Raw genomic sequence first — 576,716 nt, 5'->3', positions numbered from 1 at the left:
GTTCTTGGGCTCCATCCTGTGGTTGCGAATGGTATTTTTGGGAGTTCTGCTCTTGGGCTCCCTCTGGTGGTTTCAAGTGGAACTTAGCAGCTGCTCTCACTAATCGGTTCCCTGGCCTTGTTATTTAACTGGGCTTTTGGCTGTAGTTGATGCCAGCTGTCAATGTTTCTTCCTGTGGATTCAGTCCTTTCCTGGAAGTTCTCTGTTGGCCAGTCCATTTCAGCTTAAGACAAGTTCTGCTAGTTTTTGGGTGTTTCCCTGCTTATGACCTTCTGTTCAGTTTAAGTTATGTCTCTTTTGTCCAGCTTGTCATTATGAAATATTCCGGCTAGTTGGAAGCTCTGGGGTGCAGATTTGCCCCTCCACACCGTGAGTCGGTGTGGAGGTTATTTTTGTAAACTCTGCGTGGACATTTAGTTTTTTATACTGACCGCACAGTAGCCTTTTCTATCTCTGTCTATTTAGATAGTATTGGCCTCCTTTGCTAAAATCTAGTTTCATTTCTGAGTTTGTCATTTCCCTCTTCACTCACCGTCAATATCTGTGGGGGGTTATCCTTCCTTTGGGAGTTTCTCTGAGGCGAGATAGTTTTCCGTTTCCATCTTCAGGGGTAGCTAGTTCTTAGGCTGTGAAGAGGCGTCTAGGCAGAGATAGGAACGCTCCACGGCTATTTCTAGTGTTGGTGTTAGGAGTAGGGATTGCGGTCAGTAAAGCTACCACCTCCTCAGAGCTAGTACATTATTTGTTTTACCCACTAGGTCATTTCAGTGCTGCTCTGTAATCACTAGGTCATATTGGTGATTACTGTCTGTGGAGCTGCCACCTCCTCTGAGCTTGTCCATGATTGGTTTTACCCACCAGGTCATCTCAGTACCACTCCGTAACCACCAGGTCATAACAGCCCCCCCAAATAATGAGTAGGTCGTCGATGTATCTGCTATACCACACGAGATCTGCCAAATGGGGATTGTCCACCAAATAGATGTATTCTTTCTCCCAGAAAGACATAGTTAAATTAGCAAGGGACGGGGAGTACCTTGCTCCCACGGGCACTCCAGTCTTCTGTGCAAAAATAGCATTATCAAATGAAAAAATATTGTGTTTTAAAAGAAAAAAGGTAACTTGTAACGCAAATTCAATTAAATCATGTGAATATAAATTTGAATTAGTAAGATGGAACTGTAACGCCCTCATGGCTAAGTCATGAGGGATGGAAGTATAAAGGGAGATGACATCACAATATAACCATGAAAAACTGTCATGCCAAATTTTTTTCGAAAAAATTCTAAGAACCTCATGGGAATCTTTAATATAACCTGGAGATCTGATTACAATAGGTTGCAAAAGCGAGTCTACCCATTCGCACAGATGTTCCGTCATAGAGCCCATACCAGAAACTATAGGTCCCATGGTCAATGGTCCCTCTTTGTGCACCTTGGGTAAACCATACAGTATGGGTAATACAGGAGAAGAGACAAAAAGATAGTCGGCTTGTTTCTTCAATAATACTCCCAGATTGAGACCTTCTTCAATTATTTTTCTTATTTCGTCATTATATTCCTTAGTAGGATTTTTTATTAACTTTTCATAAGTCTCTGTATCCGCTAGCATTTCTTGTATTTTATCTCTGTAATCATCTGCATTCATGACAACTATCATGCCTCCTTTATCACTTTTTTTAAAAACAATATTTTTCATCTCTTTTAATTCATGTAAAGCCTTTCTTTGTTTCATTGTAAGATTGTGATTTTTACTTTTTTCAGGTTTGGAACTTAGTTCATCCTTTAATTTCAACAAATCTTTTTCTATAAGCTCCTGAAACCTGTCCATACTGTCAACCCTAGTTTGTATAGGGTAAAAATAAGGATTTTTTGATCTGAAGGTTTTAGATTGATTTATTTTATCTCCACTCTCTTCCCGTTCCATGGATAAGTCATGTACACATACAAGTGCTACTTGGTCCCTAAAGTCCAGCTCTTCATATTCATTGATGATTACATTGGTTTCATCCGTACACATTTCATTTCCTTCTTTCAAAAAATGTTTTTTTACAGTCAAATTCCGAATAAATTTGTTAATGTGCAAGATTGTCATGAATAAATTAAAGTTTGTATCAGGCACAAAATTCAATCCTAACGCAAGTACATTTAATTGATCTTGTGTCAGTGACTGCGAGGAAAGGTTTACCACACTAAATTCTTTGGTTACTAATGTCTCTTCTTCCTTTGGTGTGTAGCCATGTATGGTTGATTTTTTATGTTTCCTCCCACCTCTTCTCTTGTGTTTTTTGAGAAATGACTCTTTCTATTCTCATTAGTATTACTTTCTACGGAGACATCCAATGAGCTGGCATAAGTGTCCGAAGAATCTGGGTCTGAGGACAAAAAACTGACCTGTGCTCTGTTTGTTGATTTATTACGAGCTGATTTATTTTTATGAATTGGTCTTGGTGATCTATAGGGTTTATTCCAGAGACCCCAGTCATATACTTTATCAGTGGCATAGTCTTTTGTGTCTCTTTCAAATTTTCTTTTTTTGCGATCCATGATATCTATTTCAAGTGCAGCGACATTTTCTTTCAATTTTGAAAGCGAGGTTTCAAAACTTGGTGTAAGTTTAAATTCATCAAGACTGATGTTATTTTCCTCTATATTTTTTTGCACTTCAGCAATTTTAGACTCATCATATTTAATCAACAATCTCATTAAGTTCAGAGAACAATTTGTTAAGATCAGATTCCACTCTTTTTGAAATTCATCATTATATATGACTGTGGGTATTTTTTTAATTCTGAGACCCCTAGGAATCATCTCCTTCTCCAAGTAATTCTGTAATGAAGTGTAATTCCACCATAATCTCAATTCTGTTTTAGCCAGTCTTTCGGCTTCAACCAGTTAGGTTACCAAATTAGTGTCAACATTAACACTGGTGCTGGCACAGCCAAACACCTGGGCTGCTTTGAGCGATCTGTCCATAGATTGTAGCATACTGAGCAAACAATGGAACGAAATTGCAGTGCGTTGTTCACATTCATAAAACAATTAGCGTGCAGGAAAGAAGTGTTGGGAGACAACGACTTGGTCAGAATTGAACAAAATATCAATAGAAAAATGCGGGGGCCAAATGCGAGGTCACACGAGATCTGTGACTTAGCCATGACGGCGTTACAGTTCCATCTTACTAATTCAAATTTATATTCACATGATTTAATTGAATTTGCGTTACAAGTTACCTTTTTTCTTTTAAAACACAATATTTTTTCATTTGATAATGCTATTTTTGCACAGAAGACTGGAGTGCCCATGGGAGCGAGATACTCCCCGTCCCTTGCTAATTTAACTATGTCTTTCTGGGAGAAAGAATACATCTATTCGGTGGACAATCCCCATTTGGCAGATCTCGTGTGGTATGGCAGATACATCGACGACCTACCCATTATTTGGGGCGACAATGTATCTGCCATACCAAGGTTTATTGAATATATCAACACTAATGAGCTTGGTATTAGATTTACTCATAGATGCGACAAAAATCAGATATCATTTTTGGATTTGGAATTGAGTGGGATTGGTGGGGAAATAATTAATAGTAGAACATTTATTAAACCAATCAGCGGCAACACAGTGCTGCATGCCAAAAGTAGACATCCATACAATCAAATCTATACCAATCGGGGAACTTACAAGACTTAAAAGAAACTGTTTCAAGGAAGAGGATAGGATTAAAGAATTTGATGCCCTTGAAAATAAATTAATAAAACGTAAACACCCTAAGTGGTGCCTTGATAGGGCTCGCAAAATAGTGGACTAAAAGGAGAGGGCTGATTTGTTAATACAGAAAAATAAGAACAAAACTAATATAGACAAAAGAAAAGAAAAACCATTTGTGTGCCTTCAATTTAGCCCCCAATTTTCAGACATTATGTCTATTATTTATGAGCGCTTGCCTGTGTTATTGGAAGATGAAGAAACTGCTAAAATTTTAAGTAAGGGAATTAATATTGTTTCACATAGAGCCCCCACAATTGGTAATAAAATTTCACCAGGATTGTTTCTATCCAGACCTAGATCCCAGACTTGGCTGGATTGCAAGGGATTTTATAAGTGCGGCACTACGTCTTGCATCACTTGCGCTCACAGTTTGACTGGCAAAATTTTTACCAATCACAATAATACAAAGGAATTCAACATAAAAGAATTTATCAACTGTCATTCTGAGAATGTAGTGTATAAAATTGGGTGTAGGAAATGTAAGGTTGCATATGTTGGGTGCACAACCAGGAAATTAAGAACAAGGATATCGGAACACCTGAGAGATATTACAAATTTTAATGCCATTAATAGAAATATATCTATGGTTTCAAAACATTTTGCAACGCACCATGAAGGTAATATTTCCGCTATGTTCATTCAGAGGATTGAGCTATTAAAGAAGTCTGTCCGTGGAGGAGATATTAAAGGGAACCTCTCACCTGAATTTGGCGGGACCAGTTTTGGGTCATATGGGCGGGGTTTTCGGGTGTTTGATTCACCCTTTCCTTACCCTCTGGCTGCATGCTGGCCGCAATATTGGATTGAAGTTCATTCTCTGTCCTCCGGAGTACATGCCTGCGCAAGGCAATATTACCTTGCGCTAGCGTGTACTCCGGAGGGCAGAGAATGAACTTCAATCCAATATTGCAGCCAGCATGCAGCCAGCGGGTAAGGAAAGGGTGAATCAAACACCCGAAAACCCCGCCCATATGACCCAAAACTGGTCCCGCCAAATTCAGGTGACAGGTTCCCTTTAAGAGACGCCTCCTCACAAGGGAGGCGTACTGGATATATAATTTACAAACTAGATTGCCTTTGGGACTTAACAAAAGGAACAAAATTATGTATCATTATTGTTAAAATTTTAATTTATTTTTTTCTTTTTATTGTTATTATATGGCTTTTGTATGATTGCAGGACCTTTGACAAGATCATGTGATCTGAAGTTTTCACTGTGATTTGCTAAAAGCATTGTATACATACTTTCTCTGCATTTGTGCTTGCAGGACCTGTGATTAGATCATGTGATCTGAAGTCTTCACTGTGATTTGTTAAAGTATTGTATATATACTTCCTTGAATGTGTGTGTAGATAGCCATGATGAAGATCTTTTAGATCGAAACGCGTCGCTATAAGCAGGTTTTTTTGTCGCTGTTCACATTCCCTTCTGTGCAGGGATGATTTTTAAGGATATGGATCAATAAAGGACTTTTAATCGGAAAGGAGCTGGAACAATCTTCACATTTCTTACGTCTCCTCCTACAACTCTACACTGTGTTCCAAATTATTATGCAAATAATATTTGCTCATATTTTCTCTAAATTACCTATCTGAATTGCAGTCATTGTAATTTTCCAGTCATCTACTATTCTAGTATAATTGCAATGTTTTGGAACAAACTGCCTATGAAAACAGTATCTTTTAAAAAAAAAAATAAACACTCAAAATGCATGTTCCAAATTATTATGCACAGCAGAGTTTTCAACCTTTTATTATATTTTGAACAAAAAAAATGGTCAATTGTGAAGTTATAAGCATTATCAGCTTATTACAAAATGAAATCAAACAGTTTTCAAGTGAAAACTTTATTCTAGGTGATGTTACATTTGCACATGGGACCCCTTGTTCGAAGGAAGCTTCTGAACTCTCTCGTCCATTGAATTTGTCAGTTTTTGGATGGTTTCTGCTTCAATTGTTTTGCATGTGGATAGAATACCCTCCCAGAGCTGTTGCTTAGATGTGAACTGCCTCCCGCCATCATAGACACTCCTTTTGATGATGCTCCAGAGGTTCTCAATGGGGTTGAGGTCAGGGGAAGATGGTGGCCACACCATAAGTTTGTCCTCTTTTATGCCCATAGCAGCCAGAGATGCAGATGTGTTTTTTGCAGCATGAGACGGTGCATTATCATGCATGAAAATGATCTTGCCGTATTTAGAATTTTTCGTTAGTCAGAAAACGTGATTTCTTTATTGTGAACAAACACCAAAATGAGGGTATCACCGCAGTGTTTCAAGGTAGGTAACGTTTCGACCCACAGGGTCTTTCTCAAACCTTACTGAAACAAAAAAAAAAATATATACATGGTATCACAAAACCTGAACATAAAATATATTACAAAAACAGTATTTACAAATACAAAGTCCCTATATAGTAGAAATTCATGTTACGTCGCCATGGTAGTAGACAGGGCGACAGGATTACAGGACACAACAAGACACTAGGGAGATACATTGATTGGAGGCATCAGGGTTGTCATTGGACGTGGTCATGGCAGTGAAGCACCCTTGGGACATCAGTGTGGCAGACAAGCCACAGAAGCGGGGTGCGCCGTGGAAGCAATATCATGGAGAAACACGGAGTACCATAACATTAGCCAGTATTTCAGATAAATAGTATCCTGTATGAGAACAGTGGTCTAAGGAGAACGATAGTAGGTAAAGACAATATCAAATAAACATAATGCCCTGATGCAGTAATATAGATGAAAATATGGGCTACCCAGGTGGTGGATGCTAATAGAGGTAAGAGACTGACCTTTCAGTGGTAGATACCAAGCAGAGGGTACAAATCCCTGTAGAGATGCAGGAGTCCCGTTAGGGGCTATGGAAAAGAAAGCCACAGCGGTGAATGCACTGATGGAGGCTATAAGTTTAAAGCAGGGAAAGGGGGGGGGGGGGGGGAAGAGAGCGGGCATATTTACCTATAATATGAGAACATCTGGTGTCTGCGGTGGTGGTGTGTGTGGGACCAGGGAGATGAGCGCTTTTTATGCTAGGCGGCAGGAAGTGGAGAGCGAGGGGTGCGCAGGCGCACTATACAGAGGGCCAAACGAGGTCTGAAGCGCTTGGAATAGGAGAACCAAGCTGCGCATGCGCAGTGTAGGCAAAGCTGCGCTGAGGGCGAGGGGCGGGGATCAGAGTGGAAGTGATCTGCGCAGAAGTGCAGAGTAGTAGTGAGTGCATAGGACTATGGTACTAGCATGTACACAATACCAGGACACAGGAACCACAATGATAGCATGATGCGGTGAAAGGAAGCACTGGTGGTGCATAATGGAGATCCTGCTGGGGGTTAACTGTATATGTCCTAGTGTGCAGGCAGAGTTGTATGACACCTAAAAAAGCTATGGACTGGAACTGTAAATTAAAGAAAAATTGTAGTAAACGATAGTGTTGTGCATATGATGAAAAAATGGTAAAAAGATATATATAGTAAAAAAATGAAAAAATAAAAGAATAAAAAATATATAGAAAAAATATGTGGAAATATGGAGAAAAAGATATTGCTGAAGCTGGAGTATAAATGAAGAGATGGTAGACAGTGGATGGTGTGGTACGCCCTGAGAGGCCGTCAGGAAGAACATAGATTAAAGATGGGGAAACAGAAGAATAGGGTAAATCGATGCAATGGAAGTTATGGAAAAATAGAAAAATAAAAATGAATAAGAAATAATGAAAATAAATAATAAATGAAAATAAAAATACAAATAAAGATAAAATAAAAAATAAAAAATAAAAATTAAAAAATATAATGAAAATAATAATAAAAATAATAATAATAATAATAATAATAAAAATAAAAATGATTATTTGAAGAAATACAGCTGCATAATGTACCATACTCACCCTACGGGACTGTACAGGACTATAGTCTGGAGTATCCCTCCATGTTTAGTCTGCACCAGCACTAGCGAGAGTGCACGTCTTGTCCTTCACTATGAAAATGATCTTGCTGCGGAAAGCACGGTTCTTCCTCTTGAACCATGGCAGGAAGTGTTTTTAGAAACTCCACATAGATTATGGAGTTCATCTTTACCCCTTCAGGGATCATAAAGAGGCCGACAATCTCTCTCCCCATGATTCCAGCCCAAAACATTACTCCACCTCCTCCTTGTTGGCGCCTTAGCTGTGTTTTCATGGGGTGTCCATCAATCAGCCATCCTCCACTCCATCCATCTGGACCATCGAGCGTTGCACGGCACTCATCGGTGAACAAAACAGTTTGGAAGTCAGTCTTCATGTATCGTTTGGCCCACTGGAGCCGTTTCTGCTTGTGTGCAGTGGATAGAGGTGGTCGACAGGATGGCTTACGCACAGCTGCAAACCTCTGAAGGACCCTGCATCTTGTTGTTCTGGGGACGTTGGAGGCACCAGCAGCTTCAAAAACTTGTCTGCTACTATGACAAGGCATTTTTGCAGCTGCTCTTTTAACCTTACGCAATTGCCTGTTGGAAAGAGTCCTCAATTTTTCCTTATCAGCACGCACACGTGTGTGCTGGGAATCAGCTACATACTTCTTGATTGTGCGATGACCACGATGAAGTGTCTTGGCAATGTTGATTGCAGTCATGCCTTGACCTAAATACTCCACAATTTGTTGCTTCTCAGCAGCCGACACATCCTTTTTCTTTCCCATTTTGGCAAAAAATGTAGGCTGCTTAATAATGTGGAACAGCCTTCTTAAGTAGTCTTGCCTTTATTTGGACACACCTGCCAAACTAATTTGCACAGGTATCTGCAATTGCTTTCAGTGATATAAAGAGCCCTGACACACATCACCATCAAGGAGTTTAAATGACAAACAAAAAAATTCTAACCTTATCACTCCTAAACTCTTTGTGCATAATAATTTGGAACACAGTGTAGTTTATAAACTAGAATTCTCGCACTTTGCTAATTCCCGAATGATTGCTCCACCCTCAAGGTCTACAGTTTCCAAAGGCTTTCATTACGGATCAGATCTGGTCATCTCCAAGACTTTACAGAACTAATACAAATGTCATTATTTTATGTTTTTTATGTTGGATGATAATTAAGTAGGGATCAAATTGAGCACAAACCTAGACTTTCCTTACAGCGCTGGCATACATATTGAACCATAGCTTCCAACCTACCTCTTCCGACAAGCCTACAACCTGCAGTAACCACCAATCGACCAAACTGCTGCACGACCAGCTCTATCCTCACCTACTGTATCCTCACCCATCCCTTGTAGATTGTGAGCCCTCGCGGGCAGGGTCCTCTCTCCTCCTGTACCAGTCGTGACTTGCATTGATTAAGATTATTGTACCTGTTTTTATTATGTATACCCCTCCTCACATGTAAAGCGCGATGGAATAAATGGCGCTATAATAATAAATGATAGTAATAGGTTGAACTCCAGGTTGCCTACTGACAACTTAATAATTTGATCCTAAGTATAGTCATGGCTACAGATGTTTTCTTCCAAACCTGTGGAAAAACGTATCTGCTGCACCACAATCAATTATTCTGCACATTTCCGGCAACCGCAACGGAACGCAACTAACCTTGCTGTTAGTCAAGTTGCTGGTACACAGGTGCCCTCTGTTCTTGAAAATATCAAAGACTGACCATCACTTCCAAATAGAGAGCAGGTGTGTACAGGTGCTTACAAAGTGTAGCCACATTCATATATAAGTTGCACTCTGTAACACTATAGTATGCAAACATGAAATATATGAAATTGTAATTGCATTACTGTTCTAGAAAATAAGAAAAAAATGAAGATACTTAGTGCATAAATTGGCAAGAGCAGTAATGCAATTACAATTTTATGTTTGCATGCTATAGTGTTACAGTGTGCAACTTTATTTGTTGGGTATATATGGAGGTGGCCACTCTTAGTATGCACCTGTTCACACTTGTTCTCTGTTTTGAAGTGACGGTCAGTCTTTGATATTAGTATACATTGGCTTTCTGACCTAGCACTCCACCTATTAGCATATGGCGGTTTTAATCACAGCAGGGTCCTACAGTGTCTTGCGAAAGTATTTGGCCCCCTGGAACTTTTCAGCCTTTTCCCACATATCATGCTTCAAACATAAAGATACCAAATGTAAATTTTTGGTGAAGAATTAACAACAAGTGGAACACAATTGTGAAGTTGAACGAAATTTATTGGTTATTTTAAATTTTTTGTAGAAAATCAAAACCTGAAAAGTGGGGCGTGCAATATTATTCGGCCCCTTTAACTTAATACTTTGTTGCGCCACCTTTTGCGGCGATTACAGCTGCAAGTCGCTTGGGGTATGTCTCAACAGGTTTTCTTCAAGAATGGTCCTGTATTTGGCTCCATCCATCTTCCCATCAATATTAACCATCTTCCCTGTCCCTGCAGAACAAAAGCAGGCCCAAACCATGATGCTGCCACCACCATGTTTGACAGTGGGGATGGTGTGTTCAGGGTGATGAGCTGTGTTGCCTTTACGCCAAACATATAGTTTGGCATTGTTGCCAAAAAGTTCAGTTTTGGTTTCATCTGACCAGAGCACCTTCTTCCACTTGTTGTCTCTCCCAGGTGGCTTATTGCAAACTTTAAACGACACTTTTTATGAATATCTTTGAGAAATGGCTTTCTTCTTGCCACTCTTCCATAAAGGCCAGATTTGTGCAATGTACGACTGATTGTTGTCCTATGGACAGACTGTCCCACCTCAGCTGTAGATCTCTGCAGGTAATCCAGAGTGATCATGGGCCTCTTGGCTGCATTTCTGATCAGTCTTCTCCTTGTTTGAGATGAAAGTTTAGAGACGGCCTGGTCTTGGTAGATTTGCAGTGGTATGATACTCCTTCCTTTTCAATATGATCGCTTGCACAGTTCTCCTTGGGATGTTTAAAGTTTGGGAAATCATTTTGTATCCAAATCCGGCTTTAAACTTCTCCACAGCAGTATCACGGACCTGCCTGTTGTGTTCCTTGGTCTTCATGATGATCTCTGTGCTTCATACAGAACCCTGAGACTATCACAGAGCAGGTACATTTATACGGAGACTCAATTACACACAGGTAGATTATATTTATCATCATTATGCATTTAGGACAACATTGGATCATTCAGAGATCCACAATGAACTTCTGGAGTGAGTTTTCTGCACTGAAAGTAAAGGGGCCGAATAATATTGCACGCCCCACTTTTCAGTTTTTGAATTTCCACAAAAATTTAAAATAAACAATAAATTTCATTCATCTTCACAATTGTGTTCCACTTGTTGTTGATTCTTCACCAAAAATTTACATTTGGCATCTTTATGTTTGAAGCATTATATGTGGGAAAAGGCTGAAAAGTTCCAGAGGGCCGAATACTTTCACAAGGCACTATACCTACCCATAATTACATGCTAGTATCCCAGGAGAGGTATTTGTTAGGTTATGTTCCCAGCAAAGAGAATCGCCTTGTCGCTGCTGTGCACAAATGAATCGGCCAATTTATATGTCTTTGTTTTTTCTTATTTTCTAGATTCATATATTTCATGTTTGCATGCTATAATGATAGAGTGCAACTCCCTCTGTTCTTGAGGCTTTCAGATTTCTCTTCCCCTCTTTGGCATTGCTCATTTGTTTTTGCTCTTTTGGTGCAACCCTGTCTGAAGTTTTGGAGAACTGTACACAGGGCCGTATTTGGTACTAGACACCCGAGGACATGTGCCTAGGGTGGAAGGTTGCAGGGGATGGCGCCACCATGAAGGAAGATGTTAAAATATATATATGGAGCGCCCCCACTGCCGCAGGGCCGAGGGGTACCCGGTACCGGGCCTCTGTGTCTCGGTTCTGGGGTTGTCCCGGTGGCTAGGCCCGGTCCGTGACCCTGCTGAGGGGCGTCCAGTGAAAGTTGAGAATGTGATGATGTTGTAGTGTGGTGTAGGTCGCGGTGAATAACGAGGACACCAGGTTGCAGTCTCTTTACCTCTTTACTGAAGGCTTCAGGATCCTCAGTCCGGAATACGGTTAACCGGGCTACCAGAGTCCGGCCGGTCCGATGGCACCTCCAGAGTTCCCTTTGCAGGTGGAAATCTGTGCCTACCTTCTAGCGCTTGTGTGTTGTGGTCCTCCCCTGCTGTGCTTACGGGATAGTCCCCACAACTGTTGTGTCTGTTTCTGAAGTTCCCTCACAACTCGATTATGATGTTCTTCTTCGTTCCCCCAGATGATATGGCTAGGACGCACCCGTATGACGGGTAGGCTCGGAGCTCTTCCGGGACCCTAGAGTCGCCCCTCTCCAAATGTTGCCCCCTGTGTCTGCTTAGGTGATTTTGGGTGAGACAGCCCGCCTATAACTGACTGTCCTGCCGTAGGTTTGAAGTAAGGCCTGGAGCTCAATACTTCCTCGGTGTTTCCGGCCACCGGCTGCGCGCCTCAGTAGGATGTTGCCTCATCTTACAGCACGACTCCTACTGGTGTTTCTCCTTGTTGCGTTGATCTCGTTTCTCACTCAGCACAATAAACCTCGCTTCTTGTCCTTACTTGGGGTACCGCCGCGATGAAGTGCAGGCGCGGTCCCGTAACGTTCTTTCCGTTCGCTAGGCCTCTGTCAGGATCCCACCCCTGACAGGGACCCCCCTGAATCTTCCCCTGCAACACCCTCTGCCACAGGATGTTGCCCGGTTCCAACCCAGTCAGCTTCTGACTAACTTCCTATCTAACCCCCAGTTTTACCAGATTGTGAGGAGTGGCCTAATACATAGCACCCTTAGCTACCCCTGGAGGCCAGACTGTGAAGTGTATTGGTGTCTGTGATACCTGGTCAGGTGAACTCCTTCAGTGCCATCAGACGTACCATAGCCCCCCTTTAGCGGCGGAGCATCAGTACTGCAACGACCAGGACTCTGGGGCGCTGTATATATATATATATATATATATATATATATATATATATATATATATATATATATATATATATAATCTTCTTTTTAAATCTCCCTCTTTTTCTTACCCCTGCTGGACTGGGGAAAGTAACTGCCATTTATTTTTTTTTGGAGGGGCTGCATGGGCAGAGGAGCAGCACTGATCCTGCCCTGATGGAAGAAGAAAAATCATAGAGGTGAAGGACCCGTGATGGTGTCATACTCATGTGACTTACAGGCTCAGCCATGATTCAGATTACAAGTGATTAAGTATTTTCCTGGGCAGGAAGCAACACAGGTGACTGGTAATTAGAGAACAGGCCAGGATACATTATGGGATCGCAGGCGGTGTGTGTTGGTTCTTGAGGTGCAGGGTACATATAGTGCTGCAGGCGATATGTGGGGGGACATATGGAGGTGCAGGCTTTATGTGGGTTTACATATAGTGGTGCAGGGTACATATGGGGGTGCATGGTATATATGGGGGTGCGGGATACATATGGGTTGCATGGTATATATGGGGGTGCAGGATACATATGGGGGTGCATGGTATATATGGGGGTGCAGGATACATATGGGGTGCATGGTATATATGGGGGTGCGGGATACATATGGGGGTGCAGGGTACATATGGGGGTGCATGGTATATATGGGGGAGCGGGATACATATAGGGGTGCAGGATACATATGGGGGTGCATGGTATATATGGCGGTGCACTGTACATATGCTGGTGCAGGGTATATGTGGGGGTACATATGCTTGAACAGGTTACATATGAGGGGTGCAGGCTATATGTGAGGCTTACATATGAGGGTGCAGGCTATATGTGAGGGTACATATGAGGGTGCAGGCTATATGTGAGGTTACATATGAGGGTGCAGGCTATATGTGAGGGTACATATGAGGGTGCAGGCTATATGTGAGGGTACAAATAGAGGTTCGGGCTATATTTAGGGATACATATAGGGGTGCAGGCTATATGTGGTGGTACAGTGTTAATATAGTGGTTCAGAGTATATATGGGGTGCAGGATATATGTTGGGGGGACATATGGGGGTGCAGGGTACATGTGGGAATGCAAGATATATACCAATCACCGTAAATAATCTGATCACTGTATTGTCCTGGTCGTTATGATTACAGGGACACAAATATGTCCGTACTATTTGCTGATTTGTGATATTTAATCCGTTTTCTTTTTAAATAATGAAAAATAAATGTCATGTTTATCAAGTGTTTTTCATTATCTTTTAGGCTAGGTTCACATTGCGTTAGGGCAATCCGTTTAGCGCTAGCGCTAGCGGATTGCGCTAACGCAATGTTTATTTAGGGGCCGCGTTTAGGGGTCGCGGTAACGTCCCCGCTCTCGCAAATCCCCGATCTGCGAGAGCGGGGAACGGACCTCGGGCAAGCAGCGTCCGAGGCGCGCCACAGAAGAACGGCACATCGCTAGCGCGAGCTGAAAAAGGCATGCGCTTGCGATGCGCTACAGGGAAACTTCACATTGCTGTCAATGGGTGCGCTAACGGACCCGTTGCACGGCGTTAATTGCGACATTTTCGCCATGCAACGCTGTCCATTAGCGTGCACACATTAACGCAATGTGACCCTAGCCTTAGTAATTTTAAAGGGTGAAAAAAAAATCTTATTCTCCCTCTAGAATACAAATACATAGAAATACTTTGCTGTGTACAATGTACAGTATCTCTATATAATCTGTCTCCTAGTGACATCACCAGAGCTTGTAGCTCAGTAGCTTGGGCTCTTGCCTATACTGTTGAGATTTTGGGATAAAATACCAGGGAGACTTAGATCAAAATTATGTTTTAATATTGGTCATTATTATTTTTACCACTTTTATAGAAACAAAAAAATATTTTTCTTCACCTCAGCATACATGGACCAGAGAAATACATTGTTAGATATCCATGGTATCTATATGGATATGTATCTTCTGTTTTTGGGTTCATTGCCTGAAATAGAGATCAAGATTACCAAATTATCTGATGTGTATCATTATAAGCTTTGGCTCATTGGTTGAGCAACAGCCTGTGAACTTGATGTTTTTATAATTCACCATTATTATTATTCTTAATTTTATAGGAACAAATAAAATATTTTTCTTTACCTCAGTACCTCAGTATACAGGAACCATAGAAATACATTGTTATATAATCAATGTTTCTCTATGGATAGGTATATTTGGTTTCTGGATTCATTGCCTGCGATAGAGGTCAAGATTTCCAAATTCTCCTATGTGTATCATTTTAAGCTGTGGCTCATTGAGCAACAGCCTGTGAACATGGAGATACGAGTTCAAGTCCTGGGGAGTGCTGATCACGGAAGCAAATGTAGTATAGTAGGTAAAGCTGACAGCTGCAGGCTGCAGCCCTCAGCGTTATCTTGACTGGTTATCAAAAATCTAGGGGTCCTCCCATTTTTAACATCCAGTCAAGCTAAAACTGACAGTAGGGGGCTGGTATTCTCAGGCTGGTAAGGGGCCATTAATATTGCCTCCCCACAGCCTAAAAATAGCAGCCTGTAGCCACCCAGAAAAGGAGCATCTATTAAATGCATCAATTCTGGCATTTCGCCCGGCTCTTCCCTCTTGCCATGTAGTGATGGCAAATGGGGTAATATTTGTGGGGTTGATGTCACCTTTGTAATATTAGTTGACATCAAGACAACAGGTTAGTAATGGAGAGGCGTCTATAAGACAACCCCATAGTCAAATGTACTAAAGAGTAATTAATGGCCATATCCCACAACAATCTGTGTGATTTGGAGAGCAGTCACATCAGTGATGCGACTGCTCTCCATTTCATGCCAGGCGACACTGAGCATAGCGTAAGAAGTTCTGCCTGTGATCGGCGGTAACCTTAATAATGTCACCGCTGGCTACACGCAGCCCTGTTCTCACGCTCAGTGAGTCCTGAAAGCAGGGCTGAGTGGTCGCATCATGCAAGATCAGCAATACATCCAGATGTAGCTGAGGTGGAGCATGTTGTTGGACGTATGGACTATCGGTGGACAGGTGAGGAATACTGTTTTTTTTATTTTTATATTAATAAATGGGTAAAAGAGAGTGGGGAGTGTTTATTTCAAATAAATGAGTTTTTTCTGTGTGTTTGTTCAATTAAAGGACTTTTCTCTGTGTGTGTGTTTTTTTTTTACTTAAACTTACGAGGTTAGTAATGGGGGCGTCTGATAGACACCTCCTCTACATTAGTAACCCCTGGGCTTGATGTCCCATGACACTACAAAGCTGATATCAACATCAATGCTATTATTTCAATAAAGGAGTCTGTGTTTTTTTGTCAATTAAAGGACTTTTTCTCTGTGTGTGTCTTTATTCAATTTGACTATGGGGTTAGTTATGGAGGTGTCTGATAGATGCCTCTCCATTACTAACCTGTGGGTTTGATACCAGCGGCCATAAATCAGCTGATGTTCACCCCACAACCATTACCCCACTTGCCACCGCACCAGGGCAAGTGGGAAGAGCTGGGCAAAGCGCCAGAATTGGTGCATCGAAAAGATATGCCTTTTCTGGGGCAGCTGCTGGATGCTATTTTTAGGCTGAGGGGGCAATATGCATGGCCCTTTCCCTGTCAGAGAATGCTGTCCACTTTAGCTTAGCTGATTGTCAAAACATTTTTTTAAATAAATAAAAAAAAAAAACTGTGTGAGGACCCCTCTTTTTTTGATAACCAGCCAAGTTAAAGCTCACAGCTGGGAGCTGCAACCATAGCTTCCAGTTTTGCTTAAGCTGTTTATCATAAATATAAGGGACCACACATTTTGATTTTATTTACACAGTGTGCACAGGCCAATCACAGCCAGGACTATGCTTGACATGGTTGTGATTGAGCCAGAAGTGGCCACACAATATAGCTTATTGATTGGCTACACTTCAGCATTTCAACAAGCTTTGTCAGGCTGCCGATCCCGAATAGTACTCACAGACGTCTTGGAGAAGTCAGTGTTCGGGGTTTGTGCATGGACACTAGATAATCGGTACGGACCCTAAACTTTACTGTTATAACCAAAAGTTTATTAACTCTTTGATTTGGCAAACAATTTTTAGCAGAATTCTGGTGTAAAACTGTTTGAAATGCCGCAAAAACATATTACAACTCATAGTTGGACTAAAAAATGTTGTTACTTTTGTCATTTTTACACCAGTTTAGCCAGTGGCAGCTTGGCCAAATGCAACAAACAAATTCATCATAATTTACAGGTGGAAATTACAGCACACGTGAATGGAGCAAATTTTTTTGCAGTGCCGCATGACAACTGAAAGCGGTGCCAAATTCGTTAATAGGTGTGCAACTCTTGGTGAATTTGCAGTTTCTTACACCAGTGCACTGTTTATTAAGACTAGAGATGAGCGGTGTTCGAGTCGAACTGTTCGCCCATTTAAAAATTCAAGCTGTTTTGGGCGGTGTTCGAGTCGTTCGACGAACCCGAACAATTTGCTTAAACTTCGACTGTTAGAGTCTCTGTTCGATAACTGTTCGGTCACCAAAAGCCTTACTTGATTTGCACATTAAAACTGTTTATCATTGTTAATGGACTGTTTCAGTGTATAGTGGGCGGGGGATAGATCTGTGCTGAAATAACGCCGATCTCCATCTTTTTTTTCTTTCCCGCATTTACAGAGGGGCGGTGCAGTCTCTCAGCCTATCAGCAGTGCACACACACATAGCAATGTGTATGTGATGCACACAAGCAAGGGCATGTGTCATTGGCTGTGTACCGTCATGGCCAAAAGTAATGACACCCCTGCAATTCTGTCAGATAATACTCAGTTTCTTCCTGAAAATGATTGCAAACACAAATTCTTTGGTATTATTATCTTCATTTAATTTGTCTTAAATGAAAAAACACAAAAGAGACTGAAGCAAAAAGCAAAACATTGATCATTTCACACAAAACTCCAAAAACGGGCCAGACAAAAGTATTGGCACCCTCAGCCTAATACTAGGTTGCACAACCTTTAACCAAAATAACTTCGACCAACCGCTTCCGGTAACCATCAGTGAGTTTCTTACAATGCTCTGCTGGAATTTTAGACCATTCTTCTTTGGCAAACTGCTCCAGGTCCCTGATATTTGAAGGGTGCCTTCTCCAAAGTGCCATTTTTAGATCTCTCCACAGGTGTTCTGTGGGATTCAGATCTGGACACCTTAGAAGTCTCCAGTGCTTTCTCTCAAACCATTTTCTAGTGCTTTTTGAAGTGTGTTTTGGGTCATTGTCCAGCTGGAAGACCCATGACCTCTGAGGGAGACCCAGCTTTCTCACACTGGGCCCTACATTATGCTGCAAAATTTGTTGGTAGTCTTCAGACTTCATAATGCCATGCACACGGTCAAGCAGTCCAGTGCCAGAGGCAGCAAAGCAACCCCAAAACATCAGGGAACTTCCGCCATGTTTGACTGTAGGGACCGTGTTCTTTTCTTTGAATGCCTCTTTTTTTCTCCTGTAAACTCTATGTTGATGCCTTTGCCCAAAAAGCTCTACTTTTGTCTCATCTGACCAAAGAACATTCTTCCAAAACGTTTTATGCTTTTTCAGGTAAGTTTTGGTAAACTCCAGCCTGGCTTTTTTATGTCTCGGTGTAAGAAGTGGGGTCTTCCTGGGTCTCCTACCATACAGTCCCTTTTCATTCAGACGCCGACGGATAGTCTGGGTTGACAGTGTTGTACCCTCGGACTGCAGGGCAGCTTGAATTTGTTTGGATGTTAGTCGAGGTTCTTTATCCAACATCCACACAATCTTGCGTTGAAATCTCTTGTCAATTTTTCTTTTCTGTCCACATCTAGGGAGCTTAGCCACAGTGCCATGGGCTTTAAACTTCTTGATGACACTGCGCACAGTAGACACAGGAACATTCAGGTCTTTGGAGATGGACTTGTAGCCTTGAGATTGCTCATGCTTCCTCACAATTTGGTTTCTCAAGTCCTCAGACAGTTCTTTGGTCTTCTTTCTTTTCTCCATGCTCAATGTGGTACACACAAGGACACAGGACAGAGGTTGAGTCAACTTTAATCCATGTCAACTGGCTGCAATTGTGATTTAGTTATTGCCAACACCTGTTAGGTGCCACAGGTAAGTTACAGGTGCTGTTAATTACACAAATTAGAGAAGCATCACATGATTTTTCGAACAGTGCCAATACTTTTGTCCACCCCCCTTTTTATGTGTGGTGTGGAATTATATCCAATTTGGCTTTAGGACAATTCTTTTTGTGTTTTTTCATTCAAGACAAATTAAATGAAGATAATAATACCAAAGAATTTGTGTTTGCAATCATTTTCAGGAAGAAACTGAGTATTATCTGACAGAATTGCAGGGGTGTCAATACTTTTGGCCATGACTATATGTCACATGTCCTTGCCCTAAAAGAACCAGCCATTTGCCCCGTTACCACCATTTCCTCACTGCTGCAGCTTAGTGTTAGTAGAAACCAAAACCTCAATAACATATTGTAATCATTACAATAGGGCCTAAAAATAGCCCATTCCAAAACAAAAGAAACAGCAAAGCAAACCAACTCCAAAATATATATATCACACGGAGAAAATAGGAGTCATTAGGTATAAAAATAGTAAATTTATTTGTACCGTATTTTCCGGCGTATAAGACGACCCCCCAACTTTACCAGTTAAAATATAAAATCTTCTTAAAAGTCGGGGGTCTTCTTATACACCCTATGTCGTCTTATAGGGCCGGTGAATATGTGCCTTTTGGGGGGGGGGGGGGGGGAGTGGTCCTGATGACGACGAGGGGTCGTCTCACAGGAAAGTGAGTATCCCCCATTACCTCATCGTAGCGCTGCAGCGTGGGGTCTCTGTGCTGGGAGCGGCGGCTGCTGTGCTGTGGGGCGGCGGCTCCTCTTCTGCAGTGTGGGGCCTCTGGTGCTGTGGGGCGGCGGCGTATCTTCATGCAGTCGGGGCTCCTCCGGCATCTCCTTAAAGCCCGGAAGCCCCGCTGGCAGCTCCATCGGTACAATGCGGTCGCCTCCGGGAAAATGGCCGCTGCTCAGATTCAGATCTCGTCCCGAGATCTCGGGAGACGAGATCTGAATCTGAGCAGCGGCCATTTTCCCGGAGGCAGCTCAATAGGTGCGATGCGGTGGCCTCTGGGAAAAAGGCCGCTGGGGGCGGCGCATGCTCAGATTCAGATCTCGTCCCGAGATCTCGGGACACGAGATCTGAATCTGAGCAGCGGCCATTTTCCCGGAGGCCACCGCATTGTACCGATGGAGCTGCCAGCGGGGCTTCCGGGCTTTAAGGAGATGCCGGAGGAGCCCCGACTGCATGAAGATACGCCGCCGCCGCCCCACAGCACCAGAGGCCCCACACTGCAGAAGAGGAGCCGCCGCCCCACAGCACAGCAGCCGCCGCTCCCAGCACAGAGACCCCACGCTGCAGCGCTATGATGAGGTAATGAGGGATACTCACTTTCCTGTGAGACGCCCCCTCGTCGTCATCAGGACCACTCCCCCCCCACCGACCATATACACCCGGCGTACAAGGCGATACCCGGCGTATAAGACGACCCCCGACTTTTAAGAAGATTTTCAGGGGTTAAAAAGTCGTCTTATACGCCGGAAAATACGGTACTTCAAAAAAATCAACATACTAAATCCATTACATCAAAAAACAAATATCTGCAGGAGAATTGAAACAGAAAATAAGGAACCCTGCTGATTACCCCTGCCCACTCTGCAAAAATCGCATTAGATAAGGTGCAAGTGCAGTAATATATTGCACATAGAAGGTAAGCAGAAAAAAAAAAAAAGCCAGCCAGGATTCTAAGATCACTCTATCAGTATATCGGCCAGAGAGTAACAAAGTACTTACCAAAGCCAGGGAGGTTCCAAACCCGGGCGTGGATGCCCCCAAAAAACCCCGACGCACGTTTCGCGTGTCTATAACACCGCTTTCTCCCCTTGGTTTGGAACCTCCCTGCCTTTGGTAAGCACTTTGTTACTCTCTGGCCGATATACTGATAGAGTGATCTTAGAATCCTGGCTGGCTTCTTTTTTTTTTTCTGCTTACCTTCTATGTGCAATATATTACTGCACTTGCACCTTATCTAATGCGATTTTTGCAGAGTGGGCAGGGGTAATCAGCAGGGTTCCTTATTTTCTATTTCAATTTTCCTGCAGATACTTGTTTTTTGATGTAATGGATTTAGTATGTTGATTTTTTTGAAGTACAAATAAATTTACTATTTTTATACCTAATGACTCCTATTTTCTCCGTGTGATATATAGCTTAGTGTTAGACGGCACCGCTGTTGCTGTGGGCGCTATACAGACTAAGAGTGTTTTTTTTGGAGCAAATTGTCAGAGAGATAGGGAGTCGGGACTAGTTGTAATATCAGCCCTTTTCAGGGTAGGTTACAGCAGTTCATAGCACTGTTTGCCAGGCAGGTCTGAGCCAGTGCTGTGCAAGTGTTAGTCACAGCATTTGGTGTAATCTAGCTCAGCCAATCCTTTTGGGCTTGGGCTAGTAGCATTGTCTGATAGCCATCTGAGTAGCCCGCCTGTGAAGCTAGCTACACCGCCTGTCTATCTCAATTTTTACTGCATCTAACCCAGTAAATCGTTTTGGGGTTTTGGGCTTAGTAGCAGTGTCTGCACGTCAGCAGAGTAGCCCGCCTGTGAAACAAACTATACCGCCTGTGTATCTCAATTTTTACTGCATTTAATCGAGTTAATAGTTTTGGGCCTAGGAGCAGTGTCTGCACGTCAGCAGAGTACAAAACAACAGAACGGAGTATACAAGTCCCAATACGCATTTTATTTAAAAATTGTATAATTTTATTTATATTATCAAAATATATAATTCAAACTGAGTAATCAAATATAAATACAATACATATAAATAACAGGATTAGTGGAGGAGGAAACACTATAATAGTGGCGGAGCGGATGACAACACCTATCACATCATATCACAAGGACTGCTATTGTGGGAGCCATAGTATGAAAACAGTCTGTGGCAATAGCCCTAATCATCATAGCTATATTGCTCAAAAAAAAAAAAAAAAAAAAAAGTTGCAACAGTGCAGGTTATATCACTAGCTAAAGTGCCATAGTGCCTACAGGACTCATCACCTCATATCATATAAAGCAGCTTACCCATTAGGTCTGAGATGTCTCACCACGCTCCACACACCACCCCCTTGACGCACGTTTCGCGGTCGCTTTCTCAAAAAGGGGTTTGTTGCTAGCTCACTCTCTCACCGGTTAAAATAGGGCGCATACAGGAAGTCTCATCAAGCGCATCGGCGCACATGTGTCCAAGGTCCAGATCCATCATACCCGGCGGTCGTCAGAGCCGCACACACAGGGGGCGGAAAACCGCTCAGTGACGTCACATGGTGTGTGTGCGGCATCTAATGATAACCGCCCAGGAAGTCAGGTGCATAGACTCTAGAGCACGTGTGCGCACAGCCTGAGACCCCCCCCACCGAAGTCCATGGCGGCCGCCATTTTCTAAATGATATCCAGTATGTTACAAAGTAACATGTGAGTAAATAAAAGAAAGTCTTTGACCAGAGACCATCAGAAGCACGAATCACCGCAAAGTAAGTAATACTACTAAGCCTGCTGTGAATTACATAGTTTAACTCCCCAGATCACCATATCGGGGACCACAAGAAAAGTGCTTAAAGTGCTGTAAACAAAGTGACTGCCTACATAAATAAATCCAAAACCCACCCATGGATAACCATGGGAATCGCTATATTATAATGGTGAGATATAACGTGCATAAGCACGATTAAAATAGTGAAATGTCATTAATGGAGATCATACAACCCCTCCTGCTATACTAAATAGAAACTCATACTTGGTGAAAACATAACAGTGTGCACCATGACAGGGGCCCATCAGAAAACATGATAAGTGATATACAAAAACTAAACATAAATTCATATGTGAATACATAAGTAATTACAGACGTGTACATATACATATAAATGCAACACAGCAAGAATAAAAAAAAAAAAAAAAAAAAAAAAAATTAAAAAAAATTATTAAAAAAAAAAAAAAAAAAAAATAGTAAATATATAATACTAATAAATAGTATGCATAAATAATAATAGAAAAAAATATAAAGATATAATAAGACAAATAATCAATAATGAATATATATATGAATATGAATATATAAATATATATGAGTAATTGAATAATACGAAAAAAATAATACAAGAACGATATCTAATATAATAATAATAACGAAGAAAAATAAACACATCAAATAATAAAGAAAATAAATAAAATGAAAATAAAAAATAACAAAATAATAAAGTTGAAATCCGGTTTCATTCATAGAAGGTCTCAGGCAAATCCGGTGAGAGATCGCATAACAGGTCACATTGCGGCAGCGTCCCATACTAATAAAAACTAAAGACAAGAGAACAAACTTATTAGAATAAAACTTAAAAACACAGAAAGGAATCATCTGGAAAGAGGATAAACAACAATAGTCAGAATTGTACTGAGTGCTGGGACAGCACAAAAGTATTACCAATGAGGACGAAGTCGTGGTGGAACAGCAATCGCACATAAGAGGTGGGAAAGGCGTGTCATAAAAATGGAACAAAACTCAATTGTTCATTAAGTCCCTTGGGGGACATGGTGTCAAGGGTGGCAATCCACCTGCATTCACATTGTGCAAGCAGTTGCTTCAGATTGCCACCCCTGATGCCGCCATGAATCCTATCAATTCCCCTCACTTTTAGACCGGTGGGATCAGACCCGTGGTACATGCGGAAATGCCTAGGTAGGGTTTTCAAAGTTGATATATCCTTTGTTTCTTTTGCAGCCAGAATGTCACGAACATGCTCGCGCGTCCTAACCTTCAGTTCCCTAGATGTGAGACCGATATAAATCAGGGAGCAGGGACATGTAGCGTAATATACCACATGGGTGGAATTGCATGAAATATAATCACGAATTGTATATTCCCTGCTCCCATCAGATGATAAAAAGGTCCCACATCTAAGGATATTAGGACACGCGACACATGACCCGCAGGGGAAGCAACCCAGTCTGGGATTTATTTTCGCCAAGAAGGTATCACATTTTGCCACATAATGGCTTTTCACCAGACTGTCTTTAAGATTTCTTCCCCTGCGCTGTACCATACATGGGGCTGGAGACAAATGTTTCGCCAGAACATTATCCGTCATTAAGACCGACCAATGTTTGGTCAAAATATCACGGATCCGATCCCACCGGCAATTTGCTGTGGAAATAAACCGTATCTCAGGATCCCGTGCTTTGTTGGTCTTTTTAGATGGTACCAACAGATCCTCTCTCCGGGTCTGTTTCGCCCGTCTATAACCTGCCTTGATGCACCGACGACTGTACCCCCTGGCCTTGAATCTGTCCGAAAGAGTCGCGGACTGTCCCTCAAAGCGGGCCTCGGTGGAGCAGACACGCCTATTCCTCAAGAACTGACCAACTGGGATGGCCTTAATAGTTGAGTAGTTATGTGCTGAAGAGGCATGAAGTAAAGAATTGACGGCCGTCTCTTTGCGATAGAGGTCCGTCTCAATAGAGCCATCTGCGGCAACACAAAGAGTGATATCCAAAAAATTAATCCGAGTTTTGTGCCAGCAATAGGTAAACTTCAAATTAAAACAATTTTGATTAAGGTACTGCATGAACTGGGTCAGGCTGGTCTCGTCACCGTTCCAGATCATAAGTACATCATCGATGTAACGAAACCAGCCCACCACCTGGTCCGCGGCATGTGCCCCGTCGCCCTGGAAGATGGTTCTTTCCCAGTACCCCAAAAATAGATTAGCATAAGACGGGGCACACGCCGCGCCCATTGCAGTACCTTGTAACTGTAAAAAAAATTTATCCTTAAATACAAAAAAATTGTGCTTCAAAATAAATTCCAATAATTCTAAAATAAATTCCGAAAAATGTCCATCCCAGTTGGTTGTCTCAAGAAAGAAGCGTGCCGCCCTTAACCCATCGCTGTGTCGAATTGACGTATATAATGATTCGATATCGATGGTAACCAGAAGCATACCCGCCTCGAGGGACAGGCCATCGACCCTTGTTAGAACATCCGTAGTGTCTCTGACATAGGAGGGGAGCGTTTCCACGAGTGGTTTTAGATAGTAGTCAATAAATTTACACACATTATCGCACAACCCTCCCATGCCAGAGACAATCGGTCTGCCAGGGGGATTAACAGCGTCTTTGTGCACCTTCGGCAGTAAGTAGAAGGTGGCTATCTTTGGAAATTTTGGAAGCAGGCCATCAAGGACCTTCTTTGGAATAATCCCTGACTCCCCAGCATAGGATAGAATCACCTCTAATTCATTAGTGAAGGATTGTAAAGGGCTGTGGGGCAACACACAGTAAGTGGTTTTGTTCCTCAACTGTCGAAATGCCTCCTTCTCGTATTTGTCGGTTGGCCAGATAACCACATTCCCTCCCTTGTCTGCTGGTTTAAAAACCACTGAATCCAATGATTGTAATTCCTTCAGAGCTCTCCTCTGTGTCTGTGTAAGATTGTCATTACATCTAAATTTTGATATCTTCTTGAGATCCTCCGTTACAAGTCTACAGAAGATCTCAACTTGTGGACAGAGAGACAAGGGAGGGAATGAAGAGGATCTGGACACAACCGACAGGGGAAATTTACCTGGAAGTTCAGACTCCTGCTCCCTCAAAAGATCTTCCAATGCCTCCAAGGCTTCACGTTCCGCATCCACAGGTAGATCTTGATTGGAATCCCTTTGACTATATAGCTTCTTAAGTATCAACTTACGACAAAAGAGATGGGTATCTTTTAGGACTGTAAAAAAGTCAAAGTTATTACAGGGTACAAAATTTAAACCCAATTTCAACAGTTCCACCTGTGTTTGGGAGAGATGATGGGATGATAAATTAATTACCTCCAAGTCAGAGGATTTGGATTTGCAGTCATATATCCCTGTTGGTGAAAATTTATTCTTATTAAAATTTTGTTTCTTGGCAACTCTGCCCGGTTGTATCTTTCTGGCTGGCTGCTTATTCCTTGAGTGATCAGATATAATACTTGATTCATCAATAGAAGTTACGGATGAGATAGAGCTGGATCGGGACTGAGAGTACGGGCGACCCCTTTTATTGTTATTTCTCCACCGGTACACTTTATTGTCTTGGTAATCAGAGTTATCCCTCTGTAGTTTTTTGGTTTTAACTGCACCAATCTCCTGTTCCCACCTTAAAAAATCTTTGTCTAAGTCTCCATTCAATTTCTCCAAGGCCTCTGATGTCAGGTCATCCTTGATTTGGGATTGGAGGGTATCAATATCCCTCTCAATTTCTCCCGATTTAGTCTCGTCCAATCCCATCAACAATTCAATAAACCCCCTAGAGCATTTGGTGGCCAGATCCTCCCATTTTCCTTTAAATACTTCATCATCCACTGTAAACGAAGGGAAGATCTGGACCCGTAGGCCCCTAGGTATTAGATTGCGAGCCAGGTACTGGCCCAGGGAAGCCCTATTCCACCACAGCTTCGTCCTCCTATACAAGAGTGACTTCAATTTAACAATCCTCTCCCCAGAGTCCCCTCTGTCAGAAGTTAAAACAACATTAGCGTCCTCCTTGAACACCTCCTGTAACCGGGATAACCAAGTTTGGTCCCGGGTACGAAAATCCATTTTGTAGTTAGATGCTGTGAAAAACACAGAACAATTAGACTCAATACAAAACTCACAAAAATTAATACATATGCGTGGCCGAGAGACAAGGATTGTTATATCCCTCCCAATATTTCTGTCCGAAACAATAGGACAGTCTAGGAAACTCCCCAATAAATACAAAACAACAGAACGGAGTATACAAGTCCCAATACGCATTTTATTTAAAAATTGTATAATTTTATTTATATTATCAAAATATATAATTCAAACTGAGTAATCAAATATAAATACAATACATATAAATAACAGGATTAGTGGAGGAGGAAACACTATAATAGTGGCGGAGCGGATGACAACACCTATCACATCATATCACAAGGACTGCTATTGTGGGAGCCATAGTATGAAAACAGTCTGTGGCAATAGCCCTAATCATCATAGCTATATTGCTCAAAAAAAAAAAAAAAAAAGTTGCAACAGTGCAGGTTATATCACTAGCTAAAGTGCCATAGTGCCTACAGGACTCATCACCTCATATCATATAAAGCAGCTTACCCATTAGGTCTGAGATGTCTCACCACGCTCCACACACCACCCCCTTGACGCACGTTTCGCGGTCGCTTTCTCAAAAAGGGGTTTGTTGCTAGCTCACTCTCTCACCGGTTAAAATAGGGCGCATACAGGAAGTCTCATCAAGCGCATCGGCGCACATGTGTCCAAGGTCCAGATCCATCATACCCGGCGGTCGTCAGAGCCGCACACACAGGGGGCGGAAAACCGCTCAGTGACGTCACATGGTGTGTGTGCGGCATCTAATGATAACCGCCCAGGAAGTCAGGTGCATAGACTCTAGAGCACGTGTGCGCACAGCCTGAGACCCCCCCCACCGAAGTCCATGGCGGCCGCCATTTTCTAAATGATATCCAGTATGTTACAAAGTAACATGTGAGTAAATAAAAGAAAGTCTTTGACCAGAGACCATCAGAAGCACGAATCACCGCAAAGTAAGTAATACTACTAAGCCTGCTGTGAATTACATAGTTTAACTCCCCAGATCACCATATCGGGGACCACAAGAAAAGTGCTTAAAGTGCTGTAAACAAAGTGACTGCCTACATAAATAAATCCAAAACCCACCCATGGATAACCATGGGAATCGCTATATTATAATGGTGAGATATAACGTGCATAAGCACGATTAAAATAGTGAAATGTCATTAATGGAGATCATACAACCCCTCCTGCTATACTAAATAGAAACTCATACTTGGTGAAAACATAACAGTGTGCACCATGACAGGGGCCCATCAGAAAACATGATAAGTGATATACAAAAACTAAACATAAATTCATATGTGAATACATAAGTAATTACAGACGTGTACATATACATATAAATGCAACACAGCAAGAATAAAAAAAAAAAAAAAAAAAAAAAAATTAAAAAAAATTATTAAAAAAAAAAAAAAAAAAAAATAGTAAATATATAATACTAATAAATAGTATGCATAAATAATAATAGAAAAAAATATAAAGATATAATAAGACAAATAATCAATAATGAATATATATATGAATATGAATATATAAATATATATGAGTAATTGAATAATACGAAAAAAATAATACAAGAACGATATCTAATATAATAATAATAACGAAGAAAAATAAACACATCAAATAATAAAGAAAATAAATAAAATGAAAATAAAAAATAACAAAATAATAAAGTTGAAATCCGGTTTCATTCATAGAAGGTCTCAGGCAAATCCGGTGAGAGATCGCATAACAGGTCACATTGCGGCAGCGTCCCATACTAATAAAAACTAAAGACAAGAGAACAAACTTATTAGAATAAAACTTAAAAACACAGAAAGGAATCATCTGGAAAGAGGATAAACAACAATAGTCAGAATTGTACTGAGTGCTGGGACAGCACAAAAGTATTACCAATGAGGACGAAGTCGTGGTGGAACAGCAATCGCACATAAGAGGTGGGAAAGGCGTGTCATAAAAATGGAACAAAACTCAATTGTTCATTAAGTCCCTTGGGGGACATGGTGTCAAGGGTGGCAATCCACCTGCATTCACATTGTGCAAGCAGTTGCTTCAGATTGCCACCCCTGATGCCGCCATGAATCCTATCAATTCCCCTCACTTTTAGACCGGTGGGATCAGACCCGTGGTACATGCGGAAATGCCTAGGTAGGGTTTTCAAAGTTGATATATCCTTTGTTTCTTTTGCAGCCAGAATGTCACGAACATGCTCGCGCGTCCTAACCTTCAGTTCCCTAGATGTGAGACCGATATAAATCAGGGAGCAGGGACATGTAGCGTAATATACCACATGGGTGGAATTGCATGAAATATAATCACGAATTGTATATTCCCTGCTCCCATCAGATGATAAAAAGGTCCCACATCTAAGGATATTAGGACACGCGACACATGACCCGCAGGGGAAGCAACCCAGTCTGGGATTTATTTTCGCCAAGAAGGTATCACATTTTGCCACATAATGGCTTTTCACCAGACTGTCTTTAAGATTTCTTCCCCTGCGCTGTACCATACATGGGGCTGGAGACAAATGTTTCGCCAGAACATTATCCGTCATTAAGACCGACCAATGTTTGGTCAAAATATCACGGATCCGATCCCACCGGCAATTTGCTGTGGAAATAAACCGTATCTCAGGATCCCGTGCTTTGTTGGTCTTTTTAGATGGTACCAACAGATCCTCTCTCCGGGTCTGTTTCGCCCGTCTATAACCTGCCTTGATGCACCGACGACTGTACCCCCTGGCCTTTAATCTGTCCGAAAGAGTCGCGGACTGTCCCTCAAAGCGGGCCTCGGTGGAGCAGACACGCCTATTCCTCAAGAACTGACCAACTGGGATGGCCTTAATAGTTGAGTAGTTATGTGCTGAAGAGGCATGAAGTAAAGAATTGACGGCCGTCTCTTTGCGATAGAGGTCCGTCTCAATAGAGCCATCTGCGGCAACACAAAGAGTGATATCCAAAAAATTAATCCGAGTTTTGTGCCAGCAATAGGTAAACTTCAAATTAAAACAATTTTGATTAAGGTACTGCATGAACTGGGTCAGGCTGGTCTCGTCACCGTTCCAGATCATAAGTACATCATCGATGTAACGAAACCAGCCCACCACCTGGTCCGCGGCATGTGCCCCGTCGCCCTGGAAGATGGTTCTTTCCCAGTACCCCAAAAATAGATTAGCATAAGACGGGGCACACGCCGCGCCCATTGCAGTACCTTGTAACTGTAAAAAAAATTTATCCTTAAATACAAAAAAATTGTGCTTCAAAATAAATTCCAATAATTCTAAAATAAATTCCGAAAAATGTCCATCCCAGTTGGTTGTCTCAAGAAAGAAGCGTGCCGCCCTTAACCCATCGCTGTGTCGAATTGACGTATATAATGATTCGATATCGATGGTAACCAGAAGCATACCCGCCTCGAGGGACAGGCCATCGACCCTTGTTAGAACATCCGTAGTGTCTCTGACATAGGAGGGGAGCGTTTCCACGAGTGGTTTTAGATAGTAGTCAATAAATTTACACACATTATCGCACAACCCTCCCATGCCAGAGACAATCGGTCTGCCAGGGGGATTAACAGCGTCTTTGTGCACCTTCGGCAGTAAGTAGAAGGTGGCTATCTTTGGAAATTTTGGAAGCAGGCCATCAAGGACCTTCTTTGGAATAATCCCTGACTCCCCAGCATAGGATAGAATCACCTCTAATTCATTAGTGAAGGATTGTAAAGGGCTGTGGGGCAACACACAGTAAGTGGTTTTGTTCCTCAACTGTCGAAATGCCTCCTTCTCGTATTTGTCGGTTGGCCAGATAACCACATTCCCTCCCTTGTCTGCTGGTTTAAAAACCACTGAATCCAATGATTGTAATTCCTTCAGAGCTCTCCTCTGTGTCTGTGTAAGATTGTCATTACATCTAAATTTTGATATCTTCTTGAGATCCTCCGTTACAAGTCTACAGAAGATCTCAACTTGTGGACAGAGAGACAAGGGAGGGAATGAAGAGGATCTGGACACAACCGACAGGGGAAATTTACCTGGAAGTTCAGACTCCTGCTCCCTCAAAAGATCTTCCAATGCCTCCAAGGCTTCACGTTCCGCATCCACAGGTAGATCTTGATTGGAATCCCTTTGACTATATAGCTTCTTAAGTATCAACTTACGACAAAAGAGATGGGTATCTTTTAGGACTGTAAAAAAGTCAAAGTTATTACAGGGTACAAAATTTAAACCCAATTTCAACAGTTCCACCTGTGTTTGGGAGAGATGATGGGATGATAAATTAATTACCTCCAAGTCAGAGGATTTGGATTTGCAGTCATATATCCCTGTTGGTGAAAATTTATTCTTATTAAAATTTTGTTTCTTGGCAACTCTGCCCGGTTGTATCTTTCTGGCTGGCTGCTTATTCCTTGAGTGATCAGATATAATACTTGATTCATCAATAGAAGTTACGGATGAGATAGAGCTGGATCGGGACTGAGAGTACGGGCGACCCCTTTTATTGTTATTTCTCCACCGGTACACTTTATTGTCTTGGTAATCAGAGTTATCCCTCTGTAGTTTTTTGGTTTTAACTGCACCAATCTCCTGTTCCCACCTTAAAAAATCTTTGTCTAAGTCTCCATTCAATTTCTCCAAGGCCTCTGATGTCAGGTCATCCTTGATTTGGGATTGGAGGGTATCAATATCCCTCTCAATTTCTCCCGATTTAGTCTCGTCCAATCCCATCAACAATTCAATAAACCCCCTAGAGCATTTGGTGGCCAGATCCTCCCATTTTCCTTTAAATACTTCATCATCCACTGTAAACGAAGGGAAGATCTGGACCCGTAGGCCCCTAGGTATTAGATTGCGAGCCAGGTACTGGCCCAGGGAAGCCCTATTCCACCACAGCTTCGTCCTCCTATACAAGAGTGACTTCAATTTAACAATCCTCTCCCCAGAGTCCCCTCTGTCAGAAGTTAAAACAACATTAGCGTCCTCCTTGAACACCTCCTGTAACCGGGATAACCAAGTTTGGTCCCGGGTACGAAAATCCATTTTGTAGTTAGATGCTGTGAAAAACACAGAACAATTAGACTCAATACAAAACTCACAAAAATTAATACATATGCGTGGCCGAGAGACAAGGATTGTTATATCCCTCCCAATATTTCTGTCCGAAACAATAGGACAGTCTAGGAAACTCCCCAATAAATACAAAACAACAGAACGGAGTATACAAGTCCCAATACGCATTTTATTTAAAAATTGTATAATTTTATTTATATTATCAAAATATATAATTCAAACTGAGTAATCAAATATAAATACAATACATATAAATAACAGGATTAGTGGAGGAGGAAACACTATAATAGTGGCGGAGCGGATGACAACACCTATCACATCATATCACAAGGACTGCTATTGTGGGAGCCATAGTATGAAAACAGTCTGTGGCAATAGCCCTAATCATCATAGCTATATTGCTCAAAAAAAAAAAAAAAAAAGTTGCAACAGTGCAGGTTATATCACTAGCTAAAGTGCCATAGTGCCTACAGGACTCATCACCTCATATCATATAAAGCAGCTTACCCATTAGGTCTGAGATGTCTCACCACGCTCCACACACCACCCCCTTGACGCACGTTTCGCGGTCGCTTTCTCAAAAAGGGGTTTGTTGCTAGCTCACTCTCTCACCGGTTAAAATAGGGCGCATACAGGAAGTCTCATCAAGCGCATCGGCGCACATGTGTCCAAGGTCCAGATCCATCATACCCGGCGGTCGTCAGAGCCGCACACACAGGGGGCGGAAAACCGCTCAGTGACGTCACATGGTGTGTGTGCGGCATCTAATGATAACCGCCCAGGAAGTCAGGTGCATAGACTCTAGAGCACGTGTCAGCAGAGTAGCCCACCTGTGAAACAAACTATACCGCCTGTTTATCTCAATTTTTACTGCATCTAATCCAGTTAATAGTTTTGGGCCTAGGAGCAGTGTCTGCACGTCAGCAGAGTAGCCCGCCTGTGAAACAAACTATACCGCCTGTGTATCTCAATTTTTACTGCATCTAATCCAGTTAATAGTTTTGGGCTTAGGAGCAGTGTCTGCACTGTCCGACGAGCCCTGGTGCAATACGTTATGACGTACAGCCTGGGCCAATGAGCTCAAGAGGTGGGGCAAATCACGCTGGAGGAGTGGTCTCAGATCAGGGACCTATGCACCCTTCTACACAGTTTTGAAATAGCAACGAAGATGTTTAGTGCTGACGATGCCATTATCAGCATGACCATTCTGGTGATTTACATGCTGGAGCACACCTTACACAGTGTTCGGAGTCAGGTGGTGGAACAAGAGGAGGAGGAGGAGGAACAGGAGGAGTCGTATGCGGAAGGGATCATATCTCCAAGGTCAAGAAGGTTGGCAGCACCAAGGCGGCTGGCATTGGAGGCTGGGGCAGAGGGATTACCGAGGGTGCATGGTAGCAGCCAAACTGTTGAGGAAGGTGCAGGAGGCGAGGAAGAAGTGGAGGACGAACTGGTGCTGGGCATGGAAGACTCATCAGATGAGGGAGACCTTGATCAAATTTCTGTTGTGCGAGGTTGGGGGGAGAGGGCAGACGAAGGAAGCATGATTCTCACCACGCCACCACCAAGACCTTGGTCCTCCTGCATGCGCAAGACATATGAGATTGTCAGAATCCGAAGTAATGCCGACTACTGGGTTGCCACACTCTTAGATCCCTGGTACAAAAGCAAATTTGGCGAAATAATTCCTGCCATAGAAAGGGATTCACGCATGCAGGAGTATCAGCAGAGACTGTTACAGAATCTAACATCTGCTTTTCCACAAAACACCAGTGGTGCACGTAGTCAATCTCTGAGTTCTAACTTGCCAACTGTAGGACTATCGAGTCATCACTCTAACCGTAACAGTAACATCGTATCTGGTGGTAACAGCAATTTTTTCCAATCGTTTCAAGATTTTTTTAGACCATCATTTGCAAGGCTACAGGAGACAAGAAGTCTGACGCACAGCCAACGCCTAGAGAGGATGGTACAAGAGTATCTCCAAGTTAACATCGATGCCATGACTGTGAAACTGGACCCTTGCTCATTTTAGGCTTCCAATCTTAAAAAATGGCCTGAGCTTGCAACTCACGCCTTGGAGATCTTGTCATGCCCCGCAGCCTGCGTTCTCTCTGAACGTGTGTTCAGCGCTGCTGGTGGTGTGCTGACAGATAAGCGCACGTGGCTGCCCAGTGACAATGTAGACAGACTAACGTTCATCAAGATGAACAAATCCTGGATCCACAAGGACTTTTCTACCCCTGTGTCATCTTGGGGAGACTAAAAGCTTGATGATTTTTGAAAATCACCTCACCAACCGTTTTAAAAAACTCTGGCGAAATTGATGCCACTTAAGTGGTGTCTGGACGAATTTTTTGAAAAAATGGAGACTTTTATTTAGCCCCCTTGCTGAGTTTTACATGACGTTGCCATCATCAATTCCAGGTGGGTGGGGTCGTCTGCAGAGTTGTTTACTCATACTATGGCCTGGGATTCGGAGGTCTGCTCCAAAGCTTCAGTGTCCGCTAGTCAGCAGAGTAGCCCAGCCACCCACCGCCTGTTTACCTAAGAACTATTTTTAACGGCATCTGGCCCAGGAAATCCTTTTGGGCCTAGTAGAATTTAGTGCTACTGCAGCGCCCCAGAGTCCTGGTCGTTGCAGTACTGACGCTCCGCCGCTAAGGGGAGTGATGGTACGTCTGATGGCACTCAAGGAGTTCACCTGACCAGGTATCACAGTCACACTTTACACTTCACATTCTGGCCACCAGGGGGAGCAAAGGGTTCTATGTATTAGGCCACTCCTCACAATCTGGTAAAACTGGGGGCTGGATAGGAAGTTAGTCAGAAGCTGACTGGGTTGGATCCAGGCAACATCCTGTGGCAGAGGGTGTTGCGGGGGAAGATTCAGGGGGGTCTCTGTTATGATCTGGTGGCCTAGGAGCAGCATGGATGAGCTCTGGAGCAGGTGGCCTCTATACTGACCGCAGACCCTGAACTTAACACCGCAACTAGAAGTAGCCGTGGGATGTTCCTGTCACTTCCTAGACACCTCGTCACAGCCGGAGGACTAATTACCCCTAAAGAAAGAAACAGGAAAACTATCTTGCCTCAGAGAAAATCCCCAAAGGAAAGACAGCCCCCCACAAATATGTGGAAAAAAGAAAAAACAGGTACCTGCACTACCGATGCGGTGTGGTGTAAGCCTCCTGATTGTAGTCACTCCAGCTGGTCTGCTGACGTCGGGTGCTGAGGCCGTGAATGAAGATCCACTGTCGGTAATGTTGAAAGAAGATGCGGCCGCACTCTCCGGTCTTGGAAACAGGTAACTTTATTATATATACATTCCTTAACGGCTCAGGGGTGCGAAATCAACAAAGAAGAGGTGCAGGCAGAACGACGGCCGTTTCGCGCCCGTGTGGCGCTTCAACGGGTTCTACAGATGAACGGACGTGACGGCTTAAGAAGTGTGTGTGGCTACACACTCCTCCCCTTAACACACCTTCGTCCATTCACGGTACTAAAAAATACTTTAAAAACAACCTTAGTTAAAAACAAGTAAATACGCTATAAGCACAGTAGCGCATATGGACATCAATACGAGCAAATATCACCATTTGTTAATTGAGCGGCCCGGCGTATAGTAACGCCCTACAGTGAGTTCGGACCTACGCTTTAGTTGCCCGAATGCTGCTCCACGAAAAACCAGACCAAATCAGTTAACCCTTATCAGTTGACCCATCCCACCTGTCTTTGTCATGGAGACAACGGCGTTAGGACACCCTAATGAACAGTGTGTGGTTAATCTGACTGACCACACGTTGAACTTAGCGCATTTATCACTATTTGAAAAGGGATTGAATTATTGTATCCCAGTTGATTTTGACCTCACTCAGTTTAAAATAGATTTGTTTAAATCAGTCCGTAAGATTCATTTGCACAAGCAGTTCCAAAATATTCCAGATGGGCAGAACAGCTTAGAAGGAGAGAAACCGTGTACTATAGGACCCTTGGGGTTCATGGCAGGAGCAGGGTTAGACGTCTTGGCTGACACCCAGGCCGAGGCTCAGTTGCTAACCGGTCTCACTGAAAGTCCAGTAAATATCTCGCGCAATTGGGATAACATTGGTGCACCATTTACAGGCGGGGTTCCATCAAAATATATGCCCCCAGTATCACCGGGGAATGTTATAGATTTGTTTGCCACACAGGTCACAAGGGATGTAGAGGCCTTGATTTATCCCAGAGCACCCCCAAATCTTACATCTGATGAACAGAAGGCTATGAAAGAAATTACCGGGTGGGAGGACACGATTGTCCGTCCTGCGGATAAAGGGGGTAAAACCGTACTGATCCCTAGAGAGATGTATATTAACGAAGCCCTAAAACAATTGGGGGACACAAGAACCTACAGGAAATTGGGTGGAGATCCCACCACCAAGTACAAGGGTGAGTTGAGAACTCTCTTACGATTGGCAGTGGAGGGAGGAGTCCTCTCGGGTAGAAGAGCCGAAAAGCTGCTGCCGGAGTTCCCCATAAAGCCGCATTGGTACCATGTCCCCAAAATTCACAAATCAATAGTAGAGCCACCCGGCCGACCTATCGTGTCGGGGGTAGGTTCTCTAACGGAACCCCTTTCTAAATACATCGATTGGCTGCTGCGTCCCCTTTTACCACACATTCCTTCGTACATCAAGGACACGGGTGCTTTTTTAGCCCAAATTCAAGATTTTACGTGGCAACCCACCTTCAGATTAACGTCTATTGACGTAGTAAATTTATATACACGCATACCACAAGAACAGGGGGTAGAATCCATACGGAAAATTCTAACAACTACTGATAAGGACAATAAAGTAGTAGAGTTTATATGCAGCAGCCTGAAATTTATTTTGACGCACAATGCGTTCACATTTATGGACCTCTGGTACCTTCAGATGGTTGGTACAGCTATGGGGACTCCGGCAGCATGCACGTTTGCTAACCTATACTTGGGGCATTTTGAGGAACAATACCTGTATTCAGCTAATAATATCTTTCTTAAACATATTAAGATGTATTTACGGTACGTCGATGATATGTTTATAATTTGGGACGGCACGGAGGAGAGCTTTGGAGATTTTGTTACCCACCTTAATAACAACAGTATGGGAATGGCCTTCACGTCAGTGTTTGGGGGAGCACAATTGGACTTTTTAGATGTGTCTGTACGGATAGTAGAAGGAGCAGTACAAACATCACTTTATAGGAAACCAATATCCACTAATGCACTTATGCATTATGATAGCTACCATCCCGATCATACTAAACGTGCCCTACCATATGGCCAGATAGTGAGAACTAGGAGGGCCAATAATACACAGGAAGGCCTGGCAAGCCAGTTAGGAGACTTAGAAAATAGGTTCCAACAGAGGGGCTATCCAGATTACCTGTGGCAGGGGGCACGAAGGAAAATGCATAAAAACCTACAAGGCGAAAGCAGAGATAGATCTAGCCCTATAGGTAAAAGATTCACCTTCTGTTTCCAGTATGGCCCGATGGACCAACATATTAGGGCAGCAATTCGTAATAATTGGCACCTTCTGGATGGGGACAGAGAATTAAGTGATATAGTAGCAAAAGGTCCCCTAATCTCCAATAGAAGGAGCACTAGAATTAGAGATATACTAGTTAAAAATCGGGTTACTGAAGACAAGACCAACAATTGGTTAGAACGGGGTACCCCCTCCGGGAATTACCGGTGTGGGCATTGTTCTTACTGTAAATACCATGCCACAGGTAAGATATCACAAATTGGTTCTATCACACACACGGTAAAACAGTTTATTACTTGTCACACTAAACATGTGGTCTATATGGTGTTATGCCCTTGTGGTAGATACTATATAGGCAAAACAATCAGATGTTTGTACGTACGATTCAGTGAGCATCAGAGATCAGTTAGAACTGGTAAGGGGGTACCGAGATTAATTAATCATATCTTGGATGCACACAGTGGGAACCCTGAAGTTCTAACATTTGCTGGGATAGAACAGGTAAGAATCCCGAAAAGAGGGGGAGACCATCACAATCTACTATTAAGAAAAGAAGCGTCATGGATCATGCGAACCGGTGCTACCGGCCCCGCAGGATTAAATGACAAACTCAATATGTCCATCTTCTTATAAAGGAATTGGTCTCTGTTCCCACCACGTTAGGTGCGAGTAATATCGTCTCAGAGATAGGTGGTATATGTTGCACATCATAAACATCCTATTCCACAAGCGTAATATAGTTAAATAACCGGTTATTTCTGCGAGCCAGTAGTACTGCCCTAAAACAAAGACAGGTGGGATGGGTCAACTGATAAGGGTTAACTGATTTGGTCTGGTTTTTCGTGGAGCAGCATTCGGGCAACTAAAGCGTAGGTCCGAACTCACTGTAGGGCGTTACTATACGCCGGGCCGCTCAATTAACAAATGGTGATATTTGCTCGTATTGATGTCCATATGCGCTACTGTGCTTATAGCGTATTTACTTGTTTTTAACTAAGGTTGTTTTTAAAGTATTTTTTAGTACCGTGAATGGACGAAGGTGTGTTAAGGGGAGGAGTGTGTAGCCACACACACTTCTTAAGCCGTCACGTCCGTTCATCTGTAGAACCCGTTGAAGCGCCACATGGGCGCGAAACGGCCGTCGTTCTGCCTGCACCTCTTCTTTGTTGATTTCGCACCCCTGAGCCGTTAAGGAATGTATATATAATAAAGTTACCTGTTTCCAAGACCGGAGAGTGCGGCCGCATCTTCTTTCAACAGCCCCCCACAAATATTGACTGTGAGAGGAGAGGGAAATTACAAACGCAGACTGAAAACAGAATTTAGCAAAGGAGGCCACGCTACCTAGAAAGAAAAGACAGGACAGAGTACTGTGCGGTCAGTATTAAAATACTACAAAAATCCACCACAGAGAATACAAAAATCTCCACACCTAACTAAAGGCATGGAGGGTAACTCTGCGACTCCAGAGCTTCCAGCTTGGCTGAATAAATCCTTACACAGACAAAGCTGGACAAGAAAAAACATAGCAATTCACTGAACTATAAAGTCCACCGCATGTGGACTGCAAAAACAAAGCCAGGACTTATCTTTGATGATTTGGACAATCCAGCAGGAGAAACCAAGCAGAGATGTGAATCTTCCAGAAAAACAATGGACAACTGGCACTCACTAAAGGGTGAAGCCAGACTAAATAGCCCCGTCCAAAGTGGAAGCACCTGATGACTGCTGTGAAGGACAAACAGCAGCACTACCACTTATAACCACCGGAGGGAGCCCAAGAGCAGGACCCACAACAGAATTCACAACAGTACCCCCACAGCCCCCAGGCCGATCCGGACGAGCCAAATGGAAGGCACGAACCAAATCGTCAGCATGAACATCGGAGGCAACAACCCAAGAATTATCCTCCTTGCCATAACCCTTCCACTTGACAAGATACTGAAGCCTCCGTCTTGAAAAACGAGAATCCAAGATCTTCTCCACAACATACTCCAACTCCCCATCAATCAACACCGGGGCAGGAGGATCAACAGAGGGAACCACGGGCACCACATATTTCCGCAACAAAGATCTATGAAAAACATTATGGATGGAAAAAGAGGCTGGAAGGGCCAAACGAAAAGACACTGGATTGATAATCTCAGAAATCCTATAAGGACCAATAAACCGAGGCTTGAACTTCGGGGAAGAAACCTTCATAGGAACATGACGAGAAGACAACCAGACCAAATCCCCAGCCCGAAGCCGGGAACCCACTTGCCGACGACGGTTGGCAAAACGCTGAGCCTCCTCCTGAGACAACACCAAATAGTCCACAACATGAGCCCAAATCTGCTGCAACCTGTCAACCACAGAGTCCACCCCAGGACAATCAGAAGACTCAACCTGCCCTGAAGAAAAACGAGGATGAAACCCAGAATTACAAAAGAATGGTGAAACCAAGGTAGCAGAACTAGCCCGATTATTAAGGGCAAACTCGGCCAATGGCAAGAAAGCCACCCAATCATCCTGATCGGCAGACACAAAGCATCTCAAATAAGTTTCCAAAGTCTGGTTAGTTCGCTCGGTTTGGCCGTTTGTCTGAGGATGAAATGCGGAAGAAAAAGACAAATCAATGCCCAGCTTAGCACAAAATGACCGCCAAAACCTAGAAACAAACTGGGAACCTCTATCGGACACAATATTCTCCAGAATGCCATGCAAACGAACCACATGCTGAAAAAACAACGGAACCAACTCAGAAGAGGAAGGCAATTTAGGCAAAGGTACCAAATGAACCATCTTAGAAAACCGGTCACAGACCACCCAGATAACAGACATCCTCTGGGAAACAGGAAGATCCGAAATAAAATCCATAGAAATATGCGTCCAAGGCCTCTCAGGGACCGGCAAAGGCAAAAGCAACCCACTGGTGTGGGAGCAGCAAGGTTTGGCCCGCGCACAAGTCCCACAGGACTGCACAAAAGAACGCACATCTAGTGACAAAGAAGGCCACCAAAAGGACCTACTAACCAAATCTCTGGTACCAAAAATCCCAGGATGGCCAGCCAACACAGAACAGTGAACCTCAGAAATCACTTTACTAGTCCATCTGTCAGGAACAAACAGTTTCCCCGCTGGACAGCGATCAGGTTTATCAGCCTGAAACTCCTGAAGAACCCATCGCAAATCAGGGGAGATGGCAGAAAGAATCACCCCCTCCTTCAGAATACCAACCGGCTCAAGAATCCCAGGGGAATCAGGCAAAAAACTCCTAGAGAGGGCATCAGCCTTAACATTCTTAGAACCCGGAAGATACGAGACAACAAAATCAAAACGGGAGAAAAACAGGGACCATCGGGCCTGTCTAGGATTCAGCCGTTTGGCAGACTCGAGGTAAATCAGATTCTTATGATCGGTCAAGACCACAATACGGTGCTTGGCCCCCTCAAGCCAATGTCGCCACTCCTCAAATGCCCACTTCATAGCCAACAACTAACGATTGCCGACATCATAATTGCGTTCCGCAGGCGAAAACTTTCGAGAAAAGAAGGCACACGGTTTCATCAAGGAACCATCAGAATTCCTCTGAGACAAAACGGCCCCTGCCCCAATCTCAGAAGCGTCAACCTCAACCTGAAAAGGAAGAGAAACATCCGGCTGACGCAACACAGGGGCAGAAGTAAATCGGCACTTAAGATACTGAAAGGCAGAAACAGCCTCAGAGGACCAATTCGCTACATCAGCGCCCTTCCTCGTCAAATCGGTCAGGGGTTTAACCACACTGGAGAAGTTGGCAATGAAACGGCGATAAAAATTAGCAAAGCCCAAAAATTTCTGAAGGCTCTTCACGGATGTGGGCTGGATCCAATCATGAATGGCCTGAACCTTAACCGGATCCATTTCTATAGATGATGGAGAAAAAATGAAGCCCCAAAAAGAAACCTTCTGTACTCCAAAGAGGCACTTAGACCCCTTCACAAACAAGGCATTATCATGAAGGACCTGAAATACCATCCTGACTTGTTTCACATGAGACTCCCAATCATCTGAAAAAATCAAAATATCATCCAAATATACAATCATGAATTTATCAAGATAATTCCGAAAAATATCATGCATGAAGGACTGAAACACAGATGGGGCATTAGAGAGTCCAAATGGCATCACAAGATATTCAAAATGGCCCTCGGGCGTATTAAACGCAGTTTTCCATTCGTCACCCTGCTTAATACGAACAAGATTATATGCCCCTCGAAGGTCAATCTTAGTAAACCAACTAGCTCCCTTAATCCTGGCAAACAAATCAGAAAGCAAAGGCAAAGGGTATTGGAATTTGACCGTGATCTTATTCAAGAGGCGATAATCAATACAGGGTCTCAAGAAGCCATCCTTCTTGGCAACAAAAAAAAAACCTGCTCCCAATGGAGAAGAAGATGGCCGAATATGCCCCTTCTCCTTTACATAGCTCCGCATGGCGGCATGTTCAGGCACAGACAGGTTGAAAAGTCGGCCCTTAGGAATCTTACAGCCTGGAATCAAGTCAATAGCACAATCACAGTCCCTTTGCGGTGGAAGGGAACTGGACTTGGGCTCATCGAAAACATCCTGGAAATCTGACAGAAACTCAGGAATTTCAGAAGAGGGGGAGGAGGAAATTGACATCAGAGGAACATCATCATGAACCCCCTGACAACCCCAACTAGTCACAGACATAGATTTCCAATCCAACACCGGATTATGTACCTGTAACCATGGAAACCCCAGCACAATAGCATCATGCAAATTATGCAACACCAGGAAACGACAATTTTCCTGATGGGCTGGCGCCATGCACATGGTTAACTGTGTCCAAAACTGAGGTTTATTTTTAGCCAATGGTGTAGCATCAATACCCCTCAAAGGGATAGGACTCCGCAAAGGCTGTAAGGGAAAACCACAATGTCTGGCAAATTCTAAGTCCATCAAATTTAAAGCGGCGCCTGAATCCACAAATGCCATGACGATAATGAGCAGATCAGGGTCACAGATAACAGAAATTTAGGTTGTACAGTACTGATGGTAACGGAATTAACGATTCTCTTGGCACGCTTAGGGCAATCAGAAATAACATGAGCAGAATCGCCGCATTAAAAGCACAACCTATTCTGACGTCTGAATCCTTGGCGTTCAGCTCTAGACACAATCCTATCACACTGCATAGGCTCAGGACTCCGCTCGGAAGACAGTGCCATAGTGTGCACAACTCTGCGCTCACACAAGCGCCTATCAATTTGAATGGCCAGAGACATAGAATCACTCAGACCTGCAGGCATGGGGAACCCCACCATAACATCTTTAACAGATTCAGAAAGACCCTTTCTGAAAATTGCCGCCAAAGCATCCTCATTCCACTTAGTAAGCACAGACCATTTTCTAAGTTTCTGGCAATATGATTCTGCCGCTTCTTGACCCTGACACAGGGCCAACAAGGTTTTCTCAGCATGATCCACAGAATTAGGTTCATCATACAATAACCCAAGCGCCTGAAAAAAGGTGTCTACATTAAGCAAGGCCGGATTCCCAGATTCCAGGGAAAATGCCCAATCCTGCGGGTCGCCACGCAACAGAGAAATTACAAATTTTACCTGCTGGATGGGATCACCAGAGGAACGGGGCTTCAGAGCAAAAAACAGTTTACAGTTATTTTTAAAGCTCAAAAATTTGGACCTGTCCCCAAAAAACAGATCGGGGGTAGGAATTCTAGGCTCTAAAACAGGAGTCTGCACGATATAATCAGAAATACCCTGTACTCTAGCAGCAAGTTGATCCACCCGAGAAGCAAGTCCCTGAACATCCATGTCAGCGCGTAACTCCTGAGCCACCCAGAGGTGAAGAGGGAAAAAAAAACACAACAGAGTACAGAAAAAAAATGGCTCAGCACTTTCTTTCCCTTCTTTTGAGATGCGGTTAACTCATTGTTGGCCAGTTTTACTGTTATGACCTGGTGGCCTAGGAGCAGCATGGACGAGCTCTGGAGTAGGTGGCCTCTATACTGACCGCAGACCCTGAACTTAACACCGCAACTAGAAGTAGCCGTGGGATGTTACTGTCACTCCCTAGACACCTCGTCACAGCCGGAGGACTAATTACCCCTAAAGAAAGAAACAGGAAAACTATCTTGCCTCAGAGAAAATCCCCAAAGGAAAGACAGCCCCCCACAAATATTGACTGTGAGAGGAGAGGGAAATTACAAACGCAGACTGAAAACAGAATTTAGCAAAGGAGGCCACGCTACCTAGAAAGAAAAGACAGGACAGAGTACTGTGCGGTCAGTATTAAAATACTACAAAAATCCACCACAGAGAATACAAAAATCTCCACACCTAACTAAAGGCATGGAGGGTAAACTCTGCGACTCCAGAGCTTCCAGCTTGGCTGAATAAATCCTTACACAGACAAAGCTGGACAAGAAAAAACATAGCAATTCACTGAACTATAAAGTCCATCGCATGTGGACTGCAAAAACAAAGCCAGGACTTATCTTTGATGATTTGGACAATCCAGCAGGAGAAACCAAGCAGAGATGTGAATCTTCCAGAAAAACAATGGACAACTGGCACTCACTAAAGGGTGAAGCCAGACTAAATAGCCCCGTCCAAAATGGAAGCACCTGATGACTGCTGTGAAGGACAAACAGCAGCACTACCACTTATAACCACCGGAGGGAGCCCAAGAGCAGAACCTACAACAGAATTCACAACAGGTCTCTGTCAGGGGTGGGATCCTGACAGTGGCCTAGCGAACAGAACGTTACGGAGCCGCGCCTGCACTCGAATGCGGTGGCATCCTAAGAAAGGAAAAGAAGCGAGGTTTACTGTGGAGAAGTGAGAAACAAGATCGCAGCAAAAAGGAGATAAAGCCAGTAGGAGTCGTGCCGTAAGATCGAGGCAACATCCTACTGAGGCGCGTAGCCAGTGGCCGGAACGCCGAGGAAGTATTAGGCTCCAAGCAATACTTCAAACAGCGGCAGGACAGTTAATTTTAGGTTGGCTGTCTCACCTAAATCACCTAAGCAGACATAGGGGCAATTGTGGGAGAGGGGCGACGCTAGGGTCCTGGAAGAACTCCAGGCCTACCCGTCATACGGGTGCGTCCTATCCATATCATCTGGGGGACGGAGAAGAACATCAGAACAGATACGAGTTGTGAGAGAAGAACATCAGAAACAGACACAACAGTTGTGAGGACTATCTCGTGGTGCTCAGCAGGGAGGTACTACAACACACAGGGGCTAGAAGGTAGGCACTGATTTCCACCTGCAAAGGGAACTCTGGATGTGCCTTCGGACCGGCCGGTCTCAGCCAGCCCTGTTAGCAGTACTCTGGATTGAGGATCCTGAAGCCTTTAGTAAAGAGGTAAAGAGACTGCAACCCCGTGTCCTCGTTATTCATCGCAACCTGCACCACGCACCATCATCACATCTTTCATTGGACGCCCCTTAGCAGGGTCACGGACCGGGTCTAGCCACCGTGACAACCCCAGAACTGAGACAGAGAGGCCCGGTACCGAGTACCCCGCGGCCCTGCGTCTGGGGGCGCTCCACTACTCAGCAGCGTACCCCACCCATGAAGCAAGCTACACCGCCTGTTTACCTAACTACTATTTTGTACGGCATCTAGCCCAGGAAATCCTTTTGGGCCTAGTAGAATTTGGTGCTACTCAGCGGCGTACTTTACCTATGAAGCAAGCTACACCGCCTGTTTACCTAACTACTGTTTTGTAACGGCATCTAGCCCGGGAAATCCTTTTGGGCCTAGTAGAATTTAGTGCTACTCAGCAGCGTCCCCACCCATGAAGCAAGCTACACCGCCTGTTGATCTAATCACTAATTTTTAACTGCATCTAGCCCAGGAAATCGTTTTGTACCTAATAGCATTTTGTGCTACTCAGCACAGTACCCCACCCAAGAACCAATCTACACCGCCTGTTTACCTAACTACTATTTTGTAACGGCATCTGGCCCAGGAAATCCTTTTGGGCCTAGTAGAATTTAGTGCTACTCAGCAGCGTACCCCACCCATGAAGCAAGCTACACCGCCTGTTTACCTAACTACTATTTTGTAACGGCATCTGGCCCAGTAAATCCTTTTGGGCCTACTAGCAATTTCTGCTACTCAGCAGAGTAACCCACCCATAAAGCAAGCTACACCGCCTTCTTTCTTTCTCAATCTAACCCCTCGGCTCTGGGGTGTCCACTCTCCCTCCAGCTCTCTCCTTCTCACAGGTGGACTACCGCGTGTTTTCACACTGTGGCGAATCTTTTGGGCCCAGGCATAAGAAGTCGTCGAGGTAATGGATAATATGTGCCGCCTTACAAATGTCCATGACGACACATTCGAGGAAGCAACTAAATGCCTCAAATAGTGAGCAGGATATGGAGCACCCCATGTGCAAACAGCGATCTATGTAGTATGCTCCTTCACAGAAGCAGCCCAATGGGAGGACACTATTCGGAGGCACAGGTTGTAACCGGAACGCCCCCTCAATGTCTGTTTTGGCCATTAGGGTGCCCCTTACCAACTTCTTGACCTGCCTGATTGCCTCGTCAAAGGAGGTACAGTACATAGTACTGTACTTGGTTCCACGTCGATGTTGTCGTTTACTGACCTGCCCCTTGGATATGACAAAATGGTGGATTAGTCTGAATGTATTGGGTTCATTTTTTGGCACAACTCCCAACAGGGGTACCACTACGTCTTCTAAGGAAAGTGTTCTGAATGGACCCGCCGCCATTCTACCTAAAGATATTTCTTTTTTTATTTTTTTGTCAAGACGTCTGGGTGTTGGTGTTGAGGAGAGCCATAAGATCAAATACTTAATTAACCTCAAGACATAAGACATAAGGTAATTGAGAGAAGCAACCCATAACATGTACTGTTTAACCTTACATAAGTTTTCCCAGATCAGTGAGACCCTAAAGATGGCTGCCATTTCCTGTATCAGCACACCATGTGCTGATATCCAAGATGATCAATGAGACCCTAAAGATGGCTGCCATTTCCTGTATCAGCAGACCGTGTGCTAGTATCTAAGATGACGCCCACCCTGATGACCTCATGGATCCACCCACAGTGACGCCCACCCTGATGACCTCATGGACCAATCCACCCTGATGACCTCATGGATCCGCCCATGGACTTGCTCATTGCCCAACCCACTAACCAATGGAATACATCCGATCACTCCCATTTTAGAGCTAACTGAGCCCCCTTACAGGAGATATATAAACTTGTGTTTTAAACCAAATAAAGTCCTTCTTGGAGCTGAGCCACAGATTGATCAAGGAGAGTTACATCTGACTGTGTCCGGTGTATTTCTTTAGTGCGCACATGATCAATATCCATTAGGCCAGGAGTAGGCAACTAGAGAATTGAACATTTTATTAATTGTTCAACCCAACATATTTGGCCGCCCAACCTGGGGCCAGCAGAGGAAGAGCCCTGAGACCCTGAGGACCGGCGAGTGGAACGGCAGGACGCACTGAATACCCCGAACCTGGAGACTGATCACCTCCTTAACAGAACATGGTAAGTCTGCTGATTATTTATAATCTGTAGTCTTTACCTGTGTCCTTCGGGGTATCCTGTGCAGATTGCCTGACTGTGTCCGGTTTTCTTGGTATCCGTAAGACGGCAGAAAGGGTCTCTCCGCTGCTGGTCATTTAATTGCAAGAACCGTCACATGTTTTAGTTGCCTACTGCCTGTTACATGTTGTGAAGAGGGGAGATGACTGGTAGTTAAGAGAAGCAAGTGTTAAAACAGGAAAAGCAAGTTTTTTTAGAGACGGAGAAGCAAGTGTTAAAACAGGAAAAGCAAGGGTTTTTTTAGAGAAGGAGAAGCAAGTGTTAGAACAGGAAAAGCAAGGTTTTTTAGGAAAGAAAAGCAAGCAAGTGTAAAAAAAAAAAAAAAAATTTGTCTGTGGTACAGTACATGGTTGTCGCCTGTGATACGATTTTCAGTTCTGTATAAGAGAGACTAGGACCTTGAGTGAATTGACTCGGCCTAGGGGGGGGCCGGTAAAACTTGGACTGAGATTACACAGTTCGGCGCCTAATAAATTGTGTAGCGGCTCATTAAAACTTGGAGTGAGATGACTCAGTTCGAGCCAAATAAATAAATTTATAGTTTTGCCTTGTGACATTGAGTGAATTGACTGCACGGGGACTGGTAAGTTAGGGAGCAATTTGACAAAGTAGGGAATAATTGGTTTGTAAAGTACGGAACACGGAAGTCAGACAGGGACCACGTGACAAGAAGGAATAGGAACTGAGTACTGCAGACTCAGTTCCCTTTAGAATCTCAGGTTTGAGTCATCTCCCCCGTCTTATTGTTTGTTTGGTGTTTGTTATCTTGATAGAGAGATATATATACTGTATATCTATAGAAAGATGGAGAAATTAATGCAGTTCTGCCGTATTGGCACTAAGCCAAATTCAGATGGCAAGTTAGACCCGTGCACATTAGTAGCGACTCGTGAAGGGAAGAGTCATGTTAAACAATGTCAAAAGCTTATGAAGTTGTGTGGAATGCCAGAAGGGGGAAGGCTGCAGCCCCTGGAGTGGAAGCTTGTCTTGAAAGAAAGAAAAGGTATCCTAGAAGATAATGGATTGTTGTCTACTGCTAGGGCGTGGGAAAGAGTCTCTGAAAGTTTGTATAAAGAAAATTGGGTAGAGGAGGAAAGGAATAAAAAGGGTAGAGTTTTGACTTATGTGTATTACAAAAATATATCCTGTCCAGCCATTTTGTGGATGGAAAATGTGTTAATTCTAACAGCAGCCATTTTGTGGATGGCAAATGTAATTCTGGCAGCAGCCATTTTGTGGATGGCAAAATGTGTTAATGCTGGCGGTGGCCATTTTGTGGATGGCAAATGTGCTAATTCTAATAGCAGCCATTTTGTGGATGGCAAATGTGTTAATGCTGGCAGCAGCCATTTTGTGGATGGCAAATGTGTTAATTCTAACGGCAGCCATTTTGTTGATGGCAAATGTGCTAAATGTAATAGCAGCCATTTTGTGGATGGCAAATGTGCTGCTCCTGGTGGTGAACATCTCAGACTAAGGCTACACACCACATCACCAAATCCTTGTTACCCAGTAATGACCACTAATGGCCAATACTATATTCCTTTGGGAAGTGAACAGGCTTTACCCATGTTTCCTATCTCAGTGGTTTCCAATGGGGCACCGACCCTTTCCCCTATCACTCCTGTCGTGAATCCAGCAATACTCCCACCTGGATTGTCCCCGGCACCGACCCTTTCTACTGTCACTTCCACTGCCAATTTAGCTGCACACCCACATGAGATGCTCCAAGCAACGGCCTCTCCTCCCAATGCTTCCACTACAAGAGCACTCTCACACAGTCTACCTAACCGTGTACCCGGTACCTCACAGGCTGTCTCGCAGCCAAGCGCACACCTGTATGGGATGGTGGTGACTGTATCAAGGGGGGGCTCAATCTGGGAGGGGGATACCAATAGCACAGGAAGCACAAAGGGGAGGGAATGTTGGCAACCTATTTTTGAAAAGGAACTTCCTGAGGGACCCTTGTGGGAAAGGGTGACATAACAACAATGGAGACAGACGCTATTGTTAATGCTGCCAATTCTCGGTTAGAGTACAATGGAGGTGTAGCTAGAGCTATAGTGGAAGCAGGAGGGGCGACTATTCAAGCTGACAGTCGAATCATTGTTGAGTCACGTGGTCAGATAGCTGTTGGGGACATAGCGGTGACTAAAGCTGGCAATCTTCTGTGTAGAATGATCATACACGCTGTGACCCCTACTTTTGACCCTATTCATCCAGACATTAGTGCTCAACAACTTCGTGCAGCAATAACTCGCATTAATGAGGACAGGACTGTTAAGGCTTTTAAGACTGCCTGTGTCACCTGGATCCCACACCATGATACTGGAGCTGCCTAAATAGAGCCCCTCATTCCAAGACTGTTACCTCCTCCTGCTCCTCATACACAAGTGATTACATCTGTACTCCCGGTGCCATCTCTACTCCCGCCTCAGGTGCCACCACCAACTGTGCCAATGCTTATGTCTGAGGAGCCCACCCTCTATGTCAAGTTTACACCCCAGCAAGCTGCTACTCTGTTGAACCAACTTCCAGATCCATAAAAACAGCCGATGCCTTTCTACAGAAGCATGCTTCAAATCCAAAGTACTTAGCCAGCTGTTGTGAACAATACTTTTTGGCTCCCTCTTGTGGTCTCTTGTGGTTTGGCACTTGGATTGTCTTTTTCCCAGGTTGGTACTCACCTGCTTCGTTAGGCCTGGGGTGTTGCTATTTAAACTTCCTGGATTCTCAGTCCAGTGCCTGGCATCGTTGTAATCAGTTCATTTCTGTTTGCTCCTGTCTTCAGGTCCTGGTTCTTTGCAAGATAAGCTAAGTCCTGCTTTCTTACTTTTGTTTATTTGCATTGTTCTTATTTTTGTCCAGCTTGTACAAAATGTGATTCCTGATATCGCTGGAAGCTCTAGGGGGCTGATATTCTCCCCCCTCACCGTTAGTCGGTTTGGGGGTTCTTGGATATTCAGCGTGGATATTTTGCAGGGTTTTTTGCTGACCATATAAGTCATCTTACTATCTTCTGCTATTTAGTCAGTGGGCCTCTCTTTGCTAAAATCTAGTTCATTCTTACGTTTGTCTTTTCTTCTTGCCTCACCGTTATTATTTGTTGGGGGCTTGTATTTCTTTGGGGTCTTTTCTCTGGAGGCAAGAGAGGTCTTATTTTCCCTGATAGGGTTAGTTAGTTCTCCGGCTGGCGCGAGACGTCTAGGATCAACGTAGGCACGTTCCCCGGCTACTGTTAGTGTTTGTGCTAGGATCAGCTATATGGTCAGCCTAGTTACCACTTCCCTATGAGCTGGTATTTATGTTTGCAGACTTTGCTTTAATCTCTGAGATCCCTTGCCATTGGGATCATAACAGCCAGCCAAGTGGTAAGATCTCATTTCCCTGGCAAATCTTAAAGCAGGCCATGCATATTGGCCTGTTATGGATATCGTGTTCAATGATGACTCGCTTGCCAGTGACAAGACATGGGACTCTGGTATTGAGTTCTGCCAAGAACCTAAGACATGGGCCTCGGATGAGCTGGCTGACCTATCACTTATTGTTGCCAATGGATTCCAGATGCCTCCAAGCTGATGCAGCCATTGTACGATGACCTCAAGACGTCAGCGTTTCCACTATGTACCAAATCCGTGGAAGCTTTCTACGCTCAGGCCATACAGTCTGCACCAGCTCTTGGAATCCCAAATTCTGATATCATCTGAGGACATCCAGTTCTCTTAATGGCTCCACACGACATAATTGCTATTCTTGCAACCTAAACATCTGTTGGTGCAGCGTCATATGAGACTCCAATGTTCGCTCTTGGTTCCGGATAATGTCACTCTTGTCCGCTGCAGCATCCTCAACCCGTCCACGCTGCTTCCTCTTTCCAGGGGGGATGTGGATGATGATACTGATGCTCTCGGAGAAGATGCCTCTACACACTCAGAGGATCATGACTGTCTCGAACAAATGCAGGAAGAAGCAGCCTCCAAGAAAAACGTGTCTGAAGACCCACTCCCACATGCTGACGTGACGTTCTTCACTGATGGTTCCAGATTTGCAGATGAAACAGGAAGGTTCCATACGGGATATGCCATGGTTACACATGACCAGATCATCTCAGCTGGATCGCTACCACCGCACATGTCTGCACAAGAAGCGGAACTTAAAGCTTTGACGTTGGCTTGTCAGGAAGCGACGGAGAAGGTGGTCAACATCTACACGGATTCAAGATACACTTTCGGAGTGGCTCATGACTTCGGCAGTATCTGGGCAGCCAGAGGATACCTAACGTCCAGTGGAACTCCTGAAAAACATGCTGCTACCATGCAAGAACTTGTGGTCACTCTGAATCTACCTTCAGAGGTTGCAGTGATCGAGATCAAAGCTCACGGGAGATTGGATTCTCCAGAAGCAAAGGGGAACTTCTTTGCTGACAAAACAGCAAAAACCTATGCTGTGGATCCATTTGGGAAAGAGAAAGCAGCGGTGTACATGTCACAAGACACTGAAGAAGGGACTAAAGGCTCTCTTATGAGGATTTTCCATCTACATCAAGACAAGACATCAGATGATGAAAAGAAGTCATGGCAAGAAGGAGGAGCTAAAAAGGATGAAGATGGAGTCTGGAGGATGAACAAAAAGGTCTGTCTACCCCGTAATCTGTACCCCTCAGTGACAGAATGGGCACACGGTATCACCCACAGAGACAAGAATTGGATGAATGACCTGATTTGGAAGACTTATATGGCACCTGGGATCTCTACTGTCAACCAAAAATATTTCAAGTCCTGCCTTGTGTGTGCAGCATGCAATCCAGCACCGCATCAGAAAGTTACTCAGAAACATTTGGCTAAACCACTCTATCCCTTTCAGAGGATTCAGATTGATCACATTCAAATGCCAAAAGTAGGGAAGTACGAGTATGTACTGGTAGTGACTGACATGTTCTCAGGATGGCCCGAAGCCTATCCTGTAACCAACATGACTGCCAGAGTGACTGTTAAGAGACTGATGACTGAAGTAGTATGCAGATATGGGGTCCCAGAGGTAATTGAGAGTGACCAAGGACCTGCGTTCACTGCAGCACTGACTAAGGAACTATGGACATTGGTGGGAGCTGATTTGGGTTTACATACTCCATATCACCCACAGAGCAGTGGGAAAGTGAGTGACCAAGTAACCATATTCATTGCAGCACTAAGGAACTATGGACATTAGTGGGAGCTGATTTGGGTTTACATACTCCATATCACCCACAGAGCAGTGGGAAAGTAGAAACACTGAATGGCACCTTCAAAAATAAATTACTGAAAGCCAGTTAGGAGGACAGACTTGGACAGACATTTTGCCCGTTGCCTTATTAGAGAATTGAACATTTTATTAATTGTTCAACCCAACATTGGTAGAGTGAGTTTAGATTTTTACTCCAGCCTTTCTTGATTTTAGAAGGGCATGACATGCCTATATCTGTGTCTCCTCCTCCTTTTACTCCTCCACCTCTTTTCTTTTCACATGACTATATGTAGTTGTGACTTTTCCATGTGTTTGTTGTGTCTTCTGAGCAGATTGTCAGCTTTTGGACACCTTTTAAGGTGTTTTCTATGTGTTTTCCATGTGTTTGTATGTGTTTGTGTTTGCCTGCCATTGGTTTCAATGGGGTTCGACGGTGTTCGTCCAACGTTCGACAAACAGTTCGTCGAACATGTCCCTGTTCGACGAACTGAACCGAACCCGAACACTGGGGAGGTGGCTCATCTCTAATTAAGACTGGCATACACAGAGCCCTGGATTCATCAAGACTTGCAATGTTCACTCTGGTCTAATGAGGGGGCATGCTGGATCAGACGCTCCAGAATATTAGGGTAGGGGTCTCTCAAGATGATGAGGACTCGGTTACGAGCTTGTGTGGTTTGGCTGAAATATTGACCAATACCGCCTGCATTTTACACATATTTATTATTGCACATCTTTATCTTTTTGTAGAGTGCAGCCAGGCTTTTAGTGTTGGCTTGGGGAATTGGGGTGTCTGTTCTTGTAGGGTGCACATAGTGCTGGGCAGCCCACCTGAACTAGTAGTAAGGTCGTCACTAATGGGCCGTAAGACACTGTGCACTACATGGACGTATCTGTGTGACTGGCGCTCTATACAAGCCTTTTCGTGTGCATTTGTAATAGTAGGAACACCCCCACTATGAATGATCGGCGTGTATAGTGATTTCATCAGTATTTTGCACCTGCACCTTTCCAATGGGTCTGCTGCATCCTGCAGTGCATTAATATTGTGTCTTGGTAATTCTGACTCCTTTTTCTTAGTGACACCAATGCATGTGAGTATTCTTCCTTTTGAGGTCACCGGCTTCCTTCTTTCGGGAGGTCTGGAGGCAGATATCTCTGCAGAAGACATGCAGCCGTAGGCACTTGTTACACTTTGGTGCGTCAGTTCTGCACTGTATCAGGGGTGAAAAAGGTGCTGCCCTCTGAATCCTTGTGATCCTTCCATACAACTCAATATCTAGCAGGATAGAAGTACAGATAAATCATCCACAGTAACGTGGTTCAGACTTGATATTTGCAAAAGGGATTAATTTAATGTTATCTGCTCGGTCCTTTGTTGGAACCTATGATAGCTATATCTGTCATGTGTATCCCCTTTTTTAGAAGCAGATTTACTTACTTAAGGTCACTTTGTGCAAATCACCCACAAAACCTAGTCTCCTGTCTGTATAAACCCACCCCAACCACAAATACAAGAGATTGTCCTGCTCAGGTTTGCTGAGCAGAACATCGGTTTTGGACATAACATTGTATGCTTTGGAATCATGACAATATATCAGTGCGCGGATAGCACCAGTTAAAGGAACACGAAACCTACAGAAGAATGATACAATCAACAGGATATTTTCTTCCCACTGTCAGTGTGTTGCATTTTCTGCATGCTCATAAAACAGTCTTGTAGAAATCCTGCCGAAAATACAGGACTAATCTGCTGATCTGTTCTACTTTTGGGTATGACTTTATTATCTTGTTGCCTTGCTGCAGACAGGAATTGGGGGAGGCTCCTGCTGGTGGCAGTGAGTGATGTAGAGCGGTAGCGGCCCTGTATCTCCCTGACTATAACAAGAAATCCAACATTGTGCTTGATTTGTGATAGTTATTTATGCTACTTTTTTCTCATAGAGATCAATTATAACAGTGGCGATCCCACCTGTCCTCTCTGGCAATCCCTGTGAAGCCCTAAATGACAGACTGTTGAGTAAAGGTTCCAGTTCTGGACTCTCCACAGGTTTGGGACCTGTGTCATGGTAGATAAGATAATGGTCTTGCCATTCACTATTTCCAACACTACCTATTTGCTTTTTAGGTGACCTTCAAAACTGTATTGTGAATTGGGACCTAGTTTGGGCCAACATAATCAATACAAAGAAACCTATTTGATTCACTGGGAATAGATTTGCTGCAAAACACTCTACTCTTCAGTCCCCAAATGACCTGAAATGTGGTGTGTAACACTCTGAGGTCTCCTAGGACTGTATCCAAACCTTTTCAATCTCTTAAAGTAATAGCATTGTGACCTCAACATATCTGGTTATAGATAAATGGATGGCGAGTTGGTGACTGTTCTTTTCTGCTGTGCTGTCACACACTATCTGTAATGTTTATTCAGTGTTTTTTGGCTTTCTTTCCCTTTTGCTACACTATGAGTTTGGACGTCCTCTCATTATCCAGACTTGCCTCCAAATTGCTGCTTCATTTCCTGCCCCTGTTTTTCATACAGGCTATGATAATTCCCCCTGATTGGCTGTGCTATACCATGTGATCTGATAGCTGCCAAGCTTTATGGGGAAACAATCACGGAGTTATGCAAGTCTTGTCTGGCTGATGCAATCTTCTGCTTTGTGTAATCTCATGGCAGGAATTTTGGGGGGCATTTATACAAATCGAATTGAAAATTGTTCAAATTTTCTGGTTCTAGCCAATTTCCTAAGATTTAACACAAATTCAATTTGCATTAAATTGATTTTTCCATCTCTACAGGCTATCCGATGTGTTACTACTTCCCAAGAATGAAACTTCTGTTCAGCGATAGATGATCTCTCTTATAAACATAAATTACCTTCTGTCTCTAAATTGAGGCAAATAAAATACAAATTACCAAATGGAAAAATTAATTCAAACTTTTGAAAAAAAACCCTCAAAGTTTGTCCAAATTACACTGTATGCTTTTCATACAATTTCTCACTGAGGGATCTTTATCAGAGCAAATTCACAGGAAAATTGGATCAATTGCCCCTACGTTTCCTTTTGCACATTTCCCCGCAATGCCTTTGTAATAAAACTATTTTTGTAGTGTTTAGCTATTATGAATCACTGTCATCAGGGAGACGTGAAAAATTCAGGAGGCATCCAGTTTTTGCTCTCATCCTACGATGCAATAAAAACGTTGTGTTTGGGAATTAATTCTGTTTGGAAATTCAGTATAATCGGACTGAACTCCTCCGGAGCAGATCGGAAAGATGGGAGACAGATGTTCTTGTTTGTATTTTTATTCATATATATTATTAGTGCTGGGAACCGAGCAAATTTAGCACAATAAGATCTGTTTAAGGGTCAGCCTTACAGCTCTGGCTCCTGCTTGTGATGGATTGCCTGCACGCAAAGCTCGGCCCACTTACAATATGGAGCTGGGCGCCTGATAAGGTGACTCCTCGGAGGGTATCTGTTACACAGGACACAGATGTTTGTTTGTTTTTATGATTGCCTTTATTTTGCTGAGTCCTGGGAACATTTCAGCAAGCTTATCGAGCATGGGGTTAACTGTGCACAGCTATGAGAATATGTGACCGCGAGAGAGCAGGCGAAAGGGAAACACTGCAAAAATAGTCTTGTAGATGGATTTTACTACATGTCATCATTCTCAATGATACTTCAAGCCCCTAGTGTCTTCAAATAAAACACATCATGGAAGAATGTATTGCTCAAAATGAGTGTCCACTTTTTTATTTTAATTATTTTTTTACCTTCTTCCAAAAGCCAAAATGTTTTTTTAACTTTTCCATCGATCTAGCCATAAGAGGGCTCATTTTACTACTTTCTGCTTAGTAGTCATTTATTACACAAGAAGCAGCTGTGTTCTCTCACCTCCCAAATCGATTCTTCACCAATGAAACATTTCATGGATTGGGGACATTGGACCTGTCACGCTGTGCTTGTACATAAATAGGGGGGCCCTGCACAGTCCCTAGGGCTGGGACCCTAACTATCCCTGCTCCCAAAGGTACCTCTAAACGTGAGGAGATTTGGGCCACCAGCCTTACTGTTCTCCTCTTGTTCCCTAACCTGTCCCCTAATCCCTCCTCCAGGATGCCAGGGACAGAAATTCTAGTGTATAAACACATAACACAAACAGGGATAGCAGAAAGCAACTCACAGACAAAATACTCACCAGAGGTATATAGGGAAGGGTAGGAATATGTTAAACAAATGGGAATAGAACAATGAGGAAAGTATACACCCAAAATCCGCATGCAACAATCTCCAACAGCAACAACGACCTCCAACTCAGCACATCAACTCCAAGGAGTTAGGAAGTAAAGCTTTCACTGGCAAGGAAGAGAAGGTCTGGCCAGATTTTATAGGGAGAGGAAATGACCAGGTCAGGAACAGTTGTAAGATGGCACTGCAAGTTTCTAACCAGAATAGAAGGCTTGCTAACCTCTTCAGCACCAAAGGAAACAAAATCCATTTAATGTGAAACACAAACACACAGGCTAAATGAAAGATCTGTGATTCACAATATATAGTGTTTTTCTAACCTCAGATCCACACAGGAGGATGTGACCCACTCGTGACAGGACTGGGCTAAGTGGATGCTTTTATATATGTATGTAATCCTTCTATTCTTTTTGTAATTAGTTTCTGCCAGGTTTCAAACTCAGGACCTGTAGCATGGAAAGCAGACACATTGAGTGAGCCAGAATTTTCTCTACATAAAAACATCTACATTCTTCTTCACAGGCACGTTGTAATGGTAGATATCAATATACACATGTTCTTTGTTTTTGTTTGTTTTTTCCTGTTGAACCTCAATAAGCAGGGGGGGAGGAAGAGAACAAAAAGCAATAAAAAAGTCCCATGAAGAGTAAACATTTTTAAGATCTTTATTAAATATTCAAACAGCAAGAGAGAACATGAATAGATAGCACATACCAAAACACACATACATATGTGCACAGAACAGACCCAGAGCTAACATCTCCTACATTATTACAACATAAATGGTAAATTCATATTAGGGAACCCTGGATTATGGTGTCAGGTATTGTATGTGAACCTAGGTGTCAGTATATGTATAATGATCACTAAGGAGAGGTGATATTATTACTATTTATTATTATTATAGCGCCATTTATTCCATGGCGCGTTACATGTGAGGAGGGGTGTACATAATAAAAACAAGTACAATAATCTTAAACAATACAAGTCATGACTGGTACAGCAGGAGAGAGGATCCTGCCCGCGAGGGCTCACAATCTACAAGGGATGGGTGAGGATACAGTAGGCGAGGATAGAGCTGGTCGTGCAGTGGTTTGGTCGATCGGTGGTTACTGCAGGTTGTACACTTGTCAGAAGAGGTAGATCTTCCGGTTCTTTTTGAATGTTTCGACGGTAGGCGAGAGTCTGATATGTTGGGGTAGAGAGTTCCAGAGTAGGGGTGATGCGCGAGAGAAATCTTGCATGCAATTGTGGGAAGAGGAGATGAGGGGAGTAGAGAAGGAGATCTTGTGAGGATCGGTGGTTACGGCAGGTAGGTACCGGGAGACGAGGTCACAGATGTATGGAGGAGACAGGTTGTGGATGGCTTTGTATGTCATGGTTAGGGTTTTGTACTGAAGTCTCTGGGCAATGGGGAGCCAGTGCAGGGATTGACAGAGGGGAGAGGCCGGGGAATAGTGGGGGGACAGGTGGATTAATCAGGCAGCAGAGTTTAGAATAGATTGGACGGGTGCGAGAGTGTTCGAGGGAAGGCAACAGAGCAGGAGGTTGCAGTAGTCAAGGCGGGAGATGATGAGGGCATGGACTAGGGTTTTTGCAGATTCTTGGTTTAGGAACGTACAGATCCGTGAAATTTTTTTGAGTTGAAGGCAGCAGGAAGTGGAAAGGGCTTTGATATGTGGTTTGAAGGAGAGATCAGTGTCCAGGATCATATAGGATCATTTGGCCATAAAGTAGTGGCCCATAAACAATGTAAAAAAATGGTACCATGTGGTTAAATATACCTGAACAGTAACACCAACAGGGGCTCACAGTGTCTTTGCGTCCGCCCCAGGGCCCCACACGGTACCATATGACGATCGGTCTGTATTTAGTCCTGTATACATATACAGTTAAGTCCATATATATTTGGACAGACATTTTTCTAATTTTGGTTATAGACATTACCACAATGAATTTTAAACAAAACAATTCAGATGCAGTTGAAGTTCAGACTTTCAGCTTTCTTTTGAGGGTATCCACATTAAAATTGGATGAAGGGTTTAGGAGTTTCAGCTCCTTAACATGTGCCACCCTGTTTTTAAAGGGACCAAAAGTAATTGGACAATTGACTCCAAGGCTATTTCATGGACAGGTGTGGGCAATCCCTTCGTTATATCATTCTCAATTAAGCAGATAAAAGGCCTGGAGTTGATTTGAGGTGTGGTGCTTGCATTTGGAAAGTTTTGCTGTGAAGTAAACCTGCGGTCAAAGGAGCTCTCCATGCAGGTGAAACAAGCCATGCTTAAGCTGCGAAAACAGAAAAAACCCATCCGAGAAATTGCTACAATATTAGGAGTGGCAAAATCTACAGTTTGGTACATCCTGAGAAAGAAAGAAAGCACTGGTGAATTCATCAATGCAAAAAGACCTGGGCGCCCACGGAAGACAACAGTGGTGGATAATCGCAGAATAATCTCCATGGTGAAGAGAAACCCACTCACAACAGCCAGCCAAGTGACCAACACTCTCCAGGAGGTCGGCGTATCAATATCCAAACCTACCATAAAAAGAAGACTGCCTGAAAGTAAATACAGAGGGTTCACTGCACGGTGCAAGCCACTCATAAGCATCAAGAATAAAAAGGCTAGACTGGACTTTGCTAAAAAACATCTAAAAAAGCCAGCACAGTTCTGGAATAACATTCTTTGGACAGATGAAACCAAGATCAACCTCTACCAGAGTGATGGAAAGAGAAAAGTATGGTGAAGGCTTGGTACAGCTCATGATCCAAAGCATACCACATCATCTGTAAAACACAGCGGAGGCAGTGTGATGGCTTGGGTATGCATGGCTGCCAGTGGCACTGGGTCACTAGTGTTTATTGATGATGTGACACAGGACAGAAGCAGCCGAATGAATTCTGAGGTATTCAGAGCCATACTGTGTGCTCAGATCCAGCCAAATGCAGCCAAACTGGTTGGTCGTCGTTTCATCCTACAGATAGACAATGACCCAAAACATGAAGCCAAAGCAACCCAGGAGTTTATTAAAGCAAAGAAGTGGAATATTCTTGAATGGCCAAGTCAGTCACCTGATCTCAACCCAATTGAGCAGCATTTCACTTGTTAAAGACTAAACTTCAGAAAGAAAGGCCCACAAACAAACAGCAACTGAAAACCACCGCAGTGAAGGCCTGGCAGAGCATCAAAAAGGAGGTAACACAGCGTCTGGTGATGTCCATGAGTTCAAGACTTCAGGCAGTCATTGACAACAAAGGGTTTTCAACCAAGTACTAGAAATGAACATTTTATTTAAAGTTATTTAATCTGTCCAATTACTGTTGGTCCCTTTAAAAACAGGGTGGCACATGTTAAGGAGTTGAAACTCCTAAACCCTTCATCCAATTTTAATGTGGATACCCTCAAATGAAAGCTGAAAGTCTGAACTTCAACTGTATCTGAATTGTTTTGCTTAAAATTCATTGTGGTGATGTCTATAACCAAAATTAGAAAAACATTGTCTCTGTCCAAATATATATGGACCTAACTGTATCTTCTGTTAAAGTAAGAAAAACCTACACTGGTCATTAAAATAACTTGAAATTGACAAAAATAATATATATATTTTTTTTTTTTAAAAAAAGGTAAAGAGATAAAAAGTAACAAAAAATATAGCGATAAATAAAAAATACTTTCTTTATTGAATCACTTAAAAATGCACAGATAACAGGGTGGAGACAAGTTTGTTGATATGTTTCGCCTGCTTGATGCTTTTAATCGGATCAATGTTACCGTTGAGTGAAATGTGTCAGCGAACTTGTCGCCACCCTGTTTCCTGTAGATTTTTAAATGAACATTCAATAGTTTTCCTATCCATTATATTTTTTGCCACTTTTTCTATTCATTTATTTTTTTTTAAACATCACTTTTATCAGTTTCAAGTTATTTTAGTGACCACTGTGAGTTTTTCTTAGTGACAGAAAGTACCAACAATATTGGCTATATGTGTATCTCTATGCCAGTATGTTTTAATGAAAAAAAAAACAAACAAAACATAATCCCCATTATCGTAGCAACCTGTAAAATACAGTTATTTATGGTAATCAATAAATGGCGCAAATAAAAATGTTCTTTATTCTGAATTTGAAACATAATAAAAGCTGATATAAATGTAACGCTTACATATCTGATGGTGCCGAAAAAAAAGCACCATATCATTTTTGCAAACCTAATACGTAAAAAATAAAAAAAAGTGGGAATTCTTCTATCCGTCTATCACCTAAAGGTAAAGACCTGTTCTATCTCCCATACAAACCCGAAGCCGGGACCTGTAGATTGCTTATGTTACGGCAGGATGTATTGTCCCCCCGATATGTAACCTAGTGCATCCTGAGAAGAAAGTCTGATCCCACAGGACACGATGAGAACGTATGAATTAAGGGCTGGGAAGAGGAGCGCGGCAGCAACGGCATTTACAGGATGTGTCATTCGCTGCTGATTTAGACGAGTTATGAAGAACAACTTCCTTTTTGTTGACACATAGGAAGTCATTATTCATGACACAGGAGAGTCTGGAACCGCGGCTGTTTATGTGAGCGTGGAAATGAGCCCTCGTCCACTCCACGTAGGAACGTTTCATCAGCTTTATTTAGGAAATGATAAATAAGGGAATGATGGGGGTCTGGATAATACCTGCATCCTCTCTTCCGATCCAGTTCCATCATATTGTTTGCCTGCACAATCTCTGCTACATCCTCACTGAGCCGCTTTCTCATGTCGTGCTGCCAAACACCGAGAGTTTCACTTTTCCAGCCAGTGATGGACACGTTAAACCTCTGCTCTCGAGCCCTAATCCCTCCCAGGCCCCCCAGATTCCCCACTGACATTTACAACACTGGTGTCTTGCTTCAGGTGTCGTCAGGTACCAAGACTTAGGTGTATTCTCTGCATCTGGGTCCTGCTCTGAGCACCCCAAGTTTTTGCAGGCAACCAAGAAAGGTGGCCATTAGGGTGGACAATCTTAGTCGGCCAGCAATGAACCAGGTCATATCAACCAGCTCTCAATTCTGTTTCATACATGGGGTCCTATGTCTGTGTGACCTAAGAGGGCACTTTCAGGTCCACAGTGCAGGGAGTTTGTGATACAATCTTTTTAGCAAAATGGGTGATTGAAAGAAAAAGGGAAGACATTGTGGAAGAGCTGTCAATCTCCTGGGTGCAGAGGTCCCTCCTCTCCTCATCCCTGACCTCCTTGTTCCTGGCCACTGCCACAGACAATGTCTTGACACCATGGCCGGGATCTTCATATTGATTGTGGCAGAACTCGGAAAAGAAGAGAACTGCAAGCTGCAGGAATAAGGAAATACAGCTCTGGCAAAAATTAAGAGACCACTGCAAAATTCTCAGTTTGTCCGATTTTTCTCTTTATAGAATAAAAGAACATTTTACTCAAAAACATACCTATAAACTACTGACAACATGTCTACGAAGTTCGAAGAAATAAATTTTGTATTTATTTTCTGAAAATGAGAAATGGTCAAAATAACAAAAAAATGCATTGCTTGCAGACCTCAAATAATGCAAAACAAACAAAAAACAAGTTCATAATCATTTAGAAACAACAATACTAATGTTTTAACTCTGGAAGAGTTCAGAAATCAATATTTTGTGGAATAACCATGATTTTTAATCTCATCTTTCGTGCTTTCCACCAGTCTCTCACGCTGCTTTTGGGTGACCTTATGCCACTCCTGGTACAAAAATGCAAGCAGTTCTTCTTTGTTTGATGGCTTGTGATTATCCATCATCCTCCTGATTACATTCCAGAGGTTTTTAATGGGGTTCAGGTCTGGAGATTGGGCAGCCATGACAGGGATTTGATGTGGTGGTCCTTCATCCAGACCTTGATTGACCTAGCTGTGTGGCATGGCGCATTGTCCTGCTGGAGACACCAGTCCTCAGAGTTGGGGAACATTGCCTGAGCAGAAGGAATCAACTGTTTTTCCAGGATAACCTTGTATGCGGCTTGATTCATACGTCCTTCACAAAGATTAACCTGCCCAATTCCAGCCTTGCTGAAGCATCTCCAGATCATCACCTGATCGTAATGGTTAGATAGAGACCTGGAGAGGCGTACAAGCCACAGTGTCTGGCACCCACTGTGAAATTTGATGGAGAATCGGTGATGATCTAGGGAGTGGAATACCAGGAGTGGAATAAGGTCACCCAAAAGCCGTGTGAAAGACTGGTGGAAAGCATGCCAAGATGCATGAAAGCTGTGATTAAAAATCATGGTTATTCCACCAAATATTGATTTCTGAACTCTTCCTGAGTTAAAACATTAGTATTGTTGATTCTAAATGATTATGAACTTGGTTTTTTTTGCATTATTTGAGCAATGCATTTTTTTGTTATTTTGACCATTTCTCATTTTCAGAAAATAAATAAAAAATGTATTGCTTGGAACTTCGGAGACATGTTGTCAGGAGTTTATAGAACAAAAGAACAATTTATATTTTCCTAAAAAATATACCTATAAAGAGAAAAATCAGACAAACTGAACATTTTGCAGTTCTCTTAATTTTTGCAAGAGCTGTATGTAGGGTCCAGCCTGAGTAGTTATTTAAGGGGGTCTGCATCTTTTTCTGGGGTCTGCATGTATCTTAACAGGCTGGGCTGAGGTCTAATCATTTTATGGGGTCTTGTTTGGTGTTTGCTTGTATGTAAAATGCGTGATTTAAGGTTTATATAACTTTATAGTGTCTGCATTTATATAGCGGGGGGATCTGTAGCCACGGTATTGGCTCTGTGTATATTTAGGGGGTCTGGTCTTGGGTATATATCACTCCAAGGAGTCTGGATTGTGGTTTACATCTATTTAGGGGATCTAGTTCCTGCATAACTTTCTGTGATTGGTTTGGGATCTGTATTTATGTAAGGGGTCTGGTCTGTGTTGTCTATCATTTTATGGGTTCTGCATTTATATAGGGGGGTCTAGTCTGGGGCTTGTATCACTTTGTTGTATATTTTGGGGTCTGCATTTATATATACTAGGTTAGTCTTAGGTTTGCATCACTTTATGGGGTCTGGTCTGGCATCTTTATCAGTATGTGGGTTCTGGTATGGGATTTGCGTTTATCTTAAGGGTCTGTATCACTTTATGTGGTCTTTTTTTTGCTGTCTGAATGTATGTGAAAGGTCTGGCCTAAAGGCTATATCACTCTATGTAATCTGCATTTATACAGGGGGTCTGTATAATGTTATTGGCTCTGGTTTGGGATCTATATGTATTTGGAGTCTGGTCTTGGGTCTTTTGCAATTTATGGGTTCTAGTTTGGAGTTTAGATTTATATAGGGGGTTTGGTGTCTGCATCACTATTTGGGGTCTGGTTTGGGATCTGCATTTATATAAGGAGACTGTATCGCTATTTTGTCTATTTGGGGGTCTGCATTTATATAAAAGGTTTGATCAAGAGTCTATTACTAGGAGGTTTGTTTTGGGTTAAGGGTGTCTGGAGGATCTGTAGTATTTTATGGGCGTTAATTTGCTTCTGGATTTACTCTAGAATCTGTATGACTTTAGGCGCTTAAATTGGTCAGGATTTATTTAGAGTGGTCTGGTGTAAGGTCCGCATCACTTTATCTAATATTTTTTGCAAGCTGCATTTATTTAGGTGGTCTTTCCAAAGACTCTGCATTACACTATAAGTGGCTGGAGAATGGCTGCATTTACTTAGGGGAGGGGGTCTGCCATAGGGTCTGTATTATTTTATGGGGTCTAATTTGGGTCTGTATATAGTGGGTCTTGTTAAGGTTTGCTGAATAGGGGGTCCCACATGGAAGTCCCCATTGACTTATTCCGATATGGACTGGGGCTGAAATTCAGTCCTGGCATTTGAAATCACACAGGCCCATGTTGTTCCCGTCTAATGATACCCATGGCCTGCTGGGGTGACGGAGTCAGCAACTTTGTGCTCCATCACAACTTTTAACAGTATGGGTATCTTGAGAACACCGATTCTGTTAACAATGTAGCAGATAAGGCAGCCCATCACCAGACAGGCCCTTCTGGCACTTGCCAGATAGCCAGTCCGGCCCTGGACTTATTATAAAGTCTCCCAAGTATTCGCTGATGTGGCCATTGCTTTGAAGGAAAACTAATGGTTCACACTAAGGAACTGTATCTCCAGGCATCTGCATGTGAGGTTAGGGCGCCACCTGCTGGCTGTTCAGAGAAATCGTTCTATGATATGATAATTATGGCACCAGCAGTGCACCACACACTGCAAATTTGCACAAGTTTTAACACAAGTTTCCTTAGTTTTGCAATTTGTTTTTCTGGGATGCACAGTCTGTACAGAAGCAACCACAGATTCTTAGGCTATGTTCACACATTGCATTTTTTTCTGCAAAAAAACCTGTTCTCTTTGCAGTAAAGTAGATGCTTACAAAATCGGGTTTTCCTGCGTTTTTGTTGTCTCTTGTGCATGCTGATAAAGTTTAGTGCCCCCCCCCAAAAAAAAATCATCATGCAGCTTCCTTAAAGGGAACCTGTCACCAGATTTGGCAGGTAACAGATACGGCCATCACCTTTCAGGGCTGATATACAGCATTCTATAATGGTGTATATCTGCCCCCAACCCGACCTGTAAGAGAAGAAAAATAACTTTTATTATACTCACCTGCGGGGCGGTCCGGTCCGATGGGCGTTGATGGTCTTGGTCCGGCGCCTCCCTTCTTCTTGCGATGCCGCCCTCCTGCTTGCTTCTTGTGGATGACGCTTCTCCCCGACATAACGCTCCGGCGCAGGCGAACTTCTCTGCTCTGATGAGGGCAGAGCAAAGTCCTGCAGTGCGCAGGCAGCGGGAAAGGTCAAAGAGCCTCGGCGCATGAGCACGGCAGTATTTTGCTCTGCCCTCAACAGGACAGAGAAGTTCACGTGCGCAGGAGACTGTGTGGATGCATAAACGCTGAAAGAAGTTACATGTTGCAGTTTGCAAAAAGGTAACAGTTTTTCAAATCAGTCAGGAAAAAAATCGTGTGCATGAGATTTCTGAAATCTCATAGACTTTTCTGGTACTGTAAAACGCAGCTTAAAATTTGTATTAAAAAGAAAAAAAAGATGCAACATGTGAACATAGCCTTAAACTCTTTACAACTTCCGAAACCCCCATTGTGCAGGGGTCAGACCTTTTGCACTCTGGTGCCGCATTATTTCGATTGTGTGGCATTGTTATGTGTTCCATTTATGGCGCTATATGGGTGTGGATCGCTCCATGGGGCTGTGGGGTACTCGGTACCGGGTCCTGCGGTTCACAGGGGGATGTCACGGTGGCTGACCCGGTCCGTGGCCCTGGACGTCCGTATAAAAGGGAAAGGTCTTTAAGGGGACTGTTCGTGATGCCACCTGTGGTATTCGGTCAGGGTGACCGACGCTGCTTTACGGGGTCTGCTGGGGTGATGTTAAAGCAGCTAGATCAGGGGTGGGCAATTAATTTTCCTGAGGGGCCACATGAGAGATCGTGATTGTTGTCGAGGGCCGTACCAATAGGCCAAAATTAATTCTACTCAATATTAATATCAATATATTATAATTATATTATTATATTGTATCACGTAATATTTAGCAGAATTAAGCATTCTGACATCCTCCTAAATATCGTTTGAACCCAAGTACAGCCCATTCTGTATATGGTATGAGCCCTCCTTATATACTGTAAGAGCCCCCACACAGACTCCCTATATACAGCATGAGCCCCACATAGCCTCCCAATATACAGCATGAGCCCCACACAGCCTCTCTATAACCTCATGAGCCCCACACAGCCTCCCTATATACTGCATGAGCCTCACACAGCCTTCCTAAATAGAGCATGAGCCCCACACCACCTACCCATATACTGCAAGAGCACCACACAGCCTCCCATATATACAGCATGAGCCCCACACAGCCTCCCTATAAACAGTATGAGCCCCACACAGCCTCCCTATATACAGTATGAGCCCCACACAGCCTCCCTATATACAGCATGAGCCCCACACAGCCTCCCCATATACAGCATGAGCCCCACACAGCCTCCCTATATACAGCATGAGCCCCACAAAGCCTCCCTATTTATACGGCATGAGCCCCACACAGCCTCTCCACATACTGTATGCTGCATGAGCCCCACACAGCCTCGCTATATACTTCATGAGCCCCACACAGCCTTCCTAAGTAGAGCATGAGCCCCACACAGCCTCCCCATATACTGCATGAGCCCCACACAGCCTCCCCATATATACAGCATGAGCCCCACAAAGCCTCCCTATTTACACTGCATGAGCCCCACACAGCCTTTCCATATACTGTATGCTGCATGAGCCCCACACAGCCTCCCTATATATCCCTCATGAGCCCCACACAGCCTCCCTATATATACTGCATGAGCCCTACACAGCCTTCCTATACACTGCATGATCCCCACACAGCCTCCCCATATACAGCGTGAGCCCCACACAGCCTCCCCATATATACAGCATTAGCCCCACACAGCCTCCCCATATACTGCACACAGCCTCTCAATGTGCCGCACGAGGCCCCCATAGCCTCCCCTTGTGAAGCACGATGCCCCCACAGCCTCCCCTTGTGCAGCATTACACACTCATAGCCTCCCATGTGCACCATGTCACCCTCATAGCCTCCCCATGTGCAGCACAACACCCCCCCATAGCCTCCCCTTGTGCAGCACGACACACCCTTAGCCTCCCCATGTGCACCATGTCACCCCCATGGCCTCCCCTTGTGCAGCACAACACCTCCATAGCCTCCCCTTGTGAAGCTCTGCTTCTCTTCCTGCCTCTGGTGCACTGACTCTCCGCAGTACAAAGCTGACGCAATGAAATGATGACATCGCGGCAGCTGTTTCACATGCTGATTGGTGGAGGAAGTGGCCGAAGGCCCCTCCTCCACCAATGAAGTCAGCGCACATGGAGACAGCAAGCTGACCTGCACGGTGTGGCTCGTGGACCTCTGTTTTCCAGCCCCTCGGCTGTCTCGGTCCGCGGGCCAGACTGAGACAGCCGCACTTTGCCCAGGTCTGAGCTAGATGGTATACCTTCCCACAGGTGAGGTGTATCCCCAAGGGCTTCCCGGTGTAGATGGTGGATGGTGAGAGGCGCAGAGAAGAACAAGGGCACAAGGTTGCAGTCTCTTTACCTTTACTGAAGACTTCAACATCCACAGTCCAGGGCACCAGATCACAGGGCAGGCAGAGTCCGGCTGGTTTGGAGGCAAGTCCAGAGTCCCCTTGTCCAGGTGGAAATCAGTAGCCTTCCTTTGTGCTGTGGTGGTGTAGTCCCTTACTGCCTATGGCTTCACATAAGGGTCTCACAGATGCGATGTTTCATTCTCTCTGTCCCCCATGTAGGATAGGACAATACCCGTATGACTGGTGACTCGAGCCTGTTTATAGGGTCTCTTAGATAACCCGGCTCTGTAGTTGTCACCGTGCATCCTGGGTGTAGGGCGGACAGGTAACTTGCAATTAGCTGTCTTGCCGGTCTCTGGAGCAAAGCATAAAGGTCCTTACTCCCTCGGTGTCCCGGCTACTGGGATTCTGCGCCTCAGAAGGAGGCAGCCTGTGCAGGGCTGGTCCCCTTCTGGTATCCTCTCCTTTGCTACCACTTCTTTCACGCTCACTGCAATACAGTTCTGCCTTTCAATGTCTCTTTCTGGGAGCTGCAGCTCTGAGGGCATGCACAGCTCCTTTAACCTTCCATCCTCCTCAGACTCTGGTCTGGAACTAACTAACTTTCCCTGCAGACTACCAGTTCTATATATATATGGGGAGTGACCTAATAAATAGGGTCAGGAGCTCCCTCTGGTGGTCTGGAGTGTGAAATGTGTTGCATGTTTGTGATACCTGGATGCAGTTATCCTTCTTTGCCTCCAAGCAAAGTATCACTCTCCCCGAAAGGAAAGCAATACCACTGCGATGACCAGGACCCTGGGGCGCCACACTCCCTTAAATCCAGTACTCCCGGACTGGGAAAAGAAAACAACAGTTGCAGATTAGCAAACAGACATACAAATTTTGAAATGCTATAAAACAAATTAATATGAACTGATGCTTCCCTTTATGGGAGGTGAGGACTCTTGAATGTTGCATAACAAAACATATTTACATTGTACGCATACTTTTATGAACAGGGAAATGTAACAAAACAATATAATTATTAACTAGCTATTAAGTGCCACGACCCTGACGGGTGTACTATCTCTTAAGTGCGAAGTCTTTATTCAAGTGCAAAGTTTTCGTCCAACCCCCGCGAGTTACTTTATTTTCTCTATTTTGTTCAAAAGTGTATCAGGATATCAATACTCACTATCGGCTATATTGAAACACCATTCTAACTAAGTTCAAACTTCGGCTTTGATTATGATTTACCATATTAACTCTTTATTATACTCTGTCAAAGTGCAACGATTAAACATTCCCTTTAAGGGTTTGAACAATATTCAAGTCTTTTGAACGAGGTAGTGCAACGTAGCAGTCACATTATTATCCAAGTCAATTAAAACTTTAGAAACAGCAGCAATGATGCAAGGGACCCGTCATTAACCCTCAATGTTGGCTTGGGCGGGCTACAAGGCGTGTATCCAGACCCAGAATCCTGCCGCGCCAAACAGGCTTTTCTTCTGGTCTCTGGAAAACAAAACACTTTCTAGCAACATTAGAAACAGTCTCTTTAGAAGAAGTCTCTTTAAAAGCTTCTTTTTGTAAAACCAGTAGGAAGCTGTCACGGGGAGACTAGGTGAGCAAGAGCTATACCCGGGCCCCTGCAATTTCCCTCAGACTAGGGAAATCCTGACTGACCCTCTACCTGGAGTTTACACTGATGGTGTGCATGTCCAGGCCTCGAACCTCACCCTGTCTCCTGTTTCAACCCTAGGCTGAAACCTCCGCCCACCACCCAGTGAAGAGGTAATATACCAATACCCACAGTTAGCACAGACAAGGATAAAGGAAAATATACACCACGCCGCAGTCACTCAGGAATACACTATAAATGTGCAGGGCAAAATAAATACAAATATAGGAAGGAGTAAATAAGACAAAGGAAAATACACCACCAGCAACGAATCTCCAACAACCAGCTCTCCACTCCAGACCGAGATAACAACGCACAAGACAGAAGCTATAATCGGCGACGCCCAATGATCAGGAGAACTATTTAAAGGCAATGGGCATGGCACAGTTTCCAATCCGAGGATCAGGTAAATTAACCCCGGAACAGCTAGATAAAATCTAGCCGACGCCAATGAGCACATAGTGGTCAAAAGCGGAATTACCGCTGTCTGTCGAACAACCTGGTCTGAACAGCATCCGACATGACAGTACCCCGCCTTCTACGAGGGACCCCAGGGCCCTCACGGCTTATAGGACCCGGCTTGTCTGGATGGCGACGATGAAAAAACCTGACCAGCCGATCCGCATGAATGTCCGAGGCTGGTACCCAGGACCTCTCCTCAGGCCCATAACCACGCCAGTGTACCAAGTACTGTAAAGTGCGGCGCACTACACGAGAGTCAACCACCTTAGAGACTTCAAATTCCAAATTACCATCCACCAAGACTGGAGGTGGCATAGGCGCCGCGTCCACAGAACCCACCACCTTCTTTAGAAGAGACCTGTGGAACACGTTGTGTATCTTATACACCGTAGGGAGCTCCAATCGGTACGCTACTGGGTTAATGACGGCGGTGACCCTAAATGGACCAATAAACCGTGGACCCAATTTAAGGGATGGTATTTTGAGTCTTATGTTTTTTGTGGATAACCACACCCAGTCATCCACACTCAGGTCCGGACCTGGCACACGCCTACTGTCAGCCACACGTTTGTACCTAGCACCCACACTCAACAGGCGCTGTTTAACTCTCCTCCAGACTGACGACAATTGTGCTCCTAACTGGTCCTCCTCCGGAACGCCGGAAGAACCCCTCTGACTCAAAGTACAAAATTGAGGATGTAGCCCGTAAACACAAAAAAAGGAGACTCCCCAGACGACTCCTGGCGGTGATTATTGATGGCAAACTCAGCCAAAGGAAGAAAGGTAGACCACTCCTCCTGGTTATCAGAGACAAAGCAGCGTAGGTACTGTTCCAAATTTTGGTTCATACGCTCAGTCTGACCATTTGACTGAGGATGAAACGCCGAAGAATGAGACAACTTGATCCCCAGCCGTGAGCAAAATGCTTTCCAACATTTTGCCACAAACTGAGACCCCCTATCAGACACGATGTCAGACGGAACCCCATGAAGTCTGACCACCTCCTGCACAAATACCTGAGTCTTAGCGTTAGGCAACGAAGGCAAAGACACAAAGTGCAACATTTTTGAAAACCGATCAACAATCACCAAGATGACCGTGTTCCCAGCTGATGAGGGCAAATCAGTGATGAAATCCATGGAGATTTCCGTCCATGGCTTACTAGGTACCTCAAGAGGAAGTAGTGTGCCAACAGGACGGGAGTTAGGTCTTAGCCCTAATGCACGTGGTACAAGCTGACACGTATGAGACCACATCCTGTCGGATCTTGGGCCACCAAAACCGACATGACACCAACTCCAAGGTACCTCTAACCCCTGGGTGGCCAGCCAGGACAGCATCATGATGCTCCGCCAAAACCTTTAAGCGGAGATGAAGCGGTACAAAAGATTTGTTGATGGGAAGCTCAGATGGTACCTCCTCCTGAGCCTCGGCAATCTCAGCCTCAACCTCGGTAGTGAGAGCCGAAACCACAACACCCTTTTGGAGGATGGGTACTGGATCCTCCCGAGGTTCTCCCCCCGGAAAACACCTGGACAGAGCATCAGCCTTAGTGTTTTTAGACCCCGGTCTATAAGTGACAACAAAATTGAACCGCGTGAAAAACAATGCCCAGCGAGCCTGCCTGGGGGACAGACGCTTGGCTGACTCCAAATACAGCAGATTCTTATGATCGGTAATAACAGTAACCTGATGTACCGACCCCTCCAAGAAGTGCTTAATAGCTAACAACTCCCTGTTGCCGATATCGTAGTTACGTTCGGCGGACGACAGTTTCTTGGAGAAATAGGCGCATGGACGCAAGCCACTCAAAGATGAGCCTTGAGATAGTACCGCCCCCACACCAACCTCAGACGCATCGACTTCCACAACAAAGGGTTTTGATACGTCTGGCTGCACAAGAATGGGGGCTGAAACAAAACTGTTCTTAAGAAATTCAAATGCGCGCACCGCAGCCTCAGGCCAAATGGAGAAATTGGTACCCTTTTTAGTCATGTCAGTTAGCGGTTTAGCAATGATGGAAAAATCCTTGATAAATTTCCTATAGTAGTTAGAAAACCCAAGGAACCGCTGAAGTGCTTTCAGGTTATCAGGACGTTCCCAATGCAGCACCGCTTGCACCTTAGCGGCGTCCATTTTAAAACCAGAAGCAGACACAATATAACCCAAGAAAGGCAACTCTTGAACAAAAAATACACATTTCTCAAGTTTAGCATACAGCTTATTCTCTCTGAGAAGCTGTAACACCTGCCTGACATGATCTAAATGAGCATCACGGTCGCAAGAATATATGAGAATGTCATCTAGGTACACGATAACGAATTTCCCCAAAACATGCGAGAACACATCATTGATGAAATGTTGGAACACTGCAGGTGCGTTAGTCAACCCAAATGGCATCACCAAATTTTCAAAATGACCCTCAGGGGTATTAAAAGCCGTCTTCCACTCATCACCTTGACGGACTCTTATGAGGTTGTACGCCCCCTGAGGTTAAGCTTGGTAAACCACTTAGCACCTGCCACCTGGTTGAACAAATCTGGTATCAGTGGCAAAGGGTATGGATCACGAACCGTAATCTGGTTCAACTCCCTGAAATCCAAACACGGGCGTAATCCGCCATCTTTCTTCTTCACGAAGAAGAACCCAGCTGCCACTGGCGAGGATGACAGCCTGATGTGCCCATTGCTCAAGCTTTCAGCAATATAATCTTTTAACGCTTGTCTCTCCGGACCGGAGATGTTAAACATCCTTGCTTTAGGCAATTTGGCCCCTGGTTTAAACCTGATAGAACAGTCATAGGGACGATGTGGCGGCAACTCTGAACAACCCTTCTCAGAGAACACATCCACAAAATCCAGAAGTGACTCCGGAACGCTTGAAGTCACCGCAGCCACACATGTGGCCAGGCAATTCTCCTGGCAGAACTCGCTCCACTGAATTATGTCCTGAGTTTTCCAGTCAATTACCGGGTTGTGCATAGACAACCAAGGAAAACCCAAAACCACCTGAGCAGGAAGATTCCTGAGCACCTTACATGTAACCCGCTCGGAATGTAGAACCCCAATGTGGAGTTTCACCTCATCCACAAATTCAGTAATCTCCCCCTGAGAGAGAGGAGCAGCATTGATGGTGACCACGCGGATAGGATGAGACAGTTTTTCAATCCTAAAACCTGCTGTGAGCGCAAACTCCTCATCAATGAGATTTGTGGCCGAACCACTATCCACAAAAACAGTAATTGGCAGCTCACTGCCAGGGATAAAAACCTTAGCAGGGAGCATGCATTGAGAAACCACCATGGAGGATATACATAAGCTCAGATTGTTCTCCTCCACACCCTCTGAGCTTAGAAGTTTTCCGCCTTTGCGTCTTTCTTAGACAGCAGAGGACAGATGTTAATAAAATGACCAGTTTTACCACAGTAAAAACAGGCTCCCTGCTTCCTGAGCTCAGGGGCTTGACGCTTCACATGTGACACCCCTGCAATTTGCATAGGCTCCGTGGGCTCTCCTGCAGCAACCTCACGTGAACCTAAACCCTCTCCGATAGGCGGTGTCTCATGCTCCCCCTGATGCAAATGGCGATCAATGTGGACAACCAGACTCATAGCAGAATCTAGAGAAGCAGGAGTCTCGTACATCAGAAGGGCTTCTTTAACCCTTCCAGAAACCCCATGAATAAACTGACTCCGCAATGCTGGATCATTCCATTGTGTATCGATCGCCCAGCGACGAAATTCAGAACAGTAATCCTCTGCAACTCGCTCCCCCTCACGAATAGTGCGTATCTTAGATTCTGCTAGAGCCATTCTGTCAGGTTCATCGTAGATTTTTCCAAGAGAGGAAAAAAAACACTCCACAGAGTCAAATGCAGCAGAATCAGATGGCAAAGAAAACGCCCATGCTTGGGGATCCCCGCTTAACAATGACAACACCAGGCCCACACGTTGAGCCTCATTACCCGAGGAGATCGGGCGCATGCGGAAATATAGTTTGCAAGCTTCACAAAAAGAAACAAATTTACTGCGTTCCCCAGCAAATTTTTCAGGCAAAGGAAATTTAGGCTCAGCAACTCTTCCTGTCGCTACAGCTTGCACATTAGATACTGCTAGTCCCTGTTGCTGTACTGCCCCCCCTCAACTCAGTGACCTGTAGGGACAGCGCCTCCAACTGGCGGGTTATGGAAGTCATGGGATCCATGACAAAACACAAAAACCCCCCCCCTTTTTTTTTTTTGTGTTGTTGGGCCGATTATAATGTCACGGGTAGTGTTGAGCATTCCGATACCGCAAGTATCGGGTATCGGCCGATATTTGCTGTATCGGAATTCCGATACCGAGATCCGATACTTTTGTGGTATCGGGAATCGGAATCGGAAGTTCCCAGTGTATGGTTCCCAGGGTCTGAAGGAGAGGAAACTCTCCTTCAGGCCCTGGGATCCATATTAATGTGTAAAATAAAGAATTAAAATAAAAAATATTGATATACTCACCTCTCCGGAGGCCCCTGGACATCACCGCTGGTAACCGGCAGCCTTCTTTGCTTAGAAGGGAATTTAGGACCTGAGGGATGACGTCGCGGCTTGTGATTGGTCGCGTGGCGGTCACATATGAGCGGCACGCGACCAATCAGAAGCCGTGACGTCATGAAAGGTGCTGAACGCGCTCATTTTAAGCAAAGAAGGCTGCCTTCTCCTCCTTCAGGCTCCTTCAGACCCTGGGAACCATCCCATTGACTTGTATTGGTATCGGGTATCGGTATCGGATCAGATCCGATACTTTGCCGGTATCGGCCGATACTTTCAAGTATCGGACGGTATCGCTCAACACTAGTCAAGGGGAGACTAGGTGAGCGAGAGCTATACCCGGGCCCCTGCAATTTCCCTCAGACTAGGGAAATCCTGACTGACCCTCTACCTGGAGTTTACACTGATGGTGTGCATGTCCAGGCCTCGAACCTCACCCTGTCTCCTGTTTCAACCCTAGGCTGAAACCTCCGCCCACCACCCAGTGAAGAGGTAATATACCAATACCCACAGTTAGCACAGACAAGGATAAAGGAAAATATACACCACGCCGCAGTCACTCAGGAATACACTATAAATGTGCAGGGCAAAATAAATACAAATATAGGAAGGAGTAAATAAGACAAAGGAAAATACACCACCAGCAACGAATCTCCAACAACCAGCTCTCCACTCCAGACCGAGATAACAACGCACAAGACAGAAGCTATAATCGGCGACGCCCAATGATCAGGAGAACTATTTAAAGGCAATGGGCATGGCCCAGCTTCCAATCCGAGGATCAGGTAAATTAACCCCGGAACAGCTAGATAAAATCTAGCCGACACCAATGAGCACATAGTGGTCAAAAGCAGAATTACTGCTGTCTGTCGAACGACCTGGTCTGAACTGCGTCCGACATGACAGAAGCACCTTTAACCCCTTTACCCCCAAGGGTGGTTTGCACGTTAAAGACCAGGCCTATTTTCACAATTCTGACCACTATACCTTTATGAGGTTATAACTCTGGAACGCTTCAACGGATCCTGATGATTCTGACCTTGTTTTCTCGTGACATATTGTACTTCATGATAGTGGTAAAATTTCTTTGATATTACCTGTGTTTATTTGTGAAAAAAAACTGAAATTTGGCGACAATTTTGAAAATTTTCGCAATTTTCCAACTTTGAATTTTTATGCAATTAAATCACAGAGATATGTCACACAAAATACTTAATAAATAACATTTCCCACATGTCTACTTTACATCAGCACAATTTTGGAACCCAAATTTTTTTTTGTCAGGGAGTTAAAGTTGACCAGCAATTTCTCATTTTTACAACACCATTTTTTTTAGGGACCACATCTCATTTGAAGTCATTTTTAGGGGTCTATATGATAGAAAATAACCAAGTGTGACACCATTCTAAAAACTGCACCCCTCAAGGTTCTCAAAACCACATTCAAGAAGTTTATTAACCCTTCAGGTGTATCACAGGAATTTTTGGAATGTTTAAATAAAAATGAACATTTAACTTTTTTTCACAAAAAATTTACTTCAGCTCCAATTTGTTTTATTTTACCCAGGGTAACAGGAGAAAATGGACCACAAAACTTGTTGTACAATTTGTCCTGAGTACGCCGATACTTCATATGTGGGGGTAAACCACTGTTGGTCGCATGGCAGAGCTCGGAAGCGAAGGAGCGCCATTTGACTTTTCAATGCAAAATTGACTGGAATTGAGATGGGACGCCATGTTGCATTTGGAGAGCCCCTGATGTGCCTAAACATTGAAACCCCCCCCACAAGTGACACCATTTTGGAAAGTAGACCCCCTAAGGAACTTATCTAGATGTGTGGTGAGCACTTTGACCCATTAAGTGATTCACAGAAGTTTATAATGCAGAGCCGTAAAAATAAAAAAATCATATTTTTTCACAAAAATGATCTTTTCGCCCCCAATTTTTTATTTTCCCAAGGGTAAGAGAAGAAATTGGACCCCAAAAGCTCAGAAGAGGAGTGCCGTTTGGAGAGCCACTGATGTGCCTAAACATTGAAACCCCCCACAAGTGACACCATTTTGGAAAGTAGACCCCCTAAGGAACTCATCTAGATGTGTTGTGAGAGCTGTGAACCCCCAAGTGTTTCACTACAGTTTATAACGCAGAGCCGTGAAAATAAAAATTCTTTTTTTTTTCCACAAAAATTATTTTTTAGCCCCCAGTTTTGTATTTTTCCAAGGGTAACAGTTGAACTTGGACCCCAAAAGTTGTTGTCCAATTTGTGGGGGGGAACCACTGTTTGGGCGCATGGCAGAGCTCGGAAGGGAAGGAGCGTCATTTGGAATGCAGACTTAGATGGATTGGTCTGCAGGCGTCACATTGCGTTTGCAGAGCCCCTAATGTACCTAAACAGTAGAAACCCCCCACAAGTGACCCCATATTGGAAACTAGACCCCCCAAGGAACTTTTCTAGATGTGTTGTGAGAACTTTGAACACCCAAGTGTTTCACTACAGTTTATAACGCAGAGCCGTTTAAATAATAAATCTTTTTTTTTTCCACAAAAATTATATTTTAGCCCCCAGTTTTGTATTTTCCCAAAGGTAACAGAAGAAATTGGACCCCAAAAGTTGTTGTCCAATGTGTCCTGAGTACGTTGATACCCCATATGTTGGGGTAAACCCCTGTTTGGGCGCACGGGAGAGCTCGTAATGGAAGGAACACTGTTTTCCTTTTTCAACGCAGAATTGGCTGGAATTGAGATCGGACGCCATGTCGCGTTTGGAGAGCCCCTGATGTGCCTAAACAGTGGAAACCCCCCAAATATAACTGAAACCCTAATCCAAACACATCCCTAACCCTAATCCCAACGGTAACCCTAACCCTGACACACCCCTAACCCTAATCCCAACCCTATTCACAACCGTAAATGTAATCCAAACACTAACCCTAACTTTAGCCCCAACCCTAACTGTAGCCTTAACCCTATCCCCAACCCTAGCCCTAAGCCTAACCCTAGCCCTAACCCTAACCCTAACGGGAAAATAGAAATAAATACATTTTTTAAAATTTTTAATTTTTCGCTAACTAAGGGGGTGATGAAGGGGGGTTTGATTTACTTTTATAGCGGGCTTTTTAGCGGATTTTTATGAGTGGCAGCCGTCACACACTGAAAGACGCTTTTTATTGCAAAAAATATATTTTTTGCATTACCACATTTTGAGAGCTATAATTTTTCCATATTTTGGTCCACAGAGTCATGTGAGGTCTTTTTTTTTGCGGAACGAGTTGATGTTTTTATTGGTAACATTTTCAGGCACGTAACATTTTTTGATCGCTTTTTATTCCGATTTTTGTGAGGCAGAGTGACCAAAAACCAGCTATTCATGAATTTCTTTTGGGGGAGGCGTTTATACCGTTCCGCGTTTGGTAAAATGGATAAAGCAGTTTTATTCTTCGGGTCAGTACGATTACAGTGATACCTCATTTATATCTTTTTTTTTATGTTCTGGCGCTTTTATATGATAAAAACTATTTTATAGAAAAAATAATTATTTTTGCATCGCTTTATTCTGAGGACTATAACTTTTTTATTTTTTCTTTGATGATGCTGTATGGCAGCTCGTTTTTTGCGGGACAAGATGACATTTTCAGCGGTACCATGGTTATTTATATCCGTTTTTTTGATTGCGTGTTATTCCACTTTTTGTTTGGCGGTATGATAATAAAGCGTTGTTTTTTGCCTCGTTTTTTTTTCGCGGTGTTCACTGAAGGGGTTAACTAGTGTGACAGTTTTATAGGTCGGGTCGTTACGGACGCAGCGATACTAAATATGTGTACTTTTATTGTTTTTTTATTATTTAGATAAAGAAATGTATTTATAGGAACAATATTTATTTATTTTTTTAAATTTTTTTTAATTTTTTTTACACGTGAAATTTTTTTTCTTTTACACTATAACATTGCCCCGGGGGGGGGGCATCATGTTATAGTATAAGATCGCCGATCTGACACTTTGCTGTGCACTGTGTCAGATCGGCGATCTGACATGCACAGCTCCTGGAGGCTTCCCGGCGCCTGCTCTGAGCAGGCGCAGTGAAGCCACCTCACTGCAGGACCCGGATGCTGCGGCCATCTTGGATCCGGGCCTGCTGCAGGGAGGAAGAGGTAAGATACCCTCGGAGCAACGCGATCACATCGCGTTGCTCCGGGGGTCTCAGCGAAGCACGCAGGGAGCCCCCTCCCTGCGCGATGCTTCCCTGTACCGCCGGTACACTGCGATCATGTTTGATCGCAGTGTGCTGGGGGTTAATGTGCCGGGGGCGGTCCGTGACCGCTCCTGGCACATAGTGCCGGATGTCAGCTGCGATAGTCAGCTGACACCCTGCCGTGATCAGCCGCGCTCCCCCCGTGAGTGCGGCCGATCGCGCTAGATGTACTATCCCGTCGGTGGTCATACGCGCCCACCCCACCTCCACGGGATAGTACGTCCGATGTCAGAAAGGGGTTAAGAAGGTGCAAACTATTTACAGCAAAGTTCTGATCATGCACGATTCATGATTCACAGTTCTTTCACCCCGAAGCCTGTTTTCAACTTCCTGAGCAGCGCATTTTTTTCAATTCTGACCACTGTCACTTTATGAGGTCATAACTCTGAAACGCTTCAACGGATCCTGGTGATTCTGAGATTGTTTTCTCGTGACATATTGTACTTTATGATAGTGGTAAAATTTCTTCGATTTGACTTGCGTTTATTTGTGAAATAAATGGAAATTTGGTGAAAATTTAGAAAATTTTGCAATTTTTAAACTTTTAGTTTTTATGCCCTTAAATTAGAGAGTCATATACAAAATAGTTAATAAATACCATTACCCACATGTCTGCTTTACATTACCACAATTTTGGAAACATAATTTTTTTGTTAGGAAGTTATAAGGGTTAAAAATTGACCAGCAATTTCTCATTTTTACAACAAAATTTGCAAAACCATTTTTTTAGGGACCACCTCACACTTGAAGTGACTTTGAGGGGTCTATATGACAGAAAATGCCCAAAAGTGACACCATTCTAAAAATTGCACCCATCAAGGTACTCAAAACCACATTCAAAAAGTTTATTAACCCTTCAGGTGCTTCACAGGAATTTTTAGAATGTTTAAAAAAAATTTAAAATGTAACTTTTTTTCACAAAATTTTTACTTTAGATCCAATTTGTTTTATTTTACCAAGGGTAACACGAGAAATTTGACCCCGGAAGAGAAGGAGCGCCATTTTACTTTTCAATGCAAAATTTGCTGGAATTGAGATCGGACACCATGTCATGTTTGGAGAGCCCCTGATGTGCCTAAACAGTGGAAACCCTCTGACACCATTTTGGAAAGTAGACCCCCTAGGTAACTAATCTAGATGTGTGGTGAGCACTTTGAGCTCCCAATTGTTTCACTAAAATTTAGAATGTAGAGCCGTGAAAATTAAAAAATCATTTTTTTCTTTCCACAAAATGATCTTTTAACCCGCAATTTTTTTTCCCCAAGGGTAACAGGAGAAATTGGACCTCTAAAGTTGTTGTCCAATTTGTTCTGAGTACGCCGAGACCCCATATGTGGGGGGGGACCACTTTGGGCGCATGGCAGAGCTCGGAAGGGAAGGAGCGCCGTTTGGAATGCAGACTTAGATGGATTGGTCTGCAGACGTCACGTTGCATTTGCAGAGCCCCTGATATACCTAAACAGTAGAAACCCCCCCACAAGTGACTCCATATTGGTAACTAGACCCACCAAGGAACTTATCTAGATGTGGTGTGAGAACTTTGAACCCCCAAGTGTTTCACTACAGTTTATAACGCAGAGCCGTGAAAATAAAAAATACATTTTTTTTCCACAAAAATTATTTTTTAGCCCCCAGTTTTGTATTTTCCCAAGGGTAACAGGAGAAATTGGACCCCAAAATTTGTTGTCCAATTTGTCCTGATGTGGGGGTAAACCCCTGTTTGGGCGCACGGGAGAGCTCAGAAGGGAAGGAGCACTGTTTTAGTTTTTCAACGCAGAATTGGCTGGAATTGAGATCAGACGCCATGTCGCGTTTGGAGAGCCCCTGATGTGCCTAAACAGTGGAAACCCCCCAATTCTACCTGAAACCCTAACCCAAACACACCCCTAACCCTAATCCCAACCATAACCCTAACCCTAATCCCAACCATAACCCTAACCCTAATCCCAACCGTAAATGTAATCAAAACCCTAACTTTAGCCCCAACCCTAGCCCCAACCCTAACCCCAACCCTAACAGGAAAATGGAAATAAATACATTTTTAAAAATTTTATTATTTTTCCCTAACTAAGGGGGTGATGAAGGGGGGTTTGATTTACTTTTATAGTGTTTTTTTGGCAGATTTTTATGATTGGCAGCCGTCACACACTAAAAGAAGCTTTTTATTGCACAAAATTGTTTTTGCATCACCACATTTTGAGAGCTATAATTTATCCATATAAGCAAAAAAATACTTGGCACTCAGGAGATCTTATTTGCAAGGCAAGAAATTCATTTTATTCGGTGCATCCAGTTCAAAATTTTTAAACGTTTTCGGTCTAATCCAAGACCTTCATCAGAAACAGTTTTGAATACTGAAATACATGTACAAAGGAACAAAAAAGGGTTCTTTAGACAAAATCCATGATGCACAGTACAAATATAGACATGATACATTCTGCTCAATAAAATACATCATTTGTTTGGGTGACAAACAACAACCGTGGCGGTCTGAGCGAATCCGGCCTGGTGTTCCGTGAGCCTTGTTCAGGAGATGCTAAGAACTGTGGACGTGTTTAAGAAAAATTGTTGTGAACCAGGGTAATATGTCCCCCAAGGATCTAAACTAATACCTGGAGACCACAATATGTGTGTATGGACCCACACAGGTGTCAGCGTCAGATGGAGACCGGGAGAGGATAGCGCCTAAGAAACATAATAGAGATGCATTTCATGATGCAAAATATAGACTCATAAGCCCAGAACAGCAATACTTCCCTGGTGCCATGTCCGGTACCTTGATCAGTATGAAGGTAAGGGGAAAAAGCTGCAGAGAGGTGAGTTGCTCGCAGAGGTAGTAGCGCTGTGGAGGGAAATACAAGCGATAGGCAAACAGACCAAGGAAGGTGCCAGGAGAGGGGGCGGGGGCGAACGCTGCTGAGAAAGAGCGCTGATGTACCTGGGACCTTAGAAGACACCGGCGCCGTGATGCAGGGGCCGCGCTGCTCCCGAGACTGCTGGCAGATGGCGGCACTTCCGGGTTTAAGTGCGCGCCATCAATAGGTCACCTGGCCCGTCGCGTCATAGGGACACATGACCGGAGGAGCCGCGCGTGCGCAGAGGGGGTGCCGAGATCCGGGAAGGATTGGGCAGAATTGTGGAGATGGCGGCGCCTGCGCACAGAGATTAGGGAGCAGGCCAACTGTGTCTATGGAGACAGAGGCTGCGTGTAGAGAAAAACACATCGCGCAGGACAGGCTGGACAAAGAGCCCAGTGGCCGTGGTAACCATGAAAATTAAACCAGGTCCCTGAATGGCGGTCACACTAACAATATAGAGAACAAGTTAACACTCTATATTATAATGGCATTAAATACGGATACTGTACCATGTGAAGTGCTCAGTGCAAGGGGTGCAATTAACGGTTCTGTGAAGGAACAAAGGAGAACAAAACAGTTAAAACCAAGACACTATTAGTCCAATAAGGTCAAAATACAACATCAATAGACTATTACACGTATACAGTGTGTTACAAAAAAGCTGAGACGTCATAGTCCCTGTTTAATCCCTTAGGTTCTAGAGTCTGTAGTGTATAAATCCAGTATGCTTCCCGCCTTTGGAGCATCCTGGTGCGGTTTTGGCCCCTTCTAGGGATGTCCACCTGTTCTAAAACCTGGAAACGGAGTCGGGCAATGCTATGATTTTTTTCAGAAAAATGGTATGGAAGGGGGAGGTGCGTTTTATTGCATCGAATAGTAGATTTATGTTGGGCCACTCTCTCCCTCACTGTCTGTGTGGTCTCCCCTACGTATGCCAGACCGCATGGGCATTTGATAACATAGACCACGTACAGTTAGGTCCATATATATTTGGACAGAGACAACGTTTTTCTAATTTTGGTTATAGTCATCACCACAATGAATTTTAAACAAAACAATTCAGATACAGTTGAAGTTCAGACTTTCAGCTTTCATTTGAGGGCATCCACATTAAAATTGGATGAAGGGTTTAGGAGTTTCAGCTCCTTAACATGTGCCACCCTGTTTTTAAAAGGACCAACAGTAATTGGACAGATTAAATAATTTTAAATAAAATGTTCATTTCTAGTACTTGGTTGAAAACCCTTTGTTGGCAATGACTGCCTGAAGTCTTGCACTCATGGACATCACCAGATGCTGTGATTCCTCCTTTTTGATGCTCTGCCAGGCCTTCACTGCAGTGGTTTTCAGTTGCTGTTTGTTTGTGGGCCTTTCTGTCTGAAGTTCAGTCTTTAACAAGTGAAATGCTGCTCAATTGGGTTGAGATCAGGTGACTGACTTGGCCATTCAAGAATATTCCACTTCTTTGCTTTAATAAACTCCTGGGTTGCTTTGGCTTCATGTTTTGGGTCATTGTCTATCTGTAGGATGAAACGACGACCAACCAGTTTGGCTGCATTTGGCTGGATCTGAGCACACAGTATGGCTCTGAATACCTCAGAATTCATTCGGCTGCTTCTGTCCTGTGTCACATCATCAATGAACACTAGTGACCCAGTGCCACTGGCAACCATGCATACCCAAGCCATCACACTGCCTCCGCCGTGTTCTACAGATGATGTGGTATGTTTTGGATCATGAGCTGTACCACGCCTTCACCATACTTTTCTCTTTCCATCACTCTGGTAGAGGTTGATCTTGGTTTCATCTGTCCAAAGAATGTTGTTCCAGAACTGTGCTGGCTTTTTTAGATGTTTTTTTTAGCAAAGTCCAGTCTAGCCTTTTTATTCTTGATGCTTATGAGTGGCTTGCACCTTGCAGTGAACCCTCTGTATTTACTTTCAGGCAGTCTTCTCTTTATGGTAGATTTGGATATTGATACGCCGACCTCCTGGAGAGTGTTGGTCACTTGGTTGGCTGTTGTGAAGGGGTTTCTCTTCACCATGGAGATTATTCTGCGATCATCCACCACTGTTGTCTTCCGTGGGCGCCCAGGTCTTTTTGCATTGATGAGTTCACCAGTGCTTTCTTTCTTTCTCAGGATGTACCAAACTGTAGATTTTGCCACTCCTAATATTGTAGCAATTTCTCGGATGGGTTTTTTCTGTTTTTTGCAGCTTAAGGATGGCTTGTTTCACCTGAATGGAGAGCTCCTTTGACCGCAGGTTTACTTCACAGCAAAACCTTCCAAATGCAAGCACCACACCTCAAATCAACTCCAGGCCTTTTATCTGCTTAATTGAGAATGACATAACGAAGGGATTGCCCACACCTGTCCATGAAATAGCCTTGGAGTCAATTGTCCAATTACTTTTGGTCCCTTTAAAAACAGGGTGGCACATGTTAAGGAGCTGAAACTCCTAAACCCTTCATCCAATTTTAATGTGGATACCCTCAAATGAAAGCTGAAAGTATGAACTTCAACTGCATCTGAATTGTTTTGTTTAAAATTCATTGTGGTAACGTCTAAAACCAAAATTAGAAAAATGTTGTCTCTGTCCAAATATATATGGACTTAACTGTACGTGGACTCACAGGTAAAAAAACCTTTAATGGGGATGGCTTTACCGGTTTGGGGGTGGAAGACCGAGGGGCCCTTCTGTACGTTGCTACACTGCAGACAGTTTAGGCAGGGGAATGTACCTCGTCTCTGAGTTTGTAAAAAAGTTTGCTTAGGGACCGTAGTGCTTGAACCAACATCTGCATTGACCAATCTATCCTTGAGGTTTCTAGCTCGCTTAAAGCATGACAGGAAGGGCACTTTGAATTCTGGAACGTTAGGGTAACTTTTTGTTAAGATATTCCAGTGTCTCCTGATGGTAGACTGTACAAGGCCAGAGAAAGGGTGAAAAGTGGAAACAAAGGGGATTCTCTTTTGGCTATCCTTGGGTTTACTCCTTGATAAGTTCCGTTTGGCCTCCGTCAGGATCCCCTGTGGGTAGCCCCTATCGGTGAATTTTTGCTCCATCTCAATGAGTCTTGTTTCTCTGACATTTTTATCGGAGACAATCATGTCAACCCTATGAAATTGCGATTTGGGAATGGAGTTCTTAATGGAGGGTGGGTGGCAGCTAGTAAAGTGTAAGAGGCCATTACGATCTGTTGGTTTAGTAAATAAGTCGATTGACAAATGACCCTCCCTCTCCTTGTAAATTAAGGTGTCTAGAAAGCTAATCCTGGACATGTCATGTTGCATGGAAAATCCAAGTTCGGGCCAGATGCTATTGATGTGTTGGTCAAACAACAGGAGTGAATTGATTGGACCATCCCAGACGCAGAATATATTGTCGATATACCTCCGCCAAACCCTACAGTGGGTTATGAACAAGGGATGATTGTACACGTAGTCATTTTCAAAGGCCGCCATATATGCTACGGCATACGGAGGCGCTACGTTCGCACCCATTGCTGTGCCTTGTAGTTGGGCATAGAAAGTGTCCTGAAACATAAAGTAGTTTTCTCTAAGTACCAGGCCCAACAGGTCGGCACAGAAATGGTGGATTTTGATGTAAATTTTGTTATCACTCAGGAGTCTGTCCGTAGCTGCTAAGCCTTTCTCATGAACTATCGACGTGTACAAGCTGTTGACATCCCACGTAATCAGGAAGGAGGAGGGGGATATAGGGCCCAGAGATCTAATGACTTGAATGAAGTCATTGGTATCTAGCAAAAAAGAGCGAGTGGTTTTAACTAGTGGCGTTAAGATTTTTTCCAGCACCATTGATAGTGGTGACAGGACCGAGTCGGTCAGGGAAACGATGGGCCGGCCAGGAGGTTTGACTAATCTTTTATGTATTTTAGGCAAAACATAAAATATAGGGGTGATGGGGTCCCTTTTGATGAGGAAATCTCATATTTTATTATCAATAGTGCCTGCTTGAAAGTGAAAATCAATAACCGGTGCAATTTTCTGTACCAATTGATTCAAAGGGTTATGTGGTATTATTTTGTACACCATAGTGTCCCCTAGTTGTCTATACACCTCCTCAAGATAATCAGTCCTATCCATGACTACCGTCGCCCCACCCTTATCCGCTGGTTTAATTATCAACGACTTGTCTGACGATAGTTGCTCCAGTGAGAGTTTCTCTGAAGGTGAGAGGTTGGTCTGGAACTGGAACTTCCCCTGCTCCATTTCCCGAGTCAATGTGTGAATATCTCTCTCTACAAGGGAAACAAAAGTTTCCACTGGAGGGTTGGAATGTGGTGGCATGTAGAGACTGTGGGTCCGAAGCGCCAGGTTGTGGAGTTCAAGTAAGGTCTTGTCCTGCCTTGAGGGATTCAAAGCAGGAGGTTGTGCCGAGAAATGGACACGTAGTCTGAGGTTACGGAAAAACCTCTGTAGGTCCATGCTGAGTTCAAATGAGTTGAACTTGTACATAGGGCAAAACGATAAGCCCTTTTGAAGTACGGCCAGTTGATGCGTGTCCAAATTTTTTGAGGAAATATTGACTACCAGTGGGAGGTCCTTACCTGAGAGCGTGTTGCCATCTGGTTTCTGGGTTCCCCGGTGGCATTGGCCCCCCCCGCCTCGTTTTCCCTTTTGGCAGCCGCGGTTGTTCCCTAAAAAAGAAGAGCTTGAGGTACCGGGCCTGCTGTCGATGGAACCAGAAGAGCTTAGCGAACTGTGTCGCCTGGTGGAATGCCGAGAATCCCGCCACTGGTAGACTCGGTTCTGTAAATAATCCTCGGTGTCCCGTAGAAACTTTGATCTTTTCCTCTTTTCTACTTCTAATCTGTGCGAACGTAATTGTTCTTGATTTTTTGTCTTGAGCTCCTGGAACTCCTCCTGGGGCATAGTGCTGGTCAGTTGGCTTTTGATAGCATTTATTTGGGTGTTCACCGTATCCAGGTTTTTTTGAAGATAAGAAAGGGTTAAGGTCATAAGGTCCGCCGAGCATTTGTTCAAACTTTGTGCAGTACTCTTTGTCTTCCCTGAAGAAGGTCGGTTGTAGAGGGACCCGTAGGCCCCGTGGGATCCTCTGGACTCGGAGGTACTCAGCTATCGTAACGATGTGCAATTCTAAGTTAACAGCTCTTCTGGACTCACGTTCCAAGTCGCGGTTCTTGAGTTCTTTAGTAGGAATTTGAAGAAAATCGCTAGGTGCGGTTACTTTTGAAAGGATTTCCGCCGCTTCTGTTGCATTGAAGGAGAAGGTCTCATTCGACATCGTCCGAGGTGCTCGTGTAAGGATTCAATATGTAGCAATAGTAAACATGGCACTCAAGGCTTCTTGGTGGTGCACAAGTTAGGTATCCAACCCGTCAAATATAAGCAAAAAAATACTTGGCACTCAGGAGATCTTATTTGCAAGGCAAGAAATTCATTTTATTCGGTGCATCCAGTTCAAAATTTTTAAACGTTTTCGGTCTAATCCAAGACCTTCATCAGAAACAGTTTTGAATACTGAAATACATGTACAAAGGAACAAAAAAGGGTTCTTTAGACAAAATCCATGATGCACAGTACAAATATAGACATGATACATTCTGCTCAATAAAATACATCATTTGTTTGGGTGACAAACAACAACCGTGGCGATTTTCTTCAAATTCCTACTAAAGAACTCAAGAACCGCGACTTGGAACGTGAGTCCAGAAGAGCTGTTAACTTAGAATTGCACATCGTTACGATAGCTGAGTACCTCCGAGTCCAGAGGATCCCACGGGGCCTACGGGTCCCTCTACAACCGACCTTCTTCAGGGAAGACAAAGAGTACTGCACAAAGTTTGAACACATTCTGAACAAATGCTCGGCGGACCTTATGACCTTAACCCTTTCTTATCTTCAAAAAAACCTGGATACGGTGAACACCCAAATAAATGCTATCGAAAGCCAACTGACCAGCACTATGCCCCAGGAGGAGTTCCAGGAGCTCAAGACAAAATATCAAGAACAATTACGTTCGCACAGATTAGAAGTAGAAAAGAGGAAAAGATCAAAGTTTCTACGGGACACCGAGGATTATTTACAGAACCGAGTCTACCAGTGGCGGGATTCTCGGCATTTCACCAGGCGACACAGTTCGCTAAGCTCTTCTGGTTCCATCGACAGCAGGCCCGGTACCTCAAGCTCTTCTTCTTTTTTAGGGAACAACCGCGGCTGCCAAAAGGGAAAACGAGGCGGGGGGGCCAATGCCACCGGGGAACCCAGAAACCAGATGGCAACACGCTCTCAGGTAAGGACCTCCCACTGGTAGTCAATATTTCCTCAAAAAATTTGGACACGCATCAACTGGCCGTACTTCAAAAGGGCTTATCGTTTTGCCCTATGTACAAGTTCAACTCATTTGAACTCAGCATGGACCTACAGAGGTTTTACCGTAACCTCAGACTACGTGTCCATTTCTCGGCACAACCTCCTGCTTTGAATCCCTCAAGGCAGGACAAGACCTTACTTGAACTCCACAACCTGGGGCTTCAGACCCACAGTCTCTACATGCCACCACGTTCCAACCCTCCAGTGGAAACTTTTGTTTCCCTTGTAGAGAAAGATATTCACACATTGACTCGGGAAATGGAGCAGGGGAAGTTCCAGTTCCAGACCAACCTCTCACCTTCAGAGAAACTCTCACTGGAGCAACTATCGTCAGACAAGTCGTTGATAATTAAACCAGCGGATAAGGGTGGGGCGACGGTAGTCATGGATAGGACTGATTATCTTGAGGAGGTGTATAGACAACTAGGGGACACTATGGTGTACAAAATAATACCACATAACCCTTTGAATCAATTGGTACAGAAAATTGCACCGGTTATTGATTTTCACTTTCAAGCAGGCACTATTGATAATAAAATGAGAGATTTCCTCATCAAAAGGGACCCCATCACCCCTATATTTTATGTTTTGCCTAAAATACATAAAAGATTAGTCAAACCTCCTGGCCGGCCCATCGTTTCCCTGACCGACTCGGTCCTGTCACCACTATCAATGGTGCTGGAAAAAATCTTAACGCCACTAGTTAAAACCACTCGCTCTTTTTTGCTAGATACCAATGACTTTATTCAAGTCATAGATCTCTGGGCCCCATATCCCCCTCCTCCTTCCTGATTACGTGGGATGTCAACAGCTTGTACACGTCGATAGTTCATGAGAAAGGCTTAGCAGCTACGGACAGACTCCTGAGTGATAACAAAATTGACATCAAAATCCGCCATTTCTGTGCCAACCTGTTGGGCCTGGTACTTAGAGAAAACTACTTTATGTTTCAGGACACTTTCTATGCCCAACTACAAGGCACAGCAATGGGTGCGAACGTAGCGCCTCCGTATGCCGTAGCATATATGGCGGCCTTTGAAAATGACTACGTGTACAATCATCCCTTGTTCATAACCCACTGTAGGGTTTGGCGGAGGTATATCAACGATATATTCTGCGTCTGGGATGGTCCAATCAATTCACTCCTGTTGTTTGACCAACACATCAATAGCATCTGGCCCGAACTTGGATTTTCCATGCAACATGACATGTCCAGGATTAGCTTTCTAGACACCTTAATTTACAAGGAGAGGGAGGGTCATTTGTCAATCGACTTATTTACTAAACCAACAGATCGTAATGGCCTCTTACACTTTACTAGCTGCCACCCACCCTCCATTAAGAACTCCATTCCCAAATCGCAATTTCATAGGGTTGACAGGATTGTCTCCGATAAAAATGTCAGAGAAACAAGACTCATTGAGATGGAGCAAAAATTCACCGATAGGGGCTACCCACAGGGGATCCTGACGGAGGCCAAACGGAACTTATCAAGGAGTAAACCCAAGGATAGCCAAAAGAGAATCCCCTTTGTTTCCACTTTTCACCCTTTCTCTGGCCTTGTACAGTCTACCATCAGGAGACACTGGAATATCTTAACAAAAAGTTACCCTAACGTTCCAGAATTCAAAGTGCCCTTCCTGTCATGCTTTAAGCGAGCTAGAAACCTCAAGGATAGATTGGTCAATGCAGATGTTGGTTCAAGCACTACGGTCCCTAAGCAAACTTTTTTACAAACTCAGAGACGAGGTACATTCCCCTGCCTAAACTGTCTGCAGTGTAGCAACGTACAGAAGGGCCCCTCGGTCTTCCACCCCCAAACCGGTAAAGCCATCCCCATTAAAGGTTTTTTTACCTGTGAGTCCACGTACGTGGTCTATGTTATCAAATGCCCATGCGGTCTGGCATACGTAGGGGAGACCACACAGACAGTGAGGGAGAGAGTGGCCCAACATAAATCTACTATTCGATGCAATAAAACGCACCTCCCCCTTCCATACCATTTTTCTGAAAAAAATCATAGCATTGCCCAACTCCGTTTCCAGGTTTTAGAACAAGTGGACATCCCTAGAAGGGGCCAAAACCGCACCAGGATGCTCCAAAGGCGGGAAGCATACTGGATTTATACACTACAGACTCTAGAACCTAAGGGATTAAACAGGGACTATGACGTCTCAGCTTTTTTGTAACACACTGTATACGTGTAATAGTCTATTGATGTTGTATTTTGACCTTATTGGACTAATAGTGTCTTGGTTTTAACTGTTTTGTTCTCCTTTGTTCCTTCACAGAACCGTTAATTGCACCCCTTGCACTGAGCACTTCACATGGTACAGTATCCGTATTTAATGCCATTATAATATAGAGTGTTAACTTGTTCTCTATATTGTTAGTGTGACCACCATTCAGGGACCTGGTTTAATTTTCATGGTTACCACGGCCACTGGGCTCTTTGTCCAGCCTGTCCTGCGCGATGTGTTTTTCTCTACACGCAGCCTCTGTCTCCATAGACACAGTTGGCCTGCTCCCTAATCTCTGTGCGCAGGCGCCGCCATCTCCACAATTCTGCCCAATCCTTCCCGCATCTCGGCACCCCCTCTGCGCACGCGCGGCTCCTCCGGTCATGTGTCCCTATGACGCAACGGGCCAGGTGACCTATTGATGGCGCGCACTTAAACCCGGAAGTGCCGCCATCTGCCAGCAGTCTCGGGAGCAGCGCGGCCCCTGCATCACGGCGCCGGTGTCTTCTAAGGTCCCAGGTACATCAGCGCTCTTTCTCAGCAGCGTTCGCCCCCGCCCCCTCTCCTGGCACCTTCCTTGGTCTGTTTGCCTATCGCTTGTATTTCCCTCCACAGCGCTACTACTGCAGCGCCCCAGAGTCCTGGTCGTTGCAGTACCGTGGCTCCGCCACTATGGGGAGCTATGGTGCGTCTGATGGCACTGAAGGAGTTCATCGGATCAGGTATCACAGACACCAATACATTTCACAGTCGGGCCCCCGGGGGGAGCTAAGGGTTCTATTCACTAGGCCACTCCCCACCATAGTGGGTAAACTGGGGGTCAGGCAGGAAGTTAGATCAGAAAGCTGACTGGGTTGGAACCAGGCAACACCTTGTGGCAGAGGGTGCTGTGGGGGAAGATACAGTAGGGTCTCTGTCAGGGGTGGGATCCTGACAGAGGCTTGGCAACTTGAACGAACGTAACGGGACCGCGCCTGCTCCGGTGTAACGGCGGTGCCCAAGGAAGGATTAGAGGCGAGATAGATTGTGCTGAGTGAGAAACGAGATCACGCAAAAGGAGAAATACCAGTAGGAGTCGTGCTGTAAGACCGAAGCAACATCCTATTGAGGCGCACTACCGGTGGCCGGAACGCCGAGGGAGTATCATAACATTCAGCTTCAAGCAATACTCCAAACAGCGGCAGGACAGTCAGTCTAAGGCGGGCTGTCTAACTTTAATCACCTATGCAGTCTTGGGGGGCAACTTGTGGAGAGGGGCGACTCTAGGGTCCCGGAAGAGCTCCGAGCCTACCCGTCAAACGGGTGCCGTCCCAACCAGAACACCAGGGAGGGACGGAGGATTAGCAGAACATCATCTAATCGAGTTGTGAGGGAACTTAAGAAACAGACACAACAGTTGTGGGGACTTTCTGTAAGCACAGCAGGGAAGGACCACAACACTTAGCGCTAGAAGGAAGGCACAGATTTCCACCTGCTAAGAGAACTCTGGAGGTGCCATTGGACCGGCCGGACTTGCGCAGCCTGGTAATCCGGATTCCGGACTGAGGACCCAGAGACCTTCAGTAAAGAGGTAAAGAGACTGCAACCTGGTGTCCTCGTTATTTACTGCACCGCATCACCACAGCCTCATCACTACCACCTTCTACATCTTACCTATCGCTGTACGCCCCTCGGCAGGGTCACGGACCGGGGCCTAGCCACCGTGACAACCCCAGAGCAGAGACTCAGAGGCCCGGTACCGGGTACCCCTCGGCCCTGCGGCAGTGGGGGCGCTACAACTTGGCGTCACGAACAGGATCTACTTAAGCCTGAAGAATCAGGTCATGTGTGCCTTGGAACTGTGATTTGTTGGGCTTGGACTGAACTTTATTGCAAGGACTGTGCTGCGCCATTTACCGCCAAAATCCGCCGCCATTATAGCGCTGAGGAGAGTGCAGGAGAGAAGAGGGGCGTGGAGTAGGCGTAGACCAGCCGAAGAGCGCGAATAACAATGGCCGCCCAGTCTAAATATTTCTGTGTCCTGAGGACGTGTCCGTCAACAGCCGAGGTCCGCCTCCTGATCCTGTTTGGAGGGTGGAGACCATGGAGACGGGGCCGCCCACGAAAGAGACCGCGGGAAGAGGACACTGGAGAAGGAGAAAAGATGGCGACACCAGGAACACCGCGTGGGACTGACCCGATCCAGCCTGAGGCTGCACCGCCCGACACAGCCCCAGATGCGCCAATGTTGCGAGGACTGACCCTCACGGAGCTGCCGATGGGCCGATCCCCCTTACCAATGTCTGAGGAGTGTGTCGCTGCAGCCGAGGCCCGCCAGATAGCACGCCGCTTGGAGGCTGATGCCCGCGTGCTCGCTCGGCTGGGCCAGCCCACGGAGGTCCATTTGACTCCGGTGTCCCCTGCTCCTTCCAACCCGGCTGCGGCTGAAAGTGCGCTGCAGACACCAGGCCTGAAGATTGTGCCAGAAGCCGAACACCTGCGGCGCTTGGTGGCTGCATGGCGAAACCGACCACAACCGGCAACCCAGGTTGATCTGACCACCGTCGGGGAGGTCCCATCATCCCACTGGGGTGTAGTGGTCTCCTTCAACCCCCGACATGGAAGAGGGGTTATACAGGAGATCGGGGAGCCGCTACAAGTCCACGTGGATCGAGAGGAGGTCGAGCCCTGCGGAGGAAGGTTTGCTCGCGACCTGGAGCCCGGTGATGCCGTAACTTACACCCAGCGTCGGACTGGAGTAGTTTGGGCCCACCAGAGAAAATCATTCTAAGGGCCCACCATGCTTAAGGGGTACTAGCTGCAGAGTCTTCCCTCTTTCACTGGATCCTGCATAAAAAACGGTCCGTCGGGCAGAGAAAACGTTCAGAGGACGCATCCCGCGCTGCCCCTCACTGGCTACAATGGAAGCCTATGGGCGCAGGATGCGTCGCTGCCTGTGAAAAGCAGGAATCCAGCAACTGGTCCCGTCTTTTCAAAGAGAGCATGCGTGGAAGAATTTCCCGTCAGGGAAACTCTCTCGCTCGCTCTCTCTTTTTTTACTATTGATGCTGCCTATGCAGCATCAATAGTAACAAGATATAATGTTAAAAATAATTAAAAAAATAAAAAAATCGCAGTATTCTCACCTACCGATGTCCCGCACAGCGTCACCGATGCTCCCGGCAGCTAGCGTTCCTAGTAATACATTGCGACTTCTCGCGAGATTTTGCAGTGTATTACTAGGAACGCTAGCTGCCGGGAGCATCGCTGCGCGGGAACGCCGGTAGGTGAGAACACTGCGATTTTTTAATTTTTTTTTAACCTGGTTTGTGTTGTGTATGCGTTTTCGCAGTGGAAAACCGCTGCGAAGACGCATACACAACAGGTGCACATAGCCTCGACGGGTCCGTCAGAAAGACTGGCTCAGTGCACACGTTTTCCACAATCTGCACAGGATCCGTCATTTCAACGTCTTGACGGATCCTGTGCAGATTTTGAAGATGGAAGTGTGAAAGTAGCCTTAGGGTATGTGCACACGTTGCGGGTTCTGCTGCGGATTTTTCCGCAGCGGATTTGGAAAAACCGCAGTGCAAAACCACTGCGGTTTTCACTGCGGATTTTCCTGCGGTTTCTTCTGCGGATTCCTCTGCGGGATTTCAACTGCACTTTCCTATTGGTGCATGTTGAAAACCGCTGCGGAATCCGCAGAAAGAAGTGACATGCTCCTTCTTTTTTTCCGCAGAGAATCCGCTCGGAATTTTCCACAGCATGTGCACTGCGGGTTTTGTTTTCCAATAGGGTAACATTGTACTGTACACCGCATGGAAAACTGCTGCAGATCCGCAGCGTCAAATCCGCTGCGGATCCGCAGCAAAAGCCGCATCGTGTGCACGTAGCCTAAGTTTCCATCTAGTTAAGCACCCTTATAAGCAGCAGATAATTTTGTGTAAACAAGACAAGTGCTGCCTAGAACAATGATATTCTATAAGCACAGAAAGATTTTATTATTTAGACATGTGCCACATACACACAATAGACACGACACATACACACCAGTCACACGCTAGACACAGGATACATACATGTGACATACACACCAGTCACACGCTAGCCACATGACACACTCACGCGCCATACATACACCAGTCACACACTAGACACAGGATTAGAGATGAGCGGACCCCTAGATGTTGGGGTCCGGCCGAACAGTTAAAAATGAGTCCAGGTTCGGGTACCAGAACAGTACCTGGACCCTATTCATTTGAATGGGGGGCCCATACATCCAGTGTTTACTCTGTCAGATGCAAGACTGAGCGGCAAACACTGCTTCTGATCGGCGGTAAAATCATTACCGCCAGACAGCTGATGTTCACACGCTATCAAATGATGCGAGCCCGCAGCTGTGATCAGAGGTATAAAGTTTACCTCTGGTCACTGGGGTCAGCTAACCTCATCGAGGTTATGGCAAGTCATTGAGGCTGTGTTCCCAGCCAGGCCCCTGAACTGTGGTGACCTTGGTGAGATCCCCACTAGCGCAGTGAGAAAGTCCCACGGTGCAGAGGCGGTGAACTCACCAATGGGCTTTTTCTCACTCCCCCCTCTTCTGCACACAGCCCCGGATCACCTCTTTTTCCACAAAGCTCATCATCCCCCCCCCTTTTCCACACAGCTCATCATCCCTCCTTCTCCACACAGCCCCTTATCATCCCTCCTTCTCCACACAGCCCCCTCATCATCCCTCCTTCTCCACACAGCCCCCTCATCTTGCCTCCTTCTCCACACAGCCTCATCATCTCTCCTTCTTCACACAGCCCCCTCATCATCCCTCCTCCACACAGGCCCCTCATCATCCCTCCTTCTCCACACAGCCCCCTCATACCTCCTCCACACAACCCCCTCATCATCCCTCCTTCTCCACAGCCCCCTCATCATCCCTCCTCCACACAGCCCCCTCATCATCCCTCCTCCACACACAGCCCCATCATCCCTCCTTCTCCACACAGCCTCCTCATCATCTCTCCTTCTCCGCACAGCCCCTCATCATCCCTCCTCCACACAGCCCCCTCATCATCCCTCCTTCTCCACACCGCCCCCCTCATTATCCCTCCTCCACACAGCCCCCTCAACATCCCTCCTTCTCCACACAGCCCCTCATCATCCCTCCTTCTCCACACAGCCCCCTCATCATCCCTCCTTCTCCACACAGCCCCCTCATCATCCCTCCTCCACACAGCCCCCTCATCATCCCTCCTCCACACAGCCCCCTCATCATCCCTCCTTCTCCACAAAGCCTCATCATCCCTCCTTCTCCACACAGCCCTCATCATCCCTCCTTCTCTATACAGCCTCCTCATCATCCCTCCTTTTCCACAGAGCCTCCTCATCATCTCTCCTTCTCCACACAGCCCCCTCATCATCCCTCCTCCACACAGCCCCCTCATCATACCTGCTTCTCCACACAGCCCCCTCATCATCCCTCCTTCTCTACACAGCCCCCTCATCATCTCTCCTTCTCCACACAGCCCCTCATCATCCCTCCTTCTCCACACATCCCCCTCATCATTCCTCCTTCTCCACACATCCCCCTCATCATCCCTCCTGCTCCACACAGCCCCCTCATCATCCCTCCTTCTCCACACAGCCCCCTCATCATCCCTCCTTCTCCACACAGCCTCTTCATCTCTCCTTCTCCACACAGCCCCTCATCATCCCTCCTTCTCCACACAGCCCCCTCATCATCCCGCCTTCTCCACAAAGCCTCCTCATCATCCCTCCTTCTCCACACAGCCCCCTCATCATCCCTCCTTCTCCACACAGCCCCCTCATCATCCCTCCTCCACACACAGCCCCGTCATCCCTCCTTCTCCACACAGCCTCCTCATCATCTCTCCTTCTCCGCACAGCCCCTCATCATCCCTCCTCCACACAGCCCCCTCATCATCCCTCCTTCTCCACACCGCCCCCCTCATCATCCCTCCTTCTCCACACCGCCCCCCTCATTATCCCTCCTTCTCCACACAGCCCCCTCAACATCCCTCCTTCTCCACACAGCCCCTCATCATCCCTCCTTCTCCACACAGCCCCCTCATCATCCCTCCTCCACACAGCCCCCTCATCATCCCTCCTTCTCCACACAGCCCCCTCATCATCCCTCCTTCTCCACACACAGCCCCATCATCCCTCCTTCTCCACACAGCCTCCTCATCATCTCTCCTCCGCACAGCCCCTCATCATCCCTCCTCCACACAGCCCCCTCATCATCCCTCCTTCTCCACACAGCCTCCTCTTCATCTCTCCTTCTCCACACAGCCCCTCATCATCCCTCCTTCTCCACACAGCCCCCTCATCATCCCTCCTTCTCCACAAAGCCTCCTCATCATCCCTCCTTCTCCACACAGCCCCCTCATCATCCCTCCTTCTCCACACAGCCTCCTCATCATCCCTCCTTCTCCACAAAGCCTCATCATCCCTCCTTCTCCACACAGCCCTCATCATCCCTCCTTCTCCACACAGCCTCCTCATCATCCCTCCTTCTCCACAAAGCCTCATCATCCCTCCTTCTCCACACAGCCCTCATCATCCCTCCTTCTCCACACATCCCCCTCATCATTCCTCCTTCTCCACACATCCCCCTCATCATTCCTCCTTCTCCACACATCCCCCTCATCATTCCTCCTTCTCCACACATCCCCCTCATCATTCCTCCTTCTCCACACAGCCCCTCATCATCCCTCATTCTCCACACAGCCCCCTCATCATCCCTCCTTCTCCACACAGCCCCTTTCAAATTACATGAAATAAATACATCCTCTGACCACTCACACTGAATGCTGAGTCTTCATTCCTATCTGTGCAAGGGTCCATTGTGCAGACCCTCATTCCTCTCCTTACACAGTTCCATAGTGCAGCCCCCTCGGTCCTCTAGTAGTCACAGGGCTCCAGCAGCCTCAGTGAGCACAGTGCTGCTTCCGGCTATCAGGTCACTGGTCTGATGGAGGCCCCGCCTCTTCCAGTGACATCATACCCTCAAACAATCAACTCCGTTCTAGACGTGCAGTGTCAGTCTCACAGCCTGTGGCTCTGTGCGGTGCGTGGTGCTGTGCGGGTTATTCTATACCCGGTGCCGGCCGCCTGCACTGCTCAGCACCAAGTGATGTGAGAGCTTTCTATCACCTGCTGCTGCCGCTTCTATTGATCTCACGAGCACTGCGCAGCTGAGAGAGCGGCGCCGAGACATCAGTAGAAGCCGCAGCAGGTGATGAGAAAGCTCTCACCTCACATGTTACTGAGCAGTGCAGGCGGCCGGCACCGGGTATGGAATAACACTCACTGCTGGGTGCATGCAATCATAATGCGCTAAAATACAGGACAGAGCAGGAGTCTGGTGAGGGGGAGGGCCCCCTGGGGGGCGGGCCCACCGGAGGATTCTCCGATCTCCCGGTGGGCCAGTCCGACCCTGCTTACACCAGATGGAGGAGGGCAACAGGCGACGCTGGCTGGATGGCGCGGGGTGTCCAGCGGTGCGTCGCACTTCAGGCCGCCGCTACAACGTCTGAAGATGAGCCTCCCGCCGAAAAAACAACGGAGCCTGACCTTGCGGAGCAGCGGGAAACCCGGACCCACCATGTACCTTGGGGGCGTGCCGGATCCTCAGGGAAAAGAGCATCGCGGCGAGGGATCCTGTCGTTGCTGGGACCAGAACCGCTCCCTGGATCGGCAGCACGACCCGTTGGTCTGGTGAGGCCCGGAAGGAAATCACCTCCTCAACCGAAGAACGAGTAAGCATAACTGCTTTATTAATATGTACATAGTTTCTTAACTGTCGTTCGTTTCCTGATTTTGCTGCTGAACCCATCCAGGGTTAACTCTTAAGGGGATCCTTCTGTTGACCCGGGATCCCTATTGTTTTGTTTTTGGTTGTTTTTCCAAAGTTTTTGCACAAGTTTTTAGTTGAAAAGAACTGCTGAAATCATGAACAGTGCATGATACGAACTTTTTGTACATAGTTTGCACCTTATTAAAGGTGCTCCCTACTGGTTTTACTTAAAGAAGGACTCTTTGTGAAGATACCACACTGGAACCTTTGCTGAGTATGGACTGGTAGCTTGAGAAGATATGCTACCTCATAGAGACTTGTTCCCCTCTTAAAGGGGATGTTCATTTGTTGCACGTAAATGGTGATATTGCTTTAAGACAGGTAGCAATAATGTTTTGACGAAAGAAAGTGATGATAATGTTTACATGAGTAAGTTATATGTATTTAACTAGTTAATTGTGAAGAAATGCTGATGATGCTCTCTGAAAAGAAAAAGTGAAAGATAGCAGAAGGATGCAGTGGGCCCGTGGGGGTAGACGTGGTGTCCAGCATGCATGTAAAGGCCCCGTCTCACATAGCGAGATCGCTAGCGAGATCGCTGCTGAGTCGCAAGTTTTGTGACGCAACAGCGACCTCAGTAGCGATCTCGCTATGTGTGACACGTACCAGCGATCAGGCCCCTGCTGCGAGATCGCTGGTCGTGTCAGAATGGCCTGGACCTTTTTTTGGTCGTTGAGGTCCCGCTGACATCGCTGAATCGGTGTGTGTGACACCGATCCAGCGATGTCTTCACTGGTAACCAGGGTAAACATCGGGTTACTAAGCGCAGGGCCGCGCTTAGTAACCCGATGTTTACCCTGGTTACCAGCGTAAATGTAAAAAAACCCAAACAGTACATACTCACCGTCTGTTGCCCGTCAGGTCCCTTGGCGTCTGCTTCCTGCTCTGACTGAGTGCCGCCGTACAGTGAGAGCACAGCAGTGACGTCACCGCTGCGCTCTGCTCTCAGCTCTCACTGTACGGCGGCTCAGTCAGAGCAGGAAGCAGACGCCAAGGGACCTGACGGGCAACAGATGGTGAGTATGTACTGTTTGGGTTTTTTTACATTTACGCTGGTAACCAGGGTAAACATCGGGTTACTAAGCGCGGCCCTGCGCTTAGTAACCCGATGTTTACCCTGGTTACCCGGGTGCTGCAGGGGGACTTCGGCATCGTTGAAGACAGTTTCAACTATGCCGAAGTCGTTCCCCTGATCGTTGGTCGCTGGAGAGAGCTGTCTGTGTGACAGCTCCCCAGCGACCACACAGCGACCACACAGCGACGCTGCAGCGTCGAGAGAAGGGGCCTTAAGTGAGAAAGATAATGAAAAGGCTTAATGTTCAATAAAAGAAACTGTTTTAGATAATGTTGATAGATAGTGGGATAGAAGGTGAACCCTGAGTCCTCCTAGGAGCCATATAGAAATGGCTCAGTGCTCTTAAACTTAAACTGAAAGTAATGTTATGTTCTATACTGTGTATAGTTGTTGAAAAGGCAGTAGGCCCGGGCTGAACGGGGCGGTCCTGCATAGAAGGGAGAGGCAGTAGGTCTGGTGCCGTTAGGACAGGCGGTCCTGCAGATTTTAAGAAGGAGAATGGAAAAGTTAAATTACCTTATAATGTGATTATAAGAAGGTCTTTAGTGGATACAGAGTGTATGTCCTTAAAGGCAATGTTAAATTATTGTTCAACAATTTTGCACTTAGTAGAATACCCGGTTGGGTAAGAAAAGTTATTTATAGCATGTTGCTATGATATTTAACCATGTTTGTAACGTTCAAGTGTCCTCACCTCCCATAAAGGGAAGCCTTGTTCAAATATGCTTATTGTTATTGCACTCAACAAAACTGTATGTCTTTTTGTTAACTTGTATTGTTGTTTTCTTCTCAGTCCCGGAGTACTGTGTTTAACCAGGGGGGAGTGCAGCGCCCCAGAGTCCTGGTCGTTGCAGTACTGTGGCTCCGCCACTATGGGGAGCTATGGTGCGTCTGATGGCACTGAAGGAGTTCATCTGATCAGGTATCACAGACACCAATACATTTCACAGCCGGGCCTCCGGGGGAGCTAAGGGTTCTATTCACTAGGCCACTCCCCACCATAGTGGGTAAACTGGGGGTCAGGCAGGAAGTTAGATCAGAAAGCTGACTGGGTTGGAACCAGGCAACACCTTGTGGCAGAGGGTGTTGTGGGGGAAGATACAGTAGGGTCTCTGTCAGGGGTGGGATCCTGACAGAGGCTTGGCAACTTGAACGAATGTAACGGGACCGCGCCTGCTCCGGGTAGCGGCGGTGCCCAAGGAAGGATTAGAGGCGAGATAGATTGTGCTGAGTGAGAAACGAGATCACGCAAAAGGAGAAATACCAGTAGGAGTCGTGCTGTAAGACCGAAGCAACATCCTATTGAGGCGCACTACCGGTGGCCGGAACGCCGAGGGAGTATCATAACATTCAGCTTCAAGCAATACTCCAAACAGCGGCAGGACAGTCAGTCTAAGGCGGGCTGTCTAACTTTAATCACCTATGCAGTCTTGGGGGGCAACTTGTGGAGAGGGGCGACTCTAGGGTCCCGGAAGAGCTCCGAGCCTACCCGTCAAACGGGTGCCGTCCCAACCAGAACACCAGGGAGGGACGGAGGATTAGCAGAACATCATCTAATCGAGTTGTGAGGGAACTTAAGAAACAGACACAACAGTTGTGGGGACTTTCTGTAAGCACAGCAGGGAAGGACCACAACACTTAGCGCTAGAAGGAAGGCACAGATTTCCACCTGCTAAGAGAACTCTGGAGGTGCCATTGGACCGGCCGGACTTGCGCAGCCTGGTAATCCGGATTCCGGACTGAGGACCCAGAGACCTTCAGTAAAGAGGTAAAGAGACTGCAACCTGGTGTCCTCGTTATTTACTGCACCGCATCACCACAGCCTCATCACTACCACCTTCTACATCTTACCTATCGCTGTACGCCCCTCGGCAGGGTCACGGACCGGGGCCTAGCCACCGTGACAACCCCAGAGCAGAGACTCAGAGGCCCGGTACCGGGTACCCCTCGGCCCTGCGGCAGTGGGGGCGCTACACTACCTCTGCGAGCAACTCGCCTCTCTGCAGCTTTTTCCCCTTACCTTCATACTGATCAAGGTACCGGACATGGCACCAGGGAAGTATTGCTGTTCTGGGCTTATGAGTCTATATTTTGCATCATGATATGCATCTCTATTATGTTTCTTAGGCGCTATCCTCTCCCGGTCTCCATCTGACGCTGACACCTGTGTGGGTCCATACACACATATTGTGGTCTCCAGGTATTAGTTTAGATCCTTGGGGGACATATTACCCTGGTTATATGCTATACATTATGTGGCTATACCGACATGCATACTATCTGTACATGCAGGCTCCTGGTGGTCACACATTAGACTGATGGTCATCACGGTATATTCAACAGGGCCTTATGGCCAGCCGCTTTGCATGACACCTGCACCATGGCATTATCTCATGTATTCATGTGTTTATCTTCTTTTTAGGCAGCTCACTGTGCACTGTAGCCACATGACCCCGCTCCTGGGGAGGTCACCTCGTAACCTGTATCCTTTTGGGGGGTTTATTAATCAATTTTCAATCCCTTTTTTGATAACCCTTAGGCAAAACTTGGATACGTTCACTTCACAACAATTTTTCTTAAACACGTCCACAGTTCTTAGCATCTCCTGAACAAGGCTCACGACTCACGGAACACCAGGCCGGATTCGCTCAGACCGCCACGGTTGTTGTTTGTCACCCAAACAAATGATGTATTTTATTGAGCAGAATGTATCATGTCTATATTTGTACTGTGCATCATGGATTTTGTCTAAAGAACCCTTTTTTGTTCCTTTGTACATGTATTTCAGTATTCAAAACTGTTTCTGATGAAGGTCTTGGATTAGACCGAAAACGTTTAAAAATTTTGAACTGGATGCACCGAATAAAATGAATTTCTTGCCTTGCAAATAAGATCTCCTGAGTGCCAAGTATTTTTTTGCTTATATTTGACGGGTTGGATACCTAACTTGTGCACCACCAAGAAGCCTTGAGTGCCGTGTTTACTATTGCTATATAATTTATCCATAGTTTGGCCCACAGAGTCATGTGAGGTCTTATTTTTTGCGGAATGAGTTGATGTTTTTATTGATACAATTTTTGGGCACATGACATTTTTTGATCGCTTTTTATTCCGATTTTTGGGAGGCAGAATGAACAAAAACCAGCAATTCCTGAATTTCTTTTAGGGGGGGGCGTTTATACCATTCCACATATGGTAAAATTGATAAAGCAGCTTTATTCTTCGGGTCAGTACAATTACAGCGATACCTCATTTATATCATTTTTTTTTATGTTTTGGCGCTTTTACACAATAAAAACTATTTTATATAAAAAATAATTGTTTTAGCATCGCTTTATTCTGAGAGCTATAACTTTTTTATTTTTCTGCTGATGATGCTGTATGGCGGCTTTTATTTGCGGGACAAGATGACGTTTTCAGCGGTACCATGTTTATTTATATCCGTCGCTTTGATCGTGTGTTATTCCACTTTTTGTTCGCCGGTATGATAATAAGGCATTGTTTTTTGCCTCGTTTTTTTTTTTTTTTTTTTTTTTTTTTTGCGGTGTTCACTGAAGGGGTTATCTAGTGGATCGTTTTATAGAGCGGGTCGTTACTGACGCGGCGAAAGCAAATATGTGTACTTTTATTGTTTTTTTTTTATTATTTACATAAATAAATGGATTTATTGGGAAATTTTTTTTTTTCTTTATTTGGGGATTTTTATTTTTATTTTTTTACTTTCTAACAGTGTCAGGGTGGGACATCACTATATTAGATCAGATCGCTGATCTGACAGGCAGTGCAGGAGGCTTTCCGGCTAGCCACCTCACTTCAGGACCTGGAAGGATCCCTGCGGCCATCCAGGGACTCCTTCCGGAACAACGCGATCGCATTGCGTTGTTCCGGTAGGAGAGCGCAGGGAGCCCCCGTCCCTTCGTGATGCCCCTCTATGTCGCTGTCACTACTGACAGCGGCATCAGAGAGGTTAAATGCCCACGATCGGCGATAGCGCCGATCGTGGGCATTGCTGCAGGGTGTCAGCTGTCATATACAGCTGACACCTGCACGCGATCGCCGCTGCGCTCACTGTGAGGCAATACCAAAAACAACAAGGAAGACATGCACATACGCAGGGATCAACAGAGAAATTTAACAAATGTTATTTATCCAATGTCATTTCACCACACACAATAAATTTTAAAAACATTTAAAACCACCAATCAAAAATTATACCCAAGAAAAAATAAGGGAAAAGGGGGTAGGGAGCATGGGTCCAGTCCAACATATTATGACATAAGCAATATGGTACAAAATATCATAATAAATAGATTCAATTTATACCGTACAAAAATTATATGACAATCCTAATATCACAGATTGGTACCCAATATATGTACAGAAGGTGCTGTAAGACAACGTAAGACTTTTCTTACTGAGTGTATTGGGGGACACTCGCTTGGCTGCGATATTCAAGCACACGGGCACGGGTTTTTAAAACAAAGCAGTCCATACGGTTTATTAAGCCTCATAAACCGGGTTATGCTCAGTTCATCATGTATGTCTCACGAAACACAATAGGCACCAACTGGTGACATTAACTTGCATCTTCAAACACTAACTACGGGTTGGACTCACGGACACTAAACATGCTGGTCCTCACTGACCAGTTGCCGTGGGTTACCACACAGTCCAGGTTACAAGCACCAACAGCTTATGGAGGTACCTTATGGGAGCTCCTGCTCCGTCTGCTGACTCCTTGTCAGTCCTCTCTCCTGGGGAAACTGCCTTACGGGGTTCACCAACTTGCCTGGCCGGCACACATCAGTCAGTCCAGAGCCACCGAAGGACTGTAGCTTCCCCAAGTTCCACTGTGTGTTGCTCAGGGGTCCTGGTACACCTCCCAGGACCTCTCACGCCAGCATGTGCTCTCCAGGAAGCCTCCTACCAGGTCTTCCAGCACAGGGGCATACACAGCCCACACACAGTGCTCAGGAACCCCCTGTAACCTCACCACTCAGGTCCACTCACTGGAACCACACAGGAACCCAGGGACCTTGTGACCCACACCCTGGTCACGTTATGTACCTGTAACCACACCCACAGTAATGGATCACATGGCTGGTCACGTGATCCTGACATCACTGCAGGTCTATTCTCACGGCCTCAATACAACTCCGTGCACATACCGGGGAGACCATGCAGCGCCCCCTACCTGTTACAGGGGTCACTGCATTACAGTGCAAAGTGCAGTCTCTGTAAGGCCGGCGTCACACTAGGTGTATGAAAATACGGTCCGTTTTTTACGGCCGTATTACGCAGAAATGTTCCCAAAATAGTGATCCGTATGTCATCCGTAGGCAGGGTGTGGCAGCGTATTTTGCGCATGGCATCCTCCGTATGTAATCCGTATGGCATCCGTACTGCGATATTTTTTCGCAGGCTTGCAAAACCAACATACGATGGATCCATGGGCTCAAATATTCGTTAAAACATATATACAGTCTATATATATATATATATATATATATATATATATATATATATATATATATATATATATGTCAGTGAGACACACATATATATATATATATACAGTATACTGTATTTATATTTAATTCAGCGCAAATAGCAGAAAAGCCGGTAATTCAATTGACGGCTTTTTCTTTCTCCTTCACAAACCCGACAGGATATGAGACATGGTTTACATACAGTAAACCATCTCATATCCCTTCTTTTATTACATATTCCTCTTTACTAATGTAAGAAGTGTCTCTGTGTAAAATTTGGGGTCTCTAACTATTAAATTAAAGGGTTAAATCGCGGAAAAAACTGGCGTGGGCTCCCGCGCAATTTTCTCCGCCAGAGTGGTAAAGCCAGTGACTGAGGGCAGATATTAATAGCCTAGAGTGGCACCATGGTTATAGGGACCCCCTGGCTAAAAACATCTGCCCCCAGCCACCCCAGAAAAGGCACATCTGTAAGATGCACCTATTCTGGCTCTTGGCCACTCTCTTCCCACTCCCGTGTAGAGCTGGGATATGGGGTAATGAAGGGTTAATGTCACCTTGCTATTGTAAGGTGACATTAAGCCAGATTAATAATGGAGAGGCGTCCATTATGACACCTATCCATTATTAATCCAATAGTACGAAATGGTTAATAAAACACACACACATTATTAAAAAGTATTTTAATGATTGTGGTCGGTACTTTGTTGACCCTAACCTGATTGGTTCCCAATATAGAGGGGCCTATACTATAAACCTCTATTAGGGTGGTTTGGCCCCTAAAATAGTTATATCTGTATATATAATGATATTTAGGGTTTCTTAACCAAAAAATTAATACCATCTTTGGTAGGGTCATTTATTGTTCTGGTTGAAGTCACTTTTGACGGTCTTTTTGGGTCAATCTGTGCCTTTTAACATATATGTCTATATGACAATTCAGACTGGTTTTATTGATGGGCTATCTGGGATATTGTTCCGAGGGGTTCCGACCCCCGGGGGGGACGCAGACGAAGTCATGTGTCTTCAGCTATTGGAACAGCTTATATGTATCAGTATTCACCTGTGTTTGGATGAGAAATCTATGGCGCGTATGTAAAAGTTATGTGGTTATGTCATCTTTTTTGCAATCCCATTCCATCTACGCCTAATAGTCCCCTATATTTGAAGAGTTATGCAGGGTTATTTGTCCTCCCCGGTATGTTGTAATAAATCCAGCGCTTTCAGAAGCGCTGGGAACTTTTGTATACATAACTATTCTGTATATTGCGTTCACTTAGCAGCTTTTTGATTCCTTCTGCTGCACTTAAGATTGCATCCAGAGGCGTAGCTAGGGTTTTGGTCCAGGGGGGGCGAAGCTTCTGAGTGGGCCCCTAACCAGGTAACCTTTATTACAATTCGGTGATGCGCCCTAATAGTGGAGGAGAACCTCAGCAGATGACCTCGCCATTACTGAAGATAATCTCTACATAAAGACCAATATGGATATTACCGCCATATGGTCAGTGGTAGATACCAGCCCTACAGAACATATAAGAGATCACTGCATAGTTACAGATAATTACTTACCTCTGACGTTCTTTCTGATAGAATTGTTAATTTTTCCCGTCTTTTCCATCTGGCCCAGACCGACATGACAACTTCTTCCAGCTACAACTCATCTGCAGAGATTACAACAAAGACACATTTCACTTCTCATATTCCAGCCCCATCACCATCTATTCCCAACCTGCACAAACTCCTCATCCTACTGATATCCCAATACTGAGCCGCTGCTGCCGTATGTGTCCCTATTACTGCAACTGATACCCCAATACTGAGCCGCTGCTGCCGTATGTGTCCCTATTACTGCCCCTGATACCCAATACTGAGCCACTGCTGCCGTATGTGTCCCTATTACTGCACCTGATACCCCAATACTGAGCCGCTGCTGCCGTATGTGTCCCTATTACTGCCCCTGATACCCCAATACTGAGCCACTGCTGCCGTATGTGTCCCTATTACTGACCCTGATACCCCAATACTGAGCTGCTGCTGCCGTATGTGTCCTTATTACTGCCCCTGATACCCCAATACTGAGCCACTGCTGCCGTATGTGTCCTTATTACTGCCCCTGATACCCCAATACTGAGCCTCTGCCGTATGTGTCCCTATTACTGCACCTGATACCCCAATACTGAGCCGCTGCTGCCATATGTGTCCCTATTATTGCACCTGATACCCCAATACTGAGCCGCTGCTGCCATATGTGTCCCTATTACTGCACCTGATACCCCAATACTGAGCCGCTGCTGCCATATGTGTCCCTATTACTGCACCTGCTGTGTGATTATCTGTGCCCTCTAAATTCTAAAGCACCCCTCTATAATATAGTAATGCCGGGTGCAAGTGCCCTGGAAAACAGTGCCCACATTTTGTCCCCTAGAAAGTAATAATGCCCTTTGTGTGTGACCCTTTGATAGTCACAGTAACCTGAGTTCCCCTATAAGAATAAGTGCCCACTTTACATTTAATAAAGTCCCGAGTCTCCCCCCCGTACAGCTCCCCTATACACAGTATGATGCCCCCTCACTGTATATACTGACCCCTTAATATCCCCCAAACTGGCTCCAACACTGTATGATGGCCCCGTCGCTGTAATCTCCACACTGAATGATGGCCCTCTAGATAGCCTCCATATAGCATAATACACCAGATAGTAATCAATATGGTATAATACATTCCATATAGGCCTCCATATAGTATCATGCACTCCCCATAGGCACACCCTATAGTATAATGCGCTTCACATAGGAAGACTATATAGTATAATGCAGCTCCCATAGGCAGCCTCTATAAGGAAGGCTATAAATGTGTCCCCAATCCCCTCCGCAAGGCATAAAAATTACCTCTCATTATACTCACCAACGGCGCTCACCAAGGCATCGCTGGTCTTGACTTAAGATCGCCATCCTCCATTACTGCTTTATCTGGATGACACATCCTACGTCATCCACACAGTGTCACCCATCGCGCTCCTGTGCAGGCACACTTCTGTCTGCGCTGCTGAAAGCAGAGCTAAGTACAGTAGTGCGTATGTGCTGGGAAAGGCCAAAGGGCACTGATGACCTGGAAATAAACCAGAGAATGCGCACTACAATACTGTGCCCTGACTTCAGCAGGGCAAAGAGAAGTGCACCTGCACGGGAGTGCGATAGAGGACACTGAATGCATGATGTAGGACGCATCTTCCACACGAAGAGGGACAGCGATCACAGGAAGAGGGACGGCGCCGGATCAAGACTAGTGATGCCCGGACCATGCCATCCGTGAGTATAATAAAAGCTCTTTTTTGTGCCTTGCATAGAGGATTGGGGACATAGAGAGCACTCTAGGACACTATGTGAGGGCGTACAGATGCTGGCCGGACCTTATATGGTGACAGGCTCCCACATGTAAAAGCCGTCCTGCAAGATTCCAGCCACTCGCAAACTTAAGAAAATAATCATTCTCCTTCTCATAAGCTAATCAGCAGTAAATACATTATGTGCCAAGACCCTTATCGATCACATGTCAGTGTTCTGTGTCTGTCCAGATTGCAGGATAAACAAGACATTCCCTTCATTGCTTTATATACTGTGCCTGTATGTATGTATTCAAGGCAACAGATCAGACATATCAAAAAGCAAATGACATGTGCCAAGATCCTCATCATGCTGTGTGGAGAGTGTCCTCTGGTCCTGGGGGCTGCTCCTCAGGCTCCTCCCAGTCAGATGCTGCAGACATCATGTGCAGGCAGTGAGCTCAGGTCAGTCAGAGGCAGAGAGACCCCCTGCGCCCCCGGCGGCTGCTGCTGCTGCTCGAGCTGATCACTTCTCTGCAGCACAGGAGCTTTCAAGCAGAGCGCGCTCAGCCGGGATTGGGTGAGTGGTGAGTGGCCTCCCTTCCCCCTCTCCTCCACAGACTGCAGAAGAGCGATCACATGACTCACTCCCTGCACTCTGATTGGAGGCCTTCTCTTCCATCTCTCTGCTGACTCCCTGTGAGCGTTTGTACAGTGCATGTTACTTTAGCTACATACACAGTACAAACGCAGGGGAAATGAAAGATAAACATTGACCGGAGGCAGGGGCCCCTAACGCCGGCCCTGATAGTAGCGTAGCTCCGGGTGGGCCCCCTCAGAGCACAGGGCCCGGGGCGACCGCCCCCTCTGCCCCCCTGGTAGCTACGCTACTGATTGCATCCATTTATTCTCGGTGTTTTTCTGCTCATGCACAACAGGCAAATGTCCATCTGAGTATTTCATTACTCGTTGTTTATTTCTCTTTTGATGGCGTTCGTTTTGCGGCGTCTGTGTAAGGGGGGTTATTTGTACATTTAAGCGTGCTACATTTCTAAAAGAAAATTCTAACACTTTTAGTGGTGCTGGGTAGGGTTGAGCGAAACGGGTCGTTCATTTTCATAAGTCGCCGACTTTTGGCAAAGTCGGCGTCTCATGAAACCCGATCCGATCCCAGTGTGGGTCGGCCACGTGGAACGCGAACTTGGCGCCAAAGTCGCGTTTCGAATGACGCCTTCCCCGCCATTTTTTTGAGCCAATTAATTGTGGGCAGCGTGATGACATAGGTTCCGGCTCCTGCGGCATCATAGTGCTATGTTACGTTTTCGGACGTAGTAATTTCCGGAGTCAAAAAATAACGAGAGAGAGAGAGGAGAGAGAGAGAGAGAGAGAGAGAGAGAATTTAGGCATGTAGACATGGTCAAGACAATCTCCTGCAGTTCAAACCGAGCATCAGTATGGGGAAGAAAGGTGATTTGAGTGCCTTTGAACGTGGCATGGTTGTTGGTGCCAGAAGGGCTGGTCTGAGTATTTCAGAAACTGCTGATCTACTGGGATTTTCACGCACAACCATCTCTAGGGTTTACAGAGAATGGTCCGAAAAAGAAAAAAAATCCAGTGAGCGGCAGTTCTGTGGGCGGAAATGCCTTGTTGATGCCAGAGGTCAGAGGAGAATGGGCAGACTGGTTCGAGCTGATAGAAAGGCAACAGTGACTCAAATCGCCACCCGTTACAACCAAGGTAGGCCTAAGAGCATCTCTGAACGCACAGTGCGTCGAACTTTGAGGCAGATGGGCTACAGCAGCAGAAGACCACACCGGGTACCACTCCTTTCAGCTAAGAACAGGAAACTGAGGCTACAATTTGTACAAGCTCATCGAAATTGGACAGTAGAAGATTGGAAAAACGTTGCTTGGTCTGATGAGTCTCGATTTCTGCTGCGACATTCGGATGGTAGGGTCAGAATTTGGCGTAAACAACATGAAAGCATGGATCCATCCTGCCTTGTATGGAGCATCTTTGGGATGTGCAGCCGACAAATCTGCGGCAACTGTGTGATGCCATCATGTCAATATGGACCAAAATCTCTGAGGAATGCTTCCAGCACCTTGTTGAATCTATGCCACGAAGAATTGAGGCAGTTCTGAAGGCAAAAGGGGGTCCAACCTGTTACTAGCATGGTGTACCTAATAAAGTGGCCGGTGAGTGTATATTGGGTACCAATATGTGATATTAGGATTGTCATATAATTTTTGTACTGTATAAATTGAATCTATTTATTATGATATTGTGTACCATATTGCTTATGTTATAATATGTTGGACAGGACCCATGCTCCTTACCCCCTTTTTCCCCACATTTCTCTTCTTGGGTATAATCTTTGTTTGGTGTGTTTGGTGGTTTTAAATGTTTTTAAAATTTATGGTGTGTGGTGAAATGACATTGGATAAATAAAATTTGTTAAATTTCTCTGTTGATCTCTGCGTATGTGCATGTCTTCCTTGTTCTTTTTGGTATTGCTTAAAACTTGACATGCTGCAGGTTGAGCACATAGACTATTGTTGCTGATGGTGCCCTCTATCTTTACTGTTCTGGCTCACTGTGAGGCCGCTCGATCGTGCCGCCGTACTAGTGTAGTGAGCTGGCCGGCTGTGGCTGTTCCGTTATCATTGACATAGAATCTGTGACAGACACTGCCCCCGTGTGGCCAGAAGTTATACCTATGCCGAATGTGAAACAAACTGTATTGGCTAAACTCCCCCCTGTTATGTCATGTGAACAGGAAGGGGAGGGAGAAGAGAAAGAGCCCGGGAAACCAGTCGGTGCAGAGAGAGGTCTGTGTGTGCTGGCGTCCTCCTGTAGATGCGATATAGAAGGTTGCCTGGATTACCCCTCTCTCTTGGAAGCTGACATCCAGATTGTTCCCAGCTCCCACACTGCGGAGCACTCAGCGGTGACATCTTCACAGATCCTGGAGCTCATGAACTGTAAGCGGGTCCTCTATTGAGAGGCCGAACATTCCACCCCTACCTGCTGAACCCCAAGGACTACAGTCTGGACCTGAGAGACAAAGTTTTGTTTAATTCCTTTCTTCTCTTCGGCTGGAGCGTCTCCCTGCTGTGACCGACAGGCCTGCGACGTGGGAAGATAACCTCTTGGAGCAAAGGAACTGGTAACGTGTGGATAGGGACAGTGAGGGATAGTTTGTTATTACACGTTATTTCTGTGAATAAGCATACTTTGTACTGCCTATTATTGTGTTCTGCTGTGTTAAGAAAAATGTATAACAGTAAAGATACGTTTGTTAAGATGGAATATGAGTGTGGAGGTTTTGCTGGGCCAGATCATGGATATGCATGGGCGGCCTTGCCCTCGGACACTTCATCTGGCGTAGTCGGCAGGATCTGTGCCCAGCAAGATTCCCACCCAGGCCCAGTGTACAGTCAGAAACCGCCGCCGGTGTCCATTGTAAACCAGGTCAGGAAGTTTGGCGGGCGAAACTACCCCGTACCAGAGTGGGCGGAACAAGTGCGGATACTGGGAGAAATGTATAATATTGACCCGAAGACCTTGGCAGAAATGGCGGTACTGACGCTAGAGGGGGAGGCATGGACGACAGTCAGACTGGAGACGGTCAGGGGGCAGCGTGCGTTGGAGGATTTGGTGCAGGTGCTGGAAAAGACCTATGGACCTACTACGTACCAGGGAACACTGCGATACCTGTTCTTCAGACGGACACAGCTTGAATGGGAGGACATTCCCCAATATGCAAATGCCCTTCAGGTACTCCTTGCACAAGTCTGTGCAAAAGGGGAACAACTGGCTACTATAGCTCCTCGTGACCTGGTACTGAGAGACCAATTCGTTATAGGGCTGAGAGACCAGTATCTTAACCGTACGCTACAGGACTTGATTCGGATGACGCCGACTCTCACCTTCGCTGAAGTCAAGCAGGAAGCCATAGAACGTTCTAGGGGACCCGTCATGGATGTGGGGACTCAAAGCGCTGCGTGCAGATCCATATTAGACAGTAAACAGCCCAACAGTGACACCGAGGAGCTGAAACAGATGGTAGCAGATTTACAGCAACAGGTGTCACAGTTAACACTAGAACGACAGAGAGACCAGCGGATACGACCTAGCCGTCCCGCGGGACCGTGTTGGTCATGTGGTGACCCTCGCCACAGGGCGAATCGTTGTCCTCAACGAACAAACCATCAGTTACCACGACGAACAGAATATCAGCTACATCCACAAGCAGAGCCACCACGCCAGGTCTCACCACAATGGCCGCCGTTAAACTAGACACCCCTGCAGCTGAGGTTCGAGCAGCAGGGGGGGACAGAGAATGGGGTGTAGAAAAACAGAGCTAGCAACGGAGTACTCTCGCCTCGAGTAGTCCTACACTTGAAGTTATTCTGGAGGGAGTTGCAGTGCAAGGATTGATGGACACTGGGTTGCAAGTGACCACGATCTCTGAACAGTTTTATGAAAAGTACCTCAAACCAAGAACTGCTTGTGATCCAGATACCACCATTAAGATTATTGCGGCTAATAACCTACCTATTCCAGTAACCGGAGTCGCCTGGATGGATACGAAGGCCTGCGGACAAGACCTAGGGAAACGAGGAATCGTCATTGTCAAGGAAGGCTTCGGCTCCGAGACCCCAGTGATAATCGGAATGAATATCTTGAAAGACCTGGACCTTATGCTGTTGACAAGAAAAGGGCCCAAGTACTAGCAGAAAGTTACCAAACATAAACCGACTCGTCTGGCGTTCCAACGCGTAATCCGGACCGTTGGACTTCAACAGATGGCAAAGGAACAACTACCCCTAGCAGCCATTAAAGTGCCCCGCTGTACCCGGATTACTTTGCCCACTGAAAAAGAGACAGTCATTTCCCTGCCTCTTAACACCAACCGACAACTTGAAGGAGTTGAAGTGTTAATCGAGCCGAGGGCTCCAAGTGGGAGTAAGCTAAACCCACTAGTCGCCCGCACCCTAGCCGTCGTGAGGAATGGAAGAGTCCCTGTCAGGCTAAACAACACCGCAGACGTAGGTGTAGCTCTTGAGGCTGGCATGCAACTTGCCAGAGTATATGCTCTACCCACAGAAGTGAACCCCATGGGACCCTTACAATTCACCCCGTCTACAGAAGATGACTGGACGGTAACTGTCTCAGCCATAAATGCTCAAGCAGATGATGAAGACATTGGGCGAAAACTACTGGAAAAAGTGCAACTGGACCCGTCCCAGTACACCAAACAGGAAGTGTCTCAAATGGAGAAACTACTGCGAGAACACCAAGACTCCTTTGCAAAGCATGACACCGACTTCGGGTACACCACCAGTATCCAACACGAGATTCCCACGGGCAATGCTGCCCCTATTCGCGAGAGGTACCGACAAATACCACCTCAACAATACCAGGAGGTGAAAAGCCTCTTAGAATCTATGCTACACGCCAGAGTGGTGCGGGAAAGCCAGAGCCCATGGGCTGCACCCGTGGTGATAGTCAAAAAGAAAGATGGATCCCTGAGATTTTGCGTAGACTACCGTCGGTTGAACGCTTGCACGATCCGGGACTCCTATCCACTCCCCCGGATCGAAGAGTCACTGACCGCCCTGAAAAAGGCCAAATATTTTTCGTCTCTAGACTTGGCCAGTGGATATTGGCAGGTCCCCATGAGTGAGAAGGACAGAGAAAAGACCGCCTTCATCCTTCCCATGGGCCTGTACGAATAACGCACCAGGGACCTTTCAGAGACTGATGGAACGCTGTCTGGGAGATTTCAACTTCGAATTCACGCTGATATACCTTGATGACATCGTGGTATACTCCGCCACCTTCGAGGATCATCTTCACAAGCTTGGCAAAGTGTTCCAGCGCTTGAAGAAACACGGCTTGAAGTTGAAGCCCAGAAAGTGCCGTCTATTCCAGCAGGAGATCGATTACCTGGGACACCGGATCTCGGCCGAAGGTGTCCAACCCTCTCCAGAGAAGATAGCAGCTGTCCAAGAGTGGCCACAGCCAACTACCATCAAAGAAGTCCAGGCTTTCCTGGGGCTAGCGGGCTATTACCGCCGATTTGTCAAGGACTTTGCCCGGCTTGCGGAACCACTGCATGAGACCCTCCGAGGGACCGCGAACAGTCCCAGAGGACGATGCATCAGCTGGGGGCCCGACCAAGAAAAATCCTTCCGGGCGCTTCAAGCTGCTCTGACATCACCCCCTATTCTGGCATATGCAGACTACACCTTGCCGTTCCAGTTATACACCGACGCCAGCCTTCAAGGTCTCGGGGCGGTCCTCTCCCAAGTCCAAGATAACAAGGAACGCGTAATAGCCTATGCCAGTAGATCCCTCCGTGACACCGAAAAGAACCCCGTCAACTACAGCTCTTTCCGCCTGGAACTCCTGGCCCTGACCTGGGCTATGACAGAGAAATTTGCTGGCTACCTGACAGGGGCGGAGGTGCTGGTCGTGACAGACAACAATCCTCTTGCCCACCTAGAAAATGCCAAACTAGGGGCAATGGAACAGCGCTGGATGGCAAGGCTCTCTAGATTCCAATACAAAATTAAATACAGAGCGGGGACGGAGAATCAGAATGCTGACAGCCTTTCCAGAGTGACATCATCCCCGCCGGTAGGGGACCGGGATGAAGAGTTGGAGGAAGATGAACTGCCCGACTTTGCCCGGCTAGCTAAACAAATAGAAGATAGCCGCCAGTATGCTGTAGGTGGGATCGAAGCCGTAGTGGGGTCCCCCCTGTCCCAACAAGAATGGGCCAAGCTTCAAGATCGAGACCCTGAACACGTCTTACTGAAACAGTACGTGAAGACACAAGAGAAACCACCCTCCGAAGTAAGAGCCCGACTATCAACCAGGGCCTCTGCCCTACTTGCCCAATGGGATCGGCTGATCGTGAAGGATGGAGTCTTGTATCGCAGGGCCCTTTTATCCCATATGCTGGAAGAATGTTTGCAGATTGTCGTCCCGGTGCAGCTAGCCCATGAGATGGTGGCTGAAGCCCACAGAAGGAACGGCCACTTCGGCATAGACAAGACCCTCCGGTGGACCCAGCAATTCATTTTTTGCCCAGGACTCCGTAAGCTGGTTGAAAACGTCTGCCTAAGATGTCGTACATGTGAACTCCACAAGTCTACTGAGCAGCGTGCACCCGTCCAGACTATTAGCACATCCAGGCCCCTCGAGTTGTTGATGGTGGACTATCTGTTGATCGGAACGGCGAATAGTGGCTACCAGTACTGTCTGGTGATGGTGGACCACTTCACGAAATTCGCCGTCGCTGTTGCTACCAAAGATCAGACTGCCGAATCAGCTGCACAGGCCATCTGTCAACACTTCGTTCGGGTCTACGGGTGTCCGGAGCGGCTGCACTCTGATCAGGGGGCGTGTTTCGAAGGGCGAGTCATTGAAGAACTCCAGCAGATGTATGGAATCAAGAAGTCCAGGACCACCCCGTATCATCCACAAGGGGATGGCGCGTGTGAACGTTTCAACCGGACCCTCTTACAACTGATCCGAACCTTAGCAGAAGACAAAAAGCCCGACTGGCCTCGATTCCTCCCAGAACTGCTGTGGGCCTATAACAATCAAGTCCATTCTGTCACCGGATACACGCCTTACACCCTCCTTTTTGGCCGCCCAGGCAAAGGAATCCATGAGCTACACCTGTCTAACTCTGATGAAGACACCTGTGGTACCTATCCTTCCTGGCTACAAGCACACCGTCAAAGGATGGAAACTGTCTACCGGCTGGTGGAACAGCAGATCCAGGACCAGGTCCACGCTGATCCACTTCCAGTACAAGAAGACCTACTGAGTGTGGGTCAACTAGTCCTAGTTCGTATAAAGAAACCGCAAGGAAAACTCCGGCCCAAGTGGGAGACCGAAGTCTATCGAATAATTGGATACCCGTACCCTGGTGGCCCCGTCTACCAAGTACAAGGCGAAGACAGCGGCAGCCTCCGCACCCTGCACCGTAACATGTTGCGCCCCTGTCGTTCTCAGCCTGACTCCCCTCCTATAATGCCTAGAGAGACGGATATCACTAATACTGTGGGAGACACCGATACCGGGGATGTAGAGGTGGAAGACATCCCTACCCCTGCTCGCCTGACTGACGCGTCTGAACCCCTTACCTCCTCGACTGACTTACTGACTGGGGCGGAGAGTGGGGTGACTGATCGGGGAGAGAGACTAGCACCCGTTAGGCGGACAGCGAGGACCACCGCAGGAGTGCCCCCGGGACAGTCCTACAGAGACCAATATGTGTGGCCCTTTTCACAGCCGGGTCCTACAACCTCCACAGCCATCGCCGCCCTGGAGACAGTCGTTGACAGGGACTGCCAACCTTTAAGCGGGGGGGCGTGTAGTGAGCTGGCCGGCTGTGGCTGTTCCGTTATCATTGACATAGAATCTGTGACAGACACTGCCCCCGTGTGGCCAGAAGTTATACCTATGCCAAATGTGATTACAGAGAAACAAACTGTATTGGCTAAACTCCCCCGTTATGTCATGTGAACAGGAAGGGGAGGGAGAAGAGAAAGAGCCCGGGAAACCAGTCGGTGCAGAGAGAGGTCTGTGTGTGCTGGCGTCCTCCTGTAGATGCGATATAGAAGGTTGCCTGGATTACCCCTCTCTCTTGGAAGCTGACATCCAGATTGTTCCCAGCTCCCACACTGCGGAGCACTCAGCGGTGACATCTTCACAGATCCTGGAGCTCATGAACTGTAAGCGGGTCCTCTATTGAGAGGCCGAACATTCCACCCCTACCTGCTGAACCCCAAGGACTACAGTCTGGACCTGAGAGACAAAGTTTTGTTTAATTCCTTTCTTCTCTTCGGCTGGAGCGTCTCCCTGCTGTGACCGACAGGCCTGCGACGTGGGAAGATAACCTCTTGGAGCAAAGGAACTGGTAACGTGTGGATAGGGACGGTGAGGGATAGTTTGTTATTACACGTTATTTCTGTGAATAAGCATACTTTGTACTGTCTATTATTGTGTTCTGCTGTGTTAAGAAAAATATATAATAGTAAAGATACGTTTGTTAAGATGGAATCTGAGTGTGGAGGTTTTGCTGGGCCAGATCATGGATATGCATGGGCGGCCTTGCCCTCGGACACTTCACTAGTACTGCGGTTTGCGGGAACTCAGTTCCCGCAGAGCAGTACTAGTAAGGCGCATGTCAGGAAGGGGTTAAGGCAACTTGTGCAAAACTTAGGATCCTCTTAAAACTGAGGACCCCTTTAAATGGAAACCCTAATAGGGTTTAGCAGCAAAAAGGCAACAGTGAACTATTAACAGTCAGCTTTCAAACTTTCTATTATAGTAGTTCCGGAGGTAGCACTGGCGGAGGCAGTCCCTCAGGATATGGGCGGCTACCAGGTACTACATAAGGTGCGCCTGCACTTCTGGTGGGGGTTTAGGTGCCTATTGACCTCTATTCCACAACAGCTTGGGTGCAGGTGATGGCTGGTCCTGTAGCGACTGCAGTCTCTGTAGTGGTAATAGTACACACCATAGTCTTTGTAGTGGTGCAGGCAGGGGTGACAGTAGGAGAGGTGGTAGTTGCAGCTGCTTTAGCACTAGGGGGCGCTGTTACTGCATGAGGAAGCACGGCTGGTGTCATGGAGCTAGACAGTCTTGAGATGGGGTCTCTGTATTTGTGGACGTTGAGAGCGAACCACCGTTTGGCACCAAAGTGTCTGGTGTAGGTGATGCGATCCCCTGGGTACAGATCCCTATCTGGGTGTCCATCCCAAAGGTGGGACTCCACGTCCCTCCTGTTGACAAAGATCTCCGCATAGAGTCCATGCTCTTTGATGAAGCCCCAGCCTCCTTTCAGTTTAAAGGTCACTACTATGCCCTGCTTAAGCGGGACCTGGTTGACAGAGTGGTCCTTGCGGGCCTGGGCCTTGGCCTGCAGATCCCTTTTGTCAAAGGCTCTACGCTGGGCCTGGTGCTCTTCTTTTTCCTCCCATTTACGGGCGAGTTGGCACTGGTACTCGTCCCAGCTCAGGACTTCCTGGGTTTCTCCCTCGCTCTCCTTCCTCCCAGGGAATCCCATGAGATCAGGTCCAGGATTGACCCAGCAGTACACTGTCTTTGCAGCGTATACCTCCCCAGGTAGGTTGGCAGGTTGAATTGGGGCCTTTAAGAACTGCTCCATCCCCGTGGCCTGGTCCCATGATTCAAGATTTTGGAGCCGGCTGGACCTGCAGGGAGGTGGCGCTGCTACGGGGCCTACTAACAGTTCCTTGGTCACCGGGGCAGGGTCGGCGTCCTTACCTGCCGCAGTGGTGTCTCAGGTGCCGGTCGGTCCTGCCGGTGGCGGAGACTGTTTAGCGGGAAGCAGTGCTGGAAGCGATGCTGGTGAGTCTTCCGTGAGTGCCGCCCGAAACGTGGCCTTGGCGCTCAGCTGCATCTGCAGGAGCTGGTCGATGAGCTCCTCCACTCCGGCCTGCAGGAATTCAGGGCCGACTGGTGATGCCTGGCCGCGGTGTCTTTCCAGGCGGCTGGGGGAGTACTCTGCTTCCACTCCACGCTTTGGTTCCGGGCTGCTGGCCATGGCGTCCTCCACGTTGCTTGCTCTGTCCTGGTCTCTTTCCCACTCTCTCCTCCGGGGGCGGTTCCTTCTTCTTGGTCTCCTCCCGCCATTTAGGATTAGGAGGCGGATCTCTGTTGCTGACGGACACGTCCTCAGAGTACAGAGATATTTTGACTGGGCGGCCATTATTTTTCGCGCTCTGTTAGTTCCCGCCCACGATGGCACGCCCTTCTTCGGCGCTGTAATGGCGGTGGTTTTGGCGGCAAATCACAGTTCATTAGTCATACAGTCTTTTAGCACAAATCACGGTTAGGCACAGTTCTGGAACAGTCTTTAGGCACACATGACCCGATGTTTCAGGCCTTAGTAGATCCTGTTTGTGACGCCAAAGTTGGATCGCCCCCATGGGGCCGTGGGGTACTCGGTACTGGGTCCTGCGGTTCACAGGGGGATGTCACGGTGGCTGACCCGGTCCGTGGCCCTGGGACGTCCGTATAAAAGGGAAAGGTCTTTAATCGGAATGTTCGTGACGCCACCTGTGGTATTCGGTCAGGGTGACCGACGCTGCTTTACGGGGTCCGCTGGGGTGATGTTATAGCAGCTAGATGGTATACCTTTACACAGGTGAAGGTTATCCCCAGGGCTTCCCAGTGTGTAGATGGTGGATGGTGAGAGGAGCAGAGAAGAACGAGGACAAGGTTGCAGTCTCTTTACCTTTACTGAAGACTTCAGCATCCACAGTCCAGGGCACCAGATCACAGGGCAGGCAGAGTCCGGCTGGTTTGGAGGCAAATCCAGAGTCCCCCTTATCCAGGTGGAAATCAGTAGCCTTCCTTTGTGCTGCGGTGGTGTAGTCCCTTACTGTCTATGGCTTCACATAAGGGTCTCACAGATGAGATGTTTCGTTCTCTCTGTCCCCCATGTAGGATAGGACAATGACTGTATGACTGGTGACTTGAGCCTGTTTATAGGGTCTCTTAGATAACCCGGCTCTGTAGTTGTCACCGTGCCTCCTCGGTGTAAGGCGGACAGGTAACTTGCAATTAGCTGTCCTGCCGGTCTCTGGAGCAAAGCATAAAGGTCCTTACTCCCTCGGTGTTCTGGCTATATATGGGGAGTGACCTAATAAATGGGGTCAGGAGCTCCCCCTGGTGGTCTGGAGTGTGAAATGTGTTGCATGTTTGTGATACCTGGATGCAGTTATCCTTCTTTGCCTCCAAACGAAGTATCACTCTCCCAGAAAGGAAAGCAATACCACTGCGACGACCAGGACCCTGGGGCACCGCAGGTGCTTTATGGCATTTGCATGGTGCCATTATTTAGGTGCAGCTTGGTATTTGGGCAGTTTAATGACATTATTTCTACCCTTTCTATAAAACAAGGGAATAATTTATGCATTGTACATGGATTCTGCAAAACTAGAATATACTTTTTATCTTTCCTTCTTAACAGAATGGATTCTGGTTCAGATACGCAGCAAAATGTTCACTTTTCAGATGAATAATCCACTGCACAGGGCCACCATCAGGGCATTACTGCCCTTACTGCTGTATGGGGCCCGGTGAACAGCAGTACACAGAGGGGCCCACAGGTCTGGGGCCCCACTTGTGTGCTACTGCTCATCGGGACCCATCATGGAGCAAAGTGCTGTGCGCTGTGGCGCACACGTCGGTGCTGGAGCCCGGGAGCTTTCCCGGAGCTGTGCGGGGCTGTTACCTTGACGGCGGGGCGCAGCTCCTGCTCCCTCCGTCTTCTGCGTCAGGTGACTGAGCGTACGCATTAACGTACGTGCCGCCCGACATGTTCCGGACGCTGGAGGCAGAGCCGCGCTGCTGGGGAGCGACTGTGAGGCAAGTATACAAAACTCAGTATCATATACACTCACCGGCCACTTTATTAGGTACACCATGCTAGTAACGGGTTGGACCCCCTTTTGCCTTCAGAACTGCCTCAATTCTTCGTGGCATAGATTCAACAAGGTGCTGGAAGCATTCCTCAGAGATTTTGGTCCATATTGACATGATGGCATCACACAGTTGCCGCAGATTTGTCGGCTGCACATCCCAAAGATGCTCCATACAAGGCAGGATGGATCCATGCTTTCATGTTGTTTACGCCAAATTCTGACCCTACCATCCGAATGTCGCAGCAGAAATCGAGACTCATCAGACCAAGCAACGTTTTTCCAATCTTCTACTGTCCAATTTCGATGAGCTTGTACAAATTGTAGCCTCAGTTTCCTGTTCTTAGCTGAAAGGAGTGGTACCCGGTGTGGTCTTCTGCTGCTGTAGCCCATCTGCCTCAAAGTTCGACGCACTGTGCGTTCAGAGATGCTCTTAGGCCTACCTTGGTTGTAACGGGTGGCGATTTGAGTCACTGTTGCCTTTCTATCAGCTCGAACCAGTCTGCCCATTCTCCTCTGACATCTGGCATCAACAAGGCATTTCCGCCCACAGAACTGCCGCTCACTGGATTTTTTTTCTTTTTCGGACCATTCTCTGTAAACCCTAGAGATGGTTGTGCGTGAAAATCCCAGTAGATCAGCAGTTTCTGAAATACTCAGACCAGCCCTTCTGGCACCAACAACCATGCCACGTTCAAAGGCACTCAAATCACCTTTCTTCCCCATACTGATGCTCGGTTTGAACTGCAGGAGATTGTCTTGACCATGTCTACATGCCTAAATGCACTGAGTTGCCGCCATGTGATTGGCTGATTAGAAATTAAGTGTTAACAAGAAGTTGGACAGGTGTACCTAATAAAGTGGCCGGTGAGTGTATATACACACTAACGTGTATATAGGTTCGCGCTGGAAAAAAGCCGGCACATCAGCCAAATAAATATCCACAAAGATGGAAATTCCAGCAAACACCAGTCCAGATAGGCATTAAAATAAAATAGCTCAGATATAAGGCAAGAATAGTCAATTATTCCATAAACAATGCTTTCGAACAACAGTGGGAAAGTGTTTTTAGCTCACCCGCCGTGTAGGAATAATGCAGGAAGCAAGTCCAGTAGCCCTGTCAGGCAGCGGCGAGTTTTCGTCCAGGAATTTCTTTGGTCAAAACTTAGTCCAATAATTAGCAAAGCTAGTGGCTGCCCCGGCCGGTAGCAGCAACTACTCACCAGATTGCAAGTGGAAGCGGGGTCCAGCTGCGCCGACGCCGCATGTGATACGAGCGGTACGTCCGGCTGATCTGCAGGACCTGTGTGACGTAATCGCCCACGTGACCGCCGCTGCAGCCCGGTGATGTGTATGGAGTGCGGCAAGGACCTCTATCCTACGCGTTTTCGGAGACAACTGTCTCCTTCCTCAGGGAAGTATACAAAACTTTTTTGTTTTCTGTACAAAATGAATTAAATGTGTGAGGGGAGGAGGAGTAAAGGGGGACTGCACATGATGATGTGGGTGGGTTAAAGGGGGACTGCACATGATGATGTGGGGGATGTTAAGGGGGGACTGCACATGATGATGGGGGTTAAAGGGGGACTGCAAAAGATGTGAGGGTTAAAGGGGGACTGCACATGATGTGGGGGTTAAAGGGGGACTGCACATGATGATGTGGGGGGATTAATGGGGGACTGCACATGATGTGGGGGGGTTAAAGGGGGACTGCACATGATGTGGGGGGTTAAAGGGGGACTGCACATGATGTGGGGGATGTTAAAGGGGGACTGCACATGATGATGTGGGGGGCTGCACATGATGATGTGGGAAGGTTAAATTATATTTGGAATGGTGGGTTGCATGATAACCAATTATGTATTAATGGTGGGTGCATATCTATATTCAGATGTGTAGTGTAGAAGAAAGGGAAAAAGAGGGGAATGTGCTCTGGAAGCCGTGCTCTAGGTAACTGTGGTATTTTATGCAGAGATGACTCCTGGCTGGAAGCAGTAATGGCGGTCTGCGCCGCATGAAAAAGAAAAGCAAAGATGAAGGACTTCAGCTAGAGATGTCACTGGTTATTCAGTTTGTTACCTGTACACTGTATACTCTCTACAGAGCTCCTGTGTATGTCACCAGTGATCACTGTATTATCTGTACACCTGACACTGTATACAGCGCTCCTGTGTATAATGTTACTGCTGATCACTGTATTACCTGTACACTATATACAGAGCTCCTGTGTATGATGTCATCAGTGATCACGGTATTACCTGTACACTGACACTGTATACTATGTACAGAGCTTCTATGTATAATGTCGCTTAGTATTGTGTTTTGTTTTTATTAATGATCAGTATTGTAGTATTCAGTCACTGTGTGGTGGTAATTTGTGGTTTGGTCATGGTGTGGTGGTATTTGTTCCTTGTATGTGGTATTATTTGGTCACTATGTGGTGGTAATATGTGGTTTGGACATGGTGTGATGGCATTTGTCCCTTGAATATGGTATTATAGGTCACTATGTGGTTGTAATTTGTGGTTTGGTCATAGTGTGGTGGTATTTGTTCCTTGTATGTGGTATTATTTGGTCACTGTGGTGGTAATATGTGGTCTGGACATGGTGTGACGGCATTTGTCCCTTGAATATGGTGGTATAGGTCACTATGTGGTGGTAATATGTGGTCTGGACATGGTGTGATGGCATTTATCCCTTGTATGTGGTATTATTGGTCACTATGTGGTGGTAATATGTGGTCTGGTCATGGTGTGACGGTATTTGTTCCTTGTATGTTGTATTAATGGTTATTTAAAAATTGTATGTGACTAATTCCCTTAAAGAAAAATACATAAAAATATATTTATATTTAATAAATTATAGTAGAGTAGAGTAGGGTCCAGCCAAAAAATCTACCGTGTCGTTTTAGCGGCTTAAAAATTCTCGGAACAAAATCTGCTGGTTATGTATGTGATCTGGTGTTTGATGGGAGCAGTTAATATCTGATTGATGAGGACGTGGAGGAGAAGTTGAGTTTTTCCAAGAGTGAGCTGTGGGACTGTGGAAGGTTCGAAGGGTGGAGGTGGAGCTGGGGTGGAGCCTGGGCGGAGTCTCAAGGGGGCCTGAAAATTTTGCCAGTATGGGGACCCAAAATTCCTAGTGGCAGCCCTGCTGCTGCATATTACAGCACCAACATTGCGGATGACGCTGAACAAACTGCGATCCACATGCTGCAAAGAACGTCTGCGGTGAAAAGTGACCGGCTCTGTGGATCTGGGATCTGGTGTCTGTCAGTTTATGCTGCAGATATTCTTGGCGGATTTCACCCTTTTCAGTGAGCGGAGTGAAATCCGTGCTGAATCCACAGCACAATCTGGGCCACAATTCACATGTAATACAAGCAGATTTTGCCTCGTGTTTTATCGAATATGTAAGATTGTTATTTCTGTTGCAACGTACGGTACTTCCAGTGTGGTTGAACTTTTAAGCATAACATGAACACAACTAATCTGCTGAGATTTTGGGAGGACCGGCACTTATACACATTTTCCTAACTTTCAGTCCCCAAAATGCCCTGAAAATTGTCCACCATTGCTGCATCATAAGGGTATGTTCACACGTTCCTGATTTCAATCCTTTTTTTTGAGGACTAAAACCGCAGCTCTTGGCAGAAAACGCAGGTGCGTTTTTGGTGCGTTTTTGGTGCGTTTTTTGATGCGGTTTTTGATGCGTTTTTTTATGCAGTTTTCTCTGCAGATTGTCTGTGTTTGACACAAATAAAGCTTTTAACTGCAGTGGGGGAAAAAAAAAAAGAAATGATGTCATTTCCTTGTCCAACCCTTTTCTTCTTCCATCCTCCATTTTGGGACTAAACACCAAAATGAGTGGACGTGTTTTGAATGACAGCACTCTGTAGAGTGCTGAGCGTAGGCCAGATCACAGCCCGCGGATCCAGCTCGATCCAGCTATTTAAGTCTACGTTCACATTTGTGGTCTGCGCCGCAGCGTCGGGCGCCGCAGCGTCGCCGCATGCGTCATGCGCCCCTATATTTAACATGGGGGCGCATGGACATGCGTCGCACTTGCGTTTTGCGCCGCATGCGTCACTGCAGTGCACGCATCCGGGCGCAGAGGACGCAGCAAGTTGCATTTTTGCTGCGTCCAAAATCAATCAAAAAAAGGACGCATGCGGCGCAAAACGCAGCATTGTGCATGCGTTTTGCTGCGTTTTTGTTTGCGTTGTGTGTTGCGGCGCCGACGCTGCGGCGCACAACGCAAATGTGAACATAGCCTAAGTGCCACGTATTTAAGTGCCACGTATTTAAGTGCCACGTATTTAAGTGCCACGTATTTAAGTGCTACGTATTTCAGTGCCACGTATTTAACTGCCACGTATTTAACTGCCACGTATTTAACTGCCACGTATTTAACTGCCACGTATTTAACTGCCACGTATCACGTATTTAAGTGCCACGTATTTCAGTGCCACGTATTTCAGTGCCACGTATCACGTATTTAAGTGCCACGTATTTCAGTGCCACGTATTTAACTGCCACGTATCACGTATTTCAGTGCCACGTATTTCAGTGCCACGTATTTAACTGCCACGTATCACGTATTTAAGTGCCACGTATTTAAGTGCCACGTATCACGTATTTAAGTGCCACGTATCACGTATTTAAGTGCCACATATCACGTATTTAAGTGCCACGTATCACGTATTTAAGTGCCACGTATCACGTATTTAAGTGCCACGTATCACGTATTTAAGTGCCACGTATTTAAGTGCCACGTATCACGTATTTAAGTGCCACGTATCACGTATTTAAGTGCCACGTATCACGTATTTAACTGCCACGTATTTAACTGCCACGTATTTAACTGCCACGTATTTAACTGCCACGTATCACGTATTTAAGTGCCACGTATTTCAGTGCCACGTATTTCAGTGCCACGTATCACGTATTTAAGTGCCACGTATTTCAGTGCCACGTATTTAACTGCCACGTATCACGTATTTAAGTGCCACGTATTTAACTGCCACGTATTTAACTGCCACGTATCACGTATTTAAGTGCCACGTATTTAAGTGCCACGTATCACGTATTTAAGTGCCACGTATCACGTATTTAAGTGCCACGTATCACGTATTTAAGTGCCACGTATCACGTATTTAAGTGCCACGTATTTAAGTGCCACGTATCACGTATTTAAGTGCCACGTATCACGTATTTAAGTGCCACGTATCACGTATTTAAGTGCCACGTATTTAAGTGCCACGTATCACGTATTTAAGTGCCACGTATCACGTATTTCAGTGCCACGTATTTAAGTGCCACGTATCACGTATTTAAGTGCCACGTATCACGTATTTAAGTGCCACGTATCACGTATTTAAGTGCCACGTATCACGTAGTTAAGTGCCACGTATTTAAGTGCCACGTATCACGTATTTCAGTGCCACGTATCACGTATCTCAGTGCCACGTATCACGTATTTAAGTGCCACGTATTTAAGTGCCACGTATCACGTATTTAAGTGCCACGTATTTAAGTGCCACGTATCACGTATTTAAGTGCCACGTATCACGTATTTAAGTGCCACGTATCACGTATTTCAGTGCCACGGATCACACATATATATAACGTATAACACACTGACAGGAGCCATAGTTCCTGTCGGTGTGTCACTGCGCATGCGCGAGCGAGTTTACCGGCGGTCATTGACCCGGCACTCTCGCCTAACGGCAGTGCTGCGTGGGAAAGTTCAACGCAGCTGTACTGCCGTTAACCGAGACGCCGGAGCCATTGAACTCCGGAACAGTACGCGATACACTGCTAGGAGCTTCGCTCCTGGCAGTGTATCGCCGGAGAGCAGCCGATCGGCGTGGGACACTCGTTTTATGGATTCTGCGGACAGGGAGTATGGATTTGATTTTTTATTTTGGGATTTTTCCCTGGAGGATCGAGGGCTTCGCCTACAAGTGTGCTGTTGGTGAGTATATACTCTGTTATGTGTTGTATGTACTGTACTGTGTGTCATGTATGTGTATTGTGTGTAGGTGTTTTGTGTAACTTTACAATTGTGCTAAGTCGCCGGACACAGGGACAACTCTCCCATCCTAATACCGGATGGGAGTAGTAGTCCCATACGGCGACTTAGCACAATGGTGGCACTAGCGTCGCATGGGGACACACACACATACACACACACACACATACCAAATCAATCAAACGGCCGACACGATCCCCATGCGACGGTACGCCTCCATGTCTCTCCGCCCACGCACTTCCGCCGACGCACTTCCGGCCGCTTCCCCGCACTTCCTGCTGCAGCGGTTCTGCACCACAAACCGCAATAAAACCCGCAGATATATTTTTGATCTGCGGGTTTTACTGCGGGTTTGACCTCACAATGGAGGTCTATGGGTGCAGAACCGCTGCAGTTTCGGACAAAGAAGTGACATGCTCCTTCTTTTTTCCCGCAGCTATTCAGCGCGGCTTTTTTTTTGGAAATTCAGGATCGTGTGCACAGTGGTTCCTGTTTTCCATAGGGTACATTGTACTGTACCCTGCATGGAAAAAAGCTGCGGAACCGCAGCGGCAAAACCGCTGCGGTTCCGCGGTAAAAAACGCACTGTGTGAACATGGCCTAAGAGTTATATTTTTACAAAAGCTAGAAAGCCATCGGTTAGAGATCACTGCAAAGTATATTAAATATCGCCCAAACGTCCCAGATCCAGCGAGACTGTCCTGAAATGTGGAAGCTGTCCTGCAAAGACGAGGGTATGTATGTCCTCAGGATACAGCATAATGGTGGAGCCACGAACCGTCCGATCCCTGCTCCACCAGTCTGTCTATTGAAGGACCATTAAGTCGTGTGACCGAGCATAGGAGCAGGGATGTAAGAATGTGGCCACTGTGGGGGGGGGGGGGGGTGTCTGTGGCAGGCATCATATTGTGTGTGTGGGTACTATACTCTTTGAGGGCCATGGAATGGGTACTGTATTGTGTGGGAATACTAAGGGGCTTTACTAGGATAATATTTCTGTGGGGATGCATATAAAGGACTGTACGAGGTTGGGGACGTGACTTAGCATAAAATAAAAAAGTGGCACTGCTCGCTATGGCCTCTTTCACACTTCAGTTTTTTGGCGTCAGTCAAAAATCGCCATTTTCCATAAATAGCGGATCCGTCATTTTTTTTTGGCGGATCCGCTATTTTCCCATAGACTTGCATTAGCGACGGATTGTGGCGGATGGTCGTCCGTTCCATCCGCCATGCGACGGATCCGTCGAAATTTGGTGGACATTGTCTAGACATTGACGGACATTGTAACGTTTTTTGTCTACGCCTATTTGGCGGTCCGCGACGGATCCGTCGCGTCCGCCATTTCCTAGAATGGGCGCCTATGGGCAACGGATCTGTCGCGAACCGCCATTTGGCGGATCTGTCGCCCCAACCCATCTTTTTCAACTGAGCATGCTCCAAAAAGTAGATACTTTGCCCATAAACAGGACAGGTGGGCCTCATTCCTCAATGTGCCATCAAGAGAGACAGACCCTGCCAGCAAGAGAGACAGACCCTGCCAGCAAGAGAGATCCTGCCAGCAAGAGAGAGACCCTGCCAGCAAGAGAGAGACCCTGCCAGCCAGAGAGACAGACCCTGCCAGCAAGAGAGATCCTGCCAGAGACTGCTATGTGAGTACTGCCATCCAGCATGTGTGTGTGTGTGCCCGCCTTGCATGTTTTTATTTTTCATACTGTGCTGGTATTTTGAATGGCTGTGCTGTGACATGTGTGTGTATAAATGCCGTGTGAGGTGTGTGCCCGACCGCCCGCCTTGCATGTTTTTATTTTTTATACTGTGCTGGTATTTTGAATGGCTGTTGGTGTGTGGTGTGTATAAATGACATGTGATGTGTGTCCTGCATTTTTGTTATTTTTCATACATTAACATACTGTACTGGTATTTAAAATAAAGAGCAGTGTAGCTCCTACTTTCCAACAAAAAAAAAAGAAAAAAAAAAATTGTAATCAAAATTACACAAAACTGTCCGTAGTATGATTTCAAGATAAATTTAAAAATGGTAAATAAATAAAGGTGTTTGAGGTTCTATATACAAATGCGGAATTCAAACCTTTGGTCTAGAAAATGTTATCTGGTTTTAGAAAATAGTAACTGTAGGGTTACCATAATTATCATTTTTGGGTATTGGTATTTTAACTTTGAATGAGGGAAATTTTTTATAAGGTTGAAACTGTGTCTGGAGGAGGGGGTGGGGTAGGTTTACCAACATGCGCATGGCGCATATCAAGATTGAAGTAGTTTTGGTGTTGCTTTCAAGGAATTTTTTGGGGAAACAGGAGGTGGAGGGTTTTGCAGCTTGTGCATCAAGCAAATCAAGTTAACATTTGTTTTTATTTTTTTTATATTTTTGGTGTGGTCAACATTTTTTTTAGGGGGGGGAATGTAATTTGGCATACCAATACATAATCATTCTAATTAAAACTGTCTTTAATTTGGAAGATTTTAGTGGTACCAAGCAAGGAACCCAAGATACACGCAGGCAGGCCCCCCAAGTTTTGAAAACAGATGTAAGTATAAAGTCCCGAAAGCTGCGTCTATCCTTTTGTATAGTAGCTTAGAACTCTCTTTATACTTGCAGATTCTAGGGACCAAGAGGCACCCAAGACAGACGCAGGCAGGCCCCCAAGTTAGAAACAGGGACAATAATGTCGTCTTCTGAGAGCCCCCCCTCACATCGTCAGCCACCTGAGGTGATTTTTTTCTTTCTTCAAAACTTTTTTTTGGGTACATCTCTGGTAACATGTTTTTGAACCCTATATGTTTTTATTCTGTTTTTACAGGAAGATTAAGCAGAGGGGCTTCCAGAAGGAGACGGGCAGGGTGGAGAAATGAGAGGAGCGGGAGCGCATAGTGTAAGTTTTGCAGAGACAGATCCTCACATAAAACACACTACACCCAACACAAACATTCAGCGCAGCCCACACACAGTACATATGCCTCCATCCAAGCACATTATTTATTTATTTATTTTTTTTTATTAGTCTTCACAATCCGGGGCTCGACCTAGAGTTCCTCAAAGCACCTCCCATAGTCGTCGGAATGCTAATCGCGGCGGTCACCGAAGAGTAAGTTCCTTTTTTGGTTTGGTGTTTAGTAAACTGTAAAATTCATGTGGTATAATCTTTCCCATGTTCTTATTTTTTCGTTGCTTCACAGCGTGCTCCCGAACAGGATGAGGAAGAGGAGGGCATTGATGTGGACACCCTCATCCAAGCGGTCCAAAGTCGGGAGCCGCTATGGAACATGTTGGACCGCCGCCATACTCACCAGTTAGTCACCCGACAGCTATGGGAGGAAGTGTGCAGTGCTGTTAGGTTAACTGGGAGGAACTCGATGCTGGGGCCCAGGATCTAGCGCGTAAGTATTAACACTTCATTACCTTATGTTAGCATGATTTAATGTGTTGTATAGTAACCAATTTTTGCTTTATCTTTCCAGGTAACAGGGTTATCATGCGGTGGCGGTCACTCAGGGATCGCTTCAAGAGGGAGTTTAACAAGGAGATGCAGGCCCCGAGTGGATCTAGAGGACGGAGGAGCAGGTACAAACATGCCAGAGCCCTATCGTTCCTCAGGTCGACGCTGCTGAACAGAAGGTAAATATTCAACACCACATGTTTTCAGTCAAACTGTTAAAATGTGTAACCTTCAATTTTTCTTGGCAGCAAGGGCAATTGTAATCTCAATATACTAATTTTTTTTTTTCTTCTTTAACAGCACTGTTTGCAGCACTCGGGAGCCTGCATCAGAGTTGCACCCCTCTGGAGCGATCTCCCAGGGGTCCGCCACCGGGGACCACGTCGACCCCTCTGTATCTGCACCTTCCCTTTTGTTTGATCCCTCGGCCCCATCCTCCAGCGCTGGAGCAGCAGGGCGGACTTTGTCACTTGAAGCTGCAGGTGATGAGTTAGGCTATGTGCACACTTTGCGGTGTACTCTGCGGGTTCTCCCACAGCGGATTTGATAAATCTGCAGGGCAAAACCGCTGCGGTTATCCCTGCAGATTTATCGCGGTTTGTTCCGCGGTTTCCGCTGCGGGTTTACTCCTATACTATCGATGCTGCATATGCAGCAATATGCAGCATCAATAGTAATGTTAAAAATAATAAAAACTGGTTATACTCACCCTCTGACATCTCGATCTCCTCGGCGCTGCACGCGGCGGTCCGGTTCCAAAGATGCTGTGCGAGAAGGACCTTCGTGACGTCACGGTCATGTGACCACGGCGTCATCACGGTCATGTGACCGCGACGTCATCTCAGGCCCTGCTCGCACAGCAACTGAGACGGGACGGCCGCGTGCAGCGCTGAGAGGTGAGTATATCATTATTTTTTATTTTAATTCTTTTTTTTTTTTTTACCCCAAATATGGTTCCCAGGGCCTGGAGCTGGAGGAGAGTCTCCTCTCCTCCATCCCGGGTAGCAACCGCACATTATTCGCTTACTTCCCGCATCGTGGGCACAGCCCCATGCGGGAAGTTAGCGGATCAATGCATTTCTATGGGTGCAGAATCGCTGCGATTCTGCACAAAGAAGTGACATGCTGCGGGTTGTAAACCGCTGCGTTTCTGCGCGGTTTTTCCCGCAGCATGTGCACAGCGGTTTGCGGTTTCCATAGGGTTTACATGTAAATGTAAACACTATGGAAACTGCTGCGGACCCGTAGCATCAAAATCGCCGCGGATCCGCAGGAAAACCCGCAAAGTGTGCACATAGCCTAAGAGTTCCCTTTACCCCACCCTCTGACACTGCCGCAACATCTAGACCACCTTTGGGGTCAGGACGGCAGCGCCAGAGAGGTCAGGAAAGGAGCTATGCGCCTGAGTTTTTGCATCTAAATGCAGCCTTCCAGAGTGCCATCAAGCTTTTGGGTGAGCAAACATCTGCTGGGTACAATATGGTTATCCAAAGCATACTGGAACTCAGCAGTCGTCTGGATAGGATGCATTTAGATGCAAACCAGTCACCAAAACACTGTTTTTTTCAGTCGGTCCTCAGGCACATGGAAAATCTAAGTCCTGACCTGCAGATGCATGTGATGCAAGGCTGCCACACTGCTCTAGCGCAGGCAATGTCCCAAGCCCCTCAACCTACCCTTCATGTTTCAACACCTTTCCCCTCTCAAGCCGCCGTCTATCCTCCCGTCCATCCTCCTCCCGTCCACCCTCCTCCCGTCCATCCTCCTCCCGTCCACCCTCCTCCCGTCCATCCTCCTCCCGTCCATCCTCCTCCCGTCCATCCTCCTCCCGTCCATCCTCCTTCTACTCCTTCGCCATTCCTTCCTTCCCCCCTCAGTATTTCCCAGTACCTACCTTCCCCTTTCCATTCTTCCCCTTTAACTTCACCGTTCCCAATCCCACCAACACCTTCACCATACCTCCCACAGACCACATCTGTACCTGAACTCCCTACCCAACCTCATGTTTTCACCACCCATTCCACTTCTGTTCCTCCCCGTGATGTCGTGTCCCCCCTATCAACGTGGCCCGCCCTGTCAGCCCCTCCGCTACTATCTCCACCCCAAATTATGAGAACCTGTAAAAACTTGTAAATAAATAAAACTTTTTTTGGTTGAAAAACAATTTTATTGTCTTTCTCTTTTTTTTTTTTTTAAGAACTGTATTAAAGCCACCAAGGTTATGGTAATAGTAACAGTAGAAATTGTGGGTACCGGTTCAAAACATACAATACTGCGAGGTTAAAGTACAAAGGTTTTGTAACCAAACAAAAACATGGTATATTTACAAGTGTGAAAAAAAAAATTTTTTACACCATTTCATACTGCCAGTCAACTGATCCTGGAGGAGACATGAAGTAGTCTGCAAAATTGTCCCGCATTCTGGAGACTGCTACTGGACTGCGGAAAGTAGTGTTGTGGTAATCCCGCAAGGTGCTTTCTGACACATTATCCTCCAGGGAAACATGTTCTTTGGATAAAACAAGATTGTGAAGTACCACGCAAGCCTTCACCACATCATCGACCGTTTCAGTCTGCAGTTTAATTGCAGTTAGTAGTATTCTCCATTTAGCAGTTAAGATGCCAAAAGCACATTCCACAACTCTTCGTGCTCTGGTTAAGCGGTAATTAAAAATTTTCTTCCTCTGGGTCAGTCCACTACTTCCAAAGGGTTTAAGCAAGTGTGGGGAAAGCTGGAAGGCATCATCTCCAACGCAAACAAATGGTAACGGTGGTTACAGGGAGAGGTCTAGGGGGCGAAAAGTCAAATGTCTCTCCATACAACCGACGCCCCATTGGTGAAGTTTTAAAAATCTGGGAGTCATTTGCGCGTCCATACGCACCGATATCCACAGCAATGAACTTGCAGTGTGCGTCGGCTATGGCCATCAATACAATAGAGAAGTACTTCTTATAGTTGTAAAATTCTGATCCAGAGCCAGAAGGTTTGACGATCCTTATGTGCTTCCCATCAACTGCTCTGACACAATTTGGGAACTGGCATATTTGTTGAAAATTTTGTGCAATCTCCAGCCACCTCTCCTGTGATGGCTCTGGAATGTATTCCGCTTGTAAGCACTCCCACAATGCCCAGCAGGTCTCTCTGATGATCCCTGAGATTGTGGATATCCCAAGCCTAAACTGGAAATGTAGCGATGAGAACGACTCTCCAGTTGCAAGGAATCTGTTAACAAAAGGAAAAGACAATAATTAATAAAAACTTCAAAAAACAACATTACAGTTATAAGTCTGATGGATGAGAATCATTTAAAAAAAAAAATAACTTACCGAATAGTCACCATGAGACGCTCCGCTGGTGATATGGAGAAGCGCATCTGGGTGTCTCGTCTCCGTATAGAGTCTTCCACATGGCCCAATAAAATTTCAAAATTTTCGGCTTTCATTCTGACATAGTTGAAGAATTTCTGAGGGTTTTCCCTCAGTTCAATGTAAAGTGTGGAATAAACACCACGGGTCATGCGTTGGGCTGTGATAGGATGGATCCACAGCCTTCTCTTCTGCCGCTGCCGCAGGATGCGCATTCTTTCTTCCTCCTTGCCTCGAACGATGACTGCCAACCGATTTGCCTCAAAAGTAAAATCCTCACAGATCTTTACAATGTTCGCCAGTACTCCTTCCATCTTTGCCACTTTCTCTACAACCTTTCAAAGATGTGGTGTAAATACACAGTATATATAGTTTTCCAGTAGTTTCCAGTAGCCAATCACATTGAGATCCTCCCTTTTAAAAAAAACGGATCCGTCAAAAAACGGTTCCAACGGATGTAATAACGATCGCAACGGTTCCAACGTATCCGTTTTTGTGACGGATCAGTATAACTGATCCGTCAGAAAAACGGATCCGTTGGAACCGTTTTTCCAACAATTGTGACGGATCCGTCACGATGTCGGAGCTGACTGACGCCAAACAACTGAAGTGTGAAAGAAGCCTAAGCAATATGTGTCACTCTTTCAAAGTTAGGAGATATGATATTAAAATCTAGACATGGTGGCATGTAAAATTGCTCTCAAAGATTTTGCTTTCCTTTTCCATGAAATAATGCATCACAGTTACCAGCAGATGGCAGTAACGATCTATTCCTCAGATTTCCATAATTTCTAACAGGCGGCATGTGGCATAGGGGAGCTTTTGCAGGGTGGCAGCGATTTGGGGAACTGTTGCAGGATGGCAGCGGTTTGGGGCGCTGTTGCAGGGTGGCAGTGGTTTGGGGAGCTGTTGCCGGGTGGCAGCGGTTTGGGGAGCTGTTGCAGGATGGCAGCGGTTTGGGGTGCTGTTGCAGGATGGCAGCGGTTTGGGGCGCTGTTGCAGGATGGCAGCGGTTTGGGGCGCTGTTGCAGGATGGCAGCGGTTTGGGGCGCTGTTGCAGGATGGCAGCGGTTTGGGGAACTGCAGCTGAATTGCACGAAATGAGGGTACAGTTGCAAAATGGATTTATTATATGGAGGCACCAACATCCCAGATTTTAAACATTAGTTAATTAAAACTTAACTACTGATGGATATGAACAGGGGCGTAAGTATAACAGGTGCAGGGGTTGCAGTCGCACCAGGGCCCTGGAGACTAGGGGGCCCCAAAGGTGCCTTTTCCCCATATGAAAAGACTATTACTATTAAAGTCCTGCGTTAGTTGGGGGCCCCAATGGAGATTTTGCATTGGGGCCCACACTCTTCATGTTACACGGAGTTCAATGTTTGTGTTGTGTTATCAGAACGCTCCAGACTAAGGTCTTTTACACTGGGCACTTTGAGTATAATTGGCAACTCTCCCAAAACATCTAAAAGGCACTGGAAAATTGGGAAGACCTCCCAGAGGAGCTGGCAAGTGCCGCACAAACATCGCACAAGGCAGCAGTCCGCCAGCATTTGTGATAATGAGCCCGGCGTCCAGGTGTATCTTCAGAGGGCAAGATCCGGGCATAAATGGGGCATCGCCGGTGCCGCGCTTTGTGCAACTCCAGCATGACTCTCTTTGACGTCTATTAAGAAAAGTTGTCAGCTGTATACGGTACATGGTTCTTCCGTCCATTATGGGGTGTTCCTGGGCTATTAAAAAGAACAAAAAAAACCGCTGCAAAACATTGTGCCTGGATCCAGTCGATGGGATCTGCCATCTTCTATGCAGACTGGGAGCATATCATGTAAGACGTGTGGATCCATCAATCGTGGCTATAGATTACAAGGCAGAATTCGAGCGTTTTGGATTTACTACAATGAGTAGAAATTTTACTTTATCTAAATATTGTAAACAAGTAATAAAAAAGTATTCACACCCCGTGATGTAATTGTCCCAGTGTGAGGTTATCACCGCAGATCAGCAGGAACTGAGTCATATAGGACATATTACCGTCATGTTGCTCACAGTCTGTATCCTGGTGCTGATAGCCTCCGAATATTGATAATAGGAGCAGGCGATCCGTCACCTCTCAGGACACAGCGATGTGTAATAGATCCCGTTATTACCTCCTACCCACACATACAGCTGCTTCTTCCAGTCAATCAATACCAGGACACCTCTCATTATTTGCCTAGTTAGGATTAACTCCATTATATACTGTATTAAAGATAAGACTCGGTGCATCTGAGGAATAACACTTTCTGGCCATTATATCACTTGTATCCTGCATTTTTCATCAGTTCTCTCCTCTGCAGGTTCCCTGTTTAATTATCAGTTGTTTCTGAGCTGGTGGATGGAGACCGGCTGCTGGGGTGTCACTGACATGAGGGATTCCTGCTCCCCTGTCTTTGTAGAGAACATGCAACAAGTGCATATCTCCAAAAAAAACGATATACTCCAAATATACAGGAATAGGATTCACTTATGGTGCACAAGCCTGCCGCCAGCCATTTTTAGCCATGACCATATCCCTTTTCTAAAACAAGACCCCTTCTGTGCTGATTCCCCACCTCCCTAAATACAAAACGGTGGCTCAGTGGTTAGCACTGCAGCCTTGCAGTGCTGGAGTCCTGGATTCAAGCCCCACCCTGGACAACATCTGCAAAGAGTTTGTATGTTCTCCCCGTGTTTCCTCCGGGTTTCTCCGGTTTCCTCCCACATTCCAAAGACAAACTGATAGGGAATTTAGATTGTGAGCCCCAATGGGGACAGCGATGATAATGTGTGCAAACTGTAAAGCGCTGCGGAATATGTTAGCGCTATATAAAAATAAAGATTATTATTAATTCATTTTTGGAATCGCTGGTTTCTGGGAGGATTTAGGCACTTTAAGATTGGCTGACTTTTCTTGGAGTATCCCCTTATCCCGGGAGCATTAGCAAGTATGATATACTGTATGGATACACCATGCCAAATGTTACCTTCATAACATGCCACTCACATTGTGCAATTACAGACACAGTCACAGTGTTCCTATAACATAAAGAGACTGCAAAAATGGCACAATAAGAGACCCTGCCTCCATTGTTACCTCTGTAAGAGACCCAACCTTCATCATTACCTCTGTAAGAGACCCAGCCTTCATCATTACCTCTGTAAGAGACCCTGCCTCCATCATTACCTCTGTAAGAGACCCAACCTTCATCATTACCTCTGTAAGAGACCCAACCTTCATCATTACCTCTGTAAGAGACCCAGCCTTCATCATTACCTCTGTAAGAGACCCAGCCTCCATCATTACCTCTGTAAGAGACCCAGCCTCCATCATTACCTCTGTAAGAGACCCAACCTTCATCATTACCTCTGTAAGAGATCCAACCTTCATTACCTCTGTAAGAGACCCAACCTTCATCATTACCTCTGTTAGAGACCCAGCCTTCATCATTACCTCTGTAAGAGATCCAACCTTCATTACCTCTGTAAGAGACCCAGCCTTCATCATTACCTCTGTAAGAGACCCAACCTTCATCATTACCTCTGTAAGAGACCCAACCTTCATCATTACCTCTGTTAGAGACCCTGCCTCCATCGTTAGCTCTGTAAGAGACCCAGCCTTCATCGTTACCTCTGTAAGAGACCCAACCTTTATCATTACCTCTGTAAGAGACCCAGCCTTCATCATTACCTCTGTAAGAGACCCAGCCTCCATCATTACCTCTGTAAGAGACCCAGCCTCCATCATTACCTCTGTAAGAGACCCAGCCTTCATCATTACCTCTGTAAGAGACCCAACCTTCATCATTACCTGTTAGAGACCCAGCCTTCATCATTACCTCTGTAAGAGACCCTGCGTCCATCATTACCTCTGTAAGAGACCCAACCTTCATCATTACCTCTGTAAGAGATCCAACCTTCATTACCTCTGAAAGAGACCCAGCCTTCATCATTACCTCTGTAAGAGACCCAACCTTCATCATTACCTCTGTTAGAGACCCAGCCTTCATCGTTACCTCTGTAAGAGACCCAGCCTCCATCGTTACCTCTGTAAGAGACCCCTTCTGCAACTGGTCCCTCATTATAGTGCCCCCAAAATGGAGCCGCCCTGCATTAGTGCTTTCACATACTTGAGATAGTCTGCAACAGTGCCCCCATAGCAGAACATTGCCAGCAATAGTAAAGCATCTGTAAAATGCTGTCAGAAAGTGCCATCAACTAGTTTCTAGTGATGAGTGAACGTGGTGGACTAAGGAGTTATCAGAACACGCTTGTGTGCTAAGCGAGTGCCTTAATCTTGCTAAAAAAATATGAGTCCCCGCGGCTTCATGTCTCACGGCTGTTCGAGAGCCGCAACACATGCAGGGATTTCCTGTTTGTTAGACAATCCCTGCATGGGTTGCAGCTGTCGAACAGCTGAGAGGCATGGAGGCACAGAGATTCGAACATATTCGAGCATGTCGAAGAAGCTCGGCTAGGACTTGAGCATGCTTAGATAACACCTTATCCCAGCACGCTCACTCAACACTACTAGTTTCCAATAACTTCTTCAGGGGCTGTGTGACCTGTTATGGGACTGTAGAAAACGGACTGAGTAGTTTTGCGAATTCTGATATCTGAAGATCACGGATTACATAAGGTCACATCTTTTACTGCAGGCGAGAAGATCGCAGACAGGATGGAACAATGATAATTTATCTGATATTATCATCTCAGTTCATATTCCATGTAGGTATCAAAGGGTAGATTTCATCTGGATAGGACTAGCCTGGTACATCTGCCATTATTACTTATGTAATACTGCAATCAGCATCTCCAAAGGACACTTGGTAGAGTTTTATTGATATATACACTCACCGGCCACTTTATTAGGTACACCTGTCCAACTTCTTGTTAACACTTCATTTCTAATCAGCCAATCACATGGCGGCAACTCAGTGCATTTAGGCATGTAGACATGGTCAAGACAATCTCCTGCAGTTCAAACCGAGCATCAGTATGGGGAAGAAAGGTGATTTGAGTACCTTTGAACGTGGCATGGTTGTTGGTGCCAGAAGGGCTGGTCTGAGTATTTCAGAAACTGCTGATCTACTGGGATTTTCACGCACAACCATCTCTAGGGTTTACAGAGAATGGTCCGAAAAAGAAAAAAAATCCAGTGAGCGGCAGTTCTGTGGGCGGAAATGCCTTGTTGATGCCAGAGGTCAGAGGAGAATGGGCAGACTGGTTCGAGCTGATAGAAAGGCAACAGTGACTCAAATCGTCACCCGTTACAACCAAGGTAGGCCTAAGAGCATCTCTGAACGCACAGTGCGTCGAACTTTGAGGCAGATGGGCTACAGCAGCAGAAGACCACACCGGGTACCACTCCTTTCAGCTAAGAACAGGAAACTGAGGCTACAATTTGTACAAGCTCATCGAAATTGGACAGTAGAAGATTGGAAAAACGTTGCTTGGTCTGATGAGTCTCGATTTCTGCTGCGACATTCGGATGGTAGGGTCAGAATTTGGCGTAAACAACATGAAAGCATGGATCCATCCTGCCTTGTATGGAGCATCTTTGGGATGTGCAGCCGACAAATCTGCGGCAACTGTGTGATGCCATCATGTCAATATGGACCAAAATCTCTGAGGAATGCTTCCAGCACCTTGTTGAATCTATGCCATGAAGAATTGAGGCAGTTCGGAAGGCAAAAGGGGGTCCAACCCGTTACTAGCATGGTGTACCTAATAAAGTGGCCGGTGAGTGTATATATATATATATATATATATATATATATATTTACATGGGATTTTTTTAAACATACATTTAAAATCAAAGGGGTTTCTAAAGATTAGAAAAACATGGTTGGTTTCTTAAGGCAACAGTGCCACCCCTGTCAACAGGTTGTATGTGGTACTGCAGCCCCACCACATTAACTTCAAGAGCTGAAGCGCAGGCCACTAGGTGTCGCTCTTCTGTATTACTTGCTCTTTGCTGCCTGTTGTCAAGTGTAATCTGTCTCTAGCAGCAGAGACATCGAGACGGATTACAGGACGTCTGGGCAGGTCTATGCCACTCAAAAGGAAGTCATGAAAAAGATAGTCTTTCTACAGAAACTTTAGTGGGTTTATGTCACTCTACAGGACGTGGGGCAGGTCTTTGTCTCTCTGAAGGAAGTGAGAGATGGGTCTTTGTCTCTCTTCTCCTGCTCTCCTGTCTGTCAGACAATATTCAGGCAGAAAACAAAGACACTTTCAGTTCAGGGCTGGTATATTACATGCTGGATAGTTAGAAAGGAAGCTCTAGCACCTATAGTGCTGACAGAATGCTGATGCAAAGAATCGTCCAATGAAAGAGTAGATTATGGGTTGTAGAGAGTGAGATTCCAGACAATCCCTGGTCATATTAAACTGCACCAAAAGTAGTTTTGCCTTGTTATGAGGTTAGCATGATCATGCTTTCCTACAGGTTCTGCATGAAAGCACAGATATGTTTACGCTGCCTGATTAGTTCCATTTAAAAGTTGAAGATAAGTTTAATAACTTGTACTCATAAAGTAGCCCCTTTACTTACCTGTCCGTCCCTGTGCTTGCCTCCTCTCTTATCTCACAGTTCTAATTAAGGTCATTAAATAACTGTTTGATTTTTGTCCCGATTGATCTGCTGACTGGATCATTAATAGTTTATACAGTCCCTGCGGTCATTCACCTCCGAGTTCATCTAACTGTATCAAGATTAAGTGCAGGTCAGGTAGTTTATATAGTGAGTGCATTGTTTAATTGAATTGCTCACAAGGATTATAATATATGTATGCATTGAAATCAGAAAAATATTATACCGTATCTGTCATCAGACATGGACTGGCCTACCGGATAGCTGATGAATCCCCCGGTGGGCCCCTGAACAGACATGCTTCTACCATGCTCTGACAGTAAACTCTCCCCCCCCCCCCCTGCATCACAGGAGTGGTGGAGCCACATCACATCTTGGCTCCTGCCTTTAGAATCAGCTCACGGGGCCCCATACCTCCTATTAGGGACAATGTTTGCAAGATGCAGCAGCCGGCCCAGAGGCTCAAGGCCCTGACACTCTTACTTGTACACGGACACTCTAACGGGCCCTACAAATTAGGAGAACTACTCTGATGCCTTCCACACACAGCGCACACAGACATGAGGGATTCCAGCTCTCCTGTTTCTATGTAGCTCTTGTTCAGGAGCAGCAGCAGCATGAGAAGTATTATACAGTAGTACTGAGCAGTGTAGCTGTGAATACACTTTCTAGAAAACGGCAGCAGAGTCTGTGTTTCTCTCCTTATCTCTCTCACTCTGCTCCCCTCCTCCCTCTCCATAGGAGTCAATGTGCAGCTATTATCTGATCCCTTAGTGGAGCTGGCAATCAATCTTGTCTTGGCTGGTGCAGATTTTAGCAGTTTTCAGTGTGAAAGGAGGAAGGAGAAGAGAAATGGCTCATCAGTGGAGAAAGAAGCAGATTTATCTGATAAGATATATTACAAACTTTACTTATATTTGCATGTATTCTTGATTAATGCAAATTTTGATGAAGCGACGTGACCATTTAAACTTTAAAGAAGCACTCCTCCTCCTCTTCCCATCAAAGTCCTTATCCTCTTGCTATATTGCAGTCATCATAATACATAGCACTTTGTACTTACAATTGCTAATTTTGCCTTTCTACCCAGTTAAATCTTCCCTTTCTCTGCTCTATGTAGAAACAGGAAGTCTCTTGTCCCTGCAGAAATCATTCCTCTCTTCAACTCCTGCCCAGCTGCTTCGCTACCCCTGACTGATGACTCATACAGAGGAAATTGACCTCCTGTTCCTACATAGACCTTAGAAGGATTCAGCTGGTCCGTTTTTAATCATGTGATGTCATAGACTAATGCAAAAGAGAAGAATTAATTGGGTAGAAAGGTAAAATTAGCAATTGTAAGTACACAGTGCTGTATGATATGATGATTGCAATGTATTAAGAGGATAAAGACTTTGATCGGAGTGCTTCCTTGGGGTAAGTGCACACGTTGAGTAAAATTTCTGCACCAATTTCTTGGCAGGAAAAACACAGCTGCAAAAACGTGCATTTTGGTGCGTTTTTCCCTGCAAATTTTTGACTGATTTGAGTGAAGTCAATAGTGAAAAACGCAGGACAAAAACACAGAGATTTGACATGCTGTAGATTATCTGCACCAAATCTGCAAGTCATAACTAAGCAAAGTGTGCATTACACTTCAGGTTTCTCGTTCACTTTGCTGGCATCACGATTGCTTCAGGTTTATGTAGAAAATCTGCAAGGAACATACACACCAAACCTGCACCATGCACACAGCCTTAAATATCTCTTTCCAATTCCATTTTAGCCCCACCAGCCAACCTTTTTTTTTTTTTTTTTTTTTAAATAGCTGCTGAATTGTATTTTTTGTCTAATATATATAAAACAGGAAAAAAAAAGTGCACAATATTTGTCATGATGCAAATTAACCCCTTAGTGACGGAGCCACATTTTTGAAATCTGACCAGTGTTACTTTACACTGTGTGCAGAATTATTAGGCAAGTTGTATTTTGATCACATGATACTTTTTATACATGTTGTCCTACTCCAAGTTGTTCAGGCTTGAGAGCCAACTGCCGATTAAAGGTACCGTCACATTAAGCGACGCTGCAGCGATATCGACAACGATGCCGATCGCTGCAGCATCGCTGTGTTGTCGCTGGAGAGCTGTCACACAGACAGCTCTCCAGCGACCAACGATGCCGAAGTCCCCGGGTAACCAGGGTAAACATCGGGTTACTAAGCGCGGCCCTGCGCTTAGTAACCCGCTATTTACCCTGGTTACCATTGTAAAACATTGCTGGCATCGTTGCTTTTGCTGTCAAACACGACGATACACGCCGATCTGACGACCAAATAAAGTTCTGGACTTTCAGCAACGACCAGCGATATCACAGCGGGATCCAGATCGCTGCTGCGTGTCAAACACAACGATATCGCTATCCAGGACGCTGCAACGTCACGGATCGCTATCGTTATCGTTGCAAAGTCATTTAGTGTGAAGGTACCTTAAGTAAATCAGGTGATGTGCATCTCTGTAATGAGGAGGGGTGTTGTCTAATGACATCAAAACCCTATATAAGGTGTGCTTAATTATTAGGCAACTTCCTTTCCTTTGGCAAAATGGGTCAGAAGAGAGATTTGATGGGCTCTGAAAAGTCCACAATTGTGAGATGTCTTGCAGAGGGATGCAGCAGTCTTGAAATTGCCAAACTTTTGAAGCGTGATCACCGAACAATCAAGCGTTTCATGGCAAATAGCCAACAGGGTCGCAAGAAACGTGTTGGGCAAAAAAAAGCGCAAAATAACTGCCCATGAATTGAGGAAAATCAAGTATGAAGCTGCCAAGATGCCTTTTGCCACCAGTTTTGCCATATTTCAGAGCTGCAACGTTACTGGAGAAACAAAAAGCACAAGGTGTGCGATATTCAGGGACATGGCCAAGGTAAGGAAGGCTGAAAAACAACCACATCTGAACAAGAAACATAAGATAAAACGTCAAGACTGGGCCAAAGAATATCTTAAGACTGACTTTTCAAAGGTTTTATGGACTGATGAAATGAGAGTGACTCTTGATGGGCCAGATGGATGGGCCAGAGGCTGGATCAGTAAAGGGCAGAGAGCTCCACTCCGACTCAGACGCCAGCAAGGTGGAGGTGGGGGACTGGTATGGGCTGGTATCATCAAAGATGAACTTGAGGGACCTTTTCGGGTTGAGGATGGAGTGAAGCTCAACTCCCAGACCTACTGCCAGTTTCTGGAAGACAACTTCTTCAAGCCGTGGTACAGGAAGAAGCCGGTATCGTTCAAGAAAAACATGATTTCCATGCAGGACAATGCTCCATCACATACCTCCAACTACTCCACAGCGTGGCTGGCCAGTAAAGGTCTCAAAGAAGAAAAAATAATGACATGGCCCCCTTGTTCACCTGATCTGAACCCCATAGAGAACCTGTGGTCCCTCATAAAATGTGAGATCTACAGGGAGGGAAAACAGTCCACCTCTCGGAACAGTGTCTGGGAGGCTGTGGTGGCTGCTGCACGCAATGTTGGTCGTAAACAGATCAAGCAACTGACATAATCTATGGATGGAGGCTGTTCAGTGTCATCATAAAGAAAGGTGGCTGTTTCACCCTAACTGGCTGCATAGTATAGATTTAGATAAGATAAAACAGGAGTTGGTGGAATTTTTTGTGTTGAATGATGGGAGTGCAGATGTTCTTACCATATGGGAAACTATGAAGGCGTACTTAAGAGGACTACTATTTAGAGATATTAGTAGATGTAAGCGGCGGTCGGGAGAAGCAGAGAAGGCGGCGGTTGATGGGCTAAGGGTAGCGGAGGATGAGATGGCTATGATGGGTACCCCTGAAGCTGAGAACAGACTTAAGGCAGCTCAGAGTCACCTGGAAAAAACTTTGCTGGGAAAGGCAGAAAGGAAGCGGGAGTTTCAGAAACTGACGTATTATCAGGAGGGTGAGACTGTCGGACACATGCTGTCGCTGGTGGCTTCTGCTCAGAGGAATACTTTGTTTGTTCACTCTCTGACTTCCGAGAATGGTGGGATTGTCTCCGAAAATTCAGAGATTTTGGGGGTCTTTGCGGACTTTTATGCTGACCTATATTCCTCTAGGGTAAATGAGTCAGCAGGAGACACAGTGGCGTTTCTTGAAGGACTGGCTTTCGAGGTTGAGTGATGTGGATAGAGAGAGTTTGGAGGCTCCCATCACGGAGGAGGAACTGGGTCGGGCATTACAGTCTATGGCTAATGGGAAGGCACCTGGAGTGGATGGGTTTCCCGCTGAAATCTACAAAAATATTGGGGAGATCCTAATTCCCAGACTAAAGATGGTCCTAGATGAGGCTAAAAGTAGAGGGTGTTTGCCAGCATCCATGAGAGAAGCCATAATAACGGTAATTCCTAAGGATTTCCTTACTCACTGTTGATGTCAAGCTTCTGGCCAAGGTGTTGGCGACTAGGTTGACGAGTGTCATCTCCGGTCTGGTACATCCGGACCAATCTGGCTTTATGCCTGATAGATCCACGGCGGTCAATTTACGGAGATTATTTATGAATCTGCAGCTTAGGTCCGACAATTGTGGCCAAAGAGTCATTGCATCCTTAGATCTTTGGCAGGTATTGCAGTGCATGGGGTTTGGCTCGCAGTTTGTGTCCTGGATTCGGCTGCTGTACTCGCGGCCGGTGGCTAGAGTCAGGGTGAATGGGGAGTTATCAAGTACTACACATGTAGCGAGAATAACGAGGCAGGGGTGTCCGCTCTCTCCTCTTTTGTTTGCCCTGGCTGTGGAAGCATTGGCCGCTAAGCTTCGACAGTCGGATGAGGTGTCAGAGTTTAAATATGAGATGATTGAAGAAAAGGTGGCGCTGTATGCGGACGACATCCTACTGTTTCTGGCAGACCCGGCCGATTCTTTGAGGGGAGCAATTGGGCTTATTGAAAGATTTGGGGCATTGTCGGAGTTGATGATAAATTGGACTAAGTCTATTTTGTTCAAGGTAGATGATGTGGAAGATGAGGGGAGTGAGCCGCTAGAGGAGGGGCGATTGAGGGTGGTAAGTCACTTTAAGTACCTTGGGATATGGATCTCGACGCCCGTGGCGGAATACATGCATAAGAATCTGACTCCGATCTTAAGTATTCTTAAGGCAAAAGTGGATGCTTGGATTAAGTTGCATTTATCTGTGGTAGGCAGGGTGAATCTTATCAAAATGATTCTGATGCCGAAAATCCAATATGTTCTTCATAATGCGCCAGTGTGGATACCATGGGAAAAATTAAGGCAGATTAACTCCCTGTTTAGAAAATTGATAGATATGGGAAAGGCATCACCCACGGATTAAGCTGGAGACGCTTCAGCGGCCCAAGGATGAGGGGGGCTTGGCGTTGCCTAACCCTGAAGTATATTTCCTGGCGGCCCAGAGTCAGCACTTGAAGGGCTGGGCGTATGAGGGATCGTCCAGCGCGGTACAGCAATTGATGGAAAAAGTGACAAACAGAAGACCGGTAGTGCAGTGTCTAGAGGATGGGTCTCTGGGGGCACTGGGGAAGTCGTATCCCACTATATTTTTGATATGTAAATTGTGGGGTAGACTGAAACACATACGTGGGGTTGGGGGTCTGACCAGGTTCTCCCTGATATGGCATAATAATAACTTACCGGAATTTGTGGCACTGGGGGTGTTACCTGAGTGGCAGGCAGTGGGAATTCAATATGTGTAACAGATAATTGAGCAGGGGGAGTTGAAATCTTTTTCTTGATTGCAGGCAGAGTTTGGTCTTGGGCCTAAGGGGGAATATCAGTATTTGCGGATGAGGCATGCATTTGGAGCTGAGAACAGAGACGGAAATATCAGTATTCAAAGGGATATAGTGTTAGAATATATCTGTGGTGAGGGGACTACTAGGGGAGTTATTTCTACTCTTTATAAAGACTTGTTGCATACATACCTTCTGGGATATCCGATCACGGCAAGAGCTAGGTGGGAAAGAGATGTGGGCCCAATGGAGAATGAAACTTGGGAATCGGTGCTGGAGTGGGTACCAAGGCTGTCACTGAGTGAGCCGTATAGGCTTTCACAGCTCTATGTGATACACAGAGTCTATAAATCTCCGGAGGTGTTGTTCAAGGCAGGTTTGCGTGATGACTCTGAGTGCCCGAGGTGTAAGTCCGCAGGTGCTGACATATTTCATATGATGTGGACCTGTCCGAGACTGGCTGCTTTTTGGTTGGTGGTTTTGAGTCGAGTGGAAGGTGCGTACAAATGCACGGTGCCAAGAGACCCGATAGTGCTTGTTGGGATGCGTGGATGAGATTGGAGTGGATAACAATCTGAAGACAGCCATTGCCAGATTACTGTATATGTCTTGAAAGCGCGAAATTGGATTAGGGATGAGCCGCCTACAAGAAGGGAATTCCTTCAGTATGTAAAACAGGGCCTGATATTACAAAAAGGAGTCTATAAGAAAAGAGGGAAAATAGCAACCTTCGATAAATTGTGGTCTTCGTGGCTCACCATGGGATAGGTTCATTATAAAAGAAGGGTGTATAGTATGAGGCATACAGATCTACATGAGATGACAGAAACTCTATAATCCTGATGGTTAAGTTATTAAAAGAGGTGGGCTGTCTGTTTGGGAGGGAGTGGATTAAGTTGGGAATGGGGCGGTCTGTTTTGGGTTGAAAACTCTGTATTGAAATATAAGAATGTAACAAGTTAATTGTCATGTGATCCTAAATAAAAATTTATTTGAGTTAAAAAAAAAAAAAAAAGAAAGGTGGCTATATTGGTCACTCATTTTTGGGGGTTTTGTTTTTGCATGTCAGAAATGTTTATTTCCAAATTAATTTTGTGCAGTTATATTAGTTTACCTGGTGAAAATAAACAAGTGAGATGGGAATATATTTGGTTTTTATTAAGTTGCCTAATAATTCTGCACAGTAATAGTTACCTGCACACACAGATATCCTCCTAAGATAGCCAAATCTAAAAAAACAAACCCACTCCGACATCCAAAAATATTAAGCTTTGATATTTACGAGTCTTTTGGGTGGATTGAGTACATAGTTGTTGATCAACAAAAAAAAAATCCTCTAAAATACAACTTGCATAATAATTCTGCACACAGTGTATGTGGTAATAATTCAGGAACACTTCAACAAATCCCTGTGATTTTTAGATTGTTTTTTCGTGACACATTATACTTTATGATAATGGTAAATTTAGGTCGATATGTTTTGTGTTTATTTATAAAAAATATCAAAAATTTGACAAAAATGCTAAAAAATTAGCAATTTTTAAACTTTGAATGATTATCCCTTTAATCCAGATAGTCATGCCACAGCAAAACATTAATAAATAAAATTTCCCACATGTCAGCTTTACATCAGCACCATTTGTAAAATGTTCTTTTATTTTGTTAGCATTTTAGGAGGTTTATAAATGTATCAGCAATTTTTAATTTTTTCAAGGAAATTTACAAAATGTATTTTATTAGGGACTTATCTAGGTTTGAAGTGCCTTTAGGGGTCCTACATATTAGGAAACCCCCCAAAAGTGATACCATTTTAAAAACAGAACCGCCTGACATATTGAAAACTGCTGTCAGGCAGTTTATCCCTTCAGGTGCTTTTCAGGAATTAATGCAGAGTGGCATGACAGAAATGAAAATGTGTATTTTTACCACCTAAATGTCGCTAACTTCTGAACAGATTACTACAGCCGTCAGACTCTAAAGCCGCTATTTGGTATTGAATTGCCAATCGCAAACATCAGGACCACACAATCATGATCTGAGGGCACCAATTAGGATAAAGAGGAAGCCCCCACACTGTGTTAACCATTTATAATGGTGTAGTCACTATTTACAGCAGCATCTAAGGGTTAAACAAATATGGTTGGTGCCAACACTGATGTGGCTGATGCAGCAAGTTGTCAGCTATAGTGGACAGCCGACAGCTGCTGGATTGTCACCTGTATGGGGACACTATTCTCTTATATCTCAGGTCAGTTAAAAGGCGTATTGGCGGTCATTAAGGGGTTTTAAATATAATTGTGCTACAAGGACAGCGCCAAACCGTGCATTACGTTTATAGGGGGTTAGCTTCCTCCAATTTTTAGAGATTGGAAACCCCTTTTAAATTTAGCAAAATTTCAATATTTCCAGCATCTTGTAGGTTACTAGAAAGCCTGATGAGGTGTAAGCGTTACTCGGGTACATTGTGTATTGGGGACTTATAGCGTCAGGCTTGTGGCACTGCTCCTGAGGTCATCAAATCTCGGGAAGATATCGCCGCCGGGTGCATTGAATGTTCGGCTACTGTCTTAATATCAGGGCTGATTTCGCTATCACACTGATAAGCCGCTATTGGCAGGTAACATGTTGATGTGGTTTTGCAGTGCTGTAAAGTCATCCATGTGTCCTCTGGCATCTGAGCTGCGCCGTCTCCTGGCATTTAATGGGCATCATAAAAAACTACAATAGGAGAGGGATGGAGCTGTTGGCCAACAATCAGGAGCTGCTGATTATGCGAGGAGGCCCGCGGCTCCTGACACTGCCTCGCGTTACTCACTGACTTTATCATCCGCAAACATGATAAGCGCCATAAAGCCATAAAACTGTAACTGGTAGTGAAAGGGCACAGGCGGGTGAGTCTGTTGATTACACCTCACACTTTACAAATGTTCTCCTTATCTTTAATAATAATGAAATCTGGGTCCTGTAACATATCGGCCATTGGCTGTGAAACTGCGAGGGATCGATGCGGTGCCGGAGCCGCAAGAGGGGAAGAAATCAATCTCTAATCACTGGGGGCGTCAAGACTTATCCCCTTGTATAAAACTTTATACAATTGTTCAATATAGTTTCTGCAGGAATTCTTCATGATTTTGAGGCTCTCTGCTTGCTTATATCCAAAAGGGACCTTTATTATTTTCACCCTTGGGATATGGCTCATAAGTCTCCTCACTGACTTGTCTCTCTTTAAAAAAAGAAACCTTACCCCTTAGGCTATGTGCACACATTTCAGTGTAGAAACGCTGCAGATCCGCAAGTGATTTACAGTACAATGTAAATCAATGGGAAAAAAAAAATTGCTGTGCTAATGGTGCAGAAAATTCTGCACGGAAAACGCTGTGGATCAAAAGGAGTATGTCATTTATTTGTGCGGATCTGCAGCGTTTTTGTACCCATTCCATTATAGAGATCCGCAGGGGTAAAAATGCATGAAATCCGCACAAAATCCGCATAAAAAATGCATCAAATCCGCACCTGCGTTTTCTGCCACGAGATGCAGAATCTGCACAAAAAATTCCTGAGGCTAATCCGCAACGTGGTCACATAGCCTTAGATCTCTTCTTTGGCCATGCGAGGATCGGTTCCCACTGCGCCTGTTCACACCTGAAGATTCAGGAAGCTTTTGGCTGCGCCTTGGGAACCTACCCGGATGCTGGAAGAAACAAGCTGTGCAGCCATGTGTCCATCACATGCCCAAGGCAGGTTTTTAGCCACAAAAAAAAAATCATGTTTTTTTCATGGATTTTGACAAGGTTTTAAAGCAGATTCTGCAGATTTTTTTCCCAACATGGAAAAAAAAAGCAAAATGTCCATTCTTGAATCTTGACCAATTGAAAAAAAAAAAAAAGCTCCAAATTTGCTACAAAAACTTTAACAAATTTGTTTGATGTGGATTTTTCAGGTGGTGAAGTCCACACTAAAAAAAAATAAAAAATGATATTATGCCATTAGGTCTCCTAAGGCTGTGTTCACACGTTCAACATTTGCAGCAGAAAACTCGGCTACAACTTCTTGTGTTTTGGCAGGAAAAACCACGAGTGTTTTTGTTGCATATTTTTTCCAATTCATTAGTACATAAAAATGCCGCAAGAAGTGACGCGGCAATAATAAGCAGTGAGTGCCTGAGATTGCAGGAATCCCAGTCACTTTGCTCATACTGTATTTTCTGCATCAAATCTGTGCAGAAAAAATGCAACAAATATCCAAAGTGTATGCAGCCTTCAGGTCTGGATCTAGCTCACTGACGTTTTTTATGTGGATTTATCCATCTGAAAAATCCATGACAAAAAGAGCACAAAGTATTTAGCACATTTTTAGCCCTGTTTGTGTGTGATTTGGTTGTTTTTTTTCCTGCTTCAATTGATTCTGTAATCAGATTTGGGGAAGTACCCCAAGAATTAATGTTTCTTCTTTTCTCATGTGCAAAATAAAAATACTAGGGAAAAAACAGCACTATATGCACTGGGGTGTATTTCAGGATTTAAATGATTAGGAAACCCATTAAAAGAGGGTTTGAAGTTCGTCATGGCAAAACTAGAGTGTCGGGATTTCTGCTCGTAGCTCGTACTGCAGACTGAATAAATCCAGAGATTTAGAACATTTTGTTTCTATTTTTCATCATTTACAGATCATTATCGCATCTCCATGCTGTGAGTTCCCTTATTTCACGAATTTTCCTTCTTGGTGCTTCAATTTCAGTGTTGAGAAGTGCAGATTTTTTGTAGGAGATGGGACATTTTTATCTCTGGCACGTTTCCAAATCTATTTTCCCCATCAATGAATAAATCGTGTAGCCTGCAGCCTCCACTAGAGGGAGCTAAGTGTAAGTAGATATACATAGCTCACCACTGAACTAGCTGTCTGCATTATATGGGCAGAAGGTGAAAGCGGCACTCAAAGGGGCTCAGCATGGGTGTTTTTATTACATTCTTACATTGGAATTTTGTTGGAGTGCTTCTTTTGTTTTGTTGTAGCTCTTCTGTAGTTAACCCTTTGCAAGCTTTCCCCAGTCCATATTGGATCTTACTGTGCTGTTTCCCTACTTCAAATGATCCTGGATTTGTGGAGTTAGGTGTATAGAATGACAGTGTTATTTATGTGCACTATATGGTTGCATTAAGTATATACACAGCGTGGTAGTGTTATTTATGTGCACAATATGTAGGCATTAGTTACCTGTACAATATGGCAGTGAAATATATGTGGACTGTAGAGTGGCATTAGTTATGTGTATAAAATGGCAGTGTTATTTAGGTGCACTATGTGGTGGCATTAGTTATTTTTAAAGCATAACAGTATTATTTGTTTTCCTATATGGAGGTATTAATAATGTGTACAGAATGGCAGCATTAAAGGGGTTGTCCCTATCATTTAATCTTTGTCCTCAGGCGCACTTTGTTATACGAAAACAAACAAACCTTGCTGTGCTCCCCATCCCCAGGATCACTGGTGAGCCGCCACCGCTACGCTCCCCATCCCCAGGTTCACTGGTGAGCTGCCACTGCTGCTCCCAGTATCTGTCATTGGCGGCTGTGCCTACGTCATGTCGACAGCCAATCAATGATCTCAGCGGCTTTGAGTGGGGCTCACTGATTGATTTGCTCTCGGCGTGATGTCAGCACCGCAGGGAATGACAGACAATGGAAGTAGTGACGGCGACTCGTCAGTGGACATGTGGAAGGTGACTACAGCGAGGTACGATAAACTATGCAGAAGGATGTAGATTTACTGTAAAGGGACAACCTCTTTAAGTACATTTATTATGGCAGTGATATTTATATGCACTAATAGAAGCGTTGTGTAACGTAAGTAATGCACATAAATATTACTGTCATATGTATGACCACAATATCTACATACACTGTATGGTGAAATTAGTGATACGCTTTATGAAGGCACTGGGTCTGTCCAGTGCATGTACATGTAATAATTATAGGTGATAACTCAGGAGACTCTTTGCGTGGAACAAGACAACTACAGGACACAGTTTTATAAGTGGTAAAATCTATATTATCATACGGTGATTCAAACAGGTGCAGAGAGAAACACGTCCACAACACTTGGTGTAAATATTAAACGCAGCTCAGCAGTCTATAGGAAACTTCAGAGGAAAATGCAATCACGCAGAAAGTCTATGAAGCACAATTATTCTTGAGGATACTTGACACGAATAAATCCTTGTCTTAGTCCAAACACAGATAGATAAGCTTATAAGGCAGTTCAAATCATATCTTAGCTCAACCAGGGAGGCCTGGTTAATAGTCTCAGGTTTTTGCAGAGCAGAAACAACTTACATGTCCAGCAAATGCAGATGGAAGTAAACACGAGCAGCAGATGAGGGAGGATTACTGGAAAACTGGTGTATGCAGCAGGAACTCAGAGCAGAGTAGCAGGATCACCACACAGGTTCACAGGAGCAGGTATATAGCCAGGGAGTCACCAGAGGTCAGGGGCTGGATGCAAGGCAGAATACTCTAGCACAGACTGAAGGCTGGGGTGGAGTTTTATAGCAGGAAGACACAGTGCACATGAGACCAAAGACGCCATCTTGGAAAAGGGCAGTAATGCACAAAAGGTTAAAAAATGTTCAGAGTCCTGACATTCCTCCCTCCTTAGAAGTGGCCTCAGGACGATCCTGGACCTGGTTTCTCAGGGAATCTCTGATGAAAACGAGAAATCTTTTGTTGGGCATTGATGTTTTCCACAGGTTCCCAAGAGTCTTCCTTAGGGGGATATCCCTGCCATCTTATCAGATATTGGAGCCGATTCCTGCGACTCCTGGAATCAATAATTTCCTCCACCACAAATTGTTCTTGCCCATCAATCACCACAGGCTGCGGAGGTGGCACAACACATCCCTGGAAGGTATTAGGAGATACAGGCTTTAGTAAAGATACATGAAAAACTGGGTGTACCTTCATAGTCCTAGGCAGCTTCAGCCGGCAGACCACAGAGCTCACAATACCGTTGATCTTGAAAGGGCCAATGAATTTCTGTCCAAGGTTTTGTGAAGGAACGTTTAACTTCAGATTCTTAGTTGCTAACCACACGGAATCTCCTACCTTGAACATGGGTGCAGGTTTACGGAATCTATCAGCCGATCTCATATGACGTTCTTGAGCTGTGGTCAGGGATTCCTTCAGAACCTCCAGATTTTGTCTCATCGCAGTCAGCCTTTCCTCCACTGCCGGAACCGGAGAATTAATTGGAGACCTAGGTAAAATACACGGATGATAACCCAGATTGGCAAAGAAAGGTGTAAATTTAGTGGAGGCGCTCTGAGAATTATTATATGAAAATTCGGCTAATGGCAGCAACTCCAACCAATCATCCTGGAGATGGCTGACATAGCATCTTAGATATTGTTCCAGCGTCTGGTTGGTACGCTCAGTCTGACCATTTGTCTGGGGATGGTAAACAGAAGATAGACAGACATTAATAATGAGTGCAGAGCAAAACCCCTTCCAGAATCTTGAAGTGAACTGCACTACACGGTCAGAGATGATCTCATCCGGAACCCCATGCAACCGAAAGACATTCTGTATAACCAAGTTCACTGTATCTTTAGCTGAGGGGAGGCTGGTGCATGGAACAAAATGAGCAGCTTTAGTCAGGTGATCAACTACCACCATGATTGTATTCATGCCCCCCGATGTAGGCAGCTCCACAATAAAGTCCATTGATATAGACCCCCCAAGGGCGGGACGGAAAAGGTAATGGTTGTAGAAGACCCGTAGGTGCCACATGAGGAGTCTTGTAACGGGTACATACCTCGCAAGAGAGAACATAGTCCTTGGTATCCTTCAGGCAAGTTGGCCACCAGAAGAATCGGCTCAGGAACTCTTGTGTCTTCTGTACCCCCCTGTGACCAGCCAACTTGGAGTCATGTACCAACTTGAGGATCTGCAGACGGACGACCTCAGGGACGTAGATACGTCGATCTCTGAACCACATGCCACCCTTAAAGACAAGATTAATATCCACAGGTGGGTTGGCCAGAAATACATCACCGTCATAGGCCTCCCTGCACTCCTTCCACAAGTCCTGATCATGGATAACGTGAAATTGGCATCAGATAGAATGGTCTTGGACGGGGCTCCAGGTACGGAATCCGCAGCATGGATTCGGGATAAAGCATCAGCCTTCCCATTACGAGAATCTGGACGGTACGACATAACAAAGTTAAATTGATTTAAAAATAAGTTCCAACGAGCCTGACGAGGAGAAAGACATCTAGCGGATCTAAGGAACTCTAAATTGCGATGGTCAGTTAGCACTATGATCTGTTGTGCAGCTCCTTGCAGATGATGCCTCCATTCTTTGAAAGCCGCAATAATAGCCAGCAATTCCTTGTCTCTCACGTCGTAATTCTTCTCTGCTGAGGTTAGTCTACGGGAAAAGAAAGCACAAGGATGTAGCAGACCCTTCTCTCCAGTTCTTTGGGAGAGAATAGCCCCCAAAGCATTATCAGAAGCGTCCACCTCCACAATGAATGAAAGTGTTGGATCTGGGTGTATCAACAGCGGTGCTGATGTGAAACAGATCTTAAGCCGATCAAAAGCTTCTTGAGCCTTTCCTTCTTTGTCAAGGAAGTAATGGGACGGACAATATCAGAAAAATTTCAAATGAAGCGTCTGTAGAAATTTGCAAAACCAATAAAACGTTGGACCTCCTTAACGTTCTTGGGTACCGGCCAGTCAAGGATAGCCTGAATCTTACCAGATTCCATGTTCAGCCCCTGGGGAGAGATGATATTACCTAAGAACTGTATCTCAGAACGATGGAACTCGCATTTCTCCGGCTTGATATACAGATGGTTCTCTTTCGGACGTCTTAAAACAGCTTTGACACGTTCGTCATGTTCCTGTAGAGAGTCACAAAAGATTAGAATATCGTCCAAATAGATCACCACAAACTGGTACAACAAATCTCTGAAAATGTCATTAGCAAGGTGTTTAAACGTTGCAGGGACATTACAAAGCCCAAAGGGCATAACGAGATATTCAAAGTGTCCATACCGGCATCGGAATGCTGTCTTCCACTCATCCCCTGGATGAATATGCACCAAATTATAAGCCCCACGAAGATCCAGTTTAGAGAACACCTTAGCATGGCGGACTCTTTCCAGTAATTCGTGAATCAGAGGCAAAGAGTAACGGTTTCGTACGGTTACCTTATTGAGTTCCCGATAGTCAACACAGGGTCTCAGGGTCCCATCCTTCTTTTTTACAAAAAATATAGGTGCCCCTGCTGGTGAGGAAGAAGGACGTATGAAGCCTTTGGCCAGATTTTCATCAATATACTCCTTTAAGGCTTGAAGCTCAGATGCCGCCAAAGGGTATACGTTACCAAAAGGAATAGCTGCCCCAGGAAGCAGCTAAATGGGACAGTCATAATGCCTGTGTGGAGGAAGCTGATCTCCATTCTTCTTGTCACAGATGTCAGAGAACTCTTTATATGCTGGAGGTAAAGAAAATACCTGTACATGTGGTTCCGTAGCCGTGGACTCAGGGACAGCTTCTGTTAACGCTGAGTTGCTCCTTGTTGGAAAGATAATCTCCTTGGTCTCCCAGTTGATAATTGGGTTCTGAGAACGCAACCAAGGAATGCCTAAAATCACAGGAAAATGAGAAGAAATTAGCAAGAGTTGCTCCTGATGATTAGGCTCCAACAAAATTTTCAGGGGTACGGTCTCCTGATCCACAGGCCCACAGATTAAAGGTGACCCATCCACTGTTTCCATGGTAATTGGAGAGGCTCTTTGCTGAATTTCAATACCATGTTCCTTGGCAAATGCGATATCCATGAAATTGCCACCTGCACCTGAGTCAATCATAGCTGCACTGGAAATCCACTGTCCTGAACACAGGATCTTAATAGGGAGAGAACAGTGAGAGTTCTTCTTCTTCAGCTCCTTGGGGGGTGAAGTCATAGAAAGTGAATGGAATACAGCGTTTAAAGGCAGGCTACATTCAGAGATGTCAGATTCATCATCACAGTTGTCATACTCCCTTACTGCTGCTAGCACCTTGTTAGGCCATCTAGGACACTTAGGACAATTGATCAAGAAGTGGTCAGACTGGCCGCAGTAGAAACATAGACTTTCACAAAGGCGATGCTCCCGGCGCTCATTGATCTCGCGCCTCTGAACGGAATCAATTTGCATGGGCACCTCCTCCACCTCCTGAGAGGTTTTACCTGCAGGCTCTTTGGAAGGAAGGGAAAAGTTAGAAATACGGTTATATGCAGCAAATTTCTCCTGCCTACGCTCAGTAAGGCGAATGTCTATGCGCACACAATGCTGTATAAATGTCTCTAGCTCTTGTGGTGACTCAGAGCGAGCTAGTTCATCTTTTATAATACTAGACAGACCCCTTTTAAAAATAGGCAATTGTGCATATCTGTCCCAATTGGTATCTACCGCTAATCTCCTGAATTCAGTGGCATACTCAATAACAGAACGTTTAGCCTGGCGTAAAGACAACAAAGCAGATTCAGCGGTTGCACGGCGATTAGGGTCATCAAACATTAATGCCATAGCGGCCAAGAAATCATCCAAGTTATTTAACCGTGGGTCACGAGACTCAATCATCGGATTCGCCCAGGCGAGCGCTCGTGAGGTCAGTAGCATTATTACACACAATACTTTGGTTCTATCAGTAGGAACAACTTGCAAGTGGCCACTTTAAGTAGCTTTTCTCATGATTGCATACACCTAGCTATGAAGTTCAAAGCTCAATGAGGTTACAAAACCAAAAAAGTGCTTTAGTAAGTCAGTAAAAAGTAGGTAGGAGTATTTAAAACAAGAAAATGATAAGGGTGCCCATACTTATGCACCTGTCAACTTTTGTTTGAATGCAGATTGCACATTTTCTGTTAGTACAATAAACCTCATTTCAAGGCAGAAACATTACTGTGTCCAACAGTTATTAGATATATGAAACTGAAATAGCTGTTGCAAAAAAACAATTTTTATAAAACATTAAGCTTAAGATTAATAGGGGTGCCCAAACTTTTTCATATGACTGTATATAGCCAGGGAGTAATCAGAGGTCAGGAGCTGGATGCAAGGCAGAATACTCTAGCACAGACTGAAGGCTGGGGTGGAGTTTTATAGCAGGAAGACACACTGCACATGAGACCAAAGACGCCATCTTGGAAAAGGGCAGTAATGCACAAAAGGTAAAAAATTTTCAGAGTCCTGCCAGTACATCTACATCTGTGGGTGCACAGCATTTACATAACTGCACCAATGGAGACCTCCTTGGAAGAAAGTTCTACATATGTCCCCGTCTTCATCTATGGCTGATTATTGTATCAGCAGGATGTAAGTGCCGTATTGAGACAGCGATGAGCAACATTGGATTTAAAGACACATCATACGCTCACCGTGTGATTTCATAAGGAGGAGGGTGGCTTTCCTACTACTTTGGATGTCCGGTGTCTGAATCATCATGCACTAGACCTTACCTTGTGCAACTTTAGGTCAGTGACCCACTACATTCTTGACACTTTACTCAAACACTAATTACTTATTTTATTCCCCTGGATTGTCGGGATCTCTGTTTCCCGAAATCTGTGCACCAGCTGTTAAAGAGGAGCACCTTTGTCTTAAAGGAGGCATAAGAACAATTTTGCATTGGGGCCCTGGAGCTTCAAGCTCCACGTCTGTGAGCAGGGTAACCTAGTAGCATGGGCATTACCAGGGAGGGAAAGTGTCAATGCTCAACAATAACTTTTAATTCGAGGACAACAATGTAACGTGATAGTGAGAGCGGTAATCTGTGTTACCAGCGAGCCTAGAGATATGCAAACCATGACAGCAAGAATCTCCTCTAAATGTCCCTTTAATAGGCAGTGTAACCGCACACCAAGAGCATGAGGTCAGAAATGCTCTGCCTCGTGCCAGATGTCCCAGTGCGCCCTCATGCAATGTCCCAACTACGTGGGTAACTATAAACTTTAGGTGCCCCATTAATATTTATCTGCAGTGAGGATCACAATTGTCCTCGATCCGATGCTCCAGAATAAAAAGGAAACCCGACTCTGGAAAGGTGAAGGATTCTATTTGGGATCAACACGTATTAAGGTGTATCAATGAGCAGAAGTAATTATTGTAATGGCCTGTGCAGGGTCGAAGCTGCGGGATGGGGACTGGGCATGTGCCCTGGAGGCAGCGCTAATCAGACCCTCTTTGCATAAAACTTGGTCTTGCATGAAGACTTGTAACATGGTTGGTAACATCGAGGTGATTAAGTCCCAGGAGCACCCAAGTTACACTCATACCCACTTTTAGTTTTGGACCAGGGCCTTCCAAAATTGGTTAAAAAAAAAAAATCAGGACAATCCTGGCAAATTCTGCATTGTTGCAAAAAGAACATCATGGAGGGTGTATGGATTCACGCATCCTCAGGTAGGCATTAGGCAGTATTCACTCAGGCAATGTGGTTTGGTCCAAACAGGTGCAGTTTTATTGCTTTCATAAAACTCTTATGGATTCAAAACCAAAAACAGCCTCTTCTGGGCACAAAGGTATCACAACAAATAACCAGTTCATTCAGCAGCACACATGTCAGTGCGGGCTCACCTGAACAGAGTACAGTCTTTTCTCCCCGAGCAAACTTTAAACACATAAGACGTCCGATCCCACCAGTCTCGGGATCCCCTTCAGCCCAAAGTCAAGCGCCAAACAGAAGTGTTCAACTCCGGGCACAGTTCACACTGAACATTCTGCAGTTTCCGCACGTTTGCTGCAGCTCCAACACACAGGCTGCTCAGCTTTCCTAGCAGACCCATGCGGTCTCCAACCAGAGAGAGACCCCGGCATGTCTCTCTCTGAGCTACAGCTCACGATTTAGCTGGTCTCTCACCAGCTCCATCACAGTCGACTCTGTTTCACCTGGCAGACTGACACCTAGTGAACACAGGCCCTTGTTTTAGCAAAAAAGCTAGGCAGGTGCATCTAATCAAATCCTGCAGACCTAGGACTTAACCATGGCTCTGATACAAGGGGTATATTGAAATCCAACCCGACGAGCAAGCTGGGGTCCACCACTGCCAAGAAATGTGGTTTTAAGACAGTAGAAGAGGTAAGAGGCAAAACCAAGAGCCCTAGACCCTATCACTAATCAGTTCAGGTCTAACAGGACCGGTCTTCTCAATTTTTTTGGATTTGCCAAAAATCTGTATTCAATATTTCACACCCCCATTAATCATATAGAGCATCTATAGGTGGAGATGGGTCCCATAGTTAGTGCAATTACAGCTAGTTCTGCTCACACCAACTTTCCTTCTAGGACAACTGAGGATGAGTAAATAAGAAGTTCTCTACAACATGCAACCCCTACAAATAAATATCAAAGGGGCTTTTTAAAGGATAGGCTAGATATGTGTTTTGAACCCCTCCAAGCACGAGAGCATGGCTACCTCTGCACGCCTGTAGTTACGCCTTTGAGTTTCCCGATTGGCGTGTGTCGCAGGAGGATGATAACATGCGATGACTACGAATGACATTCCTGGTAAGCAGTAAATATGGCATTTATGCTCCTTGGCACATTTCAGTGCACGAGTGAGATGAATTCCTCATTGGGTCATTCGAGTTCTGCCCGACAGTAACCTACAGTAATAGTGGGACTGATGGAAATATCCATGGCAGTAACTGAGAAAAATCCTTGTAAATAAATAAACCAAACATTAGTGCCCATGTGACTAAGACGTCCTGGTGGCACCTGTAGGTACCTGACATTTATGACCAGAGCCCGGTTTACAGCCCATCAGCGGAGGGTGAATGACATGCTCAGATAACAGGCTGCTTCCCGCTACTTTAGCAAGAAAACAATCTGATCCCATTTAGGGAAATAAAAGTCTTATCTGCATTATTATGGCAACCAAACTGGATCCTGAGTATTCTCCTCTTCACCCACGCACACAGTCCGATAGGCAGAGTCTCAGAGTGTCATTAATTGCTGACTAATACAGTAATTAATAAATGGTGCAGCCATCGGGCCCCGGTCTCCAATCTGCACTTCTCCAGCTATTGCAAAATAACAACTACAGCACCTATCTCATGGCGCTGGCGGGACATGGTGAGAACCATAGCCACAATACTCGCAGTGCTCATGATTTGGTAGAACTTACTTTGGGTGGTGAGCTCAGTGGGTAAGCGCTGGTTCCTCTTTTGGATGGATGCAGAACTTCTGGCAGTAACACAGATAACATGTATTTCTCTCTAACAGCAGTAGCACAATGCACTTTATGGTTACAGTGGGGCAAAAAAGTATTTAGTCATTCAGCAATAGTGCAAGTGCCACCACTTAAAAAGATGAGAGGCGTCTGTAATTTACATCATAGGTAGACCTCAACTATGGGAGACAAACTGAGAAAAAAAAATCCAGAAAATCACATTGTCTGTTTTTTTATCATTTTATTTGCATATTATGGTGGAAAATAAGTATTTGGTCAGAAACAAAATTTCATCTCAATACTTTGTAATATATCCTTTGTTGGCAATGACAGAGGTCAAACGTTTTCTGTAAGTCTTCACAAGGTTGCCACACACTGTTGTTGGTATGTTGGCCCATTCCTCCATGCAGATCTCCTCTAGAGCAGTGATGTTTTTCGCTTGGCAACACGGACTTTCAACTCCCTCCAAAGGTTTTCTATAGGGTTGAGATCTGGAGACTGGCTAGGCCACTCCAGGACCTTGAAATGCTTCTTACGAAGCCACTCCTTCGTTGCCCTGGCGGTGTGCTTTGGATCATTGTCATGTTGAAAGACCCAGCCACGTTTCATCTTCAATGCCCTTGCTGATGGAAGGAGGTTTGCACTCAAAATCTCACGATACATGGCCCCATTCATTCTTTCATGTACCCGGATCAGTCGTCCTGGCCCCTTTGCAGAGAAACAGCCCCAAAGCGTGATGTTTCCACCACCATGCTTTACAGTAGGTATGGTGTTTGATGGATGCAACTCAGTATTCTTTTTCCTCCAAACATGACAAGTTGTGTTTCTACCAAACAGTTCCAGTTTGGTTTCATCAGACCATAGGACATTCTCCCAAAACTCCTCTGGATCATCCAAATGCTCTCTAGCAAACTTCAGACGGGCCCAGACATGTACTGGCTTAAGCAGTGGGACACGTCTGGCACTGCAGGATCTGAGTCCATGGTGGCGTAGTGTGTTACTTATGGTAGGCCTTGTTACATTGGTCTCAGCTCTCTGCAGTTCATTCACTAGGTCCCCCCGCGTGGTTCTGGGATTTTTGCTCACCGTTCTTGTGATCATTCTGACCCCACGGGGTGGGATTTTGCGTGGAGCCCCAGATCGAGGGAGATTATCAGTGGTCTTGAATGTCTTCCATTTTCTAATTATTGCTCCCACTGTTGATTTCTTCACTCCAAGCTGGTTGGCTATTGCAGATTCAGTCTTCCCAGCCTGGTGCAGGGCTACAATTTTGTTTCTGGTGTCCTTTGACAGCTCTTTGGTCTTCACCATAGTGGAGTTTGGAGTCAGACTGTTTGAGGGTGTGCACAGGTGTCTTTTTATACTGATAACAAGTTTAAACAGGTGCCATTACTACAGCTAATGAGTGGAGGAAAGAGGAGACTCTTAAAGAAGAAGTTACAGGTCTGTGAGAGCCAGAAATCTTGATTGTTTGTTTCTGACCAAATACTTATTTTCCACCATAATATGCAAATAAAATGATAAAAAAACAGACAATGTGATTTTCTGGATTTTTTTGTCTCAGTTTGTCTCCCATAGTTGAGGTCTACCTATGATGTAAGTTACAGACGCCTCTCAACTTTTTAAGTGGTGGAACTTGCACTATTGCTGAATGACTAAATACTTTTTTGCCCCACTGTACATATCACACTGTAAATTTAGAAAAAAATTGACGTTTCGGCCAACAACTAGGCCTTAATCAGAACTACAAAGAATAATATAACAAAGAAATTGTCAATATAATGTCTGTATCCAATACATGGATAAGAACTGTATTAAACCGCATACATATGGAAAATTGCAAAAAGAAAATATATATGTATATACAGACATTTTATTGACAATTTTTGTTATCTTAATCTTTATAGTTCTGATGAAGGCCTAGTTGTTGGCCGAAACGTCAATTTTTTTTCATATAGTGGATGCACCTGCATCAATAAAATATTTTCAATTTTCTGCATCTAAACTTGGAGTGCCGAATCTATGTTTTACATTATTGTGGAGAAATAATAATAATCTTTATTTTTATATAGCGCTAACATATTTCGCAGCGCTATACAGTTTGCACAGATTATCATCGCTGTCCCTGATGGGGCTCACAATCTAAATTCCTTATCAGTATGTCTTTAGAATGTGGGAGGAAACCGGAGAACCCGGCTCTCCAACAGGCTCTCCATGCATGTGTCATGACTGTGACACAGCTGCAACACATGCAGCTGTGGCGCCAATCAGCTGATTGGCCGGCGTGATCCAGGAAGCCGGGTTCCCTCTGCATCTTATTCGGTAAGCGCTATAGCTTGCCGAATAAGAGGGAACCCGAGCAAATTTGCTCATCACCTTCTCCCAATCACTCACAGAATCATCCAGGTGCTCATTGGCAAGATCGATGTCGATTGACAGTCATTTTGTATTTCTTCCATTTTCTTACTATTGCACCAACAGTTGTCTCCTTCTCACCCAGCATCTTACTTATGGTTTTGTAGCCCATTCCAGCTTTGTGCAGGTCTATGATCTTGTCCCTGACATCCTTATAAAGCTCTTTGGTCTTGCCCATGTTGTAGAGGTTAGAGTCTGACTGATTAATTGAGTCTGTGGACAGGAGTCTTTTATAATGGTCACTATGTAAGACAGCTGTCTGTAATGCAGGTAACAAGTTGATTAGGAGCGTCTAACTGGTCTGCAGAAGCCAGAACTCTTAACCCCTTTCTGCCATTAGACGTACTATTCCGTCCATGTGGGGTGGGCCCTACTTCCCAATGACGGAATAGTACGTCCAGAGCGATCGGCTGCGCTCACGGGGGAGCGCGGCCGGGTGTCAGCTGACTATCGCAGCTGACATCCGGCACTATGTGCCAGGAGCGGTCACGGACCGCCCCCGGCACATTAACCCCCGGAACACTGCGATCAAACGTGATCGCAGTGTTTCGGCGGTATAGGGAAGCATCGCGCAGGGAGGGGGCTCCCTGCGTGCTTTCCTGAGACCCTCGGAGCAACACGATGTGATCGCGTTGCTGCGAGGGTCTCTTACCTCCTCCTCCCTGTAGGCCCGGATCCAAAATGGCCGCGGGGTTGCATCCGGGTCCTGCAGGGAGGTGGCTTACCAGCGCCTGCTCAGAGCAGGCACCGGGAAGCCTTCCTGCTGTGCATGTCAGTTCGCTGATCTGACATAGTGCACAGCAAAGTGTCAGATCAGCGATCTGTCATTTTACTGTGATGTCCCCCCTGGGGCAAAGTAAAAAAGTAAATTACATGTGTGGAAAAAAATAATAAATCCTAAATAAATAATAATAATAAAAAAATATTGTTCCAATAAATACATTCCTTTATCTAATAAAAAAACAATAAAAGTACACATATTTAGTATCGCCGCGTCAGTAACGACCCGACCTATAACTATAAAAAACTATAAAACTAGTTAACCCCTTCAGTGAACACCGTTTAAAAAAAAAAAAAAAACAAGGCAAAAAACAAAGCTTTATTATCATACCGCCGAACAAAAAGTGGAATAACACACAATCAAAAAGACGGATATAAATAAGCATGGTACCGCTGAAAACATCATCTTGTCCCGCAAAAAACGAGCCACCATACAGCATCATCAACGAAAAAATTAAAAAGTTATAGTCCTCAGAATAAAGCGATGCAAAAATAATTATTTTTTCTATAAAATAGTTTTTATCGTATAAAAGCGGCAAAACATAAAAACATGATATAAATGAGGTATCGCTGTAATCGAACTGACCCGAAGAATAAAACTGCTTTATCCATTTTACCAAACGCGGAACGGTATAAACGCCCCCCCCCCAAAAGAAATTCATGAATAGCTGGTTTTTGGTCATTCTGCCTCACAAAAATCAGAATGAAAAGCGATCAAAAAATGTAACGTGCCCGAAAATGATACTAATAAAAACGTCAACTCGTCCCGCAAAAAACAAGACCTCACATGACTCTGTGGACCAAAATATGGAAAAATTATAGCTCTCAAAATGTGGTAACTCAAAAAATGTGTTTTTTTGCAATAAAAAGCGTCTTTTAGTGTGTGACGGCTGCCAATCATAAAAATCTGCTAAAAAACCCGCTATAAAAGTAAATCAAACCCCCCTTCATCACCCCCTTAGTTAGGGAAAAATAAAAAAATTTAAAAAATGTATTTATTTCCATTTTCCCATTAGGGTTAGGGCTAGGGTTAGGGCTACAGTTAGGGTTGGGGCTAAAGTTAGGGTTAGGGCTAAAGTTAGGGTTGGGGCTAAAGTAGGTTTAGGGTTTGGATTACATTTATGGTTGGAATAGGGTTGGGATTAGGGTTAGGGGTGTGTCAGGGTTAGGGGTGTGGTTAGGGTTACCGATGAGATTAGGGTTAGGGGTGTGTTTGGATTAGGGTTTCAGCTATAATTGGGGGTTTCCACTGTTTAGGCACATCAGGGGCTCTCTAAACGCGAATCTCAATTCCAGCCAATTGCATTCAATGCGTTGAAAAAGTAAAACTGTGCTCCTTCCCTTCCGAGCTCTCCCGTGCGCCCAAACAGCGGTTTACCCCAACATATGGGGTATCAGCGTACTCAGGACACATTGGACAACAACTTTTGGGGTCCAATTTCTCCTGTTATCCTTGGGAAAATACAAAACTGGGGCCTAAAAAATAATTTTTGTGGAAAAAAAAAAGATTTTTTATAAACTGTAGTGAAACACTTGGGGGTTCAAAGTTCTCACAACACATCTAGATAAGTTCCCTGGGGGGGTCTAGTTTCCAATATGGGGTCACTTGTGGGGGGTTTCTACTGTTTAGGTACATTAGGGGCTCTGCAAACGCAATGTCACGCCTGCAGACCAATCCATCTAAGTCTGCATTCCAAATGGCGACCCTTCCCTTCCGAGCCCTCCCATGCTCCAAAACGGTGGTTCCCCCCACATATGGGGCATCAGCGTACTCAGGACAAATTGGACAACAACTTTTGGGGTCCAGTTTCTCCTGTTACCCTTGGGAAAATACAAAACTGGGGGCTAAGAAATAATTTTTGTGGGAAAAAAAATTATTTATTTTTACGGCTCTACATTATGAACTTCTGTGAAGCACTTGGTGGGTCAAAGTGCTCACCACACATCTAGATAAGTTCCTTAGGGGGTCTACTTTCCAAAATGGTGTCACTTCTGGGGGGTTTTAATGTTTAGGCACATCAGTGGCTCTCCAAACGCAACATGGCGTCCCATCTCAATTCCTGTCAATTTTGCATTGAAAAGTCAAACGGCGCTCCTTCCCTTCCGGGCTCTCCCTTGCGCCCAAACAGTGGTTTACCCCCACATAAGGGGTATCAGCGTACTCAGGACAAATTGTACAACTTTTGGGGTCCAATTTCTTCTCTTTCCCTTGGGAAAATAAAAAAATGGGGGCAAAAATATCATTTTTGTGAAAAAATATGATTTTTTATTTTTACGGCTCTGCATTGTAAACTTCTGTGAATCACTTAATGGGTCAAAGTGCACACCACACATCTAGATAAGTTCCTTAGGGGGTCTACTTTCCAAAATGGTGTCACTAGTGGGGGGTTTCAATGTTTAGGCACATCAGGCTCTCCAAACGCAACATGGCGTCCCATCTCAATTCCAGTCAATTTTGCATTGAAAAGTCAAATGGTGCTCCTTCGCTTCCGAGCTCTGCCATGCGCCCAAACAGTGGTTTAACCCCACATATGGGGTATATCGGCGTACTCAGGACAAATTGTACAACAACTTTTGGGGTCCATTTTCTCCTGTTACCCTTGGTAAAATAAAACAAATTGGAGCTGAAGTAAATTTTTTCTGAAAAAAAGTTAAATGTTCATTTTTATTTAAACATTCCAAAAATTCCTGTGAAACACCTGAAGGGTTAATAAAATTCTTGAATGTGGTTTTGAGCACTTTGAGAGGTGCAGTCTTTAGAATGGTGTCACACTTGGTTATTTTCTATCATATAGACCCCTAAAAACGACTTCAAATGAGATGTGGTCTCTAAAAAAAAATGGTGTTGTAAAAATTAGAAATTGCTGGTCAACTTTTAACCCTTATAACTCCCTAACAAAAAAAAAATTTGTTTCCAAAATTGTGCTGATGTAAAGTAGACATGTGGGAAATGTTATTTATTAAGTATTTTGTGTGACATATCTCTGTGATTTAATTGCATAAAAATTCAAAGTTGGAAAATTGCGAAATTTTCAAAATTTTCGCCAAATTTCCATTTTTTTCACAAATAAACGCAGGTAATAGAAATTTTACTACTATCATGAAGTACAATATGTCACGAGAAAACATTGTCAGAATCACCGGGATCCGATGAAGCGTTCCAGAGTTATAACTTCATAAAGGGACAGTGGTCAGAATTGTAAAAATTGGCCCGTTCATTAACGTGCAAACCACCCTTGGGGGTAAAGAGGTTAATGGTTGGTAGGGGATCAAATACTTATTTCTCACTGCAAAATGCAAATACATTTATACAATGTGATTTTTTTGGATTTTATTTTTGATATTCTATCTCTCAATGTTAAAATTAACGAACCCTTAAAATTATAGACTGTTCATGTCTTTGTCAGTGGGCAAACTTACAAAATCAGCAAGGGAGCAAACACTAATTTCCCCCACTGTATAAGAGCTGTTATACAGGTCCTTCTCAAAAAATTAGCATATAGTGTTAAATTTCATTATTTACCATAATGTAATGATTACAATTAAACTTTCATATATTATAGATTCATTATCCACCAACTGAAATTTGTCAGGTCTTTTATTGTTTTAATAATACTGATGATTTTGGCCTACAACTCCTGATAACCCAAAAAACCTGTCTCAATAAATTAGCATATTTCACCCGTCCAATCAAATCAAAGTGTGTTTTACTAACAAACAAAAAAACCATCAAATAATAATGTTCAGTTATGCACTCAATACTTGGTCGGGAATCCTTTGGCAGAAATGACTGCTTCAATGCGGCGTGGCATGGAGGCAATCAGCCTGTGACACTGCTGAGATGTTATGGAGGCCCAGGATGCTTCAATAGCGGCCTTAAGCTCATCCAGAGTGTTGGGTCTTGCGTCTCTCAACTTTCTCTTCACAATATCCCACAGATTCTCTATGGGGTTCAGGTCAGGAGAGTTGGCTGGCCAATTGAGCACAGTAATACCATGGTCAGTAAACCATTTACCAGTGGTTTTGGCACTGTGAGCAGGTGCCAGGTCGTGCTGAAAAATGAAATCTTCATCTCCATAAAGCATTTCAGCCGATGGAAGCATGAAGTGCTCCAAAATCTCCTGATAGCTAGCTGCATTGACCCTGCCCTTGATGAAACACAGTGGACCAACACCAGCAGCTGACATGGCACCCCACACCATCACTGACTGTGGGTACTTGACACTGGACTTCAGGCATTTTGGCATTTCCTTCTCCCCAGTCTTCCTCCAGACTCTGGCACCTTGATTTCCGAATGACATGCAAAATTTGCTTTCATCAGAAAAAAGTACTTGGGACCACTTAGCAACAGTCCAGTGCTGCTTCTCTGTAGCCCAGGTCAGGCGCTTCTGCCGCTGTTTATGGTTCAAAAGTGGCTTTACCTGGGGAATGCGGCACCTGTAGCCCATTTCCTGCACACGCCTGTGCACGGTGGCTCTGGATGTTTCCACACCAGTCTGGAATCGGTCCTTCTCCACAATCTTCCTCAGGGTCCGGTCACCTCTTCTCGTTGTACAGCGTTTTCTGCCACATTGTTTCCTTCCAACAGACTTACCATTGAGGTGCCTTGATACAGCACTCTGGGAACAGCCTATTTGTTGAGAAATTTCTTTCTGGGTCTTAAGGCCCCGTCTCACATAGCGAGATCGCTAGCGAGATCGCTGCTGAGTCACAAGTTTTGTGACGCAACAGCGACCTCCATAGCGATCTCGCTATGTGTGACACGTACCAGCGATCAGGCCCCTGCTGCGAGATCGCTGGTCGTGTCAGAATGGCCTGGACCTTTTTTTGGTCGTTGAGGCCCCGCTGACATTGCTGAATCGGTGTGTGTGACACCGATCCAGCGATGTCTTCACTGGTAACCAGGGTAAACATCGGGTTACTAAGCGCAGGGCCGCGCTTAGTAACCCGATGTTTACCCTGGTTACCAGCGTAAATGTAAAAAAAAACAAACAGTACATACTCGCCTTCTGATGTCCGTCAGGTCCCTTGGCGTCTGCTTCCTGCTCTCACTGACTGCCGCCGTACAGTGAGACGTGAGAGCGCAGCAGTGACGTCACCGCTGCGCTCTGCTCTCGCTGTACGGCGGCTCAGTCAGAGCAAGAAGCAGACGGCAAGGGACCTGGACACCGAAAGGCGAGTATGTAGTGTTTGTTTTTTTTGGTAACCAGGGTAAACATCGGGTTACTAAGCGCGGCCCTGCGCTTAGTAACCCGATGTTTACCCTGGTTACCCGGGTGCTGCAGGGGGACTTCGGCATCGTTGAAGACAGTTTCAACGATGCCGAAGTCGTTCCCCTGATCGTTGGTCGCTGGGGAGAGCGGTCTGTGTGACAGCTCCCCAGCGACCACACAGCGACTTACCAACGATCACGGCCAGGTCGTATCGCTGGTCGTGATCGTTGGTAAATCGCTTAGTGAGACGGGGCCTTTACCCTCTTGCTTGAGGGTGTCAATGATGGCCTTCTTGACATCTGTCAGGTCGCTAGTCTTACCCATGATGGGGGTTTTGAGTAATGAACCAGGCAGGGAGTTTTTAAAAGCCTCAGGTATCTTTTGCATGCGTTTAGAGTTAATTAGTTGATTCAGAAGATTAGGGTAATAGGTCATTTAGAGAACCTTTTCTTGATATGCTAATTTATTGAGACAGGTTTTTTGGGTTATCAGGAGTTGTAGGCCAAAATCATCAGTATTAAAATAATAAAAGACCTGACAAATTTCAGTTGGTGGATAATGAATCTATAATATATGAAAGTTTAATTGTAATCATTACATTATGGTAAATAATGAAATTTAACACTATATGCTAATTTTTTGAGAAGGACCTGTAGTGTCGGCCATTACTACCTCTTGCGGTCAGCATTCCACATTCTCACTGCTCTAACTGTAAAGAACCTTTTCCTATTTAGCTGCCGGAATCACCTATCTTCCGCCCGTAATGAGAGCCCATGCTTTGCCCCGCTGTCCAGCACGGGACACTGCTTCCCGCAGACAGCAGACGCAGCCGACACGCCCCCTTGTGTTAAGCCATGCCCCTTACCCTTCCGTATTCAGTGCAGTACGTATCAGCCGGTCATCCCTGCACCACAGAGCCTTACACCACACATTGGCTGCTTTGTGCGCACAGGACCTGTGGTGAGGTCACAGGAGGGGAGGAGTCAGGGGTCACATGATCATGTCCTCCGTGGATTGCAGGACTCGGCTGTGCTGGTTGCCAACTTGCCATGGTGCTGCTGGATGAGGTAAGTAAGCTGCCTTGTGTGTGGGGTCAGGAGGTGTTTACAGTGTGGATGTAGCAGAGCCATGTGTGTACGAGGTGTTTGGAGCGGAGCCGTGTCTGAACAAGGTGTATGGAGCGGAGCCATGTGTGTATGAGGTGTATGGAGCAGAGCCGTGTGTGTATGAGGTGTATGGAGCGGAGCTGAATCTGTACAAGGTGTATGGAGCGGAGCCGTGTGTGCATGAGGTGTACGGAGCAGAGCCGTGTGCATGAGGTGTATGGAGCGGAGCCATGTGTGTATGAGGTGTATGGAGCGGAGCCGTGTGTATGAGGTGTATGAGGTGTATGGAGCGGAGCTAAATGTGTAAGAGGTGTATGGAGCGGAGCTGAATGTGTACAAGGTGTATGGAGCTGAATGTGTACAAGGTGTATGGAGCAGAGCCGTGTATGTATGAGGTGTATGGAGCAGAGCCGTGTGTGTAAGAGGTGTATGGAGCAGAGCCGTGTGTTTAAGAGGTGTACGGAGCAGAGCCGTGTGTGTACGAGGTGTATGGAGCGGAGCCGTGTGTGCATGAGGTGTACGGAGCGGAGCCGTGTGTGCATGAGGTGTATGGAGCGGAGCCATGTGTGTATGAGGTGTATGGAGCAGAGCCGTGTGTATGAGGTGTACGGAGCGGAGCTAAATGTGTTATGACCCCAATGGCAGAGGGTCTCAGAAGTAAATACCAAGTCTGCAAACACAAAAAACCAGCTCATAGGGCAGTGGTAACTGGGCTGACCATATATCTAATCCTAGCACCACAAATAGCAGCAGCTGGGGAACGTGCCTACGTTGGTTCTAGACGTCTCGCGCCAGCCGGAGAACTAACTAACGCTAGAAGGGAAAAGATAGACCTTTCTTGCCTCCAGAGAAAAGACCCCAAAAGTTGGATACAAGCCCCCAACAAATAATAACGGTGAGGTAAGAAGAAAAGACAAACGTAAGAATGAACTAGGTATTTAGCAAAGAGAGGCCCACTGACTAATAGCAGAATATAGTAAGATGACTTATACGGTCAGCAAAAACCCTATCAAAATTTCCACGCTGGATATTCAAGAACCCCCGAACCGTCTAACGGCCCGGGGGGAGAATACCAGCCCCCTAGAGCTTCCAGCAAAATCAGGAATCACATTTAGTACAAGCTGGACAAAAAATAAGAGCAAAGCAATTAACCAAAAAACAAGGAAGCAGGACTTAGCTTAATTTTGCAGGAACCAGGATCAGCAGACAGGAGCAAACAGAAAGGACTGATTACAACTATGCCAGGCACCAGACTGAGGATTCAGGAAGTTCATATAGCAACACCCCTGGACTAACGACCCAGGTGGGTGCCAAACAGAGGAAAGACAATCCCAGAGTCATATCACTAGTGACCACAAGAGGGAGCCAAAAAAGTCTAATTCACAACATAAATGTGTACGAGGTGTATGGAGCGGAGCCGCGTGTGTACAAGTTGTACGGAGCAGAGCCGCGTGTGTACGAGGTGTATGGAGCGGAGCACGTGTGTACAGAGCAGAGCAGTGTGTGCAAAGTGTATGGAGTGCAGCTGCGTGTGTAGGAGTAGCTATGTGTGGCCATTATACGGTACGAAGTATCATGTGCGGCCAATATACAGTATGGAGCATCATGTGCGGCCAATATACAGTATGGAGCATCATGTGCAGTCATTATACAGTATGGAGCATCATGTGCGGTCATTATACAGTATGGAGCATCATGTGCGGCCAATATACAGTATGGAGCATCATGTGCGGCCAATATACAGTATGGAGCATCATGTGCGGCCATTATACAGTATGGAGCATCATGTGTGGTCATTATACAGTATGGAGCATCATGTGCGGTCATTATACAGTATGGAGCATGATGTGCGGTCATTATACAGTATGGAGCATCATGTGTGGTCATTATACAGTATGGAGCATCATGTGCGGTCATTATACAGTATGGAGCACTGTGTGGCCATATTTTTTTGTTTATAATTATTGTATATGAAACAGTGTGATCAGCAGTGCTAAATGGGTGTGGTTGGGACGTGGATATGGGTGTGACTAGTTATGAATGGGAGTGGTCAGAGGTGTGGCCTAAAATTTGCCGCGGCGCGCAAACTTTGTCCCTCTTTCCCAACTTCAAAAGTTGGGAGGTATGCCTAAAATCTTGTTTGCTTTTGCGGCTGCTGCTTGTCATTGAGTGCTGCTGCTCAGCTTATTTGTAACCAGAATCCCCCCTCCTTCTCCTGTTCTGTAGTCCCGAGTATTCTCCCATCTAATGTATATGCAGCAATAGGATTACTCCGTCCCAGGCGAATTACTCTACATTTATCTACATTAAACATCATCTGCCAAGTGTTTGCCCATTCAGACTCTTGGCGGATCATTTTGCCTTATTATAATTTCAAGGCCAGATGTTAATATCCTACCCAGTCAATAATACACATCACTCTGGATGGTGCAATACACTGGATGGTTAGATATCACAGGGGGTGACACAGACACTTGATGATTACACATTACACTGGGTGGCTCAGACACTTCATTGTTACTAATCCCTGGTTGGTACAGAGGCTTGCTGGTTGCACATCACACTGGATGGTACAATACAGTGTATGGTTCCTTGTCACACCTATTGAAAGAAGACATTCAAAGTATGCAGATATTAACTTTCGCAGTAAACTTCTGAACAGTCCTCCATGGGGGCCATCCAGTCAAGTTGCAATCAAAATGTCCGCCTGATTTTTTACCGATCCTAAATTGCCGCTTCTGGTCTCTAGGAATCTAATGTCTGCTACAGCCAGGACGCACCAGTCACATGGACGCTGGTGAGCACTGAGCCTTTAATTTTCACACAATTCATAACCAATATTGTTAAGGTGCAAATAGGCACAACAGCCAACGCTCTGAACAGGAGCATAGTCCCGGACCACTGGGCGGTCAGAACAGTCTCCATCCAATTCCTTCTTAGCGAGGGAGCTGTCGCCGTTTGCCATTAGCCTACAACAGCAGCACAACCAGTAGTACTCTGGTATCCGCTCTGGCCTGGTATGGCAGGGATGTTGTAGGCAGCGGCCGTCACCTCAACACACCACAGGCCCATTGGTGCACAGCCAACATGGGGCAGACTGCAGGACACATCGTGTACATAACATCCATCACACGGCACCAACAAGGAGCCTTTCCGGAAGTGCTCAGCGCGCAGGTTCTCCCACCGATACAGCATTTCTACAGTCGGCGCTGCAGCCTCCACTGGCAACATGGGCTGTGAGCTGTGCTGGGAGCAGGTCCTCTTGGGCCACATTCTGAAAGGGGTTGTGTCTGATGGCTTGAACCCTTTAAGACCGATTATCCCGAACAACTAGAGATCCTATTATCCAGCAGACGGGCTGTAATCTGTAACAGCCATCATCAGTGTAATTATATTACTATTATTGCTACACTAAAAGCTGATAACTGATTGCCCGGAGCAGCCGCACATCCATCCATCCTCCTTACATACTGGTGAGTCAGTGCTCTTAAAGGGGTTCTCCGCTCTGGACGATCCTTATTTCTAGAAACAAAAACCTGTTATAATAAAAAGCTGATCATCGAGTGTAAAGCGCTCGTGCACTGCAATGGAGTTTATCTAAAGGTCTCCTTTTTCTAGAGTCCCACGTGTGGCCGGCCTTGATCACTGATATGTCTGAGACATGATCCTAGGATGCACTATTGCTCCATATGCCGGAGGCCACATAATACACTGCGAGTGCCAGCTGTGTTGTACCTCTAACATCAGCGATGGCCACTAGCTGCGATGGTACATAGATGCCACAGTCCGTCTCTGGCAGTGACCCTAAAGCAAAAGCCCTAAGATGCAATCACAGGGTGGCCGGTAGGTTGCCACTCCAGATGGGGACCTGCTAGTGGCTCCCATCGCCGCCATCTTGGTACTCCTGTGAAACCCAGCAGTGATTTTCACTATATAAGATAAGTGAAATGTGGCAGTATACAGGGCTACATCTAGAAAAAACAGCCATGATCGCAGGATCAAAAGTTTTAAGTCCCCCAGGGGTGATAAAAAAAAAAAATGCAAAAAAATATTAGAAAAGAAAATTCTGGAAGTATAGAAAATATAAAAGAAAAATCCTTTTTGTGCCAAAATAAAAATACAGATATTTAAACATAATAATAGAAAAATAGAATCAAATCGACCAAAATGTGAAATAAAAGGTGATCATAAGATCAAAAAGAGGAAAAAAAAAACTGTTTGCATCCCTTTTTTCCCCAAAACAGAAAGAAATAAAAAAATTCATAAAAAACAGAATCAAAACGTCAAAAAGTGAAATAAAATAAGTGAAATAAAAAATGATCATAAGATTAAAAAAAAATTATAATAATGATGATGATGAACAGGTTCAAAATGCCAAAAAGGAAAATAAAGAATGAAATAAAAATGTTAATAAGATCAAAAAAAGAAAAAAACAACAAAAGTTTATATCTCCTCGCCCCAAAAAAATAATTAAATACTGAATCAAAACACCAAACAGTGAACCAAAGATTGATCACAAGATAAAAAAAGTTTGAATCCCTTTTTCCCCAAAACAAACAAAAAAATCTAATAATAATAATGATAATAATCAGAATCAAAACACCAAAACAGTATATTAAAATGTGATCATTAGATTACTGTACAGCGATCCAGATATTCGCATTTGGCACCATATTCCTTAAGGGGGTATTCTCATCTCCAAGATCCTATCCTAACCCCTTCACCCCCAAGGGTGGTTTGCACGTTATGGACGGGGCCAATTTTTACAATTCTGACCACTGTCCCTTTATGAGGTTATAACTCTGGAACGCTTCAACGGATCCCGGTGATTCTGACATTGTTTTCTCATGACATATTGTACTTCATGATAGTGGTAAAATTTCTTTGATATTACCTGCGTTTATTTGTGAAAAAAACGGAAATTTGGCGAAAATTTTGAAAATTTTGCAATTTTTCAACTTTGAATTTTTATGCAATTAAATCACAGTGATATGTCACACAAAATACTTAATAAGTAACATTTCCCACATGTCTACTTTACATCAGCCCAATTTTGGAACCAAAATTTTTTTTTGTTAGGGAGTTATAAGGGTTAAAATTTGACCAGCAATTTCTCATTTTCACAACACCATTTTTTTTTTAGGGACCACATCTCATTTGAAGTCATTTTGAGGGGTCTATATGATAGAAAATACCCAAGTGTGACACCATTCTAAAAACTGCACCCCTCAAGGTGCTCAAAACCACATTCAAGAAGTTTATTAACCCTTCAGGTGTTTCACAGGTATTTTTGGAATGTTTAAATAAAAATGAGCATTTAACTTTTTTTTCACACAAAATTTACTTCAGCTCCAATTTGTTTTATTTTACCAAGGGTAACAGGAGAAAATGGATGCCAAAAGATGTTGTACAATTTGTCCTGAGTACGCCAATACCCCATATGTGGGGGTAAACCACTGTTTGGGCGCATGACAGAGCTCGGAAGCGAAGGAGCGCCATTTGACTTTTCAATGCAAAATTGACTGGAATTGAGATGGGACACCATGTTGCGTTTGGAGAGCCCCTGATATGCCTAAACATTGAAACCCCCCACAAGTGACACCATTTTGGAAAGTAGACCCCCTAAGGAGCTTATCTAGAGGTGTGGTGAGCACTTTGACTCACCAAGTGCTTCACAGAAGTTTATAATGCAGAACCGTAAAAATAAAAAATCATATTTTTTCTCAAAAATTATCTTTTCACCCCCAATTTTTTATTTTCCCAAGGGTAAGAGAAGAAATTGGACCCCAAAAGTTGTTGTACAATTTGTCCTGAGTACGCTGATACCCCATATGTGGGGGTAAACCACTGTTTGGGCGCATGGGAGAGCTCGGAAGGGAAGGAGCGCCGTTTGACTTTTCAATGCAAAATTGACAGGAATTGAGGTGGGACGCCATGTTGCATTTGGAGAGCCACTAATGTGCCTAAACATTGAAACCCCCCACAAGTGACACCATTTTGGAAAGTAGACCCCCTAAGGAACTTATCTAGAGGTGTGGTGAGCACTTTGACCCACCAAGTGCTTCACAGAAGTTTATAATGCAGAGCCGTAAAAATAAAACAAACATTTTTTTCCCACAAAAATTATTTTTTAGCCCCCAGTTTTGTATTTTCCTGAGGGTAACAGGAGAAATTGGACCCCAAAAGTTGTTGTCCAATTTGTCCTGAGTACGCTGATACCCCATATGTGGGGGGGAACCACTGTTTGGGTGCATGGGAGGGCTCGGAAGGGATGGAGCGCCATTTTGAATGCAGACTTAGATGGAATGGTCTGCAGGCGTCACATTGCGTTTGCAGAGCCCTAATGTACCTAAACAGTAAAAAAAAAACACAAGTGACACCATTTTGGAAAGTAGACCCCCTAAGCAACTCATCTAGATGTGTTGTGAGAGTTTTGAACCCTCAAGTGTTTCACTACAGTTTATAACGCATAGCCGTGAAAAAAAACAAAAACATTTTCACCCCAAAATTATTTTTTAGCCCCCAGTTTTGTATTTTCCCAAGGGTAACAGGAGAAATTGGACCCCAAAAGTTGTTGTCCAATTTGTCCTGAGTACGCTGATACCCCATATGTGGGAGGGAACCACTGTTTGGGCGCATGGGAGGGCTCGGAAGGGAAGGAGCGCCATTTGGAATGCAGACTTAGATGGAATGGTTTGCAGGCGTCAGATTGCATTTGCAGAGGCCCTAATGTACCTAAACAGTAGAAACCCACCACAAGTGACACCATTTTGGAAAGTAGACCCCCTAAGGAACTCATCTAGATGTGTTGTGAGAGCTTTGAACCCCCAATTGTTTCACTACAGTTTATAACGCAGAGCCATGCAAATAAAAAATATTTTTTTTCCACAAAAATTATTTTTTAGCCTCCAGTTTTGTATTTTCCCAAGGGTAACAGGAGAAATTGGACCCCAAAAGTTGTTCTCCAATGTGTTCCGAGTACGCTGATACCCCATATGTTGGGGTAAACCCCTGTTTGGGCGCACGGGAGAGCTCGGAAGGGAAGGAGCACTGTTTTACTTTTTCAACGCAGAATTGGCTGAAATTGAGATCGGACGCCATGTCGCGTTTGGAGAGCCCCTGATGTGCCTAAACAGTGGAAACCCCCCAATTATAACTGAAACCCTAATCCAAACACACCCCTAACCCTAATTCCAACGGTAACCCTAACCACACCTCTAACCCAGACACACCCCTAACCCTAATCCCAACCCTATTCCCAACCGTAGATGTAGTCCAAACCCTAACCCTAACTTTAGCCCCAACCCTTAACCCTAACTTTAGCCCCAACCCTAACTGTAGCCTTAACCCTAACCCTAGCCCCAACCCTAACCCTAGCCCCAACCCTAACCCTAGCCCCAACCCTAGCCCCAACCCTAACCCTAGCCCCAACCCTAGCCCCAACCCTAACCCTAGCCCCAACCCTAGTCCCAGCCCTAACCCTAGCCCCAGCCCTAACCCTAGCCCCTGCCCTAACCCTAGCCCCAACCCTAACCCTAGCCCCAACCCTAACCCTAGCCCCAACCCTAACCCTAGCCCCAACCCTAGCCCCAACCCTAACCCTAGCCCCAACCCTAACCCTAACCCTAGCCCTAATGGTAAAATGGAAATAAATACATTTTTTTATTTTTTTTTATTTTTCCCTAACTAAGGGGGTGATGAAAGGGGTTTTGATTTACTTTTATAGCGGGTTTTTTAGCGGATTTTTATGATTGGCGGCTGTCACACACTGAAAGAAGCTTTTTATTGCAAAAAATATTTTTTGCGTTACCACATTTTGAGAGCTATAATTTTTCCATATTTGAGTCCACAGAGTCATGTGAGGTCTTGTTTTTTGCGGAACGAGTTGACGTTTTTATTGATAACATGTTCAGGCACGGGAGATTTTTTGATCGCTTTTTATTCCGATTTTTGTGAGGCAGAATGATCAAAAACCAGCTATTCATGAATTTCTTTTGGGGGAGGCGTTTATACCGTTCCGCGTTTGGTAAAATTGATAAAGCAGTTTTATTCTTCGGGTCAGTACGATTACAGCAATATCTCATTTACATCATTTTTTTATGTTTTGGCGCTTCTATACGATAAAAACTATTTTATAGAAAAAATAATTATTTTGGCATCGCTTTATTCTGAGGACTATAACTTTTTTATTTTTTCGCTGATGATGCTATATGGCGGCTCATTTTTTGCGGGACAAGATGACGTTTGCAGCGGTACCATGGTTATTTATATCCGTCTTTTTGATCGCGTGTTATTGCACTTTTTGTTTGGCGGTATGAGAATAAAGCGTTGTTTTTTGCCTCGTTTTTTTTTTTTTTTTTTTACGGTGTTCACTGCAGGGGTTAACTAGTGATATAGTTTTATAGGTGGGGTCGTTACGGACGCGGTGATACTAAATATGTGTACTTTTATTGTTTGGTTTTTTTTTATTTAGATAAAGGAATGTATTTATGGGAATAATATTTTTTTTTTTTCTTTATTTAGGAATTTTTTTTTTTATTTTTTTTTTTTACACATGTGGGAATTTTTTTTACTTTGTCCCAGGGGGGGACATTACAGATCGCTGATCTCACAGTGTGCACAGCACTCTGTGAGATCTCCGATCTCACTTACAGCCGTGCAGGCTGCAGCTTTCATCTGCAGCCTGCTCGGCACCCGGAAGTGATCCCTGCAGGACCCGGATGCAGCCCCGCGGCCATTTTGGATCCGGGGCCTGCAGGGATAGGAGGTAGGAGACCCCCGGAGCAACGCGATCACATCGCGTTGCTCCGGGGGTCTCAGGGAAGCACGCAGGGAGCCCCCTCCCTGCACGATGCTTCCCTGTACCGCCGGCACACCGCGATCATGTTTCATCGCGGTGTGCCGGGGGTTAATGTGCCGGGGGCGGTCCGTGACCGCTCCTGGCACATAGTGCCGGATGTCAGCTGCGATAGGCAGCTGACACCCGGCCGCGATCGGCCGCGCTCCCCCCGTGAGCGCGGCCGATCGTGCTGGACGTACTATTCCGTCCTTGGGAATTAGGGCCCACCCCACATGGACGGAATAGTACGTCCGATGACAGAAAGGGGTTAATATACAGGTCCTTCTCAAAAAATTAGCATATAGTGTTAAATTTCATTATTTACCATAATGTAATGATTACAATTAAACTTTCATATATTATAGATTCATTATCCACCAACTGAAATTTGTCAGGTCTTTTATTGTTTTAATACTGATGATTTTGGCATACAACTCCTGATAACCCAAAAAACCTGTCTCAATAAATTAGCATATTTCACCCGTCCAATCAAATCAAAGTGTTTTTTAATAACAAACAAAAAAACCATCAAATAATAATGTTCAGTTATGCACTCAATACTTGGTCGGGAATCCTTTGGCAGAAATGACTGCTTCAATGCGGCGTGGCATGGAGGCAATCAGCCTGTGACACTGCTGAGATGTTATGGAGGCCCAGGATGCTTCAATAGCGGCCTTAAGCTCATCCAGAGTGTTGGGTCTTGCGTCTCTCAACTTTCTCTTCACAATATCCCACAGATTCTCTATGGGGTTCAGGTCAGGAGAGTTGGCAGGCCAATTGAGCACAGTAATACCATGGTCAGTAAACCATTTACCAGTGGTTTTGGCACTGTGAGCAGGTGCCAGGTCGTGCTGAAAAATGAAATCTTCATCTCCATAAAGCATTTCAGCCGATGGAAGCATGAAGTGCTCCAAAATCTCCTGATAGCTAGCTGCATTGACCCTGCCCTTGATGAAACACAGTGGACCAACACCAGCAGCTGACATGGCACCCCACACCATCACTGACTGTGGTTACTTGACACTGGACTTCAGGCATTTTGGCATTTCCTTCTCCCCAGTCTTCCTCCAGACTCTGGCACCTTGATTTCCGAATGACATGCAAAATTTTCTTTCATCAGAAAAAAGTACTTGGGACCACTTAGCAACAGTCCAGTGCTGCTTCTCTGTAGCCCAGGTCAGGCGCTTCTGCCACTGTTTATGGTTCAAAAGTGGCTTTACCTGGGGAATGCGGCACCTGTAGCCCATTTCCTGCACACGCCTGTGCACGGTGGCTCTGGATGTTTCCACACCAGACTCAGTCCACTGCTTCCTCAGGTTCCCCAAGGTCTGGAATCGGTCCTTCTCCACAATCTTCCTCAGGGTCCGGTCACCTCTTCTCGTTGTACAGCGTTTTCTGCCACATTGTTTCCTTCCAACAGACTTACCATTGAGGTGCCTTGATACAGCACTCTGGGAACAGCCTATTTGTTGAGAAATTTCTTTCTGGGTCTTACCCTCTTGCTTGAGGGTGTCAATGATGGCCTTCTTGACATCTGTCAGGTCGCTAGTCTTACCCATGATGGGGGTTTTGAGTAATGAACCAGGCAGGGAGTTTTTAAAAGCCTCAGGTATCTTTTGCATGTGTTTAGAGTTAATTAGTTGATTCAGAAGATTAGGGTAATAGGTCGTTTAGAGAACCTTTTCTTGATATGCTAATTTATTGAGACAGGTTTTTTCGGTTATCAGGAGTTGTATGCCAAAATCATCAGTATTAAAACAATAAAAGACCTGACAAATTTCAGTTGGTGGATAATGAATCTATAATATATGAAAGTTTAATTGTAATCATTACATTATGGTAAATAATGAAATTTAACACTATATGCTAATTTTTTGAGAAGGACCTGTATAGTAGGTGTAATAATATTATTATTATTATTACTATTATTAATCCCTCCAATTAGAAATGTAGTATAGTTCTTCTGATTCGCTATGTCTCTTTCCTCATGTGCAGACATTACATGACCTTAGGTATCCATGGTTACGACCACAAGCAACTAGCTGTCACTGTGGTCGTAACCAAGGATACCTAGGTCCTGCAATGTCTGCACATGAGGAAAGAATCAGTAGATCTATACTATATTTCTAATTGGAAGCATTTGCTAATATTATTATACCTACTACATATTGGGATAGGATCTTGCAGATGGGAATACCCCATGGGGTTTTACATATGACTGCATGGATTCCTCCTGCAAAGTATTAGCTGATGGAAACCATTCAATGACAAATTCGGCTCTGCTCTTCTTGCACAAAAGATGTTACAGGGACAGAATCTCTTATCGATTTCCTGGACACCCCCTCCCCCACCATCCTGGATACATCAATTATTAATATAGGGTTATAATAAAAAGTTCCCACAGATACACAGCACCGTCCCATCTATAATTCCCTGGCTGGATCCTTACTGAACATCCGGCTCAGGAGTCATCTGAACCGCCATCATTCACAGCTCTGGCAGATTTACGGAATCGATCCATAGGGCTCATGGTATCCGTGATATGGACGGGCTTACCAGAGATCAAAGTCTCGAAAACTATGGATTTAAAGGGGCTGTATGAGAATAGGCTGCTTTTTCTAGATGTAGCGCCATTATTGCTCACAGGTTGCTTGTAGTATTGCAGCTCACTTCCATTCACTGTAGGAAAAGCAAGAATTAGGTTGACATATACCAGCCCTAATGAAAGCATACAATATGCCGGTTGCCAACTTGTTTTTTAGTTTTTCTCTGAACATCTTTTTACAAAAAAAAACACAGACATTACATATAGGTGGAAAACCTGAAAAGCAAATTAAAAGCAGGTATCAAGAATCCTCCAGGAATTTTCACCGATGCTTAGCATCCTGCATTTACACCTTGCACCACTAGATGGTGCTGTCTTCAGAGCAGAAGCCCAGACTTAGCGGCCATGTGGCAGATAACGGACTGGGGTGGTGGAGTATATTTATCAGTACAACATATGCTGCGTCTTAGGGTACCGTCACACAGTGCCATTTTGATCGCTACGACGGCACGATCCGTGACGTCGCAGCGATCGTATGATTATCGCTCCAGCGTCGTAGACTGCGGTCACACGTTGCAATCACGGCGCTGGAGCGATGCCGAAGTCCCCGGGTAACCAGGGTAAACATCGGGTTACTAAGCGCAGGGCCGTGCTTAGTAACCCGATGTTTACCCTGGTTACCAGCGTAAACGTAAAAAAAACAAACAGTACATACTCACATTCCGGTGTCTGTCCTCCGGCGTCTCAGCTTCTCTGCACTGTGTAAGCACAGCGGCCGGAAAGCACAGCGGTGACGTCACCGCTGTGCTCGCTTTCCGGCTGGCAGGCGCTCACAGTGCAGAGAAGCTGAGACGCCGGAGGACAGACACCGGAATGTGAGTATGTACTGTTTGTTTTTTTACGTTTACGCTGGTAACCAGGGTAAACATCGGGTTACTAAGCGCGGCCCTGCGCTTAGTTACCCGATGTTTTCCCTGGTTACAAGCGAACACATCGTTGGATTGCTGTCACACACAACGATCCAGCGATGTCAGCGGGTGATCAAGCGACGAAAGAAAGTTCCAAACGATCTGCTACGACGTACGATTCTCAGCGGGATCCCTGATCGCTGCTGCGTGTCAGACACTGCGATATCGTAACGATATCGCTAGAACGTCACGAATCGTACCGTCGTAGCGATCAAAATGGCACTGTGTGACGGTACCCTTAGGCCACGTGCACACCGTTAGTATTTTACATCAGTATTTGTAAGACAAAACCAGGAGTGGAGCAATCAGAGGAAAAATATAATAGAAACATATGCACCACTTCTGCATTTATCACCCACTCCTGGTTTCAGCTTACACATACTGATGTAAAATACTGACCAAACACTGAAGGTGTGAACGTGGCCTTCCACATGAGTTTTCAGCAGCAGTCCCATAGTGCTCTGAGGGGCCGTCAGTGGAGTAATTCAGATTCATTTCTCTTTGGATCTTTCAGCCATGCTTTTAGAATCAGATATTCACTATAGATCTTTGCACTGAGTCCGTGGGTTGTAAACGAAAAAACAATGAAGTGGGCAATGCAAAAGAATATGTCTGATGATGATAAGAGTAACACCGGGTGCAACTAATGCGCTAGGCATTATATGTGAGAAAAAGAGAGAAAAAAAGTCCATGGGTTGTGTTCTTCATCAGGGTGACGGCCAATGTAGCAGCAACAGTGAGTGAAGGTCCCATCCAGATGAGGAGTGTATGCCAAAAGACGCCCCCTCTACGCCTCCTGTAATGTAAAATACAAGGACAGAGTTACCTTGCAGAACCCTGGGAGAGAAGGGTGATATTTAGCTGGAGAATAGGCGCAACCAAGGTTTATGTCAGTAGGGGGCGCCAATCAGCCACTCTGACTTGGTCAAGTTCGTTACCGAAATAGGATTCTATGACCCAAGTGAAAGATTGCCGACTACAGCTCCGCTTGGCAATACTTACACAGAGCGGCTGTAGGGAAGTCCAGGACAGTACGAGAAAATTGGTCACTTTGTTTTCTTCTCTGCAAAAAAAATTAAGATGTCTGATTACTTTTTTGAAGCTGAAGAAACTTACACAAATTATTTTGACGAATAATTATCATCGTTTTACACTAAATGCAGCCCATGTCTTTATATCAGATTTATCTATTATTTATTATCTATCTATCTATAATCTATCTATTATCTTTCTATTATCTATCCACTATTTATCTATTATTAAATCTAATATTATATATCTATCCACTACTTATCTATTATCTATCTTTTATCTATCTGTTTATCATCTATCTATATCTAACTATCATCTATCTATTCTCTATCCATTATCTATCTTATCTATCTATTTATAATGTATCTATATCTATTAATCTATCTATCTATCCATCTATCACAAAGCCCATATATTTGCAATCATTGAATATATCAAATCTAAGCTGCATTACTTCTATCAATTCATCCAGCTAATATCTATCTTTCTCTCTATATATTATTTATCTCATTTATTTACTATATCTCATCTCTTTCTTCTTCATATCTATCCGAAATATATTCGAAGATGTATCTAATATATATTTACTGATCTACAAAACTGAGGTTGAAGCAGCTCTGTAAATGAAGGGATGCAAATCCCAGGGTATCGATACTACAGTTGTGCTCAAAAGTTTACATATCCCGGCAGAATTTTCGCTTTCTTGGCCTTTTTTCAGAGAATATGAATGATAACATCAAAACTTTTTCTCCACTCATGGTTAGTGGTTGGGTGAAGCCATTTATTGTCAAACTACTGTGTTTTCTCTTTTTAAATCATAATGACAACCCAATACATCCAAATGACCTTGATCAAAAGTTTACATACCCCATTTCTTATTACCGTGTATTGCCCCCTCTAGCATCAATGACAGCTTGAAGTCTTTTGTGGTAGTTGTGGATGAGGTTCTTTATTTTCTCAGATGGTAAAGCTGTCCACTCTTCTTGGCAAAATCCTCCAGTTCCTGAAAATTCCTGGGCTGTCTAGCATGAACTGCACGCTTGATATCTCCCCAGAGTGGCTCAATGATATTGAGGTCAGGAGACTGAGATGGCCACTCCAGAACCTTCACTTTGTTCTGCTGTAGCCAATGACAGGTCGAATTGGCCTTGTGTTTTGGATCGTTGTCATGTTGGAACATCCAAGTACGTCCCATGAGCAGCTTCCGGGCTGATGAGGGCATATTTGCCTCCAGTATTTGCTGATAACGTGCTGTATTCATCTTTCTTTCAGCTTTGAGCAAGTTTCCTGTGCCTTTGTAGCTCACAGATCCCCAAAACATCAGCGATCCACCTCCGTGCTTTACAGTAGGAATGGTGTTCCTTTTATCATAGCCCTTGTTGACCTCTCTCCAAATGTAACGTTTATGGTTGTGGCCAAAATGTTAAATTTTGGTCTCATCACTCCAAATTACCTTGTACCAGAAGTTTTGAGGCTTGTCTCTGTGCTGTTTTGCGTATTGTAGGCAAGCTACTTTGTGACATTTGCGCAGTAATGGCTTTCTTCTGGCGACTCGACCATGCATTTTTCAAGTGCCTCCTTATTGTGCATCTCAAAACAGCCACAGTGCTAGTTTTCAGAGAGTCCTGTATTTCAGTTTATGTTTTTTGTGGGTTTTTCTTTGCATCCCGAGCAATTTTCCTGGCAGTTGTGGATGACCTTTTTGTTGGTCTACCTGTCCGTGGTTTTGTTTTTACAGAGCCCCTGATTTTCCATTTGTTAAGCACAGTTTGAATGCTGCTGACTGGCATGATCAATTCCTTGGATATCTTTCTGTATCCCTTTCCTGTTTTATACAGTTCAGCTACCTTCTCTCGTTGATCCGCTGACAGTTCTTTGCTTTCTCCATGACTCAATCCAGAAAAGTCAGTGGCTGGATGAAAGATGCAGGAGTCTGTCTGGATCCCAGAAACTCACTCAGCTTTTATGCACACACACTGATTACAAGTAAACAGGTCACAGGTGAGGATGTTACCTTTAGTAGCCATTCACACCCATTTGTGTCAGCTTCTGTGCATGTTATTAGGCCAAAATCACCAGGGTGTGTGAACTTTTGATCAGGGTCATTTGGATGTTTTGGGTTGTCATTATGATTTAAAAAGAGAAAACACAATAGTCTGACAATAAATGGCTTCACCCAACCACTAACCATGAGTAGAGAAACATTTTGGTGTTATCATTGAAAAAAGGCCAAGAAAGCAAAAATTCGGCCTGGGTATGTAAACTTTTCAGCACATCTGTATGCCCATAAATAGTAGAAGAAAAAAATGTCTGCTCTCCAAATCCATAAGGTGGAAAAAAAGGGCCGTTCTTTGTTCACCCAAACGTGTGCAACATTTCAGCTGCTACCTGCAACCTTTCGCAAGCAGTTTACGGAGCATCAGCAGCAGGTATAACTAGTGTGATTAGTAAGTAATGCAAATTATACTGTATACATAATGCAAAAGAGGAAAAAAGGCAGCACTCCATCTTCAAGTAAAAAAGTGGACTTAGTGTTAGGGAAGAGTCAGACCGCCGTATAACTTGGACGAGGATCACAACGCAGTGCTCGGACTGGTGGCCGGTGTATCTCCCGACCAGAGTGTTACAGCTGCATAGAAATACTTGCTGTAACACTTGGGTGGGTAGAGCTGCCGGCCAGTCCGAGTTATACACCTGTCTGCGATGTTTTGGCACCAAACACAATACTGAGCCGTTCACATGTTCTGAAACGTCTCAGTATAATTGTCTTTGTGTGAGGCCCACATTGCTTTCTACTACAGCTGCGTTAAGTCTTTGTTAATACCTCTCTCTATCCAATCTAAGATCTATATAACTTATATCTATAGCAGACGACACTCCAGAAAATATTTTTTTTTAAATCTGCTATTTCTGGGAATATTTGCCAGAGTGCTGTTTAAGGAATGTTCTATATTATCTATGTAGATCTATTTGATGGGATCTGTAATACTAGAGGTCACAAAATGATTAGTTCAGAAGAACCCCACCTTCAATATAAAGTGTCCTTGTCACGTAGCGACGGGGGCATATGGATGCAATTGTGATGCCAAACACAGGGGGCGCAGTGTCTTGTACAAATACATCAAGGGAGTGAATATAATTGCTTCCCTGTCGGGGTCTTTTCAGTCTCTTTTTGGTGATGCCCTTGGGTGCCAACCTTCGGTGCTGACTTCTTACACACACTTCTGTGCCTGGCGGTGAGTAATGGGCATCGGCATTTCTCCGCTGTCAGTCTTCACCAATGGTATTCGGTGCTGGTGGGAAAATATCCAACAAAGTCCACATGAATCAGAGCCTGTGCAGAAACCTTGTTAGCCTGATGTTTGGGTATTCAGGCTTTCCAGAGCATGCATTATAGTCCCACAAAAGGTATGACACAAATGTAGCATTCTCCAGGATCAACATGGCTCTCTATCACAATGCATATCCCACCAAGAAAAAAAATCCCTCCCGGGAGGTCATCGGTGTAAGAGCGGGGCTTGTTTGAAATTCTTCACATCAGAAGCTTTAAGAGAGCAGACGCCACTTGCAATGATAAAAGTAACTAAATCTAAGAAAATAACTTCACTGCGGGATTCATCAGGAGCTCAGACCTCCCCGATGTACCCAGGAAAGAAAGGAATCAACGAACTGGAACTATTGGGAAAAAGGCCGGGAAGACGCCCACCTGTGGCCCTAAGAGGGTTGTTCGAATTTTCTTTTATTAATTCAGCGATTTTCTGATATATGACATGAGCAGGAGCAGTGGTGTAACAAGAGTTTGATGGGCCCCGATGCAAAATTTGGACCTGGGCCTCCACCTGCATGTTCATCCGATGTATGGGCCCTGCTAGAGTTCCAGATCCTCTGAATACATACATGTTTGCCCTTTCACCCCATCCTATAATAATGTCCAACATCCTGGCCCCTTCCTGTAATTTTGTCCCCCATCCTGGGCCCCTTCCATGTATAATGTTCTCCATGATGGTTCTTTTCCAGGTATAATACATAGTTATTAAGGTTGAAGGAAGACTTTAAAGGGACTCTGTCACCCCAAAAATCGTATCTGAGCTAAGCCCACCGGCATCAGGGGCTTATCTACAGCATTCTGAAATGCTGTAGATAAGCCCCCGGTTGTAACCTGAAAGATGAGAAACAAAGGTTATATAGGTTTTTTTAAATGTGGCGTTACTGCCTGCAGTACTTGTCGCAATGCGGCACCAAAAAATACTTTTCAGAACAAAGAAAAAACTAAAACATATCAAATTAAAGATTTCATTAATTGCCATACTAACAATGTAGTTTACAAAATCGATTGCACTATTTGTGGTGTGTCCTATATAGGTTGCACCACAAGAAAGCTAAAAACAAGAATAGCAGAACATTTAAGAGATTTAATTAATAATAATACTACCAATAGAAATATATCAGCTGTTGCCAAGCATTTTTTTAGATATCATTCGGGAGATGTATCCATGATGACTATTCAGGGCATAGAAAAGGTCACTTCATCACAGCGTGGGGGAGACGTCAGAACACGACTTTTCACCAGGGAAGCCTTCTGGGTGTATAATTTACAAACAAGATACCCCGGTGGCCTCAATAGAAAAAACGAAATTATGTACCATTATTGCTAGCCCTTATTTGTATCAATTGTTTATTCTTGTAGGATGTATTATATTATATATATATATATATATATATATATATATATATATATATATATATATATATATATATGTATATATTGTATTCTATGTAATTTTTTATTTTAAATAGTTTTGGTTGCCATTCATATATTAAGAGCAGGATTTATCACCTGCAGGACCTGGGATAATAGTCATGTGACCTGAATCACTTTGAGTATTGGTCCATTAGCACTATATAAGGTTTACCACATTTCCTATAGATCATGCATTGATTAAGATCGGGAGCGATCGAAACGCGTCGCATTTACTCTGCACCTTAGCATGTGTACATAGGCAAGGATTCATATTGTTTAGAAGATTTTAAATGAATTAATAAAGAATCATCATTTTATGGAGCTGGAGCGCTTCCTTTCCTTTTTCCTGTGATATACCCTCGTCTGGATCCGAGATGAAGCTCCGTGCACCTGCAATGATCGGTGAGCTGGCTATGGCTTTTTAGCCACATTCACTTTTTTATGTTTACACATTGGGATTTTTGTGCCGTGATCTCCTGATCTGTATATATCCTGCCGTACATTAAGTCACTAATGCGAAAGGTGTTTTGAGTTTTTGTAGTCATCATGGATACAAATGACAGATCAGCGAAAGCTGCGCAAGTTTTTGGGGACTGTGGCAGTGTTGCACCTGAAAACTCAGACCTCTCTACACACATGTTGGAATTAGAAAAACTATCTAAGCAAGAAATGAAGATTTGGTGGAATAATACCACACCACAAAATTATTTGACTAAGGACATGATTCCGAGAGGTCTGAGAATAAAGAAAATTTCCACTACAACATATTCTGAAGATTTTAAAATAGAGTGGAATCAGATATTAACGAATTGCTCATTCAATTTGATGAAATTATTGATAAAATATGAGGAAACAAAACTCAATGAAATTCAAAAAAACATTGGGGAAATTATGAGCACTATTGACCAACATAAAAATTCATCCCAGTTTGAATCTACAATGAAAATAATGAAGGATAATGTTGGTTCATTAGAAATTGAAATTATGGATCGAAAGAAGCGTAAATTTGAGAGGGATCTTAAAGACTATGCCTCAGATAAAGTTTATGAATGGGGCCAGTGGGATAAAGCGTATAAATCCCCGAGATCCATTTTAAAAACTAGCTCAGCTCATAAAAAAACGATCAATAAACCGCAGGTTGGATTTTTTTATGCAGAATCTTCAGATGCGAATGCCAGCGCATCAGATATTTCTGTGGAGAGCAACACGTGGGAAAATAGAAGAAAGGTGTACAGACCGCCAAAAAACGAAAAAGAAGGGGTGGGAGAAAACACAAAAAATCTTCCAAGAATGTCAACCAGATACAAGGGCAAACAGAAGAAGTAACTAAATGTAATGTGGTCAATCTATCATCGCAGGAGTTAACAACTGATCAATTGGATGTATTGTCCCTGGGATTGAACTTTGTACCGGACACAGAATTTAATTTATTTATGACCATTCTGGATGTGAATAAATTTATCCGGAATCTCACTATAAAGAAACATTTGGCAAACAGTGAGGAAGAATCTAATGTGGGCTTTGAGAGACAGGAAAATAATGAATTCGTTAACATGGACTTCAAGGAGCAATTAGCGCTCCTATGCCTACAAGATCTGTCTGCACAAGGTGCGGCAGGTGGTTTGTGTGAAAATCAGTCGGTGTCTTTCAGTACAAAAAATCCATACTTCTACCCTATACAATCTAGGGTAGAATGTATGGATAAGTTTCAAGAGATGATAGAAAAAGATTTAAAGACCTTAAAAGATAAAAAAATACGGTAAGTACAACAGATAAAAAACATCAGAATAATTTGACACAAAAACAAAGAAAAGCCCTTAGAGAGTTAAAAGACATGAAAGATATTATTTTCAAGAAAAGTGATAAGGGGGGCATGATAGTGATCATGAATAAAAAAAGATTATAGAGAGAAAATTTCAGAACTTTTGATTGATAGTAAAACATATGATAAATTGAAGGGAAATCCCTCTAAAGAGTATAATCAAGAAATTCAGGTTATGATTGATGAAGGATTGAGTTTGGGAGTTCTTAATAAAAAACAAGCGGAATATTTATTTGTGCCTTATCCCAAAATGCCTATACTATACGGACTACCAAAAGTGCATAAGGGGGTGGGTTTACCGGCAATGAGACCCATTGTGTCGGGTATTGGTTCCATGAATGAACATTTATGCGAATGGGTAGATTCCATCCTACAACCACTCGTGATCAAATTGCCAGGACACACAAAAGACTCAAGAGAGGTTTTAAAAACTTTCTCAAATAAAATATGGCGGAGTGGCTATTCATGGCTATGTTGCGATGTGGTGTCGCTTTACACCTGTATACCGCATACTTTAGCCATGGAAGCATTACAGTTCCATTTGGAAAATCACAGCTCATGTACTCAGGATCTCATAAATTTTGTTTTACAGGTTACCTTTTTCCTTCTCAAACATAATGTTTTTTCCTTTGAGAATGTAATATATGAACAAAAAACTGGTGTTCCGATGGGGGCTAAATACTCCCCCTCATTGGCTAATTTAACGATGGCTTATTGGGAGCAAAAATATATTTACAGTACCGACAACCCATTTTGTGAGTCCTTGATCTGGTACGGCAGATACATAGATGACACCCTAATTATTTGGGGGGGGGGTGATGTGTCTGCCGTACCAGATTTTATTCAGTACATTAACGCCAATGATTATGGGATCAAATTCACCCATAAATGGGACCGGAATGAAAAAGCTTTCTTGGATTTGGTTCTTATAGGGTCTGAGAATAAAATCATTAAGAGCAAAACGCATGTCAAACCCCTAAGTGGGAATACTGTGTTGCATGCAAAAAGCAGCCACCCAAGTCACACTACAAAATCTATCCCATTGGGAGAATATACAAGATTGAAAAGAAATTGTAGTGAGGAGGATTTTAGGGATAATAATTATTATTTATTATTATTATTATTATTCTTTTTTATAGCGCCATTTATTCCATGGCGCTTTACATGTGAAATACGGGGCAAATATAGACAAATACATTAAACATGAGCAAAAACAAGGCACACGGGTACATAAGGAGGGAGGACCCTGCCCGCGAGGGCTCACAGTCTGCAGGGGATGGGTGATAATACACTAGGAGAGGGCAGAGCTGGTTGTGCGGCGGTTCAGTAGGTTCAGGATCACTGCAGACTGTAGGCTTGTCGGAAGAGGTGAGTCTTCAGGTTCTTTTTGAAAGTTTCTATGGTAGGCGAGAGTCTGATGTGCTGGGGTAGAGAGTTCCAGAGTATGGGGGAAGCACGGGAGAAGTCTTGGATGCGGTTGTGGGAAGAAGAGATGAGAGGGGAGTAGACAAGGAGGTCTTGAGAGGATCGGAGGTTGCGTGTTGGTAGGTACCGGGAGATCATGTCACAGATGTATGGAGGAGATAGGTTGTGGATGGCTTTGTAGGTCATTGTGAGGGTTTTGAACTGGAGTCTCTGGGCGATAGGAAGCCAGTGAAGGGCTTGGCATAGGGGAGAGGCTGGGGAATAGCGGGGAGACAGGTAGATTAGTCGAGCAGCAGAGTGTAGGATGGATTGGAGTGGTGCCAGAGTGCTAGAGGGGAGTCCAGAGAGTAGGAGGTTGCAGTAGTCGAGGTGGGAGATGATAAGGGCATGCACTAGTGTTTTTGTGGTGTCACGGTCAAGGAATGCGCGGATCCGGGAAATGTTTTTGAGTTTGAGGCGGCAGGAGGAGGCAAGGGCTTGGATATGTGGCTTGAAAGAGAGGGCAGAGTCGAGGATCACCCCGAGGCACCGGGCGTGTGGGACTGGGGAAAGTGAGCAGCCATTGACATTGATGGATAGGTCTGGAGGAGGGGTAGAGTGAGATGGGGGAAAGATGATGAATTCTGTTTTGTCCATGTTCAGTTGTAGAAAGCGAGCAGAAAAGAAGGCTGAAATAGCAGACAGACAGTGCGGGATTTTGGTAAGTAAGGAGGTGAGGTCAGGTCCGGATAGGTAGATCTGCGTGTCATCAGCATAGAGATGGTACTGCATACCGTGGGATTCTATGAGCTGTCCCAGACCGAAGGTGTAGATGGAGAAGAGTAGGGGTCCTAGAACAGAGCCTTGAGGAACACCGACTGACAAGGGGCGAGGTGAGGAGGTGGTGTGGCGGAGGGAGACACTGAATGTCCGATCTGTCAGATATGATGAGATCCAGGAAAGAGCCAAGTCTGTGATGCCAAGAGATGAGAGGATTTGTAGCAGAAGGGAGTGGTCCACAGTGTCAAAGGCAGAAGACAGGTCCAGGAGAAGGAGGACAGAGTAGTGTCGCTTGTTCCTGGCAGTTAGTAGGTCATTGGTGACTTTAGTTAGGGCAGTTTCAGTTGAGTGATGGGAACGGAAGCCAGATTGTAATCGATCAAAGAGGGAGCAGGAGGAGAGGTGAGAGGACAGTTCAAGATGGATGTGTTGCTCCAGCAATTTGGAGGCATAAGGAAAAAGAGATATCGGGCGATAGCTAGACACAGAGGATGAGTCGAGGGAGGGCTTTTTGAGGATGGGTGTGATCTTGGCATGTTTGAAGGATGAGGGGAAGACACCTGTTGTGAGTGAGAGGTTGAAGAGGTGCGTTAGGGTTGGGATGAAGACCGTGGAAAGGTTAGGGATGAGGTGGGATGGGAGCGGGTCGAGCGTGCAGGTGGTGAGGTGTGATCTTGACAGGAGGGTGGAGAGCTGATCTTCTGTCATGGTGGAGAAGCTGGTTTTGGAGGAGCAGGGGTGAGCAGCTAAGAGGAACAGTGGGCGCTGTGGGCCAAAGCTTTCTCTGATCGTATCGATCTTCTGTTTAAAGAAAGAGGCAAAGTCTTCAGCAGAAATGAGAGGGGAGGGAGGGGGTGCAGGGGGACGGAGTAGAGAATTGAAAGTGTTGAAAAGCTGTTTAGGGTTGTGAGACAGGGAGGATATGAGAGATGAGAAGTAAGTTTGTTTTGCGGCAGTGAGCGCGGACTTGAAGCTGGCGAGGGACTGCTTGTATGCGGTGAAGTGGTCAGCAGAGCGGGATCGCTTCCATCTTCGCTCAGCGATCCTGGAAGCCCGTCTCAGTTCTTTAGTCAGACTGGTCAGCCAGGGCTGCCTGTTGACTGTACGAGTTTTGCTATGCATGAGCGGGGCGGCCGAATTGAGTGTTGCTGTTATTGTGGCGTTATAAAAAGCAGCAGCAGCATCTGTGTCATGAAGGGAGGCTATGTCGGTAAGAGGTAGAAGGGACTCAGAGAGTGATTGTAAGGGTACTGTCACACAGTCACACTTTGATCGCTACGACGGTACGATCCGTGACGTTCCAGCGATATCCATACGATATCGCTGTGTCTGACACGCAGCAGCGATCAGGGATCCTGCTGAGAATCGTACGTCGTAGCAGATCGTTTGGAACTTTCTTTCGTCGCTTGATCACCCGCTGACATCGCTGGATCGTTGTGTGTGACAGCGATCCAGCGATGTGTTCGCTTGTAACCAGGGTAAACATCGGGTAACTAAGCGCAGGGCCGCGCTTAGTAACCCGATGTTTACCGTGGTTACCAGCGTAAAAGTAAAAAAAAACCAAACAGTACATACTCACATTCCGGTGTCTGTCCCCCGGCGTCTCAGCTTCTCTGCACTGTGAGCGCCTGCCGGCCGGAAAGCGAGCACAGCGGTGACGTCTGACGTCACCGCTGTGCTTTCCGGCTCTGCTGCTTACACAGTGGAGAGAAGCAGAACGCCGGGGGACAGACACCGGAATGTGAGTATGTACGGTTTGGTTTTTTTACGTTTACGCTGGTAACCAGGGTAAACATCGGGTTACTAAGCGCGGCCCTGCGCTTAGTAACCCGATGTTTACCCTGGTTACCCGGGGACTTCGGCATCGCTCCAGCGCCGTGATTGCAACGTGTGACCGCAGTCTACGACGCTGGAGCGATACTCATACGACGCTGCGACGTCACGGATCGTGCCGTCGTAGCGTCCAAAGTGTGACTGTGTGACAGTACCCTAAGTTGAGATGTTTGAGATTTCTGCGAGGGAGTTCGTGGAGTGGGGGTTGCACACTAGGAGAGGAGAGGGAAGAGAATGTCAGTAGGTTGTGGTCAGACAGGGGGAGGGGTGAGTTAGTGAGATTAGTAAGGGAGCAGAGGCGGGTGAAGCCGAGGTCCAGCGTGTGGCCATCTTTGTGAGTGGCCTCAGAGGACCATTGAGTGAGGCCAAAGGAGGCAGTCAGTGATAAAAGTTTAGAGGCAGCTGAGGTGGAAGTGTCAACAGAGAGGAAATGAAGTAGCCATGTGGTGAAGTGGTTGAGAAAGGTGGAGATGGCTAGTTCTGGGGGGCGGTAGATGACAGCCAGCTGGAGGTTGGAGGGGGAATAGATGCGGATGGAGTGCACCTCAAATGAGGGAAGAGTAGCGGAGGGTGGTAGCGGGATTGGAGTGAAGGAGCAGGTGTCGGACAGGAGCAAGCCAACTCCTCCACCACGTTTGTTGGTAGAGCGAGAGGTGTGAGAGAGGTGGAGACCGCCGTAGGAAAGCGCAGCCGGAGAGGCTGAGTCAGAGGGGGTGAGCCAGGTTTCCGTGATGCCAAGGAAGGAGAGTTTGTTGGTGATGAAGAGGTCATGGATAAATGGCAGTTTGTTGCAGACAGGGCGTGCGTTCCATAGTGCTCCAGGTAAGGGGACCGGGGGAGTGGGGGCTGGATGAATGGGTATGAGGTTGTCATGGTTGGGAAAACGTGCGGAGGATCGAGGTAGGGGGTTAGAAATGAGCGTGGGGATGTGTTGAGGTGGGCCGGGATTTGGGGATACATCACCGGCAATGAGGAGTAGCAGACAGAGCGTTAGAAGGTGGGAGCAGGATAGGACATGATGTGGCCGTGTGTGTCTGGAGAAAAAGGATTGTATGTGGAGGAACAGTTCTGAGGAGAAGGTGAGATGGCTGGGGAGGATGGAGGAAGAAATGACTAGTTCCTTACAAGGTGGAGGGATTGCAGGAGATTGTAAGAAGGAAAGTAGTATGGGGGTGAATGAGAAAAGAAACCGAAACATTGTAGTGGTTTGGTGTTCTGTTACCTTCCAGTCAATTCCAGTCCAATTCAGTCTAATTCAAATTCATAATTAAAATGAGTTTAATTGTTTAAAAACTAGGTTAAAAGAAAGAAAATATACTAATTGGACTTTAGAGAGCACGGAAAATAGTTGGCAATAAATCAAGGGATAGTCTTTTAATGTCCGATCTGAATAACAAAAGAAAAAAAGAGAGGAGAAGAAAAAAGCCATATGTTTGCTTCCAATTTAGCACTCAATTTAACAAAATTAAAAAAATAACACAAAATAGGCTACCCATTTTACGAGAAGATGACATGCTTTCGGAAATCTTAAAAGACGGGCTCAATGTGGTAGCAAGAAGAGCACCAACAATTGGCAGCTCTCTGTCCCCCAGTCTTCTTCCATCCCAGCCAGTTTCCAGAACCTGGCTTGAATGCAGGTTTTTTTTTAAATGTGGCGTTACTGCCTGCAGTACTTGTCGCAATGCGGCAACAAAAAATACTTTTCAGAACAAAGAAAAAACTAAAACATATCAAATTAAAGATTTCATTAATTGCCATACTAACAATGTAGTTTACAAAATCGATTGCACTATTTGTGGTGTGTCCTATATAGGTTGCACCACAAGAAAGCTAAAAACAAGAATAGCAGAACATTTAAGAGATTTAATTAATAATAATACTACCAATAGAAATATATCAGCTGTTGCCAAGCATTTTCTTAGATATCATTCGGGAGATGTATCCATGATGACTATTCAGGGCATAGAAAAGGTCACTTCATCACAGCGTGGGGGAGACGTCAGAAGACGACTTTTCACCAGGGAAGCCTTCTGGGTGTATAATTTACAAACAAGATACCCCGGTGGCCTCAATAGAAAAAACGAAATTATGTACCATTATTGCTAGCCCTTATTTGTATCAATTGTTTATTCTTGTAGGATGTATTTTTATATTGTATTCTATGTAATTTTTTATTTTAAATAGTTTTGGTTGCCATTCATATATTAAGAGCAGGATTTATCACCTGCAGGACCTGGGATAATAGTCATGTGACCTGAATCACTTTGAGTATTGGTCCATTAGCACTATATAAGGTTTACCGCATTTCCTATAGATCATGCATTGATTAAGATCGGGAGCGATCGAAACGCGTCGCATTTACTCTGCACCTTAGCATGTGTACATAGGCAAGGATTCATATTGTTTAGAAGATTTTAAATGAATTAATAAAGAATCATCATTTTATGGAGCTCGAGCGCTTCCTTTCCTTTTTCCTGTGTTATATTATACTCACCTGCAGTGCGCAGGCGCTGAGAAAGGTCAGAGCAGCCCAGCACCTGCGCACTGCAGTACTTTGCTCTGCCCTCAACAGGACAGATCAGTACACCTGCGCCGGAGCCGAGGCATGAAGCAAAAAAAGAGGACGTCATTGAATGAAGATAGGAGGCGCTGGACCCAGATTGCGACGCCCATCGGACCGGACCGCACCAGGACCGCCCCTGGGTGAGTATAATATAACCTGCTTTTCTTACCTTTCAGGTTACATAGTGGGCCTATCTACAGCATTACAGAATGCTGCACATAAGCCCCTGATGCCGGTGGGCTTAGCTCAGATATGATTTTTTGGGTGACAGAGTCCCTTTAAGTCCATCTAGTTCAACCCATAGCCTAACCTAACATGCCCTAACCTGTTGATCCAGAGGAAGGCAAAAAAAAACCATGTGGCAAAGAGTAAGCTCCACATTGGGGAAAAAAATTCCTTCCCGACTCCACATACGGCAATCAAACTAGTTCCCCAGATCAACGCCCTATCAAGGAATCTAGTATATATACCCTGTAACATTATACTTTTCCAGAAAGGTATCCAGTCCCCTCTTAAATTTAAGTAATGAATCACTCATTACAACATCATACGGCAGAGAGTTCCATAGTCTCACTGCTCTTACAGTAAAGAATCCGTGTCTGTTATTATGCTTAAACCTTCTCTCCTCCAGACGTAGAGGATGCCCCCTTGTCCCTGTCACCGGTCTATGATTAAAAAGATCCTCAGAAAGGTCTTTGTTCTGTCCCCTCATATATTTATACATTAACATAAGATCACCCCTTAGTCTTCGTTTTTCCAAACTAAATAGCCCCAAGTGTAATAACCTATCTTGGTATTGCAGACCCCCCAGTCCTCTAATAACCTTGGTCGCTCTTCTCTGCACCTGTTCTAGTTCAGCTATGTCTTTCTTATACTTAATACTCTTAATGTCCTCCATCATGGCCGCTTCCAGTAATAATGTCCCCCATCCTGGTATAATGTCTCCATCTTGGGCCCCTTTCTGGTATAATGTCTCCCTTTCCACATATACACTATGTTCCAAATTATTATGCAACTGACATTTTTCTCGGATTTTCCTAAATGGTTGGTGCAAATGACAGTCAGTCTAATAAAAGTCTTCACCCGTTAGAGTATACATCGAATTTTATTGAAGAAACCTCCTAATGATAACAGTATAATCTCCAAAATGAATAAAAACTTAAAATGCACTGTTCCAAATTATTAGGCACAGTAGAATTTCTAAACATTTGATCTGTTTTAAAGAACTGAAAATGCTCATTTGTGGAATTAGCAGCATTAGGAGGTCACATTAACTGAATAAAAAATCTATTTAACTCCAAAACATCCTAACAGGCCAAGTTACATGTTAACACAGGAGCCCTTCTGTGATATCACCTTTGATATCACCACATTCTTGCATCCATTGAACTTGTGAGTTTTTGGAGAGTTTCTACTTGTATTTCTTCCCTCCCCGAGCTGCTGTTTGATGTGAACGGCCTCCCACACTCATAGATCTTTTGCTTGATGATACTCCAAAGGTTCTCTATAGGGTTGAGGTCAGGGGAAGATGGTGGCCACACCATGAGTTTATCTCCTTTTATGCCCAGAGCAGCCAATGATTCAGAGGTATTCTTTGCAGCATGAGATGGGGCATTGTCATGCATGAAGATGATTTTGCTCCTGAAGGCACATTTCTGCTTTTTATACCATGGAGGAAAGTTGTCAGTCAGAAACTCTATATACTTTGCAGAGGTCATTTTCACACCTTCAGGAACCTTAAAGGGCCCTACCAGCTGTTTCTCCATGATTCCGGCCCAAAACATGACTCCACCTCCTTGCTGACGTTGCAGCCTTGTTGGGACATGGTGGCCATCCACCAACCATCCACTACTCCATCCATTTGGACCATCCAGGGTTGCTCAACGCTTATCAGTAAACAAGACTGTTTGGAAATTAGTCTTCATGTATGTGTGGGCCATATGCAACCATTTCTGCTTGTGAACACTGTTTAAGGGTGGCTGAATAGTAGGTTTATGCACCACAGCAAGCCTTTGAAGGAGCCTACACCTTGAGGTTCGAGGGACTCCAGAGGCACCAGCAGCTTCAAATATCTGTTTGCTGCTTTGTAATGGCTTTTTAGCAGCTGCTCTCTTAATCCGATGAACTTGCCTAGCAGAAATATTCCTCATTATGCCTTTATCAGCATAAACACATCTGTGCTCAGATACAGCCACAAATCTCATAACAATACGATGATCACACTTACGTTTTCGGGAAATTTCTAATGTTTTCATCCCTTCACCAAGGCATTGCACTATTTGATGCTTTTCGGCAGCAGAGAGATCCTTTTTCTTTCCCATGTTACTTGAAAACTGTGACATGCTTAATAATGTGGAACATCATTTTTAAGTAGATTTCCTTTAATTAGAATCACCTGGAAAACCAATTATCACATGTGTTTAAGATTGATTTCAGTGATACATTGAGCCCCGAGACACAATACCATCCACAAGTTTATTTGAAAAACAAAACAATTAAATCTTTATGACACTTAAATCCAATTTGCATAATAATTTGGAACACAGTGTAATGTCCCCCATCCTGGACCCTTCCTGCTATAATGTCCCTGATCCTGGTATAATGTCTCCATCCTGGGCCCCATCCTGGTATAATGTCTCCATCCTGGGCCCCTTCCCTGTAAAATGTCCCCCTATTCTGGGCCCCTTACTGGTATGTCTCCATTTCCTAGTATAAGGTCCTCCATCCTGGTATAATGTCCCCGTTCTGTACCTCTTCCCCAACAAATATAAAAATAAGAAATAATTCTACTCACCTTCCTTTGCTCCCACGACGTGTGAAGCATCAAGTGCAAGCGACATGCGGCGCATAATGTCACTGCCATGTGACGCCAGTGACTTTCATGCCTAAGTCGGCTACCATCCTCTGATTGGCCAGCAGCATGTATTGCAGTGCAAGGGCCTGGCGGGTCTCTGCCCCCCAACACATTTCAGCTGAATGCACGTCCTTGAATGCACATCCAGCTGAAATAGCTGCTGCCATCGTTTGACACCCCTCCAGTACGAACTCCATCGCAATTGCACTGTCTGCGACCGTGAGCTCCTGGGCACGAGGGATTCAAGAAAAAGGGGAAAGTAGCTGCCCGGAGATCATATTCTCTGCAACTGCCCTGTCCATAACAGAATGGAAAGAAGCTTGTAATAATAATAATAATAATAACAATAATAAAAAAGTAATGTTGCTGGTTATTCAGGACTTTGGATAATTCTGCAATATCAGATTAGTACGGGTCCAACTTATGGTAGGTACTGTATCAGACTGGTGGGGTACCACCAACGATCATCGGATGGACACTGTACAGAGCAGTACAGCACAGCGCCGTACACTGTGTAGTGGCCATTCTCGATACTGCAGTTCAGATTTCATTCACTTTAATAGGAGTCGAGATGCAGTACCTGAGAACGGCCACTACATGTGTATGGCGCTATGGTGTCAAAGCTTCATCCGTAGTTACCAGAAGTCCTGAATTTGCCTGGACCTTGTAGACCATCTTTGTGGTCAGAATCAATCCCACTGAAAAAGGTAAAGGTTTATTTAAACCCCACAAAAAAGTGGGTATTCCCATTTGGCCTTTATGATTGTGACTTGTGGTGTATGGTTCCCTAGCTTGCAAATATCAATGTCACGTGGTCAGTTGGGGGCTTATTACAAAAGGTGCAGCAAATTTAAGGCCCCCCACTAATTACTAGAGTGACCAGTTTTTCTTTCTACACCTTTATCATATAGAGATTAGTAGGAGAATAAGGAGTAACAGGTGAATACAATAAAAGCTTAAATGTTTATTAGAAAAGCATTAATAAGAACGGGTAACAAGATAAAAGTGACGCAATACAAAGACAAACATATAACAGGGACACCCGTCATATATAGAAGAGAAATAGAACATTACCTGTGCTAAATAACCAGAAGTGGCCCCCTGGTACTACTTGCTCATACAAATGGGTTAATTTGCACTTTGGCCTTTACCTCCTCTGCTCATACTTGGGGACTCACCTTACCAGTATATAGTACCTGCTCAAAATATAGTACCTGCTATACACGCACTTTCTATGCATTGTTATTTAGCACAGATAATGTTCTATTTCTCTTCTATATATGACGGGTGTCCCTGTTACATCTGTTTGCCTTTGTGTTGTGTCACTTTTATCTTGTTACCCGTTCTTATTAATGCTTTTTTAATAAACTTTTATTGTACTCACCTGTTACTCCTTATTCTCTTGCTAATCTCATGTTCTTTGGAGTTGGTGTTGTCCTCTATAGGGGGGGGGGGGGGCACTATTAGTGTCACTACCCTTGCATTCAGTATGCAACTGGGTTTTTTGCTCTCACCTTTATCATATAGAAGTCTGTATGAATGCAGAAATAAAGCGATTGTGTAAAAATTATTTTTTTCTTTTTAAACAAAGCACCATCTTGGTTTATTAATTATTTCTTGTAATAGATGGTGGCCCGATTCTAACGCATCGGGTATTCTAGAATATGTATGTAGTTTATTTATGAAGATTTAAGAATAATGCAATGAATACACAGGATTTTCCGGGTAAAATACATACATTATCAGTGAAGCGGTGTTTAATCAGCGCAGCGGGGTTTAAATCTCGAGCCAATATCGCTGATTGCTCTCGGCCAATCAGTGAAGCGGTGTTTAACCCCTTTCTGACCTCGGACGGGATAGTACGTCCGAGGTCAGAAGCCCCGCTTTGATGCGGGCTCCGGCGGTGAGCCCGCATCAAAGCTGGGACATGTCAGCTGTTTTGAACAGCTGACATGTGCCCGCAATAGGCGCGGGCAGAATCGCGATCTGCCCGCGCCTATTAACTAGTTAAATGCCGCTGTCAAACGCAGACAGCGGCATTTAACTACCGCATCCGGCCGGGCGGCTGGAAATGTCGGCATCGCCGACCCCCGTCACATGATCGGAGGTCAGCGATGCTTCAGAATGGTAACCATAGGGGTCCTTGAGACCTCTATGGTTACAGATCCCCGGCAGCTGTGAGCGCCACCCTGTGGTCGGCGCTCACAGCACACCTGATTTTCTGCTGCATAGCAGCGAACAGCAGATCGCTGCTATGTAGCAGAGGCGATTGTGCTGTGCCTGCTTCTAGCCTCCCTTGGAGGCTATTGAAGCATGGCAAAAGTAAAAAAAAAAAAACAGTTAAAAAAAATGTGAAAAAAATAAAAAAGTTTAAATCACCCCCCTTTCACCCCAATCAAAATAAATCAATAAAAAAAAAAAATCAAACCTACACATATTTGGTATCACCGCATTAAAATGCAATAACGGGCGATCAAAAGAGCGTATCTGCACCAAAATGCTATCATTAAAAACGCCAGCTCGGCACGCAAAAAATCAGCCCTCAACCGACCCAAGATCATGAAAAATGGAGACGCTACGAGTATCGGAAAATGGCGCAATTTTTTTTTTTTTTTAGCCAAGTTTGGAATTTTTTTTCACCACTTAGATAAAAAATAACCTAGTCATGTTAGGTGTCTATGAACTCGTAGTGACCTGGAGAATCATAGTGGTAGGTCAGTTTTAGCATTTAGTGAACCTAGCAAAAAAGCCAAACAAAAAACAAGTGTGAGATTGCACTTTTTTTGCAATTTCACCTCACTTGGAATTTTTTTCCCGTTTTCTAGTACACGACATGCTAAAACCAATGATGTCGTTCAAAAGTACAACTCGTCCCGCAAAAAATAAGCCCTCACATGGCCAAATTGACGGAAAAATAAAAAAGTAATGGCCTCTGGGAAGGAGGGGAGTGAAAAACAAACACGGAAAAACGAAAAATCCCAGGGTCATGAAGGGGTTAAATCCCACACCAATATCGCTGATTGGAAGCATCCAGCCAGGCGCGACCAATCAGCGCAGGGGGGTTCAAAACCCGTGCCAATTCGCGGCCAGACTGCGCCTGTCGCTGATTGGTCACGGGCAGCTGGCGAGACCAATCAGCGACGTGGGATTTCCATTACAAAGACAGAATTAGGCTAGGTTCACACTGCGTTAACAGCAGCCCGTTCAACACATATGTTAACAGGCTGCTGTTAACGCAAGTGCCGACTTGTCACATCGCTAGCGCAGATAGAGCATCTGCTAGCGCAGTGACGGACCCGGAAACGCTGCAGCCCGCATCCCAGGGTCCGTCACTCAATGACAGCACATGGCTAGCGCACGCCCATTGTGGGCGGGCGCTAGTGATGCGTCCGACATAGAACTTAATGGCGGCGTTAACAGGCTACGTTACATCGCGTTATGCCGCGGTGTAACGTAGTCAGTCTAACGGACGCCATAGACGCAGTCTGAACCCAGCCTTAGACGATTATATATTAGATACCCGATGCGTTAGAATCGGGCCACCATCTAGTATTCATATAAACATTGGTGCTTACATTTATGTTTTAACCCATTGGACACACTGCCATTGTTTTTCTCCTGTCTTTATTTTAAGAGTCAAAACTTTATTAGTCATCTATCACTGTATGACAGCTTGTTTTCTACAGGATGACTTACAGTTTTCAAAGACACCATTTATTTTACCAAAGGATAAACTTAAAAACGGGGAAAAGTTTTATTCTCTCCCTTACACACTGTCCTCCATGTTGTTCTCTCCCTCACACACTGTCCTCCATGTTATTCTCTCCCTCTTAGACTGTCCTCCTTGTTGGTCTGTCCCTCACACACTGTACTCCATGTTGTTCTCTCCCTCACACACTGTACTCCATGTTATTCTCTCCCTCACAGACTGTCCTCCGCGTTATTCTCACCCTCACAGACTGTCCTCCGTGTTGTTCTCTCCCTCACAGACTGTCCTCCATGATATTCTCTCCCTCACAGACTGTCCTCCGTGTTATTCTCACCCTCACAGACTGTCCTCCGTGTTATTGTCACCCTCATAAACTGTCCTCCGTGTTATTCTCTCCTTCAAAGACTGTCCTCCGTGTTATTTTCTCTCTCACAGACTGTCCTCCATGTTATTCTCTCCCTCACAGACTGTCCTCAGTGTTATTTTCTCTCTCACAGACTGTCCTCCGTGTTATTCTCTCCCTCACAGACTGTCCTCCGTGTTATTTTCTCTCTCACAGACTGTCCTCCGTGTTATTCTCTCCCTCACACTGTCCTCCGTGTTATTCTCTCCCTCACACTGTCCTCAGTGTTATTCTCTCCCTCACAAACCGTCCTCCGTGTTATTCTCTCCCTCACAAACTGTCCTCCGTGTTATTCTCTCCCTCACACTGTCCTCCGTGTTATTCTCTCCCTCACAAACTGTCCTCCGTGTTATTCTCTCCCTCACAAACTGTCCTCCGTGTTATTCTCTCCCTCACAGACTGTCCTCCGTGTTATTCTCACCCTCACAAACTGTCCTCCGTGTTATGCTCTCCCTCAGACTGTCCTCCATGTTATTCTCTCCCTCACAGACTGTCCTTCATGTTATTCTCGTTTTAGTATATGTATGCAATTTATGAACACTGATTGGTCGAGGCCGGCAGTGCGCGACCAATCAGCGACGCGGGATTTCGGTTACAAACAGACCCTTAGACAATTATATATATAAATTGCAGCTCGGCTCCGATTCAAGTCACAGGCGGACGAAGAAGACCTTATTCTTGTCTCTTTCTATACACTCCCTTTAAGTAGAACTTGCAGACGACTATCAGGATTTTGTATGGAGTTTTTTTACAGCAAATTATCAATTTCAGTTATTGACCAACTTTACTCCTTCTTATGAGGACCAATGGCTGAAGGAGAGAATATATAACTCATTCTGAACACACAGATGACATTCTACAATTATTGTAATCGCTTTAGATTCTGAAGTGTAAAAGCTCGAAAAAGAACAGCATGTTCCTCCACGATCAGTACAGGATCAGTGATGTAATGTATGTACGCAGTGACTGCACCAGCAGAATAGTGTGTGCAGCTCTGGGGTATAATACAGGATGTAACTCAGGATCAGTAATGTAATGTATGTACACAGTGACTGCACCAGCAGAATAGTGAGTGCAGCCTTGGAGTATAATACAGGATGTAACTCAGGATCAGTAATGTAATGTATGTACACAGTGACTGCACCAGCAGAATAGTGAGTGCAGCTCTGGGGTATAATACAGGAGGTAACTCAGGATCAGTAATTTAATGTATGTACACAGTGACTGCACCAGCAGAATAGTGAGCGCAGCCCTGGGGTATAATACAGGATGTAACTCAGGATCAGTAATGTATGTACGCAGTGACTGCACCAGCAGAATAGTGAGTGCAGCTCTGGGATGTAACTCAGGATCAGTAATGTATGTACACAGTGACTGCACCAGCAGAATAGTGAGTGTAGATCTGGGGTATAATACAGGATGTAACTCAGGATCATTAATGTATGTACACAGTGACTGCACCAGCAGAATAGTGAGTGCAGCTCTGGGGTATAATACAGGATGTAACTCCAGATCAGTAATGTATGTACAGACTGACTGCACCAGCAGAATAGTGAGTGCAGCTCTGGAGTATAATACTGAATGTAACTGAGAATTTGCCTTGTAGTCTTACATTATAAGCAGAATATCCATGTGATCTTTTACTTGCCCTGGTCCTATGGATGAAACGTTGGTCAACCTGTTAGCTTTTATCATTGATGGTAGGTGATACTTGGGATGGAGAAACTAACCCCATTTTTCACTCACATGATTTCTATTTTTGGTGTAGAAGCCTGTCTGAACGCAGAAATAAAGGGACTGTGTAAAATTGATTTTTTTTTTTCAAAACAAAGCGCCATCTTGGTTTATGAATTATTTATTGTATTGCAACTCCGATACAAGTCACAGGCGGACGGAGAAGAGCTTATTCTTGTCTCATTCCATACGCTCCCTTTAAGTAGAGCATTGCTTTTTTCTGCCTTGCAGACGATTATCGGGACTTTACTCCTTCATATGAGGATCAAAGGCTGAAGGAGATAAGACATAAATCATTCTGTGCACACAGACGACATTCTACAATTATTTTAATCCCTTTAGATTATGAAGTGTAAATGCTAGAAAAAGAACAGAATGTTCCTCCACGATCAATACAGGATCAGTGATGTAATGTATGTACACAGTGACTGCACCAGCAGAATAGTGAATGCAGCTCTGGAGTATAATACAGGATGTAACTCAGGATCAGTAATGTAATGTATGTACACAGTGACTGCACCAGCAGAATAGTCAGTGCAGCTCTGGAGTATAATACAGGATGTAACTCAGGATCAGTAATTTAATGTATGTACACAGTGACTGCACCAGCAGAATAGTGAGTGCAGCTCTGGGGTATAATACAGGATGTAGCTGAGGATTTGCCTTGTAGTTTTACATGTTGGATATTAATACTGCACATTATAAGTAGAATATCCATTTGGTCCTTTACTTGCCCTGGTCCTGTGGATGAAACGTGGGTGAACCTGTTAGCTTTTATTATTGGTGGTAGGTGATACTCGGGATGGAGGAACTAACCCCATTTTCACCGACATGATTTCCATTTTTGGTATGATCCATAGTTATATATTGACCTCCTGCCTGCAGACATGCATTGATCTGTCCAAAAAGCCAAACCGGAATCTCAATCCGTCACTTACCTCAGCAGGCCATGGGTATCATTAGAAATATTGGTGTTGTAGAAAATCTCCCTTTCCTCCGTCCAGGGTAATATTAATAATATATCCCATGGGGACAGGGACAACATGGGCCTGTGTGATTTCAAATGCCAGGACTGAATTTCAGCCCCAGTCCGTACCTGTGTCCAGGCAATGCTCCGGGCTGGGAATGACTTCAGTGGATCCCACACACTGCAGAGACCTGACAGCTGGATGTTGGGTATGGGGGGGGGGGGGGGGGGAGATGCCTCCATTTTGTGTCTCAGACGTCATCTCAGCCCTCGTGCTTCCAGACAGGAAACCAGACCAAGAAATACAGATAGTGAGTGAAACGTGGGACAAACTATGAACAATTTAGATAAATATGAGCAATAGCAGAGTAATAAAGCGATATCAGCCGTGTGGGTGGATGTGCCACCACCTGTGCACGGGGTAATAGTGTTATTCGTGTCTGGAGTGTGTGACGGCACTATGACTCCATACATGCCAGCTCTCCGGGAACCTTCAGGACACTTCTAGAAAAAGAGGAGACCACCTGAATAGTGTGGCCCAGACATCATGGAAAGCGACGTTCCAAGCAGGCTTTTTGCCATTCTATACTGGTGCACCAGGAGCGCTCTTTGACTCTGAGGACGCCACGTGGCAAGGTGCACCAGGAGCGCTCTCTGACTCCCAGGACACCATCATGTGGCACCATGCACCAGGAGCTCTCTGACTCCCAGGACGCCACATGGCATCGTGCACCAGGAGCGCTCTAACTCCCAGGACGCCACGTGGCACACTGTGCCCCAGGAGCGCACTCTGACTCCCAGGACGCCACATGGCACCGTGCACCAGGAGCGCGCTCTGATTCCCAGGACACCACGTAGCACCGTGCACCAGAAGCACTCTCTGACTCCTTGGACGTCACGTGGCACCGTGCACCAGGAGCGCTCTCTGATTCCCAGGACACCACGTGGCACCGTGCACCAGGAGCGCTCTCTGATTCCCAGGACACCGTGTGGCATCGTGCACCAGGAGAAATCTCTGATTCCCATGATGACGCCACGTGGCACCATGCACCAGAAGCGCTCTCTGACCAGGATGCCCCGTGGCACCGTGCACCAGGAGCGCTCTCTGACTCCCAGGATGCCACGTGGCACCGTGCACCAGGAGCGCTCTCTGATTCCCAGGACGCCACGTGGCACTGTGCACCAGGAGCGCTCTCTGACTCCCAGGATGCCACGTGGCACCGTGCACCAGGAGCACTCTCTGATTCCCAGGACACCATGTGGCACCATGCACCAGGAGCGCACTCTGACTCCCAGGACACCATGTGGCACCATGCACCAGGAGCGCTCTCTGATTCCCAGGACACCATGTGGCACCGTGCACCAGGAGCGCTCTCTGATTCCCAGGACACCATGTGGCACCGTGCACCAGGAGCGCTCTCTGATTCCCAGGACACCATGTGGCACCGTGCACCAGGAGCGCTCTCTGATTCCCAGGACACCATGTGGCATCGTGCACCAGGAGCACTCTCTGATTCCCATGATGACGCCACGTGGCACCGTGCACCAGGAGCGCTCTCTGATTCCCAGGACACCACGTGGCACCATGCACCAGGAGCGCACTCTGACTCCCAGGACACCATGTGGCACCATGCACCAGGAGCGTTCTCTGACTCCCAGGATGCCACGTGGCACCGTGCACCAGGAGCGCTCTCTGATTCCCAGGACGCCACGTGGCACTGTGCACCAGGAGCGCTCTCTGACTCCCAGGACGCCACGTGGCACCGTGCACCAGGAGCGCTCTCTGATTCCCAGGACACCACGTGGCACCGTGCACCAGGAGCGCTCTCTGATTCCCAGGACACCATATGGCACCATGCACCAGGAGCGCACTCTGACTCCCAGGACACCATGTGGCACCATGCACCAGGAGCGCTCTCTGATTCCCAGGACACCATGTGGCACCGTGCACCAGGAGCGCTCTCTGATTCCCAGGACACCATGTGGCACCGTGCACCAGGAGCGCTCTCTGATTCCCAGGACACCATGTGGCATCGTGCACCAGGAGCACTCTCTGATTCCCATGATGACGCCACGTGGCACCGTGCACCAGGAGCGCTCCCTGACTCCTAGGACACCACGTGGCACCGTGCACCAGGCACACCGGTTGGATACATGTATGTGGCAATAATTGGTGTCACCAGAATCTTGGATTGGATGCTGTCCTTCATTGCTTTTTTGGTACACACAATGCTCACAGTCTGATCAGAGTTTGATTAGAGTGTCGTTGTCTCAGATAAAGAATCTACGGTCATCTGCACCTGCCCTAATAGTCATTAAAGGGGTTACCCCAATTCTTAAATGGGTAAGATTGCAAACAACTTGGCAATTTATCTTTTATTTTTAATTTTATAGTTTGCTGCAGGTTGACTAAGTCACCGGCCACTGCTGCAGTTTATCAATGGTGGACGATTTACTTGGCAAGAAGTCAGCGCTTGTAAGCTGTTTGCTATACACTTCGCCGGGGCCCCTGGGCTCCTCCGATGCGGCAGAGCCAAAGCTACCCTGCTAAAAGAACAGACCAGCGCACAGTTCTGCCCAGTACCATGAGCAAGCTGCTGTTCTGAACTGTCAATCTTCAGGAGCCCAGAGTCCTCCAGGAAGCCGGGAGGCAGAGGAGCGGCGCGCTCCTGAAGATGGTGCATTACAAGGTGTATCCCCAGCCACTTAACCCCCAGAGCTGCGCTCATCAACCTCTTTGACACAATCTGGTGACCTGATCTGTCTCAGAACACTATTTTTACACCTCGAGATTCCCTGTGTATATTGGTCTGTAAAGTGCTAATTATGGGCAATTAGCCAGCAGTGGTTTATCGGCCGGGCTGTAATGGAGGTGTCTCATGTGTTAACAAGACAGATGAATTTCTCACCAGATTTTCAAAGTGCTGAGACAGCAATAGTTGTAACTTTTCACACGTCAGTTTGGGATTTTGTAAGGGTCTTTCCCTCAGGGGTCTACAGGCACTTTCCCAATGTAGAGGAAAAGGAAGACACTTTTCTTATGTAATGGTGCTCATAGTACATCACAATTCCTTCAATACGGCGCCAACATCTCCGGTATGTGCACACTAATCCAATATTCCCGAGTAGAAGCTAAATGCAAATTGGGCTGAGAGTGCACTGGGGGCATGTCCTGAGTTCTGACAAGTGCAGTCACACACCCCGATTGCACTTCCCACCAGATTTGCATATGACATCTACCGTACGATGGATTTCTCAAAACTGGCACATCGAATCTCTACAAAGAAGGTGTCCTTTTTATTGGGTGACCTATGCAGCCATGTCACAGCTGCCATATCTAAAAATGTGTTGGCAGGTTTCCTTTAAAGGGATATTCCCATGTGATAAAGTTATGGCATATTACTGGACTAATGGAAATCAGACATCTAGGACCCCCACTGATCCTGAAAATGAACAGTGTTTCTCAAGGTCCCCAATGGAACTCTATTCAAGTTAATTCCTTGGTTGCAGTTCCTTGCACAGTGGTGCCCCCCAGCTGCCACCTGGCTGTGCAGGGAAAGACAGGATGAGCACTAGCACTACGGCATCAATAATGTGGCCCCCGTCAGTCTCCGTTATCAGAGGGATTACTTGATGTTAAACCCTAAACGGATTATAAAGTGATGGAATATTGTAGCTGAAATTGCACCAGATTATCAGATTTTGTATATTATCAAATGTCAGATTTCATGGGGTAATGTCCAGAAATGAGACTCTGCCATCTCTGGGGCATAAAGCTGCATATATGCTGGAAATCCTTAGGGAATTATGAATTGTGATTATAAAGAATCTTTGTCCATTTTTATCACTATACTGTAACACTTCTTTCTTTCTGAATTCAATTGTCCAAAAACTCTGATAGTCCGGCAACAAATCGGATCTGGATTCTCATAAAACGAGAAGTATAAAACGGAGCGGAGAGAACAATTTTATAAATTGCTGTAAACCTTCCAATTACCTGGGATCATGCGACTTCCTATAAATGCCAGAATAAGGCTGTGGATATGGGCGACGGCTCGCGCCACAGCAAATCTCAGACAAAGCAAAAAAAAGCTAAAATCACATGCAAATTGTAGCTGCGCGTGATTTGCATTGAAGTCTATGGCAAGTGAGTGGGATGCTACCTGCGACAGAACACATTTGGAAACATTTGTGACACGGTGTTACATCCATGGAAGGTCACAGATCACAATGCAACACCATAAAAATTATTACATGCAATCTCACGGTCACCGAGGTCCATCACCATCCAATAAACAATTCTATCCGATCGTCCCATTGGGGCAAAAACAAGGTGTAAATCAAATTACCAGTGCAGCGGATGCTTCACATCTGTTACACTTCATCTGTTTCCCAGTAGAGGGCAGCACCCCAAATCACATCCCGTCTTCAGGATCTGTCCGTTATCTTTTGTGGCATTTGTCTTATTTCTCATTATTATGGTTATTAACACCCTTCTCTGCAGCCCTCCCGTGCATTGCTGGTACCATAGCACCACTATAAGAAGCCCCCACAGCAATGCAGGGCTCCTGCACAAGGCTAAACCGTGGAATTTGGGACTTGTTGCCCTTTTGATGCCATTTGCAGTCTCTCTGCATCCTGTGGTGAGATAGCAATTATCGGTCGAGGGCACCTATCTATAGAAAGACGTGATTCACCAATGGAGCTGCAAGATTCGAGAGTATGGAAAAGATGACAAACCCTTCCCATACGGCATATAGGGAACATGGAGATCATTGATGGGGGTCACGGGCTGAGGACGTGGTCTGTTAGCCAAAGCAAAGATCCACTCTTCCATGGTCATTCATTGGAAGCAGTGCTGGCAGCGAGCAGTGGATCTCTGATACTACCTTCAGAGGAGCAGCCTTCATGAGACAATCCCTTTAAAAAGTTATCCGATTGTGCACAAAAAGGAAACTGTCAGGACATTCATGCTGCCAAAACTGCGGGCAGCATGAATCGCAGCCTGGCTGCACAGTGACAAGCTCCGGCATTTCAGAGAAAATATACTTTATATATACAGTGGGGAGAATAAGTACCGTATGTGATACACTGCCGATTTTGAAAGTTTTCCCACCTACAAAGAATGGAGAGATCTGTAATTTTTATCGTAGGTACACTTCACCTGTGAGACACCAAATCTAAAAATAAAATCCAGAAAAATCACATTGTAGGAGTTTTACATATTTAATGCAATAAAATGCAGTTTAAAGGGAACCTGTCACCACGTTTTTGGAAGATGGGATAAAAATAGCGTTAAATAGGGGCAGAGGTGGGCGTTACATTAGTGTGTGTGTTATGCGTTTATTACCCACCTAAGTTGCCGAAATAACTTTGCAAAGTCTCCGTTTTCGCCTGTCAATCAGGCTGGTCAGGTCGCATGGGCGTGGTGTCTTCACCCAGATTTGGCGTAGTTTTCCGTTGGTGGCGTAGTGGTGTGCGCATGCCCAAGGTCCCGAATCCTCTTCCAGGGGATTTAAAATAGCGCGGTGTTCGTTATTGCATTGGTGATCGGTGGGCGCGGCCATCTTCCTTTGGCCGCGCGTGCGCAGAAGCGGCGCTCTGCTGGCCGCGGCTTCAGGAAAATGGCCGCCGCGATGCCGCGCGTGCGCAGATGGATATCGCGGCGGCCATTTTCCTGAAGCCGCGGCCAGCAGAGCGCCGCTTCTGCGCACGCGCGGCCAAAGGAAGATGGCCGCGCCCACCGATCACCAATGCAATAACGAACACCGCGCTATTTTAAATCCCCTGGAAGAGGATTCGGGACCTTGGGCATGCGCACACCACTACGCCACCAACGGAAAACTACGCCAAATCTGGGTGAAGACACCACGCCCATGCGACCTGACCAGCCTGATTGACAGGCGAAAACGGAGACTTTGCAAAGTTATTTCGGCAACTTAGGTGGGTAATAAACGCATAACACACACACTAATGTAACGCCCACCTCTGCCCCTATTTAACGCTATTTTTATCCCATCTTCCAAAAACGTGGTGACAGGTTCCCTTTAATTACCGTATATACTCGAGTATAAGCCGACCCGAGTATAAGCCGACCCCCCTAATTTTGCCACAAAAAACTGGGAAAACTTATTGACTCGAGTATAAGCCTAGGGTGGAAAATGCAGCAGGTACCGGTGAATTTCAAAATTAAAAATAGATACTCCATACCATTCATTATGGCCCCATAGATGCTCCACATAAAGCTGTGCCACATATAATGCTCTGCACCATTCATTATGGCCCCATAGATGCTCCACATAAAGCTGTGCCATATATATAATGCTCTGCACCGTTGCCCCATAGCTGTGCCATATATACAATGCTCTGCACCGTTGCCCCATAGCTGTGCCATATATATATAATGCTCTGCACCATTGCCCCATAGCTGTGCCATATAATGCTCTGCACCATTGCCCCATAGCTGTGCCATATATATAGTGCTCTGCACCGTTGCCCCATAGCTGTGCCATATATATAATGCTCTGCACCATTGCCCCATAGCTGTGCCATATAATGCTCTGCACCGTTGCCCCATAGCTGTGCCATATAGTGCTCTGCACCGTTGCCCCATAGCTGTGCCATATAGTGCTCTGCACCATTGTCCCATAGCTGTGCCATATAATGCTCTGCACCGTTGCCCCATAGCTGTGCCATATAGTGCTCTGCACCGTTGCCCCATAGCTGTGCCATATAGTGCTCTGCACCATTGTCCCATAGCTGTGTCATATAATGCTCTGCACCATTGCCCCATAGCTGTGCCATATAGTGCTCTGCACCATTGTCCCATAGCTGTGCCATATAATGCTCTGCACCACTGCCCCATAGCTGTGCCATATAGTGCTCTGCACCGTCCATTATTGCCCCATAGCTGTGCCATATAGTGCTCTGCACCATTGTCCCATAGCTGTGCCATATAATGCTCTGCACCGTTGCCCCATAGCTGTGCCATATAGTGCTCTGCACCGTCCATTATTGCCCCATAGCTGTGCCATATAGTGCTCTGCACCGTCCATTATTGCCCCATAGTTGTGCCATATAGTGCTCTGCACCATTGCCCCATAGCTGTGCCATATAGTGCTCTGCACCGTCCATTATTGCCCCATAGTTGTGCCATATAGTGCTCTGCACCATTGCCCCATAGCTGTGCCATATAGTGCTCTGCACCATTGCCCCATAGCTGTGCCATATAGTGCTCTGCACCGTCCATTATTGCCCCATAGCTGCTGCTGCTGCAATAAAAAAAAAAAAAACACATACTCACCTCTCTTGCTTGCAGCTCCTCGGCGTCCCGTCCCGGCGTCTCTCTGCACTGACTGATCAGGCAGAGGGCGGCGCGCACACTATATGCGTCATCGCGCCCTCTGACCTGCACAGTCAGTGCAGAGAGACGCCGGGAAGATGGCGCGACGCCCGGCGTGTGGAACGAGGACAGGTGAATATGCAATACTTACCTGCTCCCGGCGTCCCGCTCCTTCCCCCGGACAGCTGGTCTTCGGTGCCGCAGCCTCTTCCTCTGTCAGCGGTCACCGGCACCGCTGATTAGAGAAATGAATTATGCGGCTCCGCCCCTATGGGAGGTGGAGCAGCCTATTCATTTCTCTAATGAGCGGTCCCACGTGACCGCTCAGGGGAAGAGGCTGCGGCACCCGGAGACCGTGGGACGGGCAGGGGGAGCGACAGGAACGCCGGGACTAGGTGAGTATATGACAGTGCTCACCCACCGACCCCACCACCGATCATGACTCGAGTATAAGCCGAGAGGGGCACTTTCAGCCCAAAAATTTGGGCTGAAAATCTCGGCTTATACTCGAGTATATACGGTAAGTATTTGATACGATAAAAAACACAAGTTAATATTTGGTGCAGAAACCTTTGTTTGCAATTACAGAGGTCAGATGTTTCCTGTAGCACCTGACCAGGTTTGCACACACTGCGGCAGGGATTTTGGCCCCCTACTCCATAAAGATCTTCTCCAGATCTTTCAGGTTTCGGGCCTGGCGCTGGACAACATTGAGTTTCATTCAGCTCCTCCAAAGATTTTCTATTGTGTTCTGGTCTGGAGACTGACTAGGCCACTCCAAGACCGTGAAATGCTTCTTACGGGAGCCACTCCTCAGTTGTCCTGGCTGTGCGTTTCAGATGATTGTCATGCTGGAAGACCCGGCCATGACCCATCATCAATGCTCTTTCTGAGGGAAGGAGGTGGTTGGGCAAAATCTTGCAATACATGACCCCATCCTTCCTTCAATACATTGCAGTCGTCCTGTCCCCTTTGCAGAAAAGCACATAGAAAGTATGATGTTTCCCCCATCATGCTTCATGGTTGGGATGGTGTTGTTGGGGTTGTATTCATCCTTCATCTTCCTCCAAACACGGCGAGTTGAGTTGATACCAAAACGTTCTATTTTGGTCTCATCTGACCACTTTTCTCATGCCTGCTCTGGATCATCCAGTGTTATGACCCCAATGGCAGAGGGTCTCAAAAATACATACCAAGTCTGCAAACACAAAAAACCAGCTCATAGGGCAGTGGTAACTGGGCTGACCATATATCTAATCCTAGCACCACAAATAGCAGCAGCCGGGGAACGTACCTACGTTGGTTCTAGACGTCTCGCGCCAGCCGGAGAACTAACTAACCCTAGAAGGGAAAAGATAGACCTTTCTTGCCTCCAGAGAAAAGACCCCAAAAGTTGGATACAAGCCCCCAACAAATAATAACGGTGAGGTAAGGAGAAAAGACAAACGTAAGAATGAACTAGATATTTAGCAAAGAGAGGCCCACTGACTAATAGCAGAATATAGTAAGATGACTTATATGGTCAGCAAAAACCCTATCAAAATTTCCACGCTGGATATTCAAGAACCCCCGAACCGTCTAACGGCCCGGGGGGAGAACACCAGCCCCCTAGAGCTTCCAGCAAAATCAGGAATCACATATAGTACAAGCTGGACAAAAAATAAGAGCAAAGCAAAAAAACAAAAAACAAGGAAGCAGGACTTAGCTTAATTTTGCAAGATCCAAGACCAGCAGACAGGAGCAAACAGAAAGGAACTGATTACAACGATGCCAGGCACTGGACTGAGAAACCAGGAAGTTTATATAGCAACACCCCTGGACTAACGACCCAGGTGGGTGCCAAACTGAGGAAAGACAATCCCAGAGTCATATCACTAGTGACCACAAGAGGGAGCCAAAAAAGTCTAATTCACAACAGTACCCCCCCTTTAAGGAGGGGTCACCGAACCCTCACCAAGACCACCAGGGCGATCAGGATGAGCAGCGTGAAAGGCACGAACTAAATCGGCCGCATGCACATCAGAGGCAACCACCCAGGAATTATCCTCCTGACCATAGCCCTTCCACTTGACCAGATACTGAAGCCTCCGCCTGGAGAGACGAGAATCCAAGATCTTCTCCACCACGTACTCCAACTCGCCCTCAACCAACACCGGAGCAGGAGGCTCAACAGAAGGAACCACAGGTACAACGTACCGCCGCAACAAAGACCTATGGAACACGTTGTGAATGGCAAACGACACCGGAAGATCCAAGCGAAAGGACACAGGATTAAGGATTTCCAATATCTTGTAAGGACCGATGAAGCGAGGCTTAAATTTAGGAGAGGAGACCTTCATAGGAACAAATCGAGAAGACAGCCATACCAAATCCCCAACACGAAGTCGGGGACCCACACCGCGGCGGCGGTTGGCAAAACGCTGAGTCTTCTCCTGTGACAACTTCAAGTTGTCCACCACATGATTCCAGATCCGCTGCAACCTATCCACCACGGAATCTACCCCAGGACAGTCAGAAGGCTCCACATGTCCCGAGGAAAGGAAAAACGAGGATGGAAACCAGAGTTGCAAAAAAATGGCGAAACCAAAGTAGCCGAACTAGCCCGATTATTAAGGGCAAACTCAGCCAACGGCAAGAAGGTCACCCAATCATCCTGATCTGCAGGAACAAAACACCTCAAATAAGCCTCCAGAGTCTGATTAGTTCGCTCCGTTTGTCCATTAGTCTGAGGATGAAAGGCAGACGAAAACGACAAATCAATGCCCATCTTAGCACAGAAGGATCGCCAGAACCTGGAAACAAACTGGGATCCTCTGTCAGACACAATATTCTCAGGAATGCCGTGTAAACGAACCACATTCTGAAAGAACAAAGGAACCAGATCGGAAGAGGAAGGCAGCTTAGGCAAAGATACCAAATGGACCATCTTGGAAAAGCGATCACATACCACCCAGATGACAGACATGCCCTTAGACACCGGAAGATCTGAAATGAAATCCATGGAAATGTGTGTCCAAGGCCTCTTCGGGACAGGCAAGGGCAAGAGCAACCCACTGGCACGAGAACAGCAATGCTTAGCTCGAGCACAAGTCCCACAGGACTGCACAAATGACCGCACATCCCGTGACAAGGAAGGCCACCAAAAGGACCTAGCCACCAGATCTCTGGTGCCAAAAATTCCCGGATGCCCTGCCAACACCGAGGAATGAACCTCGGAAATGACTCTGCTGGTCCATTTATCAGGAACAAACAGTCTGTCAGGTGGACAAGAGTCAGGTCTACCAGCCTGAAATCTCTGCAACACACGTCGCAAATCCGGAGAAATGGCTGACAGGATAACTCCCTCTTTGAGAATACCAACTGGTTCTGCGACTCCAGGAGAGTCAGGCACAAAGCTCCTTGAAAGAGCATCAGCCTTCACATTCTTTGAACCTGGTAAATACGAGACCACAAAGTCAAAACGGGAGAAAAACAATGACCAGCGGGCCTGTCTAGGATTCAGGCATTTAGCAGACTCGAGATACATCAGATTTTTGTGATCAGTCAAGACCACCACACGATGCTTAGCACCCTCGAGCCAATGACGCCACTCCTCAAATGCCCACTTCATGGATAACAACTCCCGATTGCCAACATCATAATTCCGCTCAGCAGGCGAAAACTTCCTAGAGAAAAAAGCACATGGTCTCATTACAGAGCAACCAGGGCCTCTCTGCGACAAAACGGCCCCTGCCCCAATCTCAGAAGCATCCACTTCAACCTGAAAGGGAAGTGAGACATCAGGCTGGCACAAAACAGGCGCCGAAGTAAACCGGCGCTTCAACTCTTGAAAGGCTTCCACGGCTGCAGGAGCCCAGTTAGCAACATCAGAACCTTTCTTGGTCATATCCGTCAAAGGTTTAACAACGCTAGAAAAATTAGCGATAAAACGACGGTAGAAGTTAGCAAAACCCAAGAACTTCTGAAGACTCTTAACTGACGTGGGTTGAGTCCAATCATGAATAGCTTGGACCTTGACTGGGTCCATCTCCACCGCAGAAGGGGAAAAAATAAAACCCAAAAAGGGAACCTTCTGTACTCCAAAGAGACACTTTGAGCCCTTAACAAACAAAGCATTCTCACGCAAAACCTGAAACACCATCCTGACCTGCTCTACATGCGAGTCCCAATCATCAGAAAAAAACAGAATATCATCCAGATAAACAATCATAAATTTATCCAGATACTTCCGGAAAATATCATGCATAAAGGACTGAAACACTGAAGGAGCATTAGAGAGCCCGAAAGGCATCACCAAGTACTCAAAATGACCTTCGGGCGTATTAAATGCAGTTTTCCATTCATTTCCTTGCTTAATGCGCACAAGGTTGTACGCACCACCAAGATCTATCTTGGTGAACCACTTGGCACCTTTAATCCGGGCAAACAAGTCCGACAACAGAGGCAAAGGATACTGAAATTTAACAGTGATTTTATTCAGAAGCCGATAGTCAATACAAGGTCTCAAAGATCCGTCCTTCTTGGCCACAAAAAAGAATCCCGCACCAAGAGGGGAAGAGGATGGACGGATATGCCCCTTCTCCAGAGATTCCTTGATATACGAACGCATTGCGGTATGCTCAGGTACAGACAGATTAAATAATCTTCCCTTAGGAAATTTACTACCTGGAATCAAATCTATAGCGCAGTCACAGTCCCTATGAGGAGGAAGAGCACTGGACCTGGACTCGCTGAATACATCCTGGTAATCAGACAAATACTCAGGAACTTCCGAAGGAGTAGAGGAAGCAATAGACACCGGCGGGGAATCACCATGAATTCCCTGACAGCCCCAACTTGACACAGACATTGCCTTCCAATCCAAGACTGGATTATGGGTCTGTAACCATGGCAGACCCAAAACGACCAAATCATGCATTTTATGCAGAACAAGAAAACGAATCACCTCCCGATGTTCAGGAGTCATGCACATGGTTACCTGTGTCCAAAACTGCGGTTTATTTTCCGCCAATGGCGTAGCATCAATACCTCTAAGAGGGATAGGATTTACCAACGGCTCAAGAACAAAACCACAGCGCTTGGCAAACGACAGATCCATAAGACTCAGGGCAGCACCTGAATCCACAAACGCCATAACAGGGTAGGAGGACAATGAGCAAAGTAAAGTCACAGACAAAATAAATTTAGGTTGCAAATTACCAATGGCGACAGGACTAACAACCCTAGTTAGGCGTTTAGAGCATGCTGATATAACATGTGTAGAATCACCACAGTAAAAACACAACCCATTCTGACGTCTATGATTTTTCCGTTCATTTCTAGTCTGAATTCTACCACATTGCATTAAATCAGCTGTTTGTTCAGACAACACCACCAGAGGATTCGCGGCTTTGCGCTCCCGCAAACGCCGGTCAATTTGAATAGCCAGCACCATGGAATCATTCAGACCTGTAGGAATGGAGAAACCCACCATCACATTCTTAATGGCTTCAGAAAGGCCATTTCTGAAATTTGCGGCCAGAGCACACTCATTCCACTGAGTAAGCACGGACCATTTCTGAAATTTTTGGCAATACACTTCAGCTTCATCCTGACCCTGAGAAATAGCCAGCAAGGCTTTTTCTGCCTGAATTTCAAGATTGGGTTCCTCGTAAAGCAATCCGAGCGCCAGAAAAAACGCATCAATATTTGCCAATGCCGGATCTCCTGGCGCTAGCGAGAAGGCCCAATCCTGAGGGTCGCCCCGTAAGAAAGAGATAACAATTTTTACTTGCTGAGCTGAGTCTCCAGATGAACGGGGTCTCAGAGATAGAAACAATTTACAATTAACGGCCCGGGGGGAGAACACCAGCCCCCTAGAGCTTCCAGAAAAATCAGGAATCACATATAGTACAAGCTGGACAAAAAATAAGAGCAAAGCAAAAAACCAAAAAAACAAGGAAGCAGGACTTAGCTTAATTTTGCAAGATCCAAGACCAGCAGACAGGAGCAAACAGAAAGGAACTGATTACAACGATGCCAGGCACTGGACTGAGAAACCAGGAAGTTTATATAGCAACACCCCTGGACTAACGACCCAGGTGGGTGCCAAACTGAAGAAAGACAATCCCAGAGTCATATCACTAGTGACCACAAGAGGGAGCCAAAAAAGTCTAATTCACAACATCCAGATGGTCATTGGCGAAATTCAGACAGGTCTGGACATCTGCTGGCGTGAGTAGGAGGGCCTTGTGTGTCCTGCAGGATTTTAATCCATGACCGCATAGTGTGTTGCTAACGGTAATGTTTGAGACTGGTCCCAGCTCTCTTCAGGTCATTGACCAGGTCATCCTGTGTAGTCCTGGGCTAAGTCCTGTTCTATCTCAGCATCATCCTTACCCCATGAGGCGAGATCTTGCATGGAGCCACAGACCGAAGAAGACTGACAGTTACATAGATTGAAAATAGACCTAGGTCCATCAAATTCAACCTTTCTGCACCAGTTTTACATTTTACATTTTGTCACTAAATTAACAGTGTCTTATGTTTCTTCCTTTGTCTAATAATGGCGCCAACAGTTATTACCTTCTCACCAAGCTACTTGCCTATTGTCCTGTAGCCCATCCCAGCCTTGTACAGGTCTACAATTTTGTCCCTGGTGTCCTTAGACAGCTTGGCCATGGTGGAGAGGTTGGAGTATGGATAATGAGTGCAGGAGTGCAGAGTAGGAGGCTTCTTATAGAAAAACTAACAGGTCTGAGAGAGCCAGAATTCTTGCTGGTTGTTTGGTGATCAAATACTTTATACTTTTATATATATACTTTTACTTTAATTATGTAAAAGTCATACAATGAGATTTTCTGGATTTTATTTTTATATTCTGCCTCACAGGTGAAGTGTACCTACGATAAAAATCACAGACCTCTCCATTCTTTGCAGGAGGGGAAACTTGCAAAATAGGCAGCGGATCAAATACTTATTTTCCCCACTGTATATGAAGGACATCAAGGTCGGAAGAATAGATGAAACAAGGTGAAGAGGAAGACCAGCAACCCGATGGCTTGATACTATCAAGATAACAGCGGAAATGACCCTGGTGGACCTAACTAGGCTTGTAGAAGCTTCCTACAGAGCGTTCATCCATCAGGTCACCATGACTTGAGGTTGAGCCGATGGTCGTTAAATAAAATAACTAATATTTGGAAGTACTGATAGATGACACTAGTTTGGTGCCACCCCTGGCCGTCTCTTCCCAGTGCCGATCCATGTGATTGACAGGTCCCTTCCTGACGTGTACATAGGGTGAGAACTGTCAATCACCTGTGGTGGCACTGTAAAGAGCCAGCTGGGGGCGGCCCCGGACAAGTCTGGTCTCTGGTCATGGTCCTTGGCCGGATCTTCAAAATGTATTTACTCTGAAACGCCGGAGCAGAGAGTGATATACATGATTGCAATCCTGCAGCCAGGCTCTGATCCAGGCTGACCGCAGTTTGGGCAACATGAATCGCCTGACAGGTTCCCTTTATAGAGGTCCAAGATTGTTTTTGAAACTTTCCAAAAGGGTATGTTCAAACAAAGATATTTTTTTGTATCTGTTTTTTTCTTGTGCATGAAAACCGCAGGCAAAGGCTAGAAAAGTGCAGCCGAAATTGTGCTCATTCTGGAGCATTTTTTTGTGCCATTTTGATCTTAAAGGGGGAAAACAGCAAAAACAGCAAAACATTCATATGAAGTAATAGACCGTAAAGCTGAGAAATAACATAAAAAGTTGTGAAATAATTTGGAGCGGATGGTTTTGCTCTTTTTGTTCTTTCCATCTTATTTCCCTGTATTAGCTGCTATAATTGCTTCCACTTGAAGCTAGAAATACCTGCTCTATTGCTTTACATCTCCACAGGGCCGGGTGTGAGGACAAGCACCGCCGGCTTAGATCCTTTTGGGAAATCGACGCTTTAGTTTTTCTTTTTGAGCGTTTTTGTTTATTTTGTGGACTCTTTGAGAACAAGCCGGCTACAAAGAGCCGTGAAAAAAAGCCAGAGAATCAGGAATTCTCATTCTCTGGGAGGTTTTAATTTAGCACAAGTACAAAGTTTCTTTGTAGTTCATGTAAACATTTGTATGGTTTGCGGGATCAGAGATAGGGGCGTGATGGAGAAGGTTATGGTCTTTGCCCATGAATGGGCTTGGGATAAGTAACAGGTAAGTGTTTTCCCATGGACATACAGATGAAGAAGAGATGTTCCTGCTCTGCGCCGCTTCTCCTTTGTCATTGTGAAAGCTTCATGGCATGACACTGTCAAGCAGTTTGCCTGATCAAAGACTCCATGTTTACGGCCACCTAATAGCCCCTTAGGACTGAAGTCCACATTTCTCATGTTTACTGAATGTGAATGAGGTATAAACTAATTAGTTAAGAAGCCAGAAAGTTCCAGCGGCCATATTATCCTAAGCAGTCTACTCTTTAGAAAGCCACATCCATATCAGCAGCCTCGTTAGCGTCATCATTAAATGAGATGGATCATCCATACAGGTATCTGCACTTGGTTGTAAAGGAAGAATTGTTCTCAGTCCATTATCCCCGACACCTTGAGAAACTGCTTCAAAGTTAGCAACTCACATTGGAACACTTCATTGCTCCTCTTTAACACTTTGGATAAAAGTTCATAAAACTTTGCCCCCCCATAAAAGCTCATTGTAAGGTGGAGCGCCACCGATGTGCCAGGAAACACCTAGACAAAAGCTCATGCAATCTATGGAGGCTTATCTGCCCATTCCAGACTCTATGGACTAGAATAAGGGTCACTTCATGTTCTTTCATCCCTTTGCTCTCGTGTGATGTGCCCCATGTCCTGAAGGAGTAGTAAGTCCCATCTACCATGTATGCATCGCAGGAGAACCGTTACAAAGGGCATTACAGAGCGTAATATATACCATGGAGCAGATCGAAAAGGGCAAAAAAAAAAAACAATATATGGGCCCTTGGCAGACCAAGAGTTCTGACTATGGCAGAAGCTGTTTGCTGTTTTGGAGGGGGCAGTGGCCACCCTTACCCCTTGGGCCTCAGGTTGCACCAATGATATATCCGCCCCTGCAATGGAGCCTATAACGGTTATGGATTCCAGTTGGCCAATTCTAGGTCATTTTGGGAGGTGGGGATCTAAGCAAGGTTCTTCCTCACTATGTGACCTGCAAATTTAGTAAAAAAAAAAAAAAATTTGGAAAATCCCTTTAATCTTACAAGGAAAGAGAAAGAAGGAACAAAAGGATTTTTATCCTCTTGGTGCAACGACGTGGTCCGTGTTACAGTCGCGATTCCCAACCTGAGGATGGGTCTCCTTACCCGAACGAATAGTTTCCTCTATGCCTGTTAGACTGGAAGCTCAGATACCCTGCTCATTTTGAAGAATTTGGTGCATTTAATGGCTAAAAATACCACAGGACTAAAAAGAAAAGTGGCTTATAATATACCCCACAAATGATTAATCATTCCTGCATTTTGCAATATACTGTATTCCAGAACCGCAGCCCCTCACTGTCTGATACATAGTGCGATATTATATGGACAACATTGTAATGCAACATAGTAAACACCTTACATTGTGCTGCATGGAGATAACGGGCCAGGAGCGGAAATCTAACGGGGCGCTATGGTGCAGTAGGAAGACGCTGAACACAGCCGAGGAAGAGACCTCTGACGCCCGGTCTGACTCGAGGAGTTACTGCACAGCGCTGGATCAGGACTATAAATTGGAGACATATAATAATTTGTGAATAGAGAGTATATAAGGTTTGGGCTATAGTTACGTTGTATTCATGCACATATTGGGGCAGCGCACTAGACTGGCCGGTGGAGTGTCAGCTCTTGTGGTTTTTTCCCAGTTAACCCACCATTATGTAAAATGTCATTAAATACAAAGCAGAAACGTTCACTCACAATGGAGGCAGCCATTGTTCTCTGTTATTGCATTTGCCTATAACCTCTGTCTTTGCCGTTTCCCTTTTAGTGTGTTGTGTTCAACACCCTCAGTTCTTTGGACTTGGACTGCTGCTTTCAGGTAAGTGTTTATGTAGCGCCCCCACTGCCGCAGGGCCGAGGGGTACCCGGTACCGGGCCTCTGAGTCTCTGCTCTGGGGTGGTCACGGTGGCTAGACCCGGTCCGTGACCCTGCTGAGGGGCGCACAATGATAGATGCGATGGTAATGTTGCGGTGCAATGTAGGTCGTAGTAAATAACGAGGACACCAGGTTGCAGTCTCTTTACCTCTTTACTGAAGGTTTTAGAGTCCTCAGTCCAGAGTGCTGTCAACAGGGCTGTCCGAGACCGGCCGGTCCAAAGGCACATCAGGAGTTCTCTTTACAGGTGGGAATCAGTGTCTACCTCCTAGCGCTGTGTGTTGTAGTCCTTCCCTGCTGAGCTCCCGGGATAGTCCTCACAACTGATTCTGCCTGTCTCTGATGTTCGTTCTCTCCTTCCCCCAGGTGATATGGTAGGACGCACCCGTATGACGGGGTAGGCCTGGAGTTCTTCCGGGACCCTAGAGTCGCCCCTCTCCCACAGCTGCCTCCGTTGTCTGCTTAGGTGATTTGTGTGAGACAGCCAACCTATAATTGGCTGCCCTGCTGTGGTTTGCAGTAGTACTTAGAGTCTCTTACTTGCTCGGCGTTCCGGCCACCGACTGTTTGCGCCTCAGAAGGATGTTGCCTCGGTCTAACAGCACGACTCCTTCTGGTCCTAATTCCTCTTTACTGTATTCCCGTTGTTCACTGGTTAGTTCTGCTCTTAGGAGTCTGCCAGGATCCCATCCCTGACAGATCCTCTCACTAGCTCTTCCCAGTTACTTCTCTCTCTGTCTTCCTGTCCAACCCCCAGTTTTACCAGAGTGTGAGGAGTGGCCTACTAGATAGAACCACCCCCCCTGGTGGCCGGAGTGTGAAGTGTAGTGTGAGTGTCACCTGGTCAGAGAAACTCCTTTAGTGCAATCAGACGTACCATAGCTCCCCTTAGTGGCGGAGCCACAGTACTGCAACGACCAGGACTCTGGGGCGCTGCACTCCCCCCCGGTTAAATCCAGTACTCCCGGACTGGGAAAACAAGAACAATAATACATGTTAACAGAAAACACACAAAATTTCGAAATAGCATAAACAAGTAAACATAACAGTGCTTCCCTTTATGGGAGGTGAGGACTCTTGAACGTTGCGAAAGTTAGGTCATGCACAGTTTATGACTCTCAGTCCAGTGGTTGAAACGGCGGGGACCCCGGGTAAACAAAGGGGTCCCACCTTTGGAAAGTTTTTGAGCAATTCACCGTCCATTACTCTATTGTCCATTTTACAACCTGTAACAAAAGATATGTACACAAACATTTTCAACTAGATAGCAGCCCTTATCAATACCTCCAAGTTTTGTAGCGGAGGGGAGTTTGGTTTTGAGTGCTGCGTGTGGACCTTCACAGCGCAGGGGTTGCTATTGGCCTAACAGGGCCCACTATGCCTGCTACCACTGGTGTAGTGCACTGTCTTCTAGCTACACTTCTAGTGAGTCTGGGTAGCACTGGCAGGCTGGAGTTCTCAGAGCTGCTGCTATCAACAGTGGGTACAGCAGATTCACCGCTAGCAGAGGGAGGATTTGCCGGGTCAACGGTTGGCATGGCATCTTCAGGTAAGGCTTGTTGAGGTTGCGGGGCCGGATTATCTGGTACCACCATTGTTTCTGGTGGGTCCGGCTGCTGAAACATTAGAACGGGTACCACGATGGCCTGATTTATCTGAGTCCAGGACTGGGGAAAGTCACCAAGGACGGTATGGATCATCTTCTCCTTTTCCACCAGCGGGGAGATTCCTGGGGCCGTGTCCCTCTCTCTCAACTTATCGGGGCAGACCTTAAGGTGATCCCTGGATACCGCTGTCGAGGTCTCCCCTCTGTCCTTGCTGATGAGGCAGACCTTCGTGTTGTCGAAATCGGATGGCAGGATGGTATACGGTTCCGCTTCCCATTGGTCATCGAGCTTGTGTAGTCTCCTCTTTCGTTTAAGTACTTGCTCACCAGGTGACAGGGGAATCGCAGGAGCGTGCTGGTTGTAGTCCCTTTCTTGTTTTTGCCTAGCCTGAGCGAGACTTCTTTCCACGCACTCCTGTACTTTGCGGTACCTTCGCTGCCTTTCTGCATCCCAATCCGCATCCGGTGAGGTATCTTCGGGGACTAGGACCCCCATGTCCAGATCAACGGGTAACTGGCTAGGCCTTCCCCTCATTAGGTACGCTGGAGTACAGTTGGTGGAATTTACTGGGATGTGATTGTAGATATCCACCAAATCAGGCAACTTCGTCGGCCACAGGTTCCGTTCCTCTACGGGCAAGGTCTTCAATAAGTCGATCACCACCTGGTTCATCTTTTCGCACATCCCATTGGTTTGAGGATGGTACGGCGTGGTTCGGATCTTCTTACACCCGTACAGTTGGCAGAACTCTTGGAACACTTCGGCTTCGAATGCTGGTCCCTGATCGGTCAGTACCTTCTCCGGGTAGCCATGGGGCCTACAAAAGTACTGCTGGAAGGCCTTGGCGGCAGTCCTGGCCGTTAGATCCTTGACAGGTACAACCACCAAAAATCTGGAGTAGTGATCTACGATGGTAAGAGCGTAGATATAGCCTGACCGGCTAGGTGTCAACTTCACATGATCCAGCGCGACCAGTTCGAGCAGCCGTTTGGTGATGATAGGCTGCAGGGGAGCCCGTTGGCTGCCTCGGTCCTTCCTGCGTAGGCTACATGGACCGCACTCCCGGCACCACTTCTCAATAGCTCTCTTCATGCCAATCCAATAGAACCTCCCTCGGAGTAGCCTCTCTAGCTTCCTCCATCCGAAGTGTCCGGCTCCATCATGGTAGGCTCCCAGAACCATGGGCGCATCTCGCCTTGGCACCACTATCTGCCACACCAATTCATGAGTACGTGGGTCGATGCTCCTCCTGCACAGCTTGCCATCATGGATAAACAGTTTGCTTCTCCCCTTCCACAGCTGTTGGGTTTCCTGTGGATCATCTGGGCCGGGATGCAACCCTGCCTGCGTCAAGAGCTCTTTCACTCGACGGACCGCGGGGTCACCATCCTGGGTCTCCGCCCACCCGTGATGGGGCAGGGGATTCAGCGTGGCATCCGGTTGGTTCCTGTGCTTGTTCTTCACATGATGAGAGTTCTGAGTGGCTTTGGGGCGATGGAACGCAGGCAGCTCCACCTCTTCAAGTGCCTCCGGGTCTTCTCCCGTTTCTGGCAAATTGGGCATTCGGGACAAGGCATCGGCATTGGCATTCTTGTGTCCTGCCCGGTACTTGATGGTGAAATCGTAGTTGGACAGCCGGGCCATCCACCGCTGTTCCAAGGCCCCGAGTTTGGCAGTATCCAGATGCGTTAGCGGATTGTTATCCGTAAAGACGGTGAATTTCGCAGAGGCCAGGTAGTGTTTGAACCTCTCTGTCACTGCCCAGACGATGGCAAGGAATTCCAGCTTAAAGGAACTGTAGTTGTCAGGGTTCCTTTCCGTGGGACGGAGTTTCCTGCTGGCGTAAGTGATCACCCTTTCTTTGCCTTTCTGGACCTGGGACAGCACGGCTCCTAATCCCACATTGCTGGCATCTGTGTACAGCACAAACGGTTGGTCGTATTCGGGGTAAGCCAGTACCTCTTCTCCCGTCAGTGCCGACTTCAAACAAGTGAAGGATCCCTCCAGCTCCTCGTTCCAATCAAAGGGGGTGTTCTTCCCCTTGGTCTTCTTTGGTTGGCCTACCAACAGGTTTTGCAAGGGTGCGGCCTTCCTGGTGAAGTCCTTAATGAACCTCCGGTAATAGCCTACCAGCCCGAGGAACTGCCGGACTTCGTGGAGGTCACTGGGCTTTGGCCAGTCCTTGATCACCGTGACCTTGTCGGGGTCTGGGGCCACTCCTTCAGCGCTCACCACATGGCCCAGGTATTGCACTTTAGGTTTCAGCAGATGACACTTGGACGGTTTCACCTTTAAGCCAAAGTTGGACAGGGCTTCAAACACCTCGGCCAGGTGCTTCAGATGATCTTCGTAGGTCTTAGAGAAGACAATGACATCATCCAAATACAGCAGCACGGTTTCGAAGTTCATGTGCCCCAGGCAGCACTCCATCATCCTCTGGAACGTCCCGGGAGCATTGCACAATCCGAATGGCATGTAATTGAATTCGCAGAGACCCATTGGCGTCTTCTCTTTGTCCGCCTCCGCTACAGGAACCTGCCAGTACCCACTGGTGAGATCTAAGGTAGAGAAGTAGTTAGCAGATTTTAAGGCAGCCAGAGACTCCTCTATCCTGGGCAGTGGGTATGCGTCCTTATGTGTAATGCGATTCAACTGCCTGTAATCAACACACATCCTCATTGTACCATCTTTCTTTTTAACAAGGACTAACGGAGCTGCCCAGGGGCTACAGCTGTCTCTCACCACCCCAGCCTCCTTCATTTCCCGCAACATGTCCTTGGCACACTGGTAATGAGCTGGGGGTACAGGGCGATATCTCTTTTTTATGGGTCGGTGATCTCCCGTGGGGATATGATGTTGGATCCCTTTCACCTGCCCAAAATCTAAGGGGTGTTTTCTGAATACCTGCTCGTACTCGTGTACCACCCTGTAGGCCCCCTGTTTTTGATGGGATGGGGTAGAGTCAGTGCCCACATGCAATTCCCGACACCAGTCTTTCGAGTGCTCTGCAGAACCGTTGTCCTCCGCCACATTTGACGGGACCAAGGGTTCAGGTGTCTGTATCACACTATTATTAACAGTGAACAATTTGGCGAGCGTGGCATACTTGGTGAGGTGAACCTCTTCCTCCCCACAATTGAGGACACGTACGGGCACTCTCCCCTGGCGAACGTCAACCACCCCCCGGGCTGTCAGAATAGTAGGCCTATTGTCTGAATATACGGGTTCTACCAAGGCCTGGTAGTCCTTTCCCCTGAGGCCTATGGCTGCCCGACACCATATTAACATTTCACTCCTGGGGGGTATCGCGATGGGGTTTGAATCACTCACAGTGACACGACCAATCTCACCACCAGTCAGCTCTACCTGCTGTCTCTGCATCAGAGCTCTGATTTCCTTCTGCAGGGCACGTTGCTCACTGTGGCCAGCGGTTTCTGCCACCTGTTGCAACAAAACAATAACTTCTGCAAGACAATTTTCTATAACATTAGTACCAAGAGTCATCATGGGATTACATTCTCGACGATCAATATCAACAATCACAATCCCTTGGGCTTTCAATTCCACCCGCCCCACCTTGATGGTGACCTCCTTATACCCCACTTGTGGCAACGGCTGACCATTACTGGCTATTATGGTGAAATCATCGTCAGGGCCACGAGTAATATCAGTGTCCTCCCAATACCGTTTATAAAGCACGTAAGGTATAGTCGTCACCTGAGAACCGGTGTCCAGCAAAGCGTTCAAGGGGATTCCATCAACCACTACTGGTTGTCCTCCAATATACTTGGTTCTCCAATGCTGCGGGCCTGACCGTCCTACTCCTGGGGGCTGGCCCTTTGCCCCAGGGGTTGCTCGTTTAAAGGACAGTACCTTGCAAGGTGGCCCACCTGGTGACAGCGGCGGCAGATGGGTCGTCCGTCCTGATGGAAGCGATCGCTGTCCCGGCCTCTGGTCGGTGGGGTCCTCTTCTGTCGCGTCCAGGGCTAGAGGCTAGCCGGATCTTTTCCTTGGGGGCCTCCTGTAGGGACTGCACCGTCCGGGCTAGGGCAGCAACGCTCTTGGTCAGCTCCTGCATCTGAAGACGGAGTCCTGCAGGGGAGTCGTCCTCGAAGCTCTGGGCGTCGGCCTCCGCGGCAACTGGGGTATCCGATGCCACCTCCTGGTGGTATGTGAGAGCGGGGCGCCTGGGTGGTATTGCGCGGCTGGGCTGTCGCTCCTGCAATGCCTGGATAGCTTTATCTTTGAATTGCGCAAAAGTCAAGTCTGGATTTTGCATGGCCAGGAAGTGCAATTGGCCTCGCTGGTGACTGCACAGGAGCCCCTCAATGAACCGCTCCTTCAGGAGTTTATCCTCATCCTGCATGCTGCCGGGGTCACTCTGCTTAATGGCCCACATCGCCTCCTGGAGATTGAGGGCATAGTCCCGTAAGCTATCCTGCGGTCGCTGTTTGCATCCATAGAAAGTCAGTTTAATTTCTGTAGCAGTGCGAGTATCAAAGGTGGCTTTAAGCTTTGCAAAAATCTGCTGTGCAGTTCCCTTATCCTCGGCGGGCCAGGACTTCAATTCTCTCAGAGCCGCCCCAAAGAGTTGGCCGGTTATCATATGAACCTTCTGAGGCTCTGTCAGGGGATAGAACTCGAGTAGGCTGCAGAGCCCTTCCTTAAAGTCAGTGAATGTATGCGACTCCCCAGAGTATCGTGGGAGCCAGGCCGCTCCGGGCAGGTACGGCATAGAGAAGGGCATTATGGCTTTTGTGTTAGCGGCAGTGTCCGAGTGGCTGAGGGGGACAGCGGGTTCTGCGGCAACCGGTGGTGGTATTAGGGCCGCGGCTTCGCCCGCTGCGGGGACCGGAGCTGCCCCTGCGTCCGCGGCTGCGGCCGCCACCTCCTCTCCTCCCGACTCGGACATGGCTGTCCCTTCCTCCCACTAACCTGCTGGAGGTCGGAGTTCCTCTTCCGGGATTGGCGCCTTACCGCGCTTTCCGTTCCGCGCTTCTTTTGTCCAGTTCCGCCCACGAAGCTAAGGCTCCTCCCTCCGTGCGCGGCAATGGCGAATTTTGGCGGTAAATGGCAATACACAGTCCAAGCACAATAAATCACAGTTCCAAGGCACACATGACCTGATTTTTCAAGCTTAAGTAGATCCTGTTCGTGACGCCAAGTTGTAGCGCCCCCACTGCCGCAGGGCCGAGGGGTACCCGGTACCGGGCCTCTGAGTCTCTGCTCTGGGGTGGTCACGGTGGCTAGACCCGGTCCGTGACCCTGCTGAGGGGCGCACAATGATAGATGCGATGGTAATGTTGCGGTGCAATGTAGGTCATAGTAAATAACGAGGACACCAGGTTGCAGTCTCTTTACCTCTTTACTGAAGGTTTTAGAGTCCTCAGTCCAGAGTGCTGTCAACAGGGCTGTCCGAGACCGGCCGGTCCAAAGGCACATCAGGAGTTCTCTTTACAGGTGGGAATCAGTGTCTACCTCCTAGCGCTGTGTGTTGTAGTCCTTCCCTGCTGAGCTCCCGGGATAGTCCTCACAACTGATTCTGCCTGTCTCTGATGTTCGTTCTCTCTGTCCCCCAGGTGATATGGTAGGACGCACCCGTATGACGGGGTAGGCCTGGAGTTCTTCCAGGACCCTAGAGTCGCCCCTCTCCCACAGCTGCCTCCGTTGTCTGCTTAGGTGATTTGTGTGAGACAGCCAACCTATAATTGGCTGCCCTGCCGTGGTTTGCAAGAGTACTTAGAGTCTCTTATTTGCTCGGCGTTCCGGCCACCGACTGTTTGCGCCTCAGAAGGATGTTGCCTCGGTCTAACAGCACGACTCCTTCTGGTCCTAATTCCTCTTTACTGTATTCCCGTTGTTCACTGGTAAGTTCTGCTCTTAGGAGTCTGCCAGGATCCCATCCCTGACAGATCCTCTCACTAGCTCTTCCCAGTTACTTCTCTCTCTGTCTTCCTGTCCAACCCCCAGTTTTACCAGAGTGTGAGGAGTGGCCTACTAGATAGAACCACCCCCCCTGGTGGCCGGAGTGTGAAGTGTAGTGTGAGTGTTACCTGGTCAGAGAAACTCCTTTAGTGCAATCAGACGTACCATAGCTCCCCTTAGTGGCGGAGCCACAGTACTGCAACGACCAGGACTCTGGGGCGCTGCACTTATCTCACCCCAGAGCTGAATTCATAGCTAAGCTGCCCAGTACTGTTGTATAATGTCCTCCATGCTTATATTTTATATTTTTAGTAAGTGTTTTATCTCACCCCAAGCAGGATTCACAGCTATGCTACTTAGTACTGCTAAATAAATTTCTCCATGCTGATGTTTGTAGTAAGTGTCTTGTCTCACAGTTTATTTGCTCAGTACTACTGTATAATGATGTTCATGCTCCTTTTGCTTTCTACTGTAGTAAGTATTTAATCTCATCCTCAAATTATGGCTTCACAGTTACACTGCTCAGTATTGCTAAATAATGTGGCCGATGGTGATATGCATTTTTTAGAAAGTCTTTATCTCACCCTAAGCTGGATTCACAACTATACTACCCAGTACCACTGTATAATTTCCTCCATGCTGCTGTTTTTAGTTAGTGTTTTACCTCACCCCATTGCTGTATTCACAGCTTCTCTCCTCAGTACTACTGAATAATGACCTTCATGCTGCTACTGCTTTCTAATAAGTGTTTTATCTAACCCTCAAATGCTGGATGCACAGTTAAACTGCTCAGTACTGCTGTATAATGTCCTTCATTCTGCTGCTGCTCCTGATCGTGTGCTACATAGAAACAGGAGAGCAGGAATCCCTCATGTCTGCGTCCTGTGTATGGGAGACATCATAGCAGCTACTCTCCACCCTGTAGCTCAGGGACAACTGATGAAACTAGTGAATAATGCAGGATACAAGTCATATAATGGTCAGATAGTGTTCTTCCTCATGTACGCGAACAACAGCTTATCCTGTAAATGACAGGTACAATTAACACTTAAACTTTTGTCTTCTACCATTAGATGATGGCTCAGATGAGAACAGTAATAAAACAGTCTACACAGTAGGTGCCTAATCTCTCCCTAGTGGTGACTGCAGGGAGACGGGAGTTAATCATTTAAAGGGTTGTTCTCAAGTCCTTTCTTCGGGAGCACAATGCTCATCGTCATGGGGAGGTGATCTCCTGAAGATTGACAGTTCAGGCTTGCGTCACTGTTGCGCTGCAGCTCCAAACTGCGCTTTGTCATTCTGCCACCAGGGGCAGCTTCGCCTCCGAGCCTGGGAGGCGATCAGGGACACACAAGATTCTAACAGCCTGCAAGCGCATGTTCGTTACTAAGGAAACCGACCACTGCTGATAGACTGCAAATATGGCCGGCTGCCTATGCAACAAGATGTAAACGACAGAATTACAAATCCCTCCGACCTTGGGAACAAAGAGGATCTTTAATAAGAAGAGAAGGTGACTCCTTTACCATAATATATTAATCAGCCCCTAATTGTGGATCCATGATGGACGTTCTCTGCAAGTGGTAGAGAGTGAGACATGACTGCGCAGCACAGAAGTTTAGCCTCTAGCTACATCCATCACACAATAGCTGCTGCCTAAATTAATAAAGCAACAACTCTAGGGGGATAACTTACACGTCCGCGCCGCCACATAACTGCTGCGGGGATCGGATGTCAGGTTTGGTTGCCGAGAATGACTGCGGCCGACACTTCAGAGGAACTGGGCAAACACCTGTCTCCTTAAAGCTGGGACAGCAGCTGAGTAAAATCATTATGGAGCCACTTATTATGTGGAACAGAAGGGCAGCATGTCCATTAGCACATGGCATCCATGCACTCCGCGCCTTTGCCCTATGTATTTAAGGCTGCAATTCAATCTGATGATTTGCTGCCTCCCCTCCCCCTGATCTGCAAGAATATGCGCCGCCAAAATATTAATCCATCTTGTAACTGGTTAATGATGAGCGCAGGAAGCCTGATGATACAATGTTACTCATACTGCCAGCGGCGATACAATTCTTTCTTCTTCTACTCTTACCTTTGAGGTTAATACTTGGAGGTTGGTTGTGTGGCTGCTTGGTCTATCCCTGATTAGTAGGAAAAGAAAAAGGGAAGGGATGTGAATAAAAATGGACTTTTATTGATTTATTAAAGAATATGCTTTTCGCATAGCTGGCAATCTGACCCTATTTATACTCTGCTGTCAAGTATAAGATGAGGCCATGTGTCCCTGACGCGCGTTTCACTGGGAATACCGGCTTTTCTAAGGGCCATATCCTATATAGAGACCTGAATGAATATAATATAAATCACTCAACTAACTGTGACTCAATAAACTTCCTTACCAGGATGTATGTAAATTTGATTTTAAAAAGTAAAAACATATTAATAAATCAATAAAAGTTCATTTTTACTCACATCCTTTCCCTTCCCTTTTTCTTTTCCTACTAATCTACAATTTCTTGGTGGTGTCCAAGTACGTGAATAATGTCCAAAGAGATCTGACAAATCAATGACTTGGTCTATCCCTGCCCTCATCCTTCTGCACATCACAGGGTCTTATTGAGAAGTCCCATCTTATTTGATAGAGAAGCTTATGTTCTTAAAGGGAAGCACAGAAGACGAGAAGGTGGCAACATCAAAAGGCCACTGAAGTGTAAAAGTAATCAATCCCTCTGTATTACAGGTCGTTCTTCATCCTGATCAGTAATAGACACAGATTGCTCCCAGCAGGGTCTACGCCGTCTCCTAAGTCTGAGTATCTGCCTCCAGTAGGCGCACACGCCCAAAAATGATGCACGGCAGGGCGCACGTACGCTCAGTTGGCACCACGGTCCGGTGACACATGCTCTCAAATCCTGTTTTGGTTCAGACGTAAGCCCCGACGGAGCCATTGAACAGGTGCTTGAACACAGAGTGAAAGCGCAGAGAAAACCTATGTCGTATGGTCACTATCCACATGGCTTCCAGTTTTTAAAGATCTAGTGCAGGCGCTTACATAGAAAACTGGATGTGTCCTTTTATTATATTTTAAATTAAAGATGTATAAAAATAGGTGTAAAAACTGCTGTACAGTTGACGGTGTCCATATGAATGAATAATCGCCCTTTTTACTTGGTGAAAAAGAAATAATGTTTGTCTGAACCCGACCTAAGGCCTCATTCACTGTGATTTTTCTACCTAAAAAAAAAAAACGACAAATTTTCATCAGCACCTGGTGTGAGTGTCAGCTTTTACCATCAGTGTTTCATCAGTTATTTTCTCAAATACTAAAAAAAAATAAAAATTGCAAAGTTTTTTACAATGTAAGAATTGGACAGTACACGGATGTCTTCGGTGAACAGTCACTGATTTTCACAGACCCACAGACCAAGGCCGGATTCACACATAAGTTTTTGCTTTCCGGCTCATTGACTTACATTAGCGAGTTTGGCTTATAATACGTGACAAAGTTGGACATCAACCCATCGCAAGAAAACTTGAATGGCCGAGTTTGATCCTGAGAGTACAAGACGTGCACAGAGCCACGTTCCCACTGTATTTGGTTTGTTTTACATGTAGATTTTCTGCTGTCTATTAGGTTGTGTTTTTTTCACATGTTTTTATTACTTTTTTTTGTAGGTCATGTTTTAAAGAAATTGGATGAAATGCTTTTTTTTTGCCAGTGGATTTTCTGCCTCTTTTACAAGTTTATGGGGAAAATCTGCACATAAAACCCTGCATATCCTCAAGAGAAACTGACCTGCTGCAGATTCGAAAACCAGTTCACGCCGCGGGGAGGAGATTTTTATAAATCCCTTCCGCTTTTCTAGAGCTGGAAGGTGCCATTTTTTTTTGCAAAGTAAAAATACAAAGCATCAAAAACTGATGGTGGAAACGTAACATAATGGAACTAACACACGGATCCATAAAGAGGAAAGCGATGTGTGCACGATACCTTTACACACTCTGGGTTGGCGCACGGATGTGTGAATGCAGCTTTATATGTGACGCTTCTTCGTGTTTTACAAACATGGAAAAACCTTCTAAAAGTTTTCTCCCACGGCTTAAAGGGGGGCGTCTCGGCACTTCAGATCCATGAGTGATGAGAAAATAGTGAAAACATGACCCCTGTGTGTGTTTATGGGGAAACACGAGGCTAATGGCTCCGGTGCAAGGTGTTCTTTACCTGTCCTTATGCTGAGTGGAGAGATAAGGAAGGAGCTGACTGACAACCTGCATTATTGATAGGACGGTGTCACAGGAACCATTCAGAGGCGAGAGGTTATCTCCAGGCCTGGTGTTCGGCATCACTGATGGCGGAGATAAGGGGCTACACTTTCCAGAGAGGGACGGAAATATTGCCAAAGAGCTCACACTCGGGGATCACTGGAAATATATTTATATCCCCCCCTACACTCGAGCTACAGTCAACCCCATCTATATACCGTGCAAGTTTTATTGCACTTTTGGGGTGCGGTGCGATGACCTATAATGTCACAATTACCATTTTTCTATGTTTTTTATGCTGCATGGTATTTTCATTATGGGTAGTGATGAGCTACCGTGCTCGGATAAGGTGTCATCATGTTCGGGTGCTGACTCAGTGTCTTCGGCGTGCTCGAAAAATATGTTCGACTCCCCGCGGCTGCAACACCAGGCAATCCATGCATGAGTTGTGACTATCGAACAGCCGCGAGCACATTTGCTCATCACTAATTACGAGTTAAATAATTTTATATTAATAAATTATCATATTTAGCTTTAATTTATTTATTAGTTGCTAAAGGGGACTTGTTCCTGCCATCATTTGATCGCTAAGTTGTAATATATACTGCAATACATAATTCCCTTTGGGGGGACTAAAAACAAAAATGTGACTAAAACAAAAGTTTTTAATAAAATTTTTTAAAAAAACCCCATTTCTGAATCACCCCCACACCTTATTTTGTCAATACAATAATAAGCACATTTAAAAAAAAAAAAAAAACATTATAAATCTGGTATTGCCTCGATTCACAAAAGTTCAATTTATCAAAGAATAAAAATTGCCTTTTTCTGGTTGTCACACCTTCTTGGGAAAAAAAAATGCTACCAAAAGAGTAGAAATATTGTTTGTACTCCAAAATTATACCAATGATGAAAATGACAACCTGGAATTTTTTTATTTTTTTTTGGTCAGTTTTTTCACCATTTACCTGCACTTGCGATTTTTTTTCCTCCATGTCTTTCATCACATTATATGACATAATGGTGTTATCGTGGAGAAAATGGATGCGCAAAATTGAAAACTGACCGTGACGGGAAGAGACTAATGGGAATGCTATGCAAATCTGATCACATTTTGGGCCAATCTGTAAAAGTTTTTGCTTCTGGGGGTCTTAGAATGTTTTTTAAGCGCTGGAAGAAAGAATTAAGAAATTCACAATTTGCATCTTCCCCTCCCCGTGTCCGGAGACCCTCCTCATCTGTCTTTCTTGACATTATTCAGATTGATGGCTCTACAGGCTTAATCCCCCCAGCATAACAAAGCCCCTCACCAGCTTAGTCTATGTGAATGGGGGGCTTCAGAGAGAGATATTTCTTCAATATGTATTGATAATCAAGGAGACAAGAGGAGCCAACGTCGGGGAGCAGCATTCTGCCCGCACAATGGGCAGCCGCTCTCTGCAGGTCCTCTGCAACATCAGTATGGGGCCCATCGGTGATCAATCAAGTGTGATCTGTGCCTGTAGCTGCCCCCATCACTCTGCTCTGTGTACTAACCCTCAGACTAATGTGGCAGGTAGATCTCTTCATCAATGTCACTGTTTATATAGGGCAAGGACATCAATCCGAAAAAGTATGGGAAGTTGGAGCCAACAAATAAATTGGTGAATTAAATGGTTATTCCCAAAGAGTTATTCTCTATATGTAGGAATAATCCCCAGAATGTGGTCCTGCAGACTGAGTGAAACAGAGGTGCAAATGCTTGATCTCGGCTCCATTCATTTAATGGTGGAGTTCTGGACTCTGCTTTTCTCAAAACACAATGGCGGGAGCAGAGGCCGAGCATGCACACCAACACTGCATGCCGCACAGGCTCTGCAGAGCTGGCTTCCCAGTGATCAGTACGTTCTGCAATCTGCGCTGCACAGTGGGGAGCGAGCCCACTCCTGACTAACAGCCCTGCTGGCTTAATGGGTGGGATGGTGTTATAACGGAGAGAGGCACATCGGTCTATAGCCCTATTAACTTGGGAAATGCACAATCCATGGCTGAGTGGCGCTGTGTTCTGGAACTTGTTTCTAGTTTCATGACCCCATCGCCTTTATACAGTAAATTTGGATAAAGAGCCACTGACCTCTCCCCGGGCGTCCACTCGCCTCTCCCCAGACGTCCACTTGCCTCTCCCCAGGCGTCCACTCTTAAGAGAACGGCCACATGGTGCACAAACAGAACTGCTTGAGTAAATCCTATCGCTACCATTGACCATCATGTACTGGACTTGTGGTCTGTGCCCTGTATAGTCCCAATGTTCGGGCTCATTCACACATCCGATTTTTGTGTATAATTCCTGTCCGTGGCATCCACAGATAGCAGTCGTACCTGTCATAGTCTATGATGCCATTCACATGGCCGCGATTTGCAGAAAATCACAGAGACTTGTCCCATTTTGATCCAAGGGTCGGATCAAAATCTGCAATGCAAGTCAATGGGTCTGTGAAAAAAAACTGGATGACATTTATTAATAATAATCTTTATTTTTATATAGCGCTAACATATTCCGCAGCTCTTTACAGTTTTGCACACATTGTGATTGCTGTCCCCGATGAGGCTCACAATCTAAATTCTCTATCAGTATGTCTTTGGAATGTGGGAGGAAACCGGAGTACCCAGAGGAAACCCACACAAACACGGGGAGAACATACAAACTCCTTGCAGATTTTGTCCTTTGTGGGATTTGAACCCAGGACCCCAGCGCTGCATGGCTACAGTGCTAACCACTGAGCCACCGTACTGACCTCTCCCTGGGCGTCCAGTCACCTCTACTAATGCGTCCATTTGAGTGCAATCTGAATTTCTTGGACTGTCAGAAATGAAAAGTTGGAGAAACTTTTTTTTTTTTAAATTTCTCCACGCATGAAAAATGGATAAAAATCAGACCGCACTCTGATCAGAATAATCGGTCCGTTTTTCCTCGCACTTGGAAAAATTGGCAGAGTGAATGAGCCCTTAATATCTTCCTCATTGTGGGACGTGCACACGTTTTCCTAGAAGTCCGTGATTTATTAAGGAGCAGCTGGGAGAGGATCTCCTGGATCAGAGTCAATGACGTCCTCCAAAGCTGTTTTATATCACATTACATGATGACATCTTCCAGGGTCCAGCGCTCGCTCCCTCCCGCTGGGGAATACAATCACAGCTGAAATCTAAGGCCGCCATGTTCCCACATGAAAAAACGCTACGTTTCTTCTGCAGAAGTCTACACCAAAATACGCAATAGCAGCCTGCACTGATTAATTACACTTTGATCCATTTTTCTTAGGCTAGTTTCACACTAGCGTTAACTGCAATACGTCGCAAATGCGTCGTTTTGCCGAAAATACGCATCCAGCAAAAGTTCTTGCTGGATACGTTTTTTCGTCATAGACTAACATTAGCGACGCATTTGCGACGCATTGCCAAACATCGCGTCCGTTTTGCGACGCTTGGGCGTGTGGTAGCGGACCGTCGGGAGAAAAAAACGTTTTTTGCTCCCGACGGTCCACTTTTTCCGACCGCGCATGCGCGGCCGGAACTCCGCCCCCACCTCCCCGCACTTCCCCGCACCTCACCGCACCTCACAATGGGGCAGCGGATGCGTGGGAAAAATGCATCCGCTGCCCCCGTTGTGCGGCGGAGACCACCCTAGCGTCGGGAACGTCGGCCCGACGCACAGCGACGGGTTGTTCCCGACGCTAGTGTGAAACTAACCTTATACGCTTTTTACCCCTTTTTTAATGGGCTTTTGGTCACAGAATTGACGCATCAGGTTTTTTTTTCATGGAGAAATGCTACAATTCTCTACTTAAAAAACACAACTGCATTTTTTTCAGGCTCCTCATAGATGTCTAGAAGGAAAAATGCGCCAAATGCACAGTTTAACTGCACCTTTAAATGCGCCATGGTCATTAGTTTTCAAGAAATCAAAACCACGTTGTTTTAACTGTTAAAAGCAACAGATTTTTTTTGCGCCGAACAAATGCAGCAGAAAAAAATTTCAGCATTTACACTACATGGGAGCGTGGCCTAGGGGTAAATTGAAAGAGTTATCACAGAGTTATCACACTTTCTAGATTTTTTTGTTCACACATTATTCTATTGACCGCAGGTTCTCAATGAGATCTGGGCAATTTCCTGGCCATTGTCCCAAAATTTCCATGTTTTGTTCACTGATCCGCATAGTTATTACTTTTTTTCCATCCATGGAGGCCATGGATACAGAATGGGATCTAAACCTCCTGTAAGAACAACTTCTCCCATCATCCAGAACAATGTGGTGATGATTATGCTTCTCCAGCATGATGGAGACCAGATCACAAGGCAAAAGTGAAAACTAAAAGAGGCTCAGGGAAGAAAACTCCCAAGATCTCAATACTATTGAGGAACAGCAACTGTGTGCATTATGAGGTTCTGCAGCAGCTGAGGAGTGCAGCATGAGGTTCCTATGGAAAGTTAGGAAGATAAGGAACTTTGTAGTGAAAGTATCCAGCTTATCGGAGTGGCTGCCTTTGGGCGGTAGGAATGGACGATGTAAATGACATCATCTAGTAAGAAGTAGTATTTTGGTTTTCCGGCAGCTCACAGCTCTAACCCTTTATCTAAATACCCTGAATATTTGGCTTTTTGTACTGTTGTACTTTTGTACTCAGGGTACACGCTCCACTCGCCCTCTGCCCAGTAGCTACACTCTCCAGAATGTTATATGGAGAAGATCATGATGTGCGGCATCACTCAGGTCCAGACATGAGATGTGCAAAACCGAGGAGGCACCACTCCACCTTGGGAGAGAAAGCCGACAACTGCCGGCTCTGGTGTCGTGCGGATGATAGACAGGCTTCTTCATAAAGAAGACCCCGATTTACTAAGATCTGGTATATATTTTATATCTATTGTCAGCTTAAAGGGAACCTGTCACCCCGTTTTTTTGGTATGAGATAAAAATACTGTTAAATAGGGCCTGAGCTGTGCATTACAATAGTGTAGTTTGTGTACCCCGATTCGCCACCTATGCTGCCGAAATACGTTACCAAAGTAGTCGTTTTTGCCTGTCAATCAAGCTGGTCTGGTCAAAAGGGCGTGTTGTCTTCCCCCAGATTTTGCGTAGTTTTCCGTTGGTGGCGTAGTGGTGTGCGCATGCCCAAGGTCCCGAATCCTCTGCCAGGGGATTTAAAAGAGCGCGCTGTTCGTTATTTCATTGGTGATCGGTGGGCGCGGCCATCTTCCTTTGGCCGCGCGTGCGCAGAAGCGGCGCTCTGCTGGCCGCGGCTTCAGGAAACTGGCCGCGGGATGCCGCGCGTGCGCAGATGGATATCGCGGCGGCCATTTTCCTGAAGCTGCGGCCAGCAGAGCGCCGCTTCTGCGCACGCGCGGCCAAAGGAAGATGGCCGCGCCCACCGATCACCAATAAAATAACGAACAGCGCGCTCTTTTAAATCCCCTGGCAGAGGATTCGGGACCTTGGGCATGCGCACACCACTACGCCACCAACGGAAAACTACGCAAAATCTGGGAGAAGACAACACGCCCTTTTGACCAGACCAGCCTGATTGACAGGCGAAAATGACTACTTTGGTAACGTATTTCGGCAGCATAGGTGGGGAATCGGGGTCCACAAACTACACTATTGTAATGCTCAGCTCAGGCCCTATTTAACAGTATTTTTATCTCATACCGAAAAAACGGGGTGACAGGTTCCCTTTAATAACTATGTTAGTATGATTCACCGAACCTGGTCACCTTGAGTGCCCCCGCACTTCTCCCGTGCTGCACTCAATGATAAGTTTGCACCAAAGGTGAGACCAAGCCACTGGTCTGATCTGTTATTTTCAAGAAACCCCCCCCCCCCACACACACACACACACACACACACACGCACACACGCACACACGCACACACACACACCTATTTCAGAGAACAAAATAACCCCTTTAAGATCTCTGTTTGTTGCACTGGCGGACACAGACCAGAGGGGACCCCTGTGCGAGAACACTATATGGGCCCTTTACAGTCCAAAAGTTCATCATAATGCACAATTCCGCCTGTGTTGGAGGTGGTAGTGGCCCCTTACCTCTTGGGCCCCTGTGCGGCCGCACAGCTTGCACCAATGATGTGTCCTCCCTTGGTTGCTTGTCAATGCAATGAATGCAAACATTATTATTTGCACCCAGAGCCTAAACCTTGTCAAGACAAAACATTTCTCTGCTACAAATGTATCTAGCGGAACTGTGTAAGGTAAACAGTCCCGACAGATAAAATGTATCAGGACAAGGTTTGCTGCAGCAGATTGCACACTCGAAGTTTCAGAAATGTTCTCGCTGACTGACAGCAAGCAGAGGTCTTGAAAATAATGAATTGCATTAGAAAGGATAGCTGAATATATTATTGATAATGGATTCTTCAGCTTAGATGTAATTAGTTATCATCTTAATGAGGAGAATCGCAGCTGCTGACTCCTGTCATCAGGACAGACGCCGGCACTAGGGTCGGACCCGCAGTTCCCAGCATTCCTGGCCGTGTACTGAAAATAGGTGTTGTTTTATTGTGAACCTGGTTCTGCCCTTTCCCATCGCCATCTATGCCGGGAATTCTGCTCCTACTGAAACCAAATGCAAACTATTCCAACTGCGTCTTCACTGAGGGCAGATGAGAGTCGGCCGCGGCGTTGGGGTTGACCTGTCTCTTGTGATCCGCCACAGAACTATTTGCTGAGTTGCCAGTTATTGTACGACATTGAATAATAAATGACACAACCAAGTAGTGATCATATTAACAGACTCACAAGAATACGGGCCTCACTGGAAATGTTCAATGTAGCGTAGACTATGACATCTCCTTTAAAGGGTATGTATCAAATTAGAAAATGTTCATGAAACAGCACCACTTATGTCCTCGGGTAGTGTCTGGTATTGCAGTGAAGCCACATACATTTCAAGGTAGCAAGGCTGCAATACCAGACATAACTGGAGTTGAGCAAAAAGATATGCAGGACCCTGGTCCAGAGCCCTGTGAACCTCCTCCTACCTCCAGTGGGCCCAGTGTGATTTAATGCTTCTACGATGCCACAAAGGGGCTTATTAATCAGAATGGGTTCCATGTGATTCCTGCACTGGTCTGGTGGCCATGGAAAATCTATGCGGCAGCTTGACCAGATGCCAGAAAATCTTTTTGCTCAAGCACTACGAGTGCAAATTGTCCAAGTCCTTCTGCTGCCGACGAGTTTCCCAGATCTAAATGGTAGAGGAGGATCCCGTCCATGTAGAAGCAGTGGCGGACATATTATTGGTGCAACCTGTGCAGGTAAAGGGGCCACTACCACCTCCAAAGCAGGTGGGAGGAACTACTGGACTGCAAAGGGCCCATATACTGTTCATGCACAGGAGAACCTGCTCGTGCATGCCCTCGCCTACTAGTGTGAGTTTTGGCTTTGTCAGTGGTTTATCACAACACCCAATCAGGCCTTCTTCGCCCTCAGTAGCCAATAAGTCCACGTTCCTAACATGAGTTTTTGGTGAATTTTTTCACACTGCGTATTTTTGACAAAATGCAAGTATCCTATTTTACTTAATGGGTACAGAAAATCTGCAACATGAAAAACTCATTGTGGGAACTTAGCCCAAGAGTTGAGTTTGCAAATGTCGGTGCCCTTTTAGTAAACTTTCAAAACATCATTAGGATATATAGGAATGGAGGGGGTCTGCATACTGAGTCCTATGGGTGCAGAAGTGTTCAGCTGACCCCACATATATACCACCATTTTCTAAAATCAGTTGCTAATGCAGTGTACCTCCTAACGGTGGCCATACACATGAGAGGAACGTCGGTACAACCTGCGGGTTTGAACAGGACCAGCTGAGGATAAAGCATGTGATGGTGTCCTGACTTTCTCACACAGATGTAGTGTTAAAAAATAAGGATCAGGCATGTTAAATTTCAGCTCATGTCTAATCCTTCGTTTCTAAGACTTTTTCTTGAGCCATTACCACAGGTGTATAGCAGTGGCTTATTCTTCCTTCCCCATTGGAAACAATGCACATTCATCTGTATAGAGAGGAAGCTGGGAGGAATAGATGAATGTATGGCAATTGTTCACACATCTGATTCACAAATTTGTGTGCTCCTGTTAGACACTGGATATATATATATATATCTAATATATAAAGCTGAATGTGTATGTGTGTATGTCTGGGATTGGCATCTGCACCGTCGCAGCTACAGCCACAAAATTTTGCACAGTCACACGTCTGGACCCCGAGAGCATCATAGGCTATGTTGTGAGGTGAAATTTTAACCCCGTGCTTTCCAATTCACCAAACAATTTTGCCCCTATCTACATAATGGGGAAAAAGTGAAAGGAAAAGTGTTGGAGGCAAATTGACAGCTGCCAGATGTGAACAAGGGGGACTTACAGAGTGAGAGCGATGGAAAGAGTATATACCGTACAGTTGCTAAGGTGGGGCCCCAACATGGGATACTCACCACACACGGGGATATGAACACACACACAAAATGCGCCACACACTACCACGTGCTTGAACACATATACGACCCTCAGTACACATTTCACCACACATACACCAACCTCGCCACATAAAAGTCGAAACACAAAAGTCGCCGCTCAAAACTCGCCACGCGCAAAACTAGGCTCACGCAAAACTCGCCACACGTCCAAAACTCACCTCACGTGCAAAACTCACCTCATGGAAAACTCGCCACACGCAAAACTTGCACACGTGGAAAAATTGCCACATGCACAAAAGTTGCAACACATGCAAAAGTTGCCTCATGCAAAACTTGCACATACTCAAAACGCACCACACATAAAACTCGCCACGCGCAAAACTCGCCATGCGCAAAACTTGCTGCACACAAAGTTGCAACACGAATGTCGCCACACAAAACTCATCTCACAAAAGTCGCTACATGCATGTAGCCACACGCAACTCAACACACACAACTTGACACATGAAACTCGCCCTAAAACACACACAAGTCTGGTATTATCCTTCAAAAATAAAAATCTGATTAATAAGCAGACAAACTACAAGAGCAACAACTGTACCATATAGGAAATACGGCAGCTGTCAGTCACATGACCTGTATATTATGTGTATGTGTGAGCTAATATATACTGCCAGGGGGGAGGGCTTCCTGTTGGCTGGGGATTTATCAGGCTGCCAATTTAGCTTACAAATACTGAGGTAAAAATACTGACCAAATAACGTGTGAACGAGGTCTAATGCAGGAGGAGATGACATACAGATATATACTATATACAGGGGAGATGACACACAGGTATATACTATATACAGGAGGAGATGACACACTGGTATATACTATATACAGGGGAGATGACATACAGGTACATACTATATACAGGGGAGATGACACACAGGTATATACTATATACAGGAGCAGATGACACACAGGTATATACTATATACAGGGGAGATAACACACAGGTATATACAGGAGGAGATGACATACAGGTACATACTATATACAGGAGATGACACACAGGTATACACTATATACAGGGGAGATGACACACATATATATACTATATACAGGAGCAGATGACACACAGGTACATACTATATACAGGAGGAGATGACACACAGGTATATACTATATACAGGAGCAGATGACACAGGTATATACTATATACAGGAGAAGATGACACACAGGTACATACTATATACAGGAGGAGATGACATACAGGTATATACTATATACAGGAGATGACACAGGTATATACTATATACAGGGGGATGACATACAGATACATACTATATACAGGAGGAGATGACTTACAGGTGTATACTATATACAGGAGGAGATGACATACAGGTATATACTATATACAGGGGGATGACATACAGGTACATACTATATACAGGAGGAGATGACTTACAGGTATATACTATATAAAAGAGGAGATGACACATAGGTATTTAGAGGAGGAGATGACATACAGCAGGTATATACTATATACAGGGGAGATGACATATAGGTATATACAATATACAGGAGGAGATGACATACAGCAGGTATATACTATTTACAGGGGAGATGACATACAGGTATATACAATATACAGGAGATGACATACAGGTGTATGCTATATATAAGGGAGATGACAAACATACTGAGGGGAAAATGAGAGTTGTGAGGTGAAAATGAGGGGTGTGAGGTGAAAATGAAAAGGTGTGAGTGCAAAATGAGAGGAGTGAGGGAATATAGTGGAGTGATCGGAAAATGACAGATGTGAGGTCGAAATGACAAGTGTTAGGGGGGAATGAGAGGAGTGAGGGGGAAAATAAGAGGAGTGAGGGGGAAAATGAGAGGTGATGGGAAAATAAGAGAAGTGAGGTGCTATAATTTACTATGCCCAGGCAACGCCGGGCTCTTCAGCTAGTATAATATATATATATATATATATATATATATATATATATATATACATACATACATACACACATATATATATATACACTGTATATATATATATATATATATATATATATATATATATACATACATACATACATACACCCATTACTGCACCTGCAGGTCCTGGATCCTGCTTTCTTCAGAGCGACCTTCACTGTCACATTAAAAATATAATAAGTCTTCTATCAAAGTGACAAGATCCTGATTACGTCACACTACAATTAATATGGTGTTAAAAACAGTCAGAGAAGGAAGATGGTGCGGGCAAGAACTGAGAAAATAGACTTTTGCTTCTAGCATGATAATAGTGCAAAAAGTTCTAGAAAATGTAAATAAATGCTGTAATCGGATCTAACTAAGTAATCTTGGAATTTTTTAATTAAAGGGGTTGTCCTGGACGAAAATACTGATGACATTTTTAGATTAGGTCTCACCACCTCCACCAATCAGCTATTACCAGGTGTGGCAGGAGCATAGTGTAACGGCACAGCTCCGTACACCGTGTAGTGGCCGGTTTCAGGTACTGCAGTTCATCCGCCATTCACTTCAATAAAAGCCAAGTTGCAGTACCACAGCACCGCGTATGGAGGTGCAGTGTTCTGACTCCATGGACTGTGCCTGGCAGTCATAGGATACTCTGGCTAAGAGATCAGGTACCAAACAGGGCACCCCGTCTCTTAAATAACAACTTCCTGAGAATTCTTGTAAAGTTGACCCTCTTCACATCCAGACATTTACCAAACGACTCAAAAATGTAACATTCAGGAAGGGTAAATTGCTTTTTAGGAGACCAAAAATGCAGCTGTCACAAGGGTCATTGATGCCTGTGACAACTGCGGCTTCCTGTACACACACACTGCATGTGAACCATAGCCACAAGGGTGGCGGCACTCGCTTCTGTGACAGGTGGAAGACAAATAGCTTCTTCCCGCTAGAACTGGTCCAGCTAAAGCAAAACTTTTCTGATCCATTAATAACTCTCAGGCAGTAGAGACACTCCGGAGTTGCACTCACACGTCTGTGTAACGGACTGGGATATCCGAAGGGGCCCGGACTCGGTAGCCGCATAAGTATATATGAGGCTGCGGAGTTCAGGTCACGAGACCGGGGGCTGGTCCAGAAATCGTGGTCCATACACACCACAAAACTCAGCCTCGGACCCTGATGACACTTATGCTGTGATCTTCCTGTACTGTATGGGTTCTTTGTACTTCCACATGGTGTTCTGTATGGAACGGCATGAATTCAATGCTTTTCTGCATAATCCATAGGGGTTGCCCATGGGACAAGCTCCGGTCTAAGCATTATCTATTATTGTTAGATTAGCGTGAGTTCTGTTCTACCATTGGGATCAACCGGAATGTATGATCTGGATCCCCCCGATGTCCCCTGGCAGCGAAAAGGAGCAGCAGGGGTTGAATAGAGGGGCTGGTCGCAGTCTGCCGTTCCATTCAAAGAGGGCTGGGCTGTTGCTCCAGAATCTCCTGGCAGCAGGCTTGGAGAACTCCTGACCTCCATTCTTCTCCCAAACCGATCTCACAGGTATCTCCCAAAATTTGGTTCAAGGAGATTCAATTCTGCCCGAATGGGAAATGCCCCAATTCCTAAAAAGATATTTATTATACTCTTAGGTCTCTCCAGACTGCAAAACAGCTCTTCACCCAGTCCTCTGCTCACTCCGTCCGGTCTTTGGATCCTCCAGCACTGATGAGGAATCATGCAGCTATATTGGGCATGACATCAATTCGGCGTGGATCTATGAGACCTAGCCAATGCCAAAAGATCCGAAGACCAGAGAAAGCGAACGGAAGTGGCGAAACACTCGAGTGTAATCTTTCATTATATTAACTTTTAACCCCTTCCCAGCCCTTTAAAGAACCTACTGGCCACCATTTTTCTGGCTTTTTGTGAATTGAATTCCAAAAACTTAAGTTTTGCCAGAAACAAAAATTTTGAAAATTCATCACAAATTCTATTAATTATGAACTGAACTGCTCATCTCTAGTAATTACCTAGTGGAAAGGCGATAATTAAAGAGAGGGGACCAAGCCCTTGTTACTTTCATCCTTTTTACTTTTAAGTTGGTCTGCTGGGACTTGTAGTGTCACTACAGCTGGAAAGCCACAGATTGCAGATTTGTATATTGAAACATCATAAGTTGATAGTACAGGCGATAAAACGGGGACCTGCGATCGGTCAGAGGTTATCCAGTGGTTTTGGTCTGATAATAGCACGCCACCTTGGCAGTCAGCGATTGTTTGCATGAATTAGCGGTAAAATTACCACATTTATACATTAGTAACACTTATGGATGATCCACATATCATTAAACTAATGACTCCTAATTGCAGATACAGGTCTGACATATTGGGTGCAATAAAAATCCAATAACCGCGGCAGTTTGTGAACGTCACAATAGACGTAATCTGCCTGAACGACTCGTCTCCTTATATTTAATGAGGGCTGGTATCGAGCACTTCCAATGAATCCAGGTCTCTTTAAGTCTGTGCTGCGGATCATGTAGCGTCTTGTAGGGACATGTCTATGGAGACAGAAATGATGAAGTAATCGGGATGTATGATCCAGATGGAGTGATGCAAAAATGGCTGAAAACCTCATGCACAAGGCGATGTGATTGGGCACCCATAGATGTGCGCGAGTCGTTACCGCCGTATGCCCCCCTCGCACATGGCATATGGAAGCATTGCTATTAGGGGAGAATATCCCCCATATACAGCACCTCATAGAGCAATGTGAACTTCTGAAAGGGCTTATGACAACTTGACAACCCCACCAGGATCCAGCTTTGATTCCTCAATAGTGCAGCGCCATCGATTACAGTGGCGCCCACCTGTGGCTGATGCTGGAAACTTTAGTTCCGATGTTAGGGGAACCCACGTAGTATTTTGCCCAGTCACGTAGTATAATGCTCCATGCAGTTATGGCCCCATATAATGTCCCATATATTGCTCCATGCAGTTATGGCCCCATATAATGCTCCATGCAGTTATGGCCCCATAGATGCCCCATATAATGCTCCATGCAGTTATGGCCCCATAGATGGCCCATATAATGCTCCATGCAGTTATGGCCCCATAGATGGCCCATATAATGCTCCATGCAGTTATGGCCCCATAGATGGCCCATATAATGCTCCATGCAGTTATGGCCCCATATAATGCTCCATGCAGTTATGGCCCCATAGATGTCCCATATATTGCTCCATGCAGTTATGGCCCCATATAATGCTCCATGCAGTTATGGCCCCATAGATGCCCCATATAATGCTCCATGCAGTTATGGCCCCATAGATGGCCCATATAATGCTCCATGCAGTTATGGCCCCATAGATGGCCCATATAATGCTCCATGCAGTTATGGCCCCATAGATGCCCCATGTAATGCTCCATGCAGTTCTTTATGGCCCCACAGACGCTCCATACAGCATTGTGCCACATGTAATGCTGCTGCTGAGGCAATAAAAACAAAATATCACATACTCACCTCTCGTCGCTGCTCCTCAGCGTCCCGTCTCTCCGCACTGACTGTTCAGGCAGAGGGTGGCGCAGTTATATACTGCGTGGGCTGTGCTATATACTATGTGCCCTGTGTTATATACTGCGTGGCCTGTGTTATATACTGCGTGGCTGCTATATATTGCGTGGGCTGTGTTATATAGTAAGTGGGCTGTGTTATATATAGTGCGTGGCCTGTATTGTGTAGTGTGTGTTCCTGTCGTACAACAGTTTGTTGTGGTGTCTCCTGTTGGCGACGTTGTCTGTGAGATTCCACATCCTGGGCTTGTCTGGCGGCAGTTTGTTGTGGTGTCTCCTGTTCCCGATGTTGTCGTTTTCTTGCTGCTGCTGCTGCTGCTTTTCTGTCATCCTCATTGGCGTATTTTCGTTTACGACCCATTCTAAGATAGAAACACAGGGAGATGCCGCCCATACAGGGAGACGCAGGCACACACCCTACACAATGGCGGCACTTGACAGCAGTGGAGGACAATGATGATTCCAGAATTTGCGGCAGACTGTGCCCGTCGCTGATTGGTCGAGGCCGGCTGGCCTCGACCAATCAGCAAGGCGGGATTTCCAAGACAGACAGACAATTAGACCCTTAGACAACACAATGGCGGCACTTGACAGCAGTGGAGGCGACGGGCACAGTCTCTGAATGGTCGAGGCCAGCCGGCCTCGACCAATCAGAGACTCGGGATTTCCAGGACAGACACAAAAACCCTTAGACAATTATATATATATATATACTAGCTATTGAACCCGTTCTACGCCCGGGTGGCGAGCATTTATATTGGAATATGGTCTCCATCCTGGTATGTGCTGCTCCCATCCTGTCATATGCTGCTCCATCCTGCGCCCCCATTCTGTCATGTGCTGCTCCACCGTGTCATGTGCTGCTCCATCCTGTGCCCCCATCCTGTCATGTGCTGCTCCACCGTGTCATGTGCTGCTCCATCCTGCATCCCCATCCTGTCATGTGCTACTCCACCGTGTCATGTGCTGCTCCATCCTGTCATGTGCTGCTCCACCGTGTCATGTGCTGCTCCATCCTGCGCCCCCATCCTGTCATGTGCCACTCCACCGTGTCATGTGCTGCTCCATCCTCATCCCCATCCTGTCATGTGCTCCCATCCTGCGCCCCCATCCTATCACGTGCTGCTCCATCCTGCGCCCCCATCAGTGCGGGCGGCTGTGCTGAGTGCGGGCGGCTGTATGTGGCTGTGCTGAGTGCGGGCGGCTGTATGTGACGTGGCTGTGCTGGGTGTGGGCGGCTGTGCTGGGTGCGGCAGCTGTGCTGGGTGCAGCGGCTGTGCTAGGTGCAGCGGCTGTGCGTGGCTGTAGGCGGCTGTGCGTGGCTGTGCTGGGTGCGGCGGCTGTGCGTGGCTGTGGGCGGCTGTGCTGGGTGCGGCGGCTGTCCGTGGCTGTAGGCGGCTGTGGGCGGCTGTGCGTGGCTGTGCTGGGTGCGGAGGCTGTGCGTGGCTGTGCTGCGTGCGGCGGATGTGCTGGGTGCGGCGGCTGTGGGTGGCTGTGCTGGGTGCAGCGGCTGTGCGTGGCTGTGGTCGGCTGTGCTGGGTGCGGCGGCTGTGCGTGGCTGTGGTCGGCTGTGCTGGGTGCGGCGGCTGTGCGTGGCTGTGGGCGGCTGTGCGTGGCTGTGGGCGGCTGTGCTGGGTGCGGCGGCTGTGCGTGGCTGTGGTCGGCTGTGCTGGGTGCGGCGGCTGTGCGTGGCTGTGGGCGGCTGTGCGTGGCTGTGGGCGGCTGTGCTGGGTGCGGCGGCTGTGTGTGGCTGTGGGCGGCTGTGCTGGGTGCGGCGGCTGTGCTGGGTGCGGCGGCTGTCCGTGGCTGTGGGCGGCTGTGCGTGGCTGTGGGAGGCTGTGCTGGGTGCGGCGGCTGTGCGTGGCTGTAGGCGGCTGTGCGTGGCTGTGGCGGCTGTGCTGGGTGCGGCGGATGTGCTGGGTGCGGCGGCTGTGCTGGGTGCGGCGGCTGTGGGTGGCTGTGCTGGGTGCGGCGGCTGAGCGTGGCTGTGCTGGGTGCGGCGGCTGTGGTCGGCTGTGCTGGGTGCGGCGGCTGTGCGTGGCTATGGGCGGCTGTGCTGGGTGCGGCGGCTGTGCGTGGCTGTGGTCGGCTGTGCTGGGTGCGGCGGCTGTGCGGGCGGCTGTATGTGACGTGGCTGTGCTGGGTGCGGGCGGCTGTGCTGGGTGCGGCAGCTGTGCTGGGTGCAGCGGCTGTGCTGGGTGCAGCGGCTGTGCGTGGCTGTAGGCGGCTGTGCATGGCTGTGCTGGGTGCGGCGGCTGTGCGTGGCTGTGGGCGGCTGTGCTGGGTGCGGCGGCTGTCCGTGGCTGTAGGCGGCTGTGGGCGGCTGTGCGTGGATGTGCTGGGTGCGGAGGCTGTGCGTGGCTGTGGCGGCTGTGCGTGGCTGTGCTGGGTGCGGCGGCTGTGCTGGGTGCGGCGGATGTGCTGGGTGCGGCGGCTGTGCTGGGTGCGGCGGCTGTGGGTGGCTGTGCTGGGTGCAGCGGCTGTGGTCGGCTGTGCTGGGTGTGGCGGCTGTGCGTGGCTGTGGTCGGCTGTGCTGGGTGCGGCGGCTGTGCGTGGCTGTGCGTGGCTGTGGGCGGCTGTGCTGGGTGCGGCGGCTGTGCGTGGCTGTGGTCGGCTGTGCTGGGTGCGGCGGCTGTGCGTGGCTGTGGGCGGCTGTGCGTGGCTGTGGGCGGCTGTGCTGGGTGCGGCGGCTGTGTGTGGCTGTGGGCGGCTGTGCTGGGTGCGGCGGCTGTGCTGGGTGCGGCGGCTGTCCGTGGCTGTGGGCGGCTGTGCGTGGCTGTGGGAGGCTGTGCTGGGTGCGGCGGCTGTGCGTGGCTGTAGGCGGCTGTGCGTGGCTGTGGCGGCTGTGCGTGGCTGTGCTGGGTGCGGCGGATGTGCTGGGTGCGGCGGCTGTGCTGGGTGCGGCGGCTGTGGGTGGCTGTGCTGGGTGCGGCGGCTGAGCGTGGCTGTGCTGGGTGCGGCGGCTGTGGTCGGCTGTGCTGGGTGCGGCGGCTGTGCGTGGCTATGGGTGGCTGTGGGCGGCTGTGCTGGGTGCGGCGGCTGTGCGTGGCTGTGGTCGGCTGTGCTGGGTGCGGCGGCTGTGCTGGGTGCGGCGGCTGTGCGTGGCTGTGGGCGGCTGTGCGTGGCTGTGGGCGGCTGTGCTGGGTGCGGCGGCTGTCCGTGGCTGTGGGCGGCTGTGGGCGGCTATGGGAGGCTGTGCTGGGTGCGGCGGCTGTGCATGGCTGTGCTGGGTGCGGCGGATGTGCTGGGTGCGGCGGCTGTGGGTGGCTGTGCTGGGTGCGGCGGCTGTGCGTGGCTGTGCTGGGTGCGGCGGCTGTGGTCGGCTGTGCTGTCGGCTGTGGGCGGCTGTGCGTCGCTGTGGGCGGCTGTGCTGGGTGCGGCGGCTGTGCGTGGCTGTGGGCGGCTGTGCGTGGCTGTGGGCGGCTGTGCTGGGTGCGGCGGCTGTCCGTGGCTGTGGGCGGCTGTGGGCGGCTGTGGGAGGCTGTGCTGGGTGCGGCGGCTGTGCATGGCTGTGCTGGGTGCGGCGGATGTGCTGGGTGCGGCGGCTGTGGGTGGCTGTGCTGGGTGCGGCGGCTGTGCGTGGCTGTGCTGGGTGCGGCGGCTGTGCTGTCGGCTGTGGGCGGCTGTGCGTCGCTGTGGGCGGCTGTGCTGGGTGCGGCGGCTGTGCGTGGCTGTGGTCGGCTGTGCTGGGTGCGGCGGCTGTGCGTGGCTGTGGGCGGCTGTGCTGGGTGCGGCGGCTGTGCGTGGCTGTGGTCGGCTGTGCTGGGTGTGGCGGCTGTGCGTGGCTGTGGGCGGCTGTGCGTGGCTGTGGGCGGCTGTGCTGGGTGCGGCGGCTGTGCGTGGCTGTGGTCGGCTGTGCTGGGTGCGGCGGCTGTGCGTGGCTATGGGTGGCTGTGCGTGGCTGTGGGCGGCTGTGCTGGGTGCGGCGGCTGTGCGTGGCTGTGGGCGGCGGGCGCCTGTGCGTGGCTGTGGGCGCCTGTGCGTGGCTATGGTCGGCTGTGCTGGGTGCGGCGGCTGTGCGTTGCTGTGGGCGGCTGTGCTGGGTGCGGCCATTTTCTTAGTCCTGCTCCCGGAGTCGGCGCCTGCGCAGTCCGCGCTTTCCGGCGCCATTTTCTTGAAGACACTGCAATGTGTCTTCAAGAAAATGGCGCCGGAAAGCGCGGACTGCGCAGGCGCCGATTCCGGGAGCAGGGGGACAGTCACGGCCCGGAAGCGCGTCGGTGGAACGGGTCAGGTAAGTATACTCACCCTCCGCCTCCTGGCTCGTCCCTGCTTGTCCGGTGGAGATCGCGGTGTGCGTTCAGCGCTTACGCATACCGCGATCTCCTGGGAGCGTCGCTCTGTGCGGTCCAGACTGCGCCGGCGCTTGCGCTTGCGCAGTCTATAGAGGCTTCGGACAGAGTGACGCTCCCAGCGTTATATTATAGATATATATATATATATATATATATATATATATATATATATATATATATATATACATACACACACAATGTGGTGACACCACAGCCCTGATTCACGTGACAATAGTCTGGGTCCGGTTTATAATGGGTCACAATTAAGCATCGAAAGTGGAGCATGGGGGCTTCACGTACTTATGTACTTATAAAATCACTGCATGCTGAGGTTCTAATATGGTGGATGCCATTCAATGCTTGATCCAGTGCATTTCTGAAGGAGCAGCCTTCTAATGAGTGAGATAAATTGCACCGGACGGCTCTTCATTTGCCTGCATTTTTCATACTCCATTGACCATATCTGCATGAAGACACCAGAAAACACTTCTTTATCACTTCCTTTAAGAACACCCAGTAACCCTGTACACCCTGTAAATTAAAACCCTCTGTCTCCTCCTATCAAAGTTTTTATCCTCTTGATATATTGCAGTCATCATATCATACAGCACTGTGTATTTACTATTGCTCATTTTGCTTTTCTACGCAACAAATTATTCTCTTTTCCATTAGATCTTTGACATCATTTTGTTAAAAACCTGACGAGCTGAACCGTTCTAAGCTTTATGGGGAAACAGGAGGTCTCTTTACTCTTCATGAGTCATCACTGCAAAAGTCCCTGGCAGGGGGGAGGAAGGGGCATCTGGGCCAGGCAGTGAAGAGGGGAATGATTCATGTGGCAAAATGAGAAGAATTATCTGGGTAGAAAGGCAAAATAAGCAATTGTAAGTACACAGTGCAGTATAATATGATGACTGCAATACATAAATTTTGATGGGAGGAGTGCTTCTTTAAACTTGAACATCCTGCAGCCAAAACAAGGGATGAAAAAGTTGCCAGCGAGCGCTCCACCTTCATGAACTTGGCATAAATACATGCAGCACGCAAAGTACCCAAAAGATCCCATTGTGTAAGTAAAGGGTAAAGCCACATCAAAGATCTGTGTTTTTTTCTTCTCCGAGGCCATTTAAAAAAAAGAGAAAAAGATTACTAAGCATTATAGGATTAGCGTTCATAGGGGCAGCCTTAAAGTGTCAAGTTAAGAAGTCCTTAGCTGGTGAATCTGCGGGTCGGTGGAGATGTTTGCTGATAAACATATTTAAAACCCCCTTGGTTGATCCTAACAGATGGCACTTGTAACACACGATTAGTGATAAAAGAGCCATCAGACAAGGTGAGTCGAATGATAAAACATATCGGGAGCCGAGAAGCTTTAATGTTCTTGCTCTGCACACCTGACGCCCCGTGCATGACACACACAGGTGGAGCTTTACCATCAGAACAAGCCCAGGACTTTCATGATCCTTTTATGAGCGAGATCTAAGAGGAGCTGATTCTGATGCCCCGAATATTCACATGTCTGTTATCGTTCAGAGGGATTACACCTGTGTGAAAATCCCTGCATCACTTCTTCCTAAACAAAGCGTTACAAAATAAACCTTTATGCCGTGTCCCATTCAAGGCTTCTGTACAGGAACTTCAATGAGAAACATGCGGAGAATGTATGGAGGGATAAAAGGAGGCAATGTTATTATGTGGCATAACTCAGATGGTGACATCGTACTCTGCCGACTTCCTCCTACACGACACACAACTGTTTGCTTTCTCGATGCCTTCTCCATGGCCCGGTAGACGACTAAAGGCGCGTGTCATCATCTCTTTCACATCCCAAATCTCTCCTAGGAGCAGTGACTAATGAATATTTCACATTGTTATCACGCCGATTCATGTCACCGTAAATGTTCCTGCACGCTTTATTTAATAGGATCCAATTGTGTGGAACCAAAAAAACAGTAAGACACAATCTCAACTCGGGAGCATCAAAGTGTTCTTCACCGAGCAACCTCGCACGGAAAATAAACCCGAGAAATGGTGTATAACTTTCTCTTGTTGCGATGTCACACTGCCGTATCACCGGTAATGGACATAGGATAGCAGATATTCCATGGAGGGGGTTGCAACTTTCAAGGGAAGAGGTGTTCATAATTTTTAGGAAAGAAAGTTGTCCAGTTGGGTGCCATTTCCAACTTCACGCACTAAGGCCATCGCCTGATCACTACAAGTCTGAGGTTTTAAGATGCCCAGTACAAATTAGAGCTCAGTCTTTCGTACCTGGTGATTTTGGTAGGATTAGCCAATTATTTTATGTGTATTGGACAGATGATCTCAGGGCAAAGAACAATGAAGCATGTTGAATTAATTCCATTAGTTGCCCAACCTTTTTGTTTTCAGAGGATTAAAGGCAAGAACTGATACCACTCGCCAATGAAAACACAGGCACGTTCGGCTGAACCGAGCATGCATGTGAATAGAGTAGACCGGAGGAATGGCTGTTGGCCTAACAATCTTTCAGGTCTTTTAGGCCAGGTTTCAATGATAAAAAAAAACCTTTATTAATGCTAAAGTAAAAAAAAAAAATCCCGGCAAACTCAAGACCACTCCATATGCGGCATAGTTTCATAAATGTGACTCTGATTGAGTAACTTCTCTAGTTGCACAGTGACCCCGTAACATGAGCTTGTGCTTGATAGTCAGAGGGGTGCAGTCCCGTTTGCTGAATACAGGCTAGCTCTAAGCCTTCAATGGGTGCCATACAGGGGCGTCCTCTCCCACGGTGACACCTTGTAGGAAAAAAGGATTGTATTTTACTGGATACAATGATGTGAAAATGTGCAATCTATACTTTACTCCATTCAGCTAATGTAACCCTATGGATACGATTAGCATCCTCGTCAGGCGCTCTCCTGGACGACACGCTAAATGTACCTCACCATAGTGAGCCAGAAGGTCAGAGGACAAGGTAAAGTTCCTGGCAAACTCTAATAGGATCCCCAATATGGAGTCTTCTTATGTGGAGAATCAGCTGCAACTTCTACCTCTGCACCTCATACTGGTAATGGCCCAATGGCCAAGGAAAGGACGTATAAAGGAAAAAAACACTGGGCCCTCTTGGCTTTGGTAGCAAAACTATAATGGAGCCCCACTGGCACCGCTTCCTTTTATACAACTGTAAGAGATGTTGACTGGACTGTCGTGTTCCTACCCCTGAAGACACCAATCACGTTGTAATGTGCCTTTTGTCTTGCGTCTTTCTATATTTTGTGTCATGTGAATATGTTTGTGTCACGTGTAATATGTTTGCCTGTATAGAGTATAAGTAATGTTTGTAGTGTAAGCTTACAATAAGTCATAGTTTCAGGCATAGGATATAAGATAGGTAGTGTAGTTGACTTCCGTTAGGTAATGACATTAGGGTAAGATAGTGTTAATGTTCGGAACTAGCCCGTAGTGGGTGGGGCTTAGTGATCGGAAGAGAGATGACTTACTGTAGTTAGGCAGATAGGAACAAGTTCTTGATCAAATAGGTTGTGTGTGTGAGCAGTATTGCAATTGTGGGTGAACTACAGAGAAGGAGACTAAGAGACAATGGAGTACAGCGACCTTGAAGTGACCGAAGGGACACAGTAGCCTTCCAAGGAAAAGTGGTAATTGTATAGGACAATGGTCACAAAAAGCCCCTGAGCTTGGTGAACACCGAAGGTAACAGGACTGAGTTTGTGGGACTAGTAGGGGTCCCGAGAGGTAGATCCAGGGCACCAGTAGTAGAAGAAATACGGTGCGGAACCGCTGAGCAGGTAGAAAAACCTGATTATCAGAACTATGGCAATAAGCTAGGCTATGACAAAGAACGACGAAACAGTGTGCTTCACCAGTCCTGGAGTAGACAATAGTGGACAAACGATATGTGAAGGAAACGTCCATAAAACTTTGTACCTGCTACATGATCTTTACGAAGTTACTGTTCAGTTTAAGTATCTGTTATAGAACAAGAGTCTCCTTTACTGAACTCTGAAACCCATGGTCCTGGCCAGCCAACACCATCAGCTACAGGCGGCCTGCATGGGCGTAAGGCCCTCACAGCACCAACACTCACACCCAGCCAAGATCCAATCTTTCATGTAGCGCTGGGGAATCACAAGAGAAGACGAGTGCACGAGAGTCTTGCATCTGTGAGGACCGTGCAGTGCAAAGAAGACTTGGGTGATGGGAAAGATGGCGACTGTTGGATTGTCTGAGATTGCGCTGAACAAGGAGTACAAGATGGCAGTGATTGGCATGAAACTGCGAGACAGAACCGCCCACTTATGGCGAACCAGAGGTAAAAAAGTGCGAAGCGAAGTCCATCCCTTCATCTGTCACACCAAATACCGCAACCAAAAGTATCCACAACAGGGACCGGCCGTCGTTGCAGAGTGAAGTGGAAGGGGAAGACTCGCCCAATAAGGGGTGGCCTGAGGAATCCGTCAGGGACATTGGAGTAACGGGTTGCTGAGTCAGGGTGGACTCCACCCATTGAAAGGTGGGGCCATGATGGGCCTCAGGAAATGGAAGAGATGACAACATTCGTGGGATGTACGTTGGCAAGTGAACAGCAAGGAACCAAAATGGCGGAGTCAAGAGAGGCTTTCGAGGGTGCGTCAGGAGGAACCAGAACAGGCTGGTTCATCGGAGGGAAGAGTGGAAGCTTGCAGCCTGGAATGGAACGACTTTTCTGGACAGAAAAGGCCTGAAGAGAGGATGCGGGGTTCCTGAGAACTGAGGAAAAAAGAGCCAGGGTTTGACAGCTGGTGAGTGACCTAAGGGCCTGGGCTGGACGTAAGAGAGAAGGAAATGGGCCAGAAGCAGGGCCCAGGATATGTTGGGTGGTCTGCTGACTGAGAGGTACTGAGGACTGGCTTCCTGGGGAGAGGTCATCTCCTACGACCCGCAGCGTAAGCAGGGGTTCATAGAAGAGTTTAGTATCGGCCATAACATTCTCTTCAACAAGAGGGTAGTCGAGAAGGAGCACCTGCCCCGGAGGCTGCAGTCACTTACTCCCGCAACAAGGATGACCTGTTGCCAGGTCCTGTCCTGTTTCTGATCTTGCCTAAACCTGTTTCCCTGGGTCTGTATGCCCAGGCCTGTACCCTGAAACCTGTACCAGTATCCTGTTCCTGTGTCCTGTGGGTCTGTGTGACAAGGCCTGTACCACAAACCTGTACCTGTGTCCCTTCTTGTCTGTATCAGCACCTATCCCTGAACCTGGTTGTATCTACGGTAATTAAATCAAATTATCCCCAGAAATAGATTCATACATAGAGTAATTACTTTTCAATTATACAATAACCACATATAACTTGTATCTAAAGCCCCCGTCTCACTAAGCGAGATCGCTAGCGAGATCGCTGCTGAGTCACAAGTTTTGTGACGCAACAGCGACCTCAGTAGCGATCTCGCTATGTGTGACACGTAGCAGCGACCAGGCCCCTGCTGTGAGATCGCTGGTCGTGTCGGAATGGCCTGGACCTTTTTTTGATCGTTGAGGTCCCGCTGGGTAGCACACATCGCTGTGTTTGACACCTTACCAACGACCTCGTTGACGACTCAGACACTGAATCGTCATAATAGCTCCCATGTGACATCGTTGTACAGGTCGCTACAGGTCGCTGGTGAGATGTCAAACAGTGAGATCGCAGCAGCGATCGTTGGAAGATCTCACTGTTTGACATCTCACCAGCGACCACATAGCGACGCAGCAACGATCCCTGACAGGTCGTATCGTTGTCGGGATCGCTTTAGCGTCGCTAAATGAGACGGGGCCTTAAGTCTGGATCTCTCCCTTTACCTTCTGTGTCAGACTCTGTACCTTTCCTTATATCTGCTGTTAGAACCTGTACCTTTCCTAAGCCAGATGAGTCTGAGTCAGTACCTATCTCTATGTTGTTGTTGCTGTGCTGCATTAGTAATTAGTGTGTACACTTACCACTTCATTGTAAGCACTCTGTTTGATCTTGGCCGTCTGTCCTGTGTGTACATGTCCTTGTATTGGTCTTGTGTGAACTTGGTCCCATTTATCCTGTGTGTATTTGTCCTTGCAATTGTTCTCTTCATACCTAACCCTGTCTGTTCCATGTGAGTCCTGTCTCTCCTGTGGGAAACCCTGGCTCCGTACCTTCCTCATGTGCGGTTCCCTGCTTGTTCACACCTGCGGTTCCTTGTCTGTCTAGTCTTAACAGGTCCTACCCGTTTCTCTATTGCAGCTGTACCTGCCAGAGACCCAGTTCTTCCTGAAGCTGTTCCTGTCTGTTTAGTCTGAACTGGGTCCTACCTGTGCCCGTGTGTCAGCCGTGCCCACCAGCACCTGCCTGCCTGTATATTGCCTGTGCCCCCACAGCACCTACCTGCCTGCCTGCATACCAGCCGTGTCTGCCAGTACCTGCCTGCGAATTGGCCGTGTCAGTGAGCATACCTTCTGCACCCTCCTGCACCAGCTATGCCCGCCAGTATTCTTGCCGTTCCTGCTAGTACCGGTCGTTACAACTTCCTGTCCCTTTGGGGTTCAGCTGCTACTGCTGGACACCGCCGTAGAGTGGTACCTGGCAGCTTGTTGCCGCACAAGCCTGACCTCACCACTAGAGGACCCAGTGAACAAGGTAGTTGCTTAGTCACGCCCCTCCGGGGTAAGTCCGGTCCGTGGCACAGTGGGTCCATGATCCACGCTCACGCTTAACACTCCGAGCCCAAGTGTAACAAAACATACTATAAGTGACCGATTATAATGAAATGATGCCCAAGAGCCCCCTTATAAAGCAGCAGTGGCCTGCGTGCCCCTTATAAAGTAATGCTCCTTTAACAAATAATGATGCCTGTAGTTCCCCCCATAACACCTTGAGAGCACCTTTAAAAAAAAATAATGCCCCCTCCCCTGAGTTCTCTCTTATGAAGTAGAATTGGCCTTTGTACTCCTTATAAACTACTGTCCCAGAATTGCAACCTTAACGAGTAATAATGCCCCAAAGTGCTTACCAAAGAGTAATTATGCCTCCTGAATGCCCACCAAATATTATATTTGCCCTTGTAAAAATAATGCCTTGGGTACCCCCTTATAAAATAGTAATGGCCCGAGGGCCACTTAAAATGTAATAGAAAAAAACTAAACCAAGCTCCCTCACCATCCACAGGTGAACGCCAAGTAATGGATCCAAACTGTATAGAGAGAAATCCTTCAGCGACTGTCATAATGTCCTGAAAGGTTTCATTATACATCCCACAACGTACTAGGCGAGGGGCAAATGATACATTAGCTGTCGCGTTTCAGATCGCAAAGAATCCTTAACATAGCTACAGTAAAGGAATATTTAAATTCTGAAACGCATCAGATGTATCACTTGTCCCTGTCCTAGTACGTTGTGAGATGTATAATGAAGCCTTTCAAGATTTTAGGATATTCCGCACTGGACTTGACATTTTTTTCCACTTATAAAAGTAATCTCCCTTTCGTGCCCCCATTAAAAAGTACTGGGATTTTCCGGCCTTGGTCTACAAGTCTGTAGTCTCCCTACATGACTGCAGACTTGTGAATCCTCACAGTGCAAACTTGTTCCCCAAGGGTAGGCAACTCTTTTAAGTGTCCTCTTAACAAGTTATAATGTTCCAATTGCCCATAATGGAGTAAAATTGTCCTTAGTGGCCCATATAAAGTAATCGTGGCATGAAAGCCCTTTTATAAAGTAATAATGCCACCTGAGTGCCATAACAAATAATACCACAAGTGCTACCCATGTAGTAGTAATGCCCCCTGAGCGCCTCCAAAAAAATAAAACTGCCCCTTAGTGCCCTCTTAACCATCAATGACATCCTGGATGCCTATTTAAAAGTAACAATGTTCTAGAAAAAGACAAAATATAGATTACTATTCTTATCTACTATATAATTGTCTAAGGGTCACTTCCGTCTTTCTGTCTGTCCTTCTGTCTGTCTGTCTTCCTGTCTGTCACGGATATTCATTAGTTGCGGCCTCTGTCTGTCATGGAAATCCAAGTCGCTGATTGGTCGTGACAAAACAGCCACGACCAATCAGCGACGAGCACAGTCCGGAAGAAAATGGCCGCTCCTTACTCCCCGCAGTCAGTACCCGGCGCACGCATACTCCCCTCCGGTCAGCGCTCACACAGGGTTAATGGCAGCATTGACCGCGGTGTAACGCACTCGGTTAACGCTGCTATTAACCCTGTGTGACCAATTTCTTTACTATTCATGCTGCCTATGCAGAATGAATAGTAAAAAGATCTAATGTTAAAAATAATAAAAAAATAAAAAATAGTTACATACTCACCGTCCGTCGGCCCCTCGGATCCACAACAGGCCTTTCCCGCTCGCGACGCTCCGGTAACTGGTCCATGGTGCGATCTCGCGAGATGATGACGTGGCGGTCTCGCGAGACCGCTACGTCATCATCTCACGAGACCGCAGCATCATCATCTCGCGAGACCGCAGCATGGACCGGTTACCGGAGCGTCGCGAGCGGGAAAGGCCTGTCGTGGATCCGAGGGGCCGACGGAGGGTGAGTATATAACGATTTTTTATTTTAATTCTTTTTTTTAACAGGGATATGATGCCCACATTGCTATATACTACGTGGGCTGGGCAATATACTACGTGGGCTGTGCCATATACTACATGGGCTGTGCTATATACTACGTGACTGGGCAATATACTACGTGGCTGGGCAATATACTACGTGGGCTGTGCTATATACTACGTGACTGGGCAATATACTACGTGACTAGGCAATATACTACGTGGCTGGGCTATATACTACGTGGGCTGTGCTATATACTACGTGGGCTGTGCCATATACTACGTGGGCTGTGCTATATACTACGTGGCTGGGCAATATACTACGTGGCTGGGCAATATACTACGTGGCTGGGCAATATACTACGTGGCTGGGCAATATACTACGTGGGCTGTGCTATATACTACGTGGGCTGTGCTATATACTACGTGACTGGGCAATATACTACGTGGCTGGGCTATATACTACGTGGGCTGTGCTATATACTACGTGGGCTGTGCTATATACTACGTGGGCTGTGCTATATACTACATGGGCTGTGCTATATACTACGTGACTGGGCAACATACTCCGTGGCTGGGCAAAATACTACGTGGCTGGGCAATATACTACGTGGACATGCATATTCTAGAATACCCGATGAGTTAGAATCGGGCCACCATCTAGTAAGTAATAAGTCCCCAGCGAGGACGGTGCCGAGTCTTCCTCTTCTTCATCATACAAGCACAGGTGGAACGATGCGGCCATGTCATCCCACCAGGACCGCACATCCCCTGGCAAAGGGTTTAGGATTTAGTCAATGGCATCATAATCTTTGGGCCTAAATTATCCAACGGGTGTAAGATGGCGTGATGAAACTGAATATAAGGCAAGATTTGCCTGTGACTTGTCGGCAGCGCCCTGCGATGATTATACGGGATATTCCATATCACACCTGAGAAGCGGCTACAGTTACCGCCGTCCACAGAACTGTTATTTGGTGATCAACAAACAGATTCCATGGTAATATGTGAATAATTCAGTGAATTCTCAGTTGACAGAAAAGACGAGAACAAAAGAGGTGGCGGATTTTAGGGAAACGTCATGTTGAAGACGCTTTTGTTTGCTTTGACTAATAGTACAAGGCGCTGGATCAATGGGTAAAACTGATACCCACCGCACACAACGTGATCAATTTGTGCCATAAATATATGTAGAAGGTGGTGTTAGGGTATGTGTCCACGGTCATTAAACGCTGCTTGTTTGACGCTGCGCAGAGCTGCAGCGTCAAACACGCAGCGTCCAGATGTTCCAGCATAGTGGAGGGGATTTTTTGAAATCCCGTGTCCACTATGCATGGAAACCCGCACGCGGCGGCCCTGCGACTCCGGACATGCTGCGCGTCTTTTCAGATCGCAGCATGTCTGTTCACCTTGCGGGGACGCAGCCTCCCCGCAAGGCATAACACAGGGCCCTATGGGAGGGGTGCGATGATCCCGGATGTGTACAGTTAACACATCCGGCATCATCGCGTCCCAGAGGGGGGCGGGGCTTAGCGCCGAGCGGCTTCGCCGCTCCGGCGATACCGCCGGCCATCCTGAACGTGGACACGCAGCCTTAGTCCAGCTGCAAAACAACATGTACCAGAAACGCATCCAGGTCACACAATTAGTCACTAGGCTGCGTCAGGGCCCCTAGTCGGAATTATGTCTGTCTACATCTGTCAATAAATTATGTCACCTTGTTTTCTACAGACTTAACTGGAACAGACACAGAGCAGAATTCACACCGAGGCCTGGAAGCGGACATGGCAGTCAGGGATCCTATACATACTTTCTATTTCTTCTAAATTAATTTCCAGATGTACAGTTATATGAAAAAGTTTGGGCACCCCTATTAATCTTAAGCTTAATATTTTATAAAAATGGTTTTTTTTGCAACAGCTATTTCAGTTTCATATATCTAATAACTGTTGGACACAGTAATGTTTCTGCCTTGAAATGAGGTTTATTATACTAACAGAAAATGTGCAATCTGCATTCAAACAAAATTTGACAGGTGCATAAGTATGGGCACCCTTATCATTGTCTTGTTTTAAATACTGCTACCTACTTTTTACTGATTTACTAAAGCACTTATTTTGGTTTTCTATCCTCATTGAGCTTTGAACTTCATAGCCAGGTGTATGCAATAGTGAGAAAAGCTACTTAAAGTGGCCACTTGCAAGTTGTTCTCCTGTTTGAATCTCCTCTGAAGAGTGGCATCATGGGCTCCTCAAAACAACTGTCAAATGATCTGAAAACAAAGATTATTCAACATAGTTGTTCAGGGGAAGGATACAAAAAGCTGTCTCAGAGATTTAACCTGTCAATTTCCACTGTGAGGAACATAGTAAGGAAATGGAAGAACACAGGTACAGTTCTTGTTAAGGCCAGAAGTGGCAGGCCAAGAAAAACATCAGAAAGGCAGAGAAGAAAAATGGTGAGATCAGTCAAGGACAATCCTCAGGCCACCTCCAGAGATCTGCAGCATCAACTTGCTGCAGATGGTGTCACTGTGCATCGGTCAACTATACAACGCACTTTGCACAAGGAGAAGCTGTATGGGAGAGTGATGCGAAAGAAGCCGTTTCTGCAAGCACGCCACAAACAGAGTCGGCTGAGGTATGCAAAAGCACATTTGGAGAAGCCAATTTCTTTTTGGAAGAAGGTCCTGTGGACTCATGAAACCAAGATTGAGTTGTTTGGTAATACATAAAGGCGTTATGCATGGCGGCAAAAAAAACACAGTGCGTTGTATAGTTGACCGATGCACAGTGACACCATCTGCAGCAAGTTGATGCTGCAGCTCTCTGGAGATGGTCTGAGGATTGTCCTTGACTGATCTCACCATTCTTCTTCTCTGCCTTTCTGTTTTTCTTGGCCTGCCACTTCTGGCCTTAACAAGAACTGTACCTGTGTTCTTCCATTTCCTTACTATGTTCCTCACAGTGGAAATTGACAGGTTAAATCTCTGAGACAGCTTTTTGTATCCTTCCCCTGAACAACTATGTTGAATAATCTTTGTTTTCAGATCATTTGACAGTTGTTTTGAGGAGCCCATGATGCCACTCTTCAGAGGAGATTCAAACAGGAGAACAACTTGCAAGTGGCCACTTTAAGTAGCTTTTCTCATGATTGCATACACCTGGCTATGAAGTTCAAAGCTCAATGAGGTTACAAAACCAAAAAAAGTGCTTTAGTAAGTCAGTAAAAAGTAGGTAGGAGTATTTAAAACAAGAAAATGATAAGGGTGCCCATACTTATGCACCTGTCAAATTTTGTTTGAATGCAGATTGCACATTTTCTGTTAGTACAATAAACCTCATTTCAAGGCAGAAACATTACTGTGTCCAACAGTTATTAGATATATGAAACTGAAATAGCTGTTGCAAAATAAACCATTTTTATAAAACATTAAGCTTAAGATTAATAGGGGTGCCCAAACTTTTTCATATGACTGTATTATGCTCCAGAGCTGCATTCACAATACTACTAATTGTTACTGGAAAAAATGGCAGAATAGTGAGTGCAGCTCTGGAGTATAACACACAATCAGTACAGGATCAGTAATGTAATGTATGTACACAGTGACTGCACCAGCAGAATAGTGAGTGCAGCTCTGGGGTATAATACAGGATGTAACTCAGGATCACTAATGTAATGTATGTACACAGTGACTGCACCAGAAGAATAGTGAGTGCAGCTCTGGAGTATAATACAGGATGTAACTCAGGATCAGTAATGTAATGTATGTACACAGTGACTGTACCAGCAGAATAGTGAGTGCAGCTCTGGGGTATAATACAGGATGTAACTCAGGATCAGCAATGTAATGTATGTACACAGTGACTGCACCAGCAGAATAGTGAGTGCAGCTCTGGAGTATAATACAGAATGTAACTCAGGAACAGTAATGTCATGTATGTACACAGTGACTGCACCAGAAGAATAGTCAACCCTATCCAACCCCCACCCTCCCTTCTATCGAGGTTTACTCTGTCCGTATCTACTCTCCCTCTAATCTCCAAATGGCTGTCATATACCGACCACCGGGCTCAGCCACTGCCTTCATTGACCAATTCTCCACCTGGCTTCTTCACTTTCTCTCTGCTGACATCCACACCATCATAATGGGTGACGTTAATATCCCTACTGACACCCGCCAACCAGCAGCCTCCAAGCTCCTGGCCCTTACCTCATCCTTTGGACTTAAGGTACCTTCACACTAAGTGACTTTGCAGCGAAAACGCCGACGATCCGTGACGTTGCAGCATCCTGGATAGCGATCTCGATGTGTTTGACACGCAGCAGCGATCTGGATCCCGCTGTGATATCGTTGGTCGGAGCTAGAAGTCCAGAACTTTATTTCGTCGCTGATCACCCGCTGTCATCGCTGGATCGGTGTGTGTGACACCGATCCAGCGATGTGTTCACTTGTAACCAGGGTAAATATTGGGTTACTAAGCACAGGGCCACGCTTAGTAACCCGATATTTACCCTGGTTACCATTGTAAAAGTAAAAAAAAAAAACACTACATACTCACCTTGTGATGTCTGTCACGTCTCCTGCCGGCGGCTAACCTGCACTGAATGTGTCAGCGCCGGCCGGCCGTAAAGCAGAGCACAGCGGTGACGTCACCGCTGTGCTCTGCTTTACGGCCGGCCGGCGCTGACATATTCAGTGCAGGGAAGCTGCCGGCGGGGGACGTGACAGACATCAGAAGGTGAGTATGTAGTGGTTTTTTTTTTACTTTTACAATGGTAACCAGGGTAAATATCGGGTTACTAAGCGCGGCCCTGCGCTTATTAACCCGATGTTTACCCTGGTTACCCGGGTGCTGCAGGGGGACTTCGGCATCGTTGAAGACAGTTTCAACGATGCCGAAGTCGTTCCCCTGATCGTTGGTCGCTGGAGAGAGCTGTCTGTGTGACAGCTCCCCAGCGACCACACAACGACTTACCAACGATCGCATCGCTGGTCGTGATCGTTGGTAAGTCGTTTAGTGTAACGGTACCTTTACTCAATGGTCCTCCACAGCCACCTACACAGACAGACATATGCTAGACCTCATCTTCACCCGCCTCTGTTCCTTATCTAATCTCACAACCTCTCCCCTCCCCTTATCTGACCACCATCTACTCACCTTCTCTTCCTTGTCCTCCTCACCCACCCCCCAAGTCCAGCCAGTACCACATCCTCGCAGAAACCTTGCACACCTAGACATTCACAGACTCTCTTCTACCCCTGTCCTCCATATCTTCACTCCACGACACGGATAGCGCCACCGCTTTCTATAACTCCACCCTCACATCAGCCATAGACTCAGTCGCCCCTCTCATGCATGGCAAAGTGCGACCAATCCATAGGCAACCCTGGCATAACAACCTCACCAAAAAACTCCGAGAAGCATCCAGGGTCGCGGAGTAGCGTTGGAAAAAAAACACGCCTGCCAGACGACTTCACCGCTTTCAAACAAGCTACACTTGCCTTCAAACTAGCCCTCACTTCTGCTAAACAGACCTATTTCACTAACCTTTTATCTTCACTATCCTACAACCCAAAACAACTGTTCAGCACAATTAACTCTCTCCTCTGCCCCCCACTGCCACCTCCAACTCCCCTCATCTCTTCTGAGGACTTTGCCACCTACTTCAAAAATAAGATTCCCAATTCCCCAACAAATCCAGTTCAAACTACTAACACTGAACTACAAAGCCATCCACAACCTGTCCCCTCCCTATATCTCTGAACTAATCTCCCACTATCTCCCCTCACATAATCTTCGATCCTCCCAAGGCCTCCTACTCTCCTCCACACTAAGGGTACTGTCACACAGTGGCACTTTTGTCGCTACGACGGTACGATCCGTGACGTTCCAGCGATATCCATACGATATCGCTGTGTCTGACACGCAGTAGCGATCAGGACCCTGCTGAGAATCGTACGTCGTAGCAGATCATTTGGAACTTTCTTTCGTCGCTGGATCTCCCGCTGTCATCGTTGGATCGGTGTGTGTGACACCGATCCAACGATGCGTTCGCTTGTAACCAGGGTAAACATCGGGTTACTAAGCGCAGGGCCGCGCTTAGTAACCCGATGTTTACCCTGGTTACCATCGTAAAAGTAAAAAAAACCAAACCGTACATACTCACATTCCGGTGTCTGTCAGGTCCCTTGCAGTCTGCTTCCCACTCTGACTGACTGCCGGCCGGAATGTAGGAGCAGAGCACAGCGGTGACGTCACCGCTGTGATCTGCTTTCACTTTACGGCGGCAGTCCGGGAACCTGACGGACACCGGAATGTGAGTATGTACGGTTGTTTTTTTTTTACTTTTACGATGGTAACATCGGGTTACTAAGCGCGGCCCTGCGCTTAGTAACCCGATGTTTACCCTGGTTACCCGGGGCCTTCGGTATCGTTGGTCGCTGGAGAGCGGTCTGTGTGACAGCTCTCCAGCGACCACACAACGACTTTCCAACGATCACGGCCAGGTCGTATCGCTGGTCGTGATCGTTGGAAAGTTGCAGAGTGTGACAGTACCCTTATTCGTTCCTCACACAACTGCCTCCAAGATTTCTGCCGAATATCCCCCATCCTCTGGAATTCCACGCCTCAACACGTCCGATTATCCACCACCGTCGGATCCTTCAGACAGAACCTGAAAACCCATCTCTTCAGGAAAGCCTACAGCCTGTAATAACCATTCTGCTGCCTCACCAACCACCCAAGCTGCCGCCACGTCGCCACCGCCAGAGCGGCCGCCCCACCAACCACCCGAGCTGCCGCCTCACCAACCACCTGAGCTGCTGCCTCACCACCACGAGTGCTGCAGCACACCAACCTCCTGTCTCTTCCCCATTATCCCAAAGAATGTACGTCCGCAAGGACAGGGTCCTCTCCCCTCTGTAAATTTGTTTACTGTTAACGATATCTATAACCCTGTATGTAACCCCTTTTCACATGTACAGCACCATGGAATTAATGGTGCTATATAAATAAATAATAATAATAGTGAGTGCAGCTCTGGAGTATAATACAGGAGGTAACTCAGGATCAGTAATGTAATGTATGTACACAGTGACTGCACCAGCAGAATAGTGAGTGCAGCTCTGGAGTATAATACAGGATGTAACTCAGGATCAGTAATGTAATGTATGTACACAGTGACTGCACCAGCAGAATAGTGAGTGCAGCTCTGGGGTATAATACAAGATGTAACTCAGGATCAGTAATGTAATGTATGTACACAGTGACTGCACCAGCAGAATAGTGAGTGCAGCTCTGGAGATTAATAGTGAATAGAGCATAGAATAAAAAAACAAGATAAGTAATGTATTTATGAAGTGATTTAGCTGCTTAGCTAGTTTGAGTCTATAGGTAAACCTCAGAAGAGATGGATTTAAGCTTTAATTAAGAGTCAGGAATCCAACATGATAATGACATTTCGGCTCTTATAGTGTGAGCTCCTTTCCATAATACAATGATTCTTCTGCACCTGTATGTTGGTTTGCATTCTGGGGTGATGATGATTACGGGGAGCACAGCTTGATAGGCTATTTGCAGCAGTTTTATCTGTAGCTGCATTCCATGAGGGCATGGGGACAAAGCTTCAGCCCCGAACACCTGCTCTGCCTGTGACTGGCAGCAGTGCTGACAAGCCCTCATCAATCAATCAAGGGAGCAGCCATTCATATTCACCTGCAGATCTGTGCCGTACAGACACGCTGCGCACATTTCTGCTCCATTGCAATACACAGGGTGATAAATTGCTATGAATATATTACCAATGCTGCTTACAGCAATAAACCCAGGCATTTACATTGGCGGCAAATTACTAGGATTTTTTTTAAAGAAATTAAACCTGTTATTTATTTATCATTTTCGTACTACTGGAGTTTACTATATACAAATTGTGGGGCAAATTATTTGGAAAATTACATGGAAAAATACATTGTTTAAAATTAATAATAGTAAAACAGATTAAGTCCATATAATAATGTTATACAAAATTTATCTTCTATTTTTTACATTACTATCAAATTATAATTACCGGTATATCTATTTGTCCACAATGAGCAGAAAATTGTTTAATGATAATTATTTTTAAAAAATAATAAAAAGCTGAAATTGCAGCCAGCATTCATTTTCAGTTGTGAACCATTAAAATAGAAGTTTTTCAATTACCGTAAATAAAAAAAACAAATATGAAACCAGTGCAGATATTACATTACCACCACAAATATTTTTCATGTCTCTTTTATATATATAAAAAAACTAAAATGCAACTTTCTGCTTCTCCTCCCTGACTGCAAAGCTAGAAAAAGATTTAAAAAAAAAAAAAATTTCTTGTATTTAATTAGTAAATCATTAGTCATAATCATACAAAGGCAATAACCATATATATTTTTTAATACATTTAGATTTTTATTTTGAATTTTATATTTTTAATACTTTTTAATCCATTCATATTTTTATTCTGAATATGTTTTCACAAAAATATTTAGTTATGTATTTATATGTGTAATATTTTTACAAAAATGTGTTTTTTTAGACATCTATATTTATATTTTGAATATTTTTATTTTTATAAAATGCTTGGTTTTATATATACCTATGTCTTTATTTTGAATATTTTTATTTTGAAATATTATATAAAGGGTGGGCCATTTATATGGATACACCTAAATAAAATGGGAATGGTTGGTGATATCAACTTCCTGTTTGTGGCACATTAGTATATGGGAGGGGGGAAACTTTTCAAGATGGGTGGTGACCATGGCGGCCATTTTGAAGTCGGCCATTTTGGATCCAACTATTTTTTCCAATGGGAAGAGGGTCATGTGACACATCGAACTTATTGAGAATTTCACAAGAAAAACAATGGTATGATTGGTTTTAACGTAACTTTATTCTTTCATGAGTTATTTACAAGTTTATGACCACTAATAAAATGTGTTCAAAGTGCTGCCCATTGTGTTGGATTGTCAAAGCAACCCTCTTCTCCCACTCTCGACACACTGATAGCAACACCACAGAAGAAATGCTAGCACAGGCTTCCAGTATCCATTGTTTCAGATGCTGCACGTCCTGTATCTTCACAGCATAGACAATTGCCTTCAGATGACCCCAAAGATAAAAGTCTAAGGGAGTCAGATCAGGAGACCTTGGTGGCCATTCAACTGGCCCACGACGACCATCATGATGATGTGTTGCCCTCTTTATGCACTAAAGATGACACATTCCCTGAGTTTTTCCAGCAAGATGGTGCACCACCACATTATGGGTGTCAGGTCCGAGCATTCCTACATGAACAGTTTCCTGGAAAGTGGATTGGTCATCATTGGCCAGTTGAATAGCCGTTGAATAGCCACCAAGGTCTCCCGATCTGACCCCTTTAGACTTTTATCTTTGGGGTCATCTGAAGGCAATTGTCTATGCTGTGAAGATACGAGATGTGCAGCATCTAAAACAATGGATACTGGAAGCCTGTGCTAGCATTTCTTCTGCGGTGTTGCTATCAGTGTGTCAAGAGTGGGAGAAGAGGGTTGCATTGACAATCCAACACAATGGGCAGCACTTTGAACACATTTTATAAGTGGTTATAAACTTGTAAGTAACTCATGAAAGAATGAAGTTACGTTAAAACCAGGCACACCATTGTTTTTCTTGTGAAATTCTCAATAAGTTTGATGTGTCACATGACCCTCTTCCCATTGGAAAAAATAAAGATGGCCGACTTCAAAATGGCCGCCATGTTCACCACCCATCTTGAAAAGTTTTCCCCCTCCCATATACTAATGTGCCACAAACAGGAAGTTGATATCACCAACCATTCCCATTTTATTTAGGTGTATCCATATAAATGGCCCACCCTGTCTATGTATATTTGTAATTTGAATATTTATATATATATATTTTATAAAAATGTACAGGAAATTTGTCTGAAAAAGAAGAATTTTTATTTAATTTAATAATTAATTGTTTTAGAAATTAGTTTAAAAAAAATTATGTAAACCAAAGCTAATTTTTTTTTTAAACACCATATAAAGTGGAAACATCAATTTAAAAATATATATTTAACTGTGTGAACGACTCTTGAAAACCAGCCAAGGACCAAACCGTTGGCTGTCAGTCACGGCGCTGTGAAGAAATCATGGGGCGATCTGTGTTGAAAAGACACTCTTCAGGCATCACCCTAATTAGTATCATGGGTCCATGACCCTTTTTGTAAGTAAAAGACAAACATTTTTCTAACTGCTGCTCTGCAGGGAGGTCCTAGACCCCCGGGAGCGAGGGTCTCAGAGAGCTGTCACAGTCAGGTTTATTAGGGCCGGATTGTTTGATGTGGTGCCTCTTACTGGATTAGTATAGAGCTCATTGAGGGATGTTTTACATGACACTACATACGACTTTCTAAAGCATTCTTTTTAAAGAAACAATGAAAAATAAACATTCGACCCTTAACCCCAAAGATTAAGATCTTTTATCCAAAAAATTTAAGAATTGCTTCTAAGAAAACCCTTGAATTCAAGACATTTACTCAACTTAATAGAATTAGTGCCAGGTCTAAGCAGGCTGCCCGGCAGTAGCGCCAGCTGGATGGACGGACCTTTTTAGTAGTCCAGTTATCTAGATTTTTAGCATTTATCATTTCTATGTATTGATATCAGATGCGCCACAAAAAAATGACAACCATTGTATCAGCAAAGTGAGACAACTGATTAACTTTTATCGACGACCGATATAAAAACGTATATACAAAATTATAAGCAAATTTATTTATCTTTGCACTATTAAAATTTGTGCAAATTTCTATCATTGTCCCATACATAATGCGGAAATCCATGTGACAGTTGCCAAAATATTGCTTCTTTCCCAAAATGAATGCAAATTGCAGATATCCATTTGATTGCCACCAAAATACCCCATTCAGATGGCTGTAAAGGACTTTAAAGGGTTGTCTAACTTAAATAAAAGTGTCTGTACAGGTATATAATGTTATAAAATAACAAATATAGCAGTGCTCTCAGGTCCTATTCTGGTCACTACAGTGCAGGCCCCTTTGGGGATTATCTGCCAGGACTGGAAATGATAACCTCCCATTCTGCAGTCACCTGACCACTCCTATCAGTCAACATCATGTTCCAGTCAGCTGACTACTGTAGCCAATCAGAGTTCAGCAGTCAGGTGACTGACGAACGGGATGCCGTCTCTTCTAGTCTAGGCTAGAGACTATAATTAGTAGTAGATGAGTCACCCTGGCCTAGCGATCACATCTGTAGTCAATAGCCACTAGGCATGAGCCATGTGAACTGCCTCCTTCCGGCTGGTATCCCCGACTGCTCTTTTCATTAGCCAGCCTGGCATGATGTCATGTATGCATCAGCCACAGTGATGACATCATGTGTGCATCGGCCGCAGTGATGACGTCATGTGTATGTCAGCTGCAGTGATGGCGTCATATGAGCGTCAGCCGCAGTGATGACGTCACGTGTGTGTCAGCCGAAGGGATGACGTCATGTGGGTGCGTCAGCCGCGGTGATGATGTCATGTGTGCCTCAGCCGAAGGGATGACGTCATGTGCGCGTCAGCCGCAGTGATGATGTCATGTATGCGTCAGCCGCAGTGATGTCATGTATGCGTCAGCCGCAATGGTGTTATGCCAGAAGAGGCAGCGGGTGATCACAGTAGGTATTAGGCCATTTGCTTGGCTACTGGTGGCTGACCAGGGTCCTGTGAATTGATTCGCTCATCTCTAGTTAGAGGGAATAGATACGAAAACTCAAAATCTTTTTGCGTTTCTATACAAACAAGGAGACCACATATAAAAAGACTATAAATCACAGTTGAATTGGAACAGATGGCAGAGGCACTGGCACGGTAATGGACTCCAAAAGTAGGGTGAACTGTTAAACAAATTCAGGCAGCACACTGCTGATGATCAAAGACCCTGTACTATCCAGACTATCCTTTCTAAATTAAATGGGTGTGCTCATCTTTTGTCTTCAGGAGCACTTCCAGGATTTCTACTTGTCAGGGAGCAGTGCACTCCTGAAGATTGACAGTGCGCTCTAGCGGGATGGTTGAACTGCTGGTCTGAACTGTGCGCTCTCCAATGCTGAAAGCAGAAGCTTTGCCACTGCAACCTCAGAGAATTGCAGGCATACCGAAGCCGGGATTCAGTGAGACAACGAGCAAGACAAGTCACTCTGATGAGGCTGGTAAGTACAGAATTAGAAAGCCCTCCATTTTTGAGAAAGGGGAAGATTAATAAGATGTAAACTGTAAAAGTGACTGTTTTCACAAGCACTTTGCAATTTTAGCCTTTAATGAACATAAAACAACCTTTAACTATTATTATGAATACCTCCCAAAGCTCAGTCATGAGACAGCCACAATGACCAACTTCAGATCAAGAAAGCCACTGATGGGAGTGAGGACTGATTGCTGCTCAGCGAGACCACACTGAAGACGATGGTTTTCACACTAACGGCCTGTTAGGCTAGTTTCACACTAGCGTTTTGCTGAGCTACGGACTTCCACCGTGAAGCCCCCACCCACGGCTGCACCTCTGCCGCTCAGCTCCGCCTACGTCCGCATGCGTACCTATCTTTAACATTAGGCACGCAGGTCGTGCGGATGTATGCGGATGCCTCCGCATGCGTCGTTTTGACGATGCGGTGACCCGCGTCGAACGCAGCCGGTTGGAATTTTTTTCTCTGCAGACAGAAGAGGATCCAGGAGTTTGGAGCCTCCACCGATCAGACATCCAAAGACTGTGCCATTATTGTTCTCCAAGCTCTCATACCCTCATGATCTGGTGATCATTGAGGAACAAGGTCCAGGACGCCTACCAATCATACATCCAAAGGACACTTGGCCGAACATTCATGTGTTTTCAATAGGAAGAGACACCACTGGCTTAAATCCTGGGAAAATATAAGGATAATCTGTCCAGGGAGTGGCCAGTTGGGCTCACTGAAAAAAGTAAGTTCACATAACGTGTCCCAAAAATACAATCTGAACAATGTCCAAATACTGCAAGACTATGGCCTACACACCACTGCCCAAACAATCAACTGGAAAATATATCTGTATCCCGTCCAAAAGTTTGAGCTTTGATAAGAGGGCTCGGACCCATCCATATGTAACTAAGGGGGGAGGAGAAAACCTGTGCAGGACTCACAATTGGGTGGAAAATAGGCCCAATGGTCATAAAAAGGGTTTGGAGAGGAAAACTAACACTGGACTCTTCTGTCCTAGATGGCAAAATCAGATCATTTTGATCTTGGCTCTACACGCTCCTGATTGGGGTAGCATATGTTGGGGCACAGGATTCACATCCCATATTGTTGTCCAGTAGCCTAAAGCTATCCACTGTAATAAAGCAAAATGACAACAAGGTAGTGATGAGCGAATCTGCAGAAATTTGACATCGTCAGATCTTTCAAATGCAAATAATTGACTATCCATTATTATGTTTTAAGGTCTATCCAGATACCAGAGCATAACTAACATACAGTATGTAAAAAAATAAATATATATCTACTCAACTGGCATCACCTGTCCCACCGCACTGCCATACTCTGGTCAGATCATCTTCTTCACTTAGGGTGAATCCAAGAAAATGTCCGTCATCCACTATTTTCCTGGATTAGAACGGGCGTAAATGGGTTAAAAAAATGAATATTCACCCAGCTCTCACCTATCCCAATACCCGGCACCCGCTCTTGTTTGCCATCTTCTTTGGTGCAGTCACCAGTGCAGTCTTGACTGGGCCATCTTTGGTGACTTCTGACATCTGCTATATTTGACATCTCTTGACATTTCCTTTGCTGACTAGACCACAATGTCATGAAGTCACATCCTAGTTGTCAAAGAAGAGGGCAAGCTCCAGAATACGTCAGTAAAGACTAGCCAGAAGAGAAAGACTTGACCAGAGCGGTGCTACATGGCACAACAGGTGAGCGCTGAGGGAGTAGACTATTTTAACCCATTTGGTAGGGCTTTATAATTCTGCAAAATGGACGGCCCAAGGAGAATCTTAAAAAGTTAGATTTGGGACGAATCCAAATTTTTCAATGTCAATCGTTTCGCTTATCTTTGCTAACCATGTATTTGTAGAAATACTGATGCTACGTGGCATATAGTAAGATAGTACTACAATACATCCTGTACTGGATAGAGAGTAGGGAACGCAGAGCTGACTATTTATATACCAGCTCAGTGCTCGGATAGGAACAAGGTGCTTAGCTACCAGATCCAACCTGTGATACAACGAGATCTCCACTCGCCCGATAGTGTTACAACCAACACAAAGATTTTACTGTAGGCACTGCCTTCCGAAAAGGTATTTGAAATTGAAGTTGCAAATCAAAGAGAAGTGAATGTGTAAGAACACCTATCCGGTTTCATTTCAGAGAGCGCTCTTCTTTTCACAGGGGACCTTAAAAGGGAACATTTCTAACCAACTATTTCATACACAAGTTCAATCACAAAGGCGACCTGAACACTTGTCTGTAGAAGTCATTGTGTGCGGGATGTCCCTTTCTACACAGCTCCTTCACTAACTGGAAAAAAGATCTCCTGGAAGAATACGGGTTAAGACGACTAGAATGCGTCCAAGGCCTACCAGGCCTACAAAAATGTCAAAATCCCATAATTACATAGGTTTGACCTAATGCGAGAACACAAAACCCCAGCTCAATAATATAATGCAAGTCCTTTGTAACCTATTTATAAACCTATGAATAACCTGGTCTTAGAGGGTGTCCATATCAACCCCACACTTGGGATTTAAAATGAGGGCAATAATGGAAAATAGTTTTGGTTGCAAAAGTACAAAATAAAATAAAATATAAGATCAGGTTTCAGGAATTATTAAAATAGTCGATTCCACTGGATTGGTGTGGATGCCACCTGTTGTCACAACAGTTTACTTGTATCCTCCCTAGCTCGATGGCCGTGGTGAAAAAGATTTGTCCGAAGTGGCTGGTTGTCAATGTGCCTTTAACTTCTCCTGGCAGTAGTCCTGTGGGTACAGGGAACAGGGTAATTTGGGACTCCAAGTTCCAGTGGTGGGACCTACACCAATCTGGATCACCAAAATTTAAGTAGACTTTACTCCGTCAAAAAAAGTGAGACAATCATGAAAAGGAAGCCTTGAAAGAGGACATATGACCAAATCAAAAGTGGGCAATTACTACTCTTATTTTATTCCAGTTGCTCCCCTGATACTTTTTTGAAAATCTGCAATGTCGTTTTAGAGATATGAGCCTGTTTATTTATTGTTATTTTTTTATGGTTTTTACAAGGAGGAGAGGCTCACAGGATCCTCGGGGGCGGGTCCTAAGTCTGAACTGCAGTATTACCTTGTGAGCCATTCCCGCTTGCTAAATACACAATCAGTTATGTAGCAATCAGCTAATCATCATGGATCAACATTTCAAAACTCAAATAGATGTCCTACCATGTAATATGCGGACAGGGAGGGTCCATCAGATAGGGGCACATCTGGTCCGGCAGATAGAGGGAGGACTCAACCCTATGATGATCGTATGTCCTACCAGTGTCACATGGTTTGCTATACACATTCCATTTAAGCCAACCAAACCAGTCTATATTGGCAGGGCCGGTTGACCGTATATTGTCTATGGGGCCCCCAGAGGGAGAATATTTTGGAAGGTTTAATTGCAACACTCAATTTTTTTTAATTTTTCCTTGAGATAGCCCCCTGCCAGAGGTGACTGACATTCATTCACTGAAAACTGAGCTGAACAGGTGCCTACACTCCAGAATATCCAGATTGTGCGGCGGTATTCTTCGATGTCTTACCCGGTTCTTAATTACTTACATAACAGGGTTAATCCTTTGTTTTACTAGACTGGTCCCCTAACCATACTTTAATTCCAGTTCATCCCAGTGGATCCCGACATAATGTCACAGATGCTGAATAACTTCGACACAAGGCAATAAGTGTGCCGCCATATAGCAATCAGCAATTTTTTAGAAGAAAAACTAAGTCATAGAAACTCGATGCATCCCAAATTACTCCGATATATGGCATATTGTACTCAGGATGGTGCTATATTACAAAGATAGTCTTCCCTACAATCTTCAAGAAAAATATTACATGTCATAGAACATCGACGCGCGCCAAATTACTTTGATTAATGTTACCTGAAGGCATTGTGTTGCAATATAGTGCTAAGAATGGTGTCATTTATAACGATATCCTCCCATACAGGAAACCTTCTAGAAGAAATACTTAGCATACCATATGAAATCAGAGAAATGAAGAAGTAGAAGCCCGTATAGCTCTACGGATGCCAAATTATTGAGCCGTACAACTTAGGGGTCTGCGTGGACACTTTGTACATTTATGCACTTTACAAAGATACACAATAAGGGAAGGTAGTATACAATTATATATATACTAAGGCATTAACCCCAGGCCCATCTGAGCTTTAGATGGCCCCCTATATACAGTAATAATGCACGACTAAGTATTGATTAGTTAACTGTGTGTGTGCCTGCCCCAGGTGGGACATGCTCCAGTCGCCCCCTCTGCAGCCTCCCCTTATAAGCCGCCCTATTGCCAATTTGTTTGCAATACTTTCGCCTCTGCCGGAGCTCTCTTTTTTTTTTTCCCCCTGACAGGCAGGTGAGATCAAAGCGACGCAGGACAAAAGGGGCTCCACAGTGATTTGTCAGGGGACGAAAGGCAGCACTGTCTGGGAAATCAGCAACAGCCCAGAAATGGGCCCTCCGCTCACCAGCACTAAAGAAACCGTGGCATGAGAAAAAGTACAGCAGAAAAGGTTCAGAGGTCAGGATGATTTGGTTTGGATTATGGGAGCCTCCTTTTAAACCTGAGAATGAACAGGATAATAACCTTTGTTAATGTCCGGGGGAGGGAATTAAAAAAAAAAATTCTTTTGTATACAATTGCGCAGGGATTGCCTGCAATTAAAATGTCGTTGTTAGGCCAATTCTGGTTTCAGACATGCTCTTATGAACACTCAGCCCTTAACCCCTTGCGCCCCATGAACGCCGAGCACGGACGTTGGTCTGCAGAACTTGACGTGTGCTGCACGGTCTGAAAAATAAAACAGAGTGGAAATGGTCTGATACAACACACGACATACACAGGTATAAAATATAGCGAGAAAATGGCACCACGATCCGGAACATCCAGATGAGGCCACCATGTTATCTGTACGGAATGATTAGTATATATATATATATATATATATATATATATATATATATATATATATATATATATATATATATATATATATATATATATATATATACATATACAGTTAAGACCAGAAGTTTCCATCCACTATCTATAAAGACCCATCTGCATGTTTTTCTCAATATCTGACATGAAATCAGAATAAACCTTTCCCGTTTTAGGTCAATTAGGATTACCATAATTATTAATATTGACCAAATGCCAGAATAATGAGAGAGAATGTTTTAAGGCATTTTTCTTACTGCAAAGTCAAAAGTTTACATACAAGTGCTTCTCACAAAAGTAGAATATAATCAAAAAGTTTATAATTATTTCAGTTCTTCAATACAAAAAGTGAAACTCATATTATATAGAGTCATTACAAACATAGTGTTTTACATCAAGTGTTTATTTCTGTTAATGTTGATGATTTTGGCTTACAGCCAATGAAAGTCATTTTCTCAGTAAATTAGTATAATTAACAAAAACACCTACAAAGGCTTCCTAAGCATTTAGAAAGGTCCCTTAGTCTGTTTCAGTAGCTCCACAATCATGGGGAAGACTGCTGACCTGACAGATGTCCAGAAGGCAGTCATTGACACACTCCACAAGGAGGGGAAGACACAAAAGGTCATTGCTAAAGAAGCTGGTTGTTCACAGAGTGCTGTATCCAAGCATATTAGTGGAAAGTTGAGTGGAAGGAAAAAGTGTGGTAGAAAAAGGTGCATAAGCAACCGGGATAACTGAAGCTTTGAAAGGATTCTTAAGAAAAGGCCATTCAACAATGTGGGGGAGATTCACAAGGAGTGGACTGCTGCTGGAGTCATTGCTTCAATAGCCACCACACACAGACGTCTCCAGGACATTGGCTACAAGTGTCACATTCCTTGTGTCACGCTGCTCATAACCAATAGACAACGCCAGAAGCGTCTTATCTGGGCCAAGAAGAAAAAGAACTGGACTGTTGTCAGTGGTCCAAGGTGTTGTTTTCAGATGAAAGTAAATTTTGCATTTCATTTGGAAATCAAGGTCCCAGAGTCTGGAGAAAGAGTGGAGAGGCACACAATCCAAGCTGCTGGAGGTCTAGTGTGAAGTTTCCACAATCAGTGATGGTTTGGGGTACTATGTCATCTGCTGGTGTAGATCCACTGGGTTTTATCAAGACCAAAGTCAGTGCAGTCATCTACCAGGAAATTTGAGAGCACTTCATGCTTCCCTCTGCCGACAAGCTTTTTGGAGATGGAAATTTCATTCTCCAGCAGAACTTGGCCCCTGTCCACACTGACAAAAGTACCAATACCTGGTTTACAAACAACAGTATCACTGTGCTTGATTGGCAGCAAACTTGCCTGACCTTAACCCCATAGAGCAGTGTTTCTCAACTCCAGTCCTCAAGACCCACCGACAGGTCATGTTTTCAGGATTTCCTTAGTTTTGCACAGGTGATAATTTCATCACCTGTTCAAGCATTATTTCCATCACCTATGCAATAGTAAGGAAATCCTGAAAATATGACCTGTTGGTGGGTCTTGAGGACTGGAGTTGAGAAACACTGCCATAGAGAATCTATGGAGTATTGTCAAGAGGAAGATGAGAGACCCCAGACCCAACAATGCAGACGAGCTGAAGGTTGCTATCAAAGCAACCTGGGCTTCCATAACACCTCAGCAGTGCCACAGGCTGATCGCCTCCATGCCATGCCGCACTGATGCAGTAATTGATGCAAAAGGAGCCTCGACCAAGTATTGAGTGCATTTACTGAACATACATTTCAGTAGGCCAACATTTTGGATTTTAAAATAATTTTTCAAGCTGGTGTTATAAAGTATTCTAATTTACTGAGATAATGACTTTTGGGTTTTCATTGGCTGTAAGCCATAATCATCAACAGTAACAGAAATAAACACGTGACATAGAACACTCTGTGTGTAATCACTCTATATAATATAGGAGTTTCACTTTTTTGTATTGAAGAACTTAAATAAATTCACTTTTTGATGATATTCTAATTTAGTGAGAAGCACTTGTACATTTCATTAGCATTTGGTACCATTGCCCATAAACTGAATGACTTGGGTCAGACATTTGGGATTTCCTTCCACAAGCTTCTCACAATAGTTGGTCGGAATTTGGGCCCATTCCTGTAAGGGTATGTTTCCACGTTAAGGAAACGCTGCGTGTTTGACGCTGCTCAGAGCCGCAGCGTCCAGATGTTACAGCATAGTGGAGGGAATTTTATGAAATCCCGTCTCCACTATGCGTGGTAACACGCAACCGGCGGCCCTTCGATTCCAGACATGCGGCGCGTCTTTTTAGATTGCAGCATGTCCGTTTACCTTGCGGCGACGCAAGGTAAAACACAGGGCCCTATGTGTGGGGTGCGATCATCCCGTATGTGTGCAATGAACACATCCGGCATCATCGCGTCTCCAGAAGGGGGCAGAGCGGCTCTTCCGCTCTGTCCAAACCGCCGGCAATCCTGAAGGTGGACACGTACCCTAACTGATCCAGGTTTGTAGCTCGCCTTGCTCGCACCGGCCTTTTCAGCTTTGCCCATACATTTTTACTAGGATTGAGACCAGGGCTTTGTGATGGCCACTCCAAAACATTAACTTTGTGGCACGCTCTGCAGGGTGACAGACAACGCGGAGGCGAGCTGCGGCAGAGATTAAGCAAGCGCTCCCGACAAACAGTGAGTGTGCAGAGCGCCGCGCTCCCGGCTAGGCAGAAAACTGCTCGTGCTGAGGAGTGTGTGCCAGGTGCAGGGTCCCAAGGTGCGTCCCCCTTTACCGATAGACAAGCAGCACACGTGTTGGACAGAGACTCCTGCAGCGCCCCCTACCTTGGCTGCACAGATTTATGAACTAGGGGCTCAGCGGGTAAAAGCGGTGACTGCCTGTTGCCACCAGACGTTGGACCGTGATTCGCTGGATCCACCTAAGGATGCCACGCCGGTCGTTGCCAGTATTACAACCCCCATCAGACTGTATTCAAATGAGGACCAGAAAAGACCACAATAAGTGCCAATTACATATCAGACTGTTGCGTTAACCCTTTGTTTACTCCCGTTGTTACTTGGTTAATGTTATTAGCTCCCTGAGAGGAGACCATTGCCACCCTTTTCTTTGTTAGCCAATTAAACAACCTTGTTCTGCAATCCCTGCGTTACTGCATTCCCGCACCTGCTTACACACCAAGGGGCAGTGGGGTCCGATGTTATACACCGGAGGGCAGTGGGGCCAGATGTTATACACCGAGGGGCAGTGGGGCCGGATGTTATACATTGAGGGACAGTGGGGTCGAATGTTATACACCAGAGGGCAGTGGGGTCAGATGTTATACACCGAGGGGCAGTGGGGCCGGATGTTATACACCGAGGGGCAGTGGGGCCGGATATTATACACCGGAGGGCAGCGGAGCCGGATGTTATACACTGGGGGTAACGGGGCTGGATGTTATACACCGGAGGGCAGTGGAGCCGGATGTTATACACGGGGGGTAACGGTGCCGGATGTTATACACTGGAGGTCAGTGGGGCCAGATGTTATACACCGAGGGGCAGTGGGGCCGGATGTTATACATTGAGGGGCAGTGGGGTCGGATATTATACACCAGAGGGCAGTGGGGCCAGATGTTATACACCGAGGGGCAGTGGGGCCGGATGTTATACACCGAGGAGCAGTGGGGCCCGGATGTTATATACCGGAGGGCAATGGGGCCGGATGTTATACACCGAGGGGCAGTGGGGCCAGATGTTATACACCAAGGAGCAGTGGGGCCGGATGTTATATACCGGAGGGCAGTGGGGCCAGATGTTATACACCGAGGGGCAGTGGGGCCGGATGTTATACCCCGAGGAGCAGTGGGGCCGGATGTTATATACCGGAGGGCAGTGGGGCCAGATGTTATACACCGAGGGGCAGTGGGGACGGATGTTATACACCGGAGGGCAGTGGAGCCGGATGTTATACACTAGGGGTAACGGGGCCGGATGTTATACACCGAGGGGCAGTGGGGCACTGTAGCTGATGGGATGCACTCATATCGCCATACACCAGCTGTGACGAGACTCCTACTGGACAGGACCTCTCCATCCCCTGCAGGGCTTCTTCCTATATGATAGGATGTGGAGAGCGTCCTTGACCTGAATCCCATCTGGAAGTAACTGAGTCTGGAATGTGTCAGCATTAGCCGGGCCTTGGAGCCATTCATAGTTACATCATCGACTAATGAAAAGAGGAAACTACAATTTGTACAACAATTAAAAAAAAATGGAGGGTGGAAGAGAAGGATCTTCCGCAGAAATACCGCCACCCTCCTCAATTAAGAAGCCATTACCAGTTCAAACATGCACCTACCATGTCCTCAAAGAGAACAGTCTCCCGCAATTACCAGGGATTAACCCTTACTGCTCAGAAGTCACCGCTGCCACATTCACACATCTGATGTCACCCAATTTGGGGATTTAAACATGATACCCCCTCAATAAGGACAGCATGGCGACTGTGGAGAGGATACAATCTGTATTAGCAGAGTATTATCTATTATCAGTTACTATCTATTAAAATAGAAGTGTTATAGATTATTTTTATCAATAAAATGCAAAGTGAATAAACAAAAGAGAAAACTAAATCCTATCACTATCTGGTGACAGCCTGTCCCCTCCATCATCAGTATCTGGTGATCGCCCGTCGCCTCCATCATCAGTATCTGGTGACCGCCCGTCTCCTCCATCATCAGTTTCTGGACACCACATGTCTCCTCCATTATCAGTATCTGGTGACCGCCTGTCTCCTCCATCATCAGTATCTGGTGACTGAACGTTGCCTCCATCATCAGTATCTGGTGACTGCCTGTCTCCTCCGTCATCAGTTTCTGGTCACCGCCCGTCGCCTCCATCATCAGTATTTGGTGACCACCCATCACCTCCATCATCAGTATCTGGTGTATAACATACAGCCCCATTGCCCCAGTGTATAACCTTCGGTCCCATTGCCCCCAGTGTATAACATCCGGCACCATTGTCTCCCGGTGTATAACATCCGGTCCCATTGCCCCCCGCTGTATATGCTCCGGGGCCATTACTCCCGTTGTATAACATCTTGTCCTATTGTTTCCCGCTGTATAACATCCAGTCCCATTGCCCCCCGGTGTATAACCTCCGGTGCCATTACTCCCGTTGCATAACATCTGGTCCCATTGTCTTCCGGTGTATAACATCCGGTCCCATTGCCCCCCGGTGTATAACATCTGGTTTCATTACTCCCGTTGTATAACATCTGGTCCCATTGTTTCCCGGTGTATAACCTCTGGTGCCATTGTCTCCTGGTGTATAACATCCGGTCCCATTGCCCCCTGGTGTATAACCTCCGGTGCCATTACTCCTGGTGTATAACATCCAGTCCCATTGTTCCCAGTGTATAACATCCGGTCCCATTGCCCCCTGGTGTATAACCTCTGGTGCCATTACCCCTGGTGTATAACATCCGGTCCCATTGCCCCCAGTGTATAACCTCTGGTGACCGTGTAACATCCCACCCCTCACCCCCGGTATATAATGTCCAGAATTGGTGGGGGTCCCAGTGATCAGACCCCAGCTATCAGGAAGTTTCCCTACATCTAGTGGATAGAGCATAGCTTTCACACATGGTACTACTGCAGGTGCACGGGTCATTCTGCGTCTGGTAGGAGGATAACAGCAACCATCTGTCTATGTCTTGTTAGAAGAAAGTACGACCCCTGGGGATCATCGGTGGGAGAACCCCACAGTAAAAAAACTAATTTCCATGTAGCACCACCACAGGAGAAATGAAGCATTTCATCGCTGTCACTAATGTCCAAGCAATGCACGAGTAAGGATAACTGGGCCTGGGCATCAGGAAAGCTCCCAGCGCCCACATCAAACGGAGTAATAGGCCACCATTTACCCATCGAAGGCCAAGGAGCATCTGGAAAACCCTACAAAAAATGTGTTCTGCGAGGTATCAATTTAGTTTTTTATATTGGGGCCTGTGTCCGGCGTTTACCACCAGTGCTTAGTGGTAGGGATGCTCTTCGCAGCCAACCTCAGATGGGGGTCTTGATTATGAAACCCCTTTCCATTATTTCCTAACCACATGTCCCCTGGAGATGATATCAAAGTAACTTGTATATTTTATTACAGAAGAATAAATACTACTTTTTATGACTGCTATACCCGCAGAGAAGTTACTATGGACCAAAAACTCTACAAGCCAAGGGTCCCCCGAGAACAGGACCACCAGGATATAAACTATACCATTAAGGCCAACTGGACGGACGAAAGTTGTGAGCGTGGAGCTGGTCCTGCAATGCACAGATAATACAGCTCTGTAGTGCAGACCTGCATGACTGCAATAAACAAAACGCACAAACAAGGAGTGCGGATATACAGTATAGACCTCACAGAATACAATAAGTGCTGTACTATGGCTCCGCACAAAAAAGTAGCCCTAATATGGCCATGCAGGTGAATTCTATTTAATTAGCTATTTAGGCATGATATGAAGATAATATTTGTACACTGAATGGCGGTTTTATTGATGGGACATATATAGCAGTGCTATGTGGGCAATAGCTGGTGGCACTATTTGTAAACTCAATAACGGTATTATCTGTGCGTTGTATGGCAGTATTGTTTGGCATAGTATGGCAGTATACTATTGGGGTAACAGGCACTTGTAGTTCTGTTTTACAATATATTTATATATAATAAATGACGGGAACATCTGAGGTTTCACTGTTCCCCCGCTTTCTGGAGAACCGGCCCTGACTTTGGTGAATAGCACAACACTCGAGATGGGGACCACAAACATTTTCACAAGGCTTATTCACTCTTGTGGGGGGTTAAATAGCCGATTTACATAGATTTTCTGTTAGCGGGTGACCCTCTAAAGATGCCACCTGTCAAGAGGCGTTAAATCAGAAGCCAGTGTGGTTGGGGCGCTGTGAAGACCTCTCTGAATTGGTTTTTTGAAGAGCACATTTGGGCGCAGTGTAGCCGGCATTGAGTGTAATTAAAATACGGGCAGTGTTCATCCCAAGCCTCGCGCAGAATTACTCTACATGAAAGGGAACTTTTTTTTTATGTAAAGTTTTTTTTTTTTTTATTCTTCAAAAATGGTCAGCAGACAGACAGTATACAATTCCCAAGAGCGGACTTACAGCTTATTGTATACATGTCTGGAGGTTCCCATTGAATGTTTCACAAAGTGAGCTGAAGACTGGGGGGTCCTTTGATATTTTAGAGAAGGTCACATGTCCTTTATTTAGAAAGAAACAATTCAAGCTCCGAGTAAATGCTGAGCCGCGCTCTCGGGGCCAAACATACGAAGCTTTGAAGCCTGAATGTCTTAAAGCCAAAAGCAGAAAAACTTCAAGATGATGGCGCTAATTATGAAAATGGCAAAAGACGTAATGTGACCAAGATGGAAGCAATTTTGGCAGGAGTGATTTGTGTGCTCCGTGGTGCCCCCGGGATAGTCCGGGACAGTTATATAGCACATGGTATGGGCCAATAGATTAACCCCTCACTGTCTGAAAGGTCCCCCACTCATAAAAAAAAAAAACCTCGTTATCTATAGAAAAGGTTTCCAGCCTGAGGCTCTATGACTACTTCTATGTTATGGCATGCTGGGAGTTGTAGTTTCACAACAGTTGGAGAACCACAGGTTGGAGAATATTGCTCTACAATAACTCCGATGGACAGGTACGGTGCTGGTTTTGAAAAAGTGTAGAAAAGATTTTTTTTAATCTTTGAACCTCTTTAAATCATTTCCCAAGCTCATGTAGATGGGAAGGTTCCTTCACTCCCGCATCCGGTCTGAAGACCCTCAGGTGGCCTTCTCAGCAGATGTTCAGCCTCCTCTCGGACCTATCTCATCTCCGGTGGTCTGACAGAACCAGCACTCTTCTTCAGATGTCTCCAGTCAGTTCTCTGGAACCAACAGCTTGTTCTCCGGGCGGCACAGGCTTCCCCAGGCGATCCATGCGGTTTCAGCCACGCTCGCAATAACTTCCAGTTTCACAGCTCATTTCATAGTTGACGGCTATAATGATCGAGGTAAATAAAGCAAAGCCCACATTCTGGTTGCAGGAAGGAATAGATATGACCCTTTCTAGAGGCGGGGGGAATATTTTTATGTTTTTATATGCCATCCAACACAGAGAATTAATCTGTCAGCAGATAGGATGGCTTCGCTCAAGCATTGCCTATATGGCGGTCATATATGTGTCCTAAAGGCTTTAAATCATAAATTCAAGGTATAAACACAGGATAGGTGATTGCTTGCTGATTACTGGAGTTCTGGTTTCTGGGAATAGAGTGATCTAAGAGAGGGCGAGTACAATCAGACTTTCTCCACTGCTGATTTTCTACATGACACAATAGCCGATATATAGACATCAGCCTCCCGTTGATTTCCAAAATAAATTGCCCATAGGTGTCATTTTAAAGGGAGTCTGTCAACACAGAATGACTGATCAAACCAAGCACAGGCGCTCGGTGTACCCTTGGTGTGGCCAAGCAGTTCAGTGCACCGTTCCACCTACTTCTTTTGTGTCTATCTCTGCCCTCCTCTGCCTTGATTGACACCTCTGGCTTAACAGAAATCAGAGAAGGACAGTGATAGATGGAAAACAGGTAGATGCCCTGAGCTGTTTGGCTACACCAAGGGTGCACCAAGCGACTGTACTTGGTTTGAACAGCCATTCTGTGCTGATAGACCGCCTTTAACCTCCTGGGCCTCAAGGCAAAATCTGAGAAAGGGCCCCTAAACGACTGCAGTTCTAGCGTTTTATGTGACCGAGGTTCGTTTGGGCCCCACAAGCACCAGGCACCTGTGGTTCATGCTACCTCTGCACCCACTAGCGCTACTCTTTTTATCTTAATTATATGCACAGTATTTCTGCATTTTTTTACTCCATCGTAACACGCTCATTTTTGCAACAGAACTTGCCCCCTCCTCCTTGTCATAACGTGTCTGCGACTCTTCTCTCCTAAAGTCATGCGATGGTTGAAATAAAGCACAATTTTACAGAAATCACCGCAGTCTCCTACTCAGGAGGGTTTATTCCTGGCTAACATTAGGCATTAATGACAAGCAGACATACGTCATCCACCATCAGCCCTTCCATTTGTTACCAGTTACAGCTGAGGAGGGTTCTGCCACCATCCCAGCTCCGTCATTGACCTGGATGGTTCTAGGTCATAATGCACAAAGATAAGGAAGAGGATGTTATTAATCACTTTCAGGGTGTCATCCAGATAAAAAGGAAATAATCTGATGGAAGGCAGTAATCCGCACAACACAGAGAAGCAACATGTACAAACCTATACTATAATAAGATCACAGCCCCCCAAGGTCAAATCCAGGCCCCCTGTGTTTCTGGGGTCTTCTGCTGCCAAATACGTCACAGATACTATAAATGACATGTGGAATTTTTTTAGCATGGGGTATATATTGTGCACGAGGGTCCAAAGCTCCAATTTTTGCCATTTGGTCATAGTGACCCCTTGGCTGGTTCCTAACGTGCATTATTTCCCATATACAGTGTGTGCAATCCAGGAAAACAGGAAAGAGCCAATCAGGACAAGTTGCACGATAAAGCCTAAGTAAGAGCCCGCCTAATTCTACCCCAGGGGCAATACTATATCGTACAAACGCAGGACCCCAATGAACTCCTGGAACGTCCATGAGGCACCAAGAAAAAGGGTTAGCAAGTACGACACCCCCAAAGACTTGGGTTCCCCTCAAGCCTGGCAAACCCTCCTCTAAATCAGACACCAACACATATTCGGGGAAAAGTGAGGGGCAATTAGTACAGATTTTGTGTTGAGACTTAGAAGCTTTGGAGAAAAGCTTTAGGGGAATATTTTTAGCTCCCGGGCAAACACTTTATAGGGGCTGTCAATTGGGAGAATATCTGAAGGACTTGTGGCCACAGCTCTGGAGAAACATTTTGTAGATGGATTGTTTGATGGTGTAGATTTACCAAAACTAGTGGGTAAATTGACAACCCCCTGGTGATATCAGTACCTGACCTCCATCTTTGGAGCCTACATCTCATGCACATGGCTGTATTACCGATCCGTCATATCTATTGATGGCTGCAGGCCCCTCTTACACCACTGAGTGCCAAAATGTACATATGCTGTTCGGAGGTGCAATATGGCAACACATGGAGCTCTTACAAGTCTATAATACCAAACCATGTGCATTGTCTACCAGCACCGTACATGGACTATCATCATGCTTTGGGGTCACACACGAATAGGCACAAAAGCTTCACAAAGCATTAGCTTAAATCTCCAGGCTACAGAATACATCAGGCAAATCGATCCTTCCAATACATTGAACAGACCACCAAATTGTGGACACAGCTAGATCAGAGCTAAATACCACCTAAAATTGGCCAATATGCCGACCGTGATCACAATGCAACCAGAATTATCCATATGGGAACGACTATTTCAAATAAATTTGTGCCGCAACCATATTGTGGTTCATGGCTGTGATTCCTCAGAACTGACTTCTGGAGACCTGGTCGAAAGTGGTGAGTGGTCTGCCAGCCATTCTTGGCATCTGCTGTTGAGGAGTAGGGAGACCTCGATTATTATGGTTGATCCTGGCAGCTGGTCCTCATCCCTTCTCTACAAAGAGGGGGCAAAGGATGATTAGTGAATGTATCACATATATATGACCCAAGGTCAGGATCCAAACCAGGTCAGAAGATGTTAGCAAGCACTAAAGAACCTAATTGTTTAGGCAGGAGGCAAGAAGGTGTATTCTAGGTCAGCAAAGCGTTCGTTGGGGAATAAGGACCATTTAGGAGACTAAAAATCCATCTGCACAATCTAGAGACCTAGCCAGTGACCCAACAGGAGGATGAAGCTAATGGCCACCGTATCATGGGGCAAAGAGGAAAACGGGTAGGTGGGGACAGCAGACCAATGGCCACAGTGTCAGTAAGTAACCCTGATTATTAATTATTAATGGTAAGTGATTGACTCCAGTCATCTCCCAATGGGGATGCCTTCTACTGCATATTTGGGGCCCATTACTGTGGGTTAAAGAGGATCCTCTGGTTCTAGTGGGTCGAATTGACCCTTCTCTTTCTATTCTAGTAACTTAAGTATCTATGATGCCTCTTTGAGTTACCAAAACTCTGGTGAAAAAAAAAAGTGTTTAAATCTGTTAAGGAATGGATCCCAATGAGTTATTCTAGGCTGGATTGAGGATTTCCCCCAAATGAGCCAATGTTAACAGGAATCTGTGAGCTGCTTTTTGCCATTTAATCATAATAATAATTTAAACAGTATGATGTAGGGGCAGAGAACCTGATTCCAGCGATATGTCACTTACTGGGTTGTGTTTTTAGGTTTCAATAAAATCAGTATTTTATTACCAGGAGATTATCATTAGAGGACTAGGTGTCTCGTGCCTTTCTTTGTCCACTTTCCCACCACTGATTAGAAGCTGTCAATATACAGTGTACACAGAAGGCAGCCAATCAGTGCTGTGGGTGGGTTATACAGGGCTCAACATTCTGAGCTCTGCTAGATCTGCAGCATAGAAAAATGTGATTCTATCACAACTGCTACTATGTGATAGATCGTTGAAATTAGGGTCTTGGCCCCTTCATCATGCTGCTGACAGATTCCCTTTAAGGTACAATACTGTGGATGAAGTAACAAGGATTGCAGAGAACCCACCGTGAGTCAATATTTGGCTAGAAGTCCTGGCTAATAACATTAGAGGGGTGGGCCGGCAAAAAAGGGTCTTTTATTGGGCAACAGAGCTGAAACCTTTTTTTTATCTCTATGAGTTTGTGAGTGATAAATGTTATGAATATTCATGAGAGCGTTTTATCAAGTTTCTGACTAAGTGATGTGTGAACTCCTGACTTGATGTGTAAGGGAATCTTGTAAGTCGTCTTAGGGTACCGTCACACAGTGCCATTTTGATCGCTACGACGGTACGATTCGTGACGTTCTAGCGATATCCATACGATATCGCAGTGTCTGACACGCAGCAGCGATCAGGGATCCTGCTGAGAATCGTACGTCGTAGCAGATCGTATGGAACTTTCTTTCGTCGCTTGATCACCCGCTGACATCGCTGGATCGTTGTGTGTGACAGCGATCCAGCGATGTGTTCGCTTGTAACCAGGGTAAACATCGGGTAACTAAGCGCAGGGCCGCGCTTAGTAACCCGATGTTTACCGTGGTTACCAGCGTAAACGTAAAAAAAACAAACAGTACATACTCACATTCCGGTGTCAGTCCTCCGGCGTCTCAGCTTCTCTGCACTGTGAGCGCCTGCCGGCCGGAAAGCGAGCACAGCGGTGACGCGGTGACGTCACCGCTGTGCTTTCCGGCTATGGCGCTTACACAGTGGAGAGAAGCAGAACGCCGGGGGACAGACACCGGAATGTAAGTATGTACTGTTTGGTTTTTTTTACGTTTACGCTGGTAACCAGGGTAAACATCGGGTTACTAAGCGCGGCCCTGCGCTTAGTAACCCGATGTTTACCCTGGTTACCCGGGGACTTCGGCATCGCTCCAGCGCCGTGATTGCAACGTGTGACCGCAGTCTACGACGCTGGAGCGATAATCATACGATGCTACGACGTCACGAATCGTGCCGTCGTAGCGATGTAAATGGTACTGTGTGACGGTACCCTTACTCTACCGCACAGTGCCTGGAAATGGCCAATCAAGGTCAATGACAACATAGGGGATAGGGGATTCCGAAATACATAGAATAGAAATATCTTGTCTAAGATAAAGAGAAGGATGTTACATTATAACTATTGCCCCAAGAGCGATTATCAGCTATAATAGATAAAAATCTAGCAGACACATAGTAACATAAAATGAGGCTCACAAGCAAATCCTATTCTTTCACCCTGAACAGATAAAAAAAAAAAATTTGAGCTCTGGCTCTTGTAAAATATTTCTGGAAATTTTAAGATAAGGAAATGTGAAAAAGTAAAACAAAAAAGCTCACCTGTTAAATACCTGCGGCTTCAACACAAATGCTTCGGTGGTCCACGCTAGCATTTCCCCTATTTTGCTGCAGCAATGATATTACTTACATTGGACCGCTGACAATTTTATTTTATCACATTTCAAAATTTTAAGCAAATATATTATAATCCCAGAGATTCATTTAAACAAGAACACGCTGGCTGCCATCAGCCACCACTAGGAGGAGCTCAGGAGCTTAGTGCATACACTTTATTAATTGAACTCAATGATATATCAGTATACATTTAAACAACTGACAAATGAGCAACCTGTAAATCACTTTGAGGAGATTTTTGAGGCATTGAACAACATCATTTATAAACAAATTGCTAGGGGTCTCCCCCTTCTAACTTATTCTCTACTAACTGGATTATATTAAGTGGGGACGGGTCCTTGTCTCTCACTACAGGAAGTGGGGGAAGATCTATGCCTCTCCACAGGAAGTGGGTGCAGACCTATGCCTCTCTACAGGAAGTGGGGGTAGACCTATGCCTCTCCACAGGAAGTGGGTGCAGACCTATGCCTCTCTACAGGAAGAGGGGGCAGACCTATGCCTCTCTACAGGAAGTGCGGGCTGATCTATTCCTCTCTACAGGAAGTGGGAGCGGATCTATGCCTCTACAGGAAGTGGGGTGGATCTTTGCCTCTCTACAGGAAGTGGGGGCAGATCTATGCCTCTCTACAGGAAGTGGCGGCAGACCTACGTCTCTCTACAGGAAGTGGGGGCGGATCTATGCCTCTACAGGAAGTGGAGGTGGATCTATTCCTCTCTACAAGAAGTGGGGGTGGATCTATTCCTCTCCACAGGAAGTGGGGGAAGATCCATGCCTCTCTACAGGAAGTGGGGGCAGACCTATGCCGCTCTACAGGAAGTGGGGGCGGATATATTCCTCTCTACAGGAAGTGGGAGCGGATCTATGCCTCTACAGGAAGTGGGGTGGATCTTTGCCTCTCTACAGGAAGTGGGGGCAGATCTATGCCTCTCTACAGGAAGTGGGGGCAGACCTATGGCTCTCTACAGGAAGTGGGGGCAGATCTATGCCTCTCTACAGGAAGTGGGGGCGGATCTATTCCTCTCTACATGAAGTGGGGGCGGATCTATGCCTCTACAGGAAGTGGGGGTGGATCTATTCCTCTACAGGAAGTGGGGGCGGATCTATGCCTCTCTACAGGAAGTGGGGGCAGACCTATGCCTCTCTATAGGAAGTGGGGGCAAATCTATGCCTCTCTACAGGAAGTGGGGGTGGATCTATTCCTCTCTACAGGAAGTGGGGTGGATCTTTGCCTCTCTACAGGAAGTGGGGGCAGATCTATGCCTCTCTCCAGGAAGTGGGGGCGGATATATGCCTCTCTACAGGAAGTAGGGGCGGATCTATGCCTCTCTCCAGGAAGTAGAGGTGGGTCTGCCTCTATAGGAAGTTGGATCAGGTCTTTGATTATCTCTACAGGAAGAGGGGTCAGGTCTTTTCCTCTCTACAGGAAGTGGAATCAGGACTTTTCCTCTCCACAGGAAGTGGGGTCAGGTCTTTGTTTCTCTACAGTAAGTGTTGGCCGTTCTTTGTCTCTCCTGTCTGTTATACTGAATGTACAGGAATAACAGACAAACAGTTCAAGTCATTAGACAATAGAAGGAGCAAAGCATACTGGGAAGTGAGAGTGTTGGGGAGGATTACAGCACCTGTAGTGCTGGCAGAATGGTGATGAAAAGGAAATCAGCCACAGAAAAAGAGTGGATGGTAAGGTGTAGTGCATAAGATTTGGGATTGTTCCTGGATATATTGGACTGGTATATGAACCAAAAGCAATTTTATCTTGTTGTGGGGAATGAGGGCAACAGCACCGGCCTTTTTATGTTAAGTTTTGTATGAAACTCTTTAACTTTATATCTATACAGGGGATTTGAAACTCTAGTATTTAGGATCTAAAAATGACCAGGTGTTAGTAGGTGGACATTTCCTTGAAGTGTCAGCCTGCTATGGGCTATAAATCTTCCTGCTGCCTTGAAATCCACATGATCCATCCAGTTCCTATCGGAGGTAATGAATCAACACTTCTTTTCTCCCCGCTGTCCAGTGAAAGCTCATTAGTCTCATTGATACTAACAAATTGACCTAAAGGAAAGGTTCTTTACAATTGAAATAAATTGCCTTTCAATTTGTGTTAAAATAGAGTCCCGGCCTCTCCGCCATCCCACGTCTGCCTCCTTTTCATATGCGCCTTTCACATGTGCATTTTTTAAGAGTGATTTCCCCAGGTCGTTTCTTTCCAGCATCCTTCATCCTGGTTGTCACTTATTGTGATGGGGGGGATTGATTGGAGCAGAGACAATTCTCTTAAAATCCCCAATGTATAATTTTCTTATGCATAATTGTTTTTTGCTTTTTTTTATCTTTGATAAAGGCAGAGGCGGGTGCAGACCCTCTCCTCTGACGGGCTGCTGACTCTTTGTGATGTGGCTTTTCTTTTTTTTTTTTTTGAGCCACTGTAAGTAGTGCTGTGTAATTTTATCCAGCCTGCACTTTTCGTTCACACAAGACTGATACCTTGCCTGCCTCCTTTGTATCAATTGGTCGGGATCTGTCTATTGTTGCAAGGGGAGGGGGGGGGGTGTCTTTTATTTCAGAGCAGTTGAGCACCACTATTTCTTGTAAACTCATAAAATTCGGAAGAGATGGTTAAACCCTGAGCGCTGCCACTAATCCATGAACCTGCAGCCCTCTTTGACATCTATTTACTTAGAAGATCAAGACGAGACAGATAAAAGGTCAGATAACACTTCCAATGTCTCATGCATCAGACTAGTGTGACTTGCTACTTAGAGAACTGCTAACAAGACTTCTTTAATGGGACCCCTTGTGACATTTGCTTCCAGCCTTCCAGCCTTCAGTATTTCGGCCATGCCACAATGGTTATAATCTGGATCTTGTTGCTCAGTTGTTTCGATCTTGGTCAGCAGGTATCCTGGGCTAAGGCTTTGTCTGGTACTGCCAAGGTGCCTTGTGCCAGAGGCAAACTGTGCGACCCCAGGCTAAGACGCGATGCGGCAGGACGCGGTGGAGTTTACGAACACCTTGGAGGAGCACCTCGCCATAGGAAGCTTTATTGTGCGACTAAATATCACCTACAGATACATCTGAACGGAAAAATCAACGGAACTCTGGAGAAAAACAGCGTCTTCAGTAAGTGGATAAAATATTTCTATTATCTATTCATATGTATAGATCAGTCATTTGTATCTATCAATTTGTAACAGTCTATTTCTGTGTAAATATTTATCCATATCTATCCGTTACATTCTGTATCTACGTATCCATTTCAAACTATATATGGTAGATTGTTATATATATAGCTAAGTATTCTAGATTTATCAACCTATATATATAAATGTATGTATCTATCTTTCTGCTTATACATAGTTATTCTTCTTTGATGTCTATATACCTTTCTGTTACATACAATAACCTTCATATCTATTATACCGCCTGGATATTAGGTCCTCAGCCAACGGTACACATACCCCAGAGCATACACAGCATGCCTCTAGGGGGGACTCTGCTATCCTCATACCCTGGGGGCACTGTTCTATAATTTATTTCAGTAAGGAGTACTTGGCTTCAGAACATTGTGAATCGCTTCTCGGAACAAGACAAGACAATTACTAGAACTTATTATATATAGTTATATAGGATGAAAAATAAAGACTTAAGTCCATCAAGTTAATCCTATTTCCACCAGTGGTCCATTCTCTATCACTAGATTATTATATAGCGCCATTCCCTTTACCTGCATATGACAGATACGACGGGTGATCCGTCCCAAGCCACAATCATCACCGTATCTATAGCTTACAGTTTGGATGTCGTGAATATACAAATTGTCCTTCTTTGATACATGTAATAAATAAGAATGATGTTTGCAACATTGTATCACTTTCATATATGATCGTTCTCAGTATAAAATATGGCCGGCTAAGAGAAACCCCAGAACTGGAAAGAATCTGAGGAAGTTATCTTGTGAGGTCTAGACGTAGAAACAAATATTTTCTTGATTAATGGACAGACATCGCAAGTCTCTTTTTCATGCAGTCTCTTATTTCATCCATAAGATGTAGGAATGAATGAGCCGGTGAAGCATTATCTCCCTCTCACTGTGCCTTTCTCTGAATAAACCTGGAGGGAAAGGATGTATCTTCATCCCTTGGCTGCTTCTCCTAACAGGTCATTTGTTTAACAGCAGATAAGCTGTTTTTTTGCAAGAAAAAAAAAAAAAGAAAAGAAAAAAGGCTGTCTACAAGAACAATAGATTAGTCCAGCATGCTGTTACATTCACAGAGTTTTGTCCACTGTCCTGGCTTTCCTGAAATCCAAAATGCTCAGAAGGCAGAATAAAGTCTCTACAGTTAAGCTCATTTGTGACATACCCATTAAACTCTATAAAATTGTACCACATACAGGTGTAATAGAGCTAAGTCTGTCCCTTAATAATATCACAACGTGCAGGTCAGCCGACTGTTATCCTAATAACTATGTGCTAAATATTCATAGATGACAAACTCAGATCTGCTACATCTGCATGTTCACTTGATTGCATGTCAATAATGGATCCTACATACATCAAAGGCTAAATCTTAGTGAATCTACATCATTTTAGGATAATACAAAAAATGAAGTAGAAAAAGTAATCGTCTATATACCGCCGCCATGTATAATATACATGTGTATCGGTTTATCTTATGTATCATTTTGTTATTATGTTATAGTTTTATTGATTTATATGGTAATATAAAGGTAATATGGACTTCCGTGCAAAAATTCTGATAGATTACAAAAAGTGACGTAATGGAGACCGGCAGTGACACAATATGGGAATGTAAGAGAATACTGAGACATTGATCCATAAAGCCAGATCAAACTCAGCTCAGGGGGGGTTGATATCCCACACCAATCGATTCTCCACATTTGGACATGCTTTTTAAATAGCTGCAGAAACACGATGAAGCAACCCTTGTAACAAATTACAAGGTGATCTCCCCTAGGAGGCCTTGCTGCAACAATATACAAGACCCTCTGGCACTGAAAACGTTCAGGTCCGGCTAAAGCTTCTTACGCTCAATAAAACAAATGAACTGTGCCGCCTATTTGTTGTCATGCATTATCCCAACATTTGGGATTGTCAAGATTAAATCTGACTCCTTTTTGCCCCATCGATCTAAGTGTGCCACTAATACCCTGAAAAATATTGCATTTGTTTTTCTAATCCCCGAAAACTTTTAAAACATTTTATACTCTTTCTTTTGATGGCAAACAGAGATTAGGAAACCTCAAAGGATTGGGGAGGAGAGAGGGGAAAACCACGATTTCCTAAAAGGCAACTCGTCTCAGGGAAAGCTTAGAGGTATCTCTCCTACAGATAATAGATGGTCAAGCAGAACAGACGTGAAGGGGCACTTACTTAATTACACGGTGTGAGTGGGCAAAATGTCAAATTATTTTACTTTCTTAAAACACAAGACCAGGAGGGTTCCCAAACTTATCAATTTTTTAAGTTTTCTTATATGAAGAAATTAATTGTTGATATTGGGTTCCAAATTACTTAAAAAAAAAACTATATGTACTATAAAAGTATACATTTATGCCCAAGACTGCAATTTCAGTGCAGAAAAAAAGACTGATCCCAAAGGTCAAAAATATGAAAAAAACAAATGCAATCAGATCTAATTTTGGGCATCAATGTTTCCTCATCTGGCTGGTGAACATTTTTGGCTTGACAATTTTCCAAAAAAATTGACAAATTAATTGACACCAATCTGCATTAATTTGCAATCACGACTGGGACAGTTGATCACGACTGATCTTTTTTCGTTCATCAAATGACAAAAAGCAGATCACGATAAATCATGATTTACAAATAGCCAAGCAAGTTTATATATATATTTATTTGGTGGTCAGTTTAAAGCCCCAGAGTGATGAATGACAATCAATTATGTATCTGTTCTTTCAACAACAGCAAAAAATCCCAAAGTTACAAAAACAACAAATATGTACTAAAAATATGCCAAAAAATGTATATACAAAATAAAAATAAAAAAAATACATCATGAAATATTGTATTTTTATCAACTTAGCTGGGCTAAAATTTTTGAAACTTTTAATAAAAAAAAATTAATTATAGAATTCCGTAGAAACGTAAACGAATCAACAAAATATTTTTTTTTTTAACAAAACATTTATATACAAAAAAAAGAACATAAAAGTCCCAATCTCAGCAATGGTCTTTAAGGTCTTAAAGTTCGCAAAAAAAAATAATTTAAAAATTAAAGAAAAAAAAAATATATAATATATACGGTAAATATTTAAGAATTAGACATACTGGAATTTTTAACTGCTTTAATAGCATTATGTATATATATTATAAATATGCTATAATTCTATATATATATATTGCTATAAGAGCAGCTAAACATTCCCAAAAATGTGGAGTTCTTTGGGATACGTGCTCACAGTGATATGTTACCTCCCGCTCAATAGAGATACATTTCATACATGGGAACCTGCAGGAAGTCCTGCTTGTGCAGAGGGGGATTAAACATTGTGTTTTGTTTATTTCAAGGTATTCTAGAAATAACGGCGGTGGATGTGGGAATTGTCGCCATCAAAGGACTGTTCTCTGGGAGATACCTGGCCATGAACAAAAGAGGGAGACTTTACGCCTCAGTGAGTATTCTGAAACGCACAAACACCTTTTACTCCTCGAAGCTAAATCCCAGGAACCCGAATCTTTACTTTTGCAACAGTAGCTCTGCCTGCATCATCTTGTGTTTGTTTTGCTTCTCTTTGGCTACGAGGGAGGCATCAGGTTGGCTAAAATGAGATTGTAGTAATCCACGGAAATTCAAAAACATACAGAACCATCACACATGACGGAACTTCCTTAGAATCTAATGTGTTGTGTTTATTTTACCGACGCCCCAACCTACAAAATACCCGCACCAGTTATACAAGGTGGGATTTAACACTTCCCTTTTAACTAAGAGACAAAGACATCAAACTAATGAGATTCTGATTCCCACCTTAGGTAGTGGAGTATTTCTTTTACATTTTTCTTACTTTTTATTTTTATATTAAGTATATATTTTTGTCAACCTAAAAATTGTGCCACCCGGAGGACCAGAAATAGCATACGATGCAGCCTCAATGGAGCCCTAAGAGAAAGGGGACTGGCCCATCCAATCTGGTATTAGTTCCCCTAAAGGAAAATTATTAGCAAGGAGGAAAGGAATTGACACCAGGCCCTACTTACCTGGACGGCGATGTGGTCATGAATTCCTTCAATTATCAGATCATTGCATTACAGTGACCCTCTATGACCAGCTAGGGTGCAAAAAGCCATCACTATGAACCTCTAAGGACACCATGATGGCGGGTAGACCAAAAATATCACTAGCTGTCAGTAAATTGTTGGTTTAGCCAACATATATTCCTTTAAAGCCCCCATATATATGTATGCTCAATTAAGCTGAACATGCATACATTTTAAATAGGCAGAGGAGTGTGGGGAGAAGTATTATTTAAGGGGTTTGCCTGTTTGGAGTATTGTTGCTTTAGGGAGACCCCCTAGTCTAGACCTCCATGAAACAACTGGAGAAGAGAGCAATTACAAAAAAAAGGTCCCTTGCGCTGGAGGACTTGACACTCCAGTGCATTACATGAATAGCCCACTGATTTGAATACTGAGCATGTAATACTTCATTTCACCACTAGCTGTGCTGCTTGGATTCCCTGCAGATTACAGGACATGTGGTCATTGGAACCAAAAATAGTAAAATGTGGACAACCCCTTGATATACCAAAATATTAAACACAAAAGGCTTCTTTATATGAAAGCATATTCAAAGTGCCTTGTTTTCAGAAATTGGCCACCTAGGTATGCAAATCCAGGGGCAAGAAAATAACCTTCCACATAGCTGACCCCTTCCAGTCAATCAGTGGAGTCCAAAGATGTTATGTTACCAGTAACTCTGACCCCATTGACAGAGCAGCAGGACTGGTTTCAAGGTTTTAAGAAGCGAGGGAAAGTCACTTCCTCTGGCCCCTTTGGGTCAACTCATACCCTAAGTAGTGAATGCAGACTACACATTGTTCTTGTTGGTTCTTCCTTACTCATTTATCGCTCATGTTCTATTTCAGGAGACCTACAACCCCGAATGTGAGTTCGTAGAGAGGATCCATGAACTCGGATATAATACATATGCGTCCCGATTACACAGGACAGTTCCAAACGGAGCTGGGACAAAACGCAAGGCCAGCGCGGAAAGACTTTGGTATTTGTCTATCAATGGCAAAGGGCGACCCCGAAGAGGTTTTAAGACGCGGCGGACTCAAAAATCCTCCCTCTTCTTACCTAGAGTTCTTGACAACAAAGATCATGATGCAGTGAGGATTTTTCACACAAATGTCAAGCATAGAGAAACTTTTCCAAAGTCACAGAAAAACAACAGGAGACAGAGAAGAGGACATTGAAGAGACTCGAGAGATAAAGGATGGTCTTCCCATTATGGATGAGGATTGGGAACTTCGACAGCTGTTACACTTTGTAGAGCCTATCATGGATTACCTCCATTGCTCTCTTTATGGTACATGGATACCTAATAATTTATTCTCACATCTTTTAACATGGCTGATTCACTAGTGGTTATTGGCCTGTCTGATACACAACTCGTTACCATTTTCTGGTTACACTGGCCAGTGCCTATCGTGAGATTTGCCTTTGAATGTGACTCTAGGTTCATCCAGGTGAAGGACCAAACTACATTGTATAAAATTGTACCTGCAACCTGGTCACTTTGGGGACTTTGGTTCCCTAACGCAGTGGTCCCTCACTTTACAATATTAAGTGAACCCTTAATTTCCAAGGTGTATTATTTTGTGTGTGATCTGTTTTATACATATATGGCTGCTTATACACTCACCGGCCACTTTATTAGGTACACCATGCTAGTAACGGGTTGGACCCCCTTTTGCCTTCAGAACTGCCTCAATTCTTCGTGGCATAGATTCAACAAAGTGCTGGAAGCATTCCTCAGAGATTTTGGTCCATATTGACATGATGGAATCACACAGTTGCCGCAGATTTGTCGGCTGCACATCCCAAAGATGCTCCATACAAGGCAGGATGGATCCATGCTTTCATGTTGTTTACGCCAAATTCTGACCCTACCATCCTAATGTCGCAGCAGAAATCGAGACTCATCAGACCAAGCAACGTTTTTCCAATCTTCTACTGTCCAATTTCGATGAGCTTGTGCAAATTGTAGCCTCAGTTTCCTGTTCTTAGCTGAAAGGAGTGGTACCCGGTGTGGTCTTCTGCTGCTGTAGCCCATCTGCCTCAAAGTTCGACGCACTGTGCGTTCAGAGATGCTCTTAGGCCTACCTTGGTTGTAACGGGTGGCGATTTGAGTCACTGTTGCCTTTCTATCAGCTCGAACCAGTCTACCCATTCTCCTCTGACCTCTGGCATCAACAAGGCATTTCCGCCCACAGAACTGCCGCTCACTGGATTTTTTTTCTTTTTCGGACCATTCTCTGTAAACCCTAGAGATGGTTGTGCGTGAAAATCCCAGTAGATCAGCAGTTTCTGAAATACTCAGACCAGCCCTTCTGGCACCAACAACCATGCCACGTTCAAAGGCACTCAAATCACCTTTCTTCCCCATACTGATGCTCGGTTTGAACTGCAGGAGATTGTCTTGACCATGTCTACATGCCTAAATGCACTGAGTTGCCGCCATGTGATTGGCTGATTAGAAATTAAGTGTTAACAAGAAGTTGGACAGGTGTACCTAATAAAGTGGCCGGTGAGTGTAAATGGTTCACTTTACACCACATTTATGAAAGTCCCTGGTGGCTTCCTCTACACACCTCCACCAAGGTCTTCTCTACCTCCACCAAGGTCTTCTCTACCTCCATCTAGGGTCTTCCAAGCGCAATCCATTGATATCCTTACCCTTACCATAAGTTATAACAACAAGCAGTTCAATGATTGTTGACTGTACCAGCTTTGGGTGTCATTTCTGAACTGGTGCCATTGTGGACCACCACTTTCTGATGGTCAAACCATGGTGAACCTTAATAACCAAGCAGGGTGTTGTAAAGTGAGGGATGACTATACAAATGATAGGAACATGTGGAACCACCAAGCTGGAAGGTTGCTCAGGTCAAATGTTCTGCGAATTTGTCTCAATCCATTCCCTTCTTTCCTCAGCAATGACTGGGAGACAGGTTCTTGAGAAGTTTTGTTATGTACTTGCTTTCTCCGTATGTTTTTTCTCGACCTCATCCTCAATATCACTACGCTGCGCTCCGGACAGTCGTTTATTCTACCTCACATTCCACTGAAAGACTGTGTCTCTTTATTGCTCGTTGGCCCTATGAAGCCAATAAGGAACTACAAGGGTTTATTTCTTGTAAGTTACTAACATTAGATATTGGAAAACGAAGCTAAGGGTTGTACAGGAGGGCAAGTATTAAAATATATTTATTAATATTGGCTGAGTTGATGAATTGGAATAACTGAAACAAGAGGAATCTTTTCAATTGTGTCCAGTGTGGAAATCTGGACGGGTGGCCATCAGACGTACGACATGTGGCCTCGTTAGTTTTTAAGGTCCACACAAAGAACAATGTGCACGTTTTTAACAGAAATACAACAATTCTAGTCCATTAAATATATGTACATGAAGCTATCAAATATTTTACAGATCAAGGTCTCATAGTTTGATCCTAACTTCAGGTTTGCACCACTCCTCGGCCTCCCCGGTTCTAGCTTGCCAGAGAGCAGTGCCTATCTGATTAATTAATAGTTCAGATACCAAACTGTGCGCTCTCTGATGCTGCGAGCAGACGCGGCTTTGTCTTTGCAGCGGCAGCGGTGCGCACTGGTGCACTACAAACTCTATTGCAGAGTGCTTCCAAGTGCTCCGTTCCTTGCCTAGGAGTCCGGCCACTTCTGGTAGATTGCATGGGAGGCTGGTAACCTGAGGCAACTATAAGTACTATAAAACTATAGAATTAAAAATTCCTTTGTTTTTGAAAATTTAGATTATTTTGTATAACAAGTTGTTGGTTTAATTCTGTGAAAAGACTTGACTGGTGATGACAACCCCGTCCAGATATATATCAGGACATATGGAGCCAAAGGGCAGAAATCCCATTCTGGAAATGCAAGCAGTCAATGAGTCCTGGGAGCTGGACCCTTTCTGATAGGAGATATGGCTGAGACAACTCCTTTGATTGCTTTTTATTGGGGACCATATAATCTATAAAATGTTACATTATATCAATTTATTTATGTTTTAGCCCATAATCTATAGTCAGGGAAGGCTTGAACTAGTCCACCAGAGGATTTTCCATCATGATGAACTCCAACGGTCTAGCAGAAATCAACCCACTTGGCGTGGACTTTGGAGACCATGATTTGCCTTTAAGATTTAACCCTCAGAACCATGTTTTCTAGTAAACCCAGAATACCCATTTCTGTACTGAGTGGGTCCAAATAAGAGCTCCTCAAAGGGAATGTTGGCGGCATTAAAAACATGTCAACCTGGCCATAAAGCACATTAACCAAACAGCATCTTTTTCCTATACTTTTACATACATGAGATATAAGAAGATCGGACCCCGGCATATTATTCCATCTTGCAAGGAAAAAACGATTATCTCATTCATTATCAGCGAGCCCATAATAAAAATCCCACATTAAGTAGTGAACCCTCATTACTAATTTCTGCTGCGAGGCAATTTTCCCTTCCGAGCCACCATGAGGTTCTTGTTACACCGGCTGCAATCACACAGATCGGAACATTTTATTTAAAGACCAAGTATGAAAATTTGTCGGCTCCTGTATATACATTATTTTTGTTTACTTTTGTAGTCATTAAAGAGTTAAAAGAACCAGAAAGCACGAAGCATGGGAACCCTGGAGAAGTGGCTGCGTCCTGTTACGCGGAATGTTAATAAATACTTCCAGCAAAGCTGCAATTTGCCCTCTAATTCTCTGTAACGACATCCTTTCTGTCTCCTTCGTTTCCATTGGTGCAACGTTTCATTATGTTATATCCTTTTTTTATGGGTTTTTGAACTGTTTAGCAGAGAACAAGTTCAAGTTTCCATACGGCGAGATGTAGCGTTAGATATAACAGCTGATAGAAAGAACCATTAGCAGAAATTGGGACTTCAGACCGAGCAGAAACCGAGCAGAATGAAGAAAATGAAGGGAAGGTCACATTAAGTTCTTCCCGGTCTCTTGATACTCATCCTATTTCTATTATTTTCTGAGGTTTTAAACTAAAAAAAAAAAGAATAAAATATAAAAAGTCAAAGGGTCCTTGTGCAAGAGCAGATTTGTGCCCATAATAGGCACTGATTGAAGCTCATGTAAAGGGTCTTTACATGGGTGGATGAATGGTTTTGAGACGAGGGATCAATAATATGATTGTTTGGTTTCTATTCAGTTTACATCTTGTTGTCTGAACATCTCCTGGGGGACGCAGGAACGAATAATGTCCATATTGTAGAGCATAACTTATTTATCTGACCTCTGGGACCCCCAGCCATCCCAAGATCTGGGCTCTACAGAACTCCATCTGAATGAGAGCAGAGGTCCAGCATGCTGCATTCATTGTCCATGGGACGGCCAAGAGATGGTCTACAGAGTATAGCATTTGCCTGTTCCTGGTAGTCCTGTAGACACTCTCCCTAGGACGGTTCCACCTTTTTCCATTTTTGTCCGCAGGGGACTATTCATATGAGTAATGCGATCAATGCTCACCCTTGGGACCCTGATCTCTCCTGATCCTGTCCAGCAGAGTGAGAAGTAAAGGGGCATTTGCATAGAAATCTCCATTTTCCTTTTAGTTATGTCAACATGTTAGGGCATGTTAGGTTAAGGTACCTTCACACTAAACGACTTTGCAACGATAACGATAGCGATCCGTGACGTTGCAGCGTCCTGGATAGCGATATCGTTGTGTTTGACACGCAGCAGCGATCTGGATCCTGCTGTGATATCGCTGGTCGTTGCTGAAAGTCCAGAACTTTATTTGGTCGTCAGATCGGCGTGTATCGTCGTGTTTGACAGCAAAAGCAACTATGCCAGCAATGTTTTACAATGGTAACCAGGGTAAATATCAGGTTACTAAGCGCAGGGCCGCGCTTAGTAACCCGATGTTTACCCTGGTTACCATTGTAAATGTAAAAAAAAAACAGTACATACTCACCTTCTGATGTCCGTCAGGTCCCTGGCCGTCTGCTTCCCGCACTGACTGTGAGCGCCGGCCGGCCGTAAAGCACAGCACAGCGGTGACGTCACCGCTGTGCTCTGCTTTTACTTTACGGCCGGCGCTCACAGTCAGTGCGGGAAGCAGACGGCCAGGGACCTGACGGACATCAGAAGGTGAGTATGTACTGTTTTTTTTTTACATTTACAATGGTAACCAGGGTAAACATCGGGTTACTAAGCGCGGCCCTGCGCTTAGTAACCCGATGTTTACCCTGGTTACCCGGGGACTTCGGCATCGTTGGTCGCTGGAGAGCCGTCTGTGTGACAGCTCTCCAGCGACCACACAGCGACGCTGCAGCGATCGGCATCGTTGTCGATATCGCTGCAGCAACGCTTAATGTGACGGTACCTTTAGGCTAGGAGTTGAACTAGATGGACTTAAAGTCTTCCTTCAATCTTAATAACTATGTTACTATATATATTGTATTTTTGGGGGGCAGCGGTCAAAACCAACAAGTTGTGAAATGAAACTTGCTTCAGGAAAGGCTCTTTCTTAGGAGAGTTTTTGAAGGAGTTTTTATTTTCATGAAGTGGTTTTCAAGAGTTTCAGAAAAGTTGAAAAGTTTTTTGTCCTGAAGGATTTATTTGCAGCCTTCTGATTGGACAATGTCCAGTTACAAGCAGATTCCAGCAGGATCTGCTTCACATAAATGACGTGCACTTGCTTTTTTTTCCCCACCAGGTGTTTTTCATAACTTAAAGTGAAAAACTTCTCAAAAAGCTCTGTATACATACAGTGGGTTTGGGTCTGTATTGTGTATTTGCTTACATAGGTGGTCTGTAAAGTGCTAGTGGTTTGGAGACTGGAGAGAATGGGGTCTATATACAATGAGGTACTAGTGTGGGATCTGTATACAGGTGTTCTGGTCTAGTGTCTGTATATGGAGGCATCTGGAATCTCTGTATAGGGAAGTACTGGTCTGGGGTCTGTAAATGGGGAAGGGGGTGGTCTGGTATCTATACAAGGGGCGTCTGAAATGAGGATCTCTGTGTAGGGAGGTATTGGACTGGAGTCTGTAAATGGGGAAGGGGGTGGTCTGGTATCTATCCAAGGGGCGTCTGAAATGAGGATCTGTGTGCAGGGAGGTACTGGTCTGGGGTCTGTATACAGAGGGGACTGGTCTGGGGTCCATATAAGTTTAATCAGTGGTCTCTCGCCTTTTTTCATTTTGAGGAATTTCCATTATATCATTTCTTTAAAATTAATACATTTTCACTGGAGAATTTGCAAACACCTTTTCTATATAAACCAGACATCTCATCGTCAGGGCAGAAACACCACCTATTCCTGTGCGGTGGACGGATCCCGCCTTTGGTAACTGGGTAAAGCTGGAGGTAACTTCATTCTTCGCACGTTCTGCAGTAATGATGCGATCGGCCGTCTCTTCGTATTTCTGGACCCCACAGCAGCTGACGGCACAGTAATAAATGCCACACACCATACGCCCCATGTGCTGGGAATGGCGGCAGAAATTCTATGGAGTGGATTATCACGATGTATCTATTTCTATGACGGGGTTAGATACCAATAAAAGCTAATAAGCACTTCCACATCTTATCCCGCCGGCTCTGCACAGCACGACAGGTGCCGGCTCTTTATATTCAGGCAATCCCTTTCAGCTCGATATAGATATTTTCCATAAAGTGAGAAAATCCGTCTCACTGTAACAATAATATTGTATCAGCCTTAAAAGGGAATTGCTCCATTAAAGCCCCCGTCACCGATCGTTCCCCGGCTGCTTTCTTCCCTGACTCCTCCATACGCAGGAGGATTTGGCTCAGCCGAGCGGCTCCTGTGTTCTTCATGAAACGAGTCCGGCAAAGACTTATCTCCCCGAAAGTACAAGGATGTGGGAAGTAAAAGTCAGGGGGTCCCATACACATTAGACTATCGGTTGATCATACTGATATTGGAGGGGTCGGACAGCTTTCAGCTAAGGTCTATGAGGGTCTTTAGTTACTAACTGCTCCAAAATGTATGAAGTGCGGCAATTTCACAAATAGAAATCTCCTGCCCTTTTATGTATACAGCTCCTATACAGACACATGTATCTCCATGGTCACAGACTACAAACAAACCCTGTGTAGTCGGATCCTGCAGTCATATGTCATACATAAAAAAGAGGGGTCAGAGCAAAGATTAAAATCCCCTCCCCCACTATCATGCACCTCCTCTCCCAACTCTCACAACCCCTAAACAACCTCCCCACCCCCCCACATCAGGGGCATAATCTGCATCTACAGACAAAGAGACAGATAATTATAGATAGATAATAAATAGATTTATAGATAGATAACAGATAACAGAAAGATAATAGATAGACAATAGATAGAAGATAGATAATAGATAGACAATAGATAGATAGACAGATAATAGATAGATAATAGATAGATGATAGATAATAGATAGATAGATGATAGATAGACAATAGATAATAGATAGAAGATAGATAATAGATAGATAATAATTAATATAATCTATCTAATTTACATAAAACTGTAACCTTTTCAAGAGCAATAGTAGCTGATATCTATCATCTTTCTATCTATTAATTATCTATCTATTATCTATATATCTATGCTGCTGTAAGTCATGGCCTGCATAAAAGCATTTCCACTTTTTTGTACCTGGATTTTGGGGTGCCGCCATTTCTTTTAGTTTTACAAATATTTATAGATTTGTGAAATAAATAGATATAAAATAATTAAGCAGATTTTAGATAATGGCGAGACAGAAGATGGATATTAGACCCTATTTATTGCTCCTTAAAACGTTTCCAGCTTAATATAAATTAACTGAGTTGAGCACATCAGCAGTCTGTGGCCTCCAGTCCAGAGCCCTGCGATCCTCCTCCTATCTGCCAACATCCCTGGCACTGTGTCATTATCGCGGTGTGTTGTGGTCTGTGGTGTGGATTACAGCCCTGTCACCCTCCTCCTCCTATCTGCCGACATCCCTGGAACTGTGTCATTATTGCGGTGTGTTGTGGTCTTTAGTCCAGGGCCCTGCGACCCTCCTATCTGCTAGCATCACTAGCACTGTGTCATTATAGTGGTGTGTTGTGGTCTCTGGTCCATAGCCCTGTGACCCTTCTCTTCCTATCTGCCGGCATCCCTGACACTGTGTTATTATTGCATTGTGTTGTGGTCTCTGGTCAAGAGCCCTGTGACCCTAATCTTCTTATCTGCTGGCATCACTGTCACTATGTCATTATAGTGGTGTGTTGTGGTCTCTGGTCCAGACCCTGCAAGCCTACTCCTTCTATCTGCCGACATCCCCTTGCACTGTGTCACTTATGAGGTGCATTGTGATCTCTGGACCAGAGCCCTGCGACCCTTCTCTTCCTATCTGCTGGCATCCCTGGCACTGTCTCATTACAGCGGTGTGTTGTGGTCTCTGGTCCAGAATCCTGCGACTCTCCACTTCCTATCTTCCGGCATCCCTGGCCCCATGTCATTACAGTGGTGTGTTGTGGTTTCTGGACCAGAACCCTGAGATCCTCCTATCTGCCGACATCCCTGGCACTGTGTCATTACAGTGGTGTGTTGTGCTTTCTGGACCAGAGCCCCGCAATCCTCCTCCTATCTGCCGGCATCCCTGGCACTGTGTCATTAGAGTGGTGTGTTGTGGTTTCTGGACCAGAGCCCTGCGATCCTCCTCCTATCTGCCGACATCCCTGGCACTGTGTCATTACAGTGGTGTGTTGTGGTTTCTGGACCAGAGCCCTGCGATCCTGCTATCTGCCGACATCCCTGGCACTGTGTCATTACATTGGTGTGTTGTGGTTTCTGGACCAGACCCTGCAAGCCTACTCCTTCTATCTGCCGACATCCCTGGCACTGTGTCATTACATTGGTGTGTTGTGGTTTCTGGACTAGAGCCCTGCAATCCTCCTATATGCCGACATCCCTGGCACTGTGTCATTATTGTGGTGTGTTGTGGTTTCTGGAAAAGAGCCCTGCGATCCTCCTCCTATCTGCCGACATCCCTGGCACTGTGTCATTACATCGGTGTGTTGTGGTTTCTGGACCAGAGCCCTGCGATCCTCCTATCTGCCGACATCCCTGGCACTGTGTCATTACAGTGGTGTGTTGTGGTTTCTGGACTAGAGCCCTGCGATCCTCCTATATGCCGACATCCCTGGCACTGTGTCATTATTGTGGTGTGTTGTGGTTTCTGGACCACAGCTCTGCGATCCTCCTCCTATCTGCCGACATCCCTGGCACTGTGTCATTACATCGGTGTGTTGTGGTGTCTGGACCAGAGCCCTGCGATCCTCCTCCTGCCGACCTCCCTGGCACTGTGTCATTACAGTGGTGTGTTGTGGTTCCTGGATCAGAGCCCTGCGATCCTCCTCCTATCTGCCAGCATCCCTGGCACTGTGTCATTACAGTGGTGTGTTGTGATCTCTGGACCAGAGCCCTGCGATCCTCCTCCTATCTGCCAGCATCCCTGGCACTGTGTCATTACATCGGTGTGTTGTGGTTTCTGGACCAGGGTCCTGTGAATCTTTTAAAATGAATAGATTCATTGTAAAGTATAAAATCCACTGACGCCAGATGATAATTCAGAGTCAAGAAGTGTATTAAATATAAGTAAAAACAGTTGTTATTGATGTAACACAGATAAAATACAGTACATGAGCATTCCTCATGCGAAATGTGGACGCTGACAGATTACCATATTATAATCACAATATGTAACTTGTCAGTAGATATCAAAGGATTGTGTGTATGAATCACCCACATAAAATACAAGAAAACCTTATAGGAATAACAAGGAGTATATTAACTTTAATGCTCTATATATACTGTATATATGCCTGAAAAGCAGGCACAGCTAGTGCCAAGCAAGGTGACACATCCCTGGAAGAAGAACAGGCAAAACGCGCGTCGGGGAGGGATGCTGATGGCAGAGGTAAACTCCTCTTAGGCATTGATACCATATCTGTTAAAGGATTTATTGCGTTCTCATAGCACCGGTAAAAACTGCTTGCTAAATGACTGTGCACATTTCTTCTGTATAATGTTCTGAGTTTATATACACAATCCTTTGATATCTATTGACATTTTACATATTGTGATCAATCATATTTGGCATGAGGTATCCTATTATGTACCGTATTTTATCTATGTTATATCAATAAAAAACGTTTTACTTCTATGTAATAACTGTGTATTATCATACCATCTGGATTTGATATTTTAATGAAATGTGACCTTGTTAGTTCAAGGAGATGGGGACAGATAAGTTCATTTATTCACTGTAAAGTGAAAAGTTCTGCAACTTTGTATAATAGTTTGTGCTATCGATTTACTGTTCAGGATCTCTGCTTGCAGTCATGTAACAGAAACCGTAGGGCAATTGCTAATGTCGGAGGTGCTGGGGGCGATCATGACAGAATATTCCTATATCATCCAAACATCTTGTTACATTTGTATCTGGAAAGTGTTTCATATTTTGTCGAGTCGCTCCCTCTCGTTTCTGAACTTCTGTTTTGAAAGATTTTACTGCCATCCAGAGGAGAACTGAGAAAAATTATTGGAGAATCGTGACTATCAGGTCGGTCACCAATCATCCTGCAATACTAGCATGAAAAGCAAGTAAGGGGAAACTACAGCGGGTGCAGGGGTTGCAGTCACACCCCGACCCTAGAGCCCAAAGGGTCCAATTCTTTTAAAGACCCGTGATATTTGGGGGTCCTCTTGGAGATTTTGCATGCTTCACCTATAGAAGAAGAGGGACGTGCGCCTATTTTCCATTGACACTATATGGACTATTTTTGCATTTTTTTTAATGATGGGGAAGCTGTAATCTCAGGAGGGGCACTGAGCGCGGGGGTTGTATTTATAGACGAGAGCAGCTGTAATTAGCTTAACATTACAGCATTTTAATATTCAGGCATTGCGCCGTATAGGAAAGCTGCAGCACTGACCTGCGGGTATTTGAAGAAGTCGTGCATGTGGATATATGTTTCATGAAATTCTATCTCCGAGCACAAAAACAATCTGTTTATAACTGTATCTTATATCAGAGGCCGGATAGCTTTACACCTCAGTGATACTACATGTGTCGCCTGTGGAAACCGTAATCTGCAGAAAAGGAAAAAAAAAACGTTTTACTCGGTACAATGTGTGCAGTGGCGGCATTTCTGCATTAGTGATATATATTTTTCAGTCAATATGAAAGGAGTGGACCCCCTGTCTCCAAGGACCCCAGGACAGCCACATGGATACATCTATACTATATGGTGCAATCGTTAGGATGCTTGGTTGTGATCTGAGCTGCGTAGGAGCAGCAAATATAATACGGGAGATTTCTTTTAGATTCAAGACTATTAGCTTATTGTTATCATTTTAGATGTTTTGGAGAATTAAAAATGGATGAAAAATAAAAATAACACTTAATGTAGAAAATCCATCAAAGATTTCAGGTTTTCTCAGTTATTCTTTTGATCCTATTTTGCCTCATGTTACAAGAAAAACTGAAGAAAAAAAAAAATCAATAAAGAAGTCCTTGTATGTCTCATGGGATCAACCATGTCTCCCTCATTCGCCTGACTAGCTTATTTGTGCCTGTAAGATGACTACCTGCAGCAGGTACCTTCTCCTTCTTAGTATCTTGTGTGTGGCTTTAAGACAGCTAGCTGCAGCAGGAACCTTCCCCTTCTTAGTATCTTGTGTGTGGCTTTAAGACAACTACCTGCAGCAGGAAACTTCCCCTTCTTCGTATCTTATGTGTGGGTTTTAGACAACTGCCTGCAGCAGGAACCTTCCCCTTCTTAGTATCTCATGTATGGCTTTAAGACAACTGCCTGCAGCAGGAACCTTCTAATTCTTAGCATCTTGTGTGTGGCTTTAAGACGACTGCCTGCAGCAGGAACCTTCACCTTCTTAGTATCTTGCGTGTGGCTTTAAGACAACTGCCTGCAGCAGGAAACTTCCCCTTCTTCGTATCTTATGTGTGGGTTTTAGACAACTGCCTGCAGCAGGAACCTTCCCCTTCTTAGTATCTCATGTATGGCTTTAAGACAACTGCCTGCAGCAGGAACCTTCTAATTCTTAGCATCTTGTGTGTGGCTTTAAGACGACTGCCTGCAGCAGGAACCTTCACCTTCTTAGTATCTTGCGTGTGGCTTTAAGACAACTGCCTGCAGCAGGAACCTTCCCCTTCTTCGTATCTTATGTGTGGCTTTAAGACAACTGCCTGCAGCAGGAACCTTCCCCTTCTTAGTATCTCGTGTGTGGCTTTAAGACAACTGCCTGCAGCAGGAACCTTCCCCTTCTTAGTATCTCGTGTGTGGATTTAAGACAACTGCCTGCAACAGGAACCTTCCCCTTCTTAGTATCTCGTGTGTGGCTTTAAGACAACTGCCTGCAGCAGGAACCTTCCCCTTCTTCGTATCTTATGTGTGGCTTTAAGACAACTGCCTGCAGCAGGAACCTTCCCCTTCTTAGTATCTCGTGTGTGGCTTTAAGACAACTGCCTGCAGCAGGAACCTTCCCCTTCTTAGTATCTCGTGTGTGGATTTAAGACAACTGCCTGCAACAGGAACCTTCCCCTTCTTAGTATCTCGTGTGTGGCTTTAAGACAACTGCCTGCAGCAGGAACCTTCCCCTTCTTAGTATCTCGTGTGTGGCTTTAAGACAACTGCCTGCAGCAGGAACCTTTCCTTCCTCATTGTCTTGTATGCGGCTGGAAGAGAACTGGTTGCAGCAGAAACCTCCCAATTCTCACTGTCCAGTGAATGCCTGTAAGACAACTGGAGCAGGAACCTTCCCCTTCTTGCTGTCTGTGTATACCCAAAGGCAAATGTCTTCAGCAAGAGCCTCCCTCTCCTAAGTGTCCTGTGTGTGCCTGTAAGACTTCTGCCTACAGCAGGAACCTTTCCCTTCTCACTGTCCCATGTATGGCTGTAAGACAACTGGCTGCAGGAGGAGCCTCTCCCTCCTCAGTGTTCTGTGTATGCCTGTAAGGGCTTGTTTCCATTTGCGAGAAACACGTCCGTGTCTCGCATGTGGAAACCAAGCTCTGGTGCCGGCACGTGGGAGCGGAGTGTGCGGCCGCATAGCAACACATGGAGCCGCACGCTCCGCTCTGGAGTGCCGGCTCCACAGCTTGGTTTCCACATGCGAGATACGGACGTGTGCCTCGCATGTGGAAATGAGCCCCAAGACCACTACCTGTGGCAGAAGCCTCTCCCTCCTCACTGTCCCATGTGTGTCTGTAAGACAACCTCTGCCTAGTCTGCAGTAGGATATAAATATGAAGCCTTGCCTCCTTGGTTAAAACTTAGCCATTTTCCAGATGAATAGGGAACAGGTCAGCAGCAGATTAACCTCTGAAGATCTATTTCCAATTGACAAACCATAGGATGGGGAGCAAATTTATCTCAATTTGATCATTAGGGAACTGTGACCCTCTAAGGCACCAGGGCTGAGATATGACACCGGGGGCTCGAGTGTGACACTGGGGCGCGAGCGTAACAATGGAGCTCGGACGTGACACGGGACTCGGATGTCGCACGGGAGCTCGGATGTGACACCGGGGCTCGGACATGACACCGGGGCTCAGGCGCGACACAGGGACTCAGACGTGACACTGGGGCTCGGACGTGACACCGGGGCCCAGACGTGACAACTACCCCTGCATTTCTATATCTACATTGCTGGTCCTAAAACGAGTTTGTGTAAAACACTCCAACACATGACATATCTCTGCAAGTCAGAATTTTGTACAGATCAGTCTTCTATCCCTTCTGTCAGATCCATCATCAACCAAATCACCAGGGTTAGGACTTCAGATGATGGGTGAGAAGTTACAATTTTCCTAATCCACCTGAAAAATATTTGTTTAAAGGTTTGGGCTGGTGTTATTAGTCTGGGGTCTCCCACCCTCCTCGCGCCAGAGTACACTGCAGGGGTCTGGTAATTTGAGATTTGGAGCCTTTGTTGGGTGTTCACACTGGAGGTAGTATCTGCACAATGGACAGAGATGTAATAAAGGTGCTCAATGGTGACACTCACCCTTTTTATTAGTGGCTCTTTTACCCTTTAGTCTACCCAGAATCTCTTCCGACCTTCTGCGTGACTTCACGGGCAGATTTCAGGCATTTTCAATCAAACCTAAAGTCTTGTCTGTAGTTTCTTGCCTTTAGATGGTGAAGGCCGGTAGGGCCGGATTATGGACAGAAGGGGCAACTGGCCGGGACCTGCCCTATTCAGAGGTTTTACCATTTTATGTTACGCCATCTATTCTAAATGTATTTTTCCAAATGACATTGAACCGAAGCTGAAGTAGCTGCTGTAGTATAATGAATACAGCACTACTGTGCAGAAAGATTTATGCAGCCATATTATGTGGTCATTGTGTTTGTGTGGGCACTAAATGGTGTTATTTCGGCACTTATTATAAAGGTACTATATGTTTTCTACAGTATATGGCAATATTATATAGGTTTTACATTACTGTATTATGTGGGCACTGTGTTTAGCGTAGTTACACTTGGCACTGGATGGCAGTATTATTTTGCCACACAGAGCACTGTCTGGTTCTGTAGGTGTATGGCATTAATATGTAAAGTTTATAGAGCCATATTATGTGGCCTTTATTTTTACATGGGCAACAAATGGTAGTATTATTTTGGCAATTTTAATAAGGTGCTATTTTTACATGTTTTCTACAGTATATGGTAATATTATATAGACTTTATATGACTCTATTATCTGGGTACTGTGTTTAATGTAGTTTTACTTGCCAATGGATGTTGGTATTATTTTGACAAGATTAGAAAGGTACCTATATGACACTTGTTTACTACAGTGAATAGCATTAATAATTAAGATTTATACAGCCATATTGTGTCAGCACTGTGTTTGAATGGGGAATATATGGTAGTAGTATTCTGGCACTGGATGGTAATATTATTGTATCACTGGTAGGTGGCATTATTTTGGCACTGGTAGGTGGTATTATTTTATACAGTGGATGGGGCTATTATTTTGACACCATTGTTTACTACGGTATATAGCATTAATATGTAAGATATATACAGCCATATTATGTCACCACTGTGTTTGCATGGGCAATATATGGTAGTATTATTCTGGCACTGGATGATGGTATTATTTTGGCACTAGATGATAGTATTACTTTTGTCACTGGATGGTGGACTTATTTTGGCCCTAAATTGTGGTGTTATTTTGGCACTGGTAGATGGTATTATTTTGGCAATGGTAGGTGGTATTATTTTGGCACTGGATAGTGGTATTATTTTGGCACTGGATGGTGGTATTATTTTGGCACTGGTAGCTGGTATTATTTTGGCACCAGATGGTGGTATTATTTTAGCACTGGATGGTGGTTTTAGTTTGGTACTGGTAGGTGGTATTATTTTGGCACTGGATGGTGGAATTATTTTGGCACTGGATGGTGGTATTACTTTGGCACTGGATGGTGGTAATTATTTGGGCATGTGTAATAAGGATATTTGTTTACTACAGTTTGGGACACTATATGTCGGGTTTAATCAGCTATATTATGTGGGCACTGGCACTAAAGAGTGGTATTATCTTGGTCCTATCTGACATTGATATTTATTTACTGTAGTGTACGGCGTTCTCTGTAAGCTTCCTAGGGCTTTACCATACAGTCACAGTTTATTGCAGTTTTACTTGGCACTGGAAGGCAGTATTATTTATGCAGATATCAGCTATTCTGAACGTTTCATGTCATTTTCACCTATTCCACAAATGCAGGGGCTCACGTGCCTTTCTTAACCCCTGATCTTACTCCGACCCAGCACACTGTTGTGTTTTATGCTTCTTTTATATGCTTGTAGGGCCGTTTAACACTTGCACATTCAGGCCACATCTGACACAGTCACTGACCACCTAATGAGAAAGACATTATCACAGAGGGGTGAAGTGATCTGTGAAGGATCTGAGATCACTACAGGTCCACAGGGTGGATGAGATGTGTGTCAGTAAGGCAGTCGTGCCGAAAATGACGACTCGTTGTCACTGCAGTGGCTTCTGTTTGCACCTCCTTCTCAGATGGCAAGTAGCTGTAGGTCCCAGTCCTACATGGGACTATTATTATCTTGCCCATTCATCGCCGGCACCCGCCTCTTTCACAGCCTGATGATAGTCGGCCTCTACCATTCTAACCTTTTTTATAGATGCGGTAACTTGTGCTGAAGTCATTACAAGGTAATTACAAGGTTAAAGGTTTTTTACTTCCGATGCAGTAATAAAAATGAGAAAACCGAGAGAGAAAAAGCAGAATATGCCGGGGGCCTACTGTACAAATTATATTATAATAGTCGTAACCTCAAAATACTCAGCAGAAAAAGGAAACTACAGTAATCAAATGAGCTTCCCTGGACAAAAATACGACACGGCAAGCTCTAAAAAAAATAATAATAATTGCTCACCTTGCCGATCTTCTGCCCACCAATAATTGCACTTCTTGTCCCAGTTGTATGGACAATGATGTGATCGCCCAGAACAGGCAAGTGACCACTGCAGCCAATCATTGGCAAATGCTTGTCCCAACCGGCTGAGTAAGAGTAAGAATAGGGACCAGCTAAGTATCCAGACAAAATCAGAAAAGGAGTGGCGGGGGATAGGTAAGCTACGTAATGATATTTTTATATTTTTCGGAGATTGATTTGTTGTTGTTTTTTTAAATAAATTTCCAAAATTGTAAAAATCTTTTTTTTTAAATTTCTAAAATCAGTCCCACGATCTTTTCTGAGGGATGCATCCCTCTTCCTTCTCCTATTGGTCAGGAAGGCGGTGTGCTCCTGATGATTGACAATCGCACCAGGGGCATGGCTGAGCCCTTGGCCCAATCTGCGATGCTCCATCTTTGCCTCTGCAGCAGTGGAGGAGCACAGGGGAACTGAAGTCGGCCGGATGCAGTGTTCGGTCCAGTTTCTGGGCACTGCTTACAGGCTGTATAATATAGAGCTTGTATGTGCTGCACTCTTGCCTAGAAGACTTCAGTGGTGGCGATAACCTATGAGTGAATCATTAATAAGAGGAAATCTGAGAAATTGCTTCTGTTTTTCTTTGCAATTTTACCAATTTAATACAATGGAACTAACCCCAATTTGTGGAATTACTGCAGATTTTCATAGTGGCTTTCACCCTTCGCAACACAACAATGATTGCTCTAAAATCTGTAAAAATGCATATTTACCACAAATTTGATGCAATGTTGTATAACAAATCCGCAGCCAGAGATATCTGCTGCATCTGTGTGACACGGCTCCGGGGCTTTGGTCTCCCATTAACAGTGGCTGGCGGAACAATTGTGGCAAAAATTAACCAAGTCTGATTTATTTTTCTATGTTGGTGATTTCCTGGAAGAGTCTGAAGCCTCGTATACACCACAAATCACTGGTGATCAACCCCAAAATCTGCAGCCATATTTATGTATATACTACGACTACTGACTTCCCAATCAGCACCATGGACAGAGGAAGGGATAAGCTCCACCACATTCGGATCCTTCAGACGGAACCTGAAAACTCATCTCTTCAGGAAAGCCTACAGCCTGCACTGACCCCGCTGCCTCCTCATCACCACCGAAGCTACCGCCTCACCAACACCGGAGCTGCTACAACCCCCAACCTACTGTCTCCTTCCCCATAATCCTGTAGAATGTAAGCCCGCAAGGGCAGGGTCCTCTTCCCTCTGTATCAGTCTGTCATTGTAAGTTTACTGTAAGCGATATCTGTAACTTGTATGTAACCCCTTCTCATGTACAGCACCATGGAATCAATGGTGCTTTATAAATAAATAATAATAATAATAATAATGAGAAGCGCTGGCATTTTGTAGGGTAATGGTAAGAAGAGCAGATCTGCTGACCATTAATGGTTTATGCACGGCTCGGTCACATACCCGGAGGCCATATGGGCACTGAAATGGCTGCAGCTAGTAGTTGTGACCCAGCAATTGCAGAGTATTAGGAGGATGAATTGGGAGATTGTGTTTCTAGATATTTCTTATCCTTTAGGTTGGATTTCTTTGTGCATACTTTCAATCCTTGTGCAAGACAGAGCACCACGGGCAGCACACGGACCGAAAATACACTCCCCCGAGCTCAGTCTCACTAGGCGTTCAGATGGGAGTAATTATGGCCCATGTGCTGTCTGTGAGCACAATGGACAGCGCCGTGGACCGCACATGGGCAGCACCTCGGACTGCACAATGGCAGCGTGACTGACTGCACAATGGCAGCGTGATGGACCGCACATGGACAGCATGAGGAACCACACAAGCACAGTGCGATGGACTGCACACGGACAAAAAGAGGGACTGCACACGGATAGTATGAGGGACGGCACAAACATAGCGCGATGGACTGCACAGGGACTGCACAATGGACTGCACACAGATAGCATGAACAACCGCATAAGCATAGCATGATGGACTGCAAAGGGACTGCATGAGGGACTGCACAAAAACAGCAAGAGGGACTGCACACGGACAGCAAAAGGGACTGCACACGGACAGCAAGAGGGACTGCACACGGATAGCAAGAGGGGTGGACTGCACACGGACAGCAAGAGGGACTGCACATGGACAGCATGAGGGACTGCACATAGATGGCATGAAGGACTGCACACAGACAGCAAGAGGGACTGCACACAGACAGCAAGAGGGACTGCACATGAACAGAATGAGGGACTGCACACAGACAGCAAGAGGGACTGCACACAGACAGCAAGAGGGACTGCACACAGACAGCAAGAGGGACTGCACACAGACAGCATGAGGGACTGCACAGACAGCATGAGGGACTGCACACAGACAGCATGAGGGACTGCACACGGACAGCATGAGGGACTGCACACGGACAGCATGAGGGACTGCACACGGATAGCATGAGGGACTGCACACGGACAGCATGAGGGACTGCACACGGACAGCAAGAGGGACTGCACACTGACAGCAAGAGGGACTGCACACGGACAGCATGAGGGACTGCACACGGACAGCATGAGGGACTGCACACGGACAGCATGAGGGACTGCACACAGAAAGCATGAGGGACTGCACACGGACAGCAAGAGGGACTGCACATGAACAGAATGAGGGACTGCACACAGACAGCAAGAGGGACTGCACACAGACAGCAAGAGGGACTGCACACAGACAGCAAGAGGGACTGCACACAGTCAGCAAGAGGGACTGCACACAGACAGCAAGAGGGACTGCACACAGACAGCATGAGGGACTGCACACAGACAGCATGAGGGACTGCACACAGACAGCAAGAGGGACTGCACACGGACAGCATGAGGGACTGCACACGGACAGCATGAGGGACTGCACACGGACAGCAAGAGGGACTGCACACTGACAGCAAGAGGGACTGCACACTGACAGCAAGAGGGACTGCACACGGACAGCATGAGGGACTGCACACGGACAGCATGAGGGACTGCACACGGACAGCATGAGGGACTGCACACGGAAAGCATGAGGGACTGCACCTGGACAGCATGAGGGACTGCACACAGACAGCAAGAGGGACTGCACACAGACAGCAAGAGGGACTGCACACGGACAGCATGAGGAACTGCACACGGACAGCATGAGGGACTGCACACAGACAGCAAGAGGGACTGCACACGGACAGCAAGAGGGACTGCACACGGACAGCAAGAGGGACTGCACACGGACAGCATGAGGGACTGCACACGGACAGCATGAGGGACTGCACACGGACAGCAAGAGGGACTGCACATGAACAGAATGAGGGACTGCACATGTGCTAGTGAGCAATTTTCTACACAGTTGAAAGTGGCAGCATTCCTTAATCCGTTCAGACTAACACTTTACAGCACGGACACATGCATTATTACGGTAACTCAAATTTTCAGGCGAAATTGGACCACTGAACTCAATTGGTTCTTCCAAAAAATGGGGACTATATAAACATTATCTATATGGAACCAGTAAACAAAAATAACCTAAAGTCATACACGCGTGATTTTAGCATAATAATGTTGAAAAAAATTGCTTGTTCTTCAGGAAACAAAGCTGACTTTTTTTATATTCTTGTCTGAACGCAGTCTTAGGCTACACTGTACACCGGTTGGTGACTGCGTCCATGGGCAGCTGTTTGCGCTTTCTTAAGTTACGAACAGGCGTGCCAGCTACATGCCATTTGGCACAACTGAAATTAGAAATTCTTCGCAGGCAAAATGGAGTACACTAGAGCATGCTGTGGTGATCTTTTCCAGAAACCACTCATGTGCACCGGCTTACGGACTTTCCTGTCCACATTGCTGTCAGTGTGTGGTCAATTCTGAACACAGGCCAAAAAAAAAACCTGGCCGTTAGGGTTAAATGTTCATTGGTCACTGGAGACTTGATAATTGTAGATGTCTTTTGCGGAATCTTACAATCGAGGTCAAGTAGATCGATCTGTAGAGACGACAAAGCAATGCGTCAACCCGTAGGTGGCTCTGTACGGCACAACGGGAGGATAAAACAACCGTGAAGAGGTTAATAATCCTTGGTGAACGTCTAACTTCAATAAAATAAAGGGGGATCATGGCTGAATGTCTACAGGAACCGTGTAATTACTACCGAGGAGATAATGGCAGTGGTGAAGTTTCTCTTGTCAGACGTTCCTAATTACCGTCTAACGGGGCATCTAACGATAAAAGATAACATTGATCCTTAAGAGGAAGGAACTATTTAATGAACGTAGGCCGACAATTACTCCAGGATCTGAGAAATCGTGATGTACAAAACAATGAGCGAGCTCCTTACCGTGCAGGAGCGTTCACCGCGCAGATCCATCACCCAAAGCTCGTGGGAGGCAGCCATTCTTCAACCAGGATCATATATATGTACAGTAAAACCTCTCCAAAAGACCACCTCTACCAGAGGACCACACTGTTATCCAGACCATTTGTACCAAATACTAAGCATACTGCCCATCGTCTTAGGGAAGCCCACCCTACTCAAAGACCATTTTTTCTATAACATTTTGGGATGCTGTTTTAAAAAACTTTCATTGCATAAGTAAGTTGAAGGGGTTACCCCCTTAAGACATCTGGATATCTGGAGACCCCACTCTCTAGGCCTTGGATATGCTCTGGAGGACTCAGCACAATCATCTAGAACTTGTTTGCTCATCTACTTGAATAAGTGACCTGTAATACTACATTTCTCCAGCAGTGGCCACTGTAGGAGAAACGTATGTCTGTTCTGAGCTACTCTTGGCGATCACAGGTTATCAATGGAGTTTTCAGCTTTCAAATCCACTAGATTAGCTAACCATGAGCAGATGGACATTTAGAAAAGTGTTTCTCCTGAGGGGATAACCCAGGGATGTAGCTGTAGGTAACAATCCAACAAGGCAGGGCACTTCTGCTTGAGGGGGTACAAACACTGCCAATATAACTGGGGCATAATTACGTAGGGGTCTTATTACAAACTTTACATAAAGGCTCAGAGGGATTACAAGAACCCAAAAATACTACAATACGTCACCAAATATTATCGCTGTAATGTAGCGGTTGAATGCCCCCTCAAAAGCACAAATTCACAGTGCTGTTATAATGTGAGCTTTATATTGAGGGGTTGTTCGAAATGTAAAAAAAACAAAAAACATGGCTGTGGTGATGAAAAAAATTAATGAACAAAGTTCTAAAAAATATTACTATTTTTTTTTTTTAAAGTTTGCCCCCTTTTTTCACAATTAAAAATAAATAATTTTAAAATATAAAAAAATAAACATATTTGGCAACAAATAAAAGGCCAATCTGTCAAAATATTAAATTATTTTTATAATTTTTAAATTATAAAAATGAAATAAAACATGATTGTTAAAGTGTATGCACTCCAAAATTGTGCCAATAAAAACTACAGCTCAGTGAACAAAAAAACAAGACGGAAAAATAAAAAAAGTTACAGGTATCAGATATGACGAAACAAAGCAACTTTTTTTTTTAGAATAATATATTAAATAATTACATGAATTCAAAATAAAATAAAATAAATTAATAATAATAAAAATATAAGTAAACAACCTATACAAGTTTGGCCAGGAGAATCAGGATGTTGTGTAACACCATTAAAAAAAGGCCAAAAGACAATAGCAGAATTTCATTTTTTTTCATTATTTCACTGCTCTTGGAATTTTTCTTCCCTGATTTTCAGTACATTACATGGTAAAGTGAATGGCGTCATCCAAAAGGATGACTTGTACTACAAAAAACAAGTCCTCGTATGGCGATGTGGATGGAGAAATAAAAAAAAAAAAAAATTGTTCTTAGAAAAAAAGAGAAGATAAAATGAAAGCGCAAATCCAAAAAGTGGTTAAATAAAAGTATAATAAATGTCCTAAAATCAACGGCAACACGACACCGCTAATGAAAGCCGCGTTCATTCAGTTAGAAGCCACCCAGCTATATACATAAGGGATAAAGTATCCGCGAGGAAAGGATTTGAGATGATCATTGGTGACATAGTTTGGATGTTACTTACGTAAGTGCATTTCACGAAGATTTACAGCCCCTGAATCTGCTTCTCTTTTAATCCCAGGGATCTTGCCAAAGATATCCTTATTCCTCACAAGACACTGCTGCTGCCAAAATACAGAAACTGGAGTCGTTTGACCTGGCACACCCCATATGATGTTATATGCTGGCTCCGGGGGGAGGCAGATCCATATTTCAGCCCTCAATGTTCGCTGTAGAGGGCTGTTCTCATTACCGAAAAATAAAAAAATATTTACCTTCATGAATTCGGAGATTCAACGTCATTTCTAGAGTAGAAATACATGAAATATAGGTGCAGCTATAGGGGATGCATATCTAGCAATCAATCCCTGACCCCAGCACCTGAGACGAGGTGGGCCTATTACAGATTTTGCATTGACCCATGGGGTTACAATTTACACCTTTGCATGAAATAAAAAGTAAATTGTAGCAAAATCGCAGATTACAACACATTTTTCCGACCAACTTTCTTGTCACTTATTTCCACGACCAAGCGATTTTTCACCCACTTGACTCAAGAGTAGATTTCTGCACACATGTATATGTTGATCACCGATCACTTATGGCTCTTTAACACTGAACCATGTAAACCACATGGGACCATAGTAAGAGGATCACTTCGCTTAATGATCAAGATGAATAGAATCTGAGTTGTTGTGATTTAGATCGAATTAAGCATAAAAGTTTGGTTTTTAGGCCCAGGAAGAAGTTAGAGAAAAAAAATATTACTGACTTCGCCCCTCACCTGTTCTGGGGCTGCTGCTCTTCGTCTGGTCAGCTGCTGGCTTACTCCCTCCCTCTCGCTCCAGTCTTCTTTTCCATCTTCCATCAGACTAGTCCTCAAGTGATATCAGACGTCCCATGAGGCTTACTGAACACCAGAAGTGCCAAGAATGAAGAAGACTGAAGATTAATCTTCTCTTCTGAGTTGGAGGGAGGAAATGAGCCAGTGGAGGACCAGGTGGAGAACTGTGCCACTATGATAGGTCAGAGGAGGTAAGTTTATTTATTGCTTTTCTTTTTGGAGAGACCTCAAGCAGCAGAACAATCTGCAAGTTGAATTTCTCTGCCATATCTGTGCTAATATCATTTTGGCTGTTTTGCTCATTGCTACTCAGGGAGTAGACAAGGGGAGGTTTGTTGACTGTGATGTTTGATTACAATTTTAGAACATAGCTAAGTCAAGAGTCAAGAAATGTTGATGCTTGATGGCGGGGGCTCGGTGATGCCTACAATGAAGCATGGCCGGGGGCTTGATGATGACTGCAGTGAAGTCTGGTGGGGGCTCAGTGATGCCCTCAGCAAAGTATGAAGGAGGCTCGGTGATGCCCCCTGTGAAGCACGGTGGAGGCTCAGTAATACCAACAGTAAAGCATAATGGGGGCTCAGTGATTCCTATAATGAAGCATGGTGTGGGGTCTTGATAATGACTACAATGTAGCATGGCAGGAGCTCAATAATGTCTACAGTAAAGCATGGCAGTGTCTTGATGACTACAGTGAAGCATGGTGGGGGCTTGTTGATGTCTACAATGAAGCGCAGCAGGGGATTGGTAAAGCCTACAGTGAAGCATGGTGGGGGATCAGTGATACCTTCAGAAAAGCAGGGTGGAGGCTCAGTGATGCCAACAGTAAAACATGACGGGTGCTCAGGGATTCCTACAATGAAGCATTGGGTAAGCTCGATAATGACTACAGTGCAGCATCATAGGGGTTTGGTGAAATCTAGTGTAAATTCTAAAAAAAAGCTTAAGATTCCTCAGGAACGCTGCCAGATACTGGCGCTGGTGATGCATCATTTAGGCGGCAGGTCCCACCAGCCAAAGTGGCTTTACTAAGTACTAAAGACACTTGTTATGAAGGGGAAAATAATCCTGACACAGCTGGAGTCAAGAAAACATGCATTTTGTGGTGGATTTAAATAACCACTTGTTATTTTTGTTGTATTGAGCTTTTTATATTGTTCTTGTTTCTTTGTTGTTGTTTTTTGCAAAGGGTAGAAAATTGGTAAATTTTGTTAATAAACCAAATTTGCAATGGGCAAGGATGATTACGATTGCAGCTGTAAGATATACAAAGGTCTTATTCAGATCCCCCTACATAAATGCTGAGAAATTGATCACAGGGGGTCTATAATCGGACCCCCATCTATTGGCAACAGCTGCGAGTGACTCCATAGGTAGAAATAGACGCTTCGGTTGACACTTATGTTATGTAAAGTTTATATATGTGTTATGTAAAGTTTATGATAATGATAATGACCAAATGGTCATTAGTGAATATTTTTTCTAAAAAATATTTTCCTCCAAATTTTCCATTTTTTTCTTTATGGATAAAAATTGGTCGTGCCGTACCCGATACAAACTAAGAGGACCCATCAACAAATTTGTCATCAGTTTTTCAAATATATATCTGAAAAAAAATGTAAACCCTTTTCCTCATTGGCCAATCACTTCACGGTAGCCTCCATTTTTTAACAATCCAACCCCTGGACGGTCCGGTAATTGGTGGCATCATAGGTTCAGATGATTCACATCTTCTGCAGTGGTGATAAAATACATGTGTCACATCTTTTTGGAAATCCCGTAACTGAAGGCTTGATGGCCTTCAAAAAAAACAAGACAAAACAATGGTATCTTCAGACAAGAAGGGAAACAAAATATCTTTCTAATAGTCAAAGGACAATGGAGCAGTTGTCGGAGGGACACCATATGCATCACAAATAACGTGAAATTGACCTCCTTTGATTTGGCTTTCTCTGTTATTAGGGGCCTTTGATAGATGCCATAGACTATTGTGCCCGGTTTCTGCAATACTCCGCTGCCTCTGACATGTGTCATCGCTACATGGATGGAGATAATAAGGTTTTTTTTATCTGGACGGGAGCTTACAAGCGGACAGATCTATACAGTGCACCGAGATCAAATAGAGCAACGGTTTGTGTGCATGTCCGACTGATGTGCAACACTTAGAAAGGCAACGGACCTGAGACAAGGAGGCCTCCTTAGTCCCACCAAAGATCCTTGGGGTTCAGCCCTCCAGAGCAGCCCGCATTCCAGCCAAGCCCCTTCTCCTGGGGTCTGCGCCTTTAGCTAATAGAGAATCACCCAGACGTGAACGTGAGAAAGTCTGACATGCCGGGCTCCTGGAATATGAGATAAAGGAGGAACCTTCTTGTTTGCCTTCACCCAGATAAATTAAAACATAAAAAAACCTCATGTTTTGTCCAAGTGACACATTTAGATGGACAAGTAATTGCTCCCTCCTTCCTCAGCAATCAAGAAAAGATCAAAGTCACATTCATGCGGGCCGACCCGCCCCGGTAACCGGCCACAATCTCTATGACATATGGTTGCCAAAAATTGACTGAGAAGATAATGGTCTAATGAAAAACCAAAATGACCAGAGGGTCTTTAATGCAAGAAAGTTTCATATGCGGAAATTAGTGTAGCCACCAAACTCTGAAACGTTGGGTTGGGTTCTGAAAACATTATGGTTGTACATCCGTGTAGACCCAAGACTGCAAGGATCCAACATAATTATAAGGGATCGGCAGAGGGTATTCTGGAGTACCTGCAATGGTAGGCCACAAAGGTCTAGTTGAAAGCAACGCCGTTTGGAGCCAATCGCTTGCCCTTGGGGTCTATTTCTTGTAGGATGACCCAGAAGAAACCAATTAGATCTTATTGATGATCTTTCCCATAAGAAAGGATATGACGCACAATGACGTGGATATTCTGGAGAGATGGAAGGTGACCATCAGTCATTTCTTCTGGTGGACCTAAACTGCCATGTGTAGAAGAACCTTACAATATGGCAGCGAACATAGGAGACCACTGGTCACTGTATGTGTCGTAACACCAGAATATACAACTACATGCCAGAAAAGGAGTCTGTGGCTCATGAATGAGAATGGACACTATAAAGGGCGACCCCTGCTCACTTTGTGGCTGATTCATCACAATCCTCAAGAAAATCTGCAGGGATTTTCATTTTTTCTGGATTCTGTAGATGGCAATGTGCGCGGTCAATGATTTTTATTGACCCATAGGCTTGGATCAATATCGGATATGTCCAAGTGATTTTTTGAGCGGACTTCCAGTACAGCACCATAGACTATAATGGGTACATGCTTTCCCCATGAAAGCCATAGAATAGAATACATACCGGGAAAATGGGCGTATGGATAAGACCTTATCTTACTGTAAGTAGTGTGTTGGAGTCTTAAGGGTGCAGTCAGATGGCCATATAATTCGGACCGAGATCGGACCGCAGTATACGGATTGGCCGGCGGGTCTCCCAAACCAAATACGACAGGTGCACAGAAATATATGAAGTCATCAAGTTCAGGAGAGCCGCCAGCCAGTCCGAGCACTGCGGTCCGATCTCAGTCCGATTTATACGGCCGTCTGACTGCGCCCTAATAATCAGTAATTATGGCTCATCCTAGCACAGTGCCAAACTATGGTGGAATGGAAAGACCCAACCAATTCTGCTTTGTTCAGATTCCTTCTGCGAGGGTCTTCTTGCTTGTAGCTTGTCCATCCTTTTAAGGGGGTCCTGACTTCCATATTAGTTTTCCCTTTGTGTCCGGATTCAACCTATGATTTTTTTAAAAAATGTTACCGCTTTCAATATTCTCCTCCAGGTCATGAATTGCGCATAGAGACGACAACTTCCACCTGTAAATCCAATCAATTATTGTAATCACCGCTGTGCTCACGGCCCGCTGCCTCCATCTTTCTTGCAGAATTGCAGCCCATTGTCCCTACAACAATAAGTATTTGCTTATGCAAGTGGAGGAGAGAACGAGTGGGGGTCAGCCACTAAGACAGAGCCTTGGCTGGGACTGACAGGAGAAGGTGGTCACTAAACAATTTTTGTTAGAGATGAAAAAACAAGATGTGGCAGAGCTGAGCTCGTTACAGAAGTAAAAAAAGTGCACAAAAAAATAAAGCAAATAAATTTTCTGCACTCTAATCTCTTTGGATTTATCACCATTTTGATTGCAGCAGAAATGACCACATGGCTGCAGCTTTTGTGTATATACCATATCTGTAATCTGGCCATGTGGCCCATAATAACCAATCCCAGAGCTGCTTTCTTTTTTGCCAGGCAATTTAAGAAGTGCAGAGACACGCCCCCAGTGCACTTCCAGCCTGATTTGCATATGGCTTCTACACTAGATTTCTCCTGACTTGGACATCAGATCTCTACGAAAAAAGGTGTCATTTATACTGGGAGACAATCGTCTATACAGGCGTACTAATACTGCCATATCTAATAACGAGCTGACGGGATCCCTTTAAGTGTAGGAAAAATGCTTTCTTTTGATAAGCTTAAAATAAAAATGATAGACTTGGCGCAAACTACTATAAAAGGGTGCACAACTTCTATGAATGTGTGTAAAAAACTCACAACGCGTTAATTTTTTTTTTTGTTAATTTCTACAGCGTTTTCCCTACGTTTTAATATCTGTATTTTTGGTACTTTTTTCCTTTTTTACTGCGTTTAAAAAAGTCATGGTATTTCAAATGACTGATTTCATCACGAAAATACAAAATACTTCAGTCACATTAATACTTCAGTTTTAACCAATGTAAACAAAATAAAAAAATAATTTAAAATAATAATAATAAATATAATAATAATAATGGGAGGTTTGGGTCGGTTTATGCAATGTGGTCGATCCTTTTCTTTCCTAAATTGCTGCAAAAATGCACTGCGCACTCAACACATGAACTTGCCTTTATGGTAGAGAAATTGCACAAAGCTGCGTTTTGGTGGATAAAATAAATAAATAAATAAATAGTTTTGTTTTGGGTTTTTTTCCCCTAAAAAAAGGGTGTGGCTCACAATACCCTGGTGGAGGCCAGACATAGTGGATTGCAGGGTGAAAACTATGGGGAAGGCTCCGGGTCTTCACACCTCCATATTCCGCAATTTTGCTCAAGGCAAGAAGTTTCCTCAAGTTTCAGGAGAATTTTACAGCAAACACTTATGGATTCTGTCTCGTGGATGAAATTCTCGCAGCTGTAAAGTGCACAGTAATAGATTTTATTGTAGATCAGGCTATATATAGGTGTAAAACCATTCAGCCCTATAGTAAATGTCTATACGCTGCACTTCTTTTAGTCCGACATCCAATAATCCAGAAAGTCATTAGATTTCCATCAGGCTTTCTAAGATTTTTGAAGATCATGTGACCTGTAGCGTTTTTATTGTCATCAATAAAATTGGACATTCAGGCTATGTGCCCACGTTGCAGAATGTTTGCAGATTTTCCCTGATCAAAACTGGACTCCTTTAGCAGGAAATCCACTGACTTTTTTTTGCGTTTTTTTCTTGGTTTTTTTTGCGCATTTTTTTCCCGGAGAGTCCCAATCTATATATATATTGGCTTGAGAAAGGCTCATTGCAAGCCGAAACGTCGCACAAGAGAGATGTGGGTTTGAATAAACTGCACATGTTTCCACTTTGAAAAGGACTTGGAGTGCTGCCTTCTTTTCTTTAATCTCTCTCTCTCTCTCTCTCTCTCTATATATATATATAGAGAGAGAGAGAGAGAGAGATCAAAATTGGAACAGCATCTTTATATTACCAAATTGCAGTGCAGCGCCTTCCCAACCACTGTTAAATGGTCTCCAATGATAGGTGAAAAAAAGGAAGACAGCACAAAAATAAAGAAAAAAAGGGCTTTAATGCCTGGACGGCGTGGCGACGTTTCGGATATCTTTATCCTTTTTCAAGCTTGAAAAAGGATAAAGATATCCGAAACGTCGCCACGCCGTCCAGGCATTAAAGCCCTTTTTTTCTTTATTTTTGTGCTGTCTTCCTTTTTTTCACCTATATATATATATAGGCATCGTGATTACTCGCTAATCCCGCCCCCTGCACAGTAGTTCCGCCCCCCACCCCATTACCACACACAATCCTGCCCAACCAAAAATCCCGCCCCCCCACATCAACACACATAATCCCGCCCCTTCAACACATCACCACACATAATCCCGCCCCCCAACACAGCACCACACGATCCCGCCTCCCCAACACATCACCACACATAATCCCGCCCCCCAACACATCACCACACAATCCCACCTCCCCAACACATCACCACACATAATCCCGCCACCCCACCCCATCACCACACATAATCCCGCCCCCCACCCCATCACCACACATAATCCCGCCCCCACCACATCACCACACATAATCCCGCCTCCCCACCACATCACCACACATAATCCCGCCTCCCCACCACATCACCACACATAATCCCGCCTCCCCACCACATCACCACACATAATCCCGCCCCCCACCCCATCACCACACATAATCCCGCCCCCCACCCCATCACCACACATAATCCCACCCCCCACCCCATCACCACACATAATCCCGCCTCCCCACCACATCACCACACATAATCCCGCCCCCCCACCACATCACCACACATAATCCCACCCCCCACCCCATTACAACACAATCCCGCCCCCCACCACATCACCACACATAATCCCGCCACCCCACCACATTACCACACATAATCCCGCCCCCCCACCCCATTACAACACAATTCTGCCCCCCCACCCCATTGCAACAATCCTGTCCCCCACATCACAACACATAATCCCGCCACCCCACCACATTACTACACATAATCCCGCCCCCTCACCTCATTACCACACATAATCCCGCCCCCCAACACATCTCCACACAATCCCACCTCCCCAACACATCACCACACATAATCCCGCCACCCCACCCCATCACCACACATAATCCCGCCCCCCCACCACATCACCACACATAATCCCGCCTCCCCACCACATCACCACACATAATCCCGCCCCCACCACACATAATCCCGCCCCCCACCCCATCACCACACATAATCCCGCCCCCCCACCACATCACCACACATAATCCCGCCTCACCACCACATCACCACACATAATCCCGCCCCCCACCCCATCACCACACATAATCCCGCCCCCCACCCCATCACCACACATAATCCCGCCCCCCACCCCATCACCACACATAATCCCGCCTCCCCACCACATCACCACACATAATCCCGCCCCCCCACCACATCACCACACATAATCCCACCCCCCACCCCATTACAACACAATCCCGCCCCCCACCACATCACCACACATAATCCCGCCACCCCACCACATTACCACACATAATCCCGCCCCCCACCCCATTACAACACAATTCTGCCCCCCCACCCCATTGCAACAATCCTGTCCCCCACATCACAACACATAATCCCGCCACCCCACCACATTACTACACATAATCCCGCCCCCTCACCACATTACCACACATAATTCCGCCCCCCACATTACCACACATAATCCCGCCCCTCCACCCCATCACCACACATAATCCCGCCCTCCACCACACATAATCCCACCCCCACCACACATAATCCCGCCCCCCACCCCATCACCACACATAATCCCGCCCCCACCACATCACCACACATAATCCCGCCCCACCACCACATTACCACACATAATCCAGCCCCCCCACATTACCACACTTAATCCCGCCCCCCACCACATCACCACATAATCCCGCCCCCCACATCACCACACATAATCCAGGCCCCCACCACATTACCACACATAATCCCGCCCCCCCACCACATCACCACACATAATCCCGCACCGCAACACATCACCACACATAATCCCGCCCCCCCACCCCATCACCACACATAATCCCGCCCCCCCACCCCATCACCACACATAATCCCGCCCCCCACCACATCACCACACACAATCCCGCCCCCCACCACACATAATCCCACCCCCACATCACATCACACATAATCCACACATAATCCCTCCCCCACACTCCATTACCACACATGATCCCGCCCCCAACACATCACCACACTATTGTTATTAACTTCATTTTAAGTTAATTTACCACCTGCGTAAGCGCTATTGAATGCTGTCATTATTTACTTTAGTTTAATCACCAGCAGCGTTAATTAGATAGCAGTGAGCGTGCCGAGCGTTAGCTGGCTGGAAACATCTAGTACAATTATATAGCGGCAAAATCGCGGAAACTCTGCAAAATTAATGAACATGCTGCGTTTTTTTCCCGCGATGCGTTTCTTTTTGCGGAAAAAAATGCAGCATGGGCACAACAATGCGGAATTCCATTAAAAATAATGGTATGCGTTTAGCAAGCGTTTTTAAGTATTTTCACAGCGAAAAAACGAGGACAAAAAGCGAGAAAAAACGCAACATGTGCACATAGACTCAATGCGGCAATCCATGCGGGGCTACCTCCTGTAGTTTACATTTCCTTCTGAAGTGACATGCCATTTTTTTTCTCTGTGCAATGTGGAAAGATCAGCAGCGTGTGAATTAAGGCACAGATTTAAAATTTCACGCTGATTTCAGGGCAGAAAACCCATTGGAAGCATAGTGATAAATCATCGTGTCCCTTAAATCTATTTTGGACTTTTTCTTTACTTTTAAGCTTTGTTCACAAAGTTTTTGAGGCGTTCAAAAAAGGTTTTTTTTTGGAGGAGTTTTTTTTTTTCTTTTCCTAAAGTGGTTTTAGGTTATGTTCACACAGATTCTTCAGTGTTTAGAGCAGTGCCGCTCCAAAATCCTCATCAAAACTTCCTCAAAAACTCTTCCTATTTGTTTGAATGGGAAATCCAGTTTAAAGTTCATATTAGTTGATTTTTTTTTTGCCTGGTGGAAAAAAAAAGTATCTTGTTTGAAGCAGATACTAATAGAAATGTCTCTAAATTAGGCACTCTCCAATCAAAAGTCTGGAGAAAAACAAACAACCCAGTGAGACAGTTTTGAACACCTTAAAAACTTTTTTTGAGCACAGCCTGAAGGGTCTGAGCAGACGACGTCTTATAAAATCAGGCGCACCCGATTTGTTTTCCAAGAGGAAGACACTTTAAGACAAGCCAACGGTTTTTGTCCAGAAATGTTTTTTGAGACTCTTTGGTAATTTCTCAAGCTCTTGCTATGTCGTTTTTTACTTCTGGTGGGTTTTTCTTTGGCATTTTTCCATCATTTTTGTGTCTTTTTTTTATTAGAGTTTTTCAAGCATTTTTTAAGGAGGATTTTGGAGCAGATTCCGTGTGTGCACAAAAAGCTTAACATTCCGGAACTTAACGTAATCCGTAATCAGACGTGTATTTTGGACCTCTCGGGTCTTAATGCAAACATGTATAATGGGGGCCCCTGACTATCAAGTAGAACGATTACTAAGACAAGTATCCCCGTGAGGTCCAGAGGGATATGGAGCGCCGGGGTGCGCCTGTTACGCACTCGTCCAGAATAACTAATAACCCGGCACCTATGGGTTCCCGTGAATATTGCCTTGCAGTGAGTGCACTCATACATTATACAGCTCTACATGGAGAGGGGTCTTCCTGCCCATCTGAGTGCAATGACCCCCCATGTCTCCGAGACTCTTCCTCCAGTACGGTCACTGGTCTGTCAGCTCGTACTGGGATGAGCAGAGGGGGGATATAAATATCTTGGTCAAAGCTGAAGTGCTATGGCTGAGCTGTGGGAGAAGATCAACACTTCAGACAAGTCTCCAGCAGCTAAAAGACAAGTTGAGATCAAGTTCGAATAAACTTTGCAGGAGTCAAGCCCCCTTTTTTTCTCCCTTACAGAAGACTCCATGCTCAGAAGACCACTCCTCCTTTCGAGCGAAGCAGTTGGTTTCTTTGATCTAAGTATAAGTGGAGCTGGAGTTGAGGTATTTTTAGAGCAATTGACTCCTTAAACCACGTGTGCCCACGTTGATCAGGATGACTGTTCAATCGGCCCTTGTGCCAATCTTGCTCTTGGTGCTGGTTTCGGGCATGGTGCGCTGTGTGCCGTTACTCGCCTCCCAGAGAAATGATACCCAGGACCGACATTGGGAGACCCTATTTTCTAGGTCAATGTCCAGGATCTCGGGAGAGAGAAAAGACACAAACCGGGAAAGTGACTATTTGCTGGGCATCAAGAGGCTGCGACGGCTTTACTGCAACGTGGGCATTGGCTTCCATATTCAAGTTTTACCAGATGGCCGAATTAATGGGACGCACAATGAAAACCGAAACAGTGAGTACATTTTTTTTTTTTTTTTTTATAAACTGTGCAATTAGACGGTTAAGTCTGTGGACCTGAAATCCTCTGCACCGCTGCGAATTGAGACATTTCCTGGTCAAACAGATTATAGAGCTTTCTGATAACCGGAGGAGAAATTTGCACAAAGCAGCGACAGGAAAGTGACACTTAATGTCGCAGCCGCTGGATTGGGTTCTGCTTGGTTGCAGATTGCAAGATTAGTGTCACTTTAATGTGATCTTGCCTTGAGTGTGTGGAAGGGGGGCTCCCGGTGGTCTTGCATTTATGTAGATTTAGGAACTAATAAAGGTTTAGGAAGCCGTGATAATCGCTGGCTTGTTCTATCACAGGAGACGTCAGGTGCAGCACCGGCGCTTGCACCACTGACGGACAGAAATACTTTGGGGAATCGAATAACACTCATCACTCTGAACTGAAGACTTCTTTTTTTTAGTGAAGGGATGAACATCCGTGGCGTCTGTACAACCGGAGCAAAGCTAAACAGATATTGATATGAGAGAACTGTAGGTCCTGTGTGTGCCGCCATAAGGTACCCATATAGAAAATGCTGAAATGTATCTTCAGTTAGGTTTTATCTCCCCTACAGTGAAAACCTCCATGAAATCAAAAGTATTCTTCTGCATAGAATGGCGCCATACGTGTTTCTTCATACCACAGTTATAGTACAGCCGTGCTGTTTTTCTCTTATTTTTCATGTAAAAGAAGCGTACCTTTTTTACTATATTGGCTTCTGGGGAGGGAAAAAAACTGAAAGGGTATTCAAGTCTGCAAAAATGTCACATTTGTAAACTTTTTGATAACCTTTTTAAAGTAGTAAGAAAGTTACATCCAGTGTCGCATTGAGTTGTGGCAGAATATAGCAGCAGTATTACGGTATAGGCTGTGGTTATTCTTTGTAGGCTGTGTTCAGTCTATCACGTTTTTATGCATTTTGTGGCATAAATTTTTAAAAATGAAAGAAAACTGCAATGTTCTGCTATTTCATTACAAGAAAAGAATATCAGTATTGTATCAATGCAAATCCAAACGCACCAAGTAGTAAAAAGTTACTTTTCTATCAAAATGTTTGGCAGAAAAAGCATCTGATAGTGATTTCTGCCCCCAAGTAATATGCGATACTCAACAGAAAGAATAGGATTTGGGGCAACACTAGGAAGACAAGTGCCGGGCAGTCAGACCACTACGCCTCCCATCAAAGAAAATCTGAGAGGTGCAAAGTAGTAGGATGGAAAGTAAGAAAGCAGGGCTGATCTGCTCACTTATGGGGTGCACAAGGATGATCTTCTCACATATGGGGTGCATAGGGATGATCTGCTCATGTATGTGGGGCATAGGGATGAGCTTTTTTTTGTTTTATTTTTTTATATAGCACTAACATATTCCTCGGCGCTTTACAGCTTGCACACATTATCATCGTTGTCCCCGATGGGGATCACAATCTATATTCCCTATCAGTATGTCTTTGGAATGTGGGAGTAAACCGGAGAACCCGGAGGAAACCCACACAAACACGGGGAGAACATACAGATGTTGTCCTTGTTGGGATTTCAACCCAGGACTCCAGCGCTGCAAGGCTGAAGTGCTAACCACTGAGCCACTGTGCTGCCCGGTGATCTGCTCACGTATGGGGTGTAAAGGGATGATCTGCTCACGTATGGGGTGTTAAGGGATGATCTGCTCACGTATGGGGTGTTAAGGGATGATCTGCTCAAGTATGAGGTGTAAAGGGATGATCTGCTCACATATGGGGTGTAAAGAGATCATCTGCTCATGTATGGGGTGTAAAGGGATGATCTGCTCACGTATGGGGCGCACATTGATGATCTGCTCACGTATGGGGTGTAAAGGGAGGATCTGCTCAGGTATGGGATGCACATTGATGATCTGCTCATGTATGGGATGCACAGTGATGATCTCATGTATGGGATGCACAGGGATGATGTGCTCACGTACGGGGTGCACAGGGATGATCTGCTCATGTACGGGGGGCACAGGGATGATCTGTTCACGTATGGGGTGCACATTAAGGATCTACTCACATATGGGGTGCATAGGGAGGATCTGATCACATATGGGGTGCACAGGGATGATCTGCTCACATATGGGGTGCACAGGGATGATCTGCTCACGTATGGGGTGCACATTAATGATCTACTCACGTATGGGGTGCACATTAATGATCTACTCATGTATGGGGTGCACATTAATGATCTACTCACGTATGGGGTGCACATTAATGATCTACTCACGTATGGGGTGCACAGGGATGATCTGCTCTGCTCACGTATGGGGTTCACATATCCCAGGTTATGTGAGTTCAGGCATCATCATATCTAGCCAGGTTGAGATGGCTGAAGTAGAGCGAGGCACACAGTAATGTCACCAAATCATCCTCATTGACAGCAGCAGCAGAGCGCAGCCCTTTATTACATGCAGTCAGATAATGTTAGGATACAGATAGAGGACACTTAAGGCCAGCAGGACACGGTGCAACCGAAGAGATCAACAGGAGGCAACTGCAGTAATTAGTGGCCAATACAAAATGTAGAATGCATTGGCTGCCAGATTCCTGCAGTTTCTCTGTGACATGGATGAAAAAGCAATGGCCCCGTTTCCTTATGACAGATGAATTGTACATCAGTCCCAATGAACGAAGTGCTGGAGTAAGAAGCGCCAAATTCATGTAGAAGCAAGAATGTCATAATGAATATGGTGCACCTTACAGTCGTGTGCCTCCGCCAGTAAGATTACTCCATCCGGGGGCCGGTGTACAGTTCTGAAGTAAACGTAAGTTATATTATGATGAATTTATCCGGCAAGCTTGGCCAAGCCACATCCAACCCCGGCTCTGCCAACTTTGGAGGATCTGGCCGGGACTGGCGTAAAAACACGAAAAGCCGCAATTTTTTTGTAACATTTCAAGATTTTTACAACAGAATTCTGGCAAAAAAAACACAATGATGAATCGGGACCAAAGTTTAAAGAGTGTGTTGGTGGATGGGTAGATAGATACGTGGATGGATGGATGGATGGATGGATATATAAGTGGATGGACAGATGGATGGATGGGTGAATAGATGGGTGGATGGATGGATCGATGGATGGATAGATGTATGGATAAATGGATGGATAGATCGGTGGAGAGATGGATAGACAGATGGATGGATACGTGGATGGACAGATGGATGGATGGGTGAATAGATGGGTGGATCGATGAATCAATGGATGGATCGATGGATGGATAGATGTATGGATAAATGGATGGATAAATGGATGGATAAATGGATGGATAAATCGGTGGAGAGATGGATAGACAGATGGATGGATGGACAAATAGTATTAATAGAATCATAAGATCCTTATAAGGTCTTATTAATGTTGTGTAATAAATGCATTTCTAAGCGTATCGAATGTTCATGGTATAAACGAGGAATTATATATTTCTTCTGTTGGTTGGTAGAGAATATTTTATTTGCATAGAAAAGATGAAAAATAGTTGGATTATTTCATAGCTTTAAGGTTGAAAGAAGACATAAATCATTCAAGGCCAACCCATAACCTAAATGTAGATAATGATCGTTATACGAGACCATGGGAGGATTCTGAATTCATTCTGGAGACACATGGTTGAAGTTTCAGGTCATCATCATGTAGACGTAATATAATAGATCATGGACTCATCCCTTGTTACACTGATTACACTGTAACATCAACAATAGCCGAAAGTGCAAGAACTTATCCAATGTAAAACAAGAATTGGGTGGGGGTAGGAGGGGTATGGAGCTTCTCAGGTTGAACACTTGTGGACTATTATAACTTTTTCTTTATTATAGGTTTGTTGGAAATTTCTCCGGTGGAAGTTGGAGTGGTGAGTCTTTATGGTGTGAGAAGTGGACTATTCGTTGCCATGACTGGAAAAGGGAAGCTGTACGGATCGGTAAGTTCAGATGTTCCTTTAGATATTTCCAGCTATAATGTATATCGCTAGATATAAAGAGACTACTAGGAATAATGAGAGCATAGACTGGCTGTAATGGTTACAGGTAGAACTGGTGGGACCATCTGTGGACCAAGGGACACAACAGTTAAGTGGTGCTGCCTACTGTCTATCGGATGGTGTGGAGGGATCAGTCACCGCTCTACCATGAGTTTGGGGGATTAGTTCTTGCCTCATCTGTTTAAGTCCAAGTAATCTTAGGACACAAAATGACTTCTACAGACGTCTACAATTAGGACTCGGGAGCAGAACACACTGTCACACAAGGTTAGTAATACTCTGCAGTACATTTAATACGTAAGGGGAGTTATTCCAAGCTACCACTTGCATACTTGAAAGTACATGCCATTCCTAACATTGTTAGCCCCGTCATTTAATTAATCTTCTCTGGTGGACGTGGATCAGATCCCTGGAGACCATTCGTGCTGTAAATCATATTTTATCAGGGGCACAATAAAAAAAAAGTGGAGAGTTTCATGTAGTCGCCCAACAGATGGTGATGACCACATGGGAAAACCTTCGTATGTGCTGCATACTCCTACTGCGGACAAGACACCAGGAAGTTTTTGGGTCCCTAAATCATAAGAGAAATTATACAGCAAACGTAAATACGGAGGTTCCCTACAATTCCTAAAAAGCCTCCTGTGTGCCGCAGTAGGACTTCTGGGGGAAAAATACACTATTAAGACTTACACACACAGTGGGCCAATAGTAGTCTACGTTGTCATAGTCAAAGATTTAGGCAACTTCCAGGCAATTTTATTTCTATTTTTTGGGAGGGAAAATGTTAATTTTTAATAGAATAATATAGATATGGGTTTGGGTTATAGAATAAACCTAAAAATAATCCATACACAAAATAAATACAATATAAAATAAACACAAAATATCTAACTACAATATTACTGACTATTGGGATAATGACCCAGAAGACAAAAACAGGGGGACAATCCTTGTTCAGAGAAAGAAATGCAAGAGTAGCTCCATAGTTAAGAACAACAAAAGAAAGTCAAAAACTTTCAACAACAATTTTTTTTTTTTTTTTTTAATAGTACAAGTTTTTTTCCCCGCAACCATACATCTATGATAATCACAAAGATTAAATAATCTTGAAGGCAATGGGTTAGAAAAATGGTTCTTAGGAGTCTGGGAATTTTCAAGATGATGTTGAGTTATCAAAGATAAAAAGAACATGGTTCAAACATTTTACTATATTTATATGGGAATTACAGTAGTGCTTGAAGGTTTGTGAATTCTTCAGAATTTTCCACATTTCTGCATAAATCTGCTAAAACTACATCAGATTCCACACAAGTCCTAATAACAGAAAAAGAATCAAATCAAACAAATGTCTAAAAAGCATTAAGGTACCTTCACACTAAGCGACGCTGCAGCGATATCGACAACAATGCCGATCGCTGCAGCGTCACTGTGTGGTCGCTGGAGAGCTGTCACACAGACAGCTCTCCAGCGACCAACGATGCCGAAGTCCCCGGGTAACCAGGGTAAACATCGGGTTGCTAAGTGCAGGGCCGCACTTAGTAACCCGATGTTTACCCTGGTTACCAGTGTAAATGTAAAAAAACAAACACTACATACTTACATTCGCGTCCCCCGGCGTCCGCTTCCCTGCACTGTGTAAGCGCCGTCCCTAAAGCAGAGCGGTGACGTCACCGCTGTGCTTTGCTTTCCGGCCGGCACTGACACATTCAGTGCAGGAAGCTCTGAGCAGCAGCGCGGACGCCGGGGGATGTGACAGACATCAGAGGGTGAGTATGTAGTGTTTTTTTTTTTACTTTTACAATGGTAACCAGGGTAAATATCGGGTTACTAAGCGCGGCCCTGCGTTTAGTAACCCGATATTTACCCTGGTTACCATTGTAAAACATAGCTGGCATCGTTGCTTTTGCTGTCAAACACAACGATACACGCCGATCTGACGACCAAATAAAGTTCTGAACTTTCAGCAACGACCAGCGATATCACAGCAGGATCCAGATCACTGCTGCGTGTCAAACACAACGATATCGCTATCCAGGACGCTGCAACGTCACGGATCGCTATCGTTATCGCTGCAAAGTCGTTTAGTGTGAAGGTACCTTTACAGTCTTTTTTTTATTGAGGACAATGATCAATATCACATGTCTGTGAGTAGCAAAAGTATGGTGAATCTTTAATATTAGCAGATAAGAAGAAATTAGAATCTGGCGTTTTAAGTTAATGGGATGACAATCAGGTGTGAGTGGGCGACCTGTTTTATTTAAAAAAACGGTGATCTATAAAAGGGTTGAGGAGTGATCTTCACAACACATTTGTGGAAGTTTATTATGGCACAAACAAAGGAGATTTCTAAGGACTTCAAAAGAAGAGTTGTTGATGCTCTTCAGGCTGGAAAAGCGTGCAATTTATTTTTAAAAGTTTGGACTCCACCAATCCACTGTCGGACAAATTGTATACAAATGAAAGAAATTCAAGATAATAATTATCCTCCCCAGGAGTAGCCGACCGAGAAAGATTACTCCAAGAGCAAGAAGTATAAAAGTCTGCAAGGTCACAAAGGAACCCAAAGTCATCTCTAAGCAACTAAAGATCTCTCACATTAGCTAAGTTAGGCCACGTGCACACGTTGCGGAAAGTGGTGCGGATTTTTCCGGACTGATTTTGGTAAATCCGCAGGTAGTCCGCACTGCGGATTTACCGCTTTTTTTTGCGGATTTTGTGCGGATTCCACCTGCGGATTCCTATTATGGAGCAGATGTAAACTGCAGCGGAATCCGCACAAAGAATTTACATACTGCGGAATAAACAACACTACGTTTCCGAGCGTTTTTTTCAGCAGCATGTGCACAGCGGATTTTGTTTTCCATTGGTTTACCTGGTACTGTAAACTCATGGAAAACAGCTGCAGATCCGCAGCATCAAATCTGCTGCGGATCCGGAGCAAAATCCGCAACGTGTGCACATACCCTTAAGGTCTATGAGCCCGGCATACAGAGGATCCACTGAACAACAATGGTGTGCATGGCAGGATTGCAAGGACAAAACCACTGATCTCCAAAAGTAACATTGCTGCCCACCTGCAATAGAAAAGCCAGAAGGATATTATTATTTATTATTATAGCACCATTTATTCTATGGCGCTTTACATGTGAAAAGGGGTATACGCAATAAAAAACAAATTCAATAATCTTGACCAAAACAAGTCATCGACTGGTACAAGAGGAAAGAGGACCCTGCCCGTGAGACCTCTCAGTCTACAAGGGATGGGTGAGGATACAGTAGGTGAAGGTAGAACAATGATTTCCAAAGAAATGTCAAAGTCTAATATTTTTTACTTATTTGTTTGACTTGGTTCTTTATTAGTGATGAGCGAATATACTCGTTACTCGAGATTTCTCGAGCACACTCGGGGGTCCTTCGAGTATTTTTTAGTGTTCGGAAATTTAATTTTTTGAAAGGTTCACAAACTTTTAAGCACTGCTGTACATATACGTAAGGCACGGAGTTAACTTTGAAGGACCTGTTGCACTGTACTTGGTCTATTCAAGCTTTGAACAATACACAATGTCTTTGAACTTAGAACACAAAAGTGTCGCTGCCCGTAGACAATGACCGAGGGCGTCTTTACGTGCTAAAATGGTTGGATAAGTCTTTGTTAACCACAAGAAAATACATGTGGGTATAACTCCTCATTTGTTAATAGGAACCACAGACCCATCATGGTCCACACCTGTCCATTTGTTACTTTTGATGCTGCATGTGTTTCCATTTTGATCTTTTTGGTGGATTTTTTTTTCCCAGCAGAAGTCAAAGTTTTTCAGTAAAATTTGTATTCATTGAAAAGTCACAGATCTTTACAAAAAGGTCAACATATATCAACCAGATAATGTGAACATGTCTTTAAAGCAGATATTTTTGGAAGATCTACCAACAATCTTTGTACGGTGTATGCCCCATTGCGCTCAGAGGTCGGGTGAGCAATGAAGGGATTGTGACCTGACCGAGCATTTCTTTTCATTCCTTGGGATATAAGAATACTGTAGCTAATGATAAGAGATTTTTGGGTAAATCCAACTAATTTTGGTGATTTGCCAAAAATGGAATATCTATGGCCCACCACAGACATTAGATTGAATGGAGATCACACCAAATTTGGATGGATCTACCATCAGTTTGACCAAATGGTCAACTAACTCTCCTCCGAAAATCAAAATACAATTGAAGAGGAGGTAGAACAGTTGGGTTTCTTTCAAATGATCTACTGTGTATGGCCATCTTAAAGGGTAAATTTGTTGCCTATCTATAGCATATAGGATAAATGATTGATCTCTCAGAGATGCCTACCAGTCCTGAGAACGGAAGGCTCAAAGTTAACTTATGAATGGAGAGCTAGTGAGCGAGTGCGACCACGACTCCTACTGACAGTGATAGAGAGGTGGTCGCACAGGCTTACTACTACTTTCATTCACACAGAGATATCTGGGGCTCCTCATACATTTCAGACTTATCTTGTTGATGGGGATATATATCATTTATCTGGCCACCAGTTCAAGACGTCCAATTTGATTAACATTATGACATTTTTTTTCCTCTTATCCCCTTACAGAAACATTTCACTGATGAATGCAAATTCAAGGAAACGCTTCTTCCCAATAACTATAATGCATATGAATCGAGACGCTACCCTGGGATGTACATAGCTCTGAGCAAAAACGGAAGGACAAAAAAGGGGAACCGAGTATCTCCAACTATGACACTGACACATTTCCTGCCTCGAATCTGACAGCACTGGCCCTTGAGAAATCCTCGGAAAAGAGCTCCTAATCTTGAGAAATCCTCAGAAAGGAGCATCTAAGCTTGAGAAATCCTCAGAAAGGAGTTTCTGATGTTGAGAAATCCTTGGAAAAGAGCACCAGGCCTTCAAAAATCAGGAGCACCTTACCTTGAGAAATCCTCAGAAAAGTGGTTTTTGATCTTGAAAGAGCCTTGGAAAGAAGCACCTAATCTTGAGAAATTTTTGGAAAGGAGCTTGTGATCTTGAGAAATCCTCGGAAAACACCGCCTAACCTTGAGAAATCTTCTGAAAGGTGCTTCTAACTTTGAGAAATTCTTGGAAAAGAGCACCAGACCTTGAAAAATCCATGGAAAGGAGCTTCTAACCTTGAAAATTCTTTGGAAAGGAGTTTGTGATCTTTGGAAATCCTTGGAAAGGAGCACCTTACCTTGAGAAACCCTCAGAAAGGAGCTTATGATCTTGAGTAATCGTCGGAAAGGAATTTCTAACTTTGAGAAATTCTTTGTAAGGAAGGAGCACCAGACCTTGAGAAAGCCATGGAAAGGACCTTCTAACCTTGAAAAATCTTTGTAAACAGGCTGCGGGAAGGAAGGAAGAACTTTGTGCACTTTCAAAACGTTTTGAAGCAAGAACTGATGTAAAATATTTAATTTAATAATTTAAGTATGTATATACGGTCCAGGAAGATTTAATTTATAGCTGATGACTTTTGTATTCACTGTAATATTCTATTCCTATTTTTTTGTTTGTTGGGGAAGGGTAAAACAGTCTGTTAACTCCTAAGCTGCTGAATGGGCCTACAATGTGTTGCTATGCAATGTGCTGTGAGTCACGGCAGTATTGGTGCCATTGTTGAGCTGCTATTCACTACTCCAGGTTTTCTACTGTTTACAGGCCGTACACATAGGGTCAGACTGAAAGGATTTTTTGGCTGCAGCAGATAAGGTGAAACAAGCGTTGGGCTGAAGCTACCAATATGGTTTCCTCCGACTCAGTTACTATTATCTGGCTGAGGCTGGGTCAGTTTACGTCTTATAGAAGGTGCGGGGGCAAGAGGAGGACTCCGAAATCTGTTTTTAGACTTGTCACTGCTGAACTCTGAACTTCTCCAGCAGTCAATCTTAAGTCACACAGACAAGGAGCACATGTCCTTTAACCCCTTCATTGACCGACACTTAGCAGCCTTGTCAAACTATCTGCTCATTAATTAAAATAGAACTATTGCGCTTCTTATCTCAGCGCTGTCGTATCTATTGGACTGGAAGGAAGCCTTAACGAACGACGTATTATTAAAAAAAAGGGGCAAATTCATCAGGGGTTTTAGCCGTAGATGGGATTTACCTTCGATCTCAACGACTTTCTGTTTTTCTTATAGATCAGAGTGCTGGTCGTTAAAGGGGTTGTGCCATAACAAAAAAATAAATATATAGCACCAAGCCACAGGATAAGTGATAATTGTATGCTGGAACACCCACCAGTCCCATATGAGAACTGGGCGGTAGTGAGCACGTGTGACCACAGCTCCATTCACCGTCTATAGGAGGTGGTCGCAAACACTCACTACCGCTCCATTCACTGTCTATAGGAGGTGGTCGCACACGCTCACTACTGCTCTATTCACTGTGTATAGGAGGTGGTCGCACACACTCGCTGCCGCTCCATTCACCATCTATAGGAGGTGGTCGCACACACTCACTACCTCTCCATTCACTGTTTATAGGAGGTGGTCGCACACACTCACTACCGCTCCATTCACCGTCTATAGGAGGTGGTCACACATGATCACTACTGCTCCATTCACCATCTATAGGAGGTGGTCGCACACGCTCACTACCGCTCCATTCACCGTCTATAGGAGGTGGTCGCACATGATCACTACCGCTCCATTCACTGTCTATAGGAGGTGGTCGCACACGCTCACTACTGCTCCATTCACTGTGTATAGGAGGTGGTCGCACACACTCGCTGCCGCTCCATTCACCATCTATAGGAGGTGGTCGCACACGCTCACTACCGCTCCAGTCATTGTCTATAGCAGAGGTGTCAAACTGCATTCCTCGAGGGCCGCAAACAGGTCATGTTTTCAGGATTTCCTTGTATTGCACAGGTGATAATTTAATCACCTGCACAGAATGATTCCAGCACCTTGTGGAATGCTAAGGAAATCTTGAAAACACTCATGGTTTGAGGCCCTCGAGGAATGCAGTTTGACACCCCTGGTCTAGAGGAGGTGGTCGCACATGAATACTACTGCTCCATTCACCGTCTATAGGAGGTGGTCGAACACGCTCACTACCGCTCCAGTCATGGTCTATAGGAGGTGGTCGCACACGCTCATTACCGCTTCATTCACTGTATATAAGACTATAATTTATGGGACAACCCCTTTAACAGGGCGCACACTGAGACATATTGGTGACCATGGTGCCTAAAAAAAAATTGTCCTGCTCATTGGATTTTGAGTATTATAGGTATCATCATGTCTTCAGTCACCCAGAATCGTAGCTAGACGTTCCCACACTATTGGGCCTATCACCCTATGGGTCCTGGTAGGTGGTCCCTGTACAGAATGTGAAAAAAAAAAAAGATGTAGAACACAGAAGGACACTAAGCTACTTTTTGAGAATGTGATGGAGTGAAATAATGCCTGGCATTTTGGGGTACTTGTAGGTTATGGATATGGTGATGCCACGAGTTGGATGATGTCATGAGTCTTTATGGAGGACGTTATGCTTTCTATAGGAGGATTTCTGCTGATTTCTTATGTTCATTCCCATCAAAAATATTACATGTCTACCTCACTTTCGTGTCGGAGGACTTATACTCTTGTTCCCGTACCAAGGTCCTCAATTTTTCCTTGTGTGGCCAAATGTTCTGTAGGTAGGAGCCCGAGCCGTCTATTTCAGCCTTGCCACGTTTCAGCTATCTTTACCCTACGACTTACTTTTAGTAAGGATAATCATGGTAAAAATATTTGCAGGCAGCTGTTGGTCTGCGCTATATGGTCATCAAGTAACCTTATATTTTTCATTATATACTTTGCAAATGTTCAGTCTGGTATTGGGGACTGGAGTGTTATAAAACCGCTGCCAGTGCAAAAATACTTTCTAAATCCCTCTCAATCCAGGATTGGTTTGGTTTATGGGCTGGAATATTGTATATCACTGATCGCTAGAACAGGATATTTACTGATGTGCTACTTTAATTGCCAAATTCTTACTTACATTCCGGATTAACTCTTCCCTTCTGTAACATCGAACTCCAGTTTCTGACGCTGCTGCTTAAAGAATCAAGTGATTTTCACTTTTTAGACCCCTGTGCATTTGCTATTTACTAATGTGTTTCTAATATGCACGGGTAAGGCTAGGTTCACACTTTATAATTATTCTTATTGTTTGGGGGTTTGCTGCTACTTTTTTCTTCTTAATAGTAAATAATTTTATTTTTTTGTCTTGGGGAGAATTTAATACTTTGGAGGTGGAGGATACGGTTATCTGTGGGATACTGAGTTTTAGTAAAATAATTACTGTTAGAATTACGTTCTAATCCCAAATTTGGAGAGTGTTTGACCCGACAATCTTCAAAATTCTTTCTTCTTCTGGTCATGTGCCGACCGCGCTCCTTGTTCTTCTCTACCTGTTGTCTCAATGGTCGTGACATCATGACCATAAGATGTGCAGATCCTAAGGACAAGGAGATGCTCTGATTCATCTGCACATGTGCTGGATGAGAATCTGGTGCATGTTCAGACCGATAAGGTTTTGGGTTTGGGGTTTTTCTTTTGCTGCTCATTTTTAATTTTTTGGTTTGTAGCTACCTTCTTTTTCTTAGTATTGTTTTTGAAATTGTAATACATTTTGTGAATAGTAATTAAAGGGTTTTTAAGGAGAGAAATATAATACTTTGTAACCTGAGAGACGCTGAGTCTTAGTAAAATACCTACTGCTAGAAATCCAGTCCAGTCCCAATATCGGAGATCACGTCATGTGACCGTCTTTCGCCATTTTTCTTCTTCTTCTGCTCTTCATGGTCTTTTCTACCTGTTCTCTTAATGGTCAGGACACCAGAAAGTGATATCCCGACCACTGAAAGGCAGATCCTACGGTGAGGAAACTCCGATTCATCTGCGAATGCACTGGATGAGAATATGGCGCATGCGCAGACTGACAAGGATTTTTTTTTTAGTTTCTGGTGCCCACACAGATGAAGCAGGTGTGGCTGAAAGTAAGCCAGAGGTATGAATCCTGGGTTAGGACCGAGTCAGGAGGTATGAATCCTGGGTTAGGACCGCGTCAGAGGTATGAATCCTGGGTTAGGACCGAGTCAGAGGTATGAAACCTGGGTTAGAACCGAGTCAGAGCTATGAATGCTGGGTTAGGACTGAGTCAGAGGTATGAATGCTGGGTTAGGACAGAGTCAGAGGTATGAATGCTGGGTTAGGACAGAGTCAGAGGTATGAATGCTGAGTTAGGACCGAGTTAGAGGTATAAATGCTGGGTTAGGACTGAGTCAGAGGTATGAATGCTGGGTTAGGACAGAGTCAGACGTAAGATTGTTGGGTTAGGACCGAATCAGAGGTATAAATGCTGGGTTAGGACGGCTAAGCAGAGCAAAAAGGCCGAAAGCAGGAAGTGTAGAAGGTAAAATAACTGGCGGTGGTTATAAAAAGGACAGGAAGAAACAATAAATAAAACTATTGGTATTGGTGAGTTTATTTTTTCTAGATGGCAGTCAGTTTTTAGAGAAAATGATTTTTGGGTGGGAATAAAAACCAATATAATAATGGATTAGATTTCGAGGAGATTGAGCTGAATTTGCAGAATCAGAAGATGCAACATTCTGCAATCCTTGGATCACGAAAAATAAAAAGAAAAGTTTTAAATGACTGATTTTTATTCTAGATTTTTTCTTTTAGTGTGAACCCAGATTAGGCGGCAATGTACTAATATTTCTCTCTATACGCAGTGGGTCGGTATAAAATACAATTGTCACTCTGCAGCGGCCATTGGAACCAATCTTTGCAGGTTTCTTAGCATTAATCCTTCAAGAGAAAGCAGTTTACAATACTCTGTCATTTGTCTGTAGTTTTATACAGGTGTTTTTCCATATCGTGATGTATGTGCTGTGCACAACACAATGTGTAATAAAGAATATATGTTTCCACGGCACTTGTGTCTTCATTCCAAGATAAAAGAATTCCTGACGAGGACAGAAATGGCAACCTTGGCCCCCTTTCCATAAAGCTTTTGGGCTTTTGCAGTTTTTAGGTAGATGCAATCAGGTCCGCCTTGTAAACAGTGTTTAAACTACATGTGTATATGCAAACTAGATGGCATCCTGTTCTTTGTTTCCGTGGGAAGTGTTAATGGTCACGTTGTAGAGTGTTTACCAGAAGAAATAGCTGCAATGAAGGGACCTAGAATTCCTCAACCAAGTGCCAAAAAAATAGATGTTGTGGGTTTTTAGAATTCAAAAATGACTACAAAATACAGAGATGTGTCAAAATCAAACCCCTCAAAACATGGTGTCTCATATCAAAAACTTGCTAACTTTGACTCATTATTATTTTCTGTCCTTTGTTTCTTCTAAATTTCTTTGGTTTCGTAGTGTTGAGTATTTCTTCATTCCGCTGGAGGAGCCCAATAGCAGCTCCTTCTACTTACATGTATCCTAGGCTCCTAACTTCCTATACATATACCTAAAGGGGTACCCGCCACACCGCCAGGTTTCAAAGGTGTACTCACATGGCGCAAAACTCAATACGTGATTTTTTTTTTACATTCTGTGAAGGTGTTGGGGGTAATATAAAAACACTTTTTTTTACTTTATTAAGCACATTTTTTTTTAAACATTTTTTTCAACTATTCTACCGAGCAGAGTTGAACCGTCATCGCTTGTACAACACAGTGCAGTAATATCATATTGCAGTGTATTGTAATATTTCCCATGGGGTCCGGCCACAGACCATAGGTGTATAAAATGGCAAACACAAGGACCTTCTGCAGACCCGCCGGTTGCTGGTGACCATGCCATTGGCACCAGAAAATCATGTTATGGGGAGCTGTTGGGGGATTTTCATCTTCTTATAAGCCGCTGTCAATCATGATGGTAGCATTTAAGACCATGTTCGCACACTAAGTATTTGGTCAGTATTTAAGATCAGTATTTGAAATCCAAAACACGTCACCACTTCTGTATTTTTCACCCACTCCTGGTTCTGGCTTACAAATACTGATGTAAAATACTGACCAAATACTGCTAGTGTGAAAGCGGTCTAAGGGTACTGTCTCACAGTGGCACTTTTGTCGCTACAACGGTACGATCCGTGACGTTCCAGCAATATCCATACGATATCGCTGTGTCTGACACGCAGCAGCGATCAGGGACCCTGCTGAGAATCGTACATCATAGCAGATCGTTTGGAACTTTCTTTCGTCGCTGGATCTCCCGCTGTCATCGTTGGATCGGTGTGTGTGACACCGATCCAACGATGCATTCGCTTGTAACCAGGGTAAACATCGGGTTACTAAGCGCAGGGCCGCGCTTAGTAACCCGATGTTTACCCTGGTTACCATCGTAAAAGTAAAAAAAACAAACAGTACATACTCACATTCCGGTGTCCGTCAGGTCCCTCGCAGTCTGCTTCCCGCTCTGACTGACTGCCGGCCGTAAAGTAAGAGCAGATCACAGCGGTGACGTCACCGCTGTGCTCTGCTTTCACTTTACGTCCGGGAGTCAGTCAGTGCGGGAAGCAGACGGCAAGGGACCTGACGGACACCGGAATGTGAGTATGTACTGTTTTTTTTTTTTTACATTTACGACGGTAACCAGGGTAAACATCGGGTTACTAAGCGCGGCCCTGCGCTTAGTAACCTGATGTTTACCCTGGTTACAAGCGAACGCATCGTTGGATCGGTGTCACACACACCGATCCAACGATGACAGCGGGAGATCCAGCGACGAAAGAAAGTTCCAAACGATCTGCTACGACGTACGATTCTCAGCGGGGTCCCTGATCGCTGCTGCGTGTCAGACACAGCGATATCGTATGGATATCGCTGGAACGTCACGGATCGTGCCGTCGTAGCGACCAAAGTGCCACTGTGAGATGGTACCCTTAGTTAGGCTTTGGTGCCGGCTGTATAACACAGCCTGCGCCAGCTCTATACATGCAATGCTCACATACGCCATACATACATACAGTATAGGTACAAAATTGTTGTTAGAAATTTAGGGATGGTTAATAGTGATGAGCGAATGTTCTTGATAAGGTGTTATCTGTGCATGCTCAGGTGCTATTCCATGCATGTATTGCGGCTGTTGAACTGCAAGACATGCAGCCGCGGAGACCCGAACATATTTTTTGCGCACGCTGAAGACACTCAGTTAGCACCTGAGCATGATAACATCTTATCCAAGCACGTTCGCTCATTACTAAAGGTTAAGTCTCATCTAAGCCGATATTATCCGGAAACACTCATTTAGGAATTGTAAATTGGATGGAGGATCCGTTCTGCCTTCACCAGCTCACTACACAATTGCAGGGTGCTGATGGGCTGGCAAAAGCGTCCAAATATATTAAATAAAAAAAAAATCTAAGCTTTAAAATATTAAATCACCCCCGTCTTAAAAAAATAAAACAACAACACAGAAATGTATAATTAAAAAATAAAAGCATATTTGATATGGTTACATATGTTATTTAACACAAAAACATTTTTTTTCTGATTTTTTTTTTTTAAATCGCTAAAATATGCAAACATTCCCAAACCTCTACAGTTATAATAATAATAATAATAATCGTACCGTCCTGAAGAATTACGCTGTCAGGTCATTTCACCGCACAATGAACGCCATGAAAGCAAAGCCTGAAAGGCGGCCATTTCACCACACCTGGAGTTTTCCCCACAGCGTTTCATCACATTATAGGGTCAAATTAGGCTGCGAACGTATGGAGCTGTCTGGTACCACCAGGTCTGAGGCTTCCAGGACCCTTACAGCTCATGGAAGCCCCTCACTTGTACTTCAGAGGTGCTGTGATCAGCAGGTCGCCTATAAAGGTACATATGTTAATGGCTGTAAACATTGTAAACATGAAATCACTTTCCTTAATCTGAGGACCCCATGTGAAATGGTTATGGAAGATGATGGCGATGAATAGGCCGCTACTACGTTCTTGCTCCTGTGTTACCCCTACAAAAGGCCCAGTATGGACAGGGGGTGAACTCCTGGTGGTCATGTACCAAAGGTTGTTAGCCAAGGCTACACAGTAGTGTAGTCAAACAATACTGCCATAGATGGAGAACCATATAATACTGTCAGAGAACCATATAATATTGTCACAGAGAGCCATAAAATACTCAAACAATACTGCCATAGAGAAACAGAGTACTCAAATAATACCGCCATAAATGGAGAACCATATAATACTCCCATAGAGAACCACATAATACTGCCATAGAGAACCATATAATACTCCCATAGAGAACCATATAATACTGCCATAGAGAACCATATAATACTCCCATATAGAACCATATAATACTCCCATAGAGAGCCATATAATACTCCCATAGAGAACCATATAATACTGCCATAGAGAACCATATAATACTCCCATAGAGAACCATATAATACTGCCATAGAGAACCATATAATACTCCAATAGAGAACCATATAATACTCCCATAGAGAACCATATAATACTCCCATATAGAACCATATAATACTCCCATAGAGAACCATATAATACTGCCATAGAGAACCATATAATACTCCCATATAGAACCATATAATACTCCCATAGAGAACCATATAATACTTCCATAGAGAACCATATAATACTCCCATAGAGAACCATATAATACTCCCATAGAGAACCATATAATACTGCCATAGAGAACCATATAATACTCCCATAGAGAACCATATAATACTGCCATAGAGAACCATATAATACTCCAATAGAGAACCATATAATACTGCCATAGATAACCATATAATACTCCCATAGAGAACCATATAATACTGCCATAGAGAACCATATAATACTCCCATAGAGAACCATATAATACTGCCATAGAGAACCATATAATAGTCCCATATAGAACCATATAATACTCCCATAGAGAACCATATACTACTGCCATAGAGAACCATATAATACTCCCATAGAGAACCATATAATACTGCCATAGAGAACCATATAATACTCCCATAGAGAACCATATAATACTGCCATAGAGAACCATATAATACTCCAATAGAGAACCATATAATACTCCCATAGAGAACCATATAATACTGCCATAGAGAACCATATAATACTCCCATAGAGAACCATATAATACTGCCATAGAGGATCACGTCATACCTAACTGACCGGACATTCAGCGTCTCCCACTCACACACCACCTCCTCACCTTGCCCCCTATCTGTTGGAGTCCCGCAAGGTTCAGTTCTAGGGCCCCTGCTCTTCTCCATTTACACTTTTGGCCTGGGACAGCTCATAGAATCTCATGGCTTTCAGTATCATCTCTATGCTGACGACACACAGATCTACATCTCTGGACCAGATATCACCACCCTACTAACCAGAATCCCTCAATGTCTATCTGCTATTTCATTCTTCTTCTCCGCTACATTTCTAAAACTTAACATGGACAAAACAGAATTCATCGTCTTTCCCCCATCTCACACGACCTCCCCAACGAACCTATCCATTACAGTAAACGGCTGCCCACTCTCCCCAGTCCCACAAGCCCGCTGTCTTGGGGTAATCCTTGACACTGATCTCTCCTTCAAACCACATATCCAAACCCTTTCCACTTCCTGCCGCCTCCAACTCAAAAATATTTCACGGATCCGTACATTCCTAAACCAAGTATCTGCAAAAACCCTAGTCCATGCCCTCATCATCTCCCGCCTCGACTACTGTAACCTCCTGCTCTGTGGCCTCCCCTCGAACACTCTCGCACCCCTCCAATCTATTCTAAACTCTGCTGCCCGACTAATCCACCTGTCCCCCCGCTATTCCCCGGCCTCTCCCCTCTGTCAATGCCTGCACTGGCTCCCTATTACCCAGAGACTCCAGTACAAAACCCTAACCATGACATACAAAGCCATCCACAACCTGTCTCCTCCATACATCTGTGACCTCGTCTCCCGGTACTTTCCTGCACGCAACCTCCGATCCTCACAAGATCTCCTTCTCTACTCACCTGTTATCTCCTCTTCCCACAATCGCATACAAGATTTCTCTCGTGCATCCCCCCTACTCTGGTATGTTGTGGTAGAGCGTTCCAGACTCTCGCCTACCATCGAAACCTTCAAAAAGAACCTGAAGACCCACCTCTTCCAACAAACCTACAACCTGCAGTAACCACCGATTGACAAAACCGCTGCACGACCAGCTATATCCTCACCTACTGTATCCTCACCCATCCCTTGTAGATTGTGAGCCTTCGCGGGCAGGGTCCTCTCTCCTCCCATACCAGTTGTGACTTGTATTGTTCAAGATTATTGTACTTGTTTTTATTATGTATACCCCTCCTCACATGTAAAGCGCCATGGAGTAAATGGCGCTATAATAATAAATAATAATAATAATAGAGAACCATATAATACTCCCATAGAGAACCATATAATACTCCCATAGAGAACCATATAATACTCCCATAGAGAACCATATAATACTGCCATAGAGAACCATATAATACTCCCATAGAGAACCATATAATACTGCCATAGAGAACCATATAATACTCCCATAAAGAACCATATAATACTCCCATAGAGAACCATATAATACTCCCATAGAGAACCATATAATACTGCCATAGAGAACCATATAATACTCCCATAGAGAACCATATAATACTGTCATAGCGAACCATACAATACTGTCACAGCGAGTCATATAATTCTCAACAATGCTGCCATAGAGAACATATAATACTCAAACAATACTGCCATAAATGGAGAACCATATAATACTTCCATAGAGAACCACATAATACTCCCATAGAGAACCATATAATACTCCCATAGAGAACCATATAATACTCCCATATAGAACCATATAATACTCCCATAGAGAACCATATAATACTCCCATAGAGAACCATATAATACTCCCATAGAGAACCACATAATACTCCCATAGAGAACCATATAATACTCCCATAGAGAACCATATAATACTCCCATATAGAACCATATAATACTCCCATAGAGAACCATATAGTCAAACAATACTGTCATAGCGAACCATATAATACTGTCACAGCGAGTCATATAATTCTCAACAATGCTGCCATAGAGAACATATAATACTCAAACAATACCGCCATAAGAGAACCAGTGTACTCAAACAATACCGCCATAGATGTAGAACCATATAATACTGCCATAGAGAACCATATACTCAAACAAGACTGTCATAGAGAACCAAATAACACTCAAACAATACTGCCATAGAAAACCAGAGTATCCAAACACTACCATAGAGTACCATATACTCAAACAAAACTGTCATAGAGAATCATATAATACTGCCATAGAGCACCATATACTCAAATAATAATTCCATAGAGAACAAGAGTACTCAAAAAATACTGCAATAAATAAAAAAAAACATGTAATACTCAAATTATACTTTTATACCACCATCATGCAAAATCGAAATGCGAAAATAACATATAAAACACATATACATAATACAGCGTCCCATAAAAAGTGATATGCACTTCCCATTTACATCAATAGCATAGTGTCTGCTATCGTCATCTGCCTTCAGAAATCTTATCAATAGCCAATAATCAGCTAAGTCATATTGCAAGACTCATTAAAGGGTTGATTGTAACTTGTAGGATCACTACTTCCAATAGGTGGCGCTATAGAGTTCAAGTCCTCTTTTTCTCTGAAGAGGCAATTTGCATATTAAATTTCCCAGAGGAGCATTGCACGGCGAATAAGCCTCCTCACCTTGACAAGCCAGAGCTGGTCACTCTCCACAAGGAGAAACGTTACCCCATAGACCTCAGTCCAGAGCCTCTCACCTAGCCAAATCAAGAGGCAATTTGCATATTAAACAGCCATGTTTAGTGATACAATACCGACAGATGACACAGATGATTTGAAAAAAATAATACTGCCAAAATACCATCATGCAGAGTCCAAAATAGTGCAGTAGAGAGGCACATCACATAATACCGCATAAAAGAGAGCAAAAATAACAAGAGCTCAATAACATACATGCATTGAAATAATGCCAACATACAGTGCGCAAAAAGAAAAACATGCTGAAGTTATATTATCATAACACCAACACGCAAAATCCAAAATGGAGCCATATAGCGCCATGCCATATAACACCTCAATAAAAGTATCCAAAAACAACATAAAGAAGTGTAATTATTACCGCAGTCGGAATTTCCTTAGGAGATATATGCTTTTTATAGTGGTAAAGGCTCTGTGTGTTATGTTTTTTTTTTTCATAGAAAAGTCATTTTTGCTTTTGATGAGACTCTACAGAAAGGTCACAAATGCAGAACTGATCACATAATCGCTGGAAACTCTATCAATCCAAGAATGAGGGCGAGGGCTCAGCTATTTATCCCATTTATGAGGACATAAACATTGGCAATGTGCCCCTTCTGCTGTGTTCATCTCACCTAGGAGGACCAAGGAAAAGTAGTTATGGACTAAGGCCATGTTCACACAGTGCGTTTTTTACCGCGGAACCGCGGCGGTTTTGCCGCTGCGGTTCCGCAGCTGTTTTCCATGCAGGGTACAGTACACTGTACCCTATGGAAAACAGGACACACTGTGCACATGGTCCGGAAATTTAAAAAAAAAAGCCGTGCTGAATAGCTCCCGGAAAAAAGAAGGAGCATGTCAATTCTTCTTCCTGAACCGCAGCGGTTCTGCACCCATAGACCTCCATTGTGAGGTCAAAATCGCAGTAAAACACGCAGATCAAAAATATATCTGCGTGTTTTACTGCGGTTTGATGTGCAGAACCGCTGCTGCAGGAAGTGCGGGGAAGCCGGCGGAAGTGCGGGGCCGGAAGTGCGTGGGCGGAGAGACATGGAGGCATAGCGTCGCATGGGGATCGTGTCGGCCGTTTGATTGATTTGGTGTGTGTGTGTGTGTGTGTGTGTGTGTGTGTGTGTGTGTGTGTGTGTGTGCGTGTCCCCATGCGACGATAGTGCCTCCATTGTGCTAAGTCGCCGTATGGGACTACGACTCCCATCCGGTATTAGGATGGGAGAGTTGTCCCTGTGTCCGGCGACTTAGCACAATAGTAAAGTTTACACCAAACACCTACACACAATACACATACATGACACACAGTACAGTACATACAACACATAACATAGAGTATATACTCACCAACAGCACACTTGTAGGCGAAGCCCTCGATCCTCCAGGAAAAAATCCCAAAATAATAAACCAAATCCATACTCCCTGTCCGCAGAATCCATAAACCGAGTGTCCCACGCCGATCGGCTGCTCTCCGGCGATACACTGCCAGGAGCGAAGCTCCTAGCAGTGTATCGCGTACTGTTCCGGAGTTCAATGACTCCGGCGTCTCGGTTAACAGCAGTACAGCTGCGTTGAACTTTCCCACGCAGCACTGCCGTTAAGCGAGAGTGCCGGGGTCAATGACCGCCGGTAAACTCGCTCGCGCATGCGCAGTGACACACCGACAGGAACTATGGCTCCTGTCAGTGTGTTGCTGCAGCCGTGGAGAGCAGACATATCTCTGGATGTGTCTGTTCTCCATGAAAAATCTTCGTGGGATACGTGGATACTTAAATACGTGACACGTGTCACTTAAATACGTGATACGTGTCACTTAAATACGTGGCACGTGGCACTTAAATACGTGGCACGTGGCACTTAAATACGTGGCACGTGGCACTTAAATACGTGGCACGTGGCACTTAAATACGTGATACGTGTCACTTAAATACGTGGCACGTGGCACTTAAATACGTGGCACGTGGCACTTAAATACGTGGCACGTGGCACTTAAATACGTGATACGTGGCACTGAAATACGTGGCACGTGGCACTTAAATACGTGATACGTGGCACTGAAATACGTGGCACGTGGCACTTAAATACGTGGCACGTGGCACTTAAATACGTGGCACTTAAATACGTGGCACTGAAATACGTGGCACGTGGCACTGAAATACGTGGCACTGAAATACGTGGCACGTGGCACTTAAATACGTGGCACGTGGCACTTAAATACGTGGCACTTAAATACGTGGCACGTGGCACTGAAATACGTGGCACGTGGCACTGAAATACGTGGCACTGAAATACGTGGCACGTGGCACTTAAATACGTGGCACGTGGCACTTAAATACGTGGCACGTGGCACTGAAATACGTGGCACTGAAATACGTGGCACGTGGCACTTAAATACGTGGCACGTGGCACTGAAATACGTGGCACGTGGCACTTAAATACGTGGCACTGAAATACGTGGCACGTGGCACTGAAATACGTGGCACTTAGGCTATGTTCACATTTGCGTTGTGCGCCGCAGCGTCGGCGCCGCAACACACAACGCAAAGTAAAACGCAGCAAAACGCATGCACAACGCTGCGTTTTGCGCCGCATGCGTCCTTTTTTTGATTGATTTTGGACGCAGCAAAAATGCAACTTGCTGCGTCCGGATGCGTGCGCTGCAGTGACGCATGCGGCGCAAAACGCGGAGCGCTGTCATTCAAAACACGTCCACTCATTTTGGTGTTTAGTCCCAAAATGGAGGATGGAAGAAGAAAAGGGTTGGACAAGGAAATGACATCATTTTTTTTTTTTTTTCCCCCCCACTGCAGTAAACTTTATTTCTGTCAAACACAGACAATCTGCAGACAAAACTGCATCAAAAAACGCACTAAAAAACGCACCAAAAAACGCACCAAAAACGCAACAAAAACGCACCAAAAAACGCACCTGCGTTTTCTGCAGAGACCTGCAGTTTCAGTCAGGAAAAAAAAAGGATGGAAATCCTGAACGTGTGAACATAGCCTAAAGGTGCCCAAACACGACTGCTGACCTCACGACCAATACTCATGTATGCTCAGTTCAGCCGAGCGTGCATGTACACATCTAACAAGGGCTTTTCTCCCCTGTAAATATAAGGATTGGGTGCTGAAACTCAACAAGCCCGATCCTTCTTCTTACTGAAATCACCTATCAGGGAGACTTGGAAGCCCCCATACATGCCAGGTGGAGATCTCAATGGTCAGACCCCTAACGATCAATATCTTGCTGATAACCCATAGAGGAATTGTGAAAATAACCCACTTTAAAATTTCCCATTGATGCCATAGAGGCCTGAAAGACCCTCAACAGAAAATCATAGGCCAGAAAGGATGAAGGTTGTGGTTCCCCTGAGACGTAAGTGTCACCAGAGGTCTCTGGGGTCTGCTCATCTCTTGTGCTCATAGCATTGGGTGCATTGGAGGGAGGGGGGTGTTGGTTATTGACCAGATGATCCTTCAGGTGACAGCTCCATAATGGCTGTGGCCGCCTTTAGCAGTGTGGGAAAACAATCCATAGTGAGATACAGAGCAGCTTTTCCTAATGGGGCTCTAGATGTTTGACGGCAGGGGGGACGGCCTGTTTGCTCACTACTTACTGTAAGTCTGCTATGACTATACTAAAGAGCCAAAAACAAATCACATGGGAAGACCCCTCACTGTGACTACTATTTGCTCCTATTTGTTTGAGCCATTGTCAGTAATTCAATTACGGGGAATACACTAATTTTACAAATGAATAGCCCGAACTTCCTGAGAACCAAATACAACAACGCAGGGACTAGGGCCAAGGACACAGCCTCAGATTGCTGACTTTAATCTCCATTTTTAATATGACAATAATAGACAAGATACCGAGGAGATCAGCCGGCCATACACACACGTGGTCAAAATTGTTGGTAGTTTAATGACAGAAAAACCCACAATGGTCACAGAAATAACTTGAATCTGACAAATAAAAGATCTTTGAAAATGAACAATTGAACGTCAAACATTGCTTTTCAACCATGCTTCTATATATTTTTATTAAAAATAAAACTCATGAAATTGGCCTGGACAGAAATGATGGTACCCCTGAAAACAATGTGACAAAAGGGACATGTTAAATCGCGGTGTGTCCACTAACTAGCATCACAGGGGTCTACAATCCTGGGATCAGTGAGTGGCCGGTATATAGGGCTACAGATACGGTGCTGTGTGGTGACATGATGAGTATCACACTCAACATGGACCAGAGGAAGTGAAGGAAAGAGTTGTCTCAGGAGGTTAGAAAGAAAATCATAGACAAACATGTCAGAGGTAAAAGTTATAAGACCTCTCCAAGCAGCTTGATGTTCCTGTGACTACAGTTGTACATATTATTCAGAAATGTAAAATCCATGGGACTCTAGCCAACCTCCCTGGACGTGGCCGCAGGAGGGGAATTGATGACAAATCAAAGAGACGGATAATACAAATGGTAACAAAAGAGCCCAGAAAAACTTCTAAACAGATTAAGGCTATGTGCACACATTGCAGATTATTTGCGGCTTTTTAGCGTTTTTGCGCTATAAAAACGCTATAAAACCGCAAATAATCTGCATACATTAAGCATCCCATCATTTTTAATGAAATCCGCAATTTCTGTGCACATGATGTGCGTTTTTCCGCATGAAAAACGCATTGCGGAAAAATAATGAACATGCTCATTAATTTTGCGTTTTTTTCGCGGTTTTCCCACTGTCTAATGCATTGGGAAATGTCCGGGAAAAACCGCGTCAAAAACGCGCTAAAAAACGCATGCGGTTTTCATGCGGAAATTCGGCAGAAATGTCCGGATTTTCACAGGAATTTTCTGCATGAATTCCTGAACGTGTGTAGGGGGCCTCAAGGTGAACTTCAAGCTGAAGGACCATCAGTGTCAGATCGCACCATCCGTCGTTGTATGAGCCAAAGTGGACTTCATGGGAGACGACCAAGGAGGACACCATTTTCGAAAAATAAAAAAGCCAGTCTGGAATTTGCCAAACTACATGTTGACAAGCCACAGAGCTTCTGGGAGAATATCCTATGGACAGATGAAACACAAATGGAACTTCTTGACAAGGCACATCAACTCTATGTTCACAAACAGAAGAAAGAAGCATATCAAGAAAAGAACACTGTCCCTACTGTGAAGCATGGAGGAGGCTCTGTTATGTTCTGGGGTTGCTTTCCCACTGTGGAGGGAATACTCTTTTGTATCGCCTCATACTGAGAAAGGGCTAGATAAGAAGAGTCAAATTCATTTTCTCCATACACCTAAAGCAGGCTGCAAACAGCCGAAACGCGTTGTATATATAGTTTTTGTTTTCTATCAGTTTGAATAAAATTTTTATCCACAAGGAACCTGAATTTCCCTCACCTTGATTCCTCTCGGTGGCAAAGACAGCGCCATTCCCTGGTTCTCATTTCTGGCATCCACTTTAGGATAGATATATGTTTATCCCAGAAATGTTTAGGTTTAGGCTGTGTTCACATCTGTGTTGGAGGCTCTGCTCAGAACCTTCATTGCTGATTAGCTACTTACCGGGGAAAAAAAGCTCGGAATGACGACATTTTTTCTTACAGAAAAAAGCCCTAAAAATACATTTGTTAACATTTATTCTGATCATTTCAAATTTTCCCATTTCTGTTTTGCATTTTACTCTTCTGCACATTTTTTAAATTAATATATCAATATCATATCACATGTCATCACGCTCATCGTTCCATGTCCCATTAGGGCTCGCAAATTAAATTCCAAATTATCGCATCAGTATGTTTTTTTGACAAGTGGAAATTTGGAAATTCATAGTAATTCCTGGCTGTAATAAAGTCCTTAATTCTGATAATAATAAAAAAAAATATATAACAAACAAAAAAACTAAACATTTATTTCATATGACCAAGCCCTTTTGGGCAATTTATGTATAATTGAAAAAGTGTAATTCCCCCCTCCCTTGCCCATCAGATCAACTGTAATCCATGAAGAGACCTCACACTTCATTATCACCTAATAATAACTACCGTAATTAATTCAGGAGGATCAGTACATGTCAAACAGATTAATACACTGCGTATGGAGCAGATTAATGGAGCGCAGTGATGTCCCTTAGAAAAACAGTATCCTCCTGCCCTTATAAATACAGCATTAGTGAACAGATGGTTTTTTGAGTTGGGGAGTGTTTGATAGAAGTAATAACTCAATATCTTGTACATTATATTAATACAATGAATTCTCCAATTAAACAGGATATATATATATATATATATATATATATATATATATATATATATATATACATACATACACACACCGTATTTTTTGGTGTATAAGACGACTGGGCGTATAAGACGACCCCCAACTTTTCCATATAAAATATGGAATTTGGGATATGCCCGCTGTATAAGACGGGGGTCATCTTATACGCCCAGTCATCTTATACGGCGTGTGGTTCCCAGGGTCTGAAGGAGAGGAGACTCTCCTTCAGGCCCTGGGATCCATATTCATGTTAAAAATAAAGAATAAAAATAAAAAATATATATATACTCACCCCTCCGAGAAGCCTGGCTGTCACTGCTGCAAGCGTCTGCCTCCGTTCCTAAGAATTGCAGAGCATGAAGGACCCTCGATGACGTCGCAGTCCTGTGATTGGTCCGTGACCGCTCATGTGACCGGTCACCTGACCGTGACGTCATCGAAGGTCCTTCACGCTCTGAAATTCTTAGGAATGGAGGCAGACGCTTGCAGCGGTGACAGCCAGGCTTCTCGGAGGGGTGAGTATATACATATTTTTTATTTTTATTCTTTATTTTTTACATGAATATGGATCCCAGGGCCTGAAGGAGAGTTTCCTCTCCTTCAGACCCTGGGAACATCCAGGATCGCTCCCTGCACATGCCGTACCTGGCGTATAAGACGACCCCCGACTTTTGGGCCAATTTTTAGGGGTTAAAAAGTCGTCTTATACGCCGGAAAATACGGTATATATATATATATATATATTTTTTTTTTTTTAATATACAGGTACTTCTCACAAAATTAGGTTGGCTTACCTTCCCTGCCTTCTGGACATCTGTCAAGTCAGCAGTCTTCCCCATGATTGTGGAGCTACTGAAACAGAATAAGGGACCGTTTTAAACACTTTGTAGGGTTTTTTTGTTAATTATTCTAAGTTACTGAGATAATGACTTTTGGGTTTTCATTGGCTGTAAGCCATAATCATCAACATTAATAGAAATAAACACGTGAAATAGATCACTTTGTCTGTAATTACTCTATATAATATATGAGTTTCACTCTTTGTATTGAAGAACTGAAATAAACTACGGTAACTTTTTGATGAGATTCTAATTTTGTGAGAAGCACCAGTATATCAGAAGCAGGGAACGTATAGCGAGTGCTCAGTAACTGGTGATTACTCGTGATCATATCATCCGATCCTGCAGTCATAACCCTTTTCCATCTGTCCCATACGTCCTAAAAGGAATTTGTCATCAGAAAATGACCCATTCTTTGTTTGGTCTTACAACCATTTAAAAATATATATATATTATTAAAATTCAATCTCATCTTGCCATTTTCACAGTGTTTTTTTTTAAACACTTATACTTCTTGTTTTTTCAGGAAGAGCTTTCAGCAGGCTCCTTATCATCAGAGGCTGGATTATACTGACAAGAACACAGCTGATAACTCAGGATACAGCGATCACAATAGGCGATGTCACAGATGACCCTGATGGACTTTTGCACCCGCTCATTAGTGACAGCAGATGTTGTAGCGGTATTATTTTGCCGCAGAGTCCGGCAGATGTCATACAGATACAGATACTTTCTTTGCTTCCCAGTGGCGTAGGAAGGGGGGTGCGGGGGGGGGCGGGCCGCCCCGGGCGGCACAATGCGGGGGGGCGGCACAATGCGGGGGTGAGTCAGTGGCGTATCTAGGGGGGGAGCAGCCGGCAGGGGGGCGCAGTCGGGCCGCCTAAAGCGGCGGTCCGCAGTATCTCCCCCGGCGGCTGCATTCTGTCACCCCCCGCACTGGGAGTCAGCTGTTCTCTGTGCCGACTGTCAAGCTGACAGCCGGCACAGAGAAGCTGCGGCGCGCCGGCTCCCAGTGTTCAATTGTACTCGTATCTGAGATGCGAGTACAATTGAAGCTCTGACTTCCGGGTCAGAGCGACGCCAGCAGCGTGATCAGGTCATGTGATCACGCTGCTGACGTCACTCACCTGCGCGGCAGAGCAGACTCAGAGGCAGAGCAGGAGGGATGCAGATCGGTGGTAAGTGCTCCTGTGGAGCTGAAGACACCGAACCGAAGGTGCAGGGGGGGAATTTACTGTGTGGGGAAGGGGGGCATATATTGTGGGGGGGATTTACTGTGAGTGGAGGCTGGAGCTGAAGACACCGAAGGTGCAGGGGGGGATTTACTGTGAGTGGGGATGGGGGAAAATATTGTGTGGGGGGATTTACTGTGAGTGGGGATGGGGGCATTTATTGTGGGGGGGATTTACTGTGAGTGGGGATGGGGGCATTTATTGTGGGGGGGATTTACTGTGAGTGGGGATGGGGGCATATATTGTGGGGGGGATTTACTGTGAGTGGGGATGGGGGCATTTATTGTGGGGGGGGATTTACTGTGAGTGGGGATGGGGGCATTTATTGTGGGGGGGATTTACTGTGAGTGGAGCTGAAGACACCGAAGGTGCAGGGGGGGATTTACTGTGAGTGGGCATGGGGGAAAATATTGTGGGGGGGATTTAATGTGAGTGGGCATGGGGGAAAATATTGTGGGGGGGATTTAATGTGAGTGGGCATGGGGGAAAATATTGTGGGGGGGATTTAATGTGAGTGGGGATGGGGGGCATATATTCTGGGGGGGATTTACTGTGAATGGGGATGGGGGGGATTTCATCTGAGTGGGGATAGTGGGATATTATTGGATTGGGGATATTTAATATGAGTGGAGATGGGGGGATTTATTGTGGGGGGAGATTTAATGTGAGTGGAGATGGGGTATTTATTGTGTGTGGGGGGAGATTTGTCATGGGGATGGGGGGGATTTAATGTGTGGGGGAGATCTGAGGACACAAAATGAAGAGCAAAGGGGGAGATGGGGGGGCATATATGAGGAAACAGTATGGGGGATGGGTGCAGACAGCTTGGGGTCAAACAGGGGAATGTATGCGGACACAGTATGAGTAGCGATGTGAAAAACGTATGTGGACAGAGTACGGGGAGTGAGGGTGTTGGGATGTGTGCATGCATAGCATGGGGGACAGTGTAAGGGCACAGCCAGGAGGGGATAGTATACAAAGGAGGGGGAGTGTGATGAGAGAGTACAGTATAAATACTGGGCCCTATAGGGGGGACACAGTGTGAGAGGTCAGTGTGAAGAGGGGTCCGGTATAGAAAGGAGAGGTCAGTGTGAAGAGCAAGTACCATAAGACAGACAGTGTGGGGGTCATATTTTATGCAGACAATATAGTGCGGGGAAATTTTTTATTCAGGAGCATTATAATGACACTTGTATCTTTAAGGGCGTCATGTGGAGACTTTCTGCAAAAGAGCGGAGAAGATGGAAGTCTGCAGAGACGGCTGTGGATGAGAAAACTCATCATGGGATCTGGACAAGATGAAGAAAAGAAGAACGACTCCAGAGACGACGTCATCTATAAGGTACCTGGATGTAAATGTTATTGGTGATACTGACTAACTCTCATGTTTTATTTATGTTAGGAGCATTAAAGGGGATGTCCAGGTTTGTGATGAGTCTGCAGTCATTCTTTGTGACTGCAGACTTCTGACTTCACAGTGCGCCCTGCACACTGTCAGGATTCTCTGGTGCTGGCGATTTACATACATGCGGTCACGTGCTGACTAGACATGTGTGGCCTCACTCTATGAAAATGAACTGAGCGAGGCCAGGCACGTCTAGTCGGAATGTGGTCGGAAGTATACAAATCGCATGCTTGTGCTGACATGACTGTCCACCGGCCAGGGAGAATCCTAAAAGTGTGCAATGCATTAGTTGTGAGAATTCAGAAGCTGCGATGTCAGGATTCAGCTCTGCAGGTTCCAGTCGTTGACACATGGACACGTCACTCATATGCGATTTTCATACTCATGGTCCTGTAACAACGAGCTTCTCTTCTGCTTCTCTCAGTTTTTCACTGAACATTGGGAGCTTAAGGGAGAGGAGCTCGTCAGTACATGACTAAGTGTGAAAATCGCATACGTTCTAGGGGGGGGGGGGGCGCCAAACTCGGGAACAGCCCCGGGCGGCAAAAGCTCTAGCTACGCCCCTGTTGCTTCCTTTTTATTTTGCACCTCTTACTGCAGCTCATAATCTACGACTTCTATGGCATGGGAAGTCTGGCTGGTGGCACCTTGTGATATCTTACCTCTTTACACCCCCAATCCCGCCTGCCTCGCTCTTTCATAGTCCTCGCTTTGTAGTTGTTGTGTCGCCAGCATTTCATCAGTAGTCTCATGACAGCGACGTCTCGGCCCGTGCAGGTGTCTACAGAACAAAGATTTTACAAGCAGACGTGAGACACTTTGTAGCAGGACCAGGGAAGTACGAGATGGTATCACAAAGCCGTGTCTCATGTCCTAATGTTCTCTGCTTATCAATACGGTGCTTTTATTTTATATTTTTTAATTTTCCACCATGTATAAAAAGTCCATACAAGAAAGAATTACAACTACATAAAAAGGCTTCAGTAGACTGAAATACACCACCTGTCTCTACAGAGGTGCAGGCTCAGCCCTATAAATCCCCCGTGCTTTACACTGCAGCTACACTCCATTAACATTAAAATTACCTCCAAGGATCGGACTTTTTCCAGCACGTCCGACAGATGAGTGATTAGATTGGGGACAAGTTATCACCTTGATCACTTTGTAGTAACCCTCAAATCATTTCTGCTGAAAGATCTTGATGCCATTAACCCTTCCTGTCCAGACCTTTTACTAATCTCTAACGACCCTGAATGATTACATGGACCCATCTCAGTAACATGACTGCAGCCCCTGACACATGGCCATATCACCGGTCAGCGGGCCCCGGCCCCATTAACGATCATATACCGGTACATCGTCTCTGGTTCTCAGGAGACGGAAGGAGTCTTACACCATCATAATATGACTCTTCATCTTCGTCTCACTGTTTACATGCAGTAAATGATGGGAATATTTACAGTACCAGGAATCAATCTATCTATCATCTAAAGATAAAAAATTGGAACAGCACTTTACCAATAGGTGGGTGCATGCCTCCCAGACAAAATATTATAATGCCGCTGCTGCCGCCTCCTCCGCCCTGTCATACTTACCTGTCTTCAGCATCCCGGCGCGCCTCTCCTTCTGCGGCGTCTTCCCCTCTGCGCTCGCTCCCGGTCTCTGCTACTCGTGCGCGCGCGCATACCATGTTCAGAGCTGCGCACGCGCACTTCTAATCTTCTGCCGGCGCTCCTTTTCGTCCTCTCTATGCTCTTGGAGGACTAGTACCCAGAAGTCAGCGCTCCTTATCGTCCTCTCAATGGTTCTGGAGGACTGGTAGCCGGAAGTGCCACGCTGCCTTATGGTATTTAAGCTACTTCCTCCCGTCCCTCTGTGCCTGGTGATAATTTGTTCCTTCAAATGCTCTTGGCCGCCCTTGGTCTCAGAGTCCGTTTCCCTCTGACTTTGGGTTATTCCTCTCCTCCCGGTACTCTGCCAGTCTCTGCGTTTCTTCAGTACCTCCTTCAGTCCCTGTATCGCTGCAGTACCTCCGTCAGTCCCTGTGTCACTGCAATTCCTCCGTCAGTCCCTGAGTCACTGCTATACCTCCATCAGTCCCCATATCGCTGCAGTACCTCGGTCGGTCCCTTTGCCTCCGCAGTGCTTCGGCAGTGTCTGTGTTGCTGCAGTGTTCTCGCTATCCTTTTGTCCCCGTCATTCCCGCCAGTTCTGTGTCTCTGCAGTACTCTCCTATCCTGTGGTCCTACCGTCTCCACCTCTTCTTGGTCTTCTCCTGTCCCGGTCCTCCAGCTTCCGTGGCGATAGTCCCTCACGGGCCTGCCCCTAACTCTCCCTGTATAGGGGGCGGTCTATCTGGCCAGCTCGTCCGTGGGGGGTTCGTCGTCGCGTTCTAGAGGGTCCACTCTTCGTTTTCCCTCTTTGAACCGTCACAGTATCACCAGGCCATAAACCCTGCTGGTATCTCCGCCACTCAAAAGGAGTTAATTTTTTTGCGGGAGAACCAGACTAGAATCATGTCCTTTCTCAAGAACATGGAGTCTCGTCTCGTGGCGTTACAGTCTACCGACCCTGGTAACGCCTTCTAGTTGGCGGCTCTTCAGCAAGAGTTAAGTCAACAACGGGACACTCAGTCCCATATTTTGAATGTTATGGCCTCTATCGATAATCGGCTTCTCTCCCCTCAGACTGCCGCTTCTACTCCTGTACAGGCGTCCGCTCCGCAGCCCTTGCCCCGTCTAGCCAGGCCACCTTGGTATGGTGGGGATCCTAAATTATGTCGCGGGTTTCTCAATCAGTGTCAACTACACTTTGAATTATCCCCGCTACTGTACCCTACTGACCGAGCAAAGGTGGCTTTTGTGGTCTCCCATTTGGAGGGCGAAGCTTTGGCTTGGGTGAACCCTCTTTGGGAGCAAGATGATCCTGTGGTTTCTCAACTTGCTCTCTTTTTAGACACTTTTCGCAAGGTGTTTGATGAACCTGGTCGTCTGGTGTCGACTACTGAGTCCCTTTTCAACCTTAGTCAGGGGACCCTTTCTGTAGCCCAATATGCCATCCGTTTCCGGATGCTGTCCTCTGATCTAGGTTGGAGTAATGAGGCTTTGGTAGGAGCATTTTGGCGACGTCTGTCTTCTCGTATTAAGGATGAGCTGGCAGGGCGGGATACTCCTGCTTTGGATGACCTTATCTCTTTGGCGACTTGCATCAATTTGCGCTTCCAGGAAGGTTCTCGTGAGCTTGTCAGAGAGAGGAGACCTCCTCGTTTATCCTCTGTTACACGAGGTACTTCTTTTTCCCAAACCACTTTAGCTTCTTCCTCTTCTTCCCCTGAGCCTATACAGGTAGATCGCCTCAAGCCTGCAGAACGCCAAAAGGAGAGACTCGCACAGGGCTTATGCTTCTATTGTGGCAGCGCTTCTCATCTTCTGCGTTCCTGTCCTCAGAAGCCGGGAAATGCCTCCGCCTAGGTCAGGTAAGAGAGGCCTCCCTAGGTAGCCATGATTCCTCTCCACCTTTGATTTTGTCTGTTATTTTACAAATGGGTTCCAGTCGCTTCTCTCTTGAGGCTTATGTAGATTCTGGTGCGGCTGGGAATTTTGTTCAACTTGAGCTGGTCGAGAAGCTTGGGATTCCTGTCAGATCCTTGGAGGTTCCTAGGCAAATAGCTTCTGTCGACGGTCAGCTTTTGCGGGAGGTCGTTACTTCCGTCACCGAGGAGATTGAGATTCAAATTGGAGCTCTACATCGTGAAAAGTTGGCATTTTATGTTTTACCGTCTTTATCCCATGCGTTTCTTTTAGGACTCCCCTGGCTAAGAAATCATGAACCTACTCTGAACTGGCGTACTGGAGACGTCCTATCCTGGGGACAGTTTTGTCAAAACAGATGCCTATTTCCCATCAAGCCTGCTAGTTTTTCTCCCTCGGCTCTGGAACTAGCGCATCTACCCGCGGCTTATCACTCTTTTTCAGAAGTTTTCAACAAAAAGGAAGCAGAGATCTTACCTCCGCATCGCCCATACGACTGTCCGATAGATCTTTGTATCCGGCTCTACTCCTCCTAGAGGTCGTATTTATCCTCTGTCAGCCTCCGAGACTCAAGCCATGTCTGAATACGTTCAAGAGAATCTGGCCAGAGGCTTTATTCGGAAGTCCTCCTCACCTGCAGGAGCTGGTTTTTTCTTCGTTAAGAAGAAGGACGGTTCCCTTCGTCCCTGCATTGATTACCGTGGCCTCAATAACATCACCATTAAGAACAAGTATCCACTTCCTCTCATCCCGGAACTTTTTGATCGTCTGCGTAGAGCACGAATCTTCACTAAACTGGATCTCAGGGGAGCTTACAACTTGATCCGAATTCGTTCGGGGGACGAATGGAAGACTGCGTTTAACACCAGAGACGGTCATTATGAGTATTTGATGATGCCTTTTGGCTTATGTAATGCTCCCGCCGTTTTTCAAGAGTTGGTGAATAATGTTTTTCGGGACCTACTTCACACCTGTGTTGTGGTGTATTTGGATGACATCCTTGTGTTTTCACCGGATCTGCTTTCTCATGGGAGACATGTGTGGCAAGTTCTTCTCCGTCTGATGGAGAATCGTCTGTATGCAAAACTGGAGAAGTGTTTCTTTGAACAGTCGTCCCTGCCGTTTTTGGGTTTCATCATCTCCGATTCTGGTCTGTGTATGGATCCGGGTAAAGTTTTTGCCGTACTCAACTGGCCACGTCCCCTTGGGGTTAAGGCGATTCAGCATTTTCTAGGATTTGCGAATTACTATCGACAGTTTATTCCTCACTTCTCCTCCTTGTCAGCTTCCATCTCCTCCTTGATAAAGAAGGGCGCCAATCCTCATCTTTGGCCAGCAGAGGCTGAAAAGGCTTTCCTCTCTCTCAAAGAAGCATTCGCCTCCGCTCCTTTACTCCATCGCCCTGAAGCTAATAAACCCTTCTTCCTAGAGGTTGACGCCTCTGCAATCGGAGCCGGAGCTGTGCTTTCTCAGAAGTCTGGTTGTCTTGTGCCCTGTGGTTTCTTCTCCAAGAGTTTCTCGTCTTCTGAAAGAAATTATTCCATTGGTGACCGAGAACTTTTGGCCATTAAATTGGCATTGGAGGAATGGAGGTATCTGTTGGAAGGAGTCTTACATCCCTTTGTCATCTTTACGGATCATAAGAATTTGGCATACATCCGTTCTGTGCACCGACTGAATCCACGACAGGCCAGGTGGGCCTTGTTCTTTGCCCGATGTGACTTTTAACTTCGCTTCCTGCCTGGAGAAAAAGAACTTCAAAGCTGACGCTCTATCCAGGTCCTTCTTGTCGGTGGATGCTGAGGAGGAATCGACGCACATCATTGACCCTGCTAGAGTCATCACACTTGCTCCGGTCTCTATGACCTCTTTACCTCCGGGTAAGACTTTCGTTTCTGAGAGGAACAGAAGACGTGTGTTACTCTGGGGACATGCCTCCAAGCTGCGGGCCATGTCGCTTTCAAGAAAACTCTTGATCTAATAGCTCGCTTCTACTGGTGGCCGACTCTTTTGAAGGATGTTTGAGCTTTTGTCGTCTCTTGTCCTTCCTGTGCCAAGAACAAAGTACCCAGGCGGCTACCTTCCGGGCTTCTTCTTCCTCTTCCGGTGCCTACTGCTCCGTGGCAACATATTGCAATGGATTTCTTAACTGATCTGCCTCGTTCCTGTGGTTGTACCGTCATCCTCGTGGTTGTGGACCGTTTTTCTAAAATGGCACATTTCATTGCTCTCCCTGGTCTGCCTTCGGCTCCTGTATTGGTAAAGATTTTCGTTCAACATATTTTTCGCATTCATGGTCTTCCTCAGCACATTGTTTCTGACCGTGGAGTTCAGTTCACCGCTCGATTCTGGAGATCTCTCTGTAAGTCATTGAACATTTCGCTTGATTTTTCTTCCGCCTATCATCCACAGTCCAACGGCCAAGTGGAGCGTACCAATCAGATCCTGGTTACTTATCTCCGGCATTTTTCCAACGCTCATCAGAATGATTGGTCTGACTTACTACCATGGGCCCAGTTTTCTTCTAATAATCACACCAGCGAAGCTTCTACCAAATCTCCATTTTTTGTCGTCTACGGACAACATCCTGGTCTTCCTCTACCGGTTCCTCCTGTCTCTACTGAGCCGGTGGCAGATCTTCTGTCTAGAGAATTCTCCAAGGTCTGGCAGGAGACCAAGTCTGCTCTCGAACTAGCTCAGCATAGGATGAAGAGGCATGCAGATAAAAGGCGTCTTGATTCTCCTGAATTCTGTCCTGGGGACAAGGTCTGGCTTTCTTCTAGATTTATTCGCCTTAAAATCCCTTCACATAAACTGGGTCCCCGTTATATTGGTCCTGTCGAGGTTTTGGCACGTATTAACAATGTTTCTTACAAACTTAAGTTACCTGCCTCTCTTCGTATCCCTAATCCCTTTCATGTATCTCTCCTTAAGAATGTAGTTTTTAATCAGTTTCATACCTCGACTCTTTCTTCACCTTCGCCTGTTTCCGCAGACAATGTTTTTGAGGTTAAGGACATTTTGGCCATGAAAAAAATTAGAGGTAGAACTTTGTTTTTGGTCGACTGGAAGGGTTTCGGTCATGAGGAGAGATCCTGGGAGCCTTGAGAGAATATTCAGGCTCCTCGAGTTTTAGCTAAGTTTCTTTCTGGCCTAAAGAGGAGGGAGGGATGTAAAGACGGAGGGGTACTGCTGCCGCCTCCTCCGCCCTGTCATACTTACCTGTCTTCAGCGTCCCGGCGCGCCTCTCCTTCTGTGGCGTCTTCCCCTCTGCGCTCGCTCCCGGTCTCTGCTACTTGTGCGCGCGCGCATACCATGTTCAGAGCTGCGCGCGCGCACACTTCTAATCTTCTGCCGGCGCTCCTTTTCGTCCTCTCTATGCTCTTGGAGGACTAGTACCCAGAAGTCGGCGCTCCTTATCGTCCTCTCGATGGTTCTGGAGGACTGCTACCCGGAAGTGCCGCACTGCCTTAAGGTATTTAAACTACTTCCTTCCACCCCTCTGTGCCTGGTGATCATTTGTTCCTTCAAGTGCTGCTGGCCGCCCTTGGTCTCTGAGAGTCCGTTTCCCTCTGAATTTGGGTTATTCCTGTCCTCCCGGTACTCTGCCAGTCTCTGCATCTCTTCAGTACCTCCTTCAGTCCCTGTATCGCTGCAGTACCTCCGTCAGTCCCTGTGTCACTGCTATACCTCCGTCAGTCCCCGTACCGCTGCAGTACCTCGGTCGGTCCCTTTGCCTCCGCAGTGCTTCGGCAGTGTGTATTGCTGCAGTGTTCTCGCTATCCTTTTGTCCCTGTCATACCCGCCAGTTCTGTGTCTCTGCAGTACTCTCCTATCCTGTTGTCCTACCGTCTCCACCTCTTCTTGGTCTTCTCCCGTCCCTGTCCTCCAGCTTCCATGGCGATAGTCCCTCACGGGCCTGCCCCTAACTCTCCCTGTATAGGGGGCGGTCTGTCTGGCCAGCTCGTCCGTGGGGGTTTCGTCGTCGCAGTCTAGAGGGTCCACTCTTCGTTTTCCCTCTTTGAACCGTCACAAATATCCAAGACTTGCCGCAATCCAGACATGGGAAGAAATGCAGGCAGCACTCTATAGCTTAAAGGTGAAAAAAAATGTGGTTTTATTTCAAACCCACATGCTGTGGCAACGTTTCGGCTCAAATGAGGGCTTGAAAAAGGCTCATTTGAGCCGAAATGTTGCTACAGCATGTGGGTTTGAAATAAAACCACATTTTTTCAGTTTTAAGCTATAGAGTGCTGCCTGCATTTTTCCCCATATCGATTATCTATCTATTATCTATTTATATATCTAACTATCTATCTATATATATATCATCTATCTATCCATTTATCTATCTACAGTGCCTTGCGAAAGTATTTGTCTCCCTGTAACTTTTCAACCTTTTCCCACATATCATGCTTCAAACATAAAGATACCAAATGTAAATTTTTGGTGAAGAATCAAAAACAAGTGGAACACAATTGTGAAGTTGAATGACATTTATTGGTTATTTTAAATTTTTGTGGAAATTCAAAAACTGAAAAGTGGGGCGTGCAATATTATTCGATCCCTGTAACTTAATACTTTGTTGTGTCACCTTTTGCTGCGATTACAGCTGCAAGTCGCTTGGGGTATGTCTCTATCAGTTTTGTACATCGAGAGACTGAAATTCTAGTGAGGCAACACTGTGCCACCGTCCCTTTAAAGGGAGGCCGGCATGACAAGGAGACGTGGGATGATAAGGAGCGATTTGGTTTTAAAAGTAAATAAAGGGTTAATGGGAATGCTGAGGTGATGAGATCACTGTTTGGGAGGGGCAGAGGGATTCAAAAAAGGCGGGTTTATAAATAGTGCAGCCATATTGGTGGGACAAACAGTCAGGTACCCACCTGTTAGAAGAAGCTCCCTATCACATGGCAGATATGGAGGTGGAAGCCCTGCTTCAAAGCTTGAGGGAGGCTGCGGGCACCCAAGGAACAGCAAGGCTGCAGACTTCCATCAGCAGCCTATTGCAGGGGGCGGCAGCAGGAGGCTCACAAACCTCATCTGTTGGCAGACGGCCGCGGAGAGCTATGCCTCCGGCACGCCTTAGCCCAGATGCCACCCCCAGGGTCCGGCGCCGAGTACCCTCCGGTTCCTGACACTGGCCACAGGCAGCCCGCGCCTCCTCAGAGAACCGGGAGGAATCTGAGCAGATGGCGGGACCTGCAGCAGGGGGAGGCGTCCACTTCCCTCGCGGCGGTGAGTGTCCCCCAGCGGGAGTCGGGACCAGGGACGGCGGGCGCTTGCACGGCAGCAAGGCCTGCTCTGCGAGGTCGAGAGCGGGAGACCAGGAGGCAGGGGCCTTACCTTTCAGCCCCTCAGCATGGGAGTCATAGCGGGCGGCAGCCGGCCGGCCCAGGCAGCAGCGCGCGGTCAGCGACGGCGCCACGCGGTAGGCAGAGGAACAGCGCAGGCCGAGTTGGGGGATCGATTCCCATGGCCTTCCTGGGAGGCGGGCAGCGATCAGCAGCCTCGGGCGGCGATTCTGGATTCCCTGCACAAGCGCAGGGAAGCTCATGTGCGGCAGCACAAAACGTGACAGGAGTCACTTACATTTACAGCACAGCATCAGCCTCAGGGGTCCCTGGCCTGGCAGCTACAGCACCAGCTGAAAATGTCCAGCAGCCGAGCCTACAGGTCGACCCAGCGCCTACAACTGGAGCAGAGGATCTATCTATGAGTGCTACAGGACGTTTTCATCAGGATGCAGGATCTACGGCTGGTGGGGTCACAGCACCCAGGTGAGAGTGAGCGTATTTTTCCTTTTAATCCCTGCTTACCTTTTTTTGAGAGTTCGGGGCGGGAGTTGTTGTCTGGGGGGTGACCGAGGGCATGGGTTTATTGTTACACGGACTTAGGGATTTAGCCTTGCTACTGGGGGAGGTGTGAGAGGAGCATCTCGATTGGCAGCTTGGTTGGGGGATGGGAATTCCGTATTAGGCACTAGAGGTTTTGCTGACAATGGGGGAATTTCAAATACAGTGGTTGCTGATGCTAGTAGACTCGGCTAGTACTAGTTTTAGCACATGGGCGGGTGGCGAGAAAGAGAAGGATGACACGGTGCACCTGGATGATGCAGCGAAAGGAGAGGTATATGTATGTTTCGAAGGCCCTTTGGGTGCTCACTTAAAAAGCGAGGTGAGAGACAAGATATGGAAAGGGGAATATATAGAGATTTTTTCTCTGTTGCCGTTAGAACTTTTCAACTTGGATAGGGTTAGGAAGGAGGATACTAAAAAAAGAGGATGAAGAAAGGATGAGGTACTGGTTAATCCCTAGAACTTTCCCGAATTGGTTACAAGCGTTCGCCATTTTGGCAAGTGTAATTGGGGAGAAGGCACCAGAGAATTGTTCAGGTCTGTTTTGTTACATGGATGCAATAGGTGAGGCGTATAGGGTCTATGGGGGACAAGGCTGGTTAAGATACGACGAACAGTTTTGCCAGCGTAAAGCGGTTCGACCTAGTATTAGATGGGACCACAAGGATATTGCGTTATGGATGAAGGTGATGATTCCTTCTAGGTCAGGTCAGCCTTTTCAGGGGGGCATTGGGGGTTCAGGGCAGTCAGGACACTCAGTGGCTATGCAAAAAGGACTGTGTTTCTCCTTTAATGAAGGGAACTGTAGATTCGGGGGAAAATGTAAGTTTAGGCACGAACGCTCATCTTGTGGGGGAACGCACGGGGTCGCAAAATGTTTTCGGGGAAGCAGGCAGAAGGGAAGTGATACAATTGAAAAAAGGGGTGACTCCAGTTTCGACTGGAAGAGATGGAAGCTTATCTAAATAGGTACCCTGACGTAGAGGCGGCATTGTTGTTGAGAGACGGTTTTAGGGAAGGTTTTAGGATCCCATTTATTGAACAAGAGATTAGGTTGTCAAAAAAGAATTTAAAATCGGCTTTGCAGTTTCCAGACGTGGTCTCGGAAAAGTTAAAAAGGAGGTCACTTGGGCAGGATGGCCGGTCCCTTCGAATCGGCCCCTTTCAGTAACCTGAGAGTTTCGCCACTTGGGGTAGCTCCGAAAAAAGAGCCCAATAAATTTAGACTTATTCATCATTTATCATTCCCAAAAGGTTCATCAGTGAATGACGGGATTGATCCTCAGTTGTGTTCGGTTTTATATACGTCATTTGATGCGGCTGTAGACTGGGTGAGATTATGTGGAAAAGGGGCACTGCTAGCAAAAACAGATATTGAAGCAGCATTTCGTTTATTACCAGTACACCCAGACAGCATGCATTTGTTAGGTTGTTTTTGGGATAAAGGATACTTTGTGGATCGTTGTCTTCCGATGGGTTGTTCGCTTTCGTGTGCATACTTTGAAACTTTTAGTATGTTTTTAGAATGGGTGGTTAAGGATGTTTCTTGTTTAAACTCCTGTATCCATTATCTCGACGACTTCTTATTTATTGGTCCAGCACAGGCAGCCGACTGTTCAATTTTATTGCATAACAGGAGAGAATGGCTCAAAAATGTGGGATTCCTTTAGCGACTGACAAGACAGTTGGGTTGGTTGTGTCACTCAGTTTTTTAGGGATCGAGATCGATACAATGGCTATAGAGTGCAGATTTCCAGAAGAAAAAGTGACGGCTTTGAAGGCTGAGGTAGGGAGAGCAGCGAGTGCACGTAAATTAACTTTGAATGAGGTACAGTCCTTATTAGGCAAACTGAATTTTGCGTGCAGGATTTTGCCGATGGGTCGTGTTTTTTGTCGGCGGCTATCATTGGCGACGTCGGGGGTAAAATCCCCTCTGCATTTTATCAGATTAAAAAAGGAGATGAGAGATGATTTGAAAGTGTGGGAACGGTTTTTGGAGAATTATAATGGTCGTTCAATTTGGATTCGCCCAATCGTGGATGCTGACGTTTTGGGTTTGTTCATCAAGGTAGATGAAAGTAGCGGTTTCGGTCTGTATTTTCGCGGCGACTCGATGGTGTCGATGTGTCCTCAGTCATGGAGTGATTCGAGTTTGGTGTCAAACCGCACTTTGCTTCAGTTGTTCCCCTGGGTGGTAGCGCTGGCTCGGTGGGGGGAGATGGTTCAAAACAGAAAAATCCGTTTTCTTTGTGAACATGCATGTGCAGTGGTGGCGATAAATCTCTATCGTCGGCATCACCGGCAGTCGTGAAAGTACTGCAGCCCTTGGTGTTTGTAGGTTTGAAATTTAACTCATGGATTGTAGCAGAAGTTGGTTTCGGCTCTTCTAACTCTGTTGCTGATTCTCTTTTTTGTTCACAGTGGGAGCATCGCTCAGAGTCGGCCTCGCAGGGCACGGAGTGTCCAGCGGAATTATGGAACCTGCCTTGCGGGCCGTGAGGCATCTTTTTTCTAGGTCATTGGCAGACAGGTCTTGGAGGCAGTACGGCCAAGCATGGAATATTTGGGAGGCTTGGAGGGCATCAATCAGCACTGAGATTGAGGACGAGAGTTGTTATGACCCCAATGGCAGAGGGTCTCAAAAATACATACCAAGTCTGCAAACACAAAAAACCAGCTCATAGGGCAGTGGTAACTGGGCTGACCATATATCTAATCCTAGCACCACAAATAGCAGCAGCCGGGGAACGTGCCTACGTTGGTTCTAGACGTCTCGCGCCAGCCGGAGAACTAACTAACCCTAGAAGGGAAAAGATAGACCTTTCTTGCCTCCAGAGAAAAGACCCCAAAAGTTGGATACAAGCCCCCAACAAATAATAACGGTGAGGTAAGGAGAAAAGACAAACGTAAGAATGAACTAGATATTTAGCAAAGAGAGGCCCACTGACTAATTGCAGAATATAGTAAGATGACTTATACGGTCAGCAAAAACCCTATCAAAATTTCCACGCTGGATATTCAAGAACCCCCGAACCGTCTAACGGCCCGGGGGGAGAACACCAGCCCCCTAGAGCTTCCAGCAGAATCAGGAATCACATTTAGTACAAGCTGGACAAAAAAATAATAGCAATGCAAATAACCAAAAAAACAAGGAAGCAAGACTTAGCTTAATTTTGCAAGATCCAGGACCAGCAGACAGGAGCAAACAGAAAGGAACTGATTACAACGATGCCAGGCACTGGACTGAGAATCCAAGAAGTTTATATAGCAACACCCCTGGACTAACGACCCAGGTGGGTGCCAAACTGAGAAAAGACAATCCCAGAGTCATATCACTAGTGACCACAAGAGGGAGCCAAAAAAGTCTAATTCACAACAGTACCCCCCCTTTAAGGAGGGGTCACCGAACCCTCACCAAGACCACCAGGGCGATCAGGATGAGCAGCGTGAAAGGCACGAACTAAATCGGCCGCATGCACATCAGAGGCAACCACCCAGGAATTATCCTCCTGACCATAGCCCTTCCACTTGACCAGATACTGAAGCCTCCGCCTGGAGAGACGAGAATCCAAGATCTTCTCCACCACGTACTCCAACTCGCCCTCAACCAACACCGGAGCAGGAGGCTCAACAGAAGGAACCACAGGTACAACGTACCGCCGCAACAAAGACCTATGGAACACGTTGTGAATGGCAAACGACACCGGAAGATCCAAGCGAAAGGACACAGGATTAAGGATTTCGAATATCTTGTAAGGACTGATGAAGCGAGGCTTAAATTTAGGAGAGGAGACCTTCATAGGAACAAATCGAGAAGACAGCCATACCAAATCCCCAACACGAAGTCGGGGACCCACACCGCGGCGGCGGTTGGCAAAACGCTGAGCCTTCTCCTGTGACAACTTCAAGTTGTCCACCACATGATTCCAGATCTGCTGCAACCTATCCACCACGGAATCTACCCCAGGACAGTCAGAAGGCTCCACATGTCCCGAGGAAAAACGAGGATGGAAACCAGAGTTGCAAAAAAATGGCGAAACCAAGGTAGCGGAACTAGCCCAATTATTAAGGGCAAACTCAGCCAACGGCAAGAAGGTCACCCAATCATCCTGATCTGCAGAAACAAAACACCTCAAATAAGCCTCCAGAGTCTGATTAGTTCGCTCCGTTTGTCCATTAGTTTGAGGATGAAAGGCAGACGAAAATGACAAATCAATGCCCATCTTAGCACAAAAGGATCGCCAGAACCTGGAAACAAACTGGGATCCTCTGTCAGACACGATATTCTCAGGAATGCCATGTAAACGAACCACATTCTGAAAAAACAAGGGAACCAGATCGGAAGAGGAAGGCAGTTTAGGCAAAGATACCAAATGGACCATCTTGGAAAAGCGATCACATACCACCCAGATGACAGACATACCTTGAGACACCGGAAGATCTGAAATGAAATCCATGGAAATGTGTGTCCAAGGCCTCTTCGGGACAGGCAAGGGCAAGAGCAAGCCGCTGGCACGAGAACAGCAAGGCTTAGCCCGAGCACAAGTCCCACAGGACTGCACAAATGACCGCACATCCCGTGACAAGGAAGGCCACCAAAAGGACCTAGCCACCAGATCTCTGGTGCCAAAAATTCCCGGATGCCCTGCCAACACCGAGGAATGAACCTCGGAAATGACTCTGCTGGTCCACTTATCAGGAACAAACAGTCTGTCAGGTGGACAAGAGTCAGGTCTACCAGCCTGAAATCTCTGCAACACACGTCGCAAATCCGGAGAAATGGCTGACAAGATTACTCCCTCTTTAAGAATACCAACTGGTTCTGCGACTCCAGGAGAGTCAGGCACAAAGCTCCTTGAAAGAGCATCAGCCTTCACATTCTTTGAACCTGGTAAATACGAGACCACAAAGTCAAAACGGGAGAAAAACAATGACCAACGGGCCTGTCTAGGATTCAGGCGTTTAGCAGACTCGAGATACATCAGATTTTTGTGATCAGTCAAGACCACCACACGATGCTTAGCACCCTCGAGCCAATGACGCCACTCCTCAAATGCCCACTTCATGGCCAGCAACTCCCGATTGCCAACATCATAATTCCGCTCAGCAGGCGAAAACTTCCTAGAGAAGAAAGCACATGGTCTCATTACAGAGCAACCAGGGCCTCTCTGCGACAAAACGGCCCCTGCCCCAATCTCAGAAGCATCCACTTCAACCTGAAAGGGAAGTGAGACATCAGGCTGGCACAAAACAGGCGCTGAAGTAAACCGGCGCTTCAACTCTTGAAAAGCTTCCACGGCTGCAGGAGCCCAGTTAGCAACATCAGAACCTTTCTTGGTCATATCCGTCAAAGGTTTAACAACGCTAGAAAAATTAGCGATAAAACGACGGTAGAAGTTAGCAAAACCCAAGAACTTCTGAAGACTCTTAACTGACGTGGGTTGAGTCCAATCATGAATAGCTCGGACCTTGACTGGGTCCATCTCCACCGCAGAAGGGGAAAAAATAAAACCCAAAAAGGGAACCTTCTGTACTCCAAAGAGACACTTTGAGCCCTTAACAAACAAAGCATTCTCACGCAAAACCTGAAACACCATCCTGACCTGCTCTACATGCGAGTCCCAATCATCAGAAAAAAACAGAATATCATCCAGATAAACAATCATAAATTTATCCAGATACTTCCGGAAAATATCATGCATAAAGGACTGAAACACTGAAGGAGCATTAGAGAGCCCGAAAGGCATCACCAAGTACTCAAAATGACCTTCGGGCGTATTAAATGCAGTTTTCCATTCATCTCCTTGCTTAATGCGCACAAGGTTGTACGCACCACGAAGATCTATCTTGGTGAACCACTTGGCACCTTTAATCCGGGCAAACAAGTCCGACAACAGAGGCAAAGGATACTGAAATTTAACAGTGATTTTATTCAGAAGCCGATAGTCAATACAAGGTCTCAAAGATCCGTCCTTCTTGGCCACAAAAAAGAATCCCGCACCAAGAGGGGAAGAGGATGGATGGATATGCCCCTTCTCCAGAGATTCCTTGATATACGAACGCATTGCGGTATGCTCAGGTACAGACAGATTAAATAATCTTCCCTTAGGAAATTTACTACCTGGAATCAAATCTATAGCGCAGTCACAGTCCCTATGAGGAGGAAGAGCACTGGAGCTGGACTCGCTGAATACATCCTGGTAATCAGACAAATACTCAGGAACTTCCGAAGGAGTAGAGGAAGCAATAGACACCGGCGGGGAGTCACCATGAATTCCCTGACAGCCCCAACTTGACACAGACATTGCCTTCCAATCCAAGACTGGATTATGAGTCTGTAACCATGGCAGACCCAAAACGACCAAATCATGCATTTTATGCAGAACAAGAAACCGAATCACCTCCCGATGTTCAGGAGTCATGCACATGGTTACCTGTGTCCAAAACTGCGGTTTATTTTCCGCCAATGGCGTAGCATCAATACGTCTAAGAGGGATAGGATTTACCAATGGCTCAAGAACAAAACCACAACGCTTGGCAAACGACAGATCCATAAGACTCAGGGCAGCACCTGAATCCACAAACGCCATAACAGGGTAGGAGGACAATGAGCAAATTAAAGTCACAGACAAAATAAATTTAGGTTGCAAATTACCAATGGCGACAGGACTAACAACCCTAGTTAGGCGTTTAGAGCATGCTGATATAACATGTGTAGAATCACCACAGTAAAAACACAACCCATTCTGACGTCTATGATTTTTCCGTTCATTTCTAGTCTGAATTCTACCACATTGCATTAAATCAGGTGTTTGTTCAGACAACACCACCAGAGGATTCGCGGCTTTGCGCTCCCGCAAACGCCGGTCAATTTGAATAGCCAGCGCCATGGAATCATTCAGACCTGTAGGAATGGAGAAACCCACCATCACATTCTTAATGGCTTCAGAAAGGCCATTTTTGAAATTTGCGGCCAGAGCACACTCATTCCACTGAGTAAGCACGGACCATTTCCGAAATTTTTGGCAATACACTTCAGCTTCATCCTGCCCCTGAGAAATAGCCAACAAGGCTTTTTCTGCCTGAATTTCAAGATTGGGTTCCTCGTAAAGCAATCCGAGCGCCAGAAAAAACGCATCAACATTTGCCAATGCCGGATCTCCTGGCGCTAGCGAGAAGGCCCAATCCTGAGGGTCGCCCCGTAAGAAAGAGATAACAATTTTTACTTGCTGAGCTGAATCTCCAGATGAACGGGGTCTCAGAGATAGAAACAATTTACAATTATTCCTGAAATTCCTAAACTTAAATCGGTCTCCAGAGAACAGCTCAGGAATAGGTATTTTAGGTTCAGACATTGGACTACTGGTAACAAAATCTTGTATACCCTGCACCCGAGCAGCAAGCTGATCCACACTTGTAATCAAAGTCTGGACATTCATGTCTGCAGCAAGCACAAGCCACTCAGAGGTAAAGGGGAGGAAAAAAGAGAGGAAAGAAAAAAAAAAAAAAAACTCAGACTTTCCTTTCTTGTAATCCCACTTCTGCAATGCATTAAACATTCAACCTTGGCCTGGCATACTGTTATGACCCCAATGGCAGAGGGTCTCAAAAATACATACCAAGTCTGCAAACACAAAAAAACAGCTCATAGGGCAGTGGTAACTGGGCTGACCATATATCTAATCCTAGCACCACAAATAGCAGCAGCCGGGGAACGTGCCTACGTTGGTTCTAGACGTCTCGCGCCAGCCGGAGAACTAACTAACCCTAGAAGGGAAAAGATAGACCTTTCTTGCCTCCAGAGAAAAGACCCCAAAAGTTGGATACAAGCCCCCAACAAATAATAACGGTGAGGTAAGGAGAAAAGACAAACGTAAGAATGAACTAGATATTTAGCAAAGAGAGGCCCACTGACTAATAGCAGAATATAGTAAGATGACTTATACGGTCAGCAAAAACCCTATCAAAATTTCCACGCTGGATATTCAAGAACCCCCAAACCGTCTAACGGCCCGGGGGGAGAACACCAGCCCCCTAGAGCTTCCAGCAGAATCAGGAATCACATTTAGTACAAGCTGGACAAAAAAATAATAGCAATGCAAATAACCAAAAAAACAAGGAAGCAAGACTTAGCTTAATTTTGCAAGATCCAGGACCAGCAGACAGGAGCAAACAGAAAGGAACTGATTACAACGATGCCAGGCACTGGACTGAGAATCCAAGAAGTTTATATAGCAACACCCCTGGACTAACGACCCAGGTGGGTGCCAAACTGAGAAAAGACAATCCCAGAGTCATATCACTAGTGACCACAAGAGGGAGCCAAAAAAGTCTAATTCACAACAGAGAGTAAATTGTTGTTGTTGTTGGGTCATGGCTGGGAGTCAGGCTGGTCAATGTCCAAACTGGGTAAGTTTGTGGCGGGGTTATCATTTGGCTTTAAAGTCAGAGGAGTGATGGATGAAACCAAATCTTTTTTGGTGCGGCAAGTGGTAAGAGGTATGAAGAGAGGGAGGAAGTCAGTTGACGGCAGGCGACCGGTTTCATATGAAGTGTTGCTGGTAATTGGAAGAAAATTATCGGTCATATGCTCTTCTGCATGGGAAATTGATTTGTTTAGTGCCGCGTTTTCTTTGGCGTTTTTTGGCGCGTTCTGCCTAGGGGAGCTCATTAGCCCATCCAGATTTATAAGTGGGGGCTTGCTGAGGGAAGACGTGGACGTCTATGACGATAGGGTGGTGGTGTTCCTTCGCTCCTCAAAAACACACGTGAATGGGAGAGGTTGTAAAGTTGTACTGTTTGAGGTTCGGGGTTCTCCCTTGTGTCCAGTGTTTTGTTTGAGGAATTTTATGCAACACGGGGGGTCCTTAAGGGAACCGTTGTTGGTTCATGCCGACGGCTCTTTTTTGTCCCGGTTCCAATTTATAGCGGTTTTTAGACGTTGTTTGGAGAAAGGGGGTTTACCAGCCACGGAATATAATGGTCATTCGCTCAGGATTGGGGCAGCAACGGAAGCTGCTAGACTGGGTTTTCATGAGGATGTGATAAAGAAAATTGGTCGCTGGGAATCCGAGAGATTTCGGTCTTATGTTCGGCCAAACCTGATCTGAGATGTTTGTCTCCCCTCCTTTTTCTGTTGCAGAACATCATCATCGGTTAATTTGGATTATGGGACACTCATTTGTCTTCTGGGCAGCGTTGAGGGCTGCGGTGCGCCCGTCGGGGCGTCAATTGGGCTTTCCTCAGGAATCGGCAACCCTACGGTGGATTGGTAAAAGAGGGATGGTTTGGGGTCAGTTTTTGTCTGAATTTCATCGTTTCGTCCAGTTGGACCGTGTTCCTGACATAGTGGTAATACATTTAGGAGGGAATGATCTGGGTAAGAGGCCTTGCAGAGAGTTGATAAAAGACATTAAGTTTGACATGCTAAGGCTGTGGGCGATGTGTCCAAGAGTGGTGGTAGTTTGGTCCGATATTATCCCGAGGAAGGTATGGCGAGGAGCAAGATCAGTGGCGGGGGTTAATAAAGCGAGGATTAAGTTGAATAAAGCAGTCTCTCGTTTTATGGGAAGGAATGGCGCGGTGGTAGTTAGGCACGTGGATTTGGAATCCGGTGAAGGAAGTTATTGGAGAGCGGATGGCGTCCATTTAAACGCAGTGGGCACGGATATGTGGTGCTTGGCCATACAGGAAGGCATCGAGACAGCTTTGAAAGTGTGGGGGGACATGAATGTTTGAGTGGTCAGAACATTCATGTTGGTGGCGTGGGGAGGAAGGTCCTCGAAGTTGGTGGAAATGGAAATGGTGGATTGGTAGGGGGGGGGGATCTCACGAGGTCCTGAACTCCCCTAAGGAATTTCGGTTGGACGGGGTCTGTTCAATCCTATGGAAAAGTTAATCAAGGGACCCGTCAATTGTTTAGTGGTTCGGACAGGTTGGTTATCATCTGCCCCTGAGCTGGTGCATAGCGGCTGGGGGTAAGACTTGACCTGGGGCCACGGTGGGCTGTGGATACTTAAGATTAGGTTTTGGGGCTTCGAGGACCACACCCCCTCTTTTGGACTTTATTGTTAAATCGTTTTATTAAATGTTAATAAAAGGCTGCTGTGGCCATTTAATCCAATTTCAGTGTAAAGTTTTTATTCGGCAATGGTCACCGCATCAGGTATTTGGGCAAGGGTTCGGTGAAAGAGGTGGGTATGGTGGATGGATGGGGAGTAGGTTAACTAACATCTAAGCTACTTTTGACTCACGAAAACCCTAATGTCATGCCCATTCTTCCTTGGCAAATAGCTCGAGCTCAGTGAGGTTTGATGGAGATCGTTTGTGAGGTCTGGACTCTGACTTGGCCATTCTAACACCTGGATACGTTTATTTGTGAACCATTCCATTGTAGATTTTGCTTTATGTTTGGGATCATTGTCTTGTTGGAAGACAAATCTCCGTCCCAGTCTCAGGTCTTTTGCAGACTCCAACAGGTTTTCTTCAAGAATGGTCCTGCATTTGGCTCCATCCATACTCCCTTTAATTCTTTAATTTTAACCATCTTCCCTGTCCCTGCTGAAGAAAAGCAGGCCCAAACCATGATGATGCCACCACCATGTTTAACAGTGGGGATGGTGTGTTCAGGGTGATGAGCTGTGTAGCCTTTACGCCAAACATATCATTTGGCATTGTTGCCAAAAAGTTCGATTTTGGTTTCATCTGATCAGAGCACCTTCTACCACGTTTGGTGTGTCTCCCAGGTGGCTTGTTGCAAACTTTAAACAACACTTTTTATGGATATCTTTGAGAAATGCCTTTCTTCTTGCCACGCTTTCAGAAAGGCCAGATTTGTGCAGTGTACGACTGATTGTTGTCCTATGGACAGCCTGTCCCACCTCAGCTGTAGATCTCTGCAGTTCATCCAGAGTGATCATGGGCCTCTTGGCTGCATCTCTGATCAGTCTTCTCCTTGTTTGAGATGAAAGTTTAGAGGGACGGCCGGGTCTTGGTAGATTTGCAGTGGGTATGATACTTCTTGCTTTTCAATATGATCGCTTGCACAGTGCTCCTTGGAATGTTTAAAGTTTTGGAAATCATTTTGTATCCAAATCCGGCTTTAAACATCTCCACAACAGTATCACGGACCTGCCTGTTGTGTTCCTTGGTCTTCATGATGCTCTCTGTGCTTCAAACAGAACCCCGAGACTATCACAGAGCAGGGGCATTTATACGGAGACTTGATTACACACAGGTGGATTATATTTATCATCATCAGGCATTTAGGACAACATTAGATCATTCAGTGATCCACAATGAACTTCTGGAGTGAGTTTGCTGCACTGAAAGTAAAGGGGCAGACTAATATTGCATGCCCCACTTTTCAGTTTTTGAATTTCCACAAAAATGTAAAATAACCGATAGATTTTGTTCAACTTCACAATTGTGTTACACTTGTTGATTCATCACCAAAAATTTACATTTGGTATCTTTATGTTTGAAGCATGATATGTGGGAAAAGGTTTAAAAGTTCCAGCAAGCTGAATACTTTCGCAACGCATTGTATCTATATTCTATCTATCTATCTATCTATCTATCTATCTATCTATCTATCTATCATATGGGCCAATAAAGCCAACAGTTTTTGCATGGAATTTGCTATTGACTGCTGTTCATTTTCTAGCTTTTTTATGTATCATAAGTTGGTTGCAATCTGTGGGTTACCAACTATAACTGCACTTTTGTCATCCATGAATCCATCCCTCCTTCCACAGATCCATCCATCCTTTCACAAATCCATAAATTCTTTCACGAATGAATCCATCCTTCCACGAATCCATCCCTCCTTCCACAAATCCATCCATCCTCCCACAAATCCATCCATCCTTCCACGAAGGCAGCCAATCATCATTCAAGGCAGCCAGCCATCCTTCAAGCCAGCCATCCATCCATCCTTCAATGAGTCAATCCATCCTTCAATTTATCTATGCAGAATAGGTAGAAATATAGATGTCGGTGACAATACAATTAGTAGTGTGTGCGTGCAAATTAGGGTACATGTAATTTTTTTTTTTTTTTAACCATTCAATTTTTATTGAGTAAACAAAGTACAAGTAGAATGCAACAGGGGGAAGGGGGAGAGGAGAAGAGGAAAAACATAGATATATAATATCCACAAACAAAATTGATACAAAAATTACAATAAGTACCAAACAAGGGTGCATACATAGTTATAGTGGCAAACAGTCGGGTCAACTGGAAGGAGCAGGGGGATGATGGCTGGGGGAGGAAATGAAGGGAGAAGAGACCCAGGGATCCCACCACGTAAGGACCTTATTTTTCTTAGAGAGACAGTCTGCAGTAATCGACTCATAACTAAAGTGTAAATTAATTTTGGAAATTAATTCAGATTTGGAAGGAATGTTAGAAGATCTCCAGTGTTTTGCAATACACTGTCGAGCCGCCACAAGGACATTAGAGATAATGGGCTGAAGAGTAGGTGGAAAGTCTACAAGAGATATACCCAATACCGCTAAGGGTCCAGTTAAGTTAAAGGGGAGATGGGTCACCTCCGCAAGGATCGCTTCAACCTGACGCCAAAATGTTTGCACCAAAGGGCAACTCCACCAAACATGAGCCAGCGAACCAGACATATTGCAATTTTTCCAACACAAGGGGGAAGAGGACGGGTAGAATTTAGAAAGTTTAGCAGGAGTGAAATACCATAGGAGCTGAATCTTTTTGCTTTGTTCGAGGTGACCAAGGCACGAAGAGAATTTGGAAGGATGGAGCATAGCCATGGTCCAATCCTCTGGTGGGGCCCTAAACGCAAGGGCATCCTCCCAAGTGAACATAAATGGAAGTTTCTCTGAAAAATTATGTGAAAGAAGGGATTTATAAATGATAGAGATGCCATGAGGGATCCAAGTGTTTGGTCTGAAAAATCTGTGGATCGGAGTCTCCACACCCAAAGGGGACACGGCCACACCAAAACAGTTGCAACGCTTGAGGAAGCTACGAACTTGAAAATACTGAAAAAAGGCCCTAGAAGGCAAGTTATAGCGAGCAGAGAGGTCCGAAAATGATCTCAGGCCAGCTTCATCATACAGATCATTCACTCGGTGAATCCCGCAGTCCCCCCAGGTGAGGAGAGACAGACCCTCTATTGCGTGTTCTAATGCTTGAATAGAGATATAGTCAAATATAAAGGGGAGATAAGTAGGGCACAGACTAGCCCAAACTTTAGTGGTGGAGCAAATCGATTTAAGAGATAAGCTACACTTGGGCGGCCGGAGTAAGCAAAGTTCAAGCAATAATTTGAGAGAACTCTTAGGGGCAAAATGTGATTCAATTTGAAACCACTGGAGGGAGGAGTTTCCCTCCCACCAAATTTTAAGGGGTTCTAGAATGGCAGCTTTATGATATAGATGGATCTGGGGGGCACCAAGGCCCCCCCTGGCATAAGGGAGAGCCATTAAAGAGCGTTTTATTCTATGCGGCTTGTTATTCCAAACAAAACGGTCGATAATAGCTTGAAAGGCAGAGAGGCGCTTAGAAGGGATAGCAAGGGGGAGGCACCTAAAAAGATAAATAAGTTTAGGGAGAATTAACATTTTGGAGATTTGTATCCTAGCCATCCAGGATAGTTGAGAACAGGCAAATTGGTCAATTTATTTTTTAATTTCACGAAGGGTTGAGTCACAATTGAGGCGAACAATGTTTTTAATATGGGTAATTTGAATACCTAGGTATGTGAAACCAAGTGGGGACCATACAAAAGGGTAAATAGATTGGATTTGGAGTTGGAGAGAGGATGAGATAAATAGGGGGAAAATTGTGGACTTGGACAAATTTAGTTTATAATAAGAGGCTTCAGCAAAATGGGCGAGGATGGAAGACACTGCAGAAAGTGACTCAAGGGGAGCGGAGCAGGTCAGCACCACATCGTCGGCGTAGAGGCCAATTTTGTGTTCCCGGTTCCCAGCGTCGGACTGGAGCACCTTGGGCCCACCAGAGAAAATCATTCTTGGGGCCCACTATGTAGCTACATAGCAATACATACAAGACCACCAATTGTGCAGTAAAACACACTAATATCAGCGTATAATCTAAGGTAGTACACGTCTTAATTATGTAGCGGGGGTTGGGGTAGCCCCAGTGTCTAGGGCCCACCAATGGAACTGACTCCAGGGGCCCACTCTAAATTTCAGTTGTTTTGTAGTATTTGTTAGGAGGCTCAGCAGTAAGCTTCATTATATTCATTAGAAGAACAGGTACAACATGCTGCACATTTTTTTTTCGCTAAAAAGATAGACACTCTAACGGAAACAACAAAGACCTGATCACTGTATTTAAAGGGAGCCTGTCACCCCCCCAGGGCGTTTTTAAGTAAAAGAGCCACCTTCAGCAGCACTAAAGGTACCTTCACACGAAACGACTTTGTAACGATATCGCTAGCGATCCGTGACGTTGCAGCGTCCTGGCTAGCGATATCGTTTAGTTTGACACGCAGCAGTGATCAGGATCCTGCTGTGATGTCGCTGAATAAAGTTCAGAACTTTATTTGGTCGTCCGATCGCCGTGTATCGTTGTGTTTGACAGCAAAAGCAACGATACCAGCGATATTTTACACTGGTAACCAGGGTAAACATCGGGTTACTAAGCGCAGGGCCGCGCTTAGTAACCCGATGTTTACCCTGGTTACCAGCGTAAAATGTAAAAAAAACCAAACAGTACATACTTACATGCGTCCCCCGGCGTCCGCTTCCCACACTGACTGAGCGCTGCAAAGTGAAAGTGAAAGCACAGCACAGCGGTGACGTCACCGCTGTGCCCTGCTACTGCCGGCGCTCAGTCAGTGCAGGAAGCGGACGCCGGGGGACGAGAATGTAAGTATGTACTGTTTGTTTTTTTTACATTTTACGCTGGTAACCAGGGTAAACATCGGGTTACTAAGCGCGGCCCTGCGCTTAGCAACCCGATGTTTACCCTGGTTACCCGGGGACCTCGGCATCGTTGGTCGCTGGAGAGCGGTCTGTGTGACAGCTCTCCAGCGACCAAACAGCGACGCTGCAGCGATCAGCATCGTTGTCGCTATCGCTGCAGCGTCGCTTCATGTGAAGGTACCTTAAGGCTGCATTCTGTGAAGGTGGCTCTTATGCTTAGTATCCCTAGGAATGCTGAAATAATCACTTTTATAAATTTTGCGCCATACCTGTATTGAGTCCCGGAGGTATGTCTTCTACCCCGGTGTCAACCGCCTCCGAGACGTCAATCATCTCCCTCTTGCGTCTGTGCACCGCCTCCTGTGTTCAAAATACATGCCCAGCGCCTGCACTCTGCCAACATTTCTCAGGCATGCACCATGCGCACTGCCTCGTGAACTTACATCAGGCGAGTAACGTTGGCAGAGTGCAGGCGCTGGGCATGTATTTTGAACACAGGAGGCGGCGCACAGACGCAAGAGGGAGATGATTGACGTCTCGGAGGCGGTTGACGCCGGGGTAGAAGACATACCTCCGGGACTCAATACAGGTATGGTGCAAAATTTATAAAAGTGATTATTTCAGCATTCCTAGGGATACTAAGCATAAGATCCACCTTCACAGAATGCAGCCTTGGTGCTGCTAAAGGTGGCTCTTTTACTTAACCCCTTTTGGAGCTCGGACGGGATAGTACGTCCGAGGTCAGATCCCCCGCTTTGATGCAGGGCTCCGGCGCTGAGCCCGCATCAAAGCCGGGACATGTCAGCTGTTTTGAACAGCTGACATGTACCCGCAATAGCGGCGGGTGAAATCGCGATTCACCCGCCGCTATTAACTAGTTAAATACCGCTGTCAAATGCTGACAGCGGCATTTAACTGGCGCTTTCGGCCATCCGGCCGAAAATGAGCGCATCGCCGACCCCCGTCACATGATCGGGGGTCAGCGATGCATCAGAATGGTAACCATAGAGGTCTCAAGGACCTTTACTGAGGTAAAATACTGACCAAATACTGAGCGTGTGATCATGGCCTTAGTTTAATTTTTCTGTTACTATAACAATACAAAAAAAAAAAACCTGAATACCAATGTGATCCTTAGCTACACCTGTTCACTTTTAAGCTGTCAAGATTTAGTATTTTTTTTTAGTTTCCCAGAGATCAATCTTTTTTATTTTTAAGTTTGTATAAGGGCTTGATTTTGACAATGCTGTCAACAGAGGATGCATATCATTTAAACGGGTGGTCCCATATAAAAGATTATTACTCTGTAGGCTTAGGGACACAAAAACAAATAAAACAAAAAAATTGAGCTCCTAGGTTGTGCACATGTCTTTTAGACGCCAGCCTGCACACATTGATTTTGTTATAGGTAGTGTTTTCAGGAACACAACATAGCTGTTTTCCCTGAAGCATCTTTTAGGGTATGTGCACATGTCAGGATTTCTTGCAAAACATTCCTGAAGAAAACCGGACATTTTCTGCAAGAAATCCGCATGCGTTTTTTTCTTGTTTTTTTTTTTTCGCGTTTTTTTCCCAATGCATTTAATAGTGGGAAAAACGCAAAAAATCCACAAAATGAATGAACATGCTGCGTTTTTTACCGCGATGCATTTTTTTCGCTGAAAAAAAAGCATCATGTGCAGAAAAGTTGCAGAATGCATTATAATTGATGGGATGCATATGTATGCATTTTTTATGCGTTATCTTATTCTTATAGCAAAAAAGCGCAAAAAAAACGCAACGTGTGCACACAGCCTTAAAGGGGAACCTTTCACCTCCAAAATCGAAGGTGAGCTAAGCCCACCAGCATCAGGGGCTTATCTACAGCATTCTGTAATGCAAAGTACTGCAGTGTGCAGGTGCCGGGAAAGGTCAGAGAGGCCCGGCACCTGCGCACTGCAGTACTTTGCTCTGCCCTCAACAGGACAGACAAAGTACGCCTGTGCCAGAGCCGCAGCGTGAAGACAAGAAGAGGACGTCATCTGATGAAGATAGGAGGCGCCGGACCGGACCGGGACCGCCCCTGGGTGAGTATAATCTAACCTCTTTTTCTCAACTTTCAGGATACATCGGGGGCTTATCTACAGCATTACAGAATGCATTACAGAATGCTGTAGATAAGCCCCTGATGCCGGTGGGCTTAGCTCACCTTCAATTTTTGGGGTGACAGGTTCCCTTTAAGATTTTCTTTTTTTAACAGGCATTATTCTTCTTATTATTATTATTATTATGAGTGTTAATAGTGAGCTTCTTGCTGCCTTCTTTCAGCCATTTTTCATCTTTGAAAACCTAAAGCTGTTAGAAGAAGCTGAAAAAGAGTGAATTTATGTACAAGTCATTTTTACACTGTGGATCATTTTATTATTTTATTTCTTATCATTTTTTCAGGTGTTTTCCAAACAAACTATCGGTAATCCTGAAAAAGACACCGTGTGTACATAAGGTCACTATCGGGGTCCAGCGAGGCATCAGACACTGAGTTCAGTGATTGACCTCAGCGCTGCAGACAACTTCACAGCTGCACCCAATCAACAAAGATAAAAAGTTAGGCTATGTGCCCACGTTGCAGAAATGCTGCGGAAATGTCCGCAGCATTTCCGCAACTCCCTGCTGTTTTCCCACAAAACACAAGCGTTTTACAAGCGTTTCTAGCTTGCAGAATGCTTGCGCTTTTCCAAGCGATTTGAAGCATCGCTTGGAAAAGTGATTACCGTAACAGGTTGGTCAGACTTGTCAAGCATAGTGCTTGACAAGTGTGACCAACTTTTTATTATTGATGCTGCCTATGTGGCATCAATAGTAAAAGATAGAATGTTAAAAATATGGTTATCCTCACCTTCTGACGGCCCCCGATCTCCTCAGCGGCGCTCCCAGTACGTTCTGTTCCCAGGCATGCTTTGCGCGAAGGACCTTTGTGACGTCACGATCGCGTGACCACAACGTCATCCCAGGTGATTCGCACACAGCATCCCTGGGAACGGAAGCCGCTGTGAGCACCGCTGAGAATCAGGAGGACTCCGGGGGCCATCAGAAGATAAGCATATCCCTATTTTTTATTTTAATTATTATTTTTTTTTACATGAATATGGTACCCAGGGCCTGGAGGAGAGTCTCCTCTCCTCCAGACCCAGGTACCATCTGCACATGAAGCGCTCACTTTACGCATGTGGCTATGGGCGGGGCTTACTGCTGTGAGCGGCTCCAGCAGCATCTTAGTGTAGCTCAGGGAAATGGTTCTGCTGAGCCTCTCTCCCCCCATCCTAGCCAGAGACTCGGGGGAGGGAGAGAGAGAAGGCAGAGATCCTGCCCGCACACTGTTCTCCCCACCCTATGTTATACTAGGCAATGCAGGAGGCTCCTGCCAGAAGCTCAGCGGGGAGGGGCGGGGCTTAAATCATGCATGCAGTGCAGGGATATACTGAGAAGAAAGACTGTCGGATTCAGGGGCCCACCGGGGGATCCTCCGGTTTCCCGGTGGGCCAGTCCGAGCCTGCCGGTTCCCCACCATTACCCCCTTAATGTCAGGGCATTGCCTCACCACAGCCGCCATGGGCTCCATGACTAAAGCGAAGATGATGGGGGAGAGGGGGCAACCCTGCCGGGTCCCATTTGATATAGAGAATATACGGGATTTGAAACCAGCCGAGCGGACCGAGGCACAAGGGTTGGAATACAAAGCCATAATAGCAGAGAAAATCTGACCAGTAAGACCAAATTTGAGTAAGGTAGCTGCAATATAGCCCCAGTGCACTCGGTCGAACGCCTTCTCCGCGTCGAGGGACAGGAACACACTGGGGCACTTCCCCCTCTCCACCACATCCAGCAGGTCAATCAGGCGTCTCGTACCATCTCTGGTCTGCCTGCCCGGGACAAACCCAACCTGATCCGAGTGAACCAAGGATGGGAGCACTGACAATAACCTATTGGCCCAGATTTTAGCATATATCTTTACATCGCAATTTAAAAGGGCAATAGGGTGAAAATTGCCAGGGGAGTTCATAGGTTTCCCAGGTTTAGGAAGGGTCGATATACACGCCTCCAAACCCTCCCTCAGTCGCACCCAAAGAGCGCCAGTAGTTAAATAAACGTAAGAGAAAAGGGGAGAGGATAGCAAGAAAATGAGAATAATATGAAAAAGAAAATCCATCCGGGCCCGGGGCGGAGCGTTTCTTGGCCTCTTTGATTATTTGGGAGATTTCTGTTGCCTCTATAGGCGCATTAAGGAAAGACAACTGTTCTGAACTAACTGTAGGGAGGTTCGCTTTACTCAAAAAGGCGTTAATTGAGTCTCGAGAGGGCTGAGGAGTATTAACATCAGAGTCTAGGTTATATAATGAAGAGTAATAAGAGGCAAATTCATCAGCGATATGAATTGGAGCCATCCGATTTCAGAAGATAGGGAATTTTGGAGTGGGCTTCTTTTTTTTTTGACGCGTTTAGCCAATAAAGCGCCTGCTCTGTCACCCATGGAGTAGAATTTGGCTTTCGATTTCCTGAGCGAATTTTCTGCTCTATGGAGGAGAAGCTGGCGGAGGTATAGGCGAGCATTAGAAAGACTGGAAAATAGTTGAGGAGAAGGGTTGGACTTGTGGAGAGATTCCAGCCGGGTCACCTCAACCAAGGCAGATTGAAGATTTAAATTATACTTGCGTTTAGCTGTCGCAGCCATCTTAATAAAGAGACCCCGAGCCACTGCCTTGTGGGCGAACCAGAGGGAGTCCTCACGTACATCCGCTGAGTCATTAAAAGCAAAAAATTCCTGCAAGGAGTTTTCAATTAGAGTAGAGTTCGCTTGTTCAGAAAGAAGGTGGTCATTAAGGCACCAGTGTGAAGGAGGTCTGATTGCAAAGGGGTCTTTTAGGGAGACCGACACAGGTGCATGATCAGACCATGTGATATTACCTATATTTGCAGATGTGCAGTGAGGGAGGGCGACGTCGTCCACTAAAATATAATCAATTCTACTATAAGAACTGTGGCGGGGGGACCAAAATGTGTAATCTCTCTCATTACAGTGAAGATATCTCCAAATATCGTGAAAATTGTTGGAGTTAATTAGCTGGGCCGCATCACCCCTAGTCACAGCAGCCGAAGAGCAATCTAGGTTCTTGGATACCGGGATATTAAAGTCTCCGGCCACTAACTTATAGCTGTGTTGACAGTTACTCAAAATTTGAAATAGATTATTTAGAAATTTGATCTGACCAAAGTTTGGGCCATACACAGAAGTAATGGTATAAGGGGTATTGTTGAGTAAACATAAGATTATGATGTATCTGCCCGCCGGGTCGGCTATAGAGTTAATTAGTTGAAAAGAGTTAGCTTTGCTAAAGAAGACTGCCACCCCCGCTTTTTTGACCTTCCCATTCGCAAAAAATTGATGGGGATATAAATTCGAATACATTCTAATATTATCCCGTTCTAATAAATGAGTCTCTTGCAAACAAATAATATCATGTTTGGATTTAGCGAGTTGACGCCAGACTATAGATGTCTTACCAGGGGAGTTAAGACCGTTAACATTAATAGAATATAAAGAAACACTCATTGTAAAACGTTACACAATTTGCAGAAGTAAACATGCAAACCTATACACAACGTAGATATCGATACGTCGTGGGATATCCAGCAATATCAGACTGAAATGGGGGGGGAAAGGAGGGAAAGGGAGGGGGGAGGGAAGAAGAGGGAGGGGAGGGGAAACGAACATCCAAACATTTAAACAAATGGACACTCAGGGATAACCTGATCCCAAGGTGAAAATATAAAACAGTTCACCTAAGGGGCAATAAGCTGAAGGAATTCCCGCCGGGAACCAGTCTCAGCAAAAAATCAGCAAACAAAATAGGAAAAGAAAAATCAGAACTTTGCGGGAAAGAAAGAAATTAAATTCTTCCAGCCAGGAAATGGAGGATAGAGACACTTCAGGCAACCTTCCAGTCTGGGATGATGCGGCGCCTTCGGGAGTTAGGTCCTCCAGGCTTGAGGGAGGAAGAGGCAGGAGCAGGTGCAGGAGGATCAAAACCCCACTGGGACAGGGTCTTGGCTGCTTGCGACGGGGATAGGCACGTGGTAATCGAACCGTCTTTGCGGATGCAGAGTTTGGTAGGGAAACCCCAGCGGTATAAAATGCCCTTTTCCCTCAGGATTGAAGTATATGGAGCATATGCCCTGCGGAGGGCAAGAGTCCCCGGGGACAGGTCAGGAAAAACAGCAATGGCGGCAAAACGTTCAGGCAGCGAGGGTTTCAGTCTCAATGCTTGCATAAATTCCTCTTTCATAGTAAAAAAATGGATACGAGCCAGTACATCTCTGGGGACTGCAGGATCAAGGCCCGAAGGCTTAGGGATACGATGAATACGGTCTATCACAATGTCCTCTTTGGTATAAAGAGGGAGGACAGAAATGATGAAGTCTTGTAGATAGGCTTTGAGATCATCAGCCCCAACTGTTTCAGCAATACCTCTGAGTTTCACATTGTTTCTCCTGGACCTGTCCTCCAGATCCAGGGTTTTAGCATGGGTTTTGGTAACAAGCAGCTGCAGGTTATCATGAGCCTCCCATAGGTCATTGTGAGAAGACACTAGTTCGGCCATTTTATTTTCAAGGTGATCCGTGCGGCCTCCCAATTCCTCCACCTCCCCCCTGAGATCTGCCATCATGGAACGCATATCGTCCTGTATAGAGGTGCGGAGGTCTCCCAGCATGTCCCTGAGCAGCGAAGCTGTAACAGGGGCCTCAGAGGGATCCGCCGCAGCTGAACTGGAGGCAGAAGACTGGAAGCCCCGGCGCGCAGCTCTAGAGGATCTCGGGGATAGCGGCGCCATCTTGGATTTCTGAGTCTGCTGCGGGGTTGCCGCAAAGAAATACACAATGCGCCTGGCGGGGTCCCCTGCGGCGGCTTTAGATTTCCCCATGCACTCACCGGACGGTCAGGGGTAAGTGCGGGGAGTTTGGGAGAGAAAGGCGCCGTCTGTGTGCTGCTGTGTGCCGGTTTATGGGTCCTGGTAACGGAGCTCCCGCACTATGCGACCTGCATCCTCAGAAGCTAGGCCACGCCCCAGGGTACATGTAATTAATAAAAGATTATTTTGGGTGGAAAAAACTGGTGTGTGCTCCAGCACAATTTTTAAAACCAGAGAGGGAAAGCCAGAGACTGGGGGCTGATGCTTCTAGCCTGGGAAGGGGTTAATACCCATGGATCTTCCCAGGCTATGAATATCAGCACGCAGTTGTATATTTAATCCTTTACTGGCTATTAAAAAAGGGGGACCCAACGCCCAGGTGAAGGTGAATGGCACCCTTTCAGACACGTTCGAGATACGGAATGGTACAAGGCAGGGGTGCCCGCTTTCCCCTCTCCTATATATCCTGGCAATGGAATACCTGGCCACCGCCATACGCAATAACCCCTCCATAAGAGGAGTTAAATTAAGATCAGAGGAACACAAGTTGGTGCTTTTTGCCGATGATATCCTCTTATAGGTTACCTCCCCCATAACTAGCATACCTAATATCATTTTAGAATTATCGAAATTCGGTCACCTAAGCAATTTCAAAATTAATTCCCATAAATCCATGGCCTTAAACATATCCCTACCACCATCTGAGGTGAGTGGGCTGCGAGCCTCTTTCCCGTTTGGATGGCGCTCCGATTCAGTTCCATATCTGGGGATCAGAATAACAGCCAAAACAACTGGTTTGTACGATGCAAACTTTAAAAAGGCGTTGCAAAAAGCGGAGCTGGACTTAGAGAAATGGCATAAACTTCAACTGTCTTGGTTTGGTAGAGTTAATGTAATTAAAATGGACTTATTGCCTCGCCTTTTATATTATTTCCAGACAATCCCGTTATATCTTCCCGCGTCCTTCTTCTCGCGACTCAAGAAAGCGGTCATCCGATTGGTCTGGTCTCATGCTAGATCAAGAATATCACATTTTGTATTAAGCAGGTCCAAGAGGAGGGGGGAATTGGCCTACCAGACTTCCTAGTATATAGTCGTGCCTCATTAGGTTCTTGCATTTTAGACTTATACCACAGCAGTAACAACAAGAAATGGGTGGGCCTGGAGGGTGATCTCGTTGGCGGGGATCCTCAGACGATACTATGGAACACGGGAGGGGGGGGGGGGAGGTCGAACCTTCCATTCATGACTAGGAACATGCTTCTACTTGTACGACAGAGTGGCAGAAATACTATAACCTCTACAGCCCCGGGTCCACTAACCCCAATTTACGACAATCCTCACTTCCCCGCAGGTCTCCGTAGGGAAAATTTCCTGAGTAAAAATAGAGCTTCAAGACCCATTATATTTGACTTCATAAATCAGACAGGTATTAAGTCCCTACACGAAATTTACCAGGGGAGGGAACCTCCTGAGGGCTCTTGGTTCTTTTACGAACAGCTAAAGAGCTTCATAGGCACATCATTTAAACTTAATAAGTCCATGGGGGTGTTAAGCCCTTTCGAGAAAATTTGTCTCGCTGAGGAGCCCCCGTCTCATAAGGTGTCCCTCTTATATAATATTTTCCAGGAGAGTCAGACTCCAACACATGACTTCCCAATGTTTTTCTCAAGATGGGAGAGTGACTTGGGGATTTCTTTGTCCCAAGAGGAAAGGGACAAGATATTGCTGTTCACCTTTAGGACTTCGCTGTCGGCTGTGTCACAGGAGAGGAGTTATAAGGTTCTGTCGAGGTGGTATAGATGCCCCTGCCGGGTACACACTATGTTCCCGGTGATACCGGATATTTGTTGGAGATGCACATCAGAAAAAGGGACTTATGTCCATATCTGGTGGGAATGTCCACCCATAAAGAAATTCTGGATGCTAGTTTTCGATCTCCATAACAAATTATCCTTTCGCAAAATACAACCCACAGTGGAACTAGCCCTCTTGTCTCTGTGTGACATGTCGATATCTGGTTTTAAGAGGAGTCTTCTCAGACATTTTCTTACGGCGGCCAGGAATTTGATTCCTAGATACTGGAAGCAGGATCGTTACCCCTCAGGCTCCGATTTTGTTGCGGAGCTTAACAACATTTACAGAATGGAACAATTGATAAGTGAATCTATAGGGGATTCGGCGAAATTTTTTAACACTTGGGCTTCATGGATTGTATTCAGGGAGACCCCGGAGTTGGACATTTGGTTGTCCAGGTCCTAATCCATATCTGGAGCCGATTTGGGAGCGCTCGCGTAATGGCTGTTGCCCCTATCCTCTGGCCTGCTGTCGTGGCCTAAAGCCAATGTTGGTGACTTAATGTTCTTCTCTCCACTACATGGGGCCTGGGGTCGGCCCGGGAGGGATACCGCATTCCTCATACCTAGCGTACCCTCTTACCTTCACCCGCTTTCCTTTCCCCCCCCTTTTTTTTTTTTTTTTTCTTCTTTCTTTCTCTCTTTCTCTTCTTTCTTTCCTCCTCGTTCTGTTTCTTTACTTCTTTCTACCTCTGCTTACTTCTTATTTTTAGTGACATTTTATACTAATATTACTATTATACTTATTATAGCTAGTAATGTTTGATTACCTTTGATGCTGTTTATATGTTTCAACTATGAAAAGTATCACTGCTAACTTGAAAGTTTTATCGTTGGCTGTGGCCAACTTCATTTAATATTTGCTGAGACTTTCTTCTTTGGTGCGATCTACGGGTTGTACCCTGTTGAGTTTAACAATTGTTTCAGCACTGTACCATTGTTTGTATTGTTTATTTGCTTCAATAAACCTGATTTATACAAAAAAGGGGGACCCCCCTCACAAAATGACATGGGGTCCCCCTATAATTGATAACCAGAAAAGGCAATGCAGACAGCTGCGGGCTGATATTCATAGCCTAGGAAGGCACAATGGATACTGCCCCCCCGGATACAAACATCAGCACTCAGCCGCCCCAGAAATGGCACATCTGTAAGATGCGCCAATTCCAGCACTTAAGGTACCGTCGCACTCAGCGACGCTGCAGCAATATAGACAACGAGCCGATCGCTGCAGCGTCGCTGTTTAGGTCGCTGTAGAGATGTCAAACACAGCAGCTCCAGAACGATGCAGGAGCAATCCTGTGATGTAACGGTGACTCATTTATCGTTCTCACAGGTCGTTACCTCCATGTAAAACATTGCTGGCATCGTTGCTTTTGCTGTCAAACACGACAATACATGCCGACCTGATGACCAAATAAAGTTCTGGACTTCTAACTCCGACCAGCGATATCACAGCGGGATCCAGATCGCTGCTGCGTGTCAAACACAACGAGATCGCTAACCAGGACGCTGCAACGTCACGGATCGTTGTCGTTCTCGTTGTAAAGTTGCTCAGTGTGAAGGTACCTTTAGCCTCTCTGGGGTAATGGGGGGTTACTGTCACCTTTGGATTGTAAGGTGACATCAAGACTGTTTAGTAATGGAGAGGTGTCAATAAGACACCTATCCATTACTAATCCTATAGTTGGTAATGGGTTAAAAGAAACACAGCCAGAAAAAAAGTATTTTAATGAAATTAATCACTAAACACAGTTTGCCATCTTTATTAACCCCTTAGTGACAGAGCCAATTTTTTTTTTTAATCTGACCAGTGTCACTTTATGTGTTAATAACTCTGGAACGCTTCAATAAATCCCAGTGATTTTGAGACTGTTTTTTCGTGACACATTATACTGTATGATAATGGTAAGTTTAGGTCAATATGTTTTATGCTTACTAATAAAAAAAAAAAAATATCAGAAATTTGAGAAAAATGTAAAAAAATTTGCAATTTTCAAACTTAATGATTATCTCTTTAATCCAGATAATCATACCACAGCAAAACATTAATAAATAACAGTTCTCTCATGTCTGCTTTATATCAGCACCATTTGTAAAATGTTCTTTCATTTGTTAGCCTTTTAGGAGGTTTAAAAATGTAGCAGTAATTTTTCATTTTTTCAATGAAATTTACAAAAAATTTTTTTTAGGGACCTATCCAGGTTTGAAGTGTCTTTAGGGGTCTCATACATTGGCAAACCCCCAAACGTGATACCAGTTAAACAGTACCCCCTGACATACTGAAAACTGCAGTCTGTCCGTCGATGTGTCCCACACAGTAATACATATCTGGGTATATAGAGTTTGCAACCAGGACAGTGCTAAGATGCTACCGCCCCAGCTGCAAACTACTGGGGAATGAGGAGATGTTGCTGCACAGTATCAGTGACTACCGGTGACGTCACTGATGCTGCCTTCCCTGCCGGCCTGACCCACGCTGAACTGTGTAGCGTAGGAAAATGCCTGTTCACTTTCCCATGCTGCTCTGCCGGCGATCGGCACTAAATCATTAGGATTTGTCCAGGTGGTTGGTTACATCACCACAGAGCATTTACTATAGGTTATATATGACCTCCATGCCCGGAAGTTAATTGTTCTGTGAGCAGGGGTACTATGGGGCCCATGAGCTCTAGGGGGCCCAGCATCACTTGGCATTGGGCCCCATCACTCCTCCTGTCATCACAATTTCAGCATGGCGGCATCCTCAGAATGGGAATACAGCTGAACAGAATGGCGCATCAGGAAGCCGAAAGCTCCCGGTCCACCATTCAGTCCGTGGTCGTGAGACTGTGGTCTGAGACTCCGTACACCGCAGGGGCCAAGTAGTCACAGCACCGCGCCCGTAGTGTGGAGTCTCAGTACTCACACCGGACTGACCAGAGCAGCATGCCGTGGCAATGGGGCCAGGGGAATAGTGCTTTATTTATTGTCAGCATCTGTAGGGCCATAATACTGATTGGGTGGCTGCGGGGGACATAGTAGTGTGTGCGAGGCAATGGGAGCCTGCTAATACCCCCAGATTGACTTGTCGACTGTGAATGCCCCTGCACAGAGTGGAGTCTTCATACTGAGTGGTGTGCTGTGGGGTCCTTATTCACTGTGGGGGTCCTCATTCTGTGTTAGGGTCCAAATTATGTGTGAGGAGCTGTGGGGGCCTTTATACTAAGTGAAGACATGTGGGGCCATTATATTGTGTGAGAGTCTGTTTGGGACATTAGGGCTCATACTCACTTGCGAGCAAAACGGACGAGTGCAATCTGATAAACCAATGCAAGTCAATGGGTGCGAGAAAAAAAACGGACGGAATACGGACCATCCGTTTTCCGTCCATTTTTTACAGATACCTTACCATTCTGTGGCATAGAACACTGTAAATGGCCCTGTAAACGATTGTATAAAAATGGTTTCAGAGAAAAAAAATCGCATTGCATACGGATGTCATACGCATATAAAACGGATGGTGCGATTAAAAATCGCATTGAACTCGCATGACAATCGCATGACAATCGCATAGTTTGCATCCAATTTTTTCGGGCCAGATTACGGACCGTTTTTTTTTTCTAAAAAGTGAGTATAAGCCCTTATACTGAGTATAGGGACTGTGGGCGCCATCATACTGAGTGGGGGCATCATACTGACACCGTATATGTGGGGTGATACTGTAGGAAGGAGGATTCACTGGGGGAACCAAACTCACTGTGTTTGGGTGGGGGCGCGCTTGACAGCATCAAACTTTGAAATGGATATAAAAAGTATATTGCTGGTGAGAACACTAAAGGGCTTGGATGGATGGATGGATGGATAGATAGATGATAGATAGAAGGATGGATGGATGGATGGATAGATAAATGCATGGATGGATGGATGGATAGGTAGATAGATAAATAGATAGACGATAGATAGATAGATAGATAGATAGATAGATAGATAGATGCATGGATGGATGGATGGATAAATAGATGCGATGGATGGATGGATGGATGGATGGATGGATGGATGGATGGATAGTATCTTCAGCTGTAGACAAGATGTGATATCACTTTGTTATTAGTTACATGGACCACATTTCACCACTACTTTAGTCTAATATTATGTGAACTATTCATTCTATCTGTATATATTCTCTCCTGTCAAATATCTCGGCTCGCTTCCCATTATACATCATGGTGATCTGCTTTATAAACCCCTCACCCGTCATATTTCTTTTTTTCTACAGGTGGAGACTGTCAGACCCTATTAGACACCAGGGGTCCTTTATCTGTCCCCTTGGCCCGCTTGTATTTTGCAGAAGCGGTTGTTGCTGTAGAATACTTGCACAGCTATGGTGTGGTCCACAGAGACCTGAAGCCAGGGAAGTAAGTGCCCCCTCTAGTTTGATAAAGGAAGTTATCATTTATTTATCATTTATTTCCATATAGTCTGCAAGACTAAAACCATCTTTTCTTCCACAGCCTCCTGATAACATCTACTGGACACATTAAAGTTACTGATTTTGGTGCTTCAAAACTTGGTGTCATGATACCAAAAAAGAACAACTACAAGCAATTAGCAGAGGAGATCAGCAGAGAGTTCCGGGACCATGAGGTGGGCATCACTTACAGAAACACAGCTTGTTCTTTACTAATCTCATCACAATGTTTCTTCTCTGCATTCTTCATTTCTAGAGATCTTTTCCGCTGATATTTTATCTTCTGTCATTGTGTTTTTATGGTGAGAACTTGTCATAATAATGGAATGATCAATCTCATCTCTTTCTTCTGTTGGTTTCCAGGTCTGCGGTACCCTACATTTTATAGCCCCAGAGGTCATCCTGAGGAAAGGCTATGGAAGACCTGTTGACTGGTGGGCAATGGGGATCATACTACATCAATTCCTTGTGGGATCTGTACCATTTGATGGGAATTCCCGAACTGAGATTGAAGAAAATATTGTCGGTGGTAAGTGGATTAATCCAATCATTGCTTTGGTTGGTTACATTTGTTCACCTATTTCTTTAGCTTTATCTTACAGTCCAATAAAGATGTTTCATTTTCTGTAATTTTCTATTTAACAGGACACCTACGTTGGGATTGTCAACCCATTCCTCCCTTTGATGCTCAGTGCCTCATCACTGACCTGCTGATAAAAAATCCTGAACAAAGACTTGGGACAGGTATCAATTTGCTTATTAGACATAGGACATATTGCTCATGTCTAGGAGAATCAGCACTTCTCTATCAGCTCATCCATTTCTAATTCTTCATAATATGACTTTTAGTAAATTTCTTTCATGTTTGCTCAGAAACGTCATTAGTTCAGATTAAGTTAAACAGTTCAGATATGGAACAGTCTCTGACAATATCCGCAACACTTTTGTTTTGTATTTTCCAGCAGAAACATTTGAGATCAAGAGTCATCCATTCCTGACTGGCTTAGACTTTGACAACCTTCTAAGTCAGAAGCCGGAGTATGTTCCTCAGGTTGCATCAAACGTGAACACAAGCTTCTCTATCAGTAAGTAGAAGACATCATCTAGATTAAGCAGCTGCTTGTCTCGTCTACCATAATTTGAGACAATCGGTTCCCATTAATATTACGGATAAATGGTGACTGTTATATTGACAACCTCTAATAATACTTCATTACCTATGTCTTGTAGATCACTCTGATATAAACAAACATCTGGAAACAGAGGATGAGGACAATGAGAGCTTTATCTACAAAAATTTTACGTCTTCTTCTGAATGGCTTTCTAAAGTAAGTATGAGAACAACAAATATAACAATAGTAAAAAAAATACATCTAAAAGTAAGAAAAAAAAAAAAAGTATTTCATATCTTCTTGTTGTCCACATTTAGCTCTGTACCACCGCTACCAGGATCAATAATGAGGATCCCAAGTCACCTGCAAAATTTACACAAGCATCCTGCACAAACATCTTAGAAATGTGAGTAGACTATAGGGTCATTATTTGCAGCTCCAGGCTGATATATGTGTACAACTCCAAATATAGGACATAAATAGCATAATATCAATTTCAGCATCCATCGCCCCTTGATTAGCAGTCATTAGGCTTCAGAAACTGCTGATGGTAACATCCTATAACTGTAGCCAGTCATGCACGTTTAGTGCTGCCCACACTGTAGATGTAGTAATACATGCCAGCCATTCTTTGTAGTAGTTTTTCACTCTGCTCTATAAAAGGTAGATTTAAGCAAGAAACCTTCCCCACTATAACTCTCATATGTCCTAATAGGTCTTATAGTTGGTGTTAAACTACTGAGGCAACCCCTTTTATACTGCATTTACTTGTGATTTATACGTTTTTCTTCTTCCAAACAGGCAGAAAGAATCTGTTCCTGCATCTATTAGAGATGATGATATTACCAGTTTGCCATGCTCGTCCCCATTGTCAGGTATGTACAAGTCTACAGCACTACAAATGAGAATGTTGACTTCATCTCAAATATTTCCACATGATTTTTCTGTCATTGGTCTCCTATGCTGTCCATGTTTCATTAAGCCCAATTATGTTGCCCATAGACTCATACATTTCGCTAATTTTGTACGGTTTTCCCAGATTACCAGACCATTCATCTGGAGCTGATGTTATCTGTCAGTGATGGGATTGTCGCATGTATGATGGCTGACAATGATTGCTGTCTTCTGTATGATAACATTCCTCTGCTGTTTGTGCACAATAGTATCATGTAATAAGGCGTCCCTTTACTTACATTACGCTGGTAAACAGAGAGTTTGGTGCCAACGATGTCTTAACGGTTTTATATTAAGTTTATCATGCTGATTAAAAATATTGCTTTGGATTTGCCAGAATGGCTCTAGTTTTTTTAAATAATTAATAGTTAATTAAAATTCTGGCCTAGAAAAGTCGCTTTTATAGCATTGTAAGTCTACAAATTGAAATAGAAAATAATTGCATAGGATATTTAATTACCTAGGAAATCATTATTGTTATGGATGAACTTTTGTCACGCTGTGATGGTTTTTCGGTAATGAAAGGGGCCTCAAACTGTCCATGGAACTGGGACCTCAACTATTCGTGTCCCGGGGGTACTCTTGAAGGTAGAGAGGCCTGAGTCTAAAGCAGCCTAGAAATGGTCGTTAACCTCTTCCGCACCAAAGGAAATTAAATTAATTAAATATGGGACACAGACACATGGAAGATCTGAGATTCACGATAAGTAGTGATCTTCTAACCCCAGATCTCCCAGGAGGACGAGACACACTTAACAATTATCTCATATACTAGAACCAATTCAGCAAAAGTAATGGTGATCCCTGAACCTTCAAGAAAGAAACACATGGCATTACCCTATTTGTTGTATTTCCCCCTTCTGAAGGGGTTAAATGGTGGGAAAATATCTTTCTCTCTGTTTTTGCCATTGCACGTACTCACAAGTGCTTTGCAGGTAGTTGGCTAGCAAACCTGGCCAGTCAGGGGACCATAGCAGGGGACGGATAGGTTTCCTTCCCTGTGAACAGTCTGTGATTGGTGTATGTATTAGTAAATAAAGAGGGAGAGGGGGATAAAAGAGGGGAGCACCAGAGATCCGTGCCCGACCGTCAGCGTTTTCCTAGCAGAAGTGCTGCCCCACCCTTCATTTTGTCACAGCCTTAGGGTATGTTTCCACGGTCAGGAAACGCTGCTTGTTTGACGCTGCGCAGAGCTGCAGCGTCAAACAAGCAGCGTCCAGATGTTCCAGCATAGTGGAGGGGATTTTTTGAAATCCCGTCTCCACTATGCGTGGAAACCCGCACGCGGCGGCCCTGCGACTCCGGACATGCTGCGCGTCTTTTCAGATCGCAGCATGTCCGTACACCTTGCGGGGACGCAGCGTCCCCGCAAGGCATATCACAGGGCCCTATGGGACAGAGCGATCATCCCGGATGTGAAGAGTTAACACATCCGGCATGATCGCGTCCCAGAAAGGGGGCGGGGCTTAGCGCCGAGCGGCTTTGCCGCTGCGGCGATACCGCCGGCCATCCTGAACGTGGAGACATAGCCTTAGGGTTAGTCATTCAGGGATTTGTATGAACAGAAAGTTGGAATTAATAGGATTGAGCCTATTGGCCAAGCTAAAACCCAAAATCCATAAGAAAAACCTTGACACCTGAAATGTTATTTATGTAGCAGATCCTAAAAGAGTATTCTGTTACTAAGAGTTTGTTTTTACTTTCTGATCAGAAAATGAAGCTCACGAGGAAATAGAGCAACAAAACTCCGACAATGAAGAAATGGGGGAAAAGAGAGAAGGTAAGTGTGAGAATCAGCTGTATGTTGTGTGATGTCAGTCAGTGAGAATAACTCATGTGGGGCAGATGACATCTGTCAGTGATGGGATATGTATGATGGCTGACAGTGACCCCTGACCTCTGTATAAGATTTCTCTGCCGTTCGGCCACAGTGACCGCACAATAGTATCATGTGCTTTACTTACGTTATAGATACAAAGCAGATTCTATAAGAATACATTGTTACCAAGAGATTTATTTACTTTCTGTTCCGAAATTCCAGCTCCCGAGGAAGCGAAGTCTTCAATTTATTTGAGTGAAGAGCAACAAAGCTAAGAAAATGAAGAAAAGGAGGAAACAAGACAAGGTAAGTGTGAGAATCAGCTCAATGTTGTGTGATGTCAGTGAGAAGAATTCATGTGGAGCAGATGTTAGTAGAGATGGGCGGACGCGTGGATGTTCGGGTCCCTGGGTTTCAGCCAAACTTTATAAAAAAAAGTTTGGATTAGTACCAGAATAGTACCCGAACGTGATCCTGAACCCGGATGGTTCGAAACCCATTCACGTGAATGGGAGGCCCAAACATCCCGCGGTTCCCATGCCGTCCTCTGTGTGACAGTATGGGAAACACTGGCTTCACACGGTGACTTCAGTATGATTGCCGCCAGTCACAGCCCAGGGCATTGCTGACCGCTGTGGGTTCGATTTACAGTGGATCCCTTTGGATTATTTTTTTTTTAAAGGTAAAAAATGGGTAAAAGAGGGTTGGCGAGTGCTTTTTACAATTAAAAGACTTTTCATCTAATGGATGCACCTTTTTTGGGGGGCGGCTGCGGGATGCTTTTTTTTTAGTCAGGGGAGGGCCAAATATCCATGGACTTTCCCAGCCTGAGACTACTAGCCCTCAGCTGTCTGCTTTACATTGGCTGGCTATCAAAAATAGGGGCGATCCCACACCATTTTTTTTAAAGAAATTATTTATTTAGCGCTATTCACCGCTTTATTGCTGACTTCGGCCATCTTCCTGAGGCCGCGCGTGCGCAGATGGAGCGCTCTGCTGCCCAGGGCTTCAGGAAAATGGCCGCGGGATGCCGTGCGTGCGCAGATGGAGATCGCGGCGGCCATTTTCCTGAAGCCGAGTTCGCATATCGGCTTCAGGAAAATGGCCGCCGCGATCTCCATCTGCGCACGCGCGGCATCCCGCAGCCATTTTCCTGAAGCCCCGGGCAGCAGAGCGCTCCATCTGCGCACGCGCGGCCTCAGGAACATGGCCGCCGCCAGCGATAAAGCGGTGAATAGCGCAGATCGCGCTCTTTTTCTTCAGCTGCGCAGTGCATTCCGCTGTTGGGCATGCGCAAACCACTACGCCACCAACGGAAAGATAAGCAAGATCTGGGGGAGAAGAAGAGATTTCACCACGCCCATTTGACAAGACCACCTTGATTGACAGGCGAAAATGGCGACTTTGGTAAGGTATTTCGGCAGCATAGGTGGGGAATCAGGGTACACAAAATACACTATTGTCCAGCACAGCTCAGGCCCTATTTAATGGTATTTTTATCTCATACTGAAAAAACGGGGTGACAGGTTCCCTTTAAGTTTTCACCTTTTTAAGTATTTTACATACACTCACCGGCCACTTTATTAGGTACACCATGCTAGTAACGGGTTGGACCCCCTTTTGCCTTCAGAACTGCCTCAATTCTTCGTGGCATAGATTCAACAAGGTGCTGGAAGCATTCCTCAGAGATTTTGGTCCATATTGACATGATGGCATCACACAGTTGCCGCAGATTTGTCGGCTGCACATCCCAAAGATGCTCCATACAAGGCAGGATGGATCCATGCTTTCATGTTGTTTACGCCAAATTCTGACCCTACCATCCGAATGTCGCAGCAGAAATCGAGACTCATCAGACCAAGCAACGTTTTTCCAATCTTCTACTGTCCAATTTCGATGAGCTTGTACAAATTGTAGCCTCAGTTTCCTGTTCTTAGCTGAAAGGAGTGGTACCCGGTGTGGTCTTCTGCTGCTGTAGCCCATCTGCCTCAAAGTTCGACGCACTGTGCGTTCAGAGATGCTCTTAGGCCTACCTTGGTTGTAACGGGTGGCGATTTGAGTCACTGTTGCCTTTCTATCAGCTCGAACCAGTCTGCCCATTCTCCTCTGACCTCTGGCATCAACAAGGCATTTCCGCCCACAGAACTGCCGCTCACTGGATTTTTTTTCTTTTTCGGACCATTCTCTGTAAACCCTAGAGATGGTTGTGCGTGAAAATCCCAGTAGATCAGCAGTTTCTGAAATACTCAGACCAGCCCTTCTGGCACCAACAACCATGCCACGTTCAAAGGCACTCAAATCACCTTTCTTCCCCATACTGATGCTCGGTTTGAACTGCAGGAGATTGTCTTGACCATGTCTACATGCCTAAATGCACTGAGTTGCCGCCATGTGATTGGCTGATTAGAAATTAAGTGTTAACAAGAAGTTGGACAGGTGTACCTAATAAAGTGGCCAGTGAGTGTATATTGTTTTTTTTTTTTTTTTTTTTTACGCTCCTCAATGTGGGCGCATTTTTTGTTTTCTAAACGACTGTCACCGATTCATTAATTACAGCTAATAATTCACTATTTTTTTGCGCACATGCACTCCACATCCCTAAGAGTGATTTTATGTATGCCTGAAATCCCCTCACCTCACCCACAAATTTAACGAATTTTAAACTGAACATGTGACTCTTTGCTCAAAAAAGGAGTATTTCAGATTATGCCCTAAATCAGTACGTGCCCCATTCTGAAGAATGTGATGCAAAAAAAATGTCAACAAATGCCACAGGACAGAAAAAGAAAAGGGACCTAAAAAACAAAACAAAAAAAAAAGGCAAATGATGAATTGGGCCGTGGGTGTTTTATTTGCCTCATATTTATTCTCAGATTCTGCCTCCTCTTTTTGAGATCCTCCAGACAAAAAGGGGCACAGCTGGAAGAGAGTGACATACGACTACCAGATCAGACTACACAAGGTTTGTAGTCCGAGAGGAAAAGAAAAGGAAAACAACTGACCAAAAGACCAACAATAAAAAGTCCAGATAAAAAGAAATAAAAACTAAAAACTAAATTAAAATAACAATAAAAGGGTGTAAAGGTGTGTATACCAAATTGTGTATTACCTAAGTAGTGCAGAGAAAAATATTTTTATAATATTGTTACTTTTATTTATTATTTTTTATTTTTTTATCTGTTTATTTCCACTTGTTTTATATACATTATGAATCGCAATCTTTCCATGTACTCAGTGTTTAAATGGATGTGCGGCCTAACAATTTAAATTGTTATTGCATACATTGTCCTTTTGGCTTCCATTATTGTTTTTAATCTTGTGAGCAACATTTAATAAAGTATTTTTCTATGTTTGGACTTTCGGTCGGTTGTTTCCCTTTTCTTTTCCTCTTGGTATTTCCCGATTGTCCGTGATTTGTTTCACATGGTCCAATGCTAGTGGTTGCTACACTGATTTGGTAACTTTTAATTTTACAATTTAGAATTTTCATTAATTTCTACTTTTTTTTTTCTCCTACTAGCATTTCCTTTGGTTTCTTTGTTTTTTTTCCGTTCTAAGGTTTGTAGTCTGTAACCATGGAGAGACATAGGTCTGCATGGGAGCTGAGTACATAAGCACATTCTTTGTATGTAGTGTCTTGAAATCAAGAAGTTGCACAAGTTTACATACCCTTTAACATGCACTTATTCTGCTCTATTAGGCATGTTGCATTCAAGAAGCTTTAAAAACAAAAGTCAGATTTTCCCAGAGTTGTAGGTCAAGTGACTGCGCACAAAGGAAGCTGGAGCTTTATGTGAAGTGATTCTAATGAGCGGCAAACCAGTGGAAAAATTCTGTCCAAGGGGCAGCAGCCTTTACCGTAAAGACCCCATCATACAACTGACATAGAAGGCAAACAACTAGTAATCAGGCAGCAAGAGACAAGGTCAATGAGGGGCTGTAAAGCCGCGGGCAAGTGAGCTGCACAGCGCTGTGAAACCCTGCAGGGGGCGCATTCCCATGTGGCCTCTAAGCGGCTTCACCAGTGGCTACGTTGACCCTGACACTGAGCGTAGGGGTCTGGATGAATGGACAGGTCATGCTACTACCCCACAAGGGTACGCCAGCGGACAAATCCACTTATAGTTATGACAGGTAAGGGTTAATTAAAGTATTAAGAAAAAACTTTTAAAGGAGTCCCTTTCTTTGCACAGCCATGTGCCTATAGCACTCATGAGCTCCAATATAAAAGCTGAGTTGAGTATTCCACTAATCTGGCATTTGATCATCCAGAAAGTTTGATTAACAATGTTTTATAATCCAGAAAGTCTGATAGTCCAGAGTCCGATAATCAAGACATTTGGTGTTGGGAAATCAGCAGTAACAAATCTGCACTAAATCCTGCAGATTTTATAGCAGATTTGCCGCAGCACCTATAATTTTAAAAAGGAGGGTACTCGGCTTTCTAATTTGCTTCTGTTCCCAGGTTGACGCTAGCTCGGTCCCCCGACAGTCTCTGGCCTCCACTGATGATGTGTCAAGATGTGACTGTTGCAGCTTGCGATTGGCTGCAGTGGTCCTGGGCAGTGGCCAGGATAAGAGACCGACTCATATTATCGTGGGAGCAGCAGAAGACCTGGAAGGTAGATTAGTTTCATCATATCTGTTTTGGCAAATCTGCACCAAAATCCACAGGATCTGGTGCAGAATTTTCCTGGTGATGATTTCCCGGCAGATTTTTGTCATATTTGCAACAGAAATCTCCCGATCTGGAGCCAAATCCACAACTCTAGGATCCGATCTCATCTTTGGTGCTGAATTTAAGAAGTTTCAGCCATTTTTTTATCATCTGATAATCTAGAACATCCCTGGAACTGAATGTCGCCATTGAATGAAAACCATCATCATTGAAAGACAAAAAGACGACAGATCCTCTACCTGCCATAAATACTGATGTGCATTTATGTTTTATTCCCATTTTTGTGTTGATGAGCCTTGCTTTGTTTTTTTTTAACAAAAACTTTAAAATAATAAAAAAGTTAGCAATAATAATTTGTAAAAAATTACTTTTCGGCTATGTTCACAGAGGTTTTTTATTAAATGGATCCTCTTAAAAATCCTTTTCATGTACAGCTTCAAATCCACTTGGAAAACGATTTTTATTCATTTACTAGCTGTACTACCCGGCTTCGCCCGGGTTAATGACTGCTGTTAGCAAAATAGAATGTGTTAACAAAAATTTATTCTGCACACAAAAACCACAAAACAAATAGATAGAAATGTAATTATTAAAAGGCAAAAACTAAGCAAATAGAAGCATTTCACAACATATATTAGCTTTGTTATACTGAGAATGTCTTTGTTGCCTATATTAACCAATCAGAGCTCAGGTTAATTAACTGTAGCAAAATAGAAGCTGAGCTGTGATTGGTTGCTATTGGCAGCCTGATAAATCCCCAGCCAACAGGAAGCCCTCCCCCCTGGCAGTATATATTAGCTCACACATACACATAATAGACAGGTCATGTGACTGACAGCTGCCGTATTTCCTATATGGTACATTTGTTGCTCTTGTAGTTTGCTTATTAATCAGATTTTTATTTTTGAAGGACAATACCAGACTTGTGTGTGTTTTAGGGCGAGTTTTATGTGTCAAGTTGTGTGTGTTGAGTTGCGTGTGGCGACATGCATGTAGCGACTTTTGTGAGATGAGTTTTGTGTGGCGACATGCGTGTAGCAACATTTTGTGTGTTGAGTTGCATGTGACAGGTTAGTGTAGCAAGTTGTGTGCAGCAAGATTTGTGCATGGCGAGTTTTGCGCGTGGCGAGTTTTATGTGTGGTGCATTTTGAGTATGTGCAAGTTTTGTGTGAGGCAACTTTTGCATGTGGTGCAACTTTTGTACATGTGGCAATTTTTCTGTGTGTGCAAGTTTTGCATGAGGTGAGTTTTCCATGAGGTGAGTTTTGCACGTGTGGCGAGTTTTGCGTGAGCCTAGTTTTGCATATGGCGAGTTTTGCATGTAGCGAGTTTTGAGTGGTGACTTTTGTGTTTCGACTTTTATGTGGCGAGGTTGGTGTGTGTGTGTGGTGAAATGTGTGCTGAGGGTGGTATATGTGTTCAAGCACGTGGTAGTGTGTGGCGCATTTTGTGTTTGTGTTCATATCCCCGTGTGTGGTGAGTATCCCATGTCGGGGCCCCACCTTAGCAACTGTACGGTATATACTCTTTGTCGCCATCGCTCTCATTCTTTAAGTCCTCATTGTTCACATCTGGCAGCTGTCAATTTTCCTCCAACACTTTTCCCTTCACTTTTTCCCCATTATGTAGATAGGAGCAAAATTGTTTGGTGAATTGGAACGCGCGGGGTTAAAATTTCACCTCACAACATAGCCTATGACGCTCTCGGGGTCCAGACGTGTGACTGTGCAAAATTTTGTGGCTGTAGCTGCGACGGTACAGATGCCAATCCCGGACATACACACATACATACATACACACATTCAGCTTTATATATTAGATATACCTGTATGTAATCTCCTGTATATAGTATATACCTGTGTGTCATCTCACCTATATATAGTATATATCTGTGTGTCATCTCCTGTATATAGTATATACCTGTATGTCATCTCCTCCTATACATAGCATATACCTGTGTCATCTCCTCCTGTATATACTATATACCTGTAGGTAATCTGCTCCTGTATATAGTATATACCTGTGTGTCATCTCCTCCTGTATATAGTATATACCTGTATGTCATCTCCTCCTGTATGTAGTATGTACCTGTATGTCATCTCCTCCTCTATATAGTATATACCTGTGTGTCATCTCTCCTGTATATAGTATATATCTGTGTGTCATCTCCTCCTGTATATAGTATATACCTGTGTGTCATCTCCCCTGTAAATAGTATATACCTGTGTGTCATCTCCTGTATATAGTATATAGCTGTATGCCATCTCCTCCTGTATTAGCCCTCGTTCACACGTTATTTGGTCAGTATTTTTACCTCAGTATTTGTAAGCTAAAATGGCAGCCTGATAAATCCCCAGCCAACAGTAAGCCCACCCCCTGGCAGTATATATTAGCTCACACATACACATAATAGACTGGTCATGTGACTGACAGCTGCCGGATTCCTATATGGTACATTTGTTGCTCTTGTAGTTTGTCTGCTTATTAATCAGATTTTTATTTTTGAAGGATACCAGACTTGTGTGTGTTTTAGGGCGAGTTTCGTGTGTCAAGTTGTGTGTGTTGAGTTGCGTGTGGCGACATGCATGTAGGGACTTTTGTGAGATGAGTTTTGTGTGGCGACATGCGTGTAGCAACTTTTTGTGTGTCGAGTTGCATGTGACAGGTTAGTGTAGCAAGTTGTGTGCAGCAAGTTTTGCGCATGGCGAGTTTTGCGCGTGGCGAGTTTTATGTGTGGTGCCTTTTGAGTATGTGCAAGTTTTGTGTGAGGCAACTTTTGCATGTGTTGCAACTTTTGTGCATGTGGCAATTTTTCTGCGTGTGCAAGTTTTGCGTGTGGCGAGTTTTGCACGTGTGGCGAGTTTTGCATGTGGAGAGTTTTGCGCGTGGCGAGTTTTGAGCGGCGACTTTTGTGTTTCTACTTTTATGTGGCGAGGTTGGTGTATGTGTGGTGAAATGTGCACTGAGGGTGGTATATGTGTTCGAGCACGTGGTAGTGTGTGGCGCATTTTGTGTGTGTGTTCATATCCCCGTGGTGGTGTGATTATCCCATGTTGGGGCCCCACCTTAGCAACTGTACAGTATATACTCTTTGGTGCCATCGCTGTCATTCTTTAAGTCCCCCTTGTTCACATCTGGCAGCTGTTAATTTGCCTCCAACACTTTTCCTTTCATTTTTTCCCCATTATGTAGATAGGGGCAAAATTGTTTGGTGACTTGGAAAGCGCGGGGTTAAAATTTCACCTCACAATATAGCTTTGACGCTCTCAGGGTCCAGACGTGTGACTGTGCAAAATTTTGTGCCTGTAGCTGCGACGCCTCCAACACTTTTCCTTTCACTTTTTCCCCATTATGTAGATAGGGGCAAAATTGTTTGGTGAATTGGAAAGCGCGGGGTTAAAATTTCACCTCACAACATAGCCTATGACGCTCTCGGGGTCCAGACGTGTGACTGTGCAAAATTTTGTGGCTGTAGCTGCTACGGTTCAGATGCCAATCCCGGACATACATACATACATACATACACACACACACACACACATTCAGCTTTATATATTAGATATGGGAAATCTACTTTGTTGTTCATATGAGTTTTTATTTTATTTTAGCGTTTTTTATGAAAAGGTTTTAAAAAACAGTAGGTGTGAAGGGGGGGGGGGGGGATAAAGTTTGTCACTTTTATGAATCTTCTCCAAAGTAGACACTGTCTAGTAAGGAGACTGAAAAAAACCTTCAGGAAAGAAACAAAACCTTTTCAGGAAAAAGTAAAAGTCCTCCAAAAAAGGAGCAGTGAACACCCAAAAAAAACCGAGAAAAAAAAAAAAAACCTTGTGTGAACATAGTCTAAGAGTACGTCCACACTGGGGGAAGCCATCATTGGCTGGAGTTCTCTGCAGGACACAAATATAACAATGAAAACACTGCCACCTATTGGCCGTTTGATAGAATACACAAATTGCAATTTAATAAACAATCCTCATGTTAAAAATGAAATATTCGGAAAGTTCTCGTAATATTTTATAGTAAATGATAAATGAGTTTGTGTTCCGATATCAGACCTTCCCATACTATTATACTAATGTCAGCCGCTTGAACGGGGTCTGAAGGGACCTCCTGTTGTTTTGGGGTGACCAACGCACTTAAGGGGATTTCTAAGAAAGTGCAACGGTAAGTCATATTTAAAGGGTTATTACGGCCATTATGGTGAATGGTTGCTCCTTAGAGGTCTAAGAACTAGTACTTCCATTATTGGGGTCCCCTGCACTAATGATCAGTGAGGGTCCGACGAGACCTTACATTTATCACTCAGGCTGTGCACAGGTTAATGGCTGGAATATCTTTAAGTTTGTTTCATAGAGAAAAGAAGTTTCTATTTTCAGGGTCCTGAAGATGCAGCCCCCTCTATAATGCACAGATGCCAATAGGCGATATGGATAGTGGTTGCCAAATCTTTCGGACCCCCCTGTGTCAGCTCACGTGTATTAGTAGATTTACAGCCCAGTTTCTATATTGGACGGCGATATTACAAAATCACCTTTCGCCTACATCGTTCTCCCACAATGTCCTGAACAGTCACTTCCTAAATTGACAAATGGCCGCGGCGTCACCTTCCCTGTGACAAAGCCGCACTCAGGATCTGCAAACAGAAGTCGGGGTCAATGTCCTGCAGGTCGCAGCAGCTGAATGTGTCAGCCATGTCAGAGCGTATCACCTGCCCGGGCATTATCAGGGCGCTGCTGGCTTCCTACAAGAGACCGATTACCGGAATCATACAGTGGGCCACCACTAACACTGACTCTGGGGGACACCAGTACTACCGACTCTGGGGGGGTCACCACTAACACTGACTCGGGGGGGGGGGGGGGGGGGAGAAACCAGTAACACTGGACTCTGCTGGGCCACCACTAACACTGACTCTGGGGGACACCAGTACTACCGACTCTGGGGGGGCACAACTAACACTGACTCTGCTGGGCCACCACTAACACTGACTCTGGGGGACACCAGTACTACCGACTCTGGGGGGGCACAACTAACACTGACTCTGGGGGTAACCAGCAACACTGGACTCTGGGGGTCACCACTGACACTGACTCTGGGGGGGCCACCACCAACACTGACTCTGGGGGGGCCACCACCAACACTGACTCTGGGGGGGGCCACCACCAACACTGACTCTTGGGGGCACCACTATCACTGACTCTGGGGGGGCCACCACTAACACTGACTCTGGGGGGCACGACTAACACTGACTCTGGGGGGCCACAGCTTGTTGGATTTATGAGACGCTGCTTCAGTCTGTACATAGTGAATCACGTGTTGGGACAACTACTGCTCATGTTTTGGTGTCAGTGGCCGACTCCGGCACAGGGGTCCACCGGGGGCTGTTCCCGATGGCCAATCCGATCCTGAGAGGAAGTAAATTTGTGAAGTCTCTGGATGATACTGTATTTGGAGCAGGCTGGTAAATTATGGATATAATATGGTATATGGAGGGACCTGTAGTCAACACTGTATATGGAAGGACCTGCAGCCAACACTGTATATGGAGGGGACCTGCAGTCAACACTGTATATGGAGGGACCGGCAGCCAACACTGTATATGGAGGGGACCTGCAGCCAACACTGTATATGGAGGGGACCTGCAGTCAACACTGTATATGGAGGGGACCTGCAGCCAACACTGTATATGGAGGGGACCTGCAGCCAACACTGTATATTGAGGGGACCTGCAGTCAACACTGTATATGGAGGGGACCTGCAGTCAACACTGTATATGGAGGGGACCTGCAGTCAACACTGTATATGGAGGGGACCTGCAGCCAACACTGTATATGGAGGGGACCTGCAGTCAACACTGTATATGGAGGGGACCTGCAGTCAACACTGTATATGGAGGGACCTGTAGTCAACACTGTATATGGAAGGACCTGCAGCCAACACTGTATATGGAGGGGACCTGCAGTCAACACTGTATATGGAGGGACCGGCAGCCAACACTGTATATGGAGGGGACCTGCAGCCAACACTGTATATGGAGGGGACCTGCAGTCAACACTGTATATGGAGGGGACCTGCAGCCAACACTGTATATGGAGGGGACCTGCAGCCAACACTGTATATGGAGGGGACCTGCAGTCAACACTGTATATGGAGGGGACCTGCAGTCAACACTGTATATGGAGGGGACCTGCAGTCAACACTGTATATGGAGGGGACCTGCAGCCAACACTGTATATGGAGGGGACCTGCAGTCAACACTGTATATGGAGGGGACCTGCAGTCAACACTGTATATGGAAGGACCTGCAGTCAACACTGTATATGGAAGGACCTGCAGCCAACACTGTATATGGAGGGGACCTGCAGTCAACACTGTATATGGTAGGACCTGCAGCCCAGCCAACACTGTATATGGAGGGGACCTGCAGTCAACACTGTATATGGAGGGACCTGCAGTCAACACTGTATATGGAGGGGACCTGCAGCCAACACTGTATATGGAGGGGACCTGCAGTCAACACTGTATATGGAGGGGACCTGCAGTCAACACTGTATATGGAGGGGACCTGCAGTCAACACTGTATATGGTAGGACCTGCAGCCAACACTGTATATGGAGGGGACCTGCAGTCAACACTGTATATGGAGGGACCTGCAGTCAACACTGTATATGGAGGGGACCTGCAGCCAACACTGTATATGTAGGGACCTGCAGTCAACACTGTATATGGAGGGGACCTGCAGTCAACACTGTATATGGAGGGGAACTGCAGCCAAAACTGTATAAGGAGGGACCTGCAGCCAACACTGTATATGGTAGGACCTGCAGCCAACACTGTATATGGAGGGACCTGCAGCCAACACTGTATATGGAGGGGAACTGCAGCCAAAACTGTATAAGGAGGGACCTGCAGCCAACACTGTATATGGTAGGACCTGCAGCCAACACTGTATATGGGGGGGACCTGCAGTCAACACTGTATATGGGAGGACCTGCAGCCAACACTGTATATGGGGGGGACCTCCAGCCAACACTGTATATGGAGAGACCTGCAGCCAACACTGTATATGGAGGGAACCTGCAGCCAACACTGTATATGGAGGGGACCTGCAGCCAACACTGTATATGGGGGGGACCTGCAGCCAACACTGTATATGGAGAGGACCTGCAGTCAACACTGTATATGGAGGGGACCTGCAGTAAACACTGTATATGGAGGGGACCTGCAGCCAACACTGTATATGGGGGGGGGCCTGCAGCCAACACTGTATATGGGGGGGACCTGCAGCCAACACTGTATATGGAGGGGACCTGCAGCCAACACTGTATATGGGGGGACCTGCAGCCAACACTGTATATGCGGGGACCTGCAGCCAACACTGTATATGCGGGGACCTGCAGCCAACACTGTATATGGAGGGGACCTGCAGCCAACACTGTATATGGAGGGACCTACAGCCAACACTGTATATGGTGGATAGCACTGCAGCCTTGCAGCGCTGGAGTCCTGGATTCAATTCCCACGAAGGACAACATCTGCATGGAGTTTATATGTTTTCCCCGTGTTTGCATGGGTTTCCTCCGGGTACATACTGATAGGGAATTTAGATTGTGAGCACCATCGGTGACAGCGATGATAATGTGTGCAACTGTAAAGCGCTGCGGAATATGTTAGCGCTATATAAAAATAAACATTATTATTATTATTATTATTATTATATGGAGGGACCTGCAGTCAACACTGTATATGGAGGGACCTGCAGCCAACACTGTACATGGGAGGACCTGCAGCCAACACTGTATATGGAGGGGACCTGCAGCCAACACTGTACATGGGAGGACCTGCAGCCAACACTGTAAATGGAGGGGACCTGCAGCCAACACTGTATATGGAGGGACCTGCAGCCAACACTGTATATGGAGGGACCTGCAGCCAACACTGTATATGGAGGGACCTGCAGCCAACACTGTACATGGGAGGACCTGCAGCCAACACTGTATATGCAGGGGACCTGCAGCCAACACTGTAAATGGAGGGGATCTGCAGCCAACACTGTATATGGAGGGGACCTGCAGCCAACACTGTATATGGAGGGGACCTGCAGCCAACCCGGTATATGTAGGGACCTGCAGCCAACACTGTATATGGGGGGGAGCTGCAGCCAACACTGTATATGGAGGGGACCTGCAGCCAACACTGTATATGGGGGGGACCTGCAGCCAACACTGTATATGGAGGGGACCTGCAGCCAACCCGGTATATGTAGGGACCTGCAGCCAACACTGTATATGGGGGGGAGCTGCAGCCAACACTGTATATGGAGGGGACCTGCACCCAACACTGTATATGGGAGGACCTGCAGCCAACACTGTACATGGGGGGGACCTGCAGCCAACACTGTATATGGAGGGGACCTGCAGCCAACACTGTATATGGGGGGGACCTGCAGCCAACACTGTATATGGAGGGGACCTGCACCCAACACTGTATATGGAGGGGACCTGGAGCCAACACTATATATGGAGGGGACCTGCAGCCAACACTGTATATGGAGGGGACCTGCAGCCAACATTGTATATGGAGGGGACCTGCAGTCAACACTGTATATGGAGGGGACCTGCAGCCAACACTGTATATGGGGGGACCTGCAGCCAACACAGTACATGGGAGGACCTGCAGCCAACACTGTAAATGGAGGGGACCTGCAGCCAACACTGTATATGGAGGGGACCTGCAGCCAACACTGTATATGGAGGGACCTGCAGCCAACACTGTATATGGTGGGACCTGCAGCCAACACTGTATATGGAGGGGACCTGCAGCCAACACTGTATATGGAGGGGACCTGCAGCCAACCCTGTATATGGTAGGACCTGCAGCCAACACTGTATATGTAGGCACCTGCAGCCAACACTGTATATGGGGGGAGCTGCAGCCAACACTGTATATGGAGGGGACCTGCAGCCAACACTGTATATGGAGGGGACCTGCAGCCAACACTGTATATGGAGGGGACCTGCAGTCAACACTGTATATGGAAGGGACCTGCAGCCAACACTGTATATGGGGGGACCTGCAGCCAACACTGTATATGGGGGGGACCTGCAGCCAACACTGTATATGGAGGGGACCTGCAGCCAACACTGTATATGGGGGGGACCTGCAGCCAACACTGTATATGGAGGGGACCTGCAGTCAACACTGTATATGGAGGGGACCTGCAGTCAACACTGTATATGGGAGGACCTGCAGCCAACACTGTATATGGAGGGGACCTGGAGCCAACACTATATATGGAGGGGACCTGCAGCCAACACTGTATATGGCGGGGACCTGTAGCCAACACTGAATATGGAGGGACCTGCAGCCAACACTGTATATGTAGGGACCTGCAGCCAACACTGTATATGGGGGGGAGCTGCAGCCAACACTGTATATGGAGGGGACCTGCAGCCAACACTGTATATGGAGGGGACCTGCAGCCAACACTGTATATGGAGGGGATCTGCAGCCAACACTGTATATGGAGGGGACCTGCAGTCAACACTGTATGTGGAAGGGACCTGCAGCCAACACTGTATATGGAAGGGACCTGCAGCCAACACTGTATATGGGGGGGACCTGCAGTCAACACTGTATATGGAGGGGACCTGCAGCCAACACTGTATATGGAGGGAACCTGCAGCCAACACTGTATATGGAGGGAACCTGCAGCCAACACTGTATATGGAGGGACCTGCAGCCAACACTGTACATGGGAGGACCTGCAGCCAACACTGTAAATGGAGGGGACCTGCAGCCAACACTGTATATGGAGGGGACCTGCAGCCAACACTGTATATGGAGGGACCTGCAGCCAACACTGTATATGGGGGGGACCTGCAGTCAACACTGTATATGGGGGGGACCTGCAGCCAACACTGTATATGGTGGGGACCTGCAGCCAACACTGTATATGGAGGGGACCTGCAGCCAACACTGTATATGGGGGGGACCTGCAGCCAACACTGTATATGGAGGGACCTGCAGCCAACACTGTATATGGTAGGACCTGCAGCCAACACTGTATATGGAGGGGACCTGGAGCCAACACTGTACATGGGAGGACCTGCAGCCAACACTGTAAATGGAGGGGACCTGCAGCCAACACTGTATATGGAGGGACCTGCAGCCAACACTGTATATGTAGGGACCTGCAGCCAACACAGTATATGGGGGGGAGCTGCAGCCAACACTGTATATGGAGGGGACCTGCAGCCAACACTGTATATGGAGGGGACATGCAGCCAACACTGTATATGGAGGGGACCTGCAGTCAACACTGTATATGGAAGGGACCTGCAGCCAACACTGTATATGGAGGGGACCTGCAGCCAACACTGTATATGGTAGGACCTGCAGCCAACACTGTATATGGAGGGGACCTGCAGCCAACACTGTATATGGGGGGGACCTGCAGCCAACACTGTATATGGAGGGGACCTGCAGCCAACACTGTATATGGAGGGACCTGCAGCCAACACCGTATATGGAGAGGACCTGCAGTCAACACTGTACATGGAGGGGACCTGCAGTCAACACTGTATATGGGAGGACCTGCAGCCAACACTGTATATGGAGGGGACCTGCAGCCAACACTGTATATGGAGGGGACCTGCAGCCAACACTGTATATGGGGGGGACCTGCAGCCAACACTGTATATGGAGGGGACCTGCAGCCAACACTGTATATGGAGGGACCTGCAGCCAACACCGTATATGGAGAGGACCTGCAGTCAACACTGTACATGGAGGGGACCTGCAGTCAACACTGTATATGGGAGGACCTGCAGCCAACACTGTATATGGAGGGGACCTGCAGCCAACACTGTATATGGAGGGGACCTGCAGTCAACACTGTATATGGGGGGGACCTGCAGCCAACACTGTATATGGAGGGGACCTGCAGCCAACACTGTATATGGAGGAGACCTGCAGCCAACACTGTATATGGAGGGGACCTGCAGTCAACACTGTATATGGGGGGGACCTGCAGTCAACACTGTATATGGAGGGGACCTGCAGCCAACACTGTATATGGAGGGACCTGCAGCCAACACTGTATATGGGGGGACCTGCAGCCAACACTGTATATGGAGGGGACCTGCAGTCAACACTGTATATGGAGGGGACCTGCAGTCAACACTGTATATGGAGGGGACCTGCAGTCAACACTGTATATGGAGGGGACCTGCAGCCAACACTGTATATGGAGGGACCTGCAGCCAACACTGTATATGGAGGGGACCTGCAGTCAACACTGTATATGGAGGGGACCTGCAGTCAACAATGTATATGGGGGGGACCTGCAGCCAACACTGTATATGGAGGGGACCTGCAGCCAACACTGTATATGGAGGGGACCTGCAGCCAACACTGTATATGGGAGAACCTGCAGCCAACACTGTATATGGGGGGGACCTGCAGCCAACACTGTATATGGGGGGGACCTGCAGCCAACACTGTATATGGAGGGGACCTGCAGCCAACATTTTATATTAAATAAGTAAACCATACAACATTTTATATGCAGTGGGCCTGCAGCCATCAATGCATAAGAGGAGACCTGAAGTTGACACTGTATGTAGGGAGGAACTGCATCTGATACTGTCTATGCGGGGAACTGTAACTGACTGTCTATAAAGGCGGACCTGTGACTGACACTGTATACGGAGGGGAGCTTTCATCTGACACTATATATGGGAGGACCTGTGTCTTATATTGTACTGTATATGGGGGTACCTGCATCTATCACTGTCGTCTGGCATCAGCAGCATTTGTGCAAGGGGAAATGTTCAGTTCTGAAGCAAACCCGCCCTGTGGGAACGTACACAAAATCCACAGCGCTGATCAATTTACCCGCTGAGTTTTCCTTACAATGTGTTGACGTGATTTCCTAAAATCCCATCCACAATCTGGTACTGGAAGTTTTTTAGTTGGTTTTGGAGCAGAAAAGGAGCAGAAACTCTCCAAATCCTCCTCAAAAACGTGGTCGGTTCTGCTCTGAAAACTGCAAAAAAGACCCAGAGTGCACGTATCCTAAAACAACGCAGGTTTCCATGTGGGATATTGCCCCGGATGCTCGTATCTGTCCTCTTTTATACATACAAGGTACTGGTGGTGTCATCATTTGGGCTCTTAGCGAAAAAAAGGAAGCCTACCTCTAATCTGCTGTGGAGACCGTGCGTCCTCCACTCTCAGGGTCTTAGATTTCTTTGTTGTCAGCCAGGAGATGTCTTCCCTGGGAGAGGACAATTAGAGCGTCCATGGAGTTTATTAGGTTTATGAAAGTCCAAACTTTATGCAACTTTTTGATTCTACAAGATAATAAACCATAAGAAAAGTATCAGAATTAGGAACGTCCTGACTCTAAATGCACCCAGATCATAAATAAGCAATACTGTGACAATCTGGGTCAAAGCCAAGAGAAAAACTCAAAGAAATTCCTGAGAGTGATGTAATATAATGAGGGATCAATATTCGGGGCTGTCACTGTGACTACTATGAATATCTACTGCTTCATCTAAACAGCTGATAAAGGATCTATAAAAGGCAGGGGATTGGCTTTGTATTTACTACAGCCCTGAGGCAATTAGGCAAAAAGCATTACTTGTCTTAGTCTGTGTCTCGTAACGATAGTGTCACACTGTGTCGGGTGTCTTTGAGATCTCAAATTGCAATTTCCAGCCCCGGAGAAGATGTGGAAGAAGACGCTGCCTCAGATACTGGGATGCCTAGTGCTGGTGGTCCACACGTTGCCCCTTCCTGACGCAGGGCCGCACGTGGCCAATGGCTGGGAGGAGAGTATACGGATCAGACGACTGTCTACGGTCAGGAAGCACGGACAGGAGAGCTACTATCTCAGGATACACAACGATGGCCGAGTGGATGGAGCAAAGCATCCAAGTTCTCACAGTGAGTATGGACGAAAGGGACGTCGTCACCACTTATCCCTTTTAGTGGGTTGGGGCAAAAAAAAAAATAAATTGTAGGAAACTTTTGGAAACTTTTTGCATTGCTCCCTCTGTTATAGATATAGAGAAACACTAAATAGTTTGCAACTTTTTGCACAAGATCAAAGTTTAAAAAGTTTTTGCATAGCTCCCTCTATACTAATACAAAGTAGAAGGAAATCGATCTTGTTCATAAAGTTGCAAAGCATTTCCTTGTACTTTGTATTAGGTATGGAGGGAGCTATGTAAAAAACTTTTTCTACTTAGATCTTGTGCAGAAAGTGGCAAACTAAAGTTTAAAAAATTTGGGCACAGCTCCCTCTATATTGATACTAATACAAAGTAAAAGGAAATAGTTTGCAACTTTTTGCACAACTTTTCAAAGACGAGACATTAAAACGTTTTGGTGCATCCACCTCCATCCTAGATATACTGTCACAGAATGGGAACAGCTAGGGGGATTTTTTTTATTTTTACCCGTCCGCCCTTCAGGTATGACAGGAGACTTGTTAAAGTATACAACTGTATGGGTTGCATGTGTGACGGATGTGCCAAGAGGGTATTTGCCCCGATGGTGAACTATCAGGGGAGGGTGGGGGACACCAAACAATTGTTGTGTCTTGGCATCTAGATACAGGGCTAGTGTGGTAAACTGGGTGTGTGCTCTGGGTGAATCAATTCTCGTGGGTTCTGAGTGATCTTTTGGGCTGATACTGAATACAGGGTGGGCAAAATGTCAGATTGCTGCATTAGCTCTGTATCTAATCCTCCGACCATGACAGAGGGGCTTGTAAATGACCTTCTCTCCTTGGTCCCTAACACCCGTGGCACATGCTCTGCCACCCACCAGATCTACCCCTGCAGGAATGATCTCCAGCTTGGAACATCACCCCCATCATTTTTCCATAGCATATGATAAAGAATACTGGAAGACTGTGGGGATACGGCTGCGAGGCACAAGAGGTCAGGAAAGCAATATCATTCTTACTATGACCTAGTACATAAAATATCAAAGGTCACCGCACCCTACGGGCACCGCCATGTCTGCAGCCCGTCACAACTTATAGCCCAAACATAAGGATTGTCCTCTATGAAGCCGACAACACGGGACTAGTGTAAAAAGAACATTCGTTTCCCCATAGGGACTCATATGTTATAGTACGGCGCCAAACAGCACAAACCCAATGCAAAGTAAGTGAAACAAACAGTGACAATTATCTATTTTTGCAACCAGGTTTACTAGAAATCAGAGGTGTCGCAGCCGGACTGGTGGCCATTAAAGGATATCACTCTTCTCTATACCTGTGCATGGCAAGTGATGGCACGCTTTATGGAACGGTGAGTTTTAAAGGGCACATCCAACACCCCACTCCTGTCTGTAATCATTCACAGGAAGGTTTGATCATTTGGTCAGTTTTTGTTATTCAAGTCTGTACTATCAGGAAGGGCACTAGAGAAGAAGCTGGGAAGACTAAATGCTTCGCCTACAGCTCTTTTGCATCTTAAAGGGTTATTCCTAATATTAAAAGCTTTGTAAATGGTGGGTGTCCGGCTGCTGGGACCCCCAACAATCCTGACAGCAGGCCTTAAAAATGCCCCATCGGCGATGCACATGTGTACACCGTCAATCTATTCACTGTCCATAGGGAATTGGTTGGGGTCCCAGTGGTGAGACACCTACAGAATCTGAAGGTGCCTCCTTATGGTAAAAGATTACAGTCAGTGCATCCTGCAGCAGGGACCCCCAGCGATCAGCTATGGAGAAGCACGGGCAGCAAGTGTGCAATTCTTCTGCAGCGCCACCACTGGGGGAGTGAAGAATTACATAGTTCTCATTCGAGTCAATGGATGATCAGACCATTGTAGTGATGAGCCAGGTCCTCCGTGGTGGGAGATCCTCTTTATACTCTTTGCTTTCGCTTGCTGAACGCTGTGTGCGGTGTCTATATAGGACACCGGTATTTATAGGGGGTTATTACAGGTGTTGTGCTATGTTATAATGCACATGTGCAGCAGGGAGTGATTTATGATTCCTTCCAATGTATTCAGCACTGCTCTACACTAAAAGGTTATATAAGGTCAATGCGGTGTACTTTATACAGACATATGTCTGACGGCTCCTTATAGCAAGCAGTAATGAGACAGAAACATGGGGTTCGGAGGTTGAAGCTGCAGCAAGGTCCCTGCGTATAAAAACGCAAAAGCGGCATAGAAGTTCAGTGGTATGGATGGCGGTACCGGGGGTCTGACCCTTCCAACATTGCACCATATTGTGAATGCATCCTATAAATTACTGTGGGGCGCAGGGGTGAAAGTTACAATCAGACCTCAGGGCTACATAGTAGCGGCACAATCAATAGGAGGATGATAAAATAAATACATACAATGTATAAGCCTCTCCATAGATATAGATGTATATATGAGCTGGGTGTGCCCCCCCCCAATAGGTACACAACCCCCTCAGCAATATTTAGAGAGCGGGTGTGGATTCTGGCAGGTAATAAGTTGACCCTTCCTTTACCTTTGCACGGTCGCACTTTATTTTGGCGCAGGCACAGTAAAGTGAATGAACTCGCGTTCAATAGAACAAGCAGCTGATAAGCCGCTGATAATGTGGCGGCTCGGACAGCGAGAATAATTCACGTCGCTGGGGGTCAGGGATATCCTAAGCTGCTCAATAGCCAAATATCAAAGCGTCAGACTCATTCTACAACCATGGAACCTACCAGAATACATTGTAACAGTTGTCAGGTTTATTTTACTGTTGAATTGCATTGACTGGAAACATTGTAGCAAACCCTCAGCTGCTAAATACATTACAGTATGATTGCATAAAAGCTACCATGTACTTCTGAGTCAGAAAAACGCAGATTTACAGCTCAAGGCTTAAAGGGGTGGTCTCATATTGTTAAATAGGAAAAGTGCTTGTAAAACAATTCACTTTGTCACTTCCTTCTCAGGAACAAAGGGATTTTTATTTATGTGGATTAATGCAATTTGCCTAGATTACCGACCACCGCTGCAGTCTAACAGCAGAGGCAGGTTTCCTAGGAAAGGAGCGCACACGTGCTACCTCTTAGCTATAGAGCTTGTGAGCGCTGCATCTGGTCAGATTCAGTCCCACATGCAACTTCCACACAGTTCAGACCATGAGAGCAATTATGCCGCTGGTCCGAACAGTCAATCATCAGAAGCGCCCGTCCTCCCTGGTAAGAGGGACGCCTGGAGGCAGAGGGGTGGTGCACTCCTGAAGATGAGTACCCCTTTATATGGATTGTCCTGTGCTTAAATATGAACAGCATATCCTTAGATCTCACACCCACAACCCCGACTAATCATATGTTTGAAGCTTCTACGGCGACCGGACGTAAACAGTGTATCGACGCGAAATAGCAGAGCTCTGAACACTGTAGAAAACGGCCACTACACAGTGTATGGTTCACACCAGTGACCGGGACCAGGGAGCAGCTCATTAGTGTGTGTGTGTGTGGGGGGGGGGTGACAAGTGTCAAATCCCACCAATCTGATAATTCTCATCAATAAATAAGTCTTTAATCCTCAGTTTCTCTGTAGGAACCCATGCTACTTTTTTTCTGGGGGTGCCAAAATTCCTCCCCAAGATGTCTTCTTCTGAGTGACAGAATGACGACCGTCCTAATCATTATCATCTTTTCCTCCCCTCAGCATACTTATTCTCTCGAAGACTGTTCCTTCAAGGAGGAAATCGGCCGTGATGGATACAACGTGTATAAATCGCCAAAATACGGGATGGAGGTCTCTCTGAGCAAAGACAAGCAGAGGCAGCAATTTAAGGGAAAGGGCTTCTTGCCCCGATCCCAATTCCTGCCGGTCTTTCACTGGTCGCCCTCAGACCTGACCCCGGACGTGGAGGAAGGTGAAGAATATCTATACGACAGTAAAAACATCCCTGATGTTGAGAGTATGGACCCCCTGGGGCTCGTGGATATGCGGAGCTATCACAAAAAGTAGCCGAGGGGGGGAATTTTATGGACTCTTATTGTGATGGAAGATGAAGAAGAAGAGACAACTGGGGAAAAGACCATTGAAAGATGCATGGAAAGCACTGGGCAGCCACTGACTACAGCCACTGACTACAACCACTGCAGAGGCCAAGACACTGGGGAAGAGAAAGGTCAAGTCACCAGAAATGTAGGGAAATCAGAAGATGCCATGAAAGCGACCCAACGGAGATCATTGATTTAATATGCAAAATGTAGTAGCCACCAATCTCTTACAGTTTGGGGTCTTTAGGATGGAGATGGAGTCATCATTGTGGGAGGCCGCTTCGGAATATATTGTGTCTTGTGCAGTGTACAGAGTATACAGATCCAAATGAAAGAGCACCAGGACGTCCTCCTAATTATGTTACTATACAAGACGACGCTTTGATTCTTCCCGCAGAAAAGATGTCAAAGAGAGGGAGTATTAATAATGGAAGGGTTTTTTATTATTATTATTTACAGCCAAAGGGGAAAAAAATGCTTGTAACTTTTTGGCATTTTTTTTCCTTTTACTAAGCACTTGGTTCGAAATGCACTATTTATATTTAATTTATTGTATGTGGACATTTCTTATTTTTTACCTTATTTATATACTATATTTATGTTTGCTTACTTTACTAAATCCATTCACAATTATATAAAAGGATTTGTTGTATCCTCTTCTTTGTAACAGTTTGTAAATAAATTACCATATGTTCATGGGATGCTTCTGAAAGTTTCCTTGTTAAACTCATGAGTCATGGTGACATCTAATGGGGGCCCTCACAAAAACAAGTCAGCGGGTGCAGTGCTTACTGTAGTTCCATCCTGTACACTGCAGAGCTGAACTCACTATTCTGCTAGTAGAGAACTGTGTACATACATTACATTACTGATCCTGAGTTACATCCTGTATTATACTCCAGAGCTGCACTCACTATTCTGCTGGTGCAATCACTGTGTACATACATTACTGATCCAGAGTTACATCCTGTATTATACTCCAGAGCTGCACTCACTATTCTGCAGGTGCAGACACCGTGTACATACATTACATTACTGATCCTGAGTTACATCCTGTATTATACTCCAGAGCTGCACTCACTATTCTGCTGGTGCAGTCACTGTGTACATACATTACATTACTGATCCTGAGTTACATCCTGTATTATACTCCAGAGCTGCACTCACTATTCTGCTGGTGCAATCACTGTGTACATACATTACATTACTGATCCTGAGTTACATCCTGTATTATACTCCAGAGCTGCACTCGCTATTCTGCTGGTGCAGTCACTGTGTACATACATTACATTACTGATCCTGAGTTACATCCTGTATTATACTCCAGAGCTGCACTCACTATTCTGCTGGTGCAATCACTGTGTACATACATTACTGATCCAGAGTTACATCCTGTATTATACTCCAGAGCTGCACTCACTATTCTGCTGGTGCAGTCACTGTGTACATACATTACATTACTGATCCTGAGTTACATCCTGTATTATACTCCAGAGCTGCACTCACTATTCTGCTGGTGCAATCACTGTGTACATACATTACATTACTGATCCTGAGTTACATCCTGTATTATACTCCAGAGCTGCACTCGCTATTCTGCTGGTGCAGTCACTGTGTACATACATTACATTACTGATCCTGAGTTACATCCTGTATTATACTCCAGAGCTGCACTCACTATTCTGCTGGTGCAATCACTGTGTACATACATTACTGATCCTGAGTTACATCCTGTATTATACTCCAGAGCTGCACTCACTATTCTGCAGGTGCAGTCACTGTGTACATACATTACATTACTGATCCTGAGTTACATCCTGTATTATACTCCAGAGCTGCACTCACTATTCTGCTGGTGCAATCACTGTGTACATACATTACATTACTGATCCTGAGTTACATCCTGTATTATACTCCAGAGCTGCACTCGCTATTCTGCTGGTGCAGTCACTGTGTACATACATTACATTACTGATCCTGAGTTACATCCTGTATTATACTCCAGAGCTGCACTCACTATTCTGCTGGTGCAATCACTGTGTACATACATTACTGATCCTGAGTTACATCCTGTATTATACTCCAGAGCTGCACTCACTATTCTGCAGGTGCAGTCACTGTGTACATACATTACATTACTGATCCTGAGTTACATCCTGTATTATACTCCAGAGCTGCAGTCACTATTCTGCTGGTGCAGTCACTGTGTACATACATTACATTACTGATCCTGAGTTACATCCTGTATTATACCCCAGAGCTGCACTCACTATTCTGCTGGCGCAATCACTGTGTACATACATTATATATGTTGTACTGATCCTTCTACAATATCGGAAACAGTCAGCAAGCATGCACATAGACATTTTCCTATAGTCATCTCTTATATACCCGGGGGAGATGCTGTCAGTTTCATTTACATCCATGACTGTTTGGTAAAATGACTACTTATCCCATAATGCCAACATGAGATTGTTGTATAGAATCTGTTCAGAAGCTGACAGATCTAGATTTCCCTCAAAGTCATCAAGGAAAGAAGGAGATTTCAGCTATAAAATACGCAGAATTGTGAATACAGCTCTGCAGTAAATAGTCGATAACCAGTTATCAGTACAAGAAGCCTCCAGAACATACAGCGATTACTAGCTGTAATATCATCATCTCCTGGACTTCTGTGGAGTTACAGAGCTCGATTTAAAGGAGCTGTCCACTTTGGGCAATCCTCTTCCATTATAACGTTCTAGCAGCATTTCATTAAAGGGATTGTCCAGCCAAACTGTGCAGCCAATAATATGACATTGATACAGATGGATCCGGTGGTAGAGCAAGGAGCGACAGTCTTTACACCACAAAGTATGTCAGCGTCCCGGCACAGCTGGCGCAGCAATGTCACAGCATTGCCATACCCGTACCGGGTGGCTCTATGTGCAGGCAAGAACAGGACTCGGAGCAGGCGAGCAAAATATATATATATATTTTTTTTTTGCAGGTGAGGCACAAGGTGGCATTATTACTTTTTAAAGGGCATATTATTGGGGGAGGGGGCACCTGTGGCACCGGATGTAGACCACCATTCTCCGGTGCAAGATGTCTGCACTGTTTTTAATATGGTCTGACAAGTCCAGAGTATAGGAAGGTGAGGCATCGAGGCTCAATAAACACCAGGGACCCAAGGCTGGGAAAAACTGATCTAATGTCATTTTGGGGGGCGCCACCTGTACAGCTGCATAGGGACCCTCCAAAAAATGAGGTCCATTCCTGCCTTAGGGCTCATTCACACATCCAATCATCCAGTGCGAGTGCTCTTTGTGGTTTGCACTCATACCTATAACATTCTATAGGGCTGTGCGCGTCTGATGTCTCCCTCGGTCCGAGTGGTGCGCGGAAAATATCGGAGACATATCTGGTTTGGACCTGAGGGTCGGATCAAAATCTGCAATGCACATTTATGGGGCCATGAAAAAAAAAAAATAAAAATCAGCACTTGGATGACACCCCATTTTCACGGACTCGCAGAATAGGAAACTTTTTTCTCGAAATTCTCTATGTACAAGAAAAGCAGAGACACTCGGACTGCACCCTGATCAGAATAATCGGTCCGTTTTTATCGTACGTGAAAAAAAAAAAAATGGGTGTGAATGAGCTCTTAGGATATTAACAGCGATTCTTAGTGCCCACTAGAACTAAGCTGATGGGTCACAGGGACCGGCCCGTGTCCATATGATGCACAGATCCCAGGAGCCCACCATGCTCTCAGCTCTGGGTGGCCCCATTAAAGAAAAAAAAAAGGGATTGTCCAAAATAGACAAATAGTGTGCGGGCACTATATATAAAGCATTAACACAGTGTTACAATATAACCCCTTTTTTACTGGCCATATGGCCTCTGTACCGTCCCCATGGGGCACCTGAGGGCTGTCATTACCCGTCAGGACGGTCCCCAGCACCGGCACCCTGTGTTTAGGCACGCAGCTTCTTGTATGTATGGGATATGTCTGTGTTATCGAGGTGTTAACCTCCCGTAAACAACTACCTGAATTACTTATATGGCTGTTTACTTCAAAGCAGAAATGTCTCGTAACTTTCACAAGATGGTACTGACACAGATCAAAGACAGGATAATGAGGAGTGTGTTGCTTTCAGCATTACCTCTAATCATGCGCAATTGATTACAAAGCAATCTCGCTGCTGAGACTTTGACCTCTGCCCATTGCTTTGACTTCATCACTACTTGATTCATCAATTGCCCGGCATTAGTGAGGCGCAGGAACCGCCGCTCCAGCGGGAGGCTATTAATCAAATTAATCAAATGATTACAGAAGAAAACTTCATTGCAAATTTTCCTTTTTTTAAGTTTTATAAAACAAGAAAATTCGGAAAACTTCCCCAAATCATTAAAATATGTAGACCTCTGATGGAAAACTCTCTTAAATTTTGAAGATTTTCCAGCTATTGCAAGGGGTAAAAACGGCCCGGAAGATGACACAGCCAGATTTCCGAGGTCTTTAAGGTCTTTCCAACGTTTTTAGGTACTTTGGACACAATTTCTTTCACTGTCTCGATACAATTTTAATGTAACAAGGAAGCACTTCTGGAAAATAATAATCTATAATAATAATCTTTATTTTTTTTTTTTATATAGCACTAATATATTCTGCAGCGCTTTACACACATCATCATCGCTGTCCCCGTTGGGGCTCACAATCTAAATTCCCTCACAGTATGTCTTTGGAATGTGGGAGGAAACCGGAGAACCCGGAGGAAACACACACAAACACGGGGAGAACATACAAACTCCTTGCAGATGTTGTCCTTGGTGGGGTTTGAACCCAGGACTCCAGCGCTGCAGTGCTAACCACTGAGCAACCGTGCTGCCCATGCACATAAGGGGTAAAAAGCTTTTTGAGTGAATCCTCTCCAAAATCCTCCTGAACAGCTACAGCAAAAACTCTTCCAATTCATTTATATGGGAAATCCATTTTGCTGTTCATACGAGGAGCTTATTTTTTATTCCTTAATAGATTTTCAAAAACGCTTGTGGGAGAAAAAAGGAGCAGGTGACATCTATAAAACGCCTCCCAAAGGAATCCGCTCCAAACTCCACACTGTCCAATCGAAAGGCTGCAAAAAATGGTTCAGAAGTATGTGGGGGAGGGAAACCCCAAAAAGCACAACTCTTCCAAAACCGCTTCAGGAAAAGAGAAACTAAAAAAGAAGCATTTCCTAAAACTGTTTCTGCATGAAAAATGTGTATTTTTGAGGTTTGTTTTTTTGAGGATGTGAAAAATCACACAATTTTCAAGTGGAAACTCCTTCACACATGCTCCTCTCCACTGGGAGTTTTTGAAAAAGTTTTTGGTTTCCAGAAAACTTTTGAAAAGAAGCTTTATCCCGGAGAGTTTCAAGTGGACAGTGCCTAGTTTGGAGCAGATGCCATCAAGGGTGACATGCACATTTTTTTTCCCCAGCAAAAGTTTTTCAGAAACTAAATGTGAGGAAAAATGGTTATAAGACAGAATAAGAGCTGCAGAGTGGTTTAACATTAGAAATTATTTTTTTTATTTTTTTTTCAAGCACACCTGCTCCAAGAAACTCAGTGTGCACATACCCTTACAGCAAGGAAACCCTCGCCACTACAAAGCCAACGTGCCAAGCTAAGAAAGGTGGGAAAGAACAGGTCCAAACTGCAGTAATTGCAAGTTGCCAGAAATTGACTTCAAAACCTAATTCCCAAACTAGTACCCTGTAGTCTGGCAGCCCCTCTTCAAAGCCCTGGGAGTAGATGTCACTTCTGGCTATGTAATCACACAGAAGTTATCCAGGTGACTTCACAAATACCTGCTGTTAATGCTATTGTCCGCCGGCCTGACAAAAGCAGCGCATAGTTCCTCCAGATTAAGGAGGCAGTGGAGGATTTCAGACATCTCTCCGCTCTGAGCCCAGGAGAAGATGAAACGCTCAGATATATGATCCTGAAACGTGAGGAAGTCTTTGTGAGGGGGAATGGGGGATGCAGCTCAATAAAAGGCCTCACAGCCTGCCGAGAGGCAATAAAACAATGGGGCGGATTTATTAATACCGTCCTAAGAGAGAACGCAGAATTCGTGATGTTAGTACCATCAGTGGCAAATGGAAAGTTCTGCAACTTTAGATTATATTTCAATACTTTTTTTGTAGTAATATGCAGTATTTCTAGCATTCATTTTTTTCTTGTTTCCATATATTCCCTCTGGTGTTGCAGAAGTGGCTATTGGACAGAGCAATCTCCTTCCCCCTCTGGCAGCTGCCCTCATGTGATCACTATGGAAAGACCTGGCTGTGGGTGTGACAGATTAGACATATCTATCTCCTTCCCCCACTGGCAGCTAACAATATAGACTTTTATTCCTTGCAATACTGCCAGGTAGTACTGAGGATCTTCCTATTGGCTGCCCTCCCATGATCACTATTGAAAGACCTGGCTGTGGGTGTGACAGATTAGACATATCTATCTCCTTCCCCCTCTGGCAGCTAACAATATAGCCTTTCACATCTTGCTATACTGCCAGGTAGTACAGAGGATCTTCCTATTGGCTGCCCTAGTGTGATCACTATTGAAAGACCTGGCTGAGGGTGTGACAGATTAGACATATCAGTTTCCTTCCCCTTCTGGCAGTTGACGACTTAGACCCTTACCTCATGCTATACTGCCAGGTATAGAGCCGATTCTTATTGGCTGCCATCCTGTGACCACTATAGAAAGGCCTGGCTGTGGGTGTGACTGATTAGACATATCTGTCTCCTTCCCCCTCTGGCAGCTAACAATATAGCCTTTCACTTCTTGCTATACTGCCAGGTAGTACAGTGGATCTTCCTTTTGGTTGCCCTCCCGTGATCACTTTTGAAAGACCTGAGTATGAGTGTGACAGATTAGACATATCGGTCTCCTTCCCCCTCTGGCAGCTGATAATACAGCTCTTTACCTCATGCTATACTGCCAGGTCTAGAGGCGATTCTTATTGGCTGCCCTCCCGTGATCACTATGGAAAGGCCTGGCTGTGGGTGTGACTCCACACCAGGTGTCACCATACAAAGTGAGTAAATCACTGTTCACATTATCTAAAAATGATTTATGATATCTACAATCAATATATTTAACACTAGGACATCCCCATCAATAACAAAAGTCTTATTATTTTAAAGGGAATCGGTCAGTAGAATCAACCCTACTAAGTAAACTATATGGGCATGTAGGTCATAGGTAGCTGAATAAAATGACACCTTGCTATGTGTGATGTGATGAATGGTTTGTGAGAAATCTACGTTCTTCTGAATATGTAAATAAGTTGCTAAGATTTATGGGTCGGACATAGATCTCCCCGGGGATCCGCCTCCAGTTTATTTTAAATGAAAAGGGGCGTTACCAGTGAGATATCTATATCAGGAGAGCAGACTGTCAGTCTTTACATGTCTCATTCTGGTAACGCCCCTTTTCATTTAAAATAAACTCTGGAGGCGGAGTCTTGGGGAGATCTCTCTCTGGCCCATAGATCTTAACAGCTCATTTACATATAAGAAAAGTGTGGATTTCTCAGGAATAAGGCCATGTGCACACGTTCAGTATTTTTCGCGTTTTTTTCGCGTTTTTTCGCTATAAAAACGTGATAAAAACGAGAAAAAAACGAGAAAAAAAAAGCTAACATATGCTTCCCATTATTTTCAGGGTATTCCGCATTTTTTGTGCAAATGTTGCATTTTTTTCCGCGAAGAAATCGCATCGCGGAAAAAAAAGCAACATGTTCATTAAATTTGCGGAATTGCGGGATTCCGCACACCTAGGAATGCATTGATCTGCTTACTTTCCGCACGGGGCTGTGCACACCATGCGGGAAGTAAGCAGATTATGTGCGGTTGGTACCCAGGGTGGAGGAGAGGAGACTCTCCTCCACGGACTGGGCACCATATAATTGGTAAAAAAAAAAGAATTAAAATAAAAAATAGTGATATACTCACCTTCGATGGCCTCCGGAGTCTTCCCGCCTCTCCGATGCACGCTGCCGCTTCCGTTCCTATAGCTGGTGTGCGGTGAAGGACCTGCGATGACGTCGCTGTCTTGTGATTGGTCGCGAGACCGGTCATGTGACCGCGACGTCATGGAAGGTCCAGCACACACACACCATCTATAAGAACGGACGCCTCTGAGGAGATCGGCTGTCTGCAGGTGAGTATAAGCATTTTTTTTTATTTTTTTTATTATTTTTAAACATTCTATCTTTTACTATTGATGCTGCATAGGCAACATCTATAGTAAAAAGTTGGTCACACTTGTCAAACACTATGTTTGACAAGTGTGACCAACCTGTCAGTCAGTTTTCCAAGCGATGCTACAGATCGCTTGGAAAACTTTAGCATTCTGCAAGCTAATTTCGCTTGCAAAATGCTAAAAAAAACGCAAAAAAAAATTGCAGATTTCTTGCAGAAAATTTCCGGTTTTCTTCAGGAAATTTCTGCAAGAAATCCTGACGTGTGCACATACCCTCAGACATCAAATTGCAGATATCAAGGTATCATTACATTCAGCTTTCTATGACCTGCGTGCCTATATCGACGGCTCAGGAGGGGTGACCCGACTGACAGACTCCCTTTAATAATTCACTTGCTGACAGAGATTGGGACTTTGCTGCAATTTAGAGGCGGAAAAACTGCACATGCCCAATACTCTCAAGAGCAGGGTCGTCTTATTTTGTCTTATTTTGCTTTATTACTGTATTGTTAACGTTGTTACCTATGACTGTTGTGTTTGAAACTGTTAAACTGTAAAGCGCTGCGGAATATGTTGGCGCTATATAAATAAAGATTATTATTATTATTACTAAAGACCAGAAAGAATTTGGTAGGGTAAGTATATTGTACATTCTATATTTTTACACAATTTCTGGAATGGATAACATCACTAATTAAAAAGAGTTGCAGGATAATCCCTTTCCATATCTCAAGTTATGGGTTACTTGATAGACCCCTATAACTATAACTTAAAGGGGACCTGTCACTTTCCATAAATATGCATTTTTTTTAACCCGGTGTAAATGCCGCTGTTCTCCTGAATCCAGCAATGTTTTTCTTTTTTTTCCTGCGCCTCTCTGTTACTGAGATATGGCCTTCTCATTCTTGTATGGGAATCTTGTGTTTTTAGATAAGTGGGAGGGATCTTCAACTCTTCTCTGTGGGTGTCTCCTTGACTACCACACCCATGATTTACATACAGTAAAGAAGGGGCCATATCTCAGGAACGGAGAGGAGTAGGGACAAAAGAAAAACATCTCTGGATTCAGGAGAACAGCGGCATTTACACAGAGTTAAAAGGAAATTAATTCATATTCATGGCAAGTGAAGGGTTCTCTGTATATTACGTTGTCCAAGATCAGAAAACCATGGATGCCTGCCTTACTTACAGGTTGGGTCTGGACCTCATTTAATTCAACAGAGCTGAGCTGCAATACCAGACGTAACCTGGACAATCCCTCACACTTAACAAGGACTTAATATACACTAAAATAAAGGGAACACAAACACCAGAATATAACTCCAAGTACATCAAACTTCTGTGAACTCAAACTGTCCACTTAGGAAGCAACACTGATTGACAATCAATATCACATGCTGTTGTGCAAATAGAATAGACAACAGATGGAAATTATTGGCAATTATCAAGACACCCTCAATAAAGGAGTAGTTCTGCAGGTGGGGACCACAGACCACATCTCAGTACCAATGCTTTCTGGTTGATGTTTCGGTCACTTTTGAATGTTGGTTTTGCTTTCACACTCGTGGTAGCATGAGACCGACTCTACAACCCACACAAGTGGCTCAGGTAGTGCGGCTCATCCAGGATGGCACCTCAATGCGAGCTGTGGAAAACGGTAATTAGTTCTTACCGGTAATTGTATTTCCAGGAATCTACCTGACAGCACCATTGGAGGACGTCCTTCTTACCCTCAGTGGGACAGGAACCACAAGCGTTTAAAAGGACCCTCCCCACTCCACCCACCAGTGATTTTCTAAGTACCACATCTGGATGGATGCAAAAAGAGAGTTTATTTACAATTACACACCAATGTTACATCACATTAGTCAGTAGTATAAGTTTGCAGTGGGAGGGAACTAGTAGTGCTATCAGGTGGATTCCTGGAAATACAATTACCGGTAAGAACTAATTACCGTTTTCCAGTCCACCACCTGACAGCACCATTGGAGAATACCAAAGGATGTTTAACTAGGGTGGGAATACTGCATGTAAAACTTTTCTACCAAAGGCTAATTGGTCTGATACGACATCTAATTTATAGTGTCTAGCAAAGGTAGAAAGACTAGTCCAAGTCGCCGCCCTACAGATTTGCTCAGCTGAGGCTCCCCCCTTCTCTGCCCATGATGTAGAAATGGCTCGTGTTGAGTGGGCCCTAAGAGTGTCCGGGGGATCTTTCCCTTGGTCTGTATATGCTAGGCTAATCATGTTTTTAATCCACCCTAGCAATGGTTGATTTTGCTGCTTTACAACCCCTATTTGGACCACCGTATTGTATAAATAAGTTAGTGTCCTGTCTCCAGCTTTCTGTCGCCCCCAGGTATTTTAGAACAGTCTCCCTAACGTCAAGGTTATGGTAGACCCCCTCTTTTGCGTTTTTAGGGTGTTGGCAGAAAGAAGGAAGGATTATCTCCTGATTAATATTAGTAGAGGATACTACTTTGGGGAGGAAAGCTGGGTTAGGTTTGAAGACTATTCTGTCGTCAAAGATTTGAAGATATGGGTTCTGGATAGAAAGAGCCTGCATCTCCCCCAGCCTTTTAGCTGATGTGATGGCAATTAGGAAGGCAGTCTTAAAGGAGAGATTGGCCATGTCCATATCTTCCGACAGTAAGTAAGGGCTTTTACACAAAGTGTTAAGGACCAGGTTTAGGTCCCAAGGAGGAGTTGATTTCCTCACAAGTGGCCTCATTCTCTGCGTGGCCCTGGAAAATCTTGCTATCCAGGGATGGGAGGCTAGTGATGTATCAAAAAAGACACCAAGTGCTGCAATCTGTACTTTTAGAGTACTAGGCCGAAGGCCCTTGTCAAATCCGAGTTGTAGGAAATCGAGGATTCTGGGAATATCTGGTTTCGAAGTATCCACAGGACCCTCTCCCAGAAAGGAACAATACCGCTTCCAGATCTTGTTATAAATCGCCGAAGTCACCGGCTTTCTGCTTGCCTGGAGCGTGGTAATGACATCTTCTGACAGGCCTCTGGATCTTAGGGTTTGCCATTCAGGATCCAAGCAGATAGGTGAAGAGAGTCTGGATTCCTGTGGAACACCGGACCCTGAAGTAGAAGGTCCTGCCTGTTCAGTAGTAAGACTGGTTCCTCTGTTGACATCTTGGATAGTAGAAAAAAACAGCTTCTTTTTGGCCAAAAAGGAATCACCAGGATTACGGTTGCTCCTTCGTCTCGTATTTTCCTGAGGGTCCTCGGTATCAGAGGAAGAGGCGGAAATGCGTACAGGAGACCTTCTCCCCAATACTGAGACAAGGCGTCTACTGCAGTGGCTCCGTCTAAAGGACTGAGCGAAAAAAATGCTCTGGCCTTTGTGTTTGACCTGGTGGCAAAGAGGTCCACCTGAGGTGTTCCCCATTTCTGGCATAGACTGCTGAATACTTCCGGCTTCAGTTCCCATTCTCCGGGATGTACCGACTTTCGGCTCAAGAAATCTGCTACCTGATTCTTGGCGCCTTCCAGGTGAACTGCCGAGATGGATTTGACAGATCTTTCTGCCCACCTGAAAATCTGGTCTGCTAAGTGTTGCAGTGGTGGATGTTTCGGACCTCCCTGGTGTCTCAGAAATGCCACTGCTGTGACATTGTCGGACAGTATTCTCACGTGTCTGTCTCGGACCAATGACTGGGCCTGGCACAACACTTTCCAGATCGCATACAGCTCCCTGAAATTTGACGATCTTGCGGCAATCTGAGGAGTCCATTCTCCCTGGTAGTATGTTCTCCCTATATGACCGCCCCATCCGTATTGACTGGCGTCTGTAGTAACCGTAACACAGGGATCGAGTATCCATGGAACTCCCTCTCTCAGGTTTCCGGGTGTGGTCCACCAGGTTAGGGATCTTTTTACAGACGGAGACACAACCATCTCCCTGTCTAGGGAACTCTGTTTCCTGTTCCAGGATCCTAGGACTTCTCTTTGTAACTCCCGCGAGTGGAATTGGCTCCATTTCACACAGGGTATGCATGCTGTCATGAAGCCGAGTATCCTCATTGCCTCTCTTATGGAGGGGGTACTTCTTCTGAACTGATGAATGTCCTGATCATGGCCTCTTGCCTGTCTTCTGGTAAAAAAGATGTTCTTAGATTGGAATCCAACATCACCCCCAAAAATTTTATTCTGGAATTTGGGACCAGGCAGGACTTCTTCCAGTTCACAATCCACCCCAGTTCCTGTAGGATGGAAAGAGTGAAAGTGCAGTCTATTTTGAGGAGTTTCTGTGATTTCGCCATTATCAGGAAGTCGTCCAGGTATGGGACTATGGTCACATTCTGGTTTCTTAGATAGGCCACAACTTCTGACATCAGTTTGGTGAAAATCCTGGGCGCTGAAGCCCGAAGGGGAGACATCTGAACTGGAAGTGATGTACTATCCCCTTGTTCATTATGGCAAATCTCAGGAATTTTTGGTAGGAGATGTGTATCGGGACATGATAGAATGCGTTGCTTAGGTCTAGGGTACACATTACCATGTCCCTGTCTATCAGAGGCGTCGTGGACTTTATAGATTCCATCCGGAATCTTTTGTACCGGACCCATTTGTTTAGTGGTTTTAAATTTATAATCGTCCGGGAGTCCCCGGATGGTTTCTTTATTGAAAACAAATGGGAATAATGGCCTTTGCCTCTTTCTAAGATGGGAACTGGAACAATCGCCTCTAAATCCAACAGCTCCTGGATGTTTGTCCACATGGAGGAGTCGGAGAGCGGGCAGGGTCGGGTTACTACAAATCTTTCTGGGGGACTGCTGGAGAACTCTAATTTGTATCCCTGCGCAATCACCTGTAGAATCCAAGGATTCTGGGACACCTTCTGCCAACCCCTTAGAAATTTTTGTAACCGACCTCCCACCTTGATGTCATTTATTTGACTTTGGTGTACCTGCACTTGGGAAGATGGAGTCTCTACCTTTTCCACCCTTGGGATAAGACCACCTCCCAGATTTCCCTTTCCCCCTGTAGTCTGTCCTCTGACTAGGTCGGGACCTACAAAAGGGCTGGTACTTTTTGGTATTCTCCTCAGGGAATCCCTTATTTTTATCTGAGGCTTTTTCTAAGATATCGTCTAGAATAGGCCCAAATACTTTATTCCCTGAGAATGGGATTCCACACAATTTATTTTTTGACTGGAGATCCCCCGACCAGGTTTTTAGCCATATGGCTCTTCTGGCCGCGTTAGACAAAGACTCGCTTCTAGCCGCGAAACGTACAGATTCGGCAGAAGCGTCAGCCATAAAGCCTGTTGCGAGTTTGAGCAACGGCAGGGATTTAAGGATAACCTCTCTGGAAGTCTTGGCTGTGAGATGATCCTCTAAATCGTCAATCCATAAATGCATTGACCGGGCTACGGATGTTGCCGCTATATTGGCCCGTATTATTGCTGCGGAGGACTCCCAAGTTCTCCTTAGCAAACCGTCCGCTTTACGATCCATAGGATCTTTTAATGCGGAAGAGTCCTCAAATGGGATTGAGGTCTTCTTCGCCACTTTTTCTAGTGGAACATCGATCTTGGGAACTTCATCCCACACTTTAATGTCCTCTGGATTGTAGGGCAGACGAAGTCTAAAATCCCTGGGAACCACCAGTTTCTTCTCCGCTTCCTGCCACTCTTCCAGGATCATGGAACGGATGTGGTTGTTGACGGGGAAGACTTTTGTCACTTGGGCATGTAATCCGCCAAACATCTCGTCCTGGATCGAGGTCTCCTCTGGCGTGTCCTGTATCTGCATGGTGTTACGCACAGCATAAAGAAGCTCATCTGTGTCTGCTGCAGAGAAGAGATATCTCTTCCCTCTGCCCAAAGATCCGTCTCTTTCTTCCTGGTCAGAATCCTCCGAAACCTCACCCTCGGAAGAGGGGCTAGACTCCCTTGGCCTCTTCCGTGAAGTCTGCGGTTCTGACTGAGCTGCCTGGGGAAGATTCAAGCTTGAGATAGAAGCCTGAACCTCTTGTCGAATCATGGTCCTCATACTGGATAGTAGCGTCGTCTGCTCATCACCCACAATTTTGGATGTGCACGACTTGCACAATGGTTTCCGCCAATTTTCCGGAAACTTAGTGGCACATAATGGGCATTTATTTTTCCCAGATTTTTTCCTTTCGGCTGTGGAAATGGGAGGCTCTGCCTAGGATAAATAGAGATACATGTGGGGGTACGTAGGTAGGGAAGCAGGGGGAGGGGTGAGCTTTGTGGTATGGCTTTACATAGCCCACTCACGTGCCCCTGAAGCTGGTCAGTCCCCTCAGGTCTGGCAGTCTCCTCCATAGTGAAGATAACAACCTGAACGTATAGCCGAGTGCTCCTTTGTCAGGATGGCCGGCGGCATACAGACCCCCCTAGTGAGTTTATATAGGTTTTACCTGGTTGATCCTGCCCTCCTTACCGCCGCTGCGGTGACCGCGCTGTGCCCCTCACCGAGGCCGGCGCTGCTGCCGGCGCCATCCTCCACGCTGGCCGCGACCGGAAGTGACGCGGCCGTCGCGACCGGAAGTGACGCGGCCGCTGGACCCGGAAGCGGCCGCCTGGAAGTGGTCGCTGGAGAAGCTGCGGCTGCATGCTGGATCCGGCCGCTGCTGGAAGCGGCCGCCGCACTCACTCCCCGTCAGACAGGCACCCGGACCGAGAGCCCCCATGAGGAAGCGGACCCGACCCCAGGAGCAGCGCTACACTGGGGAGGCTGAGGGACCCCCCATAGCAGGTATCAGCCGCAGATATCTTACGGCGGGGAAGGGAAAGGCTGGGCCCCCCGATCCCCACCATCTGCACAGCACCGTCGGAGGACACGCTTGCCGTTCCTATCCGCAGTGGGACAGGAAAAACACTGGTGGGTGGAGTGGGGAGGGTCCTTTTAAACGCTTGTGGTTCCTGTCCCACTGAGGGTAAGAAGGACGTCCTCCAATGGTGCTGTCAGGTGGTGGACTGGAAAGAAGGTTTGCTGTGTGTCACCGTAGTGTCCAGAGGCTGGAGGCGCTACCAGGAGACAGGCCAGTACACCAGGAGATGTGGAGGGGGCCGTAGGAGGGCAACAACCCAGCATCAGGACCGCTACCTTAGCCTTTGTGCAAGGAGCACTGCCAGAGCCCTGCAAAATGACCTCCAGCAGGCCACAAATGTGCATGTGTCTGCACTAATGGTTAGAAACCGACTCCATCAGGATGGTCTGAGGGCCTGAGGTCTACAGATGGGAGTTGTGATCACAGCCCAACACCGTGCAGGATGCTTGGCATTTGCCACAGAACACCAGGATTGGCAAATTCGCCATTGGCGCCCTGTGCTCTTCACAGAAGAAAGCAGGTTCACACTGAGCACATGTGACAGACGTGACAGAGTCTGGAGACGCCGTGGAGAGCGATCTGCTACCTGCAACATCCTTCAGCATGACCGGTTTGGCAGTGGGTCAGTAATGGTGTGGGGTGGCATTTCTTTGGAGGGCCGCACAGCCCTCCATGTGCTTGCCAGAGGTAGCCTGACTGCCATTAGGTACCGAGATGAGATCCTCAGACCCCTTGTGAGACCATATGCTGGTGCGGTTGGCCTTGGGTTCCTCCTAATGCAGGACAATGCCAGACCTCATGTGGCTGGAGTGTGTCAGCAGCTCCTGCAATATGAAGGCATTGAAGCTATGAACTGGCTCGCCCGTTTCCCAGACCTGAATCCGATTGAGCGCATCTGGGACATCATGTCTCACACAATTCACCTACGTCACATTGCACCACAGACTGTCCAGGAGTTGGCGGATGCTTTAGTCTAGGTCTGGGAGGAGATCCCTCAGGAGACCATCTGCCGCCTCATTAGGAGCATGCCCAGGGGTTGTAGGGAGGTCATACAGGCACATGGAGGCCACACATACTACTGAGCATCATTTCCTTGTTTTGAAGCATTTCCACTGAAGTTGGATCAGCCTGTAACTTAATTTTCCAGTTTGATTTTGAGCATCATTCCAAATCCAGACCTCCGTGGGATATTAGTTGTGATTTACGTTGATTATTTTTAGGTTTTATTGTTCTCAACACATTCCACTATGTAATGAATAAAGATTTACAACTGGAATACTTCATTCAGTGTTATCTAGGATGTGGGATTTTAGTGTTCCCTTTATTTTTTTGAGCAGTGTATATTTGCCCCATACTGCACTGATGCCCACAGGTACAATGTTGCCAACATACCCAAAGGGACAATTAAATGCATCATAAACGGGACTTCAGGGGTTAAAGACCAGGTAAAAATCAAACCTGAAAAAGCTTTTTTTTCACCCCTCTTTTTGTCTACTGTGTGTGGGCAGTATTCTTCCCCACTCACAATAGAAGGCTTAGTGCACAAATTAAGAAGGTTAAAGGGTTTATCTCCGTATTACACAGGGAAGAAGCACAAAAAAAATGTGCAAAACGAATCTAAATATCAAACGCAGCGGAAACAATAGAAAAAACAGGAAAATGAGATCATATTACACGTAAAGACGGACTGGATATCCTGAAAGGCACGCGGCTTAACGCGGATTACATGCCTTTGTGCAGTCCTGCCTGGTTTTACACCTCGATACCTTCTTCTCCTGAGGAGGTCGCTCTCTCTTTGATGGACAGCCACCAGCACACTCACGACTTTCAGGAGCTACAACTTTTTTAGTTTTCCGTCGACAAAGTCGTAACGAGGGATCGGTTATTTATTAATTTTATTTTTAGAGGTTTTGATGACACTGTAATGGATGTAAAAAAATACTAAGGGAATTAGAAATAACGGCGATACTACTGTTTTTGACTTTCACATTCAGTGTACGGTAAAAATGTCATTTTACTGCAGGGCAGAATTCCGTCAGGAACACATTTATACTTTTTTTGTGTATTTTTTCCAGCTTTTAAAAAAAAATAAAAATTAAAAAATGGTTTTGTGTTCCATATTCTGAAACTCATAATGTCTGTATTTTCATTTGTCGGAGCTTTTAAGAGTTTTTTTTTGCTGAGACTGAGATGTCTTTTTTTTATTGGTATTATTTGGGGGGGGGGGGTTACAGGTGACTTTTTGATCACATTTTTGGAGAGGTGATGATAAATGAAAAACCGCAATTCTGACATCTTTTTTGCATAATAGTTTAGATTATAAGGCTGCCGTCACACTAGCAGTATTTGGTCAGTATTTTACCACAGTATTTGTAAGCCAAAACCAGGAGTGGGTGATAAATGCAGAAGTGGTGCATATGTTTCTGTTATACTTTTCCTCTATTTGTTCCACTCCTGGTTTTGGCTTATAAATACTGATGTAAAATACTGACCAAATACTGCTAGTGTGACGGCAGCCTTACTGATGCAGCGAGACCACATTTTTTTTTTATCTGATGAGTGGTATAAAGAGGAGTGATTTAAATTAGATTATGTACAAAGATATACCCTAAGGCCGGCGTCACACTCAGCGTATGTAAATACGGTCCGTTTTTTACGGCCGTAATACGCAGAAAAGTCCCCAAAATAGTGATCCGTATGTCATCCGTAGGCAGGGTGTGTCAGCGTATTTTGCGCATGGCATCCTCCGTATGTAATCCGTATGGCATCCGTACTGCGATATTTTCTCGCAGGCTTGCAAAACCGACATCTAATGGATTTATGTGCTCAAATGTTACTTAAAACATATATACAGTATATATGGTTGGAGCGCCCCCACTGCCGCAGGGCCGAGGGGTACCCGGTACCGGGCCTCTCTGTCTCGGTTCTGGGGCTGTCACGGTGGCTAGACCCGGTCCGTGACCCTGCTGAGGGGGTCCAGTGAAAGTTGAGAATGATGTGGTGTGGTGCAGGTCGCGGTGAATAACGAGGACACCAGGTTGCAGTCTCTTTACCGAAGGCTTCAGGATCCTCAATCCGGAGTACGGTTAACAGGGCTGTCTGAGACCGGCCGGTCCGATGGCACTTCCAGAGTTCCCTTTGCAGGTGGAAATCTGTGCCTACCTTCTAGCGCTTGTGTGTTGTAGTCCTTGCCTGCTTAGCACCACGGGATAGTCCTCACAACTGTTGTGTCTGTTTCTGAAGTTCCCTCACAACTGATTCTGATGTTCTTCTCCGTCCCCCCAGATGATATGGCTAGGACGCACCCGTATGACGGGTAGGCCTGGAGGTCTTCCGGGACCCTAGAGTCGCCCCTCTCCAACTGTTGCCCCCTATGTCTGCTTAGGTGATTTGGGTGAGACAGCCCGCCTATAACTGACTGTCCTGCCGTAGGTTTGAAGTAAGGCCTGGAGCTCAATACTTCCTCGGCGTTTCCGGCCACTGGCTACGCGCCTCAGTAGGATGTTGCCTCGGTCTTACAGCACGACTCCTACTGGTGTTTTCTCTTTGTTGCGTTGATCTCGTTTCTCACTCTTCACAATAAACCTCGCTTCTTGTCCTTTCTTGGGGTACCGCCGCAATGAAGTGCAGGCGCGGTCCCGTAACGTTCTTTCTGTTCGCTAGGCCTCTGTCAGGATCCCACCCGACAGGGACCCCCCCTGAATCTTCCCCTGCAACACCCTCTGCCACAGGATGTTGCCTGGTTCCAACCCAGTCAGCTTTCTGTCTCACTTCCTATCTAACCCCCAGTTTTACCAGATTGTGAGGAGTGGCCTAACACATAGCACCCTTAGCTCCCACTGGAGGCCAGACTATGAAGTGTATTGGTGTCTGTGATACCTGGTCAGGTGAACTCCTTCAGTGCCATCAGACGTACCAACACTCCCCTTAGCGGCGGAGCATCAGCACTGCAACGACCAGGACTCTGGGGCGCTGTATATAATATATATATATATATATATATATATATATATATATACATATATATATACATATATATATATATATATATATATATATATATATATATATATATATATATAATTGAGACACATATATATATATATATATATATATATATATATATATATATATATATATATATATATATATATATATATTCTGTATTTATATTTAATTCAGCGCGATGTATGTGAAAAGCCGGTAATTCAAATGCCGGCTTTTCATTTCTCCTTCCCAAACCCGACATGATATGAGACATGGTTTACATACAGTAAACCATCTCATATCCTTTTTTTTGCATATTCCACACTACTGATGTTAGTAGTGTGTATGTGCCAAATTTTGGCGCTGTAGCTTGTAAAATAAAGGGTTAAATCGCGTAAAAAATTGGCGTGGGCTCCCGCGCAATTTTCTCCGCCAGAGTGGTAAAACCAGTGACTGAGGGCAGATATTAATAGCCTAGAGAGGGTCCATGGTTATTGGCCCCCCCTGGCTACAAACATCTGCCCCCAGCCACCCCAGAAAAGGCACATCTGGAAGATGCGCCTATTCTGGCACTTGGCCACTCTCTTCCCACTCCCGTGTAGCGGTGGGATATGGGGTAATGAAGGGTTAATGTCACCTTGCTATTGTAAGGTGACATTAAGCCAGATTAATAATGGTGAGGCGTCAATTATGACACCTATCCATTATTAATACAATAGTACGAAATGGTTAATAAAACACACACACATTATTTGCAAGTATTTTAATGAAATAAAGACACATATTGTTGTAATATTTTATTAGACTCTTAATCCACCTGAAGACCATCGTCCTGAAACAAAGTTAAAAAAACAAACAACAATATTCTATACCTTCCGTCGTTATGTCCCACGATGTAAATCCATCTGAAGGGGTTAAATCATTTTACAGCCAGGAGCTCTGCTAAAGCACTCGCTCCTGCCTGTAAAACCCCGGGTACTGAATGGAAAGCAGTTTGATCTGTAGTTACCTTGAGTCGCGGTGATGCGCCCTCTGCTGGATGTCCTCATATGAACTCGAGCGTGGGAACTTTTCCAAGGCTCCAGTTCATGAGGACATCCAGCAGAGGGCGCATCACCGCAACTCAAGGTAACTACAGATCACCCTGCTTTCCATTCAGTACCCGGGGTTTTACAGGCAGGAGCGAGTTTTTAGCACTGCTCCTGGCTGTAAAATGATTTACCCCTTCAGATGGATTTACTTCGTGGGACGTGGCTGATCATCGGAAGGTATGAGATATTGTTGATTTGTTATTTTTACTTTTTCACAGAACGAGGGTATTCAGCTGGATTAAGAGAATAATAAAATATTACAACAACCTGTGTCTTTATTTCATTAAAGGACTTTGTAATAATGTGTGTGTTTTATTAACCACTTCGTACTATTGGATTAATAATGGATAGGTGTCATAATTGACGCCTCTCCATTATTAATCTGGCTTAATGTCACCTTACAATAGCAAGGTGACATTAACCCTTCATTACCCCATATCCCACCGCTACACGGGAGTGGGAAGAGAGAGGCCAAGTGCCAGAATAGGCGCATCTTCCAGATGTGCCTTTTCTGGGGTGGCTGGGGGCAGATGTTTGTAGCCAGGGGGGGCCAGTAACCATGGACCCTCTCTAGGCTATTAATATCTGCCCTCAGTCACTGGCTTTACCACTCTGGCGGAGAAAATTGCGCGGGAGCCCACGCCAATTTTTTCCGCCATTTAACCCTTTATTTTAGCAGCTACAGAACCAAAATTTTGCACATACACACTGCTAACATTAGTAGTGTGGAATATGCAAAAAAAAAAGGGATATGAGATGGTTTACTGTATGTAAACCATGTCTCATATCCTGTCGGGTTTGGGAAGGAGAAATGAAAAGCCGGCAATTGAATTACCGGCTTTTCTCTCTAACACCGGTGCGTATTTCTCGCAGGTCACACTGCTGGTCCGTGTGTAATCCGTATTTTTCTCGCCCCCATAGACTTTCATTGGCGATTTTTTTTGCGCAATACGGTGACAAACGCAGCATGCTGCGATTCTGTACGGCCGTACAAGACCGTATAATACGGATCCGTAAAATACGGCTGATAGGAGCTGGGACATAGGGAATCATTGGGCCGTGTGTTATGCGTATTTTACGGACGTAGTTTATGCGCTCATACGTCTGTAAAACTCGCTAGTGTGAGGCCGGCCTAAGGGTGTAAACTGACATGACAACCCACCGGAAACCTGCGACAATAGGGTGACAGCCACCTTCTCCTAACTGCAGAGCTAAACTGCCAGGATTGGAGCTGGCTCAGATCACGGCAGCTACAGACTGGGGTTAGTCTTGGCACCTGCTATCTATGGAGCAGGATCAGCTTCGGAGTACACACGCCCAGGTACGCACGCATGTCGGGAATGGGTTAACTTTAATGGAGTTGAGATGCAATACTAGACAACCCATAGACAGGGGAGGTGCAGCTCCTGGAAGACAGAGCCCATGGGTTTTTTTTGATCCTCCACAACTCCTTTTGCAAAAATGTACTAAGAAAGGTGGGAAATTATATTTTTCTGCAGGAAATCCGCATGCGTTTTTTTTTCGCGTTTTTTTTCGGAGCTTTCCCAATGCAATTAAATAGCGGTAAAAACTCGAAAAATCTGCAAAATTAATGAACATGCTGCGTTTTTTTACCGCGATGCGTTTTTTTCGTGGAAAAAAATGCAACATATGCACAAAATTTGCGGAATGCATTATAAATGATGGGATGCATATGTATCCGTTTTTAAGTGTTTTTATAGCGAAAAAACGTGGGGAAAAAATGCAAAAAATCCTGAACGTGTGCACACAGCCTAAGGCTACTTTCACACTTGCGTTTGGAGCCGCTGCGGAGGGCTGTGGACTTCCTCTGTGAAGCCCCGCCCTCCGCCGCTAGCTCCGCCTATTTCTGCATGCGGCCGGCATGCGGCCTGTGTACCTATATTTAACATTAGGTACGCAGGTCGTGCCGCAGTATGCGGATGCTGCCGCATGCGTCGTTTTGACGATGCGGAGACCAGCGAAGGACGCAGCTCGTAGCAATTTTTTTTTTCCGCATCGTCAAAACGACACATGCGGCAGCATCCGCGTACTGCGGCACGACCTGCGTACCTAATGTTAAATATAGGTACACAGGCCACATGCAGAAATAGGCGGAGCTTCACAGAGGAAGTCCACAGCCCTCCGCAGCGGCTCCAAACGCAAGTGTGAAAGTAGCCTTAGGGGAAAAAAAAAAGCTGTAAAAATCAACAAATAATGAATTACAGCAGCTGAGCGTTGCTGTCCTTTTTCACCCTCTTTATAAAGTTTTGGGGAAAACCTCTTTATGGAGCAAAAACACTTTTTTTTGGTGCAGAAAATCCGCTTCATTTAACAGTTTCACTGGATGCGACTCCATGAAAACTCCTGCCCAGCGTGCGGGAGACGCTGAACTGTGCACTTTTTGATGCTTTTTTTCCCCGCCTTTTAGGCTGGAAAAAAAGCATGCAAGAGTTGAGTTTTTTTCCCGTGCAGATTCTCAGATCTTATTAAAAAAAAAATTAAAAAATCACCAGACTTTTAGTTCTGCACCAAGGTGGGCATGTTGTCTGTTCACACAAGCACCAAACGTTCATGTGAACGCAGCCTTAGGCTCTGTGCACACCTGCGCTCCCGAGTCCTGACCTAGCAGAGCCCAGACACAAGGTGTTAGACTGCCCCCTACAGCCGCCTCCAAGTAGCTTTATTTTTTCTATTTAAAAAATAGTTTATTTTTACTTTACATATAAAAGTAATATTATTTATATATTAACTTTTCTTTAAAGATATAATAGATAAAAAAATTTACCCTATGTAAAAAACATAAGGTAAAAAAAATATTTTATATTTACTTTTAAAAAAAGTAAATATATATAAATATAGTAAAGTATATGTAAAAAAAATTACAGTTTACTATATTTTTATATTATACTTTTATATTATTTTAGAATTATCTATATTTACCTTTTATTTTTCACTTTTTTATATTACACACACACACATTATATATACTATTTTTTTCTTTACAGAAAGCGCCATACATCATCATACGGAATCTTCACTGAGTGAGAGACCACCGTACAGGCCACAAAAGACCCTACAGCGGCACCGTCGCTCCCTCTCTCCCTCACGGTAAGCCCCGCCTAAGAGTTTCGTCATACCTTGGTAGTAACGGAAGTCTGCTCGTATCTACTTCCTGTTCTGTGCTCGGCTCTGTGTCTTCCCCCGACAACTCGGTCCGGTAACATCAGGTTCCTTTTCTTTCACGTCTCGTCACCATGGAAAGCGCGGACGACCTGTTCGGGGGGATTGTGATGTGTGAGGAGAGGTGAGCGAGCGATGCCACGGGGGAGCGGGCGCCATCTAGCGGCGACTTCCTGAGTGACCCCCACAGCACGGATGTGTAAACAGGAAGTTCTGCACGTCTGTAATATACTTCCCCCTAATAGTTTCAGGAGATCTGCTTGCTGCAGTGGATAGAAACATCTATTATTTATTTTTATTTTTTGCAGTGGAGCTGGCATTGTTGTGTTTCCATTCACTGACAGCAAGCTCAGGTATTGGAAAGGGCGAGAACTCACAAAGTTCACTGTGCTTCGGGGCCGCAGGGGAAGGCGTAAAATAGATTTTTTAAAAAAGGCGTAGAGGAAAAATATTTAAAAAAAATGGAAAAAAAGGCACAAATGCAATAAAGCAAGAAAATCCAGCACATTGGGAAGATTAGTGATCCTGTGTCAGGAATCATTAGAGCCGATGCGGCCTCACTGTCACTTTGTAGCCGGAGTCGTCACATCTGACGATTTCTGTGGTGTCGCACCGGCGGACGTCACACGGATATGTTGGATGCGCCGTCGCAGGTCGCACGTGACTCGCTCTGGACATGATGCAGGACTCGGCCACTTTTGCCTTTGCTGTTTTTTTATTGCAGCTCTTAAACAGTCGCATGACTGCGAGTGGCGGACAAGTTGCACAAGTGTTTTGTTCACATGAGTTGTGGCTCCAGCGGAAAGCGTCATTGCCAACCTGGAATATGGTCAAATACCCGCAGGTCGGGCAATAACTGGCTGAATACTAGAGGTCTGACCACAGGAACCCCCACTGATGACGGGCAATAACTGGCTGAATACTAGAGGTCTGACCACTGGGACCCCCACTGATGATGGGCAATAACTGGCTGAATACTAGAGGTCTGACCACTGGGACCCCCACTGATGATGGGCAATAACTGGCTGATTACTAGAGGTCTGACCACTGGGACCCCCACTGATGATGGGCAATAACTGGCTGAATACTAGAGGTCTGACCACTGGGACCCCCACTGATGATGGGCAATAACTGGCTGAATACTAGAGGTCTGACCACTGGGACCCCCACTGATGATGGGCAATAACTGGCTGAATACTAGAGGTCTGACCACTGGGACCCCCACTGATGATGGGCAATAACTGGCTGATTACTAGAGGTCTGACCACTGGGACCCCCACTGATGATGGGCAATAACTGGCTGAATACTAGAGGTCTGACCACTGGGACCCCCACTGATGATGGGCAATAACTGGCTGAATACTAGAGGTCTGACCACTGGGACCCCCACTGATGACGGGCAATAACTGGCTGAATACTAGAGGTCTGACCACAGGGACCCCCACTGATGATGGGCAATAACTGGCTGATTACTAGAGGTCTGACCACAGGGACCCCACTGATGATGGGCAATAACTGGCTGAATACTAGAGGTCTGACCACTGGGACCCCCACTGATGATGGGCAATAACTGGCTGATTACTAGAGGTCTGACCACTGGGACCCCCACTGATGACAGGCAATAACTGGCTGATTACTAGAGGTCTGACCACTAGGACCCCCACTGATGACGGGCAGTAACTGGCTGAATACTAGAGGTCTGACCACGGACCCCACTGATGATGAGAAATAACTGGCTGAATACTAGAGGTCTGACCACAGGGACCCCCACTGATGACGGGCAATAACTGGCTGATTACTAGAGGTCTGACCACTGGGACCCCCACTGATGCCCGGCAATAACTGACTGATTACTAGAGGTCTGACCACTGGGACCCCCACTGATGCCCGGCAATAACTGACTGATTACTAGAGGTCTGACCACTGGGACCCCCACTGATGATGGGCGATAACTGGCTGATTACTAGAGGTCTGACCACTGGGACCCCCACTGATGATGGGCGATAACTGGCTGATTACTAGAGGTCTGACCACTGGGACCCCCACTGATGACGGGCAATAACTGGCTGATTACTAGAGGTCTGACCACTGGGACCCCCACTGATGACGGGTGATAACTGGCTGATTACTAGAGGTCTGATCACTGGGACCCCCACTGATGATGGGCGATAACTGGCTGATTACTAGAAGTCTGACCACTGGGACCCCCACTGATGACAGGCTATAACTGGCTGATTACTAGAGGTCTGACCACTGGGACCCCAACTGATGATGGACGATAACTGGCTGATTACTAGAGGTCTGACCACTGGGACCCCAACTGATGATGGACAATAACTGGCTGATTACTAGAGGTTTGACCACTGGGACCCCAACTGATGATGGATGATAACTGGCTGATCACTAGAGGTCTGAACACTGGGACCCCCACTGATGCCCGGCAATAACTGGCTGATTACTAGAGGTCTGACCACTGCGACCTCAACTGATGATGGGCGATAACTGGAGGATTACTAGAGGTCTGACCACTGGGACCCCAACTGATGATGGACGATAACTGGCTGAATACTAGAGGTCTGACCACTGGGACCCCCACTGATGCCCGGCAATAACTAGCTGATTACTAGAGGTCTGACCACTGGGACCCCAACTGATGATGGACGATAACTGGCTGAATACTAGAGGTCTGACCACTGGGACCCCCACTGATGATGGGCGTTAACTGGCTGATTACTAGAGGTCTGACCACTGGGACCCCCACTGATGCTGGGCAATAACTGGCTGATTACTAGAGGTCTGACAGCTGGGACCCCCACTGATGCTCGGCAATAACTGACTGATTACTAGAGATCTGACCACTGGGACCCCCACTGATGCTGTGCGATAACTGGCTGATTACTAGAGCCCCCTGTTAGAAGAGAGCTGCACTCGTGTCCCACAGACAGTGATTGGGCGCATGCGCAGCAACCCCTGTCGTAGCCAGGTTGTGGGGGTTCCAGCGGTCGGACCCCCTAGTAATCAGCACGTTATCACTTATCCTGTGCTTTTCATAAAGCTAGAAACCTCCATTACATTGCAGATCTATTCCTGCTGCTCTGCAGACCCGGACATGTGGCTCCGCTCCGCACATTGCACACGTCTTACGTACCCTGCGACAGCTGCATTCCATAGGAGCTGTGTAATGTGATGAGTCAGGTGACGCTGCATATCTCTGCCGTGTGACCCCGCACTGTTACACACACTTTCCATTCACTTCTTTGGTAAAAATGTTGGCAGTACCTCTTTTTACAGCTGGGGGTTTGCTGCAATTACATCAGCTCCTTAAACATTAGACCAAAGTTCGCTGAAGTTGACGATTACAGCTGATGGTGGTGTCATGGCTCTCAGGGGATCCTGTGGATGAAGGATCAGGCATGTTGGATTTTAGATATGCCCAGTCCTCTCTTCTTACAGGATATTATTACCATTTCTGACAATGCAGCGCTGGTTTACTGTCAGATCCCACTGCTGTGTGGCTGGTGAGTTCATGCTCATGTAAGTGAATGCGGCCTTCTGCCCTCCAGCCAGGTGACCGGGAGCGCTGCTCTGGAGCAAACTGCAGCCAACATGCCCTTACATGCTGCTGCTTTCTTACAAGGGGCCGCATTAGTAACCCGCGCCCTGGACCCCATTATTGTCCCTGATATCCCACGTCAGGGGTTGATGAAACCTTCCTAGATTTTCAGCAGTTTATCTGATCTTCGTACTGTGACGCCTGCAGATACCGAGGGGAAGGATATGAAGAAGGATTTGCTGAAGGAAATCACATTGGTGAGACGGAGGGGAAGCAATATGGAGCCATGTATGGGGCGAGAGCTGGATCTGAGGTAATCCGTGTTGTCATCCAGCACTACTACTCCCATTATCTGTGATCACACCTCCAGTGATATATTTAGCTCCTGGGGCAGTGATTGCTCTCCAGTCATTTCCTCTATTGCCTTTGGTCTTATGACTTCAGGTTTAGTGCTCTGACACCAGGTCTGGACACGTCACCAGGACAGACCGTTCCCTGATCTGCGGCTCATTACAGCCTCTCCGAGACATCGGCGCCTCCTGCAGCGTTATCTGTTACTACATCATTGCCTCACTGCGTCCACAGTACAGAGACTGACCTGTGCGTCCCCCGCGGCTCTGCATCCCCTACACCTGTGCATCCCCCGCGTCTGTGCATCCTCGCTCCTCTGCGTTCTCTACACCTGGGCATCCTCGTGCCTGTGCGTCTCCTTATTGCAATATATCTCAGTGGTTAGCCATAATATGAAAACCATCTGCATCCTTGGACCAATTTTGGTAGATTAGTAGGTACTAACTACTACACACATATCAGGAACACCCCACAAGACCTGCTGTACACCGGGAACGCCCCACAATAACCGCCATATTCTGGGAACACCCCACAAGATCTGCCGTATACCGGGGACACCCCACAAGGCCCGCCGTATTCCGGGAACACCCCACAAGACCTGCCATATTCTGGGAACCCCCCGTGAGGTCTGCTGTATTCTGGGAATACTGCACAAGATCTGCCATATACTGGGAACACCCCACAAGGCCTTTTGTATACTGGGAACACCCCACAAGACCTGCCGTATACCGGGAACACACCACAAGACCTGTCGCATACTGGGAACACACCACAAGACCTGCCGTATACCGGGAACACCCCACAAGACCTGTCATATACCGGGAACACCGCACAAGACTTGCCGTATACCGGGAACACCCCACAAGACCTGCCATATACCGGGAACACCTCACAAGACCTGCCGTATACCGGGAACACTGCACAAGACCTGCCGTATACAGGGAACACCCCACAAGACCTGTCATATACCGGGAACACACCACAAGACCTGCCGTATACCGGGAACACCCCACAAGACCTGTCATATACCGGGAACACCTCACAAGACCTGTCATATACCGGGAACACTGCACAAGACCTGCCGTATACCGGGAACACCCCACAAGACCTGTCATATACCGGGAACACCCTATTTTAGAGATGCTCTGACTCCGCCATGGAGCCATCACATTTTGCCGCTTGCTCATTTTTCCTGCTTCCTCTTTGAGATCTGACCGATCCCTTGCTTCCTTATATTTCTCTCCGCTGACTGGCGCTGTTGTTGCCCGATAGTCGATGTTATCACTTCACCGTTTGGTGCTTGTAGTATTTTGGTCGTTCTGTTTTTCCTCAGCTGTGATGTTTAGTGTCAGGTAATGATGGATCTCATGAGGGTTGTCGGTTAATCTCATTATTTTTGGCGTTTTCCAGCTCGGTTGTTATCTGGGATTTGCATCCACGTGGAGACTCCTCCTGTTGCCCATCACCGATGAGAAGCAGAGGTGAGCCCGTGGACTGTGGCGGTGCTGCTGGTGGTCCTAAATGTCTCGTGTATTATCATTTACTCTCCGTCACACACGTTCTTTAGAGTTGACTGTAAACATTCGCAGGGCCGTGGCCCCATCTAATGAGTCTGGTGGCCGGACAAGGGTCATGAGGACTTCATCAACCAGCACTCGAATGCCGGCACCTGGTCACGACATCGCGGGGGGCCGAGTAATCACAAGAAACATCCCGAGGTTGGCATTCGTGTGACGGTGAAGGAAGTTCTCATGGCCCTGGTCTGGCGGCCACAGACTGCCGACAACGTCTGCTCTGGACCGGGGTCCTGCAGATCTTTTTGCTCAACGCTAATATTCTTATTTCCAAATCGGTTTTCATTTTCTGATTTATTGTGTTTTTTTTTTTCATTCCATTTTCTGTTTTGCTCAATCTTTTATTAACTACATTTAGGGAAGAGTCACCCGGCCGTATAACACAGGCGACGATCGATCACATCACGATGCTCGGACTGGCTGGCGGCTCTCCTTACCTGAACGTGACGGCTGCATAGAAGCACATGCTGTCACACTCGGCCCGGCTGCCGGCCAGTCAGGAACATTGTGCTGCGATCCTTGTCCCTGTCACTCTTCCCTCACAGCCATAGCCATCAGCATAACTTCCATGTGGGAGTATTGTGGGCATGCTCTGCGCCATGTCAGGTCATTGTACAGGAGGAGGAGGAGGTGAGCTGTGACATCTTCCTGCCTGATGAAGGAGCCTCTGTGCTCTGAAAGCATGTACGTATCATTTTTCTGGTTAGCCAATAAAGGTATCAGTCTTACATTTTTTTTTACCTTTTGTGCGTAGATTTTTCTGGCTAACTCGGGACCACAATACAATAATTTTTTAGTGTCCATCAGATTTCGGTTGTTTTTTTCTTTTTTTAGATATCGGCACAATAAGTCACTTTCTGATGATACATTGAGACAACACCCATTGATCAACTGATTGGAGGGACAGCCCCGTATACAGTGTAGTGGCTGAGAGCTGCAGTACCATGGGCAGCCACCGCACAATGTGGGGCGCTGTCCTCTACCTTCAATCTGCTGATCGACTCCTGGGCGTCTGACATTTATATAGACTTATGACCAATAATCCAAACGTCCGGTCCTGGAATTACTCGCTGCTATTCTGCTATTTACGATTTAGTCAATTCTGATTTTTTATTGTTTTCCATTTCTTATAGAAAAAAAATAAAGATCCTGGATTCCTTGATAAAAATGATTCAGAGCTTCCCCACAGAAGACCCCACTAATGAGAAGCTCCAGGACGACCTGTCCAGGGTCCGGGGGAAAGTGAAGCAGGTGAGTGCCGGGGGCACCTGCGCTCATCATCCTTCTATAAGTGACGCTCAGAAGTTCTAGAACTCCGTGAGAACATTCCGAATCCACCATTTATTTTTTTTTCCTTCCTAGTCGCGCTGTCGTTTTTCTCTGCGCCATTTTTTTTGTAACGTGATTCTCCAGGTCGGCACAATTATGGCATTACTACATTTGTTCAGTTTTTAAAAATATTTTACTGGTTCAAGAAAATTCAATTTTCTGAGCACCGGAACATTTTTATTTTTCTCCCCTCAATGGAGCTGTTGTTTGGGTTTTGTTTTTCTGTGTGGCGAGCTGACTCTTTTATCGCTATCATTTTAGGCCTGATCCTTTGTTTTTTCCAGGGGCCTATCGTCATTTCTCCATTATTACTTTTTTTTACCTATTCAGCTCAATTATTTTTTTATATCTTGATTGTACATTTTTAAATATTTTTTTTCTTTGTATTGGGAAAAGCAAGTAGATTCAGACTTATATGTTTATTATTTATTGATTTTTAATTTTTCACTTTTTTAATTTCCCTTCCCTCTGGGGGACATGATCCTGCAATTGATAGCAGCATTTAACTGGTTAAGCGTCTGCGATTGGAGCTCTGATCGCTGCTGCTGCTGTTACAGGCAGGTGCCGGCTGTGTAACGCAGCTCCTGAGCTCCTTCCCTACACATAAAGTTACTCTGTGTGGTCATGAAGGGGTCAATGTGAAAACCCATTACGGAGCAGAGGGTCCTCTGATCCGGTGCAGCAGGGGAGTTTCATGCGGAGCCCGTGGTGCTGCGGGGGTCTGTAAGGTGCCATATTGTAGAGGGGGCTTCCTCGGCTCTGCCATATAACACTGAGGTCCAAGCATTGTTAAAAAAAATGGTTTGTTGCAAGGAAGTAGCAGGGAGGTTAAAGGGGGTCTACGTTGGTCCTACAATATTTGCAGTTTGTGTTGTGACTCGAGCTTTGCTCCTGCAGGTTTGCTCCATGCTGAACGTTCAGCCCGACTTCTCCGTGACCTATGAAGCCTCCGGACTCTCGTTCTGATCCTCCTACTGTGCGGGTGCTGGCGAGCCGGCCCGGCCCCAGAGCCATGACCAAGTCCAGTATAGAAAGATGAGGACTGAAAATGCTGCTGGTGACGCAGCCGTGCCCCAAGTGCCACTGCCCATAACGAGCCGTAACCTCCTGAAGGTCCACGACGAAACCTGAGCTCACCAAGAAGCTCCTAATTCAGGGTGGTGTGAAGAAGTCAGGGCTTGCTGAGACTTGTAGTTTGTGCTGCCATCCCCCCCATAACAGATGGATATGGTCAAATAGTTCTTGTAAAAACGAGCACTTTTGCATTTTCCTGCCTATTAAAATTTGCAGCCGATCTTGTGAGATTAACACTTCTGTTTACAGCTTGTTGCCTAGGAGACCGACCACTGCTGCTGTCTATAGCTTGCCAGCATTGCTGGGATTAGGAGGTAACAGCGTGCTCCAGCGAAATCCGCCGGCTTCAAAACAGTGGAAAAATAGCTTGTAAATACTACACATGTTGTGCCGTCTATCAGGCGGTGGTCGGTCTCCAACGCAACAAAACAAAAATGGAACTGTCTTTGCCCACATGTGATTAATTACTCAGCGGCTGCATCCATGGACTTTACCCCATTTTTATGCATTTTTAGTTGTTTGTTTTTAGCCACCTAATAATGAATCTTGGCCGAGTGCGATGATTTCTGCACATGACTTAGGGGTCTTGCTGAAGGTGGATATCCTGTGCATACGACAGACCTGATAAGGGGGACCCTGACTGATCGCGTCATTGCCCACCAGATATGGCTAGAACAGAGCTCTGGGAAAATATTAACGTTCCTTAAAGGGGTGTTCCTACATCAGTAAGTGATGGCGTATCACCAGGATATGAAATCACTCAATTGTTGCTGGGGGTCCAATCACTGGGACCCCCAAAGATCCTGAGAATAAAGTTTCATCAATGGACTTGCACCTTCTTTGTCTACACTGTGTTCCAAATTATTATGCACAAAGTGTTTAGGAGTGATAAGGTTAGAATTTTTTTGTTTGTCATTTAAACTCATTGATGGTGATGTGTGTCAGGGCTCTTTATATCACTGAAAGCAATTGCAGATACCTGTGCAAATTAGTTTGGCAGGTGTGTCCAAATAAAGGCAAGACTACTAAGAAGGCTGTTCCACATTATTAAGCAGCCTACATTTTTTGCCAAAATGGGAAAGAAAAAGGATGTGTCGGCTGCTGAGAAGCAACAAATTGTGGAGTATTTAGGTCAAGGCATGACTGCAATCAACATTGCCAAGACACTTCATCGTCATCATCGCACAATCAAGAAGTATGTAGCTGATTCCCAGCACACACGTGTGCGTGCTGATAAGGAAAAATTGAGGACTCTTTCCAACAGGCAATTGCGTAAGGTTAAAATTGCAGCTGCAAAAATGCCTTGTCATAGCAGCAGACAAGTTTTTGAAGCTGCTGGTGCTTCCAACGTCCCCAGAACAACAAGATGCAGGGTCCTTCAGAGGTTTGCAGCTGTGTGTAAGCCATCCTGTCGACCACCTCTATCCACTGCACACAAGCAGAAACGGCTCCAGTGGGCCAAACGATACATGGAGACTGACTTCCAAACTGTTTTGTTCTCCGATGAGTGCCGTGCAACGCTCGATGGTCCAGATGGATGGAGTGGAGGATGGCTGGTTGATGGACACCCCATGAAAACACGGCTAAGGCGCCAACAAGGAGGAGGTGGAGTAATGTTTTGGGCTGGAATCATGGGGAGAGAGATTGTCGGCCCCTTTATGATCCCTGAAGGGGTAAAGATGAACTCCATAATCTATGTGGAGTTTCTAAAAACACTTCCTGCCATGGTTCAAGAGGAAGAACCGTGCTTTCCGCAGCAAGATAATTTTCATGCATGATAATGCACCGTCTCATGCTGCAAAAAACACATCTGCATCTCTGGCTGCTATGGGCATAAAAGAGGACAAACTTATGGTGTGGTCACCATCTTCCCCTGACCTCAACCCTATTGAGAACCTCTGGAGCATCATCAAAAGGAGTGTCTATGATGGCGGGAGGCAGTTCACATCTAAGCAACAGCTCTGGGAGGGTATTCTGTCCACATGCAAAACAACTGAAGCAGAAACCATCCAAAAACTGACAAATTCAATGGACGAGAGAGTTCAGAAGCTTCTTTCGCACAAGGGGTCCTACGTGCAAATGTAACATCACCTAGAATAAAGTTTTCACTTGAAAACTGTTTGATTTCATTTTGTAATAAGCTGATAATGCTTATAACTTCACAATTGGTCATTTTTTTGTTCAAAATAAAATAAAAAAGGTTGAAAACTCTGCTGTGCATAATCATTTGGAACATGCATTTTGAGTGTTTATTTTTTTTAAAAAGATACTGTTTTCATAGGCAGTTTGTTCCAAAACATTGCAATTATACTAGAATAGTAGATGACTGGAAAATAACAATGACTGCAATTCAGATAGGTAATTTAGAGAAAATATGAGGAAATATTATTTGCATAATAATTTGGAACACAGTGTATATAGTTGGTTTTGAGGCTTTCCAGGTTTTTTCAGTTGATTCATCAATGGTGATTTAAAAAAAAAAAATGTTATTTTTTTAACCCAAATAGTTTCTCCCTTCTATGGAGTGAAAAAATAGAAAAAAGGTTGTAGACAAAAAAATAAAGAATTAATATTGCACAACATTCAGGTTATTTTGCAGAATTTGGTGCAAAAAAGTCAACAAATATCGCAAACCAATAAAAAAAAGGAAAAAGAAAAGTGACTAAATAAAGGAATGCAGATGATGAATTGGTCTTTTTTATTTGTGCTAAGGCAGATGTGTTCTGTAGTACCGGAATGTGTCCAGTAGGTGTCAGCGTGCGACAGCACATCCGGCTAAGTTGCGTCCAGCTGTTTGTTTGTTTTGTGGAGCATGGGCGCCACCTACAGGATCAAACCTGTATTGCAAAACAAAAATACTCTGCATCCCAGGCATTATTCTTGACTCAAACTCAACTAGGTTTGGAGCACCATGAGGATCCTACAATACCTCCATCTTAAAGGGGTGCTGCAGGCAGCGAAAAGCGTGAATTGTTTCTCCAAAAACTATTCACTTCATTGGATCTGAGCTGCAATTCCAAAAATGGAATGCAGAGGTTAAAGGATGTAGCAATGGAAGGCGCTGACTACTTCTTTTGCAATTATGGCCTGATTCTCACTGGGTGGGATGGCAGGATCGGGCGGTATATGGCCGGGAAAGTTACATGGCGAGTTTTATTACATGATGGCAGGAGTGTTGCCCCCAGTGTCCTGCCCGTCGGACCACGTATCTACAGAGCAGCTTCATGCTGAAGGACACAATCCTGGCTCTGGCGATCAGCCCACGGGACGGCTGTGGCCTCGGCCATGTTCACATTAGAGGATATTGGGGCTCTGCATTGCGGCTCGTGTCCTGGACCCATCGATACCCGGGTGTATGGAGACGCTTCTTCAGATATGATGGAACTAGAGTTGAGCGAAAGTCCCGAAATTTAATTCTGCAGATTCGCTCATTTCAGGGGTCAGAGATGAGTTCAGTGGGAATCTAATCTGGCAGGAAGAGTTAAATAAAATCATAATCGCTTCTCCTCCTCGGCCCGCTCACCTCGTACCTCTCCGGTCTCTTTCCACCGGACCCCGCCAGTGATTAGGCCTCACACGGTCACATGTTGGAGCACGACCAACATCGTCGACCATCAGAATCCAAATTTTGTGTGAAAATTTGTAGCAAATTGGATTAGCTTAGAAGAACGGATTCATTCCCTTCCAATTGTTACAGGAGCGACAGTAAAATCTATGTGAAAGTGGGAGGAACACGAAAGAAGTGATGACAATAGTGAAAAGACCGCGGCTCTGTAACGACTTGTACGGCCCTATCTAAACAATGGACTCAGACAGAAAACCAAGATGTCAGCCGCAGCATTCCTGCTGATACAATGGCTGACGCTCCCCTCCGATCTGCCCGATTGCTCCCCTCCGATCTGCCCGATTGCTCCCCTCCGATCTGCCCTATCCTTCCCTCCGATCTGCCTGATCGCTCCCCTCCTATCTGCCCAATTGCTCCCCTCCGATCTGCCCGTTCGCTCCCCTCCGATCTGCCCGTTCGCTACCCTTGATCTGTCCGATCACTCCACTTTGATCTGCCTGACCTCTCCCCTTCGATCTGCTTGCTCGCTCCCCTCCGATCTGCCAGATCTCTCACCTCCGATATATCCGATCGCTCCACTCTGATCTGCCTGACCTCTCCCCTCCAATCTCCCAGATCGCACCCCTCCGATATATCCATTCGCTCCACTCTGATCTGCCCGACCTCTCCACTGTGATTGATCCCCTCCGATCTGCCAACTTGCTCCCCTCCGATCTGCCCACTCGCTCTCCTCTGATCTGCCCATTCACTCCACTCTAAACTGCCCACTCGCTGCCCTGATGTTCATTAGACAATACCGGAAATTGGGTGAAAACAGAAGTCACAATGGCGGCCCATGAAACATAGGCGTCCTATAGGTGGTGCCCATCCTCCGAGCTGACAGCTGAGGGTCCCTAAATTACCCCCTATTTCCACTCAATTAATTAGCCAAAATCTAGCATGACTACAAAGAGCATCTCTTTCTCTGGAGGACCCGGCATTGCATGCGGCATGCAGTCCTTCTATTCTCCTCTGGAGGCGCTGCAGGAAAAGTGCTCCCTTATTTCCAGGTTACAGATGATCATTTTATTTTAAGGGGTTACTGCTACAAAAAAAAGAGACTGTGAAATATTGAAATAATTTTTAAAAAGGGTTTTGGACACTTGCTAGAAGGGTTTCCAAAAAGTGTCTTCTGGCCGGATCTTGTAGCAATCAGCCGTGAATATCAGAATGAGGAGGTCACATCCTCTGTACAGTTGTTCTTACATTTCCAGGAGGAATAACAGAGGGACGAACCAATGTAAATTTATACAAAAAATGCTCTAGAATTGTTTTTTTTATGGGGAATACAAAAGTTTAGTGAGCGGCGGGGTGAGTCGGGGGCCGGGTAATATTGAGGGTCTTATTGTCCCGGCACAAAGCCTCACTGCCATTGTCCAGTGTTGGTCCAGCTCACGTTTAGTGGACTGTGGGAACGGATTAGAGTTTCAGGCTTTTTTTTCTTTCCTCTCTTGCAAAAACTCCTGATCAAAGGCATTCCTGAGATGACAAAACACTGTATACGGTGTCACATGGCCTGAGCCGCCTGCACCAGCAGCAGTATAGAAACACACGCCGCCATTGTTCTCCGGCCCCGACATCTTACAATGGAATTGCAAGAAAAAGTCCCCAGAGGTCGAAGGAAGAAAGAATTCCTCTTCTCCCAGAGATGAGCGGCTGCAGCTGCCGCATGGCGGGCGAGGAAGAATAATGCAGAGAATAAGGCCTCATTCACATGGACAGAACGCGATGCAGATGTGTGTATAACATATAGCCTGGTTATGCCCATATTGGGTGCAGGGTTATATACACTGCTCAAACAAATAAAGGGAACACTAAAATCCCACATCCTAGATATCACTCAATGAAGTATTCCAGTTGTAAATCTTTATTCATTACATAGTGGAATGTGTTGAGAACAATAAAACCTAAAAATTATCAACGTAAATCACAACTAATATCCCATGGAGGTCTGGAGTTGGAATGATGCTCAAAATCAAAGTGGATAATGAAGTTACAGGCTGATCCAACTTCAGTGGAAATGCCTCATGACAAGGAAATGATGCTCAGTAGTGTGTGTGGCCTCCTCGTGCCTGTATGACCTCACTACAATGCCTGGGCATGCTCCTGATGAGGCGGCGGATGGTCTCCTGAGGGATCTCCTCCCAGACCTGGACTAAAGCATCCGCCAACTCCTGGACAGTCTGTGGTGCAACGTGACGTTGGTGGATGGAGCGAGACATGATGTCCCAGATGTGTTCAATTGGATTCCGGTCTGGGAAACGGGCGGGCCAGTCCATAGCTTCAATGCCTTCATCTCGCAGGAACTGCTGACACACTCCAGCCACATGAGGTCTGACATTGTCCTGCTTTAGGAGGAACCCAGGGCCAACTGCACCAGCATATGGTCTCACAAGGGGTCTGAGGGTCTCATCTCGGTAACTAATGGCAGTCAGGCTACCTCTGGCGAGCACATGGAAGGCTCTGCGGCTCTCCAAAGAAATGCCACCCCACACCATTACTGACCCACTGCCAAACCGATCATGCTGAAGGATGTTGCAGGCAGATCACTCTCTACAGCATCTCCGGACTGTCACATGTGCTCAGTGTGAACCTGCTTTCATCAGTGAAGAGCACAGGGCGCCAGTGGCGAATTTGCCAATCCTGATGTTCTGTGGCAAGTGCCAAGCGTCCTGCATGGTGTTGGGCTGTGAGCACAACCCCATCTGTGGACGTCGGGCACTCAGACCATCGTCATGGAGTCAGTTTCTAACCGTTTGTGCAGACACATGCACATTTGTGGCCTGCTGGAGGTCATTTTGCAGGGCTCTGGCAGTGCTCCTCCTGTTCCTCTTTCAGCAAAGGCTGAGGTAGCGGTCCTGCTGCTGGGTTGTTGCCCTCCTACGGCCCCTTCCACATCTCCTGGTGTACTGGCCTGTCTCCTGGTAGCGCCTCAAGTCTCTGGACACTACGCTGACAGACACAGCAAACCTTTCCACAGCTCGCATTGATGTGCCATCCTGGATGAGCTGCACTACCTGAGCCACTTGTGTGGGTTGTAGAGTCTGTCTCATGCTACCAAGATTTTGAAAGCACAACCAGCATTCAAAAGTGACCAAAACATCAGCCAGAAAGCATTGGTACTGAGATGTGGTCTGTGGTCCTCACCTGCAGAACCACTCCTTTATTGAGTGTGTCTTAATAATTGCCAATAATTTCCATCTGTTGTCCATTCCATTTGCACAACAGCATGTGAAATTGATTGTCAAACAGTGTTGCTTCCGAAGTGGACAGTTTGATTTCACAGGAGTTTGATTTACTTGGAGTTAGATTCTGTTGTTTAAGTGCTCCCCTTATTTTTTTGAGCAGTGTATATACATATACAGCAGTGAGCAAAGTTTTAGGCAGGTGTGGAAATAATGCTGCAGTGAGAAAATGCTGCAGAGTAAGAAGCTTTTATATAAGTGATAATAGTTTTTATTTTCTGTCAATTAATAAAATGGAAAGTGAATGAATAAAAGAGAAATGTAAGTCCCATCAGTATCTGGTGACTGCCCGTTTCCTCCAAAATCAGTATCTGGTGACCGCTATTCACCTCCATCATCAGATATTGATCTCTAAGGCTGGATCGTCTCCCCCCGGACTCTTTGTTCTTAATGCTATTGGTTGGATTAGGGGGTCATTGTCCGGCTGCAATCTAATTGTATGCTTCAGCCCCATTGTTGTGTTTTTCCAGCGCAGCGCCACCTTCTGGGCTGAGTACTGCTCTGCAGGTCCTTCTTATTGAATAGGGCACAGCCAGGTGACCAGGTCCATCATTGTGCTCTGAAAATGTAGAAGGTGGTGCAGCGCTAAATGATGATCACATGTGGATTTGCACCATTTTCTTTACTCCACATTGCTAGAATACGCCATCAGTTTATTATCATGGTGATGCCTGGGACTGTGCAGGGAAATACAGAGGGTGCTGCACTAAACTAGCACTGTGTCCCTTTTACTACAAGCAGCGGTCCCCCATATGGCATCACTTATCGGAAAAATCCCTTTAATTGAAGGGATAAGGAACATGAAAAACGCTCAGGTGGATTAAAGGTCGAAACACGCCAAATTTATTACGACGCCTGCGGTGCATATCTAACCATATTCCGTCTCCAATTTGATGTTAAATAATGAAACCGTGGAAAAAAAACAATAAACAACAAATGAATCAAGAAAATTAATTGCAACAGTGTGATGTGCGATTTTCACAAATTAAGTCCTGCCGTTCAGACAGTGACCAGCAGAGGGAGCACGTGAGCAGTTATCTCTGCCCTTTATGCTGCTGCACCTGCTCAGTGACAGCTGCAGCAGTCAGCGGATAAGCGTTCACTGAGCCAGTCTAAAAGGGTTTGTGTGAGAAATTTAAAGTTCCTGCAGGAAATATTTTATAAAATGATAATCCGGCTCACTTTTTCACAGATAACGCGCTGTACATCCATGTGACCGCTGCAGCCAATCACTGGCCTCTGAATCGAAGCTTGCATGTATAGCGCTGGACTGCCAAGACTGATGATGGTCTGCAGTGGTCAAATGGATGTACATGACATTATCGCTGTAAGAAAAGCCCAGTCAGCGACTACTAGAGTGTGAATGGCAGCAGAGCCACAGGTAGGGCGATCAAGGGGAAAACATAGAATGTAAAATGAAGGGGGCACTTACTAATGATTGTGGCACCCAAAAAATCTAATTAGCAATCGGCAAGTTGACTCAATACTGCCAGGTTTGCCCAATAACCAAGCCCATCTTTATTATCAGACGCTCATCTGTTCCAGGACTTGTTTCATACTCCACATTCTGTCTGTGATCCCCTCATCACATGGACGCAGTGTAAAAATGCACTCATCCCGTGCGGGCAAGAATCCCCCGAAAGGAGCCTCCCGCACAGCTGTCGGGTCCCTGGCGGATAATTCACTTATAAGGCAGCAGGAGCGGCTTATGTGTTGAATCCATCAATGCTTTAACCCCTACATTACACCACTAACCAGAAACAGTAATCGAGCAGGCTAGTTTACTGATCCTAATAAAACACATAAAAAGTGTAACTAAGTACTGTGAGTGTACAAGGGTGTAAAGTTCTGAATAATATATGGGAAACATTAAGATTTTCTGCAGTCGTGCTCATCAACACATTGAGGCATTTACCGTATATGTAAACCAGGACTTGTGGACACAATAGGAATATAAAGATATGTCCATGGGAACTACTGATGGTTTCTAAAGTCTAAGGTCTTAAGGGGGCATATGTATAGGGTATTGGGACAGTGCCCCGTGAAGGGTAGGACTTGGTCAGTAGAGGGTCACCTCTTTGCTAACTTGAATGAGTCTGTACTTGACTTGCGCCTCAGTTCTAGAACTCCCTGTAAATGTGACACACTGGACACGAGTGGAGAACCTAGTTATTGCCTTGAGTGGTGGCGCCCACGTCACCCATTGTTGTTCCTTTAAGTTCGGAATTGAAACTTTGGGGTGAGGCGGGGGCCTCCGCTCTGCAGAACATCCGTAATCTAAAGCTTTTGCCCAGATTACTTTAAATCTGACCCAAAAATTATTTTGAATTACAGTACAAGGAATTTTCTGTCTACTTAATTTTCCACTGACTTTCTGTCCTGTATCGGCAAATAGCGCTGCCCACTCGCTAATTTATGTGGCTACGTACGCTGTGGGAGGAGGAGGGATAGCACAACGTTGGCAGGGCTGTTCATTTCTAGATGACAAACTGTCCAAAAATTATCAGCGTAGTCTGTGACTTATTTGATGGGCCACATGCTAAGAGGCCAAAACAGGACGTGCACAGTCCAGGAAGCGGTCGAGTAGTGAAGTATCAGCTCAGTGGTGCTGCCACCCGTGACGCCGAGATAGGGATATTTAACAATGCGTCCTATCAAGGCCTTCCTCATAGATTATCCCTCTTTCTGGAGAACCCAACAAGTCTAAGCATTACACGGACATCCCTCTGATTTCAAAAGGTGTGATGCTCAACTTCTTTATGGTCACCGCAGAGAAATCTAACATTTGCTGCCAAGTTCTCCCACATTTTAACAAAGTGGCAGGACACTTCGATCAGTTTATTTTTAGAGGAAACATCTAAAAGTTAGAGGGTGCTTTAAAGCAAAAAAATAACTCCTTTAAAAAAGAGAGAGTTCTTAAAATTGCACAATTGCTAAAATGAAGGGATAGAACTCTCAAAGGGATTATTCCAAGACAAACCTTGACTACAGGATAGATTATAGATGTATGATCTGTTTGGGGTCTGATAGATCCTTAGAAATGAGGTCCACAAGTCTCATGTGAATCGAGCATTAGTGTGCATGATGATAGTGAATGCACACGAGCACTGCCGTCATTCACCAGGGGTACACAGGTCCGGTAGGGGTCTCCCCACCTGATCATACATACGTTTATCACTTAATATTTTTGTAGGGATAATTTGTAACTGGAGGCAAAATTTAAAACTTTTTTTTTTTACCTGCTGTAAATCCGCTGTTCTCCTGAATCCAGCATGGTTTTTCTTTTATCTCTGCTCATTTCCGTTCCCGAGATCTGGCCCTCTCTTCCCTGAATACAAATAATCTGTTTAGTGGTCCTCAAAGTGGTAGTGGTCCTCAAAAAGACGTCCCCAGAGGAGCCGAGAACCACACCCACTTGGATAAAATTAGACCAGAAATACACAAGGAAAAAGGGGCCGTATCTCAGGAATGGAGAGGCGCAGGAACAAGAAAAAAATGGCGTTGGATTCAGGAGAACACCGGCATTTACACAAGGTAAAAAAAACCGCATATTTATTGAAACTCAAAATAGTTTTGAACTATTTAATTGAAAGTTTTCTATCTCTGAGTGATGCATTTCGCCTCCTCTGACTTCTGTGGGGCTACTGCCATTTGGGGAGCAATGCCCGACCATGACAAATCAGAAGAACTTGTCTATATGCACATACGCAGAACGCCACTAGTCCGATTATCAGACATCTCTGGTATTTTCATCAAGTGTGAAAAAAATATAACACCACAAGAAAGTGTTTTGGGTTTTTTTCTGTACGGTTTATTCCTAGTTTTTTTTTTGTCATTCAATTCAAAATATAAATGTATTACATAACGGTCTGTTGGTGACAATGTGCGTTTCAGACCGACCATCATTAACAAGATGCAAAAATATGACTGATTGGCTAATTAACAATAACAAAAAACCTGTAAATAAAGTAACATTACCCATCTATTAAAACATGAACCAACAGACTTTGGCCTTATAGGAGTCACAATAGGTGAGAACAAGAGTTGTTCACATGCTGCCCCAGCAAATAAAATAAAAAAAATCAAACAAAAACATAAAAATTTTGTAAAAAATTACCGGGACATTACTATCACATTTGGTCCAGGAGACAGCGAGAGAGAAAAAAAAAAAAGTTTTAGATCATATGGAAGTTTTTGAGGTAAATAGTAAAATAAAAGCAAAAATATTCCTGCAATTTTTGGACAGGATGCACCACGTACTTGTGGATCCTGGCAGTAGAAAATAAAAAAAATTAAATTAACCCTCAATTATTTTTGTAAGTTGTTACTCCCTACCAATTTGGATTTGGTTTAGCAGCATGCAGAGCCCAGCTGAGCTTTTATTAAATATTTTTTTCCATGTAAAAGCATTAGCTGGTTTGCGGTGATATATTTGAGATGTTGGTGCCTTCTTTTCATTTTGGCACTGAGCACCTTCCATCCGATCCAGACCAAACAGTACCTACTCTACTGACATTTCCATGTGACGAGCTTCATCTACAAAAACAGTGGTATCAAATGTAAAGTAACATTCTACGAACAACCTAAAACTTGACTTCAATCACAAAGAGGTGCAACGTGGGGTTATTTTTTTTTTTCCCCCTTCGGACTGTGCGCAGGCCTGGTGTAACTCACTTTACTGTAGTCATGTAGCTATAAGTTCCGCCATGTAGGCCCACATCAGTCCCACAAGGTTCCTAAACTCACAATGGTCATTTTTTTTTTCTAAAAGTAGTGACCCTTAAAGATAAATCCAAAAAAAAATCTTAAGTACTGTCTCATAACAATGCTAATTCCTCCCTTGGATTGTACACGTTGGCCATGTCCCAATTTATTCCACTGCAGTCATGCATCTAAAAGCTTCACATACTGGCCTCCTCATCCCCACAAGGTCTTAAAAAACACAATGTATTGGCCCACAATGGTCATTCCAGAAATTTCTTAATAGAATTGACTCCTAATGATGTCATTCAACTCATTCTACGGTCATTGGGTGGCTTCGATTTCCAGCATGATGATCCACAAAGGCCACCAACAACTAAAAAGCTCATTGCCTCCCCCCCCCCCCAAAGGTCAATCCAAAAGAAGTCTCAATAGTATTGACCCCTTATGATGTCATTAGGCTTCTGCAACTCACTCTATGATCTCTGGTTGGCTACAAGTTCCAGCATGCTGAACCACACAGTCTATCACCATCTAAAGAGTTCATTGACCACCAAACATCAATGTAAAAACGTCTTAATAGCGTTGACTCCTAATGACGTTGTTGACCTTATCCAACACAAACTATGGTCGTTGAGTGGCCATGAGTTTCAGCATGCTGGGCCACAAAGTCCAACACTGTCTAAAAAGATCATTGACCCCCAATGGTCAATCCAAAAATTTTAGCGTTGACTCCTAATGAGGTCTTCCAACTCACTCTACGATCATTACGTGGCTCTGATTTCCAGCATACTGAGCCACAAAGTCCAACATCATCTAAAAAGTTCATTGACCTTCAAACATCAATCCCAAAATTTCTTAATAGCTTCGAGTCCTAATGAAGTACTGGGCCTTATCCAATGCAATCTATGATCAATGAGTGGCTGCGAGTTCCAGCATGCTGGGCCAAAGTCCAACACCATCAAAAATGTTCAGTGATCCAGAAAGGTCAATCCAAACAAGGCTTGATAGTATTGACCCCCAAGTATGTAATTGGCCTTATCCAACGCAATCTATGGTCATTGAGTTGCTAAGAGTTCCAGCATGCTGAGCCACAAAGTCTGATAACATCTAAAGTTAATTTATCCCCCAAAAGTTAATCCTAAAAATTCTTAATAGTAATAAACCATAATGATGCCAATGAAACTTCTGGACTGTGCACATCCAACTCATGCTTTGGTACAAGGTCCAGCATGTTATCCCATTCAGTCCAACAATAACCAAAAAGTTTCTCGACCCCCCAATAGTTACATCAACAAAATACCCCTTAATAGCATTGACCTGAAACGAGGTCTTGTTTTTTTAGATATATTTCCAACCGTACAAGGTTACTAAAGAACAATGGCCAAAGGGCGTAGGTCTCAGTTGCACCTCAACCACCAACAATAATGTACCCAACCAAGGTCAATGCCGGTAAAACCAACTTTACACACATTCCAATGGAAAGTCGAAATTCTCTAGAACGATTGAAATATATATATATTTAAAAAACTAAAATAGACCAATAATGATAATTCTGGACCCAGGGTGCAATAAAACCTGGACGTGACAACAATGAGACATGAGGTATTATGAAACAAGAACTTTTTTTTTCTTTTTGGAATTGAGCAGTAATCACAATAAAGTAAAAACTGACATATTTAAAAAAAATAATTAAAAAAAAAAAAACAAAAACATGGAGGTTGACATTATAATTTTCTATGAGAAAATTAAATTCTAGAAATTGGCAGTATAAGACAATACATAACAAAAAAGAACTACAACATAATAGCAGCAAAATAAAACAATGACGTAAGATACAGAAAAGCACTGTTTTTTTTTTCTAAACTTTTCAAAACCATACTGGGAGTTTAAATCCATAGCAGCTTTAATTAAACTGGAGAAATCCCCCTTTTTTTTGACATTTTTGCTTTTTTTTTCTCCTTATTATTTTTTCTTTAAACAATCAACACCGTAAGGACATTTTCTCACATGCGCAGCTCATCATCAATACATTCTCTTCCGAAGTCAACCGCTACCCTTCAAAAAACGATTTTTATTTTTTTTTTTTTCATAAAATACAAAGGTTTAGAGGTTCATTGTGCAAATTTTTTTTTCTTTTTTTTTTTCTTTATAGATTTTTTTGTGTGTCTTTTAGCTTAGAACAAAAAGTGGTGGGACAAGGACTTGGGTGGGATGAGGATGGAGAGGGCGAGGGGCCGATGGAGGGAGAATTTTTAGATGGCTAATTTCAAGTACACAATCTCCACGATTAAAATTGACAGTGCTTTGTGTGAGCGACGCTGAATCGTCAGTGTTGAGAGCCGCGATGGGTGGTGGGAACCTCAAAAAATATATATTTCAAGGGGGAAGTTGCAATTTTTTATTTTTTTTTATTTATTTTTTTTTAAGGTGATACTGGCCTTGTAAGGATCTCTTGCAATAAATATTTACTTAAGCCTTAGCGATAAATTATATAGTTTAGTGTTGAAAAAAAAAAAAAAAAAGAACAAAAGCTTCTTTGACATAAACCTGTGATAAAGCCTTAACGCTAACTTGCCCTTACGCAAACAGATAAAACTGAACACAGCATATACCTTAGCATGGCGAAGGGAGGAAATAAAACATCTGTTTATGCTGTGTTCACATTTTCTAATACCTAGGTATGATCCAGAGACCGTACTCATTACAGACACCTAACAAAGACGGCCATTTTGAACCCTTGACATACTTGAAAATGCAACCCGGTCGCCAATCCTATCCCTTTAAGACAGCAACAGCCCACATTATGGCCTCCGATACAAACTACAACTGCCAAGAATACTCTGAGCCACAGATCTCTCCTTACCCCATTCCCCGCCCATTTGAGCTTTATAGTAGTAATCACTTTCTTTGCCGTTCAGTTCCGAATTCCAAACCATTCCATTTTTATTTTGTTATTTCCCATGTATTCTCTAAAAACTTAAAAAAGGACCCAAAGTGCTTTGAAATGGAATGGTTTTAGAATAGAACACACAAAAAAAATGGTCTGTGGATTAAATTCCTGACTATTTTAGGCTTGGGAGAAGGGGTTAGGATGGAAATCGGGTGTCCAAGGTGCCCAAAGTGGGCCGATGCCAGTTTTTGGATTTTTTTTTTTAAAACACAGAGGGAGTTACAAAAATACCAAAGATTATAAAAAATATAATATATTACCATCACTATCTCTTAATAAGAGTAAAATAGAGGTCAGGAAACCTAAGGCTTGAGACGTAAAGAAAAAAAATAAACCAAAACTGGCATCCTAACAAGCCATAGACACAGGCAATCCACAAGGCCATACAATAATGATTAACATATAGTAATGCACTATACTAACATATACTATAGTATGGGTTACATTGACCATTTATAAAGTGAAGAGGATATAAAAACTAAAAAAGTTAAAATAAAAAAATAATAATAAACACAGAGAGAGTATAAAGTGACTACATGCAATAGCAAGCAGAATAGAGACGCCGAGAGCTGAAAAAGCAAAAAAAATAAAACAAAAAAAAATGAAAAAAGATCATGGAATTTTTTTTTCCAAACATTTCTAACGAAAAAACCCCTCTTCTACATTAAAAATGGCTGCATACACATAAGGAACCAATTTTTTTTTTTTAGTACCTCCCCTGGAGACATTTGTCTTGTGTTAATGTCTATTCTTACAACATACAGACATGAACACTTAGAATATAAAACTAGTTGATTATAAAAATTCTCTTTTTTTCCCCAAGCACAAACCCCAATGTCGGCCTATGCGAATACTATTTTCACTTTTTGTTTTTTTTGTTGCTTTTTTTTTTTTTTTTTTAAAGAATTTTTTTTTTCTTTTTCGGGGTGTTACTGTAGGTCACAGGTATATAGGAAAAAAAAAAAAAAGTAATATTTCTTCCCGAAGATATATGTCCATAGGATTGGCTCTTTTTCATGAGGATTATGGGCGAAGTTCATTTCCGGGAGACGTATGCAAACCTCACATTCCGTTGCCAGAAAGTAAAAAAATAATTAATTTTTAATGATTTTCTTCCCCGTCCGTCATCAGATGTTCACATCCCGGACATCGGTTGGGGTGCAGGAAAGGTCTGTTTCGTCTATGACGGATTTCGTGTCTGATGAGCTATTGATCGGTTGGGATGCTTGGCGCAAACTGGACTCGAGGAGCAGCTCGATCTGTTCTTGGCATGCCCGTAAACAGTCCTAGAAAAGGGAAAGAAGCTGTTAGGATCCATAGTTATAACAAAAAATGGCGAGATCACGCCTAAAAGCGTTCTCTGAATTCATTACAATAAAGCTTATTGGAACCAACATCATATGGGCCACAATGGTGGCTTTAGCAACCAATCACAGCTCAGCTTTCATATAGTTAACCCCTTTTCCGCTGCGGCCATTTTTCGTTCTTTTTTTCCCCCTCACCTACTTCCAAGAGTCATAACCTTTTCTGTTGTTTTTTTAGATTGAAATAGCTGCTTGTGGTATTTATCCAGGGATAATTAAAATTAATTTGTCCGAGAATATTCGGGAAAACGGTGTAAAACACTCAATTCTCCCATTAATTTTTCGGGTTTCGTTTTTATTGCATTAATCATGTGGTAAGTATGACCTGGAAACCTGACTCTATATGTTATAACAATCACTGTGATAAAACACAAGCAAAAAAAAAAAATATATCTATATCTCTATCTGTATATATCTATATCTATCTATCTATATACTAGCTAGTGAACCCGTTCTACGCCCGGGTGGCGAGCATTTATATTGGTATATGGTCTCCATCCTGGTATGTGTTGCTTCCATCCTGCGCCCTAATCTTGTCATGTGCTGCTACCATCATGCGCCCCCATCCTGTCATGTGCAGCCCCCATCCTGTTTTGTGTGCCTCCATCTTGTGATGTGCTACTGTCTTCCTGAGCACTTATCCTGTCACATGCTCCCATCCTGTACCCCAATCCTGTCATGTGGTGCTCCCATACTCCACCATAATCCTGTCATGTGCTGCTACCATCATGCGCCCCCATCCTGTTATGTGCTACTATCTTCCTGAGCCCTTATCCTGTCATGTGCTCCCATCCTGCGCCCCCATGCTGTCATGTGGTGCTCCTATCCTGCACCCCCATGTTGTCATGTGCTGCTCCCATCCTGCGCCTCCATTTTGGTTATGTGCTGCTCCCATCCTGCGCCCCATCCTTTCATGTGCTGCTCTCATCCTGCTCCCCCGTCCTGTCACGTGCTGCTCCCATCCTGCGCCCTTATCCTGCCATGTGCTGCTCCCATCTTGTGCCCCCATCCTGTCGTGTGTTGCTGCCATCCTGCTCCCCCGTTCTGTCATGTGCTGCTCCCATCCTGAGCCCCGATTCTGTTATGTGCTGCTGCCATCCTGCGCCCCCATCCTACCCCCCGTTCTGTCATGTACGGCTCCCATCCTACCCCCCGTTCTGTCATGTACGGCTCCCATCCTACGCCCCAGTTCTGTCATGTGCTGCTCCCATCCTGCGCCCCCATTCTGACATGTGCTGCACCCATCCTGCTCACCTATTCTGTCATTTGCTGCTCCCATCCTGCCATGTGCTGTTCCCATCCTGCGCCCCCATTCTGTCATGTGCTGCTTCCATCCTGCACCCCCGTTCTGTCATGTGCTGCTTCCATCCTGCACCCCCGTTCTGTCATGTACGGCTCCCATCCTACGCCCCAGTTCTGTCATGTGCTGCTCCCATCCTGCGCCCCCATTCTGACATGTGCTGCTCCCATCCTGCACCCCCATCCTGTCATGAGCTGTTCCCATCCTGTGCCCCCATTCTGTCATGTGCTGTTTCCATCCTGCACCCCCGTTCTGTCATGTGCTGTTTCCATCCTGCACCCCCGTTCTGTCATGTGCGGTTTCCATCGTGCACACCTGTTCTGTCATGTGCTGCTGCCATCCTGCACCCCCGTTCTGTCATGTGCTGCTGCCATCCTACACCCCCGTTCTGTCATGTGCTGCCCTATTCTGTCATGTGCTGCTCCCATCCATATGCCCCATATGCTGCTCCATAAAGGTTGTTGGCCCCCATAAGATGCTCCATAGGATTATATGCCCTGTATGCTGCTCCAGTATAGTTGTTGGCCCCCATAAGATGCTCCATAGGATTATATGCCTTGTATGCTGCTCCATTATAGTTGATGGCCCCCATAAGATGCTCCATAGTACTATATGCCCTGTATGCTGCTCCATTATGGTTGATGGCCCCCATAAGATGCTCCATAGGATTATATGCCCTGTATGCGGCGAAAAGTGCGGACTGCTGCTCTAGGAATCGGCGCCTGCGTAGTCTGCGCTTTCCGGCGCCATTTTCTTGAAGACACACTGAGGTATCCAAGAAAATGGCGCCGGAAAGCGCGCACTGCGCATGCGCCGATTCCGGGAGAAGAAGACATTCATGGCCCGGAGTCAGGGGGCCTAAGTAAGAAATCGCTGTGGCATGAAGTGGCACAGCGTAATGAGGGCGGGATCCTGTGCACACGCTACCTGATTCCTTTCCGCCGCCATTTTCTTGGTCCTCCTGCTGCCGGAATCGGCGCCTGCGCAGTCCGCGCTTTCCGGCGCCATTTTCTTGAAGACACACTGCAGTGTGTCTTCAAGAAAATGACGCCGGAAAGCGCGGACTGCGCAGGCGCCGATACCGGCAGCAGGAGGACCAACAAAATGGCGGCGGAAAGGAATCAGGTGGCGTAAGTAACAAATTGCTGTGGCATGAACTGCCACATCATCAGGGCGCAATCATGTCCACGGTGTCCCCACGGATCATAAATGTCCCCCTGCTTCCGGCAGTCCGCGCTTTCCGGCGCCATTTTTTTTTTTTTTTTCTGGCACTGGCTATAATATAACGCTAGGAGCGTCGCGCCTGCGCAGTCTATAAAGGCTTCGGACAGAGTGACGCTCCCAGCGTTATATTATAGAGATTAGATAGATATTTTTTTTTTTTTATTTATGTTGCCAATTTTAATGGAGCTGTTAAGCTGTGACTTGCGATCCACCGGTTCTATATATGTAATACATTTTATGCTGCAATAATAACGGTTCCCCTATTAAACCTAGACTGGAGTTCGCAGTAGGACCAAGGTGGCGGTGACGATGGGCCTTTAGGAGCCCCACTGCCAATGTAAAAACTTGCTGCACTCCACAGATTCTAGGATGGCCGTCGTAGTCATGTAACTGCCTGCTCAGCGATAGCAGCATAAGTCAGTCACAGAGGGGGAAAAACAAACAAACAACAACAAAAAAAACAAACAAACAGCTAGGCAGGGATTGGTTGCTATGGGCAACAAGGTCTAATTTAATTCTGATAAAATAAGGCCCTATACACTCATATTTTGTAATTCAGTACACCATGTGAGCGCCGACAAATTTCCCTGAACTCCGGACTCTGACTATATCAGTCCGGCCTACATTATATATAATGCTCAGTCTCTTTTGAAAGTGCTTTTTTATACACATTATCAATAAAGTTTGATGATGACAGAACAGTGGGACAGCTGTATCATTACTGTCTTTGTAGCCCATAGCAACCAATCACAGAGCAGCTTTCATTTTACCAGAGTATCTTTAGAAATGAAAACTGCTGCGATTGGTTGCCATGGACCTGTCAAACTTTATTTAAAGCACAGACAATGTACAATGAAGTCCTTTTTTTAAGTTGTTTTCTACCATTAGTTTTTGTTATTGTTTGGCAAAGTCAAATTGGCCCCTAGAAAGGTCTAATATGACCACGTTTTGTTCGTCCCCGGGGGGATAGTGTTCTGGACAGCTCTTTTAATTGTGCATGCTACTACAGACTGAAAACTGGTATCGATGAGACCAAAATAAAGACTTAAGACGTTCCTCTGTTATTCCTCCTGGTGATATATTGAATAATCTGACAACTGAGCGTTACCAGTTACCTAGTTGTCAGTTTACCCATTACATTTCCAGAAAAACTAACAGAGGAACGGCTCCACATTGCATGAAAAACAAACAAACAAAAAAGCTTCAGGATTGATATTTTACAGGAATGTCAGATCAGAAGCAGAACTTCCGCAGCGAGGAAGGCAGATATTTTTCTGGATGATAACAGAGAACAAAAAAACTAAATGTGGGGCAGTGATCTCGCCACACCGTCGTATTAGACCCGTGACGTGTGTGCAGCCCTCACATGAGAGAACTCTGGGGTCAGATGGAAACTGACGAAGGCAGGGAAACAACAGGCGCTTACTTTACCCTTCGCCACTTTCTGCCAAAAACTTTTCTGCTTGACTACTCAGATATTCACTGCCCACAATGTGCTCAACCCTAAAACCCTCTGTAGATTAATTACAAAGAGTGAAAAAAACACAACAAACAACTAACTGGCCTGTCCTAATTACTTCTATGGCCGGAACGTTCTATGCCAATAAATGCACAGTGGATTAGGCCGAAAAGTCAGGGCACAAACAGGAGGGATAGAAAGTGGACAGGGATCATTGAGCTGGCGACCATATGACGGCAGTGAGGCACCTCACTCATCTATCAGGGCTGGCGTACCAAGGGCCCATGGCGCCTGCGAGCCCGTGCTGCCCAGGTTTCAATGTGTGACATCTGCTGTACATACATGGCGGCTCAGCAACTGCTGGGATCGGAGGGAGCTCTGATCACAGGGAGCTCTGATCACAGGAGTCGAAGGCTGCTTTCACATTGTGCTGTGTCTCCATCGGAGCATATTTCCCTTGCAAATCAGGGTCCTGACACACGCGCCAACTAGGCCATAGGCTGTAATGGTGTAGGCAGAGTGAACATGCGCTCTGCTGTGCATCATTTTCATGTACGCCTACATGAGGCGGACACTCACATGTAGTAGACTGCGTCTGAGTGTTTGGCTCCTGTTGACGTACACTCCAGAAAAGAGTGCACAGCGGAGCTCACGTTTGCTCTGCCGTCACCACTGCAATCTATGGCCCCGCCGGCGCATGCGTCCAGTCCCCGTTTTGTGGGGAATTTCAGACATGTGCCCCGACGGGACAGAGAGCGCAATGTGAAAGCTCCCTTAAAAGGTCAAGATCAACTGGGACAGCGGCATTTAAGAGGTTGGAAATGGATAAAAGAATCTGACAACCATAGGCCCCACACGGACGCGAATGTGAAATGCCAATGGTATTGTCATGGCAGCCAGGGGTACTACTGAAGACCCCGATGTCTGCCAAGTTTGTACTCCCATGAAGCCTCATCGTGAAATCAGTAATTTTGCAATGCACTGCAATATTACAGGATTGCAGTGTATTGTACAAGTGATCACAGGTCTGAGTCCCTTGCGGGGCACCAATTAAAAAAAAAAAAAAAAAAAAAAAAAGTGAAAAATAAAAAGAAATAACACACATCTAAAAAAACTGACAAAATTGCAATGTGTGCATAGTCATCCAAATAAACTATTATAATATTTATCCCATACGGTGAACGTCAAAACTAGAGCAAAATCAAAATGGAGCAGTTAATGTTTCTCGATCACGTCGTCTCCCAAGGAAAATTAAATAAAAAGATCAAAAAGTCATAAGGACCCCAAAATGATAATGATAAAATTTAGAACTCGTACTGCAAAAAAACTTGCCCATTATCTGGAGAATTAAAAAAAAAAAAAAAAAAAAATTATAGATCTTGGAAGGTGAGGAAGGAAAATTGAAAGTTAAGAGGGGCCCATTGGGACTGTGTCATCCAGGGGCCCGCATGCACCTAGACTCAATCTTGTGGTTTTTAGCTCCTCACACAAATTTGCGGCCGGGAGGTTATTTTTAACACTTGCTATAGTAAGCAGTCCTCAGATGGGTCTAATGTGGTGTTTACCGAGGACGGGGAACTAGAACGTGGTGCGAGTGGCCTAATGTGGAAAAATGACTTCAATTCCTAGAAAGTTTTCCAGCTCAAACGTTTATTGTTGATCAGCGGACGCCATGTGTCAGGGGGTTGCGTTATTGATTAACTCTACACTTGGACGGCACATAGGACCACTGTTCACAATGTAGGCCCAAGTGGAAAAAACAAAGAAGCTGACCAGGTTTCTGCTATGGGAAATTAGGAGAGAGGCAGCCAAAACGGAATTGGGCCATGAAATGGTTGTATAAAAGGTGAGACATGCACCCGATCCTTTTGGGAGCCTACTTTTTCTATCCACACCAACGAGTTGAGTTGGCCACCAGTAAGGGGATGCCATAAAGCGACCCGATTGCCGCACTGCTCCACTTAGCTTTTGACGCCTTTGTTTCCCATTGGATAAGCGATGCTAAAAAGTGCCTGACAGCTGCTTATTCTAACATACACCGTCTAAGCTGAAAACCATCATCTGCAAATGGTGGACTTTACCTATCAGTCATTCACTACAGGCCTGCAAGCCTCCGTGGTCTTACAAGACACTGGAGTACATCACTTAAGATTTGAGTGGGCAGGTGGTCAAAGGGCAGGAGCAGCTACCGAGAACTATATGAATACCGTAGGTCCCCAGCACCACGCCGATCACAAACGATTAGGGATGAGTGGACCCATGAAAGTTTGGGTTCTTCTACCCAACCCAAACTTTATTTCAGAACTGTACCCAAATTTTAACCTCTCTCTCCGGGCTTCCCCCAGAACTCCGAACATTGCAATGGACTTCCGGTAGAACTGACACAATAGACTATGGGTTTGTATAGGACTTCCGGTAGAAGTCTGTTTTCAGCGTTTAGCACTGGACACTAACTGTCCGGTACGAACCTCAAACTTTTAAAGTTCAAGTTCATTCATCTCTACCAACGATCTATATATTTGGGGTGGACTTACCGGGTCACATTTGATGACTTGTGCTAAGAATAGAGTGAGGTGTTGAGAAGAGAAGTCGCCGTCTGTGTTCCCCAAATTTAGACCCTGTATGGCGGCTGCTACGCTCCCAGCTGCAATCATTGAAGGGGGGTTGGAAATAAACTTTACATCTGCAATGAAAAGAAAATACGGATTAGTTAAAAAGTTGGAAAAACTTTAAGAAGTTTTCAAAATTAAAGAAAAAAAGTATTTCAGGAGAAAAAAAAAAAAAAAAAAAAGGACGACCTTATAGTCTAATCCGGCTACGTCAATCATCGATGGTGATAAAGACTTTTTTTTTTTTCCCAACATGTTATTGCCAAGGTGCCTGCTGGAGAACCTCAGGCAGATGTCAAATTGTCTTCTAATAGCCTAATCCAACGCTCGCACCCCTACCGGTGCCCCTGCTCTGGGTACAGTAGAAGTCATGTAACACAATCGAGTCACTTTTGCTTCCCCGACACAAAAGAATTCGCTCTGTGCGGCTTTTCAAAGTGACCTGGTAACGCTCTCGCTTCTCTCCCGGGCACAGAACAGACGCCGCTTCCAGGATTAAGGACCTGAATTGTTTCTGGGCTTTTGCAAAGTGACAGCAAGCAGTTAGTAATAAATATCTGGACGCTTTCACAAGCTGGCAATGGCCTATTCCGGCCAAGATCGCACCTTTAGAAAGGCTTTGTCATGGCCCGAGCTGCCAGTCACTGGCCGTCATCCATCACGACAACAGAGGCTCAATGAAATGTGCCAGAGCTAAGTGTTGGGGATCCCAACACAGGCGGCACTCGGCTCCATTCTGCTGTGACACAATGGTGCCAGGATACTGGGACCCCATCCAAGCTGCATTGCTGTAGGTCTATACAAAGCCGGTCTCGTGTTTCCTGAAGAGGCCGGACTGCCACATTCAGCAGCCTCGCCATTCTCGTAGGAATAATCCGCATTTTTAAAGCTTTTCTCCCTTGCTTTCCCTTCCTTCAAGCAACAGATTGCAAGTAGAAAATCACTTAAAACATGGGCAGAAGAGCTTACGCACCATCTCAACCCACCTAGTAAGGGACCAATTATTCAGCCGGACAGAATGGGAACACGCCAGAAGGATCAGAACCAATGGAGATGCATGCCCCCAAAAGGGTCTTGTTCCGCTTATCCCAACAAATTTCACTTCCTCCTTCACACTCTGCAAATCGCAGTCCCGAGACACCCAAGAACTTCTTGGGGATGCACAGTCGAAAGTCCCATCTAGCGCTGAAGAGTTTGCAAAGTAATTTCTTAAGTGTTTTAGGAACCTGCTCCGAAAAATTACCTGTTGACACAAAGCACCGACAGCTCCTCTCCATGTCAGCTCCTGTTTACTCACTGTTCCTATAAGTCCTATGATAAAATAATGAACTGCTGGCTTCAGTAATCACAGTGCACCGCCGATCACCTACCAAGAGTGGAGGAGGATGGGAACTCTGACCAATGCCAAAGCCACTCCTGACCTCATTCATTCTTACTCAGTGCACAAATATGGCTGCCTACAGGTAGTCACCCGCTACACAGGTCCATAAAAGCCAATGTCATATTAAGCAGGTCATTACGTTCAACGTAGTAGGTGATGTGCCATCTAAAGAGCTCTAGCGCCAAAGAAATTCACGCACCATCTAATAAGCTCTTTTTGAGAAGATCATGCACCATCTAAGTTCTGTCTGAGAAGCTGATGGACCATCTAAGAAATTCATTCAGCAACTAACAAAGTAATTGATGTGCCATCTAAAAGTACATACACCATCTGACAGGGGTCAATAATGACTCTTAGGACTGCTACATCCAATAGGTGGAGCTAGAAATCAAGTCCTCTTCCATCTGAGCAGCTCACTCAGAAGAAACTCTTGCACCATCTAAGTTTTTTTTTAGAAGATCATGCACCATTCAAAGAGGTCGATGACCCATCTAAGATATTTATGCACCATCTGAGAAGTTCATGTGAAGAAACTTATGCAATGACAGGTTCATGGACGGTGCCAGATCTTCTCAGAAGAACTTCTAAGAGGCTCTTGCTCCATCTGAAAAAAATTGATGTACCATCTGAGAAGTTCATTTGAAGAAACTAATGCACCATCAGAGAAGTTCAATTGAAGGAACTAATGCACCAGAGAAGTTCACTTGAAGGAACTAATGCACCATCTGAGAAGTTCAATTGAAGAAACTCATGCATAATCTGTGGAACTTCATTTTAAGAAGCTGATGCACCATGTAAAGAGCTGTTGCACCATTAAGAATATTCATTCACCATCTAAGAAGTTATTTTTGAGAAGATCATGCACCATCCAAGAGGCTAATGCATCTTTTAAAAAAATTCATGCACCATGTGAGAAGTTCACTTGAAACTCACGCACTAATGCACCACGCAAGACATGTATGCATCATCTAAAAATAAATTTTAGGAAGCTCATGTACTTCAGATCATTTTCAGAAGCTGATGCACCATGTCAGGAGCTCATGACATGACGCCAACCTACAACATACAATCTCCCCACTAATATTACATAACTATGATGTGCAACCATTGCATAACAACAACTGATGGGGGATATCCGCCCCGTATGAAATCTTCAACATGCTGAATCCTAACAGTGCATGCACCTCTTGGATTGGCCTGCCCGTTCCAGTGGCCATCATGTCATCTACATACTTGCGGTCAGGTTCCATCTTGAGTCTCAGTTCCGCATCTCGCGGCTGAGCCTCAAATCGGCAAATCACAAACGACTGACGTGACACCTGACGGATCCGGCAAGCAGAACCAAATCCAAATTGTGCACGTATTGCCAAACATTTCGCCAGGGGTGGACAACCCCTTTAATTGCGAGTACCCTTAAAATCAGTCCAACTGCTTTCCCATTGTCCTGCAATACATTTTTGTGTTAGGGATAGGAATTTCTCTCTCGTTTGCACCATTGCTCTCATATAATCAATCTTGATTTCGGGGGGGGGGGTCTCACTACTGCAAAATTCCATAGGGGGCAGAGGAATCGCAAAAAGCATTACTGGCCGACATCAATGGGCGTTTATTGATTCCGATGGATATCGGGGGTCCAAAAGGTCCCCTGGACATGGCGTCCCGTGACTGGTTACAATAAGGGGGTAGCATGGTGACTCAGTGGTTAGCACTGTATGGTGGCTCAGTGGTTAGCATTATTGTTTTGCAGCACTGGGGTCCTGGGTTCAAATCCCACCAAAGACAAGAGCTAAGTTCTCCCCGTGTTTGTGTGGGTTTCTTCGCAAAGACTGATAGGGAATGCAGATTGTGAGTCCCCAATGGGGACAGTGATGACGAAACCTGTGAAGCGCTATATAAGCAGAGCAATAATTAATTATAACAAAAAATATATAAATATTATATATATATATATATATATATATATATATATATATATATATATATATATATATATATATATTTCTCTCCAGACATAAAAAAAAAAAAAAAGCTAAATATTTCCTTTTTTGCTTTCACCATGGTGGGCTGCCAGGGGGGTCCACTATAGGTCATTTCTGCTCCAGACGGGCAGCACGTCTAGGTGGTATTTATTTTTTTTACATTCAGGATGAAATGACCCAGGCCGATCCCACTAATTTCAGCATATTAATCAAGGGGGCCCCAGCCCTGCGATCGGAGCGTGTCAGTATTGTCAGACCCCATTGCTTCATCTTGCGCCATTGATAGCTCAGAAACAAGAGAGAAGCGCCGAGATGAATTGAACCTGACACGGGCACAAAAGAGAAGGGGCCGCCACACATCCCCGGCAGCCCATCCAAGACTTCATCCAAAAAGAATAAACAAGTTCAGCGCCAATAAAGAAAAGAGTGCCAGCCACCATGAAGGGACACAAAGCAGCACCCAGGCTGTGCAACGCTACGGGCGGGGGAGGAGGAGAAAGACGGGGGGGGGGGGGGTTGCACGATTCCCATTTTACAGGAGTACCCCCCACTCCTCCCCTGCACCCTCTCCTGTAAAAAGGAGTCATTCCATCCATCTGAGACCCATGAATGAAAATCCTTTCATGCAGCCAAATAAAACTCGAGGACATCAATCATGGCGAGAAGAGGCAACAGGCGGGAAAGGGCCTCATAGCTCAACGTGGAGGTGCGCGCTGCTGCATGCTGCTTCCTGCGGTTGTTTAGACAGCGCACAATCACTGGCCCCTTATTGTACAAGGCCCGCGACTCAAAGAAAGGATCAAGATCCTAAATTTTAGTGGCACATGCCAAAAAGAATAAGCATGGCGGGAGAGATAGAAAGATGCAGAAAGAAAGAAAGATGCAGAAAGAAAGAGCAAAAGAAAGAAAGAGCAAAAGAAAGAAAGAGCAAAAGAAAGAAGAAAAAGATGAGAGCGAAAGAAAGGAAAAAGAGAAACAAGTGACAGAAAACTGCAAAGAATGAAAGAGAAAGAATTATAGAAATATAGCTAGAAAAAAGGTGAAGAGAGAAAAAACTATAGAAAGCCAAAAAGGAAGAAAGTGATAAAGATAGAGAAAGAAAGAATGCTATGAATAGATGACGATAAATGGAGAGAAAGATATAGTGATAGATATTTTCTACTTAAACTATTTTTGTCTTTATCCAATAAATATAAAAGATGAAGAAAGAAGAAGATCTAATTTACCGGTACTTGTTTCTTTCCTTCTCTTACTTATTGTTTTTCACTATATACATATTATTATAGCGCCCATTTATTCCATGGAGCTTTACATGTGAGATCAATCATTAGAGAAAGATGAGATATTTCTCCTTAATTTTCTCTCTATCATCTCATAGATAAGGAAAAAAGAACAAAAGTAAGAAATGTGACATAGATAAATGGATAGATGATAATGATAAATAATAAATAAACAGATAATAGATAGATAATAAATAGATGGATAATCCTATACTTCAGCTCAATCTGGTGCAAACGTTAAACCTCACTACAGATAATAAAACACACAATTGAAATGAAGAACGTTCCGCCCATAGAACATCTGCCACCTCGCGGCTTCTAAGCAAAATCATCCTAAAATACCAGATTCTTACCCTTAGGCCGGGATCACACATGCGAGAAACACGTCCTTGTCTCGCATGTGAAACCCAAGCTCTGGCGCCAGCACTTGGGAGCGGAGCGTGCAGCTCCATGTGTTCCTATGCGGCCGCACGCTCCGCTCCACAGTGCCGGCGCCAGAGCTTGGGTTTCACATGCGAGACACGGACGTGTTTCTCGCATGTGTGATCCCGGCCTTAATGTGACTATCACCCAGCCTCTCCAGCTATCACAGGACTACAACTCCCAGCTGCAGCCTCAAGGGCATGCACAGGCTTATTTGGTAGAAGCTGCTGCCTGACTGCCTGCTGGGAGTAGCAGTTGCAGCAATCATTGCTGTATGTTATGGACCTCAGCCTCCGCAGCGTTGCTGGTGTATGGGGGGGGGGGGGGGGGGGATGATGACGTTGCGTGCACCTTAGCCTGAAACAACAGGGAAACAGATCAAAGTGCCGGAGTCTTAACAAGCCGAGCCGGCAACCTTTGAACCAGCGTGTTCATTCAGCAGGTTCACTGGTCACAAAACAGGTCACCCCGGCCTGCAGGAGCGAGCCCGGAGAACACGCCGCAGGGCTCCAGGGCAAAGTCATGGCGGGCTGCAGCAATTCTGGGGTTAACAAAAACCTACATGACCTGAAATGCGCTTCATTGGGCTACTGACACGCTTATATGGCACCGCGGAGAACGCCAGAGCCAGTTATGTGACATTCCCAAAAAAGACGAAAAAAGGAGAATAACTTGCAACCGGACTCACGTGCCACCTAATAGGGGTAACAAAGTATCAAGAACGCCAGCAACTGTAACAAGCTTTGCATATGGATACAGTTCTTAAAGGGGCAGCTCAGATCATAAAAAGGTTTACTGCAATCTCATGTGATCCTTGGCCATCATCTTAGGTCAACACATGGACTCGGTACACGGTCAGTCTGCACAAGCGAGGCGCTACCCCACCCCCAAAACGTGCCTCTACACCACGGCACAAAGCATTAGCTGTGCATCTAGCGGAGATGTCAGCGGCAGGTGTCAGTTTCACCAACACTGTGTGCGGCGGATGCAGAGTCCAGGCCGCTAACCATTAGCGCACAATGATATGCTTGGCTGAACTGACAACTTGCCGGGTGCTACAATGGCGCTTTATTTATCCAATAAGTTTCCAGATGGCAAAACAAAAAACGGTAGTGCAGGCGCTGCCCCATGCCACAGATAAAAGCGGCGGCGCGCTTCCAAACAGCGCAGCTGCTCTTACATTCCCACACTCGGATCTACTACATCATTATTTTTTTTTTTTCGGGGCAATAAGTTAGAAAGTTAGGAAAAGTTTTGCTCCTTCACAACTTACCTTTTCCAGCACATTTTTTTTTTTAACCCCTTATAGTCAGTAATCCACCAATATAACCTGACGGGGTGTAAAATGTGCAAGTGAGGGGGTTACAGTAACAGTGGGAATAGCAGGGCGAGCATCAGCAATTCCAGAACATGCCTTTTATAACACCCGTACCTGTAGCACAGAGAGCCACAAAAGTCTGGGCGTGTTTGCGGATGATCTGCTTGGTGTCGTCAGTCAGTGGCATTTTGTAAAGAAAGTGTTCAATAAAGTCATGAGGCGTCACGGAGGCCATGTCCCACTTCAACTTGTTCAGTATTAACAGTTCCATGATCTGAGAGGAGAAAGGAAAAAAAGAAAGGGCGAGACAAAACGTTACAATTGGGAATACAGAGAAATAGACAATGTATAATGCAGAAAGAATTAGCTGCAGCAGAACTACAACTCCCAGTATGCCTATGGCCGGCCCCATAAAAGCAGCGGTGCAGTTCCTGCATGCATCCACTAGGGGGCACCAGATCCCATGGAATATTTGCAGCATGCGGCAGAAGCGTGGCCTAGAATGTTACATTGTTCCCCAGCTCTTGGGAGATTGCATTAAATGCTCTTTTTTGCCCCTCTCCCACTGTTGCACAAGGCATTGTGACCACCACAAGCGGTGACCTACAAAGGGGTCTCTCTAACCAAAGCGCAGAAAAAACCCCCAAACCCCTATTATCCCATTAATGGCACAAACGTAAGCGCAGCCCGTGATGTACGGTAAACAGGAAATTACCAGTAACTCCTCCGGCCTGATGGAATTATCCGTGTAAATACAGAGTTTCTCCGCAGTTAAAGGGATGGTCTCCTTCATTTTGGATGCCAGGAACATGCAGGTCGCCCCCAGCAGTTGTAATCTGTTTTTCTTTAGCGGCTCCACAGAAAGGAATCTGTCCAAATAGTTCATGGCGAGCGGGAAGACTTCCTCCTCACACTTCTGTTCTTCACAGACCTGGTGGTAGGATAGAAGACAAGATGGTGGCACTGGTTAGAATGGGACCTCTCCTGACCATGAGAACCCCCCTCCCCCCCACACTAATGCATGGAGCAGAGCAGAGATGGGGAATGCGGTAGTGACGAGCTTGTCATTTGGGGCAACTACCGTAGATGAACACTCAGCTCTGCTGCATCCGCCTACGTGCAACACACTCAGCTCGGCTGCATCCCCCTACGTGCAACACACTCAGCTCTGCTGCATCCCCCTACGTGCAACACACTCAGCTCTGCTGCATCCCCCTACGTGCAACACACTCAGCTCTGCTGCATCCCCCTACGTGCAACACACTCAGCTCTGCTGCATCCCCCTACGTGCAACACACTCAGCTCTGCTGCATCCCCCTACGTGCAACACACTCAGCTCTGCTGCATCCCCCTACGTGCAACACACTCAGCTCGGCTGCATCCCCCTACGTGCAACACACTCAGCTCGGCTGCATCCGCCTACGTGCAACACACTCAGCTCGGCTGCATCCCCCTACGTGCAACACACTCAGCTCGGCTGCATCCCCCTACGTGCAACACACTCAGCTCGGCTGCATCCCCCTACGTGCAACACACTCAGCTCGGCTGCATCCCCCTACGTGCAACACACTCAGCTCTGCTGCATCCCCCTACGTGCAACACACTCAGCTCTGCTGCATCCCCCTACGTGCAACACACTCAGCTCTGCTGCATCCCCCTACGTGCAACACACTCAGCTCTGCTGCATCCCCCTACGTGCAACACACTCAGCTCTGCTGCATCCCCCTACGTGCAACACACTCAGCTCTGCTGCATCCGCCTACGTGCAACACACTCAGCTCTGCTGCATCCGCCTACGTGCAACACACTCAGCTCTGCTGCATCCGCCTACGTGCAACACACTCAGCTCTGCTGCATCCGCCTATACACAGCACACTCAGCTCTGCTGCATCCGCCTATACACAGCACACTCAGCTCTGCTGCATCCGCCTATACACAGCACACTCAGCTCTGCTGCATCCGCCTATACACAGCACACTCAGCTCTGCTGCATCCGCCTATTTGATTAAAATCACATTGCAAACCCCACATTAGGCCACATAACCCTGCGCAGCCTCCCTCCAGTCCTGCAGGGGTTAATGCAATGACTTTGGAAAGTTCTGCGACTTTTTCTGCTCCCTTCACTGATTGGCAGAAGCAGGAACTTCGGTTTTGGGGCCACAGATTAGTGTAGCCATGAAGTCCTGCTCCCCCGCAGGTGATGGCCGGGGACAGGGGGCATTTCTGACCCCTGGAGGGCAGAGGTGACCCCAGGGGCAGCAGCAGGCCGGAGCTCAGCCATGTCCCTGGGGGGCTCCTCAGTGCTTCCAGGCCTGTGACCCCCACCCAGCCCCGCAGAGCAGGCCGCAGCCCCGCGCACCTCCAGCATCCAGGTGGCCACGATCTTCCGCATGTAGGGCAGGATCTCCCGCTGCACACACTTGAAGTAGCTGGTGGAGGGGCCGCAGGTCTCCTCCGCCTTCAGCATGGTCCGCAGCACGCGCTCCGTCAGCAGGTTCCGGTCCACATGGGCCCTGCGGATCGTGTCCACCTCACAGCACAGCAGCTCCATGCCGCTCCCGAGCCGCCGCCGCACGGTGTGACTGAGCGCCGTCCTGCTGGAGCCTCTGCCCCGGACCACAGCACAGAGGGAATGAGAGAAAGAGAAAGAGGAGCAGGGGCCTGGCCGAGCTTAACATGGCCGGAGCCGCCTCCTCCTCCTCCTCCTCCTCCATGATGATGATGATGATGATGAAGCCGGGGGAGGGTCCGAGGAGGCACACAGAGACCACTAGTGGGAGACAGAGCCCCTGCTGCAGCCTGCTCAGCGGTGTATAGACTGTACACTGGGTATATATACTGTATACTGTACACGGGGTATATAGACTGCATACTGGGTATATACTGTACACTGGGTATATATACTGTACACTGGGTATATAGACTGCATACTGGGTATATACTGTATACTGGGTGTATATACTGTATACTGTACACGGGGTATATACTGTACACTGGGTATATACTGTACACGGGGTATATACTGTATACTGTACACGGGGTATATACTGTACACTGGGTATATACTGTACACGGGGTATATACTGTATACTGTACACGGGGTATATAGACTGCATACTGGGTATATACTGTACACTGGGTATATATACTGTATACTGTACACGGGGTATATAGACTGCATACTGGGTATATACTGTACACTGGGTATATATACTGTACACTGTACACGGGGTATATACTGTACACTGGGTATATACTGTACACGGGGTATATACTGTATACTGTACACGAGGTATATAGACTGCATACTGGGTATATACTGTACACTGGGTGTATATACTGTGTACTGTACACGGGGTATATAGACTGCATACTGGGTATATACTGTACACTGGGTGTATATACTGTGTACTGTACACGGGGTATATAGACTGCATACTGGGTATATACTGTATACTGGGTGTATATACTGTATACTGTACACGGGGTATATAGACTGCATACTGGGTATATACTGTACACTGGGTATATATACTGTACACTGTACACGGGGTATATAGACTGCATACTGGGTATATACTGTACACTGGGTATATATACTGTATACTGTACACGGGGTATATAGACTGCATACTGGGTATATACTGTACACTGGGTATATATACTGTACACTGTACACGGGGTATATACTGTACACTGGGTATATACTGTATACTGTACACGAGGTATATAGACTGCATACTGGGTATATACTGTACACTGGGTGTATATACTGTATACTGTACACGGGGTATATAGACTGCATACTGGGTATATACTGTATACTGGGTGTATATACTGTATACTGTACACGGGGTATATAGACTGCATACTGGGTATATACTGTACACTGGGTATATATACTGTACACTGTACACGGGGTATATAGACTGCATACTGGGTATATACTGTATACTGGGTATATATACTGTACACTGTACACGGGGTATATAGACTGCATACTGGGTATATACTGTATACTGGGTATATATACTGTACACTGTACACGGGGTATATAGACTGCATACTGGGTATATACTGTACACTGGGTATATATACTGTACACTGTACACGGGGTATATAGACTGCATACTGGGTATATACTGTACACTGGGTATATATACTGTACACTGTACACGGGGTATATACTGTATACTGTACACGAGGTATATAGACTGCATACTGGGTATATACTGTACACTGGGTGTATATACTGTATACTGTACACGGGGTATATAGACTGCATACTGGGTATATACTGTACACTGGGTATATATACTGTACACTGTACACGGGGTATATAGACTGCATACTGGGTATATACTGTACACTGGGTATATATACTGTACACTGTACACGGGGTATATACTGTACACTGGGTATATACTGTACACGGGGTATATACTGTATACTGTACACGAGGTATATAGACTGCATACTGGGTATATACTGTACACTGGGTGTATATACTGTATACTGTACACGGGGTATATAGACTGCATACTGGGTATATACTGTATACTGGGTGTATATACTGTATACTGTACACGGGGTATATAGACTGCATACTGGGTATATACTGTACACTGGGTATATATACTGTACACTGTACACGGGGTATATAGACTGCATACTGGGTATATACTGTATACTGGGTATATATACTGTACACTGTACACGGGGTATATAGACTGCATACTGGGTATATACTGTACACTGGGTATATATACTGTACACTGTACACGGGGTATATAGACTGCATACTGGGTATATACTGTACACTGGGTATATATACTGTACACTGTACACGGGGTATATACTGTATACTGTACACGAGGTATATAGACTGCATACTGGGTATATACTGTACACTGGGTGTATATACTGTATACTGTACACGGGGTATATAGACTGCATACTGGGTATATACTGTACACTGTACACGGGGTATATAGACTGCATACTGGGTATATACTGTACACTGGGTATATATACTGTACACTGTACACGGGGTATATACTGTACACTGGGTATATACTGTACACGGGGTATATACTGTATACTGTACACGAGGTATATACTGTACACTGGGTATATATACTGTACACTGTACACGGGGTATATAGACTGCATACTGGGTATATACTGTACACTGGGTATATATACTGTATACTGTACACGGGGTATATAGACTGCATACTGGGTATATACTGTATACTGTACACGGGGTATATATACTGTACACTGTACACGGGGTATATACTGTACACTGGGTATATATACTGTACACGGGGTATATAGACTGCATACTGGGTATATACTGTACACAGGGTATATATACTGTATACTGGGTGTATATACTGTACACTGGGTATATATACTGTACACTGTACACGGGGTATATACTGTACACTGGGTATATACTGTACACGGGGTATATACTGTATACTGTACACGAGGTATATAGACTGCATACTGGGTATATACTGTACACTGGGTGTATATACTGTATACTGTACACGGGGTATATAGACTGCATACTGGGTATATACTGTACACTGGGTATATATACTGTATACTGTACACGGGGTATATAGACTGCATACTGGGTATATACTGTATACTGTACACGGGGTATATATACTGTACACTACACGGGGTATATACTGTACACTGGGTATATATACTGTACACTGTACACGGGGTATATAGACTGCATACTGGGTATATACTGTACACTGGGTATATATACTGTATACTGTACACGGGGTATATAGACTGCATACTGGGTATATACTGTATACTGTACACGGGGTATATATACTGTACACTGTACACGGGGTATATACTGTACACTGGGTATATATACTGTACACTGTACACGGGGTATATAGACTGCATACTGGGTATATACTGTACACTGGGTATATATACTGTATACTGGGTGTATATACTGTACACTGGGTATATATACTGTATACTGTACACGGGGTATATAGACTGCATACTGGGTATATACTGTATACTGTACACTGGGTGTATATACTGTATACTGTACACGGGGTATATAGACTGCATGCTGGGTATATACTGTATACTGTACACTGGGTATATATACTGTATACTGTACATGGGGTATATAGACTGCATGCTGGGTATATACTGTATACTGTACACTGGGTGTATATACTGTATACTGTACACGGGGTATATAGACTGCATGCTGGGTATATACTGTATACTGTACACTGGGTATATATACTGTATACTGTACATGGGGTATATAGACTGCATGCTGGGTATATACTGTATACTGTACACTGGGTATATATACTGTACACTGTACACGGGGTATATAGACTGCATACTGGGTATATACTGTACACTGGGTATATATACTGTATACTGTACACGGGGTATATAGACTATACTGGGTATATACTGTACACTGGGTATGTATACTGTACACGGGGTATATAGACTGTATACTGGGTGTATATACTGTACACTGGGTATATATACTGTATACTGGATGTATATACTGTACACTGGGTATATATACTGTATACTGTACACGGGGTATATAGACTGCATACTGGGTATATACTGTACACTGGGTATGTATACTGTACACGGGGTATATAGACTGTATACTGGGTATATACTGTATACTGTACACTGGGTATATATACTGTATACTGGGTGTATAGACTGTATACTGTACACGGGGTGTATAGACTGCATACTGGGTATATACTGTACACTGGGTATATATACTGTATACTGTACACGGGGTATATAGATTGTATACTGGGTATATACTGTATACTGTACACTGGGTATATATATATACTGTATACTGTACACGGGGTATATAGACTGCATACTGGGTATATACTGTATACTGTACACTGGGTATATATACTGTATACTGTGTGTGTATATACTGTACACTGTATATATACTGTATACTGTACACTGGGTATATATACTGTATACTGTACACGAGGTATATATACTGTATACTGTGTGTATATACTGTACACTGTATATATACTGTATACTGTACACTGGGTATATATACTGTACACGAGGTATATATACTGTATACTGTGTGTGTATATACTGTACACTGTATATATACTGTATACTGTACACGGGGTATATAGACTGTATACTGGGTATATATACTGTACACTGGGTGTATATACTGTATACTGTACACAGGGTATATAGACTGCATACTGGGTATATACTGTACACTGGGTATATATACTGTATACTGTACACGGGGTATATAGACTGTATACTGGGTATATACTGTATACTGTACACTGGGTATATATACTGTACACTGTACACGGGGTATATAGACTGCATACTGGGTATATACTGTACACTGGGTATATATACTGTATACTGTACACGGGGTATATAGACTGTATACTGGGTATATATACTGTATACTGTACACGGGGTATATAGACTGCATACTGGGTATATACTGTATACTGTACACTGGGTATATATACTGTATACTGTGTGTGTATATACTGTACACTGTATATATACTGTATACTGTACACTGGGTATATATACTGTATACTGTACATGAGGTATATATACTGTATACTGTGTGTATATACTGTACACTGAATATATACTGTATACTGTACACTGGGTATATATACTGTACACGAGGTATATATACTGTACACTGTATATATACTGTATACTGGGTGTATATACTGTACACTGGGTATATAGACTGTACAATGGGTATATACTGTACACTGGGTGTATATACTGTATACTGGGCATATATACTGTACACGGGGTATATATACTGTATACTGCGTGTATATACTGTGCACCCTACTGTACACTATACATATATATACTGTACACTGGGTATATACTGTCTACTGTACACTGGGTATAGATACTGTATAATGTGTGTATATACTGTGCACCCTCCCTGTATACACTATGAAACCCCTGTATATACTGTGCACCCTCCATGTATATACTGTGCACCCCTTGTATATACTGTGCACTCCTGTATACACTGTGCACCCTCCCTGTATACACTGTGCCTCCCCTGTATACACTGTGCACCCTCCCTGTATACACTGTGAACCCTCCCTGTATACACTGTGCACTCTCCCTGTATACAGTGTGCACCCCCAGCATACACTGTGCACCCTCCATGTATATACTGTGCACCCTCCCCGTATATACTTTGCATCCCCTGTATACACTGTGCACCCTCCGTTTACACTGTGCACCCTCCCTGTATACACTGTGCACCATCCCTGTATACACTGTGCACCCTCCCTGTATACACTGTGCACCCTCCCTGTATACACTGTGCACCCTCCCTGTATACACTGTGCACCCTCCCTGTATACACTGTGCACCCTCCCTGTATACACTGTGCACCCTCCCTGTATACACTGTGCACCCTCCCTGTATATACTGTGCAGCCTCCCTGTATATACTGTGCACCCTCCCTGTATACACTGTGCACCCTCCCTGTATACACTGTGCACCCTCCCTGTATACACTGTGCACCCTCCCTGTATATATTGTGCACCCCTGTATACACTGTGCACCCTCCCTGTATACACTGTGCACCCTCCCTGTATATACTGTGCACCCTCCCTGTATACACTGTGCACCCTCCCTGTATACACTGTGCATCCTCCCTGTATACATTGTGCACCCTCCCTGTATACACTGTGCACCCTCCCTGAATACACTGTGCACCCTCCCTGAATACACTGTGCACCCTCCCTGAATACACTGTGCACCCTCCCTGTATACACTGTGCACCCTCCCTGTATATACTGTGCACCCTCCCTGTATACACTGTGCACCCTCCCTGAATACACTGTGCACCCTCCCTGAATACACTGTGCACCCTCCCTGAATACACTGTGCACCCTCCCTGTATACACTGTGCACCCTCCCTGTATATACTGTGCACCCTCCCTGTATACACTGTGCACCCTCCCTGAATACACTGTGCATCCTCCCTTTATACATTGTGCATCCTCCCTGTATACATTGTGCACCCTCCCTGTATATACTGTGCACCCTCCCTGTATACACTGTGCACCCTCCCTGTATACACTGTGCACCCCCTGTATACACTGTGCACCCTCCCTGTATATACTGTGCACTCTCCCTATATACACTGTTTACCCTCCCTGTATACACTGTGCACCCTCCCTGTATATACTGTGCACCCTCCCTGTATACACTGTGCACCCTCCCTGTATATACTGTGCACCCTCCCTGTATATACTGTGCACCCTCCCTGTATACTGTGCACCCTCCCTGTATATACTGTGTACCCTCCCTGTATACATTGTGCACCCTCCCTGTATACACTGTGCATCCTCCCTGTATACACTGTGCACTCCCTGTATACACTGTGCACCCCCTGTATACACTGTGCACCCCCTGTATACATTGTGCACCCTCCCTGTATACACTGTGCACCCTCCCTGTATACACTATGCACCCCCCGTATACACTGTGCACCCTCCCTGTATATACTGTGCACCCTCCCTGTATATACTGTGCACCCTCCCTGTATACACTGTGCACCCCCTGTATACACTGTGCCCCCCCTGTATACACTGTGCACCCTCCCTGTATACACTGTGCACCCTCCCTGTATACACTGTGCACCCTCCCTGTATACACTGTGCACCCCCTGTATACACTGTGCCCCCTCCCTGTATACACTGTGCACCCCCTGTATACACTGTGCACCCTCCCTGTATACACTGTGCACCCTCCCTGTATACACTGTGCACCCTCCCTGTATACACTGTGCACCCTCCCTGTATATACTGTGCACCCTCCCTGAATACACTGTGCACCCTCCCTGTATATACTGTGCACCCTCCCTGAATACACTGTGCACCCTCCCTGTATACACTGTGCACCCTCCCTGTATACACTGTGCACCCTCCCTGTATACACTGTGCACCCTCCCTGTATACACTGTGCACCCCCTGTATACACTGTGCACCCCCTGTATACACTGTGCACCCCCTGTATACACTGTGCCCCCCCTGTATACACTGTACACCCTCCCTGTATATACTGTGCACCCTCCCTGTATACACTGTGCACCCTCCCTGAATACACTGTGCATCCTCCCTTTATACATTGTGCATCCTCCCTGTATACATTGTGCACCCTCCCTGTATATACTGTGCACCCTCCCTGTATACACTGTGCACCCTCCCTGTATACACTGTGCACCCCCTGTATACACTGTGCACCCTCCCTGTATATACTGTGCACTCTCCCTATATACACTGTTCACCCTCCCTGTATATACTGTGCACCCTCCCTGTATACACTGTGCACCCTCCCTGTATATACTGTGCACCCTCCCTGTATATACTGTGCACCCTCCCTGTATACTGTGCACCCTCCCTGTATATACTGTGTACCCTCCCTGTATACATTGTGCACCCTCCCTGTATACACTGTGCATCCTCCCTGTATACACTGTGCACTCCCTGTATACACTGTGCACCCCCTGTATACACTGTGCACCCCCTGTATACATTGTGCACCCTCCCTGTATACACTGTGCACCCTCCCTGTATACACTATGCACCCCCCGTATACACTGCACCCTCCCTGTATATACTGTGCACCCTCCCTGTATATACTGTGCACCCTCCCTGTATACACTGTGCCCCCCCTGTATATACTGTGCACTCTCCCTGTATACACTGTGCACCCTCCCTGTATACACTGTGCACCCCCTGTATACACTGTGCACCCTCCCTGTATATACTGTGCACCCTCCCTGCATACACTGTGCACCCTCCCTGTATACACTGTGCACCCTCCCTGTATACACTGTGCACCCTCCCCGTATACACTGTGCACCCTCCCCGTATACACTGTGCACCCTCCCCGTATACACTGTGCACCCTCCCTGCATACACTGTGCACCCTCCCTGTATACACTGTGCACCCTCCCTGTATACACTGTGCACCCTCCCTGTATACACTGTGCACCCTCCCTGTATACACTGTGCACCCTCCCTGTATAAACTGTGCACCCTCCCTGAATACACTGTGCACCCTCCCTGTATATACTGTGCACCCTCCCTGTATACACTGTGCACCATCCCTGTATACACTGTGCACCATCCCTGTATACACTGTGCACCCTCCCTGTATATACTGTGCACCCTCCCTGTATATACTGTGCACCCTCCCTGTATACACTGTGCACCCTCCCTGTATACACTGTGCACCCCCTGTATACACTGTGCCCCCTCCCTGTATACACTGTGCCCCCTCCCTGTATACACTGTGCACCCCCTGTATACACTGTGCACCCTCCCTGTATACACTGTGCACCCTCCCTGTATACACTGTGCCCCCCCCTGTATACACTGTGCACCCCCTGTATACACTGTGCACCCCCTGTATACACTGTGCACCCTCCCTGTATACACTGTGCACCCTCCCTGTATACACTGTGCACCCCCTGTATACACTGTGCACCCTCCCTGTATACACTGTGCACCCTCCCTGTATACACTGTGCACCCCCTGTATACACTGTGCACCCCCTGTATACACTGTGCCCTCCCTGTATACACTGTGCACCCCCCGTATATACTGTGCACCCTCCCCGTATACACTGTGCACCCTCCCCGTATACACTGTGCACCCCCTGTATACACTGTGCACCCTCCCTGTATACACTGTGCACCCTCCCTGTATACACTGTGCACCCCCTGTATACACTGTGCACCCCCTGTATACACTGTGCCCTCCCTGTATACACTGTGCACCCCCCGTATATACTGTGCACCCTCCCTGTATACACTGTGCACCCTCCCTGTATACACTGTGCACCCCCTGTATACACTGTGCCCCCTCCCTGTATACACTGTGCACCCCCTGTATACACTGTGCACCCTCCCTGTATACACTGTGCACCCTCCCTGTATACACTGTGCACCCCCTGTATACACTGTGCACCCCCTGTATACACTGTGCCCCCTCCCTGTATACACTGTGCACCCTCCCTGTATACACTGTGCACCCCCTGTATACACTGTGCACCCTCCCTGTATACACTGTGCACCCCCTGTATACACTGTGCCCTCCCTGTATACACTGTGCACCCCCCGTATATACTGTGCAGCCTCCCTGAATACACTGTGCACCCTCCCTGTATACACTGTGCACCCCCTGTATACACTGTGCACCCTCCCTGTATACACTGTGCACCCTCCCTGTATACACTGTGCACCCCCTGTATACACTGTGCCCCCTCCCTGTATACACTGTGCACCCTCCCTGTATACACTGTGCACCCTCCCTGTATACACTGTGCACCCCCTGTATACACTGTGCACCCTCCCTGTATACACTGTGCACCCCCTGTATACACTGTGCCCTCCCTGTATACACTGTGCACCCCCCGTATATACTGTGCAGCCTCCCTGAATACACTGTGCCCCCTCCCTGTATACACTGTGCACCCTCCCTGTATACACTGTGCACTCCCTGTATACACTGTGTACCCTCCCTGTATACACTGTGCACCCTCCCTGTATACACTGTGCACCCCCTGTATACACTGTGCCCCCTCCCTGTATACACTGTGCCCCCTCCCTGTATACACTGTGCACCCTCCCTGTATACACTGTGCACCCTCCCTGTATACACTGTGCACCCTCCCTGTATACACTGCCCCCTCCCTGTATACACTGTGCACCCTCCCTGTATACACTGTGCACCCTCCCTGTATACACTGTGCACCCTCCCTGTATACACTGTGCACCCTCCCTGTATACACTGTGCACCCCCTGTATACACTGTGCCCCCTCCCTGTATACACTGTGCACCCTCCCTGTATACACTGTGCACCCCCTGTATACACTGTGCACCCTCCCTGTATATACTGTGCACCCTCCCTGTATACACTGTGCACCCCCTGTATACACTGTGCACCCTCCCTGTATACACTGTGCACCCCCTGTATACACTGTGCACCCTCCCTGTATACACTGTGCACCCCCTGTATACACTGTGCACCCTCCCTGTATACACTGTGCACCCTCCCTGTATACACTGTGCACCCCCTGTATACACTGTGCCCCCTCCCTGTATACACTGTGCCCCCTCCCTGTATACACTGTGCACCCTCCCTGTATACACTGTGCACCCCCTGTATACACTGTGCACCCTCCCTGTATATACTGTGCACCCTCCCTGTATACACTGTGCACCCCCTGTATACACTGTGCACCCTCCCTGTATACACTGTGCACCCCCTGTATACACTGTGCACCCTCCCTGTATACACTGTGCACCCCCTGTATACACTGTGCACCCTCCCTGTATACACTGTGCACCCTCCCTGTATACACTGTGCACCCTCCCTGTATACACTGTGGACCCTCCCTGTATACACTGTGCACCCTCCCTGTATACACTGTGCACCCCCTGTATACACTGTGCACCCCCTGTATACACTGTGCACCCTCCCTGTATACATTGTGCACCCTCCCTGTATACACTGTGCACCCCCTGTATACACTGTGCACCCTCCCTGTATACACTGTGCACCCTCCCTGTATACACTGTGCACCCCCTGTATACACTGTGCACCCTCCCTGTATATACTGTGCACCCTCCCTGTATACACTGTGCACCCCCTGTATACACTGTGCACCCTCCCTGTATACACTGTGCACCCCCTGTATACACTGTGCACCCTCCCTGTATACACTGTGCACCCCCTGTATACACTGTGCACCCTCCCTGTATACACTGTGCACCCTCCCTGTATACACTGTGCACCCTCCCTGTATACACTGTGCACCCTCCCTGTATACACTGTGCACCCTCCCTGTATACACTGTGCACCCCCTGTATACACTGTGCACCCCCTGTATACACTGTGCACCCTCCCTGTATACATTGTGCACCCTCCCTGTATACACTGTGCACCCCCTGTATACACTGTGCACCCTCCCTGTATACACTGTGCACCCTCCCTGTATACACTGTGCACCCCCTGTATACACTGTGCACCCTCCCTGTATATACTGTGCACCCTCCCTGTATACACTGTGCACCCCCTGTATACACTGTGCACCCTCCCTGTATACACTGTGCACCCCCTGTATACACTGTGCACCCTCCCTGTATACACTGTGCACCCCCTGTATACACTGTGCACCCTCCCTGTATACACTGTGCACCCTCCCTGTATACACTGTGCCCCCTCCCTGTATACACTGTGCACCCTCCCTGTATACACTGTGCACCCTCCCTGTATACACTGTGCACCCTCCCTGTATACACTGTGCACCCCCTGTATACACTGTGCACCCCCTGTATACACTGTGCACCCTCCCTGTATACATTGTGCACCCTCCCTGTATACACTGTGCCCCCCCTGTATACACTGTGCACCCTCCCTGTATACACTGTGCACCCTCCCTGTATACACTGTGCACCCCCTGTATACACTGTGCCCCCTCCCTGTATACACTGTGCACCCCCTGTATACACTGTGCACCCTCCCTGTATACACTGTGCACCCTCCCTGTATACACTGTGCACCCCCTGTATACACTGTGCACCCTCCCTGTATACACTGTGCACCCTCCCTGTATACACTGTGCACCCCCTGTATACACTGTGCCCCCTCCCTGTATACACTGTGCACCCCCTGTATACACTGTGCCCCCTCCCTGTATACACTGTGCACCCTCCCTGTATACACTGTGCCCCCCCTGTATACACTGTGCACCCTCCCTGTATACACTGTGCACCCTCCCTGTATACACTGTGCACCCCCTGTATACACTGTGCCCCCTCCCTGTATACACTGTGCACCCCCTGTATACACTGTGCCCCCTCCCTGTATACACTGTGCACCCCCTGTATACACTGTGCCCCCTCCCTGTATACACTGTGCACCCCCTGTATACACTGTGCACCCTCCCCGTATACACTGTGCACCCTCCCCGTATACACTGTGCACCCCCTGTATACACTGTGCACCCCCTGTATACACTGTGCACCCTCCCTGTATACACTGTGCACCCCCTGTATACACTGTGCACCCCCTGTATACACTGTGCACCCCCTGTATACACTGTGCACCCTCCCTGTATACACTGTGCACCCTCCCTGTATACACTGTGCACCCCCTGTATACACTGTGCACCCTCCCTGTATACACTGTGCACCCTCCCCGTATACACTGTGCACCCTCCCCGTATACACTGTGCACCCCCCGTATCTATTGTGCGTATATGCAGGTTCAGGTCTCGTCACCACCTTTGCGCCCTCATTTTCTGGATGTTATACGCCTACACAAATAGAACTGGCGGCAGCAGGTTACTGTCGTCTCCCGGAGTCTGACACCTCAGGTTTTAGGCCTGCTCGTGCAGATGCAGCAGAGCTGGTTTTGTCATTTGGTGTTACATTATCTCTGTGCATGATGAAACCTGTGAAATGATCCTGAATGCCATCGTTTCATCTGTGGTCCACGCTATCGCACTCAGCGATGCAGCAGAGCTGATATTTGCGATGCAGCCGAGCTGACATTTGCGATGCAGCCGAGCTGACATTTGGGAGGCAGCAGAGCTGACATTTGGGATGCAGCAGAGCTGACATTTGGGAGGCAGCAGAGCTGATTGTGTCATTGTCTTGTGGAATGAATGGGCTCTGCATGTTCTGGGTTTCTAATGGAGGGCTTGAGGTTAGACTGCGGGTGTCGCGGATCATGTGAAGCGAGCGTGTGTGGCGAGCAGGAAGGAAGTCAGACTTCTCTGTTTCACGATTTTGTGAATGAGCGGAGCAGAATTAACGGCTCCTCCTCCTGTGAGAGCTGCGCTCATCTTCTGAAGGTGAATTTCATTATGATTTCCTCGTTTTATGAGATCGCCCGCAGTCACGCGCCCTCTGCGCCCGGGCGACAAGTTCCTGCATAGCTACCCGCAGTCAGACAGCTCCTGATTGTTGGAGCCTTCACCTCACACCCCTCAGAGATATTTGTCATTTATACAGACACACGTGACAGATCTAGGAGATAGAGACCTTTCCGACACCATGATAAAAGTCACCCGGTGTTTCTTTATTATATCTCCTTCCACCAATATGGCGTACTGGGCCGTCACCCAGCTCTCCCAGAGTACCAGAGCAAATTGTCACCATGCATCTTCTGGAATTGCTACAAAATTTGGCATTCAGGAGCCCAGGAAATTTGTATGGCGGTCCTGACTCATGGTCCGTCTGATTTTTAGGACTATAGATTTTAGTTGGTGGGTTCTTATCGATTGCCTGTGGGGTCCTGGAAACCCTCGACTTGTCATATATCAATGAACACGAGAAGCCGTAATAGTCCCATGTACACGGGCAAAGTACTGCAATGTAGTAGCCGGAGTGACACGCTTCTGTTTTGCTCTCTTGTAGCATGCACATGACTCTCATGTTTTTGTCCCCTTGTAACATGCACGTGACTCGCCTGTTTTGCCCCCTAGTATCATGCACGTGACTCGCCTTTTTTGCCCCTCTAGTAGCATGCACATGACTCGCCTGTTTTGCCCCCTAATAGCATGCACGTGACTCGCCTGTTTAGCCCCCCCAGTAGCATGCATGTGACTCGCCTGTTTTGCCCCCTAATAGCATGCACGTGACTCGCCTGTTTAGCCCCCCCAGTAGCATGCATGTGACTCGCCTGTTTTGCCCCCCTAGTAGCATGCACATGACTCGCCTGTTTTGCCCCCTAATAGCATGCACGTGACTCGCCTGTTTAGCCCCCCCAGTAGCATGCATGTGACTCGCCTGTTTTGCCCCCTAGTAGCATGCACATGACTCGCCTGTTTTGCCCCCTAATAGCATGCACGTGACTCGCCTGTTTAGCACCCCCAGTAGCATGCATGTTACTCGCCTGTTTTGCCCCCCTAGTAGCATGCACGTGACTCGCCTGTTTTGCCCCCTAGTAGCATGCACGTGACTCGCCTGTTTTGCACAGATCCTAGGGGTTATGTTACACCGATCTGTAATGTGGCTGATCCTGCACCTCCGTACATCTACAGTTTTATATACGGGCCCCGAAATGTTTTCTCTCTGAATTACTTCTAGGGGAGAACACGCTTCCACGCAACTCCACACGTAACACGGATCTCCGTGGATGGTTAACATTTCTCTCCTCCGGTTTAAGCTGCTTTTCCAGCGCGTTTTGCAATATCTGTTTTTTAAGTGCATTGGGAATTCTCCCAAATGCATCTGGAAACCCCCTAAAAAGTATAGTTTGGGGTCTCCGTTAGTTTCCTCTTTTTCTGTTGTATATAATGTTCGTGGTATACTGTATCAAATCCCCCCACGTATATCTCCGCCATGCAAAACGCATTGTGAAAGTAAACCAATAAAATGCACGATGAGGAACGTCCCAGGCGGATTAAGTCGCATGCAGAATTATAGCCTATAAGCAAATGCAACCTGCAGTCCTATGTAAAAGTACAAAAAAGCCATCTAACTGCCTGATTTAATTGAGGCTCATTGCAATGCATCAATAAAATGCATTGTGACCGGAATATAGATGGGGCCATATTGGTCGCCGGTGATACATGGCACTGATATTGGGCTACTTTTGGGCTGTTTTGGGGATGGGTGCAGCGCCTCTGGCTGTGCAGTGCAAACTTTGCATATGAATGGTTCATTTTGCAGAGTGGAAGCCGGTTATCAGGGGATAAGGATTAGTTATCAGGCCTGGTTATCAGGGTGTGAGTCCTGCGCCTCCCCTTCCCCTGTGTGTGGTCACACATTACAATGATGAAGGGAACTCCCTATGATGGAGGGGCCGATCTAGGAACACTCATCACTCGCTGCCGCCAATGGCTGAGCAGATCTGTTACCAGGCAGATCTCACAGGGAACAACTCTTGCAGGAAAAAAAAAAGTTTGCTAAAAAAACCGGCTCAGCAAAAGGCTACAAAGTCTGAGAATAAAGGCTTTCTAATGTGTCTGTTTACATAGCAAGATAGCAGTGGTGCAAAGCGCTGGCGCGTGGGCGTGTGGGCTGGGGCGCGTGGGCTGGGGGCGCGTGGGTTGTGGTGCATGGGCTGGGGACGCGTGGGCTGGGGGCGCGTGGCTTGGGGTGCATGGGCTGGGGGCGCGTGGGCTAGGGGCTGGGGGCACGTGGCCTGAGGGCATGTGGGCTGAGGGCGCATGGGCTGGGGCGCATGGGCTGAGGGCGCGTGCCCTGGGGCAAGTGGGCTAGGGCGCGGGGCGTTGCTGGGCTCCATGTATCAGGCACGTATCGGGCCTGAAATGTTATCATCTATGATAAGTATATAAACTAAATAAGAGTATTTGCCATTGTAATGGGGGGATCACTGTATGTTTTAGCCCTGTCGGCGAAGACATCAAAGTCACACCGTGGCCCAAAAGGTGCCAAAATTACTGCACGCGATGCCTCGTAGTTGGGCAGCCCTGTTACATACTTTACATTAGGGCCTCCTTTTAGAAAAGGGTTGCATCTATATAAATCGTCCAACTTTTAATGAACGACATTCGGGAGGTCTCCGAAACGCGTCGGTAAAAAATTTTTCAAACTGCCCCTTGTCCCGGTCGTGACCATTCTACTTCCCGCTATGCCCCCATTTCTTGCCCCTAAAGATGTGACCTCTGTCCTATGATGGAGGATCCTGTTGTCATGCAGTTTATGGAAATCCTGCTTTTTGGGAGTTTTCAGAGGCACCCCGGAGATTTTGTATCCCTCCAGGGATCCGGCGGTCCTATCCAATTGTCCTTCTGCCACGTAAGAAGGTTCTAGTGGTAGATGGCGGGCACAATTCTGCAAACATGCCCAATTTTTCCTCACAGGGTGGCAGCCACTGTGAGAAATGTTATGGAGTCGTTGCACCAACCAGCCACCGTCTACTTGGCTGCAAATTGTAGGTCGATACACAACCCCCAGATTTTCAGCCACGTTTTGCACCCATCAACTTCCCACTTGCAAATACATGAACGTAAGATAAATGGACGTGTATGAAGATTGTGAGCTCTGGAGCCCAGAACTCAAGCACATGTGTTACTTTTATGAATGCAACGTATTATTAGAACATTCTTAGAATTGCATGAGAATTGTTGTCTCTTCCCGCCCGAGCACATGTTCACATCTTCATGCTCTTTTCCCTGCTTTGTGGCAGGATTCTCGCTTTGGGTTTGGCTTTGCTACCTGCTGCAGGCGCTGACCCGGCATTCTCACTATTCCTGCTCCTGCTACAACATGCTGCCCTTAGGTTCTCGGCAAGTTTCCTCTCTGCCGGCGGCAGACCAGCCCTGAGATCAGAAATGCGGCTGACGGACACCCGGTTCCTGTTATCTAGCACTACACTCTTATGTGCTGCCTCCAAAAATGGGGAACTTGCTGCTTTTTGGATATTTATAAAGTTCTATATAACCAATGATATTGCTGGTGGCCAAAAAAAAAAATGGTCGTCCTTTGGGCTCATGTAGTTGGGATGAGGTCCGATATCATGTGTTGGGTCATGTAGAGGGACAGCTTTTCCTTCCGACCCTCCATGCACATATGTGTGTGCTCTCAATGGGAAAAAGGGCGTCATATACCGCTTGTGTCGACTTATCTACCGTGTGATCAAAGGATTGGGCATATTGACATTCAACATGCCCAATCCTTTTTCTCCCCCAAACCAATGTCGTCCAAATGTATTATAGATGACATTGGTGAGAGAAGGAGTATAATAGTATACTCTTTATGCTTTCTTTTAGGCGATTGACCACCTCAGAAGCTTATCCCCCCTATTGAAAACACACATTTCCTTAGTAGAGCTGAACGTGCTTGTGCACAGGAGAGTCAGGAGAGATAGCTGTCGGCCAAACAATCACCGTTATCAAGGGTACATGGCTATTAGTAGATGACTATGTTGACAGTGCGATCAGACGGTGCAGATAAATAGGATGACTCAATGCCAGTAAGTGCCTGTAAAGCCATTGGCTAGTATGGCCATAGGGACAAGTTATTGCGTCTGATTTTCTCTACATCTACAAAGTTCTTCTGGATAAAAATGATTTGTTTATAATACTTCTCGGAACTAAGCCATGGGATGAGCAGCTATTATCCTCGGGTCAAACTTCTCCTTGAACAACCTTCTTCTTCTGGCTCCTAATCATGCATGTGCAGAGTTGGGCAGATTGTAAAGGTACCTTCACACTAAGCGACTTTGCAGCGAGAACGACAACGATCCGTGACGTTGCAGCGTCCTGGATAGCGATCTCGTTGTGTTTGACACGCAGCAGCGATCTGGATCCCGCTGTGATATCGCTGGTCGGAGCTAGAAGTCCAGAACTTTATTTCGTCGCTAGATCACCCGCTGTCATCGCTGGATCAGCGTGTGTGATGCCGATCCAGCGATGTGTTCACTTGTAACCAGGGCTTAGTAATCGGGTTACTAAGCGCGGCCCTGCACTTAGTAACCCGATGTTTACCCTGGTTACCCGGGTGCTGCAGGGGGACTTCGGCATCATTGAAGACAGTTTCAACGATGCCAAGTCGTTCCCCTGATCGTTGGTCGCTGGAGAGAGCTGTCTGTGTGACAGCTCACCAGCGACCTAAACAGCGACGCTGCAGCGATCGGCTCGTTGTCTATATCGCTGCAGTGTCGCTGAGTGTAACGGTACCTTAAGACGCTCTTTCCAGCAGCTCCTGACCTAGAGAAGTGGTCTCAAACAATAGATCCCCTTTTTTTTACAGCCGTATGGACTTTTAAGATGTCCAACAAGAGGTTTTTTTTATACATGTGCTGCTGTGCCAAGATCCATGGAGTCCGACAGTTGACAGATTTTTTTTTTTACCAAGAAGTAACATCAAAAGTGTCTGATGGCCACTTATCTCCCATATTTCATTATATCCCCTATATCTTTTCTTGAACAAACAAATCAATTTTGGAACAAATCAAGCCAGACATGTCACTGGACGCAAGGATCACCAAGCTACAACTTGTCTACTATGGAGACATCATATGAAGAGAGCAATCACTCGAGAAGGACATCATGGTCGGAAGAATAGTAGGAATAAGTTGAAGAGCAAGACCAATAACATAAGGAACAAGGCGAAGAGGAAGACCAGCAACATAAGGAGGCAGGCGAAGGGGAAGACCAGCAACATAAGGAACAAGGCAAAGAGGAAGACCGGCAACATAAGGAACAAGGCGAAGAGGAAGACCAGCAACATAAGGAACAAGGCGAAGACCAGCAACATAAGGAACAAGGCAAAGAGGAAGACCATCAACATAAGGAACAAGGCGAAGATGAAGACCAACAACATAAGGAACAAAGGGAAGACCAACAACATAAGGAACAAGGCGAAGAGGAAGACCAATAACATAAGGAACAAGGCGAAGTGGAAGACCAACAACATAAGGAACAAGGCGAAGAGGAAGACCAACAACATAAGGAACATTGCAAAGAGGGGGACCAGCAACATAAGGAACAAGGCGAAGAGGAAGACCAGCAACATAAGGAACAAGGCGAAGAGGAAGACCAGCAATATAAGGAACAAGGCAAAGAGGAAGACCAACAACATAAGGAACAATGCAGAGGGAGACCAGCAACATAAGGAACAAGGCGAAGAGGAAGACCAGCAACATAAGGAGGCAGGCGAAGGGGAAGACCAGCAACATAAGGAACAAGGCAAAGAGGAAGACCGGCAACATAAGGAACAAGGCGAAGAGGAAGACCAACAACATAAGGAACAAGGCGAAGAGGAAGACCAACAACATAAGGAACATTGCAAAGAGGGGGACCAGCAACATAAGGAACAAGGCGAAGAGGAAGACCAGCAACATAAGGAACAAGGCGAAGAGGAAGACCAGCAATATAAGGAACAAGGCAAAGAGGAAGACCAACAACATAAGGAACAATGCAAAGAGGGAGACCAGCAACATAAGGAACAAGGCGAAGAGGAAGACCAGCAACATAAGAAACAAGGCGAAAAGGAAGACCAGCAACATAAGGAACAAGGCGAAGGGGAAGACCAGCAACATAAGGAACAAGGGGAAGACCAGCAACATAAGGAACAAGGCAAAAGGGAAGACCAGCAACATAAGGAACAAGGTGAAGGGGAAGACCAGCAACATAAGGAACAAGGCGAAGAGGAAGACCAGCAACATAAGGAACAAGGCTAAGGGGAAGACCAGCAACATAAGGAACAAGGCGAAGGGGAAGACCAGCAACATAAGGAACAAGGCGAAGGGGAAGACCAGCAACATAAGGAACAAGGCGAAGGGGAAGACCAGCAACATAAGGAACAAGGTGAAGGGGAAGACCAGCAACATAAGGAACAAGGCGAAGGGGAAGACCAGCAACATAAGGAACAAGGCGAAGGGGAAGACCAGCAACATATGGAACAAGGTGAAGAGGAAGACCAACAACCCAATGGCTTGATACAATCCAGATAATGACGGAGAAGACCCTGGTGGACCTATCTAGGATGCCCATGATCCATCTTCCTACAAATCGTTCATCCATCAAGTCACCATGGCTCAAGATAGAGCCAAAGGTGGTTAATAATAATGTATCGACAGGGGTTGTCCATGAGCATGGCTCGATGGGTCAAATGCAAGAGACACTGGTGACAAATGTGCTTACAGCCACTTATCACTCTTATTACATAGATATCCATCCTTTGACTTTAAAGCTGTTGCAGAATGACCACCCCTAGCATGCACTGGTGGCCTGAGTCTTTTTTTGCATGCTGGGAGTTGTAGTTTTGCAATACCGGCAATGCGTCAAGTTGCAGATCACTGGTGCACATCATCCCTATATTAATTTCTGTGAGTAGTATCCAGTAATTGTAGGCCTCGTACAGTGCGGTCAGCACAGGCTCAGAGGTTTCACTATCCTTCTGATTACAGGAGTGCTGTGCATTCCACAAATTCCTTCTCAGTCTCTTTTCATATGGCCACTTCCTCCAACCTCCAAGAGGTGGCAGCGGTGTGCGCCAATCTGTGGCCTCAGCTGCTGCAGCACGTGTAGGGGCAGTCATAGGCCCGACCATGCATGGCGGGATCACACACAGAGAATGAAAGTGAATATAGATGTGCAGGAGGCCCCATTATAGAAATAGGGGAAAACGACGATGGTGGAGGAATAAACAGGAGAAGCGCCAAGGCTGCGTACGTCAATATTCACATTAAACTCTCATTGTTTATCAGCAGCGCTGTAAGGAAATGTGTCTTTGTAAGATAAAAGAGCCAAACAAGTGAAGGGTGTAACCGAGCAATCATTACTGGAGCCACGCTGACGTATCTACAGAAAAAAAAAGAAATAAAACTGTAAAGGACGACGTATAGCCTTGACTATTACAAGTTCCATGTACATACAGTATATATATATATATATATATATATATATACACTATGTAGAGAATGGTCCTAAGTTCTTAATAACTTGAATTTCTGTTTTTTATCTGGCCCTATTGCCCCCCGGTATATAACATCTGACCCCATTGCCCCCAGTGTATAACATCCGGTCCAATTGCCCCCAGTGTATAACATCTGGCCCCATTGCTCCCCCGTGTATAACATCTGGCCCCATTGCCCCCCGTGTATAACATCTGGCCCCATTGCCCCAGTGTATAACATCTGGCCCCATTGCCCCCCTTGTATAACATCCGGACCCATTGCCCTCTGGTGTATAACATCCGGCCCCATTGCCCCTTGTGTATAACATCTTAACATCTGGCCCCATTGCCCCCCATGTATAACATCCAGCCCCATTACCCCCAGTGTATAACATCCGGCCCCATTGCCCCCTGGTGTATAACATCCGGCCCCATTTCCCCCTGTGTATAACATCTGGCCCCATTGCCCCGTGTATAACACCTGTCCTCATTACCCCCAGTGTATAACATCCGGCCCCATTGCCCCTGGTGTATAACATCCGGCCGCATTTCCCCCTCTTGTATAACATCTTAATATCTGGCCCCATTGCCCCCATGTATAACATCCGGTCCCATTACCCCCAGTGTATAACATCCGGCCCCATTGCCCCCCCCCCCATGTATAACATCCGGTCCCACTGCCCCTGGTATATAACACCCAGCCCCTACCCCCGATACATAACTTCAGGCCCCCACCATACTGTCTGCATTTACTAGCATGAGACAGATCGGCCTGTGGTGCAGAGCTCACTGATACAGCGCGGTCCTGTAATAGGAGCCACCAAGGTAACACGTCCATCCATGACATTTCTTCCTCCTGGATCTTCCTCTGTCACCTGTGGGTGATATTATTGAGAATTGAAAGGAACTGCAGCCATGACATGGAGACCCCATAACGTTACAGAGCGGGGGGGGCGAATGCCAGGGGCAGAAAAGTCACCTCTGCTCTGCTGACCCCCAGGGCCGGATTTAAGAGGTGGGTGGCCCGGGGCCCATTTTGGAGGGAGGCCCATTTTTCAAGGTGTTGCAATATGTAATGCAAAAACACAAAATGAAACGAACGCAAGTTTATTTACAAAAATCATTTACGAGAGTAATTCAGGTAAAATCATTCATTTTTTACAATCCAGGCACTTTCCTTGATTTTTGTGCTGCAAAATCACTAATGATGTCACTAAAGTCCAATTCACGCAGTATATCTGACTCGATGCTCATGATAGCCAAATTTACAAGTCGTTCCTGCTTCATGGATGTCCTTAATCTACCTTCCTCGAAGGTAGCTGAACAAAAGGTACCTTCACACTAAACAACTTTACGAGAACGACAATGATCCGTGACGTTGCAGCGTCCTGGTTAGCGATCTCGTTGTGTTTGACACGCAGCAGCGATCTGGATCCCGCTGTGATATCGCTGGTCGGAGCTAGAAGTCCAGAACTTTATTTGGTCGTCAGGTCGGCGTGTATCGTCATGTTTGACAGCAAAAGCAACGATGTCAGCAATGTTTTACATGGAGGTAATGACCTGCGAGAACGATAAGTGAGTCACCGTTACGTCACAGGATCGCTCCTGCATCGTTCTGGAGCTGCTGTGTTTGATGTCTCTACAGCGACCTAAACAGCGACGCTGCAGCGATCGGCTCGTTGTCTATATCGCTGCAGCGTCGCTGAGTGTGACGGTACCTAAACTCTCATCTGATCTAATCTGAGGGAGCGATCATATAGCTGAATAGGTAGCGCCTAGAAGCTTCTGTTGAGATCAGAGAAGGCTGTCTGATGCCATAAGCTGACCATTAGGTACAGGGAGGGTAGTAAGGAAGTCTGGCTAGCCAGGTCAGTGGATGCTGACGCAACTCAGGTGCCATGACTCTGCCGCTGTGCGCCAGCCACTGAGATGTAGGACCGTAGCCAGGTCCCTACACTTTCAACTGTTTCTCTTTTGTTAAATATTCCTTATCATTAGAAACGGTTCACAGCAAATAGACCTGTATTTAACATGTTTTGAGATATTTATCCCTATATTGGTGGGAGGACCCAGCTTGGTGGGTGGCCCAGGGCCCGGGCCCCTTGGGCCCCCCCCCCATAAATCCGGGCCTGCTGACCCCATAACTGCAGAGTCCAGACCTCCTCTGGTATCAGTACAAACTCTGCGCCCCCGCCGGGAGCTTCATGGCCGAGCAGCTGCACACAGCCATACATCACCAAGCACAATGCCGAGCATCGGATGGAGTGGTGTAAAGCCGCCACCACTGGACTCTGGAGGAGCCGTGTTCTGTGCAGTGACGGATCGCACTTCTCTATCTGCGTCTGATGGAGGAGTCTGGGTTTAGTGATTCCAGGAGGACGTTCCCCCCTGACTGCATTGTGCCCCCTGTACAGATGGTGGAGGGGATAATGCTATGAGCTTCTTATCAGGGGGCGGCCTCGGACCCTCAGCTCCAGGGATGGGAAATCTTCTTCCTCAGCACAAAACATTGTGGACTATTGTAGCTTTAACTTTGTGGGAGCAGTTTGGGGAAGACCCTTATCTGCCCCCCATGACTGAGCCCAGTGCACAACCTCCATACAGACATGGAGGGGACACGAGCGGCCGCACAGAGCCCGGACCCCAGCCTATAGTGGAGAATGTGAGCCCGGCCTCCCCCCAACATCAGGGTCTGACCCCACAATTGGGCAATAATTCCCACAGACGCCTCCTTAATCTTGTAGAAATCCTTCCCAGAAGAGCGGAGCCGTTATATCTGCAGAGGAGCGACTCCATATTAATGGCTATGGATGTAGGATGGGGGGAGGTCAGAGAAACCCCCGGAGGAGAATATGGAGGGGGCACATACTATTCTCCATATTAATGTCTATGGATGTAGATGAGGACAGAGAAGCCCCTGGAGGTGGATGTGGGGGGCACATACTTTCTCCATATTAATGTCTATGGATGTAGATGAGGACAGAGAAGCCCCCGGAGGTGGATGTGGGGGGCACATACTTTTTCCATATTAATGTCTATGGATGTAGATGAGGGCAGAGAAGCCCCCGGAGGTGGATGTGGGGGGCACATACTTTCTCCATATTAATGTCTATGGATGTAGATGAGGGCAGAGAAGCCCCCGGGGGTGGATGTGGGGGGCACACACTTTTCTCCATATTAATGTCTATGGATGTAGATGAGGACAGAGAAGCCCCCGGAGGAGGATGTGGGGGGCACATACTTTTCTCCATATTAATGTCTATGGATGTAGATGCAGACACAGAAGCCCACGGAGGAGAATATGGAGGGGGCACATACTGTTCTCCATTTAATGTTTATGTTTTGGGACATTTATATGTTTCGGTGCTACTACAATGTACAGACGTCAGCTTTACGTGAAATAAACCACACAGATGTAATAAACTATAAGGCCTCGTCTATTGAAAAAAAGTCTAATAGTAAGACTGTGTCGTTACACATAGCAACCAATGAGAGTGCAGCTTTCATTGCTCACACTGCTCTAGTAAAACGTAAGCTGTGTTGTGATTGGTTGCTATGGACAACTAGGACAGATTTCCTGTTGGGCGTTTTTTATAAATGAAGCCCAGATTTCGTTGCCATATGGATGTATGGAGAAGGCTCGGGCAGGTGTCGGTGGAGTTATACTGCCGGCACTTCCTCCTAACAGCTGAGGAAACATTAGCTGAGCTGCAATCACTGTTTAACCACTTAAATGCCTCCATAAATCTCTGAAAGGTGCATTTAGGTTGCTCATTCCTGATGGGGTGTACGTTAGAGTGCCAATAATCCCCCTTTCCCACCCCCACAATGCGTTTATTGGTTGTCATAACAGCCAGAGGCCTGCTCCTTCGCCGCCATCTTGATTTTCCTGCAAAGCAGGCAGCTGGACTTTAAAAGAGACCGTGATTTTTGTCATATAATGTCATTCGCACCCCCAAATAGTACCAAATATAAATAGCCCGAAGTGCGTAAAAAAAACAAGCCCTCGTACAGCGCCATTGACGGAAAAATAAAAAAGTCACCACATTTTTATTTATTTTTTTACCCACCACTAAACTCTCAAAAAAATAAAAACTGAAGTTTAATCTTACCAGATTCATATTGACCTGAAGAATCATATTTCCAGGTAATAAACACCGTTATAACAAAATAATAATGGTTGAATTATATTTTCCTAATTTTTCACCATTTCAATGCACTAGGATTTTTTTCCTCCATATTTCTGGCATAACCCCATACACGAAGGGTGTGAAAACTTATGCATCCGGGTGTTTTCTTACTAATAGTTGTGTCTGCAGTAACAGAAGTTTTTCGGGGTGTAAATACTTTTCAGTACAATTTTTTTTTCTTATAGATGTGTTAATATCCCGGTAGTCGTGTAAGCCCAGCGACGACATAAGCCGTATAGACAAGCCATTCATCTGTATTTTTTATGCAGCGGTGGATTTATCACCCCCATTTTATTCTTATTTATCCTCCCTTCACCCTGGGTGGACTCCTGAGGCTGACACGTCTAAAATGTCGGCCTTTGTTATGTGCAGATACATGCCGCTCTGCATGTGGGTTATCGTTCACGGTGATTATGCGTGTGCCTGGCCTCTAACAGCTGTCCGGCCTACACTGTTATATTGTATGCTCCCTATCCAGCTGTGTGATGGACTGCTGCGGGTGACACATACAGTCGTCCCGCACTCCGTTGTCCTGCGGATCGGATTAAACTCGCGTTAAACAGGATGTTATATAACTGCGCTCTTACCGTGAATGATTGCCATGGAGCCTGCATGGAATCACATGGATGCAGCTAGATGAACAAAATTATCTGCTCTTTCCAAACAGGATGCTTTTTGAGAATGGTTTTTAAAATAATACTGCCAGAGAGTGCATGAATAATACCGCAGCTATCAGGATTATGTGAAATGATCAAGATTATAATGATTGCACTCTTAATTAATACCGCCTTAGAGTGCATACATAATACTGTAGCTATCAGAGTGATGTGTGATGATGAAGAATGCAATGATCCGCTAGTGGGGTAGTGAAGAAGAGTTTAGAGATTGTACACCTAATTACCACCGCCAAAGAATGGATAAATAATACCCCAGCTGTCAAGATGATGTGAGATGAGCAAGATTCTGAAAGAAAGTGTAGAGAAAGAAAAGTTTGGTAGAAGCCACTAAAGATTGCACTCCTAATTAATACTGCCATAGAGAGCATAAATAATGTCACATCTATCCAGGATAGTGATATGATGGTGAGGATTGTAAGAAGCCAACAGGAATGGGAGTCCTTAAGCAAGTAAAGATTGGTGGAATCCACTAAAGATTGTACTTCTATTTAATACCGCCATAGAGCGCATAAATAACACCGCAGAATGTCAGGATGATATGAGAGGATGAAGACTGCAATGAGCTGCCCGTGAGGCAGTGTAAGCAAAGTTTGGGGAAAAACACTAGATTGCTCTTGTAATTAAAATTGTCCTACAGGGGACAAATAATACCAGATGGTCAGATGATGATATGATGACGAAGATTGCAATTATAAATAATATCGCCATAGAGTGCATAGATAATACTCTAGCTGGCAGAATGATGTGATGATAATGAAGATTGTAATGAACCACCAAAGAAGAAACTTTGAGCATGCCAAGTTTGTAGAAGACACTAACGATTGCACTCCAAAATGATATTGTCATGCAGTACATAAATAATACCACAACTGCCCAGATGATGATATGATGATGAAGATGGCATGCCTAGGTAATATTGTCGTAGAGTACATAAATAATACTGCAGTTGTCAGGATGATGTGAAGATAATGAAGATTGTGATAAGCCACCAGAATGGAAGCATTGAGAAGGCAAACTTTGGTGGAAGCCACTTAATTATTCTATAAAATACCGCCAAACTGTTCATAAATAATACCACTGTTGCTAGGATGGTGATATGATATGGAGATTGTAATAAGCCAATGAATGTATGTTGGGTGAGCATTGAGCAGGTTAACTTTGGTGAAAGCCCGTAAAGATTGTACTCATAAATAATACCGCCATAAAGGGCATGAATAATACCTCAGATGTCAGACTAATGTGAGAATGATGGAGAGTGTAATTAGCTACCAAGGGGAAAGTATTGAGAGGGCAAAGTTTGGCAGAAGCCAGTAAAGATTGCACTTTTAAATCATACAGCCACACAGTGCATTAATAACAGCGAAGCTATCATAATGACAGATCATGATGATGATGAAGAGTGTAATGAGTAAGAGGGGTGGAGGGAATGTTTTGCAGGCAAAGTTTGGTGGAAGCCACTAAGGATTTCACTGTTAAATAATACTACCATACAATGCATAAATTATACCGTAGCTGGCAGAATGATCCAAATATTAAGAATGCAATGAGCCACTGGTTTGATGCTTTAAGTTATCTACGTTGGCCCAAAGACAGTACCTTGTCGACCTCCCCTAAATGTATGTAAAAATCCAACAGAACGAGTCGCAAAGAAGGAGGCAGAATGAAGAAAGCAGGGTCTATGCATCGCTATGGAGCCTGGGTGACCCTGCGACTAAATGATGGCTCCATAGATGCAAAAATGGCGGCTGTGATCTGGCCAGTATCCCTGGACCTGAGGAGTTGAGGAGCGGCTGACATACGAAGGATACAGAGGTGCAAGAAGAGGATCCAAGGTTGAAGTTTTGAGCATTACAATGTATAGTTCTTCTTTAAGAAAATAAAACGACTTTCACTTTTGGAAGACGCTGGCGATAGAAAATTTTCTCACGGATTGAAATGGATCCCTCCCTGGCTTAGGGCTACGATAATGAGATTTATTCATCCTACAAGCCTAGTATTACCAAACACGAGGAATAGGAGCGTCGCCTCTTGGCTCACATCCCCCGCGCTGGGATTCAAGGATTCCAAGTGGATCTACAGCAAAAGGATCCAATAAGAAAAAAAACCCTGAATTTTTCTGGTTGATGGTCAGAGCTGCGGAGACGTGTTACGGAGTGTGTGAGGAGATAGCTGTACGTGTGGATTGCATGGGATCTGTAGGAATAGACATATGCCCAAGCAGGTCTACAGAGGAGCGAGCCTCACTTCATCAAAGAGCGCTAGTTCCTAATTTTTATGCTGTTTTCCCAGCAAAGTTGGAGCTCCACTGTAGGAAATATTTGACACATCTCCCAGAACGTCCGTGAGGCTCCTGGAATAAGGAGATACCTTTGCGTTTGCCGGAATAATTGACAAAGACTACCAAAACAGTGGTTTCCTAATGTTCCCCTTAACCCAAGGTCTTCCACAAAACTCCTTCAAAAAGTTGTCAAGAGGGGTTGCAGGTAATACCCATTAATGGCCCACTCTTAGGAGCCCATACATATTAGGTGAAAGTCAGATGAACTTGACATTTTTGGTAGGACTTGATGACTTTCTGTTGGGGAAGAGATGGAATTTCAATGGCTGATCCTTTTGTTGTCTCATCTTTCCCCGATGAAAACACATGAACACTCAGCCATCCTGAGCGTCTATACAGCACGAATGGGGGAGTCAGGAGAGCTATCCATTTGGCTGACCATTGAATTATGTGCCTGGTCAGCATTAGGCCATTGATGAAGGATTGTAGTTTTCCAACTTCCTGGGACTTTGAACAACCAGTATAATGAAGACCCTTTTTCCCAGCATTTTTCCAGCTCTTCAAGAAGATCCTTCGACAGTTGGGATAACAGACTGGAATGAGCCTGAAGAGCATTGAGGTGTGTTCCTGGAAATGGCTGCACAAAGTTCCATAAGAGTGGATTCACACATTGACTATCTTTTACAGAATTTCAATGACAAAATCCCATCTGAAATTTTACAACTGAGCACCCACGGTGTTAAAAAATTGATTTTTTTTTAAACTAATTAAATACAAAAATTCTCGGATTTTCCAGTTTGCATAATTCTCCATCATTTGCAGAAACAGCGCACAGTTTCAGTGAGGAAAATCCATGCCTAAAATTTTGCAACAAATTTAATGACACGCAATGTGTACGGATTTTATTCCAGATTTTTGGTGTAGATTTCGTTCAGGAACAAATACTCAATGTGGGAACTTACGCGTCAGCTGCAGAATGAATGCTGATTTTCCATTCTAATTTTCTGATGGACATTCTGTAGCGCCCCCACTGCCGCAGGGCCGAGGGGTACCCGGTACCGGGCCTCTGAGTCTCTGCTCTGGGGTTGTCACGGTGGCTAGGCCCGGTCCGTGACCCCGCTGAGGGGCGTACAGTGATAGATATAATAGATGATGGGGGTGGTGAGGCTGTGGTGGTGCGGTGCAGTAAATAACGAGGACACCAGGTTGCAGTCTCTTTACCTCTTTACTGAAGATCTCTGGGTCCTCAGTCCAGAATCCGGATAACCAGGCTGCGCAAGTCCGGCCGGTCCAATGGCACCTACAGAGTTCTCTTTACAGGTGGAAATCTGTGCCTTCCTTCTAGCGCTATGTGTTGCGGTCCTTCCCTGCTGTGCTTACGGAAAGTCCCCACAACTGTTGTGTCCGTTTCTTAAGTTCCCTCACAACTCGATTAGATGATGTCCTGCTAATCCTCCGTCCCTCCCGGTGTTATGGTTGGGACGGCACCCGTATGACGGGTAGGCTCGGAGCTCTTCCGGGACCCTAGAGTCGCCCCTCTCCACAAGTTGCCCCCCAAGACTGCATAGGTGATTTAGGTGAGACAGCCCGCCTTAGACTGACTGTCCTGCCGTTGGTTCAGAGTATTGCTTGAAGCTGAATAATGTAATACTCCCTCGGCGTTCCGGCTGCCGGTTGTGCGCCTCAGTAGGATGTTGCCTCGGTCTTACAGCATGACCCCTACTGGTATTCTCCTTGTTGCTTTGATCTCGTTTCTCACTCAGCACAATCTATCTCGCTTCCAATCCCTCCTTGGGCACCGCCGCTATACTGAGCAGGCACGGTCCCGTTACGTTCGCTCAAGTTGCCAAGCCTCTGTCAGGATCCCACCCCTGACAGAGACCCTACCGAATCTTCTCCCGCAACACCCTCTGCCACAAGGTGTTGCCTGGTTCCAACCCAGTCAGCTTCTGTCTAACTTCCTGCCTGACCCCCAGTTTACCCACTATGGTGGGGAGTGGCCTAGTGAATAGAACCCTTAGCTCCCCCTGGTGGCCCAGCTGTGAAATGTATTGGTGCCTGTGATACCTGATCAGATGAACTCCTTCAGTGCCATCAGACGTACCATAGCTCCCCTTAGTGGCGGAGCCACAGTACTGCAACGACCAGGACTCTGGGGCGCTGCAATTCCTTGGTGGAATGCAGTAGTAGCAAAGTGAGTGAAATTTTAACATGTTTCATCCACTTGCTGCAAAAATCGACCAATGGAGGAAATATTTAAATCTGCTATGGATTTCCGCAGATGTGAACAACTGGAAATAAAAAAATGACCGCTTAAAGGGGCTGTACCAAGTATATAAGTTTTTCCCCACCAATCCCAAGAATGGGGCAGTACAAAACCGCTTCCACAGTTGAAGGTTGAGCATGGAACTTCCGGTGGTAGCTGATTACAATTTCCGTCAGTTCCATAAAGAATAAAAGGAGAAGAGATGCAAATGTTCGACTAGTGCTCCATCCATGCAGGGCAATGCAGTCACAGTCCGCCATCAATGCTGAATCATGTAGACATATGACCCCTGCAGCCAATCACAGGCTGCAGCGATTACATGTGCTAGGCACGTCATCTGCACTTTTTTTCCCCATGATTTTCTTCTTGAAGTCCAGTGCATTATATTGCTGTAGTGATCAATGGCTGACAGCCAACACCTCTTGTATGTCTAAGGGTAGCGTAAAGGGGAACTCCTGTCTTTTGTAGATATGTCATCTCTTAATGATTGCTGGGGGTCCGACCTCTGGGATAGTCATTGATCCTGAGAATGAAGGTGCGTCCCCTTCACAGGCCCATAACTAGATAGAGTGGCTCTGCTGAAAAGCCTATTTTTACATCTTGGGAAAGCAGTGCAAGCAGTAACTTTTCAGCCTCTCCCAGCACAACTATTTCATGACAGAGAGACTAAAACAGAGCTTTTAAGAAAATGTGTCTAAAACAGCGAGGAATGTGGAGAGAAATGAAACGTCTTGAAGCTCGTCTGGGTTTGGTCAATGGTAAAGGCTCTGAAGTGGCAGCCAGTCTACTGGGACGTGTCCAGGGCCATGTTGCTTTTAATTTTCTGTTCCTAATTATACATTTTTTCTTGGAAATAAAATCACATTATTTTGTGTTTGTGGTGACTCTATTGTCTAATCAAAGCGTTCTGCTGAATCGCCTCCAAACCAGAATCCTTGTATCCATAATGATAATGTAAGCGACCAAACTGAGCCGCCTGTGCAGAAGAGCTGATGGTGGCAATAGATGCTGTGGATGGAGCCGACTTAACACTCGCACTGCTATTATAGTGGAAGGGATGTCATAGATGTATACAGTGCCTCATGAACGTGGCAGTATTATGGCTACGGATCTCCTCTGAATTGTATGCGGACCATTCATTTGGGCAAATAAGAATAAGTCCTTTTAAGGAAGAATATTTCGTAGTAAGCTGATTTTACAGAGGTCCACTGTGGCGCCACATGGAGATCAAATTAATATGAATACATTGGATCGGTTGGCATCTGACCACTGGAACCTCTACTCCTTCCTAGAACAAATGAGTCAATAGTTGGCAAATGGTTCCCATAAGTCTTATGGTCTCCTTAGGACCAGAGGATGGATGAAGTTCTGACATAATGATAGGGCTCTGCCAAATGGAACATGCGATATCCAACTGAAGACAGTCTCACGTGAAGCCGACCCCCATATATATTAAAGTTGGCCAAACCTCTGGTATCAGAGGACGATCTAATGTTTTGTGGGCCACCTCCTTCTTCTCCAACACTATCTGTTGCGAGAGATAACAATTAGGCATGCCCAATGTAAAGTCTCTTGTACACATTAGATAAAATTTGACTGGACCTGCCAATTATATCTGGATCAGCCATCCATCTTATGTGTATGGGGCCATCCTGACTATCCAATTACTTCTTGATTATTTTGGTGGAAATAAGGATCGGGTGGTTGGAATTCAATTTCTTTGGCGGGAAGATAAGCTGCTCCCAGATGATTCTGACCAAGTGTTCCTGTTTAAGGGGGAGTCATGAAAGAAAGATGTTGTTGGCTGAATATCAATTCCGCCAACAGCTATCTAATTTGTATGGCGGCTAGCTTACATGCCTGATCCCTTTACTCTCAGGGAGGATAAGCTGCTGCCAGAGCTGCTTGACAGTGCCTTACATCCCAGTTCAGACGCAGAAGGCTAAAATACGTAGCCGAGTCAAGTGTGAATGCCTCTGGGGAAGAGTTAAAAATGGCTGTCAGCCGAAGGAGCGTTGGGGCAGAAGATGTGTATGATCACCTTTAGTATCACCTTGCTAAATGGAATCTGCACATGTAGTTGCATGGTGACTCCTCAGAATTATTGTCCCTCTTGGGCCTCAGAAAGGTAATCGACTCGAGAAAGTTAGAACACTTCTTCATATTGGACCTGAGTCAGTGTTGAATTGGGTTCCTTGGGTACATCAAAAGAAAATTTTCTGTGGTGCACTCACTATCCAGCACTGCAGAACATATGCTCATCCTCCATGCACACACAAGGCATATCAACACTGCGGTTATAGAATTTTTACTATAAGATCCTAGTGGCAAGAGATTAACTTCAAAGTAATTTCCAATTAGGGATGTCTTCTGCTGGACCCCTGATGGCCTAATATTGTGTTAGAGCTTGGACCACCAGACGATCTTCTGATTTACAGCTTGGCTGATTCTGACATTAATTATCTCTTTCTTTCTGATGGCTTATGTTCCGTCAAGGAATCCAAGGATCATTGGTGCCACTGAGACGCTTACCACCCAAATTTACATATGCAAAATTAAATCCCGAGACAGCCAATGTAACTAAGACTTGAGACCTTGTTCTGTCTTCATAGATTGGTTATCATGTCATAAAGGTGTGTGGGTGGCTGTATCTATAGAAATATAACTAGCCGGGCTCCTAGACGTACATGTGACTTGACCCCTTTGGTGTAAGGTGGTCTACTTGGTGCAACGTGGGGGGTAAAATTACTCGTGTGAACTAGGCCTCCATACAAAAAAAGAAATCCTCTGCTCTTATGAATGATAATGTAGTGGAATATACTTATAAGAAGCTTTGTTATGAGAAGGACGAAACGAGTCTCTGTAAGCGGAATACGTCTTCTGGAGCCGTCACTCTCGTCTCACACTGGAATTTCTCTTCTGCTTTGCACAGCCCAGGGTGCCGGGGACCTTCTATTGTCTACTCTGATTACATTTTCCCATGTATTTTGAAACCCTTATTAATAATCACCATTAACTGCAGTTATGAGACAGGTCGGAGGCTCAGATAACTGCAGAATGAGCCTAAAGTTTCTCATGGTCAGAGGGCAGCGTTTTCCCTTAGTTGAGAAGAGCACTTTGCGAAATCTTTATCACGGATCTGACATACAGAACAATTGCAAAGTCTTATAACATTTCTGAAAATGGCATTTTTTCCGCAGTTTTACGTGAAAGAAATAAAGCATTTTTCTCAAAATCCACAATCCCAACCTATGATTCTTCAATAATGGGATATGACGGTTGTCGGATTAACAAACATTTTGGATGCTAGAAAAATCACTTCGCTCTCGGAAGACATTTTTTAATCATAGCAATGTATTCTATCATCTGTCTTCATCATTTGATGTCCTCGAGTCACCATTAGAGCAACATTTTGTATTTTTATTTGCTTACATGCATTTAATGTTTGGGGTCTGTGCTCTGGCAAGTTTTAGCATGTGTACAAAGAAAAGACAAGTTTGACAGCTGGATATCAGGATGACAGCTTTCTGCCCTAACCTCCCGATACTTTGGCAGCAAAAAAAAATGACCATGTCGAAATTCAAACTGTCTAGTTCTGCACCTTTAACGTCTTCAGTCCAATCTCATTATAAACAATCCTCAACACTAATCTAGTGTGCATGTGTGGCATAAGAGAAGTGTTAGCCTAGAAAGAGCTTTTCCTAATGCTGTTGAGAAGATTATTATTATTACTAGATGGTGGCCCGATTCTAACGCATCGGGTATTCTAGAATATGCATGTCCACGTAGTATATTGCCCAGCCACGTAGTATATTGCCCAGTGACGTAGTATATTGCCCAGTGACGTAGTATATTGCCCAGCCATGTAGTATATTGCCCAGCCACGTAGTATTTAGTATAGTGCCCAGCGACGTAGTATAGCGAGTAGCGACGTAGTATATTGGCCATCGACGTAGTATATTGCTCAGCGCTGTAGTATATTGCCCAGTCACGTAGTATATTGCCCAGTCACGTAGTATATTGCCCAGTCACGTAGTATATTGCCCAGTCACGTAGTATATTGCCCAGTCACGTAGTATATTGCCCAGTTACGTAGTATATTGCCCAGTGACGTAGTATACAGCACAGAGCCACGTAGTATATTGCACAGCGAAGTAGTATAGAGCACAGAGCCACGTAGTATATTGCCCAGCCACGTTTGTCACAGGTTTAAAAATAAAAAAGAAACACATACTCACCTTTCCGAGGGCCCATTGTAGTCCACGGCAGCTTCCGGTCCCAGGGTCGGTCTGTGCGCAGGACCTGTGATGACGTCACGGTCACATGACCGTGTAGCGGTCACATGATCGTGACGTCACGTCAGGTCCTTGCCACGCAGGCGCGCAGGACTTGTGATGACGTCGCGGTCACATGACCGTGACGTCATGGCAGGTCCTGCTGCCATACCATCTTTGCCACCGCAAGCTGCAACGGAAGATGGCGGGCGACGCGGGCGGCTCAGCGGACTACAGAGGGTGAGTATAGCCGTTTTTTTTTTTAAATTTATTATTTTTAACATTACATTTTGTACTATTGATGCCGCATAGGCAGCGTCAATAGTACAAAGTTGGGGACACACAGGGTTAATAGCGGCGGTAACGGAGTGCGTTACCCGCGGCATAACGCGGTCCGTTACCGCCGGCATTAACCCTGTGTGAGTGGTGTATGCGGGCGCCGGCAGTGAGTGCGGGGAGTAAGCGGCCATTTTTTTCTGGACTGTGCGCGTCGCTGATTGGTCTCGGCAGCTGCCTGTCATGGCTGCCGCAACCAATCAGTGAACGAATAACCGTGACAGAAAGACGGAAGTACCCTTAGGCAATTATATAGTAGATTATTTATTTATATAGCACCATTGATTCCATGGTGCTGTACATGAGAAGGGGTTACATCAAATTACAGATATCACTTACAGTAGACACACTAACAATGACAGACTGATACAGAGGGGCGAGGACCCTGCCCTTGTGGGTTTACATTCTACAGGATTAAGGGGAAGGAGACAGTAGGTTGAGGGTTGCAGTAGCTCTGATGGTGTTGAGGTGGCCGTGTGGTCATTACAGGTTGTAAGCTTCTTTGAAGAGGTGGGTTTTCAGGTTTCTTTTGAAGGATCCAAATGTGGTGGATAACCGGACGTGTTGTGGCACAGAATTCACAGAGGATGGGGGATATTCGAGAGAAGTCTTGGAGGCGATTGGGTGAGGAGCGAATAAGCGTGGAGAGGAGAAGGAAGTCTTGGGAGGACTGGAGATTACGTGAGGGAAGATATTGAGAGATTAGTTTGGAAATATACGAAGGAGAAAGGTTATGGATGGCTTTGTAGGTCAGTATTAGTAGTTTAACCCTAGAACGCATACCCATAGAAATCTACACATTCACGCACCTGGGGCCTTTTAGGCCTGTTTACAATTATCATGGAATAACTCAAAAATACTTTTCAAAGTTTATTGCAAAGTAAGGATGCATTCCCACTAGCGCAGGGGTCCGCCAGGACGGGATTCCGTAATGGATCTGACCTCCTGGTGACCCCAGCTAAGGCTGGCGGACGCATACCTGGGGCCTCGCAGGCCTGCCAGGTTACTTGTTTTCTATTTTCTGTAAAATTACTTTAGTTAGAATTTTGAAACTCTAGGTATTCCTCAGGTATATAGTTGTTAGTAATTTCCAGTTGTTGATATATTTTTATGTTATAGGCATTTCGGTATAACAACCTTTTTTTGGGACTACCCTATATTCACACACCTGGGGCCTTTTAGGCCTGTGTGCAAATAACATGGAATAACTCAAATAAAAATACTTTTCAAAATTTATTTTACAATTGCAAGGTAAGGATGCATTCCAACTAGCGCTGGGGTCCACCAGGAGGGGATCCATAATGGATCTGACCTCCTGGTGACCCCAGCGAAGGCTGGTGGAATCCCGCCATTCCGGCAGCCTTAGCTGGAGTTACCAGGAGGTCAGATCCATTATGGATCCCCTTCTGGCGAACCCCAGCGCTACTGGGAACACAGGCTAAGATGTGTATATTTCAAAACATAATTATGTGCATAAAACAACAAAAAAGTAGGTAAACGGGCACGCCAAATATAGGCATTCTATATGCAATTTTTTTATGAAAACATTTTTTGGTTGTAGCAAACTTGGTGCAGGAATATTTATTTGTAACTTTACATATTCCCCCGACAATTCTTGCATACTATTTTTTCGGCTGAATGTTCCTTGCATACATTTTGTCCGCAAGTAGAACAGAAACGCTCCGATTTTCTTTCCTTCTTTGCTGGACAAATATAGCAGCGCTTTCTTTTTTTTTCTCTTTGCTCTGGATGTTCCAGAAAGCGTATTCCACATTGGATCATTGCCTCTGTAATTTGCCTTGATAAGCATATCATGCTGCTTCTCTCCATCATAGTAGGCATCAAAAGTTCATAACAAAGTTCTGTCAAAAATAGACGTCTCTAGCCTTTCCTGTTGGCATGGAATTCTGGATTAGTTTGACAATAAACAATGTAGCTATTGAGGGCTGACACATCAAGGATATTGGAAAAAAGGGCAACAGGCCAACGTTTAGTCTGCCTTTTGCACGAATACTCTCCAATCATTTCGTCCATCTTGTCGACACCTCCTTTTGTCTTATTATAATGCAGTATGATTTCAGGTTTGTTTTTCCTGTCATTGGTGTCAATACTTCCATCATGATGCATTGTACTCAGTAATATCACAGATTTTTCTTTCTTGGCTTTATAAGACACCATTGTTGCTTGATTGCAGAAACTGAATAAACTCTCGTAGATTGTTCGCTGTGCATTGTGCTTCATGATTGGAGGAATTTCGTGGCGGTTTGGCCTCATAGTAGCAACAAGTGTAAGTTGCTTTTGAAGCAAAAAGTTGGCCATTTCAAAATTGGTAAAGTAATTATCCATTGTAATATTTTTATTCTATATTTTTTTTTCTTATTTTTATTATTTTTATGTTGTCATGCCATGCAGAATCCACACTCTTCCCAGCAATAGCAGAGTCATAAAAGTTCTTCCCCAGCAACAATACAGACAAAAAGACTGAGTATCACATGTAAACCTAGTACAGGCCTAAAAGGCCCCAGGTGCGTGAATATGGGGTAGTCCCAAAAAAAGGTTGTTATATCTAAATGTCTGTAACATAAAAATATATGAATAACTGGAAATAACTAACAACTATATACCTGAGGATTACCTAGATTTTCAAAATTCTAACTATAGTACTTTTACAGAAAATAGAAAACAAGTAACCTGGCAGGCCTGCGAGGCCCCAGGTATGCGTTCTAGGGTTAAACTGGATACGCTGGGAAATTGGGAGCCAGTAAAGGGATTTGCAAAGAGGGGAAGCAGGAGTGTAGCGAGGAGAGAGATTAATTAGTCGGGCAGCAGAGTTAAGGACAGACTGGAGGGGTGCGAGAGTGTTAGAGGGTAGGCCACAAAGGAGGATGTTGCAGTAGTCAAGGCTGGAGATGATTAGGGCATGCACAAGCATTTTGGTAGAGTGAGGGTTGAGGAAAGGACGGATTCTGGAAATATTTTTGAGCTGGAGGCGACAGGAGGTGGCGAGAGCTTGGATGTGCGGTTTGAAGGACAGGGCAGAATCCAGGGTTACTCTGAGGCAGCGCATTTTGGGGACAGGGGAAAGTGTGATTTCATTTATTTTGATAGATAGATCAGGTAGGGAAGATATGCGAGATGGAGGAAAGATAATTAGTTCAGATTTGTCCACATTGAGCTTGAGGAAGCGAGAGGAGAAGGAGGATATGGCTGATAGACGATCTGGGATTCTGGAGAGCAGAGAGGTGACATCTGGGCCAGAGAGGTAGATCTGAGTGTCATCAGCATATAGATGGTACTGGAAGCCATAGGACCTTATGAGTTGTCCTATGAGCATTTTATTACTTTTAGCTTTATTTTGGCCTATATATTTTGATATAACCTGTTTATCCTGTGGTGTATTCAGTGAATCTTATTTTTATATATACACATTCCACTGACTATAGTGGTGTATTTTGCACATCTAATTTTTTTTTTTTTTTGTCATTACTTTTGGCATTCTTGATGTGTGTTTCTTTGATTGGTTCATACCTGTGTGTATACCAGACAATATTTATTATAGTCAGTACTTGCTGGCTTATGTACTAATTCTATTGGTCCTTCCTTTGGCATGTACTGTATGTGGCACTTGTGTGTCGTCCTTCATTTTAATCGTTGTGTCATTACATTTATTCATATGTAATTTGTTGTTTTTATATAAGTATTACCTGTTTGGGAATAAAGATTGTATTTTTAAGTCAGCTGTTACGTCATTTTCTTTTGGTTACCTTATACTCCTTATGACGAAGCTTATACGTATGCCCTTCTTTTTGGTTTAATTTTGGTTAGGGCAGTCTCAGTGGAATGGTGGGGACAGAAGCCAGATTGTAGGTTGTCGAAGAGAGCGTTAGATGTAAAGTGAGAGGAAAGTTCAGCATGGACGTGCTGCTCAAGGAGTTTGGATGCAAATGGGAGCAAAGATATGGGGCGATAGCTGGACATAGTGCTTGGGTCAAGTGATGGCTTTTTGAGGATAGGTGTGATTGTGGCATGTTTGAAAGCAGTGGGGAAGGTACCAGAAGTTAGTGATAGGTGGAAGAGATAGGTTAGGGATGGGATTAGTGTGGTGGTGAGGTTGGGGAGGAGGTGGGATGGGATGGGGTCAAGTGCACAAGTGGTGAGGTGTGATTTGGAGAGAAGATGAGCAAGCTCCCCTTCAGTGATTTTGGAGAGGGAAGTTATGGGGTTTGGGCATTGGTCTGGTATACAAAGGGGTTGTGGTGGTTTGACGACAAAGATTAGCCTTGTTTGGTCCATCTTATTTTTGAAGTGCGTGGCAAAGTCCTCGGCAATGATTAGGGAACTTGGAGGGGGCAGTGGTGGGCGGAGAAGGGAGTTAAAAGTGTTGAACAACTGTTTGGGGATGTGCGATAAGGAAGATATGAGGGTTGTGAAGTAGGCCTGTTTAGCAGAGGTGAGAACTGATTTGAATGCGAGTGTTGCTTATTTGAGTGCAATGAAATCATCTTGCGAATGTGTTTTCTTCCAATGCCGTTCTGCAATTCTGGATGCTTGCCGAAGCTTTTTGTGATGTTATTGTGCCAGGGTTGTCTATTGGTTCGTCGCACTCTGCTATGCATGACACGGGAGACCATGTCAATAGCTGATGCAAGAGTGGCATTGTAGAAAGCAGTGACAGTGTTTGTGTCGTGGAGTGAGGATATGGATGCTAGTGGTAGGATAGAGTCAGAGAGTGTGTGAGTGTCTAGGTGTGCGAGGTTCCTGCGTGGGTGCGCATATTGCTGGACATGGGTGACAGGGGAGGAGGACCGGGATGAGAAGGTGAGCAGATGGTGGTCAGATACAGGGAGAGGGGAGATTGTGAAGTTTGATAAGGAGCAGAAACAGGTGACGATAAGGTCTAATGTATGTCCGTCTGTGTGGGTGGCTGAGGAGGACCACTGAGTAAGTCCAAAGGATGAAGTAAGGGACAGGGGTTTGGAGGCTGCTTCAAAGATTCTTTGAAGTGTTGAGATGTTAACTCAATATTAGATAGCTGTTGGTCAATCATTCGGCTGACCGCTATCTGTCTCGATTCCCAATTACACAGGAGCCCTCTGCTTGACTGACCGGATTGCTCCTCTCTATGAAGAGGACGCTGTCAGACAGGGTGAAAAAAAGATCTGAAATTCAGCATGCCGGATCCTTATTTCCCTCAACAACATCTGATCTAGAATAGTTGGAAGACCCTCATGCACATTAGACTGTTGGATGATCCCACCGATCTCGGCAGGTTCGGTCGACTTTAGTCTAATGTGTATGGGAGCTTCTAGTGAACTTGTTCCAATAGTGATTGCGTAGTACCCAGGTACTTTCAGATGTCCACATTGGTACCTCAAAGGGAAAATCCAGGGAAAAGACTATCTTATATATCATTCACACATTGAAGAAGTCTGGGATCTAGAACCACCATTGATTTCCAGGATAAAATGTAAAACCACAGAGGTAAATGGGTCTGCTGTAGAAACAAAAGGGGTACGGTAATTTATGAAGGTTTTTGCACCAGTTTTTTTGTCGGGGAAGCGAGCATGAATAGCCATGAAACAAGATTTAAGCCAGATTTACAAATTGCAACTTTTTTTGAGTCAAAATACTCAAACCGGTAGAGTGGGGGGATGAAAAGTGAAGAAACAACTCGAGACAGAAGTGTTATATCTAAAGATGAGACAATTTTGTCAAGTACTGACACTGAGAAATTTGATGGAACTTTATGGGTAGTGTTGAGCATTCCAATACCGCAAGTATCGGGTATCGGCCGATACTTGCGGGTATCGGAATTCCGATACCGAGATCCGATACTTTTGTGATATCGGGAATCGGTATCGGGATTAATAGCAATGTGTAAAATAAAGAATTAAAATAAAAAATATTGCTATAGTCACCTCTCCGACGCAGCCTGCACCTTACCGAGGGAACCGGCAGCCTTCTTTGCTTAAAATGCGCGCGTTTACTGCCTTCCGTGACGTCACGGCTTCTGATTGGTCGCGTGCCGCCCATGTGACAGCGACGCGACCAATCACAACAAGCCGTGACGTAATTTCAGGTCCTGAATGCCTAATTCTAGGCATTCAGGATTTGAAAATTACGTCACGGCTTCTGATTGGTCGCGTGCCGCCCATGTGACCGCGACGCGACCAATCACAACAAGCCGTGACGTAATTTCAGGTCCTGAATGCCTAATTCTAGGCATTCAGGATTTGAAAATTACGTCACGGCTTGTGATTGGTCGCGTGCCGCCCTTGTGACCGCGACGCGACCAATCACAAGCCGTGACGTAATTTTCAAATCCTGAATGCCTAGAATTAGGCATTCAGGACCTGAAAATTACGTCACGGCTTGTTGTGATTGGTCGCGTCGCGGTCACATGGGCGGCACGCGACCAATCACAAGCCGTGACGTAATTTTCAAATCCTGAATGCCTAGAATTAGGCATTCAGGACCTGAAATTACGTCACGGCTTGTTGTGATTGGTCGCGTCGCTGTCACATGGGCGGCACGCGACCAATCAGAAGCCGTGACGTCACGGAAGGCAGTAAACGCGCGCATTTTAAGCAAAGAAGGCTGCCGGTTCCCTCGGTAAGGTGCAGGCTGCATCGGAGAGGTGAGTATAGCAATATTTTTTATTTTAATTCTTTATTTTACACAGTAATATGGATCCCAGGGCCTGAAGGAGAGTTTCCTCTCCTTCAGACCCTGGGAACCATCAGGAATACCGTCCGATACTTGAGTCCCATTGACTTGTATTGGTATCGGGTATCGGTATCGGATTAGATCCGATACTTTGCCGGCATCGGCCGATACTTTCCGATACCGATACTTTCAAGTATCGGACGGTATCGCTCAACACTATTTATGGGTAAAACTGACTTAAAAAATAAATATATCCAAAAATGATAATTTAAGGCTTGCAAAGTTAGTAATACAATTATGTAAACTCCTCTCCGAATTTCTTTCAATCTAAGCCATTAAAATTGGCAATGTAAAGGGTGAAAACACAAAAATTGGCCCTCTTCTGATTGACGCTACTTAAAGAGTAAAGGTACCGTCACACTCAGCAACTTTGCAACGAGAACGACAACAATCCGTGACGTTGCAGCGTCCTGGATAGCGATCTCGCTGTGTTTGACACGCAGCAGCGATCTGGATCCCGCTGTGCCATCGCTGGTCGGAGCTAGAAGTCCAGAACTTTATTTTGTCGCTAGGTCAGCGTGTATCGTCATGTTTGACATCAAAAGCAACGACGCCAGCAATGCCAGACATGGAGCTATCAACCAGCGAGAACGATAAGTGAGTCGCCGTTACGTCACTGGATCGCTCCTGCATCGTTCTGGAGTTGCTGTTTTTGACGTCTCTACAGCGACCTAAATAGCGACGCTCCAGCGATCTAGTTTAGGTCGGCTCGTTGTCTAGATCGCCGCAGCGTCGCTGAGTGTGACGGTACCTTAAGGCAGGGCTGCCACTAGAAATTTTGGGGCCCCATACTGGCAAAATTTTTTGGGCCCCCTTAAGACTCCGCCCAGGCTCCACCCCAGCCCCGCCTCCAACCCTCGAACTGTCCACAGCACCACCGCTGTCTCTTGGAAAAACTCCACTTCTCACCAATCACACATTAACAGTTCCCATCACCAGATCACACACATAGCCAGCCAGCTCTAGCTGAAGTCCTTCATCTTTGCGTTTCTTTTTAATCCAGCGCAGACCGCTATCACTTCTTTCAGCCAGGACTCGTCTCTGCATAAAATAACACAGTTATCTAGAGCACCGCTTCCAGAGCACATTCCCCACTTTTTCCCTTTCTTCTACACTACACATCTGAATACAGACATTCACCCACCATTAATTATAGTGCTTTGGAACAAAGCACTATACTGTTATTCCACCGTGGTAAACTTCTTATTATAGTGCTTTGGAACAAAGCATTATACTGTTATTCCACCGTGGTAAACTTCTTCTTATTATAGTGCTTTGGAACAAAGCACTATACTGTTATTCCACCGTGGTAAACTTCTTCTTATTCTTATTATTCAGTCCGCACGTAATGCGGCCCGAACCGCTAAACTCACAGACTCCAGTGAGGTGTCATTTCGAAGCCAGCGTTCCTGAGAGGTGTGCTAAGTATTTTTCGTGTCGATCGGATTTGTAGTTTTTGCGCAATTTGTGTTTGAAAAAAGTCTTTCAATGCGTTTCAATGGAGAAATTTTCCTATACGTTTATAATGGGCTGGTTTCTGAGGCAATTTCTAAAAATAACTGCCACCTGGCTGATTAGCTCATTGATATGCGCAGTCAGACACAGTTACTATGCCAACTCCTATGAAATCTACATCAGCTCACCAGGTCACAAGTTTTGTCAGATAATATCAGCTCTTAAAGTGACAGTACAGCACAATTCCAAACCACTATCCGTAGTCTTATGATTATTAGACTGTGGCCCGATTCTAACTCATCGGGTATTCTAGAATATGCATGTCCACGTAGTATATTGCACAGCCACGCAGTATACAGTGCAGAGCCGTGCAGTACACAGCGCAGAGCCGCGCAGTACACAGCGCAGAGCCGCGCAGTACACAGCGCAGAGCCGCGCAGTATAAAGCGCAGAGCCGCGCAGTACACAGCGCAGAGCCGCGCAGTACACAGCGCAGAGCCGTGCAGTACACAGCGCAGAGCCGCGCAGTATAAAGCGCAGAGCCGTGCAGTACACAGCGCAGAGCCGCGCAGTACACAGCGCAGAGCCGTGCAGTACACAGCGCAGAGCCGCGCAGTATAAAGCGCAGAGCCGTGCAGTACACAGCGCAGAGCCGCGCAGTACACAGCGCAGAGCCGCGCAGTACACAGCGCAGAGCCGCGCAGTATAAAGCGCAGAGCCGCGCAGTACACAGCGCAGAGCCGCGCAGTACACAGCGCAGAGCCGTGCAGTACACAGCGCAGAGCCGCGCAGTTTAAAGCGCAGAGCCGTGCAGTACACAGCGCAGAGCCGCGCAGTACACAGCGCAGAGCCGTGCAGTACACAGCGCAGAGCCGCGCAGTATAAAGCGCAGAGCCGTGCAGTACACAGCGCAGAGCCGCGCAGTACACAGCGCAGAGCCGCGCAGTACACAGCTCAGAGCCGCGCAGTATAAAGCGCAGAGCCGCGCAGTATAAAGCGCAGAGCCGCGCAGTACACAGCGCAGAGCCGTGCAGTACACAGCGCAGAGCCGTGCAGTACACAGCGCAGAGCCGCGCAGTATAAAGCGCAGAGCCGTGCAGTACACAGCGCAGAGCCGCGCAGTACACAGCGCAGAGCCGTGCAGTACACAGCGCAGAGCCGCGCAGTATAAAGCGCAGAGCCGTGCAGTACACAGCGCAGAGCCGTGCAGTACACAGCGCAGAGCCGCGCAGTACACAGCGCAGAGCCATGCAGTACACAGCGCAAAGCCGCGCAGTATAAAGCGCAGAGCCGCGCAGTATAAAGCGGAGAGCCGCGCAGTACACAGCGCAGAGCCGAGCAGTACACAGCGCAGAGCCGCGCAGTAGACAGCGCAGAGCCGTGCAGTACAGAGCGCAGAGCCGCACAGTATAAAGCGCAGAGCCGCGCAGTATACCGCGCAGAGCCGTGCAGTACACAGCGCAGAGCCGCGCAGTACACAGTGCAGAGCCGAGCAGTACACAGCGCAGAGCCGCGCAGTACACAGCGCAGAGCCGCGCAGTACACAGCGCAGAGCCGCGCAGTATACAGCGCAGAGCTGCGCAGTACACAGCGCAGAGCCGCGCAGTACAGAGCGCAGAGCCACACAGTATAAAGCGCAGAGCCGCGCAGTACACAGCGCAGAGCCGCGCAGTACACAGCGCAGAGCCGCGCAGTACACAGTGCAGAGCCGCACAGTACACAGCACAGAGCCGCGCAGTACACAGCGCAGAGCCACCCAGTATACAGCGCAGAGCCGCGCAGTACGCAGCGTAGAGCCACGCAGTATGCAGCGCAGAGCCGCGCAGTATACAGCGCTGAGCCGCGTAGTATACAGCGCAGAGCCCCGCAGTATACAGTGCAGAGCCCCGCAGTATACAGCGCAGACACGCGCAGTACACAGCACGGACACGCGCAGTACACAGCGCAGAGCCGCGCAGTACACAGCGCAGAGCCGCGTAGTATACAGCGAAGAGCCATGCAGTATATAGCGCAGAGCCGCGCAGTACAAAGCGCAGAGCTGCGCAGAGCTGCGCAGTATACAGCGCAGAGCCGCGCAGTATACAGCGCAGAACGCGCAGTACACAGTGCAGAGCCGCGCAGTACACAGCGCAGAGCCGTGCAGTACACAGCGCAGAGCCGCGCAGTACACAGCGCAGAGCCACGCAGTATACAGCGCAGAGCCGCGTAGTATACAGCGCAGAGCCGCGTAGTATACAGCGCAGAGCCACGCAGTATACAGCACAGAGCCACGCAGTATACAGCGCAGAGCCACGTAGTTATACTGCCCAGTCACGTAGTATATTGTCCAGTCACATAGTATACTGCATATCCCTGTTAAAAAAAAAAAGAATTAAAATAAAAAAGTTACATACTCACCTCCTGGAGCGGCCGGTATCTGATGGTTGTTGCACCTCCTAGAGCGGCCGGTACACGATGCTTGTTGCACCTGGAGTGGCCGGTACCCGATGCTTGTTGCGCGCTCCGGTCCCAAGAGTGCATTGCGGTCTCACGAGATGATGACGTAGCGGTGTTGTGAGACAGAAAGACGGAAGTGCCCTTAGATAATTAGATAGTAGATTACCCCGCTCACCAATTCGGAACCCGAGAGGCCCGGCCCACCAAATCGGACCCCGAGGGGCCCGGCCCACCAAATCGGACCCAGAGTGACCCCGCCCCCTAAATCAGACCCAGAGTGACCCCGCCCACCAAATCGGACCCAGAGTGGCTCCACCCACCAAATCGGACCCAGAGTGACCCCTTCCACCAAATCAGACCCAGAGTGACCCCTTCCACCAAATCGGACCCAGAGTGACCCCTTCCACCAAATCGGGCCCAGAGTGACCCCGCCCACCAAATCGGACCCAGAGTGACCCCACCCACCAAATCGGACCCTGAGGTGCCCAGCCCACCAAATCAGACCCTGAGGTGCCCAGCCCACCAAATTGGACCGAGTGACCCCACCCACCAAATTGGTCCCTAAGGTGCCCCGCCCACCAAATCGGACCCAGAGTGGCTCCGCCCACCGAATCGGACCCAGAGTGGCCGCGCCCACAGAATCGGACCAAAAGTGACCCCGCCCACCGAATCGGACCTAGATTTACCCCGCCCACAAAATCAGACCCAGATTGACCCAACCCACCAAATCGGACCGCCTGAGGGGCACCCAAGTGTGAAAGTCTTGCAGGGGCAGCCCGGGCACCATTCCAAAGCACTATCTGTAGTTCCTTCAGGAAATACCCATCTAGTTATTATTATAGTGCTTTGGAACAAAGCACTATACTGTTATTCCACCGTGGTAAACTTCTTATTATAGTGCTTTGGAACAAAGCACTATACTGTTATTCCACCGTGGTAAACTTCTTATTATAGTGCTTTGGAACAAAGCACTATACTGTTATTCCACCGTGGATAACTTCTTCTTATTCTTATTATTCAGTCCGCACGTAATGCGGCCCGAACCGCTAAACTCACAGACTCCAGTGAGGTGTCATTTCGAAGCCAGCGTCCCCAAGAGGTGTGCTAAGTATTTTTCGTGCCGATCGGATTTGTAGTTTTTGCGCAATTTGTGTTTGAAAAAAGTCTTTCAATGCGTTTCAATGGAGAAATTTTCCTATACGTTTATAATGGGCTGGTTTCTGAGGCAATTTCTAAAAATAACTGCCACCTGGCTGATTACCTCATTGATATGCGCAGTCAGACACAGTTACTATGCCAACGCCTATGAAATCTACATCAGCTCACCAGGTCACAAGTTTTGTCAGATAATATCAGCTCTTAAAGTGACAGTACAGCACAATTCCAAACCACTATCTGTAGTCTTATAATTATTAGATGGTGGCCCGATTCTAACTCATCGGGTATTCTAGAATATGCATGTCCACGTAGTATATTGCACAGCCACGCAGTACACAGCGCAGAGCCGCGCAGTACACAGCGCAGAGCCGCGCAGTATAAAGCGCAGAGCCGCGCAGTACACAGCGCAGAGCCGCGCAGTACACAGCGCAGAGCCGCGCAGTATAAAGCGCAGAGCCGTGCAGTACACAGCGCAGAGCCGCGCAGTACACAGCGCAGAGCCGTGCAGTACACAGCGCAGAGCCGCGCAGTATAAAGCGCAGAGCCGTGCACTACACAGCGCAGAGCCGCGCAGTACACAGCGCAGAGCCGCGCAGTACACAGCGCAGAGCCGCGCAGTATAAAGCGCAGAGCCGTGCAGTACACAGCGCAGAGCCGCGCAGTACACAGCGCAGAGCCGCGCAGTACACAGCGCAGAGCCGCGCAGTATAAAGCGCAGAGCCGCGCAGTACACAGCGCAGAGCCGCGCAGTACACAGCGCAGAGCCGCGCAGTACACAGCGCAGAGCCGCGCAGTACACAGCGCAGAGCCGCGCAGTACACAGCGCAGAGCCGCGCAGTATAAAGCGCAGAGCCGCGCAGTACACAGCGCAGAGCCGCGCAGTACACAGCGCAGAGCCGCGCAGTACACAGCGCAGAGCCGCGCAGTACACAGCGCAGAGCCGTGCAGTACACAGCGCAGAGCCGCGCAGTATAAAGCGCAGAGCCGTGCAGTACACAGCGCAGAGCCGCGCAGTACACAGCGCAGAGCCGCGCAGTACACAGCGCAGAGCCGCGCAGTATAAAGCGCAGAGCCGCGCAGTACACAGCGCAGAGCCGCGCAGTACACAGCGCAGAGCCGTGCAGTACACAGCGCAGAGCCGCGCAGTATACAGCGCAGAGCCGTGCAGTACACAGCGCAGAGCCGTGCAGTATACAGCACAGAGCCACGCAGTATACAGCGCAGAGCCACGTAGTTATACTGCCCAGTCACGTAGTATATTGTCCAGTCACATAGTATACTGCATATCCCTGTTAAAAAAAAAAAAGAATTAAAATAAAAAAGTTACATACTCACCTCCTGGAGCGGCCGGTATCTGATGGTTGTTGCACCTCCTAGAGCGGCCGGTACACGATGCTTGTTGCACCTGGAGTGGCCGGTACCCGATGCTTGTTGCGCGCTCCGGTCCCAAGAGTGCATTGCGGTCTCACGAGATGATGACGTAGCGGTGTTGTGAGACAGAAAGACGGAAGTGCCCTTAGACAATTAGATAGTAGATTACCCCGCTCACCAATTCGGAACCCGAGAGGCCCGGCCCACCAAATCGGACCCCGAGGGGCCCGGCCCACCAAATCGGACCCAGAGTGACCCCGCCCCTAAATCAGACCCAGAGTGACCCCGCCCACCAAATCGGACCCAGAGTGGCTCCGCCCACCAAATCGGACCCAGAGTGACCCCTTCCACCAAATCAGACCCAGAGTGACCCCTTCCACCAAATCGGACCCAGAGTGACCCCTTCCACCAAATCGGGCCCAGAGTGACCCCGCCCACCAAATCGGACCCAGAGTGACCCCACCCACCAAATCGGACCCTGAGGTGCCCAGCCCACCAAATCAGACCCTGAGGTGCCCAGCCCACCAAATCGGACCGAGTGACCCCACCCACCAAATTGGTCCCTAAGGTGCCCCGCCCACCAAATCGGACCCAGAGTGGCTCCGCCCACCGAATCGGACCCAGAGTGGCCGCGCCCACAGAATCGGACCAAAAGTGACCCCGCCCACCGAATCGGACCTAGATTTACCCCGCCCACAAAATCAGACCCAGATTGACCCAACCCACCAAATCGGACCGCCTGAGGGGCACCCAAGTGTGAAAGTCTTGCAGGGGCAGCCCGGGCACCATTCCAAAGCACTATCTGTAGTTCCTTCAGGAAATACCCATCTAGTTCTTATTATTATTATTCAGTCCGCACGTAATGCGGCCCGAACCGCTAAACTCACAGACTCCAGTGAGGTGTCATTTCGAAGCCAGCGTTCCTGAGAGGTGTGCTAAGTATTTTTCGTGTCGATCGGATTTGTAGTTTTGGCGCAATTTGCGTTTGAAAAAAAGTGTCTCAATGCATTTCAATAGGGAAATTTTCCAATACGTTTATAATGGGCCTGATTTCTGAGGCAATTTCTAAAAATAACTGCCACCTGGCTGATTACCTCATTGATATGCGCAGTGAGACCCAGTTACTATGCCAACGCCTATAAACTCTACCAGCCCACCAGGTCACAAGTTTTGTCAGATAATATCAGCTCTTAAAGTGACAGTACAGCACAATTACAAAGCACTATCTGTAGTCTTATCATTATTGCCCCGCTCACCAAATCGGACCCAGCCCACCAAATCGGACGAGAGTGCCCCCGCTTGCCAAATCGGACCCAGAGTGCCCCCGCCCGCCAAATCGGACCCAGAGTGGCGCCGCCCGTCAAGTCGGACCCAGAGTGGCGCCGCCCGCCAAATCGGACCCAGAGTGGCGCCGTCCGCCAAATCGGACCCAGAGTGGCGCCGCCCGCCAAATCGGACACAGAGTTGCGCCGCCCGCCAAATCGGACCCAGAGTGGCGCCGCCCGCCAAATCGGACCCAGAGTGGCGCCGCCCGCAAAATCGGACCCAGAGTGGCGCCGCCCGCCAAATCGGACCCAGAGTGACCCGGGCCGCCAAATCGGACCCAGAGTGACCCGGGCCGCCAAATCGGACCCAGAGTGACCCGGGCCGCCAAATCGGACCCAGAGTGGCGCCGCCCGCCAAATAGGACCCAGAGTGGCGCCGCCCACCAAATCGGACCCAGAGTGGCGCCGCCCGCCAAATCGGACCCAGAGTGGCGCCGCCAGCCAAATCGGACCCAGAGTGGCGCCGCCCGCCAAATCGGACCCAGAGTGGCGCCGCCCACCAAATCGGACCCAGAGTGACCCGGGCCGCCAAATCGGACCCAGAGTGGCGCCGCCCGCCAAATCGGACCCAGAGTGGCGCCGCCCGCCAAATCGGACCCAGAGTGGCGCCGCCCGCCAAATCGGACCCAGAGTGGCGCCGCCCGCCAAATCGGACCCAGAGTGACCCGGCCCGCCAAATCGGACCCAGAGTGACCCGGCCCGCCAAATCGGACCCAGAGTGACCCGGCCCGCCAAATCGGACCCAGAGTGACCCGGCCCGCCAAATCGGACCCAGAGTGACCCGGCCCGCCAAATCGGACCCAGAGTGACCCGGACCGCCAAATCGGACCCAAAGTGACCCGGCCCGCCAAATCGGACCCAGAGTGACCCGGCCCGCCAAGTCGGACCCAGAGTGGCGCCGCCCACCAAGTCGGACCCAGAGTGGCGCCGCCCGCCAAGTCGGACCCAGAGTGGCGCCGCCCGCCAAGTCGGACCCAGAGTGGCGCCGCGCGCCAAGTCGGACCCAGAGTGGCGCCGCCCGCCAAGTCGGACCCAGAGTGGCGCCGCCCGCCAAGTCGGACCCAGAGTGGCGCCGCCCGTCAAATCGGACCCAGAGTGGCGCCGCCCGTCAAATCGGACCCAGAGTGACCCGGGCCACCAAATCGGACCCAGAGTGACCCGGGCCACCAAATCGGACCCAGAGTGTCCCGGGCCACCAAATCGGACCCAGAGTGACCCGGGCCATCAAATCGGACCCAGAGTGACCCGGGCCACCAAATCGGACCCAGAGTGACCCGGGCCACCAAATCGGACCCAGAGTGACCCGGGCCACCAAATCGGACCCAGAGTGACCCGGGCCACCAAATCGGACCCAGAGTGACCCGGGCCACCAAATCGGACCCAGAGTGACCCGGGCCACCAAATCGGACCCAGAGTGACCCGGGCCACCAAATCGGACCCAGAGTGACCCGGGCCACCAAATCGGACCCAGAGTGACCCGGGCCACCAAATCGGACCCAGAGTGACCCGGGCCACCAAATCGGACCCAGAGTGACCCGGGCCACCAAATCGGACCCAGAGTGACCCGGGCCACCAAATCGGACCCAGAGTGACCCGGGCCACCAAATCGGGCCCCAGAGTGACCCGGGCCACCAAATCGGGCCCCAGAGTGACCCGGGCCACCAAATCGGGCCCAGAGTGACCCGGGCCACCAAATGGGACCAAGAGTGACCCGGGCCACCAAATGGGACCCAGAGTGACCCGGGCCACCAAATGGGACCCAGAGTGACCCGGGCCACCAAATGGGACCCAGAGTGACCCGGGCCACCAAATGGGACCCAGAGTGACCCGGGCCACCAAATAGGACCCAGAGTGACCCGGGCCACCAAATGGGACCCAGAGTGACCCGGCCCACCAAATGGGACCCAGAGTGACCCGGCCCACCAAATGGGACCCAGAGTGACCCGGCCCACCAAATGGGACCCAGAGTGACCCGGCCCACCAAATTGGACCCAGAGTGACCCGGCCCACCAAATGGGACCCAGAGTGACCCGGCCCACCAAATGGGACCCAGAGTGACCCGGCCCACCAAATGGGACCCAGAGTGACCCGGCCCACCAAATGGGACCCAGAGTGACCCGGCCCACCAAATGGGACCCAGAGTGACCCGGCCCACCAAATCGGACCCAGAGTGACCCGGGCCACCAAATCGGACCCAGAGTGACCCGGGCCACCAAATCGGACCCAGAGTGACCCGGCCCACCAAGTCGGACCCAGAGTGACCCGGCCCACCAAATCGGACCCAGAGTGACCCGGCCCACCAAATCGGACCCAGAGTGACCCGGCCCACCAAATCGGACCCAGAGTGACCCGGCCCACCAAATCGGACCCAGAGTGACCCGGCCCACCAAATCGGACCCAGAGTGACCCGGCCCACCAAATCGGACCCAGAGTGACCCGGCCCACCAAATCGGACCCAGAGTGGCCTCAACCCTGAGGGGCTACAACTACCAAACCAGCGCCTGAGGGGCACCCAAGTGTGAAAGTCTTGCAGGGGCAGCCCGGGCACCGTTCCAAAGCACTATCTGTAGTTCCTTCAGGAAATACCCATCTAGTTCTTCTTATTATTATTCAGTCCGCACGTAATGCGGCCCGAACCGCTTCACTCACAGACTCCAGTGAGGTGTCATTTCGAAGCCAGCGTCCCCAAGAGGTGTGCTAAGTATTTTTCGTGTCGATCGGATTTGTAGTTTTGGCGCAATTTGCGTTTGAAAATGTTTTTTCCCCTCATTGTAATGCATTTCAATAGGGAAATTTTCCCATAGGTTATAATGGCCGGGTTTCTGAGGCAATTTGAAATGTACCTGCCACCTGGCTGATTAGCTCATTGATATGTGCAGTCAGGCCCAGTTACTATGCCAACGCCTGCGAACTGTACATGACCCCAGCACAGTTTTGCCAGATAATATCAGCTCTTAAAGTGATAGCACAGCACAATTTCAAAGCACTATCTGTAGTCTTATTATAATTATTGCCCCGCTCACCAAATCGGACCCAGAGTGGCGCCGCCCGCCAAATCGGACCCGGAGTGGCGCCGCCCGCCAAATCGGACCCGGAGTGGCGCCGCCCGCCAAATCGGACCCAGAGTGGCGCCGCCCGCCAAATCGGACCCAGAGTGGCGCCGCCCGCCAAATCGGACCCAGAGTGGCGCCGCCCGCCAAATCGGACCCAGAGTGGCGCCGCCCGCCAAATGGGACCCAGAGTGGCGCCGCCCGCCAAATGGGACCCAGAGTGGCGCCGCCCGCCAAATGGGACCCAGAGTGGCGCCGCCCGCCAAATCGGACCCAGAGTGGCGCCGCCCGCCAAATGGGACCCAGAGTGGCGCCGCCCGCCAAATGGGACCCAGAGTGGCGCCGCCCGCCAAATGGGACCCAGAGTGGCGCCGCCCGCCAAATCGGACCCGGATTGGCGCCGCCCGCCAAATCGGACCCGGAGTGGCGCCGCCCGCCAAATCGGACCCGGAGTGGCGCCGCCCGCCAGAGTGGCGCCGCCCGCCAAATCGGACCCGGAGTGGCGCCGCCTGCCAAATCGGACCCAGAGTGGCGCCGCCTGCCAAATCGGACCCAGAGTGGCGTCGCCCGCCAAATCGGACCCAGAGTGTCGCCGCCCGCCAAATCGGACCCGGAGTGGCGCCGCCCGCCAAATCGGACCCGGAGTGGCGCCGCCCGCCAAATCGGACCCGGAGTGGCGCCGCCCGCCAAATCGGACCTGGAGTGGCGCCGCCCGCCAAATCGGACCAGGAGTGGCGCCGCCTGCCAAATCGGACCCGGAGTGGCGCCGCCCGCCAAAGTGGTGCCGCCCGCCAAATCGGACCCGGAGTGGCGCCGCCCGCCAAATCGGACCCAGAGTGGCGCCGCCCGCCAAATCGGACCCAGAGTGGCGCCGCCCGCCAAATCGGACCCAGAGTGGCGCAGCCCGCCAAATCGGACCAAGTGTGGCGCCGCCCGCCAAATCGGACCCAGAGTGGCGCCGCCCGCCAAATCGGACCCAGAGTGGCACCGCCCGCCAAATCGGACCCAGAGTGGCGCCGCCCGCCAAATCGGACCCAGAGTGGCGCCGCCCGCCAAATCGGACCCAGAGTGGCGCCGCAAGCCAAATCGGACCCAGGGTGGCGCCGCCCGCCAAATCGGACCCAGAGTGGCGCCGCCCGCCAAATCGGACCCAGAGTGGCGCCGCCCGCCAAATCGGACCCGGAGTGGCGCCGCCCGACAAATTGGACCCGGAGTGGCGCCGCCCGCCAAATCGGACCCGGAGTGGCGCCACCCGCCAGAGTGGTGCCGCCCGCCAAATCGGACCCGGAGTGGCGCCGCCCGCCAAATCGGACCCAGAGTGGCGCCGCCCGCCAAATCGGACCCAGAGTGGCGCCGCCCGCCAAATCGGACCCAGAGTGGCGCCGCCAGCCAAATCGGACCCAGAGTGGCGCCGCCCGCCAAATCGGACCCAGAGTGACCCGGGCCACCAACTCGGACCCAGAGTGACCCGGGCCACCAAATCGGACCCATTATGACCCGGGCCACCAAATCGGACCCAGAGTGACCCGGGCCACTAAATCGGACCCAGAGTGACTCGGGCCACCAAATCGGACCCAGAGTGACCCGGGCCACCAAATCGGACCCAGAGTGACCCGGCCCACCAAATCAGACCCAGAGTGACCCGGGCCACCAAATCGGACCCAGAGTGACCCGGGCCACCAAACCGGACCCAGAGTGACCCGGCCCACCAAATCGGACCCAGAGTGACCCGGCCCACCAAATCGGACCCAGAGTGGCCTCAACCCTGAGGTGCTACAACTACCAAACCAGCGCCTGAGGGGCACCCAAGTGTGAAAGTCTTGCAGGGGCAGCCCGGGCACCATTCCAAAGCACTATCTGTAGTTCCTTCAGGAAATACCCATCTAGTATATACTGTAATTGGTTATTATGCAACCCACCATTCCAAATATAAATTATAATACGCCACTGAGCCCCTTCTAGCTATACATAGCCACTTTCCCCATTTAATATATAAATTAATTAGCACCTGTACTCTTTCCCCCAATTTATTTCCAGTCACTTTATCCTCAACGCTCCCACTATGTACCTCCCGCTCTAACCCTAACTCCGATTCATTATAGTTACATGCCCCTTCTGCCTCAATTCATTGTCATGTCTTCTCTCTCTCCCACCCTCTATTCATTATCAACTGCTCTTCCCCCACCCTCAAAATTCATTATTTACTCTCCCTACCTTCAATACACCATTGGCTTTCCCTACCCCCACCTTCAATTCAATTGCTGTCCACCGTCCCTCACACTCACTTGATGTGCAGTCCCCATCACTCCCACTTCATCATTTGCAGTCCACCTTACTTCACCATTTAGTACCCTATCCCCCTTCACTTCATCTGCAGTCCCCCTTACTTTATCATTTGCAGGCCCCTATCATTTCATCATGCGCAGTGCCCCCTCAAACACACTTCATCATTTGCAGCCCCCTATCATTTCATCATGCGCAGTGCCCCCTCAAACACACTTCATCTGCAGCCCCCTATCATTTCATCATGTGCAGTGCCCTCTCAAACACACTTCATCATCTGCAGCCCCCTATCATTTCATCATGTGCAGTGTCCCCTCAAACACACTTCATCATTTGCAGCCCCCTATCATTTCATCATGCGCAGTGCCCCCTCAAACACACTTCATCATTTGCAGCCCCCTATCATTTCATCATGCGCAGTGCCCCCTCAAACACACTTCATCATCTGCAGCCCCCTATCATTTCATCATGCGCAGTGCCCCCTCAAACACACTTCATCATCTGCAGCCCCCTATCATTTCATCATGTGCAGTGCCCCCTCAAACACACTTCATCATCTGCAGCCCCCTATCATTTCATCATGCGCAGTGCCCCCTCAAACACACTTCATCATCTGCAGCCCCCTATCATTTCATCATGCGCAGTGCCCCCTTAAACACACTTCATCATTTGCAGCCCCCTATCATTTCATCATGTGCAGTGCCCCCTCAAACACACTTCATCATCTGTAGTCTCACTCTCCCCCACCTCACCCATTTAAAAAAAACAAAAATAAAAATGTTTTTTATACTTACCTCAGTCGTTCCGGGGCGTCTAGTGTTTCCAGCAGTGAAGCAGCAGCTAGAATGTATGGGCTGCTGAGAGGACCTGACAGGAGCCCATACATTCTAGCACATTCACTACTGAGATTGCTAGAATGTATGGGCTGTAGTCAGGACCTGCAGGGAGCCCATACATTCTAGCTACAGCCGAGCAGGAGCTGCGCAGCCGACTAGGTAAGACGGCCATGCACAGCTCCAAAACGGCTCCCGGGCCCGAGCGCCGACATGTGCGCCGCAGTGCACAGTATTTTAGTGCATGATGGGGCCCGATCAGTAGAAGCACAACAGTGGGGCCCCGGATCTGCGGGCCCCTCTGTGTACTGCTGCTGACCGGGCCCCATACAGCAGTAAAGGCTGTAATGCCCTGATGGCGGCCCTGCCTTAAGGAGTTTTATGGACAAAGTGGAGTAAGACTCTGGCGGTGGCTGATCTTCCGGGAAAATTAAAGGATTAGGTTTTATAATTCAACATGCCCTATCCTGTTCTCCAATTACATAATCAATGAGGGAGAGTTATTATTATTATTTATTTTTAGAGCACCATTGATTCAATGGTGCTGTATATGATAAGGGGTTACATACAAAATGCAAATATAAATTACAATGAACAAACTACCAATAACAGAATGATACATAGGGGAGAGGGCCCTACCCTTGTGGGCTTACAGTTTACAGGCTAGTGGGGTAGGAGACAGTAGGTTGGGAGGTTGCGGCAACAACGGTGCTAGTGAGATGGCAGTGGGGTCATTACAGACTGTAAGCTTTCTTGAAGAGATGGGTTTTCAAGTTCAGCCTGAAAGTTCAGAACGTGATGGATTGGACGTGTTGGGGCACAGAATTCCAGAGGATGGGGAATCTTGGGAGAAGCTTTAGAGGCGATTGGGTGAGGAATGTATAAGTGTGGATAGGAGAAGGAGGTTTTGGGAAGACTGGAAATTGTGTTAGAAGATATAGGGAGATTAGTTTGAAAATATATGGAGGAGACAGATTATGAATGGTGTTATGTAGGTCACTGTTAGTAGTTTGTACTGTATACATTGAGGAATTGGGGGACTATGAAGGGATATTCAGAGGGGAGAAGAGGAGGATTAATGAAGAGAGAGATGAGAATATTGCAGTAGTCGTGGCAGCAGATGATGAGGGCATGTACTAACATTTTAGTAGATTCAGGGTTGCAGAAAGCACGGATTCTGGAAATATTTTTGAGTTGGAGGCAGCAGGAGGTGGCAAGAGCTTGGATGTGTGGTTTGAAGGCTGGGCAGAGTTGAGGGTTACTCTGAGTCAGAAGACTTCCGATACAGGGGAAAGCGTGATGTCATTTATTGTCATAGATTGATCGGGTAGGGGAGTTAGGTGAGATGGAGAAGAGTTGGGAGGTCCCTCCTAAATTGGTGGTTTTAACAAAATGTAATATGTATGGGAGCCTTAAGGCCCCCAATGTACTGGAGATATAAATTCTTAACTAAGTCCAAGTAAACATCTAAACCCTAGTCATTTTGGGTGGCGGTAGAGCTGAGTCACCAAACTTGTGCCGAAATCTACGATGGATTGGTTTGGATTGAAGTTCATTCTCTGTCCTCCGGAGTACACGCCTGCGCAAGGCAATATTGCCTTGCGCTGGTGTGTACTCCGGAGGACAGAGAATGAACTTCAATCCAATATTGCGGCCAGCGTGCAGCCAGCGGGTAAGGAAAGGGTGAATCAAACACCCGAAAACCCCGCCCATATGACCCAAAACTGGTCCCGCCAAATTCAGGTGACAGCTTCCCTTTAAGTACTATTTTTTGAGTTGACCACTTTACCAAAGTTGAAGAATTTTCTGTAAAAAGTTTGAGAATCTTCTAGTCCAGTAGGTCCACACTTCTGTAAAAAGTTTGAGAATCTTCTAGTCCAGTAGATCAAACTTTTAGCCAAAATTGTCAATCCAACTTTTACCACAACTGATTAGAAAAAAATGCTACTTTTGGCATACCGTACCATTAATCTTTAGACTCCAAAAATTCTCTTCACTGGTTCTAATTGGAATTTTCAACTTTCTCTCGATCGCTAGGGTCAATTGTCAAATGAGTTTCTTGATTATCCCTGTGAAAAAGAAGTGTCCTCCCTATCTATACTCAGGTCTTTTGATGTCTGTCTCCTTTATATTCAAGATAAAGTCATGGATTATGACATTCGCCAAAAGAACACGCAGACAGTTTCCTCAGTGACCAGAAAGGATTCTCAGTGAATTAGACCTTTCTCAGTCTATGGGGGTTCCACAAAGGATCTTAAAAAAATGCATAGAGCAATTGTCTTGTTTCGTGATCCTGGAAAGGAAAGAGGTCTTTAGAGCAAGGCGACCAACACTGAGCATGACCTGACACTGCAGGAGGAGGACAATAAAGGGCCAAGGAGACTAACGAGAGGAAAAACACAGACAAAGGGTGGCACAGCCAGCGCTCAGCCGGACCACGCAGACTGCAGAGCTGCAACATTAACTGCCTTGGACATGTGAAGAACAAGCGAAGCGGAAAGAACCTGAAGCTTCCTTATAAAGCATTGTGCCACATTATCTCTAAGATTTACCCAGGCTACACAAAGACGTTGGAGGAACGAGCCTGGTCCCAAAATGAAGAAAAATAACGATTAAATAATTGGAACGTGGAAAGGAGGGGGACGGGGGAAAGTTCATTAACCATCTGCCTCCTTGTGCTCTTGGCAAGAAAGAAAAAAAGGAGATAAACTTCTTAAACACTTTGTATGCATAGTTCTTCTTCGCTCAGTAGTATGGTATTATCACTGGGGCTTCTTGCATTGTCTCCCAAGTAAATGGTCTTGAGCTTCCCCAGTGCTACTAACCGAGACACGAGGGCCACCATAAGGCTGCTTTGGTCTTCTTTTATGCCTTGGTTGGCTGCATGCATCCAGTCCTGTCACTTAACTCAATGATATTTTTCCGTTTGGGCCACTTGTTTCTGAAGAAAGCCCAGAAGAAGGCGAAGCCCAAGGATGAGCTAGACCCAACGTTCCACGTGTTTTAGACATTGTGAAGAGTGCTTTTATTATATGCACGTGGAATCCATATTCTCCTCATTCTGTCTAGATAGAGAATGGGGCTGGCTTAGCTACTGAAATGAAAAGACACTGATACCATAATGTGTCGAAACAAAAGACAAACCAGAAGTAAACCTGCCGAAACTGGGGACTTGAAGTTGTAGCTGAAGATCGGGCAACTTTTGATAACTAAAATATATTGGAAAGTTACATAAGTTAAAGGTTGATCACAAGGGCCAATAATTAGGTGGATTCATAACTGGCTCAGTGATTGTACTCAAAGAGTGGTAATACATGGTTGCACATAATAATAATAATTTTATTTATATAGCGCCAACATATTCCGCAGCGCTTTACAAATTATAGAGGGGACTTGTACAGACAATAGACATTACAGCATAACAGAAATCACAGTTCAAAATAGATACCAGGAGGAATGAGGGCCCTGCTCGCAAGCTTACAAACTATGAGGAAAAGGGGAGACACGTGAGGTGAATGGTAACAATTGCTTTAGTTATTTGGACCAGCCATAGTGTAAGGCTCGGGTGTTCATGTAAAGCTGCATGAACCAGTTAACTGCCTTAGTATGTAACAGTACAGACACAGAGGGCTATTAACTGCATAAAGTGTATGAGAACATGATGCGAGGAACCTGACTGGTTTTTTTTTTTTTTGTTAATGTGTTGAGGCGGTAGGCCAATCTGAACAAATGAGTTTTTAGGGCACGCTTAAAACTGTGGGGATTGGGGATCAATCGTATTAACCTAGGTAGTGCATTCCAAAGGATTGGCGCAGCACGTGTAAAGTCTTGGAGACGGGAGTGGGAGTTCCAATTGGAACAGTGTTTCAAGTGGGGGTACCACAAGGCTCTGTTCTGGCTTCAGTGTTGTTCAACATTTTTATAAATGATCTAGATAAGGGAACTGAAGGTAAACTAATCAAATTTGCAGACAATGCAAAGCTAAGAGGGATAGCTAAAGGTACCGTCACATTAAGCGACGCTGCAGCGATATAGACAACGAGCTGATCGCTGCAGCGTCGCTGTTTAGGTCGCTAGGAGACGTCAGACACCGGCAACAGCAGAACGATGCAGGAGCGATCCAGTGACGTACTTATCGTTCTCGCTGGTTGTTTGCTCCAGTTCGCTCCATGAAGAAACATTGCAGGCATCGTTGCTTTTGCTGTCAAACACGACGATACACGCCGATCTGACGACCAAATAAAGTTCTGGACTTCTAGGTCCGACCAGCGATATCACAGCGGGATCCAGATCGCTGCTGCGTGTCAAACACAACGAGATCATTATCCAGGACGCTGCAACGTCACGGATCGTTGTCGTTCTCGTTGGAAAGTTGTTTAGTGTGAAGGTACCTTTACACTAAAGAAGATGATGAAAGTATTGAAAAGGATATAGATAAGCTTGAAGAATATGCAGCGACTAATAGAGGGGTATTTAACAGGGAGAATGCAAGATTCTACATCTGAGCAAGAAAAATGGAAATTACATCTACAGAATGGGAGGAATAGAACTAAGCAACAGCATGTGTGAAAAAGACTTAGGTATACTAATAGATCACAGACCGCACATGAGTTAACAGTGTGATGCAGAAGCAGCAAAAAAAAAGGCAAACAGTTCTGGCATGTGTGATGCAGCAGCAGCAGCAAAAAAAAAAAAAAGGCAAACAGTTCTGGTATGTATTAAAAGAAGCATAGAGTCTAGATCACATGAAGAAATTATCCCCATCTACTCCTCCTTGGTCAGGCCTCATCTGGAATACTGTGTCCAGTTCTGCGCACCATATTTTAAAAAAGACATTGAAAAACTGTAGCATGTTCAGAGAAGAGTTACCAGTATGGTGAGCAGACTGCAAAGCATGTCATACGAGGAATGGTTAAAGGATCTGGGAATGTTTAGCTTGCAAAAAAAAAAAAGGCTAAGAGGAGACTTAATGGCTGTCTACAAATATGTAAAGGGTTGTCACAGTGTAGAAGGATCATCATCAGAAGGATGACGCTGCCGCTCTATATAACACCACAATAGCTGTAGCTTTGGAATCTGCTGCCCCACTTACACATACCAAAGCTCGCAAAATCAACAGACAGCCCTGGCACACCAGCCTGACCAAAGAACTGAGGCGAGCTTCCAGGGCTGCTGAGCGCAGATGGAAAAGATCCCACTCCAATGACCACTTCATCGCATTCAAACAGTCCCTCACTACTTTCAACACCACACTCACCACAGCTAAACAAACCTATTTCTCATCTCTCATATCCTCCCTGTCTCACAACCCTAAACAGTTATTCAACACCTTCAATTCTCTCCTCCGTCCCCCAGCACCTCCTCCCTCCCCACTTATCTCCGCTGAAGACTTTGCCTCATTTTTCAAGCAGAAGATTGATAGCATCAGAGACAGTTTTGGTCAACAAGCCCCAGAGCCCTTCCTCCCGACTTCCCAGCCCTCCACCTCCAAAACCAACTTCTCCACCATTACAGAAGATCAACTCTCCACTCTACTCTCAAGATCGCATCTCACCACCTGTGCACTTGACCTGCTCCCATCCCACCTCATCCCAAACCTCACCACAGTCTTCATCCCAACCCTAACCCATCTCTTCAACCTATCACTAACAACTGGTGTTTTCCCCTCAAGATTTAAACATGCCTCCATCACACCTATCCTCAAAAATCCCTCTCTTGATCCATCCTCTGTATCTAGCTATCGCCCTATATCACTTCTCCCTTATGCCTCCAAACTACTGGAACAACACGTCTACCTTGAACTGTCCTCCCATCTCTCTTCTTGCTCCCTCTTTGACTGCTTACAATCTGGCTTCCGGTCACACCATTCCACTGAAACTGCCGTAACTAAGGTCACCAACGACCTCTTAACCGCCAAGAGCAAGCGACACTACTCTGTTCTCCTCCTCCTCGACCTGTCGGCTGCCTTTGACACAGTGGACCATTCCCTATTATTACAGACCCTCTCATCCCTTGGCATCACAGACTTGGCCCTATCCTGGATCTCATCATACCTAACAGACCGGACATTCAGCGTCTCCCACTCACATACCACCTCCTCACCTCGCCCCCTATCTGTCGGAGTCCCACAAGGTACAGTCCTTGGGCCCCTGCTCTTCTCGATTTACACCTTTGGCCTGGGACAGCTCACAGAATCTCATGGCTTTCAGTATCACCTCTATGCTGATGACACACAGATCTACATCTCTGGACCAGATATCACCTCCCTACTAACCAGAATCCCTCAATGTCTGTCCACTATTTCATCCTTCTTCTCCGCTAGATTTCTGAAACTTAACATGGACAAAACAGAATTCATCATCTTTCCCCCATCTCACGCGACCCCCCCAACGAACCTAACCATTACAGTAAATGGCTGCCCACTCTCCCCAGTCCCACAAGCTCGCTGCCTCGAGGTAATCCTTGATGCTGATCTCTCCTTCAAACCACATATCCAAGCCCTTTCCACTTCCTACAGACTTCAACTCAAAAATATTTCACAAATCCGTTCATTCCTCAACCAAGAATCTGCAAAAACCCTAGTCCATGCCCTCATCATCTCTCGCCTTGACTACTGCAACCTCCTGCTCTGTGGCCTCCCCTCGAACACTCTCGCACCCCTCCAATCTATTCTAAACTCTGCTGCCCGACTAATCCACCTGTCCCCCCGCTATTCCCCTGCCTCTCCCCTCTGTCAATCCCTTCACTGGCTCCTCATATTGCCCAGAGACTCCACTACAAAACCCTAACCATGACATACAAAGCCATCCACAACCTGTCTCCTGTTGTGAATTCTGCTCTTGGGCTTCCTCCGGTGGTTGTAAGTGGTAGCGCTGCTGTCTCTGAATCGCAGCATTTATCAGGTGTGTTCACTTTTTGCAATTTTGACTGGGCTATTTAGTCTTGCTTCACCCTTTAGTCAGTGCCAGTTGTCCATTGTTCCTGGAGGATTCACATCCCTGCCTGGTCTCTTCTGCTTTGCAGTTCATGTCAACAAAGATAAGTTCTGGCCTTGATTTTTGCTGTCCACATGCTGTGGCCTTATTGTTCAGTTCTTTTCCATGTTTTGTCTTGTCCAGCTTGGTCTGTATAAGGATTTGTTTAGCCAAGCTGGTATCTCTGGAGATGCAGATATACCCTCCATATCTTTAGTTAGCTGTGGAGATTTTGTATTTTCTGTGGTGGATATTTTCTAGTGTTTTAATACTGACCGCATAGTACTCTGTCCTATCCTTTCTATTTAGCTAGAAGTGGCCTCCTTTGCTAAATTCTCATTTCGGTCTGTGTATGTTTTTTCCCTCTCCTCTCACAGTCAATATTTGTGGGGGGCTGTCTATCCTTTGGGGATTTTCTCTGAGGCAAGATAGTTTTCCCTTTTCTATCTCTAGGGGTAACTAGTCCTCCGGCTGTGTCGAGATGTCTAGGGAGCGCTAGGTACATTCCACGGCTACTTCTAGTTGCGGTGTTAAGTTCAGGGTCTGCAGTCAGTACAGGTACCACCTTCTCCAGAGTACGTCTCATGCTGCTCTTAGGCCACCAGATCATAACAGTACAACTGGCCAACAATGAGTTAACCGCATCTCAGAAGAAGGGAAGGAAAGTGCTGAGCCATTTTTTTTTCTGTAGTCTGTTGTGTTTTTTTTTTCCTTCCCTCTTTACCTCTGGGTGGCTTATAAGTTCGGCGCTGGTATGGATGTTCAGGGATTGGCTTCTCGTGTGGATCAACTTGCTGCTAGAGTACAGGGTATTTCCGATTATATCGTTCAGACTCCGGTTTTAGAGCCTAGAATTCCAACTCCTGATTTGTTTTTTGGGGATAGGTCCAAATTTCTGAGCTTTAAAAATAACTGTAAACTGTTTTTTGCTCTGAAACCCCGTTCCTCTGGTGATCTCATCCAGCAGGTTAAAATTGTTATATCTCTGCTGCGTGGTGACCCCCAGGATTGGGCATTTGCCCTGGAACCTGGGAATCCGGTGTTGCTTAATGTAGACACCTTTTTTCAGGCGCTTGGGTTATTGTATGACGAACCTAATTCAGTGGATCATGCTGAGAAGACCTTGTTGGCCCTGTCTCAGGGTCAAGAAGTGGCAGAATCATATTGCCAGAAGTTTAGAAAATGGTCTGTATTGACTAAATGGAATGAGGATGCCTTGGCGGCAATCTTCAGAAAGGGTCTTTCTGAATCCGTTAAAGATGTTATGGTGGGGTTCCCCACGCCTGCTGATCTGAGTGATTCTATGTCTCTGGCCATTCAGATTGATAGGCGCTTGCGCAAGCGCAGAGTTGTGCACGCTATGGCATTGTCTTCCGAGCGGAGTCCTGAGCCTATGCAGTGTGTTAGGATTGTGTCTAGAGCTGAGCGACAAGGATTCAGACGTCAGAATAGGTTGTGTTTTTACTGCGGCGATTCTGCTCATGTTATTTCTGATTGCCCTAAGCGTACCAAGAGAATCACTAGTTCTGTTACCATCAGTACTGTACAACCTAAATTTATGTTATCTGTGACCCTGATCTGCTCATTATCGTCATTTTCTGTCATGGCATTTGTGGATTCAGGCGCCGCTCTAAACTTAGTGGACTTAGAATTTACCAGACGTTGTGGTTTCCCCTTGCAGCCTTTGCAGAGTCCTATTCCTTTGAGGGGCATTGATGCTACACCGTTGGCTAAAAATAAACCTCAGTTTTCGACACAGCTGACCATGTGCATGGCGCCAGCCCATCAGGAAGATTGTCGTTTTCTGGTGTTGCATAATTTGCATGATGCTATTGTGCTGGGTTTCCCATGGTTACAGGTGCATAATCCGGTATTAGATTGGAAATCTATGTCTGTGACTAGTTGGGGTTGTCAGGGGGTTCATGGTGACGTTCCTTTGATGTCAATTGCCTCCTCCTCCCCTTCTGAAATTCCTGAGTTTTTGTCAGATTTCCAGGATGTATTCAATGAGCCCAAGTCCAGTTCCCTTCCACCACATAGGGACTGTGATTGTGCTATTGACTTGATTCCAGGCTGTAAGTTCCCTAAGGGCCGACTTTTCAGCCTGTCTGTGCCAGAACATACCGCCATGCGGAGCTATGTTAAGGAGTCCTTGGAGAAGGGGCATATTCGGCCATCTTCTTCACCATTGGGAGCAGGTTTTTTTTTGTTGCCAAAAAAGATGGCTCCTTGAGATCCTGTATTGATTATCGCCTCTTGAATAAGATCACGGTCAAATTCCAATACCCTTTGCCTTTGCTTTCTGATCTGTTTGCTAGGATTAAGGGGGCTAGTTGGTTTACTAAGATTGACCTTCGAGGGGCATATAATCTTGTTCGTATTAAGCAGGGTGACGAATGGAAAACTGCGTTTAATATGCCCGAAGGCCATTTTGAATACCTTTTGATGCCATTCGGACTCTCTAATGCTCCATCTGTGTTTCAGTCCTTCATGCATGATATATTTCGGAATTATCTTGATAAATTCATGATTGTATATTTGGATGATATTTTGATTTTTTCAGATGATTGGGAGTCTCATGTGAAACAAGTCAGGATGGTATTTCAGATCCTTCGTGATAATGCCTTGTTTGTGAAGGGGTCTAAGTGCCTCTTTGGAGTACAGAAGATTTCTTTTTTGGGCTTCATTTTTTCCCCCTCATCTATAGAAATGGATCCGTTTAAGGTTCAGGCCATTCATGATTGGATCCAGCCCACAGCCATGAAGAGCCTTCAGAAATTTTTGGGCTTTGCTAATTTTTATCGCCGTTTCATTGCCAACTTCTCCAGTGTGGTTAAACCCCTGACCGATTTGACGAAGAAAGGCGCTGATGTGACGAATTGGTCCTCTGCGGCTGTTTCTGCCTTTCAGGAGCTTAAACGCCGATTTACTTCTGCCCCTGTGTTGCGTCAGCCGGATGTTTCTCTTCCTTTTCAGGTTGAGGTTGACGCTTCTGAGATTGGGGCAGGGGCCGTTTTGTCTCAGAGGAATTCTGATGGTTCCTTGATGAAACCATGTGCCTTCTTTTCTCGAAAGTTTTCGCCTGCGGAACTCAATTATGATGTCGGCATTCATGAGTTGTTGGCTATGAAGTGGGCATTTGAGGAGTGGCGACATTGGCTTGAGGGGGCCAAGCACCGTATTGTGGTCTTGACCGATCATAAGAATCTGATTTATCTCGAGTCTGCCAAACGGCTAAATCCTAGACAGGCCCGATGGTCCCTGTTTTTCTCCCGTTTTGATTTTGTGATCTCGTATCTTCCGGGTTCTAAGAATGTTAAGGCTGATGCCCTCTCTAGGAGCTTTTTGCCTGATTCTCCTGGGGTTCTTGAGCCGGTCGGTATTCTGAAGGAAGGGGTGATTCTTTCTGCCATCTCCCCTGATTTACGACGGGTTCTTCAGGAATTTCAGGCTGATAAACCTGACCGCTGTCCAGTGGGGAAATTGTTTATTCCTGACAGATGGACTAGTAAAGTGATTTCGGAGGTTCATTGTTCTGTGTTAGCTGGTCATCCTGGGATTTTTGGTACCAGAGATTTGGTTGGTAGGTCCTTTTGGTGGCCTTCTTTGTCACGGGATGTGCGTTCTTTTGTGCAGTCCTGTGGGACTTGTGCGCGGGCCAAGCCTTGCTGTTCCCGCGCTAGTGGCTTGCTTTTGCCTTTGCCTGTCCCTGAGAGGCCTTGGACGCATATTTCTATGGATTTTATTTCGGATCTTCCGGTTTCCCAGAGGATGTCAGTTATCTGGGTGGTTTGTGACCGGTTTTCTAAGATGGTTCATTTGGTACCTTTGCCTAAGTTGCCTTCCTCTTCTGATTTGGTTCCGTTGTTTTTTCAGCATGTGGTTCGTTTGCATGGCATTCCGGAGAATATTGTGTCCGATAGAGGTTCCCAGTTTGTTTCTAGGTTTTGGCGGGCCTTTTGTGCTAGGCTGGGCATTGATTTGTCTTTTTCTTCCGCATTTCATCCTCAGACAAATGGCCAAACCGAGTGAACTAATCAGACTTTGGAAACTTATTTGAGATGCTTTGTGTCTGCTGATCAGGATGATTGGGTGGCTTTCTTGGCATTGGCCGAGTTTGCCCTTAATAATCGGGCTAGTTCTGCTACCTTGGTTTCACCCTTCTTTTGTAACTCTGGTTTTCATCCTCGTTTTTCTTCGGGGCAGGTTGATCCTTCTGATTGTCCTGGGGTGGACTCTGTGGTTGACAGGTTGCAGCAAATTTGGGCTCATATTGTTGACAATTTGGTGTTGTCTCAGGAGGGGGCTCAGCGTTTTGCTAACCGTCGTCGGTGTGTTGGTTCCCGGCTTCGGGTTGGGGATTTGGTCTGGTTGTCTTCCCGTCATGTCCCTATGAAGGTTTCTTCCCCTAAGTTTAAGCCTTGGTTTATTGGCCCTTATAGGATTTCTGAGATTATCAATCCAGTGTCTTTTCGTTTGGCCCTTCCAGCCTCTTTTTCCATCCATAATGTTTTTCATAGATCTTTGTTGCGGAAATATGTGGTGCCCGTTGTTCCCTCTGTTGATCCTCCTGCCCCGGTGTTGATTGATGGGGAGTTGGAGTATGTGGTTGAGAAGATTTTGGATTCTCGTTTTTCGAGGCGGAAGCTTCAGTATCTTGTCAAATGGAAGGGTTATGGCCAGGAGGATAATTCTTGGGTTGTTGCCTCCGATGTTCATGCTGATGATTTGGTTCGTGCCTTTCATTTGGCTCGTCTGGATCGGCCTGGGGGCTCTGGTGAGGGTTCGGTGACCCCTCCTCAAGGGGGGGGTACTGTTGTGAATTCTGCTCTTGGGCTCCCTCCGGTGGTTGTAAGTGGTAGCGCTGCTGTCTCTGAATCACAGCATTTATCAGGTGTGTTCACTTTTTGCAATTTTGACTGGGCTATTTAGTCTTGCTTCACCCTTTAGTCAGTGCCAGTTGTCCATTGTTCCTGGAGGATTCACATCCCTGCCTGGTCTCTTCTGCTTTGCAGTTCATGTCAACAAAGATAAGTTCTGGCCTTGATTTTTGCTGTCCACATGCTGTGGCCTTATTGTTCAGTTCTTTTCCATGTTTTGTCTTGTCCAGCTTGGTCTGTATAAGGATTTGTTTAGCCAAGCTGGTATCTCTGGAGATGCAGATATACCCTCCATATCTTTAGTTAGCTGTGGAGATTTTGTATTTTCTGTGGTGGATATTTTCTAGTGTTTTAATACTGACCGCATAGTACTCTGTCCTATCCTTTCTATTTAGCTAGAAGTGGCCTCCTTTGCTAAATTCTCATTTCGGTCTGTGTATGTTTTTTCCCTCTCCTCTCACAGTCAATATTTGTGGGGGCTGTCTATCCTTTGGGGATTTTCTCTGAGGCAAGATAGTTTTCCCTTTTCTATCTCTAGGGGTAATTAGTCCTCCGGCTGTGTCGAGATGTCTAGGGAGCGCTAGGTACATTTCACGGCTACTTCTAGTTGCGGTGTTAAGTTCAGGGTCTGCGGTCAGTACAGGTACCACCTTCTCCAGAGTACGTCTCATGCTGCTCTTAGGCCACCAGATCATAACAGTCTCCTCCATACATCTGTGACCTCGTCTCCCGGTACTTACCTACACGCAACCTCCGATCCTCACAAGATCTCATTCTCTACTCCCCTCTTATCTCCTCTTCCCACAATCGTATACAAGATTTCTCTCGCGTATCACCCCTACTCTGGAACCCTCTACCACAACACATCAGACTCTCGCCTACCATCAAAATCTTCAAAAAGAACCTGAAGACCCACCTCTTCCGACAAGCCTACAACCTGCAGTAACCACCGATCAACCAAACCGCTGCATGACCAGCTCTATCCTCACCTACTGTATTCTCACCCATCCCTTGTAGATTGTGAGCCTTCGCGGGCAGGGTCCTCACTCCTCCTGTACCAGTTATGACTTGTATTAAGATTATTGTACTTCTTTTTATTATGTATACCCCTCCTCACATGTAAAGCGCCATGGAATAAATGGCGCTATAACAATAAATAATAATAATAATTATTATTATTATTCTCATTTGCACATGGAAACACAAGAAGCAATGGAATAAAACTGAAAGGGAGAAGATACAAATTAGATATTGTAAAAAAACTTTTTGACAGTGAGCGTGATCAATGAGTGGAACAGGCGGCCACAAGAGGTGGTGAGTTCTCCTTCAATGGAAGTCTTCACACAGAGGCTGGACAGACTTCTGTCTGAGATGGTTTAGTGACTACTGCATTGAGCAGGAGGTTGGACAAGATGACCCTTGAGGTCTCCACCAATTCTATCATTTTATGATTCTATGATTCTGTTGCCACATTTGAAATGGTCATTAAAGAGCGACCACCTATCAATTTATATAAAGTTGATCGTGGCTCATTATAGCCAGAAATGTAAATGGACAAGGGCATTTTTTTAATCTTGACGGACCATTTAATGCCCATTGTGCAGACATGAAAGTATACTCAAGAGAAGCCGTGAATTGTTCAGGTCTTTTTATCTTGCTCCACTGAAGTCCACATTGTGTACGTATAGCTTTGTGTTGCCATTGTAAAACCATTATATTTATATGTACTTCTATATTTTGATTGTGGAGTAATATGGAGTCAATACATACTCCAATATGAGGCCCATTATTGCCTTCTTACCCATTAGACTAATATTGGCTGAATCTGCCGATATCTGTGGGCTTGGCCTACAGTCTAATGTGCGTGGGGCCTCCCGATTCTAACCCAACAGATAATGCCAGGGGAAAGAAGGATTTGGCATGTTGGATTTTCCAGGACTGATCGTTTGGTTTTCCAGGGAGATAAGACGCCTCAAGAAGAGTCTCCTGTGTTGGATGACTCAGGAGAGATAGCTGCAGGTTGAACAATCAGTGGAACCATCATTTGGGCAACATCTGTCTATTGTGAATGGGGGGCTGTACTCATTGACTGTAATATTGTGGTTTATTATAGTCTGTAGTCAAAAGCCGATCACAGACTATCGTAAAACAGTCTATAGATTGTGGACAAATGGACGAGGCAACTGGGAATTTTTATTTTCTACCTTAAGTAAAGTAGACATTCTACATATCTCCACCTGAAGGCGCATTATTGTTCATGTCAACTGGTCAAAAGGGTTTCTTCTACAGGATAAAAGAAGAAATAGTTATTGTAGACTTCTCCCGCTTTGCAGATTGCACTTTAATTGTCTTTTACTCTTTTTTGAAGATGCTTTTCTCCCCTGACAATTTGGTCCTATCAATGAAGTTGCTCCTTACCCGGCCCCTTTCTCTGTGTAGGAAACAGAATTAAATTTACACTTAGATGGAAAATTATTTGCATGTTGTAAATGTCAAAGTCATCCCAGTTGTTTTTGCAGCACTTTGCATCCACTTTGATGCTAAACAGGAGGGTGTGGGGTGTAATTGTTTGAGTCCCGCAATAAAATGCACTTCAAGTGGATCCCTTAAAAATTTGGTAAGACAATTAGTATATCCTGAAGTGTCAGCTGTGTCCTGGAGAAACATGACCTTTTGGTCCTTAACATCCCATCCTGGTTTGTTTTTCCAGTATAGATGGCAAAAGACCTCCAAGTAAAAATAGGTTCTAGGGTTATTCCCACCTTTACACAGTAGGGGATTGCTGGGACCTCCTGACAGTGAGACCCTGAAATGCCCCGTTACAGTGCCGGCGATAGCCGAATTATGCCCCAGAGACAATGAATACAGTGGTGACTTTCATGTATGACTATTGGTCCATTTTAAGAAAGCTTTTCAGAGCCCAATTTCAGGATAGGTGGGGTCCCGGTAAAAATGGATTGCTGATAACTTGTTGACATGGGAATTACCCTTTAAGGTTTCATCCTAAAGACAGCTATCAAAAGTTTTCAGTCGTCATCATTTTAGACTCAACGAGGGTTCACATGTTGCTATCATGTTTTTACTTAGTCGTAACAAAACAACAGCATTTTTGTCATGATTTGGGAAAACCATGGTAGAAAATCACTGCTGTTGTGCACATGGGAACGTCTATTGAGCAGATTTATCATTTGAATTTGCATGCAGAAAATCCAGAAAAAAACAAACAACTTTTTACAAAATCTTATCCAGGAGCTGCAGTGAAAACTGGCAGTGGAAGTTGATCAGCGGCAAAATCCGCAGCAAAATTCGGCATATTTTTTTAACTGCTTATTTTCTTTGTGTGGATGTACCCCAAAGGTGTCCATAGACAGGGGCATAATGGGTGCAGGGCTTGTAGTAGCCTTAGGGGGCTCAAAAGGTCTCTTTGGCCCATATAAGAAGATGGGGTTTAAATGAAAATATTATCCCTAGTAAAGACAAGTGGACGATCATTTAAATTGATTCCTTCCCTAAATTGTGCGCTGGTTGAACGAGAGTTTTTTTTGTGTAGACCATTTTCTTATTGTGTGTTTTTAAGGTATTTTTTAAGATAATAAAAAAATAGATTTTAATGAAATTTATGTAAATTGTCCATATAAGAAGACAAATATTATTAGAGACCTATGATAGTTTGAGGCCGTTTTGGAGAGTTTGCTTTAGCCCACTACCTGTATTATTATTATTATTATTTATTTATTTATATAGCACCATTAGTTCAATGGTGCTGTACATGAGAAAGGGGATACATACAGGGTTATAGATATCGTTAACATTAGACAAATTTACAATGACAGACTGGTACAGAGGGGAGAGGACCCTGTCCTTGCGGACTTACATTCTACGGTAGACCTTAGATAAAGAATTGCCGACCACTACATAAGGTCCATGGCTAGCTCTCCCAACTCTGCCATGCATATGAATACTAGCATGATCCAGTCCGTGGTTTGTTTCTGATAATTCTCTCCCTGGGATGGTCATGCGGGGGTTAATCTTCCCTGCCTCGTTTTGGTATCTGTCTGGCTATTTTAGTCCGCTATTATCTGCAAGCTGTGTCAGTTATAGTTCCAGTCTCTGGCTTAAGCAGCTGACCCATTATACCCTGCTTTGTCCTCTGCCCGTTTACCTAGGTCCCGTTCCTGTGTTCCCCTGTAACTTCGCCCGTTGTAGTACTCGCTCTCTGTGTTGTGACCCCCTGGTATTTGACCCGGCTTGTCCTCTGACCTGTTTGACTGTCTTGCATCTCTGGCTTTTCTGCTCCCGATCAGCGCTGGCTCTGACTTCTTTGGCTTGTTTCTGACCATGTGTATTGCTGTGACCTCTGGTATTTCGTTCCCTCTCTGTTGCTGACTTGGCTTTGTCTGACTACTCTTTTGCAACCCAGTGGCTCCTGCTTGCTGCTCTGTGATTTCACTGTGAGTGTACCTGTTTTCCTTCACCCGCACCCCTTTGGTGGAGGTTGGGCGTTACTGCGCTGCAGCAGGCATTACAAATACATTATTTGGCCAAATATGAGTTGGTTTTCAATGGGGGAGTGGACAAAGCTGCTGCCAGACACTTTTGGTGGAGGATCAGGAGATGTAATTCAACTTGTCCGATCCCTCCCGTTTAAGCACTTGTTTATGGTCCATTCACACAGGCCTACAAAAACTGCATCTATTTTTGGCATCTCATACACTGTTGACGATGTGCTGCTACCCGTGTCTTTTGATTGCCTGACAAATGAGCGTTTTGGATGTCCATCAGATGTTGGGTGACATGTTTACCCCCGGCCGATGAGCAGGAATGAATGCTCTTATGGAGGTTGTGTTTGGATGACGTTCTTCTAATGTGTACGGTGGCCTTTAGACTTCTATTATCCCAACTCAGAGCTTCCATCGAGCCATAATGAAAGTCTTTGGGGTCAATGTAAATTTTGTCCAACATGTGTGGCCATAACAGACACATCATTGACAAGGTATCGCTTTTCCCAGTTGTCCCGGGTCACATTTTTCCAAGGAGTCAAGTAAGGAGGAAGAATAATTAGAATTTAATTGCTCTAAAATTAGCAAATTGTAAAAGCCAGGAGCAGGAACACTCACTTTGTTGTGTGGATTGTGCCCCGGGGCCAGAGGGGGATCTCACTTGGGGCCCGGTATGACACACAATAGAAGTCGTTCTGCTGTCTACTTCAGATACCTGGGATGTTAATGATTCAATTACAACCCTGGTCAGAGGAACAGCCGTGCTCCTTACTGGGGTTCAGCTATGAGGTGTTTGCGTCCATTTCCTGAACCCGAATTCTCCTTCATATGCAAATTGGTTCATGCTGCTTCCCTTCAAACTTAGAAATGTTTGAAGGCCTTGAGGATTTTTTTTTTCTTTCCCGGAGTTAAAGAAAAGCAGTTTTTATTCCGAGCCAATTAAAAAAAGGCGAGATTGAGAGGCCTGGAAGGGAAAGGTGAAGCGAGGACTGGAGATCTGAACAGATGCTATATAAGTGCCTCTCCACAATGGATTAGTCAATTAGCCATGCCTATCTAGAGCTCTTTCTTTTTTTTTTTCCAGCTTACCCCATTAATATTAAATCGGGCAGTGGCTCTCCAGCTGTTATGAAACGATAACTCCCAGCATGGTGGGAGTTGTAGTATTACAACAGCTGGAGAGCTGCTGTTTTCTGACCGCTGATATCGGGTTTATATTATTTATACTGTATCCTGGATGAAATTGGATGATGCATATTCCGGTAAGAAGAAAATATCAGGTAGGTTATATATTCCAGATAAATGAGAGTCCGACTGCTGAGATCCACCACAGATTGTCAGAACGGGGCACTTTTGCCCCCTGTTTGAATGACGCGTCAATTACTTTCATAGGACTGTCAGAGATAGCACTGTACCTGGAATACCCCTTTAAGCCCTTCTTGATGAGTGTCATACATGTATGGGCAGCACGGTGGCTCAGTGGATAGCACTGCAGCCTTGCAGCACTGGAGTCCTGGGTTCTAATCCCACCTTGGACAACATCTGCAAGGAGTTTGTATGTTCTCCCTGTGTTTGCGTGGGTTTCCTCCGGGCACTCCGGTTTCCTCCCACATTCCAAAGACATACTGATAGGGAATTTAGATTGTGAGCCCCAACGGGGACAGTGATGATAATGTGTGCAAACTGTAAAGCGCTGCGGAATATGTTAGCGCTATATAAAGATTGTTATTACTATGCAGGTATATTATTACTATTTTTATTTATTATTATAGCTCCATTTATTCCATGGCGCTTTACATGTGAGAAGGGGTATACATAGGTGTATGGAGCAAGCTCAGGAGCTAAGCGCGTTGCATGCATGGTGGATGCCGGCAGTGTTATACAGCCAGCACCTGCCTCTAACAGAAGCAATTGGAGCGATTGGAGCGAACCACTGGCGGACATATACAGAAGAGGCCCCTGTCCAAGAGCAATATGTGGGCCCTTTGTAGCCCGAGAGCTCATCATAATGCACAATTCCACCTGTTTTGGAGGTGGTAGTGGCCCTCTGACCTCTTGGGCCCCTCTGCGGCTGCACAGGTTGCACCAATGATAAGTCCGCCCCTGGTCAAAATGATCAAAATGTCAAATGTACCTCAAAATAGTATAAAACAGCTCCGATGACGGAAAATGAAAAAAGTAGATAGATTTTGTGACTTCCATTCTTTCCTAGTGGGAGTCTCCGTACCGCCATCAGATGGCTCTTCGCTTCTCCTCTATTACGTTTGTTGGGCAGCCTGTGACCCTTCCTGCTTAGCAATTCTGCTGATACATTTGTATGGGGGCTCCAGTCCTTTTCATTAATATAATTTCACTTTAAATTCTGCATTTTTTTTTTTGTCTTTTTAAAATATGAGTGTGATCCTCAGCAGGGATCAGGGGCAATCTAATCCATATGCGCCCCCCTACCCCCACAATTTTTCGTTATTAGTTCTATTCCTGCCTCACGTGGTTCCTGCAGATTTGTGAATAATGGAAGGTGAGCCGTATATAAAAAGTGAAGACCGTAAAATACACAACCCGCGTGTTCAGCTTTATTAATGGGGCTGCCATATAAGTTTTATATAAAATGGAAAAATATATACAGTATGTGTATGGTGCAGAGGTCACAGATGGAAAGTTCTAGATCTCTCTTGGAGCAGCATCTTCACCTTTCAACTCTGTTCTCCTGATTAGATTCCTAATTTAAATTTTGACTATTTCGTTTTATTTTTTTTATATGAAGCTCGAAATCCTTTGTAGTTGACTCAGATAATAAAATACTGACTGTCAGCAGCCACCACTAGGGGGAGCTCAGGAGCATTGCCATGTACAGCCTGCATTGCATTGCACAGAATGGGTATATTTGCAGCTTTGGAAGTGTGTGGATCATTTTCAATAATAACATTATATAAGAAATTTAATATTTATACAATTTCTTCATCAATTTTTTTCCAAAACAGAAGGTTTAGAAAAGTCACATTTGTTTTCATAAACACTTTTACTTTTATTTCCACCTATTTGTTCCTGTATCTTGCAATTAAAGGGGTCTTCCATTTTTAATAATTCCCACTTGTTAGAAGGGTCCTTCAGAGAGAGAGAGAGAGAGACGCTATTATCTCAGAATTGCCTAGTAGGGTGTATAGAAATGGGTTTTTCTAAACTGGACAAACCCTTAAAAAATAGGCTGTCTAGTTTAGGGGCTGTAGACCTTTTAGCCTTGGACTTTCAGACTTCTCTAATCAAAGAATGGTAAGTCCACTGTCAGAAGTGTTGGCAAAGAGTTGCTACCTAAATTTCCCGGAAACCGGTGGTTCTTTAAGGTCTTTTGTGCCTTACACCAGGATTTTCCAGCGGGCAATTACAGATTATGGAGGAGGGGACACGGGTCATGGAGAGATGACCCGTAAGAAAAGTTGGCCAAAGAGAAAGTCCCATAAAGACTTATCCAAGAACAGTCAGTCCAGTCTCTGAAGAGTTTGCAAAGAGTTGCCACCTAAATCTCCCCCAAACCAGTGCTCCGTTAAGGTCTCTTATGCCTGACGCTGGGACTCTCCAGGGGGGGGGCGAACACAAAATATGGAGGAGGGGAGTAACAGGACATGGAGGAACACAGAGCCCTCTTGGATGGCCGTAAGAAACCTTGACCGAAGAGAAAGTAACAGGTTCTGCTTTAATTTTAGAGTGCTGGGCTTTCTAAATAATTAAACCCCACTGTGGAAAAATGGGGTCAGTAGGTGCTCTCGTCCGCTGGCCCGGCTGTCTTTAGCAAGACTGCATGGACCACGGCTCATACCACTGAACGCCCGCTCTATCTCCCCGTGGGCAATACACTACACAGACAACACAGGGTTAAGGTAAAACAGTGTGGCAATACTTTATTGAACCACAACACACAATAGCAAACAGAACAATCCCACCATGGCTGGAATTGTTTGGTTACATGGGCGCATATAAAAGGTCACTGCGTCTCCACGTATTTCCAGTATAACATGATGTCAGAGCTCCCAGGGTCACATGGGCGCATATAAAAGATCACTGCGTCTCCACGTATTTCCAGTATAACATGATGTCAGAGCTCCCAGGGTCACTATACCATCTGTGGATGCACGCACAGAGAAGAGGTAACGACAAGCATAGGGAGATGACCAAGAACTGTCCATAGAGTCCGTACAAGGTCCAAAGCCAGTTGACACGAGAGCCACCACGTGGCTTATCTGACTTTCTCCATGGAACCAGGTGACCAGCAGGTCCCATACCTGGCTTTCTCCAAACATATCCATGGTTCAGAGATGGTCACTGGATCAGATCTGTGTCCTCCCAACCGGAGCCAAAAACCCCTAGGTTGTTTCCTATAGAATCATAGATCAGTGTCCCTCGTGATGGTGCCATGATGAATTGGCTGCAGTCCTTTCTCCTGTCTGTAGTGTGGTTTGCAGAATGTCCGGCTGGTAGCTCTGTATTACTTCAGTCACCCAGGATGTGATCTCTGAGCCTTTTTATACCCAAGGCATGTAAGCTATTATTAGAATTACCCAGGGTCTTTCAGTCCAACATCAAGATAAGGTAAACAATGGTGATGGGATTAAGTAGCACTATTAGCATATAAGCACACATCAATAAACAAAGCTTAACACATTCATTGTACAGTCACTAATACAGACTTAAGGTACCGTCACACTAGGCGATATCGCCAGCGATCCGTGACGTTGCAGCGACCTGGATAGCGATATCGCTGAATTTGACACGCAGCAGCGATCTGGATCCCGCTGTGAAATTGCTGGTCGCTGCTAGAAGGTCTGCACTTTATTTGGTCGCTAGGTCGCCGTGTATCGCCGTGTTTGACAGCAAAAGCAAGGATACCAGCGATATTTTACACTGGTAACCAGGGTAAACATCGGGTTACTAAGCGCAGGGCCGCGCTTAGTAACCCGATGTTTACCCTGGTTACCAGCGTAAAAGTTAAAAAAACAAACAGCACATACTCACCAGCGCGTCCCCCAGCCTCTGCTTCCTGACACTGACTGAGCGCCGGCCTAAACTGAAAGTGAAAGCACAGCGGTGACGTCACCGCTGTGCTGTTAGGGCCGGAGCTCAGTCAGTGTCAGGAAGCAGAGGCTGGGGGACGCGCTGGTGAGTATGTGCTGTTTGTTTTTTTAACTTTTACGCTGGTAACCAGGGTAAACATCGGGTTACTAAGCGCGGCCGTGCGCTTAGCAACCCGATGCTTACCCTGGTTACCCGGGGACCTCGGCATCGTTGGTCGCTGGAGAGCGGTCTGTGTGACAGCTCTCCAGCGACCAAACAGCGACGCTGCAGCGATCGGCATCGCTGTCGCTATCGCTGCAGCGTCGCTTAATGTGACGGTACCTTTAGGGTACCGTCACACAGTGCCATTTTGATCGCTGCGACGGCACGATCCGTGACGTCGCAGCGATCGTATGATTATCGCTCCAGCCTCGTAGACTGCGGTCACACATGCAATCACGGCGCTGGAGCGATGCCGAAGTCCCCGGGTAACCAGGGTAAACATCGGGTTACTAAGCGCAGGGCCGTGCTTAGTAACCCGATGTTTACCCTGGTTACCAGCGTAAACGTAAAAAAAACAAACAGTACATACTCACATTCCGGTGTCTGTCCTCCGGCGTCTCAGCTTCTCTGCACTGTGTAAGCACAGCGGCCGGAAAGCACAGCGGTGACGTCAGACGTCACCGCTGTACTCGCTTTCTGGCTGGCCGGCGCTCACAGTGCAGAGAAGCTGAGACGCCGGAGGACAGACACCGGAATGTGAGTATGTACTGTTTGGTTTTTTTACGTTTACGCTGGTAACCAGGGTAAACATCGGGTTACTAAGCGCGGCCCTGCGCTTAGTTACCCGATGTTTACCCTGGTTACAAGCGAACACATCGCTGGATCGCTGTCACACACAACGATCCAGCGATGTCAGCGGGTGATCAAGCGACGAAAGAAAGTTCCATACGATCTGCTACGACGTACGATTCTCAGCAGGATCCCTGATCGCTGCTGCGTGTCAGACACAGCGATATCGTATGGATATCGCTGGAACGTCACGGATCGTACGGTCGTAGCGATCAAAGTGTGACTGTGTGACAGTACCCTTAGGGTACCTTCACACGAAGCGACGCTGCAGCGATAGCGACAACGATGCCGATCGCTGCAGCGTCGCTGTTTGATCGCTGGGGAGCTGTCACACAGACCGCTCTCCAGCGACCAACGATGCCGAGGTCCCCGGGTAACCAGGGTAAACATCGGGTTGCTAAGCGCAGGGCCGCGCTTAGTAACCCGATGTTTACCCTGGTTACAGCGTAAAAGTAAAAAAAACAAACAGTACATGCTCACCTGCGCGTCCCCCGGCGTCTGCTTCCTGACACTGACTGAGCTCCGGCCCTAACAGCACAGCGGTGACGTCACCGCTGTGCTTTCACTTTCACTTTAGGGCCGGCGCTCAGTAAGTGTCAGGAAGCAGACGCTGTGGGACGCGCAGGTGAGCATGTACTGTTTGTTTTTTTAACTTTTACGCTGGTAACCAGGGTAAACATCGGGTTACTAAGCGCGGCCCTGCGCTTGGTAACCCGATGTTTACCCTGGTTACCAGTGTAAAACATCGCTGGTATCGTTGCTTTTGCTTTCAAACACAACGATACACGGCGATCAGACGACCAAATAAAGTTCTGGACTTTATTCAGCGACCAGCGACATCACAGCAGGATCCTGATCGCTGCTGCGTGTCAACCTAAACGATATCGCTAGCGAGGACGCTGCAACGTCACGGATCGCTAGCGATATCGTTACAAAGTCGTTTCGTGTGAAGGTACCTTAAAGGTACCTTCACACTAAACGATATCGCTAGCGATCCGTGACGTTGCAGCATCCTGGCTAGCGATATCGTTGTGTTTGACAGGCAGCAGGGATCAGGATCCTGCTGTGATATCGCTGGACGTTGCTGAAAGTTCAGAACTTTATTTGGTCGTCAGATCGGCGTGTATCGTCGTGTTTGACAGCCAAAGCAACTATGCCAGCGATGTTTTACAGTGGTAACCAGGGTAAATATCGGGTTACTAAGCGCAGGGCCGTGCTTAGTAACCCGATGTTTACCCTGGTTACCATCGTAAATGTAAAAAAAAAAAAAACGTACATACTCACATTCCGGTGTCCGTCAGGTCCTTAGCCGTCTGCTTCCCGCACTGACTGACTGCCGGCCGGAAAGTAAAAGCACAGCACAGCGGTGACGTCACCGCTGTGCTCTGCTTTCACTTTACGGCCGGCACTCAGTCAGTGCGGGAAGCAGACGGCGAGGGACCTGACGGACACCGGAATGTGAGTATGTAGTGTTTGTTTTTTTTTACTTTTACACTGGTAACCAGGGTAAACATCGGGTTACTAAGCGCGGCCCTGCGCTTAGTAACCCGATGTTTACCCTGGTTACCGGGGACTTCGGCATCGTTGGTCGCTGGAGAGCTGTCTGTGTGACAGCTCCCCAGCGACCACACAACGACTTACCAACGATCACGGCCAGGTCGTATCGCTGGTCGTGATCATTGGTAAATCGTTTTGTGTAACGGTACCCTTACACAGTATGTTAGATAGTATATCAGTGGGCAAGTCTGTCTTCTTGACCCACCAGACACTTAAATTCACAAGCCAATATACAGATAAAAAGCCAGTTCTTTTGGTTTTTGCAAAAACATGGTTGTCTGGGAAATTAAGATACAATCTGGTTTCTTCACACCCACCACCCCTCCTTAAGGGGGTTTCCAGGCTTATGATACTGATAAGCTATCTTTAAAATAGGTATTTAATATCAGATGGGTGGGTGTCTGACCCCCTGTACCCTCACTAGTCATCGGTTGCAGCTGGATGTACAGCACAGCGCTATACACTGTATAGGGGCCACTTCCTGCCTGGTACCATTGAAGTGAAGAGGAGCTGCAGTACCAGGAATGGCCACTACACTGTGTATGGAGTTGTGTAGTCCCGGCACTCTATACTTTGTACGTCCTGCCACCAGAGCTGATCGATGGGGGTGCTGATTGTCAGACCCCCACCGACCCAATATCCGTGTCTTATCCTAATGGCAGGCGATCAATGTCTTAAGCCTGGAAAACTCCCTTTAAGAACTTACATTTCCATGCACTAACCCTACAGTAATGGGCCATTTAATGTCCAGTACTATGCTGCTATATTGCATTATGTGTGTGACACCCCAGGGTCCTGGTTGTCACAGTGGCATTGCTTTCCTCATGGGGAGAGTGATGTCACGCTTAGAAGCGAAGGAAGATCTCTTTTATCAGGTAACCACAAAGCACACAACATATTCACACTCCAGGCCAGAAGGGGGAGCCCTGATCCAGTTTATGGATGGCTTCCCTATATATAAATTCTGGTTTGGAGGGAAAGAGTTAGTTCCTGTCAGAGAGACAGAGGGGAAGGAAGCAGAGGGGCAGTGCAGCCACGAGAAAGTGCTGCAGCTCCTGGATAGTGATATACAGGAGGAAAGAATATCGTTTTGTGAGCGTGCAGGAGAGAGAAGAACAGGCGCGTAACAACAGGGGAGGACAGCTGCGACTGGGCTACCTCCCTGGCAGAGTGCAGATACCGGTAGCCGGAAGACCGAGGTTGTGTCAGACTCTAAGTGGCACAGCAGAAACCGGCAGGACAGCAGACTACACATAACCTTTCTGCCATAGCACCATAGGGGCGCATAGAGCCCGGGTCGTGATAGAGACCCTATAAAAAGACTCGAGTCATCTGTCATACGGGTTTGTGTCCCACTTCTATGAAGGACAGAGAGAACTGTGAGGACCTTGCCAGAAGACATAGGCAGTAAGGGACTACAACACCACCACGCTAAAAGGAAGGTTTTCATCGCCACCTGGTAAAGGGGACTCTGAATTCGCTTCCAAGCCGGCCGGACCCTGCTTGCCCTGTGATCTGGTGCCCTGGACTGTGGCTGCCTGAAGAATACAGTAAACCAGAAGACTGCAAACCTGTGTCCTCCGTTCTTTACTGTACTATTCACCATCTCTATCTACACTCCGGGAGCCCTGGGGACATACTTCACCTGTGGGAAGTTATACCATCTCAGCTACCATAACATCACCCCAGTGGACCCCTTTAAGCAGCGTCGGTCCCTACTGACCGAATACCACAGGTGGCGTCACAAACACAAACTTTATTCTAAACCCCTTTAAGGACATTTCCTTTAACATGGGCACCCAGGGCCACGGACCAGGTCACCGCCACCGTGACATCCCCCTGTGAGTACCAGACCCAGTACCGAGTACCCCACGGCCCTGGCGGGCGACTCATGTGCGTTTTTGTTTTTTTTCCCAAGCTGGAACTTCTAGGAATCATGTAGAAATAATTAGGAAGTTCTTTGGCTTCTCCCCAGTGCACGTCCCTTTTGTGTGTTATGGTGTTGTCATTTTCTTTTTTTTTTTTTTGTCATTTTGGGGAAAGGCGTTACCGCTTCCCTCGCCGCTATTTTTGAACCCTTTGTGCCCTATTGGCTAAGTTAAGAACAGATGACACAAGAGGAAGCAGCGAAGTTGCCTTTGCTTTCAGGCTGCTCTTCGGCGCTGTATCCGGACATCTTGCAGATTGGGCCTCGCTCCGAGCACCACGAGGATGTGAGCTCTGGAGAAGGGCGCAGGAAGGACGCCTGTAATCACAAGAGGAGGGGGACTAATTAGCCCCAATCAGTCTCAGAGGAAAGGGAGAGAGGAGCCTGAGGGGGATATTGGGGAGTTGAGTTTGTTGAAAGGCTGCGCACCACGCTGGAGACAGTCATAAGGCGGGAGCTTGGGAGGAGGAGGAAGGATGTTACAAGGGAGACACATGTGGCATAAATGCAGATCACTCCAGTAAAATGGCAGCAAACACATCGCATGTGGCAAAACAATCATTTACATTCTGCCTAGTGATCACTAAGCGACATCTACGGACTTCACTAAAATCTAAACTAAGCGTGCAGGTGCCACAGAGGCCAAAGGTGCAGGTGTCATCGGGCCCTGGTGAGAGAGGGACAGAGGGGCGTACCCCCAAATATTGCAAAACGGGCCACACAGTCCTTTTTATGCACCCACACGGAGACAGTTTACAATAGTGGAGCACAGTATGATCCCCTCACAGTGCCCCTTCACAGTATGATGCCCCCACAGTGCCCTCTTCTCACACAATATGATGTCCTTACAGTGCCCCTTCACACATAGTATGATGCCCTGACAATGCCCCCTTCAGGCACAGTATGATGCCCTCACAATGCCCCTTCACACACAGTATGATGCCCCCCACAATGCTCCTTCACACACAGTATGATACCCTCACAATGCCCCCTTGTCACACATTATGATGCCCCCACAGTGCCCCTTCACGCACAGTATGATGCCCCCACAGTGCCCCTTCATACACACAGTATGATGCCCCCACAGTGCCCCTTCACACACAGTATGATACCCTTGCAATGCCCCCTTGTCACACATTATGATGCCCCCACAGTGTCCCTTCACACACAGTATGATTCCCCCACAGTGCCCACTTCACACAGTATGATGCCCCCACAGTGCCCCCTTCACACACAGTATGTTGCCCCCACAGTGCCCCTTCACACACAGTATGATACCCCCACAGTGCCCCTTCACACACAGTATGATGCCCCCACAGTGTACCCTTCACACACAGTATGATACCCCCACAGTGCCCCTTCACACACAGTGTAAAACCCCCACAGTGCCCCTTCACACACAGTATGATGCCCTCACAGTGCCCCTGCACACACAGTATGATTCCCCCATAGTGCCCCTTCACACACAATATGATGCCCCCACAGTGCCCCTTTACACACAGTATGATGCCCTCACAGTGCCCCTTCACACACAGTATGATGCCCCCACATTGCCCCTTCACACACAGTATGATTCCCCCATAGTGCCCCTTCACACACAGTATGATGCCCCCACGGTGCCCCTTCACACACAGTGTGATTCCCCCACAGTGCCCCTTCACACACAGTATGATGCCCCCAGGTACGGACTGGGGATGAAATTCAGCCCTGGCATCTATAATCACACAGGCCCATGGTGTCCCCATCCCCAATAACCAGATGGGATATATTACTAATATTACCCTGGTTGGAGGAAAGGACGATTTACTACAAGACCAATATTTCTAATGATAACCGTGGCCTACTGAGGTAAGTGACGGAGTGACGGAGTGACCGGCTTTGTGCTCCGTCACAACTGTTAACAGTATGGGTATCTTGAGAACATTGATTCTGTTAACAACGTAGCACACAAGGCAGCCCATGACCAGACAGTGCCCCTTCACACACAGTATGATGCCCCAACAGTGCCCCTTCACACACAGTATAAAACCCCCACAGTGTCCCTTCACACACAGTATGATGCCCCCACGGTGTCCCCTTCACACACAGTATGATGCCCCCACAGTGCCCCTTCACACACAGTATGCTGCCCCCACAGTGCCCCTTCACACACAGTATGATGCCCCCACAGTGTCCCCTTCACACACAGTATGATGCCCCCACAGTGCCCCTTCACACACAGTATGCTGCCCCCACAGTGCCCCTTCACACACAGTATGATGCCCCCACAGTGCCCCTTCACACACAGTATGCTGCCCCCACAGTGCCCCTTCACACACAGTATGCTGCCCCCACAGTGCCCCTTCACACACAGTATGCTGCCCCCACAGTGCCCCTTCACACACAGTATGATGCCCCCACAGTGTCCCCTTCACACACAGTATGATGCCCCCACAGTGCCCCTTCACACACAGTATGCTGCCCCCACAGTGCCCCTTCACACACAGTATGCTGCCCCCACAGTGCCCCTTCACACACAGTATGCTGCCCCCACAGTGCCCCTTCACACACAGTATGCTGCCCCCACAGTGCCCCTTCACACACAGTATGCTGCCCCCACAGTGTCCCTTCACACACAGTATGATGCCCCCATAGTGCCCCCTTCACACACAGTATGATGCCCCCACAGTGCCCCTTCACACACAGTATAAAACCCCCACAGTGCCCCTTCACACACAGTATGCTGCCCCCACAGTGTCCCTTCACACACAGTATGATGCCCCCACAGTACCCCTTCACCCACAGTATGATACCGCCACAGTGCCCCTTCACACACAGTATGATGCGCCCCCACAGTGCCCCTTCACACACAGTATGATGCCCCCACAGTGCCCCTTCACACACAGTATGATGCCCCCACAGTGCCCCTTCACACACACACACAGTATGATGCCCCCACAGTGCCCCCTTCACACACATTATGATGCCCCCACAGTGCCCCCTCCACACCGACAAATACTGATAACTTCCTTGCATTCATCTGTATCTGCATCCAAAGGACAAGGAAACAGTAGAAGTCAGAACATGTCACTGACCTCTCGGGAAAGCTACCGAAGACCCGGAAATGCCTAGGTAGGTTGGGAAGTATGGAAGGGGCCTAGATCTGGTTGGCTGCACCCCTCAATCTGATGGGTTACCACCACCCTTGAAAATGAGGGGTGCAGCCAACCTTCTGTTACAGGGAGGGACAGTGTAAGGATCCCCTCGACACAAACACTCTAACATTAGGGAAACGAGACGACGGTGATGGGGGGCAAAGAGTCTTCCTGCCCCAGATGGATAAAGTGGTTTCCATTCCCCACATTAATGGGTGAAAAAAAAAACTTTGGAAATCATTGGTTTTCACAAGGCTTGTCAGGTATGGATGGGGCCCCGGAGATTTGCTGACTCTTCCAGGAGATTTCCTCTCCCCCTACTCTTAAGGCCCCGTCTCACTAAGCGATTTACCAACGATCACGACCAGCGATACGACCTGGCCGTGATCGTTGGTAAGTCGCTGTGTGGTCGCTGGGGAGCTGTCACACAGACAGCTCTCCCCAGCGACCAACGATCAGGGGAACGACTTCGGCATCGTTGAAACTGTCTTCAACGATGCCGAAGTCCCCCTGCAGCACCCGGGTAACCAGGGTAAACATCGGGTTACTAAGCGCAGGGCCGCGCTTAGTAACCCGATGTTTACCCTGGTTACCAAAAAAAACAAACACTACATACTCGCCTTTCGGTGTCCAGGTCCCTTGCCGTCTGCTTCCTGCTCTGACTGAGCCGCCGTACTGTGAGAGCAGATCACAGCGGTGACGTCACTGCTGCGCTCTCACTTCTCACTGTACGGCCGGGAGTCAGTGAGAGCAGGAAGCAGACGGCAAGGGACACCGAAAGGCGAGTATGTACTGTTTGTTTTTTTTGGTAACCAGGGTAAACATCGGGTTACTAAGCGCGGCCCTGCGCTTAGTAACCCGATGTTTACCCTGGTTACCAGTGAAGACATCGCTGGATCGGTGTCACACACACCGATTCAGCGATGTCAGCGGGGCCTCAACGACCAAAAAAAGGTCCAGGCCATTCTGACACGACCAGCGATCTCGCAGCAGGGGCCTGATCGCTGGTACGTGTCACACATAGCGAGATCGCTATGGAGGTCGCTGTTGCGTCACAAAACTTGTGACTCAGCAGCGATCTCGCTAGCGATCTCGCTATGTGAGACGGGGCCTTTAGGCAGTTGTCAGGGCATGCTGGGGGTTGTAGTTTAACCACAGCTAGATTGCCATAAGAGATTTCCTTAGTAGCCAATGAATAGTGGACATGGATGGAAAATCCCTTTAAATGCAAGTGATTAATATTTTCCCTTTAAAGACTCAGTTGTTAGGTCTAGATGTCTATTCGGTCTTAAAGGGATGAGGTGTCTGTCAAGTGTCATGCATGCATTCTGGGTGCACAACTGCTGGCCATGGAAGAGACAGCAAACAAAGCCCCAGTGATCATAGACCCCTAACAATGAAATCTTGCAGAAGAGCAATGAATGACAAACTTAGCTCTGCTACATCTGTAGTTCAGCGCAATCATTACCGATTATCCCTTTCTTACATTGATGGCAGGATAAAGATCTGCGCTTCTAATATGATTATTATCCCTCGGGGAGGATCGTAGACTCCTGTGAGATGCATCGGTCGCGGCACAGCTCGCTGACCCTATGGGCTCATTATTCCGCTGATTGATCCTATAGTTAAAGTGACAGAATTCAATAGTGGAAAATCCGGTGATCAATTCTGTCCCGGATTTACTGGGCGCTGAGCAATTTCTGCATCGGTTCTTGGCTCCCGGCAGCAGCTGTTGATCACTTGGGTGTTTAATGATTGTCCTATTGACAATCGAATGTAAATCCTCTTCTGCCTCAAAGATTATACATTGGAGTATTAGGACTCATGGGGGTTATTGAATGACACGTGTGAGCGCAGCGAGGGGCCTGCGCACAACGCTGCCACGTCTGATGCCCGGACACTAATCAGGCAGTTATTATTCTATTTGCGCTTTTTTTGTTGTAATTTCCACTCTTTTTATTGCTATTTTATTTATTATTCCTTTGCACAACTTTTTATTTTATTCTTAGCATTTTCATCAATTTTTTTAATCTTTTGTCTAATTCTTTAATTGCACCCATACAGTAATCCTCCTGGGACATTCTTTGAATCGTTGCGTTTTATCATTAATATTATGGACGTACCACCCAGACCCTCACAGGTTCTAGTGAACTGGAGTTAGATCACTGTAGGGTTCTTCCATTACATTTTTGGCAACTTTTGATTGGAGGAATCACATGCCAATTGAAACAGAAACCTTGCCCTTTTCTTAAGCCTTGCCCTCTGCACCCCATTCCCCGCCCCATGGACTACCTGGGAGATTGTAGGCTTGGTCAGTGGTCCCAAGAGATCTGTACACCCAGAATCCTTGACCCGGCGCTTCTGGTGCTCACAAGATCTTATGGCATGATATGACTAGTCACTAGGCCTAAAGGGAGATCTTGACATCACAGGGCCAAGTAAGCGCTGAAGGAGCCCAGGATGCCAGGCTGGAGAAATGAAGACTGGTGGCCAGGGAGGACCAGACTGGACATCAGACAGAACACAAATTC

General features: G+C 45.7%; 5 protein-coding genes and 4 long non-coding RNA genes across 14 annotated transcripts; 7 read left to right on the top strand and 2 right to left on the bottom strand.

Annotated features, from left to right (window-relative positions):
* Window positions 1-181,137: 181,137 nt before the first annotated feature.
* LOC143806426 (uncharacterized) lies at window positions 181,138-450,550 on the bottom strand. Of its 6 annotated transcripts, none has more exons than XR_013221450.1 (7): window positions 450,412-450,550; window positions 422,323-422,478; window positions 364,653-364,771; window positions 361,309-361,363; window positions 185,183-185,449; window positions 182,127-182,187; window positions 181,138-181,920 (listed from the first exon to the last, which is right to left on the bottom strand). It is a non-coding gene; the product is annotated as an uncharacterized LOC143806426 (long non-coding RNA). The 6 variants fall into 6 exon arrangements; XR_013221449.1 differs by having other exon boundaries at window positions 181,139-181,920; window positions 361,309-361,366; XR_013221452.1 differs by having other exon boundaries at window positions 181,140-181,920; window positions 185,353-185,449; window positions 361,309-361,366.
* Window positions 241,518-278,120, top strand: LOC143809548 (uncharacterized). Its single transcript, XR_013222329.1, has 3 exons — window positions 241,518-241,626; window positions 273,103-273,314; window positions 277,753-278,120. It is a non-coding gene; the product is annotated as an uncharacterized LOC143809548 (long non-coding RNA).
* FGF3 (fibroblast growth factor 3) lies at window positions 292,767-301,006 on the top strand. Its single transcript, XM_077292603.1, has 3 exons — window positions 292,767-294,562; window positions 297,993-298,096; window positions 299,570-301,006. Exons 1-3 carry the CDS (start codon window positions 294,289-294,291, stop codon window positions 299,900-299,902), a joined length of 711 nt encoding a protein of 236 aa, XP_077148718.1. The 5' UTR covers window positions 292,767-294,288; the 3' UTR covers window positions 299,903-301,006.
* FGF4 (fibroblast growth factor 4) lies at window positions 333,014-344,111 on the top strand. The gene is made up of 3 exons (XM_077286950.1): window positions 333,014-333,368; window positions 337,229-337,332; window positions 341,999-344,111. The coding sequence occupies exons 1-3, from the start codon at window positions 333,071-333,073 to the stop codon at window positions 342,173-342,175; spliced, it is 579 nt and encodes a 192-aa protein (XP_077143065.1). The 5' UTR covers window positions 333,014-333,070; the 3' UTR covers window positions 342,176-344,111.
* Window positions 401,375-402,056, top strand: LOC143809546 (uncharacterized). Its single transcript, XR_013222328.1, has 3 exons — window positions 401,375-401,502; window positions 401,599-401,731; window positions 401,919-402,056. It is a non-coding gene; the product is annotated as an uncharacterized LOC143809546 (long non-coding RNA).
* LOC143809545 (uncharacterized) lies at window positions 402,236-405,464 on the top strand. Its single transcript, XR_013222327.1, has 3 exons — window positions 402,236-403,073; window positions 403,469-403,542; window positions 405,333-405,464. It is a non-coding gene; the product is annotated as an uncharacterized LOC143809545 (long non-coding RNA).
* On the top strand, window positions 422,736-427,838 carry FGF19 (fibroblast growth factor 19). The gene is made up of 3 exons (XM_077292602.1): window positions 422,736-423,076; window positions 424,349-424,452; window positions 426,799-427,838. Exons 1-3 carry the CDS (start codon window positions 422,860-422,862, stop codon window positions 427,102-427,104), a joined length of 627 nt encoding a protein of 208 aa, XP_077148717.1. The 5' UTR covers window positions 422,736-422,859; the 3' UTR covers window positions 427,105-427,838.
* LTO1 (LTO1 maturation factor of ABCE1) lies at window positions 450,423-458,555 on the top strand. Its single transcript, XM_077286951.1, has 5 exons — window positions 450,423-450,578; window positions 454,215-454,320; window positions 455,769-455,839; window positions 457,066-457,183; window positions 458,159-458,555. The coding sequence occupies exons 1-5, from the start codon at window positions 450,529-450,531 to the stop codon at window positions 458,225-458,227; spliced, it is 414 nt and encodes a 137-aa protein (XP_077143066.1). The 5' UTR covers window positions 450,423-450,528; the 3' UTR covers window positions 458,228-458,555.
* A 14,537-nt stretch (window positions 458,556-473,092) lies between these two features.
* CCND1 (cyclin D1) lies at window positions 473,093-489,885 on the bottom strand. Its single transcript, XM_077286949.1, has 5 exons — window positions 489,535-489,885; window positions 487,891-488,106; window positions 487,290-487,449; window positions 480,720-480,868; window positions 473,093-474,124 (listed from the first exon to the last, which is right to left on the bottom strand). The coding sequence occupies exons 1-5, from the start codon at window positions 489,724-489,726 to the stop codon at window positions 473,966-473,968; spliced, it is 876 nt and encodes a 291-aa protein (XP_077143064.1). The 5' UTR covers window positions 489,727-489,885; the 3' UTR covers window positions 473,093-473,965.
* Between the last annotated feature and the right edge of the window lie 86,831 nt (window positions 489,886-576,716).

The sequence above is a fragment of the Ranitomeya variabilis genome, chromosome 2, assembly GCF_051348905.1.
Source record: "Ranitomeya variabilis isolate aRanVar5 chromosome 2, aRanVar5.hap1, whole genome shotgun sequence".
Lineage (NCBI taxonomy): Eukaryota > Metazoa > Chordata > Amphibia > Anura > Dendrobatidae > Ranitomeya > Ranitomeya variabilis.
The sequence above is the reverse complement of the archived record's forward strand: the minus strand, read 5'-3'. Positions and strand labels throughout refer to the sequence as shown.

Excerpts from the sequence above, each read along its gene's own strand:
- FGF3 (XM_077292603.1), top strand. The coding sequence starts at position 294,289 with ATGGTTATAATCTGGATCTTGTTGCTCAGTTGTTTCGATCTTGGTCAG. Across the intron at positions 294,563-297,992 it reads GGAGAAAAACAGCGTCTTCA|GTATTCTAGAAATAACGGCG; the intron begins GTAAGTGGATAA and ends GTTTATTTCAAG. Across the intron at positions 298,097-299,569 it reads GAGGGAGACTTTACGCCTCA|GAGACCTACAACCCCGAATG; the intron begins GTGAGTATTCTG and ends GTTCTATTTCAG.
- FGF4 (XM_077286950.1), top strand. The coding sequence starts at position 333,071 with ATGACTGTTCAATCGGCCCTTGTGCCAATCTTGCTCTTGGTGCTGGTT. Across the intron at positions 333,369-337,228 it reads GCACAATGAAAACCGAAACA|GTTTGTTGGAAATTTCTCCG; the intron begins GTGAGTACATTT and ends TCTTTATTATAG. Across the intron at positions 337,333-341,998 it reads AAGGGAAGCTGTACGGATCG|AAACATTTCACTGATGAATG; the intron begins GTAAGTTCAGAT and ends ATCCCCTTACAG.
- FGF19 (XM_077292602.1), top strand. The coding sequence starts at position 422,860 with ATGTGGAAGAAGACGCTGCCTCAGATACTGGGATGCCTAGTGCTGGTG. Across the intron at positions 423,077-424,348 it reads AAAGCATCCAAGTTCTCACA|GTTTACTAGAAATCAGAGGT; the intron begins GTGAGTATGGAC and ends TTTTGCAACCAG. Across the intron at positions 424,453-426,798 it reads ATGGCACGCTTTATGGAACG|CATACTTATTCTCTCGAAGA; the intron begins GTGAGTTTTAAA and ends TCCTCCCCTCAG.
- LTO1 (XM_077286951.1), top strand. The coding sequence starts at position 450,529 with ATGGAAAGCGCGGACGACCTGTTCGGGGGGATTGTGATGTGTGAGGAG. Across the intron at positions 454,321-455,768 it reads GGGCGAGAGCTGGATCTGAG|CTCGGTTGTTATCTGGGATT; the intron begins GTAATCCGTGTT and ends GGCGTTTTCCAG. Across the intron at positions 457,184-458,158 it reads TCCGGGGGAAAGTGAAGCAG|GTTTGCTCCATGCTGAACGT; the intron begins GTGAGTGCCGGG and ends TTGCTCCTGCAG.
- CCND1 (XM_077286949.1), bottom strand. The coding sequence starts at position 489,726 with ATGGAGCTGCTGTGCTGTGAGGTGGACACGATCCGCAGGGCCCATGTG. Across the intron at positions 488,107-489,534 it reads TGGCCACCTGGATGCTGGAG|GTCTGTGAAGAACAGAAGTG; the intron begins GTGCGCGGGGCT and ends TCCTACCACCAG. Across the intron at positions 487,450-487,890 it reads TCAGGCCGGAGGAGTTACTG|ATCATGGAACTGTTAATACT; the intron begins GTAATTTCCTGT and ends TTCTCCTCTCAG.